The sequence below is a fragment of the Strix aluco genome, chromosome 1 (genome assembly GCF_031877795.1).
Source record: "Strix aluco isolate bStrAlu1 chromosome 1, bStrAlu1.hap1, whole genome shotgun sequence".
NCBI lineage: Eukaryota > Metazoa > Chordata > Aves > Strigiformes > Strigidae > Strix > Strix aluco.
Genome location: NC_133931.1, coordinates 84,036,837 through 84,613,552, shown reverse-complemented (window position 1 = coordinate 84,613,552; position 576,716 = coordinate 84,036,837). Strand labels below are relative to the sequence as shown.

Genomic DNA, 576,716 nt, shown 5'->3' with positions numbered 1-576,716 from the left:
ACTTGGTCTGATGGCTCTGTTTAGTTAATTGATTAAACTGTGCTTTGATTTTATTTTAATATTTTCCAACTTTTTTTGTCAGAGTTGAGTTAAAAAAGTGAGAGCACGAGAGTTTTCTGAATTTTTTTTTTTAGTGTTTATTGCTTCTGAAGGAGTACATAGCTTGAAGAGTCACTGTAAAATTCTGTAACTTTCTGAGGCTTTCCACACCATTTTTGCATAATTGGATGATAAAGATGAGGTGCACAGTGCAGACTAATGGAGGACAGCTGACTGTTTGCAGATTTCATTCATTATTAATTTTGTGCAGACTTTACAATTAACTATTATTTAAAACAATTAAGTACCCCTTGATGGACTTCTAAACCGTACCTCATTACGATAATTGCTGAAAATATTTTTGATAGATTGTATCAGAATACTTGCTGTGATATGTGCTTAACCTTGTCTAAACGTTGTGAAAAAAAAAAAAATGTTTAGTCATATAAATATATGCATTAAAGATGTTATGCTTTCATAAAGTAAATTGACACCATCCAATGTTTAAATACTGGCTGCAAATTTGAATAAATAATCTGCCTTTGCTTTGTGGAGAGTAATTACAACACGTGTCTAGTGTACTTACTTTTCTGATTTGGTATATGAAGTGCTCTGGTTCTTGTAATGTGAGGTTTCAGTTATGGGACAGAGAATGAATGGACAGAATTACCAGGATTATTTCATTTTGTTATGCTTTTTAGTTACAGATGTATACCTCATGCAAAATATTTTTAGACAGGATGAGATTTACTAAAAGAGAGACTCAATCCAGGTTGCATGTACAAGCCCTTGTGTGTGAAGATTTCCTAACCAGAGTCCTCTTGGACAACTCATTGGATACCAGATTTTCTTCAGAGTCCAGATTCTTTTTCTCTGCAGAGATTCCCTTTTGAAGGCAACATACAGCTTTAAGACTGTGACCTAATTTTAAATGTAATATATTTTCCTTAACCCTCTATACTTAGTTTCTCTCAAATGCCTGTTAGAATTGCTTTATTTCTGTGTTCTTGGCATGCTTTAAGAGATACTCTATGGTAATATGGTGACCCTGAGCAGTAGGACTTGACATAGTCATAGATGTAAGTACTTGGCTCTTTGACATTATTTATCATATATTATTTTAAAAAATATTACCATGTAAAGTCAGTGGTCCTTTTGGTTTTTCTCTGTAAACTGTCTAAGGCAAGCAGCCCACACTGCTTGCATGTCCTTGCTCTGTATGAAATGCTTCTACATGCTTCCGGTTTTGCCACTAGCCAAAATACAAACATGAATTTTAAAGACTGGGATCTGTACTACCTTACTCTTGTTTGGACATGTATTCCAAAGCAAACCAGAGTAAAGCTGTACTAAATCAGAACGATAGCCTTTTGTTTTCCATTTTTATGGCTGTAATTCACTTTATAAAGTGCTGTGTGGTATAGAGTCATTTGGTAAATACAGACATGCTCCAGCACTGATGAGCCCCCGTTTTGACTCCCAGAAGCAGAAAGTGATTTATATAAGCTGTCACAGTATTAACATTAGTAATGCTTTCTTCCTCAGTGCTTCGAGAATTAAGTTGCTTGGCTTTTGAATATAAAATGCAACGAAGTAGGAACTGTATTGAACAGCAGTATGAATTTTTAGGTAATAAAAATGGTGTGTCAGCAGATAATGTTTGGAGAGCAGATTCCCCTAAAACCATTTTGGAGGATTTATTCATGTTTTTCTCCTATGCAGCATTATGGCCTTATAATTTAGTTTTCCCTCAGTTACATGCAAGGTCAAAGAGGTAGTTTAACCTATCTTTGTATTTTTTCCAAAACCAGAAGACTCAGTTTTTCCCCCCTCAGAAGTTAATCACAGTTACAATAATTCAGTTAATTGTCTGGATTTGTCTGGAAGATTCCAAGATAGAAACGGTGGAAACTGTTGAATACTTTTGTCAACATCATACTCTTACAGAATCAAACAGTCCACATTAATGAAAACAGAAATTTTATATATAAGGAAGAAAGGTACACTGCTCACCCCACAAACTGCATTTTTTACCATATACTCACTGAAACTCTAACTTCCCTCCATGTAACTTCATGGTGGATTCAGACCTATTAGTTCACGGACATTGTAACCAAAAAGTTCACAAGCAGATTCCTGCTTATTTTGGTTTCTCCAGTTTTTGTTTACTCAGCATATTTGGAGATTTCTAAGATTTCTAAGATGTTTGGGAATCTGTTTGACAATCAAAGGTTGATTACATAGGTATGAAGAAATTCCGAAGAGCAAATTCATTAATGATACTCAGATGTTTTCTCTGAAGAATACCCCTTGTCTCTAGAATAAAATTTATTTTTTAATGTTATTTTCTGCCATAGGATTTTACTTGCAAAGAGTGCCTTATCATATTGATACTTTCTTGTTTATAACTCTTCTCACCAAAAGTGGTTATTACTATTCCCTACAGTGCCACTACAACAAAACTTACTGGTAGCAGGACTTTTATTTCTCATTAGTTGTTTTTCTTCTTTTCAGATATCACTTTCTAAAACATAGTTTATCAGTGTGTTAACTGAAGTATTTGTTTCAGTGGTTTATAAACAGCAAAAAAAGGGATTCTGGTAGAAGGGAAAATCTTTGGCTTATTGTTCCTGTTGCTTGCCATGAATACTCTAAGGAAAATTTCCAGTCAACTTGTGAATGGGAACAGTGCCCACATAGCAGATGGCTATGAGTGTAAGTATACAGAAAACCATGTCCATGCATTAAATGCGTTTACTGAGGGCAGACTGCCCAGGCTAAAATTTTATGTATCTACAACTTTTGTGCCAATGATTGAGAGGATGTGGTACTATTAGTCATCTTCTAAAGGAGTTTAACTTTGAGAAATAATAACATTTTTCTTCTTGCATAAAAAGTCTTCCATGAAGAAAAACCAAACTTTTTTCGTCTATTGCATGTACGATTAACAAGGATTTTTAAAAATTATTTTTTAAATTCTTATGTAGGAATTTTAAATCAGACCAAAAAGAAGTAAATGTATTATCATCTAACAGAAGATGAATTATTAAATAAAATTAACATATCTGGTTTTGACCAAATTGTCATAGAGTTAATAAATGAAAGTGGGATTCGCTGGTTCCCCAGATATTTTTTTTTTCTCTGTTGAAAGACTGCTTTATAATCAGATCATATATTGTTTATCTGTATCATTAGATTACTGCAGAGGAACTTGCTCACATGGATACATTGCAGAATGTCACCACTGTTTTACTTCATCAAAGTCTGTTCATCTATTGCTTCTTATGGGAGAGACTTTTATCATTCTCATTTATTTCACAATACTGTTGTGTCTCTTGATAAAATCAACAAAGAGTTCCAGCGTAATTATCTGTTCTAGATACTTGATCTCGAATCACATTTTTCTTATCAGTTACACATGAATTTATAATTTGATAGAAATACAGATATTAAATATACTTAGCAATCCTGGTCAAGTGAAATAATCAATAGGTGGTTTTAAAAACCTTAAGGAAAAGGAAAATTATGGAAACTGACTACAGTGTTTGAATAAGCACATAATTTTTTTTTTTAATATGAATAGAAATAGTGTCCCTATACTTTAAACTACATGAAAAGTATAGCTAGAATGATTAACTAAAATTTGTTATTGGATTATTACTGAGGTCAAAGCTATACTATTTGAATAACAGCATTATTAAAAACACTATTAAAGGATTTTTACTGTTAACTTCAGTATAATAGAAGGAAATAATACTTTATAACATGATTTTTGTTATTCAGCTCTTCTCTATTGTAGAACTTTTTTCAACTTGGGCTGTTGCAATTTTTAAATATATATTTAAATATATTATTATTATTCAAAAATCAGATATTGAAGGCTGTAAACCTCTGTTTGATGGATTGAAGTCTGGAGAAAAAAACTATTTGACACTCATTTATTCCTTTGGGAAGAGGTGGCAGTGTCAGCTACTTTCTTATATATTCAATATTATTGATCCTCACTCTTCTTTATGCTAGTGAGAATGTCATCTTTTGGGAAAATGGAAATCTCATTGCTTCTTCAGGTCTTGTATTCTTTGCAAAACTGTCAAGTAGCAATACTGAGACTCCAAAAAAGTTTGGTTCCTGCCAGGAGGAGATTACTTTATTATGTAAACGAAGGCTATATCTGGGAGACATTTCTTGAAAGCCCCATTCAGACCACAGACTGGTTTTATTTTGGATTACAGAAACATCTGCAAATATTCCACTGGGCAGAACATTTGATTAAAACTGTTATGTTTTTTGGGTCTGTTACAAAGGCTCAGCAGAGATTGATTGACTTCAGAAGGCAGGTCCCTAAACATAAGCTACTACCATCTGAGCAAAGATGGTCTTGTACCTAGATAAGTTAGATTAACTTAGGAAATGCATTATTTCCTTTAAGACAGGTCTTTTCATAACCTTATTTGAACTTCAGTACTGAACAACTTGCTTATTGTTCAAATTTTGCAGAATAGCATATGGTATCTTGAGAGGTAAAAGTGATGTGATTTCAGGTACGTAGCAATTCCATTTTAGGCACGATATAGAACCAAGGATTTCTGACTTAATTTTCAAGTTTCTTTCCTTTTCCTGCTTGCAGCATATATACATTGTGAACTGATTCTGTCCTCCTCTCTCCTACAGAAAATGTTTGTTGTGAAAGGGTCTTTCAAAAAGTGGTGTTCAGTTGCTCCATAGCAAGCAACATGTTCTGCATTTTTATGTTTTATGGTTTTGAAACAGAAACAATAACAAGGCTTTTTTTTTTTTTTTTTTTTTTAAAATATGTTAATCATCAACATCTGATTACATTGTATAATGTGTAGTCTGGACTATGACAGAATTATTTAGCTTCAAGTAAAACTTCATCAGTTTAGCTATGTATATTTTTGCTTGGTTTTAATAAATTAGCCATATCTGCTTTTTTTACTTTCTTATATTTACTCACAAATCATTTTCTGAGCACTGAATTAAAATATCTCTATTTAAGATGTTAACAGCATTCAACATTAATAAAATGAACAATGCTTAGTACAACTATTATAGCCTAAAGTAATTTGAATAATTGAATACCACTTAGTCTAGAGAAAACCATTTGTAGCAGTACTTGCTTTTCCAAAGGAAAGCAGAGTGAAAACTCCAAATGTTATGTTGATAAATGTTTTGTAAAACCTGCTGATCCCATTGCATATGTGTGGATAATGCATCTAGACACTGACATTCGCTTAACGTTATTTATAGCTGCAGCAAAAAGCAAATGATAAGTGCACTCAAGTGCACAGAATGTTAAGTGTTTAAGATGGCAGCTTAAAAAGAGATCTGCGTACTCAGAGGAGAAATAGCCTTTAGGGTGTTCACAGCAGGAAGAACCCCAGAGAGCAGATGAAAGCAGGTGTAAAAATGACAGAGTAATTCTTTTTTTCCATTGAAGATGTTAAGAGTTTAGTTCAAGGGACTGCAGTTTCAATCTATTAATTTTTCAGTTTCATTTCTTGGACTTCTGCTGTGATTAGAAAGTTTTATAATAAAATATTTAGTTGCAAAGAGATGCAAATTAGGTCATCTTCCATAGTGACCTTGTAGATATGATGAAAACTTCACAAGAAAATACCCAACAAAGAAAAAAACAAAACAAAACAAAACAAAACAAAACAAAGCTGCAGTGATAAATGGGGGGGGGGGAGAATTCAAACCAGACATAAACCTAGAACGTCTGGCAAAATAACACTTAAACTAGACCATGACACTTTGATGAAAGGTCAGTAAAATGTATACAGTATATGGAAAAGGAAGATATTCATATACCATATATAGGGATAAACAATGACTATCACTTTTATTTGCCTGAAGAAAATGAAGTTGTGACACCTAGCTGAGTGGTGCAGTTGACATGCCTGAGGGACGGGATGCCATCCAGAGGGACCTGGACAAGCTTGAGAAGTGGGCACATGTGAAACTCATGAGGTTCAACAAGTGCAAGGTCTTGTATCTGGATTGGGAAAACCCCCAGGATCAATACCAGCTGGAAGATGAAGGGATTGAGAGCAGCCCTGCTGAGAAGGACTTTGAGGTACTGGTGGATGAAAAGCTGGACATGAGCTATCCATGTGCACTCACAGCCCAGAAAACCAACTGTATCCTGAGCTGCATCAAAAGAAGTGTGGTCAGCAGGTTAAGGGAGGTGATTCTGGCCCTCTACTCTGCTCTTGTGAGACCCCACCGGGAGTACTGCATCCAACTTTGGAGCCCTCAGTACAGGAAAGACACGGACCTGTTGGAGTGGGCCCAGAGGAGGGCCACAAAAATGATCAGAGGGATGGAACACATCTCCTATGAGGAAAAAATTAGAGATGGGTTTGTTTAGCCTAGAGAAGAGAAGGCTCTGGGGAGACCTCATTGCAGCCTTTCAGTACTTCAAGGGGGTTTACAGAAAAGATGGGGACAGATTTTTTAGCAGGGCCTGTACCAATAAGGCAAGGAGTAATGGTTTTAAACTAAAAGAGAATATATTCAGACTAGATATAAGGAAGAAATTTTTTTCGATGAGTGTGGTGAAGCATGGGAACAGGTTGCCCAGGGAGGTGGTAGATGCCCCATCCCTGGAAACATTCAAGGTCAGGTTGCATGGTGCTCTGAGCAACTTGAACTGATTGAAGATGCCCCTGCTCATTGCAGGGGGGTTGGACTAGATGACCTTTAAAGGTCCCTTCCAACCCAAACCATTCCATGATTCTATGACAAAAATAATCTCTCATACTCCATCAGCTCTTTAACTATTCCACTTTAATCATGATGTGGCTTAGAAGTTCAGCTTTATTTAATCCACCATTTCAGCTGCTGTGATGTGTCACACTGAGAAAACAAATGTATCAGCCCGTAGTATATTCTAGCTACTGTTTTGACTCATAAGATTTATATCAGGGCTAGACTAGGGAAATAAAGATAAGAAAACCTTCCAGTACAGTTCCCTTCTTAATGCTTAAATTTATCTAAAGTAATCTTAACCTCATTTAAGCAAATTGTTCTGTGTGCACATGCAAAGTTTAACATAGTAATTGAGCTACCAGTATTTACAGTAGTGTGCCAACAGAAATTCTCCCAGATGTTCCTTTCAGACATACTTTAAAACCATTGTCTTCTTTGTCTCACATTGGGTTTATTTTCAAAAATATGTGTTTAGATAATATTATGTACGTATACTAAGTTCACATTTAGAAGGAAAGAACACGTACATAGAGAAGCTGTTGTTCATGTTTTAGGAAAGATTTGTTCCTTGTAATGAAAAGAAACACTTAAGGCTAAAGCTTTTACTTCTCCTCTTCTACTAACTAATGACTATGTTATGGGAAATAACTTGATCTTTGCTGCTGCATTATCTTTCCAGGGTTGTTTGTGTGAACGTGTGTGTGATACTGCCTCATGGTTATTGTGAAGAAAGAGTGAAGTTATCAGCCAGTGAATGAATGGTTCTTCCAGTAGGGCGTAATAATCACATTTTTGAAGTGGCCCAGAATTCCAGCCTATCTCCTCATGTGTGTTTGCTGTAAATTGGAATTTTTGTTGTTATTATTGGCATGTCACAGATTTCCTACATCAATCTTTTCAATAGTGGCAAAATCCTGTTTCTGTCTGTTTTCAGCCACACTAACAAATGCCTTAAACTTTGTTGAAAAAGAAATTGCATTTCCTAAGATTTCTGTCAATGCTTCCCTACATTGTACATTATAATACAAGCAGAGAATCATCATCCACACTGCAGGGATCAGACAACTCAGCAGCAGGAGGCAGCTATAATTTACTGTAAAGCAAGGAACAAAATTACCAAACAGTTGCCAGGCTTATATCTTAGAAGTACAGCAAGAAAAGAACAACATGGTTTGGTTTGTTTTATTTTTGTATAATTTGTGTATAATGTAGAAAAAAGTAAGCTGTAAGAAGGGATTGGTAATGTTAGGTTAACAGTTGAACTCTGTGATCTTAAATGTCTTTTCCAAACTAAATAACTCTATGATACTAATAGATTGCTACAAATATAAATAATCCTGTACCAAAATTTAAAAAAAAAAAAAAAAAAGTAAACCTATGATGTTTAGTTAAGCTTTTGATTTCCTTGCTTACAGAAATTATCAGATCTGAGATTTCTATTTAGTGTACACCTAGAGGACAAGGCTGGTCAGTAAAAAAAATCCTCATTCAAGATAGTGGAAGAAGAGTTATCTACTTCCCATGTGGCTGCTGTGAATGGCTTACAAGCCAGCATGCAGTGCTGTAACAATTTCTTGGGTGGCTTTTTTGTTTGTTTTTGGTTTTGGTTTTTTTTTTTAAATCATTACTATTATTTTTATATATTCTCTCTGCCAAAACATTGGTGGCAATGCATATGCAGATGGTTTTGATTAATTAGCCCAGTAATTTCTGAACTGCAGGTGTCAGGGCTTTGCCTCTGAGGAAGTAGCAGCAAGTCCTCTCTCTCCAGAAGTGACTTTGATCATGCTCAGTTTGGTTGTAGCTTAAAGTCTAGACACTGTATTACAGGGTTTCTGTGATATAAATAAGCAGAAGCATTACAGCTGAAGGCATGAGAAATACTTACTGATTTTGTTTGCTACTGTCAGAAGTGTCAGGCCTGCCTGACCTAGGCAAAACATTAAAAAGGCAAACAATAAAAACTGGCAAATCCAAAGAAGAAAGGAGGGGGATTTGCATTTGGGCCTGTAAAAGAGAGGGAGACCTCTTACTGTTTTTAATGATAGAGAGTGGGAAAATATATTAGTGGTAATCGCCTGGAAATGAATTAAAATTAAATGCAAATGGCTGAAAAAATGACATTATTCCTTAACATTGCCGAAGAACCTATGTGGAAGAGAAGAACTGGGGAGAAAAAAGAAATAAAAGAATGATCACAACAGTAAGAATGGGAAAGACAAAGCAACCTCTAGCATGTAGTAACATAGCATATAGCAACAGTTAAAGACAGGTGAGCTTCAGGTGAATGAAAGAAGTAGAGAACAGGACAAAATATTTATACCTACATGAGGAAAGGTACAAATTTATGTAACTGAAGCTTCTTTTTTAAAGATGAATGCTAGCAGAGCATAGACAGATAACAGACATATGGGTTATATTTGAAATTAGGATATGGGATGCAAACCAGCTTGCTTCCTGCATTCAGGTTGTTTCAGATAATAGAAGGGGATAGCTCCACATTACCACTATTTGTATGTACTCTGTGTGTGTGTTCATGTTTGAAAATATATATGTATATACATACACATATGTTTGTGTATGTATGCATATGGAGAGTTGGCTATGGGTCCAAATCTGCTGGAAATGTTCATATTTTATATATATATATATTGATTTTTTTAATTGTACATATTTATTTGTTTGCAATGGTTGTATTTCATTCACTTATGTTGCTTCTCTCTTCTGTGTCCTTCCTTTGACTATGTTTTTACAATAATAAGGGAAACAAAACATTTGTAGTTTAAGGTGAAGTTTAATCAGTTTGTCGAAGAGACTATGTGGTATAATGTTAAAACAAATAAAGGTATATGCTGGAAGACCAAAGAGCTCCTTCTAATCTTAGATATTTCTTAAATCCCATCATAAGTTGCTACTGTTTCCCACAGCCTGCTTTCCAGCTTTAAACTGGCAGAAATATAGGCATGATATTCTCGTTCTCTTCTCTTAAGAATGCAAACCAACACCCCTCAGAACATACACACGTGAAACTCCTGTGAGTTTATTGCTCTAAGATTTATAACCTGGGACTGATAGTGAATCTTTTATAAATAGAAAATTACTCAAATTAACATATCTAATGTCAACAACTATTCAATAGCTGTATGCTCGATGGAGCTCTACTGAATCAGAAGGTATCTCCACTAATTTCAGTAGAACTTAAATAAAGCCCTTGTATACTTGGTGCATATATTATTGTAGGTGGTGACATTTCCCAACTTGTTGATTTGTAGGTTTTCAGCTAGAAAATGGCTCTGAAAGAGTTCTTTTTATTTTTCATGCTAAAAATCAGAAAGGGTACGCAGTGATATTCATTGAACATGGGATGTGTCAATAAAAAAATTATATCGGCAAAGACAGATTTTGAGACTAGTAGAATATTTATATTTTTATTCCACCTCTTGACCCTCTATTATAAGTTGATATAAAGAAATAATATGCAGTTGTGTGCAATGTTCAAATATTTTTTATTTGCTGTAGGTGGGTTTTCTGTTGAATATATTGATGCTGTTCATCTTCTCTGAAGCATCTATTGCAAATGTGCCATCTTAAAATAACTACTTTAATTAAAATATTCTCCTCCAACAAATAAACACCCAAACATTGCTATGCCTTTTCAGAACTTTGTACCGTCTGCCCTACCTGCAAAAAGTCATAGTCTTCTTTTACCTCTGATATCTTCTTAACTGTCCTACCAGTGGTATGCCTCATTCTTCTCTTTTCCTAGGTTGCTTCTGCCTCTGTTTTTGAAGAATTCAGTGGGGACTGATAATCTATTAATACATATTTAAAAACAACCTATACAATCATATTGTTGGAACATAATTTTGTGGTTTTTTGTTTTCTATAGAATGACTTTCAAACCTTGTATATAAAATACTACTTTTTATTGGCAATTGGAAGCATTTATAAGGGAATATATTGTCTGCATAACATGCTGGTAAGTGTTGTCCAAAAGAAAATTACCTTTGGGTCCTGTATAGTAGTCAGGATGATTTCTGGCAATCTTTTGTTTCTCCTTAGAGACTTCTCACTGACTAGATGCAGTCCACCATAAGTGCATTCTCATCAGAGTGTGATTATGCATAGCAGTGTTGGAAGTAATAAGCACTTGGTTTTGTCTAGCATATGAGTCCGTAAGTACATAAACAAGTACAGATTTATGACTCTACACTTCAGAGTGTCATGGTACTTGATATACAATGCAGTCAACTTTATGTGAATGTTACAGAGGATAGTGAATATATCTGTAATACCAAGGTCATTTTTGATAATTTTTGATGCAATTAATAGGTTGGGATTTCTTTTGTACCAGAGTTTCAAGTATCTTTAGTTCTCCTAATCAGGATTATTGGATATGGAATGGGTGTCCTCAAAATATGTAAATTATCCTGTGAAACAGTCATACAGATATTAAGTATAGACTGATGTCTTCTTACCAGTGTGACTATTTTAGTGGATAGAGTTTTTCTTGGCGACATATTGACTCTTTAGCAAGTAACACAAATTCCAAAGTGTTTGTTCATGTTACTAGTGTTAGTGAAATCTTCTTTGGTGGAGTCAACGGAAGAACTCTCACTGCTATCAGTGGATTAAATATTTCAGTCTGCAAAACTGCCAGCCATCACTGTTCACAAGGTAACTACATTTTATCTCACCTTTACTATTCTCTATCCTACAGCTTTGCTGAGCATACCTGAGCTACACTTCATTTGTTTATAGTGCTTTGTTTTGTGTCAAGGAAATATGCCATGACTGTAAAAGCTACAGACCAATACTTCTTTTTTCTTTTTAAATGGGGGTGATGAGCTTAGATAACACTCCAAGAAACTTCACCTACATATCTACCCTTTTCAAATGTAAAAGCATCAAGATAACTTCTCAGTTATGCCTTACTTCTAGAACTAGAAGAAAGAAGTGACTTATACTGTTTCTAACCAGAAAGAATGCCTTATTCTGTTGCATGTATGTAAATAAGGCATTGGAAGAGATACCTTTAACAAGCATCCATTTTTTTTAGCATTCCAATTAAGCAAATGTGAAACTTGAATATCAACTTTGGCTATATGACAAATGAAAAAGTGAAGGGAAGATCCAGTCTGGGACACTGTGTGCTACATTCTGCACAGTTCTATTAATCACAGCAGAAAAGCCTTATGTCTTCTAAAACAATCCTTGTGCTTCTGAACTTTACTGAGTGCTACTGTTTGTGATGAGTCTTCAGCTGTTCATGTGCCAGGTGAGCTATTACAAATTCTTCTAGTTATGGACTCTTACAATTTAATGTGTGGATATGATGGGGTAGTCTGAGCTTGGTTTGGGAATTTTACCAGAAGGAAATCTTACTGAAGGAAAGATTAATTCTATTTCTTTTAAACATTAAGTAAACTTTGGATTGTGTATAGTTAATTAGATTTCAAGATTGTAGAACACAGACAGGGAAGCTCTTGTGAATACCATAGGCATAGATTATCATCAGCTCTGGACATCATGCTTGGATCTCCTGGGGAAAATTCCCTAATGCTTGTTAATTTGTAAATTAATTTAACTTCCAATATATTTTTTTATTTTTGGAGAGAATAATTCAAGTCAATCTAAGCAAATATATTATCATATCATTATTTTTCTATTCAATGGAAGTTCTCTCTGAACACAAGGAAGAAATTTCTTACCATGAGGGTGAGTAAGCACTGCCACAGGTTGCCCAGAAAGGTTGTAGACTCTCCACCTCAGAGATATTCAGAAGCTGAGTGCATATGGTGCTGAGCAGGTGAGCAAACTTGAGCAGGGGGGCTGACTTGATGACCTACAAAGGTTCCTTCATATCTCAACTATTCTGTGATTCAGTGATATTGGAACTGTATAAAAAAGGGAAATATTTTTAATATTTGGATTACTTTGATTTGTCAGTGGAAAATATGTTGTAATCATCTCTACAAAATCAATTTCTTGGTTCAGCTTTTTCAGTCCTTAGTAGAACTGTCTTTCACTATCAAGATCTTTATATAACTAAGCTGTATTAGCAATAGGTATTTGGTCAGAAATTAGTAGAAGTAACAAAGTATGTATGGTGGCAGGCTTTGAATTGTCTAACAGCAAAATCTTTTCCCAGGGAACTTTTTACCATATATTGTCTTGTTTTCTTCATTCTAAATAGTAAACAGTCGTCTTAGTGGAGAATGTCCTTTTCCAGAAGCCTGCTTGTTTGCAAACCTCACATCTTGAGCAGCTTTGTTTTCAGTAACTCTCCCACTCTTAAGCTGTAATGCCGGATGGATTTTACTAGGGGGATTTGTAGTCACTGTTATTTCCACAGGCACAGGAATAGTATCTTGTAGATGTGATTGGACTGTAACTCCTGGTTATAAGGGTGTGGCAGAATACCACTAACAACATATCCCTATATGGCAGGCATTTTGGGTTACAAGAAACTATAGAAACTTTCACTCTTATACTTTTATACTTTGACTTACCTCAGTTTATCTATGCATCATACTTGGCAGTAGGATAATTTGGATATAGTTTGGTTTCCAGTCAGTCATAACAGAGGAAATATATAGAAAGAAGCATATATCTGTGTAAATTGGGTAGCAATATATAGGTGGTTTCACTGAGAACTGATGCTGCATCTGTAGTAACAAGGTGCAGCAGAAGTACTGTGAGGACTTAGATTCATGCCATTCTCATTTTGATTAAAAAGATTTCTTGAATTTCAAACACGGTACTAATAAGAGCTGAAAGGTCAAATAATACTTGATTAAGTTGAAAGGCTCAACAGTGCATATTGTAACGTATACCACAAATTATGATTTCAAAGACAGATTTGTATTTAACTAAACTATAACAAATGAAGCACTTAACCTACATAAATCTATAGGTTCTGCTATGGGTAATTACAGCAGTAGTGTCTAGTGCTTCCTGCGTTGTTGGAGTATCACCCGGCCAACCATTTGCAGTAAGAATGTACACTACAATTAAACTTACTTGGGGGCAGAAGCAATCACACAGTTAGCAAAGCTGAATATTAGGATATGTAGTCATTAATTTTTATCACTTATGATCATGACATTCATTGTTCCTGAGAACAGCTGTGACCATGAAGTTGTTGATTTGACAAAGGTGGAAGATTGAGTCATTGTACAGAATAGATATTAGATTTTTACCTAGCAACCGAAGACTGAGTATCTATGGCATGGATCAGATTAAGGGAAATTTAGTTTTCTGAAAATTTGGTTTAGGAAAATTGAAACTCCTTACTAGGGTCTCTTTCTACTTTTTCTTCTGCTAGCTCCCTTGACACTTTTCCCTCTTCTTCCTTATTTTGCTATTACACTTTGTTTCTGTCACTTAAATTTATCTGACTTTATTGTTTACCATTAAGATTCTTCAAACTTGTTTTCTTAAGTTTCTTAAGTTGTTTCCATGTTTTCATCATTTGATGGTATCTTAACTTTATTATGTTTATAAAGCATAGCTAAAGTTAGTAGCTTTCATAAAAGGGTGTTGATATGGGAAAGAGCAAGCAATTTAACCAAGATAGGTCTGAATGTTGGAATAAAAACTGGTAAATACCAGTTGTGTAAGCAAAGATAAAATTAAGACCATATACTACCAAACTTAAAAGAAACAATATAAATCAAATAGGAAACATTATTAAACAGTGATCAAATCAATTCCAGTAGACCAGATAATCAAATTTTAAGGGCTTGATTACATATGGAGTCTTTGCTGATTAAATATCTCTGATTAACTCCATGCATGCTCTTATATCTCTGATTAACACCATGCATGTTATTATTCCAAAATAAGAGTACATTTTTCTTTTAATTTTATCTTATCTTCATGGCACTGGACATTCTACCTTTATGACATCTGCATATAGAATGATCCAGTGAGAGCTAACAAACAATATTGTAAATAGAGAAGAATTCAAAGAGTTAGCTTTCTGTTGATCGTAATCACAATTAAGTGGTTCATCCAGCTAAGTAAAATCTGTAAATTGGAACAGGTGTTACATATTATTAGTTTATCTGAGTGAATTACTCAGCATCTGAAAACAGTCACAACTTTAAATAAAGCATATTTGGAATTTCAGTGATGTAACAGAACTATTCAGCCAAATCTTTTTTTTTTTTTTTTTTTAAATGATAGACTTTACTGAGTCTTTCTGGATAATTTCATTAGTACATACATGACAATTACAGCACAGAATTTGAACTAAACCTGGTAGTACTATGTTTATCTTCTTAGGATATAAAAATGCAGAATACTCGTATATGAACACTTTTGTGTCAGTAATTAAACGTAAAGCAAATATATGCATACATATGCAAAAGTAAAAACTAAAACCATCCAACAAGTAAACTTGTTGAGTTGGAACTAAATGTCTTTTTTCCCTTGAGCTGGGAGACATTGAGAAAATAACTTTCTTAGCTGTCTTCTATACATCGTTCACTACTTTATCTGTCAGTCTTATTTCTATTCATCACTTCCCAAAGAGAAAAAGAAAAACCTTTTTCAATGTCTCTTCAAATAAGTATTTTTTGGTAAGGGCACATAAATTTATTTTTTTTTATTCCCATTTTCTATGCATATCGATTGCAAAACAAGCAAGACATTAAGCAACTACTCCCAAACTCACTGAAGTCAATATCCTTGGATCATATTTCAAATTTTTGTTTTAATTATTCCAATTATACAAAATAGTCATTCACTTCATACTTTTAAAGGCTTTTGATTAAATGCTATTAAGATTTAATGCACAACATCTGTCAGTTAAATCTTGTGTACACAATAAAGGAAATAAAATTATTTAATGATAAGAATGTTCAGTGTGGAATTAAGTTTACTAAATTTATATTAGCTAATTCTTTTAAAGTCTGGTAAATAATTCCAGAGAAGGATCATCTACTTGACATTCATTTTGTGTATCTTTTAATTTTTTCACTTTTTTTCTTTCCTCAGTGAGGAACCCTGTTTGGCATAGCTATTTCAAAATCTGTAAGACTTCAGGGAGGTGTATTGTGCTCTGAGATGCACAGCATCGGTTTCTACTAAACTTTGTCTATTTGCATGCAATTGATACTCATATATTTAAGTTCTGGTGATCCCATATTTCGACAATGGGAACAGTCTAAAAAGCTACAGTGTAAGTGGAAGTTTTTTTCTTTAATTACAACAGATTATTGCATTGGAATTATATTATTCTTAGACGTTCTTACTGTAAATGGAAAATAATGCTAAGGTCTTTTCACTCTTTCCTTCCCTCAGTTCATTCTTTCCACTTTGTTTTTCTTAATAGTTGGGCTGTTTCTCTCTGACAGCAAACAAGTAGTATTTGTTTAAGTCAAAGAATGCTAAACAAATGCTTTCTTTAATTTAAATCTTTGAATGTCTAAGATGAATTATTCTGTATTCCTAAAAATAAGACCACGTTCCCTCAGAAGTTCTTGTTGGAAGGACTTCTTCATTTGTAAGCTGCTTGGATCATCCTGAGTGTGATGCATATTGAGTTTCAGCTGAGAACAGTGATTTTCCAGTGATTGTCCAGAAGCACATTTCAGGATTTGTGACTTTTAAATGTTTTGACTAAAAAAATCTTGACTAATTGTGTACTCTGTAATGATCCAAGGTTATTTTTACAAATGTTGCTAGTAACATGCAGGGAAAAATAAAATTGAATGACACCCCAACAGTAATGAGAAATAAAAGCTTTAATTATTATACCATTTTAATGAAGAGTGTGTGCAGTGCTAACTATAGTTTTGAAAGCCTCCTACTGGTTATTGTCACTGGATGAGTCAGAAGGCAGGATTCGCACAGTATGATGAACCGTTAGTTTAAAAAGTGTCAATAACACAGATAAAGATTATTTGTAAAGTGATGAATCCAAATCCTTTCCCCCTTGATTTGACATCACCTTGATATTCAGATTCTCCAACATGACACACAGGTGATGATGAATGAATGTCTTTTTCTGTGTGTTCATGTTCGATTTATTATACTTAGACAGTCTATGAAGTGTAGAGCTATATGGAGAAATGAGCACTGCGAATAGCACTCTCAAACACATGTTTGCTGTATGTTTATACATGCTTTCCTCAATGATAATCTAAACTATAAGTACATATAGAATTCCTTCTAAGACTTTGAGGAATCTGGTAAGATGTCTTTCTGTAATTCTGTTTATTTTACTGATGTATATAGAAATTGCAGTCAAATTACTATGCTTGTTTCTTTTGAAATTCATAGGATTGCCATCTGGCCTATCCACTGTTTTGTTTCTTTTTGTTTGGTTGGTTTTTCTGGAAATTGAGTTAACTGAGATTTAGTGAGACTCCTAGATATTTTCTGGATCTGCTCAGAATAAGAAATTTACACTTTACGATTTTTCTTAGATATGGTATTTCTAGCTAGTAATTCTGGAATTGATATGTGAAATTTTTTTTTTTTTCCTGAGATAGATAGATGAAATAATTGATTCTCCTTGGCACTAAAGATTTTTCGTGGACAAAAAGTTTTGCACAATGACACAGAATCAAGCAGCTTACAATCACAGATAAGCATAGTTATTTATTAGTTTATTTTTGCAGCACTATTAAGAAATATTACATCTATAGCTGTGTCTATAATAAACCTGACCTCAAGATTAATCCCATATCTATGAATAAATGAAAACAGTTGCATTGTGACAGAGTATTTGTGGTTGCCTGGATGGTGTGGGGTTTTGTTTGTTTTTAAACCTATTGTGGTTACTAGGGTAAACCCTAGTGGATTTAAGCATCCAGAGATGTTAGTGATGTGATCTTTACTTTCTTTTCTTCCTACTGGGAAACCCAATGATAATAAATGGGCTCAGAGTATAGAGTTTAGTACATATGTATTGTGTGAGTGTTGGCAACTTTGTAATACTTCACTTTTTTTTTTTTTTTTCCTCAAAATGAAGAACAGTGAATAATTTCCTGTCTTTCCCTTGTAAAATATGTGCATTCTCATTCTTTATTCTTCACTGAAGAAAAGATCTTTTGCCAGGCTCTGTTAACTTTCAAAAACTTGAAAAATAACTTTTACTTGGAACTCCAACAGTACATAAACAGCCAGTGTCTTGGAAGTTTGTTGAGTACTTTACTGAGGCTAGCATTGCAACATTATCTCTGCTATCTGATCTCAGTTTGCTGACAACCCAGAGCATTGCATGCTTCTCTAAAACAACCATCCAGAGAAGGGCTTTACCTGGGATTCAGGGATTTCAGGCTTGAATTTTAAGATTGACTGAGAGCCTGTCTGTTTAATGTCTGTACCACCTTGGAGAAGCTAAGGATCATTTCATTCTGTCTTTTGTAGTCTTCCAAGCCTTTTCTGTCTTTAATACGCCACCATCGTGTCATGCCTGGTTCCACTGTCATAGATTCAAAGGTATGCACAGCTCTGTTTTTTCCACTTGTGTTGCAGATGATTAATCTTTGCAGCTGCACTCTCAAACAGGTCTAGTCTCCTCCCAACACTTTTGGTATCCAATTCAAAACTTCCTTCTTTTCTTTTAAAAAAATACCATTGATTTTGTTGCAATTTTTATTTTTCATTCAAGGTAAATTCAGTATTAGCATAAGAAGATACCTTTTTATTGAGTCTTCAGTTTAGTGATAGAATAAGGTAGAATAGTGGTCTGCATATTTTCATACAAAATACAGGCTTTTAGAAATATTACAGTTTAAAGTGAAACTTAACATTAACTCCATTTGTTGTTTATATGGAAATCGTTCTTTTTTTCTCCTTTTCCATTCTTACATTCAGTATGGCAAGTTATTTGGCTTCTCTAAAAACTCATGGTTACCATTTCTATAGACAGAATGATCTTTATTTATTCTCATTTCATCAACTCTGAAGCTCATTTCATTCAGATAAGAGGTGACATACTCTTTTTTTCTTGAACTAATTCCACAGCAACATAGAATGACTGGGCTTCGAGGGGACCTCAGGAGATTGCCTCAGGCACTCCCCCCTGCTCAAACAGGATTAGGTAGAGTGAATTGCCCAGGACCATGACCAGTTGGGGTCTGCATATTTCCAAGGATGAAAACTGCACAGACTCTCTGGGGAATCTGTTCCAGTGTTTGAGCCCTCGCACAGCAAAAAAGTGTTTTCTTGTGTTTAATTGGAATTTCTTGTGTTTCCATTTGTGTGCATTGCTCCTTGTTCTGTCACTGAGAACCACTGAGAAAAGTATGTCTCTGCATGTGGATAGTGAGATGGTGTTGATGAAAGCACAGAGGTTATTTACTCAAGAAGAAATCTTGAACTCTTCTTTGGGACAAACAATGAGTCGACTTGTCTTTCTCCTTAAAGCATTCATTCATTTTCATTTTTTTTCTTCACTCCTCCTATAATGGACAGATTAACTGGTAAGATTTCTAATTAGTTACGAGAGAATTCTGGACACAAGTTTATTTTAATTTTCAATGCAGTAGTAATATTTTATAACTACTTGAAAATTAAGCATTAGGGTGATTACAGTGATGTCCCTGCTTCTTCAGCCTCACCATCTACTGTAAAAGCTCTCCTTAAGGAGCAGTCTGTAAGAGTAGCTTGTGTGATTCTTTTTAATGTGATACATACTTTCTTTTACCCTTCCTTTGATAGTGAAAGAATTAACAAGGTTAATGATTGTTGACATTTAAAGTATCATAACTGGCATCTGATTTAGTGTCCATTAACATGAATGAGTCCTGTTTCTTGAAATTATTCACTCATTTACTCTGCAAATCTAGATAAATTACTGTATGATTAAACTAAGCATGTTCAGGTTTTCAGTGTTTCTTTATATCCCTAATTGATACAGATTTCATGTACATCAAACACTAAAAATTATATCTATTTCAGATGGCTGTCCACATGTATTTGCTTCCCAAGAAATGTTTTTTTATGTATGCGATGATTCATACACTTAAAAAAAAAATGCTGGTACAAAATTAACCATTCTGACTTCATAGGCATAATTTTGTAAACTTTTGTTTTGTTTTCTTTATGAGCCCTATAGTTGGATTTCATTTTACCTAAGCTTTCTACAAATACTTGTGTGAATGCAACAATATTGATTTTCAGACTGTTCCCACTCTTGAACCTTCCAGCAAGAAAATCCTGATGTGACAGACAAAACCCACAAATACTGTGAAGCGCATTGGCCCATTTAGGCACATGCAGTCAGAGAATTCTTAAGTTAATAAATGTTTTGTGGTGACTCTGTCATGAGACCAAATGAGCGAGGGTATGCCGCAAGAACGTAACTGTTACCAGTTCTGGTCAGCCTGATGCCAGATCAGTTTGTCACCTGTGTAATCAGCCACCTGATTAGCCAGCATAGAGCTGCTGCCTTGCCCCAGAACTTGCACTCCTTGCTGTCTCAGGGGAGCCATGGTGGGTGGAGGAAGGGGAGTCTGAAAGGACTCGGGAAACCAGGTGTGGGGGATGCAGGAGAAGACCTGGGAAGGGGACTATGAAGATGTGGATCACAAGTTTGTATAAAATTAAGCTTTATTAATTCATAAAATAACCTCTGTTTTCTTCTGAAGTATGTCGTGATATAATATTCAGCGTTAATTAAAACCTTGGGTGTCTGATTTACTTTGAAGCAGTTATAAAGTGTGAGAAGTCTTAAAAGGAGCAAAAGCTATGTATTGAAGATAGTTGGGGTTTGAGTAGATTAAGAAATTACATAAATTAGTTTTGTTTGTCCCTCTTGCATGAACTGTATCTGCCAAGGATGCATGTTTTCCTCTTTTTAAAAATAACTAAATTTCATAAATTACAGTAAAAAGGGTTTAATTTCTATTCATATTTTCAGAATAAATAGATTTATCTAGCAAAAACATATTTGTCTATAAAAACTATCAAAATGTTCCTCTGTGGCAAATAAGTTTCTGTATGTAAATGGCTGTTGGTTTCAGATTAAAATTTATGCTTATTTTCACCATTCAGACCATGAAAATCAATGTTGTTTTACACAAATATAAGTACTAATATCTCTTATAACTTTCTCTGACTTGTCATTACTAAAATTTAAAAACTCTGTGTGACCATCCATTGCTACATTTTAGAGTTTCATGGAAAGAAGGATGTAAGAAAAAAAGGGAGGAACTGCAATAAAATGCTTTCATCTCATTCAATGCCATATTAGCAAATGAGAAGGAAAGACTGTTGCTGTGCATAGAAGGGAGTTATTTAAAATATCCAGAATGCAAAAATATTTCTCAATTTGTGATTCATTTTATTTCATCAAATTGGTATGTTGCATTCTAGTTTCTTTGTACAAAAGGAACACACTTTTTTATGAACTCTTCAACTTTTAAGTCTATCTTATAGAAAAAGTAAGTATTATGCTAGTCTTATTTATGAAAAAGAGTTTAAGGAATATAGTTCAGAAAATGCTTATTTGGAAAAAGGCATAATGAAAATCTTTAATGAAAATTTCTTAACGGATCCACTGAGACAGAGGAAGAGCCAAACCAACATTGTTCAATCATCATCTTTTGCTAATGAAAACCTGAACAGAGAAACTTTGTGCCAATAGCCACCAGAAAATGGCTCATGTTATACAATGCCTTGGCACACAGTGAAAAGTAGGGTTGAATAAGGAGTTTTAGAAAGTTACATCTTAATGTTCCTGAACTGTGTGATTCTGACCTTTGATTTCTGTTCTCCCAGGGAGAGCTTCCCATGCATTGGCTCATGGGATAAAAGATGTGAAGAGCAGATAATATGTTAGCAAGGAACTGGCATTACACACTCCTAGAAACTCTATTCTAGCTGTGCTGGGTCAGGTGGGGAGGGTGTGCGTGTGTGTACATGTACTCCAGAAGAAAGGGAAGGGGTCCTGCCAATTACAACCATCAGAGTCACAGTTTAATGCTGTATCCTTTGCCTGCCAAATAGGAGTGGATGGTGGAGATGCATCAAATGGACCACCTGCATATGTCTTGGTGGGAGTTACAGAATGGGACAGGCACCATTTTGAAAATGTAGCTCCTCCTGAGGAACAACTTCTGTAAGTCTCTGCAGATGAAAAAAGTGCATATGATCTGCAAGCAAGTATGAAGAGGATAATTTTCCCTGATAACACATGGTGGAACAGTATTTCTAAAGATATCCATGCTTGTGACTCAGTAACACAGGTATTAATTCTATCTCCTAATTATATATTACTATTCTAATTATATATTGATATTCTATTATTTTTATATTTGATAGTCATCCTTAGCAGACTTCTACTCTACCCTAAACCAGAATTTTAAATAGAACATGTAAATAGGACAAAGTAGGAAACAGTTCTTGCATTGGAACTGCTCTGGCCAAAACTGCAACACCATGCAGCCAGGATGCTCTGCATGCCAAGGTGCATGAGGTCTCATGCTGTATGAATGGGGCTGGTGTTTTGCTGTCACAGTGTCCTGGTTTAGCTAGGATAGGGTTAAGTTTCCCCAGCAGTTGGGGGGAAGGTCTAGCCAGGTTATTCGATACCATGCTGACGTCACCTCCTGGCGCCCAAGCGCGGGAGAATCGGTGAGCGCGTGTGTTATGCCATCTCTCTGCTCTCACTGCTGTATCAGTAGATATCGCTCTGTTCATTGTTATTACTGTTATTGTTACTGTCGTTGTTTGTTTTGTTGCTGTTGCACTGTTGTATTAAATCTCTCCTTATCTCAGCCCCAGGGCTTTGTATTTCACTCTCTTTGTGGGGGCGGGGCAGTGGCCACGTGGTCTTGAACCCCGGCAGGGACTAAACCACCACACAGAGCTACATGCCAGTGTTGCAGTATTGCCTCCCACTGTCTTTGATCAGTGATAATGCACCTATGGTTTTGACTTCTCTTTTATTACTTCATCTACTAGTTAGTTGTTCTTTTACACTGTCCAGACCCTGTAATAATATGTCCGTGCAATATTGTTCAGCACTGTGTCATGTAGTTTCAGCACCATGGCAACTTGTTTCCATTTGAAACAGGATGGAAACAAACAGGTTGCCAACTGCAGCCTTTCTATAAATACCTTTCAACGTTAACTTTTTTTCATATATGATTATGTACTCCACTTCCAGTTTACAATTGACTTTGATGAAGTTCTCATATTTTAATCAAAAAAGTTCATAATACTACCACAGGCATGTTTCATATTACTAGTCTGGGAAATGAGAGTTGTACCCACATATATGATTATATCAGATTGAGTAACGTCTGTCATTAGATTAAAGAGATTCAACAACAGTGTGTATATATATGCATGTAGGCACAATGGATGGTAAAGAACTTGCTTCTCTGCAGAAGAGTGAAAAAAAAATTATTTACTGACATCCATTTGTCTAACAGTTACTGGATATATCCAGTAAAACACCAGAAAATACACATCCCTTGACCTCTCATTATTTTAAACCTTGGATGAATAGTAAAATGCATAGACCTATTTGTTATGCTGCTTTGTTTCCCATAGAACAAATTACAGTGATATGACAGGTTCAGTGTATACTCGATATTTCATATATTAACAATAAATCATGACCGTACAAAAGTGAGTGCTAATGTTTGTGAGTAAATGATGATGCTTTCTACATACAACCACAACGAAGTGAATAGAAAACATAATGAACTGAATAGAGCATGTGTAGTCTTTTCATAATATCCTTATATTATTTAAATTTTAGTAGTTGTATTGATGTATGTGTGCCAAAATAAATTACTCCTTATGTATTTTTCAAATACACAAAATCTTCCATGTAAGTAGCAAAATCAAACTTCACATGGAAGATTCTAATTTCGCTTAATAGTTTTAGAATAAGAAAATTAATACTTGTTATATGCTTTGTTTTCAGAATATATGAGTACAGTTCTGTCATTTAGGGTGCAAGTAACAGAAAACAGAGGAAAATATAAAATAAAACCACAAAAATAAGTATATAAACATGAATGAATATATTTATCTATGTCTTTTATTGTATGCTATGCATAGAGAGCCTCAGTCTGTACCATAGCACTTTTTCTATCCATATGGTATCCCAGGCTACAATTCTTTTCATTTTAAATAGTTTTCAATTCCTTAGAAATAGAGTCGAGTTAATTTGCTTCCCTCATGTGTAACATATATCATATACAAGAGGTCAAGTCAGAAATGAGGGAGGTTTAGCTGCAGTTTCCTCACCAGCCTTCCCTATGTGACTGTATGAATAGACTTACTCCTGTTTGGTTTTTAGTCACGGGGTGCATGGGCACTGGTCTTATTTGCAACAAGCTGTGGGGGAAGAGTTTGTAGCTGATAGAAGAGAATAGCTAGAATAGCTCATGGGAGTGTATGCTTGAATTTCATTGGGTAGATGCTAATATATAATTAAAGATATTAATCAAATTAAAAACTCATGTGTCAATATATAGACATTTAAAATTACCATGACTATAAAGGGGGGTGTGCTTGTTTGTTTAGACTTTTTTTAAAGAAAAAAATAAACCAAAAAAAGCTTAGTATGTTTCCTGTCAGGCCCATTAGACTTTTAAACATTATATTACCATTGTCCTTGATAGTGTTTATAATTTTTCCAGTTAAGGAGACCATATCTTTTCAAGGCCATTGTGGTGTGTGTAGAGTCACTAAAAGTGTTCTAATTTTATTTGTTAAAAATTCTAATAAATGGATAGTACTATGTATTTGATATTAACCTTTTATCAAATACTCTTTCTTCACTAATTGTTCCTTCAAGTCAAACTGCTTCCATGTTAAAACTGTATTCTACACACTGTATGTTATATAAAGTATAGGTATTCTATAGAAAGAACACAGACTAGCTCCTTGTATTTAAAATTGTGATTTTGGAGTATTTGACTTTTGCCCCACCTTTTAATGGCACCTACACATTTACTGTACTGTGATCACCTCTTCCCTGATCTCATTTTATGTGTCAGTGGAAAGTCCCAAAGCCAGAACCTTTGCTTCAGCTTTCATGCTGTTACCTGTTACTACTGCAAGAAGAAGACAATTTACAAATCTAAACAGAATTAAACTGTGACATTGCAAAGGTTAAAACTGATTTACATTTTAAATAATTTTACTAATGAAAGTATGGCACAACTATGAAAGTGCAAGCTGAATTTCTAGCCTAAGTGCCATCTGTTAAAAGGGATATGATTCCAGTGGAAAACAACTTTTCATCTAATCCACTGTCTTCTAGAAACTATTGAGAAATTATTAATTTTACTATTTTCTTTTCTTGTTACATTTTATATTATGTATTAATGTATTACTTAAAGATATCAAGCCTTATTCTTCCAAAGTAGATCCAGGTGTAAATGATGGAAGTCTGTGCTTTGACATAGAAGGCCTGGAATAACTTCCTACAGTGGAGGACCACAAGAACTCTCATCCTACCTAGCAAAGATTAAGTAACATTAGGTTTGTATGTGTGTGCCTGTTCTTAACAGCACAAAGACCTTCCATAGGCTGACCAATGTAATGTACAAAAATGTGATTCCATCTGATCATGTCAGTCTGTTTTCTCTTTCAGTAATTTAATAATATACTGCAAAAATACTTATCCAACCATAACAGGTAATAATTTAAGAAAAGCCAGGTAGAAAATTTCTGGTTATTTACAATGATGAATAGATGATTCTACCAAGCTTAAGTGTTCTGTGGAAATATATTTATTTCATCAGTGTATTCCTACAGGATATTGGCTTAAGACCAGAAAATCCGGGTACTCTATTTAATAATGTAAATAAAATAAAAAATAGGCTGGGAAACCAGTCATTTCTCACATGCAGTGAGACAAGAGTGTGCAGGCATCATGCTTCTTGCTGCCTGAGCTGTTTGCTCAGCTAATGAGTAAAAGTGCTTTGAAATAGTACAATTTAAGATCAATTTAAGTTCATGTTTTACAGCAGACACAGTTTTTCTTGAAATTTCTCATTTATATCTGGTATTTTTTGCATCTCGTATTTTCTACTAAAAAACCTTAAGGAAGATATTAGTGATTAATAAAGAGAACAGAGTGAAACGGGGAAGGGATTATCAGCTTTGTAATATCATTTCTGAACTTCATGGACCCAAAGTAGAATCTTTGTCCAAAAGCCTGAGCTTTGTTATACAGACAAAAATAATAATAATTGTAAGTATGTTTACAATTCATCAGATGCCATTAGTTTAGCCTGAAAAAAATGATGGTTTCTTGTGATTTTACATCTATAATCACCAGAAGCTTCCAAGAGCTCAATATCCTGCATCCAGAACTGTCTATACACAAATGTTTGGGGGAGAAATATATAAATGGGGCAGGTTTATATGAAGATTCTTCTAATATTTTCTCAGCCTTTAGGTGTTCTCAGGTACCGGATGTGGTATCTATGTACTTTACCACCATCAGTGGATCTCTCTTCCATGATCTTGGCCATTTTCCCTGTTGAAGCTACGTAAATTTTATGTATCCATAGTTTTGGGGTTTTTTTTTCCCAACTCCATGTAGCATCTACTTTTATTTGTTTGGAGCCTAGTTCCTACAAGCTTCATTTCATAATCCTTCATTCTTGGAAGGCCATGAGTAATCAGTCCTTGTCTATCCTCTATGTGCCATGCATGAATTACAGGGTATGATATATCTGTCTTCACTCATTTGACTTTTCTCCACACAGATTGTTCATTCTGTGTAAAGTTTTATATAACTTTGATGATCTTTGTCATTTTTCTGTGTTGTCCTACTACATTCTTCTTAAGATAGAACACGAACTTAATACCATAGTTTTACAAAATCTAGACTTTTCATGACCCTGGAATTCATATTGTTCTCCTTTCCCCCCCCTCTCCCCCCCATCCTAGTATTTCATATTTGATTAGATATTTGGATTATTTTTTAAAAGAAAAATTATTTTTTTCAGGAGAAGTTTATGAACAACTTAAGAACTTGGTCTTAAATTGTTAATGGGCAACTCAGGATCTACTGTTTTATTTGTGAAGCTGGGATTGATTTCTTTTACTTGCATTTGACATTTATCTGCATTCAGTTTCATGTGATGTTTTACGGCTAATCACAGGGTTTTGTACAGTCTTTCTGCACTTCTCTGCGGTCAATGCTTGTCCTAATTACCCTGGGTAACTAACAGTGTTGTCAGCAGACTTTCTCACTTTGCTGTGAGAAAAAAAATAATTATTTTCTAGTTTGTTTATTAATTTATGTAATTTGATGATATAATTTATATTTTCAATATCAGAGAATGATACATTTTGCAGACATTTCTTGAAACAGCTTTATTAAAGAACAAGTGCTAAGTGCTCTTTTTAAGGTAAAATAAATCCTGAACAGACCTTGCATTCCCAAATCCAGTAGTAAAATGATACACAATTACTGCCAATAACATATGTCAAAACATGAGTGAAGAAAAGTAAGTCCTCCTGCAATAAAAAAAACCTTTTTCATGTTTTTCTTTATCAAATCTATGCTAACAGAATTATAGGGCCAAATGCTTAAAATCTGTTCTGCGCAGATGTAAAAAAGTTAAGAAGATATAAAAATTACTTTTGTTATCACAAGTGGCCATTCCTTGTTCCAACCACAAAAGACTGGTTAAACGTACCCTGTTTTGTGATTCTGGTTATGTACCATGCAACATATTACTTTTCTGTTGTCAACCACTAATTTTGTAATATGTGATACCATTTCTTTGCTACATCATTTGGCTTCAATTGGCATTTTTTCCTTCACATTCCAGTTGTAACAAATGCACCAGAAAAAAAAAAAAAAATAAAAATCTTATCACAGTGTGCCAGTCCTAGGGGAAAATATTTGACATTTTACAAGTGTGCAGATATACAGCTTCATTAAATTTCCTTTGGTGCTTTTAAAATGGAATGGTACATTAATTAGTTATACATTAATATTTATTATTTGCACATATGATTCTCAGCCATGTAACTTATGTATAATTTCTTGGTTGTCTCATGAGCAGGCAGTTAATATGGAATGGTTCTTGGTTTCTAGGGGAAGGGAAATTTTGGCCTTGTTCTGTGCCATCTGCAGAGTGTCTCTGGACTTGGTAATAATTGCTATATAGATATACATGTACATATACAATTAATTTTAAAGCATTTTCTTTGACTCTTCAGAGCCTCATGTATGTTTCTATTGTTTTTTATCATCCTATGGTGTTACATAAAACTACAAGCTAGATTTTACTTGCGAACCAATTTGGATATTATTTCTGCTGTTCGTTGCAAAGTAAATACACTTCTTAGTACCACAGTTCTGGCATTTCAGTCAACATTCAAGATGTAAGCATAAGTCACTCAACATGATATTTGCAAAATTTCAGATCCTAGGCTCATCTCACTTGTATCTAAAATGAAAGTTCTTAGTTTCTAGATGCCTGAAAGTATGAACTAATAGTAGTTAAGAAAAAAACCTCAAACATGCTTCAAGAAAAAGAAGCCGCGTTTGTTTAAAATCTCATATTTTAAAGCTCATGATTTGTCCTGTAATTCTTGAATGCTTGCAGTTGTCAGTATTGAATGCTGAATTGAATTATGACTGCAAATAACCAGTAACAAATGATAGTAGCAGGTTATTTGCAAGAAATATTTTTTTATTGTTGTTATAATGACAGTTTCAAGAAATCAAAGTAGCTGCTGAGGAACTGCAAGTGGATCATGTATGTCCTGCAAAGGTAGCTTCTAAAATCACTTTGAATCCCTTCTGAAATGAATGTTTGGCATTAATCCACCAGTATCAATGAAGTGTTGGTCTAAAATTTTCTTTAATTCACTTCCCTGATCTGTCTTTGTCAAATTTATGCACAACACTTAAGGTTTCCCATGTTGTCATTTCCCAGACAAGTGTAAAAATAATAGCAATGAATGATCAGTAATGACATCCTAGATAAAACAGAATTTTGAATACCTTTGAACTACCTACAAATAAATTATCTTCAGTTAGTTTCTAAGTCTAGTTTCACTTTAAGCCGAGATAAATACAGGCTGCTGCTAAAAGGGGATGGTCCCTGCTCTCAAGTATTTTTCTACCTCATTCCTGACCCTGCGCTACCCCCTCTGTACAGCTGAATGAGGGAACTACCATTCCTGAATGATGATCTTTTAATCTGGCAGTGGTTGGGGATGGAGGAGGACAGGATACTAGCTCAACAGCATTCTGCACTTATCTCAGAGTAATTGTGTGCTTCCCAGGAACTGTGGTTTCCTAAAACATCAACATGTGAATAACCACGTGACAGTAAGTGGCCTAATTCCTGTTACAGATGTCCATGGGCTCTGCTGTCTGAACCTGCTGTAATGATTTTTCTTCTCGAGATTTCTGAGAGAAAATTGCCAAGTGTACGATTAGCTCCTGTATATCCAGTATGTGAAAAGAAACATGTATGGTTAAAAGACTGTGTGCTTCATAACACTGTGCATGCTGGTCTTCCCTAGCAGATAGATTTTCATGATGCACTAGCAATTTTTAAAAACCCAAATCCTTTAAAGTATGTTTTCATTGTTGCTGTTTATCTGATTTAAATTTTCATATATTTTTGGTGTTCAGAAGGTTTTGACTGTTTCCGCTGGCACAGTGTCCTCTGCATTGGGGACACTTAAGAACTAAAAAGGTAGAAATATTGCTAGACCAATACATACAGGGGAGTAGTCAGATTCCCTCTAAGGGGGCAGATTTAAAAAAAGCTTCATGCAGTTTTCTTGATGAAGAGGGCACTTCTCCTGATGAGACTGGAGAGGCACCTCTCTGACATGAGTAGGACAGAGTTAAGTTTTCCTGCTATTCCTAATAGGGAAGAACTCCCCATTCTTTTGTTTCCCAGAAAAATAAAAGACTAATTGTGAAACTGTGCATTCATGTCCCTGTGGTATTCATTAAATTGGCAGTCATGAACTACCAGCCTTCAGCAGGCATTCCAGTTTTCTTTTGTGTTGAAGGAAATGTTAGCAGATAACATTGCAATAAACCCCAGGTTTTACTGGGGTCAGTTTGATAACCTTAAACATGAATCAGAGGCTGATTTCAGATGCATTTTCATTAAGACCATTAACACAGTAAAATAATCCACTCACCTATGGATTTAAGAATTATGTAGGTTAGTAATGTTGGGTCTAAAACTGTGCTTTGGTCTTGGCTACTTAAATTCAGCTCCCCCAAACTGTAATAATTTTTCACACATACAAATTCAGTTATACCTTATATAGATTGCTAAAAGTTGATGTTGTATGTATAAAAAAAATGTTTTGATCTTCTGGGCATTTTATGAAATTGATAATAATAGTGTTTGACAAATGCATCAATTTTTATTTCCATTGCAAACAAATGTATTCTTTAATCTTTTCCCCCCTGTCCAGGAAGCTTCCTCTTAAAAAAAAAAAAAAATCATCATAAACCCCTATACTTTATTTCCCTAGTATCATTTCCTTAAGACAACTGTAGAGCATTCCACGTTCTTTTCTTGTTTTGTTTCTACTTCTCCATGACCTTTTCTTATGCTTTTTAGTGTATTTGTCTTCGTAGGCTTTTTAATGTATTTGTCCTCAATGACTAAGGAATCATCAAACCACTGCCACTGCCAGTAAACAAATTATAACTTGTTTCAGATAATTACCCTAAGTTGAATAGAATCACAGAATTGTTGTCTAGTCCATCTTCCTACCTTAAAGTAGATTCAGCTACAGCAGGTTGATCAGGACTGTGTCCCATCAGGTTTTGAATATCTCTTGTGTTTCAATTTGTGCTCGTTGCCTCTTGGCCTGTCGGTGGGCACCACCAAGAAGAGTCTGGTTCCATCTTCTTTACTTCCCCTTCATCAGGTTTTTATTGTTATTATATACTTTGCTATCATACACATATATATACACACACACACCTTTTTTAAAGCTGTGATGATTTATGATTATTAGTTTGTATTTCAAAATGTTATCTTCTATTTAATACAATCCAGTGATCAAGTCAGCAAACTTACTACTGTTTGGACAGAGCATATAACTGCTGAATAACGAACTTGAAAGGATGGATGTAGGCCAGACAAATTAGAAGAATCAAAGTAAATTATTAAACACACAAGCTACTAGTTATTCCAGGCCACTGGATAATCACATTAACTGGAAATAATGTTATTTTTCTTCACAGCTCTTGATAAAGAGTGAAAATCTTTAATGATAAAGAGTGAAAAGAAACAGGAGATGTCCATTTTTGCCATTTCTAAGAACTATAAAATACTGTGGCCCCAATAACTACTGTGAAGTTCTGGAAGCAGGAATTCAGGAAGGAAGAAGCCTCTCTTGAGGAACACAATAAGAGCTGCGAACAAAAAGATTCTGAAGTTCCAGCATAACTGTGTAAAGCATTAAAGTGAAAGGGGCTTTCTGAGGCTGAATTCTGAGCAAGTTCCAGAATGGTGATAACTACACAAACAGGTGTGGAAACCAAAATTAAATTATGGCAATCAACATATTTTCAGATGTTAAAAAATGTAAAAAACAAAATACCTTCTCTTCTTCTAAAAGTAAAGAAGATATAAAAGATCATCAGACATATCATACTTTTTCTCTAAGGACATTTATCAATGAAGATTCTTTATAAACTTCAGTAGGGACTTCTGATGTTATTTTTAAATAACAGGCTACCACGTAACTACTTTGATAAACGCTCTATTTGCTTCATAACATGATAGCAAACTAACATTGATTTGCAACTTTGTTCTAGTAATAGGGAATGTAGCTTTTAGTGAGTCTGTATTATGTTCATCATTTCTTTGCCTGTACAGAGGCAACATCTAGGTTATTTTATTTTGGTTTTCACAAAATATAAATTCTATCTTTTTTGATTATCAGAGTGTGAATGGAACTGATTACTTTCACAATCACTGTCAAATCAGTTTACAAAGTTCTTGGTCATCATTGCCACAGTATTTTAGCAATACTTTCACGAGCAACCCAACTGCAGACCAGTCACTAGAGCAATGCAAAGCATTCATAACTTTAATATGCCTCACATCAAGCACCTGGATGTAAGAAATTGTTTTGATTTCAATTAGGAGTCTTTTTGTTGTTATTTATTCTGACATATCTTTGTCAGCTTGACAAGTAATAAGTATTTATTACGAAGGGCAAGTTGAATTTATTTTTCTGGCAATGTTGCTAACCCCTCTGTCTATCATGAACTCTTACAGATGAGTATGTATGTTCCTATATTATTTATTTTTTTTAATGGATAGTTTTCTCCAAGCATCCTAACTTTACAAGACTAGTTACTGAAAGATTGTGATATGTTTTGGCTTCATGGACAACACTAGGCTTTGATGCATTCCTTCTAATCTTTGAAATAATTAGACTGTTTAGTGGGCTTTTATTTGTGCCTTTGTGAATAACCCACAGCACTGAGGGGTCACCGGCAAAAGAAAATCAACATCATCTTTTCTGAGTCAGGTATTGTCTTTTATACTGGAACTGCCTTATTTAGCATAGAACCACCACTCCATTGTAATACTATTTTTGGAGTTGCAAATAGTTTGCTAAAGAATAAAAATTCATTTTATTCTTCTTAATTTTTTTAGAAACATTTGTTTGACCTTTTTCTTCCAAGTAATGATTCCAGTCAGATCGTAGATTATCTTAAGTGCTGTTATGATCCTCATTATTGTCCACATTACAATAATAAAACTCTTCCTTTGGTCAATCCCATTCCTTGGTTTAAATTAATTTTCAATACATTTGACTGTTGGGTTGAAAGAATTATGCCATCTTATGTTGCATGGAGTAAAACAATTAGCTGTGGTTAAGGATCTACATAGTATCATCTGCCTTGGTTTTTTTTGGAGGTGAGAGGATTTTGCATACAGATTCTAATAGTGTTCTGGGGTCTGCTCTCAAACATTATTCTGAAAATACTAAAGAAAACTCTAAACCAAAATCAATTAAATGAAGATGTGAAAGTAAAGTGTGTAGTCATTCCAGGTATAATTTCTTTGTTCTCCAGGGAGTCACCAGTGACTAATTCAGACCTCTCTTTCTACACTGAAGTAATACTGTTTAACCTCATAAGCTTCTTAATTTATTTGCTGCTTAAAATGCTGGTTTCTTCATATCCTTAGTATTACTTAAAAAATCAGACTTTGAGAAAAGTTCAAACTGGGCACTAGCTTTGCTTCACTTACATGTTGTAAATAGTCAAAATTCAGTGCCTCAAAAAGCACAAATTGCAAATGAAAACAACCTAGAATTTTGTACGAGTAACCCATAGGGAGACACAAATCCATTGTGAAAGCAGATGACAGAGTGGGCTTGTAAGTATATAGCTGTGAGCTCATAGGTGATGCTGAAGTGTATGTCCCCTCCTCACTCAAGTGTCCCCACCTACCTAGCATGATGACCTAAAGCAAACCCTCATCTGAAGTCTTGTGACAGAGACAGGGCAGTGATACAGGATTTTAAGCAACAGACGGTCACCAGCTACTGAGCGCTGACGCCTCCTCTTTAGTAACTTGTATGGCAGGTACAGTTCTGGCAGAGTGACAAACTACACCCAGGGGCCATAAATGTGGTGAAGAATCTGAAAGGATTGTACAGCAATGTGCTGACTATTCATGTGTTCACTGATGATAATTTTTTGAGGGAATCTCTGAATTTGAAGGGTAGAAAAAGTCATATTACTGACTATGTGTACTGGGTCTGGCTACAAGTATGGTTTCATTACTGATTCCTGATCAGTTAATACTGTTGGTAGTATGATACAGAACTACATACCTATATATAAAACCTTTCTTCATTTAAGCATCTCAGGAATCTTCTACAGTAATAATGATGCTTTCGAAGATAAAATGGCTGCTATTTCATACTGTTTTAAAACTTCTGTTATAAAAACAACAGGGTGTGAAGAGGGCAGAGAGAAATGTATTAACTTTCACTTCAAGTTTGTTATTTTTTGCACTGGCATAATATTTTAGTGCCTTGCATAGTATAATAATGTACTTTGAATGTATGATGTTAATGCTGATTTGAATCACCTTCAGAAGTAGGTTTAAGTGCATAAATTGTCTTACAAAAAAAAAAAAAAAGTAGCAGCTTCTATGACATTAAGAATTAGGCTTTTATTTATTTGCTAAAACTCCAAGAATATTCCACTAAAAGCATTTTTGGTTTAATGTTTAGTTGGTTTTAGATTAGCTTTTCTTCTCAATTTTTATTGTGTTGGTTGAGTTTTGTGTTGACAATTTGTAACTAGTTTGTAGGAACTGCAAAGAAAGGGAAAATTAATGTCTGACAGATATAGAGTTTGAGTATCCAATGAAGTCTGGAAAAAAGTTGGTTCTAAAGGAAGAGGCAAATGGATCAATTTATGCTCTAATCATCACCAGTTAGTATATTCAATAACTGAAATAAATCAATTTAAAACAAATATTAGGGTATGTGGGACAGACTACTGGTGGCATCATTCTAGATCATCTGCAGAATGAGAGAACTCAGTGTCCAAGTATTGCTTCCATTTTCTGAAATGTCTTTTAAAATATGGCTGAATAATATTATTCACCCAGTGAAGGCTTTAAATGAAGAACACACTTCTGGTGATAAGGAGAAATAGCTTTCTGCACAGCACAGCTAATGCTCCAGTACCTGGATGGGGAGTTGTTTTGTTTTCTTTTTTTCTGTTTTTTAAACATGGCTTCAACCTCAGATATAAATAACAAAATATGCTTCCCTTTCCTTTTATCTTATCCACCCACTCTAATAAATGTAGAATTCCAATCAATTTTTACCTGCCTTTCTCCATTTCATACTTTATCATTAATATTATTTGAGGAAGGAGGCAGATTTGACCTACAAATGTCCACTGTGTTAGAGGATGAACCTAAAGGCTCTTTATTTATTGCGGTGCTTTCTTAATTATCTGGACTAGGCTTGTTGTTGGGAGCTGTCAAAGTAACGCAGTCAGAATGTGGGTATGTTTAGCTGAGTATAACTAACATATGATAATGTCGAGCAATATGGTCTATGAGAAGCATAATGCACTCAGGAGTCTTAATTGCTTCTAGTTCATAGTTGACCTTTATGATTTATTACTACTGTGATGTTTAAGTAACAAGCACTAGTGAACATTCAGAATCAAATAAGAATATTGAAGGAATTTAATAAAGGAAATAATTACCAAAATTAATGAAGTGCTTAGAGTAAAATATAACTTCATTTGGACATTTAATTCAGAAGGAAAAAGTAAATCTTCTTGTAATGTTTTGCTAAGTAAAGTAATTACACTGTTGTATCATAAATATGCTACATTCATCATTTTGTATTTCCTGAATGTTTTGTCCCTGTTGAAAACAGTAATTATTTTCAGTGAAACAGATGCTTCAATTCAGTTAATTTTCTAAGAAGGTAAGCAGGTTATGTTGTCTACTCAGTAACATGAGAAAATTTTAATTAACACGTTTTGTAATTCATTGAAAATTAGCAAAATTAATACAGAGGACAGTATGTGACATGCAGAGGTAGTCGGTCTACATGCAAAACATGAGTTAAGTACTGTAATAGAAAAATATTGAAAATAACAGCTCTAATAAAATAAAATTACTTTCATACAGCTGAAAGTGTTCATTGGAATTGTGATATGTTTTCTTTAAATTTTTATTCATTTACGAGGTCACACATATAACACAGAAGTATAGATGATATTAGTCTACGTATTTCGCTTATGGCTTCCGGTTTAGATGATGATTGTGGATTGCTTTAGAAATTTTATTCCTCTTACAAAAATTCTTAGCAGATAGCCAGGAATTGTGAGTGGGCTATAAAGATGACGAGAAAATGCTACTATTTGCCAGGGGTTTTTTTAAGTTTACTTTTACATAAAGGATATAGAAATGGTAATTATTTTTGCCATTGATGTATGTGCTGTCTTCCAACATGCACAGATCATGGGAAAAATTTTGCACAGTTTGATTTCTATTTTACCAGTTTGAAACAAGTTTGCTGGTATCATGCAATGAACAATCACAGCACCATCCCTTCTGAGCTGTAGTTCTGATCCTGTTTTCCAAAAGTACTTCATCCCACTGTTTCTGGACCTGTTTAACTAATGGCACATGTTAGGCATTTATCTCTTGGGACTGGACTATGAGTGGCTCTCCAAAGCCTCCATTGCTTAGGGAAGGATGACTCTTCTTCCTTTTAGTAATTAGTCAGTAGACTGTTTTTTTCCCCTGTGGAAATTAGTTTGTGATTATTCCTGAAGTACATTTTTCTTCACAGTGTTTGGTTTTGGTTTTATTTGTATAAGAATAGCACTATACTCCTTACAGCTTTCCCTTTCAGTGAATCATTTTCATATTATCTTCTAAAGCTGCTTTTGAATTCAAACTCTGTTTCTGTAGACAGCAGTCTGTCTGGATTAGCTGTTCCCTTTATGTATGAGCCTCTCAAAGAGGAGTACCAAAGCAATATTAGTTTGTTGAATTTAAGCTTATGTTTTAGCCTATTATAGTCACATAGTCAGACCTCATGTTTTACAATAGCAAAGAATCTAATATTTCCATACAGTCTATTAAGTAGATTTGACCCATAATGCCCCATCGTTTAGAAAGCAATTACAGATAAAATATATTTACTTAAGAATAATGTAATTAAAATGTACTCAAAATAAAGCATCAAGATCTTAAGTATATGCAGTTACCTAGAACTCCTGTCAAAAAGATGAAGGAATAGGAGGTCTTGGAAGATATTAAAGAAAAAAACCACTTCCTGCATATGTAGAAAATGCTCCTGTGGAAAGGACAAATGTTAGTCTGTGTCTGGGGATGGAGATTATCCATGTAATAACTTCCTATTCTGTACTGGTTGATCATAATTTGGCACTGTTCGGTAAAACCTATGTTAGCCCAGGAAAAACATGGTAGATCTTTTACCTTTTCTTCTGTACTTAAAGGTAGCAAACTCTTTTCAGTAATGAAAATGGTGACAGGTTGTTTTGATTTATTTGCCACTCTGGCTAAACATACTTGGTCTTTTGGTTACTCTTACTCAGTGGTACACTTTACTTTGAGTCTGGACTTTGCACAGCATTGAATAGCTTCTCTAAAGCAAGATAAGCTTCTGTAGCATAAACAGTCATAAATATAATAATAAGTGCATAGATGATTCCCCTTTCAGTTGTTCTGAAATAATTTTTATTAATACTTTCAAGTAACTTAAAAGTCCTACGTTTTATTTTCAAATTGTAGCTGGCTTCCATTTGATTTCTGTATGTGTTTCTTGTTTAGCTGTTTATTTATTTATTTATTTAAAGGTAGCATTTAAATAAACATAAAAGAAAATTTACATTAAACCCACTTGTACTAATGTAGTAATGTATGTGGGCTTGAAATGGTGTCTAATTCACCTTAAGGATGCTGGCCAGTATGGTGAGAAAAAAAGACCTGAAGTAAATAAAAATCAGGCCCAAAGAAGCTACAAATAATGAAAATTTAATAAGAGAAAGGACTTCAGTGCAATTGTCAGCCAACACATATGAAAGGTGTAATTTAACAAAGTTGCTAGGTCACTCGCACACCATCAGAGAACATAAAACACTCTCCAATAATACTACTATGGCATTTCTTTAACAAATTTAAAACCTGTAGTAAAAGAGCAAAAGTCATGGGCATTATGTGCTATAGAAAGAAAGCAGCAAGGGTTGAAGACATGGTGAATATACCTGAGGCACTAAGATCTTGCACTGCCAGAAGATTTGTTAAATACAAAGGAAGGTAAAAATCATCCACACATTTCTACGAATTGCATCTGAAAAAGAAATCCCTTTCTAACCTCCAGCTGTCAGATCTGAATTTTACTTTAGGAGGAAAGAAATGTGAAAACCAAACCCTGTTTGTTTGTTTGTTAGAAGTATCTTTAGGAGCTAAATTGACTCACTAGAGAATAAAATTAATTTCAGATTAAAAAACAAACAACAACCAACAATGGAAGCCATGCATCCTTGTGTAATACAAATACAGGATATCGTGTTCAACATTCAGTTCAGCAACTGAATAATATAGCCAAGTATTTACCCCTTGAATCTTTGGTAAGTGGATAGTACAATTTGGACCTCAATTAATGCAGTTAAATATTAAGTATCTTTGAAGAAATCATACAGAGCTGTACCGGGTCTGGCTGAGCCAGAACTGTTTTTCCCCTGTAGCAGCCCTCATGGTGCTGTGTTTTGTGTTGGGAGCTGGCAGGGTGTTGATAGCACACTGGTGGTGTGGCTACTGCTGAGTAGTGCTTACACAGCACCAAGGCTCTTTCTGACATTTCCCCCCCACAGTGGGACGGGGTGGGCAAGATCTTGGGAGGGGACACAGCCAGGACAGCTGACCCGAACTGACCAAAGGGATATTCCATACCATATGACGTCTGCTCAGTATAAAGCTGGGAGAAAGGAGGAAGGGGGTGGGGTCACCCTTGGTCCTCCGAGGCAACCACTACACGTATTGGAGCCCTGCTTCCTGAGAAGGCCCGACATCGCCTGTTCATGGGAAGTAAAGAATAAATCTGTTTTCTTTTTTTTGCTTCCGCGCACAGACCTTTGCTTCGCTTTGCTTATATTAAAACTGCTGTTGTTTTACCCACAAGGGTTGTTTTGTTTTCCTATCTCATTTTCTTTCCCTTCTTTGCCCTATTGAGAAAAAAAGGGGAAAGGGGGGGAAGTGATAGAGCGACTTGGTGGGTACCTGGCATTTAGCCAAGGTCAAACCACCACAAGAGCTCATCTTTTTGTTTTCACTCAAATAATCACATAGGAGAAGACAGATAAGTTTGTAAACAGGTCTCAGGTGGGTTTTTTGCTTTTGGCAGGGAATGGGAAATACTGGGGTTTCTTTACAATGATGGTAAGGTTCCCTACTTAAAGGAGCTTTTAATGACAGTTGTAAAAGTACTTTACAAGAAACTCTGTCTTTATTGAAAGCTATGCCAGAATTTCATTGCATCTTTTTGCATAAGAAGATCATTGCAGTCAGAGTATGACGCTATTTTTCCTAGCATAGATATTGCTTAAATGTAATGACATTCCTTTCTAGAGACTTACGAGTTGTGTACTTTGGAGCCAATCATTTAAATAATTATTGGTTAAAACACTCTTGGAGCTCTCATAAACTGATTATTGACCAAGAATGTGTGAGCTTTATTTGTTTTTTATATGTGGCAATTCATATATTTAAATGTGATAAGCAGTGAGCATAAGCAATATAGAACTGTATTCTTGAATGTAGTAAGACAGACATCATATACAATATAGCTGAGAGATGATTATTTGACTCTTCTTATTTCTGGTAATATTTCAGTTGTAGTATTACGTAGACAATAAGGATTACTGTTGCTAATAGCTGGTTGCATGCTTTTATGTTAAGTCTGCAAGGTCTCCAGACTAGGACTTGCAGGTTTGCTTTGCCTGGACTTGCTTTAGGCTTGCCTGAAGCTTGGTTTAACTATGTTAGCAACTGTCTAATAATCAGATCACTGTTACCTAATCTACTCAGTTTTAGTTTAGCATTACATGATCACGTGATGCAACACCTAGTTAATAAACAATAGTAACAAGTAGTTATTCAATGCAGAATGTCCTTTCTATGACCCAAGAATGAAAATGCAAGATAAAGGAGTACAGGCATCAGATGACAGCAGGAGCCCTCCAGTAAAGGCACATGGTGATACCAGAATCCCCAAGGCTATGAAGAGCTCACCAGTGGGCCATTACTGATTGGGGGCAGCCTTGGCAAAACCAGTTTTGGGAATCAGAGAAGGAACACATGTGAAACATGCTTTATAGTGTACATTTGGATGTAATACAGAATTGTGGATCAGTGAAGAAATAGAGGGTCATAGAGTGAGGAGGAAGAAGCCATTCACTCATTCACATAATCCCAAGGGACAGGGGAAGGACGAGTTTAATATCAGAGACTAAGGGACAGAATAGAAGGAAGTATATTAAGTTTAATTGTGTTATTATTTTGGGGACTTTTTATGTAACAAGTCTTTTCTTCATAATAATAATTAAATCTGGGCTTGTAATAGTTGATCAGACTGTTAAGATTTCAGTTCATCTACTATTAAATTCTTGCCTTGCACAGAGAAAGGATTTCTTTGGCCCACATACACCGGAGAAGTTGGAGTGCAATAAATTGGTGGAGACTGCAGGCAAATTAGGCTACAAAATTTATATGAAACAGAGCATTATACTTCAGTTGAAAGCAAATTAGAATGAATATAGATGAACACAGTGAGAATGATGTTTTGAAACTATCACATGCTAAGAAAAAGTTGGAGGAACCACGTTTGTTTAGTCTGAAGCAAAAAAATCTGAAATCTGGACATAAGGATGTTTTGAAATGTAGCTATGGAATAGTATTTCCACTGTTGGTGCTATTGGCTGACTGTACATGTGCTTGTAGTCACAACATGTTGGTGCATAGCAACCCACTGAGAACTGCTGGTGCAGAAGAAATAATGATCAGTATTCTCCATGTTTACTGGTACAGAACAAGAAACAATGAACTCAAATTTCAAGGGAAAAAAAAATTTACATTAGGGAAAACTTTCTACATGTGATAATAATAAGCATTCATTCACATTATGTAGAAGCTGTCTGGAATCATCTGTGCTGGAGATCAAAGTCTAAATACTGCCCATTTGTCCTCCCTTGCTCTACCCAGTAAGTGTGTTGACTTCTTAGATTCACGTCCAGTCCTATATTTTTTAGATTTAATGAATGCATCTCCTTTGTCTCTGTTTCACTGAATTTTATAATTGATTACAAGTGGTGTTAGGGTTATAGAAGCATTTTCTTTTTAAATGGCATTTTAATTATTAGATTTTCTTTTTCCCCTTAAGATGTTATTTTTACAGACACTATCTTTGTCTCATAGACAGACAAATGTAAAACTCTTGAAGTCAGATCTGCATTTAGGTAACCAATCAAAATTGTTACTTATTTTCATATTATTTGGTGACAGACTTCTGGTGCCAGAGTCTCATAAGTTGTACCTTGCTTGTCTTTTGCAGATCTGTAAAACTTCAAAAACTAAATTCTGTCCTTACCTTATAAACTTGTCTTGCAATAAGGTAACTTGAAACCACAGGTAATGCTGCCTTGAGACACTCTTTTCAAAGCAGTCCAGTGTTCTAAGCTGAACTTCACTTAGCTGAGAAAAAGGGCAGGAAAAGTTGCTTCAACTTTTTTCTACTGTCTGTAATGTGATTCTAAGTCACAAATGAAGACACCCTGGTTTAAATAGTTCATTAATTCAATTTTCAAAATGTCCTGCAGTACGCTCCTGAAGCTGGCACACTGTTCAATGATTTTCTGCTGGTGTTTAAGCTTTTCAAAGCATCCATGCAGTTTATTACATGACTGTGTAAAACATCACATAACTAAGCACCTATCAGGTGAAAAAATGCAGAACCATGTGAGGTACTGTGATAATTATGCATGTTGAAGCATTTCAGCTTCACTTTGCCCACTAATATGTCTCCCCAGAACTTTTGTTGGCTTCTTAGTCAGTTTTTAAGCTTTCTACATCTGCCAGAGATTTTTTTTTCTGCTGACAAAATCCAGTAAAACTTTATTTCATGCAGATGTTTTTGTTTAATTTCTATTGACCTGAAAAGTACTATGCAGCATAAACCATCTGGTATCTTCTGATCCATTTAAATACAGAGGTTTTTTAAATGTGAGAGAAAGGAAATACAGCAGTGGAACATAAAAAGTTACTAGTAGCATCCAGTAGGTCTCATTCAATGACACAGTAAAATTACAGTAGAAGTATTCACATGGACAGAATTAAGTTACTCTGATACTTTCAGTGTGTTTCTTTTTTGCATAAAAATGTCTAGTGATTCATCATACTGATTCATACTATCGGAGAGGTTTGTGCAGTTACCAGAAAGACACATTATAGAGAGATGCACTCACCATAAGTAGAATAGGTTGGTTCAACTGCGTGAAAAAGTGGTGGTGAAACAAACTGTAAAAAATAAGTCAGTGTCTTCCTCTTTAAATAGCTACTACTTGTGTATCAGTGAAATCCTTTTTATGGGTTGCTTCCATTCTTGCTGTATATGATGGTTCTGAATAATTAAAGCACATAAGAATAAATTTGTGAACTAAAAGTTGTCACTCATTCTTTTAGAAAAAGTAAAAAGATTTTTTTCATAGCTACAGTGACAGACACACATAAGGATTGCATCAGAAGCTTGCATCAACATTCACAAGGTAGCTTTTTAGTCTTGTTCATGTTACTTTTCAAAAAAACTACACAGAAATGTCAAAATTCATGTTACACTTTAGTTTTTTATTAAGATTGTTTTCTAGGACAGGGAGCACTGTGAAGTATGAAAAAAGTATTTCCCTTTTATTCCTTAAAAGGTCCCTATTTTAATTATTTATCTAACCATTTGTTCCCCCTCATAAATATTGTTATTCCTGATAGTGACACCTCTTGAGAAATACTGTGGTGTAATCAAGGTTCTTTGACACTGTGCAATCTTCTATGTGTATTTCTGAAATAGCCAAAAGCCTTCTTATGGGATGTGGGTAGGGGGAGATTTTATCCAAAATAAAAGCTGATCATACTTAGCATTTAGGGTCCAATTGTGACAAATGCTAAGGATCTATTTCTACAAATAGGAGCACCAAGTTCAATTGAAAAATATTTGGGTAGAAAATAAGAAATGTATGTACACATGTATTATAAGAAAGCATGTTAAAATTATTTATTACTTTTATGCTTCTTCCTGAATAAATTACAATGAGACTTTTCTTCAGAAATCCTTTAAGATACCAGTTGGAAGTAAGGCATTGATTATCAATTTATCTGCCCCATAAAGCAATACACACAAAAATAAACCCACAAAACACAATACCACCACCCCCGAAACCCAACTACAACAGTATTTTAAAATTTTCTCTATTTTTAAAAGTAAAGAAAGGATTTAGACATAATTTAGTTTTTGTTGTGTGTTATTAGCCAACAATACCAATGTGGTGTGGAGAGATGGTAGATGAAAATCGGGTGGATGGAGTGGAAAATCCCATATCTACTAAATATAGGCAAAATATGAATGGATGCATATTCCAGAATTACACAGATTGACTGTAATTTTGCTAGGAGGGCTGTTCTGTTGGGGTTTTTTTAATATGCAGAAGTTCTCTCTCTGAAAAATTGTAATGAGAAAAATGAAGAAAGTAAAAATAAAATGTGGTTTTGGTACATCTCTGGTTTCAGGGACTCTTTCTTCCTTTATTTTTTAGTTTTGTATTCTTCTGTGATTTCTGCTTTTAGTCCATTGTGAGATCTGAGTTATGCCTATTATTTATGGCAGATGTGTATCTTTCAATAGGATTCTGAAATGTCAGGCATAATAAAAAAAAAACCAAACAAAATTAAGTGTTCAGTGTTATCTAAATTTATATACATGCATTCATTAATACTGAATATGTAGAGGTTGCAGGTGCATAACAAAAAAAAATTACGACTTTGTCTTTAAAACAAAGATTAATGATAATTCTCTTTCATCAGTAGACACATTCCCATCCAGATCAATTGACCTTTTTGAGACTATTGAGATTGGTATGCAATCATAAGAAAAAAGGACTAAAAATGATGCTATTCACACAGTAAGAGGCAATACAGCTGGAGACGGTAATCCCCACACAACATTTCATTTCAATGTGCAATTTCAACATACGGAGGATAGTTGGCTGCAATGGGTCAGTGACAGTGTAAAAGTTGTAAAATTGTTATAAGTGTCTGAGCACTAAAATAAAATTCAGACCCAACTTCACAAGTTTGTAAAACAGCTTAAAAAAGCTGTGGTTATACAGAAGCAGTAGTAGACTCTACAAACAGGAGAAAGTGATTGGGACCACTTATTTTTTAAATGTACATTGGGAGCACTAACGAAGATTTTCATGACCACACCAAATAAATATTTGAAATAACAAGACCCAATGCAGTCACTGAAGTGTTCAAAACTCCAGGCATTATTTGGTGATAGACATTCAGTTCCCTTTTAAGGGTCACGCAGATGATTTGCCTGATTTCTGGGGAGCTGTCTGAGATCCAAACATTTTCTTGATATACCAGGTCCATGACAGAAAAAATATGCCTACAGTATCTCCTGTAGCTAAATCACGCCATCATGAAGGTGATATTTTGCAGATACTATAGGTAGTCAGTTAAGACTGATGAATTTTGTTCTTTTATTATTATAGTCTCCATTGCTTCATTTTGCAGAATTTCTGTGCACTACGGCGCTTTTTTTTTGTTCGCTATTTCATTTATATGAACAAGCTTGTAATTATCTACTCGAAAGGTAATTTATTATGATAAAGAAATAATTACATACTTTCAAGCTGCATGCACTCAGTGGTGGTGAATATCATATTTCATTTTATTCAAGTACAGTATTTGTCTTCACTTATTCAAAATTCATGCCTTTTGTGTTATTTTACAATGATTTGTGTCTCCAAATATTAATAACATTTGTACTTGAATTATATACTTGGAATTTATTTTGTTCTAGCTTTCACATCATTTTACAGTTTGGGCTTTTCACTGGCAGACAGTTATTAGCTATACTTCTGTATTATTGACAAAATAATTTCAGTTTTTCCAAGTCTTAGTTGGTTGTGTTTTGTTTTGGCAGAATTGAGGGTAAATTAGAACTTAGTCTTACTTTGAACATGTCTCAAAACTGTCAGGTACAGATTCAGTTCCTGTTTTTCTGGGTGGTTATTTATTAGGTGTGTTTTGTTTGTTTTAATCTTGAGTTTAGTTTTGTTTTGAAATATATTTATAATGTTGTTCTGGAATCTCCTGTATCAGTCCTGTCAATACTACTTTCTCTGAGTGGCAATACTATGTTTGCTGGCTCTGGTGTTCTCTGATGATTTCCTCACTTCCTGACTTCCAGGTACTTGTGGGACTATGGGATGAAAACAAGCAAAAATGTTTTACCATGAAAACTCATTGTGTAACTTTCAGTATACATTGCAAAAGATAGCAATTATGAAACTCAAAATGCTGTTTTAAGTGTTTTACTAGTTGTCTTTTGCCAAGTTCATTATTTTAATACTTTGTGCTCTGGACATTTTGCTAGGCCATTTCACAACTGAGTATAGATATTCTGACTGTTAAGCTGAAATGTTTAAAATAAAAAAAAAAGACAGGTAAGCCACTCCTCTACAATGAAGGGAAATTTTGTTTTCCCTTTTTTTCTAATTTAAGGAACTACCATTATTTTGTGGGCTTCTCTGGTAATGGTGTGATCAGTGTTAAAAAAATATTATTAACACACCTGTTCCTTGTTAATATCTTTTTTTTTTTTTAATAGAGCAACAACTGAATTTTTCTTGACTCAGTATTATGCCAAGGCTTACTCAAGCCTTCACCCAGAATTGAGAAAAATCAGTAAAATTCATGCATATTCTAGAAAGTAATTACTTTTGGATGCCGGTTAGTTTATTTTGGTTTGTTTTGTTTTGTTTGAAAAGATTTATTTAGCTCTAATTCTAGTGGAAGATATTTTAATGCTCTTTTACAAAACATGAGAATACTTTTTGTTGTTCAGCCAGACCCATAAAATATAACAAGGATGAAAAGCAAAACTGAGTGAAGACAACACTTTACTTTGATCTATCAGCTTATATTTGTTTACTTTCATCTTCCAATGTAAGTGATGTTGTTTTTGAACTCAGTGGTTTGACCATCAACAGGGAAACTTCTAAGGGAATCCAAATGGATCCATATTCCTAGAAATTACCCATTATCTCTGCAGAATTTCTACTCATTCTGTGTTCCTTGTGGCTGTGCCAAACTTTAATGCAATACTCAATTACCGTCTAATAATCACTATTGGATGATCCCTAGTCAAGCCCAAATATGCTTTTATGTGACTTATAAAGTTAACTTATAGATTGAAATAAATATACGCTACAAAGAACACTACCTTTAAGTTGGACTTGAATTTGATTATTTCATTTACATAGCAACCACATTCATGGGGCCAAAAGATTTTTAAGGCCTTGTAAGATATTTGTATCCAACTGTGAAAGAACTGAAAGTAACTTCAGCTCTTTTCTAGAAATTTCTTATTGCAAATATCAGATATTCAATATGAAAACAGTTTTGTTTATATTTAGTAGCATTTAGTGTCTTTCTGTGACAAATTTTTAAAGACTATGGGAACAAAATATCAGTTGCAAGCTGTTCAGAAAGACCTGTTTCATATGTTTAAAATTTTTAAAAGTTCCCTAAACATGAATATAAACAAAAATGTCGGTATATAACTGGGAACAGTAAAATGAACTCCTAGTGGGCAGCTTGGTATAACTCCTTTTTCAGGTTAAATGTAGCAAGGATATACACAAGGTCGACTTCTTATAACTCAAAGGAAATTCTAGAGATCCATGTCTCTACTTCAGTAGATACGATGGACCATAGGAAACAATTAGTGAAAAAAATGGATAATGGCATAATGTTATAAAATGGATATAAGTGGCTAAAGGTGAGGCAATATGTTACGCTTAAAGAAGAAATACTTGTCTGGAGAGAAGATAATAGCATTGTTCCTTATTTAGTTAATTAACATTTTTTTAATGACTTTGTCTCTAAAACAAAGTGGGAACAAATGCTAAGAAGAAAATTTGAGATATTTTGGCTGGAAATGTGGCTTATCACTTGAAAAAATGTTGACCCTGAGGCTTGAAACAGTTGAAGTGTAATGAAATAGGACAAAAAAAAAAAAAAAAAAGGCAAGTCCTGCTTTTTGAAATTAGAAACACATTTTTTTAAAAGGGAATTTTATCAGCAAATAAACGTGGAGAAAGACAATGCCTACCTGCCTGTCCAAGTAAGGTGTTACTGGCCCTATATGCAGAAAAACTGAAGTTGAAACATGATAATCAGATGAATAGAAAGTCTTCCTTTCCAGTTGAGACTTAAATTACCCAGCCTAGAAAAATTATGACAAAGGAGCAAAATAATTGCTCTCCTTTCATATCTTGAGCATAAGAGAAGAAATACAGTAAACAAAAAGCCTAAAGTTTAACATTAAGACTAAGGTCTTAACGCATCTTAAATATGAGAAACAAAGGAATGTAGCTCAAGTAGTTTGGAAACATAGGTTTGTAAAATATAGAGCAGATCAGGCTTCAAGACCAGAGAGATTCCTTTTCCTGCCGTACTGTTAAGTAAATCCTGCTTTTCATGACCTCTAGCTTAATGAATCAGTGTGATTTTGGTTTTGTCCTATTTTATTCATATATTCAGTGTTTATTAATACATTTCTTCCAATATATTTAGGAAAATAATCTCTCAGTTAAGTATCACTGTAGTAGAAATGGTTAGCTATTATTATAGACTCAAAGAATTTCTAGTTGTCATTATGGATGCAAAATATCATTATACTGGCTCAAATTTAAAGATTTTGTCTATTGTAAATCTCTTTAAGAAGCAAGTTATGTGCAATTTACAGTGCCACAGATCTACTGCATTGGGTCTACTACATCTAGGGGATTTAACATCCAGATTTATAGAAACATCAGGTATGACTCTGTATATAGATTTATGAATACTGGTGCATGCATAGAAATAAGCGAAACCAAAGAACTGCAAAAGCTTAGTTTTTTCAGTGGCTCTGTGACCACTTTGCAATCTAAGTATTACAGAGGTGGGTAGAGTCTGGTTTTCAGGAGGTGGCTCTGAGGACTGCCTTTTTCACAAAGTATCTAAATATATGAACAGAGAGCAGAAATTCTCCATCTGCTTCTGCTAACTTTTGTGTGTCATTTGAGTTGGTCACCTGAACTGTTCTTTTGAAAACACATTTCATTCTTGTATTCATCTTAAGGCATGTAGACACATTTAAAAATAAGTTCCTGAGGCACAGTAATAAGAATAATATATGTAGCTAGGAAGGTAAAAAGATGTTGAACTTGCTTTCCTTTTAGTGTTAAAAAATATTTTGAAAACTTTGGAAGTAAATATTACTGATATCAAGACAAGATGGAAGGCTTGTTGAAAGGAAAATATCAATAAGAAGTAGTTGGAGAAGAACAAGATGCTGTTGTAGGGGTGCTGTGTTTTAGGTCACTAACCTGAGAGCCCTGCGGATGTTTTAAGATTGTGAGAGTGTCCCACTGACTTCTGGTATCTTGTGGTGTTCTCTGAAAACATGAAGAAACTGTGTCTCATTTAGCATTCGAAATCTGAATCTCTTTTTATGAAACACTGAAGTTTTTAACTTTGCTTCTGTCTCAATTTACATCCTAATGCAAGTCTATACATCAGAATATACTTAGTGCCAAAAAAACCAACCATAAAGAATAACTCATTTGACTTTAAAGATCTCTCTTAACAGAGTAAACCTGAAGCATTTTCATAGATGTCCATAGACACTCATATAATTTGGTTTCAAGCTTTATGTGCATGTAGGAAGACACCATTACAACAGAACAGGAATCATATTTGTGTCATTCAAGGGTTCTTTGGGTGTTTGGGGGTTTGTTTATGTCAGGATTTTTTTTGGTCAGCCAAATCAACTGGTTAAGTTGCAGCCTAAGCAAAGTCTAGAGTTTATTCTTAGAACAAAAAGAATTTACGCTAATAAATTATTCTTTGGTTCTTAGTGTGGCTATTGCCCTCTGATAAATAACCCAGGGACACAGAAAGCTTATGTCCATTTCCTGAAGTTTCCAGCTCATTAGCAGTTATTGCTTTGTTCTGTTACCGGAGCTTTTTCATCTACAAAATTCAAATGCAAACAATAGTAGATTGTTTTTAGAGGGAATTATGCAGCTTCATTCTGGTTTTAATTTTGGTCGGGTTTTACATGGGGAGGTGCTGGTGGGGGGCAGTAGTGGCAGCCCCTGTGAGGAGTCGCCGGTTCCAGGCGGCTCCAACGGCCCCAGCGCAGGGCACAGCTGAGCCCCTCAGCCCCGGGCGGGCGCCTCGGGGAAAGCCTGGGTAAGGAAGGGCAAAGCGCTGCCCGGCAGCCAGGGCTGAGGGAAACAGGGGGAGAAACAGCCCTGCGAGCCCCGAGGGGAGAGCGGCAGGAGGGCAGGAGGGGCTCCAGGCAGAGCCCCGGCAGAGAGGCCCCTGCGGCCCCGGCAGAGACCCCGCTGGGGCGGGTGTTTCCCTGCAGCCCCTGGAGAGGCCCCGGGCTGGAGCAGGGAGAAGCGTGAGGAGGAAGGAGCGGCAGGGAGGAGCTGGGGGGGACTGACCGCAGCCCCCCATTCCCCATCGCCCTGCTCCTGCTCGCTCTAGGGGGCAGGAGGTAGAGGAGTCGGGAGTGAAGTTGAACCTGGGGAAAAAAAGGGGAGTGTTGGAAGGTGGGTTAGTTTTTTTGTTTCTTAGCATCCTACTCTGCTTTAATTGGCAATAAGTTAAAATTACTTTTCCTCGGGTCTAGACTGTTTTGCCCATCGCAGTAACTGGTCAGTGATCTCCCAGTCTTTACCTTGACCCACAAGCTTTTTTTCATCTTATTTTCTGCCCCTGTCCTGTTGAGGGGGGGGAATGAGAGAGCAGCCGGGTGAGTGTCTAGCAGCCAGCCAAGGTTAACCCATCACAGGTCATCAAGAAAGAAAAATACCTGATTGAGTTTTCCAACTTTGGCAATACTCTGAAATATAATTAAACTCAGTAATACGTATTGCATAAATTAAGTATTCAGAAGAAATGTTAGGCATTGTGGTATCTTTAATGACCATCAAGGTCAGAGTTTGGTTTCCTTTGTTTATTAAATATCTGAAGGAAGCACAATGAATTTGTTCCCACTCACTGTTAGCTTTTTCTCTGATAGGTCAGCCATAAATCCTTATCAGTACTAATGATGACGGAGTAGATTAACTCTTCCAGTCTTTTAGGGTGCGGCTGCCTGGGAGTATCATGTGAAGTCAGAAGCTGCTTTTTCTGAAAGAAGTGCAGTGAATAACCTACTGAGAGACATTGGAAAATCTGCTGAGTGAAGCAGTGGTCCTCCTGCAGACAGCTGCCTCTGCAGGCTTTTCTAATTTATCATCTGAATGAGCTATGCAGCTTTAAACTTGAGAAATCTACTATTAAAAATGGCTTTTATACATTGCAAAGGACCATTCACATAAGAAGCTACAAGCAACAAAATATGACCTGAAATATGGCTAAACAAATACTTCTTGAGTAGAAATGAATTCAGACTAACTTTCAAGGAGGACAGAAGCTAATTCTCAAGGTGATGAGTGTATCACCGGTGACAAAGGAAAATAAAGATACTGTTCTCTATTTTAAGTAAGTAGAAGGAATATAGTAATATTAATGACTTCTTTTGTGTTTTTACTTATGTTTGTTGAAAACACTGAAATAAGTTTGTAAATAATACGTCCACATTGATTGAGATGTATTGTAGCCTAGCATTACTTTAAATGCTATTTAATGAATATCTTAACATGCAAATTCAATTTTTAAAAATTTCTATTCTTTAAATGTTAATGTGAAAAGGATATCTACTGTTGCCAAGTAATCTGGTCCCATTACCTAATTCTCTGTTACAGAATATTAATTTTCTTAATGTGAAAAATTTTATACTCTGCTGTATTTGAAAGGAGTCACTTTGCATACAAAGGAAATCCCGTAACAGTCTTGCCCTGTACACACACGTCATATAGAAGAGTATCAGTATACTATACTATGTCGTGTACAAGAATATCAGTACCAATATAATGTAATAAAGCTGTCTTTGAAACATTTTTCATGTTACAATGAATGTAAAAACTTTAAAAACCAGGTATCTTTTTCCTTTTGTATTCATGTTTCTTCAGATTGTAGCAAGCAGCATAAAATAATCTCTTGCCATAATTTCCATCCTATAAGAGTTACATGTCATTTAGCTGTCAGTTCTTCTTGTTGAAGAGCAAGGATATTCTGAAAGAAGCTGTTACGATCCCAGCTCACACAGAAAAATACAAAATCAATAGCAAGAAAATCCGGACATAAATGAGACGGGGCATAGTGAGGTGAGAGTATCTGGTCTGTTGGCCTTTGGAAAGGAAGAAATCATTTGTATTGGACAAGACTGACAACAGAAAAGGAGTTGTGGGTATCAGATGTAGCTGGGAAATTATATAGAACTCTAAAATACCATCAATAGTATGGGTGAGTTGGGAAGAAGGAAAAGTGGGAACTTGTTAACTAGAACTTTTTTTTAAAGAGAACATCAGTGTAAGACTATACGTGAGAAGATGGAAAGATTGAAGTGCTAGGTGATTTTTTTGTTTTCTTCTATTAGTGAATTGAGGAATGCATTCTGACATTTTCCTTTCATCCCAGCACTAATATCTGCTGAAAAAATACTTTTCTCTGTATTTTAAAGACCCGAGATGGTCTTTAAATCTTTCAGTTGTATTAGGTGTCCTTTATCTTTGAAGAAAATCCTTATTTCATCCATTACACAAATAGGGGAAAGCCGTATTGATTAACGAAATGTTTGAAGAGTAACAGTGAACACTGTAATTGTTGGCTGAGACAGATTTTCTTCATATAATTATGTCAGAAGTAACTTACATTTAACAAAACATGCCATTCACAAAAAGCAAAGGGAAAAAAAAAAGAATGATCTCATTTAGCATTTCCAAAACCAAACAATTTTTACAACTGAAATAAAATTGTGGCAGTGGCTCCATGTTTTACTCTTTGTCTCCTAAAATGCATTTTCTCCTCTGAGTGCCTCATTTTGCGCTTTTTTACGTTGGAAGGACATGGCATGCCAGGAAAACAACTTCTAGAAGATTAATACATATGTAACCAACAAATACTTTCCTATATAAGGACACCAAGCTCAGTGAGTAGTGTGTGCATGAGAGGAATTTAAAATGTGGGTAGCAAGTTAGCTCTTCCTACCAGACCCTGGAATTTTCTAGGTGAAGGTCTTATCAGAGTTCTTTGCAAATTTTCTTTCAGGCTCAGCAGCATATCAGTGAACAAAGATGCTACCCTGTTTCACTGTTACATGATCTAAATGTTTTCCAGGTGCTGAGGAGAATGTAGGAGGGGGTTGAAGCCATGCAGTAGAACTAGGAAAAGAAGTGAACTTCCTTTGAGCTTAAGAAAGAGACTTTGTGAAAGTATCAAAGAATGAATGAGGTGAAGGACTCTTTACAGAATTGGTGGAGATTGATGAATACTCTAAACTGGGCACATTACTTGTAAACTGAAAAAGCTGGCTCGTGATGCAAAGAACTAGGAATGATGGAGGAGGGTACTATAAGTTTTTAACTGTTCTGAAGGACTTTTGAATAAATGAGTCTGAGCTACTTTGCTGTTTCCCAAGAATTGCTTGCTGATGTTTAGATCACCTTGTGTCCTAGACCTCAAAAAGTGCTTACAAAGTACCTTTCAAACCAGATTCCTTTGTGTCATCAGAAACTTCAAGGAGAAGTGTTTCCAACCCTTAAATGAAAAGAAAAATTCATTTGAAGTTTCCAGTATATTTATTCCATCTAGAAGAATAATAATTAGGATTGCTTTTTATGATCCAGCTTTTTATTTTATACTGCATGTTTTGCACAGCTAAGTATTTGTGTGATGGAATACAGACACACAATATGCTTTATATTATCCTACCACATAAAAGATGTTCTGTTGTTCAGCACTGTGATCCTAGAGTTGTTGAAAAATTACTCCATTTTAGTTGGTTAACTTGCATTTCCAGGTGAATCATTCCTCCCTCATCTTCCTTTCCATCTGTCTTTGCTCTCTTACTTCCACTTTTATCCCCTAAAATGTAGCAATATGAAACATTGTGGGGTTTTTAAAAAAAAAAAAAAAAAATAGTGGGAAAAAGACTTTCCATGGATTAGTTAAGAAAAAAATAGCTTCTGTAAGGCTTTTTCTGAGCTTTGTCCAGAAGAAGTCTGCACTGTGAAATCTAAGATGGAATTAAATAATAAAAATATTTCTGGTGTGTCTTTTAAGATGCAAATGGTGAAAGCTGTAACTGTTTCTAAGAAATGTGAAAATACAGAAAATAAGGTATTTTCTACAGGCACAATAAAGCCATACAATAGTCTGATCTATGGCCACTGAAACAGATTATTTGATTAAGATGGAAAACCAACTAGTTTTGTTTTCTGACATTCACCTATGAAATACCTTCTAGTGGTCATGGATGGAGGAGGAGCTGCCTTGTGTATTACCAACAGCATGTTGGCTCCTCTTTTAGATACAAAAATTATGATAGATTTGGCTGAAAAAGAGCAGAGTTTTTTTTCACATCACTGATGCTTCCAACAAAAGTATCAAAATATTAGAGACTATGTTGGAATATAGCTGAAAAATTTCAAAACAATGAAAGCATGGAGAAAGTATGAAAAATATTTATGTTCAAAGTATCAAACTGATATGTTTGACTTTGTGAGAAATTCATTCATATATAAATTACTGGAGAATTATAATGAATATTTGCTTACAGTTAATTGCTCGATTTCTGTACTGCACAATACAGTGAAATACAGTAGAGATAACTCATCTGATCTAGAAGGCTGTGTAACTAAAATTTTCAATCATTTTTCCCCACCTGCCAAAACAGTTTCAGAATTACAGGAGATATTTCATTTTGTAAGCATTGAATGCCAGGAAATAATAAGGCATACCCCCACAAGATGATTATACTTTGCAGTTGAAAAGATCTTAAAACATACTGCACGTATTAGAAGTTACATTTGTTCATTAAAAGGTGCTTTCCTCAGGAGACTGTTTTGGCAATGGAGTAATTGCCTTCTCAGGTTTTTTATGCCAACTTTTAAAATTAGGAAAATCTTCTGTAATTATTACTGAAATGTTAAATGCTGTGATTTTTCAGTAGATGTTGTAGGCATGTTTCAGAAATTAATGCATTACAAAAAAACCCCACAGAACAGCCCTCCTTTTTACACTTTATAGATAGGGTACTTTACAATAAATATATCACTTTTCAAGTGGATGAAAATATTCCTTTAAATGGCATGTAAAACATTCTGTGGGAGTCACCATCACAGGTAATAACACCTAGTAAATTTTTAAGTAGATGATTTATTTTTATGTACATGAGTTAAAAAAGCTCTGCTAGTGTTTGTGTTGAGAGTGATAAATTCATGCATCATTTGTATTTGGAAGAGATTTCATCTGTAGAGCTATGTGTTGTTGTTGGATGCATTACGGCTCCTCCCAACCATTACCTTCTGAAGCCATCCTGTATTATTCATTTTCACAGTACTATATGTATTATTGATCTTTCCTATATGGCATGTCTCACATCCCAGCTCTTATGGAAATCATGGAAACAAGTGTTCGAATTTGTGTTACTACTGAGTGAACTAGATAGTATCTTACCTGAGAAGGGTTGTTGCTCTGTTGGTTTATTAATAGATCAAAGTTCTTATAAACAGAATAAAAAATGCCCCCTAAAACAGACCTTGCACATCTGACGGTAGTTATTCCTTACTATAGTCTTACACAGATGTGAAGCATGTTGATAGTTTTAAGAGAAGTAACTGGTTTTTGATCTGTAACTGTCAATTTGATGGTCACAACAGAAAGCCTAGGAATGAGATTTCAACACATTGTGTTTAAAGATGCAAAATCATAGGACAAATATTGGAAGATATATTTTCTGTTTTAAGGATACCACATCATATTACCAGTCTTTGTTCTCGTTTTGTAGTTTGTTGGATACCTAAGTTAAAAAATATCTAGTATTCACATTGTGCCATAAGGTTGTAAATCAGTGAAATGGATGACTTTGTGAACACTAAATTGAAATTTAGTTAATTTGAGATTTATACTTGATTAAAAGCCCAAGACATAAATTTACCAAATATGTCTCTGTAATTAAGATTTGCTTGTGGCTCATCATTAATTTATCTAACTTAAAGATGTAAAGGACATTTGATTAGTTAGTTTTGTTTAATAGTAGAGGCTGCACTGAAAAGGACATAAATAATGTAATGGATATAATTTTATGCTCTCTAGCTTTTGAGGCATCCCTCTTTCTTCGTGGTCTTGGTGACCAAAATTGAGTTTGAAGTTTAAGGGCTTCCTGCTTTGAAAAAAACAAACCATAACACACTCTGAAAATGCAGATTATACACCTTCTTCTGTGTTAACGGCCACATAACAAACGAGCACCTGACCATTGGGGTAGCAAGGCCTATGGATCCATGTGCATTCATATGTTGCATTTACTTGACCTCCTGAGATACATAAGAAGCCAAAGCATAAGTGTACTCAACTGTACACTTATATTGCTTTTATGGGTCTACTTTCAGTCCACCACTCACCTCATCGACATGCTGACAGCTGCAGTGCTGCACTGGGGTCACCTGCCTGCGCCTTGACCCAGCACAGAGGGTTCGCAGGCTGCAGTCGGTTCAGCCAGCACTATCCAACACGCTGGGCTGTGGGACAGAAGGGTGCAGCAGTGCAAGTATGTGAAGTGTAGGGACCATCTGGTAGTAATGAGCACAAAAGGCTTGATTGCAGTTCCCTTTATAGCAGAAACATAAGCCTCAACATTCCTTTGAAGAGTTGAGTTTGAAAGATAATATCAGTTTATGGATGAAAATGTGGTATGTTTCAACATCTGTTAGTATTTCAGTCGAAAGACTCTGAAGAATCTCATTTTTTTCCAGTTTCACCACTGTGTTTCACATGACTTCATGTATAGCTTCATCTTTTTGTCTCTTGTCCTTCTCTTTCATTAATAGAGTAGTAGACAAATAAATTACTTTTTAAAAAAATGGAAGAAAGGTAACCTCTGCTGGCTTATCTTTGATGTTCAACATGTACCTGACTGTCTTGCAGTGGAGCAGCTCTATCAACAGCTCAATTTCCACTGCCGTGAGATTTGTCTTCTTCTCCAAAGTGATAGATATGCTGGCCTTATAGTGTCTCTTGATGAACTTGTCCATTTGCTCTTTCTCTCCTTCACCAGCACTGCCCTGCCCAACTGTCTGCAGTTGGACTTGGTTTTGCTTCTTCAGTTAGCTGCTCTCGCTTTACAAAAGATTACTTCATTTCTGTGGACCATGAACTGCTTGCACCATGTCATTTGCCCATGGAAAAGTGTTCATATGTATGATCATTGGTTAAATAAACAGGGAAGCCTCTACTTCTAGCTGTACCTGCATTTCTTTTGCATGAGGGGCTGGCTGTTTGCTGTTTGTGTTCAAGAAATCCACTTAGAATAGAATCATACAATAGTGTGTGGGAAGAGACCTTTAAAGTTCATCTAGTCCGCCCCCTCTGCAATAAGCAGGAATACCTTCAATTAGATCAGGTTGCTCAGAGCCCCGTCTAACCTGACCTTGAATGTTTCCAGGGATGGGGCATCTACCACCTCCCTGGGCAATCTGTTCCCATGTTTCACCACCCTCATTGTAAAAAATTTCTTCCTTATATCTAGTCTAAATCTACCCTCTTTTAGTTTTATTTTAAAACCATTACCTCTTGTCCTTTCGCAACAAGCCCTGCTAAAAAGTCTGTCCCCATCTTTCAAGATCCCTTGAAGTACTGAAAGGCTGCTATAAGGTCTCCCTGGAGCCTTCTCTTCTCTAGGCTGAACAATGCCAACTCTCTCAGCCTTTCTTCATAGGAGATGTGTTCCATCCCTCTGATCATTTTTGTGGCCCTCCTCTGGACCTGCTCCAACAGGTCCGTGTCTTTCCGGTACTGAGGGCTCCAAAGTTGGATGCAGTACTCCCGGTGGGGTCTCACAAGAGCAGAGTAGAGGGCCAGAATCACCTCCCTTAACCTGCTGACCACACTTCTTTTGATGCAGCTCAGGATACAGTTGGTTTTCTGGGCTGTGAGTGCACATGGACAGCTCATGTCCAGCTTTTCATCCACCAGTACCCCGAAGTCCTTCTCAGCAAGGCTGCTCTCAATCCCTTCATCTCCCAGCCTGTATAGATACCAGGGATTGCCCCAACCCAGATGCAGGACCTTGCACTTGGCCATGCTGAACCTCATCAGGTTCACATGGGACCGCTTCTCAAACTTGTCCAGGCCCCTCTGGATCGCATCCCATCCCTCGGGTGTGTCAGTTCAGCTTGGTATTTTCTGCAAACTTGATGAGAGTGCACTTGATCCCACTGTTTATGTCACTGGTGAAGATATTAAACAGTACCGGTCCCAGTACAGACCCCTGAGGGGCACCACTTGTCACTGATCTCCATGTGGACATTGCACTGTTGACCACTACCCACCGTTGTCCACTTATGTCACTCCATTATGGAAGGCCACTAGGTTGGTCAGGCAGGACTTGCCCTTGGTGAAGCCATGCTGCCATTTGTAGCTTGAGAGAAAAGATGTATCATTTTTGCATTTCTCCCTGCTGTCCTCAGTGGAGGTTCAGGGTCTTTACGGGAAATCCAGTCTGTGAGCCAGAACCACAGCAGACAAGACCAGCACCAGGCACTCCTGCAGCATCATTGGGGCAGAGACTGACAGCCCCGGGGACTAAAATGGGGTCCTGAGCTGTAGGCAGGCTGAGGGGAGGCTCAGGGGAATGGGCAGGGGCAGTCAGGGCCGGCAGTGCCCTGGGGCTATGACACTAAGACTGAATTTCTCTGCCAGCTCCATTATTGCGTGTGAAGCTAAATAGAGTGGTTTTATGAAAGTGCATTAAGCACTTTTGTGAAAAAATACTGGGAATAACATAGGAATGCTGCAGCATTTATATGACAAGCTATTGAAGAAACAGAACAGTTTAAGGTTTCATATCGCATATACTGTTTCATGTGTTATTTTTGATAAAATATTTCTGTCAGCTTTTGTATCAGCAAATACATACTCTCAAATTCAATCAGATCCTTTCCCATGGTCACTATCATTTAAAAATGGCATTTTATGAGTAATAGCTGCAACAGCATTTGTTTTTCAATTAGTAATTCTGCAATACAGATACTGCTGTTTCAATTCAGTGCAATGTTAAAGTCAGTAATTTGAAACTTGGTTGATTGGAGTTTGTTTTTCAGATGGACACTTGAATATTTAGAATTAACACTTGTATTTTAGTACAGGAAGTCTTGTTTAAGTTTTGTCTTATAAAAAACCCCCAAAACTTCTGTTGTTTTAGGTTATGTCTAACTAGTGTTTTATCTTCCTTCATCCCTGTATTCAGTGGACAAATTGGAGGGCAAAAGACAGATAAGTAGATGGAAAAAGATATTTAAAAGTATGAAAAAGGAGAGAGACAAAATCTGGGTTTGTTGGAAAGGTTTTTTTAGGTTGTAGATGGAAAGTCCCCACACACTAAAACAGTCAGCAATCAAGGCAGGAATCTCAAAGATATAATTTCAGGTTTTCTACTCTGAGTCAGAGGGAATGAGGACTCAAACCTGCTTTTTTCAGCATTTCATTAATTTCATTTTTCATATTCTTATATTATGTGCCCTTTCCATCAAATTGTTCTTGTTTCTGGCTTTTTCATTTTCTACAGAATTTATAATCACAGAATCACAGAATTGTCTAGGTTGGAAAAGACCTTGAAGATCATCCAGTCCAACCATTGACCTAACACTGACAGTTCCCAACTACAGCATATCTCTAAACACTAAGTCAACTTTACTCTTAAACACCTCCAGGGATGGGGACTCCACCACCTCCCTGGGCAGCCCATTCCAATGCCTAACAACCCATTATGTAAAGAAATGCTTCCTAATATCCAGTCTAAACCTTCCCTGGTGCAATTTGAGGCCATTACCTCTTGTCCTATCGCTTGTTACTTGGTTAAAGAGACTCATCCCCAGCTCTCTGCAACCTCCTTTCAGGTAGTTGTAGAGGGTGATGACGTCTCCCCTCAGCCTCCTTTTCTCCAGACTAAACAACCCCAGTTCCCTCAGCCTCTCCTCGTACGAGATGTGCTCCAGACCCTTCACCAGCTTCGTTGCCCTCCTTTGGACGCGCTGAAGTGATTCCATGTCCTTTTTGTAGTGAGGGGCCCAAAACTGAACACAGTAATCGAGGTGTGGCCTCACCAGTGCCGAGTACAGGGGCAGGATCACTTCCCTGTCCCTTGTAATAATTACACTAAGCAAGAATGAGGAAAAAGAAGTAACTTAATGTTCCACTGAGTAAGAAATTCCCATAGGTAGGGAAATGCACGTTCAAATTGGCATTTTGAAACAGGCAGACCCCTGTTTGAAATCAGTCTCTTACAGCACAGTTTACTGTCTCAACCCATTAGTCTCCCGAGTTGTTTCATTTTTGTGCTTATTAGAAAGTTTGGAATCTCAAATATTTTTGTTTTGTGTTTTCTTCTTCCTTTTGAAACAAAATTCTTGGAGTTTGGAGCTACTTCAGGAGCTAGACAATGGGTTTCTTCTTAGTCCTGAGTTTACTAGTTGTTTCTTGTTATGAACTGCTTTATGTTACAAAATGCTGTACTTAAACAGAACAAAACAAACCTGTGTCTACTTCTTTTCCTGTTCTAGCAAAACTGCTGTTCCTACATAGAAAATTTTTCATTGTGTAATGGAACTATGTCTAAAATTATAATATGAGCAACTATGAACCCTTTCTCCTCAATATTTTTGCATTCTTATACTTTCTTTAAATGTAACTCTTCTCTGACTTGCTCAGTATACCTGACAAAGGCCATAAAATCAAAACCAATTTAGGAGCAATCACTGCTTACCTGTGCTGCTGCTGTTCATTAGACAGTTTGCTATACTTACCCCTCTACACATTTATAACTACTGAATTATTTTATTTATTCCCAGAGAACAACACCTGAAAAGAACATCAAATTAGCTACTTTACTAATCATGACAGTAGCTTGTGAGTGGGGCCACAGTGAATTAAAAGTCATTGGTAATAAACAATTCATCTTGAATTGTTAAATACTTCCAATTTTTTTCATGATGACACTTCAATAATGAGGACAGCAAATACTTTCTGATGGAGCTAATCTGTTAAAAGGGGCAATGGGATCTGTTCTTCATAAGATCTCTAGGAAAATTTGTAATCCAGAAGCCTTATTTTGCAGCTTTCCTTTTTGGAAACATACTGAAATTCTTTTAACCTTCATCTTCAGTAAGTTGCATCATTGTGTCTGTTCTCCAGTGCAGCAAGAAAATAAACATGAGGAGCATGAAAACCAGCTTTCAGCATGGCAGCCAATAAAAACAAAATGGCTTATGCTGCCAGAGGCAGGTGTTTAGATTGCTTGGTTCTTCATTGTGAAGAGTTTGGGTTTTTTTTTCTTTTTTAAAGAAATTTACGTGCTCTTAAGAATGAAGCAATTGAATAAGTATAACACCTGCTGGCAAGCTGGCAGTGGCTACTAGCTCTACAGGCAGAGAACAGTTAAGTAGATAAACTGAAATAGGCTTTGTGTTGAGATGGTTTTGTTTGCTTGGAATTCTGTGCATGTCTGGTTTTGTTTCAGTTTCTAGGAGGCTTATTTTATGTAACAGAACTTCTGCCTGAGGAATCAAAGATCATAGAGTAATGAAACTTATAGATCATTTGTGATAGGAAGAAAAATCACTGAGTTCAGAGTCTCAAATTGCCTTGTTTTCCAAGCTGTTGCTGGAAAACAATAGGCATTTCTAACCTTTCTTTATCAGCAAAATGAAGAGATGAAAATCAGCTTCTGACAACATTGAGGAAAGCCAATTTAGTATTTTGACTCTCCAGTTCCTGTAGGGTATTTCATCTTGTTGCTGCAAAACCCCAGTCTTTCTGGAAAATAAAAAATAGTTTGGTGGTTGTTGTTTTTAAGCTACTTAAGTTTCTTATTTTAATTTTTGCTTTCTGAAATGCATGATCAGGCTGGAGTTACTAAAACTAATTGTCTCCCAGCTATCAACTATATTATGCCATCACTGTCTTGATGTCCTGCCTCACCTCAACTATTCCTTCCTTTTTTAATTCATGTAGTTCAAAGTAGCTTTTAAGTGCTCTTTCTTACCTGTTCACTCAGACCAGCAATATGTTTCATCTCTAAATGAAATTTATCACCAGAATGGAGACTCAGGAGGGATCCTTGGCCAGTTAAACTCATCAGAGCCAATATGTGGAACTAGCCAGGCACACAGAAAGGGTCTCTGCACTTGAATGGAACAGGTTAGTAGCATGGAGCCTGTGATAAGGAATGACTATTGCAAGGAAATTAAGATTAATCTGTAAATTTCTCCAGTGCAGCCTCCAGCAAAGTGTGGGCTCCTGCTGCAATGAAATGAGGACAAATTGTGTACGATGCTGGGGACTGTGATCGGTTTCTATGAGGAGCACTAGGGGACAGGATGGCTGTGGGGACAACATCACTCAAAAATGTAGAGCTGTAAGAAGGTAGCTGCTTGTGTCACTATTTTCAGTTTCCTGTTCATAGTAATAGAATTTGAAGGCAATGAAGGCCATCTAGAAGGACCATGCAGAGCAATGATATGCTATAGGAGTATGCAGGTTTATGTCTAGAAAGGGAAGTATTGTGGAATTCGGGCTTGATTAAGTTAATAACATCCTATTTTGAAATACCAGCGTTCTCCTGAGTCGGTGTTGACACAGTTGGGAATCTATTTAGACTCTCAAGCCCACATATGTAAGATAGCCTTACTTTTCATAGTGCATTTGGATTTGGAATAAAAACTTGTATATTCTCTGAAAGTTAATGAGAAATCCCTAGAATGTTCACAGCTCCTGGTCAAGAAAGATATTTATGTATTTATTGGATTTGATTTGCTGGCTTTTTGCTGACATCTTCTATGTTTTCTGCACCATCCAAAGTAACTGAAGAAAAGGAGGGGGAGAGGAACAAATGGCAACTTTTTTGATATAAAAGTTGTTTTTTATCCATGCTTTGTAAAAGCATTTATGCTTTTCAGGAGCCACTGAAACAGCAACACTGGAGACTGTTCTTTCCATTCTGTTTTACAATTTTCCTTTTTCTTGACAAGTAAAATATAAGGAACAGCAGTGGACCTTTTTTTTGGTTGGTTGTTTTTTGTTTTCCCCCTCCCTTCAGTCATTTGTCTGAAGTCCTAACCTTGATAGTTATAAAAGGACTCTAAGCACAACTTCTGGAATGGTTCATGGGTTAGAGATACGTACTGTTAAAATTTGATAGGGACTACACATGTCAATGTGCCATCAGGTTTATAATAAAATGGTATCTGATGGGGTTTGAATTCCTGACAGACTGCCAACTCTTGTGCAGGACCTTTGCCTACCAAAAAGCTCTTAGAACTAATTAGTTGCATTTGATCATGTTGTCTTCTGGCCGTCTCTCATGATAAAATCTTGGGTCTCCAGAGATACCTCCTTCAGTTTGAACTGTAGAGGTTTAGTGCTTTGCGCAGTAACTGAATTCTTATTCCCTGTGATGATTTGTGGAGCAAATGTTACTGTGATCACAAACACAGTATTGAAAGTCATTTGCTAAAGACCCTTGTGGAAGTAAATGTAGCTTATGTTCTTCATATGATTTAGGCAGAACTTCATGTTGTTCCTTTCTTGAGAATGTGTTCTGGAAATATGGAAATTTTTTTAGACATTCCATTAAATTTGTAAGTTATCACATGCTGGGAGTTAGTGCCAACTAGCAATGAGATTGCAACAACTTTTAGTTTGTCTTTGTAATCAGGCTTATACAAGTATATTAGAGTTCTGCTTCCATTTTCCTGAATCGTAAGTGCTGTTGAAATAACCTTTCTCTTAGAAAATATTCCTTCTCCAACAGCATAGTTAACCTTGTCAATTCTGTGAGGTTTTACTCTCTACAAGTAGTCTGGTGACAATAATCTACGTATGTTGCATGTTGTTTGGGAGCAGTAATCAAGATTTGGTATTTCCATGTTGAAATAGGAGGCTTTTAAATATAGATGCTCAATTTTTTTGTATAGCTCTTCACATTATTGAGCAGGGAGTTTTTATAACTGTTAATTAAACTTTTGTCCTTAAAAATGATGACAGTAATTTAGCCAATTTTTTCCTCTATCTACTCTATCAGTAACATGACATGGTAATTGTAGTGTATCTGAAGCAAAATTCACATCAATTAAACAGCAATGTGAAAATGATTCATCTGAGCAAACAATATGTTAATGGTGCTAGTACATTGTTCTCTGTGTTTCAAACTGTTAATTACATTAATTACCAGAGATCAGTTTATAGTTGAAATCCTGATTGTCAAATCTAATTTGATTTTAGCTGCTGACAGCTCTGACAGTATAGTCTGTTAACTGCAAATAATATTGGTACTTTCTGTCTATAATGGGACATTTTAGCAGCATCATTGAATGTCTGTTGTGAAGTATATAGATTGACTATTTCAGCAATAATATTAACTGTTCTGTGTTGCTTGCAAAATCTGTGGACTTCTGGAAACTTTGGTTACTTTAATAATGAGGACACTTACCGGTCACAGAACATCTGAGGTTGACAATTTTTATGGACTAGTAATCCTGTTTTTATGGAGCTGGATTATGACTAACTTTTAAACGTTGTTAAAAAGCACCAAAGTGCTTTTCAGGAAAAAAAAAAAACATATCCTTTGACTGAACCATAGTCTGATTCCTTGTGAATATGTTCCTCTTTGCAAAGTTCAGATATAGTTTTAGTATTTGTATCTTGTGTGATGGCCTTGCCTCAGATATCTCTGAAGCACTGGAGACATGCAGACTTATTAACCTGGGGAAGACCTAAACTGATTTACATACAAGCAAGTGTCCCTGTGCTGGACTCTCATTTGTGGGGTTAAAATGATGCAGGGCTGTGTCTTCCTTTGGCATAGAAATACCCTTCAAAACTCAAATTAAAATGTATTCCTGCAATGGCAGGTTTTATCACTATGAACTGAGTGCATAGAACAAAGATTTTGCTGAATAACATCTGTAAGAAAGCAACATGACACAAACACAGGAAAAGTATTACAACGTAAGACTTGCCAACCACTGTCAAACTAACGTTATGCATAGGCAACTAGTGTGTCTCTAGCAGTGACAAGTAGCTAATGATTATGGAAGAATGTAAGAAAAGAGCATAGACAGAGGGATCTTCCTCATATGTTGTCACAACTCCTGTATTCCATATGTTTTTGGATTTCTATGAAAAAGGTCCATCGAACTAGTAGTCACTGACGGTGTTGTACTTGTGAATTTGAACCCATTTATACTTTTGGCCACCAAACCATGTTGTGGAAATAAGACCTATATTAGCAATCTCAAATTTAATCTATGTTTGCTGGAGTAACTTCATTGTTTCAGTGATTTCAGTTACCCCTTCATAAAACTAGGATATACCCAGTATAGGACTGATCGGTTCTTGTGAGATTGTCAAATCCATTTTATAAATTCCAGGATTTAACATAAAGCATATGAGTTAAGCATATGTGTTGAAATGACACAATTATTTAAAACAGCAAGGAGGGTAGCTTTATAACAGGTGTAGTAGTTAGGACCTTAGATTCTTATGAAATGCAGTTTCTAGTTCTTGACATAAATGTGTTGTATGAGTACTTTACAAAATTTGTATATATTTTCTACTTTTGCTTTTAGAAGAATATTTCTAAGGAATGAACGTTTAATAAGTATAAAACAAGGGAGGAAGATCTGTAGAGTTTTGCAGAACTCCCACACAGTATACTTGGAAAAGTGTTACTGAATGAAAGTAAATCTCCTGGAAGGGAGGTCTTGCCTCTCAAAATGATCTTTGGCAAAAAGAGAAGCAAGTAACCCTGTTGAAAGTGAATTCATCTGTTTTCTTACATTCAAGGTTTTGTGTTGAAGAGAAACAGTAAGAGGATTTTTCTTTATTGCGTAACTGAGAACTTGTGCAATTGCATTGCCTCAGCTATGAATAGTTGCATTTTCCTCTTGTATGCTGTATACTTGCTATTGCAGGGAGTAAATAAACCCAGGATATGTGGACACATCCCTAAGGGTCTGGAACATGCATTTTAAATTAAATTATCTCTGCTGCTGATGTGGTTAGTTTTATTTCACAGTGAGTTTCACTGGACAGCCGGGCACCTACCCTAATGCTTGAAATATCTGCTATCAGTGTTACCAGCAGAAGTGCAGTTCAGCCTGTCCAATGTGGTAGGTATGTGGGCTCTGCACAAGGGAACATTTTCATAAAAGATCAACGTGTGTGTGTGTGTGTGTGTGACAATATTCTCCTGTTAATTTCAAGAGACCTTTAGTACATTTCTAATTTGTGGGTTTTTGCCCAAACATCTTTCTTGAATACTAAATCATAGTAGATTAATAAAAACTAGTTTTGAGAGCTTCTTGTAAAGTGCCTAGACTCACACAAAGAAAGCATAAGAATTCATCTAGTCAGTTAAGGGATGAATTTATCAAAAGAATATTTAGGACCTCTGGCTCATGCCTGTGTTAATATACTCTTCCCTGAGTGTTTCAAAGATCAAGGCTGGGTTTTGTGTTCCTGGAATGCATTTTCATAATTTTTGTTCTAGTAAGATTGTGATTCTAGTTAGACATTGCAACAAAAACAGAAACACATTGGAATAATTGCTGATTTTATTGCTTTGAGGACAGATTATTGCATTTCTAAAGGGAAAGCCACTTAGATAAGTGGTTCAAATAAAGATAAAAGATTAATTTTACCACAGTATATTTTAGGGGTTTTCCCAGTCAAGACAAGATCTTTTAAAATTAATATTCAACTTCAAATAACTTTCAAAATATATTGCGAAGATTCTGTCAAATACAGCAGATAATTGCTGTCATAGAATAATAGTTGATAAGCAGTAAAATGAAAATACTTTGTCCACCTCTCATAAGGTTCTTTGGCTTCCTGTCAATTTAGGATGACAACCATCTTGGTGCAGGTTCAAAAGGAGTTTTATGATCAGTGAAGTGTAAGTATGAGTTGTGATTTCATGTAATATGTACTGGCAGTAGCAATTGGATTGGATTTCTTGTTGAACATGAGTCAGCGTGTAGGAAGAAGGAGCTTCTTCCAAACACAGTAGCACAAATAGGCTGTCCTTCACCTTTCATTTCATTAAAACATCATACACATGTGACTGAATGGCTGGAATGCCAATTCTGCAGATGCTATTTTCATCAATTAAGTTTGATTTTTCTTCCTTTCATGTGCTTTGTATCTTTTACTTTTTACTCTTGCAGTTACATTTCAGCCTGAAAAAGAGCTGTTGATTGAACATTCTTCAATAAAAATAATAATTCTAATACTAAATTATCCTAAAGTCAAGCCACTATAAAGAAAAGAACTTTCATCTGAACTAACTCATATCAGAAAAGGGCTATTCACTGGAGCAGCAAAAATGCGATAAGCCGTGTTGTTTTCATTACAGAAAAAATGAAGATGACTATTTCAATGGAACCATAAATGGAGAATAATGAGAATACCGTTTAGCCATAACAGTGTCCTATTACTGATGAAATTTCAGGCAGGATAAGATGTTTTAAAGATGAACTCGCAAAACTGCAGGATTTCCTTTCTATCTACCTCCATTAGCACATTCACATATATTCCTGATAGTTCTGAAAAAGGAGTTAAAACTAAAATTGTTATGGCATGCTTCAGTTAAAAACTATAGCAAAGTTTTTTTCATTAATTATACTGAAAATAACATCTCTAAATAAATAAAGTTTGCACTTATTTTCTGAAAGTTGCATTGGGTCGTAGAAGTAACTGTTTTGTACCAAAATTGAAAGCAAGCACACAGGTAGTAAAGTATTTATTTTAAATATATCTGTGGATAATTTAATGCAAACCTTATATCATCATATTTTTATTAATAAGTTTATTGTTGTTTTTCACTAGAAATTGTGAATTTCTGTGCTTCAACCAGATGACTTGTTCCCATTGCAAGAGTTACTGGGAATATCTTTATTTATAATTGTAATAAAAATATTAATATGTTAAAAAGGCAAGATAAACTGCCATCTGTAACAACCAATAATACAATCTGCCTTTCTACAATATTTACTTCAAAAGTAGAAACAAAAGAGAATTTCTCTGGATTTCAGTGTGGTCAATTTAGCTTTGTACACTGCAAACACAAACTAAAAAAGGCAGAGGAAAAATCTAAACTTTAGAACCCAAGTATTTAAAAGCAGTTAAAGGAATAGTTCAAGAAGGAAAGAAATCATATGCCATTTAAAAGGCGAAATGTATTTATATTTGGACAGGGGGAAAAAAAATCAACACTGCAACCCAAACTGCTTTTAAATCTCCTGCATGTGCATATAATAAAATAAACTGCCTATTCAACCAATGTGAAAAAGTCATAACTTCTCAGGGGCACTGATGCATTCCTTTAGTTGCAAAGTTATTGAAGGATCTAATGAGAGGCCAATCTCAAAGGAAAAAAGACGCATTCAGTTTATGAGGCACCAATTTTGAAGGTGTTTGGATTTATGGAGTTTCATTCAGTAGACTATATAAGCAGAATGTTAGTGGTTTTCACTTTTTTTTTTTTTTTTTTTTTTTTAAATCCATCATAGGAAATCAGTAATTTTCATTCTGGAATGAAAAAGTCTTATTTTCTGAGTTAATGGCAAACAATGAAAATTCCTTATCATGTTTTGATTTCAAGGGACTGCAGTGTTGGTCTGCCACAAAGAGCAGGTTGCAGCTACTCCATTATGTCCCTGTTCCTATGGTGCATGGCTATTCCAAGTTCTATCTGAAGAAGATAACGTGTAATACTGCCTTGCAAAACTGATGCTTAAATATTTTCTGTCTTTAACTGTAAATGAAGTTTTAGAGAAAAGTAGATAAATACCCGCTTAACATCTGGTTTCTCTCCACAGAGATGGGGAGTGAGGCTGGAAAACCTGTATCCCCAGTAAGGCCTTGCGATAATTGCTGTTACTAAAGGATTAACTAATGACGTGACACATTCTTTGGCTTCAACCACTTTTGTTAGAGATCTCAAAGGGGTACCATCCTCTAATTTGAACAGCCCAATTCTCACATTAAATCTCTTCACTTTGCAGCATTGAATTAATCTCTTGTGTTTTAGTAAAGGGGAACTATTTCTAAAAGTTAATCACGTCTTCAGGCTGTGAAATTTTATGAACTTTTTCCCTTGACACTGAAATTTGCCTGGAATATTCATGAGCATTTTCATAATTTCATTTGAGCAGTGTGTTTGGTGTTTTTGCTGTTAGACATTACTGAGTTGGTTTTGGGGTTTTTTTAATTATGTGAAGATACAGGAATCTCCCCCAGTGAAAAATGCTGACATTTACTGAGATAAATTTCCTTTTTTATAGTAGTCTGATTGTTTCTGAAGGCAGATGAGAAGAGCTTTTGTACTTATGTGCAGTTGTGAGCTAAACTGAGCAAGATGTACTAAATGCCAGATAAAAAGTTTGACCCCAGTGAACACTGATATTAGTCTTTTTAAAATATAAGAGCAACAGATGAAATGAAACTTGACTGTATATGTAGTGTAGATGTGTGCCTACTAGTGTTTGAACTGTGGCCACATCACCCTTTTTTCCAGGTGTTTGGTTAGTTGTTTGGTTTTTGTTTTGTTGTTTGTTGTTTGTTTTGTTGTTTTTTTTTTTTTTTTAATTTTAAATATGACTGAAATTCTGTCTGTCTTTTGATTACTTTCCATGAGGAAAATAGCTTACTCATTATGTCTGTTGGAACTCAACAAGAAGTGTTGCTTCCACAAAGCTCCTGCAAATGCTGAAGAGCAGTCTTCTTTAAAGCAGTGTTTGAGCTGTAATATTTGATAATGGTCAACAGCAGGGGGAACTCTAGAACCAAAACCTGATATTTCTGACGGTTGCTTGATCCTTAGGAAAGGTTGCTTCTGCAGTTGACTGCAGCTTGTCCTCAAGAGTGTCCCAGTCACCTCACTGAGAATTTCTTGCTTCTGCAAGGCAGCAGTTTGTTGGCTGCACATGTCCTGATGATTTCTGAACTCAACAGTGTTTGTATGCCCCTACCTAGTTTTCAAGTTTTCACCATTCATCTTATTAGCAGTATCATTCCCCTGTGTAAGTCAGGAGTTCCCACCAGTTTTGGACCAAATCCTGGCTTTCCCCCTCTCCCAGTATAAGCACATATTTAGTTCCCTAAGTGGTTGGAGCAGTTTTGGAACAAATATGTAAGAGTAACCGTATGATAAGACAGTTAGTAATGATCAACATTATAAAAGTATTTAAATTAATTTGCTTATTTCAAGCTATCACAAATCAAATATGTCCTTAGCTTATCAGGAGGAAAAGGTCTTCATTAGAATAGTACTGATATAGGAAAGTAACATAAGACAAAAGGAGGAGTTATCAGATATAGATAAAACATTTCAGTATTGTCATGTTATTACTTAGTTTAATTATTTTTTTATCTCTGAAAGAATACAGTGGAATGGGTAATGAAAATGATGAGTATAAAATTGTTACCAATTTGTTGCATCCAAGTTTTAGATTAGCTTGCTTGAATTCCCATCAGTTTGAGAGACACAATGTTGTTTAGCACTATAGTCTAATTTTTAGTCTAACAAGCAGATCATTATTAAGCCAGTTACAATAATGCTAACACTTGTAGTTTAGTTCATGGTATTCTGTTAAAATGAGATAACTACAAAATTTCCAAACATCACCTCTTTTTTCAATGTTCTGCTCACCCTTCCCCTGCCCTTTGGACTCCCAGGACTCAGTCTGGAGGTCTGAAGAAGGGCTGTAGACCAAGACAACTTGCTTTGTGATTTTTCCCAGGGGTGAAATTCAGGTTCACCAGCCTGTAGGTTTCATGGACAGTTCTTTTGGCCCTTTATGAAGATGTTTGCAACATGTGCCTTTCTCTCATCCTTTCTGTGGATCTGTGTCCCTGGCTATTGTGGTCAGCCCCAGGGATGGCTCCCTTGCCCCAAGCACACTGGGCAGATTCCAGCTCCTGCAGTTACCGCAGTGCAGCAGTTTGGCTGCAGTCGGAGGCAGTGTGCAGCAAAGCCTGCCTACCAAGGCCAGTGTCATGAGAGGGAAGAGGTGCTGAGGAAAAGAGTGCTTCATTATTGTACTGGCATGGGCAAGTAGCTAGACAATGTGTTGGTGCTATGCTAAGTTAAACACTTGGCCAAAACTGTGTGAAGTCAGTCTTCGTGTCTGAATTAGATGAGGCTTTGTGTAGATATGGGAACATCTCAGTTTAATCAAGAACACTAATATGCTGTTTGCAGGTGTTCATGTGGTTTCTCTAGCCAGTGGATTACTTGAAGTGTCCTGCTACAGTGGGATACCTGACATTAAGGACTGCAGCTTCTGGCCAGAAACTGTCTATGTGGAACTCTCGGAGATTCTGCTTGTGAGAGACTGGAAGTTTTTTAACCTATTTTTAAAGCTACCTTGAACTATATTTATTGGTTTTTACTTTAAATATTTTTTTTTCTGTCCCGAATTTGTAGCACTTAATGAATTTCTAGAGAGCAATAATTTTCCTCTTGGCCTTGATTTTGTTAGGCTCCTTTAGGTTTTTTGCATGAAAAGTCCCTGAAATTCCATTAATATATTATTGGCATTTCTGGGCTTTATTTGAGTTCAAATGCATTGGGCAGGTTAACCAATCACCAGTGTTTTGTATAAAGACATTGATTTTATTTTCTTTTTTCTTTCTTTAAGGTAAAGTCTCTAATAAAAACTGTAGATAAGGTGAAAACTGATAGTGAACACAACAGAAGGAAATTGCAAATGAATGACCGTGAGAATACACCCAGGTAGAATAATCTGTTATTCCTTTGTACACAGAGCAAACTGACACATTTATATTTCTATTCCAAATCATTACTGAAATGTGGTTTAAAACACTGCTAGATATTCACTAGGTTTTTGGCCAGTTCACATCAGAAGGAGAAAGTGAAGAATGACCTGCATTGAGGTAGCTGGTTTCTGCTTAATGGTCTGAGTTTGTGTCTCTGCTTTTGTGTATCCATCTAATTTCTGCAGAATTTAGATTATGTATCAGAAGAAGTAATGTGATTACTGAATTAACGCTCTGCTGGTATATAATGGTGTGATGCTATCAAAACCAACAACTTTGCATAAGTACATCTCAATAGATTGTAGATCTCAAGAGACAGTTTGTAGTGTATAAAAATAATATATATCAACTTGACATAAGATTAATCATTTCAGCAAAATGTTGAACGTATTCTTTACTTTCCACAATCAGACCACTATACTACTTTATACACATACCTATGTATTCAGTAGTGTCTGAATAATTAAGTCTGAAACTCCTGTTGGCTGTATATAGGAGGAAGTGGAAAGCTTTAAGTTCTGTTTTTTTCCATTTTGCTCCTTCTCAGGAATTCCCAGATTATTTGAGCTGACTGCATGTGGACTGTAAAAGGCTACATTTGCTTAAGGAGAGTCATGCAAGACTTTTTTTTTTTTTTTTTAGCATAACTGAAAAATAAACTTATTCAAAGTCTTGATCCTGTCTGTGTATAGGTATCTTTTTTTTTCAATTTGGCAGTTTTGGGAGTTTTTGAATAAACTATGGACCTTTTCTTCTCTGTCAGTAATGGCATTTCCTTTGCAAAAAGGAATCAGGACCTTTTGAAATCCATGTCATTGTGTCCTGTGAAAATAGGAATGTTAAACTATAGCGTCTCTTACTTGTTAATACTTGGTTGCTTTTTGTAATTAGGCAGAAAAAAAATGTAGGTGGAGGAACATTAGTTACTCTAGAAGCCTGTGTTGTACAACACTGTTGATTTAAAAGAACTTTAGTATCACTGCCTTCAGAAAATGAAGAAGCTGCAATAAGCAAATATCTGTTTGAAGAGAAACTGGGACCAATGAATCAGATTGCTTAGGACATATTCAAAAAGTCTACAAGTGGTGAATTTAGAAGTAATGAAGCCTTGAAGTAATATCTAAAGAAATTCTTTGGAATTTCTCTTAATGAGGTGGTAGCAACTTAAATCCTGTTCTGGTTCACAAGTTACTCACCTTTAACAGATTGAAAATTTCTGTCCCTAGAATACTTAGAAAAAGAGCTTTATGTGTGATAAACTGTCAACTGAGAGTTACTTGAAAAGTGGGAGAAAATAAGTCACACTTATTTCTTACTCTTGTTGTCTTCAAATATCTATGAAAGTGTAAGACAGATTTTTATTCATACATTTGTCAGGGAATTAATTTAGGTTCAGAAGATGGGTTGTTGGGTTTGGTGGTTTGTTTTTTTGGTTTTTTTTTTAATAAGTCCAGATTGATTTCAAAGATTGTTTAGCAGCTGTGTAAATTAACCTGTTAATGAAAACCCATGTGACAGAAGCTGGTGCAACACCCCCTTCCTCTTGTCCTATATAGAGAGTATCAAAGAGGGTAGTTCAGGGGCATTTCTTGCTTTGGAGTTGTCCTAGTCTCTAGGAGAATTCTGTATTAGCTTTCAGGTTGCTGAAGGGGGTTTTAGATGTTTTTAAAATAGCTGTTAGTATCAATGATGAACAAGTAAAACTATACTGGTCTTCAGATTAAACTACTTTGCAGATGTTGATTCCTAATATCTTTGAAAATATGTAAGAAATTGTGATATGCAAAAAGCGGGTTATATGAATGCAGTGTTTCTTAAAATATCCAAATTTTATAAGTAAGAGAAAAATATATGACACAACAGATATAAAATTAGGGCCAAGTCATAGTGTCAAGCATGTTATTTCTTCCAACCTTGAGGTTTTTGCTGGAAGGGTAAAGGATCCTCTTAGGTAGAGGACACACTAAACAAAGCTTTAAATAGAAAATTGCAATAGGTATTATAATATGGTGGTAATAGTTCCACAAACTGGTTTGAGGTTTTATTTTAAAAAAATTAACCCATCTTGGGTATGAAGAATTTCAGTAAGCTACATGTGATTTCTTTCCTTAAAAGGATATATAAATTAATCAAAGACAAAACTAGCAATTAATTTAATTGTTCAATAGCCAGTATTTGTTACACAAGACCATACGAAGAATTTTTACACATCTGAATCTTGTGTCTAAGGAGCTTTGGATCAATGATGCTCAGCTGTGTGCAGAAACTAATTCTGTTTCTAGTTAAGCATCTGAAGAGCTGAGAACTGCTAATGAAACCTTTTAACTGGAAATTAAGAATAAGCATACTTATCAAAACATGGCTTTATGTTTTTTTCCCTTTGTCTCAAAATTGGGAATGAAATGTAAAAATAAGAGTTAATAACTGATTTTCAACAACTGTTCTTCAGTGATAGGTCACAAAATTTAAAAGTGATCATAACTGTGCAAACCAACAGCAACAAATGCAATGGCAATTTTTTCTGTTATTTGAGTAATATTTCAGACTAATGTTGTTGGGGAAAAAGAGGCAGTTTTCTGCTACCCATAAAAAAACAATTAAAATTTTTTTACAAGTTTTTTGGGGTTTTTTTAGGTGTGTTTTTCTAGTGAAGAATATTTCTAAAAAAAGCATCTTGCCCAGCACACTACTTTTCTACTCAGTAATGATCCAGGTAGAGTAAGCCATCAGTTCAGCTCTGACTCAGCCTTACATATAATCAGATGAATTGTAGGTATTGCTGAGAATGTCTTGCATATTTTTTTCAAAAGCCATGATTTTACTGAGTTCCCGTCCCTCGCAGATTGCTATCATTAATGTTTCCTTCATCAGATTTAAGAATGTAGAACACAAGCTGTTGGGGTTAATACGCTAGCTTCATTCATTTAGTTAATCATTATTTGTACTTTATGCTGATAAACGTCAGCCAAGCATACAGGAACACACTCTTTGCTGAAAACTTTAAAAACTCAGATTTAAGTCATGTGTGCTACAAAATATAGAATCTAACCGTTGCAGCTGGTTAGATTGTAAGTATGATTCATCTGGAAAACAAAGTAAAATCATGTTCTGTACCAGTTTAGTTGCAGCTGTTGCTAATTCTTTTGCCAGCTGTATATCATTTGTAGCATAATTGAGGGTATGCTTCCCACACCTTGTATGCTGTTACCTGAGCCACAGATTTGAAGTTCAGACTACCCTTGAACATGCACAACTGTGTATCACATCTTAGAAGATGGAGTATGCGGGTGGATAATAAGGTGGTTTAATTGCATTCATTATCTTTATCATCGTTTGTCTCGGGAAAAACCTACTCTAAATTTTCTAGATTGGATTCAAGAAACAAGTGTAGGTGGTTTTGGGGGGGTTTGTGTTTGGTGGTTTGTATTGTTGGGGTTTTTTTAATTAAACTTCAGTCATTCTTAATAGTTGTGCTTCTTGTTTTACTTATGTTTCATTTCACCTCTGAAATTCACTTTTTTTTTTTTTTTTTCACAAGACTACTAAGTTTGCCTTTCTGTGCTTAATGGTAACGCATTAAAATAAGATTGGTGGCTAGGTACTTCTTGAGGTAAGACTGCTGCCAAAAGCGTCTACCTTCCATCTGACTTCTCTCTGTTATGCATTTATTTGAGTATAAGCAACCTGAAGAATACAATTTTAAACCCAAATGTCAGTGCATATTATTTTAAGCTTGTGAGATAATAGGAAATATTCCCTCCAACAGAAAAAAAAATTATTAGCTTTGAGAAGCAGCTGAAGATAGTTATAGTGCGAGGGATGGTGCAATGTTGACGCTTAACAAGTTGGTGTTTGGAACTGAAAGAGAAAAATTGCTTAACTGATAAAGTTGAAGCATATCAAGATTGTTTGGCAAAATGTATTTATTTATGATAGCATCAAAATGCTACCTAGGATGTTTTGTTTGTGTTCAATGAATTGACTGAACAGTCCAGGGAGGGAAACAGCTCTTTTGGAAGAGCTGTGAACTGGAAGAAGAAAATAAGCTAGTATTTCACTTTTGGTCTTATCACAAGAAGTTGGAAATGGTTTAGAGAGCAGATTTACTTTTACATGAAGAGAGCAATAACAAGAAAATGCAGAGATGCCTTATTTTTCCAGGGTAGGACTGCTGACATCACATAGAAGCGAAACCTAGTAGATCTTACTGGTTTCTGAAACAAGCTGGTTATTTAGTGGTCATGAAGAGTAATTTGCATTTTTGTTATTAATAGAATAAACTCTTTAAGGAAATAGACCAGTACATTGATAATTGCGTGGAACTTTTTAAACAATTGACTGGGATGTCCTTTGCACACAGTCTACAAATTATATTGATAATTAACACTTATTTCATTGCTGTAAATGAAAATATTTGTGTTGATCTCGAAAGTAGTATTTTTTATTTAAAAAAGGAATAGGGGTGGTTTATAATTTTTTTTAATGTCGGAAAATTTATTTTTGCATTTATGCATGTTTCATTCTGCTGTGCTTTTCAATAATCAGGATTTTTCCTCCTAGATTTCAATTTTAATTCAGTCATAGCTTCAGCTCAGTTAACTCTGTGGTTTCACTTTTATTGTTCTATGTTTGTGATGATAATGGTCTTCTCCAGATAAATTGCACAGTATTAACATACTTCTGTTCTTTGATACTTTTTAATGAAAAACTTCCCACCTCCATATTTATATTTGATTCATCTCTCTCCAAACTGTTAGAGAAGAACATTTTTTAAAAAGTGATATATTTATTGTTGAAGAATTCAGACCAGGTAAAGCTGCAGTCTCAAGACTGTGCACTTGATATTGGCTTAAAGACAATTGTGTGGAAAATATTCAAGTGAATGAACCATTCCATCTTTCCTTTTCAGTTTCTAATGAATATATCTTTCTTACCTTATATGTTGAAGTATAAAATGAGAATGCTGTTCCATGAAATTAATCTTCCATAATTTGAAAGAACTCGTTTTACTTAAAATGTTTATGAAGGAATAAAATTCAGCTGAAGTTGATGATAGGGAAAAATAAATTTTAAATGGGTGACTTCAGAACTTAACAGGAATAATTGTGATGATTTACAGATTAGAAAAGTAGATTTTATTTTTTCTTTTAAACTTTGAGTTTTATTACATTTTCTTTGAGAGGCACTTAGATTTGTACTTGTTCTTTTAGGTTTTCTTCTGTTACTTAGGACATTGTACTGATTTATTGTATTATGCCTGTGCCATTTCATAAAAATAATACTGACAGATAAAAATTTAAGTGATAGATGATTAAGTTGATTTTTCAAAATAATGTTAGAGTTCTGGAAAAATTTTGGAGTACCTATTACATTTACTCCCTATATATTCCATGGTTATGACCATATGGTCATATGGATGCAATCATAGGTTTAGAATTTGCATTCTGTTTTCAAGTGTGCTAAAATTGTATTGACACCTCATATAGCTTATTTAAGCAAAAGGCCTGCACATATGGCAAGCATAGTGTGAAGAACAATTTTGTAGCTAGTTCTTATGCACAGTGCTGTACTGAGCCCAGTCAATCAACACTGTCTTGGCAGAGCAGCAGAACAGAATCTGCATAGCTATTATAGTCCATCAGTGCGTATTGTCCTACAATTTAATTTATGATGACTTTTTTACTACTTTTACATAAAATGAGTTCTTCATCTGTATTTTCATTACGTGCTTAAGTTGTTCTTGGCCTGTTTTCCTTTTTAAATGTGGTTTAATGAGGCTGCCTGCTTCTATCTGCCAGTCCCTCCTTCCTGACTTCTGAATTGGTTTGTCAGTTTCTATTGAAGGTGAAAGTAAGGAAGAAGTCTCAAAGGTCATTATGTTTGTACATTATTTGTGTGAAAACTGGTTAGCAAGTTGAATGGGAGAGCAGCATTAGTGTTCCCTTGAGGGGAGGACAAGCAGGACTGGACTTGAGCATTGTCCATGCTGTTTGTAGCAGCTAATCAGCCAGTCATCATATTTGTTTTAACTATCCTTCCAGTGCACAAATAGCTGCAGGCACAGCATGTGTAATCTTTTGTTTAGTAGGGGTGTGATAGGGATGTTGGGGAACTGATGTCATTGTCGTAAAAATAGGAACAAACACAAATCTGTAGGAAGAACAATTTAGATGTTTTTCTCTGTTTGTGAAACAACTTGCTCATACTGTGGTTTTAGTGATAACTGGTAATGTACAGGTATCAGAAGGCCTACTGGGCTTTCATTGGGCATGCCAAGTAATTTTTGAAGAAAACACACCTGCAGAATTCATTTGATTTCACAGATTTGTATGCCTATCTGAAATATTGGACTGATGAGCAATTTTTTCTTCTGACTTTCTAAGTATGCATGCAAGATTTTAAGAATGAGAAGTTTTGCATTGTTTTTATTATACTTTATATATCACATAAAAGTAGAGAGAGACAGATTGGAGGCACGGATAAGCACTCATAAAAACCTCTAGGAATTTGTATTTATATTTAGAGGCAGGACAAGTTATGTGCTATTGGTGGAGCAATTTGTCTATGTATGGTTTACCTTCCAAGACTGACTTCAGCTGCAGTAAAGCACATGAGAGAGAATGTGTCTCAGCTGTTCAGTTCTGGAAACTTTTAATCTGTTGTGAAGCAAGAAGGAACCAGAACTGTAACATTGTTCTGAAGTTCCTGGGAGACAGAGCTAGAACTTAAGTTTCACATATTAAAAAGGTCTCCAGGGTAATTTTTGTTGGTGAGGCTGGTCATAGCTTTTATAATTGATGGAAAGAAGTAAGCAACTTGTCTGACCTGTTACGGATGTCTAGATAAGGATGAGTTGCACAGATATCTGTTTCCCAGCACTGACTAAAGAGTCTAAATGACTAGCTGATGAAGACATTTTAAAGGTCTAAATTTTGGGAGATTAATCCACCTGCAATTTGTTAAAACACTTAATGGAGACTGAAAGGGTGTGTGTAAACATAACCCATATCAGGGTCTGTTTTCAAAACCCTTTGAATGTACTGATGCTAATAGTGTTATGAGTAAATTCAGATACTTAATATGATTATATCGAAAAAGTGCCATACTAAGATAAACACAACAATATGTAGGAGCTGCAATGACAAGGAAATGAATTATTAGAAGAACCTGATAAATTTACTCTAGTTTATTTTAGGTTAAGATTTGTACAGAACTTTTCTGTCACATCAATGCCAATGAGAACTTTGAGATAACTCAGCTGCCACTTACTGTAACAAGTCTTTATGGTGCTGAGTATGTGAAGAGCAGAGTTAACTGACAAACAGGAGGTACTGTAATCTGAATCTACAGCCTTAGTAAAACCAGAATGAATCTAGAGTTTCATCTTACATTTTAACAGGTGCACAATATTTTACTGAGATATATTCATATATTTTTGTATACATCTTCTACATACTTGCAGTTCTACTTTTTGTTCCCTTTCAGGTTCTTGGGGGGAGAGGGGGACTTCTAATATTTTACTGTCTTTCATATGTTGTTCACTAATTTTTCAGTCCTGAGGATGAAAAACATCCCCTTTCCCATGCAGGTGAAAATTACTCCATATTGCTGCATTCTTCCCCAGTAAGGAAAATGAAAGAGCAAAACAGTATCAACTTCTCAACCTATAATTTTTGTATGCTTCCATAGAAACTGAAGAAGTACTTCAGCAAGAAAGTTGTGCTTAATACCTAGCCTAATTTCTGTTCCTATCTGCTAGTGGTATTCCAGGAGCACAGGAGGAGAAAGGAGCTATCCTAAGCAGCAGTCTCCTATGACAACTTAGACTGTTAATTGAAAGGAAAAACCAAATATGTTATTTCTCTACAGTCATCATCCCTGCAGAATTATTTGGAATTATTGTGAGTGGAACTTGTGTGCTCTTATTTCAGAGAAGATAAGACCAACTTTATGGAAATTATGCAAAAGTGGAATTTTGCATGTCAGCAACGGCAGATAAATTTGGAAATAGTAAGAGAATGTGTAAGTTACTTAACCTAAATATTAATTTGAATATCTGTTTTAAGCCATCAATTTTAAAATGAGGAATAGAGTCTGTCCAGTGCAGCAGGTGGTGGTGATAATTTTTTTACCATGCTTTTTCCCAAGTTTTTATACTTTTCTTTTTATGTAAGATTTTTAGTGAAACTGGCTGCTAAATCCATATTACCTACCTAAGTGAATAAACAGTTTTCATCTTACTCTAAGAGTATAACAGTTTCATTCAAAATTATCAAGATGCTGTCTATGTAAGTGTGGGAGTACATGGTACAAAATGTGTGTGGATGTATTTACACAGATAACAGCTTGTTTGGCTTGCTTATGTTCATCTGATTTCACATGGCCACCAAGAAAGGAAATCTTAAAATGGAAAAAAATGTTCTCTGCTAGAGAACAGTCACTGGTTGGATTCTGTGCCTCTCTTGTGAAGAACAAAATACATGTACAAAACAGATTTAGTAGTCTGTTTGAGGTGCTAATTCATTACTTCACTGTAATATTGCACATCCCTCAGGACTGGTCACGTAATTGGCTCACAACAGAACAATCTGGGTAACTGCAATTGTTTCAGTTACAGTACTTAATGAGTACTGAAGGCTCAATGTTTTACTTCTTCCTTACATTGTGCAGTTCTTGCACCTTTGGAAAATGTGTGTAAAAAATCACAGCAATTGAGAAGTGTCAGTAACTAGCTGGGTACAGGACAAGTTCTTTATGTTTTGAAGTTCCCTGAGTGCTGGTGCAGCACTTCGAAAAATTCCTTAACGACTGAGTAGCAGTTCTTAAACTAGTGATTTGGGAGTCCCCTGCTAGCACGCTAATGATCCAGACAGCAGCATTAAATCAGTTGCTTTAGTTTAAGTACTTCTTGAGTGTACATAAAGCCTTACTTTATTGGGAATTGAACTAACTACTTGCAGTCTGAAAAGCAATAAGTTGGGCACTTAAGCAAAGGTGAATTACTAATAAAGAGCAAAAGTTTTCTCCTGTATGCACTCTCTGAAAGCTCTTAGTTGTTTGGTAGAAGGGTGGTACAGCAGTTGTTGAAGCTTAACATGTTTGAAGCTTACCAGTCCTCGAAAAGGCCTTTTTTTTAACACTCCTTGGAAATAAGTGACTCACAGAAATACCATAACAAATGCTTTTGGAAGATGGAAGAGGCAACACTTCAACACCATTTCACAGATTCATTATACTCCCCTAGTCTGTTTAGCAGCTACACTAGTTTTTCTTTGACAGTAATTTAAGAATAAAATAAGAACAGTACTATCAGTGTAGAGTCTACCTCCTGCTGATGTTGATTTCCTACAAGTTTTACTTAAATATTATTAAATGCATGCCTTGTATGCATAAATTCATGAGTTTGTCTCCCATGGGTTACACTGATGAGAAAACCATTTGATAAATATTTTAACAGTTTTATATTTTATTGTTGTTGGTCCATCCTTACAAGCAGAAGGTCAGGGAAAAATACCAGGAGCACTGACTGCATGTACGAAAAAGGACCTCCTGGGCAAACTTGAACACAAAAAGGAAGCATACAGAAGGTGGAAGCAGGGACAGGTGATCTGGAAGGAACATAGAGGCACTGTTTGAGTCTGCAGAGATGCTGTTAGGAGGGACAAAGCCCAAGTGGAATTGAATCTGGCCAGGAATGTCAGAAGGCAAGAAGGACTTCTATATGTACATCAGTGATGAAAGGAAGATGAGGCAAAATGCGGGCCTACTACTCAATGAGTCAGAGGACCTCGTGACATGGGAAAGGCTGAGGTTCTGAATGCCGCCTTCTTAGTCTTTACTGGCAAGACTAGCCTTCAGGAATCTTGGGCCCTGAAGACAGGGGAATGTCTGGATCAAGGTGTACCCATGGTAGAAGAGGAACGGGTCAGGGACTATTTAAGCAAACTGGACATACATAAGTCCATGGGTCATGATGGGAAGTTGTGTTTGACCAAACTGATAACCTTATATGAGAAAAATTACTGTCTTGGTAGATGTGTAGAGCAGTGGACATCAGCAAGGCTACCTAGGCTTCAGCAAAGTTTTTGACACTGTCTCCCATAAGATCCTCATAGAGAAGCAGGTAAAGTATGGATTGGATGAAGAGACAGTGAGATAGATTGAAAACTGACCAAATGCCTGGGCCCAGAGGGTGGTGGTCCGTGGCATGAAGTCTAGTTGGAGACCAGTAACTAGCAGTGTACCCTAGAGGTCAACACTGGGTCCAGTCCTGCTTTACATCTTCAACAGTGATCTGGATGATGGGGCAGAGTGTACCCTCAGCAAGTTTGCAGATGACACAAAACTGAGAGGAGTGGCTGACAGGCCAGAGGGTTGTACTGCCACCCAGAGGGACCTGGACAGGCTGAAGAAATGAGCAGACAGGAACCTCATGAAGTTCAATAAGGAGAAGCATAAAGTCCTGCACCTGGGCGGGAACAAACCTAGGCACCAGTATGTGATGGGGGCTGACCAGCTGGAAAGCAGCTTGACAGAAAGAGACCTGGGGATCCTGGTGGACACAAAGTGAAACACAAAGAAGGCTGATGGTGTCCTGGGCTGCTTTAGGAGCATTGTTACAGCTGAGCTGTGTGCCTTACACAACAGATTTAGACAACCCAAATAAACAGATCAATATAAAGAAGTACGTGTACAGACAGATACAAACCAATATAAACTCAACAGATAAAAGAATGCAGGGCTGACAGGTAAATCATATTTGGGAGAATGGAACACACAGAAGATTCCATTGGTCACAGAAGCAGACTGGATTAATCTGGCATGGAATAATAGAGTGTTTCTTCAGGAGTAAGACCAAAACTGTCTTAAATTTAAAGATAAATAAGATTTTCTCTCTCAAAAAATATTCTAATTTAATGCGTGGGTTTTTTTTTTTTTAATTTAAGATGACTTAATAGCTTTGTTTTATTGTTTGCTGTATATGGACATATTTTTTTTTCTTTTGGTATAGAACTAGTAGCCTCCTAAAATTTAAAAATTGCTTCTTAGCTTCCTTAGTCTGTTCTAAAATGTCCATAGTGGTACTGAGAATAACCTTGACAATTATTGTGATTTTCTTGAAAAGCAACTCAGAATAAAGACTGACTGTGTCTGCAGACACTGATGTATACTGTCCCAAAGTGAAAAGAGAAAAGGTGGGCTAGAAGAGGTTAGAGTCTCAGTTTCTTTTCATTTTCCTTGTTTGGCTGGAGAAATAACAGAGTATACATCTGTCCTATAATATTAGTAGAAAATGGAGAAATCTTTCTTCATAGAAGTCTGTTTTCTTTAGTAACTGCCATGTTCCAGGTTTATTGAAGGAGATATTTGTAAACTTCAGATATCCAAACCCAGGTCTTTTAGATCATCTGAATAGTATGGAACCCCTTTGCTGTAAAAAGAAGATTCCAAACAAGTGAAGCAAGTGAATTGTGCTTTCTTAGATTAATTTTGTCCATCTTCCACCTTAATTTCTTCCAAACAAGACTAGAGCACTTCCCAATACAGGTGGAATGGCATGCTCACTATATAATCCAAAAATCTCACTGGTTCCAATTCACTTTCTCCTGGTTTTATGCATTATGTGGGGTCCCTAATGGAACACTGTGCCACTTCAAGCTTGCAGTTTCTTGAACAGGAAACAGTTGACAGCAGTATGGTGTTGTTTTCTAGTCACAAATATTTTCTGTGTTTCTGCTTATTTAAAAAAAAAAAAAAAATCCAAAGAGTTTGAATATATCAGATTGAAGGGAAAAATTATTTTTAATCAATTGTATTAAACATTCAGATTTGACAATAAACATTTAGGCCTTGAATACAGTCTTTTTATCTGTCACAAAAGATAGTCATCCTTTGTTCATAGTATGTTTCTGATTGGTGTGCTGAAACTCTAAGGGTAGTTTTTAATATCACCCTATGCAGGCCTCAACAGTTGTCTGACACACTCATGAGCCAAAGAAAGGGAACAGAAGGCAAGGAAAAAAAATGCTGCTATTCACATTTGATAGGTTAGAAAACTGAAGAAAAATCTGCCTTAAGTCCTCATGATTATACAGCTGTAGTGATTTATCACACTGTTAATCGGTGAGTTCTCTCACCTCAAAATTGTGTTCCAGTTGACAGAAAAATCTTTTCATTACTTCTTTATATTTTTACTTATTGTATTTTTTGAATTTAAACAACTTTGTAGTCGCAGCTAAAACTTGGCTGAAGAAAACAAAACATTTCTCTTATGTTCTCCTACTTCAAGCACTGTTGTATCCCCATCTCTTTCTTTTTGCTCCTATGCCAGACTAGCTGGCTGCTCTGCATTCCCGATACACAGACAACTGCAGTCAACACTGTACACTCAATAAAGCCTTCAGTTGTTTCAAGTCCTTTCCTTTCCCTCAAGTCACAGATTTTTTTCAACATAGAGTCAATTTGTGGGAAATAGAAAATTGTTTTGTAACCTCACAAGACTGAAACACAATTATACTTTATGAAGAAAAGATTGTGTGCCAGTGTGTAATTTAGAATATGCTGTGGACTCAGAAATTATCTTCTAAGTGGTGGCTTAAAAATATTGTTTGCTTCCTTTATCTTGGGATGTCTCTTTCTATGTGAAGAACTTCATCAAACGTCAAGCAGTCTGAAGGAAAGCAGAGCCTTTACTTCTGTATATCCAGGGGGAGCTATCTGCTGTTGCTCTTGATTGTTTAACAGGAAAATAAGCTCATACCAGTTTTTACTTTCACTATCATTCTCTTAAGAAAATTTATGATACTGCTATGGTGAATCTAAGGCTGTTCCTCTGCTTTCTGTTTTGTCCTGCTTAATACAACTATATTCCTCTTTTGTGTATTTGCTTTTCAGTAAGTGGTTTTCTCTTGGTGCTAGACACTTAGTTTTGTCCTTTTGGTAATATAAATTAAAATGTCACTGCAGCCAGAACTCTGAGACTATTGTCTGAATTGAGAGCAAGTCACGGGTAGACTCGTCTGGAATTTTAACAACTATTTGTGTCAGAAAACACAACTTTGGTAAAGCAAACTACACTGAATTTGATCAAATTTTGTTTTGGAAAGCTGTGCAAAGTTCTGATAGTATCAGTATCGAATGTTCTTACTTTTTTCGGACTTTGTTATTAAACACATAAGGCATGTAACAATAATTAGTAATTATCTGTACATGTACATGCTTGCATCTATAACATACAGAAGATGTAAATTGAAATGAAGCATTCCAACAAACTTCCCATTTATTCAGAAGTTTTTATTACTAATAGTTTGATTATCCCCTCCCACTGACAGTATTTTTTATTGGGAACTCCTGCTTTCATTAATTAGATAAGACTAAATAATAGAAATTAAATTCTACTTAAAATATTAAAATATATTTTCTCCATCTTTTTTTTATGAAGAACTTTTTTTTAAATTAATTGAGACCAGTGGTTGAGTTGTACTGCATGAATGAGAACACTTTTCATTTACAATGAGTTGGAAACAAAATCACTAGAAACCATTTGGGGTTTTGTGCATTGAAAGGCTAATTGGTAAAACACAGCTATGATCTATTTCAGCCAGAGATTTAACTAAGTTGTTATGGCTTTCTCATAAATTAGATGTAATTCTTTAGTAAGTGGTCGCTTTTTCCAATGGAATTGTAATGTGATCTCTAAATATTGTTTGCTAATGTATATACATGAGTAAGTAAGAGTGCAAATTACCTTAGGACTGTTCTAGTAAATTATGTTGTAGTTACAGATACCTGAACACTGTTGTCTATGCTCACATTATGCTTCTAGTTTTTCACTCCCAAGGGATGTTTGGATAGACCACTAGGAATTGTTTTGATACTATGGACTTAAGTGGTTTTCTTTTAAGCAAAGTGTTTAAGTGAGTATGGGATTTAGCATACTTCATTCTGGTCTTCAAATCATAAACAATTTAAATGATGGATAAAGTAAAATATAGATATGTGTAAATCTAAAAATAACATTTTTAATTCAGTGTTTAGAATTCACCTATAAATAGTAAAATGCTATTAAGCACTTAAAAGTGTAAGTTTCTAAGACTTCTGTCAAGTTTTACCTGCTTTTGCTGAGAAGAAAAAAACTGTTTAATTTCTATTTTATTAAAGGTTTATTTGCATTTCCTTCCTTCACCCTCCAATTCCTTTCTCTTTTGCATATCTCTGAATATAAATTTGAGCCCTGTGTATGAGAACAAAACATAAAAATCAATACAGCTTCCCTCTCCACAAATAGGAATGGTAGCAGAGAATTGTGGCCCAAATTTGAGACAACATTCTGGCTGGTGTTTGTTCCTCTGTCAGTAAATAACTGCATTGCTCTTTGAGGGAAGGTTGCCTGGTGATATGCTGGTTCCTAATAATTCAGATCTTATTTTAATCCAGTATAAGGAAAAAGAAGTGTATCAGAAATTGGAAGAAAGCAAGACTATGTGTTTGGCAACAAAAGAAATGGATTCTAACAGATCTAATTCAGGTAAAAAGAACATCCTAGAAAAAGTGTAGCATCTTCCTGACTTTCTATGAAACAAGAGTGATGTCTTAAGTATGTGAGGCTGTAGAGTATAAACAAAGTTTTTATTACTTCCATAGTTTTGATTTTTAATCAAAATGTTTTTACTCTATTGGTCCACTTGATTTCCGGATTGCTTTTCTCTTGAATGGCTGTATACATGGTTTTCAAGAACCTCTTAGACTCCTTTGAATCATTTTGGCCCTGACTTCATATACTTAAAGCTTAATTGGTGTAGTCGTATAGTTAATTTTCATATTTTCTGAGTATTTTGATGGATCTTTACAGAAGCAGGTGCATGAGAAAAAACTTTTAACAATGCCTGTTCAGAAGTGAGTAGAAAATACTAGATTTGGTGAAACAGGAGTACTTCTTTGCTTGATTTGCTCTTCATTCTGAAGAGAAATTCTGTTAAATGTTTAAGGATCCATCAATAGGTACAGGTAAAAATCTTGAAGGCTTGCATTCATTTTCAGTCAAGAAATATGAGTAATGACAGTTCTCCATCTTAAGAGACTTCATGCCCATACAGATGTTAATGCCTTATAAAGATCAAATGATAGGCCAGTGGGATTTGCCCTACATAATAAATGTCCTTATTTATATAATCTAAAATGAGGGGAAGCAAAAAAGAAAAGATGCATCACAGGTTATTTAACTTGCAAGTCTTCTGCTCAGAAAAGATAGGTATCAAATAAGGCTCCATTTTATAGTTACTTATGCTCTGTGAAACTAGAACTGTAAGGAATAGTTGCAAATAATTGCATAGTTCGTAGGTCAAAAGAGGTGATTGTATTCAGTGTTGGTGTGGCCTCACCTTGAGTACTGTGTGCAGTTCTGGGCCCCACAATTTCAACAGGATGTGAAGATCCTTGAAAGCATCCAGAGGAGGGCAACAAAGCTGGTGAAAGGGCTGGAAGGAATGTCCTATGAGGAGCAGCTAAGGACTTTGGGCTTGTGTAGTTTGGAGAAAAGGAGGCTGAGGGGTGACCTCATTGTTCTCTACAGTTTCCTGAGGAGGGGATGTGGAGAGAGAGGTGCTGACCTCTTCTCTCTGGGATCCTGTCATAGGACATGTGGGAATGGTTCAAAGATGTATTCAGGGAGGTTCAGACTGGATGTTAGGAAGCATTTTTTTACTGACAGGGTGGTCAAACACTGGAACGGGCTTTTCCTCAAGAGGTGGTTGATGCCTCAAGCCTGTCACTATTGAAGAGGCATTTGGACAGTGCCCTAATAATACTCTAACTTGGCCAGCCCTGAAGTGGTCAGGCACTTGGACTAGATGATTGTTGTAGGTCCCTTCCAACTGAAATAGTCTAGTCTAGTCTATTCCTATGTTCATTAGTTCTGTTACTGTCAAGGAAATTAGTGAAGTAAAGCCTAATTTAAAATCTGGCAGTTTTTACCCTAGAAATGTTTTAACATTTCTACTAGAATCACAATGTCATTATAATGGAAATTTAATTAAAAGTATCAGCTGAAAAGGGAAAAGCAAAGTTAAGTCCTGAAGGATTTACTGTTTGGGGTCTCAGGTACCCAGTGTCTTGCTGTGCATTTGGGTGTAAGAAATTATTCATTAGGTTTGCTGAAAATATATTTCTAGAGTGCAAATTGAAATATTCTTTAAGTTCTAAAAAACCCAAGTTGTTCTATGAACAGCATCAGGATACTCTCTGTTCTAAGTAGAAACAGAAAAGGAAAGAATCAATTGCAGCATCCCTGAACTTTGAAAATCGAAAGATTTTTGTGTCTAGTTCAGCTCTGCATTTCATGAAGAGCAACTTATAATGGAAATTAAGAGAAAGAAAAATTATGCAGATAGCAGAAAAAATATGGATATGAGGCACCTTGATCCTCATTTTCACATGGAACTTTTTAATATTAACTTTGCTCTCTCTGTCAAAAAAAAAAAAAAAAAAATCCAAAAAACAATTAAAGTGGAAGTCTATCTATTTAAGAAATGTAAAAGAAAAATAATGGTGGGAAAAGTTGGCAACTAAGATAAAGAGCATTTGTAGTCAACCAGTGTTTTCTTCACACCACTTCAGGTTAAAATCCTCCACAGATCTGTGAAGCTAGTGTATAGAGTATAGTTCAGTAGATAATCCCATAAATTCATTTAGGCTGAGTAAGTGGGCCCAATAACTGTACCTGTCCTTGCCATGGTTAGCACATGGCTTTGATCAACAGGAGTTTGAGGAGATTTTCATTCCCTTTTATTATTTTCTCTTTAATGACATCAGACTTTTTTGGTTTTAAGATGCTTTTTTTTTTTTTTGTTATATAGGCAGTTAAGTGATGCTAATGCCACCTGTACAAACACAGTTCCTCTGTGTTGGTGCTTAAGCTCTTTTTCCTTTGTCAGGTGGTTGCAAATCAAGTATTTAGGAGCAAAATTATTTAGCTCCTTGTCTCCAGAAAGTGAATTATTTCTAACTGTAGCTTGAATTGTTTGAGGCCAAGTAATTGATTTTAGATTACAGGTAAGCCGTAGCTGAAGACCTCAGCTGTAACCTGAAAACTTCAGTCATTGTCACTGTTGTCTGCAAGTTTATTTTTTCTGTAGGTAAAGATATGCCAAGGTGTTTATGAGGTAAAAAAATGAGTATTGATCTCTTTGGGAAAACGAAGAGAAAATCTACAATTTAAAGCTGTCTTCTCTTTTCTAGCTGTTGTTATCTTGGGGAAATAAATCCTTTTCATCTGGGTACTATGACACAAACACAAATAGTAGCTAATAGTCCATGTTCACATTGCTTTAAACAAACTGAGCTTTAATGAAAAAGTGGATGACACTAGTAACTAGTAAGTTTTCACAATATGAAAATAATTAAAAAATAGTTATTTACAGAGTCACAGAATCATTCAGGTTGGAAAAGACCCTTGGGATCATCGAGTCCAACCATCAGCCCTACTCTACAAAGTTCTGTCCTACACCATATCCCCCAGCATCTCATCCAAACGACCCTTAAACACATCCAGGGATGGTGATTCCACCACCTCCCTGGGCAGCCTATTCCACTGTCTGACCACTGTCTGAATTGTACTCCTACAGTCTGATTAACTTTGTTATCTTCTGTTGTTTTTCATTTTGTAGAGATAAATTTATTAATAATTTCATAGGTCTGTCTTTATTCATAGTAGTGTTTCTAATTTAGGAGCCATAACTTGGCATTTCAAATGGCACCAGACAGTGGAAAACCTGTAAGGAAAGTTTTTGGTTTTGGTTTCTTTTACTGCTTTTCCTGACACCTGCAAATGATGATTTCCTAGAATCACTACCACAATGACAAGAGTTGAATTTATATGTATCCATACTTCATAACACAACATAACTAATCCAGTTCTGTGTTTCATGAATAAACTGTTTTGTTGTTTGGTTTTATTTGTTTGGGGTTTTTTTTAAATAATTTTTCTTAGTATGGGCTCTGTGGCAGGGACTTCACTTAAAGAAGCTAGGGCTCTAGATGCCACTAAAATTCAAGTTCTCTGAATATTAGGTTACAAACTGATCAGTGATTCTTTACAACCTTGCACACAATTGTGCACTACAGGAATAAAACAACTGGAAAAAACAAAGTTAAGACTGTCAGTTTGCAAGATGAAAGCATTTCTGATAGTAAATATGGACTTTCAAATATCTAGACAAACTAGACTAAACCCATGGGTTTCTTTCAATCTGATATCAGTAAGAATAATTACTTCATATATTTCTTAAAATGTTTGACAAATACCACGGATACATATAGAACTGAAATTGTGGATCTTAAAGCACAGCAGAGAAGAAAATATCAGATTTCAGAATTATGAACAACAAAGATGTTGTTCATAGGAGTAGGAGCCTCATGTTCATAGTTAGTAGGAGCCTTTAAAATACCCAAACAACAAATTCCAACCAGCCAACCAGAGTCACAAGAAAAAAGAAACAGGAAAAAAATTAGCAGAGTGAAAGAACCGGGCATTTTTTCAGGTCTCAGCAAACACCATAAAATCAATAATTCTGACTAAATACTCCACCTAATATAACAATGCAAAGGTGTAAGGATTTGTGCGAGACACTACAAACTTTTAGATGTGTGCTCTTGCTCCATGACACAATGTATTTGAAGACTTCTACTTAATGTATCTAAATAAGAAAAAGAAAGATGTCAGTATAAAAGAAAGGATCTGTTTTGTTGCTAATTTTCACCTAGAGTTTGATTAAAAGATACATCATTCAAGCAAGAGTTACTTTTACCGCTGTCACTCCATCATCTCATTTTCAGTGTACCCTTAAAATGTTGTAGCACTCAAATGAAAATAGCTCTTAGATGAAGACACATTGGTTCAGCTTGAACCTTGCAAGTCTCAAAAATTGTTATCAAAAGGAGTAACATGAAAAATTATATGAGACTCCGTTATATTACCATTTGAAAAAGTAATACAAAACCCTCAAGTCAAGGCCACTTTGACTTATAAATATTTGTAAATCAAGATTTGGCCTTAATGGTAGCAGTGTGATTATTTTGATTTTGTGAACCTGAAATACAGAGTCTCCTAGCTCTTAAAGAATCTTACATGTTAATGCTACTTCTTGCATTTTATTGTGAATGCTGGATGCCTTGTTTTAGTTTCTGTAGCACGCATTGGCTCTCGTGTTCAAAGTCATGTGTGTGTGATTATATACTTGTTTTTTGAGAAATAATGAAGTAAAGGACTTTGATTTCTGACAATACTGGTTCTGTTTCCTGATTTCTTTCTGACTTGCTACATTGCTGGCTTGTGGATATGAACGAAGCTCTGATTAAATTTTTCAGCTGTTTTTCACTTCTGTTTTGGCTTTGTCTGCCTCTTACTACTTTTAATACTATTTATTACTATTGCTTTTAACACTACCTTCATTAGTTTTTTTCTACATTGTGTTAAGGATTCATATGCCACAAACATTTTCCAGAGCTTTGTTATCCTTAGTTTTGTTATCCTTGCACACCCTTCAGGCAAACTGTGTTCTGTGTTGCTTTCTTTTAAAATAACTTGATTGTGTTGATACAGATATACAAAGTAACTGGAAGTGAGGAATAACTTGCAGCATAAGAAGAGTATTTTAAAGTGAAGCTGAGAAGTTCACTACTAATGAAGCTAAAAATGAAAAGAGCAATTTGTTTTTACAGATACCTGTTGTTTTAAGTTAATAATAAAGTTTTCACTTCTTAATAAAAAAAAATCTGTGTTGTAATAGTATTGATTTGTTATTTTTTTCCAATGATAACCCATGTTTTCTATTTCTAATTTATGTATCAAAACATGCCTACAATCGGTAAACATTTTCTGATAAAACTTATTATGTTCTAACAATGATAGTGACTGCAGTAGTTTGTGTCTGATTTCTCTTTATAGCATGCACTACTTCTTCACTGCTTAGACACTCCACGTGCACTTCTAAAAATATGTAGTGAGTGTTAAGATGCACCTAGGGGCTATGCCTCCTGAATTTTACATGGTTGTAGAAATAAAATCAAAACATAATAACCTTAATTTTTAATTTTTTTTTTTCAAGTTCTCCTTGGTAAATCAAACATTATGATGACATGCAAGAGTGGGAGGTATGGCAATTCAATAGCTACTCTTGCTACATTTTACATATCTTTATAATATTGTTCTTTCTGTAGAATCTAAATGAGTATTTTTTTTAGACTCTTGAAAGTTCGTGGTAAACGATGTCGACACATTTTATTTTAGGAATTTGTGAAATCATAGTTACATACACATCTGTTGAAAATCTGCTAAGGATTGCCTGATAGGAACATTTTTATATAGTGCCCTATTTATGAGCTTCCTTGCTGATTGCATTTTAAGAGAATGTCTCCCTGCACAGATGACATTCAGTTTTCTAATTCGCTTTTAATAAGGCAATCCTTTTCAGAGATTTATTTGCTTAAGATAATGAGGTAGGATTACAGAGGAATTAACTGCAATGCTATTAAGTTTTTTTTTCCTTAGGTCTAACCTTATGCTTTCAGTTTGAAAGTAAGCTGAGATTTATTTTTCCTAGGTTACACAACAAATTCAAGACCAGAAGACAAAAAAGGAGCTGAGGTAGTAATTCTTCGGAAGAATTAAAACACCAATGTCTTTGAGGTATGTTTGTTTTGGAAATGCTGTTAATTATTTGTTAATCTTGCTGCTATGTATAAGAGTAGTGATGAGTGCTTTTGAATATTAGTGACTTTTTCACATCTTCAGATGTAGATTGATTTGAAAGGAAACTCCAAAATACACTTTTTCTCCCTTTATTGATAAGCATGTGCAATTAGTTATAAATCTGCTTCTCTTTTATCTGGCACTGTCTTTCTTTCTAGAAGATTAGATATAACCAGTTGCAAAGCTAGAAACCCTAGAGGTTTTATCTCCACAGTTACAGTTTTCTTCCTATGCCATAGTTACTGTGAAAAATTTCCATACAAGAATGTTCTGGAAAAAGCTGTAAACACTTTCCATTTTGTATGTGATATAGATTGCTATGTTTTAAATAAGTACAAGAAACATTTCTATCAGCTAGATGTAAAGAAAAGCATGATATAGAAATAAATTACAAATAATAGGGGAGACAACACGTCATCAGTAGGTAGACTGTGTAATGGAGGATACACTAAGGAAATTCATCATTGTCTTTCCACAGGTTTAAAAATAGCCTATGTAACACTTTTCCTCAGTTACAAAAGTTGTTTGAACTCAGTAAATAGGATTCCACTTTTGTAAATGTATCAGAAAAGTTTGTAGGGTACTAAGTAAATAGAGTTGATGCTAATTTCATTTTAGGTCTAGTTATCACTTAGCATGTCCAGGAGCTTTAACAGAGCAAATTATTGTCTTCATACAGACAAAAATGTGGGGACCAAAAAGCATTAATTCTATTAAACTTGGGAAATATTTGTGTTTAGGTTAACTTTTCTGGAACTTCTTCCAAACCTAGTTTTCTGTTTCTTATGATATAGTGAGTTTCAAAGAACAAGTTTTTTTCTCTTAGAGGAGGCATTTTCTCACAACAGAAATACTCAAATTCAGTTATTACTTCAGGTGACAATTACTTCAATCCTCACATGAAGCTCCCTTCTTTTCGCAGGAGGTGTATCTCACCAGCATAGTCTTTTCTACATTCGCATCACATCTGTTCAATTTTGTTCATATTTGACTTGATAGAAAGACGTAGAAGTTTTGGCTAGAGACACAGCCTTCTCATGGCTTGTTAAATAATGCAAGCCTATAGTGTGATACATGCATTTTTGTCTAAAAATATATTTTCCGCTTTAAAGAAAAACCTGTTAGTTTCCTCATCCTTCAAAGGCTATATTTATTTCTTTAAAAACTACCTACTTACCCAAGACCATTGATGTCTAGGATTCTTTCCTTTTCCTTTGCTTTAGATGTTTAATAACAGGTTTGCAGCCTTTGGTGTTGAGAAGTTGAGTTCTGTAAACTATCTTTGTATAATATTATTCACAATGAATGCATTTAGAGCACCTTTTTTTGCCTCCTAGCATTTGTAACCAAAATACCTCTCTTTTAATGTCAGTCTTGTTTCCTTGGAGAAGCAATATTTGAAGTACTTCAATAAATGACAAGAGAGAAATCAGCAGATATATTTTAACATCTTTAACCTATTATTTTCTTATCTGACAGCATACCTAAATTTTATATTAGAAAAAGGAATTTAAAACCGTTGTTGAACTTTTGATGAGGGTCTACACATGTGCCAGTGACATCTGAGCACAACGCTTTTTGATAAATGAAAAATCTCCATTGCCTTTTCATGACTCCCATTGAGATACGTACTTGTTCCTCAGGGCAAAATTTGTCTCACAGATTGTATTTGATTTGTAGTCTAAGGATAGAAGCTCGCAGTATCAGTGTTAAATACATGTAGCTTTCAGAAGCATGGTAAGGCAGTATTTTTATATTCAGCCATCAGAAAAAAATGTTTAGAGAAAAAAAGATCTCATTTTAGTGGGTCTACTGAGCAAGACACCCAAATAAAATAGTAATATTTAATCAGTATGCTTTAGCTTCATATGTATTTCTGAAGTTTGATATATTTTTGCCTTACCCAATCCCTCAATGATCCCATGCAGTTTTTGTTATGTAATCTTTTAAGCCTTTATAAAATCTTCCCGTTCTCTCAGTTGTGGAGGCATAATTGTAAAGCACCAGGCAAGATGTAAGCTATTATGAGGAAAAACAAAAGAAGCAAAACATGTCTGCCCTTTCTCATTCAATTTGCCAGATTATTTAATCTTGTTCAGTTTAGTATTTCTGTAATTTCAGAGTTATGTGATGGCCAGGTTACCATGTGATTTTAGATGGATTTTGAGTGAATTATTTAATCTGCAGTTCCAACATTTCTGACACTACAGAGCAGTGTTATGGTCAGGTTACCCAAGTGATTTCAAATTACTCAGCAATAGTAGTTTCCATGGTAAACATAGTCCTGGGTGACAGAGAGGACTCTGACTTTAACATGTGAGAGCCTTATGTTATATAATAATCATAGTAGGGCAGAGATAACTTTTGTAGCCAAGAATTGTTATTCCTCTCTCTATATACACATATATCTCCTTCCTCAGAGTCTTCACATTAGGCTTTAAGAAATGATTTTATGATTATCTGAAGTTGTACCTTAATATCTCCTTCTGGTGTTACAGGCCTTCTTTATCAAACAGTGCAAGGAGCTACTAAAAAAGCTCATGCTAATACTTTTGAAATAGTCTGCGTTACTGATTCAGTAAACCTTAATGAAATAAATAAATGGAAACTTGCAAATACATTTAAGCCATTCTTGTTCCAAATTAACCTGAAGTATATGTTACTGTTGACTTAAAGAGGCTCTGTACCAGATGATGAGTGAAACTTTTGTATGTGGTTTATGTATCTATGTTAGTTTACACCATGCATAATACTCCATCATACATTTGTCTGTTCCAGGCACTCAGGGAATATAACATATTCTCTGAAATGTAGAACTCGGAGACTCTGAACCCTTAGCCTTCTATGTGATGATTTTTGATATCATGACTACTGTTAGAACAGAACTTGTAGAAAGCAGAAAAAAATAGCAAACCCAGTGATTTAATTTTGTTTCTCTGATTTAGAATTAAGCCACCTGATCTTCCTAGTGGTCCTGTGCATATATTGTCTTTATATATGGTTATATACATAAAGCATGTGTACAGTTTTGTGACAGTATGGAATACATGCTGCATTCTTTTGATGTATCTACCTTTTAAAAATTAATACAAGAGAAGAGTTTATACATGGAGCACCATAAATGTTGATAAACTTCTGTAGATCTGTGTTAAAACCCAATTTGATAAATGCAAATAGAACTTTCAGAGCTACCTTATCACAGATATATATTTATGATGGGGCTAAAGAAACTCTCACCCTTCTTGCAAGGTTGAATTGCAGAACTGAGATTCAGTGTTGCTGGATGCTGGCCTCACTTTTCAAGATATAAACCAAGATATTAATTGCCTAAAGAAATGGACTTTCAGTCAACATTGGATTTTAGCCTCCCTTAGTACTGTGAGAAAAATTGGCATTTTACTTCCCTGAAAATTCAGAAACATTACAGAACGTTTTGAGTGTTTTGTCAAATTAAGTTGAAAAACATTTTAAAGCAGGAAGTTGATTGAAGTTTACAAAAAAAAAAAACCAACTTAAATTTTGAATATATTAAAATTACATATTCTGAACTTTTCAAGGTTTCCTACTCTGCAAGTCATTTTAAAAACTGAAATAAAACTGAAAAAATATTTCACAAATTCACATTTCTGGCTTTAGAATCAATATAAACAGATCAAGAAGATTTGATTACATTTGAGCTAATGTAAGAGGGGGAAGCAATTGATCAGAATTTTATCACACTGTATGTCTTCAAAAAAAGAAAAATTATTTTGAACCATTGCAGATTGATTATGCAGAAATTTTAGTTAGTCTGATTGCATAACAACCACAGGACACAACTGTTCTTGGAAGTCATGAAAATAGTAGATATTCAGCCATCTTATCCAAATACATTAGGAAGATTTCAAGGTAAATTTCTAAACATAAGATCAAAACAAGAGTAAAAAGTCAGTCATTATTGTGACCAGTCTGGACTAGAGGCTGGTTTAGTTGAAACCTGTCCATGGTTTTCTTTTGTGCAACCATTCTTGTTTAAAAGTACAAATCCTAGATATTTTGTATGTCTTTTGCTAAATCCATCTCAGCTTCATGTACCCTGTGTGCTCCCTTTTGGTGTCGTAAAGAAAATTGTTGGGATACTCATCAGATTGCTTTCCTATGTGAATTCAGTGGCATGTACTTTCTACTCTAGGACTAAAGCAGTAGAACTGCAGCTGAGGATTGCACGTGAAATTGCATGAGGAACCAGGAAGAAGGGGAAGAATTAAATGTATTTATCACTTCAGTTGAAGGAAGTGACTTAAGATTCCTAATCAAAATGACCAAGCTCCCAATGTGCCTGTACCGGGGCAGCGGGTGACCACAGGCTGGAGGGACCATGGCTGGAGGGGCCATGCCCTCCCCTTCCAGGCAAGCACAGTCCTACCATGCTGGGGCTGAGGCAGCTCCTAAGGGCAGGGGAAGGTGAATCAGGGCCCTGGCACTTGACAGTGGTGCAGGGCTGCAATGTGGGATCTGATGCAGAAGTCATCCCCTTTGAAGCCACTTCAGAGTGAAAACTGGGGTTTTTTTCTTGCATGCAAAGCCTGCATTAAGTATGATCTAATCAGCAAGGGGTCAGTTATTTTGTATATGTGACTGATTTGAATTGGTTAGTTCTGGCACCTGCTAACTTGCTATTTGCATTTGCCCAGTTTGATTTTGTTTATAAGAATTTATTTAAAATCTAACAGATCCAAAAAGACACTGAAATTCAGATTTCTAATGCCTATTTTCCCTGTATCTGTAATTCAAAATGGTTATTGTTTTTACCCTCTCCAGTGAAATTTCAAGAAGTGAACAAAATTACATACTTTTTTTTTTTCCTTTCGGAACACATGGGAACACAGCTTAACATATGTCACTAACAGCACTTGAAAACTAGGACTTACAAATGCACAAGTGTCAGTATTTACCTAAAATTTTATTATTTCTCTTTTATGTTAATTCTGTGGGTTTGCTAACAGTATGAATTATTTTTCCCAACAAATATTTGATTATCCTTGTGAGTTTTGATTCCTACTTCTTCCAGTTATGGGGTTTTTTTACACAGAATCTTTATGAAACAACTAAATAGTGCAGTATAACTCTTTTAAAATATGGATTAAGAAAGAACACCTCTTCAGCAGGAAAGAATAATTGGTATTTCTGCTTCTTACATTGAAATAAGTTTAGTTTTAAAAGACTATCAAGTTCAAACAAAATAATGCTTAATCGGTAAGGTTGCCTGAACAGGAATACAGACTAGATTTATTTCTTCTAGATACTCTAAAATTACAGTGTCCAGATCTGGCCCACACTCAGTGGAGTTTTTTCTGCTTATTTTTAATGGATCAGTTTTCGAATGCTGAAGCTGATCAGTCCCTGCTCTTGAGATAAAGTTCCAGCCATCTATAGATAGCACACAATTAACTTGAGGGGAAAAGGGGAAAACCAGGAAGGAAGTACATGCAATACACAGAGCGTCTATCTCTCTATGTTCTGTATTCTGTGTCAATTTTAATGGGTCTGTAATTAGGTCACAGGACTGATTGATATCAGCACTTAGCTTCCTGGGTGACATCACCTTCTCCTTCATTCCCTAATACAGATTAAGATGTTGACACATAGAATATTCGACTTCCTGGACAGAGAAAAGTAACTAATTAAACCTGTCATAGACTTGACACTGCCAGAATTATTTACCAATATAAAAATGAAATGGAGACTAACAAGAAGGAAGAGCACAGGGAGCATGTGGAAAGAGCACAGATACGCTTGCAGCCTGTGAGTGTGAAGGAGTTTGGTTTAAAGAAACAATGACAGGACTAGGCTGGAACAGGAGCAGTCATGAGTAAAATGATGGTGCATTTCAAATCCTCAAGCAGAAAAAGTGAGGCAAAATACTGGTAAAAACCTTTGAGATGAAGCAAGAAGGCAACTATTGTAATGCATGGCCAAATGCACAGAGATCTTGGCATGAGAGTGGAGCAGTGAGTGCCCAAAAAGCATGCTTTTCAAAGAGATTGAATCAGATGGAAAGAAAAAGCGAGAATGGTGCCTTATACATTTTTCTATACATAGAAGGCTCATAAATGTAGCAAAGCACACAGCTTAGAATGGTGCTTCCTACTTTAAAAATAGCTGCCATGTTTCAGACTGAACATACAAGGTTGTTTCTGTGTAAAATTGTACAACACAACAGTAATCTTTAACTTATCTTTATAAAATGTATAACAATTGAATAGTTTTATGGTGCATCTGAAAGATCGCTTAATGCCATCAATAGTACTTTTTATTATTTTCTTGTCAGGGAGTCTTTCCCTTTTTTCAGACTTTTTTATACTTTTTGGAGATGCTATTTGCCCAACACTGATTTTAATTTATAAGATGGAATACTTACAAACAAGACTTTTGAGATTTTTGGATTTTTGGTGTTAAAAGAATGAAAAGCTGAGGAAGTGTATTTTTCTGATCTTGCATGTTAAGATATATTTGTGTTTGAGACACTGTTGGCTGGTATGAGATGACTTTTACTTAAGAGAGGACTAAGAGGAATAAAGTCAGACATGGCTGAAAGAACTCACATCTGATTGTAAGAGTAGGCTACAGCAGCACAATAAATGCTTGACTATGAGAACAGAAGAAAATAAGTTTGTAAAGTTTTGTGGTGGATGATACTGGTGCAAGAGTTGAGCCTGAGAGATTTCTATTACAATTGTGAGTTGGAACTTATTTCATGTGTGCTACATGTAAAAGGTTTGCTATCTTTTGATGTTCTTTACTGCAGGTGGAGAGAATCCTTATACATACATCTGCAGTAAGTAACAGTTGATTATTCCATATATGCTTTCAAATAAATTAGGAAAGGTGGTGGAAATAGCATTCTGATGTTGTTTTATACAGGCTTTCATCTCATATCTCTATTTGCCATTTGTAATTTCTGAGCTTTATGAAAATATTTTGTTTTAACAGCTGTGTTAGTTTTCAAGTTATTTCTTTTGAGAGGTCTTAGTGTCAGGTTTGTTGTAGGAAATAGTAGGGATGTTCTATGAAATCCTGCTACAGTACTGCTCCTGACAAAATGAAAATCAAATACACAGGTTTGATTTAGAAGCACTACGAATAGGCTTAATCCAAGTCTGCAAACTCTAATCCAAAGTGATACAGAAGCTGTAATGAACAAGATGAATGGTTTACTGGCACCTGATCGACAGGGGAAGAAGCAGAAGTTAGATACAAAGCATATCTCAGACATTTAAAAGAAGTGACTGCATCCCTTTCATTGTTAAGGCTGGAGTGATCAGCATATTTTTTTCCCAAGTCTCTCCTTTCATGCTCACTTTTAAAATAAGACTGAATTCTGTGTTAGCCAGGTGCTCAATAAGAGATCTAAATGCATTGAATCTTGTGAGTTATAGTTTTCCTCAAGTAGAGGGAGAGAAAGCAGAAATGAATTTAAGTAAAACATGCATGCTTCACAAAATAGTCTCTTCTAAAATTGGATGTGTTTCCAAGCAATATGTTTTACTAGAAATCATTGGTATTACTAAAAAAAAAAAAAAAGCAGTGGATACTAACAACCCTTGACAAATCATCTTATTGGTCATTAGCCAGAGGTTTTATTTTATTTGCTTCCAGAGTTAAAATTGTGAGCAGAAATTGCGTTGTGAGTGAGAAGACAGCTGCTGCCCAGAATTTTTAGCTATACAGTAGTTTGAATGGATAAAACAGAGATAAGCTTTAAACTTCATAGAGTCTAATAAGATTAATATAAAAATTCGGACACTTCTATTTTACACTATCTGTGAAGAGCTAGTGTCGCCATTAGTTCAATTCCTGTGGCTTTCAGGAGTATACAAGGTCACTTTACAAACCTCCCCCTGCAAAGAAAAAAAAGCCAACAGCCAGATGTTTTTCTCAAATGTTTAAAACTTGTGAATGGGGAGATGTCTGACTCTCCCTTCTCACCTTCCTTCACGTTGAAGCACATGTGTGGGCTAATAGAGAAATCACTGATCTTTGACAACCACCAATGCATGATCGGCAGGTCTGCACAAGCAAAGTTTTTGCTCTTCTGTTAAAAAGTTTTTATTCAGGAGACCTTGTACCAGTGTTTCAGAAATAAACGAGGCAGTCTGCTACTTTCAGGTTCACTGCAGACTCATGCAGGTGTTTCTTTGTCCGTATGTGCTTGTCACTTTTTTTAACCACCTTCTATAGCAGCTGTTCGCAACCTTTTTTTGAAGGGATCTTCACTACCCTCTTCCTGAACTGCAGGCTCCAAATCAGTCCCTCTACCTTCCCACTCTCTGAGGACTCTTTCTGACACCCCACTCTCACTCACTTCTACTGACATTTCTTCATCATGTCCTTGTTGCTGACTTTGGCCAATGTCAGTGCAGCTCTCCAAAGTGCAAGTCCCAGCACAGAATTTTAGCTCCTTAGCAGCTCTTAGCTTTTCTGGACTCGCCTTGATGGACCCCACACTTTGCAATGGTTGGAACTATTTCTTCATATTGATTTTACTTTTTTTCATGTAAGGGTAGATTCTGAAGTAATCATATGATCCCACAAGCTGTGCTTCCATTAAGGTCCTGTACTACCTAAATCTTAATTCATCTCTCCTTGTTGCAAAGATTTTTAAGTTGAAAAAAGTGCATGCCAAAATATTCACTGAATACTTTAATATCTTTTTTTTAATTGAATGAAATCAGTGATTTATTAATGAACAGTTTGTTTTACCTTTTTTATAGATAGCTGCACTGAGGAGTTTCTTATTTTCATTCATGTCAGACTTTTTCGGAGTACATAGGGAATTTTAGTTCTTCATGTTTTAGTTCTTAAAATTCTTCAGGGAGCCTGAATTGGGAGACTCTGTGTTCAGCCCTGCAGTATATTATATGGCACCGGTGAAATAGTTCTTGGTATTTGGAAGGTAGGAGCCAGTGACTCAGTTGCATAAATTCTTGCCCCTCCTCTTTGTCCCACTGAATTCAACTGTACCTCATGCCTCAAGAGGAGCAAGTGGATACACAAAAGTAATTGTTTTCAAAAGCACTCTCATACATCATCCAAATTTGAAAAAAAATGCATTACGCATAAAGAGTTTAATATTCTTTTCTGCCATTGAGAGACGTGTCATCCCTATTAAAAAGATGTATGCTGAGCATTGGCAGCTGATACGATCCTGTAGTGTAAATCTGAATTGCTAAATTTCACAATAAAAAATTATTATTGGAATCTTTCTTAATGTGATGCAAAATTGGCTTTACTCTGGATGTTTAGAGTAAATTACAAAAATAAAATTAATATAACTTACCAATGGGTAAAGCACATGTGTTTTATACATCATCTTACAATTGTGACTGTTTCTGGGGAAAGGTTGAGTGACTAAATTTTTGAGGAGACTAACTAGTCTTAATTTTCAAAGGTAGTAAAGGAGTGGGATTATAAATCAAACATGGATAATAACAACACAATACTAAAGGCTTTAAGAATAGACATACAGTATTTAATTGAGAAACAGAAGGTCAGTGATGCTGATGAGGGTAGAATGTAAATATCCCCAAGCAAATTCCCACTCAAGGCTTTATATACATAGAATTTTACTGTAGAAACATACCTACACTGCTTCTGTAATCAAGCTGGCTTATATTTTTAACAATAATTGACAGCTAATTGATAATTGAAAGCTGTCTGAACATTGCAGCTGAAGCATTTGAAGAAAAAACAAAAATTCCATCCATCTCATATCTTTCAGTAATGTATTTGCTACTGTTTCCAAGTAAAACTCAAATAATGTTTTTAAAGTGACTATATATTATAGGTAAGGTTCTTGCCAGCAAGTGATGGTTGAGAAAGGGGGATCATTTACATCCCCATTTGGGTTTTTTTTGATTTTTTCCTTAGTTTGCGAACTTGCATCTTGTTAGTATTCCAGGCACAATGCAAAGTCCTTCCTAGTCCCCACTCTCTCCTCCCTGCAAATTGTAGAACAGTATTTGGTTTAGAAGGATACAAAGTTTGAAGGAAACTTGTTGTGATATTTTTGTTTATATTTATGTTGTGATAGTTGTTTGTGTTAAATTATGTTAAATTAGTTGTATATGTTATGTATATAGATGACTTCCATTTGAGAAAACAAGCAGGTTTATTGTACTGAAACCTTTTTGTTAATATTTGTGTATTTCGCAAGTTTTTCTTTATAAGGTCATTGATTTTGGAATTTGACAGTAACTGTGATATTCCATTCAGCTATATTTGGCTTTTTCCTTGTGTAACATGCCAGGAATGTCTGTTTTCATCTTTTTCAAAGACAGGAACATCTAAAAATTACAATAAGAAAGTGATAAAGATGTAAATAATTACCTTAAAGAGCATAAAACAAGTCAAATTAATTGAAGACCCTGGAGTCAGCTCATCTGAGGTCCTCTGGATTGCTTAAATTCTGGTCTTTTGCTATATTTACTGCAAAGGCAAGAAAAAGGGAAAATATACATGTACTAAGGAAAACATCTGAAAGTTAAATCAGCTTAGTGAAATTACTTCTTAAAAATTCTGTATTACTCTGTTATTGGAGAGCTTTCTGATTAACATATAATGTTCAGACTTCATTTTCATGGTATGTTTTGGAACAAGGTAACATTATCCTTCAACAAAGTCTTTCTCAGGTGATCTGAGAATTCTGCAACATGATACTTTTTAATTGCCTGCATATTTTAAATTTTGATAGGTTACATGGTCAATGATCTACCTCTCAGAGAAGAACAAGTAATAATTTGGTCACAGTTGCATAGTCTTCCAAATCCTGGCAGTGTTTCATTGTGTTTCCTCTTAATAGAGTGACTTTAGCAGTTCTAGAGGAAGAAGGTTGAAGCTTTGAACACTTATTCATCTTTGACATCTATAGTTTTCAAGCGGTGTTAAGGTTAAATGGGAGTTCATTTACACTCTATTTCATTTACTAAGTGCTCTCATAATTAAATGCAGATCCATGTAATTTAGTGGTAGAAAGAAAATTCATTAAGATTCCTGATTAGGAAAAAGTGTTAACAGAACTGCAAAGGTTACAGAAATTTAGCTCCTGCCTAAGGTAAATTAAGCACAAACCACATTCCTGTAACATGAAAGAGATTGCTTAAACTGTAACTGACAAGAAATTTCAAAATTCATTTTCATCATCTGTGTACACCAAAAGCAAAAGTAAACATACATTTATTAAATCAATATAACTGATAAAATTCATGCAGATTTCATGCCTTTTGTAATGTATTTTTTTGTTGTATTAGGCATAAAGGTTAATATTATTGCAAATACTGATGGACTTTAGGTTATTTCAAATTTTATTTTTAAAATGAAAAATAAACTGAATTAAAAGACATGAACCTAATTAAAAGACATTTGCTCAGTATCTCTGGAAAAACAGGTAGCCTTTGATTGTTTCTAGTGCCCAAATTGGTATTTCATCTAAACTGTCACTTTCAGGAAGTTATGAAAAACAAAGGGCCGGAAAGCTTTACCTTTGACTTCAGTGGAGCTAAAAGTTCACCATCAGTTATAGTAATATTTGGATAATATAATGATTGGATAATAAGGAAACATAGAGGCTCTGTTTATTGTTTTAAAGTTAAAAATGCTCATATTTGGTTTTGCTTTGATTCTGTAACTTTAAACATATACTTAGATACAGCCGCATGAGCGCAACATGCTTTTCACCTAACTCTTGAAAATATTTTCTTACCATTCCTATAGCATTTATCTCATGATGACGTTCAAACATATTTTGACAAACAATTAATTCCTAAAAGTACCTGGTGCTTCTCCTGTAAGGTGAAAAAGGATGTTGAAAATCCATAATAGGATTCTGTTTGAACTGCATAAATTTACTCTGTTCAATTATGTCAGTCTAAATCTAGGACACATTTTCTATGCTGTCGTTACATCTCAATTACGCTAACCCTTCTGTTAACTGTTTATCATGGTCATTTTTACATTAGTTCAAACGTTAGTTTAAACATAGTTTAAAAGTTTTTCTTTAATACAAAATTGCTGTCATGTATATGTGGTACTAGTAGAGGTAGACATAGAGCTCCACTGAATTGTCTCAAATGACCTGTTCGGCAATACTGCACCTGTGCCCATATGCCTGTGCATAAGTGGTTTTTGCCCTTTGGTTACTATGATGCAGATTTGGAGGGGGAGGGCAGTGGAGTTTGAAATAGGTGGACCTCTGGAGGTCCTTTCCCGTCAAAATGGTTCCGTGATTCAGTGGAGTTTGATCTCTGCACAGAGATTACTCGCTGTGTAGCACTCTCTTAGAAGTGCACAGTCTCAATTACATGATGCTAGAGCATCTGACCAGCAGTGAAGCATTCCCTCCTCCTTCTGCTGTGGTCTGGGCTGTGTCCAGCTCTGAATGTAATGGCACTGATAAAATCTTGTCTAACTTTTTAGTCACCACTATTGTCTCCAAGATAACTTTCATTAGAACAGTCTTCCATTTCTCATTTAAAAAACAAAAAAAACCCCAAAAACCCCCCAAAACAAAAACCAAAACCACCAAAAAACCCCCAGCTGAGTTCAAATTTCATTTCGGCACTTGATTTTTTTTTTAAAAACCTGACAGATAAAGGAAAACTTTACAAATCAAGGACAGGAGATTTTCCATCCTCCACATACCGAACTTCTCTGTGTTGTTTGGACTGTAAGGCACCTTCCAATTTAGATATGTGAATCTCATTAGCATGCTCTTTATACTCTTTTTCGGATCACTAATGAGGAATTTAATTAAAACATGACCTAGCACTCATCCCAGCAGAATTCACCAGACACCTCCTTTTGACATGATGCATTGCTGTTATTCACTGATCCACGTTTTAAATACTAGCTAGTTTTCAAAGCAGCGGTGAGCAGGGGTGGAATACCACTTTATTAGGGGCAAGTTATTGAATCCTAAAAAAAAAAAAAAAAGAAAAATTAAAAGGTCTTCACTGGAAGAAAATGTACAGAATTCCATTCTGCCTCTCTTTGTGAAATAGCTTTGTTAATAAGCTAACAAAACTTATTACTTCATAACTCAAGATTCAAAACAATGACATTCTATTTTTTGCATTAAGGAGATAAGAAAGATTAAAGGCAAATATTAACTGACAAGCTCTTGTCATATTTTTCAAAGAATTATGTCATTGAGGCCTGAATTTACAGCTCTTCACTATGAAGAGTATTATGTGGTAGCAGTGCTGGGGAAATTGGTATTGCAGAAGTGATAGAACATTTTTTTGCTGGTTTGACCAGCTCTTCTGATAATCTAATTCAGCTGGCTACTGTTCACAGACTGTTTCAGAAGTTCTCATTATGCAAGGAATTCCTTTCCTATATATATTTTTTTCACATCTGCTAGTGCCCAGATCTCCTTACTAGTCAAAATAAAACTCAAAAAGGATAGGAGGAATGAGTGTAGTAGAATGTGTAGAGCAGGGTCAACTAGGACAGGTTGTCGTGGGCTGTGTCTACTCACGTTCTGAATATCTCCAAGGATGTAAATATTTCTCCAACCTGTTACAGTGTTCAGTCACCCCTACAGTGAAACATTTTTGTTTCCTTACATTTAAATGTAATTTCTTGTATTTCAATTCGTGCTTATTGCCTGTTGTCTTGTCACTAGGCACCACAGAGAAAACCCAGGCTCTGTCTTCTTTATTGCTCTCCCCCACCCTCCCAGGTATTGAGGTGCATCAATAACTTGAGACTCCATTCAGCTATTGATGGGTGTCATTCGGGGCACCCTCAGTTGTCCACCTCCACACAGGGGAGGGAAGGACCACAATGGCAAAGGGTCTGTGTGTGACTGTACACCTGTTGGAGCAGCAGTTCTAGGATGCACTGGATAACTCAAATGGCAGTAATGCTTGTGCTTTGGAAATTTAATTGATCTTGAATAATCAGTATGAAAGATTTCATGAAATATTCAGAACCATAGTGCATAAAATTGATCAGAGTGTGCTTATTTTGTACTACACCTAACCATATCTAATGAAGCATGAGGCATTTTTACTACTGCTGTACACCAGAACATGTCTGATAAGTTTATTCTTTAATCTTCTGCAGGAGCCATATTGATCACATGCAGTGGATTTTGTATTAAGGACTTAAGACCTCTAAATGCAAAAAGGTGTTGGGGACATCAGCCCATCTGAAGTGCATGTATACCAATGCACACAGCATTGGTAAAAAACAGGAGGAGCTTGAAGCCATGATGAAACAGGAAAATTATGATGTAGTAGCTATTACAGAAACATTGTGCGATGTCTCCCATGACTGGAGTGTGCCAATTGATGGCTACAAGCTCTTTAGGAGGGATAGATAAGGAAGGAGAGGCAGTGGTGTGGTGCTGTATGTTAGGGACTGTTATGATTGCTTCGAGCACAAGTGTAGTGAAGACAGGGTGGGGTGTCTTTGCATTAGAATCGGGGGAAGGCCAATAACACAGGTGTTGTAGTAGGAGTCTACTATAGGCCACCCATCCAGGACAGAGAGGTGGATGAAATATTCTATAGGTACTTGGGAGAAATCTCACAATCGCTTGCCCTTGTCCTTGTGGGAGACTTTAACTTCTCGGACATCTGCTGGAAATACAACACAGCAGAGCAGGACCAGTCCCAGAGATTCCTGGAATGTGTGGGAGACAACTTCCTGACATAGCTGGTGAGTGAACCGACCAGAGAAGGTGCCCTGCTGGATCTCCTCTTTGTGAACAGAGAAGGACTGGTGGATGATGTGGCGGTTGGAGGCCAACTAGGGCACAGCGATCATGAAATAATAGAGTTCTCTATTCTTAGAGAGGCCAGGAGAGGCGACAGCAGAACTGACATCCTGGACTTCCAAAGGGCTGACTTTGTCTTGTTTAGACAACTGCTTGACAGAATCCCTTGGGAGATGGTCCTGAAGGGTATAGGGGTCCAGGAAGGCTGGGCACTCTTTAAGAAGGAAGTGTTAATGGCACAGGAGCAGGCAATCCCCAGGTGCTGTAAGAGAAGCCGGCGACAGAGAAGACCACCCTGGCTAAACAGGGAGCTTTGGCTGCAACTCAGGGAGAAAAGGAGAGTATACAGCTTTTGGAAGAAGGGGCTAGCCACTCACAGTGATTACAAAGATGCTGTGAGGCTATGCAGGGCGGAAATCAGGAGGTCTAAAGCCCAGCTGGAAATTAATCTGGCTTCAGCAATCAAGGATAACAAGAAATGTTTCTATAAGTATGTCAGTAGCAAAAGAAAGACCAGGGAGAGCCTCCATCCCCTGCTAGACGCAGGAGGAAACATGGTAATGAGTGATGAGGAAAAGGCTGAGGTGCTTAATGCCTTCTTTGCCTCAGTGTTTAATAACAAGACTAGTTGTACTGAGGGAATCCAGCCTCCTCAGCCAGAAGACAGAGACTGGGAGAACGACATCCCCACAATCCAGGAGGAGATAGTCAGTGACCTACTGCATCCCATAGACACACACAAGTCTATGGGACCGGATGGGATACACCCGAGGGTGCTGAAGGAGCTGGCTGTGGTTGTTTAGTTGGGAGAAGAGGAGGCTGAGGGGAGACCTCATCACCCTCTACAACTATCTGAAAGGAGATTGCAGAGAGATGGGGATGAGTCCCTTTAACGAAGTAACAAGTGATAGGACAAGAGGGAATGGCCTCAAGTTGCACCAGGGAAGGTTTAGACTGGGTATTAAGAAGTATTTGTTTACAGAACAAATAACGGGTTGTTAACAGGTTGTTAGACGTTGGAATGGGCTGCCCAGGGCAGTTGTGGAGTCCCCATCCCTGGAGGTGTTTGAGTCGCATTGACATAGTGCTTTTTCCAACCTTGATGATTCTGTGATTCTGTATTCTGTCGTGTGCCAGTAGACTTCAGGGAATTTTAAAATTGGTTTTGTCATCCTAATGAATGGGTAGACCTGTTGTACAATACTTCACTAAGCTGTACATGCTACATGTTTTCAGTGCCAGCACTCCTTTGTCTTAAACAGGAACTATACAAATAGGGTTGAATTTAGGCAGTTATATTTGGAGAACAGATTGTTAATGAGCAGTCATTAAGAGAACTGGAATGGTAAGGTTGGCATTAACTACCGAGGCACACTGCAGAAACAGGAGATACAAAGCTAAATATCAAGACATACTTCCCCAAAACAAGGGCTGCTATAGTATGTTTAAGGGAAATAGTTGAAGCCCTTCTACTTGGGAAGCAGAACAAGTGGACAGACAATCTGTTTTATGGCAGTTTTGAAGCTCTTCAACTATGTTTTCAGAACTTGAATTTTATGGTATATTAGAAACCTGCTTTTATTAATATTATCCCCTAAAATGCGCAAAAAAAATCCCATGCAAAGATGATAAAGTGACAGAAGCATTCTTTTAAGAGCAAGACTTATCTGGAACATTTACAAGAATATGAATGATAATATTTCATGAATGCCATTTAAGAGTTGCACTTGAACATCAGCTAGAGCACCAGCTTGCTCTCCTTTAATTAACAAAATTGTATAATAGAAGAAGAAACGAAATGATCAGTGTGAAGAATATCTACATCTTTACATCTCTTATCCCATTTCAGTTTCCTTCACCTTCTTCCCAGCTGCAGTCTATATTTTGGAGCTGCTAGTCCCTTTCATTGTAATAAAAAAGTTGAATCACTTTCTTCTTTTTCTCCCCCCCCTCCCCCTTTTTTTTCCCCCTAACGTCTTGCTTAAAGTTTCAAGATTCATCTTTCTGTTAAATGTAAATCTCCTTTAGAAGATACTCTTCTGGCATCATTCGTCAGGAAATGTGCTGTGATATGTGATAAGGCTAGAATTAAATCTGGATTCTCCACTTGTGGAGAAGCAAATTGCCTGAGATAATAGAAGTTTGGCCAGCTTCATAGTTGCAGAAGATAAAGGTCAGTCTTTGAGTCCAAGAAATAATACTACAGAAATCTTTAAAAAGCTTGAATTAATGAATACTGCCTCAAAAAATCTTGTATGGAATATCAGTATTATTTTACAAGTCATCTGAGGTTAAGGTCTGTGTTTAAAAATAATGATCACAGTTTGTAATATCAGAAGGATGACTTTTCCTTTCTGATAAGCACCCCAAAAGCTATGTACTTCGAGAGTGATTGTGAATGTCAGTTTTAAAAACTAGACTGATCTTCCTCAAATTAGGCAGTAAGAATAGAAATTCTTTGGTTTTAGTTCTAGTATATTTATTAAAGACAAAAAATTGATTTTGTGTTGACAAGTGTATTTAGAAATTTTGTGATTCTTGCTTCTTCATCCTGTGTCTAAATTAAGTAGGTCACTATCTTCATGATGATGTCTAAGCAGTAATCTCCTTAGAAAAGACAAAGTTAGTGTAATATATTCTTCAGTGACATAACCCACCAGCCTGGTTTGAGGCACAAGATATTTATTTCAAGTCAACAGCAGTACTGGTCTCAGGCTTACTGTGTATATGTTTTCCATATCCTCTGCCAAAAATGTTTGAAACACATAATTACCTAGAGTTTTATTTCATGTTTTTTTTTTTCCAGATGCTTTTCAATTAATCAGGATATTTGTTCTAATTGTGTGTTTGTTCTAAGAACTAATTTAATCTTAAGTATTTCACTTATGTGTGTAATACTGTGCTATATTTGCATCACATGATACATAGTGAATGATAGATAAGGAGATTGGAAATACTGGCTCAGTTATGTTTATCGTCTGCAGTGTATAAGCTCTACTGCATCTCATGAAAATCTCCTTAAAATGCCAGTTCAAATGTACCATAACATTGGCAGATAATTGTGTTAGCAAAAACACAGATAAAAAGAGAAAATGAGATTTACGTACAGATTCTTCATCATTTTGAAATACATTTATGTGGAAAAGTAGCTAATAGAATAAGAGGACTTTGCCATTTATCATTAACTCAGTGTTGTACTGTTCACCAATACGTAGTGGACTGAGGTGAACTTTCTTTAGGAAGGCTGAGAAGGTCAGGTCACGTTCCTGCACAAACAAAGCACTGCAACTGCTAACAGTCTTCCCTCTCACACTCTATTAATCACAATGACTGATAACTCTTGAAGTGGGTCTTTCCAGTGGTCATTTGTGATGTTCACTGGGCTTTCACACATTTCATCTTCATTGATAAGTAATATAGTGAAGACATACAGCTTACTACATAGTTTTGTTCTGATAAAAAAGATTATACTGGGCTTAAGATAGCAACTTAATCATTTTTCTTGCAGGAAAATATTAAATGAAAGAGCAGTAAACTTGAGTGCTGAACTTCCACTCAAACTAAGTTATATCTGTTGACAACAGGTTTCTTGGTTTTGGTTAGGGATTTTTTTGTTTGTTTGGAGGGTTTTTTTATGTAACTCTACAAGTGAATTGCTACTGTCTGTACAACTTTTTCCATCTCAGGCACAGTTCCTGTTCTACTGATGTTATAGCAATGAATATTGGGAACCATTTCTGAGGACAGAACTACCTGCTCTGAAAAACATTCCGTCTGGATGGATGAGCTAAATTTAAAGGAGTTATGTGCTGATTTTATGTAACATCTAAGATGGTGGCACATTTTAAGGATGGGTAACAACATGGGGCCAACTGATATAAACTGGTGTGGCAGAATCATTACCACGTCAACAGTATTAGTTCGTATAAGGATTTCATGTCAAATTTTCTTTGTTTCTTGGTGCTTTATGATTCTTAAGGGGAAAAGGAAATATTGAAGAAATATATATGAGAACTGGATACCATTCCTATTTTAAATTTAGGAGTCCTCTCAATGGATATTAACATTACAGCAATTAATCAGCAAATTCCTTAGGCATGTGCGTTATTAAAAGTATGAGTTGTCCTGTTTATTTCATATATTTACATTTCACAGGTTTCAGAATAATTTTAGGACTTGGTTTATAAACATTATTGGTAAATAATATAATTAGTAATGTTATTAGTAAATAATTAACCAAATCTAAAAGTTAAAACTGAATCTTATTAATTAGTGAATCTAGGCTACAGCCCGCTTCTCTTTCAATTGCCAGCTGAGGTTACAGGCAATATTTTTCTCCTCCAAATCTAGTGGGTTACAATGTTACTATACCTTTTAATCTGAAATGTATGGCTCATTGACAGTCTGCGCTGAAATCTGTTTTCACAATATCTGCAGTACTATTTTGTTAACCCAGCTCTTACATGCTGTAGCTAAAAGAAGATTACATTTCCATTACATGGAAAAAAATATTTTACCATTCCCTCCTACTAACCTCCTGCCCAAAACCCTCTTTTAAAAAAATTGTTTTTACTGGAGATTAGACCTAGAAAATGTGTGAAAGACTAACTGCCTGCCTTAGCAATGAGCACAGTGGATGTGTGTAGGTAGTAAATTAGTTGGAGGTAAAGATATTCTCTTGATCATTCCGATACTTGAATTGTACTGGAAAGTCATTCTACCAATAGTTTGTCACTCAAATTAAGACAAAGGATGTATTCTGTTAGCTGGTACAGCCTCATTTACTCCTCTACTATCACACCTCCTCAGCTTGTGTCAACTGTTCAGGTAAGATGTATGAGATAGCACAAAGGTACAGTAGCTAAGATATGAAGGAGTCAGATGGCACACCCTTTACTTTTAAATGGGTGCGGTTTGCCTTACCTTACCTTAGTATGATACAAGTTATATCCAAGTGGCCTGAATTTTCAGGGTGAGTGTTCTTCATCATGTTTTGAAAGACATAAAAGAAAATAAAGAAATAATTAGCAATGTTTTGAGAATTATTTTAAAACCAATTTTGATGTCCTAGAGAAAATTGATATTTTGTGAATATTAGACTGATATGTGAATGATTTACCTAGGAATTACTAATAAATTATCCTCTGTAACCTAAGTATATATAAATTCCTCTTACAGCAAAATTAAATTATACAATTAGGTTAAGAAGGCTTTATTACATGATAAATGATAAAGATACAACCAGCTCTTGAGCTTCCTAGTAGGTCTTGTACATCCATTTTAATATTTTGACTTATTTCAAGAGGATGGCTGATCCTGTTTCAGGTAATGTATATGTAACAAGTTAAGTAACAAATTTCCCAGATACAGGACCACTAGGTTGAATACAAAGATGTGCAAATATTTGGATGCCATATTTTGAGATGTTTTTGCATGTTCACGCTTCTTCGTGCTTAAAATATTGTTTTCTGCTTATTATTGTGATGGGGTCTTATTTTGCAGCTGATACAGAAAATACTGTGTATTATAATCATAACATGGAGCTCTCACTTTTGTGATAGCTTGACTGAAATCTGAATACAGTCAGTACGTGCTCATGGAGTAGCACCTATTTTCTTTCTAATGTATGCCTGATGTTTGTCAAGTTAACCATCACAGATAATCAGATAAAAGAATTACTCTTATTTCAATGACTTCCAAACAGTAGCATGCAAACTAAGCAAGCATACTGTAATGATGTATTTAAAATGTAATTTAATATTTAACTTATTTACATAAGCAGAGCGTTTGATAATATTGGGAGACTGTAAGAAATTTAGAAATATTTTTTTATTTTATGTAAACAAGCTTGAGTGGAATAGCATAGAGTGGACTGTACTACATGCAGTACAGCCAGAATGATCTGCATTGTTCACCTATTTGGCTTTTAGTGCTTAATGATTTATTTTTGTATCTTAACATATACATAACTTCTGTGGATGTTGTTGGAATGTGATTTAATAATAAAATCAAACTTCTCTAGGTGTGTTGTTTGCTCTCTCTTAATGGATAAGTTCCTTAAGGACCACTTTTTGATTTGGTCTAGTGATGTGCAAAATGACTTTTTAAAACTTGTTCTTCCCTTTTTAAAGTATAAACTTGGTGTGGACTTGTTTGCCTTTTCATTACAATTGTAGTTCATTTTTATCATCAAACTTGAATATGGTTACTGCAACAGTAGTGTCTGAGTCACACACACACTAGAATAATTAACTAAACCTTACAGATGTGAGCAGAGAAAGGACACCCATTAAGCCTTTTCTGCATTTGCAAAATGGAAGCACAGATAGGAAAAGGGTGTGGTAAATACCAGCCAAGTTGTCCAAACCACTTTTGTTCCTGAGATCAGTGGCTTTCTGCCCAAGTGAATGATCTCTGCTTGAAAACAGTGTGTCTAAGTTGTAACATTTTTATGTTGTGACTTAATATGCATACATGTTGTAAATATACAGAGAAGACAGATGTATATGTATGTGTATGCATATATGTATGTCCATGTACACAGATATGCAGAAATATATAGTGGGTATGACAAATGTAATGATAAAAATTTAGCAAAACTGAGAAGTTCAGGTCTCTTAAGTCCTTGCCTAGAGGCACTTACTTTCATTCTCCGCAAGTCCATCATCTCCTCTATACACACCAATTTTATATACCTAGAGCAAGTACCCTCCCCCCATTAACTGCAACTGCTGTTAATTTCAGTGTCAGCTTAAGAATCTTTTTGCCCTAGTGCCAACTATGGCCAGAGAAGATTAATTTAATTCTTGTAATATTTGAAATTCCATCTCAGTGTCAGGACTCTACTTCTGAGGCTCAGGACTCCCACCACCAGAAGTGGTTCTAGCAGCTGTGTGACATATTTAGTATTTTGAAGTTTGTTAATATAAATTTGAACCTTTTGAGAGCTTACTCTTCTTAATTAGATGATAGATTTGTTCTCTGAAAATTTTAGAACACCTTAAGGGTTGTAATTGAGAAATAAAATATGAGCAGAAAATGAGTCTTGCTTGCCTTAGTTTCATTGGTTTGGAACTGTTTATAAAAATAGCCATAAAGTCTGGAACATTACACAGTGCATAGGAAATAGAAGACATAGGGGTTTCTGTCCTTTATTCCTTCATCTCAGCGCAACTCCTTACTGTGTAGTGTGCCAAATTATATTGGGCCCTGAAATGCAGATTTTTATATGTATTCTTATAATCTTACAGTTATGTTTCGATCAGTTTCAGCACACCAAGCTAAAAGAGTGACATGGAATACTCCTGAGATTATGCCTTTGATAGATAGGGTTTTTATTTCCTAATGTAAGCATCATTCTGTTCATAATTACCTTTCTGGTACAGATCAACTCTTGACATTCAGTCTTACCATTTTCTAGTGCTTTATTCCCCAGAAATCTTCCTCTCAGCTGATAGGGGTTTTCTGAAAGTATGGCGATGCATAATTCAGTGTGTTTATGATTGCAAAAATTGTCTATTTATGTTTTAAAAGTTTTGTAATAATTGTGCGAACTTACAAAAAGGATGGGACATACTGAAATTTTTTAAATTATAGAAATAGATGACATTATTTCAAAAATGGACCAGGAATATTCATTTTATCTCTGCTGCTGAGTTTCTTGTATTATAAGCAACTATGTCTTTCAGCCTGCTTTTCTGAGCAAATTTAGAGATAATCATCAGGAATTAATAATTTTATGGATGCAAAAAGCATTGAATTATCAGCTGATAAAACAACTGCATTTTGTGCATGTCTACCCAAACTATAGGCAGTACATGTCACCACATAGTTTTAAAATTACAAAAGCATTCATCAAGAGCTGCTCTAGAGTTATTAATTACTCTGTATCCATATTAGTGATTCTGAAAAAGAGCTTTCTTGATTGGTGGGTTATTTTAACATTCAAATGAATGTAAATGTGAACTGTTAGTTAAAATTGTTACTTGCTCATTCTTATATGATATTAGAATCCTATAGTACCAATTATTTACGGTTGTCTAAAACAATAATAGTTTAGAGTAGTATCTATAAACTGAAAATAAAAATTTGTGAACTGCGTTGTACATTTTAATGATGATCATCAATACTTTTAAAACTGTATGATAAAACTTACATAGGTACTCAGTAACATTAAAGATATGGAGATTCAGCCTATATAAATTAAATTTTAAAGCTGTTAATTAAAATGGAATCTAAACCATTATACAGAGAGACTGCAGTCTAAGATACTACATGAGTAAAATGTATTTGTGGAGAACTGAATCTAACTTTCCTGTGGTGTTTCATTTGAAAACTGGTTTTCATTTTGCTTTCTTCAATGTAAGATATTAAGTTATTTTAACAGGGCTTTGTGAATCACTTGGAACATCTATTTTCATCAGTGATTTGCAAACTTTATCTATGGCATTTGGTATCATTCTTGGGGGGAAGGAACAAAAAATCTATGAACATCCCTAGGGAAGAATATTCCTACTTTGGCAAGAGAAAATGTCCATAATACACAAGATGGCACTGTTTCACTTGTGAAAATGTCTCATTTTCACATATAACAGTGAAAAGTGTGATGTGAGAGTACAGAAGATTTTATATTTTTGTATAATTGAAGATATTTGCATAGTTGAATAGTTTTGTTTATCATAGACAAAACAAAGCATAACTATGTAGATGCAAGACCACATAACCAAGGAGAGTGAAAATGCCTCTGAAGTCACTGTTGACAAAATTGAATGTATTGGGAACTAAAAACTATATGCGAGCTAAAATTCTTTGTGACTTACTCTTTTGCTTCTAAAAATTCTGGAGAATTTGGAATTTAGCTTTCAGATGGTAGCTTTTCCCTCAATCTTCAGACCTCCTCTGACATGCGTAATAAGCATAGAATCTAGTTTTCTATACTTCACTTTTAAGGTTAACTTCTTAAGGTATGTGCTGAAGTGCATAGGAAATTCCTGTAGTGTAGAAGACTTTTTTTTTTAATTAGGTCTTAAGGGTTTTATTTAATTCATCGTAATGAATTTATTTATTTCATCGTAATGAATTTATTTAATTCATCGTAAATTTATTTAAATTCATCGTAAAAAGTATACAGCATATTTTAAAATATTTTTTTCTACTGTAGACATTTCTGATCTTGGGCAATATTCATATATTCAGCACTTGTGAAAACCCAGCTACGTCTATTAATGTGCCAAACTATGATACAAGAAGATAATTTTAAATATTTCTTAATATTTTGCTAGGATTTGTTAAATAAATTTACAACGTTTATATATAATATTATTCTTCTCAGGGGCTGAGTAGAAAATCTGCAACCCATCGACCAGATTAGATGCAGTCACTGCAAGAACATTTCAGCATTTTCAATCTCAGATGTCTAAATATAAGTATATATGTACTGATAATTTACTAGTCCTTGATCTGCTCTTTGAGATGATAAACTTCCTTAGGTGTTTTGACATAGAAAGGTGTGATTAACTCTTACATCCTTGTTTTAAAATTCCAAAGTTTAAAACTGTGTATATATGATAAAATGTTATTGTATAAGAAACCATATTCAGAGAAAGAACCATAGAAAAGGAAAGTTTGTAGTTCCATTTGTTGTTTATTGTAATAGTAGCTGTTACTTCTAGTTTAAGGATGAAATTTTTTGTTCTTGAGAAAATGTCGGAATTCAGTCCCTCTAATTTTAATTAATTTTGTCAAGGAAGATGTCAGCTTACTTTTCACAGATTTGAGCTCTATTTAAAGACATACAGAAGTCAGTCAATGAAGGCACCATTCTTACCTGCTCATAGATTTTATAAGGCTTAAACATGTTCACGCTGAAATTTACAAGGTTTAATTATGTTCACGCTGAAATTTCACGTTAGTCATTTGCACAATATTGGTGGGAGTGTGTTTGAAGCAGGTTTGTCTTTAACAACTGTCACTTTTTGTTTTGCATCGCTGAGCAATTTCAATATTATTTCTTCTTAGAGAAGAATAAACTGGAAGCTGTGCTGTGGAAACACGTGTTTTCTAGCTGTTATGTGGTACTTCATTCAGAGGACCAGATTACAAGTAGATCCCATGAAGTGCTTATGGCTTCCCTCTGTGATCTTCTATTCCACCTTCTAATGTAGCCAATATCTGCAGCTATTGGTATTGTACCATCCAAGCAGGAGGGCTTAGGACTTAATTAAGAATCCAGCATGCAGTCTGTAAATGAAATTGCATAACTATTGAAAGCTGACTGTTTATTTCCTTTTTATAATGTTTGTGAATTTTCGTTGGCCTGAACTTTCACATTTTTTCCCTGTCATAACCATGCTATTGCTGAATTGCTATAGGAAATGGTTCTGATTTACAGACCTCAAAGTGATTTATAATCACAATGCATGTGTAATTTGAATATGAAAAGGCATTGTGGTTTGACTGACAAGCCAGTGACTGGGTTTGATAAAAGGACCACTTGTGGTAACTACATTTTATAGACCTTGACCATGTATGTACTGATGATAGGAGACATTCTGCAAGTGCATTGTAATAAAATGCTAAGGACCAGGTTTTTCTGGGTTTTGGTTATGTATTTATCCATTTATTATGAATATCTAAAAGGCTTATGTTCCTCTTGTTGACCTCTTTGCAGTAATGAATTTTATTTTGATACTACTGCTTGATAACAAAAGCAGTTGAGATCCTCTAGAGGTGCATATGGCTGTGTTACAGTAGAAGTGACCCTCTTTGATGTTATCACTCATTGAAGGTTTTTATCAAGAACAGCAACAATATCTCTGGTTAGTCTTTTGCATTAAAAAAAATGGTAAACAAATCTTCAGCCATTTCTATGTAGACACATTGTCTAGATCCAAATTTCAAATAAAAAGATCACAGTTTTTGTTCTTAGTTTCTTGTTTGTAAATATTGGTTGTATTTTGCTGACTTCAAACAACAATTTTGGTATAATTTTGAAACTAGGAAATTTATACTATAAGTGATGATCATTTGTTTGCTAGAGAATAATTACATCCTTTAAAGTTTCTATTTTGAATTTCTACTGCTGCTGCAACACAATGAAAATTTCAAGGGGTTTTGGGTGGGGTTTTTTTGTTTGTTTGGTCTGGTGTTTTTATCTTTTAGTTTCTCAATAACTGTTTTGGACACTAGGAGTAGAATAGTCGCTATAAAATAAACATTCTAATTTTGCTGTGATGTTACATCTAGTTGGGATTGGCCATATTTTAAAGAAATGAATCTCTGAAATGTTTATCTGTTCCCAGTATCATTATTCTGAAGAATGCAAATAGTGCTTGATGAATGTTTGTAATCTTGAACTTTTTTCCTAAAACACCTTAAGTGTTTTTCCTGAACTTATTCAAGAGTTTGCATAAAAAATCGGAATTTACATTTACTTTGGATCTTGCTTTAAAGTGCGTTATCAAGTAACAGAAGGTAATTCTTCAATAAGTGAAATAAGCTTGGAAGGATACCAGCAGTAGAGCCAGTGTATTAGCACTTGCCATATTTCGGAACTCAAATGAATAGAAACATAATGAAGAAACTGAAGCATTAGCTGCCTCAAAACATCCACTTAAGACTGGAGTGTGTTTTAAGTGCTGGTAGTCATATAACAACATAACATTGTCTGTTAGTGAGGAATTTACTAATTTTAAGTTTTTAACAAGAAACTATACATTAATGATTACAATGCTTTCATTTAAGTTAACCAACAATAGATGCTATATCAGAAATCAGAAACAGTCTGAGCTGGGAATCATGCATAAATACCAACAGGACAACAGGAACCTAATTTCCAGTGAGATTATCTTTGTTTAGCTGGCTCTGGTACTCTGAGAGCCAGAGCCACTCTCCGTGTTCATTCAGTTCTGCTGGAGATGCACAGTGCAGTACACTTTCAGCTGCTACCGTTCAGGTTGACTGTTAATGAGATAAAGATAGGAGTTTTCTTTCCTGATCCAATTAGCAAGATTACATTTCTATTTTTATTTTACTTCTGTGGAATAGAGCATTTTCAAAAGTCTAAATGCTCTGTTTTCCCCATTTCTGTTATTAGTTGTGGTCCTTTTATTGCTTTGGTCTAGGGGATTAGATTTGATGAGCAACCTTCCAACCTGCATTGCTTTATGATTTTCTGCATCTGGTTATTGTATGAAAATCACGTCCTGCTTTCCAGACTGATAGAAGTGTGAAACTGATTTATTCTGTAATTTTTCCATTAATGAGTTGTTAAGGAAAGTATTTATGGTAATGACTGACAAGTTATTTCCTGACAGTTACTGTCCAGCTTGACTTTGGAATATCAAGTACTCTTGCTGATTACTCACTGCTGTGGTACAGTGTCATTTTGATATGTTTAAATCTATAGAGATTTTAAATTGAAACAATCCTAGGCCTTATGGTGGTGTGACTAAGTTAATTTCTTATTGAATTCAGGACAACTTTGCAGAACAAAGCATGCTTTGCTTGTCAATTTTTTCTTGGAAAGATCTTGCAAAAAATCCTTCAAGAATTCTAAAGATGAAAGGGAAGTATGGACTTAAAGGAGGAAAAGATTGAAGGTCAAAAGAAAGGGTGACTAAAAGGACTTTTTTTCCACTTCTGCTTCCTCCAAGTAATAGTGGCAGTTCTTGCACTTTCTTAACTTCTTTCTTCCAACTGAACACTACCAATACCAAAGTAGAAGAGAGGAGTAAAAGAGATTGATGCTTCTCTCCTTAAGTGTAGGAGTCCCGACACTCGTGCTATTTCAGAGTCACAAATTTTTGTTCCCTGTGGTGGCTTCTTGCAGAATCATGGTTTGGGGTTTTAAGGAACAAGCATGAAACTATTGCATGACCTGAGAAAGGATATTCTCTTTATTCATGCACTTTTGACCATTTCCATTTCTCTCATTTTTGATTGAGATTCCAACAGAATTATTGCTGAAATTCTGATTGAAGAGGCATGAAGACACGAGAGTTTGATAGGATGGTAATGGATATCACTTAATTGAAGCTCTGCAGCCTAGCAGGGTGATGTTCTTTCTCTAGTCCTCTAGAACACTCTTTATGTCTACAAAGGCGATAAGTACTTTCAGAGATGTCCCTTACCATTACCACAAAATATGATTCAAATGACTGACCAGGATGTTTTCAAGTGCCCATTAAATCTTACCAAAATTTTACAATCCCTGACATGTTAGGCATGCCTGTTGATAAAGAAAGCACTAAGGTATTTAGAGCATCTCTGAAAACATTAGATTGTAAAACATCATCTTTTTCTAGAGTCTTATATGTATTCCTTCATTAGTGGCTAGAGATGGGGAACATGCTTCGCTTCTGTTATTCCCAAAAATGTATGCATCACAGTGCATACATCTCTTGTATGATGTATCTTTTGCCTACTTAACGCATGCAGATACGAAAGTTTACTTTAACTATGAGATATTGTCTGCCTGTCCATAGTCACTGCTGTAGGTTCTTCACTGGGGTTCTGACTGCACTGAGAAATTGTCTTGGGAAGTTGGAGACAGTGTCTTCAAAAGATTGATTCCAGTCTACTGCCTTCCACAGAAGTGTCCAAGAGCGCCACACAGGGGTGTTAGGAGTATTTGTACGGAGCACAGTGACATCAAACTTGAACTCTTGTATCCATGTTTCCTCTTCTCTTTCTGGTAAATTGTATGAAATTAGTGGGTTTTGTTAAATTTGTTTTACTCTTTAAGTAATATATTTACATAGACTGAATTGTCTTAGCCTTGGCTGTAAGGTGATATTAAATACTTGTAATGTGTGAAAGTAGGACATGAAGAGTTTTCAAGTTTGGCAAATCTTAATGGCACTTTCACTAGAATTCTGTTCATCATCATAAAAGTAGTTTAGATGTTAGAATATAGAAGTTCTTAAACTACCTATTAGCATGCACTTATACAAAAAATCTAAGTGATTATATAATTCTTTATGCAGTTTGCATGAAATCATTTTAATGCACATTTGCACAAGGTTACTAATAACACTATATTTTAATATTGGATTTATGTGAAAATAACTGAGAATCTCTTTTGCAATTTCATAGGGCTTAAATATGACATTTTACTGTCATGTACTTCACCAATATTTTATGTAAAGTGAGGATGAAAAGAACATTTTAACAAATCAAAAGCTTCAAAAATATTGTATAGCTTCCTTTCTTTTTCTGAAAGGACTTTTTTTACACTAAAAGGTGAATAAGGAGCTCAAAATCAAGAAGTCACATTGATACTGTGATACATAATAACAGTTCTATTAGCGAAGGTAAAATACCTTGTGAGGCAGTTGTCAAACAGACTATCTATACCTTGAAGTCTGGCTAGCTCTGTGTTGCTCCAACATGGGCTTTGTGGCTGGTCCACGAGGTTGGGGAAGCTGGGGGTGACCCCCACCTGGGCTGGGCAGGGCCATCACCAGTGGGGCACCATCCCACAGCACCTGAGCTGGCTGAGCAGAGCAGGGTTGGTGGCAGGTCCCACTGACAGCCAAGCAGTCAACAACCCAGCAAAAGGTGAGGTAACAAGTCAGGACTGAGGTTAGGCTGGGAAATCCCAATGACAGTGCAGAACAGTCAGGAGCAGAACTGGGAAGAGGTGTACCTCCTACATAGCTCAGGCCATGTCTGGGTGCCCCTGGATCCATGTGCATGGGTGGGGGTCCCTGGTGAGGCTGGTTGGGGCAATTAAAGCCTATTGGTGCCTGCAGGCCTTTGACAATAGGTATCTGCCCTGATCGCAATGCAAAGCTTTGGTCCTCTGATGGAGACTGCAGTTTCACTGAGATCCCCATGGCAAGTGGATGATGGGGAAATGTAAGCCAGTCACACGGATCAGGTTGGCATATTCAGCTGTAGATTTACAGGTGTAATTTAATCACAGGATGTGAACTGACAGCTTTGTGGATCACAAGACAGTAGTGAAGGCACAGGTTACCACTGGCATCAGACTGTTTTACAATCAAGCATGCAGGATGCTGCTTTCTGACATTATGCATATGATTTCATGAGTGAAAGACTATCATTGCAGGAGATTCCATTTCAGAGATCATCTTTCAAAAATCAGATTTGTGATTTGGACAGGAGAGGTGGAAGAAAATGGACAGTAAAATACACTTCAGTCATCTCAAATGTTATTGGATTCATGGTTATTACATTGTGTAGGATTAGGATATTTTTTTGACAAAGATGGCTGGGGTGATCATATCCCCTAGGATCACGTTCTAATCCTGTTACACCAATACAAGTTTAAAGAAAAGCCATTAACAAAAGTTTTTCTGATCTCAGTTAGACTGGTTTAAATTTCTTTGGTAGTCAGAATCACTACATTGATGGAAATTGAATAGCTTGCTTTTAGAGCTCAGCAAGAACAGTCTTTAGCTGGTACATCAGAAGTCAGTGTTCTTGCTTTTATTGAAATATTCAGCAAAATTTTATAAAACTTTTGAAAATGTTTATTTTTATGCCAATTAACTGTGTCAGATCACTAACATGCATTTTGTTAATGATTTAGAAGGGACCGGAAGTCTGAAGTTGTTTGAAGCAATTTTGCTGATAGTTTGAAGCAATTTTGCAATTTTGTTGATAAAAAGCCCTTCTTTATTTCGATTCTTGAACTGTAATCTTTTTGGACACCTTTGAGCAAGTTATTAAACACAGTGAGAGTGGTGAAAATGAACTTCTGGTTTTGAAATTTCTTTGAACATGTTGGATTAGAATTTAGTATCTTTTGGTCATTCTTTTTGTAATTTTGTTGAAGAACAGTGCAGTTGAATCAGCACATCTACTATATACATAGTGATGTTGCTGAATTTGTTAGTAAATTTTTTTTTCATTGCTTTTTCCTTATATTGCCCCTTGTAGACTAATGGAGGTGCAAACATATGAATGCCTCCATTTTTACTATGTTGCTTGATGTTGTTTTTTGTGTTGGGACATAGCAATGGGTTAACCTTATGTAGGAGAATATGGCCTGCTTCAACTATACCTTCTAGGCTTTATCTTTGGGCTTCATGGTTTCTCAGCATATTTTCTTGAGCACCACAATTCACTGCAGCACAGTGACAAGGGAGAAGAAAATATATACAGAAAGAAGGTTCAGCTGTTCAAGTATTATTTATGGTGATGACTTCCATCTCATGAGTACTATTTATGACCCAGTTTGATTGTCATAGTTTCTATGGTTTCATAGAAATTTACATGTTGCAACTCATGCAAGAAGTGTATTCTCTAAAACAGTGCAAGGATTAGCTACAGAAATAATCCTTAACCTATGGCAGAGTCGTTAAGATTTGGAGATAGATAGTCTCTATAAATATCACTGGGGAAGAAGAATGGGGAAAACCCAACTGTCAGTGGGTCTAATCAGTAGATACTTCAGAAAACATAGAAACTACATTCTTGGAGTTCCTGCTCTTCTATAGGTTATTTTGTCTAGGCTAAATTCATATTGGTGAGCTAAAAATTCCATTAAAGATTTCATTATTGTCAAAGGAGTCAGTTATGGCAATAAAACATAATTTAGTATTCTGCAGTTGTATTGAATATAAAACATGTTTCAGGATCTTTATTTTTTAATATATTGTAAATTGAAAAACATACAAACAATGAATGTGCGATATTCCTTTTAAGAAACAAAATTTAGGTGTGTTTTCTTGTGCCAGGTCTTTTAGGCATTACGGCTTGTAAGAAAAACATGATTAATCAAATGGATAATAACTCCTTCATCTTTCCTTGTTCTTTTTGTCAGAATAGAACGTCATTTATTGGTGTGACTTCTGCAGTGCAGACCCTTGTTTCAATCGCTATGTTCAGGTCCTGTAGTTGTTGCTGACAATTCCATAGACAAGCTAAGTGGAAAAAAAATCTACTGGAGTTCTTCGAAGTAGATTTCAGAGGCTTTTTTTGTAGTGCTTAATCTTTTCATATTCTGTTTACCTTTGGTAAATAACTGCCCTTAAAAATAAAGGGTGAATCATTCATTATAACTGAGCACAATAATAAACATGCCTTTGAAAAACAGTGTTAACATTTCTGAGTATTTCTGGAAGACTGAGAAAAGTATCCTCTAGGAAGAAGGCTTGACATTTCTCTTGTTTTTGTAGATGGAAGGAATTTGGAAGAATGTGTTTGAATCAGGATGGGAAATTGAGCATTATATTTGCATGCTTGTTGAATTGGTCTTAGGACAAAATTTAGAAGGAGAAAATACCTAATTTTTAGCAACTATCATTACCTAATGATTCAGCTGGGAGTTTTATCAAATCAGTTGCTTCAAAAGCAGCCTCAATCTGATAGTGGATAGGTATCTGTCATTTAAAACTACCCCCCTCTGGAAGATAAGAGTATATGCTGTCCTAAAAAACAAATGCAACCCATTTTCCATTAAGATGTCCCACAAATATAAATAGGTGGATCTATTTTGTAAACCTATAAATATGCTCCAGCATATCATGGTCTAATAGGAAACCACTACTGAATGAATAGTACTGTACAAGAAAGTATATTAACCTTGTAAGATGAGTAAATTATGTATGGCTGAAAACAGTAATGGTATTCTAGGTTTGTATTTTAGAAGGTGGTGTCATATCTTACAGCAGTGGAAGAGAATATTAGTTCTGGTCATGGCACTGCAGTGTAAAACAGGAGGTTATAACAGTCCCTCATTTATCAGTCTGTTGCATTGTCTTATTGAAGAATGAATACAGGAAATTATTTAAATGAATGCAAATAAGAACACATCGTGCAGTTGTGCTGGCCACTCAACTTTGCAATAAAAAGTTTTATTTTTTTTTTACTTAAAAATAAATGTAGCAATCTTTCTTTTTTCTCTGTTTCTTCACATCTCAAAACATTCAAGCATTATGGCAAAATTAATAATTAAAGAGTAATTCAGTGTTGTGGCAAGCACTGCAGGAAAGGATGAGAAAGCAGCATGTGCTGTGCTGTGTCAGGCCAGCGCTCCCTTGTCCCCAGTGCTTTTCCTCCTGAGGATGGGCACATGACCATCTGGCAGGACCAAAGTGCTCTCCTGCACCACTGGTCTCCCACTGTCAGTAGGAGAAGGTATTTGGGAGGCAAGAGGGGAAGGCAGGTGAACCTGGCCACTTCTGTAAGGCAGTCCCCTCCTAGAATCAACGCTTGTTGGCTTGACCTGCCAGTTCTGATGGACAGATTCTCTTTTGAGCTTGCCACTACAGCTTGCTCTCAGGGCCTCCCACAGCTTCAGATTCTGTGTCTGTGTCAGCTCTGTAGAGTGGTACGTTCTTCCCTTTGTTCAAAGCTACCTCCAACCAGTTTGTCAGGCACCGCCTACTCTTGGTTTGTGAAGATGGGATGTGTTCATCTTACCCACGCTATTCATGAGTTGGTAAACTGTGGTTGTGCCCTCCCTTGAGTCCCTTCAAGCTGAAGAGTCCTGTCTGTTCGTTCTCTCCTCACAAGACAGCTGCTTCATCTTACTTTCTATGAATTTATTCTTCTTTGTATGTTGTATCAATCAAATCGTAGGGAAAATAATGTATTGACATGTCTAGCTTTATATAAAACACCTTAGTATAAGATCTTCTTCAAGCTGGTTATACTCATGCCTCAATACCCAGAGCATTTAAAGTTTAGTTAGCCTGAAGTAATTAAACAGTAATATAGACAATGTTATGTTCTTAATACTGTGATGATTTGTAAAACTAAAATTACTAATACAAATATGCTGCAGCCTAGTGATGAAAAATAAAATAAATATACAATAAAATATGGCAAAATGAAATAGTGAAAGCATGGGAATTAATATGAGAAAGTTCTTCTTAATGCTTGCTCTTTCTGTATCTCTTGGTACTTGACCATACACTGAGAGTAAAATGTGGGCTGCTGCTGAAAAAGAGGGATTTACCATTCTCCTTCCCTCATACTCATTCTTGTGTTGTTTTCCTCATTGCTGGCATCAGTATTCCTCTGGCACCGCACTGGAGTGGTTTAAAAAGCTGAACTGAAAAGAAATTAAACCCTTTTACCCCTCCATATTTTTTTTTTTTCTGGATCATTTCTGCAAACTAGGTCACCATGGTTCAGATAGTGTCTGTTGGATATTATGCAAGAACAGAGAGAGAACTGGATAGCAGGAACTGCCTAACAGCAGCAGAAACAGCCCAAAGATAAGAGTTTCCTTGCCAGCAAAAAAATCCTGTATGTGATTATGGACTCCCAGGAAAGGGCTTTTCTAAATCTTGAGCTTATATATTAAGCTTAGAGTGATAAACAGTATATTTTATCTCAATTATGAAATTGGTGCTTTGTATTTTATTTCCCTATTTTCTTACATTGGGGCAGGCATTTAGTTTTCTGAGCTAAAACCAGATAGACTGTGGGGATACCTTAGAGCTCTAACTAACTGAAATGGCTCAACTCTTATTTGAAGTTCAGATTTCACTAGACACAACTTCACCATTTTGGTATCTCTGAAGAGCATTCCATAGGTTTAATATGTGGAAATTTAAAAGCGTATTTCACATCTAGTGCTTAATTTTGCAGTTGTGGCACTGCATCTAGAATTTGGAATACTGCTGTTTATTGAATCAATGCTTATTAAAATTCATGTCAGTATTATTGCTTTACTAGATATAGGAAACTATTGCTGTATCTCAAAGGGTATACAGCAATTACTTTTTTTAAGAACTATTCAGTTTTTAAACATCAAAAATGGTTTTATTTGGTTAAATAAACACACTGGGGAGATAAATGCAAAGGAAAATTAATTGTGTAATATCTTCATAAGCCACTATGGAATTCATATTACGTAGAAGCTACTGCTCTACACTCTAAAAATAGATGTTTTGCAAAATATACTGTGATTTTGGCATACATTATTGTCTAAATTTTGTTGCTTCTTGTAATTCTTTCCAAGTCTTTTAGTATAAATGGTGACTGATGGTCAAATTTGCATCAATTTATTTAAATGTGATTAAACCAGCTAAACTGGTCCACTGAACGGAGATTAAGTTGTTCTGTCATTTTACCATTTAACATGCCAACTTCTTTGTGTTTATTTAATATGATCTTTCAGGTTGTCAGTGTACATCTAATGGTAATGCCACATGAAGTTTAGGGGATCATTTGTGGGAGACTACATTAATTGTTTTTGTTACTAATTCCTTCACTTCTACTTGCTGATGGCTAATTTGTTGAAGTTTCTGCTATTTGAAAATGGAGGGCTAATTATTCTTTTAACTATCATACAAATTGTGTGGTAAATTACTATTCTTTTTTTGGAGGGCTTCTTGAGTAGATTTCTTAGGATAATGCTTGGGACTTCAAATTTTTTTTTCTACAAATGTCTACCATGATTAATACCAAACTTTGTTGTCTATGTAAACATTGTTAAAGATGTGCAGTTTTGCAATGTAATAGCAACATGAGTCACAAGATATAATATCTGGGAAACTATACTGGCATATTATATTAATATTATATTGTATTGTATTGTATTGTATTGTATTATATTAATTATATTATATTATATTAGGCTGTGATTGGTACAGGCCTTTGTTAAATTCTCAAAACTTTCAGAATAAAGGTTGCTGCATGCAACAGCAGGTTTTTTTCTGTAGGTACCTTCTGAGCCATGAACATATGCTGTTTGATCCATCCCCCTGTAATCTTAATCAGTGTCTTTGGTGTGGAAAATATCCACAAGAAGACTACTGTTAATCAATCTTATTAATAAACTGGAAGATAATAGGAAGAATCAGGTGGTCTTTATGGGGAGGAGCATTATTAATCCGTCCTAATACATGCAAGAATGTTCCTTCTGGCAAAAGAAAGATCCCTCTTCTGGCATTTCCTCAAACCTGCACAGGGGCCACTGATACATGTGACTTTTATAGGGCTTCAGTGAGGTGGTTTCTTGTTTCCAACTGTTTATTTGCACTAGGAGAAACTGAAGAGAGATAGATTCTCTAGGTTAAGAATTATAGTTGCCACAGCAATGCTATGTTAGTGGAGAGTGAAAGTAATCCCGTAGATGGGCAGGGAGCTAGCAATAATAAAATCTCTGTTAAGAAATGGCCCAAAATATTTTAAAATTCAAAAAGTCATAGTCAAAGACAACTGCAGTGGTGTTTCCTTTTCTCAGTAGTTTCAGCAGCACTGCACTATATCTATGACTTAACATGAGCAAGTAATGGAAGCATTGCTAGTGTTTGGCTTTTATAATGGGCAATGCAGGGCTGTGTGTCTGAAGTGGAGAGGGCGGGCATGTTCCTGGCATGTGATAATAGGTGGACTGATAGTGTCCATACCCCCACATTATTTTGTACTTTATCGAATTATGTGATGGAGCTGATATCAGAGCATGGTGCATCATACTGAGGACAGTCTTACTTCAGGAGTATTATTCAGGATATGTAGGGATAGCTGCTAGTGGTCAAATTATGCAAGACAACTGTGGTCTGCTCTGGAGTGGAGAACAAAGTCAGTAATCATGATTTGCTTAATTGGTACACAATTTCAGGAAGAAGCTCTTAGTAGTTATGAATAATACCATTTGAATTTTCTTAATAGTGATATCAGAAGGGTATCATAGTTTCACTAAGTGTCAAAAGATTGTTAAACTTATCTGAAAAATATTATGATAAGTTTAGTGTTTTAGAAACCCAGACTACACTTACAGAGGTGGAGGGGGTAGAAGAAAAGAATAGTGGAATATCATGAATGAGCAGAAGAAAGATGTAAATACATGATTCTTGCTGTAGTCAGTTTCTCACAAAGAAATCAAGAATAAGGGTAATCTGAAGCTTCATTAAAAGTGACAGTGTCTGGATCCAAATTTTATGGGGTTTAGAAGCCCCCAGCTCTAAAAGTAATAGTACTTTTAGATAGTTCATCCCTTTACAGCTGTGGTTTTAATTAAACACTGTAACAGCACTGGCCTACATCTAGAGCATAAATGTGAAAATAGTGGTAAAGAGTCGTATGCCTAACAACATAAAATTGCTTATCAGAAAAAAAAAGAAAAGAAAAAAAAGAATCTCTTTCTCTTTGCTCTTGTTGAGATTTGATTAGGCCCAATGTAAACTTATATTTTATGGGAGAAAGAGAAGGCATTTGATTTTGTGTGTATGACTGTTTATAGGTAGGAGCTAATACATGTACTTTGTTGGACAAGTGCTATTTATTCTGGCCATTAAAAAAAAAATAGCTTTAATTTGATCTACAGGAGTCAGAGGATATGATGTTGCCCTCTTTAGAGGAATTAAACAGGAGATAAATAGTTACAATTTGTCTAAATGAAAAATCACTTCATAACACACACATGCACACATACAAAAAAATACTTGATTGCATGTTAGCCAGTTGAACATAACCTGGTGATATTGGTTTGCTCTTTCTGTGTAATTAGCAAACTGTGATAAAACTAAGATGCATTCATCTTCAGGTGAGAAGGTTTTTGTTTGTTTGTTTCTAAATGCTCTTTTAAAGTCCTATATATTTTCCTTTTTAATAACAGAAAGATAAATCCCACAACCCTGTTTTCCTACCACCCTCAGAAGAAAGAAAATCTCCCTCTCAGCAAAATGCCAGATAATGTCTTGGGGTTTATAAGGGGGTGGGAATGGAGTAGAAGAGAGTTTTATAGTGGTTACAGAAGTTAGTTTTGTCTTATTTGGGGCATAATAAGACTATTGTCATCATTCTGCTTGACTGGCACATTTGTAATGCTGCCTTGGACTGTCAATGGGTAAAAGTGAACTTATAGTTATTCTTTTTGACCTTAAAATACACTGTCAAATCCAGTATCAATTTCGGTGTATTTGCATCTCTTTGGGAAGAAAAAAAAAAAAAGGAAACTCACTTCCTCTTAATCATTAATTCTTGTAGAACTTTTTTGAATATGATAACAATGTGGTAAGAAATTTCAATTTTTGTTCTCATCGTATTAGGAAGAACAAAACATTAAAGGTAGACTTTTTGTAAGGGGGGCAGAATCTGTGTCTCTTCTAAACAAGCAAGTTAACATGGCCTCAGTCATAAGAACTGCTCACACTCAAAATTCACTTCATCTGGGAAGATGGAGGGTTTGCCTGAGAGGGATTTATAGAGCTTCAGAGTGTGCAGATGTTGCAAGCAACAGTAGTCTCCACATAGTTTTTGACCAAGTCTGCAGGGCTGAATCTGTCCCATTAATAAGCGTAGTTAGGAGTGTTGCCAGGCAATGGAAGAAGGCTGTGTATAAGCCCCAAAAAAGGAAGAAACAGCATCTGAAGGCATCTTCCTCAGCCTTTAGTCCTCCTTCCTCCGCTCTGGGTTTCTTTAAACATTTAAGTCCTGTCCTTTAAAAAGTGCTGAGGAAAACAGCTCTGTAATCTGTCACCTTTACACCAATATTAAGCTTGCATTTGTGTTTACACTTCACATACATTTTTTGTATATAGAATAGTTTTATCTTGAAATGTGAATAGGATTCTCTTATTCTTCAGAAAGAACAGTGTATGGATGTGGGCATATCCTTTAAAGCTAGAGCTTGCACTAAGAAACTTGAGTTAAGTTCAAACCAGATGCCTGTTTTCACCATCTGTATTAAACATCAAAAATCTATTGCCTTCTTTGAGACATTAGAAACCAGATCAGTGATCTGAGCTCATCATTTTGCTTTGTATCAGATATGGTGGCAAAAGGCCAACAGCAGAAAGACTGGGATTTCAGCAAGGGAAGGCCATGTCAGCCCTCCTAGGTGTCCCCCAAATGGAGACCAGGGAGTGTATTGAATTAGTGTGTTTCTTTTCTTTCTTTTCCTCTTGCCAGTTGCTGACCCCAGCGTGCCAGCTCTGCAGGGACTCCTCTCTTGGAACACAGGTGCTTTCACAAGGGCAAGCATCAGCAAGAGTCTACCTGCATGACAGTAAGACCAAAGTACTCTCAGAGAAATTAAAAACAGTAATAAACATTTGTCTTAATTTTCTTGCCAACAGTGAGAGCAGTATTTATCTCCTATGAGAGTTGTTTACATCAAAGCAAGTTGTGGCTCAGTGTGTTGTATTGTCTTTACATTTATTCGAATGTTGCTGCTGTTGAATGTCAGTAGGACTTAGTGTGAAACCTATTGCTTGCAAGAGTTGTTTCATTGAAGTTACCTTCTTTGAATTGTCAGAGTAAGGACTATCATTTGCTTTTGAGAACTGGACAGAGTAAAATTCAGGATCAGTTCTGAACCTCAGTCTTCAATATGTAGCTAACCACTTATCAATGAGGCAATCAACACGTGATGCCTGTAAAGAGTTTTGGGAACTCTTTCCTTGAGCACTTCTGAGGTAGGACTTGCAAAAGCTGGATTTCACATCCTGGAAATAAAACATGCTTCAGTTTCCCTTATAAAACAGCAGCTGAACAATGGCTGTAAAAACGATGCTGTGGACAGTGTTGAACAGAAAAGGAAGAAAATAATTAAAATTAACCTCTGTAATCTCTTTCCAAAATAATGATGGCAAACTGAACCTGTTTAAATTCTGACAGATTTCAGTGCTCAGAGAGACTATTTAATAAATTATGCATTTAATTTACTTAGCACTGACAATGTTAAGGGTCATGCAGGAAGAAAAAAATTGTTGCTTCTAGTGTGATTCAGACACTTTGCATCTTAAAATGTATTTGATGTTCACCTTAAAAAAACTAATCTTCTCCAGTATTTGGCACAGGTTAAGTTTCAGCTCTCCCTAAACATATCAGAAACAGGCTCACTCCAGTGAAGAAGCTGGACACATTCTGGTTTTTATAGTCTGATACTTATCTTCCAGCAGTGGTACCTCTTAGTTGTGCCCAAGTGTACTGGGTATGAGACTTACAATTAATGTGTCAAATGGGACATTTCTAACAACTGCAGGACTAGAAAAATCACAAGAAAATAGCAAGAGGATGGAAGAATATTCTTATAATTTTACAGACTCAGATTCTCAGAAAATTCTATTAATTTCTTTGAACTCTTTGCAAAATCACATTATTCAGACATAATTTGTGGGTTTTGGTAGCTTTGAGAAAAATAATGTGGGAAGGGAACAGAGATTTAAATTGTATGTGATAGGTTTGCTGAAGTCTGCTACCCTCTTGAGAAAGAATGTGGCAGTTGTCTGGTGTTCTCAGGAGTGTTTGGGAACAAACCTGGGTAATATGATATAACTTAATTCTTCATTTTCTCATGTTTGAAGTTTTGCATGGAGATATACATTTACTGGACAAATTAATTTAGGAAGGAGCTACAGGGATTTTAACCTCCAACTTCTACCTCTGAGCTGAACATTAGCAACCCATTTATTCCCAACACAGTTCAGCAGCCTTCTCTAAATCTTCAATCCCAGCTGTCATATGCAGCCTGTCTCCTCAGCTGCACCATAACTGTATCAAAGCATAGGAGTTGCATCTTTATCATGTGAAGGGGATAATTTTTTGCTCAATATTTTACATCACTGATCAGCGTACGTTGATATTTCATTTACTGAATGTGCATGTAGCAACTTAGATAGGCATTCTTGTATTTTTATAAATTTTATAAATTCATAAGGATTATAAACCACTTCCTAATTTAGTGACATGAAAAAACTTACATGCTTATCAATCATGTTCTGTTTGATTTTTGTGTTGTGTTATTTTTTACTCAGCTAAAAATCAAAAGATATCAGTCAGAGAGAGCAAGAGAAGCTTAAGGTTAAATTGATTCTGGATAGTACCTGAGGAACACTAAAGCCCCGGCTTCCCTCCAGGAGGGGAAAAATATTTGCCTGAAGAATTCTGTTCTTTAGCAGGAGCCTGGCACTGTTGTAACGCAGAGGACATTTACCCAAAATAACAGAAAGTTAGTACTTGGGGCTGGTTATACTTTAAAGAAAACTTTAAAGTCTAAGCCAACATTTCTGCAGCCTTCTGTTTTGGGAGGTTCTGAGCAGTGTCTGCTAAAAAACAGGACAGCTGGCGGCTAGTGAGGTAGCCGAGGGATTGACAGAACAGGCTTTCCTTAGGTTTTCTTTTTGACCTTTGACAATTGCTTCACCTTCCTGTGCTCCTCCGTCTTCTTGTTCCCTATGTACCAAATATAACAGGCAAAGCTTCATTGGCTGGAAAAGTCTTGTTCAAATGCAAGTACATAGGTAACAATGATCCCTTGTGGAACTAGGGATAATGTAGATATCAAGACAGATGTGTTCAATGTCAGTCGGTATTTGGCACCTCTGCAATTTGAGATATTTGTGTAAATATCTAATTGTAGTTAATCAGTTTTGGCCATGATAGCCAGAAATGGAATTTCAGTTCCACTGGTGTTTATGTCAGAAATAACATTGACTAAGCTACAATTTTGGCTGTAATTCCTTGGCATCCTCTTGCTTTCCTAAACTCTCTCATTCTCTGACCTCTTCAAATTCCTAATCTTCAAGATGTTAAGAAGCTGTAGAAAGCAGATCTGTTCTTCATGGCTTACTCCAGAACATAAGGCTGGACTAGTCAGACATGAGCATAAAGTATACGTGCTCAAGTCATTACATCTGAATTTGATCCTCCTTTCAAGGCATGCACTCTGGAGCTGAATGTGACTCATTTCACTGAGCCCTGGAAACCTAGCAGAAGGAGAGGCTGTTAGCAAGTGTGAACTCTGTGTTTGGGATCAGGGGACTTAAAGGCCTGCCAGCTGGCTTCTTCAATTATCTGAAGTTTTCTTATGTCCTTCTAGACCTCTGGATAATTGGGGTTATATGCTGTATTGTTTACTTTAATTTTGAACCAGTGCTGTTTCACTGAGCTTCAGCACTTTGATAGTCTTTGGTCTTTTGTTTTTATTTTTTGATGTCTTCACCAGTGCAATATTTAGCCACAACTCAGGCAGTTTTTACAGTTTTTGTGCCAATAAGTAGCATGAGCATTAGATAATGCATTGATTTTTGATGAAATGAATGCAAAAAAGATCGTCATTATTCTGTTTGGATTTATTTCTAAAATCATGTTTACTTTGGCTGCACTTTGCTTTTGATTGTTTCCAAAGGAGTATCTGCTGACTTATTAGAAATTAGAAAAATCTTGCTTCATAAGAGGAAAGTGGGCATAGCAAATGTTCTATCAAAATCCTTTACAAACAAAACCCTTCATCATGTTAGTAACTGATGAAAACCGAAGATCCTGTGCTCTGTTGTTTAGCAGCTTTTTGACATAGAACACAATCCAAATCAATCCAGAATAGTATAATTAAAACCAGCACACTAAAATCTTTTTCCAAATGACCATGTGTTTACTGCTGTTATATTAGCAGCAGTTTTTGCTTTGAGATGATGTATCATACTTTTTCCTCACCACTTTCTACATTTCCAACATAGCAGAAGGGAGAGTGTACAGGAATTTGGGAGAGGAAGAAACTTACATTAGGAATGTTAGGAAGCAAACTGGGCTTGTAGGGCACAGATTCACATCTGAGATATGGTGAAGGCTCATTTGTTTTATAACACCTTTGCAATGTGTGCAATATTACAATATTTGGACACTTATCCTTTTAAAATGTATTTCTCTGGCACATTTCAGAAAAATAAGAAAGTGGTAGCAGTCATATTTTTTAAAAGCGGAAGTGCAGCATTGGAAAGACTGTGTTACTTTGATAAGAACTTAAACTTTCTATTTTTTCTTTTTTTTTTTTTTTTTTTTCTCTCTTTTTTTCTTAATCCTGAAGTCACTGTCCAGCAAGATATCCTTTTCTGCTTAGGTTAGAACAGTTTAGTCAAAGCACTCTGCAGGCTTTATGGAGATTTCATCATATCTTTTCTCTCTTCCACCTAAATGGGAAAGTTTGAATCCTAGTGTCATTGCTTGTATGAAGCTAGACACTGCAGTGATAGACAGCCCTTGTGCTGTCTAGGGAACCAGTGCTGCTAATAACTTCTCACTTGTCTACAAACATAAAAGCCAGCTACCATCTGGTACTTAACGATATATAACAACCACCCTTACCTGTGCTGAGAGGTAATTAGCCTGCCCTCTATTGCTTTTTCACATTAATAATAATCATAAATGTTCAGCCACTAGACTGCTACAGTGAAAAACTACAGGGTTTAAAGGGTCCTAAAAAGTCATGTACTATACTGTGTTTTCTGTTCTAAAAAAAAAAAAAAAGCTGCCACAGAAGAGTTATGAAAGGTAAAGACATTTCAGATCATAAAAATCAAAGTTGAATCTACAAAAAGAAATCTCACAAGCCACTGAGCACTTAGTATTAGAAACCCACACCATTCTCCCAACTGATGGTGTAAATCTCGCCATATGGAATAGAACCTAATACAACCAAATGGGCCTGAAAGTATTTATTCCTGCAATACACAGCAAATCAAGAAGTTAAGAAATCTGAAGACAAAATCTGACAGAGTATCAAAAAAATAAATTACAGGGACTAATGTGTCTTAAGAAGTGCTGGAATAAAATAAAGTTGTGGCTAAAATCCAAGTACATACGTACTTTTTTTAAAGTTTGAGTTTCTCTAACAACTGAGCCTGTACTTAGGAATATGTAAGTCAGCACTCTTCTTGAGACGTCTGCCATGTATCACCATTTGGATTTGGCTGCTTTATACTTTGCAGGGAGAAATTGGCTTGTAGGAGTTGAGTAGGGAGAAGAGAAACCCTGATAGTTCAGTCAGATACATCCACCTTTTGTAGTGTTTTTGTAGCTATAGTACATATTTTCAAACTTCATTTCTTTCAAAACCAGTACATACAATCTCTGTTATGTGGAACTTAATTATAATTTTAAAATTACTGCATATCCTACCTTTAAACATGGTTTAATTGGCTGAACACTAAATTTAACTCTACTGCAAAAAATGACAGAACTCTTCATATAGGAAATATTTTGCTTTCTGTTACTAGCACAGGGGACAGTCTCTTGACTTCAGTAAATCTCATTTCAGCTTCTTGCATCTCTTCTTACACCTTTTGCATTAACTTCAGGACCCTATGGAAGAAAGCCTCTGTAAAGTGAATTCTGGATCAAAGTATGTTTTACCTAAATGTAGCATTTATACATATGGAGATTTCAATATTTTGATTTCTACATTCAAAGTGCCAACACATTTTGAAAACAGATGTGCCATTCATAAAATTTATCCTAACTGTATATGCTAATTGCATTGTTTGCTTGCCTACTTAAATTTGTATAAAACTGTGTTCTCAATTTTATATGATGACTCTTTTTGTGCCGTGTATTCTTGGAACAGAAATATATTGGACTAGGATATTTTTATAGCAGTCATCTTCACACAGGAGAAGAAGAATTGACTCCTAGTTATAAATGCTTATTTCGTCTTTGTATTGACAGCTGGTCTTGTTCCCTGCCTTAAGGACAGGATTAAATTTTGCCTTACTACACTGACACTGGACAAACCAAGGAAAACGCAGAGTCTGCTCTGATTCTGTAATTGTTATGTAGTCTGAGTAGTCAGATGTAGCCTATTCCCCTTGCTCATTCTTTTAGGCAGAAACATCTGTGAAAAGAAGCACAGACTTCCTCTTTCTTATATGACTGAAAAGTTTCATATGTAATGAAGGAGGACATGAAGTAATACCAGCTAAAATTAAACGTATTCAGAACAGGAGCCCATGAGAAACTTGACATGACATATCTTTCAAGAGTGTTTTGAATGTTATTAAACTGCTAGTATTAATGTTCTTAACAAAGCTGAATACTTAAAAGTAAAAGATGGGAGAGTATAGAAAGGGATAAATCTTTACAATTTGTATAGACTAGTCTGATGCAAATCCCAGGAAATCATTTATGTGCCATACCACAGTTTAGAAAATGCTGTATGTAATTGGTGTGAACCCACCATAGTTGTATAGAATTAAGTCTTCATAAACAAGACTTTCTGCTAACCGGGTCAAACATCTGATTAATACATGTGTGTGAGTTGACACAGCATACTCAAATTCTCTAAATTAGTTGCTTTACCAGCAATATTGTGGTTCAAGCAATCTTGTTTTACATAGAATTATTGTCTCATACTAGGTAGACTGAAAAATGAAATAGTAAAAGCTTTTCATTAAAGGGGTGACTTCAGGACTACCTGAGGGGAAAGAAAAAAATCTACCTAAGAATCAAGGCAACTTTATAATTTTTATTAGAAGTCTAAATAATTAATGTTTGTCTGTAATCTTGTGCTGGTCGTTTGTAGGTCACATGCAGGGAGGTTAGAACTAGATGATCTTTAACGTCCCTTCCAACAGAAACCATTCTATGATTCTATGATAAACAAATATTGGAACAGAATGCAGGTGAAATATATATTGGTTATTAAATTATGAGAAAAACAAGACACAGCTTATAGAGTGATCCTCTAGTCTATCTTCTAATGAAAGTAAAGCAATTCAACAGAAAGAAATTTAATACTGCAAAATTAAGTTCTTTTATGATCCAGTTCTCCCTTATGATGGCAGACCTTTTTCTGAAAATACTCTCAGGAAACTGCTAATGAATCATCACAGAAAATCACCTCAAAACCAATTTTCAGTACCCTACTGTGGCAAAAAAAGACTGAACTGGCCCTTGAATGTGTAGGAATAGAACTAAAGAAAATAAAAGAGAAGGTGATCTTATGTCTGTGCATGCACAGAAAGGCCACTATTAAAATACTGTGTATAACTAAGATGGTTCTATTTCAAAAAGATGTGAAGAGAGATATGCAGTACTTCTAAAAGAAAGCAAATCCAAGATGAGAAAAATAAGTCTTCTGAAATGAGAGTTGAAGAGTTCAATTTATTCTAGCAAGATCTTTAGATATAGGTAAAATACTGATAGACAAGATAGCTGAAAATTATTTTTTTCAGCCTTGGTGACAAAAATGTAACAATATGCTTGATTGAAAGTTGTCAGAAATTACCATTTTACTAAGATGCATTCTAACTGTGAGGATAATTAATGAAGCTCAATTAATAGAGGCAGAAAAAATACAAAGCATATTATTACTGTAAAGATGAAGTATGTTTCAAAAAGAGAAGTTTTAATCCAGAGGGTTTTTCTGGGTCTTTCTGTATTTGTTGGTGTTTTTTTGGTTTTTGGTTTGTTTGGTTTGTTGTTTTGGTTTTGGGGTTTTTTTTTTTTGATTTTTACCCTTTTTTGTATGAAAGGTCTTGTCAGATTGAATGGTGCAGATGGTTGGGTTGGGTAGTTCTGTTTATCCTTCTAGTCTTAGAACTTGTCAATATCTGAGTTACCCCCATCACTCTTCAAAAGCCCAGGTGAAAACAGGATCACTCCATTTTGCCTCCACATGCTCATCAAAACACTTCCAACTCTCATTGTATAAGAACACCATAATCACATGTCAAGGCTGTAGGGTTTTAGCCAGTTATTTGCTGGGTTCAGGAAGGATTAATTTCCAAAGCGCAACCAATGAAACATTTTTTCTGTGCATGGATATCTGTTTTTCCCAAGATTTCCTCTGGTTTGTCTTGAACTGAATATGGGACATGGAATAGGGTTGGTCCAGTACTCTGAAGTGGCATGGAAAATTCTCTATTTGTGTATCTGACTGATATGTCTTTTTTATACAGCCAGGATCATGCTAACAAGCAGATTTACAGCTAGAAAGTGAAGATAATTTTATTTCATCTCATCTTGTTTGAGGAGCCTTGAGGGAGTGACAAATAGTTGTGTTCTTCAGCCCAGGATATGGATTGCCCTTGTGGGTTGCCCAAGCATATCTAATCACTTGCCTCTGCCATGAACTTCTCAAGTTCCTGGTAGAGTCCAGAGCTCTCCCCTTTTCTGCTCTGTTTTACAGGAGTTGTCTCGTGCTTTGTCTTACATTCACTGGCCTGCAGTTTACAGCTGGTCAGAATAGGAGATCTTATTGGACTGTGACAATGCAGATCTGCAGAGCAGCCATACCATGTTCAGACTACGTGATTCAATGTGTATTTATTTGTCTGTTTGCACTACTTAGAATTTTTTCCTATTGTGCTTTTGTTTACTATCTTGAGCCCATGGGTTTCAGCTTTCACCTAGAGTATGGGAACTGCTATACTAATTTGATTAAATTTCAGCTTTTCCTATTATATGCAAGTGACCTGAGAAGTGCAAAAAGGGGTGACATTTTATAGGGAAACTGACGGGTAAGCACTGCGGAAAATGGAGAAAAAAAGAAAAAATAATAAAGACTGGATAGGACCAGTGATGTGCAAATGTGGTGAAAAATGAGAATTGAGGAGTGTCAGGAAATGGTGTGGTTACCAGTACCCTGTGGAATACTTGCTGAAGTTTTTGCCTCACATGTTTGGGAAAGACAAAAGCATCAGAACAAGGAGGGGAAACAGACACAGACCACACCACAGCTGCTGGGACTGCCCCAGAAGAGGATAGTCTTTAATGTGCTGGTGACTGAAATTCATTACATAAACAGAACATTAAGACTGAATAGAATGGATTATTTTTGTGACAAACAGAAATAACGTGTTGTAGAACAAAGGAACAGAATCGCAGAATCACAGAATGGTTGAGGTTGGCAGGGACCTCTGGAGGTCATCTGGTCCAACTCCACTGCTCAAGCAGGGCCACCTAGAGCCAGTTCCCCAAAACCATGTCCAGATGACTTTTGAATATCTTCAAGGATGGAAACTCCACCACCTTCCTGGGCAACCTGTGCTAGTGCTTGGCAACCCTCACAGTAACAGTGTCTCCTGATGTTCAGAGGGAACCTTCTGTGTTTCAGTTTGTGCCCATTGCCTCTAATCCTGTCACTGGGCACCACTGAAAAGAGCCTGGCTCAGTCCTCTTTGCACCCTCCCTTCAGGTATTTATATACATTGACAAGATAACCTTGGGCTCCAGCACTTTTGAAGCATGGATATGGGCATTTACTTATGAAAATACAACTGTATCATCTTATTGATCACTGTATCATTTAGCTGTTTCATCTAGCTCCTATTGTGTATAACTAGTTGTGAATTAACGCTCATTTTGATAAAGAAACTTCTTGGAGATGCCTTTTCCTTTTCTTTTTTTCCCTTGTATGCTTAAATATATATATATAAAATTGAGTGTTCAACAAAGAATTTAAAGAAATACTTGAATCCCGTTTCTTTCAAGCAACAAGCTTCATTATTATACTCCAGAGATAAGACATAATAAGTACACCAAACTGTCTGATTCACATGCTTGTATATGAAGAACAGGGTAAGCCATGGTATCAAAGGTCACACTCCTCAGTTATTCCATTTAAATTAGGATGGTTTGTTATATTGTAAACTTTTTATCCTTTTTGTTATATCTGTGTAAAGTGGGCAATAGATACTCAAGCCTGAGTGGTCAGTCAGGCTCAGCTGCAATGGAAAGAATGTTTGAGGGGGCTGCGATCTTCATTTTTCTGGTTTTTTTTTTAGAGAATGTTTCACATGGGATAACTTAATCTGTTTCTAACTCCTCAGATCATCCTAAATAAATTTTCTTCCTTTCCTGTAAAACAAATATATATAATTCCTGCCTCCTCAGTCAATTATTTTCCTTAAAAAATTTTAACTAATGTTTTTTAAATTCATGGAAATTTTTCTGTGCCTTTCTGATAGGAAAATGGTCAGAACATTTTCCAAAGACCAGTAGCCTTAAACCATTTTCACAAGCATTTATGTTTGTGTTAGCCTACACTTACGTGAAAAAGAGCAGTCTTTCTTGTTGTTTTGTCACTTGTTATCTTGCAGACGTGTGTGTGATGTACTACTTTGTGCAGAAATGCACAAGTAAATTTAGGTTTATGTTTATATTAGAGAAGATGTGGCCGAAGAAATATATCTTGCATTTGAAGTGCAATGTAATGAAAGTAGTAGTTCACTTTATGGTCCCTATCAATTGTCAAGAAAGTTCTACACAGACCACAGAGAATCCGCTATACTATGGCAGTAGAAAGGGTCATTGTGTTTGAGGAATAAAGTTGTCAATCACATTCTTCCCCTCTTCAGTATAGGCAACTTTAAAGAATCTTGGTATTCAGCAATAATTGTTTGAAGCCAAAATTACAAAAAGGGAAAAGGGACAGAACCTTTTTTTAAAATTTTTTAATCTAGCCATTCCTTTGAAAAAGAAGAGCATATGTAAGAAGCTCAAAATATGAATTTTATTCTAAGGCAGCTCTTATAGCAAAAAGAGGTCTTTGCTTTATCTCCAAGGAATAAGATAATGTTATAGCAGTCTTACTCAGGCAGGAAAAAAATCGGTAAAAAATGCACCAGCAATACAAATGCATTGTAAGGAATTATGTGAATTTAAAAATGTGAGAGCAAGCAAAAGAAATGGCCACAGCCAAACACAGTAAATATTATGAAATTTGCTTTTCCCATACTGAGAACAAAGGGGAAAAATGCAAACAGAAAAGAATAAAAAATAAAGATGTAGAAAAAAAGTCAAATCATTTTAAAGTGACACTAAAATAGACAAAGAGGGTATAATATGAATAAAAATAATACCTGAAAACTCTGAACCTAACTTTATTTAACACTTACTAAATAATAAAACCTGAAAGATATAGATGAAATTCTAATGGTGAGGGCATATGGAGTATGCACTACTATTCTGCAAGAACCAGTGGAAGACAAAAAAGCTTAAAAATAAGGTTTTACTACTTCTGTCAAAAAGAAGCCATTGTAAGAAAGGCTAGGGATTTGAATGGGATAATTTTTCAAGGGACTAAAATACAACTATATCACAAGATATCTGTTTCAACCCTAGAAATGAGACAGGAATTTAAAGAAATAGCAAATCCTGAGAGATGGAGAGGTCTACTTCTGTGGTTTCCCCAACAGGCACTTTTCTGTATATTATGGACAATCTCATAACATGAGGGACTTGAAAGACAGAAAAATTGCAGAGGGAAAATTCAAACCAGCAGTTTGAGCTTAAATTTAGGATGGAAAAAACCTAAATATTTTATATTGCATATGATCCTTTGACAGAAATACAGAGAAGTTACCTTAAATTCTTTCAGTTAATCACTTGTGTGACTGTATCTAAATATCTTCTTTTTAGCATGATGTGGTCTCCAGGTGTCTTTTTCTTGATTCATCAGTCAGTTATATACATATATATCCTTGCAGAGCTACATTGACTGATGATTGTTTATTCCTAGAACATGCAGAATGTTGTAACACTTTTCACACACAGAAAATAAATCTCCACAGTAGGAGTATTTTACATCCAAATTGTATGCTGAAAACCTGTGTTTTTTTGTCTATCTTTAATTTGCTAGCAAATTGCCGTCTTTCTGTAGTGATCCAACTGCTAGATGGCCATTGACTGTAATGTAAATTCGTAAAAGGTATGTGGAAACAGCAATGAAATTTGTTAACAGTAGCAGAATTTAATTCCCAATTCTCATTCCATTTTTCTCTGTATTTTTTAAAGGTCCCACTAATGAGTTTTTTATGTAATTTATCATGTTGACACAGTTCAAAGCAGATGACTTAAATCTTGGTTGTGAAGTAAAGAGTTGGTGGACTCTTGCTTACAGTGGCTCCAGTGAATGGAGAATTGAATGTGCTATGGGAATCCTCAGTGTAACACCTTACAGGACTTGATCTTCATTTTGAAAAGCATTTAACATAAATTATTTTAGTATATCTCTAGTGTTCATTGCTAAATGATCTCCAGATTGCTGCTGGAGAGTGTATTAATTATTCTCTCAGCACTGTAGAAAATACACATATTCCAACTTTTATTGTTGAATAAACTTTTATTTTTGTCACAAGTAATTCCTACTAAATATGAAAGCAGTTTTTTAATTAAGAAATAGTGGTATGTTTCTGAAAGTCGAAGTATGTGAAAATATTTGTAAAATCTAACCTATATAAATGTCCTAAAAGTGTACTATTGCAAGCAGATCAGCAGTAATATTTTAAAAATCCCGCAAGCACATGGAGACCCAATTTTGCCCACTGTAATCATGGAAGCTGCTCACTGTAGAATAATTAGGCCATACATATGAATCTCTGCAGAATCTGGGGACTAATCTGGTATTATGATCACAAAAACTAAAACTGCATAAAGCATCAGTCTCATGAAAGTACATGTCTCTTTTCTGGTCATGATAGCATTGAAATCAGTGGAATGTAAAGAAATTTGTTTTATTGGCAAAACAAAATAAAAAACTCTAAAAAGTGATAAAAATCATGACCATGTGCTCTGTTAAAGAATTTGATACTGAAGCTCAAATTTGCTATTAAGCAGTGCAATACAGGAGATACCAAAGATACTCTGACACTCTGAGAAACCAAAGGATTGCACCAAGGGTGGAAGAGGGAAAGAAGGAAAGGGTGATAATGAAGCTACAGATACTGTAGAAATTAGAATTAGAATGGAGTTTTTATAGTGAGTTTTGCCTTCTTCCTTAATCAGAGGAAAGAAATAAACTGATTTCAGAGAGTTTATCTGCAGACAGCCTCTATGAGAAAGAGTAAAAGGGTATATGTTGATGTTCATTCACCTTTCAGCTGGCAACTAGGAAACATGGGGGAGAGTGTCTTAAATTTTGATGATGATATCTTTGATACTGACTAAACTTTTTTATTTTTCAACTTCTATGTTGGCAGTTATATCCAATTTATCAGGCAAGTCAGGAATGTAATCTCTGTAATCATTCCAGTATGTTTTTGTTCTTTTAAACACTGTCAATTAAGAGCAGCTTGATCGTTCTGTCTCCAGAGCCTCTCACTCAAAACATTAGTTCAACATGTTACTCTTCACTGAAAATGTGCTAGCTGAAAAGACAGACTAGTGCTTAAAATTTATTGAAACCTGCAACATGTTATAAAGATATTTTCTCTATTTTAAGGTAAGCCAGAAATTTCTTTCAAGAAATGTTTTGGGTTTACCTAAGAGCCACAAAAGATGTCACTTCAATGTGCACAAAAAATGGTGGTATCTCTGAGGCATTAATGGGATTTTAATCTCTAAAAATAATCAGTCATTATTGATATTTCCCTGACATTATGAAATACTGTCCATTTTAAAAGCCAATCAACAATTTTTAATCACAGTAGACTGACATGAGTCATCAATTTAATAGTCCTAAATTTTCTCATATTATGTGTCAATAAACATAATTTCTCTCCCATTTTTTTCAAGTTTGATCTATTTTATAAAGTTTTTAGATACTTCACAATATGATCAATGAAGACATGTGATGTTGTTTTGATAACCCATGTAATATACAAGACATTATTTCAATACCACGCTAAATTTAGAAGATAGATAAGGAGACTGCAAATTCAAAACCAGAACCAATTGCAGTATACAGATGATTGGCTTTCTTTTCATTACAGAATAAAACTAACATTTGTCTTGAGTATACCTAAGAAGGAAACCTGTTTTTCAGGTATTACCGTGATTTTTTTTTGAAAAACAAATACATTTTTTAAAAACTATTCAGTCTTCTTTCCATTTGCAGATTTTTCTGCATATGTATGATTACTATGCAGTTACTACTATGCATTAGTTGCATTTAAGATGTTCTAAATGCTTGAATGATGGTAACTTTAATAATAAAATATTTACCTGTATCAGGCACTAGTGCTTGGTTTTATCCACAAATTTATTGCATTATATATCACTGGTTTTTGTTTGAGGGAAAAGTGTAGTGAAAGAAATTAGACTTTTTTTTTTCAAAAAATGTTCAAAATCCCTCTCTTACCTCTTGTCAAAGTTCTACCAAGGCTTTTTAAGTTGCCTGTAGACTTTTGCAGTACTGCCAAATTCATCCATTTATATGAATGCTTATCAATACTATCAACAGTTTAAAGCCAAGGTATCTGTCAGTTCTGAAGCTGGCCTTTGCTAGTCTGAAAGCTAGATGGCTTTGCCTTCTGTTACGTTCCCCCCGCAAGCTGTCCCAAATGCTTGCTCACCCTTCAGAGATGTCACAAACTGTGTGTTCCCCTGTCCTGTTGTGCTGCTGAGCGCACCAAGTACATCTAACCCAGCAAGGGTTTCTTAAGAGTCTTTGCACATGGTAACAAATGAATCTTGGAGGAAACCCTACCCACAGGAGGTAGGGGTGTGGCCAGGTAAAAAAAAAAAAAAGAAAAAAAAGAAAAGTTCTGTGTATCAGATGATTGTGTACAAGTATAAACCCCTGACATGGGTTGTAAGTCTTCAAGCTTCTTTTGCTTGTGTGTATCTACTCCTGGGCTAGACTGTGGTAGTTGGTGTAAAGTATGCTAGAAGTTTGTCTGATTCCTGGGTAAGCTTCTGCCCTCAGGCTTGCAGTGCCCCTCAGGATCACCCCAGTGCAGCTGGGTGCTGCACCAACCACATCCTCTGTCTTCCCCCTCTAGGCTTGGGAAAGAGTTTGGACAGTCTTGAAGGGCAGCTGTTCTCAAGCAGTGTTTCTGCTTCTGAATCCTTCTTTCTCCTTAGCAGTATGAGGATTTTAGAGAAATCTTTCTGCTGTTTCCAGACAGAAAAGTCTGACTTATATCCTAGCTATTTTTGAAAATGTATATTCTATAACAGGCTCTTTGGACTTATATTTCCATAAAAGTAACAAAAGCATGTTAATAACTGTAACATTAGCTAAAGTGTGGCTTATCTTCCAACTGTGGTGATATTTATGAACCTTTTACAATGGATAGGGCTACAAAAGATGCACTACAGTACAAGCAATGAAATTAGAAAATAAATTATTAATTAAAAGGCATATTAAAGGACTTAGGTCTTGGCTATGGAAATAAACCCCTAAATTTAACAGTCTGTTTATTAATAGTGATGCTGCATTGGGACAGCACAGAACAATGCTGGAGATCAATTTTCTCTATTTAGGTTATGGTGTTGTACTGATTCCATTAAATGTCACTGATAAAAATATTTTCAGATGTGGTACAGTGTAGTATGCAAATCAAATAAATATTAAATGAAATTAATATTAACTAGTATTAACTTGAATCATCTGAACATAAAACAGTCCACATACTGCAAGTGTTAAAATAAAAGCAGTGAAATGTTAGACGTGTAAATATATGCATAATATACACTGAGTTTTCATTTACAGCAATGAACTTCCACTTTTATTGAAGCATGTAGAAGAATGAGAAAGGATCGGTAATTTATAGCCCTGTATTGTAAAAGACTGGAAAGAAATACTATATAAACTTTTACCTTTGAAAAACTTGCTGTTAAATGTTTCTATTTTAAAAATTCTTTAAAGATCACATGGTTAGTTTTTCCTTATCAATCATAATTTTAAGTACTGTTATGGGTTTAGATCATGCTTTTCTGCTACACCAAAACCAAATATTGTAAAACCAGTACTTTTCTTAATGTGTAGATCTGTTCTCTGCCTGCGTATAGCTATGTCTGGCCCTTTTAGTAATAAATGGAAGTTTCTGCTATTTTTTTCCTTTACTCATTGCTGATCCTCTAGAGCCAAGAATTTAACTTAATGATTTTCAGCACAGCCAATTGAGAACAGAATTTTTTACCACATGAGAAATAAGCGACTGGCTAGATCATTGTGTGACTCTCTTGAATGCAAAGCTATTGCAGGTGCCTAACTTGAAGACTATTTTTATTACTGTCAATATAGAAAAGGAAAAAGAAAGGACTGGTCTGTTTTTAAGATATCTAGCTTAGTTTTTCAGTTTCAAAGAAAAATTTAGATTGAAAGCCCTCCTCAAGGCATGTCTTACTTCAAAATTAAATTGAATTGTTTAGGACTTTGGCCAGTTGAGTTTTGAAAATCTTCAAATATTTTGAAAATCATACTGTAGTATGTCTCTGAGCAACCTGTCCCAGTGCTTAATCTCATTCCCTGTAAAAAGCTGCCTCCTTATGTCCAATAGGAGTTTCCTTTATTGCCACTTATGACCACTGTCCCATCCTGTTGCTGTGCACCTCCCAGGAGAGCCTGGCTCTGTCTCTTCTACTGCTCCCTTTCTGGTACTGTCAGACTGCTGTTAGATCCCTGCTTCATCTTCTTTCTCCAGGCAAAACAGACCCAGCCCATGCAGCCTCTCTGTGTATATCAAATCACCTCAGTGGCCATGCCCCAGCTTGCTGGAGTTCCTCCGAATGTCATCCCATCCCTACAGTGCATTAACCACTCCCTCCAATGTGGGATCATCTGTCAGCTTGCATCCTGTCCTGATTATGTTGTTGACAAAGATGCTAAATAGTACCTGCACCAATATCAACTCCTGAGAAACATGGTTCCCGGAGTCTTATAGTCCAGTCAGACTTCCACTACCTTGTGGTCCATCCAACCCATAAGCCCATAGTTGACCGTGAGGATACTGTGGGACACTGTCGAAGGCCTTGCTAAAGTCAAAGAAAGACATCTGCACTGCTCTGTTGGTTTACATCTGGTCATTTCATCACAGAAGACAAGTTGGTCAAGCAGGATTTGCTCTTCGTAAATCCGTACTTGTTATTCCATATCAGGTTATTGCTGTCCATGAGTCTGGAAATCTTTTCTAGGAGAATTTGCTCTATAAATTTGGTAGGGATTAAGGTAAGGCTGACCAGCCTTGTAGTTCTGTGGATCTTCCTTCTTACTGTTTTTGGAAGATGGACCAGTTTTACCAGTTTTCAGTTGCTGGGGGAATTCCTCTGCTTGTTTAATAGATAGCAGGGAGTATCTCCCCAGTGATGGCAGTCACTCCACTCAACACTGCTGGATGCATCCTGTCCCATTTTGCATTTCTCCAGTTTACCTACATATCTCTAACAAGTTTGAAAGAATGAGAGATTGAAAGGATGGGACAGTAGGTTGAGCAGATTTTCTTAAAAACTACTGAAAGCCAGTAAAATAAGATTATCAAATACAGGAGCCATTAACCACTGGAATAAACTACCAAGGGAAGTGGCGGATAATCCATTTCTTGAATTCCTTAAAGCAAAACCAGTACCTTCCTGGACCATATGCATTAATCAAACCTCAGTCATTAGGCTTACTACCAGAGAGTAGAGTCTTTTGCCTTGCCTTGCACATGACTCTCTTCCTTAATTGTTCCTTCTTGGTTAGAAACTATGGAGTTGCCATTGTGATTGTTTCCTGACACGAAGCCACTCTGATTTAATGGTAGAAAGAATCAGAAGAGTAAAACAATAACGATGTTATACCAAAAAGAGAACTGACAGATTCTACTTTGCAAAAACTTCTTTCTTTTTGGAAGATATGGGATCAAAAGCAAAGTACTTTAGGAAGACTTGCTATTGGAATAAGGCTTTCTATGATGTGTCTTTCCTACACCTTTAGCGAACAGATGGGTAGTAATCGATTATGTGTACAATTGGGGCACTAAAGATAATGTTGTCATTTTTTCCCCTGCTAACCATTTATCTATTTAATTTTTTGACAGAACAGAGGAAATGTAACTAAATGTTCTGTTTTAATTAAGAGGAAAGTAAATTTATTAGTCAGGGAAACTGTGTTCTGTTTATGCTTGAAGAAAAGAACAAGCATATGTCTCTTCTTCATTGTTTGCCACTATCTAGCATGAGATTATTTCTTGTTTATTTGGCCTATGGAACAGATCATATTAGTGATATTCTTTATTTTGATTAATTCTAAAGAATTCTAATGAACAGTAATAAGTAAATGACAGAAGAAAAGCACATCCTGAGAAGCATAAAAAAAATCTAAATAAATGCCATTCGGTGACATTTCCTAAATGGGAACATGTAGTTGGCTGGTGGAATTGAAGCATTTCTTCAAGTAAAAACAAGGAGAGTAAGAAACAATTTATATATTGACTGTTGTTTCCATTTCTTCAGTTGTCTCATTGCCTGTCTAGAGGAGTACAAGGCAGGAGGGAGGCTTTTACCTTGGTGATATCAGAGATTTATCTCCACTGGAATTTTAAAACCTTCAGTAAAATCTTATGATTTCCCACTTGTGTTAAGCACACCGGAGGTGGACATACTAGCACCAGGCCTGACACTGCAGAATAGGAAGGATGCTGCATCTACACAGTGGCCCTTAGTGGGAGAGAATCCCCATCATCTACAGTGCATTAAGGCTGCTCCTGTGGACTCCTCTATATGTTCTTTAACCTTGTTTTCTCCTCTGACACTTCTAAATGAAATACTGTTAATCTAGGCTTTCAGAATTTGGAAGTGACGAGAAGTTTATCCTTTGTATTGTTTCCCCTCAGTTTCTTCCTCCTTCAGAAATCTACTCAGATTTATCTTTTTTTCCTGCTGTAATCGAAAACTAGGTTAATCCAGTTAATAGAAGCACTGGGATTAGACATTACTTGACTCTACAACCCTGTACTAAATACAGTTGTTCCACAAGCTGTAGGTGATTCAGCAACTAAGAACTCTGCTAAATAGTCCAGTAATTTTCAAAATCCAACTTTGGTCCTATGTTAGTGCTCAACACAATTACAAAATATAACTACTACAAATACAGTGCAAATTTGTCCTGTGGTGGCAAAGGCGGCCTACAGCATCGTTGGCTGCATTAGGAAGAGCATCAGCAGCAGGTCAAGGGAGGTCATCCATTGCTTCATCCCTGATGAGACTCATCTGGAGTGCTTGTCTCCCCAGTAGAAGCCACACATACATCTACTGGAGCAAGTCCAGCAAAGGGCCATGTAGATCATTAACATGTTGGACTATCCATCATACCAGGTGAAACAGAAAGCTGGTACTGTTTGGCCTCGAGAAGGCTCTGAGGAGGTCTCACCAATATATATAAATACCTGATGAAGGGGTGGAGGCAAGGAAGAGGAAGCTGGACTCCTCTCAGTGGTGCCCACTGAGAAGGCATGAAACAATGAGCACATATTGTTATATTTAAACATGTTGTTGATCCTGTATGTTTTTGTAAGGAGCAAAAAAATATCTGGGCACTTCCTCATATTGGCAAGAAGTGGTAAAAAAGAATAGTCAGTACAACATGCAGATGTAGTACAGGGAAGGCATGGAGGACTCCTGAGTATCAGTGAAGATACTATATCAAAAATTACTCAGGTTTTCCTTAACATAGCTTCAACATGTTTCAGCATTATGGTTTCAAGGGAAAAGATATTCTCACTTCAATAGAAATCTTATCATCATCTTGTAACATTTTAGAGTTCTCTTTTTTGATCTGCTGTTAGCCTACTGAATGCTGAGCTGAGAATAAATTTCTTTATTTTAGTAAAAATAAAAGTACATAATAGGCCCCAGAAATAATGTCCTTTAGGATGGTATTATGAAAATCTGTCTTTATAATGTCCCAGAAGCTTTTGCCTGTTAGTATTTACCTACCTTTAAGCAAAAATTTATTAAAGCTCCTATTACAGTTGAGAAGAAGGCCTTATCTCATTACCAGCTCTAAAAGCCATCAAATTCCACCAAATATAATGTTCATAATTTGAAATCAGACATCTTTGTAATCAGGTGTTATATGATATAAAAATACAGTATCAAAATAATAATTTCCAACAATCCAGAGAGAACCCTGACCTGTGAGGAATTATTTTTTGCCTATATTAGTTTCAGAAACATCAGGATAGTTTCCTTACCACGTTTAAACTTACAAAAATGTTGCCTATTGCATGTAAACCTTATATAGTTACATTATAGCATCCCATTTTACAGTGGTCACTGCATTATATACAGTTACAGGGTTATATTGGTTTCCTAGGAAACATCCCAATTAAGCAAGTCGCTTGATTGAATGGTGTCTATTATATATGCTAGTGTGAAATTCCACAGGATGGGCAGAAAGATTTACTGATGTCTGAGTCAAACACTTCATTGCTTTTAGCTGAGTCTTCTTTCTTGTCTTTCCCTTGGTGTTGTGATGCAGAGACTGAGAGAGGGACACACCATGCTATTCTTCTGTTGCCCTTTATGTATTTTCTGTGCTTTCCTGCATTCAGAGGGACTGATTAGCTCAGAGTTTTGTGGTAACAGGTAGCAAAATGCCAGATACTGTGCTGTTTTCTCCAAGTCCTGTCAGTATGTTTTACCAGTCATTTCATGAAATACTAAAGGCAAATGACTATATTATCACAAGTTTTCTGTGACTGGCAACTGTTATTGGCATCATATATCTAGGAACAGCTGTTGTTGTTTTATTAGAAAATACTCCAGTGATGCTTAGTGTAAAAGGAGCCAAGGCAGTATCAGAAGCATTGCCATTCCCTCTGCGATTAGTATTGCGTAGAATTTGCTAACCTGTTTTAAAAATTAATTTTTTCTAATTGACTATTTAAATTTTTTAGAGGAAATACATGGCTTAAAGAATATTCAGAGAGACTATATGCAAAAAGAATTGTCTTAATCCTATTCCCTGTGAATATTTGTCCACATTACCAAAATAAAAATATAAAATACAATATACAGTAGGCATGATCTGAGAACCCTTTAGAGAGTCTTCATCAGGAACATGAAGATAGCTCAGTTGTGTGTTCATCCACTAGATGGAGTTAAAAATTTCTGTCCTACCATTTTGCATCAGAAAATGTTGTTTGGATAAAAATGAAAATTTTGACTGCTGTGATCAATTTTGGTATGATTTTCTATTAGAAGTCTAAAGATAGAAAAGCAACAATATTTTGAATGCATTTGATTTCAAAATTATTTTTGTGGTTTTATGTTTTATTACTTTTAGGTTCTCTTCTACATAGAAATAGTAGTGATATGGTGAGTCAATTTTGTCCATTTGCAATGCATCATCAAACGATATACATAATTTTTACATCCCACTTGACATATTTTACTTTTAAACTCTTTAGGGCCAATTGTTAATTGCACTTCTTGAAATATTTTTAGATAATAGATTCTAAAGAACTGTCATTACTAGATCACATACAAACTTTTAAGAAAATTTACTTCTGCATATATTAGTAATTGTAAGAATATTTATTAATAACTGTGAATAAAAAATGTTTAAATAAGAAGAGAAATAGCTATTGGAGGGAGTGTCATTGTTCTCAGGCATATTGCTGGGACTGGTTCTTATGCACTGCAGCTGAGAATAAAAATAATTATTTAATCTAGTAAAAAAAAAAAGAAAACAAGCAGTTGCACAGGCAGTGTTAACTGCTATCTGTTTTCAGAACTGGTATTATTCCTCTTCATGCATTGTGTGCTGCCAATTTTACCCTTTCACTCTAGGAATAAGGGAAGTGGTTTGTGATTTGTCTATAAGACTGGAAAGTTGCTGCTAGGGGTGGGGGGTAACAGGGATATTCCCTGGTGCTTTTGAACAAGAACACGAAAAATCCCAGTACCATTGTTCTCAGCATGTGAGCAGAGGTTTTTGGCAGCAGCTGTGCTCATTTTCTTTGACTTCAGTTATTAGAGTGCATGTGCCTAAGAAGAAGGAATAGTTGGACTGAACTTGGCAACATCCTTATCCCAATACAATCTTAGCCATTCCTAATAGTATCTAGGGTTCTGGAAATTTGCAATCTATAAATGACCTGGATTTTTCATTTCTCTATGCATTAATGAACCACTTCATTTTTTTATAACTAGTTAAATGTTAGCTGAATGATCAGTTCTCTAGCTGTTACCCTCTAGCTGTTACCATGTCTAGCAAGATGATCAATACATGTTTAGCATATTAAGCATCAACAAAGAGCGACTGGTTTTGTGGGCATATCCTGTAAATTATTAACTGGAGCTGTTATCTAACAAAGAGAATTTCAACAGCAGCAAAAGAATAACTTTTTGGTTTGTTTTTTTTTTTTTTTTTTTTTAAACCTGTAGAAACTTGGTTACATTTTGGTACAGCTATATATGCTCCTTCATAACTAGTCCACCTCCTTTTCCGTATTGTTCTTAAACATATAACAAGTCCACAACTTGGTACAAAAAAAGCCCCTTCTTTTTCTGCCCCCAGTAATCATTGTCAAAACCTTTCAAGTCTAGGAAGGGAACTTTCTGAATGTAATCCATGAAGTTCTGTGTTTTGATGTACTGCTAGAATTGTGTAAATCTGCTGGACTCCTAAGGTAAACCCTATGCACACAATGACTTCAAGGATTATACCCAAATTTCCCTGGAATTCCTTTGGCAATACTGCTGCAGTCCCAGACAATAATTTCATTTTGAGGTTCTTTTCATGAGGCTTTTTTTCCCTGGGACAAATTTAGATTCAAACTGATGAAAGGATCAACCTAGTATTTACTCTTAAAATGTAGGCTTAAAAGAAATGTCAAAGTTCACTGAGGCTAATTTTTTCAGTCAGCTTCTTCCTTGAAATGGCATAATTTTAAATTGTTAAGAAAATCTTTGACCGTTTATACCAAATTAGCCTGCAATAGTGGTTATAATCTCCTTACACTGATATTCTTTGCTCCTGCCTGAGAGAAGTCTCTGAAATATGTAGATATGAATGTATATGCATGTATTAATTTATATATATATATAAAAGAAGAAGGAACTCTGTAGATTTTCACCTTTTAAATACTTTTCTGGAGCATCAAGACTTCCCTCTGCTTGTCATACTTCTTATTGCAGAAACAAATGAGTTGACGACATGCTCCGAGTATCTGGTGAATATTCATAATTCTGCCTTATTCACTGAAAATTGCTGAAAAAATACCTTAAAATAAAATGTCTTGTTTTCAGCTGTATTCTTGCATTTCAGCATTTCATCCAATGATTGGTAGGCTGAAAGGTAACCGTATGTTTTGCCTCTTCCACTTCAAGTAGTGAGGAGGACATCTTTGGAGGGTGGCTTGGCATGAATTCTTTTTCATGTGAAATTGTGTGGACCTTCAGAGAATGAAAAGGAAGGGGTGTCTTTTCACTCCTTTTTTCCCTCTTTTTCTTCCCTCCATGTCACTAATGTAGCTACCTCCCTGACAAGGAGATTTGAAATCTGCTTCTCCCATAATGCAGTAAAATAGTGAAAGCATCTGGATGAAAGCAGCCCATCCCCCATATCACGAGATCTGGATCTGGAGCTATGCAAAACCTAACAGAAGTTACATGAGAGAACATTCTGAAGACGGTGTATTAAAGCATTGATTCATATGTGCTGCAGTTGCAAGCCAGAGGACGTATAAATAGCAAATTGAAACAGCTTCTATTTCATTTCCTTTGAGAGCTTACATCTCCCAAATTCAAACAACTAGCTGCTTCTTGCCTTCAGTTCCCTACCCGGCTTGCAAATTCATTTTTAACGTATATCACTGAACAGCTCAGAGTGATTTTGTTTGAAAAGTTCTCAAAATCCAGCACTGGATTTTATCCCGACTTTGATTTAAGTGATCTCAGTGAGCAGTGTTGTTCTTTCCATCTAATCTGATGTAACAGCTTCCCTTCCGGTTATGTTATATTGTAGAATTACTCTTTTCAGCTCTTCTTTTCCAATCTAGATCATTTATAGACAGGGTGCCTGTCATTTATACTTCGGATGCTGCTTCTGGCCCACAATACCAGTAACCAGTAGCTTTCTGTTCTCCGGTCTTGCCGTTTCCTTCTGGGGCTTCAGGACTCTGGCTTCATGGCTCACTCCAGGTCTTGCTGGCCAGGAGCAGGGCTCCTCTGTGCCAGTAGGGCATGTGCCAGGGCTTTCGTTTATATGTTAATTACATTTTTAATACACTGCCTTAGCAGGTTGGATAAGCAGCGTCTGACACACATTTGCTCCATTACTGAAACTCTGAATCAGGAGAATGCCATTAATCTTAATTCCAAGTAAGGTGTATCTGGACTAAAGATGTTATACGAGGTCCAGATTTTGGAATGACTTCTGCATCAGTCAGGCTGCCTTGATCCAGACCAGCCTGAAAGGACATAAGTTATCCACCAATTTACAGTTTATGGTGTAGTAATATGAATATAGGGTACTAAAGGGCAGGAAATCTTTTAAGGACTGGAGCTGGTCTGGAAGGGGAGGGGTGGCCGATATGAAAGCTCCAGTACCCCAGCAGGACTGGAAGGAGGCATTAAAGGGCATCATTCCATCTGAATCTTGCAGCCACCGTCGGACCATGTGGATGGCTGATGAACGAGCCGGCAGTTGAATGTTTAGCAGGCTGTGACGACTTTGCACAGAAATAGGAAAATTTATCGCTGGCTCGCCACACCAGTGCCGTGCTGCCCGCTTTCGGCGGTGCGCCCCTTCCCTGCACTCCCACCCCACCCGACAGCCCAGCCCTCTCGTCCCCCGGCCCCCCTTCCCGGCACCGAATTTAGGGGCTTGCTGTCGCCAAGCCGGAGCCGTCCTTCTTCAGCAGCTCTAGCACGGAAGGGGGGTTTCCGCAGCCGCGCAGTTGCCGGACAAAGACGTGCCCGTGCCCGTACGCACCGGTTCTATCGGTATGCAGGGACGGAGGGATGGAGCGAGGGAGGGAGGGATGGAGCGAGGGAAGGAGGGATGAATCGCGCTTCCTGCCGAGTGCTGGGGCTGGCCGGGGTCTGCCATTGCGCGCAGGAGGCTGCGTGCAGCCCCGAAGTGCTGGAGAAGGGGAAAACAAGGCGGGGAGGGGAGAAGGACGGGGGCGGGCGGGGAGCGGGAGCGGGAGCGGGGGCGGGCGGGCGGGCGGCGCAGCCAATCGGCCGGGCTGCCGGCGCCGCAGGACCGGCGGCGAGGGGCTGGGGGCTCCGAGGGACGCGGGCTGGGGGCTCCGAGGGACGCGGAGCCGGGGCCGGGTGCCTCTCTGAGGACGGCGAGCAGCTGTGCCGCCAGCACTGCGAAAAGTCCCCATTTGCTTCTCATAAATTAAAGTGCCTTGTCACCAGTTAGGGCAAGTCAGCCAAGGTAAGGCTTAAATGACACTTTAATACGTGGCAACATGGGTATTTCTGGACAGTGGTGCTGCTAACACAGCCGTCTAAGCAGTGCAAAATATTTTGTGCGATAATGCTATCGCAGTGGGTCCACAACCTGTAATTTGTCTGTCTTAAAGTTACCGCTGGTACGAAAGCCTTACCCTTGTGGTGCTGTAGAATCGCTTTTGGCTTATGCGAAGCGATTGTAAAGGGACCCGCAAAATGCAGGCGTAGAAAGGTAGCGGCGCTCTGTGTGTGTGTGTGTGTGTGTTTGTGTGTGACCGTGTTCATAATACCTACAATTCTGCTGCTTAATTTACGGGAATAATGTGCAGATACATTTTAATGGTGATGGCAGGCAGATTCTTTAGCTCAACTCACATATGTGAGCCTTTCTATGCAAAGAGCATGCCATGTGAAACTGTATGTGAAGAACATTAAGCTTGATATTTGAATAGCAATTTCAGTTTTGGTTTGGTTTGGGTTTTTTTTTCCCCACGTCTGCAATATTATGTGACAACTGAGGACTGAAATCGCAGCAGAAAAAGACCTCTTGCAGATTTACCTTTAGCTGCTTGTTAAAGCTGAAGCAGTGACCCAACTTTACTTTGTGTAAAGGGTACTGTAAATAATGCACAGCCAGAAATGAATCCTCTCTTCATGTTCTCCTAGCCCGCCCCCGTGCTATCCTTCTTAATGAACAAAAAGTACTAAGTGCCTTTAGTTCACACCACCTTTTCACCAACTGCACTGCCAGTGCTCTGGAACCGAGTGTTTTTGCAAGCAAAGAGTTCCTCAGGACAACTTCACTAATATCTATCTTAGAAGACAAGGTAGTCATGAACCTCGCTCTGTCTGTGTGCCTGTGAGAGTCTGGTTTGTGTACACGAGTGACAAGATACAAGGAAGACAGGATACAGAAGCCAATGAAATGTGTCCACCCCTGCATGTATTTCTCTGAGTGGGTCTCTGTAAAGCAGTATGAACATTTCTTCTATTTTAATGTAGTTCATCATTCAGATTAGGGTTTGGGATAAATCCAATTTCGTGAGCACCAATGCCCCATTAGTTTTCCATAATCAAAAGAAATACAATGGAAAACACAGGTAAAATTATTACTTCAGTTAGCACAGGTGATAAAATCACTGCCTCTATTCAAGGTACATATTTTATTTTTCATTCCAAGACACTAAGCACAGCTCCTACATTTCCAAAGCTTTACTTCTATGTTGCAGTCAATCGTATACTGTTGTGTGAAAACACTGAAGCCTTCCTTCTGCAATAATTATCCTTCTCCTGGACAATAGTAAATGTTTGCCTTTAGGGGAAACATTAAAATCATTTAAAAGTTTGGCATATGTTTGGCATTTTGCCTAACTGTAAAGGTAAGAAGACTCATTTAGATAAATAACCCAAAGGCTTCCCTAACCTACTCCACTGCCTTGACAGAATATTTAATTTCAGACTTTTATGAAGAAGACATGGTACATTATGGTTACTTAATGCAAATTAAGGTGTGGCTCTTTTTATGTTTTTAATGTGGACCTATGGAAACAATGTAATAGTTTTCTAGTTAGAATTACTAATCATCCTACTTAAAGACTCCAATAGACTTCCTTTCTAAGAAAAACAGACAAACAGAAAGCAAAAAACAAACCATTTGCTGTTACCTGCTCCCTCTAAAAATGACAGGAGAAATAGCATGTTAGACAAGCGCTTTCCTTTAAATAGGAGCAGATCCAGCGCACAAGCATGGCATAGGGGGCACTGTGTTGCTGATTGAACCATTTACAGATGAGATTAAAAACTAAATTCCTTCCACTTGTAGGTGCTGAGGATCCTATAAGGCTTCACCAGGTTAGGAGTGCTGACCCTGCTATTAGGACAAAATGGCAGTTGAAGTTTTTATACTTTGAGCAGTAATTTCCCAGGTAGTTTAATTTGAGAGCAACAGTCTTTACTACCTACATTAAAATTGTTGCTGTCTAGTGTTTCTGTCCTGCAATGCAGAGACTCCAACTCAACCCTTTGTTGGCACGTGTTGTGCTAGCTCATGCTAACAGTTCTGGTGAACATATGTAACGTTATAAAACAACTGGGGATAAATGTCTTCAACATCCAAAATAAGTGTGTGAGAGTGCATGTGTGCGTGCCAGAGAGGCACAGTTGTTATTGTACCAGTACTGACATTCCTGTGGTACATAACATTTATGTAAGTGATTATAAAAAAAAAAAAACATTAAAAAATAATTTTGTTTCTGAACTCAGTTTAACTTTAATCACTGGTTTTAATAAGGACTGGATATTTTTCAATAACTAGAAATAAATACATTTAAAATGGGAGTAATTGAGTTGTTCGTTCTCAACATGGTTGTGTGGAAGACTTCAACCTTCATCTCAGGCTGATAAATGAAATTTGAAGGGTGTGAAAAATCTTGTTCCATGTCTGGAAGTTCTGGCTCCAGAGCTACATTTCTGTTAATACAAGTAGTGCTGAAAATTATCTGTGTTATCAGGTTGAATCAAACCAGCTAAATACCAGTGAGTCATCTGTTCCATGCAGATGAACATGAGCTCCTGCTCGGACAGTTAACAGCTAGTTGGCAGAGCTGTCCTGCAAAAGAGCCTAAGCTATATCAGCCATCATGACATGTTGAGGCAGTCTGCTTGTTGGCAGTGCAAAATAAAGGTGGCAACTGACATGACAGGAAGGGGAGGAAATAGGTAGGGAAAAAAAATCAATATAGTGATTCTATTCATAGGAGAGATTCTATTCATCTTCTCCTAGAGGAAGGAGATGCATATACAAAGGTTGTAAGCGGAAATAATATGAAAACCCCAAAATTGCCTCCAAAGATTTATATAATCCAGTAGTAAATCTCACTAGCATTAATTATAGTAGAAAAATTATTTTCCTTGGTCAACAGTGTTCTAGTTTAAAGAGAGTATAGTCCAGTGATAAATCAGGGTGAAGTGCTTTAAATTCACCACTTACTTGATGGGCAATCTTAAACAAGTCCGTGAAGCACTCTGTAATTTCCAGTATGACATGAATATTGCACGATAATTACAGAACGAATATAGGACAAAATTGTTTTTAAAAAATATTGCAGAGCCTAATACTGAAGTGTTTGTGTCTCCATTACTTTATAAATCGGTTTTGATTATAAACACAGTTTTGCTCTCCATTTCTAGAAAATGAAGCTACATGGAATTTGAAAATTCAATCCAAGAATTGAAGTAAGAATTTTTAAGCTCCTGAATTGGGAGCCAAAAAAATCATGTCTCCCATAAGGGAGAAGGAAGAATGGCAGAATTTTTTTTCCTCCAAAACTAGGCTTTATCAGACAAACTACTGATACTGAGATGCTTTAAATAATGTACCATTACTTTTTTTGACTGTTCTTAATATGCAGATGGAGAATCAACAGGAATTTAAATGAAACCAGTTGGGGATTTGAAGGGAGTGATGTAACATTATGCTTGCTGCAGTTATTACACTCGCTTCAAATCCCCCAAGTCTCATGCATAAGCCTGATCTCCTATATGGGGGTTGTTTTTTGGGGGACGGAGAGAGTTGTTTTGGATTTGTTTTTTTTAAATAATGTCTCTGTGTGCTGAGCACAAACAGAACAACATAGTCATGTAACTCTGTAAGTAACTAATAAGCAACTTGATGGCATTTGCACATCTGCAGTTCTTGCATACTGAAAATAGATTTAACAGATGCCTGAGGCCTGTAAGAATTGTGATTTTGCATGATGACAATTGCCATTTATATTTTTTGTGGAATTACTTCAAACCTGAGCAGAGTTAAGGCTGGGTTTGTTACAATAGAAAAGACAGTTATTTTACAGTTACGAACTTGACTCCCCACTCTTTATGAAACTGTTTGCTTCTTTTAAGCAAATATTCTTGCAAGAAGGAATATATTTATGTCACAGACATATTTTTCCATCCTCACTCCACCTTACCTAGGTTTCAATATAATTTATCCAGTACTTACATGGACAAATTATAAAGGGTGTTTGTGAAGTGTCATATAAAAATACCCAAGCTAGCTCAGGTACTGGCTGCATTTCTACCATAGGACTGTAGTGACCTGTGAGTTTTTTTTGTATGTGTAGTACTGCACAGTCCTTAATGTTGAACCTGGAAGTACTTTACAAGAGGGATCAGTCACATTGTCTTGACTTAGCAGATGGGAGGAGTGAGGCGGTAGGACAGGCATGCTTTTCCTTAGGACAGTCTGTTGGAGGTGGAACTGGGGAGAGCTGTGTCCTCATCTGGTTCCTCCATCAGCCAGGGGTGGTCAACCAGGCATTACAAATCAGCCAGCTTCACATTTTTCATACACTGTGGTGGGATCTTGCACTTGAATTGTTTTGAACTGTTTTGTGGAGAAACCTGCCTCTCGCTGCTGGGGACATAGGTAGCTTGAACTGAAGTATATGCCTCAATGTAGGTGGTCTAAATACTGTTCATCATGTCTTCTTCCTATGCAGTAATCCTGTTGAAAACAACCAACTCTGTATTTGATTGACTTCCCTGTTTTGGTATTTCCAGGTGTATCACAGAATCACAGAATGGTTTGGGTTGGAAGGGACCTTCAAGATCAGATAGTCCAACCCCCCTGGCATGGGCAGGGACATCTTTCACCAGAGCAGGTTGATCCAAGCTCCATCCAGTCTGACCTTGAACACTTCCAGTGATGGGGCATCCACAACTTCTCTGGACAACCTGTTCCAGGGTCTTTATCATATACTGTATTGTTTCATAATTAATTGCCATTAAGCCCTTATAGTCACAGTTATGGATGCATATATGGTTACACACACACACACACACACACACACACATATTCTTTGGGAAGGTACAAAGAAATGGAAATCAGCTTTTTTGTAAAAAAAACAATGGTTGGTACTGTTAAAAGCATGTAAAATTTACTGATCACATCGTGTGGCAGTAAAATTATCTATTCTTTGACCCAAGTCTGCTTATTTTCACATATGGGAATGTACATTTCCATAATTATATTAAATTATTTATTTTGAATAATATTCTGTGATTAGACCAGTTAACTAAATGAGTAAATATTGTTATACCGAAGTTATACATTTGGATTTGAATTCTGTTTAATTCACATCTTTTATTGGGTGGTGGGAGAGCTGTGAATGAAAATCTTTTGGTCCAAGAGACTATGAAGTGACTTTCATTATCAATAATTATACCTTGCCCAGAGGAAATATTTTTGTTTTGCCTTTTCCTTGTAAAGACCATTTCCATATAGGGCAGTTGTTAGAATGAGACTGAAGCTGACACTTGGAATTGGGGCAGGGGGTGAAATTTCTCAGGCTTGGATTTCTGGCTAGTATCATGTTCGGTCATTGTTTATACTCAAATTGATAGAATTAATAGTTTTTAAAAAATAGTAACATAGAGACCATCTCTATAGTAGTAGGGCAAGCATTTGAGGTACTCAGAAGCAGGTTTGAGACACTGTCCCAGTGAATCCTCTACTACCTGTAAAGTACAAGTGCTCCTTCAGTTGCGAACCTTCCTATAATTAATAAAAAGGTTAACAGTTTAGCAATGGTGGCAGCACAGGAAAAGTGTTGCTATTAGTTTTGAGGGTGTTGGAATGTGTATGCATGTGTTTGTGCACATTTGAAGAAAAAAGTAGTTGCTAAAAAGGACGTAGCTCCTTAGTTTGTTCAATAGTGAGAAAAGTTTCATTTGAATGTAAGAAGGTATTTTTAACACTGATATATTGTATTAGCACCTGGGAACTGCTGACTCTTCTAAGTGTAAAATCTTGGCTTTCAGGAGAGGTGAAATAAAACTAGGGCATATGAGCACCACTGTAGCATGGCAGCTATTAAATGCCCATGGGAACTGCTAATATTTAAAAATAAAAAGGAAACTAATTTATAGCTGGATTACAGTCCTCAATCACTATGTCTTTTATGTTTTACATTTTTTTCTTTCTAATAAATAATAAGCCTTCTTATGGGAGTCAAAAATAAAAGCTACACATCATTTATTACATTCAATTTCCACATACTTTGATGATGAAGAAAATGTGTTATATATTTGCCATTTATTAAAGCACAAATTCTTACTTTCATATCAAGGAGTTTGAGCTCAGAGTTATTACCCTGCCTATTCAGCCTAGAGAAATCTTAAATATTTTTGAATTTGCATGGCAGAAGGTGTAAAATAATAATTTCATTTAGCATTGTATGTGAAGTTGGGTTTTTTCCTAGTTTTTTTTTAAATTGTGAACCATCTAAGACTTCTTTTAGAAAACCGCTGAAGAAATGTAATGTTCGTTCTTATACTCATTCATTTTCAATGAATGCACAACTAACACTTTGAAATCCAGCATAGCTTTGTATTAGAAACCCTTCTAAGTGGTTTTGGAAAGTGGCAAGACAATCTGCAAGCAAACATGTGTTTTCAAGTGGTGCTCAACATTTCTAGCTGGTTGAGCTTCTTTCAGTGTCAGGTAAAGACTGCAAAGTATTCACAGTACAGTTGATTCATACAAGGTCTAGTTTTTCCTAAATAAACTGGATTTATTTGTTATTCTATATATTCTCAGGACAGCTATCCTAGGCATAAGGTTCACAGTGCATTAACATGGTGGGTGCCCCAGAGTTGCCCCAGGGAGCAGCATGGTGGGAAGGTGACTACTGTTCCTGGAGCAGATGATGTGACCTGCTGCCAGAAGTGCCTTCAGGCAGCAGCCACCTCTTCCCAGGTGTTTACCAGGTGCGTTATGGGCACACAGGCTGTGAGTGGCTTATAGATAAGGGAGTGTGTCTGCGGTGCTGGCAGAGTACCATGGATCAGTCCCCGGCTTGCTGCTAGGAAGTAAACGTTGGCCTGGTGGTATGTGTGACTTGTGTGCTGTAAATTGGACACTCTAGGTTTAGGAGTGTTCTTCTTACATGAATATGGTCCTGGAGGAGGCCTTTCTGTTTCTCAGATCTGGCTCAAACAATCATGCTACCAACCATGTTTTATACTATAAGTGAAAAACATATTGTCAGAGACCTCTTGGCCTCTTAAGGAGGAGTCAGTAGATGGATGTGTGTTACCAGAGAAGTGATATCCTGAGACCATAGAGAAGTTTATGGAGAATTTATGCAAGATGACTCAGCCAACAAGTTGCTGCTTTTTTGTAGGGCTTGGATTTTTGTGTTTTTTTTTTTTTTTTTTTCTTGGGTTAATTTTCTGCCATGTTAGAGAGTTATGTCATTTTAATGAAGGTTTGGCAAGTTCCAGATCTAATGCAGTGAAAATGAGGGGAGCAACAGGCTGGATGTGGGGAAAGAAAAATAGGGCACCTTTATTTCGATAATCTTTCTTTAGCCATGAGGCAGTTGAATGGAAAAGATGACGAGAGGGATGTTCCTTTGTACATGCCTTTAAAAAGTAGCCTCCTAGATAGAAACCTATTCAGGAGGTTTGTGAATATCTCTCAAGCAAAACCAGCAGGAAGAGCTTTGTTTACTATATACCCTTGTGTTGTGACTTAAAAGCTAATGAACCTGTGCTTTTTCAGACTGTATAAGTTCAGGTGAGGACTGATTTACTAAAGCTATTAATGCCCACTGTACTACTGAAATCAGCTGGGCTTGCATTGTTACATTATGGTAGTGTGTTTGGTCAGATACACTATGTCATGTCAACATGTCTATATGTTTCCTAGTTCTGAACCAAGACAGGAGAAGCTCCCATTTATGCCTTTTTTTAAAAGAAAAAGAGGTATAACATACTTGGAATGCAATGAGTTTACTCCACAGGACCATTGTGTGATAATTATTGGTCATTACATTATAATGAGCACTTGCTCTATTCATTGTGGAGCTTATTATATTTTAATGAGTGTTGTGACTCCCCTGCAGAGCGAAACTCAAGAATGTCCCCTTGCACGTGGCTCATTTAAATGGATGTGCTACACATTTTGGGACTTGTGTGCATGTACTTATTTGCAACATGTAGCTGCAATTTTGCTTTTAAAAAAAAGGGTATTGCTTTTCTTAACTTTACAGAAATGGTATTGCTTTTCTTAACTTTGCAGAAATCAAAAAACATGGATGCTTCTCTACTTAGCATTCATATTTCATTCCAGGTGAAAGACAACCGGTTTTATTAAAAGGCTCTAAGGATAGCTTGTAAATATTTTGTTCAGGACTTCAATGTATCCATTAAAATTAAAGCTTGTGAATTAATGTGATTTGGTATATGACCACCTCCAAATCTGCAATATTCAGGTTATGTTTTTTGAAAAATATTAATAAACATTTAAGTAAGTTATAGCAACTGTAAACTAAATAGAGGAACTTTAAAATAGAATTGGCTTTTGTCGTCTGAGAATCGTCGATGTTGTGTCATTCAGGAAAAGGAGAACTAGAAACTGAATGCCATACAAATTGATTGGTGGACAAGGTCTGAAGCCTGTCAGTCTGTTTAGTAGTCAATCTTTGTAGATTGCTGTTGATCTTACTGTGACACTAAGGCCTTTGATAATGACATTCCTATAATGTGGATATCCTGTATGTGAATACAGTGTTTGTCCTAAAGGGAAACACTTCGCTCTTCTTTATCATCTGCTGATGTTGCCACACAAGCAGCTTTAAAACAAGGCAGACTGTTTTAAAAATACTGTTTTATCAACATTCAGACTTAAAAATATGAACTGATTTTCTGATGTGGCAAAGTTGTTTATCCTTTGTGAAACCTGAAGGCCACGTTCATTTTCTTATTTTAAAAACTGCAGTATTAGTACATTCAAACTGATAGATAACTCTTTAATCAAACCATACTTTTATTTTCTGTACCCTTCCTCTACCGTGTCACTTTTATGTGAACAACTTTTTACCATACACAGAGAATTGCAAGCAGGGAATTTATGAGTACACAGCAATTATTTATTGGCTGATACAAACAGTAGATAGGTAAGACTAACCTGCTCCTAGACAGAGCATTATAATGCCTGCTAACTCAGATGTGGGTTCCTGCTGAGTCCCTGTGCACCAGACAGTTGCCATTCAGGTGGGGAATTGTGAACCTCCTTTGCTGTCGAAGATGGGGCAGTTGTTGTTCTTGCTGATTTTTTGTCTTCTCAACTCCCTACTTTTTTCCTTATGACTTTATACTTTTTCATTACTTCCCACTCTATATTTTCACTTCTGTTTTTATTTTAGCTGTAGCTACATTAGAGGTCCAAGTTCATTGCTCCATTTTGGTGGAGTCCTCAATATACCTGACATTAGAGAACATTATATTTGAAACAAAGATGGACTTTGATTAGGGGCAGAAACAAAGAACTTTATAGTTTAAATCCAATTTGGCCCTATCCCTGTTACATCTGTGAACATATTTTGTCTGCAGGAAATGTTAGCTTAATGATATGTACATAATGACTGGCATTTTAAGGTCCTGTCTCCCATATATCTCATGCCAATGAAAGGAAGTGTTAAATACCTGATGTGCAATTCTGCTGGGTAATTTTAGCAATTGATTTAAAAAAGCAGAAAGGAAAGGACAGAAGTAATGAAATAAAGAATTCAATAAAGAAGTAAAAGTATGTAATTTAAGAAAGAGATTGAAACCTTTTTTTTGGATATGATACAAGAGAAAAAGGGCATGACTAAACCTGGTTTTTTGCTCCTCTTGAAGTATTGTTCCAGATTATTGTAGTAAAGGTGTCAATTAGAGTCAGCTCCTTTATGCCTCCTTATCTTTTTCTTTTCAGAAGAAGATGTAGTTAGTTTTACAGGTTGCCACATAATGAAGTTGATTTTTTTTTTCTCAAGAAGCTATTTATGTAGCAGGTATCTTATTCCTAAAGAGGATTACAGGCTTAGACCCAATAATCAGTGTTTATAAATTAGTTTTAGGATATTATGAGCAATATACTAAATATTGGAAATTATACCTATCTTCTGCTTAATTTTGGCTCACCAGAGAAAAATATATTTGCATACTGTGTTGGATCCCAACCTTGAGATCCACAGCCAAGGGCTTCAACTTTTTATTGGCACTCCTGGTCAACAGCACAGAAAAACTTTTGCAATGGAGATGGTTTCTGTTGGTATTAACCTTCCCATCATACTGAGCAAGAGGCTTCTCTACAGCTACCATTATTATTGTAGCCTGAATAAAACGGACAGAAAACTTGTATTCGGGAAGCAGGTCTTTGCATCAGGGTTGATACCAGGGCTTACTCAAGAAAGTTTTTCAGACGTATATATCTCATTTTTGGATGTTGGATACCACCACCCTTGTCCCATCTGCGATAGCTGTAACAGTAGTACTGTTCTTTACACATTTAGGAAACTGTTCCTCCATCCAATTGCTTGCCTCTGCCTTTTTTATGATAAGGAGGTTTCTTCTTGCTATGAGGACTAAATGAATTCTGCATTTCAAGTCTTTACATAAATTGAGGGAAAGAGCCCTACTAACCAGACTAATTTTTCAAGACTTGAAAGATGCTAAGTGGAAAACATTAATCTTTTTTATAGTATGGTCCAGTTGAAAGTTATCAGTTTTTTGTTTGTGTTTTTTTTTTGTTTGTTTTGTTTTTGTTTTGTTTTTTTCCTTTTCAGCTTACCTTAAAATGACTGGTCTTTTTTCTTTAATGCATAAACACATCCTTGCTTTTTTATTAGCTTACTCTGCAAGGTGTAAATAACTATAACAAATTCACCATTCCTGTGTGAGACATCTCAAAAATATTGTTATTGAATAGATTCCCAAAGGCCCTGTGAGACTGGCATCTTAACATTTATTCAGTCTGATCCTTTACAGTTTGCACTTTCTCAGTTCGAAAGACCACATAATTCTCTACTGCCTAAAGGCCCGAGAGATTCGTTTTTCTCACAAGCAAAATGAATAGGTATTTTCAGCTACCTCCATTTTGTTTAAAGTTTGTCTTTGAAAGCTTAGCATGATGAATTTGAGATTTCCTTTCAGGCACATACCTATTTTTTTCCATTACTTATATTTTAAGGTTATACTTCTCACTCCTCATTGCTCAAGTGCAGTAGAGGATTATTGAACTCTTCTTCGTCAGGTAGCTCTGACAGGCTGCAGTACTACTTTTCCTTTTGAAGACCTTTTTATACCTAAAGTGGCTTGTGGTATCTTTGATGTTGCCTAATTGGAATCTCAGAAGTGAAAAAAATAAATAAATGAATGAAGAGGTGAGCTGCATGCCTAAGGTTGTACATAATCTTATTTTGCTTTCAATCGTTCTTCTATTCTTATGCCTTACAGCAAAGTAACCCTCTAATACTATTGCTTTATTTATCCCTTTCACCCATTCCTGGATTTGAGTCTCTCAATTATCTGTCTCCCACACCTTGAACAGAAGCTCCTGAATTTGCATTTTGTCCCTCTGAATCCTGCTCAAAACTTTTAACTGGCCTCTTTTTTAATGGCTTGCCTTTCTTGAACAGTTATTTTTCATCCTGTCTCACCTACTTTAGGCTTAAGTTTCTTAGAACAGGACTCTGTCTTAAAACTACCATTCACACAGACAGCTCAGCCAAAGTCCTGCACATGGTTTGGCATTACCCAGCGCAACACTATGGCCCAGCTGCCAACTGTTCCACGGAAAAGGACATGAGGATCTGGTGCCCTTGCAGCAAGGAAGGCTTCCCGATGGCTGGGCACAGCTGGAGGGTCGGAGCAGGGGATTCTCCTCTTCCATTGCAATGGGACAGCTGTGCCCAGGTTGCAGTGTTCCAAAACAAGAAGGAGGTCAAGAAAATGCGAAGTGTTGAGTGGGAGGCCACTGAGGCACTGGAGGATCTGTTTTGTGAGGAGACGAGGGACAAGACATCACAGGGTCCTGCTTGCAGGAACAATAGGGCAGCAGACCCAAGCTCTCCTGGGAGGTGCACAGCAACAGTGCAGAGGACAGTGGCCACAAGTGGCAATGAAGGAAACTCCCATTGGATGGAAGGAGGAAACTTTTCACAGGGAGTGAGGTTAAGCATTGGAACAGATTGCTTAGAGAGGGACCTCCATCCCTAGTGATTTCTAAAACTCATCTGGATAAGCCCTAAAGCAACCCAACCTAACTTGGAAGTTAGCCCTGACTTGAGGAGGAGTCTGGACTAGATGATCTCCAAAAGTTCCTTTCAACTTACATTTTTGCTTTTATTGTCCAGTCTGCAGTCCTATTTGCAATAAGTGTTTACTTATTGTTGGCTATTTTTAAAGAATAATAATGTGCTGAATTCTGTGGAGTTATGTGGCAATTTCACAGGGATCAAATCCAATTCTAAGTCTTTAGCAATGTACTTCTTTAATAGTCTTGACGTGGGAACATATTGCATCTATTAAGTGCTCATTTCTAGTCACCTTGGATGTGAATGTCCACTCCAATCTTCAGTAACTGAAGAAACCAGATTAGAGAATTAGATAGACTCATTTCTGGAGGATACTTTTTTACCTGTGTTGATTATGAAGCCAAGTCCCCTTTTTCCAGAAATACATATTTCTGTAGAGAGTTAAGAGTATTTGTGGAGAGGTAAGAGTATTAGTGAATGGAAAAATTCAAGACTTGGAACCACAAGAAGGATAAGTCGGGCTTACTTGTCATAATGGCAAGAACAGAATTGATTTATAGAGTTTGATGTCTTTAAGGCCAAAGGAGAAGATGAACCTGCGCAGGTGAAACAAAACGTTTATGACATGTTGGAGTAAGATACAGAAAATAGAGTCTGGTTACCAGGAGGACCAAAGATTTATTTGGCACTGGAGTAGTGTCTGAAGGAAAGAAGTTGAAGCCTCGTGAAGCAAAATGACTCAGATGGACAACAGAGCATTCCAGAAAATAAATATAAGAAAAAGCTTCTTTGTGTGCTTAAAATATTACCTTAATTTCTAAGATAAACCTCTTATTTAGTAGGGCAGAATTTAAAGTCCTTCTTCTGATTTATCAGAATTTAGAATTATTTTTTTTCCCCTCAAGTGGCATGCCACTAGAACTAAGAGTGTTAATTTCAAGTGTGGCCTGGCAGAAAATACTAATCTGTAGTGTTTTTCTCAGTGGGTTGGGGCCTAGCTGGCATTAAGCAAAAGGAAGCACCAACTGTCCTGAAGGACTGAGTCTACTGCTTCATTTCTGTGTATGTTTAATATTTTCCTACTTTCCAGTGCAGCTGCATTTGATAATCCTAAGTAAATGCTACATGTGTAGTGCATTGTGCAACCTTTGGAGAAATCTGAAACAACCTTATTATTATCTCCCCCCAGCATATGCTAAATAGTGTGGAGAAAATAGGTCTCTTGCAGATGGACACAGAAAACAGTGTGGACATTTCATCAACCAAGATACCATCTTTTTCATTATTTGTGATATTTTTTTCAATAATAATACCATGTTATGTGTTTGTCTGTTGTAAGTTCTGTGGGAATGTGTTTTTAAATTATTTTGCTAAGTTGATTTCATCCTGTAGTTTGAATGTTTTAAATTTTCTTTATCTGGAATGTGAGACCTATTCTTAGTCAAGGAATGGCTCAGTATCAGCTTAGTGAGATTACTTTCTGTTATGATTTGCATGGACTACTGTATTTCATCTTGTCTCAAACACTATTGAATGTATCAGCTGGCACCTGATGGAATTGTAATTGAGTTCAACTGCCAGCTCTGGCCAGCTACTTCAAAATAATAAAATGTTTCTATTTCTCAGAAGCAGTAAGAACACTATCATTTTTGTCGTTGCAGCGTCTCCTAGAAGCCTCTAATTTTTTTCAACTTTTCTGAATGAGAAAGGTTAATTTAATTTTTTTTTTTTTTTCTTCCCAGCATAGCAATCAAATTAGAGTGTGTTCTATCCAGACAGAAATTATGAAAGTAGCTACTTCACTCTTACCTTTTCTTTCTTTTCCATGGAAGCAGTGTGTCATCTGTTTGAATTTATTACAGATTGCTGAGAGTGGAGAAGGAAAACATGGCATATCTCTGGTGTTTATTGGTGACTACCTGTCTTTTTTATAATTTGAAGGGTTAAAGATGCAGACTTAGCATCGCAGTAACATTCCTTTGCAAGTGCCTTTGAAATTTCCATCTGAAATTTATGATCTCCTGTACAGAACCAGGCCTACAAACGCCTCCTAATCTGGTTACTGAAAAGGGACTAAATTAAAAGAATATTTCCCATGCTATGTGTGTAAGATTTTTTTTTTTTTAATTTCTAGGTGTTGTGAAATGAGCAAAGAATGAATTTTATTTGAAGTAAGCAGAGAAGAGAAGCATAGCCTTCTGGCTAGAGCACTGGTCCGGAGCCCAAGAAGGTGGTGAATTCACTGTTTCCTTACTCATTACAACAAAGCAATTTTTAGCTTGTGTAGCAGACAACATTTACATGTATTTAATTATCCAAAGGGACTGAACCACTGCCTGATTTTTACCACTGGGTCTGTGAGACTTGACAACAAATGGGCTCTTAGAGACAGGCTTTAGATGTACCCAACTCATAAGCTTTGGAGCCAGCCGTTGTGGCTGTAAAATGACTGAGAAAGGGGAAGAATCAGGAAGCTGCAAGGTATCTAGACTGTCTCCTTAAGGGACCCTACTCACAGCACCTTCTCTCGGTTGCATAATAAATTTTAAATGTTGTCGGGTTCAGTAAGCACTTCACATCAGCTACTTCCTTCTATGAATGTGGCTGTCCTGGAGTAAGTTTTATCGTGTAAGGATATAGTTTTATTAAATGCTACCACCTGCCCTGTGAGAAGTCTCCTGGTTTCATAGCTTTATTGTTTTTAGCTATTCCATAAAGATAAGATAGCATGGAAAACTGAGGAGTTTTGTTCTTTTTTTCAGTTCCATAAAACAGTTTTTTCTTAAAGCCATAGCCAATCTCTAATAGAGTTTGCTGCTATTTCTGTGGTATTCTGTTACTTCTTCCTCTCATCTGTCCTCCAAAACTTTAAGGCCGTGGTCTGAAATGTCCTCTTTGTTGCCTCTGAGCTTGGTGAAAAGATTGCATCTCTGAGCCTACCTCAGCTGCTCTTCACCACATCCTGCCAGAAATTATTATATCTTGTCTCACAGTAGAATTGCATCTGTAGCCTCTCCTTAACTTGTCTCTGTCAAATAACCTGCATTTAAAAACAAAGTTTAATCTGGTACTAAATGTTTTGGCTGGCACCAGGACTGGCTATGCATGCAGTTCAGCTGGCAGATCTGAGGAGGCAGCAACATGCGGAGAAGAAAGATGTTAATGAGCAACTGGGGCAGGTCGTGGATGGTAACTTTTTCACTTAACTCACTGTCAGCCAAAAAGATATCTAGTAAGAACTGTGGAGTTTTAGAAGTGTGAAAAGATGGGTGGAAAACTAGCAAAATATGTCATAGATTTTAAGATAAAAATAATTTTTTCTAGACTTTCTTTTTTGCTTCTTGTCTTGCCGTGATTGGCCTCAAATGCAAGTTTTCCTCCTCATAATGTTATATTTTTATCCGGTGAGCAAGTGGGCAGTGATGCCTCAGTATGAGATTAACTTTTATTTTAAATGCTCAATTTCAATTTAGAGAATTGGGGAATGAACCCTGCTTAATGAGCAGGACTCACCAAAATTAACTGAAGATAATGAGCCAGAAATTTTGCTGATTAATGCCTGATGCAGCATCAGTGATGTCAAAACTATTGCATAGAGTGTAACTCAGAAAGAGCCTGTGAACATGTGCAGAAATCTTTATTTGGCAATTTTCTGAATTCTTTCAATTATTTCCCAGTACCTGAAGGTCTGCATCACTGCTGTCAAAAGTCATGATTGGGCCTGCAGGTTGTGCAGTTGACATCCATTGAGTCTGAAGATTTTTTTTTCTCTCATCGAAAAACTTCTAGCCAAATGTTACCCTGGAAGTTTTGAGACATTGATCATGGTTGTTCACAATACTGTTGTAGTGTTTAAATGTTCTTTGGCACACCTCTCAGAAATTGAAACTTACTTGGGAAGATAAAAAAGAGTAAATCTAGGTGGATGTATGTTTGTATATGTCTGCATGGTTGTCTGTGCTCATATGAAGGCTTACTTTCTGGTAAACACCCACAAAAAATATACATGTGGAAAGACCTAGGCACTGCACTGTCTATATCTCACCATATTATTATTTTTTTTTAATAAGAAGAACACTTTTAAATTACTTTCATCATTTATTTAGTGATTTTCTGTATATCTGTAGAGGAATACTAAGTTTGTATACATAGTTCCCATATTCTAATGGGCCTAGGGTTGACTCATTAAACAATGAAATAGAGGTGGTTTTGTAACTAGACGTTCCAGTCTAGTTCTTAAGGAAAAAAAAGGTTATGGCCTACATAGTACACTTTTGAGAAACTGTTCCACTTTCATTTATTTTGTCAGTAGATACTGGTAGCTGGTTGGAGCTGATAAAATCATAGGAGATTTCTTTCCTGGATCAGAGCAGTTCTGTGCCTTAGCTACAGCATTGTTTATTTTTGCTCTTAGTTTACAATTCTTCAGAACACAAATATTTTGCAATCACTGTAATCAAAGAAAGTTTAATATACAGATCAATTTAAGTTTCCTAACAAGAGAACTTTTATAAAGAAAATCTCAGAGTTATTACTGACTGTGCTTGTCTAGTGTTACAGACTTATTGAAAATTGTGGAGGGAGGAAGATCTAGGCATTGATCTCTACTTTCACAGATTTTTAACTTTATGTACTGTGACTAATTTTGTTCCAGTAGTGGGACAACTTGGTCTGTAATGCTGGGCATCCAGATAAACCTGCAGAGAACCGGAATCAGGTAACCTGCTGGTGAGTAGGGGACAAAGCTGAAAAAGCATCTGAGTCTCAGTGTTGTAGCCTTTTCTTAAAATATATACAATATATTTGAATGATATGGGAAGGTTCAGTTGTTAGATCTATAAAAGTACCCACAAAGCATGACCAAGATAAAAGGCACACGAAGTGGAAGGATGTATCTTCTTCTCAGATAGATCATTCTTGGACTGTAGGTGGTTTAGAAACTAAAACTCATGGAAAAATATTTTTGTGAAAACCTTTGATTTTTTTTCCCAGAGAGATCTTTTTGTTGTTATATCTTTAGAAGAAAGAATTTTTTTTTCCCTTTTCCATTATCACAGATCCTGAAGTGACTGAGTACTCTTGTAGGCTAACCTTGTCTGACTAAGTAACATCTGAAGAAGTGAAACAATGCTTAAAGTAATGCCAGAGTGAAAAATGTCAAGATGTCAAAAATGTCTCTAGATAGGTTTAAAGTTGTTTTCAAGAGTACATAAGTGAAAGAGAAAGAAATTTGGTCTGTTGGGCATAACTCCAAAATACAGTTTGACTCTGAAAACTATCAGTGACAGGGTTTTGTCTGAGAAATACAACCAATGATACAAGAGCCTAAACCATGTCAGCGAGCTGTAGTTCAGATTTAGCCTTGTCGTAAACAGGTTAAGCATTTTTCTTTTACAAGTGCATCGTTTATAATTACTTTCAATGTTACTCCTTTTTTGTGGGTTTCATTTTGTTTTGGTTTTATTTAAAAAAGCAAAACCAAAAAAAGAAACTAGATTTTCTGAGGATGTTGCCCTGTTCAGGATTGCAGGTTGCCACAAGCAGGAATTTCTAGCACTCTCTCTCGAGTTTTCAAAAGTAAAAGATTTCATGTAGATTGGTTTCAGAGCTTGTATGAAAACATTAGCAGAGAAAAAAAAGTTTTCCAATGATCTTTAAGAGGATGCTTATGTATGTTCAAAACACTCAACAACATACGGGAATATTTGGGACATAGAAAGAGGTTTTTACATTTCTGTAGAGCTTTGAATGCTTAAACACGTATCAAATTCCTCAGTCATCATTTTTTGTTCAAAGTGAACAAGAAGGAGGAATGTAACTCATTATAGTAGGACTTCGGTTGTATTGGGTGCATTTCCATATCTCTGGGCAGTGGGATATTTTGAAGAAAAACAAATGTCTTGATTAAGGTTAGGACTGAATGAAATTCAAACTCCCCAAATTCCTGATATGTGATACTCTGTGAGGAGCAAAAAAGAGAAGTATGTCTCAAAATCTGAAAGTAACTAATAATCTAAAAAATATTTACTGTTTAAAGCATTAATCTAATATGTATTATACTGTATCAGTAACAGCAACTAAGTAATCAAAGAAAGAAAAGAAGGAAAATCAACCTCAGTGTATACTCTCAGCACTGAAAAAAAACAATTTAATACATGGAAGAATTCTTTTGGTAGCACTTTAAACTCAGAAATTATCTCAGGATTTGACTGCAGTATGTATCTATTTTTGTGTTTTGTCTTGTTTTTTAAATCATAACTGCAAAAATAACCTATGTCATAGGGAACAAACTTTTGACATGATGTTGTAGTATTTTAGTTAAAATTTTAGAGTAGGTCTTAGGACCTGCTATACAAAGCTTTTCTGAGGGAAAGACCAATGTGCAACTTACTTCGTGGTAACTCTACGAAACTCCTGTTGTGTTTAAAAAAAAGAAGTAAATTAAAAAGAACAAAACCAGAAGTACCTCTTGAATGTTTAAAAAACCTCTTGAAAGTAATTAATATTTGATATAAATGATAAATGATCTGATTACATATTTAACTATTACAAGGATAATTCTTCTATTACCAATTTTCTCCTTTATTGTGCTGGTTAGTCAGACCAATGCACAGTTACAAATGTTGTAGAGAGAATCTAGAACTGGCAGATTTAGCCCAGCTGCATGATTATTTTTTTCAAAGGCCTTCAAGTTATATTTTCAAGTAATTAGCAACCAACGCTGGTTCTAAGGTTTATAAAATTTCTCATTAAGATAGTAAATAAGAGTAATTTTAATTCTAAATAGGTTAGATATTTATAAATAAGGGATTTCACCTAATATTGTAGAATGCAATGTCTTGATTTGCAAGTCAGAGGTGTATTTTATTTCATAGTTATACAGTCAATAGATCTTAGCTTAGGGTTTAATAAGGTTCACTTATGAATGAAGTTGGCTGTGGACATTCTTATTGATTATTTCCATTTTATGAAAGGAAGGAAACAACTGATGGGTATAAAGATGACTGTATTTCAGATGAGCCTGAGTGGTAGGCAGCAGTCACCTAGCTCAGCACTTTCAGCTATTGGTGTCATGCTGCTGTGATGCATTTCAGTAGCATATGTCAATACTTCCGTAATCTTATGCAGTGTTTGTCCATTATATGGACAATGAACAGAAATGATCAGAACGTAAATGAAAAAAAAAGCAGTCAACATTTATATAATGAAATTATTCAAATGTTTAATACATACTGCTGTGAATTGCCATGGTTTATGATGTTTCCTAGCTCTCTGCTTGAATGTAAGTGATAAATATGGTTCTTTTGGATTACATACTGTACAGCCAAAGAAAGACACTTCAAATTGCACCTTGCCCTCATTTTTGTAGAGTGAGAAGCATTTTATATCATGAAATGATTTGCTAGTTGGCATTTGGAAAGGATGTCTACCTAAACTCAATCTGTTGCCTTTTAACCACTTATGTGGTTTGCTAGTACCTTGTTACCTAACCTGTAAAACAGTTGACTACGTCTTCTCAGAAGTGCAATGATGCATTCATATATCTAAAACCTGTGCTTTTTAAAAGTTGCAAATAAGATATTTTTTGGTTTAGATTTCATGTGTACTTGAACTGCTAAATGATTTTAATTTTGTGTTTTGAGGCCAATTTGTGCAAAATGATGCAGTCATGTATCCAACCTTCAGAGTCATGTCTGTTAAACACTCTATGTTTGTTTATGTTTAGGATTCTGAATCTCATTTTAGTATGCCTTAAATCTTCTATTTTTTAATACAATTTGTGATTCTCATCATTGCCTAACTATCTTACATGTTGTCAGCAATGTCTTTTACTGATTAGGACATAGATTTTCTCAGCCCCATTGATTGCTGGTGCTGAAGAACAATCTAGTCTATGTATATATGATATATCTTCCTTATATATAAAGCATATCTTTTTTTGGCTAATACCATATGGAAAGGTGTTGACATTCCATGTCATCTTTTATCTGTTTTTACCACAAAATGGTGTCTGAGATACAGTGCTTCTGTACACATAAAAGGACGGAAAATAAGCACATAACTTGCACTACTCCGGTAATTCAGCAAGTGTCAATTTGTGTGAGGATGACTATAAGTGGTAACTTAAGAAAGTTGCCTGTTTTACTTGACTAATGTTTTTTCCCTCGAGAGGGGGAAAAACTGGTCAGCTTTGAAGTGGTTTTATAATAAAACTGCAGCAATGTAAAGCTTTTATTATAGATTCACATGCTTAAAAATGTTAGTCATGGCAATGGAGTGGAATTTTCTTGTTCCTCCTGTCTTGTAAAGCTGTAATTGAAAATGAGTATGTTCATAATCAGAAATGTCTCAGACATGTGGAATTTTCCAGTTCAACAGTATAAAATTTGCATGGAATCTTGAATCAACTTTTGAACCCCTTGGCTGTTTTTGCTTGGGACAGTAATAACAGAGTGTTAGATTATGTCAACAACTGCATGGAATTTCGTATATGGAGACATATTTATGCTAAAAAGAATGTTTGTTTAGTCAAAAAATCTCAGACATATCCAGCCACATATTCTCACCATCTTCACTGCTCACCCACTTTATTTGATGTATTGTCTTCTTTTGTTGTATCACTTACCCTTAGTGCCCAAACTATAAATCAGACTTTATACTTACCTGATAAAAATGCAATTTACGTCTTCCTCTAAAGAAGTATGAGAAGAGCTGCAAGTGTGAGCCTGAAATCTAGAAGCTGGGATAATATACAGGGAGAATTTGTAAGTCAAACTCTCAAATGTACAGGTTCCTTGACGCTGTAGGCTTTAGTTTTCCTCAGGAACATTTTTCCTCTGAAGAGTCAGGCTGATCAGAATGATCATTCCTTTCCTATTAGACTGGGATAGTATTCATGAGTCTCAGTGCAACTGCTCCATAAGGTCTAACAGGCTAATTATAGTAAAGGTACAAGCTAATTAATTATCTAGGGCTCACTGTGAGGAGCTGTTGTTCATGTTTTCTTTATCTGTCATACAGTTAAGATTTGTGCAGAAGTACGCTTCTAAAACCTTATCTGTGAGGCTTGAAAGACTTCTGACATGTGCCAGCAGAGCTCAGAGAAATCTCACCTGGATTATAACACTGAAGAAATTTTAAGATTTTATTTTCTCTTTTACTCTATTGCATATTCCTAAACTTTGGATCATTATTGGAGCTCTGTAGAGGTGCAGTATGGAAAGAAGAAATATCAGATACAGCATAAAAACTTGCTTTCATACACTCTTGCATCTTTACTCTCACAGGCCAACAGATCAAAAAATGAACATTTTCTTTTTAAATCTTTTGCTTTATGACCATTAATATTATCTTTCATATATTATTTTCATTATGATACGACCTACAGGCCATTGTTAGAATATTGCATGGGGCTGGGTATTGCACTGATAGAATTAAAAATTAAAAGTCTTTGTTGGAGTTGCTGTGTCTTATAATTCTTTATGGTCTAATGTTACTGTATTTGCTATTTAAATATAATTACTTGTGTGGAGTTGTGTGTGTGGCTGCCTAGAAATACATTTATGTATATTTGGTATATGACCTTTTAAAAATTACAGAGTTAAGGAATCATGTGCGTTGGAAAGGACCTCTTGAGGTCATCTAGTCTGACCCTCCTGGTCAAGCATGGTCAACTACAGCAGGTTACCCAGGACCATGTTCAGTCTGGTGTTGAATATTTCCATAGATGAAGACTTTATAAGCTCACTGGGTAACCTGACTACCCACAGTGAAGATGAATTTTCTTGTGTTCATGTGGAATTTTCTGTTTCAGTTTGTGCCTGTTGCCTCCTACCCTGTTGCTGGGCACCACTGAGAAGAGCCTGGTTCCCTCTTATTAATTCTCTCCCTCCAGGTATTTATACACATTGAAAAGATCCCCTCTGAGCCTTCTCTTCTCCAGGCTGAACAGTTCCAGATCTCTCAGCCTTTCCTTGTAGGAGAGATGCTCCTGTCCCTTAATCATCTTCCTGGCCCTTTGTTGGACTCTCTCTAGTATGTCCATGTCTCTCTTGTACTGGGGAGCCTAAAACTGTACCGATCACCCAGCACCCAGCCTCACCAGTACTGAATAGAGAGGAAGGATAACCTCCCTCAACATTGCTGGCAACACAGTGACATAGCAGTGACAGGAATGTGACATTATGGGCTTTTATCTTTCTTTTCCAGTAGGGCTACTTTAAACATTACAAAGCCAGAAATGTCTGCACAGAGATGTCACCATATTTTCAAAGTCAAGAAAAATAAATATTTAGGAATTTGAACTCACTCAATCAGTTAAGTTTTTCATGATGCCCATCACTCAGTAAATATGCTTTAATGGAGTTAAGAAAGAAGATAATTTCTTTTATAAAGCTATGAAAGACACCGCTTATAATGAATTCATACAAGATTGCTAGCAGAATTTTGCAGTCTAGTAAGTTTATAGCTAATTTGATCTCACACCCTCTTAGTATTAAAACTAATGAATAGCTTATGGTGTCACTATTTGTAAACAGCCACATTACCACTCATAAGATCTCTGAAAGCTTACAACATATCCTTTGTAAAATGATTTATGAAAGCCATGTAGTGGCTTCCTAATACTTTAATTTATGTGTACCACATTGCATCATTTGTTACCTTTTCTTTTGCAATGAAGATAAAATGCAATCTAAAATGTGAAATTTCATTGGTTTTCTCTTGTGGATGCTTTCATTTGATTTTGATACTATTGTCATAATTCCAGCACATGGCTCAAAAGAGTCAATATTCTAATTCTTCTATGTTTGAAAGTAAATTTATGAGTGAGGCCAAATCACCAGCAAAGCTGGTGTGAACAACAAATGATTGCTGATGGAATCAGAAGTCACAGAAAATAAGACATGTTTGTCAACATGATGCATAAGGGCTCCTATTTTAGCATGGTGGTAAAGGAGAGATTTAAACTGGAGAATGAAGTAATGTTTATGGAGAAATTGTGAACATGAAGCATGACATGAGAGAAAGTTCAGAGAGTTTTATTTGGAAATTCAGCAAACAGATGATGGATGTTGGACCTAGACAGATACTAAGATGAAAGTTGAATGTAATGCTGCTTAATGGAAGAGAATGAGTAATGAAGAGGAAATTTTTAAGTGAAAAGAAAGGAAGAGGCTACCTTTCTCTGATCGAGTAAAGGTGGGGCGTGTGATAGAAGTGTCCTCTGAAAGGGATGGCCACTTCAGACAGATCTTGCAGATCTTTGTAATACTCAGAAGGGAGATTTAGCAGAAGTGATGGTGCAAAGTTATTTGTATTTTTGTTTTTAGTTAATAGAAAATGTTTCCTCATTTTGTTGCCTTTGGTCAGAGGTGGTACACGTACAACATTTGAGGGACAGGCTTGAAAGGTCATAGAATCATTTAAGTTGGAAAAGACTTTTAAGATCATCAAGTCCAACCATAAACCTAACACTACCAAGTCCACCCCTAAAACCATGTCACTAAGCACCCCATCTTTTAAATACCTCCAGAGGTGGTGAGTCAACTACTTCGCTGGGCAGCCTGTTCCAGTGTTTGATAACCCTTTTGGTGAAGAAATTTTTCCTAATATCCAATCTGAAACTTCTCTGGTGCAACTTGTGGCAATTTCCTCTCATCCTATCACTTATTGCTTAGGAAAAGAGATGGGTGAGTTATGAAAAGATACTGAGTTTGTATTGGATGATATGCAGAGGCTGTATAGCTTAATGAAAACGCTTAATTTATACCTGTTCAAAGCTGTTTTTCTCTATTCGCTCAGTCCATTGTGCTTGGGAAAAGGGTTTTGTGTTGTGTCTTGTGAGTCATCAGATCTAGGAAGGAAGTGATTTGAAAAAGATTTTTCACATGAAATATGCTGTTATTTGTCTCACAGACTGGAGGGGGTTTTTTTCAGCTGAAAAGCTTGTGATCATGACAAATACTGTTGTATGAAAAGAGATGCAGACAGGCTTTCTGACAGATGAGGTTTGCAAATAATATTAGTTTTTGGAGGTGGAAAATGAAAGAGTAAACTTGAAATAATTTACAGTGTGAGGACTGTCCTATTTATTAAATTAACTCTGCATTAGTTACTATTCCTGCAAATTTTTTAGATATGACCCTGTACAGAGTTTATTCCAAAGAACACTGTCTCACTGAGAGCAGGTAGAAAATATGATTGAAATGTCATTTGAAAGGGAAAGGTTTAATCTCCTTTCCAAATACTAATTAAACCCAGTATTCCTGATAAATAGTGCTACCTAAACTCCTACAGAATCTGGGGATCCAACATATCTTTACATTGAGAAATTTTAAAGGCTAGGCATATCCTGACACCTTTTAAAAACATTTTATTTTATGACTCTGTTTTCATTTTCCATAGCTCATAAAAATGTTATTAGATTAAAACCGTTTGTGAAAGGGCTGTATTGTGATTATAGAATCAGAGAATTGTAGAATGGTTTGGGTTGGAAGGGACCTTAAAGATCACCTAGTTCCAACCCCCCTGCCATGGGGTCTGAAAGCCCCATCCAGCCTGGCCTTGAACACTTCCAGGGAGGGGGCATCCACAGCTTCTCTGGGCAACCTGTGCCTGTGTCTCACCACCCTCACAGTAAAGAATTTCTTTCTTATATCTAATCTAAATCTACCCTCTTGCAGTTTAAAACCAGTACCTCTCATCCTATCACTACACTCCCTGATAAAGAGTCCCTCCCCATCTTTCCTGTAGGTCCCCTTTAAGTACTGGAAGGCCACTATAAGGTCTCTCCAGAGCCTTCTTGTCTTCAGGCTGAACAACCCCAACTGTCTCCGCCTGTCCTCACAGGGGAGGTGCTCCAGTCCCCCAGTCATCTTTGTGGCCCTCCTCTGGACTCACTCGAGCAGGCCCATGTCCTTCTTATGTTGGGGGTCAACAGCTGGATGCAGTACTCTAGGTGGGGTCTCACAAAAGTGGAGTAGAGGGGGAGAATCACCTTCCTCGACCTGCTGGCCACGCTTCTCTTGATGAAGCCCAGGATGCAGTTGGCTTTCTGGACTGTGAACACCCATTGTTGGCTCATGTGCAGTTTTCCATCCCTCAAGAAGGACCAATATCCCCAAGTCCTTCTCCGCAATGTTGCTCTCAATCTACTCTTCGCCCAGTCTGTATTTGTGCTTGGGATTGCCTCGACCCATGTTCAAGACCTTGCGCTTAGTCTTGTTGAACTTCATAAGGTTTAAACAAACCCATCTCTCAAGCCTGTCAAGGTCCCTCTGGATGGCATCCCTTCCTTCCAGTGTGTTGATCGCACCACACAGCTTGGTGTCATCGGTGAACTTGCTGAGGGTGCACTCAATCCCACTGTCCATGTCACTGACAAAGATGTTAAACAGTGCTGGTCCCAACACCAGTCCCTGAGGAACACCACTAGTCACCACTCTCCACTTGGACATTGAACCATTGACTGCAACTCTCTTGAGTGTGACCATCCAGCCAATTCCTTATCCACTGAGTGGTCTATCCTATCAAATCCATGTCTCTCCAATTTAGAGACAAGGATGTTGTGTGGGACAGTGTCATATGCTTTGTGCATGTCCAGGTAAGTGACATCAGTTGCTCCTCCCTTATTCACCAGCGCTGTAACTCCATCGTAGAAGGCTACCAGATTTGTCAGGCACAATTTGCCCTTAGTGGAGCCATGTTGGCTTTCACAAATCTCCTCCTTATTTTCCATGTACCTTAGCATATTTTCTGTGAGGATCTGCTCCATGCTCTTGCCAGGCACAGAGGTGAGACTGACTGACCTGTAGTTCCCCAGGTCTTTCTTTTTTCCCTTTTTAAAAATGGGGGTTATGTTTCCCCTTTTCCAGTCCAAAGGAGTCTTGCCGAACTGCCACAACTTCTCAAATATGATGGATAGTGGCTTAGACACTTCATCCACCAGTTCCCTCAGGACCCGTGGATGCATCTCATCAGGTCCCATGGACTTGTGCACCTTCAAGTTCCTTAGATGGTCTTGAACTTGATCTTCTCCTACAGTGGGCGGTTCTTCATTCTCACAGACCTTGCCTTTGCCTTCTGCTACTTGGGCAGTATGGCTGGAGCAAGACTGAGGCAAAAAAGTCATTGAGTACCTCAGCCTTCTCCACATCCTAGGTAACCAGGTCTCACGTTTCCTCCAGGAGAGGACCCACATTTTCACTAGTCTTCCTTTTATCACTGATGTACCTATAGAAGCTTTTCTTGTTTCCCTTGATGTCCCTGGCCAGACTTAATTCTATCACGGCTTTAGCTTTCCTAATGTGATCCCTGGCTGCTTGGACAGTTTCTCTATATTCCTCCCAGGCTACCTGTCCTTGCTTCCACCTTCTGTAGGCTTCCTTTTTGTGTTTGAACTTGTCCAGGATCTCCTTTTTTATCCATGCAGGCCTCTTGGTGATTTTTCCTGACTTCCTCTTTGTCAGGATGAACTTGAAGAGGGCAATCCTTGAATATTAACCAACTTTCTTGGGCCCCTTTTCCCTCCAGGGCTTTATCCCATGTTACTCTATCAAGCAGATCCCTGAAGAGGCCAAAGTCTGCTCTCCTGAAGTCCAGGGTTGCAAGCTTGCTGTGGGCCATCCTCACTGCCTTAAGGATCTTGAACTCGACCATTTTATGGTCATTGCAGCCAAGGCTGCCCTTGAGTTTCACACTCCCCATCAGCCCCTCTTTATCGATGAGAACAAGGTCCAGCATAGCACCTCTCATTGTTTCCTCTATCACTTGGAGAAGGAAGTTATCATCTATGCATTCTAGGAACTTCCTGGATTGTTTATGCCCTGATGTGTTGTCCCTCCAACAGATATCAGGGTGGTTGAAGTCCCCCATGAGGACCAGGGCTTGTGAACGTGAGGCTGCTCCTATCTGTCTGTAGAAGGCTTCCTCTGCTCAGTCTTCCTTACGCCACTATAATGTCACCTGTCCCTGCCCTCCCTTTAATCCTGACGCATAAACTCTCGGTCAGCTCCTCATCCATCACCAGGCAGAGCTCCATGCACTCCAGCTGGTCATTGACATAGAGGACAACTCCTCCTCCTCATCTCCCCTGCCTGTCCTTCCTAAAGAGCCTGTATCCTTCCATTCAAACACTCCAGTCATAAGAGTCATCCCACCATGTCTTCGTGATCCCAATAAGATCATGGCCCTGCAGGCATGCGCACATCTCTAGCTCCTCTTGTTTATTCCTCATCCTATGTGCATTTGCATAGAGGCAGTTAAGTTGGGCCCCTGATGAAGCTGACTTACTGGCTGGAATTCCTTTGTGCTGCTCTTGAGGTGCTCTGCTGCTGACCTGTGGCCCCTCTCCAGGCTCTGGGCATCTATTGTTGGCACTGGCATCAAACTGGTTGGAGTGGTATGGTTTGAGGTGCCCCTGCCCCAGTAACTTTAGTTTATGCATCCAAACTGTTGGATTCTGACTGATGAACCATATAATATTGGTTGCTCTTCTTCCTACTTTTCTTACTCTCTGAATATTAATTTATGTTAGGCATACTGCGTCACTCAATTGTGCATCTTTATGTGCGTTTGAATTATGAGGAGCATCTTACATACTTAAAATCTTGTATTTCTTCATAACTTTTAAATATTCAATTTCTATTATTATGTTTCCTCTCTTAGTATAAAAAGGTGCTGTCAATAATACAGTGCCATGTATGTACAGTATGTTTATGTTACTCCCAAGAAACAGGAAAATTATAACCCCTTTACACTATGATCTTACATTTCTCCTGGAAATTAAAGAACAATAGAGTTTGTCTTAGTGTATTATGATGAATTTTTGTGAGTCCTCACCATGAAAGGAGACAACATTATTCATCCAATTAAATTGCCTGGAACAGAGAAACTTCTAATATCTAGTGGATAATTATAAGTTGAAATAGTGTGTACTGGTTGCTCACATAGCTGTATAAAATTTATGCGGTCTGTACTGGCTAATGAAAAATGTGAAGCAGAGGATAATATCAGTTGTTTGACTATTTTGCAGTGTTGAAATACAATTTCAGATAGTGTTTCTTGTACCAGTAGAACCTGTTTCTTGGCAAGGACTTGAATACGTATTTCCTATATATCCCAGTACCAAGTGTTGATTATTGGAAGCAGTTTGTGCATAACAAAGGTCATGATCAGGTCTTTTACTGGATAGGTAACAGACTGGTTTAGGTACTAGTCATCTGTGGTCCTCATGGAGTATTTCTGTGTTTAGTGATACTCTGATCACTTTGCACATATAATGATCAGATAGTATTTAGCTCTACACAGGAGGGTGTTTTATCAGTAAAGGGAATGAATCCAAAAGACCTGATCTTAATTCTGATTCAGCCAGTGTGATTATGGATCTCTCATTTGAAGTCATTTCTTCTGTAAAAATCTTGTCTCAATGTTTGCTTGATACCTGAGCTGAGATAAATGAATACAGTTAGATTCCTTTTATGGCCTTTGTTTTGAACTTCTTCCATGAGGAGCAGACCACACAACTGAATTAGACCATGTGTGTTAGCAGTGATTTTATTTCTTGAAACTTTTTCATGTTTCTGTATGCCGATAAAAAGTAATTTTAACTTTTATCTCTTGCATCTTCCTGGTGTCATTGTATGTATGTTTCTAGTCTCTTTATAGAAAGAGCTGATGCATCTTCAGGTTGAATTTGGACACATTGCAATTTAGAATAAAGAGATACAAAATTCTTGACATATCCTTCACAGTGGAAACTCTGAGTATGGACTGACTTCATATATTTCTTCAGAAATCTAACTTTGTGTTTTAATAATGAAAGAATTTCATAGATTTTCTTTCAGTAAGTTCCAAAATAGGAAAAATTATCTCATATATAGATGCTTCCTTTACAGGTTGTAACCAGGAGGGCAGACTTCTCATGTTTTAGATTTAATATTCTAAAGTTGAGTTACGTGTTCAACATACATATGTCATGTATGCCATATTCTGAATTCCATCCCAGTTAGCTAAATCTTAAATTGTAGACAGAGTAAGGACAATCTGGGATATATATTTAAATATTTTTCACATTAGTACACTGCTGCAGCATGTAAAGGAAAGGGAACTCTAATAATACCTACTGTCTGTGTACATATGTGTATCTGTTATCCTGCCCTCCTCCACTGCTAACAACTTTTTAAACCATTGGCCAGTTCTTGCCAAATTCCACAGATGGTTAGAAGTCTCAAAGATGTAAAGTTTCCTATAAATTTTACAAAAATAAGTACTGTTTCTAGGGGAAAAGAGACTGCTGTGTGATAACACCTTCCACTAAATATCCCTCAATCAGGAAACTACTTGAGTTATTTTGATTTTGTTTTTATGATATAGCTATGTATTTCTGAGCTTGCAGTGTTATGAATTGTGTTTCTTTCTAGAGCTGTTGGGAAAGAAGGTGCTAATTGTATCACAAAGGGACAGTCTTCAGAGTTAAAATGGTTTGCAATTAAAAGGACTTCAACTAATGCATTTTTATAATTTCTGCTGTAAATATGATTGGATAAAAATCTTGTATGCTATTTAATAATTCATTTTTTGCAAACTTTCTAATATACGAGTGAAAAATTGTGCAAGGAAATTTTTTTCTGATTCATTCCTGAACTGTACACTATTCAGTGTTATACCAAAGTGCTGCACCAAAATGGTGAAGTTAGTCCTGAATTATGCTAGAACATCTGAAAGGAGATTTCTTTATTTGCTTTATTGGACCTTATTGAAACTTCTGGGGGATTATTATCATTATTTGTTTGTTCTCTTACTGTATGCTTTTATATGAGAAGTAACTGAAACTGCTGTGTAGCAACTTTTAAAAATGCAATTTGCAAAGCTGAATTAGAAAATAACAAGAAGCCTAAGTAAAATCTTATTCTGAATTAAATGATTGAAAAATAATTCTAGATATCTGAAGTATTTAGAATGTCCCAATATGAGAACACAGTAAGAATATACACTTCAACTGCAGGAAAAAAATCTCAAAATTGAGGAAGAGTAGAATTGCTTTAGTCTTTGACTATCAGTCAGTTGAAGGGAGTGATACTCAAGAATGTAGGTATAAGAGAAAGAAACTGTCAGAAAGAGGACAGTTTATGGACTGTTATAAGAATTTTAGAAGCTTATGGAAAATAATGTTAGGAAAACATTATTTCATCAAGTTAAACACCAGTTTACTGTCAAATACTTATTTATAATACATTCTTTTTGGAGGTATTACTTAAACTATTTTAATGTGTGGTTTTTTCTTAGATAAAAATGAAAGGTGATGCTTCTGTAATTGTTGTTTGGTATAGTGAACTATAAATATTTTGTATATATAAACATATACATATATATAAATATATATGTGTATATATATATGTCACCTAATGGTGTCTCAATAGCATGCATAACAGCGCTATCACCAAAATGCACTCATGAAAGACTTGTCTGATAGTCACTTACTAAAGACCAAATGTGTGTGACCCAAAACTTAAAGATAGTTTAGTTTAAATAGTAATTTAGTCAACAGTGAAGAGCAGATAGTGTTTAAGCAGAAGATGGAGGACTGTGCACGCTACAGAACTGTGGTTCACAGACTGACTAGGTTACAGAATCAAGGTCTGACAACAAATTCATTCTGGATGTAGGATGAAAAATTAATAGATTTTGTATGTGTAGGGATTGGATTTATATATTTTTTAATGCCTGAACATAAGTATTGGTGAAAATAGAAGAAACCCCGATTCAAAGAGTTGGAATTTTGTCCTATAAAGGACATTGATTTAGGATTATTTCAGTGAATAAATATTTGCAAGGCAATAATCTGAATTTGTTCTTACAGTGAAGAACAGATCTTGAAAATCTTCGAAGCTTTCAAATGATAATTTAAAGTGATTAAGCTCTTGCTACTTGTCTTTTGAAAACACAACTTAAGGACCTAGATCATTTAGACATTGTTAAAAAACCTTCCATCATTCATATCATGCCATTTCATATACATGACTTAACCAAGATTAGCACTGGGGGTTTTTTCTTTGTCTCCCTCACTAGTGGAGGAGTTTGAAAATTCCCTGTTTAATCTAAACTTTCATGATTGTTTATTAGTTCTGTACTTAAATTACATAACCAGGAAACTCTATGGTGAAAATTTAAACTCTTCAGTGAATGGTCCATTGGTGATGATTCTGCTGTAACTACTTTCAATAAGCTAACACTTGCTGTAAGCCAGAAGGTAAGCATGATGCTTATTCTGTATCTAAGTACCTGAAAACTTCTCCATTTTGGATTTCACTGTATGTGACAATTACTTCTTTCTTTGGTCACAAGTGGTCTGTGTTTTCAAGGGAACAGAAACCTTGAATAAAAAATGTCCTTGTGACTGTATATTTTACTTTTATATTTTGGGAGTTGTTTTTCATTAGAATGTTAATGGAGTATCTCCAACTAGACCTCTGCAAAATTATATTGCTTCAGTCTCAATGGAAATGGAACAGTTCTCTGCTTTCTTTTCCAACCCTGACCTGTATGTGTTAGTAATTAAACAATTTAAACCCTATAAATCATCTGGTAAAACATTTTAGCATCTGAGAGTATTGCTTCAACAACTATTGTTGGATGATCCATTCTAACCAAATATATCAACCTTGGTTATTCAGGAGGTTTACATAAAAATCAAGATTATTTCTGCAGCCAACTGCATAAGAGATTCTTTTAACTGATCAGCTGCACTCTTATCACCAGTGTAAACCAGCAAATGAATAATGTGATAATGAACTGTGTATTTATCAAGGAGCCACTGTAATAGCGTTGATTTCAATACCTTGTTTGGCTGATGAACTGATTTTTCTCCATTCCCTCTAGAATGAAATCTATAAAAACAAATAAGCTTCTTTGCAGGCACCCTGCTAAACACATTGCTTGTATGTATTTCAGTATTGAGATGTTTCTTAATACCCCAAATGGCAATGAATTATGAATGTCAACACTGAAATATTATTTTTTTCCAGACTTCTGATAGCAGAGCTACTACTTTATAAATAGATGGTAGCAACTTGAACAAACATAGATGAAAAGTAATATACATTTTGAGATTTAATTTGACCTGTTGTGTTCCATGTATTGTCTCAGTGCCTAAACAAAATAAAAATTACAAACTTTTCTTTTCAGCCCTGGATTGTAGAATGGGCTTCAAATATAATAAAAGCTGGAATCCTCTTTTTTCAGCCTGGATTTTGGGTATGTTCTTTGTCATCACTTAAAGAATATATATTTCTTAACAACCTCTTTAACCTTCTTTGCATACCTACCAAGAAAAAGCTTCTATTTCTGAAATACGAAAGCAGTTTTGTATTTCTTTGTAATGGAAAGTTATTGGCACATGAAAATATCTTGCTTCCTACTCATTTGAAATAATACCCTTTTCAAAAGTATTTAGTAAAAATGTATCTGGAAAAAAACTAACCTGAGGTCTTGAGAACATGTTTTTTTATCATAATGCATTTTAGAAAATTAAGTATAAGTTTTTGAAGCCATTATATTTCATAGAGTCATGGAATACCCTGAGTTGAAAGGGACCCACAAGGATCATCAGGTCCAATTCCTGACTCCACACAGGGAAACCTAAAAGTTAAACCATATATCTGGGAGCTTTGTCCAAAGACTTCTTGAACACTGACAGGCCTGGGGCCATGACCACTTCCCTGGGGAGCTTGTTCCAGTGCTTGACCACACTGTCAGTGGAGAATGTTTTCCTAATGTCCAATCTGAACTTCCCCTAAAGCAGCTTTAAGCCATTCCCTCACATCCTGTCACCGGACACCAGAGAGAAGGGATCAGCACCTCCCTTTCTGTTCCTCCTCATGAGAAAGTTGGAGACAGCAGTGAGGGCACCCCTCAGTCTCTTCTAATCTGAACAAACCTGGTATCCTCAGCCCTTCCTCATAAGCCATGCCCTCTAGGCCTTTCACCATCTTTGTTGCCCTCCTTTGGACAGATTCTAGTATTTTTATATCCTTCTTATATTGTGGAGCCCTAAACTGAATACACCACTTGAGGTGAGGCCACACCAATGCTGAGCATAGTTGGGACAATCACTTCTTTCAGCTGGTTAACTATACAGTGATTAATTCACCCCAGGATACAGTTGGCCTTTTTGACTGCTAGTGTACATTGTTGACTCATATTGATCTTACCATCAAGAAAAACCCCTAGATCCCTGGCACAAACATTGTGCAAACAGAGTATTTTTTTCCGAATATAAACAGCGATATTTTTCAGCTTTTTCTGTGAGATAAATGGTTGGATAAAGACACCGTAGTTCATAATTTTTGCCTGTTGCCTATTGTTAATGCTACTCATTATGCATTAAGAGCTTACAAGATGGAATAGCCTCTGCAATTGGGATCATCTGCTATAGAGGGAACAGTGAGTTTAATGTTCAAAGCGTTGGGCAGAATATATTAATTTTGTATCAGGCTTACCTTAGCAACTTGGTTTTCCACAGGTTTATACATTATATAAATTTTTCTTCTTGCTAAAGAAGTAGCAACAGTGGTATGTTCAAATCCATTTTTAAGCCTTTTATGATGATTTTTATGTACAAATACTGAGCTGGTGGCTGTGTAACTCTGTTGCTGCACATATATTCACAGATTTTTTCTGGTTGTGGTTCTGGTTCCTGAAGAGTTGATTTAAATTAAATAGCCTTGACAAACATGATACAAGTATTTGGAGGATATAAGATAAACAGAATTCTTGGTAGTAGGTACATTACAACTGAAATCTTCAATCTGTCTCAGTAGGTCCGATTGACTTATTAAACTCGCACCAGAGCACACTGCTCTGCTCTAAAAAGAACATCTGCCCTTCTTTTGCTATATGGAGCAAGTAATTTATTCCAGCTCAAATAATAATTCAACTTATTTTCTCTGCTGTTCTTTGTACAGTTACTTGTTGATATACTGAGCAGAGAAGGAAACATGCGGTTCTTCACTCCATATTTTTTTATCCTGCTTGATGAGGGGAAGGATGCTCTAATAAGTGGGGATCCTATGAATTTCATATTCTGTTCCCTGATTCAGAAGATATTCTGGGGTTGAGAAGTTGGAGACCACACAAATAAATAATCTGCAGTAGAAGGGGTTTGAACTCAGTAGCCAAATCATTCACTCTTGTCTTATACTTCTGCTCCTAGGGCAGCAACAGTACTGCAGGGATGAGGGATGGACTCCTCAGAGTTTTCCTCTGTAGGGATGGTCCCCACTCAACCACAGAAACTTAGTCCAGATCTCAGCTTGAAGCACAACTGAAGCTTATGCTGTATCTCTGCAGTTCAGGTTTTCTCAGGTTTCTCCACAAGAAGGGACATCCCATTCTCACTGGGCTAGAATTGTGCCCAAGGGTGAAACATGATTGTGAATGTTATATTATCACTCTACTGATGTATTTAACATATGCATTTAAGGCATTTGAAAATAATTTAGGTATAATATACTTGCCATGCTTTCAAACTTCATATTTCAGGAAAGATCATGGATTTATGTAAATCATATTTTAGATTTGCTTTGTTAAGCCCCTGAAACAAACTTTTGATCACTGTGTTTTTCAGAGACAGAGAGATTGAAAATAGCATTAGAGCCTCTTTGGGATTTTAGTGTATGTGTGTGTGTGATTTCCCAATATTTCAGAATGATATCCAGCTCTCATTAATCAAAATATTTTTTCATTTGAATCTACTTATGAAATACTTTATTGAGGTTAGAGTATTACACTTTAATGCCTCATAAGTTCTTAGTTCCTGTTATTTAAACTACTATCTTGTGTACCCTGCACATTTGCAATGGACTGAGAGATGTTACAGGAAAGGAGTTTTAAGCAAGTTCCTCGCTTGCTCAAGAAGTCATTTATGTCTGTAGCCATCATAGCTCTTGTGAGACTGTTCGCTGTTCTTCAGAAAAGAAAGACATTTATGTAGTTCTTGGGCTGTTTTTTTCTCTCCATCATTTGAAAGCATTATAAAGCTCTCATTTTTTTGACTTTGCCATTATTAAAGTATCTGCAGATATACTCAACCAGGTTGACTAGTAGTTATTGGGTTCCCTTACAGGAAGTAAGAAATGGATGTTGGACTTGTGCTTGCACCCTATGTTAAAATCAAATAAAATTGGTGAGAACTACTTTGAAGTTTCAGTGGGTAAGAAAAAGGGGTTAAATAGAAACTTCTGATTTAGCAAATGAACAAGATTGGAGGATGTGTGTGAGTATTAGGCTGGTTTGATACTTATATCTGGGACATGAGAATAATTAGTATTCTGACAAATAGGTTTAAGAATAGTCCTGGATATGCCATCTATGTTGTCCAAGATAAGTAGATGAGACACATTGAAACAAGGAAAAAGCTCTCTCTGTCAGTCACTTGCTGTAACCACCTGAAAGAAAAATAGCTTGCAGAATGATTGTGATAACCAATTTTCTTATTAAAGTAGAAAGAAGAGAACAAACACAAAGGACTAGGGAATGAACCTTCCACTTAATTTCCATAGCAACCAATAAAAACAAATGTTTGACTGCAGTATGTCATCTTTGAGATAGGCAATTGCAACTCGTGAGGTTTAATTTGAAAGGTCAGATTCAATACTTTCTGTTTAGGAAAAAAAGAGTGAGAGAAATCCTGGTATTCTAAATACTAGTTATGAACACCTTTTCCTATACAATGCATAAATAAAAAAATATGTAAAATATGTTTGTGTTCCAAAATAGATAGTTCTTGTTCATTTCCAGAATACTTCTTGTAGTACTATTAGCATTGTAGAAAGAGAAAATTACTCCCACTCGTATGAAGAGTTATTGGGATTGATTCTGAAGGTGAGAGAAAAGAAGATTCAAGCATTTATGGTATTGGCCCTGGATTACATGAAACATGGTACCAAACATTACAAAACAAGGAGAATGAAGTACAAAGAGTGTTTTAGCTACATTTTCAAGATCATCAGCTACTCTGCCTGAGTATGTAACACTTCTACCAAGTTTTGAAAAGCCCCTGTAATCAATTTATTGGTATTCTACCAAAAGACAGAGTAGCCAAGTTAACACTAAGGCAAAAATGGAATCTGCAGGTTGTATCTTGTGGAGACAGTGGAAACTTTTGAGTGAAGAACAGATCTTGAGATGGTGATTTTTTTTATGTGGAGGGGTTTTTTTTAAATATTATATATCACACATTCTCATAAGTATGAAGGGATAGCTTTCAGTTATCACCTTTATCACATTCTCTCCGGCTTTTATCAGGAGGGCTCCTCCACACAGTCTGCAGCAAATACCCAATAGTTCATGTCCTCCCAAATTCCCAAAGGTTTTCTGTTTGGTTTTTTGTTCATGTATTATTTGGGAAGAGTTATACTAGCATCTAACTTTGCATCTCTTCTCAAGTTTAAACAAAATTACAGTTTGGCGTATCCATTTAGTACTGTAAGTGAACTCTTCATAGCGTAACACATTTTTGTCCATAGCTGATTTGATTATTTACTATGACATTTAGTATATCATAGGAAGTGCAAGATTTTATATGAACATGTTTCCTTTCAGATCAGAATGGGTGAGTGGGAAAAGAGGCATAATGCCATATATAATTATTGTTTTAGAAAATGTGAAATATATCATAGTAGTAAGATTAATGTGCCTCCTCAATGAATGTACTAAAGAATCTGTTCTATTTTGGGGAGTGTTTTTTCTGCAATTAACAGAGTACTTTGAACAAATGGCTTGTTCTTTTCTGCATCTTATGCATAAAATAATTCACCATGACACTGACATGCTTTATCTTCAGAGCCATCACAGAATATTATAATTCCATTCCTATAACATTGTGGGAGTTAATGCATTCATTTAGGCAGAGCTGGAGCTATACCTTGTGCCAGATAACACATTTCATGATGGCAGCCAAGAAGATAATTTAGTAGGATGATTTTTGCATACTAAGAATCAGTCTAAGAACATTTTCACTCCTGTAAGTATTCAATTCATGCCTTGTCACTAATTATGAAGATAGAAAACAGATACCTTAAGCTCCTGGCATTTATCCAGCTCAGCCATTCATTTTGGAGCACTGAGCAGTGTGAGTTCTGGTAGGGTGCTCTTATTACTATCAAAATCCCAAGCTATAGTAGAGGTGCTTAACATTAATGTTAGAGTCAAGCATAGAAAAAACAAGTGTTTTCTTATTATCTGTGTGAAAACTCCAGATGCATCAAATTTTTGCAGCCAATTTTATCTCTTAGCAGAAGAGTAATATGATTAGTAACATTCTTAAAATGTGATATCTCAGTTTTAATAGGAAAATATTTGAACATGATTTCTTTCTCTTAAGTTTATATATGTCAGTATAAAGTTTGCTCCACATACAAACACCAAAGTAGGTAAACTGTCTGTTGTTCTTTAATTCTTTGTCTCTTAATAATGAGAACTTTACTTTGCAGCAATATTTTTTTCCAAAATGTAGTGTTTCCTACCTCGTATTATTATATTGCCTTTGTTCACTTCTATGACTTTCAGTGGTATAACAGAATGCAACTATTTATTTTGATTACGCACTTTCTCACTGAATAGATAAATATAACCTTGCTTCTAGTCTGTGACAAAAGTACTACTAGATGTTATAAGACTTCAGTGAGGAAAAGCTCTCCCAGCATAAGAAGTTTGAACCTTATAGACTATTAGATATTTCTTTGTTTTATTTAATATTGCTCATTTCTTCTTTTAATTACATTTTGTCAGTAGTATACTTCTCATTTTCAAGTGCGATATTAAAGCTTGTTGGTTGGTTTTTTTTTCCTAAGTTCTGATCGTCAAAACTTGGGAAAAGATTGTTTTAGAACAAGAGGAAAACTTCCAGGAAATGTAGTTTCAAATCATTGAAATAATCAAATCTTTCTTTTTTTTTTTTTTAGTATGATTGATAAAATATATTTTCAAATATTTTGAAACAATAATTTTAAAATAACAAGATAACATGTTTGTTTTTCTGATGTAGGTGTAGTCAAAAGCAATTTGCTATGGAATTTAAGCATTATACAACAAAAACATTCTAACCTGATTCAGCTGTAGCAATAAATATATTTAAGCCAATGGCTATGTGAGTAGAAAACAGAGTTTTCTGACCTGGGACCAGTTATCTGGAGTAATTTTTGAAGATGGTGGGGGTTATTCTTATCCTTAGCAAAATGCATAGGATCGTGCTCATGAATTTGCTCTTTGGAAATGACCCTTCATAGTTATTTGAGTTGTTTCTCCTCAACATCCTGAATTATACAATGGAACAAAACTTATTTAATGATTAGTATAATAGCCTTAAAAATTACTAGCTGATTTAAATGTAAAGATTGGTAGTATTCCATGTAAATGCTTAATAACTACAAAAAAACTATGTTAAGCTGACAAAATTCAGAATTCAGGCCAAAATAAGAGGAAAAACTAAAATCTCTCAAATTACAAAGCTTCACAGGTGTAGAAGCCACATTTTCTTAAACTCTGGCTCCATAAAGACTCAATACTAAAATATTTTTTTTTATTATTAGAGAATCTTGTAAGCATCCACATACTGAACGATAACACAGATTCAAGCCAATGATGTAAGCATGTGTGTTCCTAAAAATCTTTTTCCCCCCCCTTCCTTTTAAGAAACCATATTCTTTAATTTCAGAATATTCTTAATGTACAAGTGTAAAATGAAACAGTTTATTGTCTTTAAGGTACATATGTTCTCTGTTTTATAGTTGAAACATAGTAATACTTTGGACTTCTTTTCTGAATTTTGTGAGACATTATAATTAAAATTGAATCAGAAATATTAAGAGGCAAATAAGAGTGCCAGAGAAGGTACAATACAATAAAAAAAATATCTGAAGTTATTGTTATATTATGTGTATGCAAATATTATATGTATACTGAGAGTTAGGTTTTAAGTTATATTTTTTGCAATCAGGGGACCAAAAGAGTAAACATTTGCAGATCACAGGACAGTTGAATTCAAATGTTGTCTTCAGCAAAGATCTGAAATTCCATCTGCTCAGCTCAGTTTCATGCAAGTTTTAGCTTGATTGAACATTTTTTCTTTTTTAAAATCAGACACAGTGTGATAAAGCAGTTGCAGGACCTTTTTTAGAAGAGAAACAGCTATGCAGGAGGTCGTCTTAGTTAGTAGGCACAGAACATTTTGTTATAGTGGTTTTCAAGTTTTACTTGTAAAATGGCTCCTTTTTATCTGTCCATCAAGGGTCATTTCCAAAATTGCTGGGATCACTGGACAGTCAGCCATGATTCCTGGCATCACGGGCACAACTGCCTTTAACTTAGAACCTCAAGAGACCACATATAACATGAAAATTTTTGCAGATAAGGAGTTTTAACCTTGTTTTCCCTCTCTCCCATCCCTACACCCTCTTCAGTCCCATTGGGGTTAGGGACATGACTGAAAGAGAAAGTAGGGATTTTACCTGTGCAGAAGCTCAAAAATCATTGTCATTATAGCCAATAAATCTGTAAGATTTCAATGGATAGCTGCAGTTTTACTAATTTTCTGAGTTTCAGAGAATTTTTCTTTGACTGTACTCTGACATTAGGCTGGTAGTCCTCCATAACTGCATGCCTTTTTAATCTGATGAATCAAAGAATTTATGAACTAAGTTGTATTTAACTGTGAGGTGTGTTTTCTGCTCCATTTATTCAAGAGGTGTGAGCTATTTCTTCAGAACTTGTTTGAGGGGGGAAAAAAGCCAACAAAACTCAACAAACCTGGCAGGAATCAGGGATGTAAAGATAATGTTATTGAATTCAATCACACAAATCAAACGAATTACAATGTGACAAGCATTTACTCCTGGTTTTCTCCACCAACTCATAAAATTTAAATTAATTAATTTTCTTCTCTTTTTATAACATGTTCTTGTTTATTATATTCATAGAAACATCTTGAGTGCCTTGGAATTCTCAGGGTATATAAAAAAAGATGACAGAAGATGCTTCCTAAAGCATGCCAATCATAATGCTTAAGCATACACATACCCTTTAAACTAATTGTCCCAAAAGGATTTTTTTTCCCTGTATTACAGCCATCAAAACTCCATCTGTTAGCTTGGTGTCTCTGTGATTGCTCTTCCCCTCCAGTAAAGAGATGCTTGTCTCTTTTGGCAAGGCCACCACAGAAATTATATCGACCCTATTTAGACTTAATTTATTGTCCAGAGTTTGTGGTTCCACACTTGCATCCAAGACACTGTGGAAATGATGAGGACATTGAGACATGAAGAGGCTTATTGATTTTGTGTAGGAGCCTGAGTCTCACAAACCCTTATTTATTTACATTTTTTCCCTTCTTCCTATGCTACTATTTACATGACTGTAAACAAATTCTACCATGTGTATTTGTATACAGTGAAAGCCAGTGTTAGTTAAAAAAAATCTACTCCCTGTGTGATTATCTTATTTCAGATCAGATAATCAAAAAAGCAAACAAAAAAACCCCTTCAGCACAGAAAGTCATTAGAGGTATTTTTATAGGATGTAGTTAATACTAATCCTTTTGTAATAAGAAGAGTGTTGGATACTGACTGATCCTATGCTTGAATTTGTTTACTTCATTTACATTTCACACATGAAGGGTTTGTTTGAATGGCCTGAGGAGAAGGAATATCTTTTGTGCTGAACTGATTTATACCTGTTTAAAAGGTTCCTAAAGTTTTAATTCTCTTAAAATGTTAAATCATGGGGGGGGAAAAAAAAAAAAAAAAAAAAAAGATAAAAAAGAGAACTTGTAGTAATAAGCACTTACATTTTCAAAATGATGTGAAAACAGCTGTAATTGTTTTGTGTCAATGAGAGGAAAGAAGAAACATAGGAAATGACTTCCCTGCACTGAGTATGAACTCTGTTTCCTGTGCCTCAGTCTGTTGCACCTTGCTGCCTTTGTATTAATGACTCATACGCCCTGATAGGAAGGGTCACTGCTGAGGCTGGTTAAGGCTCTGTGTTGCTCATTGAGCTTCCTGAAATTAGTAACAAAGGACAGGTTTTTAATGGCGTAAGGTGGATCCCAGTGAAAGGAACCACTTCTGATCCATGATGCTGATTTTAAGAACTGACCCCTGAAAGAATCAGGAGGAACCTTCCCTGTCCTGAATCTTCTGATATGAAAGCTGCAGCAAGGTGTCTTCTGAGCCAAATCTCATTTGCTGCAGATCAAACACACTGCTGAGTCCCAACTGAACCACTTGAGGATTTATTGAAAATAACTGGAAAAGTGTATTTTGTAATGTAATTTAATTTTGTTATGAAATCTAACTGGATTTCTTACACAGTAAGCAAGCCATCCAGCCAAGACACAGAGTGCCAGAAAGAACATGGTCTGTTCTTTCTGAATGGAAGAAGTAGGAGAGAAAGCCACTGAGGGTAATATTCTATGGCACAGAAAAGTATGCTATCTGAAGGAATATAAATACAGTCTGAAGCCAAAACCTGATTAAAATTGATATAGAACACATCATGTATAAGTACAGATAGAAACTTATGCATATTTACATATAAGTGGCTTATTTAAAAATGTACGCTCTTTCCTTCTCTTGTGCCCTTTTCCCAGTTCCATGTCTTCCGCAATTGTGTGCTTATACTACAGGGAGACAGGTGCTGTTGTTTATAGGGAGATTCCAATTTTAGTTTGACCTAATGTTCTTTGTTCTATACAGCCAAATCTGAACGACTCTTTCAGGCCATTCAAGTAATGGGCATTCAGTCAGACAAATACAGTTATTTATGTGTTGTAACTTTGGTGAATATTATTACACACACAAGATACCTTGCTTTGTCCAAATGAGACAAAAAACCTACTCTTTTCTGTCAGTAGCATCACTTTTGAAGATATTTCTGTAATAAACTTATTTCACAGCAACTGTCAAACAAATTAAAGGCGTATGCTGAATGCATGTAAGAAAAGCTGTAGAGAGGGGATGGGATATCTGATGGAGGGTATTTTTGTCTTGGGCTAAATTTTGTGAGCTACATTTAATAGACGAACAGAAATCTTTTGTGCTGTTGTATTCTTGGGTGTTGTCTAGGAGCATGATTATTTGCTTTGCTGTTATGTAGACTTAGATGATAAAGAGATATCTTGATGACAAAATATTTATTTCTGGTCAGGAAAAAGAAAGTCAAAGCAAAAAAATGACATTATTAACCTCTTGAAAGAATTTTCTTATTTTACAGACATATATTTTATTTCTGGAATTATGACAGCAACAGATTATGAGCTTCAGTAGTTCTTAAAGAAGCCTTGAACACTGTTGTTCCTAAACTTGCCCTTAGTGGTGAGCCCTAAGAACAAGAGAAAATTTTCTTAACTGATACAGCTGTGATCATGCCCAAGTCTTTCCCCTGTGGAGCTTATCTAACTAGGGAAAACATGATTAGCATTACTCCTCTTTTTATTTACTGTTGCGTGTTTCAGTCAGTATGTAAGAGACCTAAAAATAAAATGAGTATTTTTACATTTTGTCTTGATGCTTTCATTAATATTTTATAAACCTCTTACAAAATAAATCACAAAGAAGTGCACGCTAACTTAGTGATTGAGAACTTGTATTCCTATATAGGTACAATAAAATATTAATTTCTATTTCTGTAATTGACTGTGAATCCAAAAAACCAAAGAAACAGAGGTTTAAGCCTACATATTTTGACTTCTTTGCATAATTGCTAGACTTGACATCTCATATTTGGGGAGTTTCCTTATTATTTGAAAAATAAATGTATTTCATCAAGGAATGTATATGTGAGATAATTTTATATCTTTCCGTGAGGTTACTATTGCACACAGAAATACTGCATAAGTCATACAAGTTACGTGCATTATAAATGGACAGGATGATCTGTGGACTCTTAATAAAGTGACTGAGTTTTGCTTATGGTTATGTCTATAGCAGATACAGTAAAAGAAGACACTCATGAATGTGCAAAATCAGTTTTCTTTTATTGTTGGCTACAGTGCCAGGTTTATTTGAGCTAACTTGTAGTGACCATTCTTTCCCTAGTTCAGGCTTTCCACTGAAACAATGCAGCTTCTTCAGCTGTGATCTTTATCCTTCTCATCCAGTAACAATGCCCCTGAAGGTATTGGAGATTCCCAGGGAGGATCTCTATGCAGTTCACCAATTCAGTGTAGACTTGTCTGTTCTAAACATGTATTTTGGGTGCAGTTGAAACTGTGGCCACATTCACTATCTTCACTCTGCTTGTAAAGTCCAGTCCACAAACCAATAGTTTGTATGGCAGTAAGTTGCAGATCCATATACAGAGGATCTTGGTTGTCCAAGGCAGAATACAAATGAATAGCAAAGACAGAGCCTGTATGTTCCAGCCTGCACAGATGAATTAACAGCAAGTTAAGTGTGGGGTAATTGCAAGAACAAAGAGTAGGAAATTATGTGTTTACAAACTTCATGTAAGGTGGGTTTTTTTGACAGCCTTTTTCTATACTGTGATTCAGTTCCTCTTGCTATTATTTTAAAAAAACTTTTTTTGGAAGAATCATTTGACCTGTAGTCTAGTCAGCTCCTCCTGAAAGTGTAAGAGAACAACATTCCATCAATGACTTTTTCTCCTTGTATATGTGCTTTCTGGAATCAAGCATTTTAGTTTAGAATTACAGTTTTAATTTAAGAAAAAAATCAGCAGGATTCTGCTTCCTTTAGCATGTAAGAAAATTTAAAACATTATCTCACTGTACCCCTCCAGGCTCAGAAAGCAAATTAAAAGAAATCAAAATTCATTATTTTGATTATTATTTTTTCCAAAACTGACCTCTGATAATTTAGAGCTTGGGGTTATCAGTATTAAGCTTCTGTTAGAATTACTAAAATTTGAGGCATCAAAACAAAAGTTTCTGTCTTGATAAGGCATATTTCTGTAATGAAAGACATCAGTATTTTTCAGTTAATATGCAAACTGAAATAAAAGAGAAGTTGGAAAGAAGTGTACCTATACGCACTTCTCACAGGAGAATATCTACACGTCAAGTGTATGAGACAGTATGAAGGTACAGTGCAGCATTTATTTATTACTGATCAGATTCTCCTTATCTCTTTCCTTGCTTTATAGTAACCCAAAGTTGTCATCCTAATTATATATAAATTTTAAAATACTTTCTTTTAAAAAAAAAGAAAAAAGGAAAAAGACAGGTCTTCCATTTCTGTAGCTGACCATCTGCATGTCACTGAAAGGGAGTGAATGAGTAAATGAAAATAATGTGGTATAATAAATTTTAAAAAGCCAGTTCATTCAAATAAGCAATGTACCTGGTAGGATTTAGGAAACCAGTTCAGATGAAATGAATGATTCTTCAAAACATAGATCTTTTAGTTATACATAGTAGCAGACATAAATGTGTCACTTGTATGTAACCCTGTTACATCTGTGAGTAAAATGTTAGCCATCCCATTGTATGTGGAATATGTTTTAAAGGGGTTTTTTTGTCCATTGAAAGAGAAAATAAAACAATTATGTGTGATTACAGGGTGTATTTAATCTGTGGATCTCAAAGTACTGGGGAAAAAAACCCAAAATGCCTGAGATTATTGTTCCCATAGAGTTGTAGGATTAAAATCAATCTTTTGAATTGTAAAAATGCACTGGAAGCTATAACAGTCTTTTAGGTGCAGGCAAGTTAATTAGTGCAGGAATAGTTCTTTCCATAAAGAATGAGCACTGTGCCATTTTATGATAGTAGTCACATATAAAAGTGACTGTAATATTCTGGGCAAAGGAGTGGCTTGAATAAGCAGAACTTTGCTTTGGTGCAGATGGCAAGCCAGTAGAGAGCTGTGAGTAATGATCATGGGACAGTATTGTAGTGGTAGACATCTGCTACAAATTACATGACCAAAGGAGGAAGCAGATGAAGTCTCTTACCAGTTTAAGGAAATCTCATGACAGGTAAAATCATTGAAGATCTTACCAACCTTAGTATCTACTAGGAGGGCAACATAATATGGCACAGTGCAAGCAAAGAGGTGCCTTTCCTGTGTTGAAGACAATTCCTTGACACAGGTGATCAAAGAGTCAATAAGGGCAGGTGCTCTGCAGACCTGTTATTCACAAACAAGGAAGATCTGGCTAAAGATGTCAAGGTCAATGGCAGATGTAATTGCAGTGAACATTTTGTACAGTTTAAAATTCTGAAAAAAGTGAACAAGACATATAGAATCACAAACCTGTACTTGAGGAGAACAAACTTTGTCTTGTTCAGGAATCTTCTTGGCAGGATCCCATAGGAGTCTGCACTGGAGAACAAAAGGGCCCAAAGCAGATGGTTGACCTTCAAGGACAACCTCATCAGTTAGAGTGGGCTACACCAGTGTGCAGAAAGCTACACAGATATGGCAGAAGACCATCACAGATGAACAGGAGAATTTTGACTGAAGATAAGCAAAACCAGAAAGTACACAGAAGGTGGAAGCTGGGATGGGTTTCCTGGTTACTTCCTACAGAGGGATTGCCCAAGCATGTAGATATTAGGTTAGGAAAGCTGTGGTTCAGTTGGATCAAGGACTGTGAAAGAAACAAGATGGGCTTTTGTAAGTACATTGGCAGCAAAAGGCAGCCTAGGGAAACAGCCCACAGCTCAGTGGGGCAGAAGATGTAATGGCAAAGGACAAGGGAAAGGCCAAGGTCCTCACCTCAGTACCTTTATTTGCCTTGCTTTTTACTACTGAGGTCTGTTCTTTTAGACCTCCCAGGCTCCTGAGCCTACCAGCAGAGACTGGGGTGTCAGGCATTACCCTCCACAAGGGTGGATAGAACTAGGTAATTCTTAAGCCAGCTGAACATAGCCAAGTCTGTCGGACCAAGTAGGTTGTATCTGACTGAGGGTGCTGAGGGATTTGACCAGTGTTGCAATGAGCCTGCTCTCTCTTGTCTTTGAAAGGTTGTGGTGAGCAGCAAAGATTCCTGATGATTGGAGAAAGGCACGCACCCATCTTCAAGAAGGATCCAGGTAACTTGGGGTTGGTCATCCTAACCTCAGTTCCTGGGAAATTTATGGAGTTTAGAAGTTTCTTGGGAAAGTTACAAAGTCTAGAAGTAAACATGTGAAGGACAAGACAGTAATTAGGAGAAATCAGCATAGATTTACCAAGGGCAAACCATGGCTGACCAATTTAGCTGTCATCTGTGATGGCTGGCTCTGAAGACAATGGGAATGGATGCTCTTCACCTTGATTTTAGCAACATTTTCAATGCCGTATCCCATATTGTTCCTATAGCCAGATTTGTTGCAAATGTTGTCTGTGAGGTGAAAATTGGCTGCAGCACCGAGATCAGAGGTTTGTGATCAGTGGTACAAAATTCAGTTGGGGGACAGTGACTAGTGATGTTCCTCAGGGATTGCAGCTAGAGGAAGCACTGTTTTCATGTCTACATTAATGAGCTGGAAAATAGGGTGGACTGCACTCTCAGGAAGATTTCAGAGGGACCTTGACAGAGAGGACAAATGAGCTGACAGAACTTCATGAAATTCGACAAAGGCAAATGCTAAGTCTTGCATCTGGGTTGGAATAATTTACCATGCAGCAGTACAGGCTTGGTGCCAGCAGGACAGAAAGCATCTTTGCAGAAAAGGCCATGGGTAGGTCCTGGCAAAGAAAGCCATGTAAAGAAAGCCAACTGCATTCTGCAGTGTATTAGCAAGAAAGTAGCCAGCAGGTTGAGGGGAGAAATTTTTCTCCTCTATTAAGCACTTGTGAAACTGTATCTGGAGTATTGTGTCCAGTCTGAGCACCCCATGACAGGAAAGACATTGATGTACTGGAGTGATCCCAAGGAGGAGCTATTGAGATGGTCAGGGAACTGGAGTTCATGTGATTTATGAGGAGAGGTTGAGAGAGCTGGGTTTGTTTAGCCCTAAGAAGATAAGACTACACGGAGGTCTTACTGCTGTCTTCAGCTACTTAATGAGAGAGTACAGAGAAGATAGAGATAGATTCTTAATGGTGTATGACAATAAATCAAAATGCGATGGGCACAAGGTGAAGAATGAGAAATTTTGATCAGAAAAAAATAAATATAATGAGAGCAATCAAATACTGGAACAGGTTTCCCAGTTTGGTGTGGAATCTCCACCTTGAAGATATGCTAAACTTGTCTGAACAAGTCCCTGAATAACCTGATCTCATTGTCCCTGCTTTGAGCAGAAGTCCCATCCAGGCTAAGTAATTCTACAGTTCTATAATCACTGTTTAAACTAGGTTAGATGATTTAAAAATATTAAAAAAAAAAAGGGGGGGGGGCATGAGTATAAAATAAATATTTGAAGTACTTAACTTTTAATCTTAAGGTTTCCTTTATTGCTTGAATGTATAGCTTTGTTGTGTTTCTGAGCAACTAGATAGGAACTCTGAAATGCAGTATTGTCAGTTTATTTCTGGCAGAGATGACGAAAGGCATATGGGAAAGCACTTGTTAGGAGCTCCTGAATTTTCCCTTCTGACTTCCAGCAATGGGCTATATTCAAAAGTGTTGCAGATAAGCATTGCAGATGCTTCCTACTTTATCCGAATTGAACTGTCAAAAAAATCAAGGCTTGTTCATTATTTATCATGAGTCCACAAACAAAGCAAGACTAATCACACAGTACTGCATTTCTGAGCATAGTTTAGTTTTTTTCATACAGTTGCTAAAAGATTAGTAGAGTTTTTTGTATGGCAAATATTTTTGTTGCATAAGAACATCATTCAGTGAAAACCATTTTTGGCATTTTTATTAAAAGAATTCATGCCTTTATTGGAAGTAAAGCCAGGACCTTAATATCACTTTGCCATTTCACTGCACTATTTAAACAGAAAGAAAAAGCCCACAAAAACATCCCTGGATAACCTGAAAGACAGCCTGCAGTAAGCATTCTTAGTCGTTAGTAATTCTAGCTGTAGAAGCATATTCTGCTCCTATTAGCAATATCTGAATAAATAAACTCCCAGTGGTAATTAAGGCTGATTTGGATTTTAAAGGACGGTTGAGGTTTTTGGCTGGTTTGGCTTGTGGTTTTTTTTTTAAAACCATTGAACTGAGGAATGTACTCTCATCTGGACAAAATATTCCAATGCTGTTAATTTGCCAAGAATTCTGTGCTCCAAGAAAATACATAAATACAAACAAGAGGTATATATCACTGTGAAGTGCAAAATGCTTACTGTAACTCTTGTGAATATCTCTGTTTAACTGTAGTGATTATATTGTACTTAGTCTCCAGCCCTTCACAGTTATGCAAATTCAGCTTACTTTCTTTTAATGTGCCTGAAGTACATGAGCAGTGATACATTCTTACATTCTTTCAGTAAAGGACTATAAACATTATTTATGCCAACTAAGAGAAAGAAGTATTTATAGAACTATATTGATAAATCTTGATACTAAAGTAGTGGAGACATAAATTTTTATATGTTGTTAACTGCAACATCAACAGCATGCTGATAAACCTTACAGGGCTTGACTGTCAAAACTGTCAAAATTATAGCCAGGGACATATTGATAGATGTGTTGTTGTTATTTTCTACCTAGAGATAGACTGAAGGAGGTGACCCTTCTGTGGAATTTATTGTAAGGCTTTGCTGCAGGACAGAGGATCAGACTGTAGCTATAATTTTACTTCCCATTAGCTGTCAGTTGGAAATCGGTTGGGAAGATATTCTATTCACAGATTTCTTTATAAAAGGAACTAAAATTACATATTTGAGCATATTCAGTTGACAGTTACCTGAAAGTAATGACACGGTGGAGAGGGAATAAATACTTTGAAGCCCATGAAACTTAGTTCCATGAGTGAATGGAATTTTTCTTAGAATATACCCTCCATAGGATGAATATAATTTAAACATAGATGAAACAAGAAATAGTCTTGCAATTATACATATTAAAGGGCTAGTCTCACATTAAGTGGCATGGGATAATTTTTTTTAATGCTTTATTCGTCTGTATCCTGCAGTTTTCAGTTTGCATTATGTTGCTTAAAGCACTTGCAAGTGAATGACTTTCAGACATGACAGTCAGGGTGTGGTATTCCTAAGAATCCTCTAATAACTTCTTATAAAGTGGCTATTTCACAAATACTAAACTTGATTGATTGACTCAACTACTTTGCAGTAATCGTCGGGGGCAGGGGGGAGTTAGTTGATTGTTGGGAGGATTTTGAGCTCAACAGGTTATTTTCTTACTGTGCTAAATCGGATACATCCTATGTGAACTGGTAACCTCTCTGACTTTTGCAAGAAGAATGTGAAATTCTTTTTCTGAGCAATTTCAGTTACAGATGCAAAAGTCCAGCTGTATGAATCCAGGGCAATTATTTTTGTATTATACTCAGAGGTGGGTATGTCCAGCACTGACATGGATGTAAGCTGGGGGAAAGGAATGTTTTTTGGGATCAGAAGGAATTACATTTCTGGTGGAAATGGGGAATGCCATTAGAATCTGCCCTATGTGGAAAATTTAAAGTTTGTTTATTCTGTTGAGCTATAAGGCTAAACCCTGAGACTTGACATAGAATATATGATGATTTTCAGTGATCTTTATGGAAAGACACACCCAGCCTGTGAGAGAAGCTGGATCAAGCTGTGTGTTTAATTTTGAAGGCTTGGGGGTAAACTGTTGGTAAGGTTTAAAGACTCTGAAGAAAAGAAACTTCCTGCCTGTAACTTATGAATCAACAAACTCATTGTGCATTGCTACATAATATAAAGGATTAGAAAAGGAATACATTTTGCAGGTTAGATATAGTTTTTTTAAATGTACATTAATTATTAGGGTTACCTATGTAGGTATCTCTCTTCTAAGCACCATAAAGTTGCATTGGGAAAAGTAAATATTTTCTGGTTTTGTATATTTTTCTAACACATCTCCTTACTGGCTATTCAGGTCTTTGATCAACATTTTGTCCCTTCTTCTTGGTCATAAATTATCTATGTAATAACTTAAAAATTATCTGTGTAATAACTTAAGACCATTATTCAGAAAACCTCTTAAGCAAAAGTGGTATGTTCATGTGCTCTTTCTGAAGGCTGTTGCTGCATTAGAACATACACTGTGAGGGAGGATAGGTTAACTTCCAACTGCAGATTCAAACTGAAATTCTGTGTGCATTCAAGTTGCAACTGTATATTCAACTAAAAAGAAAACACATTGTCATGGTTCCTCCTCCTAACTTGTACACTGCTTAAATAGGAACAGGATGTGGCATGTCCATTGCAAAGAAAAGTGAAGTGATACAGTGAATATATGAGGAATCTCTTCTGTTCTTTAAAATGCCAGTTCCCTAACACTAAAATGAGACTTTCTACATTTTCACATCAGCAGGATTAGAATAGTAGCAGTCACTGAAGAACACCATGTCAAGTCACTGAACAATCTTGCTTTGCTGATCCTTATTTTTCATGTGATTTTAGGATCACATCGAAAACACTGAATAGTGAATGGAAATTACAGTTTGATGGAAAAATGGCCAACAGTATAAAATAACAAGAAAAAAAGAAATTAAAGCAGCACTCAGAGAACTTAAACTTTTTAATGACTAGTCGAGTTTAGTTAACTATCCCAGTTAACTACCCTTTCCAGTTAACTATCCTTGCAGATATTCTTTTCTAGTAAACAGGCAAGCACTTCTTTAGCTTTAGCTTATGAAATGTTATTCAGTGATTATCTAAGTAATCTTTATGAACATAATCTTGAAATATTTCAGAGCTTGTCCCCTAATTTTTCAAGCCTGAATTGATATGAATAGTCCTTTGTTTCTGCATTGAAGTCTTTGTATATGAAATTGAAATGTGAGAATTTTGAGATTTTAGGTGTACAGTTTGTGAATTTACACAAAGCAGTTCTTTGAAAACTTCAGAGAGTTGAAGAACCCTTTTTAAAAAGATTTTTCCCTGCTATATAGACAAAAGTGATCATATTTCATTCTTGGGTATCAGAACAACATTTTTGTACAAAATATTCTCTCAACAGAACAATTGTACATTTGAGATTGGAAGAATTTTAGAAAGCCAGCTTTCACTGTGTGTGTTAACAAGTCTTTGCTCACCTTTTTCTGAATTCTTTGAAATAAAGCAGATCTTGTTTTAAAGAAAGTAGAGATTAAGGTTAAAAAATAATTATACATTTTAGACAAATTTCTGCTATCATTTAAACCAGTTATCTTATGAATACCGTATTCAGGCCATATGTTTTTAAATTTCCAAATTATTTGTAAATGACTCTTGAATTAGTATTGGATATAGCAACTCTAAGCATGTTTTGGTGTGGATCCTTAAATTTTTATAACTGTTACTTGAAAATGGTATGTGCTGTTCTGTTGGTAATAATTTGCTTATTCGTATAGATTGCACCTCTTTAGTATCAACTTACTTCTCGGTCTTTTATGGATATCATATTCATAGCTCTTTGATGTAGAAGAGAGCTATTACAGATGGAAAAAAAAATCACAAGTCTTTTGCTGAGGTGGGAAGGAAACAGAAACTTTTGAAATCCCAGGATAGTATCTCTAATTTCTGAGACACCGATTTTTTTTATTTATTTATGTTAACCCTGTTCAAATGTTACTGAAAATGATGGGAGGGAAAAGAGAAAAGAAAGACTTTATAGTTTGTAATGAGAGAGCAAAGTTCTCTTAAGAGAAGGCCAGGAGTGTTTGTGGTTAAATCTTTACGCATTTTTTGAATGTCTCCTGATATTTCACTGGGAACTGCTGTGTGCATAGCACCTGAAAGTCAGACCAGGGGTTTAATTATCAAAATACAGACTTGAGAGCATATAGTTTGACATAAATAAAATCTTGGCAAAATGTTCCCAAGGAGTTTATGTTCCTCCAATAAGTGGCCTTGGCATCCTTGAAAATTCCAGTTTATAAACTGTCTACCTACAGTTATTGACCTTTCTGAGTCTAATGAAAAATTGAATGATCACTGCATCAGTGAACATGATCTATACAGAAGAGAACCAAACCAAATCAAAATAATGAGTTTTTCTAGAAATTAAAGTTCAGGGAATCTTGCCACCTTCCACTAGTCCAAAGACAGAACACACTTGTCTGACTTTGAGCTTACATTTATATGGCCATAGAATATGGTTCTTCCAACTCAGTTTCCCTCTCTAAGGAAAATAAAATAAGGTCCTGGAGCTAGTTTTCCAGTTGCAGAGTGATTAGTGAAAAATAATCAGCAAGTGGTTGATAGATTAGATAGAGTTTTGGAAGAAGCTCCGTTTATGAATAGAATAGTTTTCTTGCATCTAAATTGTCTTAATCTCTAGCATTCAAAGCTTTTTGTTGTATCCTTTTTTTTTTTTTTTTTTTTTTTTTTCCTTTCTCCATCTTCCAGTTTAATTGTCTTGGATATTTCTTGGTGTGCAGGAGAATCTCAAATTTTTCACAAGAGCTGAAAAGTCCAAACTGACTGATTGTGCTGAATGTTCCATTAAAAGTGTCTTTCATGCCTCAGCACACATCCCCATAAAGTGAATAAATTGATTTCAAAATAAGAGAGCTAACTCTGTTCCCTGATAATTTTGTCTGAAGTAGAGACTTGTGCCTTTGCAAAGATTATTTCTGAAAACATAGCATTTGTCATCTCAGGTGTATTTGTGAACATGAAAATGTTCTTGAAAGTTATTAACAAATAGCACATAAGTTACCACATCCTCGTCAATATAAGAGAAAAAATTAGAAGAGAACAAGCATTTCAGTCAAAATTTCTTTAACTGTTTTCTTTAAATCTTCAGAAATTTTTGCACAGAAGAATTTTCATTTTTATCTTAACATTTTAAAACATAACCTTCTCATTTTTCTGATCTTTGATTACCCCTCACTTCTGGATGTTTTATTAAAACTCTGGTCAGAACAATAGTGGCAAATTGACACTTCTTGGTTACATGTATATTCAAGTCCTCAAAACCTTACATGACTGCTAGGCTGCCACTTTGTTTCTAGACCCGCCCCACTTGTGCCATTCATTGAGCTTATTCAGACTGTACGTACACTCAAGAAGCTGACTGGAGAAGAAGAATGGAAAGGATTTAACTGAACTTTCCGTATACATGGTGACCCTGGAGAAAGAGGAAAACAGGTTTTGAGCTAACATGTCTCTGTGACACTGTAAGCTGACATGATAATTCTCTTTTTTTTTCCCACTAGGATTTCAAAATTATTGATGAAAGATGCTTTCTGAGGAATATAAAAGGGAAATTGTTTTGATCCACTTAATCTGCAGCACTAGTTTTTACCTCAAATTATATACAGGAATAAATTTGTGTTATTTGGAAAGAATAAGTAGGAATCAACATCAGAAAAATCCTTTTGCCACAGAAATAGAAGATTAGTGAATATACTTAAATTTGGAAATTCTGAAGTAGTAATTATTGTTGCTATAAATCACATTCCTCAAAGACACTTATAGGCAAGACAGAAATTAGCTTAGAGAAAAATCCCATACTGTATTTTCTAACTCCCTACATTATTGTATTATAGGCATTCATATTGCAAGAAAATACATCTTTTTAAAAAAGTTTTCATGCTGTGGGCACTTTCACCCCTTACTTGCAAAAGCAGGGCAGGTTAAATAATTATATACTTATCTGTTGGGATTGTTTCAGGATGTAATCTTGTTCAGTTATCTTTGTACCACATGCGTGTTCTGTTTCAAGTGAAGATCTATGTTTTCACTTTGAGTTTTGAATTTAGATGTGTTCAGAAGCAAACAAAATATTTGTATATATGGGAAACAGAACTTCAAAAATTTTTAAAGTTTCTAAGGATTATTTGTGTTTAGTGAGTGGATCTGATGACAGCAACTCTTACTGCAAAAGCACACTGAATAACTCGTAGGGAAAGCATGTTAGATCTTTGAAAAAACATTTACACCCTGAAAGGAGCAGGCAAACATCCTCAAATCACAAAACAGTGGAAATCCCAAGACATGATAGTTTGTGATTGGTCCACTTATTGTGAAGTTCTATAGTTTCATTCTGTTATATACTATAAAACATCCAAATGTCACACCTCAATGAAAAATCCATTACAGTTATACTCCTGTAAAGCTAGCGGTTTAAGCGTGTGCCTGAAAATCTGACTGTGTCACAGAGATCCCTCAAGGTCACCAACAGTCACCAGGAGAGGGGCCTTCTTCTGTTGGCCCTGTAGTATCAACTTTCCGTGTTCATCCTCCACTGCAGCCCCAGACAGGCTGGAGGAGGTCTGAGTCTGGGGTTCTCATTAGGCTGTTCCAGGATGCAGTTTATAGATTTTAGACACTCAGGTAAGGAATATTTTGTTATCCAGTTGTCACTAATCAAACTCAACTAAAGTTAAGATAAAATTTAAGTACTAGCATTTGTCTATAGCATGCAAAATAGACCATACAGTTTAAAATATTTTTAGGCTAAATAATGAAGTGAAAGACATTACAGTTAACCTTGCTGCACAAGTCTTATGTCAAATCATCTGTTCCTCCCTCGAGTTGATTTTATGTCCATGCTGTTAGGATGGCAGTCTTGGAAAGATGGAAGTCTTTCTGCTTGCCTTAAACCTCAGATTACACTTGCTCAGACACCTTTGTAAGATAATTTACAAAGCACCCTTGGTGGCCTCTTGCATTTCCTTGTGTAAGGTCTTTCATTAGATGTTACATTCTGTAGCAACCTGTACTTTAAAATTGTGTGTGTTACAAAGATCTCTGTAGGATAACCGAATGGTAACATACAACATTTGACTGAGACCAGATATGTAACATGCTGAGATCACCCATTTATAATTTTTTTCCCCTCCCTAAACATGTGAAAGTATGCTAACAGGAACACAGGAAACAGCAGCAAGTGTTCATGATGTGTGAAAGTCTGTAAAAAAGTTGGTAAAGAAATTACCAGTTTGTGTATCTTTATTGGCATTACTGCTGAGAAACTTCTACCAGAAAGTGTTAGGATGTCTAATTCTGAATAATTTACACAGACAGCTTGAACATTTTGGTTGGATTACTAACTGTACTATTGTCAAATATGTTTACATATCTCTTCGTTGGTGCAAGATTTTCTTGAAGCTGGAACGTCTGTAATATGGGGAAATCATTCAGTTCAGCCATATAGTCTATTTCTCATTAAGGGTCCACATCATCAGAGCTGTATAGAAGATTTTCCCTGTGGAGGTAGACTGCACATTTAGTTTATAATTTCTGTATCAAGAGAGCGCATATGCTTAGTCCCTAAATTGAGCAGCACTGGCTCTTGAAAGGTAAAGCTAAGTGATGGGGTTACATGAATCATTATATCCATTAGCATTCATTGCCCGAGGGGTTCTGGTCACTTGAAAACTTTCAGTGTGTGACAGAAACCCGAAGAGCGGCAGGAACCAAGATTATCTGCCTGTCTTTGAATTCAAGCAAGATACAGCTGACTGTACAAGGAACCAGCTAGCAGAGTTGGTTGCAATACATACTTCACTGCACCTGCCTCAGTGAATTAGGCCCTATATATTTATTTTTGTGAATGATCTGTCATTGGTGTGGACATATTCCTCCTCAGATGCAGGACTTGGTGTTTCTTCCTGTTGAACTTCCTGAGATTCTGATCTGCCCATTTCTCCAGCCTCTCCAGTTCTCCTGAGTGGCAGCACACTCATCTGGTGCATCAGTCACCCCTCCACCGCCACCCCCTGTCCCCCAGTTTTATATATTATCTGTAATCTTCCTTGAGAGTGCACTCTGTCCTGTTTTTCAGGTCATTAACAAAAATGCCAATAGTACTGACCCCTGTATTGACATCTGGGGTACAACACTGGCCTCCAGCTGGACTCTGTACTACTTATCACAGTCCTCTCTGCCTGGCTAGTCAGGCAGTTTTCAGTCCACCTTACTGCACTTACCTAACCCATCCTTCATCAACTTGTCTATGAGGATGATCCAGGAGGCAGTGTCAAAAGTCTCCCTAAAGCTGAAGTAGACAACATTCACTGCTCTCCCCTCACCCACCAAGCTAGTCACCTCATTACTGAAGGCAATCAGGTTGGTTAACCATCATTTCCCCTTCATAAATCCATGCTGACTATCCTGATCATTTTCTTGTCCTTCATATCCCTGGAAATAGTTTCCAGGATTAGATCTCTATCACCATCCCAGTGATTGAGGTGAGGTTGACCAGCCCATAGTTTCCTGGATTCTTGTCCTTCTTGAAGATATGAGTGACATTTGCTTTCTTCCAGTCTTCAGGAACCTCTCCTGATTGCCACAAGCTTTCAAAGGTAATTGAGTGGCCTCACAATGACATCAGTCAGCTCCCTCAGTACTCAGGGGTGCTTCCTGTCAGGCTTCATGGACTTACGTAGGTCCAGATTGTTTAAAAGTTCCCTAACCTGATTCTCCTCCATGAAGGGTGTCTTCCTTACTCCAGACTTTGCCACTGGCCTAAGGGACCTGTGATTCCTGAAGGCCAGTCTTTCCAATAAAGACTGAAGTGAAGAAGGCATTGAGTACCTCAAGTCAAAACAATCAGAAACATGTTTGGCTTGATTAATTTCATAGACAGTTTTTGTAGACCTTTGCCTGAATTCATGTTAAGGTGTTGTGGATCAGTCTTTCCAGACCCTGTGGACTTTATATCTATGGAGTTAGGAGCCTGCCTACACCATGTGTTCATGCCTCAGTGTCATAGCAGGAGGCACCAAAGTAAGTTTCAGGATTCCTCAGCTTCTGTATGTGGAATGCAAACAGAGCCTGGAGGTTACGGGGCACTTTCCCTGGATCTGCTGTTTTTTTTTCTAGATACCAGAGTTTAGAAATGCTGATGTCAGGTGAGAGCTAGTTCATGTTATTGAGCTAATTTTGTTTGCTCTGTTTTTGTGGTGACTAAACACTGCTGAAAAGAGAGTTAGGTGGCTTATCAGCTAATTTATCTTCCCTACTTCTTGAACTTTACTGATTATATGTTATGCCATAAGTATTTTGTTAATGTTGATTACATATAAACCTCAGTTGCGGTTTTCTAAAACCTGTTACATATTTGCTTAGTAAATAGATTCCCCAAAATGATTTATATTCATTCTTTTATGCTTTAAATGTTCTTTCTTTCTCCCCAGTCAGTGTAGGGAGAAAAGCTGTGCACTAAAAGCCTGATTTCATCCCGGTCTTGCACATACAATCCATTTGCTCAGTGGGATTCCAGCTAAGTATAGAAACAAGAACAGCACACTGGGGAATGCATGCACCTAACAGAGACCTGAAAGCTTCCAACCTTAATCTTTGCTAATGGCAAATGATCTTAGTTACCTTACTCTGCTGCATCTCAGGCAAGAATCAGAGAAAAGTTAAAAAACAGCCTTGCTCACTTTAAACTTAAATGATAATATCTGTTCTATTATTTTATATTGTTATCTGTATGTTCCATTTGCTTGAAGACATAAAAAGCAGTGCTGAACTACTTTTTTTAATCTTCCAGGAGCTTTTCTGTTGACACAGTTGGAATATGAGTTAAAACATAACTGCTTGCTCTGATCAGAAATATGTAGCGGTTTACAAAATGTAGCACTGTGTGTTCTGCTCTGTACAATGAGCTTTAGTCTGTTCCTGTTGTAAGACCACTGTAATTACTGGAGCCACACAAGGGATGAAGCCTTACACAGTTCAAGTAAAGGCTTTGATCACGCACTCTCCAGTTTGTCTAATGCTTGGTCAAAAGATGTACTAAATTGCTTAGGACTTTTATTTTTTTTTTCCTTTAATCATAAGTGAAAGGAATAACCACATACAATGTTTGTTCCTCCCTGGTAGTAACTACTGTACAGTGGCAGAGGTGACTTCAGAAATAATTTAAATAACCATATCAGAACCAGCATTTCATCACTTCAATTTGATTCCTAGAAGTTGTTTCCTAAAGGTTTGCTCTGTCAGTCACTGTCAGGACTGATGAATATATAAGTAGCCTTTCCTTAGCAAGTACAGAAAATACTTCTGTTACTTGGAATATTTTCTTTTTTACTGTGCCCACATATTATAAATATTTTAGATTTCCAGAGGATCATCTAGGGTCATTCTGCTAGCAGAGATTATCATTATGTGTATTTGTAATTGGATTTGTGATGCTACACTGTAATTTTCTACAGAACGATTGGGAAAATATTAATGATACAAACCAGATGGTTAGTTCATACTAACTATATTCTTCACTAAGAACTACCAGAATTATAACATTATGAAGGACATCTGTAGGAATCCAGAGTATTCAGCAGCTACTAAGAGATACTATACATGGATGGTTTGAAATAAAGTAATTGGTTTCTGAAATCACTTAAAGGGCTTTTTATTTCTGCCTGAGAATAAAATTGGCACTGGAAAAGCTAAGCCATTTCTGGAGTTTAAATTTCTAGTCTTAATTATAATAATATCAATAAAACTCTTACACGATAAAGAAAGGATGCAGGATGAGGAAGGCAAGCTTAAGAACTGACAGGAATAAGCAAAGTTAATGAGTTGGTATGATAAATAGACACATTACATTTGGTATTACAACAGTGTCTACTAGAAATTACGGAGCATATTTTCATTTTAGAAAGAATAGATAAATCCCAGACGTCAACCCAAAAAACCTGCAGGAATTACCCTAATGTTTATAAACAGAGTTATGAACTAATATCTCTTGATGTCACTGTGAGTAGTTGAACATTCCTGCATTTGATTTAAATGGGTGTAGTTGCAGTAACTGATGGAATTTGTCATGCTTTATTTTGCTAGATGTCAAGAACATAAACACATTCTTTCTATTTTTTTCCCCAATTCTAGATCAATTTTTTAAAAATAAATTTCAAAATACACCTTATGTTATGTTGTACTAAACTATTGAAGGAAAAGCAGGTTACATAGTTTAAAAATGGTTTAAAAAATTTCATTCAGGCCTTTTTAATGCAAAAGATACACAACACTCTTTGGAATATAGAAGGTAACAGACATGTAGGTGGATGAGATCCAGCCATTACAGATTGAGTGTTAAGAGCCAATCTACCTATTGGGTAGATTGTTTAGCCCACTCTCTTTTTATCATTTACTGATAAAAAGCAAGCAGAAAATATCAGAATGTTGAAGAGAGCCCTTTCAGATTGTCGTTCTACAGTTTAGTATTGAACGAATTTGTCTTAGGCTCCTAAATCCATTGAGCTGACCTAACATCTTACTGCTCCAGGTGCTACTGATCTCCTTGATAACTCATTTTTTTCATTTCCTGACCAGTTCCTTAGCTAACCCTTTCCTTATGCTAAGCAGTTGCTCCCACAGTGGTCACACTGAAAAGTCACCAACACTTCTTTCAGCCCATCACTTTTCTGTAGAATGATTTTTATTCAATATGGTTCAAACTCAGTTTGTTAAATATATAAGTATGAGCAACTTCACTGCTTTAGTTGCTGTAACAGTATTGCTTCAAACTGTAGGTTTTGGGAGGTTTAGGAATCTTTAGTACAAAATTCTGTGTATTTAGTACAGAATTCTGTGATTCTGTGAAATTTGCATAGCAAAACATCAGTTGTGGTTTATTTCCTCTAGAATCTTACTGGGATACCGGTAAGAAAATAGATCTGTACAATATTGATACCACCTATAATTTCAAGGCAAAATAACAGACTAAAAATAAGAACAGTGTTAATAAACTGGTTTTCACTCTTTTGAAAACAGTGTCTAATTTCTATATATGACTATGGTTTTCATCTGATGATTATACTGCAATCCAGAAAGGAGAAAAAGAATTTCTTATATGTTAAAAGTTATTTAAATATTTTATTAAGTATTGTCAAATTACTCATTTCTGTTTTCTATTCTTCTTTAGATGAAAATTCACTGGTGCAATTCGTTTTGTGGGATGCAAAGGAGAACTAAATAAAAAGCAACAACTATTTCTTCTCCAAAAGATATTCCATTGTAACCCTTTGCAAAGGGATAGGGGAAATCAAAGGCTGCAGGAGAAATTTATGGGGGTTTTTAGAGAAAGTAAATTCGAGTTAGCTTTTAATTCTCTGGTAAATAAAATACAGAGTTTTGACATTCTATAAAAAGGAGTTTGGAATTTTTCATTTCTAATTAATGTAGTTATCAGTTGGAATGCTGCAAAAGCACTGGGACTGTAGGGCTTGGGATGCTAACAGCATGGTACTTGAAACTCTTAAGTTTCTAATTTTATTGCTGAGATTTTTTTTTTCTTTATTATCCTGTTTTGCAGAGTAATCAGTTCTGAGTATTGTCTCCAGCTTCATATGTAATCACTAAATGTTATTTAACAGGAATAATTATCATATTTAAAAAAATATTTTCCAGTGAATAGTGCTTGATATACAAGTTTAACTCACTGCAGCCTTTTTACCTCATCTTGCATATTTCCATACTGTGCTTTTCCCATTAAAAAAAAAGAAAAAAATATCCTGTATTTAAGAGTTGACATGAAAGCATTTGGATTGAACCAGCAGGGGAAAGTGAGCAAGGGAAGTTGAGACAGGCAACTGTTCACTCAGGTGCTGCCTGATGTTTCTGTGGAAGAAAGGGCTCTCATAGCAACTCTCACCTGTACTTTTCCCTGTGATCTCATGGCAAAACCGATTGGTAGCCCCATGGCCTTGCTTTGCCTCTTCTGCTTTTCTGTTGGTGGTTTGCAATCTCCTTCCCCTTTATCTCTCCATGAGTTCTAAAAAAGAGAATAGAAAAGTGTTTTGCCCTTTCTATTCCTTGACCTTTCTTCCCAGGTCACTAATGCAAAGTCTGTATTGGTAATATTTTATTTTTTGTGAATGACCCTTGGGAACCAGAGCAGTGGAACCACCACACCGGTGTCATGGTTTGTGCCCCCCTAACACTGTCTTCTGATTCCAACTGTGTTCATTCTGCAGGACTTGAGCACACACAGAAATGCCTAGCAGAGCAGCTGCACTAGCAGGTGTAATTCTGGAGATGAGAAAGATTAAATGAATTTGAAATAGATGAGGAAGGGAGATTAATTAAGCACTTGACAAATTACTCTGTCTTCAGAAAAGAAACATTCTTTTTTGTTACAGGATCTCTTATCTCTAACCTGAGGTTTTCTGCAATGCAAGAATATAAATGATAACAACACAAATTAAAAAAAATATTACTCCTTAAGAAAAATAAATAAAATATATTTTCTTGATAAAATATATTTTCTTGATAAAATTTTAATTGCAGCATTGGTAAGTTTAAAAAGAATATTAAGGAATTTGTTTCTGTGAAAATAAAGAAAAAACTTTGGAAAGTAAGTTGGTGGCTAGGTTTTCATTTCTGCGCTGGCTGGATATTGCCAGAGGACAGCTGGGGGCAGGGTGCACTTGGGGCAGGGTATGATACACTTGCATTTTCAGTACAGTGTGTGTGTTCACACCCACTGAAATCACAGTGCTCCTGCTCATGGTCAGCACCGCAGGCTTGGGAGAGAGGCCATTCAGTGCTGGCAGTGGCAGTGCTCCGCGCATGTTGGGCAGCCCAGCTCCTCCACAGTGGTTCATCCCCGGGCTCCTCCTGCTGAGTGGCTGCTGCTCCCTTGTTCATGGTTTTACATCGGGGTGGTTAGCAGGGACCTCACTGATCCTGTCACCCCCAGCCAGTCTCTGGCTTTTTCCACATCTAAAGCCAATAAGCAGACAGCTTGCTACTGCTTTCTAGTCTCCCACCCCAAAGGCGTTGCAAGGATGTCAAGTTGGTTGCAGTTAATCTGTGCTTCTCTCTTGCGCGTACCTACATTAGTAGTGTGGGCAGATGTTGTTCAGACCTCATTTTATCTGAGCACTGCTTTCAGCTAGGGTTTACTCCATGACATTTGGCATGCTGCGTTTTTCTATTTGTAAAATGGAGATAATGCCTGTTTTCATTCAGAGAATATTTCCTTCAAAAATACATTTTTAATGCATTTTCACCTATGCAGTGCAGTGGCTGTCTCCTAGCAGTGTGTAAGGAGTGGGTGTGCATAGCGCAACAGGACTCTTCATGTAGTCTCTCAGCATCACCACCCCCTGCTATGAATAGACAGAAATTTTGTAACTGGTGGTGGTCATTTAAAAGCTGTGTCTGGTGTTGACAAGAGGTATGAGAATGCCACTGACTTTCCTTTCAGAAAGCAAACTGTTCTTATTTCACATTTTAGTTGTGATAAGCTTTACATCGTGAAACAGAATTGTGTTTAATTTGGAGACATCTCTAACATACATTAGGTCTGAAATGATTGTTTAGACTTTAATTTTCTAAGACACTAACTGGTGTCTTGTAAATGAGATTTACTGTAAATCATCAATGCTTCATCATGCTGGTTTTATAGGAATAATTCCAGCACATTTGATTTGTGCTAGAATTGCAATTACTAATAACCGTTCAATGTCTGGTGTTAGCACCACATTACTTGCTGATACTGATAACTTTGGGGAATGTTAAGTAATCAGCAGTTATCATGTGCTTCAGAAAATATGTTTCTTACAGCTGTCTTTTTTTTAGTTGCGTTTTCTCCAATGGAAATTTTCAGCTTTTTTATTAAAAAACAAAAAAAAAAATCAAAAGCTTCTTCAAATAAGTTTAATTCCATACGGATGGGGCAACATATTTGGACTTTCAATTTAAAAAAAAAAAAAAAAGTGATACTAATATGGTGGTAGGCACAAACCCTGGCCAGTCCTTTAATACAGTAGACCAATGGAGAAGGCATTAGAAAAAATGAATTAACTGTTGAAATATTCATGGTTCACAGTATGGTGAAAAGATAGAAAATTGAGCTAATGCGAAGGCAATAGATTTGCTTTTTTAATATTTATTTATATATTTTTAATATCATTGCTTTTGTTTTTTTTTTTTTTCTTTCTTGTTGTCTAAAGATGTTATTTCTATGCCTCACCACAGTATTTTTGTGAAGGGATTTTATGTTCAGAGATTCTTATTAGCTGTTATGAGAAAAAGTTTAAGTGCTAATATCACTGTTACTTTGATTTTTACTTCCTCTGAAATTGTTTTTTTAGTAAAATACCCTCTCCCGTGGTTCTTTGAATCCTGACATGTGTGTGGGTTTTTTATTTTTGTTTCCCAGCAGCTAAAGAGGCAGTAGGTTTGATTTGGCAAGTCATTTGGAAAAGGAGGAGTGGAGAAGTGCCCTGTAACTGCTGAACAGTAAGTGCCTGTTTTACCTGCTATTTTAGCTGCAGAAGTAAGTAGGATACGCAGATGGATCGGTATGAAACTTTTATAATACTGAGAAGCATATAAAAATGTGCGCACATGGATGTCTAACTATTCTGAAGCTGAAATACTTTTTTTAAAAAAAGGCCAAGAAATCTGCTTGGATGTAATTTTGGATCAGGTCATGAGCAGTGTTGAGGTACAGAGTAAATTATTGAAAGCCAAAACTGAGAAGTGTGTTAAGTGACATTCTGTTAAATTGATTCAGATACTAAGTAGTTTTAAATATTCAGTATTGAAAGTCTCTAAAATTAGAGGGTGCAGTTTGGATGTGTGCACACAACTCTGCCCTTGGAAACCAGGAACTAATTGAATAAAGTCATGCCTGTCAGCTGTATTTGCATGCTACTAAAAATGCCATTCTGTTTTACACTATAAATGGCTGTCAACTTTATTTGCAGCATGCTTGTCTGTTAATTCAAATGCTTTTTTGAATCACGTCAGATCAAAATTTCTTTTCCAAACTGCAGGTGTTAACTGCTTTCTATTTCTCCCCAGGAGAAAATATCTCTGCAGCAGAGAGCAATATATAATAATGAATCTTACAGGGTAGATTTGGATGTGAGAAGCTAAACTGGTACACTAATGTATGAAGCTCACTTAAAAATGTTTAGATATATTTGCAAGTATATTAAGCACTTAAGCTGCTGTTTGAGGACAGTCACACAAGAAAAATAATTAAAATCTGTACCTAATATATCTTTAAAACCTTTACTACTTCAACAAATTAGTTGAAAAATTAAATTTTTGCTTTTGTTAGAATTGAAAATATGAAACCAGCTGAGGCAGTTCATAATACTTGGTTGTAGTTTTATTAGCTTAGGAATTATGAACATGGCTTTTATATATTGTAGTGTCTTTTGTTTATACACAAGTGAAGGGAAGGAGAGTGCCATAAGATCTCCCTGACTGGGACAAGCTGCTCTCTGCAGTTTTTTGAATACACAGAATCTTGGTCCTTTTAGAACAACAAACAGCAGGCTTGGGAAGCAAAGGAATAGTGTTGTGTTTTAGTGGAGTAGGACTATCTGGAAGCAGTATGGAGTATTTTTTTTGTGCAGATGTAACTGGGATGCAGATTGGACCCAGTCAAACCAATATGCTTGCTCATTGCTATCAGATACATGGCCCCCAGCTGTGTTCCTCCCTCTTTTGTGGTAGCATGTCTGATGCTCATTCATTCCCTTGGGAAGCCAGCTGAAGCACAATAACCAGAGAAAAACTGACTCAGTCAAAAAGCTGAAAGGTTTTCTGTCCATTAAGTGGGTTAGATTGAAGTGAGATGGCAGGAAATGAGAAAAAAACCAGAGGAAGTAGACTGCATATTTCAATAGCTCTGGAGTGTTGGAGGAAATCGTCTGTCTTGCCTAGCCACAACCTTCTTCCATCCATGAAACTTAAGTTCAATATCTCTGTCTCTGAGGGACTGCACACCTCCTCCTGCCATCTCCCTGGGCTTTGGGTGGAAGCTAACTTCAACTGCTGAATAATGAATACTGGTTTGCTAGAAAGGAAGGAAGGAACTGAGAAAGTGAGAGAATTGATAAATTACACACACTATAAGGGTTGTAGGCTGATAATGGAAGATTGGGGGTTCTTTTTAATAAATATTACATATTTTAGGAACGGCTGTAATAATATAGGCTATCTCCTGTGGTTGGTAGATGCATGACTTGAGAAGTTATCTCAAAACAAGTTGCCATAGGGATATAGTTGCATTACTGTGTTAGAAATCAGTGCCAAGGCTGTGTGTTAAACAGCAGCCATTGAACTGTAAGAATGAAAGAAGCAAAAATAAAAGCTTTCAATAAAATATTGGAAAGAATGATGAAGATGATAAGACTTCTAAACTCTTTGCCTGAATTTTGGGGATAATAAGAGAGCTGATGACCTTATTGTCAGAAATAGAGATTCTGATCTTAGGTTATTGGTACAAATCCTGCCTAGTTCAGCAGGATCAGAAGAGTTGCTACCTAATAATTTTTCTACACATTTGGTGCTAATTATGCTCTTGTTAAAGTTTTTAATGGAAGAGAGGAAGTAGCTGTGCTGTGGGTCTGTAGGATGTTTTCTCCTGTATTTCCAGAAAGACCTTTTCAGGACAGAACCACAACACATTTGAGTGAATTTGTGTCAGGGATAAAGAAAAGTTGCTTTGACATTAGTTATCTGGGGCCTTGTCTGTGCATATGAGAAGGTTCATGGTTTCTGGGAGTGTTAAATCCATGATGAACAGTGATGGTCTGTGCAGAGTGGGAGTATATTGACACCATTAGTACATAACTGTCACTGTTTTTATTTAAGAAATACTGATAAATTAAGATGAGCTGTTGCTATTGTGTGTTGATGTTATTCTGGTGGTTGGTGTTATTCTGGCATGTGTATTTTTGATGCATTGGATTTTATGGTTGAGTGTCAAAATAGAAGTACAACTGTCTCAAATTGTTTGCTTTCAGTCATTTATTTTGGTGTTGATAGATTGATGCCTTGTAGGCTGTGTCTTACTACTAGTGTGTGTAGTCAGCTCCCCTGGAGTCCCATATCCTTGCTCTCTGGTGAAAATGCAGTAAAAAATGAGTAAGAAAAAAGTGTGGTCACTGGTGCATTACTGTCGTGCTATTACTAAAGCAGCTGTAGTAGATGAGATGGAGCTCCATCTGTCTATGACTTCCTCATCTAAATTATCAATATTGGTTGTCAAGAAGTGATTTCTATTTTTGCTATTGATGGAAGATAGATACCCAGTAGAAGGTGGATTTCAGATATGCATAAATCGAGAGATGTCCCTGTACTTAAATTCCTTGTGTTTAGAGTGAGATACTGTATGTATATACCTAATTACATAAAAACGGTATGATTTTGGTTAGTTACAGTCCACATAATGGAAACAGTGAAGCGTAGAGCATGAACGGAGAAAAAAACACCAACTCACAAGATTTTTCTGTTTAGCTATGTAATTTTTTTTGGCAAAATTTTCTTATTGGCAGAAGTGGATTAGCTTTCTCTCATGTATGTAAGGCAAAAGATCTAAAGGGCATGGCAAAAATGAATAGGATGTATGCTAGAAGAAAGTATAGCTAGGTAGTGGACCTAATATTATTAAGATGGCTCAATGCTTTGCATCCATTTTTCACTATAAGCTACAGTAAATTAATTGCTGCTTTTGGGAGGATATGGAGATTACATATTTGAATGCTTTACTATCCGAGGTATTTTCAGTTTATCTTACAGTGTATATATAGTATATATTTATCGTTTAATAATAGAGTTTTAAATAGGAAAATTATGTAACAAATGTTCATGCATTAAAAGTTTTGTCTCCTCGTAGCAGGCCAGATTTCTCAGGCATTTGTTTGAATACATGCTGAAATAAATAGGGTTGAACTCTTGTCACTTAATAATGCATTGGTCTGTTCTTGACCTTTTCTACAGAGATGGATGGATAGATTTAAATGAGCTCTGAAAAATTACCTTACATGTGTATCAGTGTACATGTAGTGTCTGAGCACAGTGCAGGCAGCCATTTGCATTTTTACCCAGATTCCTGGTCATGTTGTGCAGCCCAGGCTGAGTCCTTTGCTGTCAGAGCTGGAGAGATGCTGTTTACAAAAAGTAACCGCTCTGATATGTATTCCCCATTTACAGACAAAAGAACTAGAAATATAAGCATCAACTAAGCAGCTATGTTAGAAGTATTTTGGGTTCCTGTTTACGTTTTTCCTTTTTTTTCTTTTTTATTCTATACACCTTATTCAATTCAACCATTTCTTGTATGATTTTAAAGTAAAAATTCAGATTTTGAAAGACGAGATCTAAAAAATAACCAAGTGGCACACTTTTTATTACTTTAAAGCTTGGATTCCAAACTGACCAACACAATTAATTATGAAAACACTTGTAGAAGGTAGCACTGCAGTTCAATGAATAATTCTCCTTTAAATCCTTTCCCTAGTGTTTTCCAAGAGTAATGTTTACAGTGTAATCTAATATTGAACTCGTTTTATTATTTCCTCCTATTGATTTAATTAACTGAGGTGAAGACTATCTGTTTTCATAAAATGTTGTAGAAAGTATTAGGTAAATTGTTACAAAACCTAGTGTAATCCTATAAAACTTTGAATTTACTATTTTCTTAACTCCATGCCTTATATTAGAAGGCTCTCTAGAGGGGAGAAAAAAGTATTTAACTCTGGAAAAGTTGAACAGATGAGTGTTATTTTTTACTCTCTGTTATTTAGGGAAAATACTATAAAATATTATTATTCTATTAAGTCAGTGTTGATTTAGAGCTGTAATTCTACAGGAATCTTATTTATTTTCATTACCTTTGGATTAAGTACTGAATGTGACATCCTTTATTGGATATTTACATCTCTGTGTGTATATGTATCTTTTTATGTGTCTGTTTACCTTTTCATGCATAAGAAATCCACATTATTACAATAATCATGTAAGAGCTCTTCATCTTCATGCAAGGGGCACGCATAAGCGTTAAACACCAGTCAGCATTGCTTAAATCTGACATGAGTATCTTTTACAGACTCTGTTCAGTCTCAAGATGTGTAATTCTAGCAATGTCAGCACCTCAAAATTCAGAGTTTTAGAAAGAAAATTAATATTAAAGTTTTAAAATTACAGCAAGCTGCATGATGATGTGTAGAAAGTGACTTCATAATAATGAAAAAAACTCAGTGTTGTTCTGCTCCTTTGAGAGAAGGGTCCCCTCAGAACACAAACAAACAAACATTTCATTGTTGTTTCTTCAGTCTAGGGTGGGGTTTGGGATGGAGCATCACTGCTATACTAACTCTAACTCCATCAGCCATTACCTGGGAATTAAAGATGTTCGTGACACACGTGTTGGAGTAGCCCCTTAGTCTCCTATTTGCTAAGTTCCTTTAGCCTCCTATGCAAACAATTTCTCTATCAAGAAGGAATAGGCCTGAAGCTTCCTTAATGCTATTTTATCTACATCAGATCAGAATCATGAACTTCTGTTAGCATTTTAAGCTTTTCTAATCACTGTGGGTATTTTCTTGATACTGCTGTTCTGTTTTGAGGCTTGTGGCAGTTTGTTTTGATAATTGTTACTTCTTTTAATTCTCAGAGGGTGATGAAGGTTTGCAAGTAGCCTCATCAACAGCCCAATCCCTTTCTAGTAATAGTAGATCTATGCTAGTGTATGTCAAAATTTATGTATCCTTATCAATGAAATACTAACTTACTTTCATCAAAAGTAGGAGATAGCCTGTGAGGAAACACAGCACACTGAAATGCGAGAGAACAACCACTAGTGAAAAACTTGAATCTCGCTTTGATTGGTTGGTTAGAGATGAAATTTTGGTTACACAATTTTGAGTTATTATTTCTCTTGATTTGTTTTCATAGCAGATATTCCAGGCTTTATAAAAAAAATTATCTGGAAACTGTTACATTTTTAGATTTATTTGTCATTGTTGTATTACTCATTAAATTATGCTCTCTCTACTAACTCCATTGATAGACTATTTTAATAAATAAGATATAACTTATTACAACTTGTCCATAGTTAGTTTACATGATGCATTTAGGTACCTCATTCTACCACCTTTCATGACTTGCTTGAATAGAGTACTCTGGGAACAGTGTAGTTGTAAGCACTGTCAAATAAGGCTCAAAATGAGATTGATATACACGTTTTTGCTCAGAAACTGATATTTCCTGTGAAATGCTTTCCCTCTTAAGGTGAGAGTGTCATTTTTCTGGCTGTTCTGTCCTGACTGTGGTGTTCTTTTAATGATGATGGATGAATGCAAAACCCTCTTCCTGCTGCTCACTTACAGAAACAAAGCTAAGTTCCAGAAAACATGTAAGTTACATTTTGAGGCACCCTCTGAGTGCAAAGAATCCTTTTGTTTTTTGTCCGTTAAGCATACTGTGAATGATTCCTTGAAGACCTTCAAACCACATTAGAAAGCCTAGTATCACATACCATGCCTCTTATTTATGGAAAATATGAAAATGGTCTTACAGTGTTTCACCTCCATTAGACTATTATTAATGTGTTAATGGAAGACAAACACATTTTGAAACTGAATGCTGCATTCTTAAATTTCCCTGGTGTGTTTAAGTATATAATGTTATTTGTCTAAAGAAGCTGTTCTTCCAGATCCTCCATTAAAATACCAGTGACCCAATTTTTAAAAAGTTCAGTTTTAAGCTTAGTTTTAAGCAGACAATCCCATTAATGTGAATGAGCTTTTCATTAATAGGCCTAAAGTTAAGTAAGTCTTTTTTTGTTCGTACATCAGAACCTAAGATGTGATCCTTCTACTTAACCTTGATTCTCCTTCCCCTTCTGTTTCTGAGGATTTGATGGTGTTATGGCTTAAACATTAATTCTCAATTTATCTACCTATTTTTCTGTTCCTGGGAAGTTGCTTGGAGAAGAATGGAAGCTAAAACTTTCACAAGAATGCAATGAAGGTGCATTATAAAAAGTCTATGGCAATTCAGTGGGATTAGTATATTTAATACATTTCACTGTTTAAACCTTAATACAAACTAGTACATGAAATTTTTCAGCTGTATAAAAACATGAATTTGTCCTAAGACCATGTGTTTAACTTCAAATTAAAAATCATATACACTCACATTTCTAGAGTAATGGAGAACTATTCAAGCAAGAACACTGAAGTGATTTATAACTAGGCAAGAATAATAGAGGAATAACATAAAAGTTACTAAAGACTACCTTGGTTGAAATGAAGGACAGGATCTCTTCCTCGGAAAAGAAGCTTAGGAAGAACAACCTGAAATAAAAGCATGGAAATATGTCTTCCCGTTCTGAAAAGATGAGTGAGAAGGAAGATGACTTTGTGTGTTTTAGTATCAGTACATGATTCATTTTTTAAAAATTACTTTTATGTGCTTACATTCATGAATGAGTTTAATGAAATGCTATGCATTTGAAGATGCCAGTACATGCATCAGTATTGAAAGAATTAGATCTTTTCTTTTTTTTTGTGTGTCCTTTTGTGACAAACTACTGTTTTGCTTTCCTGAAAAATAAAGTGGTGACAATAGTCTCAACAACAACAAAAGAACATGTTGCCATCGTCTTCATGTCAGTATTGACTTCCACTGGTAGCTGGACATAGTTATTTACCAAATACACATTTATTTATATATTTACCTGTTTTTCAAATACCACACTATGTAACAAAAACTTTGTCAAGAGAGAAAAACATCCACTCATTCTTTGTACCCATTCCCCTCCCCTAAAGAAAGGAATAAAATGCACATATGTTACAATGCAAATAAGCATGCATATAAGAGTATTTTTAGTTTCTGTTAGAAAAAACACAAGATTAAAGAAGTTATCAGTTATAATTAGTTAATTTGTTGAACTGAAATTTATTAATTGCACCTATAAAGAGTTTTTAATGATTGGTTTTGTTTTGTTTTTTCTTTTCATAATTTAGAGCAATTAAAATGGGAAATTAAGTAAAAAAGAATTTATTGGGGAAGTTCTAGTTAGAAAAATTGTAACAGACCAGTGCAACTACTAAGAAATGGGACCTGCAGAGATTTTGTTCACATAGGTACACACATACATACGCATATCTATGTGGAGGGTGCTTGCATGTGTGTGTGTTTATACAGCCTTCAAAAATCAGAGTATTTTTAAACGGAAAAAATATTTCCTTTATCTTCTGGTAGCTATAGATGCTAGTACTTAATTAGAAAAAAATGAACTTTAGAACTACAGAAATACTTGCAAAGAATTAGTTGTCTTTTCCTTGAAGTCACTGTTTTCCTGTTGATTTCAGTGGATTTATAGAATTTTTTACTTACAGATTATTTGGTCCTGGATTATGCTTGGATGTAAATTTCTGAAAATTATGGGATGGATTTACTAAATGAATAATGGAGGAGTGATCACAGGCAGGCGTACTTCAAAGTATCAAAGCAGACATTAAAGATGCTTTGCCATTATAATAGCAGAAAGGATAGTTCTGATAATATATTTTACTTGGAAGACTGTGATGCACTTCTAATATAGCTGTGCATAAACATTTAAATACACTCTCCTAAGAAATCATGTAAAATACCACAGTCAATTCCATGTCTACAGATCTCACTTTGAGATCTTTTTCATTTAACTTTTTGGTTTGGGTTTCACCTGAATTTAGTATATCATTCCTTTCTGAATTTGCAATATAGCAAACTAGAGAAATTATGAAAAGGTTTTCTTGGGATATTTTGGAAATTTTCAATATCTGTAGTGACTGCACTGATGGAAGATGCAGAAGTTGTTTCTTACATAGTACAAAACATTTTCATGTTGATGTCCCATCACAGAAAACCTAGTTATCTGGATTTGGGGAATCCTCCAACATAAGAAAGATTTCAAAAATAAGATACTCAGAAAAAACCCATTCCAGTAGTCTAGCTTTACCCTAGGGTGAAAAGTACAAGTAAATACTTGATGCTTGTGTTCATTTCTACTACAAAGTGACAATAAATATACTTACTGCTACAAACAAAGCTGTGATTTCTTTCAAAGTAAAAGAACATTTAAAATCTGACATGCAGAAGTGCATTTACTCAGTCTGTTCAGTCTTCTGTAAGACATGTGGAATTTTTCTAATTATTAGAGATTTCTTTCTTGCCAAGATAACAAAAGTAGGTGTCTCAAATATTTCTGTATTTGCAACACTAATTATCCACAGAAAAATTCCAACACCGAATTACCTTTTTTAATTTTTTTATTTGTTACTTATAGAGAGACACTTCCTGTTTACGTACCCACAAACACATGCACATTTATCTGTATGTCCTTCCTTCATCCATCTGGACAAACCTGCCTTTGCAAGTTATGTGACTGCTTTGTATATTAATTCTCACTTGTGAATACTTTGCAAACTGAGTTGCTAAGTTATATTGTTTGCATCTAACAGATAACATATTTTACTATAGATATCTATGAGGATGCTGTGACATTCCATCTGAAGAATTATGAATAACTCAGTCTAAAATGGAACCAAAACCACTTATTGATGGAAGTGATAAATTGAGAAGTCTGATGATTTAATACTGACTAAGCTGGAAGAGTGAGAAAAGAAGACAGGAAGAAAAAAATAGAAAAAAAAAAAGTTATGCTCAGTATTTACATTTCCAGAGAGAAGAGAAAACTAAACATAATCAAAGGATGAGTGCAGTCAAAGAGAAATCTAGTTAGTACTGTGTAGAAGAAAAATATTTTTAGGGAAATGGCAAGAAAACATACTAGCAGCAATGTTGTGTGGTTGACAGTGATTATAGCATGTTTGGCAGAAGTAATGTCACAGAAGAAATCAAAGACTTAAGGAGAGCTCAGTTAAAGTGTGATGTGAAAAGGCAAGTTTTTAAACACAGACTTCAAATTTAGACTCAACATATATGGATGTCTCCTTTTGGCTTTATTTATGATATTTATTTCTACAGCTGCATAAAAGAAATCCTGGAACTGCCAGTGACTGTTGAACAAAGCTCCTATTCACCTTTGTGTCATTTAAAATTATTCCTTTTCTTCAGTGTTGGATTCCTGGGTGTTAGTTTTACTTCTGAAGATGATTTTCTTTTATGGGTTTTTTTGTGACTTCCATGATTCCTTTTTTTATTTGAACTGAAGGGTATAGATCTAAGGAACGACTTGATTCAGCAGTTGTAGGAGTTGATTCACTTCGTACACCTGTGAAACAATAAGCAGAGATTAAATGAACTGATACCACTTAATTATAGGCTTCATTAAATGTATTTGTATTCAAAAATTAATCTAGGCCTGCAGAAACTTTAACAGAATCTATGGAGGTCTAAAATGAAGAGAGGAACCCTGGCGTGTGTTATAGATGATCTGAAAGGGAAAAGTTGTTAGGTGGCTTCCTCCAGGGGTTCCTCCATCATTCCAAGGAGAAGAGCTGCCAGGCCTCTCTCCAGCTCCAGGAAAGATGTGCGCTCTCCCAGCGCACCAGACAGTGCGAGCCAGACACTAATACAGTGCAAAACCCATGATTATTGCTCTGCTCCAAATGGCAGTGGTCAGGCACTGGGCTGCTCTACAGAGATCTCTAAATAACATTGATCACATGATTTGCTGCCTTCTATATCTCTTCTTCCTCTCCCATTTCATCTTTCAGGTTCTTCCATTTTACCATCTTCTTGTCCCCTCCCAAATAAACAACTTGCTCATAATAACCTTTTCTTTATTTGTCTTAGTTTTTCTACAAACTCGGTATTTCTGGTAGTGTTTCCTAGGTAGTCTCAACTTTAAAAAATATTTCTGAGATAGTTAGCTAGGTAATGTGAACCTTGCAAGACTTGGCTCTCCAAAAGAGCCCCCATATTCTTCTATAATGGTCTGTAATGTTCAGCTGCTTCTTACACAGGTTCTGTGAAATCCAGTGTCCTGATCCAATGTTGGGGGAGGTTTCGATATGATCCCAAGAGTGAGAGTAAGACACAAACAAGGTCAAATGCCGTACACCCAAAACAGGTTTTTATTATTGAAAAGTGAAGAGGGGTAGTGATAGGACAGAATGGAAGGAAAAGACAGAAATAAAGCAAGGATATGGGATAGAGTCACAAGAATAGTCACCACCATGGATCCAGCGGTGTCCCATTGGTCCTCAGTCTTCAGATCTTCCATGATGGGTTCACACTGAGAAAAGTTTTCTGTTGCTTTTTTAAGTTCATTGGATCCGCTGATTAGCATATCTGCCCACCTTTAGGGTTTTTTTCTCTGGTCTCAGTTTTTTGCTGCATTGGGCTTCTGGGGCAGAAATGCTCGCCTCTTACTTGTTCATTAGCAATGCACGCATGGTGTCTGGCGTACACAACAGAATCACAAATGGCTACACAATGGAGCCACTGATAAACATTTGGTTTCACTCAGTCCATGTCTCCCCCTTTGAGGCTTACTTAAGGAGTTTGACAATGCAACTGCAAGGGCATGGGGGTGGGTGCATCCTTCCATACAGTCCTGCTTCCTTGGGTGACATTCCTTAGACTAATCCAAAGGCTGCAGCAGCTTGTCCTTGAGGTTTGCACAGACACAAGCAAGCTTTGAGACAGTCATTTGACATTTCAGTCTCTCACATCCAGCCATTCTTCATGACTCTTGTCTATAACTTCTTACATTGTTATCTGTTGCGACCAGTAGGTTTTGTCATATCTGATGGTTTATGACCTCCTGTTCAGTTAGCTAAACCCCAGGCTATGTGTCCTCTTTCCGACAAGCTTCTCTGCAGCTAAACTGTTGCATCCAGCCTAGAAGCTGACCCTGCTTTGAGCAGGGTGTTGGACTAACTGATGCCCAAAGGTCTTTCCCAACCTGTTTTAGAGGGTTTTGTGATGTTACACACATTGTGTCAGGATGTTGTAAAACAGGTAGATAAAGTCCTCATGACAATTTCACTGAAGACAGGAGCAACTTGCTTTGGTTTCATGAAGTGCTCAAAACAAATTCAAACTCAACTATAATTCAGATTACTGTTTCTTCTTTGCAAAGAATAAGAAAAAAGATCTTCAAATTTTTCATTATTTTGCCAGTAACTGACCTGAGGAGATGGTCTTACCTGTCAAAAGTTGGGCACTATCTGACTTCCTAATGCTGATTTCTCAAAAACTGAAGTCCATAAAAGGCATTCTGAACACTGAAATATTTTCATAAATTCCCCTTTTTGTGTATTGCTGTAATTAAGGATTTTTTCATATTTTTGTTGTGGGTTTTTGCTCCTAGTACACTTAAAACCATATTAATATAGATTTAAAAAAAGATAGATACGCAAGATGCTCTTACTGAGAGAAGAAGTTGATGCTCAGTGCCACTGAACTTTAAGTAAAAGCTTACCTTTGCTGAACTTGGAATTTTGCAGTTCACCTAATGGGAACTGAAGTTTTGCCATTTGAATCTAGCACACAGAAAATGAGCTAAATTAGTCATAATCATGGTGGACAGTGATAAACAGTGCAACATGATTACTATTTGAGGAAAAAATCTGTAAGTTGCATTAAAAACTAGCTCATTTTAAATGTTAAAACATTCTATTTAAATAAAAAATGTTTTTATTAAATTGAAGTGGCTTAACTACCTTATCTCAGTTTTATTTTCCTTTATTATTTCAGTAATTTGCTACATTAAAAATGGAACAAAAGATCTGTTTTTCTTCCTATCTTGTGAAGTACATAAAAAAGTAGAAACAATGGTAACAATTTATGTTTTGATTCAAAATGAAGAGAATATTTGGCCAGTAAAAATGTGGTTTAGTTATTTTCTATATTGAAATATATCATATTTTAGGCATAGTTTCTCACTGCTTTTGAAACACTGGAAAAGGAATGTTTTCAAATTTCAAGCATATACAGTAAGATTTGTTTAAAAGGATTGGTCATTTAATATTTTTCTCTAAAACACTGAGAATTAAGTTTATGTAAACAATAACGTATTTATCACCCTTCTAAGAAACATATATATACTGTATATTATGTATTACCAACATTTCTATAACAATAATATAATGAATAATATACATGATTCTAAGGAGTTTCAAGTACAGTGCTGAGCTGGTAGCAAACTATGGGACGAAAATGTCTTTAACTTTTTCTTAAGCATCTAATGTCTACATGGGGCCTCCCTTCCCTTTCTTTATATTTTACCAGTCATTTGGGATGCTACCATAGCACTCAGGGATCTCTTGCTATTCATTTTTGAGAAATAATTTGTTAGGACAAACAGTACTTGTGGATTATACACAAGTGAGCTGTTGCAAGTTCTTCCTATTTAAACTGGGTAATTGCTCATCAGTCTCATGTATTTTCTTTGTTCTCTGATTGGGTGACCTGACCTTTATAAATGGGAGGAATGACTCAAGAAATCACTGAAATCTTTATTCTGCTAGCAAGTTCCTCGGGAAGAGAAACAGCACAGAAGAAAAGCCTCTGCTGCTTTGGGAATGTAAAAGGACCTTTGTGCTGTCTTTTTATCTGTATTATCCTTGACTAGCTACATGGACTCCCAATATAAACATAGATAGATTGGACTCTGGTTGAGGAAAAGAGAAAGACGTCAGTCAGATTCATGAATCATCTCTCTCTGTTTCACAGTTGTTCCTTTCACAGCAGGTAATGGCTAGCATGACTGTGTGTGCAATTATAGAAAACGGTGGCTGGATTTTATCTGACTAATTGTGTTGTTACTGTGTCATGGTTCTGACAGTCACTCTCCGTGCAAATCATATGGGCATAGTTGCAAAAATTATTTCTTCAGTCACTGATTGTGGCAGAGCACTTTTGTTATCCTGAAGTTGCTATGTGCCTGCTTATCATATATGAAATAGTTTTGTACGAGAACAGGCACTGAATCCCTTAATCTTGTTTTAATGTCATATTTTCACTAATTATTCATTGTAGCATTAATTGCCTGTCTACATGTATTGCTGTTTGCACATTAAGTACTTGTTCTGTTTTGTTTACAAACTTTGCAGATCTCCCTTGGTTCAAGGAAGATCATGTGTTCCTCTACTCATTTGCACTCTTTCATAAAATGTATTTGCTCAACAGGGTAACAAATCCATTGGTTTGTAGAGTTTAATAGTTTCCTGTACCCGTTCATTAATATAAGAATGCCTTCTAATAACCCTCTTCAACGTATTTTCTAAAATCAATGAGTCTTTTAAATCGTCTCTACAGTTAAGAACTCACTGGAGCCATTTATTGCTAAAGGCAGCATAGCAGATGACAGCTCATCTTGCACATCATCTAACCAAAGCATTAATTAGATACACTTTTAAAAATCCCATTATGACAATAAAACTTGAATTCCATAGTGGTTCTGATGTATTTCCAATATAACAGTACAGGTACGGATCTTATGTGTCCTGCCTATTTGTATTCTGGCAATGAAAACCTTTTTTCTGATGGTAATTTCAAGGGCTGATAGGGTTTTGTTATGGGGCGTTGCTGGTTTATATGTAAAAATTGATTTTTTTTTTTTGTATATAAAGGACTGGACATCCCCCGTTTTTTAAGATTTCATTGTTGCTTTTGATTAAAAACAAACCATTTCTCTTTGAGAAGCATTTTTTAAAAAATAGTTAAAGAGGTTATCTTTATTTTCGTGTCATGTTAGTGTGCCCAGTATCCTGTATTTCGGTCATGTAGTATCAATCTTCTTTGCCATATAATGTGCTGGATTAGTTGCCTAGCTGTAATGTGGCTAATTTTTACTCTTTGTCAGTGGTGACATCCATCCCAGTTGATGCTATCCAATAAGAAATCCATTAAACCTTGTGTTTAGTGATAAGCTACACATAGGACCAGAAGGAAGTACATTGATCACTAGTCCACATTGCTTTTTATAAATTCCTTGAACTCCTGTTAAAGCTGGTATTTTAAGACCTTGGTACAAGACAGTCTTGTTTATTAAAAAGGAATGATAAAGCAGGTGCAAGCCCAGTAACTATTCCGAAGTTTCTTTTGCCACAAGCTACATTAAAACCTTTTGAATGTTTCTTGTGACTATTTGTCTCCTAAGGCTGTTTCACCTTTTCACACTCTCCATTCATCCTCACGGTGCTGTTAGGTAGGGTTCCAGTGGGGTTTTGTCCTCTGGGGAAGACCATCTAGATATAACACTTGACTAATCTACTTTAACCTAGGTATTATCAGGAAGTAGTTCTGCCCAAGGCTGCTTGCCCTAGCTCAGCATTTCTGTTCACTTTTAATTGCAGGAGCTGCTGGGCTTTCCTTCCAACTTTCTTTACAACAAAATCTGAATTCCAGTTCACATGCCTCCTTCTGTAAAGAATGTGGGACCTCTTCTATAAATAATCTCAACAGCTTTTATTCATACCATGTCTATTCCACTTTACGATCTCAGCTAGTTTAAGTGAGCAACCTATTCTAGACAACAAGGTAACTTTTAAATGCCTGTTAAGCTAACAGGGACTCTGGATTCTCAGCAGCTTTAATACTGGAGATAAAAGACAAGGAACAATGAAAATGAACTTTTATCTAGAACTTGAATCAAACCAATGCTGGCTAATTGTTAGGGCTGCAGCCAGGATTTTAAAGGAATATTTTGAAATTTTTTATTCCATCTTGACAAAATAGTTAGAACTAAAAAAAGAAAACTAGAAATGTCAGTGTGTTAATGCTGGATGAAAAGTTGTCTCTGGCCTTATCTTCTTCCTTTTTCAGTCTCGAGATATTATTAACATAATATGTTTACAGGGGAAAAGATAAGACTAATATGTTGTGCTAGAAATAAAGAAGAGTCCATACTTGTGCTGTGTTGCAGGTTTAGGTACAAACTGTCTAAAATCAAACCTATAATGCAAATAAGAACAAAACCACAAACTGTTTCAGTTAAGCCTCTGAAATTCAAATTAATTTAGAACTAAGAACATATTCAGCAGTTGCAACCCAAAGGAATGGCTAAGCTGTATTTTTTTGCGATCTTCACAGAAAAATAATAGTATATTGGTTTCTATGATAGAAGTTACTTAAATTTTACAGGGTTGAGTCAGTAAAACAAGAAATGTTAATTAATAAAAATCTAACAATAAACCTCATGAAGTATATCACTGAGGGTAAAGGGAATATTTGGAAATATTTGCCCTGAATGGAGGAAAAATTGGAGAGAGAAAAAGAGACATTTTTAGATTTGAAAAGCAGCCTGGACTATGAGCACTTAGGAAGAAATCTTATGTGATACAAACTGTAGAGTTAATGGAGGCTTCTGACATTGTCTCTGTGGAGCTCCAAGCCAGCAAGAGGAATGGAGCCCCATAAGTAGGGGTTATTTCATGTACATCTGTCAGTCAACATACTATTGAAAAATTAATCATCTATTACTATTTGAAATAATTTATGAATTTAAAATGATTTAATGCTAACTCTGTAGTTACTGTTACCTTTAAAAAATAAAGTGGGGAGAATAATTTATTAGTTCCTGGGCAGTGACTAATTTTGGGTATCTAATTACAACATTAAGACATGCAAAACCCATTCTGTCCTGCAAATTTTCTTTCTGTTATGTAGCATAACAAGTTACTTTCCAGAGGACCAGCAAGCTTGCTTTCCCAAATGAAAGTCTTGTGTCTGGAGTTTTGTTTTTGCTGTTTTAGAATGCTCCAAAATTTGTGATTTACATTTAATCAAACCCCAGGATGCAGCTGGTGGTTTTTGTTTCTTCCTGGGCTTTTTGTATGATTGTTTCTTTCTCTGAGGGGTAGGAGGTAAAGGGGGAGAAGAAATAAAAGAGGAGGGCATTTCTTTTGCTTTTCTTGATCTTTATTTGGGCAGTGTCAGCAAGAGTGGTATGCTCATCTAAGTAATTAATTTTACATTATATATTTCTCTGATTGTAAATTGAACCTAAGAATATCACAGCTTTTCACACATACTGCATGACAACCTGTAATAATTAAGCCTATGCAGTTGTCCTTATCCTGTTATATTACTTTATATTGTATATATGTTTTCTTTTCTGAATCAAATATTTCATCAGTTGACTTGATCTGTGAGTTGTATGTGAAAATGTGGAAGTTAGAAGAGCTTTTTGGGAATGGAAGGTAAAAAGCACAGGGAAATAAATACCTGGTTTGCACTTCCCTTGGCAATTTCAGCATACCAATTCACAGATACATATATTTTGTGTGGAATTTTGTTTGATGATTTCTGTTTTCAGTTAATGTTTCCTTTAAGTCTACTGTCTTGAACTGTATTAGCTGGATTTCTTACATTTCACAGAAATCGTACTGCTGGTTGTTTTGGTTGTTTGAAGGTCTGAGAGAAAAATCAGACTGAGAAAAATTAGGTGCCTCTTTTTTTTTGTGTAAAGTCCCATAGACCACCTCTACCAGCCTTGGGAAAAGAGAATAGAGAATATAGATGAACCATTTCCCTTCATCTACCTAGAAATTTCACTTTCTTCTGCCAGTTACCAGAGGTCCATAGGAGTACTGTATATTCTCTTGGCAATTTATGAACCTCTTATTCAGAAGGATAAACCAACAAAAAATAACATCCAATTTTTCTTTCTGATACTAGCCCATTATTCTATCTTTGATCTCCAGGTCAATACACCATTCTGCAGTGCTGAAGTATATAACACTGGAAATAGGCTAAGCAAAGGCAATGCAGAAAGAAAGAAACATTTTCCTCACTGATTATTTGTATCTAAATAATAATGTTGATTTGAAGCTGGTTGGATTTTGATAATGGAAGAATTTGATCTGACAGGGGTGAAGTCTAGAGGGCAGAGTGCAGAAGGGGAAGTCAGAAAGTATACAAGAAATGCATTTTATTACAAGTTCCATAACTAATTATCATTGTGTCACCATGGGACTGAAAAGGGTCCCTGAGGGATGTGACAAAAGATGCTGTGCTGATTGTGCATCTGCAAAACTGAATACTTCAGATAAATTCAAATATGTGGTCAGTTTGATTATGGGAGACAGGGGACACTGAGATTCAGGACAAGTCTCCACTACTAAGGATGCGTCTCCTCATGATGGTGAAGCATATACATTTTGCATCACTGTGCTAATACTGGTTTCCTGGGAATTCATTATAGTGACTTGCTGCCACACTAAACAGTAACTGCTCTGCTGTAATGATTTCCAGCAATGCTTGTGGAACTTCCCCACCTCATCTTATTTAATTATTTATTTTGATTTTAAGTCACTCTAACAGTCTCTTGAGATATACAATTCATTTTCTTGAGGGCTCCTAGGGTATAGCAATAATACAAGTCTACTCTGCAGCTGCATACATCATTATAACAAAAAACATAAAGCAGGACACTTAATCTGAAGTTGCAGACAAAAGCACTGAGCAGTGAGCATCTCAGTATGTTAGCTTAAGGCAACAGTTTAAGGGATTTCAGAAAGTTCAGTCCTTTTTCTTTAGTCACTCACAGTTCAAGTTTGTCTATTCTTTGTTTTACTGTTTGTTCTGTGTTAACTATTAAAGATCTTTCCATCTGTACTTCCCCCTGTAGACAAACTTTGCTGCCTTCATGGTAGAGTTGAGGTTTCGGGGGGGGTGGGCAGGGTTTTAATGAAAATTTATGCTAGACTTTTAGTAGGAGGGTGCTGAGTAATAAGAATGAGACCTTTGTACTGAGCATTAATTAGGCTTTGGTTTTAAAAGATGTTTACCAGAGCAAAAACACTTACAAGAATCTTCACTAAAAATCCTTCCTTTTTTAATTGTTGAATTTGTCATAGTGGAAATGATTCTCCAGCTTTCACACACAATTCAAGAACCGTTAAGGCCTGAACTTCTAAGCATGATTGTAACAGGAAGCAGATGCAGATGCCATTGTAATCTTTCTTTTTATTATCATTGTTTTAGAAAATATTTGTTCAGAATAATGAATTTTAAACCTTTAATTTGGGGGGCAGGTGTTTAACAGTTACTCTCTGAATTGAGTTAAATAACATAGTGGTTTTGGCAAAATGTAAATTCAATGCCTTCTAGTTAATGTTGATGCTAAGAAGAACAAATATTTTTGAGATGAAGAAGCCCTTCATAGTTTGCAGCTTTTTTCTCTTATTTGTTTGAAGTCATATATGACCCAGACTGTAAAATAACACAGTTTATAGGCTCCATCTTGTTTGGGTTTTTTTTTAATTTTTTTCTATGGCTGACTTCTGGGGGGGGGGGGGGGGGGAACAAAATTACGTATAGTAAATCTTGATTTGTTGGTATCTTCTGCGCTCATTTATATTTACTCTTTTATAAGGCAAGGATTTTCCACCACCCCCACAGTTTTTATAAAGGAAAGTTCAGTAGTAATAATTTCAAATACATTTTAAATGTGCCATTCTGAGAAATCTCAATGCACTTTATATACCATTTTTAACTTATTATACACTGCTTATAGTCTTATGAACTGCTCCCAGGCATTTCCCAAGACGGAAACAAAGGGAAGAAAAATAATACTTGAATGGATAAAACTGCAGCCTTATAATTTTGTGAGTTACTGCTTAATTTTAATGTACATCTGAAGTATAACAATGACTAACCTATTTAAATAGCTCATCTGTAAATATAGAAATCTTTAGAAGGAAATTGCATGCCTCAAGGCAAAAACTGATTTCTAGCAAGAATCAGGAAAGAATGCAGAAAGGCAAGGAAAGCAAGGAAGAAGAGTATATAGTTCGAAAAAAAATGTGAGACCCAGAATGTCTGGATTCTGCCCCTGGTATAACTTAGACTTCATAGAACATTTAACTGAAAAATTCCTATTAAATCACATTTGTACTTAAAGAAGGTAATAATACATCATGTTGTATGAATCTGTTCTGAAATGGGATACGAGGCTTTTAACAGACCAATAGCTTGGTCTTTGTAGGGGTTGAGGGGAGATTACATTGATATGGAAATAAGAGGGTAATACTAAATGTCTAAAAGTTTCTTTCCTCAGTGGAAAATACCATACAGAGTTTCTTTTTGACATCTTGCTCAGCCTCAAGAGACTGCAATTCTTCCTTTACTTTGGCATAACTGTCCTGAACTAAGTAATAGCAATGGAAAATATGTCCTTTCTGCGTGTTTCCAATGTACATCAGTCTTGAAGTATTCTTCCATTATTCTGATGAGAAACTGTACTTAGATGAATACAGAAGAAAGCATGGTTAGGCTTCCAGTATTACTATGGATTTGAAAGAAGCATAAGGGAAAAAAATCTGCAGCCAAAAGACAGCTGATGAGCTTTCTTTCACTGCAGTAATTTTCCATCTGATTTCTAATTTCTTGTTTGGTTCTTAGAATTTTGAATTGGTTCTGTTGGGTTTCAGTAAAACTTAAAAACAAAATTAGTTTCATTGTGTTTCTGTTTACATAACCTGTACTGGCTTTATGATACTCAAAGCCAATATTGGAAGACAGTTCTAATTTTTGTAGATTTAGTTGCATGTTTTGAGACTCCTGATTTACTGATCTTTGATATCTTCAGAGAACTAGACAGTTACCTTAGGGTAACTATTTCTCTGAGGATTAAAAGTTATTTTATTTCTTTCAAGGTACTTTGCTTTAAGTGCTACATCAACTTCCATGCATATTTTCACGTTTTACTACTGTAGTATAAAAGTTACATTTTCCTTTTTGAAGTTGAGAAAATACTGTCACTAGGAACTTGGATGCTTTTATAAAAACAATACTGATCATCTGAACAACAGTACCTGTACTTTCTGTCAGTATGAAATAATTTTGTGAGGTTCCGGTATGATATTAATTGGAATTTATGTAAAGCACAGGGTGTAAAAGTGCACGTTTTGACTGAAAGTTCCTGTCAGTATGATCTAATATTGACTCAGAATCCTCAAAGCCCATTTTGGAGGCTTTCTTTGGAAACCCGTCATAGCCTTGTTATTTTTTACCATGTTGGATCTCTCTGTGGTGTACAGAAGATCAAGAACTTACGTGAAATGAATTACCAATCACTATGTATCTAATGACACCATAGCAGTGATTTTATTTTACTGCCAGACCAAGTCAGTGGTTTGCAGGTAAAGGCCAAAGGAACTGTGCTGAATCATCCAGTTTTTAATAATGTGAATGTTTTCATAGCTTGGAAGAGCCATGCTAATTCTGAAGGTATTTTAATAAAAACAATCTGAAAACACTTTTACGGGAAAGATTGAGAAGAAATTTTAGTTACAATGAGAGTCTTTGAAAGACTGGTTAGTACAGCTGTGAGTGTAATCTAAGGTCAGAAACCTGAAAATTGCTGGTTTTAGTGATGAGTAAGTGGCTTTCTTTTCTTTCCCTATTAGATAGAAAATGGTCGGCTGTGGAACTCTATTGTGAAGACCTCAGAAGAAATATCAATTTTTCCAGTCAGCTTTTCATAATGTGAATATAATTTGAGCTTTCCCAAATGGGCAGCTAAACAATGAACAAGCAGAAAAACCCATTTTGGACTGTATTTCTGAACCAGGCTTCACCTTCTGTCTTGGGAACTTATTAAAGGATTACAGCTGAAAAAGACAAGAGAAAGAAAACCTTGAACAGGAAGCTTATCCTACCATGAGAATTACAAGTACATCTTGTATCTGCCCAGTCCTAGTTTGTCTCTGTTTTGTGCAGAGGTGTTATGGAGCTGCTCACCATGGCTCCATCAAGGTGACCAGAAATCAAACCAAACATGTAGAAGGCGAAACAGAAGTGCATCATCGTCCCAAGCGTGGATGGGTGTGGAATCAGTTCTTTGTTTTAGAAGAACACATGGGACCAGATCCTCAGTATGTAGGAAAGGTAAGGTCGTTGTCTTTTTGGTTTTGATTTTGTTTCTCCCATCCCCTGAAATGTGGCACTGATAGAGGAAAACCAGGTATCTCCTTAGATGGCACCTCCTTTTTTTAGAGGAGGACACCTCTTGGATTGCTACAAACATGCACAGTGAACTTGCCAGTTGTCTATGTATACTTTCTGTGTTTATTACAAACGAAAAGGATAAATAAAAGTAAACAGGATGAAGATCTTAAAATATGATAAAATAGAATTTCTTCTGAGCTCAGTTAAATATAGAGTGAGTGCAGCTGATCCTCTTGTATCAGATTCTAGAACCCCAAATGCATGGGGCTTAAATATGTCCCTGTTAAAGACTATTTCAGAATAAGATCTAGTTCTACTTCAGGGAATATTATACAATCTAGGCTCCATAGGGTATTCATTCCACTCTGAGGATAGGGTGGAAAAGGACTCTTCTACAGGGAAATCCTCTGTGACTTTCTTCATAAAACAAAGCAGAAGGTGTGTTACTTGTTACAGTTCCTCAGAAGCCTGTGAGAACAGGCCCTGCATTTATGTTTTGATATATACAGGGATCTTGAGGCATAAAGCTCATACTGATGCAGTTGTAGGCTGGCCAGCTGAAGTCTGGTTTATCATGTGTAATGTTATCTGTATAACTTGGGTTTTAAATCTGCATTAAAATAACACAAAACTGTATATATAGCTTTATTGCAAGATGTATGACAGATGGAGGTTCTCTCTCCCCGAATACTCTTTCAGCATTATGATAGAATTTTTTATTATGTAATCTAGATGAACCTTAATTTCCTTAATGAAAATGGAGAAAGACATTGAATATGAGGGGTGAAAAAAGTTGATTAATGGGGATGAAGGCATGGAAAAGAAATTATTTCATTTTAGTTTGCCTTCAAGTTGGGAATCCTGAAAATTATATCTTAGAGTATGAAAAATATCCAAGGAAACCAGTAGCTTCTGAAATCACAGATGTCTAGTAGCAAGGGCTTTCAAATTTGAACAGTATCATCTGAACTAAAAATAGCAAGTGGAGCATCTGTACTTAAGATGCTGTTAACACAAAGACCAAAAAAACCTTATTTACTTATGCCAACCTTAGTAAAATACTAACTATTTCAGCACACTGAAAATTGTTGAGATTTGTGCAGAAATGTAAACTGAGGAAGGACCTTTCTAAATGGAGATAGTGGGTTGCATTGAAAGAGAAGCATTTAAAATGGGTAAGGGGATGAGAAGCTATGCTTCCAGACCAATCTTGGGCTGATTAACATTTCTATGAATGATTTTAGAATAGAAGAAACATTTTACAAACTTCTTGCTGATGCAGAGCTCTGCAGGAGAATCAAAACATTGTGTGGAAAGAGCTAGATAGCATGAATAAGATTTGGATATGGAGATACAGAATAAACCTTAGGACCATAATGTGATAAAGCTCTTACAGAACAATAACATGAATTTCTGTTATACACTACTGGTTTGTCAGGTGTAAGTGACAGAGGAAGAGAAAGATCTGGTCACCAGATCAATTATTGCCTCTACTGTCATACCTTAGAGAAGGTAAATAAGATACTAAGCTGCAAAAGCTGAGACCGTCAGAACAGAGATAAAGTGGTATTGAAGCCACTGGAAAAATAATGTTAACCTGTTTACTGCTCTGATTACTTTTGACCAAGAAAAATGAATTTTTATATGAAGCTATACAGAGAAAATTGAATCCTATGGTTGGGGTGGTGGTGGAGAATAAAATATGTTTGTTTAATTACTCCCACAAATAATAGTGGAGAGCATGTATTATTCTATAACTACACATCAGAAGAAAGCACAAGAGAAGTGCCATTTAAGTTGATTCAGCTTTTACTTGAAAAAATAGGTTTTGGTAGCCATGAGTTAATTTAGAATGGCAATAAGAAAATAAATGAGATCTTGAAAGAGCCTTCTGATAGGAAGAATGGAAACAAAATGCTGAAGGGGTTTCAAGCATGCTTGTTTTTATGAAAGCATTTATAGATGTGATTGCATGCAAGAACAGAGGCCTGGATTCAGTGAGCTGAAGGATGGTCCTTTCAATTTTATGTTCCTATGATAGCATTATATATTTTCTTTCATCCTCTGACCACTGTATTAATGCAACAATTACAGAGGTCAATGAATAGGATTTCTTTTAATCCTTCGTGGTCACAATGTGACTACATGCCTTGTATGAGGACATTTCTTCCTCTGTACTTACCAATTTCACTCCCCTTTTCCTCAGAGAATTCCCTGTGGTATTCATCATAATCTACTCTGAGTACTTCACATTAGTAAGCTCATCTTTGCAGAAGCTTTGTGAGACTTAAAAACATCTGTATTCTATTTACCATTTTTTGTGATGGTTCTGGTGACCTGATTTACTGCAAAGATCAATCATATTAGCTCAGGGATATATTTTTCATTCAGAAAAAAGGAAAGTCTGGCTGAGACTGACATAATATTAGTAATTAGCAAAATTTCAGTATTGCTCATTGTGCATGAGTTCCTTTTTATTTTGAAAAACAGATGTTTTACTGATGTTGTGTTTAATTGTACACATCTTATCAAGGTCTCATTCTACATGCCTTTAATTTGAGAAGATGTTTTCATGCAAAGCACCTCAATTTATGAAGGCAGGCTATGTGAACGTGCCCTTTAATTCCAGGCTTCTGTTTGGTGGCAGCACACTATCAATTCTGTCAATTATTAATTCTGTAGACTACTCCGCTTCACTGGTGAGAGTTTTGCCATTTGAGAACTGTCCTTTCACATTTTTCACACCCGATTTGGGAGTAACATCACAGAGGCAGAGTCATTATGTACAATGCTGTTATAATGATTACAGTCATTGTCATGGAAATGCACACTGAGGACAAGAATAGGGTAGGCCTGCAATGAAAATGGTAAGGTTTCTCATTCTTATCGTGAAATGACTGTCAAGAGGATGGATTAATATACGGCCATCATCTGTTATACAGCAAGTGTTAGGACAACAAGTCATCATTACATTTTAATATCAAGCATATCCCCATTCCTCAATCATTTCTTTTCTCTAAAATATGTCATTTGGAGACTGGAAATCTGTAAAAAATTAATCCGTATTAGCCATACTCAGAAGGTTTTTATAGGTCCTGGAAAAATGAGGTTGTGATACAAATGAAAAATGATCCTTTTGTAGGTGTTAAGTATTTTCTGTGGTTTGGGGATTACTGAACCGGTTCCCTCTGCTGCACTTGGGGTAACTCTTCAATGTTTCAGGGTATGTGTTCCTAAATAAACAACTCCAAAAATAGTTTTGTACTAAAAAGGTATTTTTAAAGAATTTTAAACTACAGTCACTTCTTTTTCTAAAATGATGAATTATTCGGGGAGGGTGTCTTGAAAACTTCCCAATGATCAATAGTATCTGATAATGTTCGTTCTGACAGACCACTCATCTGTGGGTGCAAGTATGTGTGTGTGTGTGTGTGTGTGCGTGCAGTGGAGAAACTGGAAATTTGATTAAACTCAGATTGTCTCAGATAAGCAGCTTGAATCCAGATAACTGAGCTTTCATCTATATAAGACTTTTTGTCTTTTGCATCTCTCTGATGAAAACTATTCTAATGAACACATAGCTGGGAGCACTGACAGGGGCAGGGCTAGTGAATGCACTGTGGCCTGGTGAGGAGTTGGGTACAGACTATACCAGCTCAGAGCAATGCAGATTCTCCTGAGGAAATCTGGAAAAACTGGTGCTGTAGGACTGCAAGCTGTAACACTTCTCAGTTGCTATGGCTGATATAGTTTGCATTTCTCTCGCATTTTCTGCATGCTTCGAGTTTATATAATGTCAAGATACGGAAAATAAATAAGAAAAAAATAATTTTAGGAAAGAAGAGAAACAGAGTACATGTTTCAGTCCATAATATTCTTCATTTTGAACCTTCATGCCTCTTTGTCTCCAGAAGATCCGCTCCTTCTGACATTTTTTAAAAGTGAGTTGCACTAGAAGCAGGTCATAACTACATATTCACTGTCCTTTATACTTTGGAGAGAGAAGTAAATGTGCAGTGGTAAAGGGAAGATCAGGGTTGGTTTGAGGCTGAGTGAGTCATCCTATTAGAGGGAATAGCAGAGGAATATAATGAACAAGACTGACACTTGATTTCTCTGTGGACCCTTTGGATCTCTGAAATACTGAACATATACCTCTTAATCCACTTCAGATGCCCTCTGAAGGATACATAGGAATGGCTTTTCAGGCATTCAACTTTGTAGTTTTTTTCAGCTGCATTTTTCTTCACAAATGAGGGGGGTAAGGGGAGTGACACTTACTTAGTTCTTACATTTTTACCTATAATTAAAAAACATTTTCAGAATTGTGTTGATGGGGGAGATAAGGAAGTATGGAACAGTTCTAAATGAATGTGAATACAGGAAAGGGAAGAGGAAAGTACCAGCTTTTACAATGTCCTGAAATGATTGTACTGATATTTGGATTAGGAAAGAAATCCCAGGTGTTACACTGGATTTTCAAGGCAGTAATTCTATTAATTTGTTATTTTACTCTTGAAAACAGAAATACAGCATAAAAGACGTGTCATTCAAAATTCTTTTCCAAAGTAATACAGTGACATGTCATTGCAATGAATTAGTTCTAATACAGAAGAGTGAATCTAATCTTTCCTGATCATATCAAGACAATTTCATATCTCAGATTTAATGACGGTAAGGGGAAAATATGTATACTTCAGAATAAGTCCTAAGGAAGAAACAAAACTGGTTTTACAATTAAAATGTTCGTATTCAATGTTAGAAGTTTACATAAAATAAAGCATATCAGATGTTTCAGCATTTTAAACATAAGCAAACACTTCCAAAATTTATTCTGATAAAAAAGTGTTTTTCTTTTATGATAAAGAAAATAAAAAGGAAAGTGTAGATGTTATAGTCTGAAGATTTTGCACATGGCTTGTTAGTCATTTTCCTGTCTTTGTAAAAAGATGTGCAAGTGGCATAATCAGCATCTAGAATATCGTGCATCTCATTTTCTACCTTTTAGCTTGCTAGTTTCACAAAAAATATACTTAGATAAAATAAATTTCCTCTGTAGCTAGTGAAAAAGTGGTAGCAATAACAACCTCAATAGGCAAGCACAGATTTTTCTGTTCTTTTATGGACTTTGGTTGCTTCTTTAAAGTTTTATACTATATTAGACCTATGTAGAAAATAAAGTAAAAAGAAAAGGGGAGGGATTTTGGCTCTGCAAGCTTCAAAATCACATATTTCATGTGTCTAGGGTGAAAGAGATTAACTTTTCAATTCTTCCAGGGCTCTTGGAAAGGGGGAAGACCAATGTTGAATGAATACACATAATATTTCAGCAAAGATTTTGGCTTCACAATTTTTAATTCAATTTAAGACAGATATCTCCAGCTTCTTCCAAAGAGCCTTTCAGGAAATCCATGAAAGATTGAGATTATAGATGTTTGCACTGAAAAAGTAGAGGTTTGATTTTTTAATAGATCTCTTTCAATTAAAAAAAAATCTTCCCTGTTACAGTTTCTCCATAGGTCACTAATCTCAGATTTTATAGTACTTTCTATTTACTTCGGTGTTTATGGTTTTCTGCTCTCTGGTTACTCAAAATCATCTTCTTCTCTGTTACAGCATTTTCATTGCATTAGGCCACTAACCTCAGACTTTACAGTATTTTTATCTATTTTGATCTTTATGCTTTTCTACTCTCTGATTACTCAGGTCCTAATTCTTGTCACCCTTACTGTTTCTAAATAACATTTTGATTCAGTGCCATTGAAGTTGATGGAAACCCAACACTGATCGTATAGGACAGTGCCTATTTCTTTATTCTCCTATCTGCCTCCCACTTGCTCTGGGAGCAGCCTTACCAAGAAACAGAGGAAATGTGCCCTCTCCATCTTAACTTCTGTCATCAAATCTGAGGTCAGTATTGCACAACATTATATGGTCCTATATCACGTTAGCCATCTCATTTTCTACTGTTTTTTTACAAAAAGCTAATTCGGAATTGTTGCCAACCCAAAAGCTTTTCAAAATACAAGTGCGCACATATGTACTTGATTTTTTTTGAGTTCTGTTGGCTCAGCCTCCTTTGCCGCCTCCATGCTGATAGCAATCCTACCCTTATTCAACAACTGTTATTTGGTTTCTTTTGAGAGATTGAGGGCACATTACTCAAATTCTACAAGTCATAGAATGCTGTGGACCTTTAGGTTTTATTTATTATTTTAAAACTGGAATCTCTAAACATTCAAAGGTTATTTGGGGGAATATCAAACTCAAGGGAAGAGAGTGCTTTCATCAGCCTGATCTGTCTGACTTTCTTCCAGCATGTTCAGCCATATCTGATGTTTCCTGAAGCATAGTACTTGCATTACAGTCCTTTGACAAAAAATGTCTATATACAGACTGACAAGGGCATTTTGACTTGACAGACCAACAAAACAAACAGGAAAGCATGAACACTGAAGTTCAGTCCTAGTCCAAAGACATAGGATAAAGTGTTTACCTGGTTTAACTTCTTTTAAGTCAATGTGGAATTGCACCAGGAAGAAACTTGGTCTTTCCCATCAAAACAGCAATGTTAAATCTAATATGTCAAAGTAATAACTGTTTTTCTGTGAGGAAGCTTTATACAGTCTGTCAGTTCTATATTGCAAAACATCAGTTTGCTATGTGGAGGCTGTTATTTCAATTAATGTTTCAAAATAATTTTGTCAAGGTGATCTAATCTTCCCCGAGATTCTTGTGGACTGAAAAAGTCTGTACAAAACTTGACCCTTTCTTTTGTTATTCTTTACTTCTACCCTTTCATGGTTTTGACACACCAGCAGCTAAGTTCTGTGGCTTTTACATGTTCTTTACACTGAACCACTATAGTCACGAAACCAACATCTTTTAGGTGGAACTGACATGTCTCACTTAAATGTTTCAACAGTATTTTTTTGGGGAAAAAAACCAGCCTTGTTCCTGCCTAAGCTATTTAAATTATTCATTTATTAAATGATACTGTTTAACACTAGGGCAGAAGCTGGGCATTGCTGAAGTTGTCTGTTGTTTTTAGGGTGGCTGCTTCCTTGTATGTTAGTAGTTTTTTTGTTGATGACCAACTGCAAACTATACTTTTGCATAACAAACAAGATTTTTTTTTTGACTAGGTCAGTGAAGACAAGAAAAGCTATGCCAGTGGCAAAATTAATATAACCTGTCTTAGCGGTGGTGAGGAATACGATGTTTACATGTAAAACATCTACACTTTTCTGTTAATTAAATTACTGGAGAGGTTCAAGGGAAAAGAACTGAATCTTATTGATTTCTCATGTTTATGTAAAATGACCTTGCTAATCTTATCTCTAATAATACTGGTTCTTGACACACAGCCTCAGTGATGTTAATTACTGTATTGACATTCTGTAACAACTCAAGAATTTCTACAGATTATCAAGTTCTTTCTTCATATTATGTTTTTGAAATGTCAAAAATTAGGAAATACCTGCAGTGTGCACAGTCTTGTGCATGTCAAAAATCATAGAGGGATACAGGTGTAGGATAGTATGAGTTTAAATTCACCTTATGAAGAAATTAATCCATTACAGCTGTTGTGTATCCTAAAGATTTTTGACAGACCCCTTTTGCTTTTAAAATATCAGTGTTACATGCAGTCAAATGAAGTTGAGTATCTTTGGCTTAGAAGATGAAGTAACTGAGTTTGTGTCCGAAGTGAATACTAGATAGGTATTTTAAGTTGTGCTTCTGTACGATATTTTGATTAATTTGCAATGTAAGGTATCTGGTACTCGTTTGTATTAAAGAATAAATTAATAATGTCTGAAAGGAAGGAGTACCAGGATTACCCAAAACCACAGGTACATGTAGTGTGGTCACTGGCGAACTTCTGTGAATGCTTCTCCTGCTGTTGTTTGGTTTCCCTTGCAAATTTTCTGGTCTTTATTAATACACTGTTTCCTTTAGTCAGGACACTTACAGTGACGTTAGATTATAACAGACTTGAAACAAAGAGCTTCACTCAAGTCAGAATTGAGTATAACTCTTCAGGAGTTATTCTTTATTCGCAGCACTGGGCAGCACTGGGGATCGCTCCACCACAAGTGCCGCACTTACTAACAAAACTCTCTAATACACACAAAAACCATAGATATGCATTAGATTTTTTAGAAAAGCAGTCTTATGCTAATGGGTTCTTAGAATTCATTTACATAGTCTGAGCATGCGTAGTAAAAATAGAGTGAGGGACTTCTCCCCTCCTTAGGGGTCCCCAGAGCCTTTCTCACACTGTCCGTTAGTGAATTTTAGGTCTCTATTGTCCATATATGGTCATAGAGTTACCTCATCCATCCTTCAGCTCCTGTTTGTTCCAAGGGGGTTAGTTTAGACCAGATTTCAGTCACTTATCTTGACACTGGCGTCTTCTTAGGCACTTGTTTTCTTTAGGTTCCTGCTATTAGGGATGTACTCAGGGAGTTTTTTCAGACTGTCCAAGGTCTGTCTTATCTTTACTAGGCAAGGAGTTAAAGGTTTCAGAACATCTTATAAGTGGGTAATGACTACAGAGGGTAGTTAGGAAAAAGTATAAATGAAATTATATACATTACAGTAAAATACAGGAAAAATAAAAGCTAGTAAAATACAAGTGATGTCTAAGGTTAAAACTAAATGTCTTATATTACAGGTCCCTGTACATTAGCAATTTCAAGTATACTTGTAGCAACTTCCCTTCAACTCCTTCATCTAACCTTTTTTTTTTTCCACATTGCTTGTAGGTAGTGATGGTCCCCTGTGACCCTCAAGCTTCTGTCAGTTTTGGCTGGTATTGTCCATGGCCCCAAAAGCCACAGGCACCAGGGGCACTCATGAAGGGGTGTGTGCCCAAACACATGTCTGTATTGATACGCACACAGAGGCTTGATTGAATGGGCATTGCTTCTAATATAGTTCATGTTTCCTTAGATAAATGTAGTTTGGTGTCAAACTCAGAATGAATTCATTGATTCCCCCACTTGAGTGACTGCCAGGAAGTTTCTGGAAGCCAGACATTTTGTTGGTCTATTACTACTTTTCCTGGCTTTCATAATGACCTTCAAAAAACATACCAAGTTGTGGCCCTTTTGTGGAGCTGTTTTTGAAGTGAGGGCAGCTTCTCTTACTGAGGTGTTCCTTCCAGTTTGTGGAAAATAGATGACCAAGGACTTATATTCTATGGACCCTTAAATGGAATTTGACTAAGTATTATAAAAGGTCCTCATCTCCTTACTATGAATCACATTGTGTACAGCAGGAAGGTGGGTGCATCAGGGTGCAGATGCCCAGGTGCTGGTGGAAGCAGTGAGGGCTCTGCCGGGTGGGCCCCTGCGGGGAGCGGCCGGGGCTGCCCCGCGCCGGACACAGCCGGTTCCAGGCGGCTCCAACGGCCCCAGCGCAGGGCACAGCTGAGCCCCTCAGCCCCGGGCGGGCGCCTCGGGGAAAGCCTGGGTAAGGAAGTGCAAAGCGCTGCCCGGCAGCCAGGGCTGAGGGAAACAGGGGGAGAAACAGCCCTGCGAGCCCCGAGGGGAGAGCGGCAGGAGGGCAGGAGGGGCTCCAGGCAGAGCCCCGGCAGAGAGGCCCCTGCGGCCCCGGCAGAGACCCCGCTGGGGCGGGTGTTTCCCTGCAGCCCCTGGAGAGGCCCCGGGCTGGAGCAGGGAGAAGCGTGAGGAGGAAGGAGCGGCAGGGAGGAGCTGGGGGGGACTGACCGCAGCCCCCCATTCCCTTGGAGGGGAGGAGGCAGAGGAGTCAGGGATGAAGGCATGAAGGTGCGCCTGAGGAAAGGGGGGATGGGTGTAGGTGGAAGGTGTTTTATTTTTTGTCTTTCTTTGTATCTCAGCATCCAAATCTGTTTTAACTGTCAATAAGTTAAATTACTTTTCCCCAAGTCGAGTCTGTTTTGCCCATAACGGTAACTGATAAATGGTCTCCCTGTCTTTATCCTGATCCACAAACTCTTTTTCATCTTATTTTCTGCTCGTGTCCTGTTGAGGAGGAGGAGTGAGAGAGCAGCTGGGTGGGCATCTGACAGCCAGCCAAGGTCAGCCCACCATGAAGTTGGTGTGACACAACTTTCCTTCTCTGTAATTTATGCCATACTCTGTGTGCATAGATTCTGTCAATCATTATGTCAAAATTATGTAAAATTCAAAAAATACTCAGTTTCTGTATTTAAAAAACAAACAAAAAAAACACTGCAAAAGTTGAGGTGGGTCAATTACATTTTTAAAATGTGGTAATGAGGAAATAAAGATAATTCTGCATCCTTTTATATTCATCTTGAATTTGGTAACTTCATTTTTGAGGATATTTACTAGCTAATGCTAATAGGTGATGAAGGTGAAGATATGCTGACAAACTCAAGCGTGAATTAGCATGTCAATTACTTCTCAAGTACTTTCTCAACCTTAAGAGAGGTTCTTATTCAAGTTCGGTTGCCTGTAACTTTTCATGTCCACATGCCTTGTCTTTTTAAAGATTCTGGTGCATCATTTGGCTATTCAGTATATTTATCAACTCATTCGAGATGTATTTATAAAAGGAAATGTTAGAAAACTTCTACTTAGCTTCTTTATACAATGACAGGAACACTTCTGTTGAATGGTTGAAATTCTAGATTAAATAATCGTCTTTACTGTGTAACGAATTACAAAGATTTTAAAAACTGCAGGAAGCCGAACATGGTAATTAGGCAAATAGAATGTACATCACCACAGTTAGGTATTTTCTCATGTTTTCCATCTAGAAGGATGTGACAAGTGAAACCATGCAGAACATGCTTTAGCAGGAAGAGATCAAGAGGTGAAGGTGGCTATAAAAGAATAGGGATTTCAGGTCTAGCAATTTATAATTTCATCTCAAAATGGCTGAAAAAAAGGTGAGTATGAGCCTGCAATATTCTTAGGCTTTTAGTAGAGTTTGCAGAGGGTTAGTTTCATGGTGTTGTCTGTACAAAACTAAAGTTAATTGCTCATATTGGTTGATTTTCAGCATTGTATTCTCAGCAGTTGCTCCTTTGCCTTATTAGATACTTTGCCTACATGTCATCTTTCAGTTGTATCAGAATTATGTCTAATGCTCAAATTGTAGTTGTTTGTGTTCTAGAACACATGCACGTTTTTTCATTACAATAAAAATTTGTCAGGCAATAAGAAGTAAAGCAGGAGAACTAAGGTTTAAATTTAAAACTTCTCCATTGTTTCTAATCATGTAAGACTTACATAGTCTATGAAACTAAAATCACAGTGGTGAATTTTCCGATTAATCACCTTTGTAAATATTTCTAAAATACACAGGTTTTTTGTTGTGTTTGGTTTGTTGGGGTTTTTTTGTTTGTTTGGGGTTTTTTTTATTACTTTTAGTGGAAAACACCAGCCTGTAAAAACACGAAAGCACTATTTCGGCTTTTCTTCATACTTTTTTCTGTTTATCAGGTTAGTTCTGGTTGGTTCTTGACAAGCAGTTAGTTTTTATTTAAATAATTACTCCCATAAATTTATCAGCTGCAATTTAACGTATTTTAAATAACAATGAAAAGAACACAAACACCTTTGTTTGGAAAGAAAGCGCAGAAGTGATGTCTTTGTGTTCCTGTGATCTTGGGTCCCTTTGCTAAAGAGTCTGTTCTCTTCAGAATTTAGACGAGGTTTTCTAAAAGTCAGGTTACCTATACAGAGCTGTTCAGGGTAGGAGATAGGACAGTTACAAAGATGTCTCTCTGTAGAAAGGTATTATTAAAGGACTTGGGGAATAAGCTCAGCAGAAGAACTTGTTATAAGTCTCTTACTCAAGAGTAGTGTAGCTGCCCTATATGTTGAACATTTGTATTAAAGCTTTTCCTCTTACAATAGTTTGAAATTTTTCATTAGGTTACAAACAAACAAAAAGCCCAGTCATCAGGGGTAATTGTATTCCTAAATTTACAATTGGGATTTACCTGGGGTTTACTGTATTAATTAATTTGTGTGGCATGGAGTATTGGTACGTCCTTGTCTGTTTTGTTGTCAGGTATGTGTCAGATATCTGCGCATTTAATGCGGTGCCAAAACGTTATCTTCCAGTGAATTAGTATACTTGATACTTAAGGTATCGGTATAAATAATACAGCTTTTCAAAGTCTTGTATAAAAGATATACTAATAATTACAGTTCTGCTGCAGAGATCTTTTCATATCAGTCAAAGGAGATAACTGAGCCATTCTCGTGATAATGTGTTGATAATAGAAGAGATGCTATCCACAAACAAGCCTTCCTTTAAACTAGGAGAGCCTGTTTAGGAAGAGGTTTCTGTGTATGTTTACAAAACAAATAGACATGCTTATAATTAATATAAATACAGTCTATTTTGGAATGCATGGTACATTTTTTAATAATTTTTTTGATATATTTGTATTGCTATATTTATTTTACTACTTAATATTAATTATAAATTTTAATTGTAAAAATCAACAGTATCCCAAAGAGGTATAATTTTGGACCTAGTGAAGTATTATAGCAGCAGTGTTTGCACACCCTTGATATATGAATACTTTCTGTCTGAAAGCCTTGAGTCAAATCATGACAACCTATTTCAATAGATAAAAGAGCATTTATATAGATGTTTCAGATGTAATATTAAAACTACAAGAACATTGTCATTACCTTGCTGATTGGAATAACAAAGTTGCTGATGACATGTTGAGGGTGTTCAGATAGCTTCTAAACACAGGAAACATGCAGCAGTAATGGGGAACTTCACTTACTCTCTGGAAGACAGGATGAATTTTACATTGAGGTTGAACCCTAGCATCAAAAGGGTCTAACCATAATAAATGACTGCTTAATAGATTATATAGCCATCAAATCTCCCAAAGAAGAACTAAAGCTAAACGTGTTTTTAAGTAATGCTTAAAGCAAATGCAAAGCACCTGCCAGAAAGATGTGAAGGACTAAAGGAAGTTGGAATGACTAAATGGCACAGGAGAGAGGGAAAATAAGGAGTTTTTAAAAAAATGTGGTTGTTTCCAAATGAGAGAAATAGAAAACACTGAAAAATCTTGCATGTTAATGGTAAAGCACAATAACCCATCAAAGAAAGTTTGAAGAAAACTTTCAATAGTAAAAAAAAAAAAATAAAATAGAAACATCAGAATGAGAAAGCCTACCAGAGACATGTGCCAAAAGACAGTTAGGGTATAAAAGGTGTAAAGAGAGTAAAACAAGGCAGGAAAGCTAAAATAACTTTTTAAAATCTCGTTACCGTGGGAGACCTTGGGAAGCATGGCACAGTCATTTTATGAGGAATTCATCAAAGGAAGCGTCTCAAACTGAGGAACTCTAGAAGAAGCCATGGGACAAATCAGCAAAGGAACAGTAATTAATCATATGTATCTGGTGCAGTAATCCCAGAAGAAATACCTAACCCAATAACTTTGGTATATTAATATCTAAAACTACTTTGGTATCTGAGGACCAAAGTGCACAGTAATATCAATATCACAAAGAAGCAAACCAAGGAAAAAAAAAAAAAAAAGAAAAAACCTAAAAAGAAACCCCGAAACCTTGTATGTGGGGAAAACCAATACCACTTAACATTTTAAACTATTATGGAAAGCAGGGTGAATAGACAGGTGACAAATTTCATTAATTGTACTAAGCTATGGAGAAGAAAAAATGGGAAAAGACCAACCATAAATGCAGCAGAGGGCTCTTCCAAGACTGACTGAAATTCAATACAAATAAATGTAGAACAGGGCCCATGAGCAGCAGCTGAGTTAAGCAGTTTTAACTGAGTTGACGGTTACTACTCATTAGCAAGACTGCAGGGTTATATGAGATCTAAGATAAACCTCCATTAGCTAAGTGCTTAGAAACAATCCAGTGAACAAATTGAATAATAGAAATTATTAGGAAAGAAAAAAAAAAACCACAACTAAGTATCTTATTGTATGATTCTGCACCTGTGTCTCAAATGCAAAGTATACTTCTCATTTTCTTATCCTTTTCCCCAGTCTTGCAAAACAAACATTTCTGAGAAGGGCTACAAGCCTGATCTAATGTATAGAACAGTTTCTGTATGAGGCGTGATGTATCAGGCAATCAGTCACCATTATTTGAGAAGCTCCACATTTTCAATTAACAACTTCAATTCTGGAATTGCAATGTTTATTTACAGCTGTTGTCTTTCTGAGTACAGGATTTTTTTATGGGAAGGGATTGCTTTACTTTCTTGGAAGTAGTATGAGGAACACCTGAGTAGGAGAGGGCTCTTCTGACTGAAAAGAGATGAAGTGAAACGTGTTGGATAGTGGCCTAGACAGTCATGAGTAGTGTGAGGAATGTGAATCAGAAATGATTTTTCCTTCCTTCCTACAAGCAGTAGGAGTCATCCAAAAAACTAACATGACAGATGAGCAATAAAGAACACAATGCACTTCTTCACACATGAAATTGGTAAAACTGCTTAGAATAGGATGCTTTGATGTTTAATGCCACATCAGTGTTCCTAATTAGTCTCTCAATAATGAATTTAGGTAGTTCAGCAGGTAGAGACCCTGGCACATTGAGATTAAGAGCAAGCCACAGTTTGACAGAAAATCCGTGCATTCAAGAAGACAGAGCTCCGTGTCCATAAATATAAATAGCTGAGCTTTAACTCAAATATATGCTAACAAAAATCACTTTTGCCAATCACACACCTATGTCACAAGCACTTGTTATCGTGCTATTATCGTACTATTCCAAGCTTGACTATGTCAGAGACTATTACTAATGAACTCTGCATTTCCAGTCCATCCCCCTTTATTAGATAACTGTTCCTTTACATGTCTGTAATAGCATGAGCAAATCTTGTTTTACATTTTATTTGGAGGAAGTATTTTCTCCATTTTTCCTCTATATTGTATGAAATCAGTGACACGTTTCTTTCAGAACTCAAGGAACGCATTCGTTATAGATAGTTTTTCATACTTAAAGCAAACTGGCAATTTACAGTGACACATTCAAGGTTTGTTTTTATTTAAATCATTAATCATAAGGATCATGTAAAACTTGGATGTAGATTCCAGGTAAAAGCTGAAATATATGCATGGTAGTACTACTTATAACATTAACTACAGTTTGTGGGGAGAAAACCCCTAAACCAAACCAAAAAAACCCTTCCATCATTCAAGTAACTAGTGATACCCAGTGGCTCCAATTTAGTACACTGTTTAGAATTTAATCATGTTGTTGGCTTGTTTGATTTGTTTGTTTCCAGTTCTGACTTCAGGGAGCAGGTTTTTGGTACTTCCAGAAAATCAGATCCCACTGAGAAGCCTTCATGTAGGAACCCTAAATCAGAGGTACCAAGAGTTGTCTTCCTCCTATATCTTAATTTTAAAAAGCATTGCTAGATGTGAAGATTGTGTAATTGCTATTAGTTGTGGTCACTTTCTTATTAATACAACTATTAACCTTTAACTTGTACTAGACTGTCTTTCATCTATTATGTATCATTTTCCCCTTGGTGAATCCACTGCAGAAAGCAGTAGTTTTTATTAAAGAGACACTTCTGTGTCCCTAAAATACGACAACTTCTCTGACTTCACTATGGATGTTGATGGTTATTACAGTAGTTAATAGTAGCAGAAGAAATGCATATCACCTAATTAGGCAGCATATACAAATGCACCTGACTGGAAGTCAAAAAGTTAATGTTCCTGGTTCTTTCACAGAAGAGATGTACTATGAAGTAGCAATACACAATGCCAGTATTAATACACAGTGACCTTACTATGGCTACTTTTTCTTTGTATGTGCTTAGATGTAGCTTTTGGAGAAAAGACATGATCTTACTCTGTATTTTATATATTATCTGAAAAAATGGGACCAATAAGATCCTACAGTAATATAAGTAATCCTTATCTCTGAAGCTTGTATTTCAGCAGAACTTAAGTATTTCATAAGGCTTGTACTGACCACTTACACAGTAAACAGACATTCTGCTCCATGTCTCAGAAGTATTCTAACCTATAGGATATTAGCATTTATTTGTGTTGATTTTATTTTCTAGTGGAGAACAGTGTTTTATTCTGGCAGCCTTTTGTAGCAAACTGTAATGAAAAAAATCCCTAGGTGGAAATGTGATACAAATATCAAACTGTACAGCTACCCTAGGGAAAATGTAAAAGTTTCTCTTCTGGCTTGGTAGTTACTAAGTAGTAAGCTACTTCTGTGACTTAAGGTTTCTTCAGAATTTCTAGGACCATTTCTAATCTCTAGAATTGGTATTATTCCCCACCAAAAAACCCTGAAAATTTAAAACTCACTGCTGTTTAGGAGCTGTCTTCATCAATGTAATCCCCTAAGTACATCTGTAGGTGCAATATTGGTTTATTAAACTGGAAACATAAATGACAATACTCTTCCTCCAAGAAATATTGTCTGCAAGGTTTAAACATATCGAATACCAAGTAAGTGCAGAAGAGGAATCTTCTCAGTGTGTCAGTTTACAGACAGGAGAGCAAGAGTGCTCCAGTTTGTCAGCCCTTCCATTTTACCTTGAATAATCATTTGAAATGCTCCTCATTTCTCATGGTATTCCCATCTGCTGAGTTGTTTCCAGTCAATAGTTACTGTGTTTTCTAACACCTGCATCCCTCCCCCATCAGCAGTGCTATTAAGGAAGTGGAGACAGACTTTAAAATCTGTTGAGATTCTGCAGAAATGCTTTCTTCTTGCTCATCAATATTCACCTGGATTCCCTTCACTTTTTGAAGTTTCTAGGACTGCAGTTCCCAGTTTCCAGCAATTCATGACTGTATTTGCTACTTTTAATCTTTCTTTGTGTTGTTGCACCTGTGACTCTAAAAGATCGCCTCGCTCTGACCTCATGTGCATCCTTCAGAGGCTAAAAGATGATTCAGTCTTCATATTACCTCAGCTCTATGTGGCAGCTCGTGAAAGATCACATTAATGTGTGAACAGAATAGTGTATTTATGTGGGCACTAGAAGATAAATGAAAGCTGTTCGGTGCACTTCAAACCTTTCTCATTCTGAAACATACCAAATATGAAGATAATGTATGTTTTGAGACAATATTACATTAATATATTACAACTACATGAACTGTTATTTGGAAACAAGTTGGAAAAAAGGTGAATGATTTTGGTTTGTATTGCCTACATTCTAGGGCCCAAAGATTCTTGAGAGATATTAGTTAATTGACCTTCACAGCATGCTTCTCAAACTTAGTTCTATGAAGAGTTCGACTGAGGCATTGGGAAGTAAACTGGGTTCCTCAAGAGCACGTAACTGGAAGTCTGTTCTTCCCATCCCAACATTCATTTGATAAAAAAGAAAAAAAAAGAAACAAAGAAAAAAAGTAGTTATTTCCCAGGTTTATTCCTCAGCTTTGATTCAGTTGAGTCGCATCTTTCCAGACCTCTTGCTCTAAAATATACCCCCTGAATACACATGGAGAGGCAGTCAGTTTCCCTGGCTGGCTCTTGGCACTACAAAAGGCAAATGCTTTTACGTCAGGCAGATGCAGACTTGTTACTAGCATCTACTCAAATATGGCTGAAGGCATAATCCAAGAACAGAAAACAAGGGAATTAGCAAGCAGTCCTGTACTCTGAAATGTTCATTACTCCACTGAAGCCTATAATTAACAGGTAGTCATGCAGTGTAAAAGAGGGCTCAGCACCTACAATTTCCTCATTTTCTTCTATGTGCAGATACTGTGCAGAGAGAAATCTGTGTCTCTACTGTCTTGATTTAGCAAAACATAAACACTAAAGTGTTGGAGATCTGCAGCTTAGTAGACAGTACATGTAACATCTCATATAGTAATTAATGACCTCTAATATATTAACATATTAAACAGTTATAAGTGGTTATACTGAGTTTCTGAACAACTCTAGTAAACCATGTTAATGTGACAATAATCTGAATTTCACAGACTGGCTTCTCAGCTGATGTAAATGGCAAATCATTGGATTTGTTCTCTAAATTCTCTTTGAAGATCTTGCCACATCTGTAGAGAATCAAGGACAGTTGTACACAACATAATTGTGTGTCGAGGTCTGTGTCCTAGCTGCTCTTTATTTCATGCACCCTCTGAAGAGTTTCTGACAGAAACCAGTTACAAGTTTAGTCTGTGAAGCTCTCCCGGAGGGGAAATAATGAATCAGCTTCATATAGTAAGATGTTTTGGGAAGCACATGTGGTTATAAAATGACATGTGAAGAACATGGTTTCTCTTCTGTTAGTCATTAGAAAACACGTGTGTCAAAAGTGTGTGGGAAATACAGAACACAGGTTACAGTAGCAAGAGGAAGTAGAAGTGTTGAAAGAATTTGCCCAAGTAGTCACTATGCAGTGTCTGTACAGATTAATCTCAGATCAACCAGAGTTCTGACATAAAATTACAGTGAACTTGTTTGGTCACCCTTCAGGATATTTCATCACTTTTTGAAAGCCTTCTGATTTGGGTCAGCTCTTTCAGTTCCATCCCTCTTGCAAGAATATAGATATTTTTAGGCTTTTACATTACTTATATGAGACATGTCTGAATTTTGAAAGAAATTAAAATGCTCACCTATGAGAATAAAATGACTTTGTCTTTGATGGCTATGCAGAACACTTCATGTAATTCCTGGGAAGTTCCCATATCTACAGATCTCTAAGATTTGCTTAGATTTTTTTTTTCTTGTTGCCTTTCAAGTTAAAACAAGACGTTGCAAATCTGAAATGTTAGATGTATTTCTGAAAAATGAAATTAAACTACAGAATCTTTGGGCTTCATCATAATTGGTATTTCTACTTTCTGGGAATTTTGCAGAACCCTGAATGAACTCAGAAAGGTTCCTGAGCATTGCAGCATTGTTTTATGTTTTTTATTAGCATTCAGCTGACTAGCAGAAGCTAAACTTGGAATTTACTTTTGTTTGATAGGTTTTTGTTATGTGGAGGCAGCAGGACCTGGGTGAGGTAACTGGTAAAAGAATCCATGTTATTCATCCACTGGGAGTTTCAAAGAGTGTAAAGGGACAATGGTTCGCCCATTCTCCAGAGCTGGGATGCCCTTCAGAGAACCCACGGAGAAGCTCTGTGGCTAGATTAATCATGAGTGTGAGATGTACAACAAATACAACTTGATTAATTAATTGATTAATTAATTAACCATCATGTTTGTTGATTAGGGGAGATTCCAGTGTCTTGATTTATGGCCTTTAATAGTGAATTTAGTTTCCTGACAAGAAATGAAATTAAGCACATTTGTTTGTATATATTTATGAACCTCCAGATGTGGGAGAAGAAATGATTCCCTGTTCAACTCAGATTTTAACTATATGACTGGAAAATAAAATGTGCATAGTAGGAGGAGAGTTTCTCTTTTCCTACTTAAACTAGTTAGAACTGTGCCACAAGAAGACCAGTGTTATATTTTGTATAAATGTTACTGTTCCTTTTTATTTCCTGTTTTGTCAAAGATGTCAAAAATATTTTTATGGGTCAAATTCTCCCGTATTTTTTTACATTGAATATTATCTTCTGTAGAGCTCCTTTGTTCTGTGTGTTAATGTCTTTAAATTGGGGCTGCTTACTGATTTTTTTTCCTGTTTTGCTTTCACAGATGCTTATAATCTTAAAATAAGTTAAACTGGCTATTTTATTTTTTCTTTTCTTGAAGAGAGGGGAAGGGGATGCTCCGCCTTGAGAAATAGGATAGTGTTCTGAGGGCAGGGTGGCAGCAGGGAGAGACGGTTTCTGGAGTCAGGAGCTGGAAGAGCAGAGAGCACTGCTGAAGGGTACTCCCTTCATGGACAAAAGTGATTTTTTTGTCTGCTTCGGGATACTGTTAGGTCTCAGTCTCCTGTGAGTAGCAGTGCAAGTGGTGCATGCTCTCATAACTCAGGGCAACAAGAAGGACCACACATGGAGCTGTGGTGAGTAATTAGACAAAAGAGGGAGAAAGTACAAGGCACAATTATGTGCAGTAGAACTTGATGAGATGGGATTGACAGCCAGAGCTGGAACCATGAAGACTCTGAAAAGACGGTAAAGCTTCAAATCAGTTTTGGCTTCACCATTTACTTGCCATTAAATTACCAGCTGCCATCATGAACCAAAATGAATGATCCTAACTTAAATTACATTGTCACCTCTCTGAGATCTTCAGATTGCTGGAAGAGTGGAAGGGAGCATTACTTAAACAAGAGTCAGTACTGTTACTTTTTCAAAAGTACCTATGAGTTCAGTAGTCCTGCTGACTGACATCTTTCACACTTTTAACATTACCCTTTCAAAAATATTTTAAAAACTAAAATACTGGTTTTAGGGTATCCATCAGTGTACAGATGCCTAAGAGCATTAGCATTGTTCCTTTTTGTCCTGTCTGATAGCTTCAAAAGGGAAAGAAGAAGCTTTTGTCATGCTTTGCTTAAAAAGGATAAAAGATGGAACCCCTGCTAATGGGAGGAACCCTAAGCATTTGAGGAGGTCTCACCACTCTGTTGGAATAATGGGCAAGAGACAAAAGGACACATATAACAATTAAGTATGTATCCTTATGAATTCAAAATATGCTCTTTTTTTAAATGTTCCTCTATAATTAAGCCTCACTTCAGTAAAAAATCTGTCGTTGTTTTCAAAAGTGCTAAGTTCTCTTGATGAGCTTGTGTTGTACATGAAGTATATATGCAGAGTACAGCAGAATATTGCCTTGTTATGTGTATATATATATCATTAAGAAAGAAGAGTAATTAACACATGATAAATGCTCTAAATACCAGGATTAGTGGTATGATCACACATTATTTTTTTATGTAAGGATATTCTTATGGGGGCTAATCATAAACATAAATATAAATAGCTGTTTTAAGAAACAGAAACAATGGATAGATCTGTTATTTATCAAACCTTACAGCTCTTAAGAAAGTTGAGCTAGAACAAACTATCTTACAAGGTGGGGTTTTTTTCAGATTTTGTTTGGCTCAAGAAAAATGTGTTGTGGTAGTATTTCAGCGTTCCCACTTGTAAGATAAATTAAGTGTTGCTGACATAGAGTGAAATAATTATTCCCTAAAAAAATTAATCTTTTTCAACCCTTTATAAATGCCTTTGAAAGTTAGAGTCTGATTTATTCATCGAATTGAACTAGTTTACCTATCCTTAATCAAGGCAAGATCACAGATTAGAAGGAGATGCTTTATACATGAAATAGCTAAAATGCTTTTTTAAAAGGCCACAGAATTCTTCAGGAAGAAACCTCAAGCGATCACCTGTTCCATAACCATAGCCCAGTATGGGACCAGCTATGATTAAACCTTTCCTAAAAGATTTTTGTTTACTCTGTCTCATTTAATCAGTACTCTTTTGCATCATTTCATTCATTCATTCATTCACTCATTTGTTTTCTCTCCCACTCTCATTTTTTTCCTTTTTTTTTTTTTTAGTCTAAGATGGTTGTCTATATGTCAGAGTTACTTGTATATTAACTACTGAAACGACATGTGTAATTTGGGGATGTTGGAGGGAAATAAGTATAATCATCACAAACTAAAATGAAGTCATATCCTGAACTAAGTAGATAGAAATGTTCATCTATCTTAGCATGATTGTTAAGTTCATAGTTATTAAGTGCATAGGACATCAGAAAATGTCCAAGGAGTCCCTGGTGTGGTACGGTCCATGCTGGACATTCTAGGGACCAGTTGATTGTTTTCTGGAGCTCCTGAGCCAGTGCAGCTTTTGCAGACAGAGGCACCTCTTCCATGCGGAGGATCCTTGGAGAACACATATATAGTCTATTAGAAAAAAGGTGTTTTGAATCTTGGGTTAGTAGGTAGTATTTCTGATAAGCAAGTCCAGTTACCTCACCAGCTAAGGTTTTGAAATATGACCTCTCTCTTCTTCTTTTCCAAGAGGCGGGGAAGCACAGACATGAAAATAATCTGTTTCTCTACCATGAAGAATACATTTTTTATTGTCTAAAGAAGTGAACAACTAAAGGAAGCACATCAGGTTGGGGAGGAGGAAGGTGTTATATAAGATACACTTACAGATTATTGCAGTAACAACTTGATTTTTTAACAAGCTTTTTTAACAGTGAAACAGAAAAGTTTTTCCACTCCCTGCTGTTGGCAGTTGGATAATACTAACAAAAATGTTAATATCCTTATTATCATTGGAGAGGATTGTGCAGAATAGGAGTGAGAACATTTTTCATGACCAGACCAGTTTGGCAAAAATCTTCCATTGTTTTCTGTCAATGTACTGGAACTGAAATTGAAAGCTAGCTGAAAATCTTTTGCTGGATGTATTCATAAATGTTAAACCATGCTTACTGCTGGTCAGGAATAGGTATGAAAAATCTATATTCACAAGAAAGAAATTTTCTGGTTTATTTTCAGGTGGTATTTTGTTTCTATTTCACAGGTTTTCTTTTTTTTCCCAAGGACATTTTTAAGACCAAATGAAACTTGAAAAATAATTATTTTAAATGAGGAGAAAAAAATTTCAGAACTCACAAAACATAGCATGAGGTGTGTGTCTAATGTAAGAAGTAAAATTACACAGAGGTAAAGTTATAACCTTCTACTGTAAGACACAAATGGAATTAATCTGTAACTAGGTGTGCTAATCCTAATGTAGTATGGGCTATGAAACTATTTTCTGGATTTTATAATTAATTTAATTCTGCTTTCATAGACATTCACTTATCCTTGAGTATTTTGAGAATTTCACAAGCAAGTATTTCCTTCAAATGCTAATTTTCTGAATACCAGCATGATACTGAAAGCACCACTTCCAGGGAGGAAATAGATAGCATGCAAACTCATGCTTTACTGAATGTCTGTGTCCTTGGCGTCCTTCTGCAAATGGCATCTGTTATCATGGCCATATCTTGTGCTTTAAGCTGTCTGCCGGAAGCTTTCTTCTTTATATTAGAAATACATGTACAATTGTAAAAATTACCTTAATTTTCCATTCAAAAGAAAAGGCAAAATGGGAGTTCAGTATTCTGAAATATTTGCATTTCTAAACTGTCTTTCTCAGCTTGATCAAGATTGCATGTGTGCTATAGGTGTGCATCCGTCTCATGGAATTAAATAGGGATATTTTGGTGGGGAGGGACAGGGCATCTTTTTAAACTGAAAATGCACTTGTTGCCTACCCATGGAGCCTTTGGATGTGTTTAGGAAAGGCTGAAACACAGAGAGCTCGTGAACTTTGAATTATTCACTTTAATGAAAAGTCCACATTGGCTACTGTAATTCTAAAAGCAGTTTTGGTTTTGATTTTTCTATTAGAAAATTTCCTGTTTAATCATACAGGAGTGATAAGAGCATAAATTATTATAATTATTAAATGAATTGTTATCTATATATTGCTGCAAATATACACTTTTTTTTGCCATATGTTTCTATAACCCTCTATTCACTGCAGAGTTTTGCACCAAATCATCCTCCCAAAATTCTCCATATCATTCAGCAAAAATTTTAAATGCCAGAAGCTGATGTTTAAATTTTCATGTGTCCTTGACATCACAGTTTATCAGTTGCTGTGGCTTAAACCTGGCCAGCAGCCAAACACCATGCAACTGTTCGCTCAACCTCCCCACCCCAGGGAATGAGGGAGAGAATTAGAGGAGTAAAGGTAAGGAGACTCGTAAGTTGAGATAAAAACAATTTAATAATTGAAATGAAATAAAAATTGAAATAATACTTATAATAATGATAGTAGTAATAAAATACACAAATGAGTGATGCACAGTGCAGTTGCTCACCACCCACTGACTGATGCCCAGCCCATTCCCAGCTAGCGATCCCAGAGAAGAGACAGTCCTGAAACTGTGATCCTGGAAGAGCCAGAGCTTCCCAGCCAACCCTCATGTACGTACTGAGCACGATGTTATATGATATGGAATATTTCATTAGCCAATTTGGGTCCATTGCTCTGGCTCCGCTCCCTCCCAGCTTCTTCTGCACCTGCACATTAACAGGACATGGGAAGTTGAAAAGTCCTTGATTTCTTAAAAATAACTAAAAACATCAACATTCTTCTCTTACCAAATCCCATACTGAATCGGAAACACAGCATTATTCTAGCTACTGAGAAGGAAAATTAGCTCTATCCCAGCCAAAACCAGGACATCTGTGTATTCAATGAGAATGCAGTTGGAGGTGGGCTTTTAGGAACTGTAGTGCACGTGGAACATACAAACAGATGCGTGTTACAGGCTAGGATGCATAGGAGAACACATGATAAAGGAGGGAAAATCAAATGAAAAAGGCGTGATGGCAGTATTTGAAACATAGAGGGATGTAAGATAGCCTGAAGGACTTAAGGCAAGAGTTAGATCAGATGGGAATCTGAAATCCTGGGCTGAGGAGTGAGACATCTGTCTATTTGGAATAAAGGTTCAATACAACAAACCACCTGCAATTTTTGGGGGCAAAAGAAAAAAAAAAAGGTAATTCCACTCTGAAAACTGTCTGAACTCTTCAGAAAACTCCTCCCTTTGATCTTCTGTACCACCAAGTACTCTGCAGCTCAGTATTCAGCTTGGTTCAGAGGTTCCTGCTCCTGCCCTGACTTTGCTTACACAAACAGCAGAGCCTGAGCAAGCAATTCGTAAGGTAATAGCCATCTAACATTTTGAGAACAATCTTATACTGTCATTCATGACCTAGTGTGAATCAACACTACGGAGACATGTACTACTTAGTGCCTAAGCAGTATTTTAGCTACATGATGTCTGCAGATGTTGCTGACAGTTGAAGGAATATCATTTATTAGCTCAATAGGCCTTCATCCTCAGAATAGGACACATTATCCCCTTTCATTCAGTTTTCATTCTGTTTGAATTTAGTCCTGTGTCTGAAGCGGGAGCAACTCTATTTTTTTAGTATGTGTGTCCAGGTAGCTTGCCATTATTTTAATGGTATCTAAGTAGTGCTATTTTGACATGGCAAAACATTGCATGCCCATGTCAATGTGTTTGGTTTCCAGAAATGCCAAATACTTCAGAGGCAGTAAAATAATCACATTCCTGAAAATATAATCAAAGAATGAAATAATTCAGTGCTCTTTTCCAGGTCCTCTAACTGTAGATATAGGAGATTATCCCACCATACCTCCCCCCCTCTTTTAACCCCTCTTCAGTTCTGAAAATCTAAGGTCAGAAATTAAAATTTTCTCCCTTTATGATGTGACATAGATTATTTTAAGATTTAAAACTTTTCATGCTTATATATATTTATAAAATATCTAATATGTGCATTATAAATCAAACATCTTTGAAATTAATGTTTATTATTGAAACAATAACTATTTTCCTGAGTTTTATCTACCAGTGTTAATGGCCTGATTCAAAGTCCACTGGCATCCGTGGGATTTCTTTCATGTTCCACATTTCATAATTTAAAAGAAAGGAAAGGTGTCAGTGATAGTGATAAGCAGCAATTCTGACCCCCCTCCAAAGAAATAAATACTTCTCCCTTATGTAAATTGTAAGGACCTGTGGAATTCCGACCACAGGATATTTGTAAGGAGAAGTACTTCCTATGATTTTTTTTTATTTTTTTTTAAAAAGAGCAATCATTTGATGATTAAATAAAAATAAACATATTTAAAATACACTCATTTTTGCCTTTTTCTGATTTTAGACATCTGTAGGAAAAGTCCAGCATCAAATAATGGAAGTTAGAAAATTTAGTTTTGAAACATCTTTCCCACAAATTACAAGTGATATAAGACATCTGCAACATTTTTAATATGCTTTTATATTATATTTTTGTATTACTTAATACTTTTTGAAGTAGCTGTAATCCATATAAAAAGTCACTCTAAAATAAAATAAAACTGATTCAGTGCTAGTGTTACCAAACCCTAATGGAAGTATTTAGCGTCTGTTCTTCAGAATGTAGAAGTTTTTTCCTACAAGTTAAGTCAGCTCAGGAATTTATCCTTCTTATGAAAGACAAAATGTGTCTCATTGACATTTACAGAGGAATAGTTTTGATACAATCTTTCTTGTTTAACTTCACCCATTAGCATCTTTTGTGATGCTGAATACTTATTTTGTAGGTTTGCTCCTCATGCGCACACAGGAAATTCTCCACGGTATGGATTTGTAGCTGAACAACGATTTTATTTATATTAACAGAAGGGTTGGGAGGCAGGAGGCATTTCTGGGTTTCTCCAGAGTTTTCTTGAGCACACTTTTAGAAAATGTGATATTTACTACATTTCCAACATTCGTCTCAGTTATTTTTGGTTCTGATAGTACAGAATTTTTAGGGTTGGTGTTAAGACTATGTTGTGTTAGGGTTATGGCACCAGTGAACATAGTAACCTACTAGATTTTTCCTTATGTGGAATAAATTGGATTTTAGTAATAAGAGTAATATTTACTCCCTTTAGCATGACTGAATGAAGGCTTGTATTCAGTGGATATTTCAAGTACAAAGCTATTTTTTTTTTTCTTCTGAAAAAGAATATTTTTGAACTTGCTAGTATTGGTGAAAGAATCAGACCCATGGATCTTCTGCTAGGCCATATGGGCACTTCCTCCTGGGCTCCTTAAATGTAAAGGAGACAGTATGTTAGGGAAAATGTCTTAATGAATTAACTCTACATCCATAGAAGACTATAAGTACTCTTCATTGACACCCCCTTGTACTGTTAGCAAGAATATCTAGTAATAAATGTGTTAATGGTCATTTTAGTTACTTCCTGAACTGAACTATTTTGTATTAATTTCACTATCATTTTACACATAGTGTTTTAAAGTATCATTTGTACCTAACCATTTCTTGGCAGCCAGTAGCTTTACAGATTGTAATCCTATTCTGCCTGAACATTTTTTGAGAAGGGAGAAGGTGTCAGAAAGTCTCTGGGAAGAAAAATCACTGAAATGTTCATGATAAGTGACATCTCGTTGATACATCAGCATATACATAAGAAACACTAAGGAGAGGAATATATTGCCTCAAAGTGTGAATAGTTTGTTTATGGCATTTAATGTACTTGAAATACTCGTCCTGGAGAAAGGTCAAATTTTAACAGACTTTTTTTTTTTTTTGTCACGTATTTTATTAAGTGATAGCAGTGAATGGAACAGCGTGTCTGGGATTCCTTACATGTACAGAAAGAGAACATTAGTGTTCCCTATTGGAATTAGGTGATGATGAGTATAGGACAGTACTTAATAAGAAACATAAATTTTCATGTTAAATGTAACATACAGAATATATTACTGTTTGTTTTAGTAAATTGATGAGGCTCTGACTTGCTTTGTTGAACTACTTTCTGTTAAAGTAAGTGGTCACTTTCTGTCAAACAGTAACTGTGGAAGAAAGTAGTTCTCAACTAGCTTTTTCTTGTGTTAAATTCAAGATAATTCCATGGTCAGGATACATCTATCCTGCAGACAAATGAAAGCAAGTTCAAGTATCAAACATATGTGACTTTACAATGGACAGCAAAGAAATATTTTTTCAGTGAGAAATTTAGAACTTTGAGGAGATAGTTTAATTTTTAAATATCCATATATCTATAAGCTACATAAGATAAAATCTTCAGCATACTTTCCATGTTTTTAACATATGGGAGATTTTTAATGTAAAAATTGTTAATCGGAAATATTAGAATATCAACTGTTATACAATTTTACATCACAGTTTCATCTGCAGATACTTGATTCATGGACATAGATTCTTCTTGTATATCCCGTTATACAAAAATATACCACATCTGCTTTTAGAAATAGACATTTTGTGGGTTCAATGCAGGAACAATTAAGCATATTTTGAATTTAAATGTGGGTTTCTAGAAAATTGGAGGGCATGGTGTTTTTTGGTTGATGTTTCAAAAGTCTAGCATCATTTCTTTTCCTCATTATTAGAATGTGTGTTGTCAGGCTCAATGAAGAATAGTTGTCCGTGAAAGGATGAAAATGTTCTGTACTGTGCTGAAAAGATATCATGTAAGACTTGTAATTACACTGTCAGGTGGAAAAAGTAGCATAAAATTATACGTTATGTAAGGCCTCTGTAGGAATGCTGTTAACTCAAAATGCCAGTCATAAATTGTGATATAAAATTGGTTTGTAAACATTTTCAGAACTTGTGTTTTACCTGTCCAGAAGTTGTACTGAACTAAATGTAAATAATGAGGGGTTTACTCTCTCTTACAATCAAAGCCTTGCAGTGGTGGCAGTACAGGTGTTTATGGGCAGATGGGGGTCATGATGATTCTAGGAAGAATACAGAAGCAGTAGCCTGCTACCCCTGTGAAAAACCTGTGCTCATTGGTAAGAATTATCTGATTAAAAACCCTTGAGCTCAGAAATTGTACTTCTTGATAACGCATGCATGAAGTAGGGGAATACGTAAAAAAGATTCTTGAAACTCCCCAGTTTCTCCCCAGAAAGCTTTTGAGGCAGTTCATAAAAAGCATGCTAAAGTTAAGGACAGTTGTTTACATTCCCATTCACTGTTGATATGTTCTCATTTCTTTATTCCTACTTGTAAAAGCACAGTCATCACTGTAGCAGTCATGACCACTTTGTCACTGTTTTATTGCAGTCATTGCATGACTTATATCTGTGGAGGGGGCTAGTGATAAGCTTCTGCTGTGAACAGGGATCTTGTTCTGATTTACCCAACAAAGGTGTCAAAAGGAGCATAGTTGGCATTCTCCATTATCAACAGATTTGAGGCACTAGTGACTTTTTAAAGAAATTTGTGGAAACATCTCTTCATCATGATGATGAGGGGCTCTTTTCCTGTGTCATGTAGTACTTTTTGCTTCTAGCAAACAGCAAGAGTACCACATTATAGGAAGAACAGTATCTGATCGGAAAAAAAAATCATATTCTCTTCTAAGGGAGATACAGAAGAAGAGTGATCACTTGTGAGACTTGTAATACTCCATACAGAGTATTCTGTAAGACTCTGTATGGAACAATTTTTTTACAAATCTAATTTTCACCCAACAAGAAGACAAGTTGTACCCCACTTAAAAGAGATGAAATGCATTCCAGATACAAAGCCAAACCATGCCTTTAAGTGTTAGATACTGTAGAAGCAGTGAATCAATACCCCAACAAATCAATATTCTGATATTCAATGTTGTCATAACACTTTCTAATATTTAAAAAGTATGTAACAAAGAACTCTTGACAAATGAAATGACTAAAACCAACCCTCAATAATGAAGACATGCATTTGTTTTTCCTGGGAAAGTGCATTAACATGAGTTGATAAGGAGCTCACAAAAATAGGGAGATGAAATCCTTTTGAAACAATGATCCCTGCAGTTTTTGATAATACGTGGTAGTGTGTTCTTTTCAGTTTCTTCAGAAAGAAGCAACTTTTTCACCTGAAATAGAAGCCATTGGACAGTAACTAACCTGTTTTCTTTCCACAGTCTTATAAATTTCTCAGCAAATTAGCTTCAAAGACATCAAAACCAAAAATGCGTGAAAGATTTTTGGAAGGATGGGATAAAAGGAAGCTGGTAAATTAATTATCTCTCCTTGAACTTTTCCACATAATATTTTTTTCCTAATCAAACTCTGTAATTGAGTAAGTAATTGAGTCCCTGGCATAAAACTTTCTCTTGTTGATTCTACATGGCTCACAAATACTACATCAGAAAATCACACATTTATTTTTATCTTCACGATATTATTTAGGAAGAGCAAAGGAGAAAGATATAATTTAGAATATCACATGGGTACACTGCAGAGTTGTTTTTCCAGAGCTTAAAAATTAATATGCTGTCTTGAGATCTTTCATAGAGTAAACACTATTTGCTGTAGCACTGTCAGACAAACAAGCAAACAAATAAATCATACTTTCCATAAGAGTTTGAGTATTATTATTACACTTACAACTCTGTGCTCCAGTGAGCTATTTCTATCAATCCCTTTAATATCAGGAGAAGCTATATACATGGAGAACACATGTAATGTGGAATTCATTGATCAAGGTTTTAGAGAACTAATAGCTCTTCCTCATTTGGAAAAATCTGAAATAATCCTTAGGTTGGCATTCCTGTTCAGCAAGGGCAGATGTGAATTTTTGGAAGACCTTGTTACAACAGATGTGCTCCCTTTTTTCCCTCTGTACTGCAAATGGAAAGGAAAAGCAGAGTTTCATTCTCTTTGTGCACATAAAATATATATATATATATATAAAACGTACTGCAATGAGAGTAGCTTGACTGAGCAAGCACCAGAAATGAAGGTCAAGAGCATCTGTAGAAAGTCTTCAGAAACAGTGTGTGGAAACAGAAATTGTGTTTCTACTTCATCCTTGTCACAAATGTGAAATGTTTTCTAGTGTACAGTAGCTTTCCACTGCTTCAGTGTCCTGGTTTAAACCCACAGGGCAACTGAGCACCACACAGCCACTCCCTCAACTCCTTCCCCTCAGGGATGAGGAGGTGGAAATACAACAAAAGGCTCAGAGTTCGAGACAAGGACAGGGAGGTATGACTCACCAGTTATAGTCACAGGGAAAAGAGAGACTCAATTGGGGAAGAAAAAGTACATAATCTAATTTGACCATCACCACCACCACTAATTTAACAATCAATCAGAGTAGGACAGTGAGAAATACAACCACATCTTAAAAACACCTTTTCCCCACCCTTCTCTTCTTCTCAGGCTCAGCTTTGCTCCTGATTTCTCCCCCTCCTGCCTCCAAGTGGCACAGAGGGGCAGGGGATGGGGTTTGCAGTCAGTCCATCACTGGTTGCTTCTGTTGCTCGTTCCTCCTCAGGGGGAGCACTCCTCGAACTCTTCCCCTGCTCCAGTGTGGGATCCCTCTCATGGGAGACAGTCCTCCGTGAGCTTCTCTAACATGGGTCCTTCCCATGGGCTGCAGCTCTTCATGAACTGCTCCATCGTGGGTCCCTCCTGCAGGCTGCAGTCCTCCCAGCCACAGACTGCTCTGGTACAGGCTTCCCTCACAGTCCCGGCCTTCTTCAGGCACAGCCACCTTCTCCGGCAGGGTGGGCATTGCTCCACTGTGGATCTCCACTGGTTGCAGGGGCACAGCCTGTCCCCTCACCATGGGCTGCAGGGGAGTCTCTGCTCTGGCGCACCTCCCCACCTCCTCCTCCTTTCTTCAACTGACATTGGTGTTTGCAGAGGTATTTCCCTCACCACTCCTCCTCCTTTCAAGTTCCTCTTCTTAAATATATTATCACAGAGGTGCAGCCACCATCACTAATTGGTTTGGCCCTGGCCAGAGGTGGGTCCAACTTGGAGCTGGGGGAGCTTCTAGAAGCTTCTCACAGGAGCCAACTCTGTAGCCCCTCACCTGCTACCAAAACCCCACCACACACAGACCAAACACATTCAGTGAGTTTGCATGCTCTTGTATCTTTTGGTGTTTTCAAAGAGTATATGCACTTGCCGTATTTCTGACCTTGACATTTTCAATGTCCTAATGAAACACTCTTTTGTATGAAATCGGACTTCCTTCTCCAAATAATGCAAGTTACGATGTTAGTACCTCAGACTCATTTTTGTAACTTTGATATTTACTGCATTTGTGACTATTTTTAAGAAGGGAAAAAAGGAAGACCGGGGGAACTACAGGACAGTCAGTCTCACCTCTGCTCCTGGAAACTATGCTAGGGCACATGGAAAACAAGGAGGTGATTGGAGGCAGCCAACATGACTTCACTAAGGGCAAATTGTGGTGTGGTCAACATGCTGGAGGGAAGGGATGCCATCCAGAGGGACCTTGATGGGCTTAGAGATGGGCCTGTGCAAGCCTCATGAACTTCAACAAGGCCAAGTGCAAGGTCCTGCAGTTGGGTTGAGGAAATCCCAAGCACAGATACAGGCTGGGCGATGAGTGGATTGAGAGCAGCCCTGCGGAAAAGGCCTCAGTGGTATTAGTGGATGGAAAACTGACTATGAGCCAGCAATGTGTGCTCGCAGTCCAGAAAGCCGACCGCATCGTGGGCTGCATCAAGAGAAGTGTGGCCATCAGGTCGATGGAGGTGATTCTCCCCCTCCACTCTCCACTCCACCTGCAGTACTGTGTTCAGCTCTGGGGACCCCAACATAAGAAGGACACGGACCTATTGAAGTGAGCCCAGAGGAGGACCACAAAGATGATCAGGGCACTGGAGCACCTCCCTTATGAGGACAGGCTGAGAGAGTTGGGGTTGTTCAGCCTGGAGAAGAGAAGTCTCCAAGGAGACCTTATAGTGGCCTTCTAGTACTTAAAGGTGACCTACAGGAAAGATGGGGAGAGAGTCTTTATCAGGGAGTGTAATGATAGGATGAGGGATAATGGTTTTAAACTGAAAGAGGATTGATTTAGGTTAGATATAAGGAAGAAATTCTTTCCTGTGAGGGTGGTGAGACACTGGAACAGGTTGCCCAGAGAAGTGGTGGCTGCCCCCTCTCTGGAAGTGTTCAAGGCCAGGTTGGATGGGGCTTTGAGCAACCTGATCTTGTGGGAGGTGTCCCTGCCCATGGCAGGGGGGTTGGAACTAGATGGTCTTTAAGGTCCCTTCCAACCCAAACCATTGTAAAATTCTGTGATTCTGTGTAGCTGAACAGTAAGGCATTTACAAACAAAGCCGTGCTTCAGTAAATTAGATGCTTGCAAGGCCTGTGCCAGAGAGTAGTACCATGAACTGAAGCACTTTTACTGTACGCTTGTGCCCATTTATAGGAAAGTGCTTTATACTGTTTGGAAGTGCTTTATACTGGTATAGCACCTACTTAGCGTAAATTAGTAACAACACAAACTGAAACAAAACATTCTTCTTCCAATGGTGATGGTGATGTAGTGTGGCCAGGGCTTCTTTTAGTAACAGTGTATCATTAAGGTATTTGGAGTCAAACTTAATCAAATTTATGGTCATTCTCCATGGATCTAGGAGTCTTGAGTTATTACCACAATTACAGATTTATTGATTGTAAAGTGAGTTTTTGGTGACAGTGACTGTGAGGAGCTGCTGGAAACTGAAGACCACTCAATTTTGTAAATTTGTCTAGAGATCATGAAATAGTTTTCTGCACAGCTTAGTGGCATATGACAGCAGAGGGGAGAAAGGAGTCATGTATTGCCAGAGCAGAATGCTGTGAAGTAATATAACATTGAGCCATGTATTAAGTAGTTGTCCATACACGTTGAAGTCAGACTTTTGGCTACGATGCAAACAAACCTAGCAGAAATCTGGCCTAGATCTTTAGAATTATTTGGCTGAATGTAACAATGAAACATTCATTTAATGACTTTCATCTCTCATAGTTCAATTTACCTTTTTTTCTTTTCTTTTTTTCTTTATTTCTATTAATATTTTTCTGATGGCACTGAAAAGATGAGTTTTTAAATGATCTGAAATTCTGTAGCCCTTCAGGAATAATTTTTTTTATGGTTTCAGGAATTCATCCCATCCCACTTTCTCTGAGAACTGCAGAGTTCAGAATTGTCTAATGATATCACAACTGGATAGACCAGAGTCTGGTTTAGGGCTTTTAAAATCTCAATTGTTCCCTTATTTCTGCGTAAATTTGGTAGTTCAAGTCTGTGAAACTCAGATTAACTCCTCTTTGAAAATGAGATAATGATACTTGCCCTTTAAGGAGACTGCCCTTTAAGAAGCTCTGTAACCTTGACCTTTTATGATTTTCCTTACTTAGTCAGAGTAAAGACTATATGATCTGATAGAGTCAAGCACTTATCTTACACTAATATCTCATGGCCATTCTGCATAAGTGTCACTGCAGATGAGCAAATACTTCCACTCTGAAACAACTCTTCTGGCTGTAGATCAATACTGGGGAATGAGGACTCTTGTTTTGTTTTCTGTTTAAAAATAATCTTTTTTTCAAATAAGACCCAAACTGAAAGACCAGCTTAATTTCAGACATGTTTTAGAGGAATGGTTCAATGAGCTGTAGTCACTTAGCCCTGAGATCTGCAAACAAGTATCTTTACATAATTATACTTCTAGAAGACTTTAGTTAGCATGTTCTGCAACAGGATGTCTGTCCAACTCTTTAAAACCTGTAAAGCAAATATGCTGTGTAAAACTGACTTGCTTGAAAAAAATCTATGACCATGATATCTTACTGTTGTGAAGAGAGTTCAGATGAAAACTTCAGCAGAGTGGTAGTATTTTTCTTCTATATTGATTTAGACACATAATACACTGAAAGTACAATACTGGATTCTATTTTTCTTAAAAATACATAGGGATCTTTGAAAACAAAACAACAAGTTTTATACATAAACATTTATTGTGTTGTTTTAGGATTAGATTAGTTTTCTATTCTTCTTGTCATTCACTGGAGTCCTTTTATACAGAGAGAAAATAGAAGCTAATGTTGACCACTTGTGTCAGCTTTAGTACTCCTGATGTTATTTCAGATGTGATTGCTTATGCACCTGCATACTTCTGCCGTTACCCAGTTTCCCTAAAAGCAGCAGCAAAGCAGCGGACTTCAGATAAGCACATCTTGCAAGAACAGATGTTTGTATGCTGTAGTGTTATACTGTGAAGTTAATACTGTTTCAGTTGTATTTTTCCTGGATGATTGCAATCCAATTATTTTCTTCTATCTCAGAAAACCCATTCAGCAGATGGGGGCAATTGCAATTCTGCATTTTCTTCCTCTGTTTGACAAGAGTTTGGAATAGCTTCTTTTCGATTTGTGGACACTGTTATGGATAATACAGTTATCTACTGGGCTAATGATTCCCTCTGAGAATTCCATCAAAAGGTGTGACATTGCCCAGAGCAGTATATTTCATTAAAATATATTTTATAGCTCAGACCAAAGGAAACAAGTCTGCAGCAAATCTGAGGACACTTTTACTGCATAGGCACAATGAACATTTCAGTAGTATCAGCTCGAGTCTGATTTTGCAGTGTGCACCGTTCAGAATAATTTTATATGCATTTTTTACTACTACTAAGTTATTGTATCTTTTTTTTTAAATTACATGTGTCTACAAAAACATCAAAGGAAGTCAACATGATTGCAGTTCTTATTAGAGAGATGATTAAAATAGTTTTCACTCAGTGTTTTAGTGTTGTATCATTAATTCTTTATACATATCTACATTTTGATGTTTTTAGTGAAGCATTAAGCAGTTCTGTGTAACAAAAGTAGAGCAACATGTGTAGCTTCTTTTAAAATATATTCTCCTATGCTTTGCTAAAGCTTATAGCTCATGTTGTTGGGAAAAATTTTGTCATTCTTCTAGGCTGGGCACTCATTGGTAGACTTTGCTGTGGTAGTGTTGTGCTGGGGTCCTCTTCCTGTCTGGTTAAATTAATAGGCAATGACAACAGAATTGAGAAGGGGAGGTTCTGCTGCTCTCTTTGAAAGAACATGCTGCTTGCCAAAGTGAAGACAATACTTTATTCAAAAGTCTTAATTGTAGTGTCACTACCAGAACTAAGGTTTTACTCTTGGAATTCTGTGCATATTATTTTTATTGTCTGTTATTTGTCAACAATAGGTTTTAAGCTAATTCTCTGCAGTTACTTCAAAATAGCTCGTATGTACATAACTACTTCTACTCTGATTAAATTAATTAGGTTAGTGCAACAGTTCTTGATTTTTTTTCAAGTCAGGCTTGGATCTGAATTTAGCACATATTTGGGAATCTTTTTATATTTTTGTTTTTTCAACAGAACAGCACATATTTTGTATCCAGATCCAAGAATTTATTGGTAGTCCAGTTAAAATATTGTAAAAGACATTACTAGTCCACTTAAAATGCCACTCACACAGCACACCAAGAATCCAAATTGTTAAATTGAAGCGAACAGTGAGAAGCTCTCACACAATTAAATTAGTAATAGTCAACTCATCTACTTTACAACTGCCCCTCTTATCCAGGCTTCTTTCATGTTTTTCTGGTCATGCATGGTTTCCTGGTTGCAACTTGTCTTCCTTAGGCAAGCGCAGGAGAGCATGGTGATCACTGTGAGTTTTTAGCATCCCACATTCCCAGCAGGAGCAGGATGTTGGCTTCCTCCTTAATTTTTTGCTTGTTTTTATAGTATTTATTGGTGTGTTTCTTTCATGTTGGTCCCTGCTTCTATACTGTCCAGTAATTTCTACCTATTCATAGTCATTTGCTTGACAAGTATGTATGCTTAAATGATTGGATGTATGGTGTGGCTAAGCATTAGCTAAAACAATTAAGTAAAAGATGTATGAAGGTGTATGAAGATGAAAGGTAAGTAAGGCCAGTAGCCACCTGACCATTTGGTTTTGTGATTAGGCTTTAACCACCTGGTTGCTTTGCAGTTGTTAGTGGTAACAATACTGTATTAGCTGGGCAAGAAGCCTACAATCTGTGCATTCATTTTACAGATGTTAATATGCTGATGCATCAAATTATAAGTATTTAAAGACTTATAGTATCAAAATTTAGATAAGACTATAAAGAAAACTCATTAACTGAAATGTTTGGTAAACCTCTTCAAATCATGCCTTTGGAAAATGTAGCTCTTCTACAGTTTCTGCAGGAATACTAAAAGTTAAGCATTTAAATAGACTTATGGAAGAAAAATGTTTAAGTCTTAGCAAAACAAGGACACCTTGGTTGCTGTTCTACAAAATCAGTCATACACTGCTGATATAGGCGAGTTAAAGATTGAGGAACTGTCATAAATCATCCTGAATCCAACCTGTTATTAAATATGTCAAGAAGTGGAGCCCACTGGGCTGATAAAGGTGACATTCCAGATATGTTCTTCAGCTATTATTTTCTGTTTCGTCTTTCCCTAAAAATTCAGAGAAATAAAGACAGGAATAATGCCTAACAGGATGAAAATTAAATACTTTCTGGCAGCTTCTGGTTGTGGACAGATTCAGAATATTTAATGGATATGTTCATGTTAGGAGCGTAACGAAATAAGCAGTAATGTTTTCAAAAGCCAGCTCATCACTTAGGATATAAACCGCATTTCCACAAGAAATTCAGAAGACTGCATTGGCTGGAAGTTGGGAGATTGGAGACACTGCTGTCAGGGAGCTGCAGAGTGAGGTGGCTCCCTGAGTCTGGGGTACTGGGGACTCCCCCAGGGGGGTCAAGGCAGGGCCAGCCAGGAGCAGGGCAGCCAGGGTCCACTGGGGCAGCCCCAGTCCCAGCCATCAGGCACCTCTCTGAAGACGGGGTCAGGCCAAGGCCAGGCCGGGACGTGGTCCCATAGGTGGGCTCAGCTGGGCAGGGCAGGGCTCTGGGGAACTGGAGACAGACCCTCCTGTGGCATTGCTGAGGCAGGGTCTGGTGACCCTGGGGGACTCTAATGAGGTCCTGAGCCGTAGGCAGGGTGGGAGGAGCCCTTGGGGGCTAGAGAGGGTTAAGTGGTGAGTGCAAGCTGTATTAGTCTCTAGTGCTTAACTAGGCAAACTATTGGTCTGCAAAGTTGTTTTTAAAATAGGGTTTGGGGTCTAAGCTGAGATTGCTTAGGGAAGAAAGGTGAAACAATTTAAGAAGGGAAAAAAATCTTTTAAGTTGCAGTTAAAAGTTAATACCACAGATCAATATATCATCAGATGAAGTGTACTATCATAGAAACTAAGACCTACTGAAAGACATTTTCTGTAATATTTTCATAGTCAGAGTTAAAACCTCTGATACAGAAATCAGAGAGCTGTGTTCTAATGTTTGGCATATTTCCCTTGTATTTCTTTTCAATGCTCGTTACTCATCTCAACATTATGAGTAATTATGTTTGTTTACGATGCATTTGTATTTCTTTTTAAATTAGGAGACTCCTGCAACGTTCCAACTTTCTGTCTCTGACTGGCACAGTAGGGGAAAAAATAACACCACATTTTGTGTTTATCTAGGCTATTTAGTCAAATTACTACAGCATGCAAGTATCTCATCCTCTAGTGTATACATGTTCTTGCAGTAGTCATTGGCAGAGGTGGTAGCATCTCATTGAAATGAAATGTCCACACCCTTTCTAGAGATCTGGGTTGGGATGTCTTCCCCAGGTCACACAAGTTAGGTCTGAACAGAACATGGTGAACAGAACATGGGTTGGCTTGAGTCTGTGTTGTTTAGCAGCATCCCCCTCTCTGTCAAATTAATCTGAAAGAGAAATAGTTACAGCAGTCCCAAGTAGAGAGTCCACTATTGTCCAGCTAGATTTGGCTCCCTGGCTGTCTTTTATAAATCATTATGGACACAGCTGCAGAAATGCAGTCTGCCAAACCCTGTATTTGTAACCTAAGTGGTGAGTCACATTTATTCTAATTAGAAATGGTTTTGTGGAATAAACCACCTGTTGCGGAGATGATTTCATAGTACACAGGGAAAAGAAAGAAGTACGCCATGCTCAGGGACGTGACTCTCTCATTAATCTGGTGGGCACTGTCTTAAGCAGGGACTCCCAGGGGCTCTCTTCAGCACAACAAATATTCCAAATAAATGTTTGAGAGAAGCCTTGATATTTTTTTATTTGGGCCAATTTGTACTGAGATGGAAGTATTAAAGACAAACAGTTATTTAATCTTTACAGAAAAACTGAAATATAAAACAAATGACAAAGGAAAGGCCCTTTTGTTATGCAGGAGAAATACTGTGCAAAATCCTCCTATGTGAATTTAAAATTCAGCATTAGAAATTAAAAGGCATAATTCAAAGTGTTATTTTTCAAACAATATAAGAAATACTAGCAAATAGGGAAGCAGAAACTTCTCTTAGCTTTTTCTTGTTTTCGGTTGTTGCCTAACACCTGCAGTGTAAAAGACCCAGTTGCAAATTGAAGGCTTTCAGTGTTTATTAATACCCAGATAATTTTTTTCTAATTACATTCCTGCTGCATTTTTCAATTGAAGTTTGTTGCATAACATGATGCTTAGCAGGAATAACATATAATTGTTTGGCTGTGCAATCAGCTGAAAATCTTTTGCGTTTCTTAACTTTCATTACTTGTTAGATGTAAAAGCCCCCTGACTTAAAATGTACTTGGATTTTCTTCACTGATGACAAGTGCACATAGTTGTTTCTTCACAACACAAAACATCTAATGATATTACTTTCCCAAATGTTCTATGCATCTCGTGCCATCACAGTGAATTTCTGAATGTGCCTTTCTGCACTATGGTATTAGAATGCCATGTGTATGTCGATATTTGGGTTTTTTGAAGAATGCTTACTTATTAAATTCTACAGCAGTTCCTTATTCTTTGGATTTCTTGCTTATGTAACCAATTTCTTAACTGGTTCATAGTTTCATAATTCCAGATACAACTACAGTGATTTTTGCTGGGATCTCTATGTGGTATACCTGAATATGCTTTTACATACATGTATGCAGAGTTAAAAGGAGAGAATGAGGATGGAGATTCTTCTGATCTTTTTCAGTTTGGGATAGTTTTAACCTGAGTTCCTTATAGCTTCATAAACTCAGCAAATTTGTCATTTTCCTGGAGCATACAAATTTTCTCCTGGGTTTCTTTCCCATAAATTCGAGACAACCTTTCTGAGGCAAATGTTAACATTTGCAAAAACTAACACTTAGGAGTCATCTTATCAAAGAAGGAACCTGCAGCAAAAGGAAAACAATTCTGATTGTTTCTGAAAAATTAGAATACCAGCAAACCACAGTTAGGTGTGGTGGTTTAGCCCCTGCTGGGGTCTGAGACCACGTGGCCGCTGCCCCTCCCCCACAAAGGGAGTGAGATACAAAGCCCCGGGGCTGAGATAAAGAGAGGTTTAATACAACAGTGCAACAGCAACACAACAAACAACAACAATAACAGTAACAGTAATAACAATGGACAGAGCAAGATATCTACCAATACAGCAGTGAGAGAACCGGCTGTGCCAACCCACACGATCACCGATTCTTCCCGCTCTCTGGCGCCCGGACATGACACCAGCATGGCATATGAATAACCCGGCTAGAGCTTCCTCCCCCACTGCTGGGGAAACTTAACCCTATCCTGGCTAAACCAGGACATTAGGTTACCAGAATACCTATTATTCTTGCTTTTAGGTATAAGTCTCTTCATAGAACACTTTGACTTTATAGGAAGTTTGCATCCCTGGCATTTTACATTGAGTGAATTATTCCTTTGTTAATAGAATACACTATTATTCTGCAGATAAGAAGAAATGTAACCAGAATTTTGGCCATCACTACTTTAAAGGAAAAGTGTAAGACTGTCCTGCTGTCCTATAAAGGCAAAGCCAAGCAAATGACCCTTCCTCAGCTTCTTTCTTTCTTCCATTTTCAAAATTTAAAAAAATGGGTCCACAGTGGTGACTCAGTTTTGTTTTAGTTATTCAGTCAGATCTCCTTGTGGCTCAGATAAGTATACAGTACATTGACTGAAGTTACACTGAAGTTTAAATGAGCTGACAGTTTTATTAGACTTCTCCCTCCCAAATCCTACTACAGGACAAGATATAAATTATGTGAGACACCATACTTCCGTAGATTTAATATGTGAGATTAAAAATGTCATCAGGCACTGTACGTTTACTCCTTTTACAAATAGCAAGCTAGATAATTTTAAAGGCAAGACAACGAGCTGGCAAAAAAGACACAAGGACAGAGTGAGAAAATAGCAACACCTCTGTATCTTATGATTTAAGTCAGAAAAAAGATGATTTGTAGCTCCAAAGTCTTATTTTCTTTCAATCCAACCCTAAATGGTTTCTGAACTGAGAATGGAAAAGAGTCTGGAAACTGACACCTTGTGTTCCATTAATTAAAAATAATACCTGGCATTCTGCTTCTGTTTTGTTCAGATTCTGTATAGAAATTTAGTAATGCCACATTGCAGATACTGAAAGGTAGTCAGGGCAGTGGGATAAGAATATGAGTGAGTTTTTAAAATTAAAAAGTTTCTCTTCTGATTTATCATCACAATGTAACTGCATAATACCTGAGACTGTTCATTTCTGCATTAGCACTTTGTTCTCATTGTGCACTTCAATAAATACATTCTGTTCTCAGTCGTTTTAAAGAAAAAAACCACAAAGCCTTTCAATCTATCAAAAAATCACTGCTCCTTTTCAGAGAACACATGTTCATTTTTAATCTAAACAGGTAATTCTTTAGTCAAGTTAGAAGCACTGAGACTTAATGGGTAGCTGTTTCATGTTATCTCTTAATACACCAGGGTACTTAGTGATTTTTTATCCCTCCCCAATATAAGATTTATTCTACTCAAGAAGAGGTATAATACACTTCATGTGTATTTTATAGCACAAAATGTGTGTTAGGAACAATGAAAAAGCTGGAAGTATCAGCCAAAGTTCATTACTTCATTATAAATAACTTCCTAAAAGGTGAATTTCTAGTTAAAAGTGAACAAAAAAACCAGAGACAATGACTGTGTTTTGTTGAGGGGTAGAGTAATCCTGGACAGACATCTATCACTGCCACAGTACACAGTTTCATTTTTCAGTAAATGATGCTGTCCCTTGGCCACAGAAGATAACCTAGGTGGTGGGACTGAACTACAGTCATTGAAGCAAACAATCCTCAGTGTGACTGCTTTAGGCTTAGTCCTTAAGGCAGAGTTTCTAGCAATGAGTTCTGTAAGATAACTATTAGAAGAACTAGAACCAAGACAAAATAAAATAAAAACCACCCCAGTTACTAGAATATTCTTGACTTCAGGAGGTTTTCTAGAATGGGTGTAGGACCCAAGAAATCCCAGCTTAAAAAATGAACTATGCTGGGTGGAAATGACCCTGAACAAAATGACTGACTTGCCAGAAATAACACATGAAGAATTATGGCAAGAGGTGGAAAGGTTAAAAACTAAGTAGAATGGTGCTAACAGTAGTATTATAGTTTTTAGATCTTATGTGGAATAACCTTTTATGAAATTTAATATGTCACTTTATATGATTTTATGTGTATATTCTACAGCTGCACTCCAATTCCGACAAAGGTGATGGATCAGTCAAATACATTCTTACTGGAGAAGGGGCGGGGACTATATTTATTATTGATGACACGACTGGAGACATCCATTCAACCAAAAGCCTAGATCGAGAGCAGAAGACACACTATGTGCTTCATGCCCAAGCTATTGATAGACGGACAAACAAGCCACTCGAGCCTGAATCTGAGTTTATTATCAAAGTGCAGGATATCAACGACAACGCACCAAAATTTACAGATGGACCATACATTGTTACTGTGCCAGAGATGTCTGAAATGGGTAAGGAAAACAAATTGTTCTATTCAACAATCTTTTAATAAGTGAAAATGCCACATACTGTTGACAAAGTTATGACACATTATTGTATCATTCATTGTATGTAAAAGATATTACTGTTGAGAAGAGATGATAAGAGAACATCAAATGCAACCTTGGATGTTACTTGGGACATTCATATTAAGAAAACAGTGTACAGAGCCCTCCCCCCACCCCCACCCCCCCCCACTCTGACTGACTGACTGACTGATTGTAGGGTAGAGTCACTCTTATTCTTGAATACTTTAACAGACATTCCTGGGCAAATGGTACTTTCTAAAAACAAAATGTATTCGTATATCGTCATTCAACTGCACACTTTATGGCATACTCTTATGTCTACATGAATAGTGTATGCAATTCACAGAATTAAATACAAAGTAACAGTAGTTTTATAGATTATTTTAGACCATGGTGTCATATATTTATTTACCTTTATTAAGTTTCTTATAAAGTGAACTGAAGTTCAAAAAAGTACCAGTCTTTGGTTTGCCCTGTTAGAAATGTAATTCAGATATTCTTATTCTTTGAGGTGTTATATTATGCAGTCAGTTTTCTTTATTTATTGATTCTCTACTGTTGAAATTAATTTATAACTTTCCTCTAATATCACAACATAAAAGCCACATAACTAATCTAGGATAGACAGATGCAAATATGACTTCTGTGCTAGATTTTCTTCTAAGAAAGCTTAACTGTCATGACTGGTCTTTGTGAAATATGTCTGCTGTCTTTTATTACTGAATGGACAGTACAGATAGTTACCTCATGAACACACACTTTTCCCTTTCCCCCAAAGTCCCTACACACCCCATCTAAGAAACAACCTTCAAATCCAAGTTGTGTCTAACTTTCCCAAATGAAAAGTAGATGATTTCTTCTTCTTTCCTTGCTGTTTGTCTAATAAGCAGGTGACAGACTTTAACTTCTCCAGAGTAGAATTTTAAAAATTAAAAGGGAAAAATAGTAAAATATATGTAGTTACTCAACTCTTATAAAAATATTGATCATACATAGAAGAATGAATTAATATAATCATTGAATCTTAATGGTTTTTCATCATTTGATCACTTTGAATATTAATGATCACTCTTATGAATAGACCAGAAAATAATAGCAAGAGTTTTATTACATACTTGAAAGTCAGATACAATATTTTGTTAATATAATTATTTTGAATGAGAAGGTACCTTGTACATCTTTCCTAATGTAGATTATGTGAAATTAATTTTGAACTGGGAATCTGCATTCTGTTCCTCTTCTGTGGTATCACCTGACATTATTATGCTGAATTCAGACACCCATGGTTGTGTAATGACAGAAGTTTAACCTGTTTGTGGAAGTCTGCAAACTATTTAAACTGCATACAGTTTCACAGTATGCAAAGAAATATTTCATGTGGAGAGACTAAACAGGCTAAAACCACAGCTTCCATCACAGATGTGCATAGTAAATATAGTGCATTCCAAATATATTTACAATTTTTTTCTTGAATATACAAATGAAGTGTGGCATATGAAATATTTGTAAACTTGTAGTAATCATACCACTCATGGAAAGACCAAAATATATTAAATCTTATTCCTGAACCATGGAGTTCAGAGCTGTGACAGTTTGGAAGCAGAGACTGATTTTTATACCAGTAGCTTCTTCCTTGACCTAAGTGGCATTGGTCATGTATGAAATAGAGAATAAGTATCTTTTCCTATCTACCATGCAAAAGCAGATTGTATTAAATGAACTCTCAAGCTTAGCAAATACCGTGTTTTAAAATTATACAAAAAATTTCCCCTATTCTCTTTCTTTTCCCCTGACTATTACTGCCTCTTCTTTCTTTCTCTCACTGCCACTGCCACTACACTGACACATAGGAACAGTTCATTGATTTTCTTCTCAAAGTGCCTCCCATACATGGATGTCGTAAAAAATAATCTGTCACCATCATAATTGTCTTGTTCTAATACTTTGTTCTTTGTAGGTACTTTTTAGTACCTTTCTCCCTTTCCAGTCCTCTCCTCTCCTCTCTTCCAAGTCCTCCCACAGTGTGCTATTTCAGATGTCTCTTTGCAGCTGTGGAGAACTCTAAGCCATTTTTTCCTGTGGTCCCTCTTGCAACAAGAATACATGAAGGGAAAAACATCTTTCTTTGGTCTCCTCTTATTTCCTTCTCTCTTCTTCTTTCATAGGTCATTGTTCCCATATTACCATTCAACTTCCCTTTTGTGAATTTTCTTATTTCCACAGTCTGTTTCACTCTAACTGGGAATTGCTGCCTAATTTTTGCTTGTAATTTCTTTTTCCCCCTCCTTCCACATTTTATTATCATTTTTATAAACATTATTATTTCTAATACCCTATTCTGGATCTCTACCAGAAGAACAATCTTTATTAACCATTCTCGTTTGGTCAGTATCCAGATAATAAAGGTTTTCAGATTATAGATCAAATATGTTTTCATTCCTTAAAATAATTTGCAAATTGTTCATTCTTCTCTTAAACCATAGGTTCCTCTCAGATCCTGACTTCCTTGATCTCATCTTTTACTTCTCAGAGCTATAAACCTGTAGGTCTCCACTCCGTACACACAATGATGCTAATGCATATAACAGGGTATGTTTTTTAATGTAGAACTCCCTATTTTGACCATCAAAGCATGCTATTGCAAATATCATTCCCAAGAGAAATTTGTGAAAGTACAGAAGGGCAGTATTTCTGTGAATAATGTCATAACACCAGGACTATTTAAGCAATACACCTTTGTGGGAAGTACTACAGTGAGGTAATAGAGCTCCCAGTAAGAATATTGTGGGCCTGTACAAAACCTTTTCAATTGTCTTTGATAATTCACTGTGGCACAAAGCTGTTAGAGTTGCAGTTAATTTCAGTAGCATCTAAGCTCTTATCTCAGTTGTCTTTCATCACACCACAGACTGTCTTGATGTGAAATTAATTTCCTTTATTGACTGTCTCCAAAAATGCATAAGTCTGTCTTCCTCTTTCTTCAGTTTCCTTTGTCTTTAATACAGACCATTTCAATTATTTGATTATTTCCTTCCCCTGTGGAAACCTTTTATTTTTTGCATAGGAGGAAAGACGGCAGAAAGGAAATCAATGTTATCCTCAAAGTCAAAAGCAGCTAATAGAATTATTTTTTTATTTGTTCATTCTATTTATAAAAATTCTCCTTTTTTTAATCCTCTCAAAATGTAGTATTCTTACATAGATGTTAGTCATAATTCTGTAGTAGTCTGTATCTTGGTATTACTGTACAATTACATTATACAAGTTACTGTTTTCCAAAGAACAATTTGGATAATTAGTCTGGGATGGCATTTGGGGTTATAAAACAGAGTTGATTATGGTAAACCAAGGAAGTTTTAGTGATAAAATAAAGCATTAATGCATATGTTTTATAAATGAAATACTTTACTGGTTGTACCTGAGGTAAATCATTAAATTATCTATTCCACAAAGCTTTCCTGTTGTGTGAATAAAACTGCATTTTCATATCCCACTATACAGGCAATCTACTGTAGGCACACATTATAATTTCATTGCAAATTTATGATCATTATTTTCTTTTTTCCCTCATTGATTTGTTTGTATTTGTTGCATACTGAAAGCATTTTATTGTCTGCAATCTCAGGAAGACTAATTCTATTATTGCTTCCGCAGGATACATTCTTTATGTCAAATAATGGAGATCTCTATGCCATTTTTATTAGTTCTGTAATTAGCATGTTTTTTGACATTTAGCTGTGGAGTCTATACATAACTGAACTTCTTGTTATTTTAGAATGCCTAAGGATGCCTCACGACTTTAAAAGTTTCTTCTGCTTTTTACGTGGCAATTTAAAGAATGTTCAATGTTACTGTCTCTCTGTAACAGCCCTCATGCTGAGTGGCAGGTAGTATTTTTGATCTCCGTTATGCTGTTTAGTTTCAGCAGCAGGTTCCTGTCTGTCTCCTCAGGAAGTTAGCTAGTATTTTTCCCACAAGTTGAACATTTCTTGATCTACTTGTAAAAGCTGTAGGACCTTTATGCTTTTTCTTGTTTTGGGTCACTGACAAGAAAGTACAGGTAAGTTTTTAAAATTATTTGCCAAATATTAGTTCACAGTGTTCACTGTGGCACAAAGTGAACATATTATTTATGCTTTATGTACTATGCTGAAAGAGCTGAAAGAAAACACCTATTCCTTGCCTTCACTGAACCTTCTTCCTAAGAGTTGGCTCAAGAACCAAGGTTTATATCTGAAATGATTTCTTCTGCAGTATAAAAAACTCAGTTTCATTGAGACCTGTAACTATGCTCTTTTTTAAGGCTTATGAGTCATCATTATCTAAATGTAAAAAGAAATAAAAATATTTTTCAATCAGTAAAAGCCTTCCATATCTGCTCATTTTCAGAAAGCTTCAAAATGAATGAAATATTGCATATTAAATTTTCTAGCATTGAGGTCATGCATAAGAAGAATATTCCAAATAAATTCTATTTAGGAAATTAATAGACACACTGGACTTTTCTGAGTCTTTCCAGGGTATTATAATGTGATGTAGTCATAATTTCAGATAATCTGGAAGACAATATTCATGGTGTTCATAAATATGATTTATATGAGAAGTGCCATTCTACTGTGTTGTTTGATTCTTATCTTCTAATGAAGATAGCTGACAGACAAAACATTGACATTTTCTACCATGAGGACTTGAATCAGTAATATAGTCACTGGACTTGAAGTGTTGATTTCCTGGCAAAATCACTGTTTTCTAATGTAGAATGAAACTAAAACATGTTGTGTTGACTTGTTAGTGTTTTAAGACAATTTTAAGAATTAGTTTAGCTAGGCAGGAAATATCTGTGTTCATTAAACCATTTTTTTTTTTTGCTTCTTTTACTTTTTATTCAGTATTCATCCATTTGAGATTTTAACAGTGCAGCAAACTATGGAAAGTCATGCATACAGATTTGCATTCTCAACAGACATATTTTATTGAACTGCCTCATTAAACATTAAAAATGTGTCTTCAGAAAGACAGATTGAAGTACTTCCCTTCAGCTGTTCTTTGATATGTAACTTTACAAAATTTTTAGTGTAAACATATTATAAAAAGAGAAGAAGATATTTTGAAATAAAACTACAATTTTGTTTCCCAAATGAAATGATCCTTATTTTTGATAACAGGAAAAAGACAAAGCTTACAGGGTGGTGTTCAGAGCATGCAGACATATTTTACAGCTCTGTATAAAGCATAGGCTGAGAAAGAATTCCTAATACGTAATCTCTAAACTGTAGTGGGAAATCATGTGGAATGGCAGTTGTACTCTGAATAAGCAGAGCCTCCACTTTGGGGAAAAAAATTCTTTTTTACCGCCTAACTGGAGTGTCAAAATGCTTTCATAGCAAAATTTTGAGTTTTTCTTGGCAGTAGCTTAGTGAAGAAAGTACAGAAGATATGCCTCTGGGTCTGATGTTCATATCTGTTCTGTGGTCTTTAGGGAAATTAGATCCTTATTTTTTGTATTAGATAATTGTCTTCAGAATTGTTAACATTAAAAATAGGCAGCTGTATGGTATACTTTTCCATCTAAATCCTTCATTATACATAGCTCAACAGCAAAAACTGATGCTGCATCTGAATGGTATAAATATATTTGGAATAGTGATTTGTCTGTCTTGTTGATGAGCTGAATTATTCTAACTTTAAAAGAAGTAATTGGAAGGTAAAAGTACCCTCTTTACCTTTTTTTTCTCTCAAGGCATTCTAACCCACAGTTTTCACAAGATGCCTTTCCTCTGTGCTCAGCAAATCAGTCAAGAGTTAGGCAAAAAGCCAGTATAAGATGCTGAGTGTGCTTGTGTAATACACTGAAAAAGTTAAGCAGCTGATGAGCTACATTGCACTGAATAAGGGTTTGAGAGTCTGGGTGGGGAGTTAAAACTTGTGATTCTAAGTGTTCTTTTAGGTGGAAAGAGAACATTTTGCCACTATTCAATTACCAAATTACTATTATCAGGTGTTTCTTCAGAGAGAGATACAGATGTATTAGAAAATCACCGTGGTGAATTTTAAGGTATAATAGCATTCCATTCATGCTAAAGTGACCTGTCAGCTGCTTATGTGAGGTATGGCCTTTCACTAGCTGTGCTTCTTTGTCCCACATCAATGAGCAATACAAGCACTCAGATTCTATCCCCTACCTTTTAAATTAAGGAGAGAAGAAGGTCTCTGAACAAGGAGAGAACCATGAAACCCCAGCATTTCTGTTACTTTCTTCAGAAAAAGCCAGAATCTGTTCATCCATTCCAAAACCTACCATGATTTTCTAGAACTCTGGGAAAAAGTGCAGATGGGAACTCAGTCTGTTGGATGAGTAGGCAACTCTTGGTAACTGTTTTCCTGGAAGCAGGAAAATCTATAGATAAAAAGGTACAGAAGTTTCCCAGCACTACGGTTAACAAACTCTGGTAGGTGACAGACTATACCTATTGGATGGATATGTTTTTGTTGTATGCAATTAAAAAAAATGAAGTCATTGTGTACCAGCAACCTATAAATCTTTAATGATTTCACAAGATTCCAATGTAAAATAATGAAGCCATGAATAAAGGTAAAACAACAAATTAGTGTGGACAGGCCTTCACCCTTGAATACAACAAGCTTAACTAGAAGACAGAAGGGTCACAGCTTTTCCACCTCAAGTTAGAAATTATTGCCAAACTGGGCTACAGAAATATATCATTGCAGTATTTAGATAAGCTATATAATAGGGGAAAAAATACATTGTCTGTTCTTTGAAGTGACATGATGTGGCTTGCAGGAACTCTTATTCTAAGTTTAGATAGGAAATAAATATGACTGAATAGATTCCTAGAACTTTTAAGAAAATTACACTAACTTTAATTATATTTGTTTACCTTGCCATGTAAACCCAAATACAGTAATTTAGTTAGTTTTACCATTAACTCCTGTATAACTATGAACAGACTGCTAGCTCTAGCCTAATTTTATTACAGTATTCAACTTCAAATTCATCAAGGTATCCTTACATTTGCTGTGTGAATATATTTATCTATAAGACTGTATGCATTTGGGCTATTCAGAAACCAGAAGACACTCTATTTAAGTATGTAGACACATTTGCTGTACCTTTTACTAAAACTCCAGTAGAGATACAAAATTAACTTTTGGTGTTCAGGTTAGTGTGGCACAAATGAATGAATAGTTTCTCAAACAATGAAGAATCCAAATTTGTGAAGATTTGCTTGCTTGCTTTGCTGTACTCAAAGTGAGACTCCATGATTTTAGGTATTTCCATTCCCAGTGTACACTGCGGGTATGCACATTATCAAACAGTTCTGTGTCATGTAAACTGATCTATGAAGTTAAACAGTTGGAACTGAGGATCCAATGTCCACACCATATGTTTCTGTGAAGTCTTATTTCAGACTAGCTCTTGTCTGGTGTCTGAGACTAAATGCCCATTAGCAGTCATAATAAATCAGATGTGCTGCTGAAGCACATCTTCTGGTTTAGTTTCATCCAAAGGAATCTAGTTAGCATGCTCTCTAACTGTTCCATGAGGCAAATCAAGTGGGGGAGATCAAGGGATTCAATTCAAAAGCATATTTCTCCTCACAATGAGGATGTGAAATTGAACACCCCAGAGTGGAGGCGATGCCTCAGTGGCTAATTTAACTGAGAAGTCAGTTTCAGATGTAGAACTACATGGGACCAGCCTGTGTTATTATTTTTCCTGTATTTTAATACTGGGCTAAAGGATTCTGTAGAAAGCAGTGTCTGTAGAAGGATAAACAAATGGGATGAAGACTGAACCTTTATTAACTTGCTGATATTTCATTTACTTATTTCTTTTGTGAACTGTTGGGTGGTGATAGAAAAAATTCAGCATTAAATGTCTTGAAAAGTACTAGTAAAATGTAAAATTACTTATCTCTATCTGTGCAGTACTTATGCATTTTACCTTCTACAAAGTGTTAGTCAGAAGTTATCCCACTTAGTGACATGCTAGAAACTGTGATTTTATTTTTCTATTGGTATTTATTAACAACATACAAAGATTTGTCTTTTGAACTCCTTATCTTTATAATTTGGCTCCCTCATTGGAATTCCTACAAGGTTCTAGTAGTTATTTCATTTTCAGATCTTTGATGCCTTCCAATCGCTAGATTTTTTGATTCCCTTGGTATCTTTTATTGATTTGGAAGTGTTTATACAATTTTTTTAAAATATGCACTTCAACATTAATTTGTATTGTGGATGAAGATAATCCTGAAATCCATAAATATGAGTTGTTCAGAAGTCTAAGCAATATCCATGTTTGGGGTCTATATGTGTGAACATGTATAAATATGCACGCTATGTAGTTAGTATTTGTTTATATATATGTAATTAAGCTATATATACTTATATAGAGAGAAAGAGAAAAAGTGTTTTTCAAAATGAGTATAAATAGTTTTCCTTAAAAATATGATAGGATAATAACTTGTAGAGAAAATGTTATTAATCTCTCAATTGTAGAATGTGAGGACTGTAGAGGTTTCAAAATTGCAACTAAAATATCTATATTCATCAGAAAATTATATTTATTATCAATTAACTTTTATTTTCCTGTATATACAGGTACATCAGTTCTACAGGTCACAGCCACAGATGCAGATGACCCTACATATGGAAACAGTGCCAGAGTAGTGTACAGTATTCTTCAGGGACAGCCATATTTTTCTGTTGACCCAAAAACAGGTGGGTATTCTATATTTCTCTCAGTGTGGTGATTTGGCTAATATGTTGCAGTTAACCAAGTCTGGTAGATGAAATCTAATGTACAAAGTGTAGGTGGGTGGGATTTTTTTTTTTTTAAATTCCTTTTATATCCTACTTCTTGCTTTAACACTGAAATTTAGGAGTTGCTATGTTTTGCTGAGTACTAAATAAACCTGCTGTGTACAGAATTATTTCTGCATCATGCCATGATGTGAGCCCTTCAGCCAAACTGGAATAGCACTTTTTGATCTTTTCAAGCCTCTATTTAGGAAGTAACTCAAGTGTGCCTAATACTTTATTATTTTCAATGCTTTGTTTTGTTGAAAGATAGGCTTGGGAGGATTACCGCATGTGTGCTTCAACACATATACCATAATAAATTAATATCATTCTTGTATTTATAAAACTGCAGTATTGCCATTTCACTAAAAATGTATTCCATGATTCCAGAAGTAGAATGAGCTGAAATATTTATTCTTAAACTCTATGCATTGCGTTCTCCTTTTTTCCACAAAGTTTATGTTATGTATAATGAATCCAAACAGGATTCTTTAAAGAGAGAAGAAATCGTTTTGGGGGATGGGGGTTGTTACTAGTTTTGGATTTTCTGAAGAGCATTATCTTAAAAACTAATATGATGATATATTTTTAGTACACATTTATAGTCCTTAATAATGAGGAAATATAATTTAAGAAAGTACTTTTTTATCTGAATTTTATAACTATTTTTCCTTATCTATATCAATGTTTTAATACTGAAGGGAAAGAATGAAATATAGTGATCCTTACACTTAACTGTAAGGAAGAATAATGATTTTTAAAATATGCTGAAGTGAAGTAAGTATAGTTTAAATAGTTTTCTTTGTAATGTTTTTACATTTAAGTCGCTTTGCGTGTGTATGTGAAGGTCTGTGAAACTCTGAGGTATACGCTTGCTCCATTACAAGAGAAACGTATGTGTACCATCTCAGCTAGCTTTGAGGTTGGGCCTGCTTTGAGTAGAAGGCTGGACTCGATGACACCTAGAGATCTCTCTCAACCTAAAGTATTCTATAAATTTGGGAGCTCATGTTAGAAAGGCCTAGGAGTGCAATGCCTGACAGGATCATGTTGGAGGACCATATTTGCTGGGAGGCAAACGTGATGCAGGCCTGTTCATACATACTGTGTTTCAGGAACAATTGCTGGCACACACCTTACCCACCATGTGTGAGTACGGTCTGACAGAGTACTGGGTGGCACAGACTAAACCACTCTGGGGTTCATGTTAACAATGAAGAGGTATTGAAAATCAGTGGTACAGTCCTCAAGCTCTCTCTGCCTTTTTTTTTTTTTACATAGAAATACAACCCTGGTCTACATTTCTACTTCTGTTTTGGCAATCTGAGGCAATGGCCTATACTTTTTATTTTTATAATGGTGTGGAACTTGTAGTCTGGAGTTGTTAATCAGTGAAGAATCATAATGGATGTTCTCAGTATCAGGTCTGTACCATAAAAGAAAATAGTATACTTATATCACTGTTTGTATGTTATAAGGAAAGCAGATGTGAGTGTATTTTCACTCTGTAAGCCTTAGGCTTTGACAGGGATTTAATAACACTTTATGAACTTAAACTGTTTTTAATATCTGTATAGAATATGAAAATGATTCTGATAGCCTATTAAAATGGCAAAAGAATAAACACCTTATGAGGTAAGTAGACAGTGAAACAGTGAAAAAACTGGAGAAAGCTTTATGATTTGATAAGTTGTCTTTTTATAACTGCAGAATAGCAGTTAATTTAATTTGGCCTGATATAATGGGAAGAAGTAGAATATTGGAAATGATGGGAAAGTCTTGAAGAAGAGTGTTTCACTATGAAGTTTCACTTTGAATTCCTGGGTTTTAAGACTCATTTTCTAAAAACATCACTCTTCTGAATTCATAAGCATTTTTGTGACCTATTTTTCCTAAGGCTTCAATTGTTCAATTCCATCTTAATCCTATTTTATGTGGAAGTTTTCTGAATTTACACTGATGTGCACAAACTTCCTTTACCAGAAAGAAAGATCCCAACATTCATGACTGAATGTAATGTTTGTAAAGCCTAATTATCTTTCTGTCTATCTCTAAAGCTTATTGGAGCTATCAGATGCAGACATAAAGCTGTTCATAGCCCTAGTATGAATATGAATCCTAAGAAGTCTTCTGCTTCTAGGCTAGTGTTGCCTAAACTGGGTTTTAAAGAGTTTACCATCTGAGGCCTTTAAATTTATGGATTTTTAGGAGCTTAATTTAAAATAGTTTAAATAGGATTTTAGAAGTCATACATCTAAAATATAATAGTGGGCCAGCACCAAATTACAAACTTTGAAGTAAAAAGAGCCATGTTCCTGGAAGAACCATCCTTCCTCCTGATCAGCTGGAGAAGGATGAGGTTCGTTGTGCCACTTTGAGCGCTGTACATTTCTGTCTGTGTGTCACCTGATGCATGTATGTATTGCATCTGTGTGTGTGCCTCTTGGAACACACACGCAGCCTCACTACTGCTTCTAAATCATGGATTAAAAACAGGGAGCTGCAACAACCTCACCTCTGTCAGGATACAGATTTGGCAACTTCCAACAGTCTTTCATTTTTCAGTTGATTTGCTCTAGGGCCTGTGTTTTGTTTTGTTTTTCTGCTGGGAAGGAAGAAGTGTACCCTCTGTGTGTAGAAATTTGCTCTAACTATGTTGTCATGGCTGTGAATGTCAGAACTACTGTCCATGCATAACATAAAGGGTAAGATTTTCAAAATCCTTTGAATTTTAATAGCTTTCTAGGAAGTGTTTTGTATTTATTAATTACTTTTAGTAATTAGCTATGGGATTTAATAGCAATTAGCTATGTAATTGGTAATTAGCTGTGACAGCCTGTGCTGGTTCCTGTATGCCTTCCTCCCCAATTGCGGCAAAATATTCTGCTGAATTTTTATAAATAAGTATGTATTAATAATGCTGATGAAAGAGAGAGAAGAAGTCTATGTCTGGATCCTAGGTATATTTGTAAAGATTATGTGCATAGACTTATATGGTTTTTTAAATCAAAACATTCAGGGAACCCCAGAAAACATGAGTCGCTTATCCTTTTGGAGTGCCATTAACCTCACTGTAAAAATAAAATAAAATAAAATATTATTAGTGAAGAGAAAATAATTTATTAATAGTATTTTAATATGGTTTCCCCTTCCCTCCCACACCCCACACCCCCTGTAGAACTTTGAACATCTTTTGAAATGCCCAAATACGCATGAAAACTTTTCCTAGGAGTTTAAGTTACAAATTTAATACCCTACTTTTCCCAAACCATGAGGTCCTTTGATCCATGAACTTGATGTAGGATCTGTCCCTGCTTGTTCTTTCAAGTCAAGTGTGGCTTATCAAACAGCAACAGTCAACATTTGACTGGTAACCCAATCCCAGAAGCTCTTTTTTTCTTGAGGTAAACCTCAAATTAGACTGTGTGTTTTTTCTAGCAGCTATAGCAGCCCACTTTCAGTGCCACATGCTTTGGGAGAGAGAGAAAGTGAAACCCACAGTTCAGTTTTACTGTTTACATAGTAAACCCGTATCTGGAGCATGTTAGCTACACACAGCTCTTCCCAGATGAATCGATCTTTCTGAAAAGAACATACAGAGTGAATTAATCTGTGGGGCATTTGTCCTTTCAAATCAGCAGTTATGGTTGCAACTGTGATGAAATAAGACATAAAACCTTCATTCATTGCAGTCTTGAACTGGAATTTAGACACTGGTAGAATGGAAGAAAAAGACACAATTTTATTGAATGACTGTGAAAAAACATTAGATAGTTGTATTTATAATGATCTGCTGTTACAGCAGTAACATTACAGAGATCTTAATCATGTATCAGCTTGTTTGGTTTTTTTTACTTGAAAACATTAAATAGTAAAGAAATGTGTATGCCTATTTATGAAAGCACATCACTGCAAATCAGCACGGACTAATTATGAAGTGTAAGAAGAGTGTCAGCCTCCTTCTGCTTTCTGTCTTCACAATATGAACGTCTTCAAGCATCCCTATAAGAAATTCTCTAATTATCTAGTTTGATTCCTGATTGAGACCACGATACAAATAATAAGCATAGTCAATGGCTGAATATATGTTTCCAAACACAGAGGTGTGCCTCATGAACACCAAATGAGCAATCACTCAAGTTTGAGACTTTTGTCCTCATCTGTAACTATTCTTATCCTTTTCTAAAGGTTCTTGGCCATAGTTCATATGGGAATGGCAGATTTTGTGGCATTATAATATGTAGAGTGTCATTTTAAAGTTGCACATGTATTCCTCTGCAAAAGAAGAAAAAATATCGTTTATCAAGTTATTCACAGATTTGATACTGCTAAATAAATATTAATACTTAAAATATAATTAATGGAATTTATTAAAAATAAGTTATTTTAATAGTGAGGTAATAATTATGGATTTAATTGATTAAGGTCTACCTCATTTCCTTATTTTAGAGAAAATAAATTGGTGTAAAGAGGAATTGCATAGACTTTTTAGTACAAAAAGGAAGAACAACCTTTGCATGTTTTATTAGCACAGTCTGTCGTGGTATCCCACATAAGAATTTGCTGTGCTAATTAGAGTAATGATAAGGTATTTCATGACCTTATGTCTCTGCCATACGTAGGAAATCATATTAGTTAGTAAAATAATTTCAGAAATCAATTTCTGCCCCTTACCTGAATAAGTGTCCTTATTTTTTATATTAAGAATTATTACTTTTTTTAGTTGAAATATCTCTCTTAGTGACATCTGTTTAAAATAAGCATGTTTACTGGGATTAACGATCCCCTGCTGATATTCAGGTTGGTTCATGTTAGAGTGTTAACTGAAACTGGAGAGTCCTTTTTGCTTCATGCTGAGAGGCTCCAGTATCATTTTAGTGACCTTACAGGGCTATAGAATTATCTTAGATAAATTGAATGCTTCTACTCTAAAGAAATACTTTGTGATGTCCCCTAACTCCACAACTTGTGCACCACAGCTGATGCCCAGGTTCCTGTCTTGGTCTTAAAGTAAACTTAACCTCCTCTATCACAGTTTTTACACATGGGCTCTTAAACTGTTAGTGTTCAATAATTACATCTTATAAAAACAGTAAGGGTGATTGAGGTAATCATACAATTTTGGTAATTACATATTCTGTCTGAGGTATGTAAGAAAATATCTATGGTGAACCTTCAAAATCTCACTTGCGCTTGCAGACCACTTATTTACAGCTATTAGCAAAAACTCCAACTTATATATGTGATTGGTTTCTACTTAGTATCAAGATGGGGTCACAGTGAAGAATCAGTCTGAAAGTTGAGTTAATTTTATTAGTGATACACTATGCTAACAGTGTGTAGGATTAAAATAAATTTATTTTGTGCATGGGTACTATAATTTTATCTTGAAGTTGTAAGAACTGAATTCCATATTCAGTTTTTTGTATGTTTATTTTCCCTCAAGGGATCTCTGAAATGTTGTAACAGAAATTACATCTTTAATGTATATCACTGCCAATGTCTACAGTTTGTTGTCAAAAGAATCACTAGAAATTCAAACTCAGAATTTGAAGGAGTCTTACCTTGTTGTCCTAATTCTATCAGGTACTGTACAATGCATTCCTCCAGTCCTGAAGGAACAGAAATATGTGCTCCATCTAAAAATATTGTCATGAATACTTGTTTGAGAGTGTCATCTGCCAGCTCTCAGCTAAGAGTAATGTAAATATTGTAATGTCCTTTGCTTTTAATTTTAAGTAAATATTAGATTTTCTACACCTACAGTTTTCACACTTTTAAGATAAATTCTGAACAATGGACTCTATTCTCACAGTTTTCTTGCATGTTCAAAATATTGATATACTATTACAGTTCTCCCTAGAGTTATTCAAAGGATAACTCAGGCCATCAGATAGACGGGCAGAGAGATATGAGCAGCTGAACAATCCACTGTTTCTTTTAGTTTTCTAAGGGCTTTGTTTTGATACAGTTGAAGATTTTGTAAGGGCATTTGTACAACTGTAACCTTGTTGTTTAGGCCTTGTTTTCCACTAGCATGGAAACTGCACAGAAGGGTCCTTTGTAATCAAAAGTGTACACGGAAGAGGGGCAAAATGGTGTGCTGCAGATGTGTAATAAGGGTAATACCCAAGCAGCAGCACTGCTTCAAAGCAAAGGTCTGTACAACCTAGTTCAGTGTTTCTTACAGTAACTGATATTTACTGGGTCATCCTCTTGTGTGTGTCTCCTGATGCAATTTTGCCATCCACCCCCAGGAGATTTTGTAATTTGCCCGCTGGAGCAGGACTTTGAGGAGCACCAGATGGATTGATCACTTGTCAGGACCAGTGTTCTGGCACTGTACTTCTTTTGTTGGTTACCTGGCACCACTCTCTTCAAGCATCAATCATATACTTAAAAAGGATAAGGCATAAGAGAGAGAAAAGCAAAGGCAAAAAGGATTGCCTGATGTTCTAACCTTGTTTTTCCTCTCCTGTGAGATGGACCATGTGTATCAGAGATTGATTTAAGAAATAAGGAAGAAACTATTCCTTGGTTATTCTGCTCTTGTTTGTTTCTGTGTTTGTTATTCTGTCATCATGTGGTGTTGTGAACAACTACTATGGACAATCTGTGTCGTCCAGCCACAAGTTATCAAAAAAAGAAAACGAAAATTGACACATGCTTCTGTAACTGCTAATTGGCAATTGGCATTAGATCATATTATCATCTTGCCTTCCTAACCAGGACTACTGCAATATGGTAACTGCATTCCTTTTGTTGGTAGACACCCTTTTTTTCTTTAAACTTTTAATCTATAAATACACATGTATTTTTACAATTACAACATAACGCCTGGATATTGTGGGCTAACCCCAGCAGGCAGAAAAGCCCCATGCAGCTGCTTACTCACTCCCCCCACAATAGGACGGGGAAGAGAATGGAAAGGATAAAAGAGAGAAAACTCATGGGTTGAGATAAAGACGGGGAAAGCCAAACCTGTACGCACAAGCAAAGCAAAACAAGGCATTCATTCACCACTTTCAATGGACAGGCAGGTGCTGAGCCATCTCCAGCAAAGCAGGGCTCCATCACATGTAAGGGTTACTTGGGAAAACAAATGTCATCATTCTGAATGTCCCCCTCTTCCTCCTTCTTCCCCCAGCTGAGCATGACGACTATCCTGGTTCAGCTAGGGTAGGGTTAAGTTTCCCCAGCAGTGGGGGGAAGCTCTAGCCGGGTTATTCAATACCATGCTGACGTCACGTCCGGGCGCCCAAGCGCGGGAAGAGGGGTAGAACGCGTGGGGTGTGCAGTCGCTCCTCTCGCTGTATCGGTATATCTCTTGTTCTGTTCATTGTTGTTACTGTTACTGTTATTGTTGTCGTTCTTGTTGTTGTTCGGTTTGTTATTGTTACATTGTTGTATTAAACCTTGGCTTATCTCAACCCCGGGGTTTGTATTTCACTCCCTGCCCTGTCCGGTCCGAGGGTGGGGGAGGGGCAGCGGCAACGTGGTCTCGGGTCCCGGCAGGGCCTAAACCACCACAACGACATGTACTATGGAATATCCCTTGGGTCAGTTGGAGTCAGCTGTCACAGCTGTGCTCCCTCTCAGCTTCTTGTGCACCCCCAGCACTGGCAGGATGGGGTGAGAAGTGGAAAAGGCCTTGACTCTGTGTAAGCACTGCTCAGCAGTAATGAAAACATCCCTGTGTTACCAACACCGTTTTGATCACAAATGAAAAACCTAGCCCCATAATAGCTACTATGAAGAAAAGTGACTACCCTAGCCAGGACCACTAGACTGGTGAAGCACTATGTTATTTATTCAACCAGATTTGAAGCCCTGATGAGAAAGCAGTGAGACATACATGATCATGTAGTCTGGATTCTGTTGCCACATCCTTTGCAGTCTTTCTCTTCGGTGTAAAATTGCTATCTGCTCACCATTGCCGGGTTTTGCTTTTACCTTCTATGGGGCACTGGAAAAGATTCCTAATGTTAATGATCATTAGTCTTTGTTTTCCATATTTCTAGATATTCATATTCAGATGAACTGAGGATACTAAAGAGCCTGCTGTTTTTTGAAGGTCTAAAATACTGTGCTGTATCTATTACAAAAGTTAAAGATCTCGGTGTGAGAAAAGCATTTCATTGCAAGTGTCTGTAATATGTCTGGTTTTCCAGAATAGAATTACTTCTATGAACAGGTGTTTCTCTCTGTGTCTCTGAACTTTTCACGAGGAATATAGAACCATTAAGTTCTGTGTTTTTAAACAAGGAAGGCTGATGTTCCATCTGAAGAAAGCATGGAAATTGCATGTGTGATGAAATGTGTTTAACTTCAGGAAAAGGGAGTGAATAAGATTTCACCCTAAAGCCACAAATACATTACTGTAATTTTAGCTCAACTGGGATAAGAGCCAGGACACTGACTCAGAAGATTAATGCACTAGACTCTTTAAAGACTCTGCCCCTAAGGACCAGTTCACATGTTAGCAGTACTTTTACAGATCAGTCTTTATTGTTGTGGAATTAAGCAGTGACTTTATTGCCTTTAATTGTGCTAACAGGTGTCCTTTTTCTAGACAATAGGTTATTATTGGCATCTCTAGTTCTACAAGAAAGAATTACTGGGACACTGAATCTTCTTTTTTTTTCCCCCTTAAATGTTTGACTGGGGGCCTGAGATGAAGATCTAGAGCAAAGCATTAAGGTGAACTTTGTAGAGGTGCCCTAATTCATACACAGCTCTGCTTCTTGCTACACATTTCCATTTTCCAGTTTAATTTCCCATTTCACAAGCTGTTGTGGGTATTGGTATTGTTTAGGATAATAATTTCAGAAATGCAATTAAAGGGTGGCAATGAAAATTTGCAGTGGCAATGAAAATGAGAGGGAGCAATATTGAGGTACTATTCCAGGAGCTATGTTATCTGCCAGTTTGGTAATGCTAAGATGCCTGCTTATGGTTGGAGACACACTGGCTATATATTTATTAAATGACTTAACTTCTTGCATCTCTATTTTATGAGTTTTTTACAAATATATTGTGTTAATAATGCTATTGCTTTAATAATAAGTTTGAGTAAGTTCATATTTTTGCCTTTTAATATTTTGAGAAATGACCAGTAGTGGTAGACTTGTGAAAAGGAAATGAGGCATATGGAATTGATTGAGGATACTGCTTGCTTTTAGTTGTTGCATATAAACAAAGATCTTCATAATGCACACAAATCCTGTGATTTAAAAGCATAGCTACTCTCAGAATTAATGTATAATCTACATTAGATCAATATGCATGCATTTACTTTCACACCAGTCTTCATCTTTTAGAACAATGCATGCATTTTCAGTTACAATCTGAATAAATGTGGCTGCTAAGACTTTGTCTTGTAATAAACCATACAGAACAACAAACCTAGTACAGTGATAATGCTTTTCCAAAGATTATGGATAAAGACAGTGCTTCTCAAGATATATTGTTCAGCAAAAATGATTCAACTGCAGTTGAGATACCTCCTAAGAAAAACTGAATGCATCCTTTATAAAATTAACACAAGCTCCATATCTATTGACCATCTACTTAAAAACCAAACAAACATAAGGTATTTATGAACAATTTTACACCAGTTTTAAAATATCACAACAGAAATGACATTTGGGGAACCTCTGTAATTCAGTTCTTATCTGAATAGGTAGGCAAAAAGAAAGTATCTCCAGAAACCACCAACAAACCTGTGATCTGTCCAGGAAATTTGACCTTTGCTGTTTGTCAGCATTTGTCCTCCCTTCAACATTTGACCTTGCAGCCTTCACACCGTCACTGCCTGTGTTAATGCAGAACACAAAGCCTGACAGTAAACTTTCCTGGTTTTCCTCAGGTGGTGTCCATCTTTTCTGAACTTGCCCCAGAGTGCATTTTCTTTTCCTTGTCAACTTTGTAAAGCCCAAGAGCAGCAGCAGAAGCAGTAGAGTGGGCTTTGTTTGGTCTTTCGGACTGCAGATAGGCTCTGATCAATCACAATAACCAGCAAATTTACCTCATGTCTTTGCAACTGTCTTTATGATTTGCCAGCATATTTGTAAATGTAAAATTTAGGAGAGACTATAACCAGACTTCCTGAGACTGTCTAACTTCACTTCCAGGGGAGGATACTGTTCAGTACCATTTATTTTTACTTACCTGTGCTTACACATGTATTCTGTGACTTAATTGGTGAAAGACAGTAGGAGTTAGGTCTTTTTTTCTGAGGGTCAGATTAATCAGAATTTGACCACCACCATATCTGCAACTGGAATGTTTACATGACAAAAGCACACAGATATGTTACGAAAGCAAAGGTTTTGTCCTTATTTGTTCTTTCCAAATTTCCATCTAGACTTGCCATTCTGCTTGTCAGGGTCCAGAGTCCACTAACAGGACCCCCTTACCCTGGCTGTCCCAGGACCCCACATCAGCCCCCCGGGGCCGTCAGCAACATTGGAGCAAGGCTGGTCTCCACCTCCCCACAGCCCTTCCCTGCCCAGCCATGTGCCCCGCCAAGCCAGATCCCCCTCCCCAGGGAGGTGCCCGATGCCCTGGGCTGGGGCTGCCCTGGTGCCCCCGGCTGCCCTGCTCCTGGCTGGGGGTGGGACAGGCCTTGGCTGCCAGGCCCTGCCATCACACACCCAGGGAGCCCCTGGCACCTGGCCCCAGGGAGCTGCCAGCCCCTGAGGTGCCCTGACATTGTTGCAAGGGTTGTTGTCAACAAAAGTCTGTAAGATGGATGTTTTTCTTCACATTTTTAAACCCATGAACAAAACCCATTCCTCAGGCAAAAAAAGGTTTCCAAATTCCCAGCTAGTATATATCTTATGCAATATTTTAAACATTATATAAAGCCTCTGTCATTGAAAATTACCACGCTGAAAGAGGGAGAAGTGGAGCTCTGTTTGCTACCCATTGCAGAGGAGTGCAGCCCAGTGTGCAGTCTTTAATTTAGGTCCCCAAGGAAGTCTTTTGTTTTCTTTTCATAAAGTTTTGTCTTGTTTTTCTCTTGGTACACATTTCAGGTTTAAAGCATGAATTTTTTTATAATATTTGTGGTCATGATTATGATATCAAAATATTCTAAAGATGCTGTTCCTCTTCCTTTTTCCTTACCTGGTTGGTAAAATTCTCAGTTTTATTGTGACACATTGTTTTGAGAGCATGCTTAGGGTGTTTGCAAGGAAAAATTCAATTCCATCTGTAACCCTTGGGAAGGTGTAAGAATAGAAGCCTTCCTGGAATTTAGTAAAGCACTTGCAGTCCCAGAAGCAGATATAGCCATCATGGGAGCACTACTAAGGGAAGAGGGTAGATTAAATGAGGTTTTGCTCTCTCCCAAACTGTTCTTTCAAGAAATACATTTTAGATCAATAGATTGCATCTAAAAGTGTTCAGGCAGAAAATGCAATAAGTTGCTATATATCTATCCACCATGCGAGTTAGGCTTCACTTTACTTGAATGAAAGATGAAAATAAAATGAGGGACTTACCAGCTAAAGCTATTTCTTCCTTAGAAATCTCCTTATGACAAGATTTTCTCTTAAGTTTTTGTCTTCAACATGAGATGGCAAGGACTGTTAACACAATGTAGGTCCTTTCACTTGAATGCATTTCACAAGTCTTGGCTTTAATCCATTTGTAATCAGTTCTGATAAAAAAGTTAATATCATAGTGAAGTGGATTAATCATCTGAGCCATAATGTTCTGTAAAAGTAACAGAATCATTGAAAGAACATACGAGTATGTTTACTGGACTAACCCTTTGCATTTACTTAAATACAGTACCCTTCTGTGCTGTAGAGAGGAAGCCTTCATTTTCAAAGTGGATGTCTTTATAGTAAATAAATATCTTTGTACTTTGGAAGAAAAGAAAAGGAAAACTACTTTAAATTAGGAAAAGCAGACAAAACTCATCCTGTTGTTCTTTTACAGAACTTTGTACTCACATACAATGGCCCTTCTGGATGTTTTTTATAAGCCTCTGTTTTATGGAATAGGTAAGATTTGGTTCAAGTGTGATTCTATCTCCAAGGGATTCTCAATGGTGTTGACAATATATGTCAACAATTGCATCTTCTGATTCTGAAAAAAATGACATAAAGTACTATATAATTTTTTGGAAGTAACTCCAGAAATTTTGCTTCTAACCTCAAATTTGTGTAGTGTAGCACGTTCTGCAAGCATTTCAGAATGCTCTGGTAAATCAACAGTTGCAAGGTATGCTGATATAATAAAAATAATACAATGCATTACAAAATGCTATGTGTCTGCAAATTATTTTGTGTAATCGCTGCCATGACAAATGACTAATTATAGATATATAAATTGCTAACATTAAAATATAATCTGGAAACTATCACAAAAGATGAAAGAAGGAAAAAAATTGGAAAAATGCAAATTTTTCTGATTATGGTAGACTACTGTTATACTACATTTGTTAATAATTTTGACAGTTATACATTAAAGTACAGAAAACATTCATTTCGTTCAACATGTAGATTTGTTTACTTTATTTTGAGACACTATCTGCTTGTTCAGCTAATATCCTATTAAGTCAGGAAACTAAGAGTGAGTGCAATGTAATATGAAGTACATTTGTAGTAAAATTGAGTTTGGCTTGTGTAATTGTTTCTTGACATAACTTTTGGATATTCATCATTCTTGTCAATTCTGTCTTTTCACTTTTGTTCGGGTAGAACCTTCTTTTTCCTTGGTAGTATTTCTATAATAAAGATCTTGCAAGCAGATTTTTTTTTTAAATCTGGACTGCTGAAACAAATGAAAGAAATGTACATGAAGTCAACATCTGATAACTTTAAAAGCTTTTGAAACATCCATTTCTGGAGTTGCTTCTTTTCAGAGAAGAGCAGCTGTGAAATGAAATCTTAAAAAAATGCAAATTTAAACATAGAAAATTAGTCTGTGACTTTTGGGCGTGGCTTAAAGAGAGTGATACATATTTACTATTCATGTGCTTTTCTCAGGATGTATTGCTCTTTAAAGATGTGAGGAGCAATTAATGTGTTGTTTCTCATAGGAGTGGCCTCCAGGGATAGTAAGTTTTCACTGGCTTATATGTCAGATACCCATTACCACCTACCTTTTTTGAAACAAACACTGAAATAAATGACATTGACTGTATTTTTCTTGATCAGCTAACCACAGAAGAGGTGAAAGACCCACAGATATCTTTCATTGGAATGTGGTTTAATCTGACTTTGCAGGAATTTTGTCCCTTTGAGTAGAGACTCCCTGGCAAGACTTCAGGAGCACTCTAACCTCCATGAACCTTAATTGTGTGGTACCTACTGCATTCACCCAGAGCTGCATTAAGCTGCTTGTCAAAATCTAATGCGATTTTTTTTCTTCTTGATTCATTTTCAATTAATAATACAACTAACAGCTGTTGCCGAATGACAGCCACAGTGTTGCAGTGTTTTTAATATTTTCTTTTGACTCTGAAGATCCTTTCTTTCTGACAGGAGTCCTCAGGGTGAATTTCAAGGCCTTGAAATTAAAAATGATTCATGTAGCTGCTGACATGTATTCCCAGGCAGAAGCAGAATAACAAATCAAAACCAAATGTCCATTTTCTCTCAAGTCAGCTCTTTTACTTAAAAGATCCTAAATTATTAGTGAAAATTTCTTTTTTACTAGGGCTGTACCACATGGGAAGAGTACAAGAAGTGCTAGGTAAAAAAAGAGCAGCGATTTTAAACTCATGTTAGGTGCTAGGATTTTTTAATCCACCTCACCTTTTCACTGCATTGCTATCTATTTTTTCTATAGTTAAGAATTTTGCACCGTTTTGTGACAAATAACTCCTCCCTGTAAAACATATGAATTGAAGTACTCATTGGCACAAATATACAGAAAAGAATATTTTTTTATTACGGGAGTTAGGACTCAATAATATCCAACCAGATTATTTTTTAGTACTTGCAGCTTTTCTGGTGCTTTTAAAAGCCAGCCCATGATGTTGGCTGTGCTGTAAGCTGCCTGTGACTCAAGAGGATATTGGAGCACCTGCCTCTGTAGTGCTGTAGTTAGCTCAATTCACTTTGTATCTGGGGTCTTCTCCAGGACTTGGTCAATTTACTTGTGCAGGACACTCCAGCATATACTAATCTGCTAGTGCTCCCTGCTTGCATATGGGCTTCCTGTCCTCAGGAGCAAGCAGGGGCTGAGGACAGCATTCAAGCGTTGCTGGGAATGGTGAAGGGAGCAGCCAGCCCTTGAACGGGTGTTCCCTGCAGCTGTGGGCTGCTCTGAACATGCTCTGCTCACAGATGCTGCCTGATACATAGTGAACAGAAGAATAGAAAAAGGTTTTGTTGGCATTTTTCTTTTTGACTAGTCAAAGTGGAAAGAGACAGACATGTTTCATGGTCTTAAAGGTCCTTTTCAATCTAAATGATTCTATGACTCCATGATTCTCTGTCAGCATTTCCTTGTGTTGGCCAGTTTCTTGTAACATGGACACTGAAACACCCATACGACATAAGGTAGGGAAGTCTGTCTGAGGATCACCAGACTTCATATTCATGGCAAAAAGGGTCTCCTATCTGGCGGCAGTCATCGTGGTGCCTGTGCAACATTGTAATGTCATCTGGTTTCATGGGAAGCACTTCTGATCTTCTGCTCCAAATCAGTTTCATATAGATTTGATTTTACAAGCACAGCAATATATATTTAATTGTGTTACTGTTCTGAGAGAATGGTTTAAGTGGACCGTAGTAGACCATGGTGCAATCCAGAATATAGTATGATGACATTACTACTTTGTCTTTGCCCAGTGATGGGCTACTTCAGTAACTTAGAGATAATACAAGTCAGTTTTAGAAAATCTGATGAAACTCTGTTCATTTTGAAGAGATTTTCTTTTACTATTCAGTGAAATTTATATTAAGCTTCCAAAGTAACCCTTCAGTACTGAATCAGAAATTATTAAGACAACAGCACAGGATATAACTGCACTTTACTGTGTTTATGTGAGGCTTGTTTTCTTTGTTTCAGGGTGTCTTCTTCTAAGCAACAGAAAAAAAATCAATTCTATTTGAAGTAAAAAGGAATTTTAAAATATCCATATTTTTTTCCAATCTCTTTTAAAATATCATATGATAATATATTTAAGGGGTCATTATTGAATGTTTTTTATTATCCTTATAATTTTAACTGAAAATAGCTGATTAGTGCTAAGGATACTTTGAATAACTGTTTTACAAGAAATGGTGAAAAATGACATTTTTATTATTTTTCTGAATCAAGATTAAATTGTCAGTTTAAACTAATTGTTTAGTAGGTATAAAGTTTCAATTAGAAAATAATGAAATGAGGCATCTCTGATTCAACATCAGACCTCTGATTTGCAAGAAATGCTGTTCAGATTGGCAGTCACAATGTTTTTGAGATAGTTAAATCCATTCCCATGTATATTGATAGTTTATGTTCCATGATTCAGTAACTGTTTATGAAGTAATATGTAATAATCTTATTTTGCCATTCTGCTTTTTGGAAATGTGGGTGTAGTACTGAGAACACAACAGAAAACGTAACAGGTTAAAAGTTAGAAATTGCAATTGGCAGGTGGTAGGTTAGACTGCTGATAACTCTCTGAATTAATTATGTAGAGCTCAAATTCTGCTAACTGGAAGAAAATATTAGCTTTCAGAAGTTTGGGGGTTTTTAATGTGTTCTGGGCAGAGCTGATAGCAATGCCTATAGTCAAGGTTGAGTAACAGTTTTCATTATAAGGCATATAGACTTTGTTAGATTTTATTATTAAAGCTGAAATAATCTATTAAGTAACTGTTGTTATGTCTGGTGATTATGTTAGTTCAGCAAAAGCAGTTTGTAAGAATGTGACCAGTGAAGGAAATTATTTTTTTAGTATTATTTTTCACATTTTGTAGCCATTTCTCGTTTGAAGTGAGAGCGTGGCAATTGGGAGGAAGATTTTTCTGGAGCTAAAAAGACAGATTTTGTTTTCATAGCAAGATTACATGAAAGTTTGACAGAGTTCTGAGCCTCTGAAGAACCACCATTTGTATGTGTCCAAAAGCAATTTTAAAAAGATTGTCACTAGATTTCCTGAGTGGGATCCAGACATATTAAACAGGGCTAAATATAAGTGCTAAGCCATTGTGCTGAAGATATATAAGGTAGTTACAACAGTATAATAATTGTCATTTTTTTACCAGGAAGGAGGAAATGGTGAGTTCCAGTTTTACTTTTTTACAGACATTCAGTAATTTTGAGCTCCAGAGCCTTACTATTGAGTAAAGATACAAAAGGCTATTCTTGGAGGCCTTTATGGATGACATGACTGAGAAACAGCAGTAGGTCAGCTCTGGAAAACTCGGAGATAAGTCTAAGAAATTGACAAATTGTCAAAGAGAAAAAACCCAGGAAGAACACTAGTTTAGAATCATAGAATCATAAAATTATTTATTTTGGAAAGGATCTTTAAGATCATTGAGTCCAACCATAAACCTAACAATACCAAGTCCACCACTAAACTATGTCCCCGCAGTAAATCACATCTACCCACCTTTTAAATATCTAAATGATGCTCATGCCAAAATAGAAACTGTTCTTTCTGCAGTAGCTTGATTTTGAAAGTATTTCTACCCTGTAAAAGAATGCTTTTTTTTTTTTGTCTGCAGTTAAATGAAAGTAAGTTACCTGTGTGTATCTGAACTGAAGCTGCATTTAGGCATTCAAGAAAATTACTCTTATTTTTCAGTGTCAAAAAGAATGCTGCACTTATGAAGACACACAGAACAAAATCTCATATAGAGATTTGAGATCCTATGTACTAGGATCTTAAAAATTCTAAAGAAATGTTTTGGTTTATAAAAACAAATTTGCACTGTATATGAAGAATAAATGCTTGAATTACCGGAATATTGTAACATCTTGGATTGTAGTTACAGTTAATTTTCCTGTTTATATCTCCAGCCATTCTGTTCAATACAATATAACAAGATTATTATATCCATTATGAAATCTCTATCTGGAGCTACTCTCTTGAGTGAGATTGTGTGTTTACAGTTATACTCAGCATGATAGAATAAATCAACAAATACATACCACAATAGCTCTGATTATTAGTAATACACAATCATAGCTCATGATTTTCATAATCCAGACCTACTGGAATTGGTAGATGTATTTTTTTTTTCCATTTTCTTATTGTTTGTATATATTAATCTCTACAACTCCAAGATAGAGCCCTGATACTGTGAACAGTTGTATGGGTACTTAGTTTTAGTACTAGCCTGTGCCTACATTGGCTAATGCCCTAACATATATGAAATGGATTCATATAATGCAATCTGATCATTTTAACTGTTGCAATCTGGAGTGTAACATAAACAAACTCCTGCACTTCATACATATACACAGTCCTGATTTCCTTCCAGGAAAAGGAGAAAAATATTTTCTTGTACATTAGATTTAGAATTTTCTGCCTTCTTCATTACAAATAGGAGACTAAACACTATGCATGGATTTATAAATTAAGAAGCCATGAGGTACAGAAGCATGCAAAAGGATGGAACATCAGATATTATCAGTAACAGGATGACCGTATTAAAGAATAAAAAGGGGTTTAGACAAATAAGAAGGTAGAAAAAACAACTAATGTACTTTTTGAGAAAATTAGGAAGCTATTATTTTCAGGATTGCAAGAACAAAAACTGCTTTGAATGTGATGTGAAGAAGAATAAGAATTATCTTGGGGATAGATATGAACTGTGCATATTCCACATGCCTGCACTAAAAGAAATTTTAAAAAACTGTGACAGAAATTACTGCATTAGTCTAGGAAGACAAAATGAAATCATGAATGAAGATTTAGCTGAAATAGAATTAAAGCTTTCATTATAATAGCTATAATTTGTTGGTCTGTGAGGCTAGAGGCACATTTCCTTAGGACTGTATTTTTGTAAGCAATACCTTTCTTTGAAATTTATGTTCCTCTTTTTTTTTTTTTTTTTTTTTTTTAACCCATGTACCCTTACAAAAATCTTGCCTCTCAGGTCTGGTACAAAATAAAAAAGTCACTGGAACTAAGAATTTTGTTGTCACTGGTTTTGGGTTTCCTCACTTAGGGGTATGAATTGGGCTGTGGGTCATACCAAATGTTCTGGTATCTTGTTTTCTGATATACTCTTATTATCTGATGACTGGAAGTACATTTAATACATAATCAAAATACAGGCACTCCTTTTTCATTACTACTGTGTGAGTGGACAGTATTGTGTTGGTTGTGTAACATGGGTTGGCCCATGAAGTCATCCATCATTTTAATGCAGACACTTACCTTATGCATTATTGTTGACAATTCCAGTACATTTTTTGTTGAGCAAGTTATATCAATTCTCCCCTTTTCTGTTATTAATAATTCAAATGTTACATCTCCAGACTTGGTTTTAGTTGGACATGAGATTCATCTATAATGTCTCTTTGGTGATGAACACTTACCTACTTTATCACGTCTCAGAAGGGCAAGAAATGTTTCGGTATGGTTGGATGATACAGTAGATTACATAAATGGTATCTTAACCAGGTAGAGATTTTGTCTGATATTTTGAAAACACACTGATTATTGACTTCTTGGAAAGTATGTTTGTACATCATCATTCTCACTTACTATCAGTTTTGGTGGTTTTTGTGTCAAGTACAAAATGGTTTTATTATCCTTGCAGTAAAAATCATTGGCTTGGTTTTCTCTTCACATGGACAAATAGGAAAAAACACCATCCTACTAATAAAACTAATGGAGTTGTGCTAATATATCATAAACAGAGTCTGACTATTCTGATTTTACAATATCTGCTCTTAATTATTCATGGTACATATGTTCCAGTAAATCCTTGTGACAGCTATCATGTTTTATGTTAATAGTAGGTCATTTCACCTTAGGACTCTTCTTAATGACACTGGTGAATATCTGGTAGACTTATAAATATAATGAGACCAATAAAAAACAATTAACAACTTGGATTTTCAGGAGTTTTCTTGTAGTTTACTATGGAGATACATGTGCCTTTAGCTTGCCACTTCATTAATTCTTCTCTCACTAATGTAAAGATGTAAATGTTGTTGCGTTTGATCTTTTGCTAAATTTTCTTTACATAATAGAGGATACATTTGGTATTAATACCTGTAACATGATGAAATCTTCTCCTCTGCTGTGGAGCACTTTATTCCTCAGTGGTTTTGCCTGCTATCATTGCATGATCATGAAGAAACCTCATTATTTTGGGATGTACATACAGGGCAGGGGGCGGGAGGGGGATGTCAAACTGACAAAACACTAGATTATGTGTTAAATACTAAGTATTACACCAGTACAAATCAGAGCTGAATCAAGCCTTTTGTCTCAGCCATGAACTCACCCTACTTTTGAAATCCTATGCAAATACCAAACACAGAATTGTGGCTACAGGTGTTTTCCAGAGAACTACTCTTTCTCCTGGTGTTAAAAAGTGGAATAACACTTTTTTTAAAAAAGGTTTTCATTTTATTTTCCTTTTTAGTGTAGCAGACTCAGATGTTTGTGTATATAGATGAATCCAAGTACAGAAGGTGATTGGATCAGTGCCTTTGTGGCTATTCCAGATGACATTACTGCAGTATTACTACTTGGAAAATTTGCAGATCTGAAAAATGCAAGTGCTTTCCTGTATGAACCTTTCATGGTCATAATCTGTAAACCATTCAAAGGCAGGGTTTTGTTTTCTTGCTTAGAATGTGGTGTTTGTATATTAAAAATGAAATTATCCTCATGTGTTCTGTAAAAATGCATGGAAAAAAATAAAGTTTAAAATGTTGCTTACATAGACCTTGTTAACAATTTAGTACATAAGACTTCCTTGGAAATTGCCATTTGAAGTTAAATTATAGTTGAGAATAAAATGTCACTGCTTTTTTGGGGGAAGAGACTTGTAGTTTTGTTTTTGTTCTCCAACCCTCGCCCCCTCTCCCCACCCAAAAAAAAAATTAAGCTTAATGGTTTGAAGGTAAAATTGCTTCCATTTAAAATACTATCATTTTATATATTTCTATGGATGCAATCTGGCCACCAGACTGTAGTGATTCAGAATATCAGTCAAGGTTCCCATAGATGTGTTAGCATACTCTGTTGCCTCTGCAGTAATTAGATGAGTGGATGCATGCATGGTTTAGATTATTCTATTGTTAACTAAGTTTTTTCTGCCTTTTTTTCTTGACACGTTAGTGGGAAATGTACTTACATGGCTCTAAATGAAGTTTGCACTTTATTCTTAAATAGATAATGAAGTGTATATACTGAAATATATGCTGAAATATAAACAATATGTATGTATATACATAGACAGAAAGAGAGAGAGTAAAGCTATAATGGAAAGATAATATCAATTTTAAGAAATAATTTCTGAGGTAAGACTTTCTTTTTGATATAGAATATTTGCATTTTCAGTTCTCCTAAGGTCAGTTTTGACTCCCAGCCTCACTGTAGTGAAAATAACATTAATATAAAGAAAAATAAGTTACATAGTGGTACAAAGTTGTTTAAATTATCGTTCCATTGAAATCAGTAGAAATCTTGAATAATTTAAAGTAATATTATTGTAGTTTAACTAGTAAGTGATGCAGAAAATAACGTAGAAAAGAAGCTGAGAGGATGTTTTTGTGCTGTTATAGTTGTTGGCCTGATGGCTTTGTCAATAGCAATCAAGTATTATTTGTTCTATCTTTGATTTAGCTACATTTTTGCTTAATTTTGAAAAATATCACTTGCAATTAATTCTAAAGGAAGGAATTAAATACTTTTTTACTTGAATAGATTGTGTGGCTCTGTTTAGCCATCAGTGAAACCACAGGATGTTGCAGCTGATCTTGAAAAAGATTAGTCTTTTCAGTGTTGAGGGACTAATTTGCTTATTTTGCTTGATTGCCAGATTAGGTGGGAAAAGGATGGAAGAAATTCATGTCAAACTGATTTTTTTTTTTTTTTTCAATAGTATCGTTCAGTGAAGACGAAACTGAAAAAAAAGAAAAAATTGTTCAATCATTTGGAGCCAGTGAAAACAAATATGTAATTTTTGTGCATTCACAATGAAAAAGTTGAGAAATTGAAGACTAGATTTACAAGATAGAAAGATGCTGATTTCGTAATTCACTTTATCTAATAGACAATTGTGTATGAGATGGAGTTTGATATTTTCCATTGGTTGGAGTGTTTGAGCCTATACTTCCTACATGAAGAATGCTATAGGTATGGATAGATTATTATTGTTTAACCGCACTTTCTGTTTAAAAAAATGGATGCAACAATGATTGTTTTGGCCAGGAATGAAGGAAAAATTTCTGCAGTGCAATATATCTGTTTAGATATCTTCAGAAAGAAAATGTTTAACTCCATTTGGAAATGAATTTATCTAAAAGTTTGTTTAATGAATTTTATTTGATGTTTAAATTGATTTGCCAGGATGAAGCAGCATAGCATTTTGAGGTTTCTCAGTTTATAGGTCTTTATTTATTTATTTATTTTTAAAATCTAAACCGTGTTATTTCCCTTTGCACCAGATGTTGGTGGAACCTCAGAAAATATTCTTCTATACCCATGTCCCAGTCTCTCCTTCTGACACTCTTTTCTTTTGCTTATATAATTATATCCTCAGTGAAGCAGGGACTAAATTTAATCTACTTTTCTTTCTTGGTGTTTCAACTTTCTGCAGTAGAGTTTTTTCCCGCTCCCCACGCTGACTCAGGGAGTGTTCCATGAAGAGTAGACCAGTTTTAACAGGAACAAATACTCTGTAATCAGTGACTGGAATATACCCATGAGAGGTGGAAGCCCCAGCTCAGATTTCTTTTCTGCCTGGTTCAAACCATTGGTTTTAGCCAAGGCTCACTTCTTCTTGGGTAACCATCCTCATCGGGCATTACTGTGAATCTGATTTGTTATCTGCTCCCATCATAATACTAATTAATGAAACAAATTCATAAATAATTTCATATTGAGGGGAAAAGCTGTTGTTTTTTCCTTTGTTAATAACCTTTTCTCTGAAAAGGACATTTGTGGCATTTATAAACACATATGCTGTTATACTTGCCTTCTGTCTTTTTCAGACAGTCTCTATTTTGGATCAAAGTTCAGTCATTTGCATTATTTGGTGTTTCATATAATCATATCTCTTTCGTATTATACTGGGATGAGGCTTGCTGTCACCTGAGAGAGTATTTCAAAATCTCTCAGGATGTGTTTTCTTGTACTGTGTGCATACAGACACATGTAATGTATATACAAATGAACAAATATAGCACCTTCAGTTGTGTATTGGAGCATTAAAACTAGTGAATTCACTGAACTAAATACATTATCAATGTTGTTTTCTGCTTTATCTACCCATTTGGACAATTTTTTCTCATTAGCTATTCTTCTGTTATACATCATTTGCTGTTGGTGTTTACAATCCCTTCTCACTTATGCCAAACAACAGGATCAACAATGCTTCTTCTAGCCAGTCTCACCCAATACAGAAATGACAATTTCTAGATCAGAAATGTATCCCTTTAAGTCAAAACATGTAGGAAAGTTTATAAAACATTCAAAATTACTTGTTACTATTGTCATTTTTACTGAGCTTATTCAGGGGAAAATAAAGGACATTCTCTTAGATAAATCCAATTATTTTTCTTGTTCCAGATGATTATTTAATTATACTGTAAAAAAAAAAATCATCATAAGCACATTGAGGTAAAAATGAGGAAGAAAACACTTTTGAGTGGTGATTCCTAGAAGTAAAAAAATGGAAGGCTACAGTAAACTACAGTGGAAAAAATGAAGTACTAGAAAGTGATATGGCATTATGATGGCATTAATTCAAATTTATGGCAATATGTTTTGAAGCAGATTTTAATGCATTCTTTGTATGTTATTTTTAAACTTTTAAATTTTTAAATTTCTACTTCATTTCTTGCAGGTAACTACAGGCATCCGTATTTGTTCAAACACTTAATGAACACTTGCTTATAATTGTCAAAGCTTTGGTATATTACCATGCTAAAAACTGAGAAATCTTTATTATATTTGATATATTAATCATATTTTCAATTTATATGGCCATTTTGAATATGTTGGTTCCAATATTATTAGCATACTTTAAAGATTCTTTTTTACTGCCACGTATAGGGCTTGATTTCATATTTTTATACCTTGCTTATCTCAGGCTGTACCAGTGTGGAGTGTCACATGCAAAAAAAAAGAAGATGAGACACAGAATAGCTCAGCAGGAAACCTATCCTCATTCTAGAACTTTTTATCATTTTTACAGTCGGTATGTGTCATATTTTTTATATTCAGAAAGTGTAGCCAATCATCCAATATTAATTAAATTGATAATATTTGCATTTCTAATAAACAGTTTGAAGAAAATCATTTAAACTACTGAAAACAAAACCGAAACAAGTGGTGAGGTATTAATAATTTATTTGACACCACAATAATGATACAGCAAATTGGAAAACTTTCTTTTGTTTTACACAAGTTAAAAAAAAACCCATAAATACTGTGACATGGAACTGCAAATTTATGTATCATTTTTAAAGCCTTCCATCTGAAAATGTTCTTCTCTTTATTTGGGAACTGCATTTGCTTTGTATCTTTAATGAAATTATTTTCCAATGAGTAACACTTATAACTTTTCAGAGTATTGTTCCTTGAAAATATATCCTCAGATAAAACATTTCTTCTGAAAAGTCACCCTCCTCAGGTAGACCACGTAAAAGAAAACGAGACATCTGGGGAAGCGAGGGTATGCAATCTACTGAATGAAAAAGAGTAGGCTGTGGGCAGTTAAAGGGAGGAGACAGGTACAGACTAAAGAATACTACAGAAGAGAGAGGACTCCAAGGTTATTTCTATTCATATTTGTCACGACCAGGACCAGAGGCCCAGAGAATTGCAATGGTTCTATGATCCCCTCGGGTTAAATTGAGGTGAAATGACACCAAGTGACCAGTTAAAATTTTTTACTTGCAGTACAGAATAATTTAAACTTGGAAAGGGATAATAAGCAATGTGTTCTCTTATAAATCGGAAGGGGAAGGAAAGGAAAGGAAAGGAAAGGAAAGGAAAGGAAAGGAAAGGAAAGGAAAGGAAAGGAAAGGAAAGGAAAGGAAAGGAAAGGAAAGGAAAGGAAAGGAAAGGAAAGGAAAGGAAAGGAAAGGAAAGGAAAGGAAAGGAAAGGAAAGGAAAGGAAGGAAAGGAGAGGGGAGGGGAGGGGAGGGGAGGGGAGGGGAGGGGAGGGGAGGGGAGGGGAGGGAGGGAGGGGAGGGGAGGGGAGGAAAGGAAAGGAAAGGAAAGGAAGAAGGAAAGGAAAGGAAAGGAAGAAAGGAAAGGAAAGGAAAGGAAAGTGGAAATGGGTAAGGAAAGGAAAGGAAAGGAAGAAAGGAAAAGAAAAAGAAAAAGAAAGGAAAAAAGGAAAGGAAAGGAAAGGAAAGGAAAGGAAGGAAAGGAAAGGAAAGGAAAGGAAGGAAAGGAGAGGAGAGGGGAGGGGAGGGGAGGGGAGGGGAGGGGAGGGGAGGGGAGGGGAGGGGAGGGGAGTCAAAGAAATCTGGATCACCACCCCTGGATCCAGTGTTGTCTCAGGTCCAGTAATCTTGGGTAGTGGGCACACACGGATCTAGTTTCTATGGTGGGTGCACACACAGCAAAGTTTTCTGTTGCCTTTTAAGTTCATCGTATCAGCTGATTAGCATGTCTGCCCACCTTTAGTTTTGTCTCTGGTCCCACAGGTTTTTGCTGACTTCATGTTACTTGAGCAATCATTAGCTTCTGGGGCAGAAATGTTCACCTCTTATCAGTTCATTAGTAATGCACACATGGTGTCTGGACTACACAATAGAGCCACAAATGGCTACACGATGGGGCCAGTGATAAACATTTGGTTTCGCTCAGTCCATGTCCCCCCCTTTGAGGCTTATCTAAGGAGTTTGACAATACAACTGCAAGGGAGTGGGGGGTGCATCCTTCAATACACTCCTGCTTCCTTGGGTGACATTCCTTAGACTAATCCAAAGGCCACAGCTTGTCCTTGAGGTTTTCTGTGTCAATGAATGTTTGAGGCATTACTTTTTTCAGTTCCTTACAATATTACCTTCATAAAGCTTTTAACATATACCACTGCAGAACTGCAGTTTGTTTGCTCATTTGAATTAAATAGAGAAAAAAGCAAAAGTACAAGAAAACAGTAATTCACATACAGCTTTGTGGGAACTATTTAGCACAGTACCCTGGGAATCTGTTCTTGAGGGCTTAGGGATTGGCAAATGCTGATAAGAAGCACCTTTGAGAATCACAGGAGCAGGCAATTCCACTGTGTCCTAAGTCAAGAAAGTGGGGCAGAAGACCAGCTTGGCTGAACAGGCAAGTCCTCATGGAGCTCAAGAGGAAAAAGAAACTGTATGATCTCTGGAAGCAAGGTCAGGTTTCACAGGAAGAGTAGAGTCATGGGTCATTTATGCAGGGAAAAGACAAGAAAGGCCAAAGCTCAACTAGTGTTGATACTGGCCAGTGTTGTTTCAGATAACAAGAAGGACTTTTTAAAGTATGTTATAATAGCAAGAGGAGTTCTCAAGAAAACATTGAACTGATACTTGTTGAAGATGGTCATCTAACTAATAGGGATGAAGAAAAAGCAGAGGCATTCACTGAAAGCCCACAATAAGGTCTCCCCGGAGTCTTCTCTTCTCCAGACTAAACAACCCAAAGTCTCTCAGACTGTCCTCATAGGAGAGGGGTTCCATCCCTCTGATCATTGTTGTGGCTCTCCTCTGGGCCCACTCCAACAGGTCCATGTCTTTCACATACTGAGAACTCCATAGCTGGATGCAGTACTCCATAAACTAGCCATAATCATCACAAACTAGTAAATAACTAGTAAATAACTCATCATAAACTAGTGTTTATAATACAGTCATAAGCTAATATATTCAATTTGTAGTATTTCTTGACATTAACCTATTTTCTGGACTGCAGAATGAAGGGAATCCTGAGATTTTGCTGCATAAAAAAATGGAGTGCTGCTTCAAGTTCTCCTTTCAGTTGTCCCTAGCATCAAAGGCATATGACTTTAAGAAAACACAGTTTTGAAAATCCAATCCCTAATAATAGGATTTTACTGTACTAATTCATGTAAATAGAAAAATGTGGATAGGATGGAGTACAATTTATTTTTCTCCAGTTTAATATCCTTTCACACCCTCACTTTCACCTCCAGCCAAATTAATTTATTTCTGACTAAACTGGTTGCTGTCTTTTGAATTGATTATTGACAGAGTGAAGACTTAAATACAAGTGAACAAAATGAACTAATCCATTTAACAAAATTTATACCTCTTTTCTGTGTTTAAGACCTGTGGAATAACTGTGCTGTGGTTCTTGCAATTTTGCGCTGCGTTTTCATTCTCTACTCTTGTACCACCTGCTGCTGCTTATGGAAAGCAATGTTCCTGGCTTATAATTTCACAAATAGTAACTGCCCAGGGGACATGGTTAGATCATATCAGGTCTACAGATTGACCTCTGTTTCTAGTATTCTGTCCTTTGTTTCCCCACGTGTGACATATAGTTGTGTCTTTGTGTGTGTGTTCCTTAATCTCATAGCCTGATAGTATTATTTACATTACTGTAAAACATCACAGTATTTTGGATTCCTGAGTGAATGCAATTCAAAATCTATCCAACTCTTGCCTTCAGCACAAGTTGCCATCTTCTCTTAGAACTGCACTTTCCTTTCAGAACTAAGCCTGTATTTTATTGGTTATATTTTATTTGATTTTACTTGTGTGAAGACATGAATAATTCAGTCTTGATTGAGAAGATGGAAAACAGAAAATCCACATAACTTCTAATAAACACTATTGAACAGAATGTCTTTAGAAATCAGGATATAATAAAAGCCTTCTGGGTCAGAGTAGTGATCCCTCTAGCCCAGTATCCTGCCTCTGACAATGTCAGTGGGGAGATTCTGGTTAGAGAGCACACATTAGCCCGGGCACTTTCTGTAGTCTGCTCCCCTAATACTTTCTCAGCATCCACAACTGTTGCATTAGGGTTGTAAGGGGGTGGCACCTTGCCTAGTCCTTACACTAACCGTTTATGAATCTGTTGTCCATGAGTGTATCCTTTTCTTAACCTTCTGGTGCTATTCTGTGGTAACAAGTTTCAAAAGTTCACTACCTGCATTTTAAAGTACTTTCTATCTGTTTTAAACCATCCTCTCATCAGTTTCATCAGTTACTGTCATTTCTAGTGTAGTTGGATTTGATGAATAATAGTTCTGTGTTTACCTTATCTTGCATTTTATTACCCAGAAGAGCTTACTGTTATCCGCTGACTTTGAGATTTCACTGAAAACTCTTTATCTTTGACAGAAATACTGAACAATGGTACAGATAAAACTAAAAAAATAACGTGATGTATCAATCCTAATTTTCCTGCAGCAAAATGCATTACCTTCCTGATTCTGTAAACCTTGAGCATGTCTTCCTGAAGTTTTCAGATCAAAAATTGCCAATCTCTCTGGTCCCTCCTCATAAAACACCTGCAACAAACAATCAATTCACTAGTTCATTTCTGTACCTTACTTAACTCTGCTTGGACCTTAAGACATGTTCTTACACTCTTAAGGTCAGAAATTCTCTCAGTACTCAAGACGTGGACACATTAAGTTTTAATGAGTGGCACAGTGTTATCCTCTGTCCTGTTCTTAATACCTTTTCCAATGTACCCAGCATAGTGTTGGATTTTGTAGTTGGCATTATTCCTGTGATCTAGAACTGCCAGCAATAACTAAAACCTTTGTTCTCCTTATTTGTAACTGCCAGTATCCATAAGTGGGATTTAGGTAGTTTTTCCCTAGTGCATTAGCTTACATTTCTGTACACTAAAGATCATTCTTCAGCTTTCTGGCCAGTTTTTTGAGCTTCTTACAGAATTTCTTGCTGGTGTTGGTGTTGAAAGCGGTTTGAGTTGTCTTTCTGATACTTGCTGTTATTGTGCTGATTGTTTCCTTCTTGGCCTTTTCAGAGGCTCAATAAATGACAGTTGTTTCTCCCTTGTGACTTGCATTAGGCTGAACAGGGTACTTTTCTGTATCTGTCAGCTTTCTTCCTACTCCTAGTTTAAATACTTTTCTGTGAATTTTTTAGTTTTCAGTGCCAGCAGCCTGGCTCTATTATTGTTACAGTGTAGCCTGATGGTTCTGTCAGTGTTTCTCTGGTCTTGAAAGGCTCCCTCGTTCCTCCTTTGCCAAAATTCTTCCTATCTCCACCATGCTGTCATCCACATATGACTGTGAATTTCTACCTGCATCTCAGGTTTTATAAATGAACCTGGGAGTTTTCCATGGAGATCCTGAACTTGAGCCTCCTGCCCCTGAAGGCATGAGTCAACCACCAAAAGCATCCCTCCCACACTTTTCTACATCATTGATAGCAATATGAAGTATGCCTACTGAATCCTTCCCTGCACATCCCAGCTCTCTAGACATATTAGGAGACCTATGTAACCTTTACACCTAGCAGACAAGTTAATGTGTCCTCTCAGATGTCACAAACTTAATTACGTATTTATCTAATAGTTAAATCTTTCCACTGCCACCACCTGCCTGTCTCTTTCCATCTTTGAAGTTCCTCTATGTGTCAGGAGTGTTCTTGGAGCATCCTGCATGACAGCATAGCAATTCCAGCATCAGGGAAGGTCTCAACCAATGGGTTAGATCCCTTTTTCTCAGCTGGGGGCCCTCCTTTGCCGAGACTGCTGTACTCTGTGGCAGGAACTTTTGTCCGCTGCTGCTATGGAAGAGAAGTTCATAGAATCATAGAATGGTTTGGGTTGGAAGGGATCGTAAAGATCATCTAGTTCCAACCCCCCTGCCATGGGCAGGGACACCTTCCACTAGATCACGTTGCTCAAAGCCCTGTCCAACCTGGCCTTGAACACTTCCAGGGAGGGGGCAGCCACAACTTCTCTGGGCAACCTGTTCCAGTGTCTCACCACCCTCACAGTAAAGAATTTCTTCCTTGTATCTAATTTAAATCTACCCTCTTTCAGTTTAAAACCATTACCCCTCATCCTATCACTACAGTCCCTGAGAAGGAGTCCCTCCCCATCTTTCCTGTAGGTCCCATTTAAGTACTGGAAGGCCACTATAACATCTCCCCGAAGCCTTCTCTTCTCGAGGATGAACAACCCCAACTCTCTCAGCCTGTCCTCATAAGGAAGATGCTCCAGCCCCCTGATCCTCTTTTTTGTTCCCAGAGTGTTTTGCTGATCAGGGATATCAATTAAACTCAGACACCATAGTGAAAAGAGCAGGCGTATTTTACTAGAAATAACTAAATAATAGAACAGAATAATACAGAAAACATACAGTAAGAAAAGACAGAATAGTGCACTTAAACAAATAGGAAAATACAGGGTAATGCACCAAATCATTACTACGAGAGAGAGAATAGTGATTAAGAAAGATACATCACCACTTGCATACGTTACCATCATCCAGATCCGCAGTCGCTGGGGAGCCCCGGTTACAGCGAGGATTTGGAGAACCTTTCCCTGCAAGTGGGAAATCCTACGCGGTGCGTCCACCTGTAGGTGAGGCTTCCAAAGTCACTGTGAGCGGGCCCAGCCTTATATACCTGAAATCAGTAAGGCACCTTTTGTTTTAAGCGGAAATATCTGGAGTCAGTCTCACGTTAGATTTTCTCAGAGCCTGGCCAGGGCTCAGGGAAAAAACTAAGGGAGTTTTCCCAGCTTATCTAGGTGATTTATGAGCAAGGTCACACACCAGGTCACAGGGCCAGACAATTGTCTCTGTGGCCCTGTTATTGTGGCCTTGTTACCTTGTTTACACACACAAAGAAGGATACATGTTTTATGATGTTTAAGTTACATTTTCTATACATATTTCACTAATGACTACATACTGAGTTAGCAATTTCGGTTCAAGATCTATTGTTCGGGTTTCAATATTCCCACCTTTTACATCCGGACAGGTGGTTTGTTATAATTTTAGTACAATACCTATTGATACAATGCTTGTCAGTTATAAAACATACAGGATTCATCTATAGGTCAACTCTGGCTTGGGCTTATAGTCCAAGCCTTAGCACTTCACAGAGCTGAACACAGTACTCCAGGTGGGGTCTCATCAGAGCAGAGTAGAGGGAAAGAATCACCTCCCTCGACCTGCTGGCTACACTTCTCTTGATGCAGCCCAGGATACAGTTGGCTTTTTGGGCTGCAAGTGCACACTGATGGCTCATAGTCAGTTTTCCGTTCCATCCACCAGTAACTCCAAGTTCTTCTCCACAGGGCTGCTCTCAATCCAGTCATTGCCCAGCCTGTATTTGTGCTTGGGATTGCCTCCACCCATGTGCAGGACCTTGCACTTGGCCTTGTTGAACTTCATGAGGTTTGCACAGGCCCACCTCTCAAGCCTGTCAAGGTCCCTCTGGATGGCATCCCTTCCCTCCAGTGTGTCGACTGCAGCACACAACTTGTGTCATTGGCAAAGTTGCTGAGAGTACACTCAATCCCACTGTCCACGTCGCTGACAAAGATCTTAAACAGCACTGATCCCAATACCAACCACTGAGGAACACCACTTGTCACAGGTCTCCACTCAGACTTTGAGCCATTGACTGCAACTCTTTGAGTGTGACCATCCAGCCAATTCCTTATCCACGAAGTGGTTCATCCATCAAATCCATGTCTTTCCAATTTAGAGACAAAGATGTCATGTGGGACAGTGTCAGATGCTTTCACAAGTCCAGGTAGATGATGTCAGTTGCTCTTCCCTTACCCACTAATGCTATAACCCTGTCACAGAAAGCTACCAAATTCATCAGGCATAATTTGCCCTTAGTGAAGCCAAGTTGGCTGTCACCAATCACCTCCTTGTTTTCCATGTGCCCTAGCATAGTTTTCAGGAGGATCCTCTCCATGACCTACCAGGCACAGAGGTGAGACTGGCCTATAGTTCCCCAGGTCTTCTTTATTTCCCTTTTAAAAATGGTGGTTATATAGACCTCAGCTATTGACCTTTAAGATTTTCTTAGATGATCCAGGGAAGTAGAATAGTTAAAGAGATGTTGTCAAGTAATCATGGTTTTGTTGGTGGGTCTTTATATGATCTTCTTTGACTGAGGAAAATGTGTGATCACTACTGAATATTACTTAATATTGACAAACTTAGTGGGAAATGATGCAGAGGATGGACCCTGACATGTAGTGATCTGGAGTGCTTGAGAAATTGGCATAGGCTAAAATACCACTGAACATAAAAACTAGAGCATCACATTCATATTTTAGACTTCCTAATATTTTTTACTAACTTTTATGCTCTATGAGTTACTGGTACTTAATTAACCTCGTTGGTGAGGTTGGGATTCATCTGTTCAAATACACCTTTTTGTATCTGTGCTAACCAACCTCAAATGCTTTTATGGTTTGTTGAGGGAAGTAGGAATTACTGTGACTTCTCATTTCACTGAAACATCTAAAGCATCCCAAAAGTATCTAGTTCTCTTAGTTGGTTAGAAGGAAAATCCAGACAATCAGCTCAAGCTTAGTTATTGCAGGTATTTAAAGTTGAATCAGATGAGCTCACAAATGCCCAGTCAATATGGAAAGGGAAATTACCATTGGCTTTTGCATGCACTGGTCCATGCCTTGTTTGGGTAATATGTATTTTTACTTGAATAACATGTATAATATTTATCTCTTCAGAATTTCCTGAAGAAATTCAAACGCTATTTATAAAGAAAATTTTGGGGATAGCCATTAGGCCAGAATCCTGTACTTTCTCCTTTAGTAGTCTTTAGTGAACTTTGTTTAAAAAAAAAAAAAAAAGAGAGAGAGATTGAATGTATTACTTTGTTATAGATTACTTTTTATTGGATCTCAAGGAATGAATGAGTAATATTGATCTCCAGCCTGCTGCTTTTAATAAACTATGTTTTAGCAAATGAAGCTCATAGTTTCTTTTTTCTGTGGCTTTTCTAGTACTGTACAGCTCAAGTTTCTTCAGTTTTACAAATTTTAACATGAACTAGATGATTATGAAATTAAATGATTTAATTTAATAATTTAGCTATGAGAGCTCCTTGCCTCTTCCACGATTGCTTGTTTTGCTTAGGAGAGTGTCATCATTTGAAAGCTTTAGAAAGTGCCCATTAGCAATGCCAAGAGAAATAAAGTTTAAAAACCTAAAATCTGTTCTCTTTCACACCTAAGTGGTTGCATCAGTGGAACGTACAGATCCTTAAATCCTTAAAACATAAGTCTTTAGCATAGCTTACATTTTTTACTCTGAATCACTTTTTTCCTACTCTTCTAGAAATTTTTTGTCTTCTGAAATTGTCCATCTATTTAAATAGACCCTTCTGTATCTGGGCTAGTCAGTCTCAACTCCTTTTATGCTTTGTTGAGGGAAATGGGTACTTCTGTCACTTTTCATCTCATTGGAAAGTCTACTGCATCCTAAAAGTATGTGATTTTCTTCATCAGTTGAAAAGGTATCTCACTGGTTAGAATGTGGTGTGACTTACATATGTGAATGAGAATGTGAATAGAAGTTACCTCTTATCACATCTGTAATAAATATCTTCTAAGATGCTACATTCTATTAATAAAATTCTAAGTTGAAAGTTATTCTTTAAAACAAAAAATATGTATAATATGTACTATGTATATTACAGAGTTTGAGTAACATTCATGTAGTAGAAATTTAGAATATAATGGTGACTGAAGGATAGCTAGGACATTGTTGGAAGTGATGTGTAGGAATTTTTCCCCTACCAAAATCTTTCATTAAGTTGCTTAAGACACATGATATAATCTTTCAACTTCAGTTGACCTTGGCATATCCTCAGCTTGAGTATTGTGTCAGGTCCTTGGTACTCCAAAAATGGTACAGACTGTTTTGAAGGAACCAGAAAAGCTAACAAGACTGATAAGAATTTTGGAAAAATTTTTCTGAAAAGAAATATTGAAACCAATTTCCTTCTTTGGTCAGAAGAAAAAAAGTGACTGGGAAATGCAATTATAAGAGTCCTCAAATATCCAAAAAAGGACCATAGCAAAAGGAAAACAACTGTTTTCAGTGTTGCAGATGGAAGTGTTGATTGCCAGATTTCATATAATGACATCCTGTATTTAAATTTAAAATAGACAAAAAGAAAGGCACAAAAAAACCCCACCCAATACCTTAGGTTTTACAGGAAAAAAAAAAAAAAAAATCCTATCGTCCATTTATGTACTGAAATAGGTTATCCAAGAGGGTTTGGAATCTCTTACCCTTGGAGGTTCTAAAATCAGGTTAAAAAACATCTGGTAAGAATGCTCTATGTGAGGTTCTTGAATTTGCACATGGGGACATGGGACCTTGCAGGTGCATGGTGGTATGGAGAGTAAGTGTGAGAGGGAACAAGTGAGGGAGGGAGGGAGAAAGAGGGAAAGGGCTGGAATGTAAGGCTGTAACTGGGAAGACCAAGCCTCTGTAGTAGGGCTGCTTCCAGCATGGCAGGCAAACCTTCATCTGCTCTGTTAGTCCAAGCTCAAAGTGATGCCAGTCCAGGAAGTGCAGAGCAAGCCACCTAGTGCCTGGAGAATAAAAGAGTAGCAAAAAGTCACTGTGCTACAAATGTGAGAAATACAAGAGCCATGATGGGAAAACTATGAAGAGGGCCTGTGTATGTATGTCTGGTGCTGAAAGGGGCATGCTTTTTACAGCAGTATTTTTGACTGATATTTGGATAAACTTGTTAAAATTTATCAATGGATATGACAGTAATGGCAGCATGAATAGGAAAGCAAGACTAAGAACAAAGTTCATGAACAAATTACAAGAGAATAGAGTAGCAATTTGTATTGTGTTTGTGTGGTGAAGTTCTGGTAGCAGGGGAGGGGGCTACAGGGGTGGCTCCTGTGAGAAGCTTCTCGAAGCTCCCCTGGCACCAAGTCAGCCCTGCCTCTGGCCAAGGCTGAGCCAATCAGAGACAGTGGCTGCACCTCTGTGATAACATATTTAAGAAGGGAAATAATCCTGCTGAAGGACCTGCAGCAGAGGAGTGGGATGTGAGAGAAACAACTATGCAGACACCAAGGTCAGTGAAGAAGGAAGAAGGAGAGGAGTGCCAGAGCATAGATTCCCCTGCAGCCAGTGATGAGAGGTCAGGCTGCACCCCTGCAGCCCATGGAGGTCCACGGTGGAGCAGATGCCCACCTGCAGCCCATGGAGGACCCCACGCCAGAGCAGGTGGCTGCACCCGAAGAAGGCCGGGACTCCATAGAAAGCCTGTGCTGGAGCACTCTGTTCCTGAAGGACTGCACCCTGCAGAAGGACTGATATTGGAGAAGTTCGTGGAGGACTTTCTCCTGTGGCAGGGACCCCACACTGGAGCTGGTGAAGAGTGTGAGGAGTCCTCCCCCTGCAGAAAAAGGAGCAGCAGAAACAGTGGGTGATGAACTAACTGCAACCCCCATTCCCTGCCCCCCTGTACCGCTGGGTGGGAGGAAGTAGAAAAAATTGGGAGCAAAGCTGAGCTCAGGAAGAAGGGAGAGCTGAGATGAAGGTGGTTTTAAGTTTGGGTTTTATTTCTCATTATCCTGTTCTGATTTGGTTGTTAACAAATTAAATTGATTTTTTTCTTCCCCAAGTAGAGTGTGTTTTGCCTGTGACCATAATTGGTGAGTGATCCCTTGTTTTGACCCATGAGCTTTTCACCCTTTTGTTACATTTTCTCCTCCCAATCCCACCATGGGAGAGGAGTAAATGAGAGGCTGCAGGTTGGTCAGTTGCTGGCTGGACCTAAATCACGACACAACTACATTGGTGAATTAAATTAATTCAACATTTACCTCTTCGCTGTATGCAGTTTGCATAAACCTCATTGATAGAGGTGATTTTTTTTTTCAATAATAAAGCAACACATAAAATGACAGCAGTAGAAATGAGAAACAGGCTACTCATATGTGTAATGCCACACAGTGTACCATAGCTCCTGCAGGCTTATCTGAGCTGTTGTAAAGGAACGCATGGAATATTTATTGTGAATAGGTGTTTCAACTGTTCACAGATGCCACTGTACAGTGGGGGGTTTTTTTAAATATGCAAAAGCCCAAGTTTGGACTCTGAAACTTACCAGCCTACAGTGTTAGGCACCTTACCATATTGATATAGGAGTAAAAGCAGGATACAAGGGGAAAACAAAGATCATTTATGTCTTTATAGACTGCATTTTTATTTCAGTTCTACAGTATGGCTGCATAAATATTTGGATAGATGGCTTCTTAGAAAAATCAGTTTATTAATAAGCATTTTGAAAATAGTTCATAAATCTATGTTTCAGCTTACTCAGTAATGTTTTGTGTTCACTGTAGTAAAATAATTTTCCATCAGCATGGTGGAAAGCTGAAAGATCATCAAGTACTCTTACACCATGAGGTTGTCAATTTGCTGATTATTTACTAGAGAACAGACCTGCATTATAAAAAAGGACTAGTAAGTCATACTGTCCTTTTTAGCTTATATATACAAGATGTATGTATTTGGCAGTAATAGCAACACAAAACCAAAGAAAAATCTGGTATTTTAATACCTGAGTTGTTGCTCCTTTACATTGAAGGAGAGCATTTAGATTCAGATTTATTGCCTGATTTTTCAAGTGAACATCCCTGTGTGTAAAGAATTCATTCCTGGCCATGAACGTGTCAAGTAGTCCAGTTCTTAAAAAAGGTTGAGCCTCAACTGACTTGGAAGAGTATTTTATTAAGATAAAAGTTTCTCACTGTGTTAGTTTATATCTTATCCTAGCTTACAAAATTAAAGGGAAAAAAACCAAACCAAACCAAACCAAACCCCAAAAAACCTGAGGGGCATTAGTTCTCTGTAAACAAGAAGATCAACACAGTACAGTGCTTGTCTACCCAAGAAGCAGCCTGACATAAATGTGACTTGCATGCTATTTGTACTAAGAATAGAATTACTGGCAACTGTTGATGTGGGTGGCATTCACTTCATAGTTAAGCAATCAATCACATAGACTTTTCATATCCCTTTCTTTTGCATACCTGCAGATGTTCACAGAGAAAGCACAAAAAAATTAAGAATTTTAAGCCTATTATATTTTTTCACGCTTACCATTTCACACTTCCATTCTTAAGTAAAGGTTTATAGAGGGTGCTTTTTAAAAGCATCAAAAAGAAGAAAATAAAAAAAAAGGATGTTGTGGCTTGTGTACATATATGTATGTAAAGAATAGATACAGTGGCTCTAAATAGAATGGAATGTAATTACAGGATTTGCATGTGAGAGTGATTGGTACTAAAGTGAATGAAAAGAGCTTGTATAAAAGTCAAAATGCATTATTTGCTTTCCTACTTCTTTCAGAATAATGAACATAATTTTTGACAGCATATAAAAATCCAAAAAAAAAGTCATAGCAGTATTCCCCTCCTCCCTGCTCCACTGCAGCAAAACCCATTTATATAAATATTCACTACTGCAGAAAAACCAAATATACACTTGGAGCTTGGGAATACTGTGTGTCATTCAGAAGCATCCTTTTCTAGCAGACACATGAAGTTTTATCCATGCTCTTTTAGCTAGGAGGATGGTCACAATCATACGGGGCCCCTGGGAAAGAAGGAAGGAGGATGAAGGGGGAATTAAAGACTTTGATAAACCATTGTTTATTTTTGAAGTGACTAAAAATGGCACACTTACACTTCCTTTGGTTACTGTCCTTTTTTTCCCCCTGTGACATTTTTTTAAGACTATCTAATATTGCCAGAATTTGTGTTTTGGCTCTGAAGATATTCCATTACTGGGATAGTAATGTACCATCTGCACAGGGGGAAACTACACCAAATGCACACATAACATATTCAAAATGAAGGTGATACAAAGGCTCCTGAAATCCACTGTCCTCTCTGTGTTTTTCTATTGTCCAAATTTGTAGCTATTTAGATGCTATGTATTTTTGAGTCATATCAGGATATTTAGAAGTGAACAACCTTTGTTGTTCATAGTTTAGATAATGCACATGAGGTAATTGTCCTTTTAAAAATAGTCAGTCAAACGTGGACTGGTTTGCTTCCTTATTCAGTAATGGAATTGTGCTTTTAATTTAAATGTACAAAACACAAATTGATCATACATTAAAGCTAGCCCCAAGTGGAGTACTTAGGGGCCCAGGAGGAAAAATGCATCTTAATTCTATCCCTTGCCCTGACTACCAAAATAAGGAATGAAGCTGTCGTATTTCTTTCTGTTTATTTAATGAAACCTGTCAATTACAATCTCAGAAATATTATGATATAGACTGACTTCAGGAAAATGGCTTCTGGAAAGAAGCAAGAGTGCGAGGCCTGTTAGGAAGAGAGGAAGGTAAATAAGTCAGTGCTCAGATTTCTTATTTCCCCTTCCGCACAATATAATACCGGTCTGCACAGAGCAAATGAGAAATCAGTGTCATAGATCAGTTATCACACAAGTAAAGTTTATGTAAAGTGGCTTTGCAGCATTTCACATGCATCAGCAAAGCTGCGTTTAGTTTATGCAGTTTTCAGTCAAGGATGTTCTACTGAAAATTGCCAGCTTTGAACTCCAGATGTTCATTCAAGTTACTGAATGTTATCTTAGATCATTCAGCTAACTGAAATGGTGAATGAAAGCAAGTATTCTTTAAGACTGTCAGTACCTACATTGTGAAGAGTTACAGCTAAAAGTGAACTGCTTGATTTCCATTCAGAAGCAAGTGAAAAACAAAACCTTCTGACAAAATTGAAAGGTAATATACCTTCATATTCAGAAGGAAAATGTGTCTAAGCATCTGACACAAGCCTAGAGTGAGAGACTAGTAATACAGCAGGAGAAGAACTTTCCTGACTTTTAGGCTGGTTTTTTTTTTTCCAGACATAGTACCAATCCTCTTCCACTTACTCTGAAAAACAGTTTTTCCAAACTGACTGAAGAAAGGGAGAAGGGTTTATTGTTAGAATGTGGTCTGGACTGTGAAAATTGCATGCACGGTCAGGTGAACTTTGGCAAAATGCTGTGAAAAAGGAATCAGACATCTACCTGATGCTAAGACAGTTACTCACATTTGGGAAACCAAAACATAAAACAGAGATACTGAATATGGTAATGAAATAGCTGTGCAGATTTGTTTACTTGAAAAGACACTGTGTGGGTTGACGTTTTCTTTAAATCCATTTAGAGATAAGGTCAATTCCACTGTTTAAATTATATGAAGCACTAATGCATCTAGGGGAAGTTACTTTACATAGAAATTACACCTCAGTTAAATATTCCTTTGTAAATTCCTCAACCAGAATTTCAATTACACCTTGGTTTGTCCTAACAACCCGTTCAGAATTTTTTGAAAGGCTTGTGGAAGAAAAGTGACCTCTTCCTTACACTGCGAACATCTAGAGAAAGGGTCAATTTCCCTACGTTCTGATCCTAAATGGAAGAAGAAATTGGTTTTTAGAATATCTGGTGTAATTTGTTGCAGGCTGACTCTTAGATAGCACTTCCTGAAGATGATAGAAGACATTAATTGATTTTGTAGTTCAGTGACACTAAGTGATTCTCTCAATCACACAGCTTGGCTTTGAGACTTGTTTTCATTTTTCTTCTTTTTGATTTGAAAGGTTTATATCAAATATGTAGGAGGCACTTGATGGGAGAAACATACCATGCAACACATAATTAGTATGATAAATGTATCAGTCAGTGTCTGCCTATGGTTAACTTACTGGATTTGAGAGTAAGTGCATTAGTGCCTGCCATGGTTTAGGCCCAGCCGACAACTAAGCACCAGACAGCCACTCACTCCTCCCGCCCCCCAGTGGGATGGGGAGGGGAATCAGAAGAAAAAGGTAAAAGCTCGTGAGTTGAGGTAAGGACAGTCTAGCAGGACAACACAAGGAGAGAAGAAATAACAATACTAATTAAAGCATATATGAAGCAATGCACAGTGCAATTGCTCACCACCTGGAACCTGATGCTCAGCTTGTTCCTGAGCTGCAATCTCTCCTCCCTCCAGCCCGCTCCTCCAGTTTATATACTGACCATGACATCATATAGTATTGAATATGCCCTTGGCTAGTTTGGGTCAGCTATCCTGGCTCTGTCCCCACCCAGCTTCTTGTGAAAATTAACTCCATTCTAGCCCTACTCAGGACAGTGCCCTAGGAGGAAAAGCAGAGTGTAGAAGAGAGAAGGAGAGAAGAGTAAATAAAAATGTTCTTCCCTGTAAATGTTTAGTTGGAAACTAGCACTTAGGTATTATAAAATGAAAACCAGTTTGTTTTCTGAGCAGCATTAGTGTAGGCATTGTTTATCAACCAGTAGCTGATATTGTGTATTATCCAAATGATATATGTAATAACTCATATAAGATCCAATATCTGTTTAAGAAGTTATATATTCTGCAAACAAATACCAAATTTTTCTTGCCCATGAATTCAGTCCCAGCAACTTGTGGTCTAGTAGAGAATGAATAAACTCACTGCGCCAGCTCCTTTTCCTTTCTCTCATTGTCTCTCAGAAACATGCAGTTAACTACACTGTACTGAGAGCAGTGCTGTGACCTGATCCTTGGTGAAGCAGGGGTGGCTTATTTCTAGCTGGTTTTAAAGAACATCTCTTGCTGTGTATTGTGACATTTAGCCAATACATATAGTCCCTTCATCCCTGCCCCTAAACTGAAAGGTAAAAAAACATGTTCTGTAGATAGAGTTCTCATAAGAGAGGTGGGGGGTAAAAAACCACATTAATTTCCTTGTTAGTATTCCTCTCAATTTTAATAAATAACATGGGCCAATCATATTAAAAGAAAAAAATCCTGGCAGTTCCCACAAACTACACGTATATTAACAAGGAAAGTTAAAATAAAGCCAAATGTTGATGAAACTCATCATTATATAATGGAAAAATCAAGATAAGATGGCTTTGCAAGTCTGTTCCCTCCCACTTTAAACCTGTACATGATTTAATTTCCACAGACTGTATTTAAGCTGATCAGAGAAGAGTCTTTTTCTGCATTTGTAATGCACTTCATGGCCAGTTCTGCAGTAAGCTTATGCAGGCCTTGAATTTTTATTTTAATTCTTTCCAGACTTACATAGCTGTAAGTCTGTGCATATACTGAATTTATTCCTGGTAGAGTCACTGTGAAGGATATTGCACAAACTTTGGTTTTAACTGTGGCTTGGACTTCTGGCTTGAAGTGTATTTATTATCTGAGACAGTAATAGGTTCTAGCTGCAAAACTTAAGTTCTGGTTATATATTGATGTTTCTCCAATATTGCATGTTGCAATGCAATTTCTATTTTATCTCCTCTCTAGTAAGAAAAATACTTTTTATTGACAACTCATCCCTACTTGGGGGTACTGGTGGATGAAAAGCTGGACATGAGCCAGCAATGTGTGCTCGCAGCCCAGAAAACAAACAGTATCCTGGGCTTCATCAAAAGAAGCGTGGTCAGCAGGTTGAGGGAGGTAGTTCTCCCCCTCTACTCTGCTCTTGTGAGACCCCACCTGGAGTACTGCATCCAGCTCTGAAGCCCTCAGCACAGGAAAACATGGACCTGTTGGAGTGGGCCCAGAGGAGGTCCACAAAAAAGATCAGAGGGATGGAACCCCTCTCCTATGAGGACAGGCTGAGAGAGTTGGGGTTGTTCAGCCTAGAGAAGAGAAGGCTCTGGGTTATCACAACATTCCAGTACTTAAAGGGTCTTACAGGAAAGATGGGGACAAACTTTCTAGCAGGGCCTGTTGCAATAGGACAGGAAGAGGTTAGATTTAGACTAGGTATAAGGAAGAAATTTTTTACAGCGATGGTAGTGAAACACTGGAATGGGTTACCCAGAGAGGTGATAGAGGCCCCATCCCTGGAAACATTCAAGGTCAGTTTGGACGGGGCTTTGATCAATCTGATCTAGTGAAGGTGTCCCTGCCCATGGCAGAGGGGTTGGAATTAGATGATCTTTAAGGTCCTTTCCAATCCAAACCATTCTATGATTTTATGATTCTGCGATTCTACTGTTTTACTAAAAAGTTTAGAAGCTAAGCAAAACTGGCAATCAGGACACTTCAGTGTCAGAGAAAGCTCAATAAGAAATACTGTGGTCGGTAAGGAGAATTATTATAATTGTAAGATGGGGAAGGGGGAGTAGAAATGGAAGTGATAGGAGTACTAAATCTAAGCAAATGCAGCAGTACAGATAAAAATCACCTGTTGTTTTGAAGTCGGAGATTTAGCTATGATCTATAAAGAGCAAGTTTATATAAGCATAGTCAGTACTCAGGTCAAGACCCAAGAAGGAAGTCTGACAGATATCTAGGGGCTATGCTATCAAAGGCTTTTAACAGAAAGTAACAGTAACAGTATAAAGTTAATCTACCACCTTCTAGGCAGCCAACCTGAAAGACAGGAATGATGATTGAACAATTTTTCAAGCCAGCATGCTATATTCTGTACTAGCTATAAAAACTACTGTAAAGCTGCCAACAGTCACCTTTGGCAGGAAATTTCAATAGTCAAGCATTTTAGTTACACGCATGTATGTTTTTCTCACAAAGTCATCAAGATATAAACCCAAGAATTTTGCGACTGAAAAAAATCCCCCTCATACTTTTGAATATATACAGTTTTCCATGGCAGCCGACCATGATTCTATTAGAAAATACATTCTTGTTGGAAAGGCCTGGATAACTGAAATTAAAACACTAAATACAGACTACTCAGTTTTATTTTTTTAAAAAGGTCTTTGAAATACATTTTATTTTTATATTTATAAGTGGGAATTCAAGTCAAAATTAAAGAACTTAGTATTACTAAAATAAACATCTTCAATATCAGTGATCTTTAGGATCTTTTATCATAAAGATTCCTGAGGTTGTTTTACTTTCATCCTGACTGTGAATGGGGAAATATTTTGCTATTTCAAACTTCTTCAGAGAAAGAAAAACATTTTCAAAATATACTTGGGATATGTCAGAAATAATGTTAAGTTTTAGACACTTTTTTTTTCATGTGCCTTCAATGTCCATGAAAGAATAGTATCAGTAACTGAAGTATTGATAAGGAATAACTAACTGTAAATGATACTATGTTTTACCAATATGTCTGTTTTCACAACTTTCAACGTATCTAGCTAATAACATCATGCAAACATACTTCCATAGTTGAGAACAAATTTGAAGGTTTTAAGAGAAAGGAAGATTGAATTTCCTTCATGTCTGGGAACAAACTGTAGTTTTTCTACTGAGCAGAAAATAATGAAATTGGACAGAGGAGAAGACAGCATAATTTGTATTTTGTGATTATGGTTTAATGAACAGGAATTATGAATTAATTTCTTATTTCCTAAGGGAGAGCTATGGTCATAGTTGTGAAAAGCTACTGAGAAATATAGCATGTTTCTCATAGACAGCTGTTCAAATGCAAAGCCAGTTGGAGATCGTATCTGAAACTAGCTACAGCTTCTCTTTGAAAGAGTAAAATCCAGAACTACGTAGCACCGAAGAATAATATATTTTAGCCAAAAAGTGGGATTTGTAACTGATCACTATAAACAGAAACCTATGACTTAAAAATCAGATATATAAGTCATATATCATATGGGTTGTTTCCCATCAGACTGTAAATACATCATAGTATTGTAATACACAATTCATACATATTTGCATCAAAGATGAACATAAAACTTCACTGTTTAAGGCTGTCCTTTCCCTTTAGTTTACTACAAGGAATTTTGTTACAACACATACTACAAAAGCATAAGCCTGGGCATTTCAGAATCTCCTCATTTTTTATTTTAAGTTTTACAGTATTCCCTAGAAATAGGCCGTTATTTTTTGAAACATTTTATGGATTAATTGTTAGAGATAGACAAGTCTTCGGATATGTATCATGCCAATTTGGTGTCCAATGTCCCTGTCTGACTTTGTTTGCTGCTTTGTTCTTCCTTAACTCAGAGATTTTGAATATATTTCTTCAAATTTATACATCTGGCATTTTATCTTTCCCATTTCATGTATTGTGTGAACCCACAACTTAAAAACTGCTTACTTAGTAGGAGTAATCTGTCTGGTCAAAATGAGCAACTTGCTGTTTACTTTAGTTTTCAGACATTTGTACAGTATTTTACATTTTCTCAACCCAGTCAATGTAAAATTGCAATTAAAAATATTTGTAACTGAAGTGTTTTCACTTTTAAGATGGGCAGTATGAGCTTGCCAATTCAGAGCACAAACCGTTGTGGAGGAGGGGGATATTTTGTCCTGTATGTTGATGAAACAAATGGCAGTTCCTTTGCTTCTTTCCTAAATTAAGTTTTCTTCCAAAAATACAGAATACTTGTAAACTAGACAGAACTTCTCTACTGGATGTAGAGGGCTATGCTGAATTTGTAACAAGGTTCTGTTGTGGTTCAAGATTGTCTGTATGATCTAAACGTGAGGCTTAGAAAGAATAGTAAAATTATGTGATGAACACAAGACAAGTTTAGGAACTGCAGTGTTAAACTGACACCCAACTCTTTTCTTTTGTAGCACTGTTTAGCTGTACTTCTTCTAAATAGCAGAGTTTAATATAACAGAAATATACATATAATCTACGTATCTACATATAGAAATATACATTTAGATCGGAAAAGAACTTTAAGATCATTGAGTCCAACCATAAACCTAACACTGCAAAGTCCACCACTACATCATGTCCCTAAGCGACATCTACACATCTTTTAAACACCTCCAGGAATGGTGAATCAGCCGCTTCCCTGGGCAGCCCATTCCAACGCCTAACAACCTGTTCTGTAAAGAAATGCTTCCTAATATCCAGTCTAAACCTTCCCTGGTGCAATTTGAGGCCATTACCTCTTGTCCTATCGCTTGTTACTTGGTTAAAGAGACTCATCCCCAGCTCTCTGCAACCTCCTTTCAGGTAGCTGTAGAGGGCGATGAGGTCTCCCCTCAGCCTCCTCTTCTCCAGACTCAACAACCCCAGTTCCCTCAGCCGCTCCTCATACAACATGTGCTCCAGACCCTTCACCAGCTTTGTTGCCCTTCTCTGGACACGCTCGAGCACCTCAATGTCTTTCTTGCAGTGAGGAGCCCAAAACTGAACACAGTATTTGAGGTGCAGTCTCAACAATGCTGAGTACAGAGGTCCGATCAGTTCCCTAGTCCTGCTGGCCACACTATTTCTGATACAAGCCAGGATGCTATTTGCCTTCTTGGCCACCTGGGCACAATGCTGGTTTATATATAGTTGGCCGTTGACCAGCAGCCCCAGGTCCTTTTCCACCAGGCCACAGAAAACATAGTACCAAACAAGAGTGTTATAGCTGCAGTCATTCAAAACAATTTAATTTCTTTAAATTTACACATTGGAGGGATTGTTTTCAAAGTCTCAAACTAAGGCTTCTGCATAACATTTTCAGTATTTCACTTGCTATGATATCTGTGCAAATTAATGATTATGACGTTTTGCACATGAATTATGAAAGACTTCAGAAATTTGGGGGAATCTGTAATTCCCCCAGTTTTAAAGACCTGAGTAGGTGCTGCCTCTGAGGATGCTTCAGAGGAGTTATGCCTTGGGGATTTCTTACTCATCACTTTGAACATATCTAAAATTGAACTCTGCTGCTTCGTTTTTGCATAAGTGTACATTCAAGACATTGTATTTCCTTTACATGTTTTGAATCGCTGCAGAGATAGAGATAATAGCACAAAGTTATAATTGTGCATGACACAAACAACTGTAATTTCTAGTTGAGTTCCTTATTCATTTATACATGTAAACAGTCATATGGTTTATACCAGAGAAGCCATATCATTTAGCTTTGTAAAATGTGGTGATTCCTCCTTCACTTCCCTCCATAATTCCTTGCTGAAGTCAGTTTATTTAGCCAGAATTTGGTTGCATTCTTTTGGCTCTGCTAATACTCTGTTATTGTGGGGCGATAATATGCCAGCTGCACAGGAGAAATCTATACCAAACAAAAACATTGCCTTCAAGTAGAGGAATATAAGTGATGACTGAAAACCCATTATCCTTGCAGTGTTTTGCCATTTGACAGGTTTGCACCTGCATGTACTTGTTTGAATTATCTCTGCATTATTACCAGCATCTCAGTCTTTTATGTGGGGAATGTACCTAATGGTCTGGAAAATGATTTCAGTGTTGCTCAACAGCTGTATGTGAGAATGTAGTGTGGTACAGTAAACTGTTGTCAGTTAACACCACTGTGAAAAGGGTGAAATATAGTTACAGATGACGTACTGCAAAATAAGATACCAATTTAGTCTTTCTTCTCATTAAATCATTAAAAAAAAAAAAAAAGACAATAGTACTATTCCACAATAGCATGTTTGTACATAAATTTCTTATTATTTGTCTTAAACCTGGGTTCTGATTATAAATGATCTGACTGAATCTCTGCTTAAGTAATAAATACATAAATAAATAAGCAAAACAAAAAAAATATATTTAGAGTCAGTGATGTGTATTCTGGCCCATCTCACTAAATTTCAGTTTTAAGGAAAATAGATCAAGAAGCAATAAATTTGTACTGTAACTAAAAAGATTCAGGCTAGTCATTAGGGAAAATTATTATGGGATTGTTAAAGGACTGGAATAGAAACTGGTTAAGAAATGCCATCTTTCTTAATGGATGTCTTTAAACCATGTTAGACCAACATGTGTCAATAATATTTCAAATACAGTTTATCCTTCGTTAGGACAAGAAGACTTGTTTCTCTGTGATTCTTTTACTTTATACTTGAGCAGATCCATTTATGGCGGTAAGATTTGGTGTTTGAAACTGGTATTCTTGTAGATTGTATCCACATAGAGATTAAAGAATAATTCAGGCTGGTAAATATGTTAGAGCGGGGAAACTATATTATTTTCATTCCTGCCACAGTGATTTTCATGGTGGAATACTCCTTAGCTCACAGAAGAAGTAAAACTAATAATTTTTTTCCTGGAAAATGTATTCTGCTTCTTTAAAAAATGTGAAATTCAAACTTTTCTATTTTTTAAATCTATTACATAGCAGACAAAAAAATAACCCAGAGCTGTTGAAGTGACTGAATGAGTGTTCTCTTGAGATGCAGGATTAGCCTAGCCTGGAATGAAAATGCTTGCTCCTGAGCTGACTCTGGATGAATAGTCTGAATGGATTGCTGGGAATAGTAAGTAAAGAACAAAGCATAGACACACTAGGAGATAGTAAACACAGAGTTCACTCAGTGAAGGAAGGGGTTTCATGTTTCCATCTGACATTTTCAGAAATATATATTCATCTGTCAGATACCTGCATATACAAACTGTAGTTGCTCTGAGCATGGTCAGTAAGTTCATTACTTTCAGGATGCACCAAACTATGGAGCATGTAAAGACTTCATTTACAGTGGAAGATCTCTCTACTCCCTGGGTGCATGAAACTGGCTGTGTAGGTTCTTATCATCTGTGTAGTACATCCGTAGTAAATCCAAAGCAGGATATATGGGACATCCCATCAGAAGCCTCAGCTGGTTAGATTTGCTGTGTATCTGGAAAATGTGCAGAATTCTTAAAGCCTGTCTGGATAAAATTTCAGTCAGGTATGCAGAACATATCCAGAAAAAAAAAGAAAAACAAACAGGTTGGATGGCAGCCCTAATTAGAAATCTGTTCCTTTTTTTGTAGGGTTTTGGTTAAGCATTGAAACATTGTTTTCAGTGTAAGATTCTCATTTATGTTAATTTGAAAGCTGAAGGCTAAAATATCATATGATAAATGTGTTCCTTTCATGACCCTTCTTGCCACAATTCAAAAGGAGGGAGGAAGGAAATGATCACAGGCACACACATGCATGTGCATACACAACATGAAAAGATCATGGAATATCTTTCCCATAATTACCTTCCCTCTTCCTTTTTTTGGATGAGTTATTGATAACTCTTGCATTTTATGCTATACCCAGTATTCCTGTTGCTCAAAGAAGCTCACTGTATTAAGCTCATTTTGTTATTCATAAGCAGGGAGTGGGAACATCACCATGCTGGAAACTAAGATAAGTAAACACAGAAGAAAACAAACAAGAAGAAAAAGTGGTCCTTTTAACAGTGCAGAAATATTCATAGTTGTTGACCTGGTGCAGTGTTTAAATAATCTAAATATGAGTTCTTACATGAAGAAAAATCTATGCTGAAGTGTTTCAGAATATTTCAGTGGATTTCTTGAGATGTGCTGTGTTCCTGAATAAGCTGTTCACAGGTGACCCTCTATTATTTAGAATTGCTCAGAGTAAAGCTGAAGGACATTGAAACTTGGTGGAAATTCTTAAGCATCTACATAAGCGCTTTTAGAACATCAAACAGCATCATTTGGTTGGTGCTGCCCATTAAATATATGCATAGTGTAATGGTGTTTTGTTTTCCATTTTGCACCATTAACAATAGACTATACTTCCTACAGATAAAGTGTAGCCTTAATAATGAGGCACAAGTCAAAAAACTGTTGCATAGCTTTCAGGCTTAAGGTTATAATTGCAGGGCTGTCAGTTTAAAAATATATTTTAATGAAAGAAAAATAATACAGAAGTCGAGAACACAATTCTATGATATAAGGAATAGATGGCATCTATATGGAGGACTTTTCAAGCAGGTCTGTTTTCCTTCAGTTTTCAAGTGTGCTGTATTTACATTTTATGCTATTCAGTGCCTGCACTGCTATACCAAGCCTTGTCAGATAGTATGACTACCACAGTCATTGATGTTTTTCCTAACTGTTTCAAGCAATTATTTCTGAAGCCTTTTTAAAATAAAATTGCATAAGATGCATCTTTACAATCCTCGTTAAGTGATCTAGATTATTTGCTGTATCTCATGTTGGGAGTTCTCCTCTGATGGCCAACTGTTGGGAATTTTTCTTGTTCTACAAGTACACAGTGAGAAATTATAAGATTGGTATGCTTTTGCATAAGGAGTTTGTGCTTAATGTCAGAGACCATAGAGTCCTTCCATGGAGAGCAATCTTTAGAGGCAGATAATCTTCACATTATTATGTTCTGCACTGGCAATAGCTAGACAATCAGAATACATTTGTCAGGAGAGGTAGGGCTGGAAATAGCTTAATGAGAAGATTCACTAGGGCTCTGAAACATTTCTGAAACCAAAACTGGAAGTTACGGCTGGTGGTTACAGAGGAGTACTGGTAGAATAATTTGTGTGTGTAACTGACTTTTTTGGAAACTAATAGCCATGCATGTAATTAGGAAATGTTCTTCAGATTTGTAGCACAAAATGGAGAAACAAGACTCCAATCTGTGGATCATTGTTCATGGAAGGACTAAAATAAAGCTCTGGAATTCAGCCTTTAAGATATTATATGCAGGTGGAGAAAAAATTAAACTCTTTTGGGAGTTTGAGAGAAGGTTATTTTCTTCATATATTTCCTTACTGTTTGCTCAGTATGTCCCTTTGAATATTGCACTTAGTGAACTCAGTAAACAGATCTATAATTACCAAGACACTCTTTGTGCCATTATAGAATATGGATTTAATTCATAAATCCAAGTACTGACAAGTCAGTCTTTTTATATGCCTTTGTAATAACAATAGTCTTGCAACAGAAAATGAAAAATTCCATTTTGACAGATTTATGAGAATTTATGGTGTTTATGCAGAACTGTCATACACAGACATGTCTTCAGTCCTTTGCTAGAAATAGCTTTTAAAAATGTCGCTGGGAACACTTATGTGGAATTGGGATGACTTTAAAAAAGGTTCCTTCTCTGTTATGTAAAACTCAGATAAATAATGAGAACTTGTAAAATGCACAGAGCTACAACCACAGATTTTGCAAGGGAAGACATTGTTTGTCTCTGGACTCTAAAGTGTATCACTTTTCCTGAAATGAAGATGTAATGGTATTCTCTGTATGAACTGCATCAGTCATATTCTGAGCAGCACCTTCCTAGAGCTTGAAACTGCTAAGGGAGAATAGCTGTGGGTCAAAAGGGTTTCTCTGGAGTCAGCTGGCTAGGGCTGCTTTCTAATCATAGCTAAGTATTTGCAGTGCATCATGATTGTACTGCACATAAAAACCGAAAGAAGCTCTGGGCAAGAAATACATGCAGCAAAGAGTCTCTGTGAAGCACTAGGTATGTCATGGTGTGTTGGATTTGTGTGTGGTCGGTTTTTGGTAGAGGGGGAGGGGGCTACAGAGGTGGCTTCTGTGAGAAGCTTCTCAAAGCTCCCCCTGCTCCAAGTCAGCCCTGCCTCTGGCCAAGGCTGAGAAAATTAGTGACAGTGGCTGTGCCTCTGTGATAACATATTTAAGAAGGAAAACTTGAGAGGAGGAGGAGTGATGAGGGAACTACCTATGCAACTGAGCTCAGTGGAAGAAAGGATGGGGGAAGGTGCGCCAGAGCAGAGACTCCCCTGCAGCCTGTGGTGAGAGGTCAGGCTGTGCCCCTGCAGCCCATGGAGGTCACCAGTGGAGCAGATGCCCACCTGCAGCCCATGGAGGACCCCATGCCGGAGCAGGTGGCTGTACACAAAGAAGGCCAGGACTCTGAAGGAAGCCCACGCTGGAGCAGTCTGTTGCTGGGAGAACTGAAGCCCATAGGAGAGACCCAGGCTGGAGCAGTTCATGAAGAGCTGCAGCCCTGTGGGAAGGACTCACGTTAGAGAACGCTTGTGGAGAACTGTCTCCCGTGAGAGGGACCCCACACTGGAGCAGGGGAAGAGTGTGGGGAGTCCTCCCTCTGAGGAGGAAGGAGCAGCAGGAACAACGTGTGATGAACTGACCACAACTCCCATCCCCTGTCCCCTTGCACTGATGGGTGGGGAAGACATAGAGAAATTGGGAGTAAAGCTCAGCCCAGGAAGAAGGGAGGGGCAGGGTTTTGGTGTTTTTAAGATGTGGTTGTATTCCTGACTGTCCTTCTCTGTTTGATTGGTATATTAGCGTTGGGGGTGGTGTTCAAATTAAATTGATGGTTTTTTTTTTTCCTTCCCCAATCAAATCTGTCTTTTGCCCATGACCATAATTGGTGAGTCATCACTCCCTGTCCTTATCTTCATCCCTGAGTCTTTTGTTTTATTTTCTCTTCCTCATCCCTGAGGGGGAAAGAGTGAGTTCATGGTGCTCAGTTGCCCTCTGGGATTAAACCATGAACACATGGGCATCCATTCAGTCCCCAGGACAGGGGAGTCCCAGATTATGATTCTCACCTGTCACTGATGGGGAGGACGGACTGGCTGCCAAATGGTAGGCCCACCACTGGTCTGTTTGGACTGTGGTCCTAAATGTTCTGCTAACCATTTGGTCAGTATTATTTCTACCATTTTCTACTGTAGGGTTTAGCAAGGCTAATCACTTTCCCATGTTTTACATAGCAAGACTGAATCTTTAAACACGTTCCTTGTATTCTTCTGAAAAACAGTTTTTTAGATACAAAAAACTAATGGTGAAGTCAGTATTTTTAAAATATTATTGCCCAGTGTTAGGTATGATTTCTCAGGGATAAATGGGCACACTTAATTGCAGACCATGTTTTTAAATTACTGTTTTCAGGCATTTATGTTTGAAAATTACACCTTTTATCTATACTGTCTTGCTATTGTATAAAGAGAATTATTTTGCTAGGGCTTTTTGTTTTTTTCAGAATGAGACCAAAAATAGAAGATTTAATGCTATGACACAGCTTTTAGAAACTTTTAATATCTTGTTCTTGAAAAAAGAAATACTAATTTTTCAAAACAGAGTGATATAGCCATGTCCTTTGCAAACTATATATGTGTAAACCATTAAATTATCTTAAGATTCTGAGGATATATGTGTCATTGTCAATTTGATAAATTACATCTTTTAAAAAGGGTAATAAAAGACTGTTCTCCAATCTTTCTGTAAATGGCTTCTGCAACAGAGTTCATAAAAATCCTAGGTGATATTGTATTACAGTAACGGATGACCATGCAAAAGTTTTATGCATGTCAAAATATGTTTTTAAGGTTTACTGTTCAGACGTCTAACAACCAGAATACAACTTCTTACTATGTCTTTGAAAGTATTAAAAAGAATTTATTAGGATAGTATATCCTCACGCTGGCAATTGTCCTATATACAGGAAGTTGTTCCTCACTAAAAGGGAGTTTTATGGGTGTACAAGAAGTTCTAATCAAAATTAAGAAGATAGTGTTGACATAAACGAGCAACCTCTACTGGTGCTTAAGAAGCTATTATGCACCATTGCCACTTTCTCGTCAATTAGATATTGCAAGTTATGATTTCTAACATAACCAGCAGACCTACTCAAATGTAGCAGAAAATAGCAATATCATATATTCAAATATGAAATACCTTAAAATACGTATGGTTCATTTTAATTTTCACTTTCCCATGAGTTACAAAACTAAGTTTTGCAAATAACTGTACTAGCTCCAGGAAATATATTGTTTTTTGTTGGTATTTCCTGACTTAGATCTACTTAATTTTCAATATTTGGCCTAATTTACAATAGCTGAGCTTTAGGGAGTCAAAATTTTCTTCCAGTTACACTTCTACTGTTGGTTTACTTACAGTTTTTCTCAGAAGATGCAGTTCTAAATTTCTCCATGAAAGTTTCATTAGCAGAAATACACTGTTTATAAAGTCTCTTTCTCTAATTATTGCTTGTTGTGCATTGGAGCATCACTTTGTGCCTGTAGCAGATAATGATTTTCACTTGTATGCTGGGCTTTCTCCAGTAAAACAAGATAGTAAAAGACTGGACAGTCTGAAATTTGAACATGAAAGAAAATGTAGGATTGGAAGTAGAGGTAGAAAGGTTAGAATTGAATTCCTAAGAGGAGGTGAGTGGCCCAAATAGTCATTCAGTCTGTGTTTCCTATTCCTGACCTCAAAACAGAGATTCAAAAATATATATAATCTTCAGCTCTGATTTTAGAAATATTGTGGTATAAATGAAGTGCAATTATTGGCCAGATTCTCAGGAGCTGTAACAGCTACCTTGGTCATATAAGACAGTCTTCCCTGATACTAGCTCCCCTTGCCATTAACACCTTGTAATGGTTTAGCCCCTGCCAGGGTCTGAGACCACGCAGCCGCTGCCCCTCCCCACAAAGGGAGTGAAATACAAAGCCCCAAGACTGAAATAAGGAAAGGTTTAATACAACAATGCAATAGCAACACAACCAACAACAACAATAACTATAACAGTAATAGTGATAGCAATGAACAGAGCAAAATAGCTACCAAATACAGCAGTGAGAGGAGCAGATGTACAAAACCACACGCACCGTGCTCCCGCGCCAGGAAATGTGACCTGCCAGGATGTGACGTCCGCATGGTATCTGAATAACCCGGCTAGAGCTCCCCCCCCACTGCTGGGGAAACTTAACCCTATCCTGGTTAAACCAGGACACACCTGCAGAGTGAAAACTCATCAACTAGATTACTGGATTGACAGTTTAGCCCTAATCATGGTAAGAAGCTTTTTGCCTAAAAATAAAAGATAAGATTCTTTACCAATGTAAATCGGCATAGCTTTATTATCTTGATTTGAAGTCTGTGGATTTACACCCGATCAAGATCAACAATGTGAGGTTTTGATCACTTTCATCATATATACTTTAAGAAGATCCTAAGAAGAGTGAACAAGAAAAACATGTGACAGTTCCAAACATGACAAATCCTAATTGCTATATTTTCTGCACAAAGAAAACTCCTGTCCATTCTGATTAAGATTCCCTATAAGATTGCCTTCTGATACCATGGATTTTTATAGGTTCTTGCCTGGTACATGACATGAAGTGCTCTTTTTTATTTACATATCAGATACTGTATATGTAGGTACATGTAAGTTGCTTTAGGTGTACTGTTTCATATTACCTCAGGTCATTCTGGAGATTTAGAAAAACTACATACAGAGAAATGCTTGTTATAGTAGATTAAATTTAGAGGAAAGACTTCCTCTACGGTCATATACAAAGAAAACAATGGGCAAATAAGTTTCTGTGTTTCATTTGGTTTAAGAAAAATGGTGAAAGAAATTCAGAGTGAAAACTGGTTGTCTTGGATTCAGCTGGAATAAAGTTTACTTTCTTCCTAGGAACTGGATAGTGCTGTGTTTTGGATTTAGGATGAGAATCGTGTGGATAACACACTGATGTTTTAGTTGTTGCTAAGCAGTGTTTATACTAAGTCAAGGACTTTTCGGCTTCTCATACTGCCCTGCCAGAGGAGACTGGGAGTGCACAAGAAGCTGGGAGGGGGCACAGCAAGGACAGCTGACCTAAATGAGCCAAAGGGGTATTCTATACCCTATGATGTCATGTCCAGTATAGAAACTGGGGGCACTTGGCCAGGGGACACAGTGGCTCGGGGACTGGCTGGGCATTGGTCAGCAGGTGGTGAACAGTTGTGTGGTGCATCACTTGTTTTGTATATTCTATTATTATTATTGTTGTTGTTGTTGGTAATAACAGAATAAGAATAAGAATAAGAATAAGAATAAGAATAAGAATAAGAATAAGAATAAGAATAAGAATAAGAATAAGAATAATTCCACTTCCTTTCCTGTCCTATTAAACTGTTTTTATCTCAACCCACAAGTTTTACTTTTTTTTTTCTGATTTTCTCCCCATCCCACTGTGGGGGGTGGAGAGTGAGCAAGCAGCTGTGTGGTGCTTAATTGCCATCTGGGGTAAACCACAGCACTGGTATACTGCTCTGAATCTGTTTTAATTTGTCATAATTATTAGAAACGGGGGGTACTTGTATATAGCTTGTGACATACTATTCAAGAACTAGGTCAAGAATAATAATTTAACCTTGGGATAGGTACTTAAACAAAGTGAAGGACTGGATTTTAAATAGACAGCCTACTTCCTTATGAACTTTTAAAAGCATTCTCCACTCCTTCTAAATATTAGCAGAAGAGTGAATCATTTATTTTTTTGTCATTCATATTCAAAAGGTACAGTAATAGTCTAACTTAAGGTCAACCATGTTAAGAAAGTCAGTCTTGCTTGTTTTTATTGAAAGTTAAGAGTCAGTGCTTGAATTTTCAAATTTGTGTTTCTTCTAAATTCAGAATAATTTCAAATGCAGACAAGCTTCAGTTTCAAATCAAGAGGTGTTCAGTGCTAATGCATAGCATACAGCAGAGGCTGACCACCTTGGAGAATAATGTATTCAGTCAAATCAAAAAAAGAAATTACTTTATAAGCTCTTGTCCTGTCATGGAATGGTCATATTTTATGCTTTGTGTGACCTGATTGTGATGCTTTTGATTTATTGTAGTGTGAGGGTGCCTCTTTTCAACAAGCTACACCACTTCCCTAATTCAGTAGTCATTTTCTTGATAGCAGTGCACCTGTAACAATGGGACAACACAGACTTCTGTTTTCAGCCAACTGTAAGATTTATTGTACCTCTAGTTAGAGCTTTATCTTTTCTCTGACTAGATCAATATTTAACTCAGGTCAATAAATCCTGATAGAATCCCAACAGAAGTCAATAGCTACCTATTATGTCAGCTAACAGACAAAGATTTTGTGGGTGTTGGGTCTAAGAAAGAAAATAACATTTGTGAACACACATATCAGAAATTTTACTGTAGTATTTCTTTAAATTTTATTATCTTTTCTGTTTGCGTCAGAAAGTTATGAAAACTGTCGTATACTTAATGATACCACAGATATATTTTCAGCATTTAAAAATATCTATTTGTGATCTACTGTGGTTCCTTAGTCAGTGTTCTGCTTATCCAGAGTGCAGTTCTAAGACATTTTTTCTCCTATGCAGAGTTTGAACTAATATTTTTCATTGTGTGAATAGATTGGGACTTTTTACAAGTGCCATTCAATTAATGTATACATTTTTGTTGGTTAAATTATTTTTCCAGAAAACATTGCAATAATATTTTGTTTCTAGGATTTTCCTTTCAAGAACCTGTAAGGAAATCAATTAATCATATTTATAAGGTAGTTGTTGTAACTTATATATATATATATTTACACTCAGATATACTAAATCTAACACTAGAGCACTTTCTAAAATGAAGAATTTTTGCTGATGGTATTTTGCTAATTGTTGAATTTGCTTTGAATAGACTTCAGCTTGCATGGCTGCTATCGTAAGACATCAAGCAGAAATGGTTTCATTGTAAATCAAGTACCTACGATACATGGAAAAAGTGTTTCACATTTCCTTATTAACACCAATCTCATTGTATTTCATTTGCACTTTACAAATAAGCATACTTAACTGCTGAGTAAGGTTATGCTCTAAATGACTTATAACAAGTTATGCTATACTGCTATAAGGTCCTTAATGTGTTATGCATGGGTCAATTAAGCATTACAGTCAAGTGGAATGCTCATGGGTATGTAATAAATATCACAGGGAGAAAAGAACACAGCAACCAAGTAAATGCTTGGTCTGTTGGCTAAGCAAGCTTTCTTACTAACATAATCTGAATTATATGGCTCAACCTTGTGTGTCAGTTGTAATTAAATTAGCACAAAAATTTTGTCCAAATGTGGAATCTTTTCAACACTGTATGTTGCATTCAGTTTTTTAATTGGCCAGACACCATTTTGACACTATTTGAAAGGGGTTTTTGTCATGCCTATAGTCATTGTCTCTCTTCTTGTTCCTCTTATCAAGGTGATCTACTTTGAAAAGAAGCCACAATATTATTCAGCATAATGGGCAACTATGTTAATTATCTCTAATTATTTAGATACATTATCATGTACTTATTAAAGACAAAAAATTAATTTGCATAAAAGTCTAATTTAATAATAGTAGATGAGAAATATGAAGTCAAGTCTTTGGCTCCATTTTTATTTTTCTTTTCATTATGAAGGAAGTAATAAGGAGCTTTGGATTATAAGTGAAATATTAGCAGCTTTAACCTTCAGCTGTCTATTATTTTGTCATCTTCAATCAAGCTATAGATTAAATACATTTTTATGTAGGCCAGAAGGTAAGTGACATTACAAGAAGCAATGTTTAATACTGGCAGTCAATACTATTTCCATTTTAAGAGAGAAGTATTTCCAAGCTTGTGAATGTAAGTAGTTTTCAGATAGTTTTAAGCTCTTTGTTGTCAAATGAGATTTCCTTTGAGAAGATTCCTGTACTTAATTTCCATCTGCTATGTTCAGAGGTTACAGAATGCATTCCATTTTTACTTGTTTTGTTTGTCTCATGTCATAATGTTGTCCCTTCTCAACAAGGATTAAATACACCTGTAAGAAGTTTGTAGCTGAAGAAATCACACTTAATGAGTAATTTCCTCCATTCCAGCACTCTTTGCTCTTGCCTTATCTTCACACGCACATCATTTGCTTGGTTCCTCTGCTTGCCTACCTGACAAGTAACCTGTTATGAAGAAATCCTCAATATTTAAGCAGCATTAAGTTATCTGTTAGTCATGTATATCTGTATCTAGGTATGTTTCATAGCTATCTGGAACATATAATACTTTAAGTATTTCATTATACAACTAGAAGTCATGTGTTACCAGCTTTGAGCAAACAATTATCTTCCCCCTGCCCACCCCCACCCAGCCCCCCACCCCCATTAGGGTACAGATACTTCTTTGTCTTTTAAATACATTTCTAACTGAATTGTCAAAAAAGAAAAATAAATTTTCAACACAGCAGTAACATCATACTTCTGCAGGCTTGCCTCATATTGCTTTACCTGAGGCACATGCCTACTGCATTAATGGGAACACATTAGAGTTTGACCACTGTATTGAAAAACTGACCATTTAGCTCTTTTTACTCCTAACCATATGTTTCTTCAGAACTATAGAAATGCCACTAATTCAGATTCAGTTCCAAGGAAATCACGAGTCAGTGCAAAGCTACTGAAGTGTCTTCTGTTATAAATTAAATTATTTCATCATGTACACTTATGCAGAGAACTAGTATATAGTGGTATGTTGCTATTAGACACAGAATATTTTTATTCAAATCAAAGTATGTCTTTAAGTCTTTCTTGTACTTCTCCATACCTCATCTCCATCAGTTTTGTGTGGAATAAAATAAAATCTTCAATAATGGGGAAGCAATTTTAGGAGAGGTCAAAACCAGTCAGATGGGGGATTTGCTTGAAAGAATGTTTAACTCTATTTTACTGTCTGAAAATTCATAGGAACTCATGTACAATTTATACTTCAAAAGAAACAACTTGCACATTTTCAGCACATTAGTTATTGATAAACAATTTCTGAAAATGGAGGAATTAGCTCCTTTGTGAACTCTTTTCAGAATCTGCCCATCAAAAAAATTGGCAGAATTTTCCTATTTTTCACCCTGAAATGTTGACTTTTCTAGAAACAGGATTAGATTAATGGAGAACTGTAATTACTGTCCTGTCCCAAAACTAGGGAGGGTAATAGATTCTCCCTCAATTAAGAAGCATTTAAGGAAATTTGCAGAAAGTAAATGTGTGTCAGTTTTCTGAAAGACCAAGCAAAAGGAAATCTGTAACATGAGGCCAGCAAATTTAGGCAAAAAAGTAAAATAGAAAAATAGAGGTGCTGAGAAAGAATTTAGCCAGTAAAAAAAGTAGAAATAGCAATAATGCCTTTCCATGTGTTTTTCTGGAAAATAGGTCATGGTAAAGAAACACGATTTCTTTGTTTTATGAAATGGCAAGTTATATTGAAAAAGAAAACTGCTATGTCACATGCCATTCTAGTTAGATAGCAATAAGTAGTAGCAACAAATCCCATTACATGGCTATGAACTGGCTACCAGGGAGGTAGCAAAAAGTTGTCAATAAAGACAAAATCATCATGAAAGGAAGAGGTTCCACTAGGGCTGTACAGGGATCAGTGTAAGACCAGCTCTATTCAGCTTCTTTCTGTGTAGATTAAAAGTAAACATAAGGCTACTACTGATAAAATTTTGGGGTGACAGAAAAATGGCAGAATGATGAATAAAGATGACAACAGTGCATTCTGTCAAAATAACCCAGATCGTTTGATAACCTGTTTCACTCAATACATAAATGCAACAATAAACTCAATAAATGCAAAGTCCTACACTTAGAACTGAGGAGGGTGGGACTGTATCCAGGAGAACCATGATTATGTAAACTAAGAGTAAAGCAGCTCAAAATGGGTTTCCAAAGCAGTAATCAGCCAAAAAAAAAAAAAAAAAAAAAACCAAACCAACAAACCAAACAAAAAACCCCAGCCCTTAAATAGATTATTTATATATTGTAAAAAGATTAGGAAAGTTAAATTTACATCGGAGGTTGGTACTGAGGGGCGTAGCATTACTGAAATAACAATGTTGATTTTATTTGTCTGTATTTTTACAAAATTTTGAAGATGAAAAGAGCAAATAACACTGAGTGGGAGAAAAGGCTTTAAAGTGAGAAGTTTTTAATATTTAGTTTATCAGAAAGGTTACCTTCAGGACATTATAGCAGTACCTTTACAAGGAGAAATACTCAGAACGAATGGTCTGAGGGCAACAAGAGTCGATGGTTTGAAATTGAAAGTGCATACTACCAAATAAAGGGCAGACCTTTGACTTTATGATTAACAACTGGAATATTCAGTCAAGGAAATAGGTGATATTCTCTACCTCTTGATCACGCCAGTTCAAAATTACATGCTTTCAGGAGGATGTGCTTTAGCCAAAATCAAACTGCTAGGTTCAGTACAGTGCTTCAGTTAATGGTCTGAATTCTACAGGAGGTCTGGTAGTCCCATCTGGCTTTTAACAGTGAATCCATTAGATAAAGAATTCACCATTAAGCTTGAATATCTTAGTATTTTGAAAGAATTTGTTTTGACTGTGGATGCATCAAATTGCATAAACTATACTAAAAATCTAAGCTATACTTATATTTATTTCCAAGGTGAGGATTGTTGCTTAAAAAGAGTCTAAATTTTGATGATTTGAATGATTACAAACACTGTACCTAATTAGGTGTTGAGTCATGTTATGTGTTTGGAAAAAAAAAAATATTGCTTTATTAAATAGAAAAAGAAACAGCCAAGTTTCTGGTTTCCAATGACTCTGCTACCCACCTCTCAGTCTGCCAAGCGGTGGTTGCGCCCCCTCTGGCTTCTTCTAGACAATCTGAAAATATTTTTGGAAGTTGAAGACCACTTTTCCTACAGTCCAGTTAATGCTTGTTTTGTGTAGATGGTTATGTAAGATGGTTTCCTTTGACTAGAAAATATTTGAAGAATTAATGCTGTATGTTTTACTGGACCCAACTTAATCTACTGACTCTGTATTTTACTTTATTGTTACTATGACAGCAGCAACTTATTCTGTTACATTTCTGCTGTTTCTGGTAAAATATATTTCCATCCTGTCGGTGCTACAATCTAACAACTATTCTACTGACCATGATTAACTCTTCTGTGCTACTTTTAAACAGAAAAAAAAAAAAATTATTATACACAGTACTTAAAGTTACAGCCATTTAGCCTGCCAGATACCACTAGAGTTGTGCATGTAAAGTCAGGTTGATGGCCCAACCTGCACAGTGGTCCTCAGACAGTAGAACCATGTCTGTACAGCTCAAAAGAATAAATGAAAAGACACCTGTAACTTTACAGCCATATAGAGCCACACTGGACATAGGTTTGTTAAAAGAATGTGGGTTGTAATTAGGTAATGAGATCTGCACCAAAAAAAAGTCAGTTTTGTTTAAATGCTAAATTACCTGAAAAGTTTCATGCAGATATCTAGGCCAAAGTGCAAAGTTGATGTTTACAGGAATGACAACAATCGCCGTGGAATACACCAACAATCCACTGCCACTAAATCTAGAAAATATCTGTTCCATAGCATAGTGATTTTGAAGTTGCAGCAATCTGAAGACAATGGAATGAGTACAACACTTCAGTGGAAAAAATCCTGATAATAATATCCTGCTGATTAAACCAGCCTGCAGGAGAATGAGAGAAAGGTACTTTAAAAAACAGTGAACCATACTAACTGAAATAGAGTTGGCAAACCTGGCATCTATATACATATGCTTTAACTACTGGCAAGAGAACAAATGACAGCTTCCTGCTCAAATAAGGTGGCCACTTGTGATATTTCTATAACAGATACTCCTTTGATTGCATATGGCAGATTAAAGTTTCTTGTCTGCTTTCTGGGAGGCAGCATGGCAGCAAATTCTTAAATTAATTCACTTGAATATACTTTGCAGTATGAAAACAGTGAAAGATGCTATGATTACCTTTGGCATCTGTGCAATTGCCACATAAATTGGTGTATTTTCCACTCAGTCAGTGAAGCTTTCTTCAGATTCCTTAATTCAGGAGGCTTCGGCACAAGACTTTTTCATTTTGTAAATTCAGGCTGTTACTCATGGAGATTTTTGAGAAGGCTTTATTCACTAACAGTAAATTGAAGAGATTTTTTTTCCCCCTTAGGGTTCTCCATTGCAATATAAGCAGTCTGATTAATCCCCCCCCTTCTTTTAATACCAAATGAACACTATTCTAACCTACTTATTTAAAAAAGCTTACTATTTTCTTTTAAAAATATACTTATTTTTCAGTGATTTCTATTGTATTACAGCAGTAGTCTTTCAATGTTGGATTCATGTATTTTATTTCAATGATAATTTTCCTTAAGAAAGGACATAGTGTCTTCCAGTACTATAATCACAACCATAGAAGAAAATTGACTACTAATTGTCATCTCTGTAGTGCTTTGCCTTTTAGCCATGAAGTGTCTATTGCTGTCCCTGTAAGGGAACAAAATATATAATGTTAGTTATATAAAGCAGATCTGACTCAAAGGCCTAGATTAAAAACATCTATGTTGTGGAAACATTCAGAATGTGGAGTATGACCATAATCTTCATATTGCACATTTTGTTTACAGTTACAGTTTGAACTAAATCACAAATGCAAGTTGAAGTCTACTGGGAGTTTTAAATTGAAGTTTATTTTGAAGTTTCAAGAAAAAAGAAATGCATCTGCTGACTTGTACATGCTCAGCATTTGTCTTAAAATGCAAAAACCATAAAAACTGTTCTTATTTCTGTTAAAAGAGATGTGTCTAATTCTTTCAAGGTAGAATAATAATAGATTTTGAAATGTATTTTAATATATACAGTATATTCAGAACGCTAAGTTACAAAAAAATAACTATATATCCTAAAGCAAAGCAGTGATAAAATTAGAGTAAAAATAAAGTGAATGAAATTCCTATCTGCAACAGTTCACTTCCCTCAGTAATTAGTAAAATCATACATTTAGTTAGTTATTAAATATTTAAAATTATAGTGAACCATTTAGTTGTTGTGATCCTGTCAAGACAGATATATAAGAAACTAGAATATGAGGGATCTACTATGACCTACTGGTTCTTCATAAAGTCTTTAGTGTCCAGGCTCAGGTTCCAACAACAGAATAGAAATTTTCCAAACAAAAAATATTAACTTGCCCATGACAAACTGGTTGTTTTGTTTTGTTGGGGTTTTTTCCCACTAGATAGAAAACCTTTGAGCTCAAATGTTAAAACAAACCATGGTTTATTCTGGGAAGGTTCCATTCTCACATCATGCAGGAGTAGGCTGTAAGATAAAGTTGCGGTGGTTACTAAAATAAGTTCTTATTTTGTATAAGGAATAAGATAAATTACTTCAATTACAACCAGACTGTCAAGTAAGTACATAGTTAAATACTTTGGTAAATGCAGAGGTAAGCACTTGACTGTGGCAGATATTTTCTTAATAATTATGTGCACTTGAATTAAAAAGTCTTAATTTTTACTGTCTCAGTTACAGTTGAGCCTTCTGTTACAGCTCTTCTTACACGCAAGTAAAATGGTTCTTCACAGAATTCTAAAAAAGACAATACAACACATTGTCAGATGCCACAGAGATAGAAGTATCTTAAAGAAAACTTGAAAAAACAACAACAAAAAAAATTGACTGCAGTTCAGTAACAGGAATGAATTCAGAAAGCCTGAGTGGAGAAGGAAGTAAAACTTGTCAAAAATAAACTTATTTTTAGGACTTTCTCAAATCCAGAGGCATTAGGGAAAAGGAAAGAAAAGGAGCTATCCACAGTAGTAGACATATCAATCTTTCATCTCAATGTTCTTCTTGGTCAGTTTTGGTCTGATGTTCTGAGGATAAATGCAGGACTATCAGGAAGAAATTTCCTTATTGCATGAAGTTGTGAGGAATTTTCAGTACAGAGGAAGAAGTTTATGTCTTTGAGGGCAAGAGCAGGAAGAACATAATGAAATTTACCAGTATTATATAACAAAGTCTATGTTGCAGGACTAATTATAAGACTATCTGGATGATGCTTTTAGTCATATTGTTTAGTTTTAGTTAGTCCTGTGAGTTGCAGGGAGTTGGACTTGATGATCCTTATGTTTCCCTTCCAACTCAAGTTATTCTATGATTGTACAGTAACTGTGGTCTCATTAATTTGGAAGTGTCACTGGAGGAGATGTCCTGTGTATATTAGTCAATCATAGATGAATCACCAGTGTGATGCATCTGGAAAAAAAAAAAAGTTGTAATTAGAAAAGGTGGTGATAAAATCTCATATGGAATGTAAGTACGTTTCTGGTCATCCATGGTCAAGGAATTAAAATTCAAATTGAAAAATGTGCTTTCCAAGATTATAAATTTTCAGAGAATAAAACAAAAAGTGATGTGATTTAGAAGTGAATAAATTTAGACAAGAAGTTAGAAGAAAAAGTGTGCTCTAGGAGAGTTTGCCATGTGGAAAAAGACATCTCACGTAATTTTAAGACAGAAATAAGTATGACTAAACTCAGCAGGCCAGAGGTCCGGAGTTGTGCCCTCTGTGACGGTCCGATGAAACCATGGTTAATGTCTCAACCATCCGATAAAGAACTTTGGCAAAGGAAATGGTCTCTGTGGAAATGCCAGGGCTGTGTAGGTGATGGCAGGGAGGTGCAGCAAGAGGAGGGGGTCCTGTGGAGGTGGGACTGCACTTTTCAGAAGCTGAACTTCCCTGTCCTGAACAACTCTGTGAAGAGCCAATAGAGAAGCCATTTTCACAATGCATGTACCAAAAGGAAAGGTGAAACAATGGTCACACCTGCAAAGAGGGGAAGTAACTCCCCAACGACCCCCAAGCCCATTGACTTATTTCCAGAAGAATCTGAAGGTACAAACTGCACATGTACCAAAAGCAAGGAGAATTCTAGAAGCATAAACTGCACATGATGCCTAATTAGCCCAATGAGTCCAAGTCCTCTCCTGAAGGAGAGGCAAGGAATTATAAAAGGACACAACTCAAAGCCCCAGGGTGGCTGTGCCCCTCCAGAGCTGGACCCCTAGGCTGGCTGGACCAATGATGGAACCAGGACTGGTGAAATCTTCCTTTTTTGTCTATGTCTCTCGCTCTCATTTTCCTCTCTTTCTCCCTTTTTCTCTCCCATTCTTATTCTGTATGCCAGCATATAAGGCAAGGCTTGTTTGGGCGTGTTTAAGGTTTATCAGGGTATGTTATAGCATGTGCCACTAGTCGGTGTAGGTTTAATGCCTGTTGCAAGAGGTTGCAAAGATTACTGACAGTTTCATGCCAAATATCTGTTGTGAGCGAATAAAAATTGAGGTTTTTTAAATGAAAGATCCTTGGTGTTGTTTCACCTTAATCCTGACCTGGGAATTGGCGAAACTGAGTTGTTGTCCTGAGAAATTGGGATGTAACACCTTCTCAACTCCATTTCAATAGATCTAAACCTCCACATGTTGTACGTGATTTTTGACAGAGCAGTCAAACTTCTGTAAAAATTCTTCACTTAATACCAGAAACAGGTTGGGGTGTCCCCATAATGATGTCTACAACTTGCATTTTTTTTTCTTGCTTTCCTTTTTTAGTAAAGATGAATAAATATTGGAAACATAGCTGAAAAGTACTCAGTTAACAGGGTCACAGTGCTGCCTAACAAACATGAGGCAAAATTAAGGCTGTGTTTAAATTTAAAAAGCCTGTGACAGTTTTCTTTTTCAGTTTATTTCCTCACTGGTTTAGACAGGGAGTTATCTTCCTTAATATGAACTTCCTGTCTTCTTGTGGGATGTATAGGAGCCCCTGCCAAGCATACTGAAGATACTCAGGGGCAATTCCTGCTTTAAAAGGAACTGCTGGAGCATTCCATATTATCTTATTGGAAAAGGCAACCAAAGGCTCCTTACACCTTTTGGAGTCATTAGAGAAATTTGAAATTATGTATGGTTTTGGTGCTGTAGTGCAAGAAGAGTTGTTGGAGCTGTTAGTGACAAGGATCGACCATTAGGGTCCTCATGGTAGTTACCTACCTCATACTGACGATATAATTTTAGGGTGTATGTGTGTATACGCAACCAAGAAATCAGAGAGAACTAAATCTTCCCTTATCTCCCGTCCTTCAGCATATCCCAAGCTTAAAACCAGTTTTCTTATTCTAAACTTTGGACACAAGTTTTTGAAATTAGAAACTTGCCTATTTTCATTTACTCAGTTTTCAGAAAAGAATCTGATGCAAGTAGGAGAGATCAAATGATTAGTTATCCACAAATACTTTAGCTGTCTACAAGCATTGATTCAGTACCATACCCCTTGAAGCAAAAAGGAAGAGAAAAGTAATTGTAATTCAGAGGAATTTCTGTTTATTTAAATGAGTTTAAAAATGTACGTGACTAGTGTATTTGTGAGGATTGTACAGATGTTCCACTATGTAAAATTAGGTCTGTTTCAAATTGAAATGGAAGGGTTTTTTTAAAAAAAATCCCATACTCTCTCCATGCATATACATAATCATTAAATGTTCCAATAAATTCAGTTTCAATGTGAAGTACTGAAACTGTTTATTTGAAAAATGTCAAAGCAGGACATTTTTAATTTTAATACTTTTCTATCTTCCTATTTTTCAGTAAAATGAATTTTCAGAACAGTTGTACCAGATTTTGTGAACAACATTTTGATGAAGCTGCATATTTAAGTTATATCAGTTCCTTTTATCCAAATGTCTCCATGCCTTTCTGTTATAGTATGTATAAATTGTGGTTAATAGTATGTATAAATTGTAGTTAATTTCAGTATATCATGATGAAAACTGTGAAAAAAGATCTGTATCTAACTATCATTTTAATGTAAAGAACACTGGTGAGCTAAAACAGACTGGTATACTAGTTTTAGCCAGCTTGTTCAGAATCTACGCTTCTGATGAAAAGTGCAAAACTGTGTTAAAATCATTCTTAATCTTCATTGATACTTTAAAATATTATTCTTTGTGGATACTTCTACTTATTTAGGTCTGATTTGTTTTCAGCATAGAATGGAAACAATGGTATAAGCTACATCAAATTTCCATTTCATGTAATAATGGTTAAATGGTTTTATTGAAGAAATGCAAAGAAAGTGATTTCAAAGTACGAGAAAAGTAGTGTTCCAGAAATCACTTTTTGCATCATCTGAGACTGTGGGAACCAAAAACCTTGAGAGTCATGCTGTACAGCAAGTTGTCTAGAAGAACAAGGCTCTTCCTGTTTTGCTCTCTGTTAATAGCTATTATATGTTTAAAATTTACCCAGAAGCAACATCTGGTCTTACTGTGGTATATTTTCTTACTAGTTGTTTACAGCCACTCAGTTTAAAAGTCCAAACCCAAGTTACGCTAAAAATCTAGGTTTTTGGAAACTTAATAAATTCAGCATTTCACATATTCCTTTATTTATTCCTATGTAGCTCACTCCAGTCTTATCAATATCTTTTATGTACTGGTGAGCCCAGAACTGAACCCAGCACTCCAGATGTGGCCTCACCAGTGGTGAGCAGAGGAGAAGGTTCCCCTCCTTTGACATGCTGGCAATGCTTTTCATAATGCGGCCTGAGATGCTTTTGGCCTTGTGTCGTAGTTTGAACTCAGAGGGCAGCTGAGTACCATGCAGCTGCTCACTTCCCCCTTCCCCTGCAGCGCTGAGAAGGAGGAAAGCAAAGGGCCCAGAAATTGAGATAAGGACGGGGAGGGATGGCATCATCCTTTAAGGCAGGCAAAAGACAGACTCGTTAAGGGAAGAAAAAAGAACATAAACTTAATACAGAAACTAACGACAACAGAGTAGGGATGTGAGAAGCATTACCACAACTTGAAAACACCTCCCCCCATCCCTCCCTTCTTCCCAGGCTCAGCTTTGCTCCCGATATCTCTACCTATTCCTCTCCAGCGGCACAGGGGCAGGGAATGGGGGGTGCAGTCAGTCCTGCTGCTTCTTCCACCTCTGGGAGAGGAAACTCCTGGCATTCCTCCCCTGTCCCAGTGCTGTCCCCCTCTCACAGCAGACAGTCCTCCACAAACCAGCTCTGACATGAGTCACTCCCACAGGTGTGTGGGTCACCTGTGCATGTTGCAATCCTCCCAGCACTGAACTACACCAGCAAGGGCTTCTTCCCACAGGGCCCCGGCCTTCTTTGGGCACAGTCACCTGTTTCAGTGTAGGGCCCCCCACAGGCTGCAAATCGGTATGTGCTCCACCATGACCCCCATGGGTGGCAGTGGCGGGGGGGGGGGGGGGCCAGCCCTGCCATCTCACCACGGGATACAGGGGAGTCTGTGCTCTGGCGCACCTCCCCACCCTTCTCCTCCTTTCTTCCACTGACCTCAGTGTTCGCACAGATGTTCTCCTCACAACTGCTCCTCACAACTCACACAACTCCTCTCAGGTTGCCCTTCTTACATACATTATTGCAGAGGTGCAGCCCAGCCTTGGTGCAAAGATTGGTCCGACCTGGAGCTGGGGGAGCCCCAAGAAGCTTCTCACAGGGGACACCGCTGTAGCCCCCTCCACTGCTACCAAAAAACCCTGCCACTCACTCAAACCAGGACAGCTCGTTTGCTGCAAGAGCACATTGCTGACTCATGTCCAACTTGAGGACACCCTAGAGCGTTTTCTGAAAAGCTGCTTCCCAGCTAGTCTGTCCACAGCATGTAATGTTTCTCTGGCACAGGACTTGACATTTCCCTTTATTGAACTCCATGAGGTTTCTGTCAGCCTGTGATCACAGAAATTAGCAGGAACTAATTTACAGGTACCATCATAAGTGAAAAATGTCCCATAAGTGAAAAATGTCCCATAACTGAAACTGAGCCCACAGAGCTGACTGTTCCTCCTTTGTTGTAATCTTTACTTCTGCATATGTAATTGACTACATGTTAAAATAATTTCTGATGGTGATGGATAAAAATAAATAGAATTTTAGAATCACTCAATTTTGGTTTTCTCTCTGTACTGTAGTGAAAAAAATAATATCTTTCACTTTACAAGTGTAAAACACTTATGAACATAAATGTATGTGATTGGCATGTATCATATAAGAAAGTATAGGGTTTTGAGATTTGTCAAATAAGAAAGTTGAGCATTTGGGTAGTTTTAAGAAGTATGTGACGTTTTAATTCAGAAATTAACTTTTCTTAAAAAGGAATTTGTGTCTTATTCAGTGGGGTAAGAGTTCCCATTAAGTAGCTATTTAAACAGTTATATGAGAAAACTGGAGCTTTGGCAATGTACCTTTTGGCTGGGAATGTTATATAAGTTCAATTAATTAATTATTAATATAATAGTTGTTTTAATATATATAATTTTAATTTATTCATATTCTCAAGGAAGTTGATTGTCTAGCAGTATCTGGCATTGTTATATATATATAGATATATATTTATATTTTTATACATATACAGAACACAAACAACTAAAGCCATCTTATTTTGATTGTAGAAAAGCTTTGCATTTCCAGAAACTCTGCCATGCTCCAGCTTTCCTGAAAAGAAAGGTTATGCTTAACCTTTCCTCCTGCTCGAACAAGCTAATCCTGATCTTTCTTTTGTTTGTTTTCTTTCCATCACAGGAGTCATCAGGACTGCCTTGCACAACATGGACAGGGAAGCCAGAGAGCATTATTCCGTTGTCATTCAAGCCAAAGATATGGCTGGGCAGGTCGGAGGGCTGTCAGGGTCAACAACTGTAAATATCACACTCACTGATGTCAACGACAATCCACCCAGGTTTCCTCAGAGTATGTACAATTTCAGCATATAACTGATTTGAAAAGAAGCTGTTAGCGAAAGCCAATTAGTATTCAAACTAATGAAGAAGGCAGCTTGGGAAGTGTTTGGATTCACCAATAGTTTTCAGTTTTCCAGTGTTTTCAGATGAAGCACAGAGATAGAGATAGCATAGCTAGAATATTTCTTTCAATTAAACAAGTGAAGATTTCTTTTAATTAAACACCAAGTAAGAGTGAGATGGGTGACAAAGGAACACTCTTGTCATGTGGGTTATTCTCCATTCCTTTTTGAATATATATTTCAATAACTGTGTGATTTTGATCCCATAAGTGAATTATATTGTTCCAGTGGTAGACAACAACAAAAGGTAACACATTAAAAGACTTAATCCAGCATGCCTTTGGCTGCTTTCATATAGATCTGTTAATTTTTTTCTTCTGTTTCTGTCTCTCTACCCACGTGAACTTTTAAGATCACTTTTTACATTACAGATAGTCAAAACCTAAGCTGTTTCGCACTGTCGTTATGCTACGGTGGAGTCTGCCTTTATCCTAGTTAAATGAATTGTCTATATTGATGTCAAACCAAATGTTCTCACATGCATATATTAAAAGTATATGCTAGAATACTCTTAGAATATCTTAGTATGACCACTAATAGGAAGTTCATTTCTATCCAACTCATTGGGTGCACATTGACCTGACAGAGCAGCTGGAGTCTTGTAGGATTTCTGAATTCAGTCGGCAATTTATTTAAAAGTCTTCTGGAATGTAATTGCATAGCTAAACCTGCTTTCCTTTGAAGATTGGCTCAAGGACAATAAGAATATTGTAATCTGAACTCAGACACTGCATGAGCCCTTGTAGAACTTAATGGACTGGTAGCTATAGGTACATCCGCCAGGAAATGCATTAAAATGTTTGAATGAGAAGATATATAAACAATAATAGAGATCACAAAGCTCCAGGGAAAAAAAAAACCTCCCTAACAATACAAATTATGTAAAATCTGGTCAAGAAGTAAGAAGGCTCATTAAAAGTGTTGTAGAAATCAGTATTTTTTCTGTGTCTCGCAAACACAAAAAAACATAAAGCCTTTGAAACCAGCCTTAAATAAAGTATATTTGGTTTTATGTTCCACAGAATTGTCATTGCATCCATCACTCTATTTAATACCTCCTAACTATTGGAAAGGCAAAAGGTAAGGCATATCTTTGAACAAATATAACATCTAAAATAGTTAAAGTATAAAAAATGTCCTAAGTTTCCTGCAAACTCAAGAGACAAATGGATCCCTACATATCAGGTTTCAAGAATTAGCCTGTTTTATTTTGAATGGAAGGGTTTCGATATTAAACTGACTGGCAGGCAGAACTGTATGTTGGCACATATATTTCTTTACCTGTATTAGTATTTTTTCCAAAATGGAAGAATATGTTCAGGTTATATTCTATACATTTTAAGGGATTCTAATGATTGCAAAAAATACTATTGAAAACTACAAAAGTCATTTCACATTTAATGAAAACTCATTATTTAACAAAGCAAAACAAAAATTTATTTTAACATTTGTCATTTTAAACAGAAAATATTAATCCTAGAAAAAGTCTTGTAGAGTACAAACATTTGCTTTATCTTTCCTTACACAGGATTCCTATACCACAGTTATGACTGTAACATTACCTTTTTACTCCTTTTCAACGAGTATCATTTAAACCCTTTGCAAAAGAAAGTTAGCTACATGTTAGTGATACAGAACGAAAGTATAGATGATCTAAAATCAGGCTATCTTAGCATCACAAACTATTACAATAATACATGAGTATTGCACTAATAGAAATAACTTCATTGCTTATTTTTCTTCTCTTTTCTTTGTATGCCATGATTTTCAGTTAAATTTCTCTTCAATTTCCTTATTAGACGGAATGCTAAATGAGACTTATTGAGGCTTGTCACATTCAGAATTGAATTCAAGGGAAGTGCTAACCAAAACTGCATATATCAAGTGTATAACCCTTGGGACAGGCTGAGCCTCAGCTAAACCGCAGACTTTCTTTTGGTTAGTTTCCTTTTATCCATTACCATACTTGTGAGTTTTGAATCTAACTGTGTAAGTACTTTACTTGAGAACATGCTGTGAAGCACATCTGACTGATGCTTTTATTATTTGTTTTATTTAGAAATATGCTTTATTTTATATATTTAAAAGATTGTACCTTTCTGGCTTTGGTAGATTAGTGTCCATTAGAGATGCATATGGAGCAAGGTATGCAGGATTTGTCCCCCTTAAAGAAACACTTTAAAAATCTATTTAAAACTTAGAATTAGAGGTTGTAAATATATCTGCTTAAATTAATTTACTGTGTTTTTTTCTGGACTCACTCTAAATATAGCTGACTTTTTTTCAAAGAAATTACTAACAGAAGAGCTACAGTTTTCCAAAATATCAAAAAGTCTAGGAGGAAGAAGATGAAACATTACTGCATATTTTTATCAGTCTGATGGTTGCAGTTCTGAAAGGCATGGTAATAATAATCCGTGGAATAGGAAACATAGCTGAAAAATTCTGCTTGCAAAACACAGTAGTATGTCTCAGAAGTAGGCAAGGGGTTGTGAATTCAGCACGAATTCACAGGAATTTGAAACCTCAAATACACTTTGCTTATAAGTTACTTCAGTGTATCTTGTACAATACTGATTTCTTTTTCTTCATCACCACAAATTTCCTTTCTTTAGAGAGTCCAGTCATAAATGAACAATCTATTTAATGTAAGCTGACAGACAGTACTCTGCATGGGAAGATTCTTGCTTTTCAATAATCAGCATCTCTCAGTTCTTGTTAGTTTTACCACTGACAGATCCCCTTGGTTGATGGCTGAGGGCCCTAATTTCATAGTCATAAATTTATTTCAGTAATCTGATAGAAAGTGTTACATCTACTGAAGACACAGTTATCAGCCTTGAGTTACATCAGAATTTTCCGTATAGTTTTCTTTCATAAATTCTCTCTGGTCTTGTTTAGGATGAATAGATTGTGCATGTTTTGCTTTGTTTACTATGAATAGATTCTGATTGCATTAAGATCATCACACTAGGCAGATGCTTCCACTGACATGTTTTGTCCATCAAGTACTAATGATTACACTCTGGACAGTGTGTAGATCTGTAGTTACTGTGTGTACAGTCTAATTTTACAACGAAATGGTTTCCCTGATACCCCATTTGTAGATATTTTTTGTTTGATAAATCTAGCTCATTTCTTTAGGATAAAGCAGAATTTAAATACAAGTCATGGCTTAAAACATATTTTATAAGGCTTGATTGTTGAGGCTTGGTTGTTTCACATCAGTATATAGACATAATGTGAAATTATGTATATGCATAATTAGTTTTGCCTCATTTTTTACAGTATCATTGTATGAAAAGTACGCAGCTATGTTTAATTAGGAATATTGTGTGAAAATACTCCAGTTAGTTCTGAAAAAGTAAGTTCACATCCCAGAAGTAGACATTAATTCTGTTCTGTGTGAGTAAGGTCTTTACTATTCAAACTTGTTAATATAACTCATTAGTTAATTAAGTGCAAAGGTATCTGCTGTTGATTTTCTTTTGGAATTTGCACTCCAATATGGTCCCTTCCATATCCCCAGTTCCACATAGTACATCCAGTTCCTATGATCCCCATACATAACCATCAGTATCCTCTCACTCCCCACCACCATGCACTGTAGACTGTCCTGTGCTCCTGTGGAGCTGTCTGCCTGCTGATTGACCTCTTGGCTGCTGCCAAATGAGATGAGTAAAGCAGAATTTTCTCTGGTTTTCTTTTAGCAGGTCTTTCTCTTCTATTCAACCAGTAATTGCTAAGAGACTTGTAGGAACATAATGTCTTTGAGGCCTCTGCTCTTTTGTTAGATTTGCCTGAAACTGGACAGAGGTTGACAGTTACTGGAAACTACTGATTTAAAATGATTACAGAAGTCGTGTGTCCTCAGGAAACTCAAATTTGAAACAAAACAAGAAAAGTACTTGATAAGTGGTTTGTCTTAAGATTGCTGACATCTGATCAACTGCACCTTCATAAATTAGATTTCTTTCATATCTAGTAATCTAGTTTCCTGTTCATTGTGTCATTTATGTGATGATGATGAGTCCAGCAATGATCCAGTGTCCAGGGAGTATTAGGAATCATTTCTTTCCAGAAATTATTCTACATTTAAATGTTGTTTATTTAATAATTTTTTTTTTCGTTGTAATTAGAGAAATGCCTTTTTCATACTTCACACTACAACACTTACTACCTTTGTGACTATTCCAACAGCTACTAGCTATAAAATACTAAAGGTAAAATGTATTGCAATTGAATAGTTCCAAATATCAGTTACTGGTGAAAAGATGCTTAGGTCTTTTAGTAGTACCTTAAATCAGGCTGGAAGAATGTGTAGAAAGTTGATTTAAAGCCAGATTTGCACAGAACCCTAATACTTTGATCTTCAGAAGATATATTCCTGCATACAACTTTATTCTCTTTCTTCAAAAGTGAAGTTACCACCCTGAAAATTTTATTTTGCTCTCATTTTTCTCATTCCCATGTTTCACAGATAAGTTCTTTCTACTACCTTATTCATTGTTTCCACAGGTGATTCACAATTTAGGATATGCTTTTCTAGAATTATAGTTCACATATTACCAACAATTTTTATCATATGTGTGTTCTAGGATGTCTAAAGAAATATAGGTTATAATCATATTACTTGATTATTTTTTCCATCTGTAAGATTTAGGGAGGATCATTCTTCCTTCCTAGTGGTCAGACAAAGTTGGCTTCAGAAACAGCTCTTTGTGTAAATAGTATACAGGATGAGCCTGGTGTGCATGATTAATTTACTGAAAGGCAATTATTAATAGCTCATTAAAAGATAAAATGAGAAACATATATGCACATGCCAGGGAAAATGCCAGGAAAATAGATATTTCTAGGTGATAACAAAATACAGCAGCCTGTATTATTATAGTTTATGTCCAAAACAGGTATTGCTTAAAAAGTAAATGTAACTTCTTTTTAGTAGTGTTGTGAAATTGAGTCAACATAATGAGATTTAAAAGGTGGAATTTCATGAGAAAATTTAAGGGCTGTTCAAAGATAATTCCTTTTGCTGTCCTCTTAAAATACCTCTGGTTAATACTGAGAGTTTTCTGCAAAACTGAATTCTTGCCCAATATGCTAATCGCAGCTAACTTGAAATGTAAAGTTTAGTCCAGTGAGTGATGTTTCCTTTGTGAGTATGGTTGGTGTTCAATAGACTGATGTTCTGCCTTTACAGAGAATCATCACAAGTAGATCTTCAAGCCCCCTGAACATAATTGTTCTTTGTTTAGAAATTACTAAAGTGTCACATCAGAAACTGAACATGGGGCAGGCAAAATATGTGCTAGCAAGCTTCCATTTCTGTCAGTTTTCAGAGCGTGAGTTTCCTTCTGGCTGTGACAGTCAGGAGCGCATGTAAATGGGAAAAATGCTATTATATGCTTGTATTACCCAGTGAAGGTGTGTGCCTTGAATGTGTCAGGCCAAGAGACAGCAGTTGTTCATCTTAACCATAAGAGAAATATGCTGCTTTTGTGATTCTCCAGAAGTATTTAGAATCACCTGCTTAGCAAGGCTGCTGCACAAGGACTGTTTAAAAAGCAGCTAGCATCAATAATATCCTGAGAAGACAGAGTGGTAGAAGGGACAAGCCTCAGTGATCTGAGTGATTTTCTAAAATTTCTTTAATGTTGGATCTTTCTAACGTGCTAGAATCAATCATTCACCTATGGTATGCTTAAAGAGATGGACATGTGAGGAATACATTACTTACTTAAGAGCTGATGATCATTAAGTACCAAAGACAGTTAGAGATAAGAAATAAAGTATATGTATCTTTGAGTACATGCTTCCATAGACTGGAAAATATTATGCCAATGATGTGCTTAATTGTCTTCTTATTCAATTTGTTTGTGAGAAGATTGTTATGTTCTCATATTTGCACAATATTTGAAGTTAAATCTACAAGATTGATTCATTTATCACTGAAATACGACATAAGTTGTTCAACGGCATTTGATCATATAGGAAATGTCATGATATTCTGTTTCCTGAGCAGGATAAGTGTGATTCCCATAATCAGATTTTACTGTAAAAATTAAAGGAACTAAATGTAATACTTTGCAAGAGTATTTAAATATCTGATTTTAAAACTCTCCTTTTAAAAGAATTTACAACAATAAATCTTGATCACAGAATTGTTTATGGAATTCAAATGTAAAGGAAAGCTGAGAGGGGCAAAAATATGTTTATGTTGAAGTCAGACTAAATATTTGTAGAAAATATGTGTCTGTATACTGAGCTTTAATGCCAGCTATGTGCATCAACTTTACTCCTAACAGTAGGATGGAGTCTATCAGTGTTTTTTATTTCACTTAACTGGATATTGCTTATGAGGATTTCTATGTACAAGGTAGATTATTCATTATATATATCATACATATCAAAATAATTTTGAAATACTCTAGATAAAAAAAAAAGGGTTTTTTCTATAAGTGTTCTGAATGAGGCAGTCATGGGTTTGGGAATGAGGGGGGGTGTTTGTTTTGTTTGTTTACTGAGTGGAGAATTGGGAGCAGGATGACTCCATTTTAAGGGTTGTTCTTTAGAACTGCCTTCATTTTCTTGTCCTTTATGAAGCTAAACCCCTATGGGAGCACAATCCTATCTGTACTAATGCCAGGGACAAACAAACAAATAAACATAGTCCAAATGGAGCATATCCCTTTTACAGGTGTTGCTGTATTCTGCTGACCAAAGCTGCCTGGTCCCCCTTTAAATGACAGAATACGCTCAACACAGCACAGCTCTAGTGGCTGCTACAGGTCATGCCCAACCATTAAGTTGCTCATTAGTGATGATTATGGAATGTATATGTTGTTTTTCCCATGCCATTTGCATAGCAAATGAGTATTGAATACCTACAGGAAAGTACTGAATCTGAAAATCCAGGAAACCCAGTTTTCTTTATGTTTCTGCTTTTACCCATGAGTGGCATAAACTTCACAGTTTGTACAAGAAGTCAGAATGCTTTGATCTCTGAAAATTAGTCAGAAAGTTCTCAGGTACTTTTAGTTACTGTCTGTAAAGGCAAAGTTGCATGGAAAATAAATTAAGCTCATCACTGATTATAATCTTAACCACAGACATAACTCCTGGTTTGCACTGTGATGTAAAAAGCAGAGACATGAGGATGCACAAGTCGTCTTGTAGCCAAAGGAGTCTATTGCATCTAAGAAGAATGGCTTTTTTCCTAAACTGACCCAAGAGTATTATGTTCTCCAGAGTTTCAAGGCAAGCAAAATGTCTGAGTTTTAAAGATTGTTTTAGTGTCATATTTGCAAATAGGAAATAACTTCAAATATTTTCAGAAAGTGTGAAAGTGTTGCTTTTTTGGCAGGGAAGAATAAGCCAAACACACATCCTAAAAATTTCTTCCTTAATTTCATAGTATGAAAGGGATGTTGTCATCAAAAAGAGTATTCAGAACAAAGACAGTAGATATAAAATTGATTGAGCTTCTGGAATTGTAAAAGTTCTGTATTCATAATGATTAAATGTATTCACAGTGATTAAAATTGGTTTTATTATATTAAAAATAAGCATAATAAAGAAAGATGTAACAAATGTCCAAGACATACTGTGAGAAATGGACTTCTAAAAAACTGCAGTCTCAAAAGAGAAATCCAGAATAATCTATTACACATGGTGATAACAATCAGCTCTGTGAATGAAGAATAACTTTGTAGAAGAAAGCCACCAAGCAAGATTGAGCACAGTCCACTATTGGAGCTGCACTTTAGTTTTATCCAAGATGGCTGGCATTAAAATGTGAGACACAGCTTCATGAATGCCAGGAATATAGTTTCATGTGGGACCTCCAAAGATCATCTGACCCAAAGCCCTGTGTAAAGCAGGTTCAGTTAGATCAAGTTGCTAAGGACTTTTTCTAGTTAAGTTTTGAAGGGTCCTTCTCAGTTCCTTTTCTGCTGCTTTATGGGTTGTTGGCCCCAAGCGTGTAGTGGTGAATGGCACTGTTCCTCCCCCGGTGCTGTCATTGAACACCATGAGGTTCTTCTCAGCCCATTTCTCCAGCCTGTCCAGGTCACTTTGAATAGCAGCCCTGTGCCCCAGCATACTGACCACTTTTTCCCAAGTTGATATTGTCCACTCACTTGCTGTGAGTATATGCAACCCATCATTCAGGTCATTAATTAAGACATTAAACAGTTTTGGCCAGAGTTTTCATTCCTGAACAACTACTGTTAGTTGGCTGCCAGTTGAATTTTGTGCTCATAATCTTCATACTTTGAGCATGGCTTACTGTCCGTTTATTCTCCATATCTTATTAATTTGGTGGCTTACTGTCCATTTATTCTCCATATTTTATTAACTTGGTTCATGACTGAGTATTTAGCTAGTTGTAGGTTCAAGCAAATTTTCTTCACATAGCACTTTGATATATGTTTAGGGTATGGTGGTATTTTATGTTAAGGCAATCAGTTGCTGTGTTTATCAGTTTGCTAGTAGATAGACAAAAGCATCAGTGTGCAAGCTGTGATGTATGAATGAATGCATCTGTTGGTTCATCACCAAGCAGTATTTATCCTGTTACTAAAACTATACCTTGGATAAACAAATAAGATCAGGCCAAATATTTACTTGTTTCTCTATTAGTTCACTATTATGCCTCTCCTGCCTTCCTTTGTTAAGTAAGGTAATTCCTACTGTTCAAGAGGACATTATAACCTATAAAACTCAAAATTGTCAACAAAATAAATTAATGAATAAAGTGAATAACATGCTTATTGACTTGCATTAAATACTGACATACTTCTTTTTTTGAGCGATTCAAACAAGAGAAATTTCTTTTCTTAGAGAAAACACAGCATTATATCTTGCCTGTAGGCTGATTGAAATGAGAATTAAATTGTTCTACAGATCAATAAATTGTTTCTGTACTACAATGACAGATAAGCCATTGAAAGAAAGATGAAGATCACTTATATGCACTTGAACAATGTTTTAATTAATTAGCATAAAGTCCTGCAAAGTGGTATGACTATCCTATACAGTATATTTACTGGAAAAGAGTATTAATTTACTCATTTCATGAGCTAAGTGAATGCATCTGAATGAATATCAGCACAAAAACTGAGAAACCAATCAGCCTCTAAAGAATCTTGATCCATAAGCCACTGGGCAGCTCTTCTGGAACCATTTAGAACATCCCCAAGAGTGTCTGAAATATTTGCTTTACAACAGCTCCTGGAAGGCTGCAATGCTGGGAGCGTAGTAACATTCTGTTCAACTCGGGCAGATTTGGTGAAACAGTTTTGAATTGGTGAAACCGATTTTTAGAGGGTTGAGACAGACTCATAGCTTACAATAAAGAATCATAAATTCGCAGTATGCGCATCCCACATTATTCAGTGCCCAAGGGAACTTTCAACTGAGCCTTTGGTTGAATCTTCTACTTTCCAGTAATAAAGTTTACAATGATTTAGTGTTTAGTAAGAACATTTCCAATTCCTACCGCTAGTCTAAATAAACTTCTGTAATATATTTTACCTAACCTTCATGTTATTACCTGACTTATTACCTGAGTTTTATCCTTTTATGTGGTTTTTGGTTTTAGATACTATTGTTTGTAATTATTTGGCTTATGTCTGTATGAGACATCTTCAGGCTGTCTCTGTGAAGCCATGTTTAAATACTTGTTGGGAGACATTTCTGACCTTATGATCTAATAGTTTATAGTTTTTATCAGTTTTCTTTTCATTCCATCCATTTTTTGGAAACATCTCAGTTCTGCAAATACTGACAGATAATTAATGAGTGATTTCAAATATTTGTTCTGCTTGAAGTTTTAGTATTTCAGAATGTTTGAAGCTGGTATCAGTAAAATGATTTTCTGAAACAGATGGCTAGCACTTGGGGTGTGATTATAAAGCAGAGTGTAGTGTCATGTGGATATATTTGAACTAGCTTGACTATTTGTAAGTCTCTAATTAGTTCACCCCATCATATGGTTATAACACTTCCAGTTCCTGAAGTGACTTGATTATATAACATATCCTTTATGGCCTCTACATAACATATTCTTTATGGCCTCAACCTTTTCCTTTTTGGAATGCATTAGTCAGAGCAAAAGTGTCAAAAGACCACATTTCACATTTATTTTAACAATAACTAAATTCCAAAATGAATCTCATCCCATCACTATAATTTTATGTATGAAATAAAGCAAGCAGCAGTATGAAAGTGTCAGTTGACATCATCCGTAAGCATGAAGCATTGCAAATGAATGCAAGGCAGAACATTGCATTTATTTGGAAATTTGTGAAGATGTTTTTTATATGCACATCAAAGAATTGTATCAAAGAATTAACGGTGTGTTCCAATTGAATCAACTACTAAGCTATTTTCCTGTTATATCACTGTTGGTATTTTATTTTTACATTCTAAATTACACTTTTTCTCTTGTTCTGCTGGACACTTCATGTTTCCCTTGAGATATTCCTAATGCATGGTAACTTATGTTCATTTTCCTAGGAAACCTCTCTTTCCTTTCAAACTAACAAAGTTTAGCACACTCGTCTATCTTTCTCACACTCCTATTTGTTTATTAGTATTATGGGCTAGTATTACAAAAACAATTCAAGACTACAAATAGGCTTAGGAACCATTGTGCAATGAATTAGACAAATTTGTAATAAAATCTATTTTCTAACAGGTGTCTAAAATTGGTTGTATTTTAGTGATAGCATCCATTCCCTCTGCAATTGCAACTTTTGTAGATTGATAATTTCTTCATTCCAACCAACAAATAGTGGTTTTGGCCACAATGCAGGTTTAATCTCTGAATTCTGTTTAAGTTTTGCCTTTCTCTTTCTACATGCTTACTGAGGGTTCCTCTGCAGTCATGTTAGCTAGTTTAAACTCAGCAAACTGTAACAACATGTTAGCTTTGATTTGTAGTGTCTTCTGATATACTGCCCTGCACCTGAGTGTTGCTGTGTTGCATTCACTATCACAGAATGCCTAAGAGAAATACAGAAGAAACTGTAGAGTTTCGGAAGATAGTTAATAACAGAAATTGTTATTTTGCTCTCTTTTCTGTGTTGGTGGTTGGTCTGTGATGTAAACTGTGAAGACTGTTGGGGAGGAATTTGGATGAGGGGTTGTTTGGGCAGGGAATTAGTATGTACACACCTTCTATTGAATGTGTATTCTCCTTTTCAGTGCTGGTAGGTTTCAGCATCCCTGCTGTGTTACAACACTAGCATTATTGAAGAAGATTTCTTTGAGATGTCTTTGAGGCCTACTTTCAGATGGAAATTGAGGTTTATGCAATCACATTGTGTCTGTTTGCCACTTTTTTCTCCTTGTGGCACCTTCCTGTCTCCCAGGCAAATTTGTACCTGTTAGGAGATTTAATCCAAAAGGATAGAGACAGTAAAGAAAATTATCTTTCAAAAAAATATCTTATTTTCTAGCGATTAACCTAACAGGTTATAAAAACAATGAAAGGAGGTCATATACTTGTTATGGATGCTTTTTATGGGCACAGTTGTGTAAAACTTTTAGGTACCCATTATGTTCACTTTACTGTGAATACCAATCAAAATTTGTGTGCAAAAGGTTTTGTGCTGCAACAAAACCACTACAAAGTGGTAATGGTAAAATGTTAAGATTTATTACATTTTTTCTGTAGAAATAAATGTGTTGATTCAATGTTGCAAAATATGTGTTGATTCAGTGTTGCAACATGTTGATGCAATGTTGCAAAGCTGATCAGGATCGAATTTCAGAAAAACAAATTCTAAATCTAACATACAAAGATTTTCCAGTTCAAAAGTACTCATTTGACTACTGATTTGATGGTAAGTTGGTGACGATAAATATATTTTGGTTATAGAGAAGATAAACATTTAATAATACTGAAGTAAGTTTCAAAGTTAATTTCTGTGTTATGTGATGAATAGCAAAAATAACTGTGAAAACCTAAATCCTGCATTAGGTAATTTAGATTTTGAATAGGGAATGAAGGCATCCCAAGTAAAATACAATTCCCTTTTGAATTCTTTCAGGAATCTAAATAATTTTATAGGTTTACTTGTCAGTTTTGCATATGAAATACTCTTCCATTTACTCAGAAGTGTATCAAGTGGTTCTCTACTTTAGTTTGGCTAAAAAATGTCCAAGCTATTGTGTTGTTTTTTCTCCCCCCAGAACATTATCAACTCTATGTTCCTGAATCAGCTCAAGTTGGATCAGCTGTTGGCAAAATCAAAGCAAATGATGCAGACACTGGTTCAAATGCAGACATGAAGTACACTATTATAAATGGTGATGGGTCTGGGGTGTTCTCCATATCTACTGACAAAGAAACAAGGGAAGGAATTCTTTCCCTAAAGAAGGTAAGCAACAGACTTCAAAAGTTCCCTGTGTATGTAATTAAAATATGATGATGAATGCTGAATAAGCATCTACCATGATGAAAATATTTTACTGTGTAAACCTATTGAACCATAAACTTTAGCAGCGTAAGCTTCTCCACATTGCTTCCTGAGATACTTTAAATCTTTTCAGGAAAGGCAGGGAGAAAAGAAATTAAAGAAACAGTTATTTAAAGATTCTGTGCTTTTTGAGTGGTCATATCTAACATTTATAATAAACTAAATCTTACTGAATTTTTTAAGATCATTTCATTTTTCTGAATAAGGGTTTTGCATATTAAATTTCTTTGAAAGAAGTAAAATTTGGCTGAAAGTTGTCACCAAACTGCATGAATCTTGACATAGAAAGTGTATCTGTGGCAATGAATATATATTTCAGTTCTCACAGACTGTTATTCTTTGACTTACTTGCCAGCTAGCATCTAAATGGTCAAGTATTGTGCACTGTGTAATGTAAATACCGACTTGGCTTATGAAGACTCTAAATGTCACTGCTCAAGCTATCACACAATTATCATTTATATGAATTTCCTATATTTATCACAGTCTGTTTAAACTATTAATTATAAAGTGTTCTTGCCATTTATTTCATTCTTATCTGAATTCCATGCACAATTCTAATTCCATAGTTAAATTCATCTTTGTATTAAGACCCCCCAACTGATTTCATAGTGAACGTTTCCTGGTCTGCCAACTCATGCTAATATTATATGTCTAGATTTAAATTTACTTGTATAATAACCCAGAGACATGGTTTATTATATTTAAGTAACATTTTTTCAAAATACTTTTCAACAAAGGGACATAATTTCTTCATTTCAGTTTTCACTTGGGCTAACAGACATCACTTAGCAGTACTCACGTGGATTTGTTGTTGTTGAGTCTTGTAGGCATCAATTATATCCATACAGCCTAAAAAATAAAAGTGAATTTGTATTCATATTTAGTAATATGTATTTGGGGCCTGATTAACAGTAGGAGGAATGAAAACCAGAGAAAATGTGCAAAAGAGAATAAACATAAAGAATGTTGGGGGGTTTGCATCTGAATAGATAAGTATGTATGTAAATTTTTATTTAACATCTTAAAAAAGATTTTGCAACTGAATGAAATGTTATTTCTATAATTCATAATGATTTTAAAAGGGTTCTTATCTCCCCCAGTATCTTAAAAAGCTTTAATTCAGTGTCTTTTATAAAGGTTGTATAATACACACCTCTTTCAGTCACATAAAAGTAAACTCTGTCTGTTTTATACCACTGAACTTATTGCCTGGTGGCCTTGATGTAGCTAATGCCATAATCTGTTATTTCTTCTTCAAAATGAGCATTGTTCTCTCTTTAAAAGTTCACCATGACTGTTGTTCATTAAATACAACATTTATGCATATTGAGAACATGAAGCTGAAAGGAGGAATTTGCAACAAAATAAAAAAGTCCATACATAAAAAATGTAAAATCACATTTCTTACTGGTTTATGCAGACAAAATAGCTTCAAAGAAATTTTCTTTATGTCTTAGAATATGACAAAAGCACGTGTTGGCTGTTCTTATACATACACATGACAGTGATTTGAGTCATTTTCCCATCAAGACAAGAAGGGCTACATTTTGCTTAGATAATATTATATTTCAGTTGAGCAGAAAATCAGCCCTTAAATCTACATAAATTGGTGTGAATACCTCCCTTCTTTCCTCAGAGAAGTTATAATATCACCTTGTACAGTACAAAAAGGTGATCTCATTTTTTTAATTGTGTTTTTACACAGATCTTTTATGCAGTTTAATAAGTATTTTATATACTGTGTGCTGTAATTAGTTTTAATTTAGGTTGGGTCTGAAGCTGAATTTGTTTCATAGCCTACCTGAAACACATAATTTCCACTAAGAACAGAATCAGGGTTTTTTTGTATATCAGATGCCAGTACCTTCTATAACAATAGAATAGAATGATTTGTCCTGTAATATTTCTCTAGAAGCATGTATAGTAGGCACATCAGAAAATCCAGAAGTAAATATATTATTGTGTCTGAAGATCTGAAGTCCTCCTCAAACCTTTTGAAACCTCACTTATTTGAGGTTCTGATGCAAAAATCAAATTTCTCAGAGCCTCCATGCTAGGCTGTTCAACAGGCAAGCAAAGTCTCTAAGTGTTGGAAGGAATCTTTTCTAGTCTCATTCTGGGCTGACCCAGAACATCCCGTTCTTTCATTATCTCCCCTATTGACAAGCCTTGTGGAGCCACCTTTCAGTCTCAAAGATCCTGCCACAAAGGGTTGATTGCAAACTGTCATGAAGGAATTCCTCTGTGCCTCATGCAATTCCTGTTTGAGCGGGACACTTTAGAAAACCAAAACTAAATAGGACAGTGAAATCCATTACTCTCTGGATCCTTCAGAGAATGACTGGTCAGCATGTTCCCCCCTTGTGACTTTCAGAGAAGTATACTAGAACTTTCCTGATCTCCAGTCAGCAAGTATCATCCGGGTTTACTGGAAGAAATGGTCTGAGCAGCCCATGTCTCTTCCATTTTATAAGACTGGAAATGTTCAGGAAACAACTATTTACTTCTCATAAAATTCTGCTACTTCTTTTGGGAGTCTGATATTAGAAACACAAACGGCAACATAATGAAAAGCGGTATTTTGAGGTCAGCCTTGTGGTTGTTCACTTAAGCTACATTTATTTAGTATTTTCAGTTTTGCATAAAAATCATAACAACCAGTGAATACATACTGAAGATATATGGGTAATTGTCATAGAAATACATTGTTCTTTGGGAAAATAAAAAATATGAATAAAAATTCTGTTTAGGTCCATCTAAAATTTAAATGTTTTGCTCTCTTTCCAGGAAAGACTTAATGATCTTCAGTGTTGGGACAATTTTAAGTAAATCTCGAATTTATTTAGATTTCTAGAGAGACAGGAAAGTGATGCCTCTCATACAGCTAATGACTGAGATAGGCAACTGATATTCAAGGTTTCTCTGTAAGTTAAATGAGGAAGAATTCAAACTTAGTTTTTACACATTAAAAGTGTCTTTACAAGTCATTTATTTGAGTATGTGCTTCTCTTAGAGAGAGCAAGAGGTCAGACAGGACAGTGATACATTTTTTTGTTTGTCTATTTGGACTTAAAAGAGTCCTATTGTGAATCTGATGGGATAGTTGAAATATTTCCTTTGTAAATATAAATTATTTTGCATTATCATTTTTATGACCAAATTCTTGCTAAATTAGAATAGTTTAGGTATTTTAAGCTGAATGTTATGATTATGATAATGAGACCGGATGGAATACACCTGAGGGTGCTGAAGGAGCTGGCTGGGGTGCTCACCAAGCCGCTTTCCATCATTTACCAGCAGTTCTGGCTGACCAGGGAGGTCCTGACAGATTGGAAATCGGCCAATGTGATGCCCATGTATAAGAAGGGTTGGAAGGATGATCCAGGAAATTACAGGACTGTCAGCTTGACTTCGGTGCCCGGGAAGCTGATGGAGCAGCTCATCCTGAGTACCATCACACAACACATACGGGACAACCAGGTGATCAGGCCCAGTCAGCATGGGTTTATGAAAGGCAGGTCCTGCTTGACAAACCTGATCTCCTTCTACGACAGGGTGACCTGCTTATTGGATGAGGGAAAGGCTGTGGCTGTTGTCTACCTTGACTTTAGTAAGGCCTTTGACACCATTTCCCACAGCATTCTCCTGGCGAAACTGGCTGCTCGAGGCTTGGATGGGCACACGCTTTGCTGGGTAAGAAACTGGCTTGATGTCTGGGCCCAAAGAGTTGTGGTGAATGGAGTTAAATCCAGCTGGCGGCCGGTCATGAGTGGTGTCCTCCAGGGCTCGGTTTTGGGGCCACTCCTGTTTAACATCTTTATTGATGATCTAGACGAGGGGATCGAGTGCACCCTCAGTAAGTTTGCAGATGACACCAAGTTGGGTGGGAGTGTTGATCGGCTCGAGGGTAGGGAGGCTCTGCAGAGAGACCTGGACAGGCTGGAGCGATGGTCTAAGGCCAACTGTAGGAGTTTCAATAAGGCCAAATGCCAGGTGCTGCACTTGGGTCACAACAACCCCCAGCAGCGCTACAGGCTTGGGGAGGAGTGGCTGGAGAGCTGCCAGTCAGAGAGGGACCTGGGGGTGTTGATTGACAGCCAGCTGAACATGAGCCAGCAGCGTGCCCAGGTGGCCAAGAAGGCCAATGGCATCATGGCTTGTATCAGCAATAGCGTGGCCAGCAGGGACAGGGAAGTGATCTTACCCCTGTACTCAGCACTGGTGAGGCCGCACCTTGATGACTGTGTTCAGTTTTGGGCCCCTCACTACAAAAAGGACATTGAATTACTCGAGCATGTCCAGAGAAGGGCAACAAAGCTGGTGAAGGGTCTGGAGCACATGTTGTACGAGGAACGGCTGAGGGAACTGGGGTTGTTTAGTCTGGAGAAGAGGAGGCTGAGGGGATACCTCATCGTCCTCTACAACTACCTGCAAGGAGGTTGCAGAGAGCTGGGGATGAGTCTCTTTAACCAAGTAACAAGTGATAGGACAAGAGGTAATGGCCTCAAGTTGTGCCAGGGAAGGCTGAGACTGGGTATTAGGAAGTATTTCTTTACAGAACGGGTTGTTAGGCATTGGAATGGGCTGCCCAGGGCAGTGGTGGAGTCCCCGTCCCTGGAGGTGTTTTGGTCGGGACGACGTAGTGCTTACGGATATGGTGTAGTTAGGAACTGTCAATGTTAGCTTAATGGTTGGACTGGATGATCTTCAAGGTCCTTTCCAACCTAGATGATTCTGTGATTCTGTGAGTAATAGATTAAAAAAAAAAAAAAAAAGGCAATAAAAACCTCCAGGTGAACAGATCAGGTTATCTGAAATAATGGATGAGTCTATGAGCAGATTTCATAGCACAGCATTAGACAGGCTATAAATGGAAATCCAATTTGTTCTTGAAATGTAAGATAAATGTGAATTTTAACACATGCACAGTGTTTAAGTAGAAACCCAGGAAAAGACAGTTTTATATTTTCAAACTGCAACCATATTTCTTTTTTTTTTTTTAATATTTTATCGAAAGTAAAAGGAAAAATGTTGTAACAACTGGACTTGTGAGTTGTTCAAAGATGTAGAATATCACTGGGCTTGCTTTGCTTGTACATTTCCTTGCTTCTCCTCAGGAGAGAACAAGCAAAATTTAAAAAAAAAAAAAAAAAAAAAAAAAAAAAAAAGGTACTAACTGTGAACCCTAGAAATAGTAATCCTTAGTACAGTGTGTGTCTTTTCTGTCTAAGATAGCTCAGTGTTGAAAATAGTGGTGTCTTTTAACCTCTGTGGATCACAGTGCAGGAGAGTAAGCTCTTTTTCCTTTTATGTCTCAGTATCTGATTCTTTCATTCAGAGATGTTATGGGAAGAAGAAGAAAGAAAATGAAAGTAAAAACCTTCTTTGGCTGTAGTTGAATTGTTAGTTTTTTCTGATTATCTGAATGGATTATTCCTGTATTTCTGAACAAAAACAAACAAACAAAAAGTGTTGGGTAATGTCTGATTGAATAACTACACAAAAGAAAGAAAACAGGACTTTTTGTTATTCCTTGTGTGTTTTCTGGGAGAAATTAATCTTCCTGTATAGCCTAATCCAGTAATTGTCAGTATAAACTTAATTTTCAAAAAAGGCATCATAGTTGCAATTTGTAATCCTATTATAAACTTGTTTAATCTTAGAATATGTATGCTGCAGAGCAATGCAAATTACTATTTAACATTTCCCTGCTCATAACAGAAATAAGTCATAAATTAATGAACAGCATCTGAGTTAAAATTTACTAAACTTATATTTATTTATGAATTTATTTAATTAAGTAGTATACTTAGCTCTTTTTTTAATAATAATAGATTTATAAGGCTATGGTAAATTTCCATGCCTTTAAAATTTTTATTTTTACATTCAGGAAAGGGAGACAGAGAAAGCAAAATGCAAAAAAGTCTCATACTGTTTGAGTTAAGAAAATGCATTAATTGTCCTTCAATATACACAGAGGAGAAATCAAAGAAATATGTAGCATATGTAAATCCGAACCAACTATTTTTCTTATATATCACACATCAAATTTACTGCAGATTTTATCTACAAAATACACACTGACATTGACAAATCACACATTGAGTTCGTCATATTTCTTGCCTTAAGTACTACTTTTCTACTCTTTGGGGTGATAGGAAATACCAGTTTAGCCTTGGTTGAAGGCTTGAATATTTGTGCTGAGATCTCTTCAGTCAGCCTGTCAGGTCCACACAGAATGATACTGCTTGTAGTGGGATTCCACACGTATGCAACTTCAAGTGTTATGCTTGTGTTATGAGACTGTTGGAAACTTAGTGGTAGTACCATATATATATGTACAAACTACCTACTTTGCTCAGTATGATAATAAATATTAACCTACATGTCCTTTATAAATTGCCTGAAGCCATAAATTTGTAACCCGGTAAGTACTGAGGTGTCTATTATCAAGAATGAGTGCTTTTCCTCAACATAGCACATTTGAAAAATAGCCGTCTGAAACGAAATCTGTTCTATGACCACCTGGGCTGTCTATGAAAAATAGTCAGCTACTTTAGTGAGACTGAATAAACCAACTCAAAAAAGTTGTTGTCCTGTAAACATGGCTCCCAGTAAAGACATTGTTTAATTCTGCTAATGGAACTTCATTACTTGTGTAATTTTAAGTTAAATATCCTTTTAGTCCCTTCTACTACATAACTATCTGACACTGGAAGAGTTGAGAGTTGGGTGTGTCATGTTTATCTTATATCTTGCGTAAGACAGTGTAATAGCATGATAATGTAGGGTAAAAATAAATATATTGTCAGTAAAATTACTTCACAATAATCTGAAAACCAGCTGAACTATGGAGATGTGTAAATAACAAGATAGAAATGGGACTCCTAAGAAAGAAAGTGCCCATGCTGTGTGATACGAGTCAGGCCCCCATCTTCTTCCTTTAAATAACAGGGCAATGCTAAAGTGACAGTGGTGCTTCTGGTGGATGGTACAGCTGGGGATGTGCCTTCTATTGGGTTTTATTGGAACATTAGGCCCTGCTGAAGTCATATCCCCAGCTGCAGACTTTCTTCCCATTTATGACAGCATAATACAGGTGCAGCACAGCAGTACATGGTGAGACAGGCTGAAGAGTTGTCTCATTGGTGGTAAAGAATTGAAAAGAAAATGGTCTAGAATATAGGGATGCGTCCTTTCTGATTAGAAAAGCACACAAGCACATCTTTAAGCTACTCTTACACATTTAATTTCCTGTCTCTTATGATATCTGTTATGATAACTGAGTATTTTTCTGCAAGGAGGTGTTTTTCAGTTGAGGATTTAACAGAAGAGATGCCCAAAAGAATTTTAGTAGCCCTATCACTATCTATTAAGCTTGTTAATTAAAGATATGAAGTTAATTTCATTTGGGATATGTCTCTACCTTTTCCAGTATTTAGCATTGACCAATAAAAATTGAAAGGTGATAAAATCCAGAGACTTTACATTGTCATGGAAGAAGACTCTGAGGCTCATTCTAAACCCTGAGTTTTTCCAGAATTGGTACCTTGCCCACAGTTCTGTTGTAGAGAATACCTGAATCCATCCTGCTTCATGTATATCCTTCTACTTACAACGTATGACAGTGGCTGCCAGAGTATCACAGAATATTGTCCCTTTCCAATAACATGAAGAAATGTGGTTTAAGTTAAATGGAAAAGATTTAGCTAGCTTGCTAGCAAGCTGAACTGAAGCACAGAATGGCATTGATAAATCTTTTTTTCTGCCAACAGCCACTCAACTACGAGAAAAAGAAATCATACACACTTAATATTGAAGGAGCAAATACTCACCTTGATTTCCGCTTTTCGCACTTGGGACCATTCAAAGATGTAACAATGTTGAAGATCATTGTTGGCGATGTGGATGAACCTCCGCTCTTCACTATGCCTTCCTATGTCATGGAAGTTTATGAAAATGCGAAGATCGGGACTACTGTTGGCACAGTAACAGCACAAGATCCTGACACTGCCAACAGTTTAGTGAGGTATAGTAAATCCAAATTATACAGGATTGAGTTCCACCAGCTAAAGGGTTAGTGAGATCCGGGATGTATGAAACTGTGTCTTTTATTTTAGTACATAAAGGGAAACATAGGTCAGAACAATGTCATGATCAGTCTGTATGGATTAGATTTAATGAATAATCTTCAGCCTTTTTTGGTTTGCACTAAAATTGCCATCAAGCCATTGGTCTGAGAAGAGGTCTGTGTGCACTAGTTCCTGTATCAGCACTGCTCCAAACAAGGACAGTATATGTTACCACATCATATAAAATGGTGCACTTCACTGGCCTGCTGCCAGTTAGTATTCTGCCACTAGCTGTAAATCTGTTCAGGATCATAAAGCTGTTTTCCCCATCATGTGGGTCTTGTGCTGGCCCTCTGCACACTTGCCACACTGTAGTTGTCCCAGGTGCTTGTGCAAGACAGCAACTGGTTTAGGTACATCTTTCCTCACAGACAAGCAGTATAATTTTTGCAAAATCGTGTTTGAGGAGGAAGCCATTATTTTGTAATATGCTTCAGTTTTAGTGAGGTATCAAAAGAGTAGAATGGTTGTAATAATTCACGCCACTGGTATCGCTAGGGATATGTCATACTATCTCCAATTGTGAGGTCTAGGACAAAGAGAAGTGCTGAGAAGCAAGCACTTGCAGCATCAGATGCATTATTTGCAAACTAAATGAATATGTAACATAGTAGGATGGGAAGATTTTGATAGTCTTTTTCATGAAATTCATACTTAAAGAAAATGTTCTCATTAGAAATAAAAAAAAAATTAAAAAACCACCAAAAGAAAGTGTGGTGGTTTAGCCCCTGCCGGGGTCTGAGACCATGCGGCCGCTGCCCCTCCCCCACAAAGGGAGTGAAATACAAAGCCCCAAGACTGAAATAAGGAAAGGTTTAATACAACAGTGCAATAGCAACACAACAAGCAACAACAATAACAATAACAGTAATAGTGATAGCAATGAACAGAGCAAAATAGCTACCAAATACAGCAGTGAGAGGAGCAGATGTACAAAACCACGCGCACCGCGCTCCCGCGCCAGGAAATGTGACGCGCCAGGATGTGACGTCCCCATGGTATCTGAATAACCCGGCTAGAGCTCCCCCCCCACTGCTGGGGAAACTTAACCCTATCCTGGTCAAACCAGGACAGAAAGGAAGAGTTCTGTGTTGCTGCTCTGGCCAAAATACGTCTTATAATAACAATTGGCTTGGAAGTTAAGGAACTGAAATGGAGCTGGAAATATCTTCACAACAAGCTTGAAAAATCATTGATGCCAAAAAAATTTATATATGGGTGCTAATTTGACTTTTATAAATTTAATATCATTTGGATTTAACCTTGAACACTCTGGAATCACGGTTTGAATTCATTACTGGTTTAAAGATTTCAATTACATGTTTTCAGATATAATAGGATCCAATGACTTTTTTTACTGGCCTCATTTGTGGGATGAGTTACTTTCTAAACTGACATGCAGTGTGAGAATTTTATGGAACAATACATGAATGTTTGTCTTGAAGGTGGTAGTGGATTTAAAATGTTTCAGAAAAACAATTCTTCATGAAAACATATTTGATGCTATTCCTTTTTATGACATAATGGTAGAGCACTTGTAGAAATCATATGAGTATATACTTGGAAAACAGTTTTTCTTAAGCTAATTGGGCATTTTTAGTCTCCTGACTCAGTTGAACTCTGCTGGGTATGTGTAATAGTCTTGGTAAGATGAAACAATTTTTGCAGAACAATGAAAGCATCAGGTTTTTATGGTTCTCTTGTGCTAATAGCCTAAGATTCAAAATGTCTAGTGTCAGACAATCAATATATGCAATTTCTTAGTGGCAAGTTATTGCCTTTGAAAAATTGCCACTATGGTATTTGTGTCTAAATCATAACATAAATAACAAAATTTTGCTGAAAAGAACTGCCAAGTGCCTGTAGCTTTAATACTATAATTCTGAAACAGCAGCTAACACAGTCAGACAGATTAACCATCATGGTAGTTTGGGAGTAGGAAGGGCATGTGCAGATTTGACTAGTTGCTCCATAATTCAACTGTCTGTGGCCCCTAAGAGGTTTGTCTAGAAAGGGGTAAAACAACAGTGGTAAAAGGGAAGTAGCAGCAGTTTGTACAAAAGCTGGTAAGGCCAGAAATAGATTTTTTGTGTGAAATGAGCAATAATTTGGAGATAGAGGGATTGAAGGAGAAATATTTCCAAATATTTTGCATTTTGTATTGGCCTTTTTCCAAACACAAATTTGTAACCAATGATTGAGGCCAGAATATTAAATATCCATATTACTCAAATAATTGAGGAGAAAAATTGTCCTTTGTCTGTCCTATTTTTTCCACCCACTGACATTCATTTTTGCATTGTTCCTTCTCCCTGTCTGTTTCAGTGGGGAAAAAAATAAAGTGCTAGCACAACTTATTGAATCATGAAGTTCTGAAAGGAGCCAGCCCTCAGTTACATGTTGGAGGGATTCAGCAAGGGCAGTAGCCGCTCAGATATCCTTGACATATCATTATATTGTGACCAGGTCCACTCTCTAGCCAGGTTTTATCCATCTCAGTGGAACTGACATTGAATGTCATTTTTAAGTGTGTGGGCTTTTTATGAAGATGCTAATCCTCTAAGGCCTGGACTAGCATGTTGGTGCATGGGACTCTGAAGAGGCACCAGGCTGGGTTGGTGTGCCCCCAGGTTCTCCTTGAGCGTCCTCCTGTTGGAGGAGAAAGGCTTCTCTGGGAACAGACAACTTTAACCCCCTTCCCTCACCTCACTTCACCCACAAACACTGACATGGTGCAGAAGGGCTTTGTGTTGTTTCAAGATTTGGCTGCAACTTGGGAAACTATGGGTTGGAAATGGTGCATGACCTGAGAAGTGTGCCAGGCTGGCTGGGCTGAGCTGCTGCTCCACCGGAGGCAGGGTTCTGTCCCACGCTCCACTCACAATGGCAAGCAGGAGACTGTTTTTTTTCAGAAGCATGTACACAGTGCACTTATGTCCTTCTGTGCTGGTTTCCAAGAAACGCCTCCACTGTTTGTCTGAAACCCTGATGAGTCTGAAAGATAGTCTAAGGGTAATGAGATCACGTCTCTCCTTGGTTTCCACACAACTCCTAGTTCATTCAAAATAAAAATAGTGATTATAAAAATAAAATCAGGAAGATTCAATGTATCTTTCTTAGAAAGCACAGATCACATAGTCTCCAGGGAAGATAGCTACAAATAGGACTTGCACAGCTGATCTGTGTGGAGCAATGGAGTAATAGTTCCTCAGCCAACTGGCTCAGATACAACTCCAGGACAGCTACGGAGCAGCGATTTTCTTAGCAGTTTTTCCTAATCCAGTTGTGCAGCCTTTCCACTTTATGATGATGTTCATTGCCGTGTGTGAGATTGATAAAGAATTAGGCACACACAGCTGCAACTGCATCACTTCTTTGCTGTCCAGCTGCTAAACGATATATAGTGCTGTGTTTTGTTCACTGCCCAATTAAGTAGCAGTTTGTTTTGGTGGCAGGAATGATTCTTATAACCAGAAATAATGGTTAGAAGAGTAGTTACAGTAATTAACAATGCTGAAGGGAAATCTTTTAGAAACTTATTTGAGCTAAACACAAAAATAAATAACAACTTCTACTGTTATCAGTAGAGAGGGAGCTGAAAACTTTTTTGTCCTTAGTTCCTCACTGCAATTTCATTACAGTGATTTCAGCTTGTTCCTGAGCTGAGCAGTCTTCAGAGGTCACTGACTTTGTGCCAGTGCTTGTATTAGTGTTTTACTTTTTCAACTCCAGCAAAAGAACGTCTGTAATAACAAATGTAGCTATTAGAGGTTTCTTTTATTCAGACATCATCTGTTTGGACTGTTTTAAAGGATTTTTCTTTTAAGTTGATTTTTTTCCTTTCAATAGATAGAAATGCATTTTCGGGGAAACTTTTAAAAATGTTATGTTTTGAAATAAAAGGTTATTATGCTATTGAGATATGGAAAGCAAACAATCATAGAAAGCATAAAAAAGATATTAAAAATCTATCATGTATTAATTTTAAAGATAAAGATTTTTTGAATGCTTTGATAAACAGCTGTTTACTTAAAAAAATGTGTGCTAAATCATCGGAAAACATCCTAAATTGCAATTCATTCACAGGGATTATTGCCTTGAAACATTTATGAGAAACTAATCCCCTCTCATTGCATTATGTCGAGTAGCCTGCTTCCATACCAAAATCTTTTGTTGCTTGAAAAGATCAGGGTTAAGGCATGTCTTATAATAGTATCTGGTGTTCAAGTGGGTCTTGAAATTTTCCCATACAATATGAAAGAAAGGATGATTATTAAATTCTCTAATTGTAATAATCTTTTAGTATATTATTAATTTTTAATCTCTCCATACTTACTTAGAAATGATCTTTTTTCTTCCTGAACCCATACTTGGAAGACTTTTGTGGAGATCAGGGTTGAAATCAGCTTTTAATTGGCAAGTTGCATATGTGCACTGGAAGCAGCCCTAGGCTGCTAGTACTGCCTCAGGGCTGCGGTAGTGCCTGTCGAAACCCTGCCATCTTCCTGTCGGTAATTCTTGGGTGGTGAGTCTGTCTAGCCACAACACATACTCCTGATGATCCTTGGAGTTTTCTGACTGCATCTGGTCTGTTTTCAGTGGAGTGCTTTGCAGAAAAATAATGTTGCTGCTGTTCTCTAAGCCTCCTCAAGGTTAGTTAGTGATTCAGAAAAGAGCAAAGGCATAGTTTTGAGACCATGAAACTCTGATATAATAGTGAAAGTAGTTGCATAACATGGGCAAGTTCCCTCATATTAACTTGATTTTTGATACTGTCCTATGAGGAACTGAAAGTCTTTATGAACACCATATGGTAAGAGTAGTTTTTGAGAAATAAGTCGTGCTATTACAGAAATGCGGTAACATGAGCTTACTCCTTTTGCTGCTGCTGTGCAGTCTTTGTCATGCAGTGGTACAGGAGGCAAATCACTGTTTTGAGAACTAGGGGTCTCTGTCCCCTCTGGTCATTTGTTCTCCCACTTACTATGTTTGACTTAGGTTGTTTGCATTTCTGGACAGGAATGGTCTCTTCCCAGCTATTTAACTGAAGACTCCTGGCAAACGGAGTACAGGTACTGATTACTCAGCATGTGATAGTAGTGTCAAAGGATTAGAAATATAAGTACCTTCCCTTTTCAGAATATCTATCATGACTCGGTTAAAAATAACCTTATATTTTCTTGGAATCTTGGAAGGCTTTTTTATACTAATACATTGGAATTCAAATAATTTTTGTGCTGCACCCTAACCAGTCTGTAATCTACCTTACTATAATGAATTTTATTTTCTAGGACTGAAATTGAGTAGCTATAGGAAAACTGAAGTAGTCTTCGTGCCTTCCTGATGTCACTATAAAATGAACATCTTTCTTCACTGTGCTCTTGACACTACTGCTAAAAAAGCAGTAAAACACAGAAAAAAATAAATATGAAACATAAAGGTGCACATGGTTGTATGTTATAGAAAACAATTATTTTACTTCCGGGAAAAGGAGAACCAGCCAACAAACACCAAAAAATAAAAACAAAGTAGCAAACAGAAATAACCAAGGAAAGTCAGAAAAAGCTTTATTTTGTGTGTTGTTTTTTGTTTTGTGGGGTTTTTTTGTGAATATCAGACTGCTAATTTTGTGCTGTTAGTGAAGAATATAAGTACAATCTTAGCCCTGATTCTGGCTTCTCACTTTTCTAATGGTCTTATGGTATTGCCTTATAATAGGTGATGTATAATAATGGTTATGATACATATATATGAGTAAAAAATGTGCATTCCAACACCATAGCTGGTATCTAGGAGCTATAATGAATTCAAAGTTGCCTTACCCTCATTTGATTTAAATTGACAGCCTTCTCTCCCTTTCAGATAGAATACTGAAAAATTAATGAGTGACAAGTACATAGGATTATAACAATGTGGTGTAGGAAATTGTTCTTCAATTCCTGCATCAGGCACAGAAACTTATTTTAACTTTTGTTGCATTGATCGTAAAAGACATAAGTTAAATACTTCCTGGCATCAGCCTTTAGAAAGTCATGTTGATTTTCAGTAAATGGTATTTTAAGAGGCATGCTCATATGTAGAGGAAAGAAGATACCCATGGAGTTTCATGTATTCCTATTATTATTTCTAAGAACCTTAAAGACATAAAGTGTTGTGGAGGATTCTGGTTATAGACTGTTTTTATGGTGTAAAGTTTATATTTACTAGAGGTAAAATAAAACCTGAACTTTTGAGTCAAACTCAGTCACTCAAATTTTGGACATACAGTATCAGCATATTAAGTGAAGGGAGGTGCGGGACAGAGTGTGGTAAGGAATTGGGGGATGGTTGAAAATGAAAATTGTATTTTTAAATATTTTTTTTTCTTCCTGTCCTCTGAGAGCATTATGAGTTTCTGTGCTGCTCCCCGCTACTGTCAGTAGGGAAAGAGGATAAGATTGATCCCCTGCTGGAAAATATAAAAGCCTCTTCACCTAGTTGTATTCATTTGTCTTACTTGCTCTTTGAATGTCATGTAAGTGGCATAACATCAGGTTTTTTTCTGCTATCCTGTGCACAGGATGCTTTATTAGCTGTACTTAGGCCAGCCTACTGAGATCAATACCATCATGTAGAGTGACTGTACCTCCCTTACATGCCTGATGGGGGAACATCCCCCCCAGATCCTGCCAACCCTGCCCTTGTGGAGGCAAAGACAGACATCTGTCCTCCACTCTGCTCAGACTGTCAAAGCATGACACTGTCATAACCCTGTGATCAACACCTACAGAAATACACTGATATCTTCACAGGGTATGTGAATGGCTCATAGTTACTTAGCAGAGAGGAGCTGTGTCCCCCTCCTCCGTCTCACCTCCTTCATTCGTTTGCTCTCTGTATTCCTCCAATATTATTCTTCTCTAAGATTGTCAGTAAATCACACCCGAAGAAGAACACCTTATTTTGAAAGGCTGGAGACAAAAGGGAATTTTTCTCCAGTTCCTTCTCTGGTTCTCTGTCTGTCTTCACAGGGAGGAATAATTTTAAAACATTTCTTTATAATGTTGATGTGGGAGATATGTTGCTGATCTTTTCCCTGAGGCCTGAAATTATTAATTTAGATTCTTGTTGAGCTATGTGTCCCAGACCTCCCACTAACAAAAATGTCCATCTCTCTGTGCAGGAACTGTTAAGCTGTTCTGACAGCTGTTCTGACTAGGAAGCATCCAGCTTGGGATGGTGGTCAAAATCTCACAGCAACCAGAACTACCTCCATCTCTCACTTAGAGCTGTGAGAGAAAACACTGACAGATCATCTTTATATGGTGACACTGAGAGTCTGATTTTTCATGCCAGGACATCATCTTTATGTTTCTATAATTTCCACTGACTTCAGAATGCTTGCAGTATTTTAAATTGGTTTTATGAGTCAGCCTTCGTATCTGAACATCTTTGTAGTGTAGTCTTTTGATAGGACTACTCAACACCAATAAATAGGCATAAATCTATTGATCATGGGTTTATTTGGTTTAATCTTTAGTTTGAGGAGCAAAAAAAAATAGATAATATGTAAGTAGAATACCATTCTTTAGCTGGTAAACCTTTTAGGAACAAAAAGTGATTCTCATGTAGCACCGACTGCACTTTATTTCTTAGCAGCATTGAAATATCAATAAAAAGCAACTTTGATATAACAGTTCTACCATCAACACATCTACTTAAATGCATTTGGACGGTTGTAATCCTCTGAAGGTATTTGTAAAGTCAGGAAGATGAACCCTTATCTTGCTTCTACTTCTGAATTATACCTCTAAAAGCATGGGCTGTTCTTAGCCTACATTTACTGGCAGAATTATCTAGAAAAGATGATTGGTGGTTAACACATGCAGACAGAAATTGTCAGCTAGAAAAGATGGGTGTACAGGACTAATTTCCTTCAAATGAACAGCATTCCCATTTTCCAGTGTTCAAGGTGAGCAGTGTGCTAGCAATGCACGGTGGATAGAAATGAGAACAGGAGCAGGAATTCAACTCAGCATGAAATGCAAACCAGTAGTGGCTGCCTCTCAGAGGCTTTGCTGGGAGGCAGCGGTTCACTGCTTGCAACTCCCCTGTGCCTCCTGGGATCCGCCACCTCACATCTCCAAGGACAAGGAGAGGGAGGGCTGCCACTTCTGCTGAGATGAGATTTCAGTATGAGAGACAAGCCAGGAGTCCCATATGGGAAGCAACAAGGTACTGCTGATCAGCTGATGGATGTCAGCTGGCAGCCAGCACCAGAGCTAACTCAGTAGGAACAGCATGTCAAACTGAGTTCCTGCAAACAGTCTTGAGAGGAACAGTATTTTTCTCAAAGTTATGTTATGCCTGTCTGAAAAAAAGGCAAAGGAATGATAAACAGAGAGATTACCTTCTCCAAGATCTCTTCAACTGTATTTCATTTTCACAACTGGAAAGCACAGTTGAAGGCTGTAGTTCTCAGCAGTAGTCTTCTGCTGAGGAGCTCTGAAACATCTAATGTCTCCTTAATCTACTAAACACACTGCAGGGAGAAAATCCCAACTTCTGACTCAAACTTCACTGTTGCTTTTCTCTCCTGGAGAAGTTTGTCTGAACTACAGGGAAATAGACTGGCCCTGGAAGGGAGGTAGTGTAGTACAAGACCATCATGGCAACAGAATGTCTCCCCACCACATCATCTGGCTTCAAGGGGATGCTGCTGGTTCCCAGGTTCATGAGGAGAGGTGCTGTCAGGAGGCAGAGAGAAGATGAAAGGCATGCATCAGAGTTATATTCCAACACAGCCCATTTCTTGTTGCTCTCTACCTGGCCAAACAGGGAGAGTTGGAGCTGATCAGTTCTCTCGCTGTTCATCCTGGTATACCTCCCTCCCTCACCCTGTGCAGTTTCTGCTTACTTCTTTTTTTAAGTTTTTTTTTTTAAATAAAAAAAAAATCTTTATACTTTGAGTCTGAACATCTCCTTCTGAGAAAGTTTCCTTACTTGCATTTTTAACTAAACAGGTTTCCTTATAATGGCATTTGATTTCTAATAAGTCTAGGTGGTGTGATTGGTTTGACAGAGGATCCATCCTCTTCCATGACCTTTTTTAAGTGCTTCTTTGTAACCAGTTTCACTTGTTTATTAGAGAGCTGGCTATTTACCTATGTCTCAACACAAAAGCCCAAAGAAGTACTGTGACCCGTGAATCCACATGGCTTTTGGAAGCTCATTAGCAGTAGTAAATTTGTAGCCAGGGTGGATATTTGTAACAGAGTTCTTGTTTGCACTTGGTAAATAGGGTAATAAATTAAAAAAAGCATAATGAAAGGATAAGCAAAAGACTTGATTAAAGACAAAAGAAAAGATAAATTAAAAACTCAAAACTACTTAAAAACTCAAACTCAAGGCACTTCCTTAAAGCAAAATAACTGGAGAGACGTACTGGAATAGTAACAGACTATGTCACTTGTCTGTCAAGTGACAAACTGATGTTAATATTATTTTAAGACTGAATAATTCAGGGAGAGAGATTCTGAAAATTCCTGTGGGTTTTAGCTTCAGAAGCCCTCCTAAAAGGTTTGGAAATCATTAATGTTCCTAAACTCCTTTAGCATCTTAAAACTTTCTCCATTTTTAAGCAGTCTCCGTATTATTAGAGCTTGACTACTTTAATACTGCAAACTGATGTATATGTCTAGAATGCCCTTCTGCCTAAGGCCCATCTGAAAATAGATATTTCTCTTTATTTCTTAATTCATGCAAATGCTTTTAGTTTTCAATAAAAATGGTGGGAATATCTGTCATCACTGAACCACTGCTTCACTAAAAGACAGGAAGTGAGGAATGAAGTCACAGGAGCCAGGGACTTGCTTTGGTCAAAAGCTGGAATAAGGACATGGATGAAACCTGGGAAAAACCTTCTGTTGAGTGAATCTGCCTAATAAAAAGGTGGCACGTGTTGCATTTCCCAGTGCTAGCAGGATTGAGTTTTGGTATTTAATTTCCTTCAGATTCTCTTCAGATAGTGTGACTAATAGGTTTTCTATATTCATGATCCTTTTTAATGTTGTTTCCTTAAGATCGGCTTCTCTTGTTGGTTTGGATGTAAACAGTTTATGGAGAGCTGTTTATTTAGGCATGTCTTGTTATTAAGTCTCTTTATTAACATGTGCCATGCAACTCAGATGTGCTGATTTAATGGTTAAAAGTATGCTAATTCACACAGCATTGTCATGAGTAAATGTCTGTAAACAAGTATCTGCAATGAATATTATAGGTTCATTTTCAAATAAATGCATTCTAAGTAAGAAGAAACAGTCAACTGAATTAAGGTGAAAATTCGCTTTTGAAGTAACTGTTTGAAATTCAAAACTTGCATTATAGCTTTTTGTAGTCTAGAAAAAGTGTTGAAAAGCATCTCAGTAGAGGTGGAGAGAAGGGTAAGAGGGGAAGGGTATGACTATCTTTATTGCCACTGTTATCTAAATGAAAGTAATTTTTTTCTAGATTAAATGAATTCAGAAGTCTACGTAAAGCATCGTTAGCTCTGGAGTATGCTGTATTTATGGATATACCTGGCCTCTATTCTCAACATGTAGATAAATCAGTGGCTAGTATTTATAAAGGCCTAAAATTTTAAGCACTTTGTAAAGACAATGAAACTTCTTCTAAATGTCCTCTTACGTATAACAAAAATGAGTGGCTCTACCGAGGGAGTTTCTTGAACAAAATATTTTTAAAGCACTTGGGAGCCATGCTTTACAATAGCATTCCTAGTTCTTTTGCTGTGTGAGGATATCTTCTGTACCTTATTTTACTGAGACATTCAAGAAGGTTGGGAACAGCATCAGTGCAAATGACTGCTTTAGATATGATGCACAAAGCAATTTTAGGGAAGAATCTGGAGTAATGGAGGAGAACTGAACATTATAATAATGGGAAAGCACAAGAAAGGGCCCCTCTTATTTATTCATGATCAAGAAAAATTCTGTTGAGCTGTGAATGTTTCAATATATCTGTAACTGTATGCAAAATTTAGCACACAAAGGGGAAGTGCTACTGTGGATAAATTAGAAACATTTTTCATTATTCTATCACTGGAAGTAAAATTGTTAGTACATTAAGTTACTTCAGGATCACTTTATTTCCATTAATGACACAGAAAATACAATTGAAATTATTCATCCATTACTGAGTTCTTTAAACTGAGAGCTTTGAGCTTCTATAGAATACACTTAAATAACTAATTTAGAAAAAGGTGTTCATATTTTAAAAAATAAGGCCATCTTTTACTGTATGTCTATGAAGATGAAGTGTTAGGTAGTCACAGTTCATAACAGAATCAAGCTTCAGTTTTCCTACACAAGCTTCATATTTGGGACAGATATTTGTCAGTTTTATTCCTGTACTTTACTTGGAGAGGTAATGAGTTGTTGTAAGTCACACACACACACAAAACCAGCTGAGTATTCTTAGTTTATAAGTTTTTTTTTCATTTAAGCCCAATTTGAAATCCTGTCTTTTTTTAAGCTACTGTCTACAAATACTAAATAGCCCTATTTTTATGATTCTGTGGTCAGCACAAGTAGTCACTATGCCTGATGTTGAAAACAAGTAAACAATGTCCACAGTAATAAATGTCTGCAGGAACAAGACACTTGTATTATAAATTGTTTTGGATTTGCAGTACGTATTCTGTAAGAACAGGTCAGTGAAGCGTATTTTTATTTTTTTTTTTTACAAAATAATGCTTGTCATTATCAGGAGACCCCTAGAGTCAAGAAAAACAAGGCTGTAGCAGGAGAGAAGGAATTAAATTATATCATTGCATACCTGATTGTAAGTTCTACTAGTAAAGGGTCCTGCTAAGGTCTCCAAGAAAACTGAGGAACAATTATGCTTCCTATGCTTCCTCTGTCAGCATTCCAATCCATCATGTAAAGGGTGTTTGTGTACATGTGCACTGTCCATCTTGCCCAACACAACCAAATGTTCATTATTTCTGACTTAATAGTAGTATAGTCAAGATAATCCAAGTATTTGTCATAGCTCAGGTTTTCTACACTGCCAAGGGTAAGGTATAAGGCACGGAGGGATTTTTCCACCTGAAGCATGTATCTTCTGTACAAAGTTAAAATCTCAACACAAGTCTCTGGCAAGCATGGCAGCTTAATGGACTTTTAGATGTTGATACCACTCTGTCGCCAAAGTTTTTGTAATTAGTAAAAGGTAAGGCTACCTGTGCACATAGGTGATGCGACTCCTCCACTGATATTCACACCATCTTTCAAAACATTTCCATGACAAATAAATGCTTGGAGAACCTAAAAATCTGTGCTTCATGGAAGACTGAGACCTGCAGAGACACTGGAAAAATCAGTTGTTCTGAAATTGAAAACCAAATCCTGATTCCCAAATAAAGAGGTGTGCGTGGCCTGGACCAATACTGTCACATAAAATAATGCCAGCATGATAGCTGTGTGGTCCTTTTCTGTTTGTTTACTTGTTGTGTAATGGGTCCTCAGAGGATTCCAATATTCCTCAAAAGCAACATAAATTTTCTTGGATAGCTGTAACATTCAGTGTGTCATGATCAGTGACTGATGAATGTTGGTCAGGAGTTTGCTTTTAGTTCATCTCCTGAGTTTACTGAGCACTGAGAAGCATACCAACTTTCAGTAGTGTGTCTGCAATGTCCACTGTGATTCAGCAATTAGAAATTCAGCATTATTTTTTGTTCTTTTTTCTGGCAACATCACTTGTTTTGATTTTTTTAATCCAATTTGGGGCACACTGATTAAATAACGTCCTCTGAAAAAATATTTCCTGTCTTAAATTCTTAAAAATGGTCCCCCCATGTCCTATATAATCAAGATCTTGCCAGTCTGCTTTCAGTATGAAGACAGTTTGAGTCTGTTACTTGTTTGAAGCAACTTCAGCTGCCATCTTGCATATGCAGAGTGTCTTTACTGAGCACTTCTGGTGTATTTTAGAATGAGTTATTCTCAGGTGTTGGTAGTTAATGACTCACACATAGGTCTAACTGTAGCTCAGATGGGAGACAGCGAATTATATCCTTATTCCAGAGAAACATCAAATGGGTGGGAACTGAGGTCTGCTGTCTCCAACAGCTCCACAGTCATATGGGAACTGTTTCACTCTTCATGATGTTGAAAGGAAAGACAGAGAACAGGCAAGAAGGAAAGATTTTCTAGCCTAGTTTTGGCTGCTTTGACTTCTAGTGCCTGACATAGTTCTGAAAACTCATAATTCCTGAAAATACTGGAAGCACAAAAAGAAAATCTTGAATGCCGCAAGCAAGAATAGCATATTGTAAGGCATATGTAAAATACTTATTGCAGGCAGGAGAGGTGGGTTCAGGTTCTCTCCAACAAGGCATATCTATCCTAAGTGATCAAGTCCTAGATGGCTTTTCCACTGAGTGTTCTATCTTTGACCAGTTAAGGTGACTCACTCAAATTGCTGCCTCCTTCTTTAGTGCTTTATTTCTTTTGCTTTTTCACACATCATATCTTACTTTAATATATAATTCAATTAAATGTTTGTTTGCTTGTTTGTTTTTCCTTTCCACAAATAGTCTAAATAAGTACATTGTGAGAGAAATAAAACTGAAGTTATTTTTAATTTTTTTGAGCTTGGCAGCTTTTAAGTGCACCACTTTTTATTAGCTGGCAATTACACTTTTGGTGATGTAGAAATAAGAGCAACTAGATTGGACAAATAAATCTTTTTGAACTATATATAGCTTCCGTATATTAAAAACTTCACAGAATGAAAGCAGGGCTGACAAATTATCAGAAAAACCAATGATGTATATAATAGAATCTTTTTCCTTATTTTTTTCATCAAGATAGTGAGGAAGGCTTGATAGGGGTCTGTAATTGCTTCATTTGTTAAAAGCTGTCACAAATTATTCTGGCTTTGAGAAAAAATGTCTTGTCAATCTCTTCTTTTCTGTTCCCTCCCTCTACTTTGATTACCCATTTCAAGGCCTTTACTTTCTCTGCTAGGTAAAGTGCCCAGAAGTCAAGGGAGTTAAGCAGGGCTACTTAGTTCTGCTTCTAGCATAGTGTCAGTTGCAGCTCTGGGAATCATACGTTTCTGCTACTAGTCTCTGTAATGGTTATGTTCAAAATGGCTTATGTCATCATGTCATCAAGTTCATGTCAGAGAGACATGCTTTAAAACAGGTACTGGGGCTGAACACACTGGTTTGCAGTGACAAGCAAATAAACAGAAGAATAATATCTTAATATCTTTCTGTTTTCTTTCCATTTTATGATTTTTTAGCCAAAATATATGTGTGTCTTAGCTTTGACAGGATTGTATATCGCTGTGTAAAATATCACCTGTTAGCAATTTATATCATTGTGACTAACAGTGGAAACCTTGTTATGTATCAAAAGAAATGTAGCATTATGAAAGAAATGAAATATGGTGTTACTTTGGGTGTCTCCATAATATAAATTTTTTCTTAGTGGGTTTTTAAAAATCTCTCTGATTTTAAAAGCTTGAAAGTAATATTCTTATGCAGCTCTCTCTTACTTTGGATTATACATTCTACAATGAGTATATATTTATTGTTTTATTTCTTCATAGATATTTCATTGATCATAACACGGAAGAAGATAGGTATTTCACCATTGACGCTAGTACTGGGACCATTAAGACTGCCAAGATCTTTGACAGAGAGGAGACACCTTGGTACAACATCACAGTGGCTGCTTCTGAGATAGGTAAATAGTATATTTGGAACATAGTATTAAAAAAAAAAATTAGAAAGGAAAATAATAATTTTCAGATTTTTAGAAACACTGTCTTGAGATGTTACATTCTTTTTAACACCATTGGGTTTTTTAGCCAGTTTGGATAAAGGAGAATTTTCTCTGTGTGTGTAAATTCCCTAATTCCACAGAACAAATAAACAAACCTCCACATGCCTGTGTGATTCCACCTGTGTAAATTTACCATGTTTTTCTGTATGTGATAGAAGGCTGCCAGTTTGTATAACTTAGAAGATAAGACTATATAGTACTGTCTGACAAATTCATCTTTCCTCCTTGTATCTGCTATTAACCTACTCCAGCAAATTTCATGTTAAATATGCTAATATTAATTTATATCTGACAGGTGCCTAGTCATTGCTGATTATCAGGGTATACCTCCAGCCTTTTAATAGGCAAATTGCCAAGTAAAAATACAATAAACACTTGCCTGTGCATTTGAAAGGCCTCAAAGTCTGATGAATTTACATTGCCTCAGAAAAGCCCTGCAACAGTCAAGAAATGCCTGACGGAGTAGTCCCAGATAAATATTTTTACATGAGGCAAGGACAGTTTAAAAAACATTTCAGTTAACCTTTTTATTACAAGGTCTTTATTTTAGCACAAAGTTTTAAAGTTTAAAAAATCAACAAACAGAATTAAAAAAAAAATCACAGCCTGGATCAATAGATCCAGTCCTGCTTAAGTACTCTGGTAATATTGTCTTTCAGTGACAGTGATTTTGATCAAAACTGTGAACTATTTTTACATATATTCCTTTCCTTTTTCTTTTTTTTTTCCTTTTTTTGGGTATATTCCATCACTGTCAGATGACACAATACAGGTTTTACCTGTAACAGGTTTCACTGATATTATTGAGCCCCACTCTGCTTTCATCTGTTTCATTTCCAGGTTAAAAAGAACAACAAATTGTTTCTTACTATTATACCTGCTTTTGCAACTAAATTGAAATTTTGAACTAAGTCATTTTCTATTATTTAGAGTTTTATGGTTTTATGGTTACCTTTAAAGAAGGTAACCACTGACACTTCAATGTGTTTGACAGTGTCTTAATACATAATGTGTTATTTCAGTGCAGCATGAAATAACATATAATTTTAGCCTAATCATAAGCAGGTGCATTGTAAGTGTTAATTTGAATTAAGATTTAAAAGCCACATTGGGACATACTGACAAAAGCTGTAGTCACTAGTCTTTGGGAAGCCATCCAAATGTAATTATTTTGCAGGAATAAATCTCAGTAGCATTAAACTTAAATGTAGCTTTCTACACATTATTTATTTCACATAGTCAAATGAGTGGTAGTACACATACCATACTGGGAGAACAGTATGGAGAATAGAGAAGAATTATGTTTATAACGAAAAGACAACAGAATGAATAATGAAGATTAAATGCCATTTTTTTTAAGACAGCCTGCTTAGATTTCTCCATTCCAGGTGCAATTTGTTACAGGTAAACAGAGATTTTTTTTTTTTTTTTTTCTCCCTTGCATGCTTTTCTTACTGTTAAAGTTGGGGTTGGAAGCATAAGTAAATCTATAATGTCAGTTTTAAAAACAATTCAGTTATGAAAAAAGGAAGAGACAGCAGTGAAGAAGAGATGGATGACAGGCAGACTGACAGGCAGCCTAAATGATGGACAGCCTTTCCTTGTGTCTACTTCTTTGGCCATTTTCTTACTCACAGTAATTTGAAAATTGCAACATTGCTGTACTTTTCCAAATCCATTGTAAAATCAGTAATTGGATCTATGATGGAAGAAGGAGCATATGTTGTGTAGAGAACATCAATGCCAAAACTCATTATGTTAAGTGCTATCTATTCCATATCTACAGCCTTTTATGGCATTCACTTTCGAGTCCATACACAAGGAATTGCAGAACTAAGACTAAAGTTGAAAAATAAGTGGAAGGCTATGACCAAAATGTTATTTAGCTGTGAGAGTGGCAGTCTTCAAGTTCATCTGACATGGTACAATGCATTTGTAGCTTCTGACACCATTTGCTTAGCCAGGAACATAGCAGAATCTGCAAGGCCCGGAAAGATTGTACTGTTTCAACAATAAGAGGTGCTCTGCTAAAATAATGTTCTGGTTATAGTTAGTTTCTTGAAATGTTTTCCTCTCTTGACTTTACGCTACACTTCACTGACAGAATTTGTTTCTACTGATCATCATTTGTGCAGCTATTTGTAACTGTTCTTATTTTATGCAAAAGAAATTTAGAATCAACATCACATTTCTACCCTCAAATGTATGATATCCTTATGCTGCAGCCTTATTGTTTCTGAAACTTTCATAAGATGTTTTCTTTCCGTTTTAGTCTCAGTATGTGATACACACCCTGCATTGATCAAATGTCCCCTTTGAAATCAGTAGAAGATCTACCGCTTTCCTCTGTAGGAGTAATGTTGATGTAATGATCAGTGGGTTTTTTTCTGTTTATGCAGATACTTCCTAAAGTACGCCAGAGGTCATTGCCACAAGAATGGATGGGGCAATCCCTTTTTTCTTTAACATGTACTGTTCTTTAACAGCAGCATACAGTGAGGAAGAGCGGGATTTTTTTGTCCAGGGCACAGCACTGAAGCTGTTGCTTTGATTGTTTCAGTACTAGTACTTCCTGAAAACTCCCTGTGGTATTAGAGAATAAAAAAGATGATAAAATAATAGTGTATTTTATACTGAAGGATCTACAGACTATCTTTGGGGCAGGGGGAAGAACTACAAATTAATGGCAGTAGGATTTTAAGATAATGTTTTACATAGGATTATTCACATTGCATTAGTTTGTTAAATTATTTGAAAAAGTTTATAAAACAGTATTTGAAAGAGGAAGGGGATAGAATTTGCTTGTCTCTATTAAAGGCTTTTTACCAAGTCTTTGACAAGAGTAATGGAAATAGGAAAATACAGAGCAAGTGCACAGAGTTTTATAACTGTTGAAAGACTGATTTAGAGGAAAGAAATACAGTCATAGTGAATGGTTGTTCCTTTGGGAGTGGAAGAAGTTAAGGCTGAGCTATTTTAAGGACTGTTGTAGGATCTGTCAATTAGAATTCTTTATAATGATAGCACACAATTATAGGAAGTGATTCAGATTCCCAAGTAACATCCATAACTGCTAAGAATTAAGGAAGACTGAGAGACTTGTGTAAGAACAAGACACATGGAAGTGTGGGCTACATAAATGAATGGTGAAGTGGACTGAAAATTGCCAGAAATGGCAGGCTCAAAGGGTTGTGATCAGCAGCCCAAAGTGCAGCTGGAGGCCAGTCACTAGTGGAGAACCCCCAGGGGCTAATAAGGGATACAATACTGTTTAATGTCTTCATTAATGAGCTGGCTGATGGGACAGAGTGCACTCCCAGCCAGTTTGCAAATGACACAAAACTGGAGAAATGGCTGATACATCAGAGGGTCATGCTGCCATCCAGAGGGATCTCAACAGTCTGGAGAAATGGGTGAACAGGAACCTTGTGAAGTTCAATAATAGGAAATGCAGAGTCCAGCACCTGGAGAGGAATGCACCAGTACACACACAGGGACAACTGGCTGTAGAGCAGCTTCTCAAAAAAGGACATGGAGGTCCTGGTGGATGCAAGCTGAACATGAGCCAGCAATATGCCCTTGTGGCAAAGAGGGCCAACTGCATCCTGCACTTCATGAGGAAGAGTGTTGCCAGCAGGTTGAGGGAGGTGATCCTTCCCCTCTATACAGCACTGGTGAGACCACATGTGGAATGCTGGGTCCAGATCTGGGTTCCCAGTGTAAGAGAGACATGGAGCAACAGGACTAAGTCCAGTGAAGGGGCATGAAATCATTAAGAACTAGAGCACCTGTCATACAAGGAGAGACAGAAAGAGCTGGGACTGTTCAGCCTGAAGATGAGAAGACTCCGAAGAAGCTTATCAGTGTGTTTAAATACCAGATGGGGAGTAAAGAAGATGAGTAAAGATGAACAAAGATGAGGAAAGACTCATCTGAGTAGTATCCAGTAAAATGACAGGAGGCAATGTGCACAAATTGAAATACAGAAAATTCCATTTAAATATAAGAAGAAAAATGTTTTTACTGGGGCATTGGTCAAAAGTTGGGACAGGTCACCTAGAGAGTTTGTGGAGTCTCTGTTCTTGGCGATATTCAACTGGACACAGACCGGAGCAATGTACATTAGTTGACCCAGCACTAAGCAGGGGAGTTGGACCTGCTGGTCTATGGAGGTGACTTCCAACCTCAACCATTCTGCGATTTTGTGGTATTGGGAACTGTGTGTTAAATGTGGGGAAGCAAGACAACTGTTTCTCACAAACAGTGGTGTATTCTCAACAAACAGAGGTGGTTGTAAAAATAACCATGAGTGTTTCAACTAAGGTTTCTCTCTAGCATATAGTAGTGCTGATAACAAAAACAAAAGCAACAATAACAGCAAGCCCCCAAATCACAGACCCTGCAGGGAAAGGTGGCACTATAATATAAATGGATGGACTTCTGCCAGTTCCAAAGCCAATTTCAGTTAGAAAAATAAACAGGTACTTTGAAGTTTTCAAAGCAGTTTTGCAAATTAGACAAATAATAGTATCCTTGAAGTCTTCCTGTTCAATAAGAAGGAATAAAAGCTGCAGGGAGACACAAACAGTGATGATTGAAGGAATCCGAGAATGTCTTGATTTGAGAATCAAAGTGAAGATTGTAGTTTTCACTAGAAATTTCTACTTAGACATATAGCAAGGAAAAATGTCAGGAAGCTCCTTTTAGATACAAATTCTAAAAACTGAGCTGACTGTGTTCAATATCTGCTTAATAGACACAGAGCAAACCAGCTTCCACATATGGCTTTCAGATGATGATAACATCAAGAGATTACTGGGATTCATAAAGTACTGGACATTTAGATGGATAATAAGAATATCTGTGAATGTAATAAGAAATGTGATTTTTTGGAAGCAAGATAAGTGCTTATGTTTCAGGGCATATCCAAAACTATATTTCAGAGATTTGAAATATACTTTCCATTGGGAATTTTTCACATAGTTCTCTTATACAACTGGTAAGTATACCAGTGTGTAAAATAGATTTCTGGCTTTACTAGATCATCAGTCTTTTCAGGATGAAGTTGCGGTGTTCCTGAGTGTCTCCAAAATCCTCTGCAATGGTTGAGAATGGATTTACCTAAAGAACCAAATTGAATGCAATGAATGCACAAATCTGTATTTGAAGGGTCCATAAAGAGTTCCTAATCTGTAAAACTGTGGAGAGATTGTGGAGAACAGAACTGAAATAATAGGATTCCTGCCAGGTCCTGTCAGATCCTCCAGACTTAAAGAATTGCTAGCGAGAGAGTAAAAAATGAACACATGAAAGGATACTGCACATACAGAGCTTTGACATCACGGTGTATTAGATATCAAAATACTTAAGAGTCATCATTGTGCAATCGATTTAACAGACAAAGCAAAAACCACCAAGGCTATCAGACAAAATCAGATATTGGAAAAAAAATAAATATATTTGTTTGTGTTTATATGTCTTCTGCATTTGCTTCTCCATCCATATTCCTCATACTAGCTTCAGGGAATAAGAAGCCAAAGTGTTGAGTTAGAGCAATACCTCATTGACAAAACATGCAATACCCTGCGTTGTGGTATTGAAGAGATCCCAGGAAAATGCAGTCATTTCAAAAACTACAAAAAGAAATAATTTTCAGAGATGTTTTCATAGAGGGCAAATAAATTCTATTCAGAATCAAAATATGTGAAAAGGCAGGACAGCTCACAAGAATAAGAGTTTGGAACGGTTAGTTTGCAAGAATTAGGGTAAAAACATTAAAGTGCATGTTCTAATAACATTTTTTTCATCAGTAAGTTTTGGTAGAAACAGAAACAATAACAGAAAGATGTAGTTATACAATTCAGAGGAAAACAGGATGCACAGAGAGAAATAATAATTTGCAGCAATGACCTATAAAACCCCTTGAGATTTTGAATAAATATTGAAAGCTCTAAAATTACATTAAATAAACAGATAAAGTGTATAATTATAGTGAGGTGCAGTTATATCTTTTCTTTAGGTGCACAAGGATATTGCCACCTCATATTGCCATCAGTGAACAGCAATTTATTAGAAGAATTTGCGAGTTCTTCTTCATGTTTTATGGTTACATTGCAGCAGAAAAGACATTTCTAAGATTTTGGTAGGAGATCAAAATATATGTTACTTCTGATAGCACTACATGAGACTGTCATGGAGAATGAGAACTGAAGATAGAGTGGAGATGTAAAGTAAACAATAAACCTGTTAATGCTATTAAGAGGCACACTGATTTATTTTACAAGAAGTAAAATCAAAAGGCAAAAATACAAAATTAATTTCTGTTTATTCTGAAACACATGAAAACAACATGTAGGCATCTTCTAGGCATCATAGATTTTCTTCTCTGTTTCTCTGGGGAAAGGTATGATGAAGATAATCCTACATTGTCATCTGAATATGGTGTAGGGTATGGCCCTTCCTGCCTACCAAAGTGGGTCCCCAAAGAAGAGACAGCGCTTGGGATCACATGACATTTCCCTGTTCAGGGCTTTGTGAATCAGTACCAGAATCTCAAAATGGACAATTCTGACCACAGAATCAGTATATCTTGTGGTGCCTTGATCTACTCAGGAGGTGAGCACCAGTGTTGTCTATAAGCTGCAGAATTTTATTTGCATCAAGGCAGAGGGAGTTGACAGCTTGAGATCACTGAATGTTTTACATCTGCTGCAGTCCTATATCTCCTACTATTGCTACTGCTACCACTACTAGCATGATCCAAGAGAAGTGATCAGTGCCTTCAGGTTTGTGTGCATCAGTGAAAAGTCAAATTTTGCTATAAGAAAAAATAAAACATTTTCTAGCCAACTTCAGGTAACAATATTTAAAGATACCCACTATCTTATTAAAGCAGAATAGAACATTACACTTATTACTAGATTCTGCATAATTTTCTCCTTGACAGAAATCTTAGTTTATAACATATACAGCATCCTGAATTAAACCCAGTATTTTCTGAATCTTACTGCTCTCACTTACATACTAGACATACTTTCATCATTTTAGTTCTGTTTCTATAGTATATTTTATCCTTCCTAGATCTACTCTAGGAAGATCTACTCTAGTCCTCTAATGTGTCAAAACTAATCATTAGAGAAGTGTGATGAGTGCTTTCTACTTCTCTTTAAAAAAGTACTGGAATAGTAGTTGAACTCCCTAAGTATTGGTTTGCCTCATAAGGACTCAAAAAGATGTCAAAAGGAGAAAAAACAAAGTTGTTACTGTACTGATTAAGATCATTATTTAACATTGCTGATGCAAAAGCATAGGCATTCATTCTAATCCTATGTTACATGAATATTTTTGTTCTAGATCATGAAAACATGTAAAATTATTCAATTTTTTAATAAAATCCTTCACTCTTTTAAAATAGTTCAGGCTGTCTCTGGGTAAAATTATTCACTCAGCTTTCATAATAACTGTTTAACTACACCATTCTAACTTAAAAATAACTCAGAGTAAATGAAAAGCAAAAAACCGAAACCACAAAAGACTGTTGATGTCAGGACTGCTATTCTCATGTCATTCAGGTGGAATTTGTTTTCATAAAGCCCATGGGAATTTTATTTCTATGAAAAAGAAGTCTCAGACAACAGTAGCTGTATTAAAAAGCTTTCTTCTTAAACAGGGGGTTTCAAGTTTGCCCACAGAAATTAATGGAAGAGAAGATTCAAGGCTTCAGACTGATTGTTGACAGGGACTTCTGTAAGTTCGCAGTGGACTTGCTGGTGGAGGCGCTGATACTCAATGAAATTGATTTACTTCACAGATATTTAGTATTCTGGCAGAACTATTTATTCTGGGAAAAGTCTCAAGCATAAGAAAGCAAGTCCCTAGCATAGGTGAATCACAGCAATGTTTCTGCTTCAGTTACCCCTTAAAACAGTGAGCAATCACTTTGAAAAATCTACTTTTGAGGCATAATGCTAATAGGACACAGAATGGATCTGGCTGTTCTATAGTGCGCAGGCCTGAAATATATGTCAGCACTGATTATCTTAAAACTGGAAATCTGCCAAACTGCTGAAAGAAATTTATATAATTAACAAAAATGTACTACTAAAAGGACCAGTTCTTAGAGTGGTTTGGAGATTGCAGGTGAGTTGTACACCTGAAAAAGATTGGAGCTTATATTTATTTTATAATAAAACAACAAAACCAAACCTTAAAAAAAAGTTTGTAAGGTCCCTCTTAATTCATTCTTATTCTCTCCCTCCATTATAAACTGTGCTATCATCTTGCATGCACATTTATGTAATAAACACGATCTGACAAACTTCAAGATTGTTTTGGTAAGTGGTGTTAATATTTTCCCTATTAGCATTTTGTAGTGAGTAGGATGTCAATATGGAAATTTGCCTGCAAATGTCAATGATCCCATGAGGTAACTGCTTCCAAAAAGATACTAATAACACCTTGTGCATTAAGAACTCTTTTGAACTGGTAAGATTTGAATTCTTTGTACCGCAAAGCAGATGCAGAACAAATAAAGGTGAAAATCTCTGAATCTCCATGAAATCTCTGTGAAAATAATGCAGATTTAACAGACTAGAGTAAGACTGCACTGGATAGTAGTGACAGGCATACAAGAGGACACATTCAAGATCAGGCAAAGAGATCTGATACACTGTACTGAAACAAAAGTATTTACCATTTTTTTGCCACACATTGGACTAAAAAGTTTGATTTTTCTTCCCCAGTAACTATTTCAAACATTCCAGACCTATAGAGCAGTTCTCTATCTCTGGTACCCTCTGTCCTGTGCTTTTTCTGCTTTTTTGCTCCCTTCCTCTTAGATGCATTATGTGCCCTTATAGCTTAGAAGATGGCCCTGCTTTGAGCTGAAGACTGGACCAGTGACCTCCAGAAGTCCCCTTCAGCTAAGATTTTCCAGTGATTTTATGGTTATCTGATAATCACAACTTTTTTTGCCTTCTGGCAAAAGATTCTTCAGGATTTCTCTAGTATTAAAATCTTCAATTCCTTCACTATAGATTATGAATCCACTCCCAAACGGATTTATTTGTCCTTAACCCTTTACTGTGATCTCTGCCTTCCACATCCTTTCCATGCTTTTGTGTGCTCTCTCTTTATCTGCTTTGTGTCCTTCCTTTAATTGATACCACTTTCTAGTTCACATACCTCACAAACTATGTGCAAGAGCCTCCTGAACAAAGCCTCAAGAACAAAATTCCTTTGAGCCATAGGTCATCTCTAGATCATCTATGACTATATATCATGTTCTGTAATTATAGGATTTTTGTAATTGGATTTTCTGATAACATTGACAGAGGAAGTTACCTAAATGAGTTTGTAAACTATATTTCAGTGAGCAATATATTGTTCTGCACAATCTGAGGATCTACCTCCAGGGAAGGACCAAACATCTTTTGTGTTAATACTCATACTGCAGAGGGTCTCCTGGAGAGAAGATTGCTTCTTTCAGTAATAAGAGTAAAGGTAGATGAACGATTCCTTTCTCCTAACTACTTAGTGAACAGCCAAGTGTCATTCTTCCTCACCTTCACTTCATATATTCCTAGCATTTTAACATTCCTCAGTTTTCCACTGAAAGTGTTTTCTAGATAGCAGTGGAAAGCTTCAGTTTTGCATGAACACAATAAGCAGATAACCTGCTTTAGTCCCTTAGTTCACCTGTTAAAAAAGTATTCATCATTTTGGGGTAAAACTGAAAATATCAACAGCCAAGGAAAATTTCAGCAAGAAAATGGAATTTGCAAGTCTTTAAATGTCTTCTGAGTGTGTTCTTCTAACTTCTAATGCTAATGTTAATTGAGAATAGAGGTTCCTATATTATTACATCCTATTATAGTCTTCTTCCTTTTCTATTGACATTTTGATCTCCTTTCCATTCCCATTTTATAGGGATAATTGACTAAATTCTAAAAGTGAATTAAAATCATAAGGTGAACACAGACATATTAGTTAAAAAGAGAATGTGAAAAATATGAAGAGAACTTCTAAACCCCAGGCTCTTTGACTAGTATCCCAGGTAAAAACAGAGGAGGACAAATCTCTCACTTTGTCAAAAGAAGCTTCAGCATTCTCAAATATTCTTTCATTGTGAGACTATATTACTGGTGTCTTTGAAGCCAAATATGTGTCTAATCAATGTTTTTAAGAATTCTGAGCAGAGGCCATTAAAGGTGTGACAAATCTAAGGCATTTTACAAATGACCCTTTTTGACAGAAGCATGACGTGGATTAATTAAGATCAAAATAACCAAGCTGAATGAGGTTTAGAGTACTAATATTTCTCTCTTTTTCTTTTTTTTTTTCTTCTCATGAGCACACACAGGGACATGCAATTTTAAAATGTCAATCTGTAAGACCCCATTCTTCCATCTTGTTGCATTTGAAAGATTGACTTTGCTGTCTTCTACTGATTTAATTGGTGGAAGTAAAATGAAGTTTGTCATCTAACCGATTGACACTTATATATTCAGAAGGATTTTTTTTAGCTAATTATAAAAAGTTTTAATATATAATTCTTTCAATGAACTAAAATTTTCTAAGTACTTAGTAGTAAGAACAAGGGAATTATGGATTTTGAAGAAATGGGTTTTTTTCCAATTTTATCATGGAAAGCGTATTCTCATTGAAAGGATTCTATTTATTGTGCTTTTGGGGGGTGAACTCTTTTTGAGAGTGAGCTCTCATGAAAGTACAGATCATAGCCTAAGACACTGTTTCTTAAACATTGTTTTCTTACTGGTATGTTACTGCTAAAGCAAGAGTCATTAACTACTTTGTGTAATAGCATAACAACTTGTGAGGAAGCTGAACTCAAGCTTGGGAGAGGTTTATATGTGCTTATGCATTCATATTTTCTTATTATTTTGGTATTTTATTTCCTAAACTATTTAAGAGACTGAAAAAAATTTAAAAGTGTTAATATTTTTTGTATTAGATTTTATCCAACATTGTGATAACACTTTTACATTCATCACAAAGCAATTGATCGTTTCTTAGCATACAGTGTGACAGTATGCGATAACTCTAACAGCTTTCTCCCACTTCATTTCCAGAATAACTTGCATTTTTATTGATATAACAGTGACTTAAGACTCATACCACACTTTCCACTCTTTTTTTAAAAAATTCTTTTTCAAAACAATCTAGTTCTCATCCAGTTATTGTGTTAAGAAACCATGTTTAAATTGAGGATGTCATGGAATATTGAGTATTTCAAAAGGCTTAATACACCCTTGTGTATTTTGCAGACAATCCTGGGCTAGTGAGCCACGTTCCAGTTGGTGTTAGAATCCTGGACGTCAATGACAACCCTCCAGAACTCGCCAGAGAGTATGATGTAGTTGTCTGTGAGAATGCAAAGCCTGGTCAGGTAACTCTCACAGTTATCTTTCTCCCAGTGAGAAAGAAGAATTATTTTATTTGTTAATGCCACATATGTAAGAAGTTTGATTCGGGGAACACACACCATAATTCTTTCTACTTTCATTTTCGTATTTCACTTTTGATTCAACTTTTTAACTCTATGAGGCTGAAGGGAGATCTGGGAATTTGTTCAATATATCTTTCTTGTTCAATATATCTTTCTGCAACTAAACACCCAAACTATCTTCAGTAAAGATAGGCAAAACTTTAATCTTGTCAGATAGTGATGGAATTTGACAAGCCACTATCCTGAACAAAATGGATGAAGTAAATTTAACATCTCTCATCTAGAGTGCCACATCGTAGCAAGGTTTCAAATAGAGCTCAGTGAAATGGCTGGTTAACACGGCTCCCATCGTCACTCTTTGCATGCTGATTGTCCTTGTCTGTGCAGGGTCATTATGGAAAAGATGTTGAATGGGTTTTTCACAACTATGTGCATGGGAAGGGTCAGAACTGAGACTGAATAGCTGAATCACATGCCAGCCACTGCTCCTGTGATCAATGCACTTCACTGCAGTCCATGGTTTGACAATTTTAACAGGTGCTTTTGCTTTTTTGCATAGATTGAGCTTTTACCCAGCACTCTATGCTGGTTTTGCATTATTACACATGTTCTAAGTTGCAGTTGTGAGCTCACATCTTTCCTGAGGAATATATTGCTAGTAATAACAGTTTTCTTATCAAATCTTCAAAAGCAGTGTACATAAATGTAATTTCTATTTTTAATGTTGACTCTATAAAAATGCTGTATTTCATCAGACTATAGGCTGATCAAATTTAACTTGACTCTAACAGTGGCCAAAACCTGACACCTATAGAGCAGTATAAGAACATGACAAGCCTGTATGATGCTTACCCCTGCTTTCCCTGGTCTCGGTCATTTGCAGATCCAATTGTGGTTTCTGTGTTTTTAATAGTCCTTTAATAATCATCTCATATGAATCTGTCTAGCTTTTCCTACAACAAACATAAACTTTTGATATCTGCTACCTCATGCAGCAAGGAATTTTACAGTTCAGTTGCATGTTTCAGGAAGACTTACCACCTTTTTTTTTTTTTTTTAATCTTCTCATGCTGTCTTCAATTCCTATTTACCAGTTCTTGTGTTGGGGGAGAGAGAGAGACAGTGCAGTTGATCCCTACTTATTATCTCTGTGCCATTCATAAATCTGTAGCACATTGCCCCTCAGCTGTCTCTTGTCCAGACTGAAGAGTCTTACTTAACTTGGACAAGCTATGATAAAGGCTTTCTAGACTTTTGATCATTCATCTTGTCCTTCTCTAAACTTTCTCCAATTCCTCTCTATTCACCTTGAGATCAGGAATCAAGATTCAAGATGCAGGTATGCAGTGGTTTATCATTCCTATCATAGTTTATGCTTCACACTATATGATGATCTCTGCTGTCTTCTCTATTCCTTTCCTAGCAATTTCTAACAGTGACTTTGCTTTTTAACCACTAGTAAGCACTGAATGCAAAAAACTGCCTGCCATAGCACCAGTATCATTAGAAGTAATTAATGGTTAGCTCGGAGATCATCAACGTGTAGGTGAAGTTAAGACTTTATGTATAATGAATTTCACCTGTCTTTGTATTGCCTGGCTGCTGAGCATTGCAAGGTCTTTAGTGTCAGCCCTTCCTCTTTTCTTCCTTGAATAACTCAGTATCATAGGTAGATTTGGTGGGCTTATTATTCATACTCTTGAAGACATTTATTATTACACTGACCAACAAGTAGCCTAGCATAAATCTGTGTGGAACAGGAACTCTCTGTGACTTCCTCTCCGTGTGGAATAGACAATTTACAGAAGAGACCCTGCTTTTGAGCATTTATTTGTGCAAGGACCTTCCTCTTATCTCATGACTGCATAGTTTTCTTCAGTGCTCTCATTGAGACACCTCACTCAAAGCCTTTGAAAAATCTAAGTAGGTCTGTCTATCAACTGAATATCTCTTATTAACACGCTTATTAAAGTAAAAATAACGTTCTAAAAACCTCAAATAGATCCAAATATAGGAGAGTTAGAACTTGTAAAAGACTAATTTTTAACAAAAAAAGATAAAATCTTTTAAGCATTAATTACAATTGCTTTCAACATATTCTGATATTTTTAGAATAATATAATTTAACAATCATTGTTAAATTGTTAGAATTATAATAAGCTAAAGCATGCAATGAAGCTAACTCAGAAGTGCTCTGTTTGCTGGCAGCGTTGTTGGTGGTGAGTAGCTAATATTTCTTATTAGGAAAGTTTTAACTTTCCAATAGTAGCTTTGCAAATGGAACTTTATGAGAGAGATGTTTAAAGGATAGAATAAGTTTTACTATAACAGCATTTGCTCCTGATTTGGGTCAGTGTTGTATTTCTCTCTGAGCTACTGTTGCAAGCATCAATGATTCCTGACCTCTGTAGCATTGCAGTTTAACACCAAAGAGTACTGCTACCATGAAGGACTCTATAAGCAGTAGTTTAATATGAAAGGCTGGATCAGCATGCTGTTGTATTCCTAAACTAAAAGGACTCCATTATGTACATGACATGCACTATTCTTTGCATTGCATAACAAGGCTTCAGAAAAGATTGTGACACCACTGCACTGTACAAAAACCAAAAAACAAATCAAAACACAAAAGTACATGACTCTTACTCAGAAGATCTTACTGTCTAGTTTAAGAAAGAAAATGACAGTGTTCAACAAATATTAAGGAGGGACAAATAAACAAGGATTACTGAACAAGACAAGTGTTCCATATGCTAAAAAGCATGCCCAGCTGGATGGTTTTGAATTGTTGAAAAGGAAGTATTTAGTCTGAGTTATCTATCAACTTGTGAGAAAGATTCATAACATTTATCATTAAGGAACAAATTCTGTCAGGTACTGCCAGGCACTTCTGCTTGACTAGTGCTTTAAGGTTAGACTCCAGCCCCGCACTACCCTGTAAGAGTCCTCCTTTCTTTCCTCAGAACATCTATTTTGAATTTATTATGTACAAGATAAACTAACGAATAGTTTGTCATAGGAATACTTTTTGTGTTTGCTTGTTTATTTTCAGAAGAGGCTTCTATGGAGAGAAATCAAGAGTATCATTTAATTGTACAGCCTCTGTCTCCTGCTTCTTTTTCCTTCCACAGCTCAATTTATTTACTTTAAAAAAAAAAAAAAAAAAGCCAATAAAATTTAAGGACTTAAGTGCTTAAATGAACCTTTGTAAGTCATGTCAAACAGAAAATGTTTGTGAGAAGATGATAATTTCCACACTGAAATGACCACTTGTCAGATCATTTGTTCTCTCCTCAACAGTCATCTTGTTGAGAAGATAAACTGTCTTCAACAGCTTTCAGGTGAAACCTGGTAGATATTACATATTAAAGTAGATAAAGCATCTCTGATTTGATCTTAGATAGTATCCAGGCTTGCAGAACTCTGACTTCTAGAAATATACTGATTTCGTGAATGATTGTGAAATTTAGCCAATGTAGTAAAATGAAATTTTGCAATCTTCTACAAAGTGAACTTACAAATGAAATTTTCCTTTGTTTCAAATGCAACTTGTTTTATTATTTTTAAAACCATCAGAACAAAGATGTTAAAAAAGTTTAAATGCTTTGTTTTGGAAAGTGAAGGAGTAAAGTGTTGACAGTTTTCTGAATGTTTCCAAGTTCAGTGTTTGTCCTGACCGACTATGAACCTGTTAAAATATCTGACTAGATCTGCTAGTCATATTTGCTATAGCACTGCAAAGACAACATTTTTCTGGGTGCTTTTTAGAGCAATAATATAAAAAGTTGTGATAATAGTGAAAAGTTTCCCTGACACTGTAAATTTTCCCATCACTGTAAATTAACACAGAGGTGTGTGTACATGTGCTTGTACACACACACACACAGAGAAAGAACTTTTTCAGAATCGGGGTATATAAATATTGTGTTTGCCAACATGAATTACCTCACTCTGGATGCTGTTATTTCTAATAGCCAAAGGAAATCAATGTTAGCTGGCAAGGAACGCCTCTGCTATAAGTTTATTGTGTGTATGTTTACTTGTTTATTGATTCAGATCTGAAAAAGATTTGAGTAGAATTTAGCACATGCTCTCTCTTCAATTAGTTCTCCTCTGTTCTTGAAATTCTTTCTTGCCAACTCTTGCCTTTAAAAAAATAGCATAACCCTTCAGTTTCATTGCTTCAGTGCTGTCAAGTGAGTTTTACAGCAGCTGGGGTTCTGTGCCTAGATTTTTATTTTAATCAGCTTTGGTAAGGTGCATGTTAATGTCTGCTAATAGGCCATTAATTAGTTGACCTATTAATTAGAAAAGGGTTAACAGTACATTTGGGTGTCAAGAGATCACACACTTTTGTTCCTCACTTCTGAATGAATGTCTTAAAAATCTTTTCCTCAGAAAGGAAGAGCCTTTTCTGAAAAGTTCGAACTTTCTGTCAAAAATATTTTGACCTGTCCTCTTACACATACAATGTCTATTTTCCACATGGAAAAGCATGATTTCTGTACCATCTGGTGCTATGCTTTTTACATATGTTGATGAATTCAGGGGATACTTGAATTTCCATGTGTGAAATCAGGGAATATAGACAGTATATTTTGTTGAGTTTTAAAATTAGTCTGAAAACCAAATAAATTTTATACTAGTTTTGTGGCACTGAGGCCTCAATCAAAGGTATTTTTGTTGCAAAATGACATGGTTTTGAAGCAAGAGTCTGTAAAATGTCACTGATTGTTTTATGCAAGAGAGGGCAACTGGATGAAAATTTCTCTACTAGGCTGTCAAAGAAAGCTGAAGATGCATGGCAAAATGACTTATATTTCACTGATAAACAGCACTGAGGATTTACAAACAATATTTAATGAATTAATGTATTTTTTCAAGGTCTTTCTGATTTTTTTACAGCTACAGTTTTTAACAGTATTTTTAGTATTTGAATAATAACAGAAACTGATTCTCTTGAAAATATTCTTCCATCAACTTTTTTTGGTCTCACTTTGCCTTATATCATTTCAACATTATTAACTAAATATATCTAGCTAAGATAAGCTTTTACTTCTGTTTTTGCATGGTAGTTGTTTCAATAACAGATATGCTACCTTTGCAAAATTCAATAGAGAACAACTAGCTTTTGCGAAACTCTTTCACGAATATTGCCCTGACTTTGGTAAACTGCATGATTATAGATGTTTCAGATTGATCTTATTCTGCTACAGTTCAGCAAAAAAGTATTACGACAAACTTTCAAAATATTCTCAGCAATTATCGTCAGTATTGTTGTCTCAGGTCAATATCAGGTACTATATTGTATACAGTCAATGGAATAAGCATTGTACTCTATTGACTTTAAAATGTATTTGTTTTGCTTCTCTTATGTGAATGGAGGTAGCAAACCGTGTGCTGCCTTTTAAACAGATCAAACCACTTGAGCCAGTATTGTTTATGCTTCAGTTTCAGTCCAGACAGACTACAGCTGAACGCTGAGCAGAAAAATTCTCATTAAAAGACCACTTCTCCTCCCCCTTTTGCGTTTCCCTTGGGATATCTATCAGCTCTGTGCAGCAGTCTGTGTGGGCTTCACTGCCTATATCACAAGACCAACTTTTATTAAATTCTGCTTTATCACTTGAGCTTCCAGACCCAGCATGAAAATGAAAGCAGAGGTAGCAATATTGCTTGGTCACACATTCCAACAACTTAGCTCAGTTTTACTTGAAAGTAAATTTTAAAAGCCACCAAGACTTTCAAAGACAAACGTTCTACCTTTCAAAAATACCTCTCCCATACATGGTGGCTAAATCTAATTGTGTTTCCTTTGGACAAGCCAAACTAAAACCAAGAGTGGCTTCTGTTCTTCCTGTTCTCCAGCACTTTAAAACTGATTCTTAACAGGAATTTTAAACAGAGAGCTGGTATTTTATACCTGCCATTTTGGTTGAATAATTATTTTTCCTAACTAATATTGTAGTGCATATAATTATTGGGATGGCAAGCAGATCATGCTCTGCATAGACCATGCTGGTTCAGCCTGAATTTTGGCTCCATAAAGCCAGATGTTTATGTGAAACTGTAATTCTTTCTGAAAGTCACCAGGATGCAATGCAAATAGTGAAAATCTGTACCAGGTCCTGACCATATCAAAATGTCAGATAGAAGCTTCAGATGCTTTTATCTAGCTCTGAAGTGTGGTTCCTAAAATATTTCATGCTAGAGAAATCAAGCTAATAGCCCAGTCATTTCATCAGTTGAATTTAGCAGCAGTCAAGTAGAAAATTAAAATAAGCTAAGTTTGAGAATCCTCCTGAGGTCAGGTACTATTTGGGTCAAGTTCATTTCAACACATTCACTGTTAATTTTTATTTCAGGTTATTCAGACTATCACTGCAACTGACAAAGATAACTCTGCAAATGGGGCAAGATTCCATTTTTCCCTTGATGAAGGGCTTTCTTTGAATCCCAACTTTACTCTAAGGGACAATGAAGGTAAATTAAACACACAAATTTCAAAGAAATGGGTCTCTGTTTTGTCTGGGATGTCTCACTGAACTGAAAAATTTCCTTGTGTTTCTTGACAGAAGGGGAAAACTGTAATCTGTCATCACTGAACTGGGTGATATCAAGGACATGGTGTATACAACATATTGCAAACTATGAAAAATCAGATATTGCATTTTATTTTTATATTCCATTTTATTTTAGCATTTATACTTCATACATTCAGGAATGTTTTTAAAAAGTGGATTAATGGAAAAGGTATTGGCAGTTTGGTCTACTTCTACGTGAATAGCACTGAATGTGTACTGTCAAAGTTATTGCCTGTTATTGCTTAAAGGACAAAATAAGAATTTAAGTGACATAAAAAGTCGAATTCATGCTTACTTTTGCAGATATGATACCAAGAGCAGGTCCTTCAGTGCCTTCTGAATGATAGTGTATCACTTCATGCCCTTCCTAACAAAGTGTGTCTAAAAAGTACAATCAGAACTTCACAGCAGATAGGCCCAGAAGGAAAAGGGCCTTCAGAGTCACTCAGCCCAAGTGTTTCTGAACATTTCTCAAAACAAAAAACCATCCAGCCTTTCCAAAAAACCCCAAATCAGCCTTACTCTTTGTTGAGTATCGCCTCATGTTTTCCATTATGCAACCTGATGAAAATGAGAGTAAACTTTAAATGCTTGTCTGTAGCTTTTGTCTTGAGCTTTTATGTATGTGTGTATTGTGTGCTTTTGTTTGTATCCATATGTGGAAGTGTGGAGGGTGTATGTAGCTTTATTTTACGGTCGTATTTTTGCAGTAGTACCGTGGAATACCTTCTGAGATCTTACACATCACTACTCATCTGTAATGATTGAGAAGCATTAACTCCATCATTGGTACATATGGTACATACAGTGATGTTTAAACTATATTCTTTACAGCTATTTCTTATCTGTTTATAAAGCCTTTCAGGGAAGGAGACTGCATAATCTTCCTAAAGAATCCGTTCCAATGTTTATATTTACAGCAGAAAAAAAAAAAAAAATCAAGTTATGCTATTTGTTTGGACTAGATTCACGGCCCTCATATTGTGATTCCAAAAGAGATCAATCCACTATCCATCAATATTTAAAAAAAAACCTAACAATATTTGAAGGACTAATTCATATATTAAAAATATTCCTTAAGTGATGACTCCAGCCCTTTCCCAGATTAATACATCAATTCCACTCAGATTGTGATGGAGCATTATAGCAAAAGTCAGAGGGCTGTTCTGAAATAAAGGAAGTGTACTGTTGTGTATTTTTGTATTTGAGTCTAAAATTCATATAAAATAATTGAGTATTGGACTGTGATCTCATGTGGGAGATGATGACCATGTTCATTTCAGTGCAAGATGCTTATATAAAGATGTGCTTTTGAATAACTCTTAAAATTGTAGTTCATGATGAAGTAGATATTTTATGGTTTTGAACATATTTCAGTCAGGATCTGTACTATATGTGTTTATTACCAGTGGAAAATGCTGTGTGTGGAAAATGCTTTAAGGATTGCATATCAACATAAGTTATTTACCTACACAGATTTATAAGAGGGTGAGAACTTTTCATAAATATCTAATGCAGCAGTGTCATGCTTTGGATATAAGTATGCAGCAATAAGTATTTGCTGCTTTCTTGTTACCTCCTCAAGAGCATTGAGGAATGACTTTACCACCAACGGCAGAAAGCAGTGTTTGGACTATCCCAAACTGGATTTGGCAGGGGGGAGTAGGGGAAGGAACTGAAAAAGGTGTCCTTTATGGTAAAGGCCTGTTGTGCATTATGTTTGTATTTCACTTAAGGAGATACAAAAAGTAAGTATGAACTTCCTGTAGCATCTTGCATAAAACATCTACAGATACAGAGACTCCAGAAATGCAATTTTCAATTTGCCTGTATAATTAACACAATGTCAGTTTAACTCGAGTCATGGCCCTTTATTGGGACCTTTTCTTTGTGATACAATGTCTATGTAACAGTGAAACACTGATAAAGTGCATTGACAATATCCAGTTATCTATCATTTACGACTTTCATATTTACTATCTATTCCTACTCAGAAATGGAATTTCTGTTGCTTTCTGTACTAGGAAATAGCTGAGAGATGGTGGGCAGAAGAGGCTTTTCTGATGTCTTTGACAAGTTTGCACTTTTGAAAACTCATATTTTTGAGCATCAGCCGTTAAAAAGAATCAGAATGCTCTTAACACAAGATAGCTGTTATTTTAACTCTGGATTTAATCATTCTATAAAGGCTGGCATCCCTGGAGGGTTTTATTTGTTTGTTTGTTATGTTTTTTAAATAAAAAACTGCAGCAATTACCTTAAGAGAGTTTTCAGTAATGTTTTGCAGAATGATAAAAACCAAAATCTTGATATCACATTGAAAGTGGTAGCTGTACCTGTCACTGCAAAGCTATATTTCTCTTGCCGTCATCTCTGGATCCAGTCATCCTCTCCTTTTATTTCTTCAGGACAAAGGTTTAATTTCACAAAAAATCTCAGTAGACATTTTCTTCCCTTGTTTTCATAACCCAGAATAACAGAATTCTGATCTTTGAGCCCAAATACACTATTGTATGAATGTTCCCCTACTCCATTGTCATCAGTAGAGCTACAAGATCAAAAGACTCTACAGCAGTGAATGGGATCTTTAAATATTTACACTTATATCTATGCACTTTGACTGAAATCTAGAGGACTTGCACAATCATAAGATTTTGTAGTTTGTCCCTACCTACCTGTACAGACTGTAGCAATATACAGTCTCAGCCTGTGTATGATTCAGGTCAATAATATTCTGTGGCTTCAGCAGAGAAAATAGATATTAAAGCATCAGTTCAGATAACTGATCATATGACCAGTTAAACTTTTACCTCTTGGGCCTGAAGTCTTGCCTTTACTCAGTAACAATCCACACTGTTAAACTCCAGCCTTTGAATATGCACCCTCATAATGCAGAGCTTAAAACCCTCAGGGAAACATAGGTCAGGAGACAGCTGCAGGGCTACACCAAATATGCAGTCTAGCAGAACCTAGGAGTTGCTTGGATCACCTGCTGGATTCTGTTGGTGTTTACAATTTTCATTTAAAAAAAAAATGGAAAAGACAGAATATGTTACCTTCTCCCCTACTGACTGGATGCTTAAGCTACAGTAGATCCTTTGTTGATATTTTAAGTTTTTTATATGCTGACAAAATAGTCTTCAGACAGAGTAAATGCTTAAGAATATGAACAAGAGGACAGTCAACAAAATGATGCAGTATATCTACACATGTAAGCAAGACAGAACAAGGGCTGCAATAGAATTTCTTTGCTATACAAAGAAAACACATTGTTGTAACAATTTCCTGCAATTTTAGAGAGAATACCTGGAGAAGATGCCTTTTTGTTTCAGAATTGTACTTAATGGAGGCTTTTTTAATTAAACAGGGCTGTTTACAATTTATTCTGTTCAGAAAAATGTCACAATTTCTATTACAACGTGGGTAGCCAAATACTTTTTCAAGTATTTGGAGGTGCTTTTATGTTGCCGTTCAGATGTTACATAACTCAGTTCATTGTTGTCTGTGTTCTTTGTTTTTTAGGAAGTTATCACAGATAATTTTTTAATGCTTTTTTCACTTGTGTGTAATATCTTAAATTTACACTTTTTGCCTAATAAGAAATATCTGCTTTTGATGTCCCATTAAAAATCTGCCAGGGCAGTATGGGACTAAAACCACTTTCTGTTGGGGAATCAGAGGAAATATGAAAGAACTTCTTCACATTAGAACTGTTTTGAAGTACTGAATTTTAAAAATATACCTTTTCTTATCCTGGAAGAATCAAAGTACTTTTCCAGATGCTGAAAGACTGGTTGATATACTTGTCAAAATTTGTTAGTTTGATGGAAAATGCATGTGAGCATATGTTACTGTTATGATATACCTAACCTTTAATATGTAAACACATACATTTGCATAGTGTCTCTCTTTCTCTCTCTCTGAGTATAAAAAAATCATTCCTTCTTTCTGCCTATTTTGTTACCTACTAGAGACCTCTTTCAGAAGTTCAACAACACTTTTCAGGGGGCTGGCAAAAGATTTAACCCTCAGAGAACAGTTCACTTAGGTGCAAGAGAACATCTATGATTTTTATGCACTTACAAAGCACTGTTTTGCTGGTGGTATTTTATGTCACAAGATATATAGTCTACCATGGATTCCTCAATGGGTATTGTAAATTTCCTGGACAATAAGGGTTTGCGCAGAGACTGTGCACATTCACCCAATGCCACCAATAAGATTTGTACATTCTCTTACTTTAATAAATTGAGACTGCCGACTTCTGAAAGTAGACAAAGTTTACCTTACTTTCAAGGAAGAACAGCTCCCTAGAGAATGCTTAGCATTTGTTCTCCTCTCCTTTTATTTCTTCAGGCCAAAGGTTTCATTTCACAAAAATATTTGCAGTTTTATTTTTCCCCTCTGTCCACTTTTCTCAAAGATCTGGCCTTTTGAAAATTGCCCAGTGATGGAGAATATTCTGGAGTTGGAACAAAGGTAGGTCATGTTTTTCTGATACTATCCCTTTGGAGATTCCTTTTTCTTAATGTTATGCCACATGATACTTTAAAACCCACAGTAGAGACCTGTTTTTCTATAAAATCTGGAGCACAATGAATTCAGTGGCATTTGTATAAAATGAAATTTGTAATGTGTTCATCCACCCATGCCTGTGATGCAAATTAACATTTTTCCTGTGTCACAAATCAAAAAGGAGTAAAAAAAAAAAAAAAGATCAGTTTTACTTGGCATTGCTGTTATTTAGGAAGAGAGCAACTTCCAGAGAGTAATTCATCCTACCCCAGCGTGAAATCCCTTGCAGAAGTTTCTGTATATCTGTTTTTCCCTGATATGTGAAAAATTCTTACCTCCAACCATATTGCACAAGACATCTGTAGCAGGCCAGTGAACTGACTTTAGAGCTTTAAAGTTGCAAATAAGCATGCCAGATACCAGACGATGTCTTAGTTGCTCTAGAGCATCTGAAGTGGCATTGAAAAAGATTACATTGAAATCCCCGCTTTGCAACCCAACATGAGTGGGAAACAGCTACATATTTCCTGCCTTCATTTACATCAAAGCGACGATTGCTCTCGTTATGTAGTATTGCAAGTTACTACTGCCATTCCATGAAATATCATCCTGTAAAGAAGACAAGTTGTAACTTGACAGAAATGGTATCTGAAAAAGTGCAAAGTCAGCTTTATACAAGGTGACTGTAAGTACAGTCCATAGAAGTGCTGTTACTGTAAACGTGTTGCATGTCTGAGCAGATATTATCACTGAGTCAACATCTGAAAGTCAAAAAGGAATTCTACCACAAGTATAAAGGAGAGAAAACCAGGACTAGCTATCATAGAGGGAGATATTTTTCTTCTTCGGGTGTCTGAACATCTTTGATCATTGTTTTATTTTAAAAAGTTGGATCTAAGATTGATCAGCTAGGTAAGTTAGTGCATAGTGTATAGGTTCTTTATGCATGTCTTTTCAGTGCTGCTACCTGTTGGTGTTTCACAAACCAACCCATAGCAAATAACCATGTTTCAGGCCCCAAAAGTCTTATATGTTGCTTTTCATTGTTGCTACCGACTGAACTAGAAATTGGTAGTAGCTTTTTGCCCATTGGCAATAGCTTTGAAACAAGCACAAAATAAAAATAAAAAAAATTACAAGAGTTATCAGTAAGGAAATGAAAGAGAAATGCCTATCGATATAGTCCCACATAAACAAATTAACTGCTCTAACTTTAGAAATACAAGAAATGCAAATCATTCCAATATATTTTCTTTGGTTTTAATTAGTTATGACTTCTCCGAAAATTTATAGAAGTTGAACTGCTGATATAAGCAGAGCTGAAAATTAAAACACGCCTTAAGCTATAAACAGATTTTTACTCTCTTTTTTTTTACTTCCATTTCTCTTGTGTCTGCCTGTAATGTATAATGTCAAAGGAATTCTCAAATTGTGAATAATAAATGAGTATTCTCCAAATTGCTCCAGTAGTCACCTTCCATGGTGTTATCACTGTATCTCAGCTTCCTTGATTTTCCTGTGACCTCCTTTCTTTTCTTAGTTCAGAAGCTTAATCCAAAAAGGTAGAGATGATGGAAAGAGGAATGTGATAACAGCCTTGTATACAGTGTGCAGTCTGGCTTAATAAACTACCACATCTTCCAAGTGTGAAGAGCTGATGCACAATTTCCCATATGTAACTTCAGATCCACTTGAGATGAATCTTAAATTCTAATTGCCATGTTTGTAAAGCACAGCCCAAATTTTAGAAAGTTTAGATCATGAAATGAGACAATTCCACAAGGAATCAGATAAATCTTTCTTTCCCTATGTTGGCGTTGTTAATTTTCCTTAGAAGTCAGCCCTTTCACCTCCAGTGAGTCTTGGTTCTTATCATACTTCTCAGGGGTGAAGTTCACAGTTTAAATCTATTGAGATAAAAAGATCTTTCCTTCCAGGTCTAGAAGAATCAGATCTGTAGTTCTCATCATCCTAGTGCTATTGCTGCTATTCTATACACTTCTCTTCCCTGTCTATATGCTGTATCTGTTTTCAGGTATCAAAGCAATTTCTCAATCCATGACTCCTCCCTTTCAAACTAGCTTTGTTGATATAACTTTTTTTTTAATTATTTTTTGTTTCCCTCAGTAAATGCTTTCCTAGGTCATCAGTGTCTGTCTTCATACTTGGCTGCCTGTAGCTTTTACAGTGTGGGGGATTTTTTTGTTTCATGATAAGATTCTTCTCTTAAAAGTTGCTGTCTTTCTGGTTCTTCTCTCAATGGGTCCTCCAGCAGTTTTTGATAAGGAATGTAAACAATTAAAACATGGAAGCTTTGAACATCAGAATAGCTGTCAGGATGCATTTGTTACTGCAGTTTGGCTAAACTTTTAGTGTCTATTAATTTTGTTGATATACCTTTACATAGGATTGTCCTCAAGAATAGAGCGCTGAATGGAACATTAGAGACATGATTTCTGTATTAAGCCAATGTCATTAGCTTTGGCCATTTTCCACTATCCGTGATTCTCAGTGATCTTCTGAAAATCAGTTCTTAGGTGCAGTTTCCTTCTCTGTAAGAATGTTAGAGATCTCATTGGTAAAGCATTCTAAAAGATTTAATGAGAAAGAAAAGTATGTGAGAGCTGAGTTATTTTACAGCATTTTATTTATATGTACACAAAGGCATGTGCTAAGTTACTATATGTAACTCTGTAATAGTGGGAGTAATAGTGAGAATTAACACCTCTGATGATACTGGGAACAGAAAATTTCCATGCCAGTGCCCAAATGATTACAATGTGTGAAACTGCATTGAAGGAAAAGCTTTACAATGTTTCTTTGAGAATGCTTATAATTGTGTTGGTTGTTACAGAATCTCCTGGGTATATGTCATATTGCATCTGCTTCTACAGAAATCTAGTTATTACTCAAGAGAATGCAAATAACGTGAATTCACCATAGTAAATTTTTGAAATTAAAAATTTGATTCTGGCTCCTTTGCCTAAAATTGTGTCTTATACTAATATTTAATTCTATGATGCTAATGATACGACAAAAACAATTTAATATTGAAAGAAGAAATATTAAAAGAAAAAATATCTTTTTTTTCAATTTGTATTTATTTTGTGTAGTATAAAAATGTCAGTTCTTTGTTTGGCAAGACCTTCCACCCCAGAGAAACATGGTTTAATTATAGTTTTCAGATTATTTGAATTGTCTAGTTTGTCCATGTTGTCATTTTGGTCTTCTATTTTTGTTTTTCTCACAGTTTTTATTTATTTTCCTCACAATTTTTCTCCCATCTGTCCACAGTTATCCATATAGCATACATGCTCACATCTCAATGCTCTTTCCTTTAATTCTTTGCCAATAGTCTCTCTGCTTAAATCCTTTCATTACTGCTAGATTCCTGCTCAGGATTCCTCACTTTTTCTTCATTATATTTGGTCTCTGATGCTTTTCTTTTCAGCCCACATTTTCATCACTGCTTCTGTAGCTATATGGTGATACTGCATCATTCACTGTTTTTTTTTAGATTTATACCAGAGGATGGGAGGAGGAGGTTATGCTTTCCTGCTCAGATTTGAATACTAGGCTTTCTTTGGTTATAGGTCCAGGAAGATTCACATGGACAAAATTTTGTAGGATTTTCTTACTTATATGGACAACGAAGCTTAACTGAAGTGTTTGGGTCTTATAGATACCACAATAGAAACATAGTATTAAGCAGAATTGAAAGACTGTTTTTTTATTGGTAATAACACTTGCTGTCACCTTTTGGATTTAGCAGTATAACATCTGAGAATTTTTTCTCTTAGGATGAGAGACATGGCAGATGTTAATATTAATGCTTAGCTCATGGATATAATGTCACTTACTACCAATAGGGAATTACATTTCAAGCTGAGTCCTTGAACATATCCTTAGGTTTCTAAGGCATTATTTCTGGATAACCTTGTTGTATGATTGTCATTATTTGTTGTAACTTGAAATATAATTCCTCTTAGAACTGTCACTTCTTTAAAATTGCTTTCTCTTTCAGTTGATAAGTACATGTGCTAAAAAGTGCATATGGGAGTGTTGCACTTCTCTAATGACTTCAGTGAGATTTCTAGGTGACCACTCAGATTTTAGTTTGTTGTGGTAATATTGGTGCTGCGGGAAAAAAGAACAGCATCCCACAGAGTAAGACAGGACTGTGACTGTTTTCTTGCAATGAAGCTTAATAACACAGACTGTGTACATTACATAGCACTTGGCCTTGTAGCTTCTCTGGACCCTGTGTAGTACCCAGTGGAGCTGAGATTTCATTATTGTGTGTTTTTTTCTCTTCTGAGTTTATGAAATAATGTGAAAGTTGCATTGCAGCACAACAAAGCAATGTTACCATGTCATGAAAGGAAGTTATGTGCTGCAGACTGTGTAGCACAAGGCAGTTTAGGGATGCTTAAGGATCCACAGGCTGTTGGAGTAATATTGAAGCACTGTGTAAAATGGGAGGAGACAAACCTGGTGCACTCTTGTCCATACTGTCTGCTGGGAAGGGTCCCTGGTGTATGTTAGTAACTCTGACTGTGGCTGGGTTTTATGTGAGAGAGTCCTAGTTGGCCCAGATCAATAAAATACCAGGGACAGTTCTAAAATTTAGCAGCATGAACATTTGGTGTTCCAGAGATCATACTTGTTCCCTGGTCTTGTTTTGTTTAATAACCTGCAACTGCAGGAGATAAAAAGAGACATTGTTAGAGAGGAGCTCTGCTAATAATCTGTAACAAGTTGCATTTCAAGGAAGCAAAGCAATTCTAAGTTGGAATCTGAACAACTAGAAAGTCAGTGGAGTTTTCATGCATATGGAGGAGGTGATGATGAAGCTTTCTTCTGAATGTAGAAAGGCAGAAGCAGCAGTCATCACCTTATATATATACTGCGAACATTAACTTCTTTTTATGCAAAATATGTATTCATTTGAAGTTCCCTACTAATCACAGATATGTGTGTTTATTTCTGCTCTTGGGCTGTATCTAGAGCTCAATCTGCAACTGCTTTGGCAGCTGACAGGCAGACCAGCTGAAGGTCATTTTGTATTCTATGGTGGTTTCCCTCTTTGAACCACTGAAGATTTTATCTGTGTCCTCCAGCAATATTAGGAAAGTTGAGAATGACAGTCTAGCACAAAAAAATGAGTGGCAAATGGGAAATATATTTAAAAATAAGCAAGTGAAAGCTTTTTATGCAACATTATGTAGCAGAAAGATAAAACAGCTGCTTACCCCCTGATTATATGAATATATGTGCTGAAAAATTAAAAGATATGCAGGCAGTCTACATATTTGTAATATGTGTTCAATAAGATTGCTTGGTTTAGGAGTATTTTAAAATAGATTACTGAGATTGTTCATGTACTGCATTTAAATAAAAGTAAAAGACCATACATGTCTTAAAGAATAAGCTGGTCCAAATTTGTAAAATAAGACTTGGGACTTCTCTGTATATCTTAGAAATAGACAAGCAGAACCTAGTAAAGCCTCCACGGGTAGGTCTAGTCTGTAATTATGGTCTTAAGGCCACTGCTCAGTCTGCTTTAGGGGAGAGTTTTATTTATACAATAAATGCAATCTGAATTTCAGGGATATCAAACTTGATTTCTTCAATCAGTTGACTCAATTATAACACAGAACACTTGGTTCCCTTTTCTAGTTGCAGAATAATGTGGAAATCATTTATTTCTTAACAATAAGATAACGAAAAAAATCAGCATTAATGAGAATACCAGAATATGTTTTCATACGGTTTCACAAGCCCAGATTAAGCAATAAGGAGAAGAGTTAAAGTTTAACAGAGTTTTTCTAAATATGAAAGAAATATTTCTGCATGTCATATGCTATAGATATATAGGAATCTTCCACAACCCTATATCAGAAGAAAATATTGATTTACTATATATCTTTTAATCACCTCTGTGTTGCATTTCTTCTGCAGGGTTATTGAAAACACTTTTTTATTTTGCGTGTGTGTAGTAAGTAACTTCATAGAAAAGAGTTATCATAGGTATTTTATAATCTCTATGGAAATATAATTTCCACAACGTGATGATCTTACTCTGTGTCAGATTTTTTCAGATGAAAGAATTATCTGTTCACCTCATTCTGGTTTCAATAGGTTGCTGTAAATGGAATGAATATAAATTGTATTATAAGTGGCTGGTGTCATGCCTCTAAAGAGGAAGTTGGCATGAATCTTGGGATTCAGTCATCAAAAGTATACCTTGACATGAATAAGTAGAACAGGACTTCAAGGCCTGATGCAAATAAGTAAATTAATACAAAACATATTTTGCACCCACTGCGAGCAAGAACAATACTTAATACAACAAACTCACCATGCTGGAGATTTTCGAGAAGATAAGTAGGGAGGGTGGAGAAGAAAAGCTAATGAATTTTAATGCAGTGGAACCTGATGCTCGGTTCTTGGCTCAGTAGCAAGGGTATCGCTTCCCACTTCAAATATATTTCTTGTGTGAAACCTGTTACCAAATATATTATGTTATGATATGCTGATGTGGGGCTATACTACCAGTTTTTCTCAGTACCACTTATCACTGTGATAAGTGAGTTAAAAAGAATGTTTTAAAATTTGGCACAGAGCTCGACAGAAGATGTGGCATGAAGAGTAGTCATCTGGTAAACAGTTTGTATCAACTTTAAACAAAAAATTTAACTTCTCCATTCAAATATGCATGTAGAAAGTAATCAGTCCTACGGGCTAAAATATGCCACACTAGCTGTATTGTTGCACTAGATTTTCAAGAAGTGCCACAGACTTCATTTTTCCATAGATTATGATAAACGCATATAATGCTGTACCTACAGCGTTAAGGAAATAGAAGAAATTTTCTGGTTTGTTAAGAATAGGAAGAAGAAACCCAGCAGACTTATTTTTGCACTTGTAACCCCTGTGTTGTTAAAAAATTCCAAACCCACAATCCCACAATTTGAAAACTGTGTGACCGTTAATCATGGACAAACAGTACAAGAGGAAAGCTCTTTTCTTCCAACTTCTCTTCCTATTTCTCAGTCCCCATCTCTCTCTCCACAACTGCTCATTTCTCTGATTTCTCACTGTCTCCAATTTTGTTTGATTTATCTATGGGCTCTTATTCAGGGGCCAGTACTTTTACAGTGGTGGCAACAAATTAAATTTTACACATATGAATATAAGATATATCTATCTATTACCATAGCATTTCTTCCCCTTCACTCTCTCTATGCCCCTTAATTTCTTGGAATTAAAGGGATATGGGTAGCATCTTACTAATCTAATTAGTGCCTGTGAATGCTCTTGCAATGTGTGTGTAATAAGCATTACTATTTTCATTGACTGTAATATATGCCAGATGAACCTGTAGGTAACATAGTAGTGACAAAATCTTACATCACATCTCCCCTTTGCTTACTTACCTTTAACCTCCACCAGTTTAGCATATATAATACCTATTCTTTTCCCCTTCCTTTCCCTCTTCCCTTCTTCCTCCTGACCTCTCCACAGCATGGGTCTTTGGCCATTGTTTTCTGCTTCGCTGTTTTCAAATGTTTTCTGAAAGCTCACTTGATCTCTAAAACCTGTCACAAATAGTAAAACATGAAAGTCTTATTTTAACTTTTACTAAAGAACATTTAACATTCTTCTGAGAATCAAGAGAATTTTATGTTGTGGATGAATTCCGCCACAGATATTCTCAGAATTCCAGGTATTTACATTTACAAGTGTCCATATACTACCAACAGCATAACATGGGATTAGAACGCTTGCAAACTGGGCCCAAAATGTTTGTCAAAGTTCATTTGTTCATTTAGACTCTAAGAAAAGTGCATTAAATAATCTTGTTTATGTATTGCTAAATACTTTCCCCTGCCTCCTCTTTTGCCTTCATCGGCCACAAATCCTGCCTGACAAATTTTAACTCTAGATTGTGCATTTTCACAGATTAGGACTGTCTAGTTTTAAGATGCCCCATGCTTCTACTCGATGGGAAACAAACAGTCAATAACATTTTTCATTTTTTGTTTCATTAAAATGATATTCTGGTTTTGATATTGTAGATAATACAGCCAGTATCCTGACAAGACGGAGGAGATACAGTCGAACCACTCAGGATATCTATTACCTCCCAGTTTTGATTTCTGATGGTGGAGTGCCCCCTCTCAGCAGCAGCAGTACTCTCACAATTAGGGTTTGTGCATGTGAGAGAGATGGACGTGTAAGAACTTGTCATGCTGAAGCTTTCCTCTCCTCGGCTGGCTTGAGCACAGGAGCTTTAATCGCAATCCTGCTCTGTGTTGTAATTCTTCTTGGTAAGCCATTTTCAGTATTAAGTAATGCTGTCCTTCCACTGGATCTCTGAGCGTGACAGGGCAGAAATTTCTAATATGATATGTTTTTGAACCAGAGGCTGCCTGGTAGTAGGAGGTAATTAGAAACACATAGCTGTGATTAGGGAGGAAAAGTTCAGCTAAAATTAATAGGGAAAGATGCCTTTAAAGTACATTTATATCTTGAATCCACTAGAAATTATTTTTCAGAGGTTATCAAGTAATTAGCACTGCAGATATTTTTGCTGTAATTTGGAAAGATTTCAAAAAGCCACTGACTCTAATTCCATGTCTAGAACAGTGTGAAAAATGGTAGAAAAGAGATGAGGAAAACTTTTTGAAATGCATTACACTGTAAGAAGCACCATTAGCACTCTACAAAAGCCAGTTCTTAATGTGGGATAAGCTGATAGCAATGCACAGCATAATCCACAGGGCAAGGGATATATGAGACTATAAGATGACTCCATTAGATAAATGCCATTGAAAGTGCATTTTTTTTTTTTTTTCCCACTAGGTCAATTTGAATGTTACCCATTATTTTTTTGGGTTTTTTTTCCTGGCAGAAGCACAACTTGCTGAGTACATACCTATGTACTACTCGTGCCTTTCTGCATTCTTATAGAGACAGCAAGATATAATGGGAATTGCAGCATGACCGCACATAGGAGATTTTGAGGATTTTTTTCCAAAGGCTTTACATTGTCTAAAGACTACTTTCCTCACAGCTTACTTCAAAACTTCCTTGTCAGAAAGCTCTTTTAAAATGTATATTAATACATTTCATTTATCAAGTTATATTTTATCATACAAGACTGAATATTCGCAAGAGAAAAAATAAACCTTTTACATTTTAAATGAAGCACTGAAAGCCCTTAACAATGCTTCTGAAAAACGTCAGCCCTAGTTACTAATTTCTCATTTAACTGAAAGGATGTTATCCCCTTTTATATCCTTTATGAAATCCCTAGTAATCCAACTAGTGGATTTCACTGTTGGCTTAAGAAACCTCAGCAATCCCTGCAAAGAAAATATGCAGCAGAAGAGTGCTCTTTACTGACCCTTTGGAAGACTGGGCTGTATTGGAAGTTTGTAGTTTCAGTACAGCATTATTAATTTTCCCCTTAATTGTGTGGTCTCAGCCTGTTGCACTCTGGCATGTTGCTATGTCAAACACAGCTGTATGGATGTCATGGGTGCTTTCCAAGCATACAGAAACCTATCTTCAGGTACACATTACACAACAAAGGCATTGCTCACTTAGGAATAGAAGTACACTTTTCAGACTGGACAGGTTTGGTGACCCTTTGTTTTAGACACACGCCTGACATAATGATCCCAAATAACAATATTAGCCTGAAAATATTACACCTCTGTATTCATGACATAGTATCTGTTATTTCTTTAGCATATATTTACTTACCTCAGATGTAAACTTTAAACCTACTCTAATATCTGCAGTTTTCTCTTTAGCAATTGTGGTCCTTTTCATCACCCTAAGACGCAGCAAGAAGGAGCCCTTGATCATTTCAGAAGAAGACGTCCGGGAAAATGTTGTGACATATGATGATGAGGGTGGTGGAGAAGAAGACACAGAAGCATTTGACATCACAGCACTGCGGAATCCATCAGCTGCTGAGGAGCTAAAATACCGGAGGGATGTTCGTCCTGAGGTGAAGCCTGTGCCCAGGCATCATCCCTCCTCAAGCCTTGACAGTATAGACGTTCAGGAGTTCATTAAACAAAGACTGGCAGAAGCTGATCTGGACCCTAGTGTGCCCCCGTATGACTCCCTACAGACATATGCCTATGAGGGTCATAGATCAGAAGCTGGATCTATCAGTTCTCTGGATTCAGCCACAACACACTCTGACCAGGATTATAATTACCTTGGAGACTGGGGACCTGAATTCAAGAAGCTAGCTGAACTCTATGGGGAAATAGAATCAGAAAGAACAACTTAGTTGTAATTCCCAGAGCAGAGAAGTTCCTAAACAACTGGAGATATAATGACAACGGTAACAAAAAATGAATACTGTACTTGGAACTGAGCAAGTTGTACGCAGTTACTGTAGAACAAGTGCCCTTTTCATATTTGAAACTGGGTTCTCCAATTGGAAGAAAGTCAAATTTTGAAAAATACAGAAAAAAGAAGCTATTGTCCCTTGTGTATATTTTTTAATTGCTCAATAAAGTCCGTGGTACCGTATCTGTAATAATACCTAAAGTAAAGCCAAGCAATGACATTTTTATTGCAATATGCTTAACACCTTCTAAGCTACAGTAAGTTTATGGTCATGCCTGTTTAGGAAGATAGCTAATGGAGGAGCAAATCTCTTGCAGGTGGTTGTGATGTTGCATTTCTAGCTGTGCTGTAGGCCTTGTGATCCCAATGTGAGGTAGCCAATGGGGTTTACTATCAGTGTGAGAAGTGCTAACAGTCTGTTTCCTTCACAGAAGGGATAAGCCACACCTGTCCTCTTAAATAAATGGTCCTTTGATGATTTAATCTTATTGAATTAGCAGGTTGCATTGAGATGATGTCATTTCATTATGTCCTTCATAATATTTTCATCCATAACCAGCTAACAGAGGGAGGATATCATTAGCTGTTAGCTCAAACATGGCTCTAGCCCATCACTCAAGACCTGTTCTGTTACTGTGTGCTAGAGGAACTGTTGCTTTCAGTGTTGTGCTTTTTCTTTTTGTCTTTTCATGGGAACATCATTCATTTAAATGGAATGGGCCCAAAGTACTCTCTATGCAGCAAAGCAGATGAAGCATAGGCTCTTTCAATAAAAACAACAATGGCAGCACCATTAAACTATGCAGTTGTTTGGTTCACTGTGCTTCACTTATGTCAACAGATGAAGCTTTTCAAGTCTTTTGCTGGTCTGAGTCCAGGAGCTACAACAGTTAGTTTAAAACACAGAGTTCTTAACCATAATGTCTCTCTATTTCTGTGTGTGACTAAAAGCAAAATACAGCTGCTGGTAAGACACTGGGACAGCAAAAATTGAAACAAAAGGAATAAGATGATGTTGCTTTTTTCTTTTTTAGTTCAATCTACTGGTATTTAATTTCCCTTAGAGTAATTTCTATCTAAGCAGAGAAAGCTTTTTTTCTCCCTATTTCAAACATCATGAGAACAGGAACATTTTAAGTCAGTGGAGGAAGAAAAAATTAAAATGTATCATTATTGTGGTTCCTATGTATTAAATAAGTTGACTTCTTATTTAGTAACTTTTTAGCGTTGCAGAACTGCTACACAGTTCTGCTTAACATTGCAGGCTGCTTAACGCCTAATCCAGGAGATTCTCATGTTTTCCTTTGTTTGTTTGAAACTTTAACCTTTTGTTTGTCTTTCTTGTGATAATACTGTGAGAGAACCAGGAGCTCATAATATCCCATGAAAAATTATGACCTATAATGCTCACCATCTATTACAACTTTCTGCTTCTAAGAAAACCGTAGCTCAGCTTAGGGAAGTGGACTTCTTGCAATATGCGTTTGATAGGGAAACTATACAGAGCAGAAGCTGTGTACTTTTTTTTTTTTTACTCTCTGGGCTGGTGTGGAGACTGATGCAGATGCGTGCACTCCACTAGATTCCTCCCTTTGTGTTTTAGGTGCCACTTACATTCAGCTTAGTATAGAAGGGTCTGTCTTGCTGACCTACTGTGGGCCACACAGGTGAACCAGATTATTAAGCCTTCCTTTCTTTACTGTATAGTTGGGTAGGTCCTAGATATGACTGAAACTTCTGATCAGCTCTGCTTTGAGGATTTTTTTTTTTTTTTTTTTTTAAATGCACAACTACATCCTGAGATGTAGTTGACTGCTTTTGGTTTAAACACCCTTCTGGAAAAATTAGCAAGCAGCTTTGTAAGAAACTTTTCAAACTCTAAAAAATATTAGTTGCACTGTAGTCACAGAATTGGTTTTTACTACACTGTTTAATTTGCCACTTGAAAACTGTAACATTTCCCTTTCTGTCAACATCTGAACCCACGAGGCAATTTAGAGGGCAAAAAACCCCAAACCCTACAATGTTCTGATGAAGATTTGAAAGTACTTTAATAATCTGTGTTCAGATTTATTTTTTTTTTTTTTTTATTTTTACCAAATACAGAATCTTCTAGAAATGCATTTAAGGAGAGATTCTCATTATAGAGTAGAGTTAAACATATGTTTTAATTCAGTAAGAGTTATACTCAATTTGAGAATGGTTCATGTATTGTCTTTTTTTTGGGGTAGAGTTAAGATATGTTTCAGTTTTGTCCCAAATGAAGCAATAGTGCAGGATTTTATGAGGAGGAATTTTCCTTTGATTTAGATCATACTTGCTTTATGCTAACATCTAAGTTTTTATATTGTATAAGTAGAGTGCTAAGAAGAAAATTTTTCAGCATTAGTAGTACCATGGGCCATAATACTTTGCACCACATCTGCATAAAAACTGCATTCATTGTTGTATTATAGTTTTGAGAATCAGGTATTAGTTATGTTTATGTCTGTTCCCTCTGGCCCTACACAGAAGCAGGGAAAATCAATTGTATTTTGTGCTTTAAGCAGTGTTCCCACCATTGTTTTCTTTTTATTTGCATCATAGAACATTCAGGCTTAAAGCCAACAGAAGTGCAGTGACATAAACAAGTAATCACTCCTTACACTCATGTTCTGATTAAGTTAATGAGAGAAGGAGGTTATAACTCAGAGAAAGAAGAGTCCCCTTTTCACCATTCCTGATGCTCTCTTTGCTGCTGTACGTGCATTGTACCCACAGCCCCAGGAATTCTGAATCCTTTAAAACTCTGCAGGTTATTGAGACGCTGCTTCAGTGATGCTGCGGTGTGTCCCATTTGATATGTCCTATCCACAGTGATGGCCAAATGTGCTTTTATATCATGATACGTCTGCATGATTTCTATGCTTAATGTTTTTTACTCAAATACACATCGCAGTGCTGTGTTGTTTGCATGACAAATAGCAGAATATTAAATCTTCAGGGCCACAGAAAAGGCCTCATGGTGCAGGTTTACAGGTTTACAGGTTTACAGATTACTTTCCTGATCCCACAAATTTTTCCATTGGTCCTTTGTGTTCTAGAAACAAATTTAAACTATACTTGGGAATTTCTATGTTAACATTGATTAAACTGGAAGAAAATTAACACTGTATGCCATGGAGAGCATGATCATTTTGTAGCATTACTGATTTAAACAAAGTATACATTCAGTGAAAGTACCATGGGAAAGTCTTTCCTAGTTTATGGTTAAGTCTGATCGTATAGACTTTGCTTAAAGCTTTCACGGACCTTTTGCGTACTCATATTCTCAAATATCTTCCTATTAGCCTAAATAGTAATCCTGTTGCCTCTTAACAACTAAATGCTGAAAACTGTCAGTTTTACTTAAACTGGAAGATAATGAGTGGAGTTAAATGGCACATACAAAGTGGTGCTTAAGGGCTTTCCGATTTACAATTTTATTTCTGCAACAGCTATTCAACTAATAGTACCATTACACCAAATCAGTTGCATTCCTTCAAACAAACCTTCTTTCTCGTAATGGTAAGGGCACTCAGTATGCTGTTATCTTGACATGTCACCTGAGAAAATGGTCTGTATAAATATTTTACAATATGAAAATATATTGTCAACCTACAAACAGTCAAAAATGTAATTTAATACACTTTAAAGAAAAGGAAGAGACTGAATTCAACTGGCATTAGATTAAGATTCATACATTGAAAACAAATTAATTTGTTTATCAGTGTTACCATTTACTACATACACATATAAGACTGTAAAAGTTGAAAGTAATTTCACTGTTATGCACTTTATTTTTTGCATTCTTCTTAGAAAACCAAAATAATTGTAAACATTTTTGGTTTTGAATTCTAATTGATGCAGTTGTTTAAGTTGTGAATACTGCAAGAAAATGTCTATATGAAAATATTCTCACTGATATTTAAAAGGAATTACAAAATTTCTGTGGTCTAAGGCTTTGTAAAATCATCCTTTAGAAAAATCTAAGTATTAGATCAGCCTGGAATTAACTGAACTCATAGACTCACACAAAGGGTAACAAGGGGAATATTCTAAATGCAGAGAAGAATATGAAATTATGCTGCCTAGGGTTATGTTGTGGTTTATAAAATGCTAAGACCTTGTACTTGCAGTACATACAAATAGCACAGTGCATTATAAGGAACATTAGGAGCGTGTTGCAAGTGTTGGGCCATCCTTATTTTTCCAAAGTCTCCAAAAATATATATATTTTTTTTAACAAGAGTAATGTAAACTATACCTCCTTATGCAAGTGTTACTGATAGAAATTGTTACATTTTCTTTTAATAAACAAAAGGGACAAAATCTTTTATTCGTATTTTTCAAATAAAATATGCTCTTTGCTATGGTGATGGGTTATTGTATTCCTCATCACAACTAGAACGGGTCATTTTCTCTTTACTCCTGTATTTTATACTCACCAAAGAAATATAACTATCTAAAGACACTCTAAGAATCAAATGCTATACAGCAGTATTAATGAGGTCACTGTCAGAAACAGTATGGTAACTTTAACTAGATTTTAATACCCGGTATAGTCACTCAGTTGTGTCACTATTTGAAAGACTCTTACATGATTATGGGTACAGATGGGTAGGGAGAGAGAGAGGGAGACACCGAGAGATACTTTGCAACAGACTGCAGTATAACTGCTAAATGGTTCGTTACTTTTACTTGTGCCCACTATTCTACTCCAACCATCACTGTCTTGAAACTGAAATACAGCGTTATCGGATGAATACATTGTCCATATGAGTAAGTTAGGGAATTGCACATCTATGAATCCAGATTGGTGGTAACAGCTGGGGTTTTATCCTAAGTTGACACAGAATAGAAGAGAAAAAACAGGCAAGGACATTCACAATGATCAAGCTCAGGCATAGGCAAAGCAAGTGCACAGGACTCACTCTTTCTTTCTCAAAGGAATTAACAGGCTTTACCAATAAATTACATCTTAGAAAATACTGATACCATGGCTCACAAGGAACTTGTTTCATGTAAGACCTTCTTTCCCAGACTGACATGAAATTCAAAAAGAAAGCTAAGGTTGATATAAAATGAAAACACAATTTTGTTATAGTACCCTCCTTGCTCTACTTCATTGTCCACAGACAAATTTAGATTGTGTACCACCATACTATGCAATTTCCACATGTGCCTCAACACAGCCCTGGAAACAAATTATTATGGTAAGAAAATCTTTGAAAGACAAATATTATCAGACTGAATCTGAATGAAAGTTCAGGGGAGGAAATAGCAGTTTTGTGGGTTTTGTTTTGGTCCTCATTTGAGGACTTTTAAACTTTCTAAAGAACATTTATAAAGACTTTAGATCATCTTTCATATCTAAGATACATTGAAAGGTGGTTTTTTTTTTGTCTTAGCACAGCTTACTATCATATTATTGTTAAATTAAATTTTAGGTTGCTTGAGGTTCAATACTACTCCTATACATGGCAAATGTATTAATTACATTTATGTACAGAGAGTCTTTAAAAGCTAGAAAGCTTTGCTTGTGAGTTTAGTAGACTTCTGTGAGCTTCATGATTCTGTGGAACATTTTTGTGTTGTGTAACTCCTCACAAATCCATCAACACACCTCAACCTTTAATTAATCAAGAAAGTCCTGAAGATCCAACAAACTTTTTCCACACTAGCTGCTTCTAAATTTGGGTTGTTATGGAAGTGCGTGCAATAGAGCATATTATAGCTGGTGGGCAGTCCGTATCTGCAGAAACATCCTCAACTAACAAAGCAACCTTCAAAGGGAAAAAAGACACTGGGATTTGGACTCTTAGAGGATCACAGGGCACATAGAGTTTGAAGGTGTTAGATTCCTAGCGAAGCCTGAACAAAATCAGGATCTGTGGGACCTTCATAGTGGACCTTGTCATCATGCGTGTTCAATGTCCAAATAGTTGGTGAACTCAATGGAAAGCCCAATAAAAGACCATGTAAATAAGTGAACGACTCAAATATCTGAACTGCCATGTCTTCTGCTAGAGTCCTGGATAGGAATGGATCAGTCTTAATGCATTTGCCAGGTTTACAGTTCTGAGGCATGCTGCAGTTCTAACACACACCTTTACCTGCCACATTAACTGTTTTGAAACAAATTAGATTGCTCTCAACTTTATTCTGAAGACTGTACATTGTTTACTTAAAATCTGAATTAATACCCATGTTCCATGTTTAAAAGTAATTCTTCCCTGTATCTTCTGGAATTGATTTGGGGACAAAGCATCTACAAATAAAATTCAACCCTGTTTTGAAGTCTCAAGCACAACATATCTAACAACCAATTTAATTATAGGATTTGGGTTGGGCAAAAATCAAATACTGGTTGTGTACAAAAGGTAACGTTCACTCTTAGTAAGCAAACTAATTTTTTGTTAGTTTAGGTCTATCGATTTAAAACTATGCTTGAAGTGTAAGTGTATATGAAAAGATATACATCCCGATTATGTCATGAAGACCACATTTCAATTTCTCAAAAAACTAAAACCAGCTCACAATCTGTACTATTTACAATGTCTTTGAACTTACTCTTTTTGACGAAAATTTTATTTTCCAGTTAGTTTCAATATTTTGTGCTACATAAATTTTCAACTGGGAAATGGTAACATGGAAGAGAATGGAGAATGGAGAATGATTCAGAAATTAACATCTTTTTAATCTCTAGCTGCTATAAGTATTAAAAAAGACTAAAATTGAAAACGTCTTTATGAAACAAATTGGATTATCAGCTCTGAAGGCAAGTCACTTGCATATGATGTTGGTAATAAAAATAACAATGTTCTTGGGTTTGTTTTTTTTTTTTATCATAAAGCATCAAATCAGAAATTGTGGTGGCATTTCTTCTATTGTATATCTCTAAAATATTTCAAACCTGACATATAAAGGGAACATCTCTGTAAACGGGGTGTTTGTTAGTTGTTTTCTCTATCCCAGGACTGAGATTTTTTTAAAAATAGTTTCATAGAGAGAATTTGTTTCATGTAGGATGCCAAAGTATGCTTTAAGTGTTAACTGAGTTATATAACTGCAAATGTAGCATCCAATTTTCTGTGAGAGAGAAGGAAATGAAAGGCAAAGTAAACCTCTCAAATCTTGCACATGGAACACAAGCTCAGACTCTTTAAGCAGATCTAAAATCACCACCTCTTAAGCATATTCTATCCTATGTAGTGTTACTTAAAAATGAAAACAAAAAACCCCTCTAGCACTCACTTCATGCTGTGTCCATGTTTTCCAAATGATCATTTCATGTATCTCTATCATGCTTTTTTCAATAATATTTTACTGTTTCAGTAAGACTCAATATTTTTTTGACAAATTTTCTTCTTCTAATTTCCTCAGAACATTAAGTCAATTCTGTTGAATTTGATGGAAAGTCTAGCAGAAGAATTGCTCTTTGACCAAGTTCAGGATAGAACTTCTCATCAAAATCTACAATCTTTGACCAATCAATAATTGACTGGTCAAAGGACGTTATCATGGATGTGGAAGATTGGCTTCAGAGCAGGACATTAAACAGGGATCTCCCAGTTCAACTATTCCTTTATGATAATCCTACATTACAAATGTCAACGAATTTTTACTGATTGCTTAATGAGTATTTTTGGGTAAAACAGCATTCTTATTTTCTGTCAAACTCTGTGGGGCTGAGTGATCCTGAAAAATTGAGTTATTGTTCACTTTATATCCTCCTTTAGTGTTTCATGTAGTTTTCTTTCTTGTCTACCCCCACCAGCCCCCATTTTGTGCTGAATGCTTGAAGTACTGTAAGTCAGGGGAATCTAGGAATAAAACTTCATGTCCCTGAAAAAATGGAAATACTTATCAGTGGTATCTGATGCCAAATGTACTAATCATTTTTTACTCTGGGGCAAACATTTTAATGGGACTTCATCACAGCTGAATTCCTTACCTATTTCCCATGCATAGTAATTTGAAATTCAAATCAGCTTCTATGATAACTTAAACAGTCTTGGTGTTATTAAGCATTTATATTGGCCAAGACCCTAGTGTCCTAGGTCACATAAAAATGACATTATTTGCCTAAGGAATTTCTGACTTAAAAGATTTCTGAATTCAATGTTGCAAAGCAAAGACTTGTAAGGGAGGGAAGGGGATTATAGGAAGCGTGAAGAGAAACTGAAGGGTAGTAGAGTAGATAGCAAATATCGCATGGCAGATAAAATTACTGGTGAAATGATCAGAGGTAAGTCACACAATCAATAAAATACATAGTGATACAGAACAGATTTTTCAGTAACGTATTATTATTATTATTATTGCAAAACTTTATGCATTAATATTGCAATATTTTATGACTATTTCCATTACAGGTAATAAAAACATAATGTGATATATAATGGGAATAGACTATGAAATTCATAAAAAGATTACAGTGGAAAGAGGAATATATTTTAAAGTTATTTATCTATTTATATTTGTGTTTCTTTACACTATTCAGCTAATGCTAATTTCTGTTGCTGATGTTGTAAATACCCCATTGCTGGGTCAGTCATGTACATGCAAATTCCCACTGGTATGCTTACGTTTTTGGCTTGCTGGTTTTACATATGGATTTTGAAAATATTTAGTTTGTTCTGCACGAGGTTTTGGACTGTACTTTTATAATGAAAAACTGATACAATTTCCTCACTTCTGGAGAAGAATTTTAATATTTCTGATAAAGATTACACACTGCAAGAACAGCCACAATAGCTACACAGAGGGCTGCAGGTGGAAAGAGTCTTCTGTCTACTTACAGGAATCTATTACTTCTTGCCTGGTTTGTATCCACACAAAATATTGGCAGAGCTCATGAGACACTGGAGAAAGCTTCTGTCATGGTGTACATACCAAAACCACTGCTGACTCTTTTCCAGCTCTATCATGTCTAACCAAATTTCAGATTAGGTGAGTTTAATATGATCTCATTGCTCACACTTTGTTTAGCTTGTGTGAAAAAGAAATGTTCAAAAGAATATAGACATCATACAAAACACGGAACATAAATGCACAATATGTGCACCTTATGTTATATTCAGCTTACTATCTAAGCTTTATCCCTACAAGAAGGAATCGAAAAGGGGAAAACTCCTTGTCTAGCTTGGACCTTCAACTTCTACACTGGCTTCTCAACTGTCATGTTAGTGAAATGATAATTTTTATGTATACATACAAAGATGCAGTATGCCAATTGAAAATTAATTGACTTTGGACAGCAGTTTAACTTGAACTCAGGCTGCCTCTTGCCAAGTTATATTTTATGAGGAAAGAATACCTTGTGAGAAAATGGGTCAGATGACAGAAACATCCCAATTTAAGTGTGTGAAAGGGGTACCTGGTATCTTGTACAGTTTTACATGATTCTGGCAGCCAAGAAGATGCTGCTACGATTTGTTCCTGTGGAAAAGAAAACTTTTGCCCTCTGAAAGTAAAAAGCTTTTCCTTGTTTGCAAGGTGGTTTATGTCAGACATTATCACAACTTGAAAGGATTCATCCTGAATGTGAGAGGTTGTGATGGTCAATCTGTCTCTTTGCATCTTGTGCAGTTGCTGTTGATGGTGCAATCTGTATGGTCCTTGCTATTGCTAAGGAGCATCCCATTCTTGACACATTTTAATAAAAGTATAATGGTAAATTTTATTTACTCAAAAAATTAATACGAAATACTGAGCATTTCCGTTCAAGGTCACTAGTTCATATTTGAAATGGAAATGAGAAATGCAAATATGATTAGCACCAACTGACTGCTTCTTTACATGAAAATTATTTGTAGTCTCACTTTAGTGTTAGTACAGAAAACCTGCATGATGGTAGTGCCAAAGAGATAATCACTCAGTCTGATCACTATATTCCTGTGTGCTCTTAATTATCTTCCGAGTTTCTTGTTTGACTTTGAGGATCTGACAAGTATTCCTGTAAACAGACCTATCCAATTTTCAAATAATAGCACTGTGGCTGTATTCAGCACAACATTCTATCTCCAGCTTCCATCCTTGCTACATCAATGGTGGTGTTTCCAGATTGGAGTGGGACACTGTCATGCCTCGGCAGCTATCAAAATCTGAATAAATCTTTCTACAGAACTCATCAAACCAAACTTGTTCTGTCTGGGTATAGAATGTAACTCTATTTTTGTCTGGTTTGATTTATGCAAAATACAGCTTAAATTCTCACCTCCTCTCATCATGCAATTAAAGTTTAGCAATGTTGCTTCCACTTTCCTAAAGTGGAACCTGAGCCAAGACATTGCACAATTAAAAATCAAAGAAAACAGCCAAATAATATAAAGACGTGATGACAATAATATCAGCCATCTAAGGGATAAAGAGGAAACTGTAGAAATGTTTTTTAAGCAGCGGACCATTCAGTGGCCTCTGAATGGCCACTGGTAATACAGAATGATTATAGATCTGTTGTAGAAAAAAATGAACAAATCATACTATTGGACCCTCAGCATACAGGACTTTTATGTACTCTAAATGATGTTAACATGAAAGGTGCTGAAACTTCCTGGTGATGATTTCTACTAATAATCTGGAACCTTTAGGAGCTCAGCTTTAATGATGACCAGCTTTGAAAATCCCTTTTTTTAAGTGCTTTAAGAATCTGGGGTGAACATGCTAGAAAAATTCAAAATCTGCCTGTTCCATTCTTTAAAAATATCCTTAAAAAGTGTCTAGAGACTGTTAGAAACAGCAAAATCAAGTAGACACAGCAATTCACAGGACATGTGAGGGAAAAGTAAATATAGTTTACGTAGAAAGCTAATCTAGTACAATTTCTTGAAGGTGCCAACAAGACTTTGAATAAGGATAATCAGATTGATTTAATACAATTGGATTTCCAATAAGCTTTTGATGAGGTCCTTCATCAAACCTGTTATGGAATGACATGATCTTAAAAACTGATTTAAGAACAGGAAAGAAAGTACAGGAATACTTTGTAAGGTTTCTCAGTGTAAAGAGTACCATTAGCCATTACACTGAGACTGGAATTGTTTGATAGAGTCAAAGATACTCTAGAAAAGCAAACTGTGAAGACTTACAAAGCAATCAATGGATACTTAGTGCATGTACTAAAGTTGTGGACGAAAGTGAAATAAATGCAAGGTAATGATCAAAGGCAAAGCCAACCCAATCTACACTTACACCATGAGCTGAGAATAAACTGTTATTACTCAGGGAGGATATTTTGAGTTACTCTTTCTATCTAAATATTTGCTAAGCAGTCATCAAAGCCAACATAAATAAATCTGGTGTTAAGAATTATTAACCAATAATAGAAAAGCAATTAGAAAGTGTCATTATGCTACTTCGAAAACCCAGAGTGATTCCACATTTCAACTACTCAGTAAAACAGTCTGATCCCATAGGAAAACTAGAGAAAGCACACAGAAATCAAGAACAATGTTCAAAGATATGGAATAGCACCCATCGCAGGAGATTTTAAAAATTAGGACTCCTCAATATGGAAAAGAAATTACTGATGAGAATAATACTTAATATATTATAAAAATAAATTCCAAAAATTAGAACTGTCATGCATGAAATAGACTTAACAGTTAACAGACTTAAACAAGTAGATACTTTTTCTCATGGTATGCAGCTGAGTGGTAAAAGTCATGTTGTGGATACAGAGCTGATAGAGCCTTTTTTACATGTCATATGTGGCTTTGGAAATCACACAGCTGCAATTTGCTGTAAGGTACAGCATTGCTGGCCTGCACCATCTTCCTGGGGTTGTTTTTAAAAACTTCTTCAGCTGAAAGAAATTTTGCTTTGTGGTAATAGAAAATAATCTGGCTTCTGGCAAAGGGAAGAGATACTAAACTTTAGACCAAATGACCACAGGGTTAAACTGGTTCTAGGGTTTCCTGCCTAATGGTTTGGAATACGAAGAAACCATCAAATAATTTCCAGCCCTGTAATGCTTACCTCCAGACCCTCCTGTGTCTTTCAAATTTGCCTGTCACCCAGTTACAGATGTAGTTCATGAACCTTCTTCAGCTGACTTGGTTCATCTGTAGATAATGCCAGTCAGGAAAATGAACCCACAAGTCCATTCAAAGTCCAATGAATTATGAAACTGAAGTCAAAGAACTGCTGGCCTTTGCTCATCCTATACTGTCCACAGGCATGTATTATTATCCCATTCAAAATGCTCTGAAGTGAGTCATTACTTAAATAAATTACTGAGACCTGAGATTACAGAGCAACAACATAAAATATTCAGAGAATCAATTTTAAAGAGAAATAGAAATGTGAACCATTATATTTCTCAACTATTAATCACATCACCTCTGGCATTCATGGGGTTCTTTCATATTATGGTTGAGATTGTAGCTGACAAAATATCTGCTAAGAAACTAATTTAGCTATGTGCTTTATTCATATCAGGGTAGGTCAAAGAAAACTTTGACATTAAAGATTCCAACTATATATGTTAAAACTTAAGAAATTCAAAGCAAGCCCAACCATCTGTTTAAGTCCATCTATTGTTGGAAGTTGTAATTGAGAATAATGTATTGAACTATCACATCTTTTGTTACAAATGTGATAATTTGAAAGGAAATTAATATTTTAAGCATATGAACTTATAAATTTTACATTACCCATCTAATAAGTAAATTAATTATTCATATTATGCATAAGAAAAGGCATATATCACCAAAACGCATTTACTTCTTACCTGTAAATTGAGTGACTTGATTCAAATTACTCCTCCTTTTTTAGTACCTAAACTTTTTAAAGTAACTCCTCTTAAATATATTACCTGATAATGTTTTATACTGCCTATGTAAACATAGACTGCTTTTCATAAAAAAAGTCCAAATGATGCTTACTGAGGAAAAAATCATACATGTAATTTAACAGAACATGGTATAATTGTATTGATTATAATAAGATATATGTATGGGACTTGGATTATAAATGGCTAGATGAAGGTCCTTCTGTGTGTATACATATGTGCAACTTAGAAAGTAAATGCATTGTAGCTTACAATTCTTACCTTCCTTTTGCAGAATTAAGATTGCGTTCTATGCCTTCTTAGAGTTTACTGATAATACACTAAGATTTTGTGGGGGACTGATTGTGTTGCAGTGAGCTATGTATTCCTTCCTACTTGATAAGCGGAATAACTGTTTCTTGTATTTTAAATTCATCAGGATATACAAGCTTATATTTAACTTTCAGGATTTTATTAGTTCTCTCAACATCATTTGCAAATGTGATAGCTACCACCCATGGTTAACAGCTTATTTATTTATGCTGAACTCACACCAATACACTGGCTACAGTAGTCCTATAATCCAGCTAGGTATGAGCACTTAATGTGCTTCTGCACAAAATGCAAGAGAAAATCTTGCTCATATAAATAAATAACTCTATTTTATTTAGAATATTCTAGGAACACCAGAAAAATAAAAGCCTTATATGACAAAGTTCCGCTTACAGATCCAATTTTACTCATGAAAGCAGATCCACACCTTCCACAGATTCACACAGCACATATAAACCCTTGATATGCTGTTTAATTTTAAACATTTTAAATATAGAGTAAAATTAATAACTTTGCTTGAACAAAGAGTTTACTGAGAAACAGTATTTTAAAGAGAGAAGCAGAAAGTCACAGCAGAGCAACAAATTACATATGCTTGTGTCAAAACTAAATAGCTTTTATCCTTGTACTGAAAAGCTTCAATGCATCATCTTTACTATTGTGTTTATTTGATAGAACCAAGGCATTTTGTTGCATCAAACTGAAAAAAATAAAAGCTTTCTGTTTGGTGATCTATACCTACTGACTGGGATATTCATTCTTAGTCATTTGGGGTGGCATTGAAGCTAGATTATTTCTGTATGATGTGTTTATATTTACATGTCTGTATCTGATTTTTAGCATTGTTGCATGAACTGCAAGACTGAAGGGACCACGTCATTCTGGGATGACTCGCCTGCTCTGCTGCTTCCATTGGAAACAGGCTCAGATTGTCTCTCAGTTTAAAGATGCTATTCTCATAGTCCTCCCTGGGGAAAACTGCTTTGCATTAGAAGATGTCAGGGGCATATTAGGAGAGAAATTACAGTGGGTGGTTATGTGCTAGAGGCATTTATTTTTCTGTTTCAAAAAGCCTGGATCAAGCACAGTTCTGATTTTTGCCTCTACATTATGTAAGAGCCTTACCTAGCATTATGGAATATTATGTTATAGGAAAAATATGACTGATGTGTGAAATTCAAATGTCTTTTATTAAAAAATTTCCTAGTTCAAGCACTCCACATAAGACAAAATGCAAGTAACTGCCTATAAATCACTGCCGTGGTATTAGAAGAGATAATGACTGGTTTTATCCCTCTGTCCTGCAGAAACACAGTGGCAGGCTGACCTACATTAGGATATTGCTGCTCCTGAATACTACATTCTGCGCGACTGGGCATGAGGAGCTATCTTTTGTATATTGCTACATGGAGTGAAACTGCTTCCCAGCAGGGCTTTCTAAATGAATTTTCGCTGTAAGTCACACATCCAACTGCAGTGCATTCACACTGTTGCCAGACACACAACAGTAAGACAAGGGGTTTTGTATGATGACTACAAAAAAGTCACCCAGAGCAGCACTTGGGAGTCATGGCTGTTAACTTCTTATCATGTTTCATAGCAGGAACATCGGCATGAGGGAATCAGGAGCTCTGCTTTCAGTAGTCTTCACCTTATCATTACTCCTGGGAGCTGAAGTATTTATTTATGTTGCCTGGCACTTAGACCTCTGTATAACAGGAGTCTTGATTTGAGATAGGAGACTTGATAGGAGACTCATTTGTTGGCCTCAATACTAAGAGGACAAAGTCCAGGCTCCCCTTATCAATTCCACTGACTTTTCAAAATCTAATCAAAAATTATTTGATTTTTTATTTGTAAGTAAATTTGATTTAAACTTATTACATTTTCTATGAGTTGACTCTCGGGCATGGCAGAAATACAAGTAAATAGGAAATCTAGAGCAGAAAAACATTTCCTGAACTTCTGTTTTTCTTAGGTTCTTCAGTTAGTGAAAATAAATACTTATGTTCTTCAGTTAGTGAAAATAAATCATTAGAAACTCAAATGCTTTCAAAAATCTCACGATTAATTTTTGCTACCAAGTTAGGGCAGACAATTAGATAATGATTTATGCTAATGTGTTCTTGTGTATTTAACTTGATAACTATGCACTGGGGTCAGCCCCTGCCTCAGTGATGCTGCAGTAGGACCATTCTCCAGCTCCCGAAAGTTCTGCCCTTCCTGGCTGTGGGCCCTGCTGAGCTAGGCCCACTCACAGATCCACATCCCGTCCTGTCCTCAGCCTGTCTCCATGTCCAATGCCCGGGGTTGGGACTAGGGCTGCCTTGGTGTTCCCCCCAACTACCCTGTTTGTGACTGAATGGTGGGATGAGCCCTGGCTGCCAGGCATTGCCATCACCCACCTGGGGAGCCCTCAACATCCTAAGAGAAGAGCCCTGTTAGATCAATGAGTGAATTGAATTACTAATTATATTGACTTGTATCATGTGATCCTTTTCATAGACTTACCAAGTTCCTTCTTTAAATTCGTTTTTCTGCCAAATCTGTCCTTAGTTCTTGGTAGGCTGCCATGGTGGGTTGACCTTGACCAGCTGCCAGATGCTCACCCTCACTGCCATGAGAGACATGGTCTACCATGCAGACCTTGCTAAACTGGTAAGAGGCGAGCATGACCACCAACTCAACTGGACGAGAGAGTTGGTGCACCCCATTTTCCCTCAATGCATGCGCAGAACCCATGCTTCACCTTTTTCCTCATGGAAATGGATTCTGTGAAATACCTGCTTCTCTCTGTCTAATATGCTAATCAGCTGATACGATGAATTTAAAAAGGCTACAGAAAACTTTGCTGTGTGTGCACCCACTACCCAAGATTATTGGACCTGAGACAATGCTGGATCCTCAGGTTAGGGAATCTGGATTTCTTTGGCTCTCTTTCTCTCCTTTCTTTTTCTCTCCTTTCCTTTCTTATAGATTTATAAGAAACCCCATTGCTTATTATCCTTCTCCAAGTTTAAATTGTTTTCTACCACAAGTAAAACATTTTAACTGGTTGTTTGGTGTTGGTTCACCTTAATTTAACCCGAGGGGATCACTGAACTGTTATGACTTTCTGGGCTCTCAGTCTGGGTCATAACACACTCCCCCTCCCCAACAGGACAGGGGGAGAAAATAAGATGGAAAATCTTGTAGGGCAAGATAAAGACATGAAGATCACTGACCAGTTGCTGTCACAGACAAAACTGACTTAACTTGGGGAAAATTAATTTAATGTATTGCCAATCAAAAATGGAGAAGGATGGTGAGAAACAAAGACAAAACCAGGACTCCAGTCAGTCCCTACCAGCTCCTCCCTGCCGCTCCTTCCTCTTCACGCTTCTCCCTGCTCCAGCCCGGGGCCTCTCCAGCGGCTGCAGGGAAACACCCGCCCCAGCGGGGTCTCTGCCGGGGCCGCAGGGGCCTCTCTGCCGGGGCTCTGCCTGGAGCCCCTCCTGCCCTCCTGCCGCTCTCCCCTCGGGGCTCGCAGGGCTGTTTCTCCCCCTGTTTCCCTCAGCCCTGGCTGCCGGGCAGCGCTTTGCCCTTCCTTACCCAGGCTTTCCCCGAGGCGCCCGCCCGGGGCTGAGGGGCTCAGCTGTGCCCTGCGCTGGGGCCGTTGGAGCCGCCTGGAACCGGCTGTGTCCGGCGCGGGGCAGCCCCGGCCGCTCCCCGCAGGGGCCCAACCTTCAGCCCACCCTTGCTATCAAAACCTGGACAGCCGGACCAAGTACAGCTGTGTATTTAATACATGATTTTAATACATCTCACTGACTTTTCTTTTAGCCTGGATCCTACATGATTTCCAAAAGGCTTTATTTATTTTCCTTTTCCCCCTAATTTCAGCCCTAGCTTGTCCAATCTAATCTCTATAAAAGCCAATAGGAGTGTTAGTGCCCTTCAGACTGGGCTTTGAATAAACTGTGCATACAACCTGTATTCTGTAAACATAATAGTATCACTTCATGTTTAATGGTCAGACAATAAGCTTTCTCTCATGATACAGTGTTTACCTAATTATTCATATTTTGTTGCTTTGGATAGAGCTTCAGAGCAGCTGATATGATTCAATACGTATAGCTCAGAGAATATTTTTATTGGTTTTTCTGCTTGGTAACAAAGCCTAGTTACCAAACAGGACTGCAGAGCTGAAAACTATTTTGCATTCCCTCCATGACACTAGATTTTGCCACTCCTATAAACTTCAAACTGAATCTGAAAAAGCACAAACACGTGTGATTGATTTCTCAGTGTGAATGAAGGTAGAGGATCCTCTAGAACGTAACATGATAAAATCTACTATGCACACAAAAAAATGTAAAACTCTCTATTCAATCAATACCCCCTAAGCCAGTACTGCAGCAGTACCGTGGAGGAAAAAATTCTAAATACTGCACAATATATATTCAGGGAATAGTGCATGCTCTATTTCCTGTGTAAGTTGGTACTGCACATCACCATTTGTAATAGTGTTCGCCCTAAGAAAATGTACTTTTTATTTCAGGCATGGCAAAAGGCACTATTTTCTTGTGCCTTTAAATCTAATTGCTTAGAATGTTCTATAAAAGCCAGGTAGTTTTGTGCATAGAACAAGACAACTAGAAACAGTTTTTAGAGGTAACTAGAAAGTCTTTATTTTAAACATTGCCTCCTTTACCTCTCATTTTCCACAACAGTGATCAAGCCTCTCAAAAAAAATCTCTTGTAAGACTTTTCAGACAGTTTCAGTCATTTTTGCTTCACTTGATGGAGATTACTATTCCCATGTGTTGTGTTAGCTAAGTAGTCATGCAGCACATTTGAAGCTTGAATTAAAAGTCCATTTTTTCCCCCTGAACAAGATTCATAAATAAAAAATATAATCTTTGAATAAAATTCAGGTATTGCACTGAAGGGAAAAGGCTTTATATGTTAACACTGTCAAGACTCAGTGATGCATGGTAAAATGGTTCCACAAGGAATGAAATTCAGATTTCAAGCTATCTGACTTTTGTTTAAAAAAATGCACCAGTTTACTTAGTTTTGTAAGGATTTCAGTCAGGATCAGTTCAATTTTAGTATGCAGGTATGCTGAAGAAAAAAAAACCAAACATGTAGTCTGCTTTTCTGTACTGTAAATCATCACTCATAAGGTTGTCCTGCTGCCCTAGAGGTAATCGCTTTCAGAACATTATATCTGAGAGACATGACAGTGTGACATTTAGATGCATCCATTTATCATGGCGCCTAACTCTAAAGTTAATTCAGCAGGATCTTATCCTACTTCATCCTCCTACACTTAGCTGACTATCGATAAAGAAATGAAGACTAATACCAGTCATTGGGATCTCATTAAAATGAACTATTGAATGCCATCAAATCATGTCTATTCCTGTAGTTGTCAAAGGAATATGATTGTTCAGATTATGGATGGTCTTTCCAAGTTGACAGTGGTAGTTTTGCTAGCTCCCTTGAAAAAACACTGACAATTATACATGTTCAGTTCATATCAGTTAGGCACTTTAAGGAAGGTACCCATACTCAGTTCTTTCTCATTCTTTGTGCATGAACAGTGTCTGGATAAATAGGTATCTAACCCTGTTCAATAGCAAGACATTAGGATAACTATGTGTATCCAGCTGGGAAAACTGAAATTCTGTACTTCTCAAGTGTTCAAGTACCATAACGATGTAATACTCAAAATTTAAATGTGTAGCTACTGTTTGAATGAGAGCAAGTTTAAAATAAACTTGTGCTTTTACAGTGTAATTAGTTTTGTGTGAATTTAATTGCTCTTTTTTGCTACTTTGTCCATCTCTGTTTAAAAGACCAGTACAAATAAAATAGGCTTAAAGACGAGGTTAGAAAGAATTGCCTTGATTATACATCTAGTCCTGTTAAAAAAACCCAAAACAATTACCTGTTACAGAAGTGCAAAACTTCCTGAATTCCTTAGACAGATTTCCTAACAAAAGTCATATCTCAGATTCTGAAAAACATAGTCACTTTCATAAATCCAGTAATTTAAAGAGTAAAATTAGGTCAAATTCAGCTGATAAAACAACTAATTTTACAATTTTGCACAGTTCAATTTGAGAAAAAATGTCTGTCCTCCTATAACAATATATATGAGCTAGACACACAGAACACTCATGGAAAGTTATAGCTGCTTAAACCATGTTTGTGTGCTGAAAAAACACTTGATTTCCTTGGTTTTTCACTAATGTGTTTACTAAATATGGACACAGTGGTTTTGCTCATTATACCAATAGATTTGAAACTGTGTTTCTGTGCACTTGCTGGCCTCTTGTGCTAGCTGAAAGCTTTAAAATCCTTTAGTTGGCTTGATTAGACAGTGGCCCTTTGCCTGGCATTGATTTCAGGATTTAGAGTTTATTAGCAGGTCAACAGGGTATTTTTTTTTTGCTATGTGTTTTTGTCAATTACCCAACTTCTTGAATAACTAAATACTAAACCCAAACAGAATTAATGCTGATGTCTTCTAAAAGGTTTCAGTGTTTCTTTTTCCTTTGTATGATTGCAGAATTAATTACAGATTACATGCTTAAGTGCTAGTTCTAGAATTTTTATTAATTTTTTAATACAGGAATGCAAGTGAAAAAGAAATGGTAACTGAGTGTGGATTTCAGTTAAAGGCCAATCCATATTAAAGGCTTTTAATGAAAAAAACAGAGCAAAAAAGCCAAACAAGATATTTACTGAAATAAAAGCTCATACAATGATTTGCAGTGTGCCAGATCACTCCCTCCTGAAGACAGGACCAGAATAACAGGTTATCTGTATGGTACTTACAAGAAAAGAATATTCAATGAATAAAATACAGGGGAAAAAGAGGGGTTACGGTCTGCAGATTGCTGGCCACAGCATGGCTGTGTATAAAGCATTGATTGATGACATTAGAATCAGAGTGCTATGCAGAGCATCTAACAACCATGTGAACAACCAAGTAAAATGGAGACTGTCCAACACAGCTTGCAATACCTCCTTGATTGGTGCATTTTGTATACTTCATAAGTGTACCTGCTGTTCTGTAATTACTGAGCTTGAAAATACTGAATAGTAAAAGATTGTGGTCCAATTTCCACAAAAAAGCACTCAACACATTTTTTTCAGTTTTGACTGTGACCTTCAGCTGCTATTCACTGAACAGTTTCCTCACCAGTTCTGCATCCATTTGATTGAGGTTTCATCCAGGTTATGTTCCCCTAACTTGTCCTGGAATGAAATAGTATCCCAGGTTTTACTAGTGTCTACATATGTGAAACCTATTCTTTTTTCATTAGAGACAATGTATTACAGAAGGTGAAAAATTGATTAGACAGAGAAGTATCTTCACCGAGTGTTCACTAATACTCAACTTTTTTTTTTTTTTTTCTTTTTAAGACATTTACAAACAGATTGTAGGATTATTTGCTTCAAAGTTGTTCTGAGAATTGGACCTCAGCTGAATGATACATGGTATTTTGAGTCTTTTTTTTTGTTTATTTCAGACAGGCAAAATATTTCTAGTTGACTGAGATGTTACATATCTTCCATTAATTTTCAAAATAGAAATTAATGGGTAGAACCGTTAGACATGGAAGAGCTTTGACCCTTTCTCATAAGAGTAGTTAGTGAATTTCCCAGTGAACTTTGTAGTAAATTAAGGGAATTAAGATGTTACTTTGATTTTTGGTCCTAATGCACATGCTATACTTCAGAATTTATTCCCAGTAGATGTCATTATCTACTTCATCTGTTTTCTGTATTCATCTGAGGTTTCTGAAAAAACTTATGGTACAGCCATCTTGGTCTCTCATTAAGGCTCCATCTTTCTTCCAAAATAGGTATTTTGAATCTCTGTTTTCTTTAAGAAATTCTTGGTTGTTTCTGATAATTTTTCACTCTAGACTAGATGGGTTCCTTCTGAGGACGGAATGTGATCTACCATGACCCAGAACCTTTCAAAAAAGTCTATCTCCCTCTGCATTCTAGACCTTCATGAAAAAGATGTACCCGTGAAATATACACCCCACTTTGTCTCTTATTTCTTTGCCTATCCTAAGAACTGAGAAATTGATGTTCTTTAAAACAATAATCCAGTCATGTGATCTATGGCACCACTCTAAGGCTGAACCAGTCAAATCATAATTTTGGCTATGTATTAAGGTGTATGTATCATCCTTTTTTTTTTTTTTCTTCACAATATGTTGCATATTAGTGTTTGTTTGCTCATGTCTAAGATGTTGAGTGGACCAGTTTACTACTTTTCTTCTTGATACTCTTCATTATATATGGTCCTTGTCCAGGCCACTGTTACTTTCTCCTTGTGCACACATTTCTCTCTGCTTTGAAATCTAAACAAATGTTTAGATTCCTTACACATTTCCAGGCACTTTCTCTACCTGTTAGTTTTGTAACTTTGCTGATATTGATTGTTCTCTCATAAATTGCCTCCTCTCTTTTCATTTTCTGCCTCTCCAAACTTGCCCATAATTTTGATTTTGTCCATATTTTGTCCAAATGTACTCCTTTTCTTGTTGTTTTGCCCAAATAAAGATCCCTTTAGAGCCTTTCCTTACAAAATGTTTTTAAAACTGCTCAGGGCAAGAAATATGTGGTAAGACCCCACAAAATAATATCAAGTTATACCAGAACCAGAACCAGAATAACAGTTATAAGACATAGCCAATTAGTTCTTTTGAGAAGCACAACCCTGGCGATATACAAACATAGCTCTAACCAAACTTGTGTCTCTACACACTGTTGTATCATGCAGATACAACTGTCCACGTAAACCTAAATGAGAGATTTATCTATTATGCCTCAGCTGGACAGGGAAAATACATCTTTGCAGAATCACAGACATTTCTATCTCCAGATGCTTGATTTCATGCATGTCATTCTTATGACTAGAAAACAATCACTTTTATTTATGAAGGAACCACATAGTACTCCTAATTCAGAATATGCATGTCATCACATGTGATGCATATACACATAATAGCAATTTCTGCACTGTGTCCTTTGCCAAAGTATACTTCTTGAGTCCTGATCTCAACAAGTACCTTTTTATGCCTAGAGGTACCTCTAAAATCTTTGGGAATTATAGGATCTCCTCTCTTTTCTAATTAATTTAGCTATTGTGTGGTTTGTTTTCACATGCAGTTATTCTTTTTAACATGCTTACAATGCTGTATCTGTACAGATACTGATTTAGAGGCTGGCCATAGAAGTGGCTTCATTTGAAAAGCTGGATGACAAGAAAACAAAACAAAACAAGCATTTATTTAACAATTTAATTTTTACCATACTTTCATTTCCACCTGTCTTTCTAGTCTCCACATCTGCAGGAGATAGCCTTCAAAATATTCAGCTGCATTTTTCTTTAACTAAGCATACATTATGTTCACTAAATAGGTCTTGTACTAAGTATAAATCCTAGTCCATGATTATCTATTTGTAAAAAGTAGAAGTTCTTTGACAGAAACCCCTAAATATGTAATTAAACAAGCTGCCATAGACTGAGATTATTGTCTGTATCCACTGTGTCTGACTCTGGTATGTTTATCTTGGCTGGCTGCTGGTTGTCGACTAAGCTGCTCTCTCACCCCCTCCTTGGCAAGGGGAGAAAATAAGATGGAAGAGCCTGTGGGTTGAGACAAGGACAGGGAGATTGCTCACCAATTATCATCACAGGCAAAATAGACTTGATAGGGAAAATTAATTTGATTTATTGCCAATTAAAAAATAGAGTTGGATAGTGAGAAACAAAAACAAAACTAAAAAAATCTTGTCCCCACCCCCCTTCTTCCCAGGCTCAACTTCACTTCTTCATTCCCAACTCTTCTACCTCCCTATCCCTGTGTGGCACAGGGGGATGGGTAATGGGTGTTACAGTCAGTTCAAAACAGTTCCTCTCTGCCACTCCTACCTCACTGTTCCCTGATACAGGGTGAGGTCCCTCCCATGAGGTACAGTCCTTCATGAACTGTTTCTGTGTGGGTCCTTCCAATGGGCAGCAGTTCTTCAAGATCTGCTCTAACATGGGTCCTTTCCACAGGGTGCCATTCTTCAGGAACATACTACTTCAGCATAGGTCCCCCATGGGCCACAGTTCCTCCCAGCAAACCTGCTCTTGCTTGGGCTCCTCTCCACAGGCTGCAGTTCCTGCCAGGAGCCTGATACAGTGTGGGCTCTCCACGGGCTGCTGCTTCCTTCAGGGCACATCCAACTGCTGCTGTGTGATGTCCTCCACAGGCTGCAGTGTGGATAGCTGCTCCACTGTGGTCCTCCATGGGCTGTAAGGGGACAACCTGTTTCACCATGGTCTTCTCCATGGGGTGCAGGGGCATTTCTGCTCCAGCACATGGAGCACCTTGATGTCTGCAGGGCTGTTTCTCTCACATTTTTCTAGCTCCTCTCTCTCAAATCTGCTATGCAGTGTTTTTAACCCTTTCTTACCTTTATCAAAGAGGTGCCACTAGCATTGCTGATGGGCTCAGCTTTGGCCAGTGGAGGGTCTGTCTGGAACTGACTCTGTCTGCCGTGGCAGCAGCTCCTGGTCTCTTCTCGCAGAAGCTACCACCCCTGAAGCTCCCCCAGCTACCAAAACATTGCAGCATAAACCAAATACACTGATTCTTCTCTGTTGCTTTTGATAACAACAATGGTCTCTGTGATTTTTTTTTTTTTTCTGCTTTATAAGTTTCTGTCTCTAAATGGCAGAAAACAATAGTCTTATTTGATTGTTATGAGAATTCATGTAATATTTGCATTATGGTTTGAAAATTTGTTTTTAGTTTGGGCATTAAAAAAAAAAAGTTACAGCTTTTCTGTATTCTAATTCTGTTTTCCTTTTCTATCATAGAGAAATATAGATTGTATTTTCCTCCACTCATTTCAATTCAAAACAAAAATTCTTTTTCATGTATTGGGGGAAATGTAATAAACTCAGTAATTGTTTTGACACATACTTTAACTTATGAGGTAAGAACTATAATTTTGAAAAATACTTCTTTTTGCCAAGTAAGTATGTGTCAAATGACCTGAGACAGGGAGGAGAATTAAATACTTTATCAAGAAAGATTACATTTGTTTATAATTTCTTTGGTGAAAGAGCATTCATCATTTCTCCGCACCTTCCCGCATCTTTTCATCCTGAACTATAATCCCATCATTTGCTTGACTGGCTCTCTTGAACTTTGACATTTGGTTTACCCATGCAGTGTAAAAAGAATTAAGCTGGAGCACCCACCCAGGTGGGATCTGTTTGCCTATACAGTCCTGGCTTCTCTGCCTCTCATTTATCTTAATAAGACAGCCAGCAGCATTAATAAGCCTAATCAGGTCACATCAGTTAATGGACTGTCCTTGTCACAGACCAAATTTTCTTTTTAGAGGCAGAAGGGAATCATTTCAATGTTAGATCTCTTCTGGACATTATCTATCTGTATACTTCCCCCTTCCCCTGCAGCTCTCCTCTCTAAACTATCACTGGTTTTAATTAATATCCTCTCTTCCTTTCTTTGAGTCAATGAGCCAGTAATAATCTATTACTGTCATTTTCTGTTATGTCATTTGTATGCCAGTATCTTGAGCATGGCATTAGATTACATTGTGCAGCTGCAGATCTACTGTTTATTGCTATAGACCATTGCAATGAAAGGCAGAGTACTGCTTTTTAAAGCTTTTTCCTTACACTTTGCATGTTTTGATGCAGAAAACAAAAATTAAATGTCTAGGTATATAGGCCTATAGCATTTATATTAATGCTGAATTCACAATATAAAATTATAATACATTTAGACCGCATTAACAGGGTATGATCCCTGATTTTAATATGAAAAGGTATCAGCTGAATTTTTTGCCATTGACTTAGTAGAACACAGATTCATTCTTTAATTTTATTAAGATGCAGATTAAAATTTAAGGTGTCTGGAAAGAAACATGATTGAAAGAGGATGAGACATCTGTTCCAGCACCGCTCACTCTTTTTATAATTTCAATGGTAACACTGCTATCTATTGCATTTTTTCCTGTATTTTTCAAAGCTCTAAAATAGTTTCCATCCTCACTTCCAGAAGAGACAACTTCATATCTGAAGTATCAGCTTCTTTTACGCAGATAGGATGTGCAGAATGCCATAAAGTCAACGCTTCCTCAGAGACTGAATATATATCAGACTATATCTAGGTAATCATTACTGAAAATCTTAACCATGGTTGATTCCAAGACAAATTATAAAAGATACTTTAAACTTTAAAAATTTATTAAAATTAAAGGCTGATGTTTACTTGATAAACTAGATAGTTAGCAGACTAGCTATCATAATTCAAATATTTAAATTTTGAATTATTAATTCTTAATTATGTGGGCTATAAAATCAAGAATTATTTCTGAAGTCTTTGCTGATTGCCAGGTTTATTGCTGGTATATAACTGGGTTTGTTTAACTATTTCTATTCTTTGCTGTTAAAAAAGCATGAAGGTACCTATGCTACTACAGGGTGCCTTCCCATATCAGATTAAACATCTGTGTAAATGCATTTTACAATCATAAATCTATGCAAACTACTAGCGCTATTCCATATCTCAGGATAAGGAAAGTGGTATAAGTTCAGAAAACTATGAACTTCTTGACTGAACATAGGCAAACTTTTGAGTGATCCAGTACCACCATCACTGTATTGTTGGCATTTCTGTTTGCATCCAAAAGAACAAAAAAGCATCTATATAGAAACAGATTACCAAATTAGATTAGAAAGATCTCTCCATAAAAGCAGTCACACTTCTGAAAATCAGATTATTATCTGAAGAGTGAATTTTGCTTACAGATAGGCAGAGAATTCTCATTTCACCTTTGATGTTGAAAAACTAATAGGTCACATTTTTTGTAGATGCAAAAATTATGTGTTTGTGCAGTTAAGCATGGATGAATTAAAGTATATTTTAAAAAAGTGATTTAGGTGTTTTACAGAAACTTAGTTTTTATATTTAGTAAGCTATAATGCATGGGTAACCAAATATCTTGTGGGACCAATATGTACTGAATTTACCTCTTGAAATACTTTACATAATAGGACCTAATTAATTTGAAACTTGCATAGTTGTAGTGCAACCAAAGAAATGCTTGTGATATCATCATTGTAATATCTCATTCATCCTCTCATCTTTTTTGTTTTACAAAATTCTTTGCCAATGTCTTTTTTTTGCTGCTGATGATGATAGCTAGCTGTTCATTTTGTGTTGCAGAAAAAATCAAAGCTCATGCAGTTCTTCTTTTCAACTCTGGTGATTTCATGTCCTTGCTGGTAGTGGTATTCTTATTAAAGCAAAACTGGCTGAAACAGCTAGACACCATATTAGTACTCTATAAATCCTATTTATCCTATCAATTTCTATTTTAGCCATCATCTAAGGAGGAGGAAAATTATGTACAAGTGATATTTTGCACAATGTGATACAAAACAAGCATAAACAAATCAAACGAAAGCCCCAGTGGGTGAACAAACATCCAACAAAACCCCTGCTAGCCCTTCCTTGAAGCAGACCCTCCAGTGGAGAGGGAGAGCATGGGGGAGCAGGCATAGGTAGCTCTCTTTCGTTTCTCTCACAGCAGGACAGTTAATACACTCAGCCTCCTGAGTGGCTGGCTGATATTGAAAGGCTTGTTGCATAATGAACATTAGCTTGATTTGTGGAAAATAATAACAAAAATAACTCTCATCCTTTACTTATTTTCCATCAACAGCTTGCAGCTTCTGTAATTTTAAAATATGATTGTGCTTCTTTTTTTTTTCCTCTTTTCCCAGAGATTAGTGATGAGAAACCAGAGCTGCAGGTCACAAGAGAGCAACTGGCTACATCATGATGAAAATCCTTTCAGAGTAATTTAAAAATACTATTAAAAACCAGTTGTTTATGAGATCGGTTTAAGTGTTTGATATCTACCTGATGTAAATTCTTCCTCAGTGGGCTATAGTAGGGACAACATAAATATAGTGACATTTCCAGAACAGAAAATAATCTTGAACATGGAGGCACACAATAATTGTTTAGAAACCTGGTGGAAAATATTATTTCAGTGAAAGAAAGGAGAATATTTATTTGGAAAATTTTCTATAGTAACCACAGTTTGACTGACTGCTGCATTATAATAAGAAACATTTCCATTCAAATTCATAAAAGCTTAGGAGGAAAGTTCATGGAGTGCTGAATAAAGTCATGGGTGATGGATGGAGAGATACTCTTGCCTATGCCAGATATTTCTCAGTGTATCTACAGCTGCTCTCAAAATGAAGCCTTCACCCCATTGACTTAGATTTTGAACCTGTATTGGTTTATGATCGCAGACTTTTTCTATTCTGTACTGCTGTAGGTTATAAAAGACTCATAATATCTTTGTGAAGGTAAAGAAAAATGTATCATAAACATCTTTCATAAAATGGTCTGAATAGAGACAATGTAAGGTTTGGCATCTGTGTGAAACTAAAGAAGTCAATAGAAATATTGATCATGATCATGTCTCTTCAGATGTGAAGAGCTCTATAACTAATACATAAAAAGCACACATTTTGCACATAAATACGTGTATCAAAATCTGTGATCCTGTAATCAAACATTTAAAATGTAAAGGTAATGCATAAAACTACCACTGTTTCTGTGTTTAATTTTATTTCATTTTAAAAGGAGTAGGACTGGAAAAGAGAGGCAGACATTAAGCGGTACTTCAATTATGACTTTGGTCTTATCTATAGAATAAACAAAACTGTGTACAGTGTCATCCAGAACTGTGACTGTATGAATTAAAAAAACCCAAACCAAACCAAACCAAAAACCTAGCTTTCTTGCATCCTAATTTCCAGTCTTCTGAGGACCACTTATATGGAGTTTTGTGGTTGGGGTAGAAAGTTGTCTGGATTAAATTGTAGAGTATCAGCAAAGGATGATCTCAAGTACTGTTCCTTGTGAATACGCTGTCTGCACACTGCAGAGCAGGTGCTCGCAGAAACTGAATTATAAGAATGTGATTACTTAGTAATAGATTTTACATAACCCCTCTGGACACACTGTGTTTTTATTATCAACATGACAGAGACTTTCAAGTTATTTTAAGTGGTGCAAAACAGGCTGCTTTTCTCAAATAATATCAGCTAGTTTTGTCCTGGAAGTTCTTCATAAGCTTCTAAAACATTATCAGGAAAATTTTCTTATTTTATCTAATTCAACTTTTTAAAATATAGAAGAGCAGTATTAAGACTACCCAAAATAATTAAAACTAATATCCACATTCAAGACGTTTCCTAAGCTGCAATGTAAAACACGTTGTTTATGAGTAGTGTTTACAAGAACACTTTAGATTTTTCACATAACAAAATCATACACTAGCAAAATGATGATGGAATTAAAGTCAACTTTTGTGGCTTTTTCTTCTGGATTACCTTCACTTACCTGGTTAGGTCAAGGTAATGCACTTTAGTATAATTTCAACTGACATTATACAACTGAGTTACAGAACCTCTTTGATAGCCAGGACTCAGTCACCATAATGTCTTTATATCTTAAATTGATCTTTTCATATTATACACCTTCAGCAGAAAGCAGTAGTAATTGCAAAGCACAAATGTAATATTTGCAATAGTTTTAATTCTTTTAAAGTAAAATATTGACTGTAATTGTGAGTCAGACTGCAAAGACAGTTTAGGAGTCAGTCAAAGCCCCTCATCAACAGAGGGCTTTATCAAGTCCATTTCAATACTTTTTTTCACCTTTCACATAATATATTATATAATCATGAGAGAAATACAGACAACATTCCCAGACAGAGATAATGTCATACACAACACCATATTTATTAAAAAATTCATTCATTTTCTTCAGACTGACCATGCCATGGATCATTGGCCCTTAACTCCTGAGAGAATATAACGAAATCTGTAGCATATTTCTTTAAAGAAGTTCCACGTATTTTAAACCTAAATGAAATCCAAGTTCACAAAGATATCAGCACATTATCTACATAAATAGGATACATACTCTTGTCCTTCTGACAAGCCTACATTTTGGTAAAGTCCAGTTTCTAAATTGTCATTGATTAAGTTTTGCCTCAATTATCTAAAAACTTGCTTTAAAACTATTTACCAATATGACATAAAACATTTCTGCTACAGTGATTTGCCATTCAGGACCAGAACAGAACAAAAGATACTTTAAAAAAATGGATCAGTTGAACCATTCTTTTTGTGCAGCTTCCAGCACAGCCACTTAAACAAAAGGAAGTAAAAATAAATTTGAAAGGCCTCTTTTGTAATGTGAACAGTTATTAAATCTGAGACACAGTCAATGGAGACATTCATTTAAATGGGGAGGGGGTTGTAGAGCTGGAGAGGATAAAACAGTATCAAGAGAGAGGTGTAGCTGAAACAGTATCTCTGTTACACAAGAATGCTGAAGACCTCTTAAAATATTTTAGTAGGAGAGAGCAGAGCTGATAAGCTCCACAGGAAAGATAAAGCAATTCTCTTCTCCCTTGGACAAGGCATCCTCCCCTGCTACTTCTCACCCTGCATTGTGGTCTACCAGCTATCTTTTTTCTTCTCTTCCTGGACTGTTGCAGGCAGATTGATGGCACTTTGATGACTGACCCTTTTGCAGTTTTTAATCTTCCTCACGTGACTTCTTTCTGTTTAGTGGACACTTGTGCTGCTTCAGCAGTCATGGACATGGATTGCTTTGCTGTCCTCTATTTCCTCAAAATTAATGTTAAATAGCAAGTGCAGTTATATAGTAAGACCAGTTGTACCTGCAAGAGCTGCTATTTTTTCTGTTTCTGATTTAACATTGCAAACTGAATCTGTTGCCTAAGGAGCCAGGTAGGGGCACTGTGACATACCACTGCAGGATTTACATCTGACCACACTTGAAGTCTGTGTCAGAGCTGGGAGCTGAGAAGTTGTACTCATATGCAGTTCAGTATTATACCTGCCTTTCTTTCTAAACTCAGGAGATTTGCACCAATTTCTAATGAGTAAGTTACTCTGCAACATGCAGACCATGTAATAAGTTTTGTATATTATGCTAAGTGCATTTATTTAAATGTCATTGGCTCAAGGGAGGCTGTGCATGTGGCTGATATACTGCATTCACCAGAGATGTTTTCCTAGAATGTGGTCAAATTAATGATGGAAGCGTACAGCGTGCCTCACAGGGTTTATAGATGATGTAGTTGTTATAGCTGTGCTATAAATTATGTATCATGTAGAAGAGTTAGACACTTAATGCACGCTTCTTGTAATAGAATATTTCCAAAGCAATATAGAAAGAAGAAGTAATTTTTCCTGGAAATTCTCAAAATGTTCACTTGGCTATCCAAATCAAGTCTGAAATTTTTTACTTCTTTCAAAAGTGATTAACAAATAAACTACCTGAAGATATGGAGGTTTCAATGCAAAGGTGTTACCCTAGGAGTTCTCTTAAGGGTTCCTATTTGTGAATGTTTTGCTGTCTGTTCTGCTTCATGATAGCAAAGAGCTTTTCCGACTGTTATGTAGAGCTACAAATATCACATGTAAAATACATGCACATATATGCATACAGGCTATACTGGCATGTCAGTCTTTTCACTTTCAAGAACTGCTTGAGAATACAAACACTGTAATTTTATACACAATGCAGCATGCTTCTGAAATGTTAAAATTCTGAATTTGCCAGTCATCTCTTCTTCCCTAGGACTGCACTGCTGAGTGAAATACATTAGCTTAAATACTTGGCTGTAGCTCAGTAGTCATAATAAAATATAAATAAACCCACCAGTTTACATATATTCACAAGAGATTAGCATTCTAATCTATGAGACCATGCCCGTGTTGGTATTTATTAACTGAGATATGACCTGAACATGTGGGCAATGAGAATCTAGAGACATTACTGACACCATTCCTTCCTTAGGAGCTCATTTAAATGTAAAAATAAGTGAAAAGGCTCAGTGGTAACTCATCAATAGAAAAGTGTTTTTACCTTTTTGTACTTCCCACTTTCACTTCTGCTTCTTCCTTACCTGTCCCTTTACAAATTCTCTGCCTCCAGTGTCCTTTCTTACTGATCTGCCCTGGATGCCTGGTGCTTTGTGACTTATCAGCTGTCTGTCATCTTGTATTTCACAAAACTGTTTTCCAGAAACCCAGATACATTTTGTCACATTAACTGTTGTTATCAAGCTTGTTTGGGTTATAATGTCCATAACAAAGCTCAAAGCAGGTAGGCAGCAGTTTAAAATTTTTGGGAATCTTTCTTGTCCTCATTTTGTCTTCCATCTTTTGACTGCTTTTTGAACTAAAGATATGGACTTCAATATTTAAAAAAAAAAAAAAAAAAAAAAAAAAAAGTGTGGAAATTCCATACATTTTCAGATTTTCTGGAAAGAAATTAAGAAATGGATATCTTGACAATGTCTGCTTTCTAAGAGCCAGAAAGACAGATAAAGAACATATTTAGAAAGTTCAAATTTAAATTATTGCAGAGGTGCAATATGTATAGAAAAATCCAAAGCATAAGCAAATTTTCCATTAAGTCCTTTCAGTATTGTCTTCTCTTGGAAATACATCTCATTTTATGAGATTCTCAGATACTATGCTATGTCTACATTAAACTGTAAGATTTCTGAATGTGTATGAGCAAAAGAAATGGGTAAATGGTCTTGGTGCTTTGACTGTCAGTATTAATTTTCCTGACATTTTTTGCTTACTGCTAATTATGCATGCACTAGCTACGATGTTAGGAATGTCAGACCAGGTTTGTTGAAATGGTAAGTAAAGTTGCAACAAACTCAAGGGAATGAAAACACTGAATAAGTAAAAGGTTGTTATCTATAATAAATGGGACTTCTAAAGTGATATTGATTTAGAAAAGGCTCCTTTGACAAGAAATAGCACTGTGTTGTTAACTGATATTAATCACCAGATGGTGGTGGCCTTTTAAAAAAATTGTTCATTTGATAGTATTACTACTGGAGTCCAGACCAGGATACAATACATCACACCCAAGTAAACTATTTGCAAAAACTTTCCAGAAAATTAATGGTTCCTTTATAATGTTAATTCCCACCAAAGACAATGGGTAAATCTTGATTTCTTTACACAGCTTCATCCAGTTTTTAATTCTGAGGACAGAATGTCAAGTATTACTAGGGGAACACAAGCTCAAGTGGATTGAAATTGAACCCTTTCCCTGTACTCAGCACTCTCATGAGAAAATGCTAGACATATTCAAGTAAAATTGAAGGCTAGATTTTAAGGTCATTTAAGCTGTTGCTGTTGCTCCTCTGAGTGAATTTATAGCAGTATTGGCATGGAGAGAAGACCTCAGCCATTGTACTTTCACTTTGTCATGAACACACTGAGAAACCTTTTTCCTTTCATTTGATTCCTCCATTTTGTTGTAGCCCCTGTAGCCCAGCAGGATCTCAGTATAGCCCAAGGTCTTGTCTTGATTTGTCTTAAATTATTTATTGCACTAGCTATGAAACACTCAGGTGGGTAAAGTCTAGTATTAATCGCCGCATTGTTCAAACTTGTTTTACTAAATTGCTTAAATGTTTGAGCTAATGCTCACCAATACCATATACAGTAGTACTTCCCTGTATCATTTATATCAAAGGTCCAGCAAACAATAAGAAAACCGATTTTAAAGACCAAATGGAAAAGACGCATACTGATAAACATTAACATAAAAAGAGCCCCAGGCAAATGCAAAAATTTGAAAAAAAAATGAAAAAATTTGAAGAGGACCTGAAGAAGAAGGTACCACCATAAACACTGAGTTATCTGACCACTACAGCTACCATTCTCCTGCACTTGCCTAAGGGAAACAAGCAGGGACCAGGAAACCACGCCTGACCAGAACAGTGAGAAAGAAGTTCAGAGAAGAAGTAAGTAGAATATTAATTATTTAGTTGCACAATTGCTTTCTCTACCCCTTTTATTTTAGTTGAGCAATTCTGATTATTGGTGTGTTGTGTGGGTATAATTATACCTGGAATAGTAATGACTTCTGCCATATATCAATATGAGCCATAATAACACCACCAATATCGCTAGTAAATTCATGGTTCTGTTTCCTTTATGCTCATAACAAACCTCTGAAGATAACACCAGGGAGTATGCAGGTTACACCTAGTGTTTTGAAGATCCAGAATACCTCAAGGACTAGGATGAGGAGGAGGTGAGATGCTTCCTCCAAGTTGCCTAGCAGAATTGACGTTACCCCCCTTAACTGTCTGAACTTTCAGAAATCAGACGTGAAAATCTCACATATTTTTCTTATGTAGGCTCATATGCAACAGTCTCACTCTGGTCTTTATTGTTCTTATCTTACTGAGAGAAAGATCCAAAGTTTGACACTCCCCACAACCGAAGATACTTGCAAAAATGATGTTTTCCACATAAAAAATATAGAGTATCTGACAATGTTCTCCTGCTTAGGATTTCTGTCAAAAATGGTACTAGGGTTATAGCCCATCTGAGGCTATGTTTTTCATTTTTGTTTAGCTTTTATCCAAAAAATCATCTGTTCCAAGGTTTATGCACTGCTTCTAAGTGTATCTAAAAAGTGCTAGAGGATGCTTGCTCATTATCTTCTTTCTCCTTTCTCTTTCTCTGGTTTATTTTTTTTTTCTCTTTTGTTATATTCCTTTTCTTAAAAAATGTTTATTGTATTAGGGCTCTTCTGAACAAATGAAACTCTTGTATCCCATGCTTTCTCTAATTGTTAAAAAATGCTTCCATGTCTTGTTTCCTACATTGTGCTTCTACGCTTTTACTAACAACTTTTGTCTTTTTGCAGATCATTTTACTACATACATACATACGCACATTATACATACATGTACACACACATACATACATATATGCAAGGAATCACATATACACTTCTAGACAGAGGACATCCAAATATATAAAAACACATAAGCTGTGACTGGGAATGAAAAAATGAGTGGGCAGATTTGCTCATGATGAACACTGATGCAGCTCAGAATTTAGCCTCAGTTGTCACAGCTTTATCAGACGTACTTGAACAGAGGAGCTTCAGGTGAGGGGTGACTTGTGTCATCTAGAACAAAAACAATGTTCTGGCCAATTGTTTCTGTATTTACTCTGCTGTCATTTAATAGGTTTTACTCACACTGAACACGTGAACAAAACCTTTGTGCTGGCTGACAGTGGGGGGTTGATTTTGCCTTTTCTTCTGGCCTGGCTTTCTGCTAGACCACAGCCTCTGTTAAGAAGTGCGGTCCTGGCCTTGAAGGAATATTGGAAGTGACAGTGATGACATTCCCATCGGTATTCGTATGCACCTAGTGGCTATCTCTCATGGCTCTGCAAGTCTTGGTTTTAAGAAGATAAAGTGATGAAAGGAATTAACTTGCCTTGATTTCAGTCATAGTTAGATGCATAGGTCCAAAGATAGAAATAAACATGAAGTTCTTATTATGAGATATATAACAGATACATCTGCATCATATAGCCAACCACCTGTAAATTAATGCATTAATAGGAGTGGATAAAACAGGATCAAATAATAAAATTTGCTTAAGAGAAAGACTGACCATAAAATCCTTTAGTGTTTCAATTTTGTCATGAGTACTGGCTACAGAAATTGAACCTTTCTTTTCTTTATAAAAAGATATGGCTTCCTATGAAAGTACTAGATTTAGGAAAACTAAATTTCTGTGGTGTCATACTACATCTAAATTAATACAAAATGTCGTGTTTCAATACTATAGAATGGTGAAGAAGCTCCAGAAGGATCAATACCACTGTATATACTCCTTGAAAAAAAATATCTCCAGACCTGTAGCTACAAATACCTGTGTTTCTATGTCCATAGAAACCACGCAACTCAGTTACATCTCAGAAACTTGATACATTACATAGATTTTTGAGATTTCCAAAGGGAAAAACTCCACTATAATTTGTTTCTTTTCTTTCTGGCAGTTTCATCTGTTGTAGACTAGTTCTTCATTTTGGTAGGCATTTGTAAAAAGTACAATCATTATTTTCTGTGGGTTTTTTGTTTTGTTTTGTGGGGTTTTTTGTTTTGTTTTTGTTTTGTTTTGTTTTTTTTTTTTCCCCTGGATTCAGCTAGATTATTTACTGTGAGTAAAACATTAATATATTTTTTCTTACTTTAAAATTAAAACTCAGAAAGATTGTGGTGTTTGGTTTTGGTTTGTTTTTTTTTTTTTTTTATATAGTCCTTGATTTTCATCCTTCTTTAAAAGAATTATAATTCTTTTGAAAGTTATTAAGTATTAATCTATGTAGTATTGGTAACTGATATTTATTAATCTCTTCTTGTGAAACTGAAGAATTTAGTGGGACAGAGAAAGAAATACAGTCTGTTATTCTATCATGGACAAAAAATTATGATTCTACTTTAAGACATTGAAAAGTTCATTAGCTACAGATTTTATTAGGTCTTTTTCTTTTGGTGAGTACGCATCTTTCTCTTTCAAAAACAGCAGTTAGGTATTGCATATGAACATTTCTGATAATTCATAGAGACCATTTTTCCCCTTGGATAAATTAATGTAATTTCTGTCTACATGTTTCTGTCAGTAGCCTTATGGGATCCTGCAATGAATATAAAAACCTACCTGTGTCATACCTATGTATCCCATTGCTTTTTCCAAAGCAGGAAAATCGGATCTGTTGAACAGAAAAAAATATTTTCATTTTGTAACACCATTACAACTCTTTCACTTAAGAGAGTACCTAAAACCTCAGTGTATAGACTGAAATAATGATCAGGGACAATACATGACTATATTACTTTTTCTTAATTTTAATGAGTAAACGGCATTCATGCCCACCCTAATTAGCAGACATGACAAAAAATAATGATATAGAAAACTATTTTAACACAATGCCAGATATGAATTATGAAAAATGTCAGCAATTACCAACAAAACTACATATTACTGCTATGTAAAGTAATGAATACAGAGAATTCTGATAAACAATTTACATTTTAAAGAAATTCAGTATTCTTTTAGTATGTCTGTATAAATGAGTTCAAATATTAATATCAGAAGGTAAAAAAATATATATATTGTATAACAGCTCGGCACTTCCACAACTGTTTCTAGGCAAAGGTTTTTAAAATATTTAGGGCAAATTACACAAAAACATGTAATTGACACAGAAATCCGAGTCTCATTTTCAAATGGGCACCTAAATATGCAAATGGAGCCTAACTGGAATTGCAAATATTGGCCTGTGACATGTTTACTAATTAATCACTTGGACTATTCTCCATTAGTTATGCAGAGCATAAGAGAATCACTTGAGCTGCATGACATGTTCCCGAATAGATATCATCCCACTTTACAAATCAGATAAGTAAATAATATACAGTACATTTTTCTATGAGCTTTCTGGTTTAGGGCAGCATTAGGTAAGTTCTGAACTCCTATGGGCAAAACACAGATGCACACGTGACAATGTATTCTTCAGAAATTGGTGAAAAGACACAAAAAGTCTCATTTCCTTTCTTAAAGATGAACAATACAATCTTAATGTTTTCTGAATGGACTTTCCATGGAAATTACTTCTATATGCAAGTTATATCTAACTTATCTTTAGTCTGGTCTGATGATATCTAGAAAAACTAGATGAGAAATGCATCCAACAGTTTTTTGACTAACTCAATGGACTCCTGCAAGGATAAAGACAACATATAGTAGACAAAATTTCAGCTGACTGACCCAGTCTGCCTAAAAGATAGTAAATCTTGATTTTTAAGACACTTTAATTTTTCTAAAAAATGCAAACAAATAAAAACCCGAATCAATTCCTCCTATACAAAATTCAAATCTATACTTTTCCCAGTTATAAAGCATTTCAATTGACAAACCCTTGAAAATGAGAGGGCAAACATGCGACAGACATTTCTGTGTTGCTTAATGCACTGTCAGAGGCACTCAAGCATTAAAATGATTGTCACATGATAAGACTACATGTAAAAGTTACTGATCTGACCCACACGTGCACAGCACTATCTTAGTTTTCTTTACCTATTGTTGGTAACAGCAAAACACTCACATCTAAGATAAACCAGCTCCACAATCAGTGGGCAGAGATGGAATAACACTTTCTTCTATTCTCTGCAAAACATGTTCAAGAAGCAATTAGGCTGAGAAGGACCTTAATTTATGAAAGTGTTGTTTACATATTGGTTTGGAAGGGCCAGGCACTAGGGAGTGATTGACAGAAGCTTCAGTGTGTATGGAGAGACTTGTAGAGATCCTGTGAATAAAACACATTTGCCTGTGGAGCATTAAATGTGAGCAGTAGAAGCAAAACTTTACAGGAGCCAGAGAATTAAAATGCATTTTTCTCCTCTTTCTCCCCACCTTTCTTTTCCTCTCCTTCCTACTCTGAACATCCATGAGCAGTACATGTGATACTCTCTTGTTAGTACTAAAGGCAGTAGGAATAAGCAAGCAAACAAAATACTTTCAGCATTTTAAATAGAAAACAACAAAAATAAGAATGCATATAAACAGAGAAGCAGGAAATGAGGAGGGACTTGGAATGATATATCATAAAATCAATTATTCAGAAAAATCAAGAGATCGGGCTAAAAGCCTAGGTAGAAAACAATGACAGCAAAAATAAGAAAAGGAGATGGGCTAAAAAAAATTATCAACACTGTGCTTGCATAATGATTTTCCCTGGCATATGTAAATACTTCTATGGACCTTCTCATTTTCTGTATGAGGCCACAGTATGACCAGAGTACATCAAGGAAGAAGGCAGCATTTCTCTGTCACTGCTCAAACAGTTCTTCAATAATTAAATAGCCATGACATGAAGTTCATCCAGCCTTTAGAGCATTAGAAGTAACTCCGGTAATGATAGGTTAAATGCCTGTGGGTGAGTGGAGGCCTCACTGAAACAGGTTAAGTGCAGTTCTGCTTCAGAATTGATTCTTTAGATATTGCTATCAGAAATGTAGGGTTTGCTACTAGAGATTTTGTGCAAAATTTAACATGGACGTAATACTACTGATAGCATTTGGTTACTGTTGGGCCTAGCAGCATTACTTAACCACTAGGCCATACTACAGCAGTTGCTGTACAAAATCCTCCCAAAAAAACACCCCTGCCCCATTCTTAAACCTAAGAAGTCACTAATCAAAAATCTGAAAATATAGTTTTGGAACTGAAATGCAAAGTTAAGATTGTAGAAGGTTTCCTCTTCATGCTCTTAAAACAAGGGGGAGTTTCATACCACCTAGGTTTAAGCACTTTGAGATTGGAGGCTGGTGCGCACATATGCTGCTGAAAGGCAAAAAGGCTCCTCCACGGAGTAATTTCAGATAGGAACCAAAGTTATATGTCCCAAATCACTCACTAGATGTTTCCCTTTCTCTTGTTTATAGACAGACTAGCCAGTAGGCATATTAATTGGTTGGGTTGTTATGCTTCCCTGATGCCTTAATTTATGCAGTAGGATGAACTACCTTTACAAAGCAAGCAGAAAATCTGTTAAAACAAAGAAAAAGGGAACAGGTTCACTGCACCAGAATAAACACAGAAAAAATCAAACAAAAAATCAGTAGATCTTAATATTGCTAGCATTTTTAATGGAAGTATAAAGGATTTTTATAGTGGTGTTCATGTATTATCTTTGATCAATTGATATTGATGGGTCATAGACAAAAGAGTCCAGGTATTCTTAAAGAAGATATCCTCAAGATAGCTGACCCTCAAGCCAATCCTTATGACCCAAATCTACATAACTTAAGTTTCCTAAACTTGATCTTTCATATACCTGATTTCATGTGCTGAATTCTTGACTCAGAGGTAACTATACTCCATGCTGTGTAGTAGTGTTGGTTTTCTTGTTTTCACCTATGCAGCTCCAGGTGGCTAAGTAATTATAGACCAGATTCTGGTCACTACTCTGCAGGAATCATAGTCAGGCAAAAAGGAGCAAGATAAGCCTGTGAACAGCCAAGTAGAATTGTAATCTGTAGATTTTTAAAACTGTATGTGTGACTGTCTTGGGATATATGATATCTTAAATGAGAAAGCAAAAACATAGCACTTTTACTTTTTACTATAACCAGACATAGAGGAAAATGCAGGGCTTTGTCACACCACTTGGAGGCATATAAATGAAGAAATCTTTCCTCTGTGACCTAAAAGGCTCTAGAATTATTTTATTCGGTATATCTAGCTCAGTGGGAAATCACCAGCAGCAGCTGCATTATGGTTGAAAAGATAAGTTAAAGAAAATAATATGTATTTGAGCAACTTTATTGGTACCATTAACCTTTTCCTGCAATCAGAATTCACATTTGTTCCTTTTTTCTCAATCATTCTCTATGCTGACCTATATAGTCAGAAGGAAAGGCTGACAAGGTCATAAGAGAGGAACTAGTTATCTTCAAAGTAAGCAAACTTAAAAAAAAACTTGATGAAATATTCTCATTTTTTTTTGTGAGAAATATTATTCTTTATACATTTTTTCATCATGGTACATTATTTTATGCAGTCCCTGGATCTTGAAATTCTGCCGTTCACTTTCTCAGTCTGCACAGAATATGTCATGTAGCTCAATTATAAAAGGAGCTTTCTTTCTCCAAAAAAGGTGAATTATTATATATTTAGAAGATATTCAAAGATGGTAAAGGTTCAGACTACAGAGGAAAATCTTCAGTTTAATGTGAATGGGGCTCTTTGCTCTGCTGGGATTTCACTTCATTAATCTTTCAGAATGTTCATGTCAAATGCTATTTTGAACAGTCTGCAAGGAGTAGAGGTAGCCCATCAGCAGATGTGTTGCAGATCTTTGCTGTGTGGCTCACAGAGGATGCCACTTGGTTACACTCTGCAGCTGACAGTCTCCAGGTTGAAGTCTCTTGCGTGATTAGGGGTCTACTACTTGGGAGGGTGAAACAGGAAGCAGTGATAAGGCATGAGTTCAATTCATGGAAAGTAAAACTATTAAGAGGGTATGATTTTTTTCATATTATTTTTGCAGCTGACGCTAAAATATGCAGCAGTGTTTTCTTGAGTGGCTGCAACTTATTCTTGTCAGTTGCAGCCAATACAGTCTTACAGAGGGGAAAACTAGAATACTTTCTGCAGTCAATGATATAGACTACCCACTTACTCAGATTTCTGTGTTGGGTCTAAATCTTAATTTCCCAACTTGTCTAGTACAGACAGCTTACTATTTTACACTTCCCACTGGAAGTTGGAAGCCCCAGGTAGACTCTCTCCAGTGACTCTGCTGTAAAAAAAAACTATGAGGAGGTGATGCATTTTCTGTCATCTTTCATTAGATAAATATGTGCATAGTTCAGGGAACTATTTAAAAAAAAAAAAAAAAAAGCTTCTTGATTACAAAGTATTTTCTCATGCTAGATTCTTGTTACTTATGCAGATCTAAATTAACCTCCTGGGACCATGACTTTATCTGACAAATCAGTTCTTCATCTGCAATTCCTGTTTTAGCTTTGTTTTGCTACATGATCTTGCTTGTAAAACATTTCCTCAAAAAAGCCACTAGGGGAAACGTCAAATAATTAATCTTTTAAAATGAAAATGTGCAATCAAGAACTGTCCTTCTGCTACAAGTAATTCTGACAAGCAGCGGTCTGGATTCTCAATTTTGTGTCTGTTTTATGTCAGCATTATCCTACTGAATTCAAGATATAAATAGACTAATGGTAAAATTCTTCAATATGGTGCAAGAAGACAAAGAATCCAATTGTAATACTTTTTGTAAGTAAGTTCTTAAAAGAGATGTCTTCACTAAATTCATGCATCATGAAAAAAAACCCCACAGTTTTGGTAGCTGATTTGTGGAGTGAGAAGAAAAAGAGTAAGGATATATGCTTTAACTGTAGATGGATCACAGAGTAGTCAGCAGTCGGTGCTCTAGTGGAAACACATTAAAGCTGCCTTGTGTCTCAACTAGCCATTGGTTAAGGGATGATTGTTGAAACCTGAAATCAGTGACATAACAATAATTGAAAATCATAATTTCCCTCTTCCATTTAATGCTTTCAAACCTGAACTCAGGGTAGGATTGCACATCTGGAGCTGAAGGAAACAATATATGTTTATCAAACCTGTTGCTGTTTTAAACAGGTTTATTTAAATTTTTAATAGGTTTTACTAACCTAAAAGAACAACTACAAATTCTGCACAGTTGTTGAAACCAAGAGTCCTATGTCTTTGTACTGCTAGTAAATATATCTGAACTGTGAAATCACTTACAAAAGCAATTGTTATTAATGGATGTGCTTATACTGCTAGTACAATACATGTTAACATAAAAAAGGTGGTACTCTCTTGGTTTTTACTCTTGTAACTCATATCACCATTGCAAGATAGAAAGACGATGCAGCTTTGTCAAAAAAGTTAAATCTGTATCCTGCTACTGCTAAGGCCAGAAGTCTGAGGCTATTGTGAGAGAAAGTTGCAGAGGAAAGTAGGAAGAATGGGGAATTTTTACAGGAGAGACTATAGATGTATATAATTATATTTTCTCTATTAATTTGCTAGGAAGGCAAATCAGTCATTTTTGTACACAATGAGGTTAACACAGAATACTGAAATACTGTCATGCATCACGCAGTGAAATCCTAAATAATTGCAGAAAATCTTAATCTTGTGTCTTATTAATGGAGACTATCTTGGTGCATAGGAATAATATTCTTTTTGGTAATTTTTTATTGGTAAAATATTAAGCAGCATATGAAATATATTAATGCAAAGAACTTTGCTGTGCTCCACTATGTATAAAAATATATACAAATCTAAAATTTTTTCCAGACTTCAGAAACTTTGTACTCATTCATTTATTCTACATGATAATCTGGAACAAACACAGTCAGCAACTGAAAGAAAGCCTTCTCTGACTAATATGTTGCTTTTATGCCATATAACTGATGTTGTTCCTCCTGGGATTTCAAAGAGGGATGCTCAGCTGTAATTAATGAAAGCAGAAAGAGTGCTTCTCTCCTGTGATGATTCTGCTTTATAAGGATGAATATCTGTGAAAAAAGTTCACAAAGATGATGTCATCAGCTGGAAATAAGCAAATTTGATCTGTTTGGTCATAGTATTAAGATCAAGGGAAAAAAAAAAAGAAAAAAGTCCATTATCATTACTATCAATAATTGCTTAATTTCCCTGTCCTGCAGTGCTTAGAGGCCCAGGGATAAATAACACTGGTAGGAGCAGAACAGATAGATGCATTAAGGAATGAAAAATTTTACACCAAAAATTTCAAGCTAAGTGGCAAAACTGCAATGTGCTGTTGAAACTCTCTTTTTGGAAGGCTAAATATTGATGGTACTCTCAAGGCTATGCAAAACATGAAACAGTAGATGAAGGCTCGTTCTTATGATGTAATTTGAACAAAACAAAGTCTCATCTAAACCCCTGGTTCTGCTCAAAAGTTTCATCAACAACAGAATAAATATGGCTTTACTGATCCTCTGTATTTTTGTGGCAGAGAACAAAACTTCTAGAGCATGGATTAGCTATTCTTAATTTAACACATGGGCAGCCAACACAGTAAATAAGGCACCAGTACTGACACCACAAATGTAAACTTGCCTATTCTTTTGTCAGTAGCTCTTGCTTCATTTGTCTGAAAGTAATGTCTTCTGAATACCTCTATGTTCCCTCATAAGCTGGAAACTTAGGCTAAAATAATTTTCTTCACTCCAGATGAGGAACCAAGAGGTCAGAGATGTTCTGAGTGATCCTGTTGCTCTCTGTCTTTCCTGTTTTATCAATATGGTTCCTCATAATCTTGCTAAAACTCCTCATAGGGCAACTTCCAACTGCATGATATTATATTTTGACTAGAGTAGTGCAGCTATTTCTAACTCTGCAGGAAGAGGTAAGATACAATTAGGCTCCCTCTGTGCTGTTTTCATGTATAAATCTTTAAATTTTCTTATAATTTGAATTTTAAGGAGGGATTTGGATGCAATGATGTAATAAAAATAATAAGATGGAATAGGAGAATGCCCTCGTGGTACATAGTGTATAGCATAGAATAGCTAAGAAGGCAAGAGTGAGAAAATGCTCTCAAACTTTTTAAACTGAGAGAGGCAGGGAAGATTCAAAAATTTCACATTTACTATGCTATATTATATTTGTTTTGAAAGAATAACCTAAAAACCATAGGCACGGAATGCCTTCTCAATTCTTTCTATTGCAGTGTATAGAAAGCAGCACATAGGTCCTTCTACTGCAACATATAGCAAAGCACCAATTTCAGGTTAATTTTTTCCCATCACATTACATCCTGAAGGGCTAGTTGATCTCTTTCACTGGAAACTCCTTAAAAGTCTCTGGTTTTGTCTGCTCTGGCAGGTGGGATGAAGACAAATCTCTGTCAGATTTCCAAAAGCAAAATTGAAAAATAAAATAGAATTGAAACACTTTTCCAGAGATGTTAAAGTGATATGGTTATGACCGTTAACAGGTGCTGGAGGAATATCTTCTCTTCCCTACTTATGTAAGTCATGATCACCTCTTGCAAACCCACAGAAGTATCTACACCATTCAAAATAGATTATTGTCATGTTTTTGATAGAAACATGGTGATTCTTTTTTACAATGAAACAAGAAAAGACCTTACTAGAGATAAAAATATTTTAGTTTGACTGTAGGGAGTGGCGTTCGGAAGATCTCGCGATGTACAGAAGGAATAGCTGTAGCCCTCCCTTGTTATGAGGTAAGGTGATGGATAGGCTTGTAATGTTAAGGGCACACCCACGAAGGAGGTACTTGGTGAACGTATATAGGTAAGATACACAGTTTAATAAATAGACGTTTTGTATCCATCATATTGGTGTTTGTACTGATGTCCCCGTGAAGGTCTTAACCTCCTGCAGCATTAGTCTGCGATCTGAGCGCCACTGACATGTGGATTGGCAGGTTTAATGAGGCAGGCTAATTGCGGTGTTGCAGTATTAGTCTCTGCGACCTGAGCGCCACTGACACGTGGAGAGGCAGGTTCAAAGAGGCAGAGCTAACTGCAACAGTTTGACTAATAACTCCAATTTATGAAATTTGTGTTGGGATCAGAATAAGATAATTATTAGGTAGCATTTACTGATTTAAGTTCATCAAGACTTCATATAGCATAACATAAGACATATAAGAAAACATAACACAATGCTATTAGTGGTTCTACAGTGTTACTAAAAGCTAATATACTATTACCACTTACACTATTTTAGTGTGCTTGTCTGGGTTTGAGGTAAGAAAATTTTGATTACCACTTGCTTTGGGTGCAACAGGCCTCTGCTTTGGCAAAATACGTGTCAAGGGGGCCTTAGTTCAAGACAGGAAAGAGGGGTATGGGATCATACTGAAAAGGAAGGAGCTGTATAAGACTAGATCCCTCTACAAGATACTCAATATCCATTGCAACAGGAATGCCATTTCTCCTCCTAGGCACCTTCCACACATTCTACAAGCAGAGAAACTGCAACCAGGACAAGTGGAATTTAATGACCTTTCATACTATTACTAGCAATAATCGTCATTTCAATAACACCATATTCTCTAATATTTTGCCATCATTTTTGTTTAATTCTTCCACCTGACCGCAGCACTCACTCCTTCACCTCAAGCAAAAAAATCTCTACTCTCTCAAAGTACCACTACTAGCTCCCTTCCCAGACCATGGTTTGCCGCAATTAGCCTGCCTCTTTAAACCTGCCTCCCACATATCAGTGGTGCGCAGATCGCAAAGACTAATGCTGCAGGAGGTTAAGACCTTCTCAGGGACATCAGTACAAAGACCAATATGATGGCTACAAAATATCCGTTTATTAAACTGTGTATCTTACCTATATACATTCGCCAAGCACCTCCTTCGTGGGTGTGCCCTTAGTGTTACAAGCCTATCCATCACCTTACCTCGTAACAAGGGAGGGCTACAGCTATTCCTTCCGTACATCGCGACATCTTCCGAACGCCACTCCCTACAATGGTTGGCCTACTCTGTGTACAACAGAAACACTGTACAAATGACACATTGAGGGAAAAGATAAAAGGCTTATGCAGGAGCAAGTACATGGAAGAGGTATGCACTGCGCATCTCTTGACACAGGACTGTACCAGGATCCAGGGATGGGAGCAAGGTTTTACATCCCAGGGGAAGATCCTCTCTGTTTCTCCCTGTCTGACTGTGACCAGAATTGCTTCCAAGGTTGTACACCTTCACCAGATATAATAAATTTTTTAACAAGTTTCCAAATGCTAACAAAAAGAACCACACAGGCCTTTCAAGCTGAGACTTTACCATTAGCAATTGAAGAAATCCCTCTTTGTGGGCAAGTTGTCCTCTAGCTGCCTACCTTTCCCAATCCAATGTTGGGGGAGTTTCGATAGGATCCCAAGAGTGACATTAAGACACAAACGAGGTCAAATGCCGTACACCCAAAACAGGTTTTATTATTAAAAGTGAAGAGGGGCAGTGATAGGACAGAATGGAAGGAAAGACAGAAATCAAGCAAGCATCTGGAATGGAGTTGCAAGAATAGTCATCACCATGGTCCAGTGGTGTCCCGTTGGTCCTCAGTCTTCAGTGATTCGATGGTGGGTGCACACAGATCTAGTTTTGGTGGCGGGTACACACGGATCCAGCTTCGGTGGTGGGTGCACACACAGCAAAGTTCTCTGTTGCCTTTTAAGTTCATTTTATTGACTGATTAGCATATCTGCCCACCTTATTTTTTCTTCTGTTCCCACAGGTTTTTGCTGACTTCATGCTTCTTGAGCAATCATCCAGCTTCTGGGGCAGATATCAGTTCAGTGGCACCTCTTATCAGTTCAGTGGCACCTCTTCTCAGTTCAGTGGCAAAGGCGTGAAGTCATTAGCAATGCATGGTGTCTGGCATACACAATAGAGTCACAAAGTACAATGGCCAGTGATCAGCGGTCCTTGTGCTTGATGAGAAACAGCTGGTTTCACTCAGTCCACCTCTTTGAGGCTTATCTAAGGAGTTTGTCAATACAACTGCAAGGGAGTGGGAGGGTGCATCCTTTGATACACTCCTGCTTCCTTGGGTGACATTCTTAGATTAATTACAAAGGCCACAGCTGGTCCTTGATGAATGGTTGAGGCGTTACAGACACCTCCCTGTGACCCAAAGCAAGCTTTGAGACTGTCATTTGACATTTTGGTCTCTCACACTACCTACAGTGTCTATCTGTCCACTTTTCTCTGTGCCATCTGCTGCTGTCCCCTACTGGAAATGGAATCCCAGTGTAATCCCATTAGAGACTTTTCTGTGTTATGTCTGATACTTTGTCATCACTTATCAAGAATGTTATATTCCTTAGCTTTTTCTTCCCTTTTGATTGTTTTACCATAGCCCTCTCCTTGCTAACACTGCTCTTCTTTTTGCTTTGCAGCTTGCTTTGGAGAAGGATAGGTCTAAATGCTGAAAGGGCTCAAACAAATTAATTTCTGACAATCATTGATTAAGCTTTGCTTGTGTTTTACTTCGTTTGTTTCAAAGCTTTGCTTGTGTTTCGCTTCGTTTGCTTCCCAAGGACTCCTTAACTGTTTCCCTAGGCCTTTGTCTGTTTGGATCTCCCTATGTAAATTACTGATAGCAGACTCAAAGCTTTCAATGGACACTTGGGCAGCTCCTAGAATGGGCAAACTAAGATAAGGGGAACTCGAACAAAGGGACACAGGTCCTATTATAGGGAGGATGATCTTGCTGATTTAGGAAGAAGACACCTGGACTTTACTTCACAGCACATTCTCTGGAAAGAAGGTCAACTAGTGAACACCGTGAAGAAGACTACTTACTTCTCCCTTTGACCACCGAAGACCCTCACTCTATTTTTACTAAGAATGCTCAGACTATGTAAGTGAATTCCGGGAACTCATTATCATAAGACACCCCTCTCCAGGAAGTCTAATGAATATGTATGATTTGTGTGTATGTAAACTGATGTCCCTTGCTAATTCTTGGGTGCCCTTATGGTGGAGAATCCCCAGGGTGACCCCAGCGCTGCTAATAAAGAATACCTGATTAACAGTAAAAAACCTTTACTGTTGAGTCAATTTCTTTGTTTCAATGCTATATTACAAAAATGTCTGAAAAAACTCTGTGTGAATTTCAAAAGCCATATAGAGTGGCATTGAATTTAAGGCAATCTTGCTAAGAGGCAAGGTATGTTAGCATGAGTGCCTTATCATATTCAGAATCTGAATGGATTTGTGTCCCATCATTTTGAATGTGAGAAGAAAGAGTTCAAGTTGCCTGCGGTATATTGCATTGATACATTTTCACTGTAGCACCCTGAAAGATGTAGCCATTGTTGATAACATTATATTTATCAACACTTCCATTCCCAATCCACATTGGCAGTTTCTCTTGATTTTTTTTTTTATCATTGTTTTGTCTAATCAGAAGCCTCCAGCAACTTCTGTCCTTTGAGACAGTTGTTATTCTCACCATGCCTTACTATCTCTCTGCATACAGTATTTTACAGTCTTAGTTTTCTGTGGTTTTACACTTAATGATGATCTACTGATATCCTGTATGTCCCTTAAAGGTTGATTTTTTCACAGGTTGAAGCAGCAGCTAGAATGTGCCGAATGACTTCAAGGGTGTCTGGCATTTGAGCCTTTCTTGGACACCTGAGTATAAAAATTATAATCAAAAAAGCACACTTGTAAGCTGAAATGAAAGAAAACCATGCTTTAGTCTTTTTATACCAAGATCAGATCTGAAAGATCTTCTTTCCCATATTTATTTGATTTTTTGTAGATACGTTCCAAATCCACATGTGCAGGGATTCTGTACCCTATATCTGCTGAGTTATTTCTCTGTGAAAGCAACCTCATTTTAAGAGAAAACTATTTTGGTGGAGACAGAACATATGATACTTATCTTCTATTCTCATGTACAGCTATGCAGACGTAGTCTCCCAAATGTATGCAGTCCTACTCATTGAGAGCAGAGTTCTGGGAAACATTTAACTAAACTAAAAACTTCTTGACTTATTTGGGAAATGATGGCAAAATATTCTTGCAGATGCAGCCTTGGCAGACCAGTTATCTTCTCACAAAACAATTTATCTTGGAAGTGGCATCTCTGTTCCAAATCCCCATTCAAGGCAAAACCAGCTTTAAAGTTAAGCAACCTTTTAACAACCACTTGAAAACTTCTTAGTGAGCAAACGATATATCCCTTAATGTATGTTCTTATGAAGTGTTTCTATTTATTGAATCAACACCATAGGATATAATTCCATAAGTTAAGAAACAGGTGACATACAAACAGCTAAACAAGGCAAATGACTGTAGCTTATTTTGACCCTTGAGACCAGATAAAATAATCATCAGCTATGTTGGGTTAACAGTATTTTTGAGACAATCCATAACATTTTTAAAGATTTTTTTCTTCTACATTACTGTTGAACTTTCCTACATATCACCCAGTAGACAAGAAGAAACCCGCCCTGGCAGATACAAATGTCTGTGAGTTGGCTTCTTGTCTACTTCCATTTGCTCACTACTATACCCTTCTATTCACATGATACTCACAGAACACAAAAAGCATTGAAGAAGCAATTGTGACTTCTAACATTTATTTATGCTGATCAGAACTATCATTTTGTCATAACTAATTTATTCTGCTGTTGCCTTTCATTCTTTTTGCAAACTCTTTGGGGAAGGACAGTCTTCCTTTTCCAGGGACAGCTCTTGTCTCATTTCTGGTGCTACTAATCTACCAATACCAAATGAAGAAAGCAGTGAATTAATAGGTCCCTACGTGGCACTCTGGAGCTGCAGCACAGCATGTTGTGGTGTGGCAGAGGAAGAAACAATCTTCACAATAATGCTGGCCTCAGAGGAGATTCAGCTAGAGAATCAAGGTGTTACTGATAACATGCATGTGCATTCCCTGATCATATGTATGACTAGGACTCTTCAGCATAAAAGATAGATGTAGAGTATTTGTTAGGTATTCATAAAGAAATGCAACATCATAGAGAAGATCAGTAAGGAATACCTTAATAGCACATCACAAAACAAACAAACAAACAAACAAACACACCTGTAAAGTTTATTTCCACATTAAGGGACTTAGTCTAAATAGATTTGAAAAGGTACTAAACACACAGATGGAGGAGAGATTGAGCAGTGACTATTACAAATAAAAATCCAGGTGAAATTCAAAAATCTGAAAGATCCTAAGCTAGAAGTCAGGAGGATAAAGCAGGAGAAGGCTCTTTCCTTAACCGTTATTGTCCAATTTCATAGACATAAAATTGGGCTACATGCAACTTTTGATCTGATCACACAGAGCTTTTCATCTGCCATATACTCTCTATACAGGTGAGACCAAATACCTTCTCTTGCATAATACATATTCGGCAAGCATAAATTTTTAAAAATCTGGGAAATTATATTTGTTTTCTTCTCTTTTTATTTTAGCACTTTCATTCTACATTTACAGTGTCATTAACAGCAAAATGTTGCAGTCAAACAAGCAGAGAAGTTATTTCCAATACAACTAGCAAGCTATTTTCACAAATCAGAAAGTTTTGGTAAAATATCTGCAAATTATCTGAATGAAACTGGAGTATTTTAACATTTCAGAAGAGTACATTTTATTAGATGAGTGACTGCATAGCAGGGAGCAATATTTACTCAACAGTTTGCAATTATTACTTGAAATAAAATAACTTAAGCTCTTGTTAAATTTGGCTTTGTAAGCTTTCTTGAAGAAATACAGATTAGAACTGACATAATATACCAAAAATAAAATAACTCTTAAGACTCGTGTCAGATGTTTCTAGGAAGTGAAGTGCAACTTTCATGATATTTCATAAGCAAATGTAAAGTCTAGCATTCTAAAAAATTTTACATTGGTAATTATGAAAATAATAATTATACTCTTTAGAACAATAGGTCTGAAATAATAAGCCAGCTTTATTAGGGGATCATGTAGAAGGGGAAATAGAAGTTGTAGGAAAATCCATCCAACCTTTCTTTCTTTCCTCATTTTTTCTGTCTCATTCTCTCCCCTCATAAAAGTTTCCCTCTGCCCCCCAAGAGATGGTAATTTACCTGTTTTCCTCATGACTGTGGCTAGTTCATTTCAGGATATATTTATATTCCTGAGCTTTACAACATCCTTTGTTATGAGACAAATGTGGTTAAGAGACATTGAGAAATAGTCTCTACATTTTAAATTTAAATGAGCTATATATTCTTGCTCTTGACTAGTTGGATGGAATGAGAAGCAGAGCTTTTATGCAGAATAGTATTCCCAAAAATGTTAACTGGCCAAATAGCTTAGTGTTTCAAAAAACAGTCTTTTTATTCTGCCTCTGGAAGAGGTAGTGTGGTGTGAATCGCTTATTCTGCAATCTAATGTTTTTATTATGCTCTGCCACAATAAAACTTAAGATTGTGTTTTACAACATTTCTTTTGGGATGTAGTATTTTTCAAGAAAGGTTAAGTTCCAATCCTTCAGAAAAGCTGTCTGCATGGTCTCCACTAAGGAAAGACTGAGAAGCTTTTGGAAAGAAAGTAAGCTGAGGATGTGAAATTGTCTTTTGTTGTAAATGAAATCATTTAAAGAATTGGGGTTAATTCCTGACATTCATCCAGAGAACTGCTTGTAAGGAAAGAAACCACACAGAACCCAAGAACAGCATATAAAGAAAAAAAACCCAAAGAAATAGGGATTTAAATGGATTGTCCCTTCTGCAGAAAACTCTCGAGTAGTAACAACATTCAAAGCAAGTTAGCCACAGGAGTATTAGAAATAGTCCTGTAATGGAATAGGAGTTTCCAGTTCTAAACTAGAACCTTTGTTTTAAAATCAGTTGGGGTTTTGTTTTGTTTTGTTTTGTTTTGTTTTGTTTTGTTTTGTTTTGTTTGTAATTTAGGGCCAGAAGCTAGCAGAGCAATCCATATTGCCTAGTCAGATACATATTTCTTAGAATGGTTGATGCAATATTTTTGATTGCTATTTTTATTTCTTAAAGAAGATGAGATAAAGACTTTGGGAATAAAGGACTTGTGTTTGATTCATTTATATCAAATACTACCTCACTTATAAATTCTTCTGGTGAAATTAATGGGGCTTGTAGTGTAAGCCAATATTCTACATAAGGGTATAAGAATCTGTGTTTTGCATAGTAAGATATCTCGATAGCTTGGACAAAAAACTACAGCTGAGATCTGGCATACTAACAATGAAGAGAAGTCTAAACAGCTAGCCACAGCTAGCTCTGAACATTTGCTTGAAAAATTGATGAGTGTTTCCTTCATTTTTCTGTCCCTGAGAGTGTCTTGCAGATGAAATGTTGTTAAATGTGTATACAGAGCAAAATTTCTAGTTAAATTTGTAATTAAGTAAGAGAGACTTGACAGAAGTACCTATGTGTTCTATTTTATTATTCAACTGGAACCCAGTATTTTGCAGTATAATAGTAGATATAGAAACAAGCTTCAGGAGAATCAATACAATTGCTTTTTCTTATGAATGCCACAGTAAGGAAGTCAGATCTTAGATTGTTAGATCTGATGTTTAGTATTAATTTGGCTTAATGGAATATTACTTGATCTGTTTGACAGTGCAAAAATCTTTGACTCAGAAATTTGGAGGATTCATTATTCCTTTCTTCAGGTCCAGTAATGCTTTGGAAAAGAACTCAGAAGAAAATATACAAGATAAATCAGTATATATTTTTTAAAATTGAATTTACTGGTAGGGAAAGGTTTGAAGATTATTCTAGAAAGGTAATATTTGTTCATCCCATTAGGTGCTTTGTCACTGCTAGGTAGTGAAAGCTAGAGTTTCATTCCAGTGAAGCAAGATGTAAAAACCTCAAAACTTTAGGCTGAATGAGAATATTAACAACAGAAGGGACAAAAAAAAAAAAAAAAAAAAAAAGAAAATAAGAAAAAAGAAACATGGTATAAGAAGCAGTAAATGTTTGGGGTTTTATTATTTTTTGTTGTTTATTAAAAACAAGATAATGATTGTTAATCAAAACAGAGAGGGATGTTTTGATGAGCCTTTTCCTGATTCTGAGAGACATCAGTACAGATTCAGTGATGTAACAGTGAACAATTATATTAGACAGAAAAGAGGCTGGAGGTATCAGAGTGAATAACAGAACTAAGATGCTTTGGAAGTTTCTTCAGAACCAGGATGATTTGTTCTCTGCTGAGAAAGCAATTTACAGTTAGATGTTCACTCAGTCATGTGTGTGTCCTGTTCTCAGGTAACCTGCTCATGTATCACACAGGTAGTTTCATTAGTTGCAAGCAAATTGTGGCCTACCTGAGGACTTTGTTACTCCCCACAAAAAATGCCTGCACTGCCAAGCACAGAAGAGCAAGAAGGAAGCTTGAGCTTCAGACAGTTAACAGCTTTTGTACCAAGAGCAGGCAAAAAAAGAACCCTCTTACCCTGGTTATCTAAGAAAACAAGACTGGTGAGACTATACTCCTTGCATGCAATACATGTTTATGCATATGTCCCTGCCTCACAGTGACTTTCATGACAGGTGTCAGAGCACTGAGATGATAACTTTTACTCAAATTTGACAAATTAATAAATGGGGTTAGAAATTCTTTTATCAAACCAGATGCCTGGATACAAGAGGGGACCCTATTGGAGATAAGGTCTTCCCACCCTGGAAATAATCCCTCCCTTCTCACCAAAGAGTAATGCTGCAGCATAGGCCATTTAGTGTTAGTAGAAACTCTATGGAGGAGAGATGTAAGCACAGAAGAATCCTTTGAACCATAAATCTAAATGAAGTCAGACTTCATTAGTCCTGCTACACATAGAACTGCTTGTTTCTATAACCACTGGTGAATACACCAGCAAAAACAACCCAGCACGCTGACCAAGGGAAGCAGTCAAGCCTGATAAGTCTGGCACATAACACTTCTTCCCCGGAGCAAAATTAAAAAGCCAAGAAGTTGAACTTTGACATGCCACTTTCTCCAAACTTACAGTAAATTTGCAATTCTGTCTGAAATAAATATAGTTATGATGAGGAGGCTGTTAATAGGGTTCTCCCTTATTAATGGGCATCAGACACTGGATTCTGGATGAATTTTTAAGCCTAATTAAAAAAAAAAAAAAGGGGTGGGGGAGTAAGAGGTTATTTCCTTCTCCACTAGTTTGTGGCTTGTGAGGTTTGTTAACACTTTATTTTTCAATAACTGAACATCGACATTAGGACAGATCCTATTTAAGAGTAATTTGGCCAAATGTTATTATTAGCAAAACCACTTGTATGTATGTATGCTTGTAGATCTGAATCCAAAGCCTAATAAAGATGCAACACTTTTGCTAAAACATACTACTTGGATTTCTTGCTCCCATTTTATTGTAATTTCTGACAAAAGAAGATTTTAAAAGCAAGTTTATTGATTAACATCGAGGGAGTACACAGTTAAAGAAAAGGCAGTAATGTCTAGTCAGGCCTCCAAATTAGGATGGTCTGTCTTTTGCAGCATATATTATTTTAATTATATCTTGTACCATTTAAACAATTCTATCTTTCTCTGTCTTTTGACTGAAAAAAATGTTGTTTTATTCTACAAAGTGCTAATGTTCCATAGCACTACTGGAATTTTCTGAAAAGAGTTGAAAGAAGACCTGTAGCATGGAAGTTTTTCTTAGTTGACCATGTGAATCTAGCCAACAGGAGTCCTTCTTTTACGCTCCTATATTTATGCTTTCATTTATTCCCCAGTTTTGGAGATCAGGAACTCCCAAACAGCGGTATATCTCCAGCTTCAAATGTCTGCCTAGAAAGCACGTAAATGATGTAAAGCTAAATCTAATGTGAAGTAACCAGTATCAGGCTGAATTTATATTCAATAAGTTCAAGATTGAAAAACCTATGGTTCCTGTAAGACACCCAAACATGTTAACTGACACCTGAATTCAACAATTCTGTTAAGTATGTCTTGGATATGTGACACCGTGGATCTGGAAACATATTTTGTACTCAAATAGTTCCCATCAATTCTCATGCAGATATGTCAGAATGCTCTGCTTCGTGACACTCCAAGAATATCACATTTACTTTGCATCTGTGCAGAAGAGATCCACAGTGGGAGCGCAGAGTATCGAAGGTCCACAGCCCATGTCAGCTGAAACCTAAATGAAATGAGAACTTTGAAAATTAGTTTAAAACCACTCAACATTTAAGTGGACTGTTTCTTTTTTGAAGAGCATTTTCATCTCGATATACTGTGATAATGGTATGCTGCAGCTTATAAATAATCTGATTCACTAAGAATTTATTTACTGGCAAACTGATAAAATTAATATATCCTCTCACTCCTAAACTTTTCATAAAATTGGGATTTTTTCATCTTTAAACTAAATATAATAGTGTATTGTGTAGAAGATTGACAAAAGCTAAATCATTAAGTATCTTTTACTTTACTGCAATTCAGATAGATCCAATATGTGCAGTGCCACCAGAACACAAACTTGACTGTATACACCATGTAATTGCTATAAATTTTTACAAGAAAACCAGCTTTTTTGTAATATTTGTCATTATATATTAAACTTTAATTGAGAGATCTTTGTCAGTCACTGTTTCTCAAATTTAGATCACAGACTGTGCTATCACTTTCAATTAGTTTTACTCTATTCACTGTATGCGATGTCTCAGAAGGAATAAACTTGTTCTAGTATTTTTTTAGAAGGTACTTCTTAAGTGGCAACAACACGACTGTAGCCTTCTGTCAGTGTCAACATAAGTAGGACACAGGGTTGGCATCATGGCACCTTATGTATTTTGAAGAACTTGATAAACAAAGATTGGCAATGTTTGACCTTGTTCTGGTATTTCATCAAAAGTTTTGACTTAGACTAGTGAATTGAGTAAATCCTCAGTGTTCCTGTAATCATTTTAAGCTGTCATGGATTGTTATTAGCAAACCATTATTAATAACTTTATTTGTGGACAAAGCTCTTTCAGGAAAACAAAGATAATGTTAGGCACAGTTAGTGGAGTGTAGACTGCATTTTAAAGAAATGTTTTATATGACATCATTCTAGTACCTCATTTCATTTGTCATTATAGATATTCACACTTGTTTTTAACAGATAGCTGGATGTTTTTTAGAACATACATTTTACCAAATACCATATAACATTGACTTATTTATTAACTATAATGTTTTTTCATCTTTGTAATACAATGTATTAGAAGAGTTCATTCAAATCTGCTTCATAAAGACAAATAAAACACCAAGAATAACTTCCCGTTTCCAGTATTATAGGGATAGAAACGTAAGTCTAAACATGTACCAACCCTTCATGAAAAGCAAAAAATGTGAGAAATATCAATCTATGTATATGTTTGTGTTGTAATATATTATTTGAAACTTAAATTGATACACTTTTATTCATGCATAGAGAAATTAGTCTTTTAAAATTTTTGTTTCTTTCAGGACCCAAACTAGTAAACCAACAAAAACTCTCCTAATTGTGCATCTGACTATAAAACCAGCAAATTCACTGAAAATTATATAAGCTAGGGTTCTGGAAAGATTCACAGATTGACCTTTTGTTCAGTGCCATTCTAACAGCTTTGTTTAATCTGTGGGAGTCTGCAGTGCTTGAATTGTTCTGATTTTTCTAATATTTTAAAGTCTACTCAGCACTTTTATAAAGATAGGGAAATAAAAATACCTTTTGCCTCACAGCATTGTGCAGAGGAGCAGTGAGGTATGGGAATTATGTTTCTGATTTTAGATAGTTAACTGATGTATCTAAATTAAAACTCTTTTCACTATAATCTCTTAACATAAGTAATGGAGGAAAACAGAAATGTGCTTCTGTCTATTTTCTGAAGAAGTCCATGCTGTCTAAAAACCTAACTTAAGTATTTGAATTACATAAAGTTAAACAGTTAAATCTGGGCTTTGCTGCTGTTCACTTACAGTTCTTACTGTCATCTCCTATGGTCAGGCGTAATAATATTTACCCGGTTGCTGGTGGCTGACCTTATGAGATACCAGTTTCTGAAGCACATGGTAGGGTTTTGAACATGAGGTAAAGTGCATCCTACTGTGAAAAGCTGTCAAAGACCTCTGCAGCACAGAAATCCAGACAGAGATCTGATCTGAATCTCCCAGCAGTAACCGGTCTGGATGCTTGATGATGAAAAGACCCCTGGCTTGTATCCCTCTGGAAGAGTCTTGCTTGGAAATAGTCAAGATTTCTGTTTTGTTTTGTTTTGTTTTTTTTGTTTGTTTTTTTTTTTTTTAAAAAAAAAGAGGAAAAAAACGGGGAAAAAAAAAAGAAAAGGAAAGAAAAACCAATCTATATAAGAATAGATTTATTCCCATGTGCAGAATGAAATTGATGGAGGTGAGAGAGAGACAGAATTTCTGTTAGATGTAAGTATTTACTAGTCAATGTGGTTGTTGAAGACCTAAATTCTGCCACAGAGGTTACTTTCACTATTTTGTTTTTTTAGCAGGAGAAATTGAGAATGACCTACTTCTGATTGACTAATAAATAAGAGACACAGCTGAAATGTGGGAGAACTTCAGAATATGATCTTCCCTCAGGGTCTTTTGCATCCCACCTAGGAGTCCTTGTTGCAGGGATGTTGTCTTTCTACCTCTAGGGAGAAAAAAAAAAGAAAAAAATATTACAACTTTGTGTTGTCTATCAATTTTTTTTATCAGGATTGTGTAAAAAATTTCTTAGAGCACAAGAGAATGATCTACAGTGAAAAAAACAGTCCAGTGTTGCTGCAAGCTGAGTAGACGGATTATAGCTGCTGTTTGAGCCTTCAGATGAGATACTTTGAGGGTACTGCTAGACCCCAGTGTGGACTCTGGGGTGTGCTTCCCCAGCAATGCTGCTGCTCTCAGTTACTTTGTGTAAAACTGAGCTCTGCGCAGAACTGAGCTTTGCTCTAGAAAAGGTGCAGGAATGGCTCATCTGTCAGTTAGGACCTCACTGAAGTCCTGTGAAACAAACGAGAAGACTCCACTGACTGCAGCATAAACTAAAAGTTAACTGCATGATGTCAGAGGAAATTCAGTCTCCTGGCAAGAGCTGAATTGTTACTGATTTGTTATTAATTTGAGCTGATTGTAATGATTTTTGTGATTTGGATTTAAATAAGGAATGATTTAGAGTAACCATACAAACAGTTATGCTGCTACAAAGTCCTTTGTAAAGTCCCAGACTAAGGCCACGTAGGCTGGTAATAATCAATTATCGATTTCTATTCAAAGAATAAGACTCATATCGAGGTACCATTGTTAGGCTGTTCAGTAAGGACGATTTATTGCCCTGTAGACCAGGTGTTCTAAAAGTTGCGTTGTGAAAGGGCCTCTAAGCACGTTAAAATCACAGTGTGAGACAAAGTCCTTGAGTCAAGGGCATTGGATGGTCTTTCTTTTAGGTCAGTAGTCCATGGTGGTCGCAAAAGCAGCTCCCTGACTCATTTCAGGACTCAAGTGCGCATGACCGGAAAGGGGTGGGAATAAGAAAATGAGTTACAGGAATTATCATGTTTATGTATGAGAACTTGATTAATATGAATTACTGTATCCTATATAATCGTCATGCTACAGGAGTTAGATGTGCATTGTTGGTGAGACGACTCCCCTACACACCCGGCTGTTAATAAAGGAGTGTCTGCTTATCTACATCAAATTGGTGTCAATCTTTTATCTCATTTTGGTGACAGAATGGTCCCTGAGTTATCTTCTGAAATAATTTGGCATTATAAGGAGTCTTAAACAACAATTAAAATATTTATGAAAACAAAAATGTTCTCACACAGGTCTTAAAAAAAAAAACCAAACAAGTTTGGAAATGTCTAAAATAAACTACTAAAGTGTTCAATTCTCTAGGTAGAGCAAGATGTAAATTTTTGCAATACAGCTTCTTCTTTTTAATCTCTGTGTACTGACATTTCAGGAGCCTGAGCTATGGGAAACTTTATTGAAGAGCCTATTGTTTTTGCCAGTGTTCAGAGTGAAAAGAACAAAGACAAGGACATAGTTTACATTCTGCATTTAAACAACAGTTGATTAGGTGATAATGGTATTAATTACTCACTGGCAGGCGAACAGGCTAGGTAATCAAAAATGTATTTGCTGCAGTGAGATTTGTATTGTCATAAGAAAATAGATGCCAGACACAGCATTTTGGAGAGGGAATCTGGACAGACTAGGACTCCTATCTATCTAGGTACAGCAGCAGTACTGCCATCTGTCAGATTGATTTCATTACCACACCATCACTGAGTGCCCAATTTAGGCTGCCCCAAGGTAGTGTCTACATAACTTCCTAGTAGAAGAAATGGCAGAGCTAACATTATTGTATAAGTATTAATAAAACATTTGCACAGAAAATGATGAAGTAACAGACACTATTTTCTAGAAAATTAGAAGTAAAATATTATATTGAAGCTACTGATAAATTACATATTAATAGAATTTATTTTTGGGGAGATTATGATTTGCTGTTTACTTTTAAGCTTATAAAATATAGTTTTTGGCATTGATACTGTTTGAAAATAAAATCTTACAGTGAAGCAAATCAAGCATCAAAGTAAAATTACAGCTGAATATCACAAACATTTTTTATGAACTCTATGACAAATAATAATAACATTTTTATGAATTAACTGCAGTTAAGGTGTTATCTGTGGAAGGAAGCTCCAGCTCCTTCACTTCCACTGATACTGTATTTGCATTTCATTGAATTCCTCTTTTATTTTATGTTAAAAAGATACAGTCCCAATTTGATGAAGTCACAGAAATATATTAATTTAGAAGCACAATCTGGAAATCAGGTTATATATATTTATTAAAAGTATGTAGAGTTATTTTTACTTATTGAAAGGGCTCAGAAAATGAATTTCTGACAATCATTGATTAAGACTAAACTGTGATGAATGAAATCTTTGCTTGTGTTTTGCTTCATTTATTTCCCAAGGACTCCTTAACTGTTTCCCTAGGCCTCTTTGTCTGTTTAGACAAGAGTAAAATACTCCCTATGTAAATCACTGATAGCAGACTCACAGCTTTCAGTGGACACTTGGGCAGCTCCTAGAATGGGCAAACAGATAAGGGGGACTTGTACAAAAGAACACAGAGATCCTATCTAGGGAGGATGATTTTTCTGATTTGGGAAGAAGAGACCTGGACTTCACAGTGCATGATGATTTTGCTGATTTAAGAAGAAGACACCTGGAGTTTACTTCACAATGCATGCTCGGGAAAGAAGGTCAACTAGCGAACACCGTGAAGAAGACTACTTACTTCTTCCTTTGACCACCGAAGACCCTCACTCTATTTTTACTAAGAATGCTCGGACTATGTAAGTGAATTCCGGGAACTCATTATCATAAGACACCCCTCTCCAGGAAGTCTAATGAATATGTATGATTTGTGTGTATGTAAACTGATGTCCCTTGCTAATTCTTGGGTGCCCTTATGGTGGAGAATCCCCAGGGTGACCCCAGCGCTGCTAATAAAGAATACCTGCTTAACAGTAAAAAAAAAAAACCTTTACTGTTGAGTCAATTTCTTTGTTTCATTATAATTCAGTTACTACTTTCAGAACTATTATTCAAAATAACCTAAAGTCTCATTATAGCGATGCTTCCAAGAAAATAAATAGTGAAAATAAAAGTATTCTGAATGTTAGCTACAAAGTATATTTTGTGACAAGGAGCTATTGATCACCTCTCCGTTCAGATGGGTGAGGTTAGATGAACCCACATAACTAGGACTTGACTCAACCTCTTCAAAGAACAGTCCCAGAAGCCAGAGTTTTTCTACTTATGATATCCAGTTTTTGCTAAAAATGCAACTCTGAGGAATATATCTTCTCATCTGAAAGGATGGGAGGGAGCTCTGAATCTCAGAAGATAGGAGGAGGAAAAGTCTGATCTTTTAGGATTCTGCTAGCACAAGCTTGCTTTATTATGGTGCCATGCATATGGTACATTTCTTTGGTTCGGTGTGTTATTTAATTGCAGTTTTTGTTTCATTTTGTCCTGCCAGAGGGAACTCCTCGTTTATGTTTCATTTGTGTGTCCAGTTATTAGAATCATTACATTAATGCCAGGGTCTTGCCACAGTTTCAATTACAACAGCTGTTGCATACAAGCAATTAGACATCTATGCAGCAGCTTCCTCACTGCTGATTGTCATTTACCATTCTGTTGCTGCAATTAGACTAATAATTTACACGTGTACTGTGCCTTCCATGCATGGGATCTTGAACAATTAACTGCTCATAACCTCTTCCAAGGCAGGTAAAATGCCAATTTATTCACTTTCTCATGTGGAACAGCTGGCAGAGTCTGCTTGGATCCTGATTTGCCTGCAGAATAGTAAAGGACAGAAAGCAAGTAGCCAAGACCCCTTGTTACATGAAACCTTGTTTTAAATTGAAAAGAACAGAGGGGCAAAGAAAGCCACTCTGAAGTACATCTTTGCTAAACAAGAGGGCATAAAATGTAGTTGAGAAGAAGATGAAAGAACGTTACTTGTGTAACAAGGTGTTGTGGGATCCTGAGGCCTTTGGGTTTGCTGTAAGAAAGCTAAACAGGATTGTGATACAAATAAGTGGCATAGTCTTCCCTTCCCCTGCATGGATATGGTGATATAAAAAAATCTTTGTACTGATATTTTTATTCTGTACAGAAACAAAGAAAGCAATTACTCTGTTAATCATGGTTACACAGTGTTACTGTATACATATGGGGTTTTATTTGTGCAGATGTTTGAATGAAAAGAAATCACAGATCAGATTGAAGTAGCTCTTCTTAAAACTATCAAGCTACTTATCTGAGGGTTGTTTAAAATGGAATGAGGGAAATGGAGCATTCTCTCCTCCCACAAAATTCAAATTAGTCTAAATGTTTTGGTGTATAATCCCCTATTCTCTCTGAATTGTGCCATCAGTCACTGCAGGACAGGTGTGTTACACAGCCATACTGTGAACTATACTGAATTTCAGCAGTGTTGCCCTGGTTCAAGAATTCACAAATTGCTGCACAAGCATCCCAGGACTCTTGTCTCCAGGTGTAGTTTGGTGAGCCATGGGCCTTGACAGTAACACCAAGAAATTCTCACCACTTCTCATTCCTGTCTCTGCGTTGGAGTTTGCCCTTTCTTGACAGAGGCCAAACAGATATCTACCTAAGGAACATTAGCACTACAGTGAGCATACCATAGTAATATTAAGCCTCTCCAACGCTTTGTTTTTCAGAGTTTGTTTTTTAATTAAGATCAGTTCAGTGGTCTGGATTACAGATGAGCCCTTCAAACAGTTGTTTTGACAAAATGAGGGGCACTTTAAGGGTAGGCTAAGCAAGCTGAGGAAGAAAGGGAAACTCTTAAGGTGCATGTCAAACCCAGAGTCTCACTGAACTACATCTTCAAGTACAGTGATACAGAAAGAATTTAGATGATTGATAATTAGAGTTATCCATCTAATGTCTTGGGCTCTGTGCTATCTGCTTTGTACTATACATAAATAACAGAGTAGAACAGAGTAGAAGGTTTCATTTTAAACATGTATGTCACCTTTTAGACTAGTTCAGATCTTATTTATCAGTGTGTAATATCTACTTTTCAATATTCCATTATATTTCACTATATGTTATACTGGAATCCATATTTTACATAGCATTGAATTTTATCAGGGCCATGACCAAGACCTAGGAAGATAGTCTATACTCCTTAATAATTTAAACCATTAAATGTCTTGTAATGTAATTCATTTTAAAATCATCTCTATTTAACAATCTATAACTAATTTTTTTTGGAGAAGCTTGTCTATAACTTTGCAGAGATGAAGTAACTGGATGTCTTAGCATACTTCCTGCTGGTTATATTTAAAACAATATAGTCTATATGTAATTTACAAATGTATATCTGCTGAGTTTTGAGTGGTGCATACACAGATAACACCTGAAATTTAACAGATACACAGAAAGTTAATCACATTTATGATCCCTAGTTGGTACTTGTATTTTTTTTTTTTTTTTTTTTCCTTTTCCCAGATGCTCGAAGTAGCTGAAGACTCCTGATTTTCTGGAAAGCCAAATTACATATTTTTTTCAACTCCTCAGAAACTGACAATTCTTCTTGACTACTTTCCATTAAAGGTTACTAACAGGGGATTTAGAGGTCTGGTCTAGTGAATAAGACATAGAGATGACTATTAGAGATTAGGGTTTCAGAATCACTTGTGCCATCAATTGAATCTCTAACATCTGTCACCTACCTGGGGGCCGTGTCAAGGACCTCATGGCTAAACTCCCTTCTCTAGTGAGACCTAAGGACTACTACCCTCTCCTGGTTTTTCAGGTAGGTAGTGACGATATTACAGGAGAAGTCCTAAAACAATGAAGAGAGATTTCAGGGCCTTGGGGAAACTGGTTAAGGGGTCAGGGGCACAAATTATGTTCTCCTCCATCCCTTCAGTTGTGGGGATGGATGAAGAAGAATACCAGAGAACTCAACAGATGAACTTGTGGCTCCAAGACTGGTGTTACAGTCAGGGCTTTGGATTTTTCAATCATGGGTTGGTATACAGGGCACCAGACATTTTGGCATTAGATGGAATGCACCTGTCCCAGAGGGGGAAGAGGATCTTGGGGCAGGAGTTAGCTGGGCTCATTGAGAGAGCTTTAAACTAGGTTTGAAGGGGGAAGGGGGCAAAACACCAGCCCATCTGAAGTGCATGTATACCAATGCACACAGCATGGGTAACAAACAGGAGGAGCTTGAAGCCATGATGAAATAGGAAAATTATGATGTTGTGGCTATTACAGAAACATGGTGGGATGTCTCCCATGACTGGAGTGTGCCAACTTATGGCTACAAGCTCTTTAGGAGGGATAGACAAGGAAGGAGAGGTGGTGGGGTGGCGCTGTATGTTAGGGACTGTTATGATTGCTTTGAGTACAAGTGTAGTGAAGACGGGGTGGAGTGTCTTTGCGTTAGGATCAGGGGGAAAGCCAACAGTGCAGATGTTGTAGTTGGAGTCTACTATAGGCCACCCACCCAGGACAGAGAGTGGATGAAATATTCTATAGGCATTTAGGAGAAATCTCACAATCGCTTGCCCTTGTCCTTGTGGGAGACTTTAACTTCCCAGACATCTGCTGGAAATACAACAAAGCAGAGTGGGACCAGTCCTGGAGATTCCTGGAATGTGTGGGAGAAAACTTCCTGACGCAGCTGGTGAGAGAACTGACCAGAGAAGGTGCCCTGCTGGATCTCCTCTTTGTGAACAGAGAAGGACTGGTGGATGATGTGGCCGTTGGAGGCCGACTAGGGCACAGCGATCATGAAATAATAGAGTTCTCTATTCTTAGAGAGACCAGGAGAGGGCTAAGCAGAACTGACATCCTGGACTTCAGAAGAGATGACTTTGACTTGTTTGGGCACCTGCTTGACAGGATCCCTTGGGAGACAATCCTGAAGGGTATAGGGGTCCAGGAAGGCTGGGCACTCTTCAAGAAGGAAGTCTTAATGGCTCAGGAGCAGGTAGTCCCCAGGTGCTGTAAGAGAAGCCAGCGACAGAGAAGACCACCCTGGCTGAACAGGGAGCTTTGGCTGAAACTCAGGGAGAAAAGGAGAGTTTATGGCCTTTGGAAGAAGGGGCTAGCCACTCACAGTGATTAGAAACAGGCTGTGAGGCTATGCAGGGTGGAAATCAGGAGGTCTAAAGCCCAGCTGGAAATTACTCTGGCTTCAGCAATCAAGGATAACAAGAAATGTTTCTGTAAGTATGTGAGTGGCAAAATAAAGACCAGGGTATCTATCCCCTGCTAGATGCAGGAGGAAACATGGTAACAAGTGACAAGGAAAAGGCTGAGGTGCTTAATGCCTTCTTTGCCTCAGTCTTTAATAACAAGACTAGTTGTACTGAGGGAATCCAGCCTCCTCAGCCAGAAGACAGAGACTGGGAGAACGACACCCCTGCAATCCAGGAGGAGACAGTCACTGACCTATTGCATCACATAGACACACACAAGTCCATGGGACCGGATGGGATACACCCGAGGGTGCTGAAGGAGCTGGCTGGGGTGCTCGCCAAGCTGCTTTCCATCATTTACCAGAAGTCCTGGTTGACCGGGGAGGTCCCAACAGATTGGAAATCGGCCAATGTGACGCCCATCTATCAGAAGGGTCGGAAGGACGATCCGGCAAATTACAGGCCTGTCAGCTTGACATCGGTGCCTGGGAAGCTGATGGAGCAGCTCATCATGAGTATCACCATACAACACATGTGGGACAACCAGATGATCAGGCCCAGTCAGCATGGGTTTATGAAAGGCAGGTCCAGTTTGACAAACCTGATCTCCTTCTACGACAGGGCGATCTGCTTATTGGATGAGGGAAAGGCTGTGGATGTTGTTTACCTTGACTTCAGTAAGGCCTTTGACACCATTTCCCACAGCATTCTCCTGGCAAAACTGGCTGCTCGAGTCTTGGATGATCACACGCTTTGCTGGGTAAAAAACTGGCTGGATGGCCGGGCCCAAGGAGTGGTGGTGAACGGAGTTAAATCCAGTTGGCAGCTGGTCATGAGTGGTGTCCCCCAGGGCTCGGTTTTGGGTCCACTCCTGTTTAACATCTTTATTGATGATGTAGACGAGGGGATCGAGTGCACCCTCAGTAAGTTTGCAGACGACACCAAGTTGGGTGGGAGTGTTGATAGGCTCAAGGGTAGGGAGGCTCTGCAGAGAGATCTGGACAGGCTGGAGCGATGGGCTAAGGCCAACTGCATGAGTTTCAATAAGGCCAAATGTCGGGTGCTGCACTTTGGCCACAACAACCCCCAGCAGCGCTACAGGCTTGGGGAGGAGTGGCTGGAGAGCTGCCAGTCAGAGAGGGACCTGGGGTTGTTGATTGACAGCCGGCTAAACATGAGCCAGCAGTGTGCCCAGGTGGCCAAGAAGGCCAATGGTATCCTGGCTTGTATCAGAAATAGCGTGGCCAGCAGGGACAGGGAAGTGATCTTACCCCTGTACTGGGCACTGGTGAGGCCGCACCTCGATGACTGTGTTCAGTTTTGGGCCCCTCACTACAAAAAGGACATGGAATTACTCGAGCGTGTCCAAAGAAGGGCAACGAAGCTGGTGAAGGGTCTGGAGCACAGGTCTTATGAGGAACAGCTGAGGGAACTGGAGTTGTTTAGACTGGAGAAGAGGAGGCTGAGGGGAGACCTCATCGCCCTCTACAACTACCTGCAAGGAGGTTGCAGAGAGCTGGGGATGAGTCTCTTTAACCAAGTAACAAGCAATAGGACAAGAGGTAATGGCCTCAAATTGCACCAGGGAAGGTTTAGACTAGATATTAGGAAGCATTTCTTTACAGTACGGGTTATTCGGTGTTGGAATGGGCTGCCCAGGGAGGTGGTTGAGTACCCATCCCTGGAGGTGTTTAAGAGTCGGGTTGACGTAGCGCTGAGGGATATGGTGTAGTTGGGAACTGTCAATGTTATGTTAATGGTTGGAGTAGATGATCTTCAAGGTCCTTTCCAACCCAGATGATTCTGTGATTCTGTGATTACCTTTCACCTGCCTCCTTCAAGCACTTTCTCAAGTTGTATTTATACAAAGCTGATCCCACAGTCATTATCTTAGCTGAAGGACAAGAGGTGGAAATATAGGCCTTCAGAGCTCACATTGTGACCTGCAATGGTATGAAATTAAAACCACTGTATTTTCAATTCACTTTGCCATCATGTTGTAATTTTTGTAATTTGTTGTAATTTGCTCCATGAACTGAAAAGTAGTTTCAAAATATATTCAAAAACCTAACTGGAACTAAAATAGCATGGAAATTTGTTTGGTTTTTTTCAACCCTGAGCGAGACTTCTGCATTTTACATCCTGAATGGTAAATAATATGGAAAGAATTATGCAGAAATACTTTCCTATATGTTATGTCACAGTCTGGCTTTCTCTTCTTTCTAGCAGTGAAAGTCTGATAAACAATACCGTATGCAAGATTTCTACCATTCATATTCCTCAGGTTGATTCAGAGTTGTGTTGGTAACCTATGAGATACTCTCACAAGAAATTCTCCTGGCTAGGACTGTAGCAGACTACATAAACCACTTTTTCTTACATTTTGATGCACATTAAATGTTATGACCTTTGAGCTGAATAAAAAGACAAAGTATTAAAGTCACCTTCTACAAATTACTGTCAGAGACCATACTTAATTTGATAATGAATTGTGATGTGAGCAATGAATTGGATACTTGTTTTCTCTAGCACAAAGGAAGACTGTTCCAGCATAATAAAATTAATTATTCCTGGTGCAGTCATGTGATAGCAACAAGATTAGCATTTACACCCACTTATTCCTTTGAGGAAGAAGTGATTTTGATAATCTTATCATTTAATCTTCTAAATGCGTTAGGAACAGGTCTCTATTGAAGTTTAGCATTGTGGAAGTGTGCCAGAATTTTGAAGAAAATTTTCATACATGTTTGCAGAAATTTAAGGCACCACAAAGACTCTGCATCTCCAGAGGTAAAGATCTGTTAAAACAAACTAGAAGGATTTCACTTTTCTAGACAGAGAAACTTAGATCAATTGGTGGAAAGACTTAACAGTAAAATGAGTAGAGAGTAACTGTTCAGCCTACTCGCTGTATTCTTGATAGGAAGGTCCTACATTCAGTTCAGCATTTTTTTCTGAGTTTCAGCAAGTGCCACACACTTTTTCTGGATCTCTGACAGTTTTTTCATTCTGACACTTCTGACATTTGTCTATTTATTTGTTCCACTGTTCTCCGGAATCTTTCTTATGCTTTTACACTTTCTTATGCTCTTTTTCAGTTGCTGCTTGTTCCTCTGCATGTCAGGAAAGTCACCCACCTGAGCAGTCTCAGGCATGCTCTGCAGAGAACATTTCCCCCACACACACACTCCCTATAGTGTTCCTGCTGGCTGCAGAGGTTAGCAGTCAGAACAAGTAAAACAGGAGTGCTCTTCTGCCCAGCCATGCTTTTTAATAGAAAAGATTAACTGTGAACAAAATAGATATCATCCATCACAGAAAACAACTTTTGCAATTTGCTTTTGAAGGGAAATTGTGTTATTTCCAAAATCTTACTTGTCCTGTGCATTTAGCATTGTGGCGATTCACTGAGATTTTTTTTCTGTGGTGAGTTCTGGTTTTGAGGAGTAGGAGGAAAATGCATCTATCTCCAGTAGGATTTAAAACCGCAGTACAATCTGATTGGAGTAATTTGGAATCCAAATATATGATTTCTATGGCAGCAGCCTGTGGAAGATTCATTATATGAATGGTATAGTCATGTCTAATGTAAGACATGCTTGTGGTGCTTAGCAGGCAACGTTTCAAAGCAAAAAAAGTTTAGAAAAGAACAAAAAAAGCATCAGGAAACAAACCTTGTATAGGGCTTCTTCGCTTTGTGCAGAGTTGATGGGAAGAAGGAGCTTTATCACATCATGTGATGGTTCATTACTTGGTAAATAAGTCATAAATGTGCCCACTTGGACAGCCAGCTCACACTGCTCTCAAAATCATAGCAAGGTTTTCTCTTGATGAGCCTCATGGGCAGTTACTTTATCTTCTTTGCCTTAACACTGGTTCCATGCATTGTGGGATTTTTCTCGCAGCACATTTTGTGAAAAAAAATGGGAGCCAGCTGAAAACAATAGCAGTTCTGGCACTAGAGATCAAGCACCAAGATTCTCTTTTCCAAATATCCTGTTCCTCTTGTTTTGGCCAAGTGGCTCCATTTGTAACTATTAGAGTCAAAACGGACAAAACGTTGTCCTGTGCTATTCAGTAGGTAACTTCAAATATGCAGTGCTTTGCAGAGGTACATGTGAAAAACCATCTCAATGCCAGGTTTGCTATGCTTTGCATGCTGCACCTTCACCCTCCTGAGCAGCATTTACAGCAGTTTTGCTATCAGTATTGGCAGATACCCATGTTGTCATGACAGAAGGATAATGCATACCAGCTGCTTTGGAAAGAACTCTTACGGTATGCAGCAGCATTTCTAGATATGCTAGTGTCTAGAATGCTAATATCTGGTTTGGTTTTGTTTGTTTGTTTGCTTTTACAGTAACTGCAAACCAGGAAAACAGCCTAATCAGTGCCTATGAGACAGTCTTTAGAGGTTTTCAGAATGCTGAAAAATTCTGGTTTCAGCAAGACAAAGACATTCTTAAAACGGTGATGCCCACAGTGGTGAAGATTGAATGCCTTGTGTTCTTGCATCAAAGATAACATCCCTTACTACTTTTCTTAACTCACATGACATGGGATATATATTTATGTTTCATACAATTGCATGAGAACTTCAAGAAATATATCAAGACTACTGATGTACAATTTGAAAGTATGGTAAGTATGTCCTAGGTTCCTTCTGTTGATATGATGTAAGTATATACAGTTTAATTCTAAGCTTACCTACTTTAAAATGTCTGTTGGGTTTGTACGGTTTTTTGGAAATACATTTTAATATGCTGGATTTTGTATTTTTATACATTTTTTGTGGTAGCTGAATAAGTCTATTTCTTAGCTTCCCCCCCAAAATCCAAGTGTAAATGGATAGAAATATTGTTTGAGTGGAAAACATATTAAACTAAATTTCAAAGCTAAGGTAGACAAATATGGAACAACTGAAACACACAATATCAGATCATACTCTGTTGGAAGCCTTTACTTTGATGATACCTCCCATGTACCAGAAAAAAAAAATTAAAAAAAGACCCAAACTCTACTTTTTAAGAGGAACATCATAGTTTCTTAGAAGCAAAAGAAAAACTATCTGTTGTGGAATCAGTTGCATGATAATTTTTAGCTTGTAACTTCAAAAAAGTGATGATCACATTAAGTACCTGAAATTCCATTTATACCTGCTTCAATGTATCTATCAAAATGAAATCAGTAGATATTTTCAAATATTTACAGCTGATGGGGCTTAGCTGGGCTCACATGACAATTAATACCAGTGGTAATAAAAGAGATACTTTTACTATTTCTTTTTCTCGCATCTTTCTCCCTTTAGTAAATGATTCAAATACCTGTGTTGCGAAGAGTGGGATTGTTTCTTTGTTTGTTTGTTGCTTTTTTCTTTTTTTTTTTTTTTTTTTTTCCCAGTGATCTAGACTGATCAAGACATTTACACTCCCTCAGTGGCTTCAACAGAATGTATTTGGTCTGGTATAGCATCACAGTGTGTCATATAGATGTGGACTATGGATGAATGCAACAGTCAACTGACCAAACTTAACTGAGATCAGCATCTGAATGAGGAGGTGACATCTAGGCAACACGACTTCACATCAATAAAGAACACTTAGATAAAAGGCCTGGTTAAATGTTTCTTCACATATGTCTAGTGTGCAAAGGAGAATGGGATGACAGTTAGGTAACTGTCCAAGAAGAGTTCTTCCATCTGTTGCCAAACCAGGACTAGCATACTACTAACTGAAGAGGGAATCCAAAATCTGAATTGTCAGGGAATATCAGTGAAAGTCGTTTTAATGTGTAGAAACTAAGCTTGGGGCAAACCGACTCTTGCAAGTCAAGCACAAGACCAGAGCAAAGGAAAGAGGCATGTGAAAATTAGAAGAGACTTTTTGAAACGGTTTAAGAAACACTACTCTTCTTGAATAGAAAAAACAGCCTGACAATACCAGCTCTGCTTCCAAATTTTCAACTTGCAGTGGGATTTCCTGGGAGAAAATTGCATACTATTAAATTAAAAAACTTGCTATTAAAAGTTAGAGGCCTGTTTCCTTGGCCTGCTTACTCTGTCTAGGTCCTTGAAAGCAATATGATATATTAAGTGTTACTATTGTATTTTCCTTCCAGTTGTGTCATTGCAACACTGAACAGAGGAAGAATCGTTCCCTGGGACTCAGTCTTTTATGCTTTACTTAGAAACCTTGCAAAATCATACAAACATGTTAATATATCATAACCATATTCAAACACAATTATAATTCACAACTTAATGGAGGAGCAGAAATTCATGCCCATCATTTAGTGCGATTTACTTCTCATTTTTCAGTATTGCTTTATATACTAATTAATTTTTTGTCATTCTCTCTTGGCATGGTGAAGATGTTACAGTTTTTTTCTATTAATTCAGATAACTTTATAACGAGGTTGAACAGGAATATTTAGAACTCTGGATTGTCACTAAATTTGCCCAAAGGTTATACATCTCATCTGCCAGTGAGGGCTTTCTTGTCTGACATTCCCTAATGGGCCTTTTATTCATAAGATTTTGAGCACATAATGAGCTGTACTGCTTCATCACAGCTTCCTTTTTTGATACTTTTTTCTAGAGAGTTTCTGTTCTTTTGTCCTTCATAATCTAAACTTTAATTTAAACAACAATTTTAAAACATTTTATATTCACTGGAAATATAAATATGATTGATTTATGTTGCTATAATTACCTTGATGTGAAACACTGTTGGAGACATATATGGTTTTCTCTCCCGAGAGGTAGTTAATTGTGTTTTCTTCAGTGTTTTCATCTCATCCAGTGTTTTCTTCATCTAGCCACATCAAGGTAAAAAAAATCCATGCTCCATGCCTTCAAGAATACATCATTAAAAGTGATATTGAGTTACCTATATCAGTCCAACCAGATGCAGTAAAGACATAAATTATGTCTGTGCTAGAAAAGACACCCATCTAAGTGAGTGCTTCCATTACCCACAAGCCAAATTAATTGGAGAAGTCTGTGTCCATGCAGTTCAGAACTCTCTCTCTTCTAGCGCCAGTTGTTATGTTCCCGGTACCTGGTATAGTATCCACCCCATGAGTGTGACTAGGATCCCTTATTATAGAACAGATCATGTGAGCTGTCCACATTCATCTTTGACCCTTCTCTGGCACTAGATTGTATGTACTCTGCTAAGAGAGTGTTCAGGAATCTAAAATTAGAGCATTTACTGTAGAGTGACAACGCATCCCACTACAGGATACTAGGGTTGCCATGGTCCACAATGCACCTATGAAGAAAAAAAGGCAGAATTATGAGTATGCTTTGTTATCTCATTCAGTAAACATCTGTATTTGTTTGAGTTTTTGTTGTTGGTTTGGTGTTTTTTTTTTCCAATTCTTATTTTATTCTGCTTTGGATGGCCTTTACTGTTATTAACTTTAAGGAAATCTGCTCTGATACTGTTCTGAGGGAGTTAAACAGGACTGAAAGCCTTGGATAAGCATGCTTAAAGTATATCAGTGTAGCAATAACTGGGTGGCAATAACAAGTAAACTGCACCAGTGTGAATTTCTTAATGCAGACAGGGCTTGAATTCAGAACAGAAGTATTCCTGATAGGCTTGCTAAGGAATGTTTGAGAATATAATAAGTATGTTTCTAAGGTTGCCTTATATTAGGAAATTTCGCCTGACATTTTACACATTGATAATCCTGCACCAGTCTAGTGAAGAGGAGCTTTAAATGAAATCCTGTGGTCCATTATGTCATAAGAATGTATCTCCTACCCTTTCATATAGGCTGCCTCAAACATTAGTTTTGAGAACTAATTCAAACCAGTAAAAGTTAAGTTCTGAGATGGAGGAAGCTGGGAACATTTTAATGAAAGGCAATCAAGTAGTCTGTTGTCTCAGATCATACTCTTATCTGTTGCTTCATTGCAAATTTTTTATCACAAGTAGTGGTGACCTCATCAGCTATGATGATGTTAAATATCTTGGGACAGGGGTAGAGGTGCAAGCCCTGCAGTATTTAATTAAGGACTAGCCTTGGCATTTATTTTGAAACAAAACTTTAAGGAATAGAGAATCTCCCTTCTGTTTTCCTGCTTCAGAGTCCCTAATTCGATCTTGCTCATTTTACTGGTCCCCAGGCCCTTCTAAAAACATCTGCTACTCCCATCTTGATAGCTGCAGTGTTTCTAACGTGGAATAATAAACATGCTTCGTTACGGGTGCATGGCAAGGGTAGGGATTTGCCAGAATGAAGCTGCAGATGCAGCTTTAACCCTACAATTGCCCACTGAACAAGAATGCCAGTTGAAAAACAATGGATGAATCTCCTCATGAACAATAGTTAAATTAACAAGGACTAAGGATTCTGGAATTGGCAGATCTTAAAGACTTATGTGGTTTTCTTGAATCAAGCTATCCTTTCATTTCATCAGAAAAAGTGTCTGATATTTGCAATTAGTTTTCATAGCTGCTAGGTCATATCTAGGAGACCATAACCAGGAAAGTTTGCTCTCTTCAGAGCAAAGAATTTGAACATGTAAAGGAAAGTGATGCATGTCAAGGATGAAAAGAACTGTGTTGCTGTGTGCTGGAAAAATAATAAGTGGTTTCAGAACTCTGAATACTTTTTTTTTTTTTTTTTTTGAGGCTTTTATTTCTAGGAGTAACATCTCTTAAAAGGTGCAATCCCAGGCATCAGCTTTACATTGCACCCCCTCTTCTTTCATAAATCATCATTTTACTCTCTCAAGAGGAGAAATAATATGGTTAAATCAAATATCCTTCACTCCAAAGATTTCTATTAGAAGTTGGCAGAGGTGATACTGGCTTATGTAAAGGTCAGTAATAATTTTCCAAATCTACTGCCATTTTGATTTCATAACTATTGCCACTGTCATTTGACACAATTTTATGATATTGAGACCCCATAGTTATGTCAGTGTTTTCTTCTTCCAATAACTTTTCCAGTGTTGGGATCCTTCAGTCATCACATAGTTCAAGTTTGTTCTGGTTTATGTCACTGGGCAAGTGTTGGAATGCATACCCAGACATGTGACAATGTTTTTGTATTTCTTCTTTGTGGACAGGAGAGAATTTCTTGTTTCTGTTTTGCCAGTTACTTACATATCCCATAAGCTTAGGCTATGTGGGTTCTTATCTTCACTTTGTGCTCCAAATTTTCAATCTTCAAACTTCGACATGTTTTATGAGAAGCAGAACTGGTTAAGGCCAGTTTCATGTGGATTTATTCCACATCCTCTCTAGCCATCTCCCAAACTGTTACTGCTTCATCTTCAGCCTTGCCTGCTAGCACCTTAGCTTTCATCCTTACTTCTCTTTCTCTTCCAGGTAAGCTTTTATCTTCCATGTCCCTGGCAACACTGCTGAGTTGAAACTGAACTTTTTTCATGTTGTAGGGGCAATCACCTTTCTGCTCCTGTGCCTGTTTTCATGAAACTTCTTAGAACTTAATAGCTATGAGACCTCTACTTCTATGCTAAATGTGGTAGAAATTGAACAGTTGCATCAAAGTTACAAGGGAAAGCATTAACATACTGCATATTCTATATCTCTGAGAAATAAAATGGGTTCTTTATGAGGAGAACTATTATAAGGACATGAAGAACAATAACTCTCAGAATTTTGTTTTAGTCAGATGCTGAAGAAAAAACAAATTAGTAATTGTTGCAACTAAAAATATCATAATGAGTAAAATATTCTCTTGTGCTCTGGAAGATTTGTTAGCTTGTGTCACTGATATTTAACCCTCAGTTTTTAAGGACTTTCTGAATAACAGTCCTACTTTCCAGCATATCATCTACTGTCCCTGATTTGGATTCATCTTCATATTTACTGAGGTTACATTTTTTTCCATTAGGCCATTAATACAGATTTTAAACAGTATTAGTCACAATATCAACCCCTGTTGTATACCATGAATACCATGTCAGCTTCTAGTCATAACTTTTTGAGCCCAGTGGTCCAGTCAATTTTCCTCATAGCTCAACTCTCCAGTCAGTATCTTACCAATCTGATGGTAAAGATAGTATGAAAGATTGTGTCAAAAACCTTTTCAAAATTAAGGTGACCAACATACACTGCTCTCCCCTTACCCACACAACCAATCATCTCATCTTAGAAGACACTCTGCTTGATCAGGCATGATTTGCCCTTGGTATATCTATACTGGTTGATTCCAGTCACCTTCTTGTCAGTTATGTGCTTGGAAATGGCTTCCAGGAGAATTTGCAACACAATTTTCCAGGGCACCAACATAAGGCTGACCCAGATACTCTATTTTTCCCTTGTTGAAGATGGGTGTGACAATTAGCTTTGTTTCTGTCATCAGGAATCTCCCACAGTCACTAGTATCTTTCAAAGGCAAAATAGAGCATTCTCACAGGACAATGGCCAATATCCTCAACACCCTTAGTTAAAACCCACATGGTCTCATGGACTTAGGTATGGTCTGTTGACTTAAGTACTATCTAACTCTGTCTTCCCCTGTGGTGGGAGATGCCTGATAGCCCAAGAACCTGCTAGTAGACTTGGGAACATGGAAGGACTAAGAATAAGCCCTAGTCGTAAAAAGCAAGATAAAGAAAAGGCATTGAGGACCTCAGCCTTTTTTCATGTATCAGTATGTTTGGTCAGCCCTGAAGTGGTCAGGCAGTTGGACTAGATGATCATTGTAAGTCACTTCCAACTATCCTATCCTATCCTATCCTATCCTATCCTATCCTATCCTATCCTATCCTATAAATAAATTTATTAAATAAACATATAAAGAAGAAAGAATAAGTGATAGAGGATGAATGAGCACATGACCAAATGAGAGTAGGAATGTGTAAAAAAAAAACCAAAACGCGTAGATGAAAAATAAAGAAATTGGAAAAGTACATAAGAGGGTAAATAAGGCATCTTTCAGTGAGCTATGTAACAAAGGTAAGGGACACAGAAGACTGAATGATAAGTAAAGTCTGAAAACTAAATAATTTTTTTTCATGTCAGTTCTTTCAAATAAAACAGGTGAATATATGTATAAGACTGATTTTTTTTTTAGGAGAGAAAAGACATGCTAAAGTAGAACGGGATTACGGTGTGGGCATGTGATGAAAACTGAAGCATGTGTAGAGTACTGATGAAGGATCAGAATCAATACCAGCAAATCTGATTTCAAAATACAGTCTGTTCCTGTGCTCTGAGAATGTCAGCTCTCCTGGCCCGATTGCCCTCTAGGACATCTCTCACTGTTTTCCCCAAGTAGATCCCTGAACAAGCCCAGATCTGTTCTCCTGAAGTCCAAGATTTTGACTTTAACATTTGTCTTGCTCACTTCTCTCAGAATCTTAAACTCTACTATCTCATAGTTGCTGCTGTTAAGGCTGCCATTGACCTTTACAACATCCGTACATTCTTCATCATTTATGAATAACTAGTCCAACTAGGGGCATCTCCCTTAGTTGATGCAGCAATCAACAATTCATTGGCTCATTAATCATTATCTGTTGTCTTCAGTAGTTTCTAGAAATCTCCTGGATTGCTTATGCCATGTCATGTTGCCCCTTCAGTAGATATTGAGGTGATAAATCATTCCAACGCTGATCTTCTCCCTTAAAGAACACTCCATTGGGAAAATATGCAGCAGAAGACTAAGTACATTGAGTGAAAATCTCTCTGAGCAACAACATAGGTAAACCTACTCAGGCATGTACTGTTATCTGAAAGGTGATTATACTGAAGGTCATCTAGTTCCAGTCCCCTTGCCATGGGCAGGGACACCTTCCACTAGATCAAGTTGCTCAAAGCCCCATCCAACCTGGTCTTGAACACTTCCAGGGAGGGAGCATCCACAATTTCTTCAGGCAACCTGTTCCAGTGTCTTACCACCTTCACAGTAATGAATGTCTTCCTTATATCTAATATAAATCTACCCTCTTGCAGTTTAAAACTGATACCCCTTGTCCTATCACTACACTCCCTAATAATGAGTCCCTCCCCATCTTTCCTGTAGGCCCTCTTTAAGTACTGGAGGGCCACTATAAGATCTCCCCAGAGCCTTCTCTTCTCCAGGCTGAAAACCCCAAATCTCTCAGCCTGTCCTCATAGGGGTGATCTCCAGCCCTCAGATCATCTTTGTGGCCCTCCTCTGGACCCGCTTGAGCAGATCCATGTCCTTTTTGTGTTGGGGACTGTCACAACCTGGACTGGGAGCCCAGGGAGTGGTAACAGCTCTGTGATCCCCTGGGGTTAAATTGAGGTGAAACAACACCAACCAACCAGCTAAATTTTTTGCTTGTGATAGAAAATAATTTAAACTTGGAAAAGGATAATAAGCAATGAGGTGTCTTATAAATCTATAAGAAAGAAAAGAAGCAAAAGAAAAGAAAAAGAAAAAGAAAGGAGAGAAAGAGAGACAAAGAAATCCATTCACCATCCCAGATTCCAGCGTTGTCTCAGGTCTGGAAATCACAAAGTATCAGGCTTACACAGTGAAGCCAGTGATTAGCAGTCCTTGTGCTTGATGAGAAACATTTGGTTTCACTCAGTCCACGTTTCCCCCCCCTTTGAGGCTTATCTAAGGATTCTGTCAATACAACTGCAAGGGAGTGGGGGGTGCATACTTTGATACAGACCTGCTTCCTTGGATTACATACCTTAGACTAATCACAAAGGCCACAGCTTGTCCTGGAGGTTTTCAGTTCCTTACAGGGACCCCAGAGCTGAACACAGTTACTCCAGGTGGGGTCTGCCAAGAGTGGAGTAGAGGGGGAGAATCACCTCAGTCGACCTGTCGGCCACACTTCTCTTGATGCAGCTGGCTTTCTGGGCTGCAAGTGCACATTGCTGGCTCATAGTCAGTTTTCCATTGACTAATACCGTCAAGTTTGTCTCTGCAGGGCTTCTTTGATTCACTCTTCGCCCAGACGGTATTTGCGCATGAGATTGCCTTGACCCATGTGCAGGACCTTGTACTTGGCCTTGAACTTCATGAGGTTTGCATGGGCCCACCTCTTAAGCCTGTCAAGATCCTTCTGGATGTCATCTCTTCACCCAGTGTGTTGACTGCACCACATAGTTTGGTATCATTAACAAACTTCACAGAATCACAGAATCATCTAGGTTGGAAAGGACCTTGAAGATCATCTAGTCCAACTATTAACCTAGCACTGACAGATTTCAACTATAGCATATGACCAAGCGCCATGTCAACCCGCCTCTTGAACACCTCCAGGAATGGGGACTCAACCACCTCCCTGGGCAGCCCATTCCAACGCCTAACTACCCATTCTGTGAAGAAATACTTCCTAATATCTAGTCTAAACCTTCCCTGGTGCAACTGGAGGCGATTACCTATTGTTCTATCACTTGTTACTTGGTTAAAGAGGCTCATCCCCAGCTCTCTGCAACCTCCTTTCAGGTAGCTGTAGAGGGCGATGAGGTCTCCCCTCAGCCTCCTCTTCTCCAGACTAAACAACCCCAGTTCCCTCAGCCGCTCCTCGTACAACATGTGCTCCAGACCCTTCACCAGCTTCGTTGCCCTTCTTTGGACACGCTCGAGTAATTCAATGTCCTTTTTGTAGTGAGGGGCCCAAAACTGAACACAGTCATCGAGGTGCAGCCTCACCAGTGCCGAGTACAGGGGTAAGATCACTTCCCTGTCCCTGCTGGCCACGCTATTGCTGATACAAGCCATGATGCCATTGGCCTTCTTGGCCACCTGGGCACACTGCTGGCTCATGTTCAGCCGGCTGTCAATCAACACCCCCAGGTCCCTCTCTGACTGGCAGCTCTCCAGCCATTCCTCCCCAAACCTGTAGCGCTGCTGGGGGTTGTTGTGGCCAAAGTGCAGCACCCGACATTTGGCCTTATTGAAACTCATGCAGTTGGCCTTAGCCCATCGCTCCAGCCTGTCCAGATCTCTCTGCAGAGCCTCCCTACCCTTGAGCCTATCAACACTCCCACCCAAGTTGGTGTCGTCTGCAAACTTACTGAGGGTGCACTCGATCCCCTCGTCTAGATCATCAATAAAGATGTTAAACAGGAGTGGCCCCAAAACCGAGCCCTGGGGGACACCACTCGTGACCAGCTGCCAACTGGATTTAACTCCGTTCACCACCACTCCTTGGGCCCGGCCATCCAGCCAGTTTTTTACCCAGCAAAGCGTGTGATCATCCAAGACTCGAGCAGCCAGTTTTGCCAGGAGAATGCTGTGGGAAATGGTGTCAAAGGCTTTACTGAAGTCAAGGTAAACAACATCCACAGCCTTTCCCTCATCCAATAAGCAGGTCACCCTGTCGTCGAAGGAGATCAGGTTTGTCAAGCAGGACCTGCCTTTCATAAACCCATGCTGACTGGGCCTGATCATCTGGTTGTCCCACATGTGTTGTATGATGGTACTCAGGATGAGCTGCTCCATCAGCTTCCCAGGCACCGATGTCAAGCTGACAGGCCTGTAATTTGCCGGATCGTCCTTCCGACCCTTCTGATAGATGGGCATCACATTGGCCGATTTCCAATCTGTCGGGACCTCCCCGGTCAGCCAGGACTGCTGGTAAATGATGGAAAGCGGCTTGACCATCACCCCAGCCAGCTCCTTCAGCACCCTCAGGTGTATCCCGTCTGGTCCCATAGACTTCTGTGTGTCTATGTGATGCAGTAGGTCACTGACTGTCTCCTCCTGGAATGCAGGGGAGTTGTTCTCCCAATCTCTGTTCTCTGACTGAGGAGGCTGGATTCCCTCAATACAACTAGTCTTGTTATTAAAGACTGAGGCAAAGAAGGCATTAAACACCTCAGCCTTCTCCTCATCACTTGTTACCATGTTTCCTCCTGCATCTAGCAGGGAATGGATACTCTCCCTGGTCTGTCTTTTCCTACTGATGCACTTATAGAAACATTTCTTGTTATCCTTAATTGCTGAAGCCAGGGTAATTTCCAGCTGCGCTTTAGACCTCCTGATTTCTGCCCTGCATAGCCTCACAGCCTGTTTGTAATCTCTGTGAGTGGCTAGCCCCTTCTTCCAAAGGCCATAAACTCTCATTTTCTCCCTGAGTTTCAGCCAAAGCTCCCTGTTCAGCCAGGGTGGTCTTCTCTGTCGCCGGCTTCTCTTACAGCACCTGGGGACTACCTGCTCCTGAGCCATTAAGACTTCCTTCTTGAAGAGTGCCCAGCCTTCCTGGACCCCTATACCCTTCAGGATTGTCTCCCAAGGGATCCTTTCTAGCAGGTGACCAAACAAGACAAAGTCAGCCCTTTTGAAGTCCAGGATGTCAGTTCTGCTTCCCCCTCTCCTGGCGTCTCTAAGAATAGAGAACTCTATTATTTCATGATCGCTGTGCCCTAGGCGTCCCCCAACTGCCACATCATCCACCAGTCCTCTGTTCACAAAGAGGAGATCCAGCAGGGCACCTTCTCTGGTCAGTTCTCTCACCAGCTGCGTCAGGAAGTTTTCTCCCACACATTCCAGGAGTCTCTGGGACTGTTCCCGCTCTGCTTTGTTGTATTTCCAGCAGATGTCTGGGAAGTTAAAGTCTCCCACAAGAACAAGGGCAAGCGATACCAAACTTGCTGAGGGTGCACTCAATCCCACTGTTCATGTCTCCAACAGAGATGCCAAACAACACTGGTCCCAACACCAACCCCTGAGGGATACCACTCATTACTGTTTTGCACTCAGACATCAAGCCATTGACCGCAGATCTTTGATTGCAACCATCCAGCCAATTCCTTATCCAATGAGTGGTCCATCTGCAAAATCCATGTCTCTCCAATTTAGAGACAAGGATGTCATGAGGGATAGTGTCAAATGTTTTGCACCAGTCCAGGTAGATGACATCAATTGCTCTTCCCTTATCCAGCAACACTGTAATCCCATCATAGAAGGCCACCAAATTCCTCAGGCATGATTTGCCATTAGTGAAGCCATGTTGGCTGTCACCAATCACCTCCTTATTTTCCATGTACCTTCGCATAGCTTCCAGGAGGATCTGCTCCATGATCTTGCTGGGCACAGAGGTGAGACTGACTAGACTGTAGTTCCCTTGCTCTTCCTTTTTTCCCTTTTTAAAAATGGAGGTTATGTTTCCTCTTTTCCAGTCAGCAGGAACTTCACCGGACTGCCATGACTTCTCAGTTATGGTAGATAGCATCTTAGCTGCTTCATTTGTCAGTTCCCTGAGGATCCATGAATGCATCTCATCAGGTCCCATGGACTTGGGCACCTTCAGGTTCCTTAGATGGTCTCAAACCTGATCTTCTCCTACAGTGGGCAGTTCTTCATTCTCCCAGTCCCCTCCTTTGTCTTCTTCATCTTGGGCAGTGTGGCTAGACTGCTTGCCAGTGAAGGCTGAGGCAAAAAACTCATTGAGTACCTCAGCCTTCCCTATATCCTGGGCAACCTGGTGTCCCATTTCCTTCCAGAGAGGGCCCACATTTTCCCTAGTCATCCTTTCATCACTGATGTACCTATTGAAGCTTTTCTTGTTGCCCTTGATATCCCTGGACAGATTTAATTTTATCAGGGCTTTAGCTTCCCTAACCTGAACCCTGGCTGCTTGGACAATTTCTCTGTATTCCTCCCAGGCTACCTCTCCTTGCTTCCACCTTCTGTGGGCTTCCTTTTTGTGTTTGAGCTTGTCCAGGATCTCCTTGTTCATCCATGCAGGCCTCCTGGCAATCTTACCTAAGTTTCTCTTTGTTGGGATGCATTGTTCCATTACTTTGCAGAATCTTTAAAAGATATATGCTGAATTTGTGAGCCAAATGCCAAACTCATGGTACCAAGTTTTTGTATCTTTTTTTGACAACAGAATGTCTTTGCTTAATCCACAGATTAAAAGTTCATACTGATAAAAGAAGAGTTCCCTGGACAGCATACTGAAACTGGACTAAAAAGGTGTTCTAAAAATCAACTGGTTGTGCCACAGTACTCCGGTAAAGGTAATATTAAAACTACTAGCCAGGTCATTCTCATACAAATGGCCTGTAATGAATTAATGTATTTTATGTTACATTGTTTTGTGAATGCAATGAGTACACAAAAGATGTCTAAACATGGTGATTTACATACAGTTCTGGTAACAAAATTTATCAAGCCTGGATACAAGTAGTCGTATAGAAATCCCTGTTTTTGCTGAGATGTTATCAACTGCTGTAATTGTGTGGATATATCCTATGGTACTTTGCCCTGTAGTAAGCTGAGACATTTCATATGATAACATTTCCAATCCAGGTGTGAGAACTTTCTTCTCTCATCATGGAGAACTGTGAGAAATTGCTGCAGGACTCTCAGACTCATGGTCATTGGCCTGTGTTCCTATTGCAAAATTAGCAAATGGTCAGCAAAAATGCCCATGGTGTGATGCCATAAGCACAATTCTCTGTGACAAAGGTGGCAGACTGTATCTCTGAGCTGGAATGACTCCTTGTATGCTTTCTGTGACTGGAGTTAGAATTTCATTAATCACACAACTCTACTGGTGTGGAGCCACAGAATACAAAATTTAAGAAGATAGCAATACAGTTCTACTCCTGACAAGACAAGCAAAGAGCTCATCCTTCAGGCATTATAAGCACTACTCTTGTTTAACTTGAACATTGCAAATGTTTTCCTGGAAAGATGGACAAAGTTATTTTTTTAAGTATCCTATCTCAAGAGCAAGTCTAAGTAAGATCTTACAGTTCCAATTGAAATACCTGTTTATTGTGATAAACTAAGTCCTGCAAAGAGAAGTTGTATTAAAAAGAAAGTATAGAAATTGAAGAAATATTTTTTGTTTCTGACCAAAGTTATACTGCATCTTTGCTGCCTAACTGCAGTTGCATTGCAACAGATGCATTTTCCCAGATCCAACCCCTGCAGGAGAGGGCTGAACATTTGGAACATCTGTTATTTGATAAAAATAGAATAATCGCTACATTCTCCTGGTATTCTTAGTTGGGTTAGTACATAATAATTTAGAAAAAAAAATATGAGGGAAATGTAGAAGACGGGTAGATTTTCAGCAAAGAAAACTCCCCCTAGACCTTTAAGAAATGCCAGAAGTGTGTACACATATATATTTCTGTAAATGCACAGGAAATTCAGTTTCCTTTGGGTATGAATAGTTTGGGCTCCTCTTACAAAACGCACTCATTAGCTCTAGTGGTTATTATAAGAGAGACAAAGAAAAAAGACTGATGTTCTGTCTTGGAAAAAATATATTCTAATGAAGAATATAAGAAAATGATCCATAGCTTAGCCAAATAATGTTACCACTGGATAAGAGAATGACTCATGTTGTTTTGTTGTATTAACAAGGAGAAAATAAAGACAGCAAAACAAAACTGAATAAAAAACATTTTCAGGAAAATGAAAATCATTAAGGTTCTCTCTCTCTTTCTCTCTCCATGGAATAAATCATCTGTATGGATCATTGTTTGAGTATCTTGGGAAATTTGTTTCTACACAAGGAATAAAAAATTATCAGAAAAAGTTCCTATTGTACAGCTTAGGATTTTGAAATAGAGAAGCCCTAACTGTAAGATGTGCATGTGCAAATGACATACATGAACACAGATTCCAGTCCTTATAAATGATTTTGTCTTAAGATGCCTAGCATGATGCAAATTATTTATTTAAAATCTGTCAGAATTTGTTGACATTTGGGGGGTTATAGGAACTCAGCAATCTTCTGCTGATAGAATTGCTTCTAACAACTTGAATACAGCATGCTTGATCACTAAAGTTTTGATCGAAACTTCCTTAGGAGTATGGCACAGTGTTCAGGACACATCAGCTGGTCTCCACAGACCATGTCGCTGAAGTGCTAAGGCTTGGACAACAGGCCCAAGCCAGAGTTGACCTATAGATGAATCCTGTATATTTATCATTGTGCTAGTGGGTATTGTACTAAGTTATAACAAACCACTTATGCTGGTGTAAAAAGTGCTAAAGCATTGAAATACTGCAGCCTGAACAACAGGCCCCAAGCTGAAGCTGCTAACTTAGCATGTAGTTATTAATAAAATATGTAAACTCGCTAGTGAAAGACAAAACATAATCAGTAGTGAGGAGAGAATGTATTCAACTTTCCTTTCGCAGCCTTCTTCAAGGCTGAGAACCCAAGTATTTGGCCTTGTTAGAAACTCCCTTGGTTCCCCCCCGCCCTGAGCCCTGGCCAAGCTTTGGGTGGAATCCAACAGGAGAATGAAACCAGAAATTTTCCGCTCAAAACAAAGGTGCCAGCTATTCTGGCTTGTCGATCTCTGGTATATAAGGCTGGACCCGCTCACAGCGACTTTGGATGCCTCACCTACGGGTGGACGCACCGCGTAGGATTTCCCACTTGCCGGGACAGGCTCTCCAAATCCTCGCTGTAACCGGGGTTCCCCAGCGTCTGCGGATCTGGATGATGATGATGATATATGCAAGTGGTGATGTATTTCTCTTAATCACTATTCTCTCTCTCTCGTGTAGTAACGATTTGATGCATTACCCTGTATTTTCCTGTTTGTTGCTTTAAGTGCACTGTTCTGCTTCTTCTTACTGCATGTTCTCTGTATTACACTGTTACATTATTTGATTATCACCAGTAAAATACGCCTACTCTTTTCACTCTGGTGTCTGAGTTTAATTGCTATCCTTAATCAACAAAACAGTCCCTTATCCTTATCTCTGAGGAGATCTCAGAACATGGACATGTATCTGATGCCTTTGATAGATTTTTCCACAATTCTTTAAATATGCAGTGATGGTGTATTGTACAGGGATTTTGACAGCATAACTCCATATAAACCTACTTTTTTTGCAAATTACTTTCTTAGTAGTGCCCTCAAAAATAATGTTATTTCCTAGAGTAAATGTGTTAAGTCTGGTTCTTGATGCTATAGCATTGTTTGTATCCATTTTTCAACATACTGGCTTGTGAAGCAACAGCACTTAATGAGCATCACCAGAACAATGGTTCTGCCTTCCTTAGTGTCCTGCTTCTACCTGTATATCTCCATTTGACACTTCAACAGAAAATGAAAATCCTCTCCCCTTTCACCTACTAAGTTAAGGTTTTGTGGATAAAAACATTTCTATTTCGTCCTTTTCAGAAAAGAATTTGGAGCTCTGAAGTGTGAGATTTGATTGTTAATCCTCAGTCAGAACCTCAGGAAGAACTTCAGCGTTTACTTCTCTGTAAGGGAGGAATACAAAGGTGCTGCTTATTCTGTCTCACTCCCTCTATATTTTCACCTGCTCTCGATCTCTTTCTTTCCAGATACTGACTGTGAATAGTTTATAGATTTTAGGGACCTATGGAAACCAATGTTATCATCAGACTAAATCATTCACTTCTAGCTGGCTCTCAGCTGTACTGGAACTCCCCTTCTCCTGCTATGAATCTTAAGATGAAGGAATAGAGGAGAAAAGTAGGAGATTACTATCCCCACTGTGAGTTCTGGTGATGTTCTCCCTCTGAACTGCATCTGAATATTAAAACAGATGCTTTAGGGAGTTCCATAAGCCCTTCCTCCTTTAATTCCTCATTTGGAGTCTATTTGTAGCTTCAAGAAGTCAAATACATTTTATTTCAATTCCAACCAAAATATTACTTTAGCTGGATGAGCTAAATAACATCCTGAAGCTTTTTCCCTGTCCTATAGAAACAAAGGTAACTTCACCCTTAGGAAATAATTGGAAAACACATTCCAGTCCTTTCTGAGAACCTTCAGAGAAGTCACTGGACTTACCAGACAGTGTCTGAATGAAGGACACGTGTCATATGATATCATACAGTTTATTATGGGTACCTACACACCAAATTCGGAATCTTGTGAAGAAGGAATGGGATCCACACCAAGTTCCAACATCTTTAGCTCTCATCCAGTTATGATAGTCACAAGGACCACATGTGTTGCTGACAGAGTTGGTAGAGCATCTGCTGCTTCTTCTTCTGCCAGGTTTGGACACAGAAAGGCTGTGACACATCCTGACAGATCTGTGGAGAAGAGGTGATGGCACTGCAGTACAACCAGACAATCAGGTCTTAGCCTCAGTAAGAGTCACAACCTCCCTTCCTTCAAACATCTCACTTCAGTAAGGATCATGCTGTTCTTTCAACCCATTTTTTGAACCGTGTCCTTCGGTTGTGAGGTGCTTTATCTAGATTCACAGTTTTTATTATATACCCTACTGCTTCTCTATTCTCCTCTGAGAATTAAGTTGTCCCCCACTGTCTCCTCAGCATTCAAAAAGACATTAGAAAAAGGCCAGAACTAAAGTGTTTGTGAAAACTGCTGAATGTGGTTTTCTTGTAAAGCTGAGTGCCGCTTCCATAGGCAGCACTGTCCTATGCTTCTGCTAGTAAAGATTTACATTGTAAATGGTATCCATGCAGTTGAGATTTTATACTCAGTAAAAGATGTTGAAAGTCTTATTACTAGAGCTCTTCTGTGCACCTACTGGTAAGCATCCTAAATATTTAGCTATGGATTTTAACAATACACTGTGTTAGTGTAATGGTGCAGGTCTACCATAGTCCCCTCTGCATTTCTTAGTGTATCATGTATGGGACAGTAGAGCAACAGAACCAAATAATGGTGGTGATTCTTCATCTGTAAATTCTTTCTATACAAACTTAATGCGGATACCTCAGTGGTGTGTCATTGTCAAGATCACACAGAATACAGTGTGTAACAACTGAGGATGTTACTATAAAATTTTTGCCCACCCCAACATGTTTGTAACAGCAGCTAAGACCTTGGAAGAAATTAGAGCAAGAGATAAGTGTGTGTGCCATGTCCCATGAGAGAGAACAGGCTGAAATAGACACAGGCTGAGAATTAGAAACAAATGCTGTCAGACTCCTTTTATTTTATTCCCCTGCTGAAAATTCCATTGTTTCCCTCTTTTCATCTCTTTTTCCTTACACAGAAAAGTTAAGAGATAAAAAAGGATTTTTCACGTGGATTTTTCATCTGGTACTCTACCTAATATGGCTAACACTTAATTTCGTAATTTAATTGAAAACCAGACTTCGTTATTTCTAGGGCTCGTGAAATGTGCCATTAGTTTTCTTAACAAAATCCACATGTCAAAATTTATATTACTTCAGTTACATCACCTATATATTTTAAGTTTTATGACTTACACAATTCCCTCAGACTTTTAAAAATATCCTAACAATGCAATAGGAATTTCTTGTAGTACTGATAGGGAAGGTGAAACTACCAGACCTAATGGAGTAAGCAGCTTCAACTAAGTCTTATCTGTATTTATCAACCAATAAGATTTTTCTGGTACTTAATACTGAATCTTGGAAAAAATGTTCCCGCTGGAAACTTAAAAAATTGCATTTTGAATCTATCTTTGTTTTTTAAATACTGAATTTTCATAGCTCTTTTTAAAACTTTCCAAGTCTTATCACAGTTGGTATACTGACCTTCTTGAAGTTAAGAATTAATTTATTTACTTTGTTGAATTGGGAACATTTATATATTCAAGGTTTGGGAAGGTTTTGATATGATGGTAAAGAAAATAAAAATTTATTTAATTTCACAGAAACCATAATATATTACACATTCTCCATTATTTACCTACATCTACTACTCTATGAATTTGAAATCTTTTGGAAATCAGGGAAATGTTTCCTTCTAAAAGACTGCATGAGATATAAAGTAAGACTGAATTTGTGAGATTAGGAAGATATCTCTAGTAAGACTGAGTGTTTAGGTAAAATGCTAGTAATAATGCTAGTGAAATACATTAACACATCATGCAGCACTTCTTATGATTTCCCATTCCATTTGGTGATCAAACTAGTAACTAAAGCAGTGTAATTTAGAGTATATTCAAGGAACAGAATCACAGGATAGTCTAGGTTGGAAAGGACCTTGAAGATCATCTAGGCCAACCATTAACATAACATTGGCAGTTCCCAACTGCACCATGTCCCTAAGCACTATGTCGACTCGACCGAAACACCTCCAGGGATGGGGACGCCACCACCTCCCTGGGCAGCCCATTCCAACGCCTAACAACCCATTCTGTGAAGAAATACTTCCTAATATCTAGTCTAAACCTTCCCTGGTGCAACTTGAGGCGATTACCTATTGTTCTATCACTTATTACTTGGTTAAAGAGGCTCATCCCCAGCTCTCTGCAACCTCCTTTCAGGTAGCTGTAGAGGGCGATGAGGTCTCCCCTCAGCCTCCTCTTCTCCAGACTAAACAACCCCAGTTCCCTCAGCCGTTCCTCGTACAACATGTGCTCCAGACCCTTCACCAGCTTCGTTGCTCTTCTCTAGACACGCTCGAGTAATTCAATGTCCTTTTTGTAGTGAGGGGCCCAAAACTGAACACAGTAATTGAGGTGCGGCCTCACCAGTGCCGAGTACAGGGGTAAGATCACTTCCCTGTCCCTGCTGGCCACGCTATTGCTGATACAAGCCATGATGCCATTGGCCTTCTTGGCCACCTGGGCACACTGCTGGCTCATGTTCAGCCGGCTGTCAATCAACACCCCCAGGTCCCTCTCTGACTGGCAGCTCTCCAGCCACTCCTCCCCAAGCCTGTAGCGCTGCTGGGGGTTGTTGTGGCCCAAGTGCAGCACCCGACATTTGGCCTTATTGAAACTCCTACAGTTGGCCTTAGCCCATCGCTCCAGCCTGTCCAGATCTCTCTGCAGAGCCTCCCTACCCTCGAGCAGATCAACACTCCCACCCAACTTGGTGTCATCTGCAAACTTACTGAGGGTGCACTCGATCCCCTCGTCTAGATCATCAGTAAAGATGTTAAACAGGAGTGGCCCCAAAACCGAGCCCTGCGGGACACCACTCGTGACTGGCTGCCAACTGGATTTAACTCCGTTCACCACCACTCTTTGGGCCCGGCCATGCAGCGAAGCGTGTGCCCATCCAAGCCACGATCAACCAGTTTTGCCAGGAGAATGCTGTGGGAAACGGTGTCAAAGGCCTTACTGAAGTCAAGGTAAACAACATTCACAGCCTTTCCCTCATCCAATAAGCAGGTCACCCTGTCGTCGAAGGAGATCAGGTTTGTCAAGCAGGACCTGCCTTTCATAAACCCATGCTGACTGGGCCTGATCATCTGGTTGTCCCACATGTGTTGTATGATGGTACTCAGGATGAGCTGCTCCATCAGCTTCCTGGGCACCGATGTCAAGCTGACAGGCCTGTAATTTCCCGGATCGTCCTTCCGACCCCTCTGATGTATGGGCATCACATTGGCCAGTTTCCAATCTGTCGGGACCTCCCCGGTCAGCCAGGACTGCTGGTAAATGATGGAAAGCAGCTTGGCGAGCACCCCAGCCAGCTCCTTCAGCACCCTCAGGTGTATCCCGTCTGGTCCCATAGACTTGTGTGTGTCTATGTGATGCAGTAGGTCACTGACTGTCTCCTCCTGGAATGCAGGGGAGTCATTCTCCCAATCTCTGTTCTCTGGCTGAGGAGGCTGGATTCCCTCAGTACAACTGGTCTTGTTATTAAAGACTGAGTCAAAGAAGGCATTAAACACCTCAGCCTTTTCCTTGTCACTTGTTACCATGTTTCCTCCTGTGTCTAGTAGGGGATGGAGGCTCTCCCTGGTCTTTCTTATGCCACTCACATACTTATAGATACATTTCTTGATGTCCTTGATTGCTGAAGCCAGATTTATTTCCAGCTGGGCTTTAGACCTCCTGATTTCCACCCTGCATAGCCTCACAGCCTGTTTGTAATCATTGTGAGTGGCTAGCCCCTTCTTCCAAAGGCCATAAACTCTCCTTTTCTCCCTGAGTTTCAGCCAAAGCTCCCTGTTCAGCCAGGGTGGTCTTCTCTGTCGCCAGCTTTTCTTACAGCACCTGGGGACCACCTGCTCCTGAGCCATTAAGACTTCCTTCTTGAAGAGTGCCCAGCCTTCCTGGACCCCTATAATACCCTTCAGGATTGTCTCCCAAGGGATCCTTTCTAGCAGATTACTAAACAAGACAAAGTCAGCCCTTCTGAAGTCCAGGATGTCAGTTCTGCTTCCCCTCTCCTGGCCTCCCTAAGAATAGAGCACTCTATTATTTCATGATCGCTGTGCCCTAGTCAGCCTCCAACTGCCACATCATCCACCAGTCCTTCTTTGTTCACAAAGAGGAGATCCAGCAGGGCACCTTCTCTGGTCAGTTCATGGAACAGAGAGACTTAGATTAGAATTTAACTTTAATGGTAGAAATTTTATGTTCTACATATACAATCAGATAAAGCAAGCTCATAAAGACAAATATGTGCTTTGGTTGGAGTGCTGTTGACTGTGACTGAGTTTCTCCATACTTTGTGGTTGCCAATTTCAAATATCTCATGTCTGCGATGAACAAAACAGTCTAGATGACTAAGCCACATAGTGAAATGACTATTGCTCTTAATATTTAATGGTTAAGCAATATCCTATGATATTGGGTTGTAAGAAATACCAAGTTTTTTGCTGTCTTGAAAAAGAGTAGTTTCCAGAACAAGAAAAAAGTGGTCCTGAGTATGCCTTCTTTTCCTAGAATATTGGCCAGCCTCATGACACTTGCCAACTTAAATGTCAGTAAGCCAGAAACAGCTAACCTGAGAAATTCAAGCTGTTTTAAAGCAAGCAGCCTCATGTCATTGGAGACAATAGAGGGAGAATGTATCTTCAGGGAGAAGAAAATGCAACTGCTATCTCCCTTTCTGTGCTAGACACTGATCAAACAGTGACCTGGTTTATCTTTTGGGTGGATATTTTGAGTGTAAGTAATTTCTCATTAACTTTATCCAGTCACCCTTGGAAAAGTATTTCAGTTCTATAGAGCATTTTGTTATCAAAATAGGGTCCTCATTATCCCTTTCAGACAATTATTTTGAACATTTAAGTATAGATGAATAGTAGAATTGATGGCCTTAAGTTGAGAATCCTGGAGTCTGCACCAATACAGGCTTTCCTAAGACATTTTTAGGAGCTCAGTGCATCTAAAATAATTTCAGCATAGAGTATGTATGTTGTGTTCAGAATTTTCATGATGGTAAGAACTCTAGGAACTGCTTGATACAGATGTAAATTTTTGTTTATTGAAAAACATCCTCTGTGTTCTCTTATAATGTGATCACTGTGGTCATCGACACTTTTCTATGTCCTCCATACCCACAAAGTGATTTATTGTTTTCAGTCCTCTCAGGAATGAAGGATCTGGAAGATAACATAGGTTTGTCTGACAACTTAAGACACCAGACCATCTTAAAACAAAATGTTCTCAGTGACATAGGACATAATGATTTACTTGAAGAAAAGTTTGTGTTAAGTATTACTGAGTTATTTACTTTTGACTTATGATTTTTATCTTAATATTTTAATACTTATTTTGTGCAGGTCATTAAGATCTAATATTGGAAGACTAAATTTCAGTTCTAGTATGAATAAGTGTTCTCCAAACTCATTACATTTGTAATTTTTTCCATGAAAAGTAATTTTTGTTTACATATGTAAAAAATAAATATTCCTTATACTTCCTTCTATAACATATACCAAAGGGAAAATCTAAACTGGAATTCTATATATTTTGAGTGTGAAGCTTCTAATGATCCTCCTCAGATCAAATTGGACAGAGAAAAGAGCACAATTGTTTCATGCATTTTCTTCATACTTGGAAGAGACCTTATTGTGCTCTACAACTACCTGAAAGGACATTGTAGCAAGGTGGGTGTCGGTCTCTTCTCCCAAGTAGCAAGGGATAGGATAAGAGGAAATGGCCTCAAGTTGTGCCAGGGGAGGTTTCTTCATGGAAAGGATTGTCAAGCATTGAAACAGGCTGCCCAGGGAAGTGGTTAAGTCACCATCCCTGGAGGTATTTAAAAGATGTGTAGGTGTGCCTCTTAGGGACATGGTGGACTTGGCAGTGTTAGATTTATGGTTGGACTCAATGATCTTAAAGGTCATTTCCAACCTAAATGATTCTATGATTGAAAGGTTTGACACACATAAAATTCCTTTGATACTAAATGATACTACTTTGTTAGCCCAGTCATTGTCATGCAGGTATCCTGATACCAGTCCTTAGAGAGGCCACCTTTCTAAAAGGTTTTTTCTGTCAATTTTAATTTTGGAACAATTACCTTTTTTATATCTCTGACAGAAACTTGATTAGTGGCCTTGAGATGACAAAGCTACATGTATGTTCTGATCCAGAAGAAAAAAGGATTTTTCCTTTTTATCTCTTCAGTGACATTCATTAGTGTATGCAGCTTTTTGTGTCCTTTGTATAAATTTAATGGATTGCTGCAAAGGAAATCCTCTACTTTGTTATAATCCACTTCTCAGCACTATTTGTGAAGGAAAGACCTAACACAGTACAGATTTTAAATGAAGGTCAGCATTAGCTGATAGATATAAAGCAGAGAACAAAAAGATGAAGAAGAAAAGATAAAGTATACAAAAGGGTAAGATTTGTTAGGAAGTTAAGCCACTGAGCAGCAGCAAAAAATAAGAATTTTTAACTTTTAAGAAAAGAAAATGAAGAATGTGGTCTCAGTGAGTTCTAAGGCAAGTGTTTATTTCATTAGTGTTGTATTAATAATTATGTGCTCTTCCTCTAGTCCTCGTAAATCTAGCTAATATAATATATATACTGTAATAAGAAAAGTACTGCACGAAAGTAAAGGAGTGGTGTGGATTTCCACGCCCACGTGAAAGACATATCAGAGACACATGGAAATTTTTCCTTCTCATGCTTAAAATCAGTGTAAAAGATTTATCTGAAATAAGAATGTAAGAAAAAATTGTCTGTATTAAGCATTCTCCTGTGCTTTTAACTTCAATGGATGGAAATCTTTTGTAACAGTGCCTGTTATTGCTGCTGATATTCCTGGCCTGTTTTTGTTGACCTGGATTTTCTTGGAGTTCTTTCTCCACCTCAATAAATACCTTAATTTCCTTAATTTAGAAGCTAATAGACCTGACAAATGACTAATAGTGTTACTTCTTGTCTGTATGGGTACTGTATGTATGGGCATAGAAGAGAACATCTGCTTCTTAGATGGAATATAGCCTCATCATAGAAGTACAGCCTCTATATTAAATAATGATGTTACACCATTACAAATAAGAGTTGTATGGAAAGTCAAAGCATGATATTACAGCTGTAACCAGTAACATTGTAGGCATACAGCCAGTTACTTCTCACAACTTCACTTATAATGCTTGGCTATATTTGTTCATATTGCTCATACACATTCTTATACACCAGGCACTGGAGACTATTCTATCAATGATCCTCCCTAACACATGGATGCATGGCTTTACATGGTGTTTCTTCCTTTAAGAAGAATGGATAAAGGTCTTGATTTGCTACCTCTCTGTAGCCAGCAAGACAGGTGGGAGAAATATACTTGTTCTAGAGTATCACCAGGTCCTTGTGATAAATGAGCAGGCTCATTTATTGTGAGTAAGGTCCGCATTTTAGTCCTTGGCCAGCAAGGAATTGGATCAGGGCTATTACCACAGGCCAGTGCTGCTGCCCACTTCTTACCTTGGTGCAGGTGCTCTGAATGTGGGTGTCATTCTTGGATTTATAGACTAGGATCTTCTCTATTTTGATGCAAATTCTGCTTCTTTAGGTAAATAAGTAAAATATTTCTCTAGCTAGATGTTGTGTCTTTAAGTATAATTATAACGTGTGTAACAGGAAAATTTCTGGTGACATTATGTTGTCATACATGTGTAAGAGAAAGAAATGAGGGGCTGACACCTTAAGTCTGTTATCACTCCAAGTAGTTGATTGCTGTTAAGTCTTGTCTCAGTCAAGAACTATAGTAACGTACATACAATTAGAAAGTGGTGTTGTTTGTATTAGCTCTCATTTTAATATACAGATTAACATAAAAAGATCAGCAAAAGATCATTTTCTGACTAAAACATGCCAAACAAGTGCCAAAGAGAGAACAAGTGTTTTAAACTTCATTGAAGCAAATAATTGGTTGCTAGCTATTAAATTGCAGGAGATGACTTCTAATGTAACAAAAAGACTTCACGTAGCTATTGAAAGGAAATTACTTCAAACTAGTTAGGTGGGTGATCAGACTGCCCTTTAGGGACAGAAAGAATAAAATGAGTTAAAGTTTGGAAGAATAAACTCATGATGTGGAAGGAGAAACTAACTGTTAAATCTGTCATTCCACAGACAAGAGGAGGCTTTAAATATATTAAATTATTGTAAGTAGATTAGGTATAGTTTTCATTCATTTATACCTATGTCTGTCCAAACATTTAGAACTGGATTGCCTATTTTGGATGCTATTAATAAAATTTTGCATTTGTATATTTATCTTAACTTTTGTTAAGTGAAAGTAACTGAGAACACCAATGTCCTCCTCATCCATGAGTGCTGACTCTATATTGGAATACTCCATGAAATTCTCCAAAAGCTTCTCTGCACATTTCTAAACTTCCAAAAGGTAGCAGAAGAGCTCTCAATTTTATCTGCATCAGCTGGGGGCAGAGGCAGCACCAAGAGGATTGGGCAAAGTAGAAACGTCTTTCAGTGACTGCTGATGACATGAAATGCTCTCCGGCATACATTAGAGTACATGTTTGAAACACGTGTGTCACTTGTTCAGTGTCACAAATTGTACAGAAAGAACAAAGGCAACCATAAAGGACCAGTGTCTGTATTTTTAAAAGGTTTTTAAAATTAGATTATATTTCATATATAATAAAAACAGAGGATGATGCAGTAGCTGGTATAAAATAAATGAAAAAGGGGAACAGAAGAAAAAGCTACAGAGAGAAACAAAGTCATAAGAATGTATATGGAGACGACTGTATAAGAATTTTAATATCAGCAATGCCCAAACCAACTAATCAGCCAGACATACCATCAGAACTGTGGCTACTACCCTGTTATCTAGTATTTGCACATTTTGAGATGAAAATTAGAAAATATATGCTCTGTCACTAGCATAAGTCTGACAGTATGATATATCAAAACTGAAGACATGATAGAAAGCTTCAAGAGAGAAGACTGGGCTGTACAATGTGCTGCTTAGCAATCAGAAAGAACCACTTGGCTAAAATGAAAAAAGATTAAAAAATTCCTATTTTCTAGCAAAGATAATGGTTTTTCTTGTTTCCATTAGGGATAGGAAGTCAATTTTCTGGACTGGAAATTGAAATGCAAACCTTATGGACCTCTAGAACTTTAAGGGAAAAGTCATTTTCCTTCTTTTTAATACTTTTTTTTTCCCCACTTCTTTTGTACAGTTCATGTGATTTAAATCTATCACATAGAGAATATAGAATAGTAGCTATGTTTTATTAAGAAAATAAACCATGGCAGAAAAGTACTGGTTGCACAGAATAATCAGCTGATTTTTATGGATGTTTTATATAGTTAACTTCCACAAGTGAAGACAGATATGTTGAAGTTTGTCTCCATTTTCACCTCTTTAGCACACAACAGTGAATGCTAATATTTAAGAAACTATAGGCTAACACCACAGGGTGCAAAATAAAGATCATTTATCCACCCAGGTTTTCTTCTACCACTTGGACTTTCACATAATTAAGTTTCAGAAAACTCTGCATGATTTCAATCTCAAGGTACATTTATCTTGTAATCATACACCTTTGGGAAAAAAAAAAAGGTTTTCATTTTCTCTATTTTTTGTACTGTTGTATTTTAAATCCTAGTTTTTCCTTCTCAATAATAGTAATGAAACTTGGATACTAATCACATGTTATGAAGTGCTGAGTCCTAAGTCCTTTGAACTAGAATGTAATAATATTCTATGATTTGCTAGACCATATTTGTAATCAGGGATTAAATAATGAATCAGACCTTGGTGAACTTCTAAATATTTGGTATTCCACAGATAAGTAGCTAGTGTATTATTCAATTATTCCAACCACAGAGGTCTGCAAATCTAGGCTGACAAGTTCACAATGAGTTCATTGCTAAAGGTGCAACATCCAAGAGCAGTGCATGTTTTATCTAACCAGCTTCTGAACACTTACAATAAATTGCTTTCAGATTGTAAATTTGTGTATCTGGTAACTGAACCTGCCTGTACTGAAGTGGCCCTGGCCCGAGGAAAATATTTCAAAGGACAAGTCAATCTTGGCCTTACCACTGAATACTTTTGAGTCTTTGACATGCTCCAGGGTCTTTCAGGTTGAGGTGCCCTGGACCATCATGACAACTTTTCCAAAGTAGACCTTCACCATATTTTCCTTCTTGCAGCAATGCCTGCCTGCCACTCAACGCAAACCTGTGGATGTCACATGCAGTACTGTGTACAGGACACTGTGTGACTCACACTGTTATCTTCCAGAATGATGCAGCAAAAGGCAGGGAGAAAAGAGGCAATTTTGACTGGGGAAGAACTTCAAAAATGCTTTCAATAATGAGATATGAGACCTCTTTGCTCTAGGACATATCAGTCCCCATAGGTTGGAGCTGGTATCACTAGTATCCAGAGACTTGACCCAAAAGCAGAACAGGCTACCTCTCCCTTATATTGTAAAACTTCAGGTATATGCCATGGTCTCCATCCATCATCTCTGACATTTGATGATGTTTGTTTGTATGCTAGTAAAAAAAATGAGTTCATGCAGTCTGGGGAATGCTTTTTTTGGACAGAGAATACTAGTTCTGTCTGGGTTTTCTGCTTGTTTGTATATACGTTGATTGTGCTTGTACGTATTCCTGTTCAAAAATGACATAGCTGGGTGAGAGGACCTCTATGCTTGATAGATGGGGTGGTGGTGTGTGAGGAAATCATGCAGAGCAAGAGTTGTGAGCAGTGAGTGATAAAGCATAACATTACATCAGGCATATACATATGTGCAAACTGACCATCTAGGTGTAACTGGTTGCTGTTGTTCCAGGCTGTCAAGTGGTTGGCTGCTGGGAAGAGTTGGATCTACTAAAAAATCTGGTACTGGCTGGCAATGTAATTAAAAATTTAGAAGCTACATTAGAAATGGAAAATGTAAATGACGTTTGCCAGCTCATTCAAGTGTTTACAGTGGCAAGGCAGTAGATGGTTCACATTGCAGGTTTCCCTAATAATAGAAGCTGAAGACAGGATTCCCACTAACAAGGAAAGAGCTCTGTCTTGGCAAGTATCAGCTGACAGCAGGAGATACAGAGTCTTGCCTATGCACTCACTGCATGCCAAAACATGGTTCTGCAATCTTGAGAGCTTAAGAGCAGGTTAACACAAATACTATGGCATAAACAGATACTGTGGATACCCATCTGCTGAGATTTTTTTCTCCATCTTTCAACTGCAGGGTTCTTAGATTGCTCTTCAGGGTCTTGGAAATAAAGAGATTGTACCTGAGCAGAAAACTTGACAAGTGCACCCCAGAGGAGGCTGTCAAAAAGTAATATAGCTGCAGACCCAAGATTAATTAATTTATTTTCTGTGGCATCTCCTTCCATTTTCAGCTGAGAGTCATGAGCTTGACGTTCAGAACAGGCAAAGACAGAGCTGCAACGGTAATGCTTCACCACTGCCCATGTGAAAAGTTGTGCTCCTCTAGATCTACACATCCTGATCCTGACTTGCTGATTCAGGTTCCTGGCTTGACTAGAAGCTGCCTCATTGTGATGGATGTGTCTGGTAATCTCTTGGTTGAACCTGACTATTATGAGCAGACTGGTTCTGTTCACCCTGCTCAGATACCATGAGACAGCCTTGTGTTGAAGCTCAGCTCTCAGTTCCCTTTTTCTTGCTAAGAAGGCTGCCCTTGCTGCTCCCTACAGGGGGAAAAAAAGCCTCCAAGAAGAGAGGACTCTAGAGCTATTGAACAAAAGCAGGAGTTAAAAAACTCACCTTTTTCTTCATCAAGTGTTTCCTGTGAAACACTTGGTCAAACAGTCATGTTAATAAAAAAAAAAAAAAAGAACTGAAAAAAAGAAGTGTCACATTAATTTATTCTTATCTTAAGAAGGAGGTGATCTGGGGTAGAATCAAACTCTTTGGCAAATATGGTCAAGGTTATCTCTGTCCCAAATCATGTTTTTCTTAAGATAATATACATGATGTATACATATGCATGCACACATACAAACACATATATGCTTGGTTTTAATTATTAGGTCGATGTAACACCTCAAGGAAGGCCTTTATCATTATTCTTCTGACTGCTTTTTTTCTACTGGTTGAAATATTAGTGTGAATCTGTGCAATCATCACTTGGCTGCAGATCAATCTGTGAGGAATTGATGCTATGCCTACCATATTCCTATTTAAATTGTGCCTACCTTCCCTAAAATAATGGCTCTACAGTGAACAGTCATTGTGTGAAATGTGAGCAGAAGTGAAGACCTTTATGGCAAGTAAACATTACTGCAAAGACATTCATTCAGTCCTGAGACCTCAGGAAGTCTCTGTCTCTGCTGTAACTATTTTCTTTCACAATCCGCTTACCTATGCTTGGATCAATAGTACTCCCTGAGGACAATGTAGGGAACTGACTAATTTAGTTAATGCCAGTCTTACTTTGTCAGCAGATTTCTCATTGACTTGGGGAATGTATGTAACAATAGTCTCTGTGCTATTTCAATTATATTTGATACACTCCAGTGGTATTTCCAAAACAAAAGGCTTAAGAAGGGCTATTTTGTCAAAAGTGTCACTGAAGGTGGACATATGCTGTCAGACAAATATCATGCAGCTGTTTTCATAATCATTAATGATTATTGGGTATATATTATGATTATAATCATCAATGTAGCATTCACACATCAGAAACATCAGCAATACTGTTACCAGTAAACTATGCCGTATATCTCTAAAAGTGTCAATAAATAATCTTTTGTTTTATGCTAAAAACAGAGAAAGCATAGAAACTATTCCAGGTTCTATCAAAAATAAAATATTTTTTAACATAAATAAAAGAGAACTCCAATCAATACCAAAGTCACATCACCTTCATGCGAATAATAAGCATTAAAATGTATATTTTAATTACTAAATCTGAAGTATCTGTGTAAATGTATAATTAATAACAAGGCATATTTGCTCAAAAATTAAACACTGAGAGTCCATTTAAAGAGAATACCAACTTATCTTCTTCACCAGTGATGTCATGGTCTGAATAGAAAACAAGAAAATAAACAGAAACTTGATTTTATGTCTTGTAGCAGCTTTAGCATTCTTCATTTTCTTTAATTTAGAAGTTTTTTGAGCAAATAGATTGAGAAGGTTTATCTTTTTGGACTAAAATGGCACATCCTAAATTTCATTGATTCAGCGGTAGGAATTTCTGCTACTAAACAGCTGTTTTCTGTAGACCAGTCTTCCTACCTTTTGGAGATGTCGTCATCTCTATAAATCCACAGTATTTTTTATACAGATAAGCTAGATGACTTGCTCAGTGCAGTCCAAGAGGTGTGCAGAAAAGTCTTGCAACCTGTGGCACTTTAATCACTATATAATTGTGTTTTCACTCTGTTAGGGTTGGTGTTTTTTTTTTTAATCTTCAATTTTTTTATTTAATATATCAATTCAGGACCATTTGAATCACTAAAATCCTGTATTGCATCTGGGGTTCCTAATCTTTCTAGCCCTTGTGAAATGTAGCCAATGAATAGTCCTTATAATCAATGTATGGTTAAAACACAACTTGTGAGGATTCTTCCTCCCAGTGTTGCATGGGCTCAGCTCCAGATACTATTTGACCTCATCTGTTTTAAGACTTATGGCAACAAGAAAAGGCATGATAACATTATGGAATGTTAAAGCAGGTTCTTTTCTTCTCTCTGCCTCTATGGTACAGTCAGTGTTACTTTTTGCAAATGGTTAAAGCAATATAAAATATTTTAATGTAAATAATTCAGTATACTATATAGAACAGCTATAAACTGGACAGTGTTTGACTGTGATCTATCTGCTATTGCCTTAAACTTTATAGCAAGTTGTCTGTGCAGCACCAAGTTATGCATACAAATAAGCATATAAAAATAATTGAGTGAAACAAGTCAGTTCTATCATCAACGGAGACAGAAATAAGAGAGTTTCAGATGTGATGTCCTATCTTAATCCTGAGCTACAACTAAACTGTTACAATGATAGGAACATAAAAGAGCAGAAATTCAGATAGACTCCACTTAATCAAGGCACATATTAGTATGAAAGCCATATAACTGAGAGATCTTTCAGGGAACATATTTAAACTTAATAATACTGAAAATCAATAATGACAGTTTAATGTGGGACATGTTACTGCTTGGTAAGTTGTCTAGGGGCATAATAGTGAATGTTATGTCTTTTGGCGATGTCATGTTTGTTCTCACCTGCTTGCTAATTTATTAACTCTGAAACCTCCCTTTGAAAGCACATACTATGGGTAGGGTTTGTATTACAGCTGCTGAGTCTGCAACTGAAAAACCAGATGTTATCAATATGTGTGGCCAGACATAAACTCAACTATATTAAAGTGTTAAAAAAGGTGAACCAAATCACAGGTTAAAGCAACACTTGTTTGGTGTTTCCTAAGTATTATTAATATGCAAACTTTAAAATGGCTTAAAATATTGTTTCTGAAAGTGTGGGGTATGTTTTCCATTTGTCAACACTGGTAGAATTTGCCAGGGCATTGGTAAATGTACACATAACTGACATGCATTATTAATAAGAGAAATATTTTTGGCACCAAGCAGGCTTTAGTTCCATGCCAGCTGCTGAATGTTTCATCCCACTTTCATCTCACAGCTGCCTTTCTTGCTGTCAAGAGGCAAAGAACAAGCCATGTCTCTGTTCAAGTGCATACCCTTGCCTACTCTGCTAGTATGTTTAATGTCCTGAGGCTGTCCAGATGATCAGACTTGCAGCTATCCACATTTGAGACTGTGAGCACAGCCGCAGGTACAGTCTATATATACCTTCCAGGTCATGCAGGACATTGTATGCAGAAGCATTTACAATGAGTTCACTTACTCTAAAAATGCACTCCTATATTATGACCAGTAGTACACATACTGTTCATATGTATCTCTGCAGACGGATCACAGATATCAAGTAGGAGACTCCAGACACCATTTTATCAGTGTATAAACTCCTCACCATTAAAGTCTCCACAGGTTCTCAGCAAGTCATATTACCCATTAATACTGGTAAAAGGATATTGGAGTTGAAGAATGTAGAAGGGAGTTACACAGCTCTTTAATTCAGAAATTTATAGAGAATGAAAATATTTCAGAGTGGATGTTCTTTTGTGCTATGCTATATGCAATAACTGTCATGAATGTGCAATGTTTGTAAGGTGCTCATTAAAACTGGTTAATTCTGATTCACTCTCAACTTGCTCAGCAGCACAGGCTATTAAAAAGGGCAAAGCAGTGGTGAATAAGGTTCTCTGCTGTATAGTTTTGCTGGTTGACTGAAGCCTTGGATGTTAGATTATTTAAATCTGATACTGTCATATTTCAAAGTATGATTATTTTTCTTTAATGAATATTAAATGTGTATTTAATAATTTATTGTTATAATTCCTGCCTTTTATCAGTTCACAAGTATCAAGTCACGGTAGTGTCTGTCATTCTCAAGCTGGCTATAGGTAGCTGCAAAAAAGGAAAAAAAGAATTGAATGGCTAAACAGTGAATATATGTATGCAATATAAAATTATCTATCTTATTTGAGTAAATACTTCTCCTTATTCACCTCTTTGTTGGGTTGAGTTTTATGACCCTACTATATTTAGAGTTTCTCAATAAAAAGAAGACATAAGAGAAAGACAAGGTAAGAAAATTAATGAACTTAAAAAATGCCAGAGGCTGAAAGATAGCCCAGTTTTCATACAGCTAGGTAATTAACATGTCAACTATAGTCATTGTGATGTGGAATTTGAAGTATTCTTAAAAGGTTAAAAGTATATATTTGTCTTCAGTACTTACTATAGCGATCTGATGCTGCCATTAATATAGATGCTCTTACAGAAAACTATGCTGGAAACAGACATTTTTGCAAGTCAGGTGTCTACTTTTGTGGCAATTTGCACAGCCAATATGTTTTTATAAAAATTTCACAAGTCAAACAATTTATCTCACATATATTTAAAGGCTGGTACATGGGTCTTAAACAGAGAAGGCAAGTCATCATGTCTCACTTTATCCATCTGTAAATTATGGATAGAGGTATTTATCTCTTTAGTAAAATACTTACAGATCTACTAAAGAAAAGGTCCATATATATCTAAGTATATGTGTATATGTATTTCTTATAAAGGAGTTCAAGTGAGTTTTTTTCTGAGATGCCATAAAACTACTTGTTCTCACAGTGAAAAAATATTTCAAGAGTATTCAGTAAAAATGACCAGTTTTGAACTTTTTATTTCCATTTTAAACTAGGCTATTTCTATCTGACAATTCTTTTTTACGTTCTCTACAGTTGCAGACTGTATTGTGTTCTCTGAAATTCTTAATGTGACTTTAATGTGACTGGGTTCAAAGAGATTAATTTTATGATAATGTTAACGTTAGTAAAATATTCAGAAAATATTAAGTAATTTTTGAAACTTAATGTCTTTTCCAAAATGTGATGATGACTGTTCTCTGAAAATGCAATGCCTGCCATGCATCAAGAAATGTCATGCTTTGTTAGCTTGCTAGTGTCAGGAGTGCACTGAGACTCAGATGTTGCAACGTGTGCTTAATATTTGGTATGCATACAGTTCTGCTGAAAGAAGTGTCTTCTGTTGACATGTGAAAAGCACAGAGCTGTGTGACTACAGGGTATATGTAGAGAAAGGATATGGGACCACACTGTCACATCAAATACATTAGGCTTGTTTTAACATGGAATACACTTTCTGTAGTCATACACACTTGTGAAAAGGGTGACTAAAACACCATCATTGTCTTTTGGCAGTATTTTACAATACACTAGCCCAAGTGTAAGTGACACACAGAGACGTAAACCTATGGAGACTAGAACATCTAAATTTAATATTTTTTCTGGTCTGTAAAGAACTACCAGTAAAAAAAGCTACCTGGAGTGCAACAGAACCAGTTTTATACATCCTATAAAACATGTGAACAACACTGCATTATTTCTGAATGTGCTGGCATCTTATCCTTTAACTATCTAGAACTTTTTCATCTTTGCAAACTTGCACAATATTTATGATAGCAAAATTTGTTTGGATTTTGTCTTGAGACAGGATGATTATTTATGTGACTGATCTTTCAAGAAATGGAGTAGATCTAAACACACTTAATTACATGCTAAACTTGAATTACTAGCAATATTCTACCAATGTCATTATTACAATTACAATGTTAGTCTAACATTCAGTCATTTTAAGGGCTAAACTCAAGTTCTGGCCATATTGTCAGCATTTAACAACAACAGTAAATATCTGCAAGGAACTGAAAGTATTAATGCCTCAAATATTCATTGACGCAGGAAACCTCAAGGGCAAACTGTGGCCTTTGTGATTAGTCTAAGGAATGCCATCCAAGGAAGCATAGAGTGTATTGAAGGATGCATCCCCCACTCCCTTACAGCTGCATTGTCAAATTCTTGGATAAGTCTCAAAGGGGAGAAATTGTAACCCTGTAGCCCACACAAATGTTTCTCATCAATTGCAAGGACCGCTGATCACTGACTCCATTGTGTAAGCCCGATACTTTGTGGCTCTACTCTGTAAGCCTGAACCCATGTAGACCTTGCTAAACTGATAAGAGGCAAGCACAACCATGGACTCAGCTGGACAAGGGAGTTGGCATACCCCATTCTCCCTCAACGCATGTGCAGAATATATGCGCTAAATATACATTTACTCAGATGATACATTGTTTAGAGAAACAGTCTACTCCTATACATCTAATGAAAGATTTGAATGCATGAAATGAATTACACTTTCTCATAAGTAAAAATGTGATCAATATTAGATGACTTTAGAGTCCTCTAACTCAAGAAAGCTAATACAGAAATGTAGAAGGGTAAAAAAAATGACACAAAGGTGGGAGGGTAAGGTATATGACTAAATGAGATCTGCATGTATTAACAAAAAAACCCAAATCAGGACTTTGTTATATACCTTGAATGTGAAGACAGGATTACAGCTTGATGATGTGAAAGAAAGGGTGCTATCAATGCTTGTAGTGATTGTAGCCCTGGTGTTGCATCAAGCTGTACTATATGAAACTTGCTGCCACCTAATTTTCTGGGTAACACAAAGGTTCTGACAGGAGCAAGGCTGATAGCTCCATTTATTCTCCAATACTTTTCTTCCTGTGGATAAACTCAGCTCTCAGTGCAGTTTTCTGCTTGAAATTGCAGGAGTAGGTGTTAATTGTATTTTTCATGAAATGGACTGCATAATTCCACAAAGTACACAACTGTAACTCAGATTATATTCCGAGGTCAGGCATTATCCATAGCAATATATGTATATACATATTAGATATGAGCTCCTAATAAAGTGATTCTGATAGATCAACATCATGGTATAGTCATCTGCTGTCGCACGTGTAGCAACTACCTATCTATTTGACCAAGAAGTAATAAAACACAGTACTGAGTTTTTATTACGTTTTGATCATTATGCCCTCATTTAATATTTGTTACAATTTACTGCTGGTTAAACATGTAAAACTGTTTTCCTATTGGGTAATCCCATTTAACCTTCTTTATTTGGGGAGTTTTTGGCTGTCCACTTTTTCTTTTTCATTGAACTTCTGATTATCAATTTGTTTTCTTTCTAAATATAAGCCTCTCTCCTGATTTCTTATCAGGTATTTCTTAAATTAGCTGGCATTTTATGTTCCCTGATATATTTTTTTTTTTTTTTTCTTTTTCCTCAGCTATCCTTTAAATCTCAACTGGATGAAATTGAGGGGCAAGACACTTTATTTGAAAGGTCTGTAAATGTAATCCTCTCTGTTTTAACTAAATGAGGAAAAAATCTGGAACAGAATTTAAATGCTTTCAGGTTGTGCTTGGTGTGTAGTACCTAGCTTTAGATGTAAGGAGGTGCAAGCTTTCATGCTGTGTAGACTGGTAATACCAAGTAGATTAATCAGCCATTGGATCAGGTAGCAAATTTTATGCTTTTATGATTTTTAATATTAATCAGTGGAGAAGATGAAGCATGTTTTTTAATCTTCCAACAAGAACACATATAGTGTTGATCGTACTTTATCACAAATTATTCATGTACTAAGAATTTACAGAAAACACCAAGAACTTTTTATTGACATGAAGTGTGGCACTTGGGAAACGTGTTCGAGTAAACATGAATGGCATCTTCACCATTCTGATATACTGTAACTTCTTCCATATTTTAGCATGGTGACTCATTCAGTGGTACGCTTAAATGTAATTCTTACAAGTTGTCTCCTTTCCTACCTCCTAGTGAAGCAAGGACTTGAGATCAGTCACAAATACATGAACTTCCAAGCTGTCACCAACAAAATAAAAATGATTTTCACTGAGATCTGTGAATGACCTCTTTCCTTATGTCTCTCTTTCTGGAGAAGAGCATTGATTCCTGACAATAACTGGAGACACAAATTGCTTACTTTATCAGCATATGGATAGAATTTCAAAAGCAGCAGCAGGAAATTTTTACACAGGCTGCATAAATTTGGCCTATCACCTGTATAAGAACCTGTAATCCTCACACTACCACTTCTCTGTTTTCTGTTTCTCTTCTGTGTGTTCTTAAACCAGCTTAGGAAACAATCAATACTGTTAAAGTACTTTTAAAGAACTGTCAAAGAACTGTCAAAGATTCTCTCCTTGCTATTTTTTTTTCTTTACTTTCTAATATCTTCGTCTCCTCCCTCCAAAACTTGTGTCTATTTTTTCCTTTATTATTTCTTGGCACCTTTGTGACTTTAGCTGTCCTTCTTTCCTCTCCCAGGTTAACTCAGCAGACGGTAAGTTTTGCCCTAAGCAGGAAGAATATATTTACATATACCTCACAAAAGTAGAATAACGTTGCTTGAACAACCTTTCCCAACATACTCTTTTCTGTCATCAGACTAGAGCAAGACAGGAGATGTCAGGGAGAATACTATGGATGGATTCCTTATGTGAGGAGCCTGGGAGCTAAAGATGTCAAGCAATTGGATATATAGCTCCTGTAGGAGTTAGTCTACTGAAGGTATGGGCAGCATGTTTGATGGGTGGACAGATCTGGGAGATTTGCTCCAAAGAGAGCCAGAGTGCCTCTACAAGGTTGCCCTTCATCAGTAAAGTTTTCCTGAGCATTTGGGATCAGTGATGGTCCCCTTGCTTCTTTCACAGGTGATTGTAACCCTGACTCCAATCTTCCATCTCCATGCAGGCAGGTGTGCTCACTGGAAAAATCTATAATTTAAAATTCATGTAGTGAATTCATGTAGCAATATCCCCTGTTGTCCTGCTTTCAGCTAAGACAGAGCTATTTTTTTCTTCTTAGTAGCTAGAATAGTGCTGTGTTTTGGTTCAGTATAGGATGTGCACAGGTACACAAGAAGCTGGGAGGAAGCATAACCAGAGCAACAGACCTAAACTGGCCAATGGAATATTCCATATCATACAATGTCATGCCCAGTATATAGATAAGGCTTGACCAGGAAACTCTGGCTCTCTTTTTTGGGATTGTGATTTCAGGATTTTCTCTTTTCTGGGATCTCTAGCTGGGAACAGGCTGGGCATCAGTTGCTGGGTGGTGAGCAGTCACATTGTGCATTACTCATCCATATTTTCTTTTATTATTATCATCATTATTAAGTTTATTTCAATTATTAAATTGTTTTTATCTCAAACTACAAATCTCCTACATTTACTCCTCCAGTTCTCTCCCCCATTCTCTGGGGTGGGGGAGGTTGAGTGAGAAGCTACTGTGGTGTTTGGTTGCTGGATTGGTTTAAACCATGACACCTGTGAATCATTTCTAAGGAGTGGAATTGACCTGCTAACCTTCAAGTCTTTCATAGATTGGATGACATGAACTCATCCATAATAAACAAGTCAGTTTCTTCAGTTTGGAACTGGTCCTTTTTGCTTCTACTCAAAATATCTGCACCTTTCTAGATATAGAGATATATAGAATATGAGTAGATATCACATACACAAACTAAAATATAATAATAAAAATGCAAATTCTTAAGCACCTGAATGAGCACCCAAATCCTGAAATTCAGGAATTAATATTGTTCCTACATCTACAGTTTAACTTCATCCATCCCACCCTCCCTCTCAGTGAGATGATAAGGAGAAGTATTTTACTCTGGAGACAAATGTGGATCTGTGTAATGAAAGGACATTTTCAGAAGATGAGCTCGTGTAGTAAGTGAGAAATAGCTTATTTCAAGATAAGTTTGTTAAGGTATCTTGCCCTAAGAAACTAGATAGTTTTCCTTCCACTGTCATAGGATTCCTTTGCATTGCTGAGCAACCCACTTAAAATATTTTTCATTACAGGAGAAGGTTCCTCGTTTTTAAATGCCTGACTTGATTTTCATAAAAATGCCTAGAACTCCCAACTGAATTCAGTAGGGGTATGCTTAGAATGTGTAAAGTGCTATAAAAAGGAAGAGTACTTTCGGAGATCATGTGCAAAGTGTCTCAGAGGTCTGCAGGAACAAGTAGATGTTTTTAGCTTAAATTTTTTCCCACCTGTAGCAATGAGATAATAAATACCTTCATCTCACAGGGATGTTGTGAAAATTCTTAATAAATGTGAAGCGCTTACATACCGTGTAATGACGAGTGATACAAAACCCTGGAAGTAAATAAATAACTCTGAGTTCATGGAGGGATTGAAAAGTGTGCAGTAACTACAGTACAGAACAACACACTGCACAAGTCCAAAACAAAATATTGATCAGCTGTTCGCTAACTAAACATCATCCTGCCAGTGCAGAGAATTAAACACAGGGGAACAGAATATTACAATCATACAAATAAATCTGAATCAAAATGCATGTGTACTAAGCATCTGAATTAAGATTACATAGGAGATTAAATCTTGCATTTCTTAACTTGAGTGCTTAATGTTATAGTATTAACAATATGTGTTCAATTTCCTAGGCTTTTTCTAAAAGCTCACACTAAGAAACCAGTCTTCATTTTGTAATATTGCATTGATATGTACCAGGTTATTAACAGTGCTATAACTTTTCGCTAAGGTACCTGATAACAGAAGTGGTTAGCTTTCATGGAGACCAGAACAAGAGCAGGAACAAAAGCAATGCTTTGCTGGTAGGTTTCACAGGGTTTGATCAGAAGAAGGGCAGGATTTGGAGCAGGTCATTTTCTGGCCAGAACTATGCTCTGCTGGACACAAATGCTTCTTCCCTATCTCTTCAAGTACAATCCCATTTTGTCCTAAGGGCTGAGCAAGGGCAGTAGGTGGTCACAGGTAGCGGGAAAATGCTCTTCTCTTCCCTGGTGGGGTGCAGTGTCACCATGCTCCAACCAGCCAAGGAAGTCTGGGGCCGAAGCCAGGGCCCAGGGTCTGGGTCCCAGGGACAGCCATGGGCCAGATCAGGAAAACCTTAACAAAGTCCTACCCAGCTAATCCTTATCTCACTCCTGTAGTTGTTTAGGAATAGCCAGTATTGGATATTTAGAAAGCGTACAGCAAAAAGGGCTTATTAAAGTGATCCTTCTTATTTTCTGTATTTCTGGCAGTCAGCTCTTCAGGGATTTCCTGAGCTAGAGAAAGTATGTTTTACAGATATTGCTAAAGTCTCCATGAAACACTCATATCTTTTCTTGCCTTTCAAACCCATACCCACATGTAAACCTCTTATTTCTCTGCTTCTTTCCTCTCTAATATTGTGTTTGTTCTGCTTTAGCCTCCAAAGTTTTCCTTAGCAATACGGAAAAGATAGATGCCTACTCTCAGATCAGCATCCTGGAACCACTGTAAACTATAGCATCAACTCACAATGATATTAAAAAAAATATAAATCCGAGGTTCTGAGTTGAAGTAGGCCCAAGACTGAGAGGAAAATTTAAGTTTCTAGCTTCAAGAGTCCTTTTTTATGTTTACTGAGGTTGTGATTTTTAACTTGAACAGATGTCAATAAACTTTTCCTAAACAAATTTTCTAAAAAATTACTAACTCAGACAAAACAAAATAATTTCTTCTGATTTCCTTTAGTATTGTTCTCTGAAATGACTGAATATTTTCACTAAAATTTTGCAAAAAAATCAACTTCTTAAACATGTGGCCCCAAAAAATTAAAATTTGCTAGGCTTCTTACATAATGTTTTTCAGCCTTTCTGACATGGTTACAAGGAGCAACAAATCTTCAGGTGAAAAATCCACTCTGAGGAAGCATAGTCCTTAGGATAAGTCCCTGCTGAGTGTTCCAGCATGCTTTGGACATTTTCATCACATGAATCCTAATACATATCCATGTCTTCTCTATGGCAAGATGTCTCTTACCTGGCCCAAAATGCAAGTCAAATGCATGAAGTTCTTCTAACTTTCTAGGTCCATTTACAATACAAGGTAAATTAAATGTAAAATGGGATGTTCTGGGATGCTCATCACAAAAAAATACATGTCACTCAGGTTTAATTAAAAAAATAAACCATTAATTAATGACAAGAAACTTACGAGAGTATATCCTGTATTATAATGAATGCATATTCTTCTACAGAAGACACTTGGATTTCTAAGAAAGCAATGAGAAGAAGAGAGAATGGTCCTGAAAGATTTACTTCAGCTGAGATGTTATCTGACATAAATCAGTGCCTCTTAGGAATGCTAGGGTTAGCAGATGTACAAACATTCAGAGAAAGGCCATCTTACAAAGGTGAAAGGAAAAGCTACCACCTGCATAATATTGTCTCTGAAGATTTCTGTAGTAATTTAGTAGTCCAAATAATGAAGAGTGATACAGAGCAGGAATGACTAAATCAAAGTTCTTCTGACTTTGAAAAGAAATTATGGTTTAAAGTTCGAGTTGTAGAATTGGATATGGTCTGAACCTTACAAGTCAAATTATTATCTTCTTATTGAAAACTCTAAGGGCAATGCATTATTGAAACAAACCAATGATTTCTATGACCTAATTAAAAATAATAAATATTAAACAAATGGAACTGACAGGCATTTTACTTCCAAGTTTATAAAAAGAACTGAACAAGTAGCAAAAATAATGTAACAATACAAAGCACTGCTGTTGAACTAATCTCACATTAAAAACCTGTCAGGAACATGATAAGTGGCCCAGATTTGCATAAACGATTCTCACACAGAGATACATTTTGTACATATTATTTTAACTAGGAGTCTCAACATTTTGCTGTTTTTTAGAACTTCTGTGTTTTTAACGGCACTTTATTTTTTCTACCACTTCTTTAACCTTATGCTTTCTCTGTTTCCCCAGGAGTCTTCTTTGGTGCTGTCCTGGTTTAACCAGGATAGGGTTAAGTTTCCCCAGCAGTGGGGGGGAGTTCTAGCCGTGTTATTCAGATACCACGCGGACGTCACATCCTGGCACGGGAGCGTGGGGCTCATGGTTTTGTACATCTGCTCCTCTCACTGCTGTATTGGTAGATATTTTGCTCTGTTCATTGCTATCACTATTACTGTTATTGTTATTGTTGTTGTTTGTTGTGTTGCTATTGCACTGTTGTATTAAACCTTTCCTTATTTCAGTCTTGGGGCTTTGTATTTCACTCCCTTTGTGGGGGAGGGGCAGCGGCCGCGTGGTCTCAGACCCTGGCAGGGGCTAAACCATTACAGGTGCTTCACTCCAAAATAAAATAAAATAAAATAAGGTGTTATTTTCATGTTCCCAGCTGCTTGAATTAATATTTGCATGATACAATGTTTTAGGTTGTATGATAAAGCTAGTCTCTCTGGGTGTGAGAGCACCTGTGTGTCTCTAGGGCTAGGAGCAGAAGGAGGTTCGCTGTGGGACCAGGGATGTCCCTGCCGGGCCTAGGTGGGTGTGTATGTGTGTGTGCGTGTGTTTGTGCTTAACAGTCTGTACCAGCAAATGGAGTGGGGCTTTGTATGCCCAGGTGCCAGCACAGCTGGGGACACTGGGGTCCTGGATTTAGCAACTGGACAGACTGAGTGAGCCCAGAGGCTGGAGGGATCTGCCTTGTACATATATATATATATATATATATATGTTCTCACCAGTGGACTGAACTTCCATCCTGCCTGGCCAGAGAGGGGAGCAGGATGAGATCATTGGTGCTGTCCATATTTGTGCGAGTGCTCTGAGTATCCCTCTGCAATCTGTGTGGCTGGCCATGGATATATATGTACATATATGGTGTAATATGCGTGCTCTATGTGTGTCTGCCTACTGGGAATACACCTTCAGCCTTGCTACTAGTTGGACCTGGGGACATGGAGCTGCAGCAGCCTCACCTCTTTCAGACTGTTGGATCTGGCATGATAAAGTTTCCTCTAAGAATATGTGCTATGCACCTGTTTTACATTTGTCACAAAAAAGATATAGCATATCTCTAGTGTGTGCTTTGTGTGTGCATGTCTGCTGGGAATACATCTTCAGCATCACTACTGGTTGGATCTTGGGCCATGGAGTGGCAGCAGCCTCACCTCTCTCATGCTCTATCTTCCTGTAACAGAATGATTCTTCTTTCTCCCTCTTCGGTCAAATACAGCTGAAAAAGCAAGCCGCTTGTGGTGATGTCTGACATTTTCACTAGCAGGTATCTTCCATTTTCCCTTCTTTACCCACAGATGTATTGTACCAGAAATACAAAGCAAATATAGGAACTAGGTGTTAAAAATGCATGAGTTTCTTCTTGCTTTAGATACACCTTTTTTGTCTGAATGCATTTTTTTCTAGATCCCTGATTGAGGTAATGGTCTTATTTGTGTTTGATTGAAAAAAAGTGTGTTACACTGGGCCTTAATTTGTATATTTGCTCCAGGGGTTTTTCCACAGTAAAAATGATGAAAGCCTTCACTATCTTATCTGCTCAAGGTAGAGTTAGCTCTGTCTCAAGTGAAATTATCACTCTTCTTCTGTTATAGCATTCTCCACAGAAACAGTGGTGACTTTTGTTCACGAGTTTTGACTAGAAACTGCTTGTCTACTCTTCTACAACTTATATGATGCCTGATCAGCAATAATACTTAAACTGCTCATAGTTTAGAGGTAAAAAGGTGCAGTTCACACTTAGAAAAGTAAATGCTTCAGAATCCATAATATCATTAATCACTGTCCACAGCTTCCACAAGATCATGACACACTTCAAACAATCATGTATGTGCTAAAAGGCACTCAGAAGTCTTGTGGGAAAGTTTTAGTTCTGGTATTGGCACAGCTGAGGATGTGACTATCTCTTGCTTGTGCAGGGGCTCTTGTCAGTAGGGTTCTGCTGCTGCTGCTCTTGGTGCTTCTCACATTACAAAGAAAAAAGAGGAGAAAGGGAGATAGGCTTGAGGATGGACATAGACAGACTGGGGGTGGGTTTTGATGGATGACAGTGAAAGACAAAATACTTCATGTGGGAGGAAAAATAGGGATCAGAAGGAGAGAGACAAAGTGATCACAGAAAGTAGAGGAGGAATAAGTTTCTTAAATGTCTTATTTCAGATACTGAGCAACATGTACATGCAGCTAAGGTGATATCTACTGTTACGGAGGTATACCAAAGCAGCTTCACACAGATAGTAAACTTGAATAAACTTTAATTTGTAACCAAATCCAAACAGCCAAAACCAATGAGACAACAGGGGTAACTAAAACAATGCTCCAATAACATTCTATAGGTTCAGTTTACCAGTTGGAGAAGTTATTACTACATGACACAGAAGAATGACAACACATAAGAGTGATGACTCCAAAGTGGGCACACACTCACTCATCGAAGGGGAAACCTCTCACTCAAGGGTCCCCAGAAGATGTAATTGCTCACCCAAGGGGGAGCAAGGTCTCTCTCAAGGATATCCAGAAGAAGTATTCACTTACCTAGGAGGCAGTAACTGCACTCAATCTTGGAATGTTTCCTTGGGTGGCATCCCAGTCCCAAAGGGATGGCTTCTGATCACAGACCCACTGCTCCCAGGAGAACCACTCAATGGAGATCTCTGATGGGACCCCATTTTATAGTGTGGTTGGATCTGAACTATGGTCATATATGGTCAGTGTTCTAGAAACTTCTCTCAACTGAGGAGTTTCATTGTCTGAGGGCCTTGTCTGTTGACCAGGGGTCCCACCTCCCTTTTCCCTCTACACAGTGCGTATGTGGGGGTGCGTGCTTGTCTGCATCCAACCAGCGTATGTGACAGCAACCACGGTGTGCCACCAGAGGCATGAAAATAAGGGTGCGAAAGAGCCAACAACTGCCATGTTGAGAGCCCTAGCCCCTGTGGGCAGGGGTGGGGGTGGGGGGGTGGGGGTGTGCCCCTGCCACATAGCCACTCTCCATTTTGAGTTTCACAAGTCCAATTACCTGACAGAAAAGATGCACACTTCACTCCAGCATGCACTTCTGTTATTGGCCTTATCCTTCATGGTACTGATCAGCTAATAGTGCTAATAATAACTGTGGCAGTTAGGCAACAGTGTCTTGCAGAGCAAACCCTTCTGGGGAGAGCTTTCCTGTTAGAGTGAAGAAAATACTATGTAGTATGTGTGGAAACACAGCCTCATTCTTTATATTCCTGTGCTACCATAGAAGTATTGATTAAAATGCTATGCTCAGCAATATAAAGTGCATTTTTTTGGTTGGGCTTTGGTTGGGACTTTCAAGAGCTGAGTTTTCAAAATAAACTAGATGTTTATGTGTATTCTGAACAGTTTATAAGAACTATGGACTTTTAGAGAATTGTAATATTTTGCTGATAGGTGGGATAGAAGAAATCACTCAAATTCCCCAGTGAAGTAGGTTTCACTGGTCTCTCAAATGAAACATACATATCAGAGACTAAAAAAATTCAATTCGACTTCGATAACTTGAAAAGCTGAGTGTTGTAAATAACGCAGTCAGTTATTTCCAGCGGTAAGCAGCAATATCAGAAAACATGAAAACAATGCTCTGGATCTAACTACCTCCAAAAAAAAAACCCCAAACCTTTTCTGTGTTATCATTACAATCACCTATAATTAGTAGCTTTGTAAACTACTCAGCCATAAAGTATTCAACTACTCTTTATATAATATTAAAGAGATGGATATAATATTAAAGATAGCTCTTAGCAATAATGGAGGGGCACACTGAAAAAACAAAACCAGACAACCATAGTACTACCACTGTCTGGAAATGGACATAATCTTTGTATCAGTTGGTGGAAGGCCACTCCAGGTGATTTAATAACTATCTTTTTCCTTCTTAAGGAGAGATTATAGGTGAGACAGACTTGCTAGTCATTTTTATTTGGATCAGGAAAAGGAAAGAATAAGACTACCCCAGCAAAGGCTGTAATTAACAAAAAGATCTGCCTGTGGAAGTGGCTGGCAGACCTCTCTCCTGATCAGCAGGTATCTAGCTGAAGCAGAGGAAGAGTTGGAAAGACAAGTATGTCTTCCTTCAGCTGGCTGAATAAAGGGGGGGGAAATAAAAGAGAGGGAGAGTTAATTTCCTTTGTTCTAGAGAACAAAGAAATTAACCATTTAGTTAATAGACCTATAACGTTGCCTTCACATAGAACGACTTGGCATTGAAAGAAATAGTATGTTATAATGGAGTGAATGGAACGGTTGCTTAAGAAATTATATTGCCCAGAAAAGTGGATTTGTTCATAATATCTTTTAAGGCTTTTTTTCCCTACTGTTTCGCTGCATTTTTTTAAAAATCTTGCAGCCTGAGACAAAAATCTCAGTTGAAAGATTACATCAATGCATGTTATGATAATGTCCTTTAGAATTCAATCACATTTTGAGTCATATGACGTTCCTTATTTTGCAAGGTGTCTGAGAAACAAACTTTCACTATTAATTATCTTCTAGTAAATAAAAAAGTACAAAACTATATTTGAGAAGACCTATGTTGTCCCATACAATCATTTCCTTTCTGACCGCATTAGGGGTTCTAAACTATTTTCCAAAGAGTTTCAGGCATGTTCTGACCTCAACAGAGTTGGTTCAGCATTCAGCAATAGTGTCTGATATTTTGTCTGAACTGAGAGATTCATCAAGGCTCCAGCAAAGAAAGAATATAACCTTGCCAGAGGCACAATCATTAATGTCCTGACAGATTTGTGTGTTTTGTATCACTGGTTGATAAACGTTTGATGTTACAGTGAAAAAAGTAAGCAGAGAACATATCCTTTAGAAATATATCACTCTGTCAGGACACATACATTATAATTAATGTTGGATAGCTTTCCAGGAGCCTGGCAACCAACATGGAAAACTAGTACATGAATACCAGAGTGAATTTCATTGCAGAAATCTATATATTATATTCTGTGTTTCTGTGATTTTCCATACATGTTTATGAATAAGAACATGAGATAAAAATATTCCCCAAATATTGAAACATCTTGCTCCAGATCAGATCAGATCAAGTCTAATTTTGATTCCTGAAATGAGTTTTATTAGTGTATTATTAGTTATAATCTCATATTCTACTATTCCATATGAGATACTATATGAAATCTCAGAGTTACGTTGTTAATAGACATGGATAGTTACAGTGTAGTCATTGGTTTGCTTTGAATTGCTCTGTGTCTAGAGAACAGAAGATGAGGCAATCATTTTTCAGTAGTAGTGATTTTCAAAAAAAGCACTAAACCGTCAAAAAACGTTTTCCTAAAGTCTCTCTTCATGAAATCAAGAAAATTTAGAATAGAAGGAAGCATAATACATGAAGAAAATATATTCATAGTTCTGACAACACATTTGAAGCTGAGCTGTATTGTAAACATTTAAGTATAGACTAGATATGCTGATTATTTCCTATAGGTTAAATCTAAACTAAATTCCAATACATCCTGTCAAGGGATAACTTCAACATTTATTGGTATATGGTGGCACAAACACAGCATACCAAGTTTGTAAGGAGTAAAATAAATTAATACACAAGGAATGATATGGCAAAACATCAAAATGCCTATGTATCTAAATTCATAAAATAGCATGTTATTATGACTTCCAAAAATTACATTTTTAAGTTATGCATTAATAATAGTGATGTTATATGGTTTAAAAGGGAAACAAGTTTGTTGAAAGAACGCAGAGGGAGCCCAGCCATCATTTAATGCACAAAGGCTCAACTTTATTAGTACTCACACTCCTTTTATATCCACAATAATTAGTTCATACATATTGCAAAAGCGAGCTCCTTATAGGTTGCTAAGGTTAGATACATTGGTTGCTAAGGTTAAATACCAATCCCTCCCCTTATGATTTCTGCAAGGCCTTGTACATAGTCTTGCTTCTGTTCTTTGTTCTTCTTTGATACTTTTCGGTATTCTCCCATCACGTCGCCGTTGTCAGCAGTTCCTCGGTGCTGTGCCCTTTCTCACGTAGCCAGTTGTTAGCAAACTGCTCCACATCTCCCCCGTTTTCTTTTTGCACTTGTGCTAAAAATATTGCAGAGGCAGTCTTCTGTAGGGCCCTTTGCAGAAGACTGACAATACATGGCAACATCAAAAGTATAACCACAATTACCAAGATCACTACCCCTATAGACTTGATCAGAGATATTAACCATCCTGAAAGTCCCCATTCTTTTAACCAGCTTTCAATCCCTAATCCATCTACCTGTTTCAAGCTGTGTAGACCTTCTTGTAATTTCTTAATCTTTGCATGGACTGAAGAATAATTGTCTGTCAGGTTCATGCAACACATTCCTTCAAATTCCTCACATCCATGGCCTTGTGCTAAAAGCAAAAAATCAATAGCTGCTCTATTTTGTAACACTGCATGGTTAACACTTTCTACATCTGCTGTAAGCCGATCTAAAATTTCAGAAGTGCGATTAAGCTCATCTTTTGCCCAACATCCTATCTGTTTTGCTAAGTTAACCGGCTGAATCTTCAGTCGCTGTCGATGAGCTTGTCTCTCTTCCGGCGTCATTGGGAGGTGCGGCAGGTTTCGCCCATCTCGCTGGAACCCATACAGTGCCTGTTGGTGTAGAAACACAAAGATATCCCCTTCCCCATATTACTACTTTAGCTGGTCCTTTCCACAATCCATCTTTTGGATCCTTATAATTTACCCATATCTCTTTCCTTCCCTCACTTACTTTTGTCTTTTCATAATGTAACATAGCTGGTGGTTGTTCTGCGTCTCCAAATATACACAAGTGATTCATTACAAATAATGTTTTTGCTAATCTTTCTTGTACATCCTGTATTTCCTGATATTTTGTTACATAACGTTTCAAGGTACCATTTGCTCTCTCAACTATGGCCTGTCCTGTGGGAGAATGCGGTATCCCTGTTACATGCTTCACTCCCCACTTGTTTAAAAATCTCTGCATTCGACTTCCGACATATGCTGGTCCATTGTCTGTCTTTATAGTATTCGGGACTCCCATTATTGCAAAACAACATGTTAAGTGTCTGATTACCTGTATGGCCTTTTCCCCACTCTGTGCAGAGGCCCATATATATTTGCTATAAGTATCTATAGTAACATGTACATATTTAAGTCTACCAAAGCTTTGTATGTGAGTCACATCCATTTGCCATACTTCATTAGATTTCGTCCCTCTAGGATTGACTCCTATTCCAATACCAACCCCTTTATTGTGAAAACTACAAACAGGGCATGTTTTTACTATGGCCGTTGCCTCCGCCATTGTGATGCCAAACTGTGTTTTTAGCCCTTTTGCATTCTGGTGGAATATGTCATGTGCTTCTTTTGCCAATTTGTCTTTCGGCATGGGAACATGTACAACAGTGGATACCAACTTGTCCGCTCGAGCATTACCTTCCCCAAGTCCTATATCCCATTTATGACTCCTAACATGGATTACAGCATACGGTTGTTCCCTTATTTTTATGGCCCTCTGTAATTGTAAGAACAACTCATAGAGACGCTTATTTTGTACTTCCCTGACTTCTGCATCTTCGATCCTTGCTACTATTCCTGCTACATACATAGAATCAGTTACAATATTCAATGGTCCATTAAACTTAACCATCGCCCAAACTACTGCCAACAGTTCCAAAGTTTGTAGTGTGTCTTGTGCTGTGGCTTTTAATATCTCGTGTTTCCATGTATTATCTTCTTGCCACGTTATAGCTGCTGTCTGAGATTTCTTTCCTGCATCTGTATAAACTGTGATGGCATTCGGAATCGGCGCCTGTTGTCTTTTTGGCTGTTCAATCCAATGTAATTGTCCTAACCATCTCAAAGGTTCCATAGATAATTGATCAGTTGACAACATCATTGGTCCATTTAACATGGCTTCCTGCAATGCTATGCTATTTGCCAGGTACCATTGCATGGTTTCCTTCTGCATTGGACAGTATATGAATTGAGGTTCTCTTCCACTTATTTGAATAACTCGCACACGACCTTTCTTTACTAAATTTGCTAGTGCCTCAATTCTTTGAAGTAAAGATTTTGATTGTTGTAATGCTGGCGTGATCCATTCTAGCACCCATGTCTCCCCCGTTTTCTTTTTAGACTGCGTAATAGCTCCGAGCAAATGCTGTGAGCCCATCCACACAAGTATGTCCAGGGGGAGCTCAGCATCTCTCCGACGCACTTGTCCAGAAGTAATACGGTCCATAATCTGTTGTAGTACTCGCTTCTGGTCTGCTGATAAAGACACCACCTGTGCAGGGTCATTTCCTTTTAACAGTGGTCGTAATTGTTGTAAAAGTTCGTTTGGGATGCCCACTATAGGTTTTAGCCATTGTAAATCTCCTAATAGCTTCTGAACATCGTGCAGTGTTGAGATTTCAGGATTAATTGTCAATTTTTGTGGTGTTACTATTTGTTTCATCAAAGACAATCCCAAATACTTCCATGGAGCTGTTTTTTGTATCTTTTCTGGTGCAATTACCAATCTTTGCTTTGCAAGGGTGTTTACAATTTCTTTTATCTGTGTTTCTGTAAATGGTTCTTTCTGCGCAAATAATATATCATCCATATAGTGATAAATTATAACATTAGTCCATTTTTGACGTAATGGCTGTAAGGCTGCATCTACAAAAATCTGACATAAAGTTGGACTATTTCTCATTCCTTGTGGTAAAACTGTCCATTCAAACCGTTGATCTGGCCCTTCTCTATTTATTGTTGGTAAAGTGAAAGCAAATCGGCGCATGTCCTTTTCATGAAGCGGAATCGTAAAGAAACAATCTTTTAAGTCCACAATCAATATAGGCCATTCATAAGGTAACATAGCTGGATTCGGCATACCTGGTTGTAAAGCCCCCATTGGTTCCATTTGTTTGTTTACTTCCCTAAGGTCATGCAAAAGTCGATATTTGCCTGATTTCTTTTTTATGACAAATATCGGAGTATTCCAAGGACTAGTAGATAATCTTAAATGTCCTTGCTGATATTGTTCTTGTACTAGCAAGTGTGCTTGCTCAAGACTTTCCCTTTTTAGTGACCACTGCTTTACCCATATTGGATCGTCAGATGTCCAAGTTATAGGGATCGGGAAAGTCCAAGCAATGGCCATTAGAATAAATGGTGATCGTTTGTCAAAACTATTCCCATTTGTGCTAACACATCTCTTCCAATTAAACAGTTTACCCCTGGAGGTAATTGCACTACAGCAAGCACCGCTGTGACTGTTTGTCCTTCAATTGTTAATTGTAGGGGCGGCGTTCGATTAGCTAAAGTTAAACCACCCACGCCAGTAATGGTAGTGGTATGCTCTTGTAACGGCCAGCCTTGTGGCCAAGAAGAAGGCGACAGTACGCTGGAATCTGCGCCTGTGTCTAACAACCCTTCCACAGTTATTGCGTTACCTTGAAATGACAGATGAACAGTCTTTCTGGGTCTCGTGCTCAGATTTAGTGTTAGCAGGGTCAGGCTTCCTGTAGATCCGAAGCCTTTGTTTCCGCGACTCTCTTCAGTCACTGGTCGTATTGTTTGAGTCACTTGTGGCAGAGGCACCAGCTGTGCAATCCGTTGTCCCTGTGCAATCTTTACTGGTGGATTCAGTGTATATGCCATAATATAGATTTCACCTTCATAATCTGCATCGATAACTCCCGGTAAAACAAATAGTCCACATTGTGATGCCGATGATCTTCCTAATAATAAAGCTCCCATGGCTCTCCCATTAATAATGATAGGTCCTCGTACATTCGTAGATATTGTTTGAGGATTATTTGTTAACAGGATAACATCTACTGCTGCTGCCAGGTCCAACCCGAGACTTCCCCGGGTGGCGGGTTGAAGGACTGCGCTGCGGCTGCAATTTTCGTCGTCGCGCGGCGGCCGGCGAACGCGCTTCGTGTGGAGTTTCCCGACCGTCTGCGGCAAGCCCCCTCATTATGGGAGTTGGATCGGCAAGTTTGACACCATACATTTCTGGCTGTACAACTCTTTCGTACATGCCCTGGAGCTCCGCATCGGTAACACCGCAGCTGCCCCTTTTGAGGTGTTTGCACTTTAACTGCTGCTGCTGTTGAAGTCTGGAGAGGCGCAAGGGCTGCCATAACCTGACTTTGAGTAGCCTGAGCCTGTTCTTTCATTCCTTCCCCTAATTTCTTTATTGCCTCTACAAGAAAAGCCTGAGGTCCAGTGGGTATCGATGACGCCTTTTCAAGTGCCTCCTCTACAGTCCAATTTGCCCCTAATGTATTCAATAAATTCTTTGTAGCAGGATTGCCATTTTGCAAAATACATTGTTTTAAGAGAGCACCCTGCATGTAGATAGGTACTCTTGCTCTTTCAATTGCATTTACCAACTTATCTACAAAACTACCCAAAGTTTCTTCTCTCCCTTGCTTAATTCCCATATACATTGGAACTCCGCCTGGCTCTTTCACTTGCTCTATGGCTTCTCTCACTAACCTCATTGCCTCTCTCACTTTATCCGGACCGAGCAGTGCTTGAGTTTCTACTCTAGCATAAGGTCCTAACCCCATTAATTCATCCATTGTAATCCCTTGTAATGGATCTCCTGCTTGCCGCTGTATCGCTACCGATTCTAATACTCTCGCTTGCCAATGCGCATTAAACAACAACAACTGACTAGGAGAGAAAATTAACTTTGCTATACCCCGACAATCTGCAGGCAAAAGAAGTTGAGTGCTCCAGAGATAATCTAACATTTGACGAACCGGTTCACCAGTAACACCATAAGAACTCACTGTAGAGCGCAATTGTGACAAAAGCTTCCAATCTAATGCCGTAACAGTAGCATTTATTCCACCAGCTGGGTTCGGCTGAAACTGAACTGGAAAAGCCATTGCTGTCGCCATCTGAGTCATTGCCTCATCCCCTTTTTCTAACCCCTCTCGTGCCAATGCATTCCAAGCCCGACACCTTTCTTTAGCGATCTCTATCCCCAGCCCATCTTCTGAGCCAGGAGTAGAATTCTCGCTTTCCGGCGTCACAGTGTGGCTGGACGCATCAGGGCTACTCAGGGCAGGAGCGGGGGGAGCGGTAGGGAGAACTCGTTCTGAGCTTTCCTGTCCCGTCTCTTCGGAACGTAAAGGTGGTAAAACAAGCTCACGAAACGTAGGCGGTAATGGCCACCTAGTTTCCTCCTCCCCATATCTGGTGTTTTTCTCTTTTGCTGCAACTGCGCTCTGTGCAGCTCTTTTTTCCGCCTGATACCTTAGCAATTCATTATGAACCATCCTCCATAACTTTCCCAACTTTTTTGCTGTCTTATCATCGTTCAATGTTAATTCCCATAACTTATCTCCAAATTTTCGCCATTCCGATAACTCATGAACTGCATGTGGATTAATAAAACAACCTTGCTCTACCCCATAAGCTAAAAGCCCCTGAAGATCCTTTTTTACATCTATTCCCTCAACCCGGCGTTGTGTCAGCCAGGATGCAAATAAATCATATGCTGCTTGCCTGTCCATACCTGAATTTTTCCATTGCAGCCTTTCCAGGTCTCGGCAGCACGTATCAGCAGGGTTCACCTCTTATGACACCCTGGGCGCGGGCCTTTTCTCTTATTTCAATCGCCTTTCGCCGTCCTCGCTGCTTAAGGACCTGAACCACCTTCTCTGGTCTTTATCCTTCGTGGCGCCTTATACGTCCTTTGGCACGGATCACGTCGCGGTCACCATTTGTTGAAAGAACGCAGAGGGAGCCCAGCCATCATTTAATGCACAAAGGCTCAACTTTATTAGTACTCACACTCCTTTTATATCCACAATAATTAGTTCATACATATTGCAAAAGCGAGCTCCTTATAGGTTGCTAAGGTTAGATACATTGGTTGCTAAGGTTAAATACCAATCCCTCCCCTTATGATTTCTGCAAGGCCTTGTACATAGTCTTGCTTCTGTTCTTTGTTCTTCTTTGATACTTTTCGGTATTCTCCCATCATGTCGCCGTTGTCAGCAGTTCCTCGGTGCTGTGCCCTTTCTCACGTAGCCAGTTGTTAGCAAACTGCTCCACACAAGTTAATCACATTACTGAAGGTGAAAAGTATTTACTTTTGGTTATATGGGCCTGCGTTATATGGGTCTGATTTGAGTGTGCATGAAACGATGGCTACAAGATCCTAGAATGGCTATTTAAACCTATTTCCAAAAGCAGTTGTGGGCCCGGTCGAGAAATGCTTGAGGAAACAGAGCAGGTACAAAGTGTTCCATTATTTTCAGAAACAAGCAGGTGCAGGCAGGTAGAACCAGGCTCATCATGCAGTATGCCTGGTACAGGGAAATACTATAGAAAAATGTATTGTATTCTTTTAGACTTTATGAAAGAGGAAAACAGAGAGGGGTCATTCCTGTTATGCTTTCACGGGCAAGCAGCCATGTTCTGTTTCTTGCTGAGTATAAGCTGGGATTTACAAAATTTAAGGACTGATGCACTAAATCAGGTCAACTACCCATTATCCTACTCCCTACAGAGACTATCAGGGAGAGAAGCACCAGCCTTACTCATTCCCAAAACTCTCTGGACAAAGTGTGTTGAACAAAGTGCTGCACTGAAAGAGGTAGTGAAGAATAATTCCTGATTCATACAGCAGCTGAATTCCTGCCTATGTAAAATGAATTGTGGAATACAGTATTTGTTCAACTCAGCTCTTATACCTCTGCTACTATTGTGATGAATATCCCAACAAAACAAGTTAAAAGCTGACAGCATAAACTTGAACAGTAGTTCTGTGTTAAAAGCATGTTAACACGTAGAAAGATATATTTATACGTGGTTCAACCATTTCAGACGAAAAGAATTATTTCAGTTTAAAATATCACATTTCTTTGCAAGGAGGTTGATTTACACCTGAAGCATTTCAGCCAGCATATTAGGATAGCAACTACCAGTGGATGTTACTCAAAATTGTCAACATCCATTTTCAGGGTTCTGTATGGAGCATCTTAGGAAGAATTATATGAAGACAGAATCACATTCTCAGGAAATAATATCCTTTCAAGCAAATTACAAGCAAGCCCCTTGACAGGTTCATTATAAGCCTTTTTGTACTTTAGATTTATTAAACTCTTTTAACTCATACTGTGAAAATTGTATCAGAAAAAGGAAGAAAAAATAAGTCTTGGAGAATTCTATTACTGATCTAAAAAACATTTTTTAGAACTAGATCTTGATCTGGGTGTCTTAGCTTCCAATAAAGGAGCTTCCATTTATTTCTTCACAGGAATTAGCACTGACTTTTTTCTTTTTTTTTTTTTTTTTTTTTTCTGGTAAAGAGATAAAAGACAAAAATGTGTAATGATTTTTGTGCAATGAAAGTGATTTGAAAAAAAAAAAAAATTGAAGTAACAGGACATTGAGACTTCTGGGTGTTTTACTTGACAAATTTCCAACACTGCAAAGACCTAGGAAAAGTGATGCCTTTGTCTTTTCCTGTGATCTATTACTGCCTTGTGGCTTATGGTATTTGACTATGTCTAGGTTTCTTTTGGAAATGTCCTGGTACATTATTCATAACAGTCCAAGTTTAACTGCAATTTAGAGTCTGTATCATATAGGTCATCTGGAGTATCACATATGGAGATACTGATAATATGTTGCAATTTATAACAGATGATGTCTGTGGCTCTACCATTTCCTTTCTTCCTTCTCTCCTCACTTGCCCAATAAATGAGCACCAGTGATTATCAATAAGGTTTTAGAAAACTCCCCTTCTCTTCCACTGCCATATATGACATTTATTTTATAAAGTTCATTTTGTTCTGAAGAATCAAATAACAGCTGCTCCTACAGAGAAGAGCAAAGCATGTACACCAATACCTCATGTAGCATGGTGGTATGTTTATTTTCAGTAAGTCTATGTAATTCTATCAGATGTTTGAATGTTCAAAAATGTCAGGTCTTAACTTAAGAAATTAATATCCCTGTTACTTCAATTGCTTTCTGTATTTGTTATATTATTGGGTTGTTTAATTTATTTACCTGCACACACACATGTATATATGCATATGAAGTGAGTTGGGAAGTCTTACTGCCTAGTCCACAATTTGTTTTGTCTGCCTACATATTTTTGCAGGCAGACTTTATGCACTTAATCTCAGTGAAGTTATTTGGAAGGCAACATTTGTAATATAATGGAGGAAGGAGTTTCAATTACATGTTCATAGATGAGTCTTACAGGAAAAAAATATCAATGTAAATGCACAGATTGATAAGAGGAATTATATATATTTGTGCACAGAGTGTTTGATATTGATCAAGAGGGCAAAAGCATCAATCTATTAATAAAAACTTTTCATGACAATGATTCAGAACAAAGATACTGCACACAGTAATGCAACTTAAAGAATGGAAGAAAAAACCCTGGACTTCTTAGTGCCTGAGCAAAAGAGGTTTTTTTATTACTGTTTTTCTGTACAATTAGCACATAGGGCTAATAGGGTGATTTTTTTCCCACTTTCTTAATGCAAGTAGGAAACAATCTCCTTTTGTGTATGAGTATAATATTTGAAATTTAAACTGTATACTGCTGTATCCTTTGTTTAAATCATTAATTTTAATAGATTGCTTTCTGATAATTATTTGATTTGTGGTAATCCTAAAAAATCCTTGTCAGGACTTTAAGAATGAGGTTCCCAGTGTGCTAGGGAATGTGTATAGAAAGGTTTTCTGACGTAGGCAACAAATGATTTAAGAGTAATACCCATTGGTAGATGAATCACACAGAATACCACATAAAGTTTAATATAGTAAATATACCAGACAAATGGGTAGGATATTGAACAAATACTTCTGAAATCAATGGAGCGTTTACTGCAGTATTTTGCAGGCATGATATGAGCTTAATTTTAAGGCAAGGTTTGAAGGAAGGTAACGTTGTTGCTTTGTAATATTTGTTGTGCACTCCTGAAGATCAGCAGTACAAGTGAGGAACATCTGAAGATGCTTGACAGTAGTAGTGAAAGCAAGTGGAGTTTTACAGGGTTTTTTTACAAAAAATATGCATCTGTATTTCAAGATAATGTTACCTATGGAAAGGCCACAGAAATTTTGTATGCAACTACAAGCCTGCAATATTTGAAGGATTTGAGATTTTAATCCAGGTTTTAGCACAACTCCAAAAAGAGACAACAATATGTGTGCTCATTCACACATGACTTAAATGTTAGTATTTACATCATCTGTAGAAATAATTAGTTTTAGCAAGTAAGATACTTTTTGTTCTTACACAAAGTCTCGTATACACATCTAGTAGTCTTCAAGGTAAATATTCTACTTTTTGTTAGCTTAAAAATACATGTGGTCTGGCTAACTATATTTTTGTTGATAAAGTGCTTGATTTTGTGAACCTTACTAGATGCTTTTCTGAACTGTTTTACTTGAGTGCTGCTGAGATCAGCCAGAAAGACCACATCAATACTACATCCTGCATCCTCTCTTGCTGATCATAAAGAGCATAATGTGGTACACTGCTATGGTATTATTTTCTAATGAGACTGAAATGTTATCATCTCCAGTGAGAGGTATCAATTTTTTTTTTTTTTTTTTTTTAAAGCTTAAATTCACATGAAGATAACTCCTGCAAACAGATAGGATAAAATTTTCAGGAATCAGATTCTCATAGATATGTGATGTAACTCGATTTGCCTTCATCATCTTTTTACATTGAAGCACAAGAAACAAACAAGAGGGAAATCGTACACATGATTCTTAATGGTTTTGATAGCAAGCCTTAGCTCTTCTGCATATTCCCAACTTTCCCACAGTGACAGATGAAGCTTGAATCAGGTAACTAAAATGGAGGCAAAGCTTTCTCTTTAGCAATTTCTGTACTTCTATCAGGGTATCAGAATATTTGCAAAATTCAAGCTTATTGAGTTGCAGTCAGAAAATCTTAAATTTATTCATTGAATAGCACAGAGAGAAATATATAAGGAATATATTTCTAGGCCTTTTGGGCAAATTTTTCCTAAAAAATCTGATAAATTATTAGCTGAACTATGCCTCCTAAAATTCTTACTAGAAGTGTTTTCTATTTAGAGTTTAAGTGCACGCTTTCAGGTATACATTTTATTTTCTATACTGTTCCCTTTTCTTTCTACAGACAATAATAATCAAATTTTATTAACTGTAATTGTAGAGAAACACTAAATTTCATTTTACGCATGTGTTGGATTTCTGCATGTGACTGTAGTAATTTAACTTAATGCAGTTCTGTATTTCTTTATTCATCATGTAGGTTCTTTCAAAAATTAGAGATAAATCATGAACTGCTATGACCTACAACTGCAGCATCCAGATCTATGCCTCTAGCAGGATTGCTCTCAGAAACAGGGAAACAAAACTATAGCTAAATCAAACAAATGTAGCTTGTCACAGCACTGTGCAAGTTCATAAACCTAGGTGACTATCAAATGTAAGCAGTCAATTCCTCTTGCCATTGAGAAAAGCCACAAGAAAAAAGAAAAAAACCTATAGCATTGACAGACTCATTTTCAGGGTACTTGTTTAAGTTATGGGAAGTTCAAAAGTTAAATCCCTGTTCTGAACCTGCGGGTCACATATCATAAAGGAGGGCTTGAAGCTGGAGATTAGGGCTCTCTGTGTCCCTATAGCTGCCTGCAGAAGAAAATATGAAGCTGCTGCTTTGACTGCATGCCTCAAAGAGGAAAGGGAAAAAAGATGCAAGAGTGAAAAGAAGCTGTGCTGATAAAAGGGTAAAAAAAGTGGCAAGAAGTAACTCAAGAGGCCAGAAAGAAATCTTTAGTTAACAATAACATTTAAACAGAAAGGCTGAGCGGTTTCATGAGCAGTAGAGGGGAAGATGGGCAGGCAGCTGAAAATCCAGCTGTTGTCTTTGAGAGGATTCCCAAGTACTATGCTGACCAGTGATGCTGTTCTGTCTTGACATCGTCTCAGAACAACTTCTGTGGCTGCTCTTTAGCCATGCTATGGCTGTCCTCCTGAAGTACAGCTGTCTGCACAGGTCAATGTTCCCCCTGCTACAGTCAAACTGGGGGGGGTGACAAAGAGCTAAAGCAGGGTTTGGTTCATGTGTACAGCATAAATTCTCATGCATGAATTGTTTCTTTAATATACTGAGTACAGTTTCAGTCAACAGGAAAAGAAAGCAACTAAGAGAGCAAGGGAACCATTAAATCTGAATGAGGCCCCAGGAAAGCAAAGCAAGCCACAGTTGTAATTTTCAACTCTTTTCTCAGTCTGGAAGGGGTTTTATTTTTTTCTTAACCTACTTTGTAAGAGCAGGCTTTGGGAAACAGGAGAATTGCTATCACAGACCATTGTATTACGTTGACTGTCCTCCATTAACAACTTTGAAATAATTTACTGTGATTGTTAGTATATAATGGTTTTTATTAATCCGACCTATTTTCATCTAAATCTCTGGAAACCTTTCATTTGTTAAACCTCACATATGGCTTATCCAATTGTCCATGTTTTTAATTATTTTTATCTTGTCATTTTTAAAAGAAAATGCTATGAGTAAGAGTATAAATAGATGAGGTAAATTTCCAAAATCAGACATTGCAGTATGGTAAATTCCTTTTCAAGTCTTGTCTCCTGGGTGCGAAGGTATAGAAGTCAGAATCATTATTAAACAGAAGCATATATGTAAATTAATCTGTGTATCATATGTTAAACATTAAAGAATGACATTATATAATATATTATGCAGAAATCATGTTTAAAGTTCAGATTTGAACTTATGTAAACGTATTTAAACTTGCCTATGGGCAAGATTTTAATGTTATAACTTGAAAAAAATGAGTATCTAAGTCCTACATATCTCTTAACAACAAAATTTATTGCAGAAATAGAATGTTCCTCAGAACAGTCATGCTGCTTACTTCTTATTAAATATACATATTAAGCAATATGTTTTAATCCTTTTATCTGTGAGTTTCAGAAAGCGGTTCTGAGTTATCTGGCAATATTTTTCACTTTTAAGTTCTGTGAAGAACAAGCATTCAATAGCTTTTGACATAAAACACCATGCAGCATGTGTTGTCAAACTGAGCCTTCTGGAGAAATTATTTTCTGAAACTAACAGGTTGAATGTTGTGGATTGTTCTAATGATGCTCACTGCTGTCAAAAAGTACAATAATATAATTCCAAAATTAGTATTTCAATTAGAAGTGACTGCCAAAAAATTCCCATGATCTAGCCCAACATGCCTTGTTTTCTGCATGATTTTGCTTCATTCTTATTTTTGGGTTTCTCCACTAATGAGTTCTGCCATTCAAAACTGAATAAAGTCAGTGGGTGAAATTCAAAACTCTCTTTAAAATTAATAAAACATTGATGAATCTTAGTCTTATCAAAAAGTTAGCATAAAGTATAATCAGAACTGATGAGTAGTGTGGTATTTGATATTAAGAAAATTACCAAACTCCCCACTGTCTTCCATATCCTTATAAAAAAATCTTTCCTTTTTTTTCCCCTTCAGGCTACTTCTACCTACAAATGCTTTATAGTCCTAAATTTTTCAAGTTTAGAATAAAGGTCATGCTGTCATTCAAAATGCTTTGCAAACAAGCTGTTTCTAGAATTTGCCATTTCAAGTGAATGAACTGATTTTTAGACAAACTTTCTTTTGAAAAATGGTAATAAGCTGGCACATTTCATAGTATTATCCAACAGAAGTTAATGTTTAGATGTGAGACAGGATTTGACTGCTCCTTTTTGGATCACTTTTTAAAATGTCTGGTATATTTATTATTATTATTGTTGTTGTTGTTGTTATTTTATATCAGGAATCTCTTTTGCTGTAGTGCAATCTCTCAGAAACATCGCTTCCAAGTTCCATTCAGCACCCAAAAGAAAAATATCAAAACCTTAGTACTGAGTCGGTGTTAATAACACAGATGTGAATACCAAATATTGGTGCTTTAGAAGGGAGGTAGTGATGTTGTCATGACACTTACAAAACTAGGAATGTAAACAGCAAAAATGTCTACATCCTGTGCCAAGGTAGGAAAATGCAAACCTTGAATAAAATATATATTAACTTGCATTTTAGAAACAGAATAGACATCCAGATAAACAGTTTATGTACAGTTTAACTGCATTTTTTAGTAGTTTTAATATTTCCCTCTATATGTTACAGGTGGTTTGAGCCAGAAAATGTAGAAGAATATGCACTATTTACTCAAAACATAACACAGAGAAGAACAATCAGAAATGTATTACATTACTCCTTCTTGATTGCTTCATGACTTAGGTTTTTTTTCACTTTTTCAAGGTTACTAATGTGGTAACAATAGGTACAAGATGATCATTAGTTTGCCAGGATGACAAAGATGCTGTCTTTATGTAATATTCTGTCTGATTAAAAAAATAGATTTATTTTCCAAAGTGAGATCAAGTAGGTAGGGAGCTGACATATGGTTGGAAGTTACTGCTGATTGGAGAAGAGATATACTTCACTTTCAAATTATTCACCCAAATGCACTCTTTCATTTCATACCTTAGAAACTAGTGTGCTTCTTTAAGGAACGGGAAAAATATTGGAGGACCACAAGAAAATGTGTGAAATAAGTTATCGAAACATGGTTTTGATGTAAGAGAAATATGAAAAATCCTTCTAATGTTCACGCAATCTAGGTGAATAAAGAAATAGAAACCAATAAAGTACCTTTTGTATACGTCTTCATTTTGAATGTTGGGTGTTGATTAATTTTCTTTATATATATTCAGGATTACTTAATGAAAAACGTGTCTGACAACTTAATGGTGGTAATAACTAGTGTTGACTGTTTATATATAATGTTGAATAAATATATTTTTTTTAAAGAGTACAGTAACTCCCCTTATAGATAATTCTTGCTGCCTCTTTATCATGAAGAGCCATAGCTAGATAAGAAAGACCATTAATTTTTAGCAGTTAAGACAGGCATATTGGTTCTATTAAAATCCATCTTCAGCATCGTTATAAAGTTATACCTTTAACGGATGGCGCTGTATAATATTAGAGAAGATACCAGATTAAAATGGAAATTATACTTTTGAGATAAGATCTTTTATTAATGAAACATATTTTTGATATAGCACTGTACATTCCCTTGAAATCTTTTGAAGATAAAAATAATCAGATACAGAGATAGCTCTTGTAATTATGGAATTTGATACCCAGAGGTATAAAGTGCAGATTTCGGATTTCTTTTGTAACTCAGTTTACTGATATTATTAGAAATGGGTGTGGTAGATTAAGAAGTTATAAAAGAGTAGATATTAATTTAAGAGTTACAGAAAAGACCTTGTAATGGATCAGAGTACAGAAGATTAAAGTTCTGTTAAAAGCATTTATTTCCTTCAAATAGTTTTCCTCTCAGCAGAAACGTGAATGCTGACACTAAAAAATTCAAGGTTGCTTTATATCCCAGTTTTACAAAGCAGATATTAATGAATGTATTTGATGGCATCCTTGAGGTCTATTATCAAAATATGCAAAATGCTTAAGATGATATGTGATTGCTGTGTACTCTTTGCACCTAGCGTACAAATAAGAATGAGAAATTCCATTTCTGTGGGGGATACTCTCAGGAGAACAATTTTTAAACCAATACTATAAATGAAGAAAATTGCCTGTCAATTAATAAAAAGAATTTTGCAGATAAAACAACTGTCTTCATCAGTATCATGTCATATGATGATCTTGGTGTGTCAGAATATATTTTATCTAAAAAGAAGTAAGAAATTTAAATTGTTTGAGTAAATGGATTTGATTTATATAATCCTTATTTACTATCTTACTCTAGCTGTTGAATATAATCGGAAGAGAAAGGTCGGGGTAAACATATAAAATCCTGTTAAAATGTAAATGAAATTAATTTCTAGATAATGAAGTATGCATTGAACCTGGAACACTAATGACCATAGTAATAAAAAGTATATGGCATATTTTATGTACCTCTACCTCTTCTTCTTTGTGTTCACTTAGATGAAAGTATTGAGATAATTATAGAGGCTTTATATCCCTTTTACCATAAAAATAATTAAGAGCTTTAGAGCCCCATTTTCTAAACTACATTCTTTGTTTTATTTTTCTGCTTATGTAAAAAAAAATATTTTAGTTCAACAGGTAACATTCTCAGATATCAGCAGCCACTTTTGGAAAGCAAGTTTGCAGAATCCTAAATTTTTTTTTTTTTACAGAGTTGAGTGCAAATTCCTTAATCACTCCATTCTTACTAAACACATAGTTTGAGTCCGTATTTGACTCATATTGCAAGTGATCACTGTTGTTACTTTTTTCCAAAAAAATGAAGCAACCACTAAGACACTACAAAGATATAATTTTCTCTCTGGCAGCTTTTCTGAATTTTGAATTTCTACAGTCGTTCAACTGGTTATGATCCCCAGTTAAGCTGAACTCTCCTGTCCCTAACCAATTCCTCAATAATAAGCTTGTTCTTTACAAAAGATACTTTTTTTACTTCAGTCCATTAGTAAAGAGATAACCAAGGCAGAAATGTTCTTTGCCAAGCAGGCCAAAATCTTTGGAGATGAAAGTATAAAGTTACTCTCAGAAATGTATATTTACAAACCTGCAAAACTCTCTTCATACAGCATTTCTGACAGACCTCACATATATCACATTAAAAAAAAAAAAAAAAAAAATCAACATAATTGTAATGGATTCAGACTCTGGAGCATCTATTAAAAACAGAATTAAAACCTTCTGTAGCAATTACTTTTAAGGGCATTTTGTGAAACTAAAGCTAGAAGAGCCAGTCCTGGGGATCTGTTAGGGGTATGTGAGAACAGGATCAGGGCATAAACATCCTGATCATACCTGTTGGGTCATCTTGAGGCAGAGGAGAATCTTTCAAGCAGAGCAGAGGTAGAAGAACATCATGAGAATTTGGATTACCAAATACCATTTTTAACAAGCAGGTTGGGAACTGGCTGTAGTTTGAGCTAGCTGTAGTTTGAACTGGCAATTCTGAATTTTGTTGAATCACTTTTGGCAGTCCTCTATATCTCTAGGCACTCATATTTTAAAAATTAAAATAACTTTGAAGCTTCTAGATTGGCTATGTCATAGTGGTTTCCACAAGTCACTAAAACTACCTTGAAATATTTTTTGACTACTTTCTTCTTTTTATTTGACACAATTTATAACTGTAATAATTAGATCAATAAGAAGATACTCAACTATACCTGTATGTACCTTGCTTGGGATAACTTATAGATAGAACAGATTGCATCATCAATAATGTATAGTTGGGAAACACTGTGCACTTTTGTGACAGAGCACAGCCTTCTCAAAATTGCACTAAATCAGAAAAATTATTGCGACATTGGATTTGATGTAAGTAACTAGGTTTTGGAAAATCTAGACTAAGAATAGCCATAGGAGACCTGTCTACATCTAAAAAATAGACCTAAAATGTCATCTAACTTGGTCTCTGGCTCTTTAAAATTAAACTTTCTTGAAGGTTGTTTGGTAAATACTGTTATCATTTTTAGTTATATAATTGATTTTAGAATGTGGCTAAGTTTTTATAAATTAAAATTCAAGTGTTGAATTCTTTTTATAAATCAAATTCTTTTTATAAAAGAAAAAAGAAATCACCATGAATTTTGAAATGTTCAGCCTTTTTTCCAGTTTGGAATGAAGACAAATGAAGAGAACTTCTTCCTCTTGAAGTACAGTTTCTGTCCCCTGCTCAATTTTTGTTTCCATTGCGTTCAATAAGAATGCACCGTTACTGAATAACAGTAAAATCCAGCAACCACAAAAAAAAAAAAAAAAAACCCACACAAACAAAAAACAAAACCCAAAAAACCCAAGAAAAAAAAAAACAACAAAAATTGAGGAGATTCAAAACGGAAATTATATATTAAAAAATTGAGTTAAAATGTGGACACTGAAGTAAAAGAAGAATGTACGTTTCTCTCCGCAGACCTTTTCCCCTAATTTTAAATGGGAGAGTAACTCTTGTAGGCTCCCAGTTATAGCAGTAATTCATATTGTACTGAGTTTCTGCCACTTGCTGGAAAACTCTTATTTTTTAAAGGAGAGTGAGGGAATCAAGAGGCAAAAAATAGAACTGGTGACATTAACTTGTTTTAGCAAGTTGGAATGGTACTTTGCCAATAAACTGGAGAACTACTTGGCCTGAACTGCACTTTGAAACTAAAGTGGTCTTATTTAATTAACTTGATGCTCAGGATCCAAAGGAAGTAATTGTGAAGTAAAAATTTCAAATATTGAAGAATTGTAAAGATACTACATGCGACAAATTGATAAACACAACCTTAAAAATATTAAATAAATATTAAGACAACAAATAATGGATGTAAACACATGCTAACCAGTGCTGTCTTTGCAGACAACTGAACTTATATATCAAATGGTATAAATTTTTCTAATAATCTGCTTCCTTATCTAAGTTATTCCATGCTGTAACTTAAAGCATAGTGATGCAGAATTGGCCTGCTACATCTGTTAAATTGATCTTTTATTACTGGATTAGTGATTTGTTGAGTCAAATGTTCCAACTCTTGCTTACTAAAATGATTTTGCTTGCCTTTTTTTAAAATGCTTGTCTTATTCAGGGTTTATGCTCTCAAGTTCTGTATAAAAGGTATTTAGACTTAATTGCATTTAAGTTTCTATTGTTTTATTTAAAAGGTCATTAGAGAGTAGAAATCAAACAATTAATTCGTGGCAAGTGTCAGCTAACTCCTTATTTTAAAATATTTACTCTGGTTTGTATCAAATAAACAAAAAGAAAGTCAAATCAAGGAATCAAACATTCTGAATGTTAAGTAGCAACATTTGATTAAATCTCTTTTTTTATATATATACAGTTCAGGACAGTTGATTTAAAAAAAAAAATAAACCAAACTTTAATAGTACTGTCTTTTTATGTTATCCCACCATCATCCCTGAAGCAAAATCCATTGATGCTGTTACATATTTGTGACATTGCATTTTAAAGATAAGATTCTCCAGGTGAAGTATAGAAATGACAAACAAAGAATAAAACTTGGAAGAAAACTGGTTAATGGCTATGCAAATGGAAAATACTTGTCACCTTGGGCATTACTATGTCCTATTGCAAAAGTCCAGGGAAGTCTGCATACAGGTTAGGTCTTTGAAACAAGATAACAATGCAGCACCTACTGTGAGCATCTGGCCTTTTCTAGATAGGGGGCATGACTGGAGTTCCTCAGAAATTTGTCTCAGCTACTTATGAACAGAAAAAGTTTCCATCCCCTAATAGCCTACATTATTATGTGCTGTGAGTATGTGCTGAGCTACTGGAGAGACTGAAGGAGATTTTGAAAGTTATTTGGTAGAAACTGGAAAGATAAATTGAGTTTAGGACGGGGTTGAGAAATTCAGAGAGAAACTCTGAACTACGAGTTTCTGAGAAAACTGGGGCAGGGACTCTCAGTGAGTTGCTTACTCCATCTGTCAGGTTGCTCCTACCTGAAATTTAGGTATCTAATTTAATAACAACCTCTCATATTCATGTTGATTTTTTTCTGGAAGCAGGAGAATCAGAAACCATTTAGCCAAGGAGTACTTAGGGCAGATGTTTATGATGTCAACAGGGATAGGCAAATATTAATTAGAAAATACTAATCAAGGCTAAATCCAGTTGGACATTTTTAATCCTCTGACTACTATTATCACAGATTTCTCTATTAATCTTTAGACCATAAGTACTGAAAGCTTAAATGTGAAGGGTGAAATATGGAATTGCAAGGAGAACCAGGGGAAAAAGGAAAACATTCACTTCATAACCTTTCAGATCAGCAGTTCCCTAAACCACATAGCACAAAGAGGAACTGACTGAATTTCTGCAAAACAGTCTCAAGTTACAGGGTGCTGGGATTAAAGCTGATAAAATATTTCCTTTTATTTATTTTGTTATTTACTTTAAATATGCTTCTATTATTTTTTATTTTCAGACCTTATGAACTAGTTAAATAGTGTGTAAATCTTTTTATCAAAATTATTCAGTGTTGCAAAATTCAAATACAGCTTTCAAAGGCACTTTTTTTGTCTCTATGATTAATTCAATTTTAAAGGATCCGTTTTAATTGTACGATAATGTTTATGGTTTCCACAGTGGCTAGGAAAATACAAAGTAGTTCTGTGGATCTTAAACATCACTGTCCTGCTACTCTTACTATCACATTCAGGTATTGAAAGAGTGTAAAGGGGAACAGAAGATAAATTGAGGATACCTCAGGAGAAGATTGGGTTTACAGTTTCTGGTGGTAGTAAGTCAAGATGCTGTCGCTAGAGTCTACCTTGAATGAACAGAGAGCAGTGGTTGAGTTTGTGAAAGATGGTGATTCTTTTTGGTTACATTTTAGCTTGTCCTCTGAACTTTTCTCTCTTGCATTGAACACTTCCTCTTAGTGACTTTGGAAAACAGACCATTCCAGGACAGAAACTATAAAAGACCAGAGATCCCTTGGGGAAAGTCAGATGTAGTTTCTTCAACATTCAATAGATTTAAACAAGACAGAATGGCATGTCTGCTCCAGGTCCTATTGCCAAATTAGAAAGCAAATGTGATTTTCATCTCTGAATTCATATAAGAATATGGATGTCTCCAAAATTTATGTGTGTCTGGATGTGGACTTGTAGCTGTCAACTACTATTTTTCTCCTCTCAGAGTCACTGAAACCATACAATGTCCTTCTTAATCAATGGAGTTATATCATAAAAGAAAATCTATCCTTTCAATTCTTCTTACAGGGTTATAGGAAACTTTAGATTCAAATGCTTTAGACTCTGATTTGGAGAGAAATTACAGGTCTATAAATGGGACTTCACAGCAATTAAGCAGTTAAAACTAGCTTTATGGTCCCAGTGTTCAGGTTTTCTTATGTGTATATATATAATTTATATGCAAGTAGCTTACATTATTTGTCTGTATACAAAATATACAGAAAATATAGTCTCTGAGACAAGATGTATAAACTTGACTTTTACTGCTTGCTTTGAAGCATCTTTGTCTGTTAGATGTCCAGATGCATTAAGTCACATCAGTTTTATCTGATATATCTTTACTACCATTTGAATTTTTAAGATTCATAACAGAAAGAATGGTCACAGGTGTAACTACCTCACAGGAAGTATGCAGAAATGCAAAAGCTCCTGTCTAGCCCCAATGATCATCATGGTGCTTACTGAATGAGATTCATTACTTTTTTGATGACATTAAAACTTACTTACAACTAACCCTATGCATGAAGAGTCAGGATTAAAAAATAATTTTGTTCTATGATTCTTCCTATTCTCTTGAAAATAGGTTCAAGGAAAAATAACTTTTTCAAAGTGCTGTGGAGTCTTGATCAAATTATTTTGGTGACATAAGTGAGTGAGTCAAGGCAAAATTTGAGATTGGTGATAAAATTCTCAGTTGACAACTGATGATCTCCATTGTCACTAACGTGGTTTTTTTCCCCCCTTTCTGTTCTGTGAATTATCTATATTTCCACTGACTCATAGGCAAGAGTGAAATGTACATTTTGATGTAAAGGTGAGGAGTGCATACTGATGTGAAATATGAGACTTAAAACATCTCATATCTTTTAATATCAAATGTATTTATTCTGTTGTAAGCGGAGATGAACGGAAGCATTGATATTTGGATTTGGATGATGTTTACACATCTGATTCTAGTTCTGACCCATAACTGAAAGCACAGAAAGGATTTGTATTGAGAAATTTGAATTCAACCTCCATCTAAAATTCTGAGTATTTGTGTTTGTTGTCCTGGATTTGTGCTTTTTCTAGTTCTGAATGATATAATATGTTAATAACTATCATGTCAGTAAATCTGATAAGCAGATGCCATCACATCTTCATCACTCTGGAATGAAAAGGTAAAAAAAAATTAAAAACACATCTATAATCTTGATTTGATTGTGCTTTGTGTAATTTACCTGGTTTTAATTCTTGTCATAGTTTACTTTCTTGTAGATATGTTTTTTATTACTGAAAAAACCCGCATTGCAGTAAATAGTCCAAGCTATGGTTATATTTGAAACTGAGCTATAGCTTTTACTGGAGCTATGGACATGGATGATAATGAAATTGAATTTTTTAGTTGAAAATAGAAATTAATTATAATACTCTGGCTAATCTTGCAAACACATCTATTTCTATCTGCAAACCTCAATGATATATCAGAATTCCTGCAAAACAGCAGAGTCTTTCCGAATAAGTGAAAGCACAAAGAACTAGAGAACTAGAAGCCATCAAAAGGATCATGTATGCATTAGTGTTTTAAACCGGAACTGGAGCTGGAATATCCTGCTTAGTGTGTATATTGAATAAAGTATATTGTTGTATTATTTCAAGTAAATCAATTAGAAAGACCTTTCCTTCTGCAGTTAAGGATGCTAAGTGTTAACCCATGTGTAGAGGGAAGTCTTCTAAGTGGGGTTTGTCAAGGCCTTTTGTCAAAACGTGAACCAAGCTGGAAAGTGTAGCTAAATGTGATGTCAGTGCTTTCAAGGTAGCTGATCGGATGATTGTCCCTGTGCTGCTCTTGATTCATCCAGTCCTGAGATGAGGGTATACTTTTCCTGTATATTCAAGCTTGCCATGTGGCTCTTCAGCAAGTATTGTTTCAGGCTTATCTGTAGCATGTGATATAAGGTTTGTCTGTAGAAGATTATTGTCATGATTTGGCTCTGTGACTTTGCTCTTACTCTAGCAGCTATGATTTTCCACTTTCTGTTTCTGGTTGGTATTAAAATGACCTGCATTTCCTACACCTCAGAAAATAGCTTTCCTTCTTTCAACCAGCTGCCATCCTGTGATGTAACATTTCTTCTCCATGGTTCTTCTTGACACTGTTAACTGGTTTTGATGAGACAACAGGGTACAAGCCATATTAATTCCTGTTGGTGTCTCTTTTTTATTAAGGGTTTCCTCTCAGCCATGAAAATCTGGTATCTATCACTGATCTGTCATGCCTTTTTATTCTGTTCAGCCTCAGTCTGGGGACACTTTCTGTTCCATGGAGAACAGATGCTGCACAGTGGAAATTTACTGTGGCGGGTTTTCTGTGCACATCCAGTAACACAGTTGTGCTGCAGACCGTACAAGGCATGATATTAGTCCCTGTGCAGGTCAAAAACCTGTACTTAATGCTCTCTGGTCACACTGGATTCACAGGCCATGCCCTGGAAGGAGCCATTTTGTACAACACCTCACCCTGTCAGTGGCCTAGTTGCCAATTGTATACAAATTCTGAACAAGTGTCTAAAGTCCTTTTTTGACCCCCCTTTTGGGAAGCTTCCTCTACCCAAAGACTTCCAGGCTAAAAAACCCATCCTTGGATGTAGATCAGCACTGTGCCTGTGGGACCATTGAATTTTTAAGTGTGACTTTGAGTGTATGTAAGATGTGTGCATATATTAAAGTTACTACTTAGAAGACTGTCATGGCCCTAAGGTCACTGCCAGCTCTGACTGTCCCTGCCCACCCCACAGGGTTTCCCCCAACCTGTTGATGACATGGGACCCCATGTCAGCCTCCTAGGGCTCCCCCACCCTGCCCACAGCCCAGGTCCCCATTGCAGCACCCCATCATTGATCCATCAGCCCCTGCCCTAGTAACAACTCATCAGGACTCTTCTTCATCTCCCCAGAGCCCTGTCCTGCCTGGACATGGGTCCTGCTGAGCTGGGCCCATCCACATGCCCACATGCCCAAGGAGGTGCCCCAGTGCTCCTGGTTGCTCTGCTGCTGGCTGGGGGTGAGATGGGCCCTGGCTGTCACATTCTGCTATCACCCAGCTGGGGAGCCCCCCGGTGCTCCCGGCACCTTGACAGTAAGCACAAAAGGAGCATGTTCTTGAAAGGTTTTGCTGATTAGAATCCTTATCTAATTCTTATTTGGAAATAAATAAAATAAAATAGTTTACCTCAAAGAGAAAGCATTATTTCATCACAGGGATAATAGAATCATGCACTTTTTAATGTGTTAAACTCATAGACTGAAAAGTTCATATGTTGGGCAATACAAACTTTTTAGTATGACATACCTTAACAAATATTTGTAAAGATGGGCTGAATTCACACCGCATGCTTTGAGATAGTTGTGAGTTCAAATTGATATATCAAGTGACTGAATTGCTTCTGCTAATGTTGAAAGGATACGAATGTGTCCAAAGTTTATTAGGTGCATATATGACCATGAATGAGACATAAAATGGAGAGCTGAACTGATTTCAGGTGGTGGGTTTTTTTATGATGATGAGATCTTTGGTATTTCTTCTTTTTCATGTTCATTCCAAGCCAAAGAAGTTGTGAATGTAAGACACTGATGGGGGATTTGATTCACTGGTTTATTTGTATTTAGGAATAACACATTAAATATTGTTCTTTTTTTCTTTTTTTTTATCTTTTTGTTTTTTCCCTTGCGGAGCAAGCATCCCCTATAGTTACTTAATTTTAGCTGTTTAAGAGGGAAGAATGTAATAAAGAGATAGGTTATAACACTGTCTTGTTTTTATCTGAGAGTATTTTAGTCTAAAAAGTTTATGTTAACAAGTAGCTTGCTTGATATGCCTGCTGCCTTTCTCCTTGTTTTTCTGCCATTGTCATTGCACGGCATAAGTGCTTTATGAACATGCTCTCTACCAGCTGACTCATTACTGTACTCCTTATAGAGCTGTTCATACAATCACTGGTGTATATGAACACAGATATTTTAGAAGAGCTAAATAAACAGGTGGTGATTGTTTAGATTCAGAAAAGAGTTCACTCAGTTTGCTGGTAAATAGTTAACTCTATATCAGGTCCTGGTCCGGTGAAGTAAGTCTCTGTCGGAAACAGCAGGTGCATTTTGTCTCCATAGTGTTTAGCTCTATAGGTATGAGAGTACATTGGACTTGACAACTAGCAGAAGAATGAGAACATTCACAATTTGGACACCATTGATTAACTGATCCATCTCTAGCAGTTGAGAAGCAGGAGCTGTGATAAGTTTGTCAATGCTGAACAATTTCACAACAAATAAACAAAGTATTCCACATTACAAGGTTATTCAAATGCTAATTTCCTCAGTAATAAGTCTGACAGTGAAGTTTGTTACCCATGAAGGTTTGCAGTTCTATAGTTTCTCAAGGTTAGAACAGGACTTCAGATTTTTCACTTAAAATATTTTTTTGAAGAATAACCTGTACAAAGGTTTTTATATAATAACTGTCACAAATGACTCTAAAAACAAACAAGAAAACCCCAAAGTTTTTCAGAATTCAAAGCTGCTTCACTTGCTTATATGGTTGCTTATGTACTTATCCAAGGAAAATGACAGATGAGTTTAATGTCTTGTCCATCAGTTATGAAACAAATAATCAGTTCCATGTATTTTAATATGTATGTGAAAGTAGACAGGGAAGGGGAGAGGTAGTCCTTTTAATGAAGACCAGAAATGAAAAAGTTTTGGTATTAAAATTGTCAGTAGGAATGGAAGATTTGGAAAGAAAATGGAAATTTCTACTTAGTATTTGTACAATATAGGTGTCAAGATAGACTGTATGGTTCAAGCATTCAGTCTTTATGTGAATGATATTTGCTTGTTATTTTCATGTGATGAGAAGGATATGTTTCTGGTACTGCACTGGGGTGTCGGTTCTGCTCTGCGCTTGCCGTAGACTTTCTGTATTATATCTATAGCTATTTGAGGTATAGCTTTCAAAGCATTTTCTACCTGTCTGTGGGGTTTTGTGAGGATAAATGCATTAGTGTCTGAGTCATCAAGATGTTCTGATGGTAAGACTCAAAGTGACTATGAAGATAAAATGAACATGCTTTTGTTTCTTTCTTGTGCACAAATCTTTCCTTCATTTCCTACTGAATTAATCTGGTATTAATCAGTCCTATTTTTACTTCTTTACATGGATCTATGGCTTTTCTCTTCACCTCCACAATCTCCACAACACCAGCAAGACAAGTAAAATATTCCTGCCCATATTCTTATTGAATAATTTATAGAATGCTGGTAAGTCCAGTGCTGCGTCAGGCTCTCCATCATGTCAAATGATTTTACATGAACAGTGTGCATGCAACCAGTCAGAAGAGCAAACTGTTTTAGTGAGACATAGGTACATTTTGAGGGAAGATCATTATGAAAGTCAATGCTTATGTATTTCCACCTTTCTTTCACGATAATATTTTGCATAAATTTAGTCTGAGAAAACAACTGTACCAACAACAGTCTTTTCTTTATTGCAGGTTCTTGTTCTCAGTGATATGTGAAAATGTTCTTGATTTAAGAGGACTGCTTCTGGATTGGGTGACACTACTGTTCTTCATTTATGACAGCTGTAAGAAACTGATAGATTCTGATGACCCTCTTCCAAAGAGAAGTGCAGGTCATCATCTAACAGTAAACCTAAAGGAAAAAAAACCCTTTTGTTGGCCAGTGCTTACGTAACCATTCAATGAAATGTAAAGACAAAGCACCTTGGAAAGTACGAAGGAAATGTCTAAATTGTCAGCAGCACAACTGAGAAAGGAAAAAAGCTAGATGTGAAAAATTTGTCAAGTGCAAGTTGAAAGACCTTGGACTTGTTAACAAAGGTATAGTTTCTTCTTGCTAGGTTCCAGAGGATTTTAGATATTCTTTTTTTAAAAAAGGATTATATCAGAGATGCCAGATTCTTTTATTTTCTCTTCAGAAGAGCAATCTGTGTGGCCCTGAATTTTGGGTAACTGCTTGTTTTAGAACACAATCATAGATAGCTCTGAAGCACATTGATGTACTTCACCAGTATGAACTTCAAATATTTGCTTTCAATATTATCATACTGCCCTTGTATGTGTCTTTAGGGTGATTAATATGGTGTTAATTGCTTACAAAAAAGTTTTAAATAATTCCGTTTCTACTGATAGAACAGTATATAATACCCACTTGCATACTTTTCTCTGGCAACTCTACACTCTGTAACAGTCAGTTCTGTAGGGTTAGACATATTCTTCTGGGCACCATGATACATGAGGTTCAGAAAGGGTCACATGTTTTAGAAAAAACAAAATTAATTATTGACAACTTAGTTCCTACACAGCAAGAAGAGGAACAATTGCTGCTATAACAATTTCTCTTTAGCCAGAAAAGTACTATCTATCTGCCTTGTTGGTAGGGGTTCAGTTTCTTCAGAGTGCATATACACTTCTGTGGACTGATCTGATGCTGACTTGGGGTTCTGAAAAACAGTTGAGATAAATAAGGTAATATTCTCAGAAATCTGAAGATCCACATCTTAATAAAAACGTAGCAGATTAGTTTACATAAATCCTGATACCACAGCTACACATTCTGCCAGTTCTGTTGCAAATTTGCAAAACATATCCTGTTTCCAAATATGCATGTTACATACCCAGTTATGGCTGATGAAATGAATAGAGTATATTCTTGTAACAGAAATTTTATGTGGGCATTTACTCTGGGAGCTCTTAGCATAAAATATAACGTAAATATTAATAAGGACAAATGTTCAAAACCCAGAACAGGTGTTAAGGCATGCACCTTGCAGATAAAGCCGATAGTATCTGCTAAGCTAAATCCTCTTAAACATCTCTGAAATGTTACCTCTTAGTTAAGTTTGGCTGCTCAAAAAGATGTCAGGAATTTAGTGACAAGTCTCTGTGACCACTGTCAAGTTTTCTTGAAAAGAGCAAGCAAATTATGTGGACTACTGCTAAATTATACTGGAAAAAAGTGCTGAATGTTTTAATAATGAAAACAATACTGAAAATTAATAGTAACAGCAGTTCTTTGATTCAGTGTCAGGGTGCTGCAAGGGCTGGCTGTTCCCTACAGACTGGGAGCCATGAGGGATTCACAAGCTGGCAGAGCAGGGACCTTGTCAGACAGGCCCTGTCCCATTAGCCCCAGGGAGGTCATTTATTTGCCTATAGAACTGATGGTTTCAAACTGCTAATATCTGCATAATTTTGAAATACTTCTATGCCAGACTGTGAACTAATATTCAATCTCTTTGAAGAAGGCCTTTATTGTACTTAAAATCTGTACCTAAGTACTCTGAAGAGGATTTTCTAGTCACAGAAACAATGATCTTTTTTGGGGTTGAAATAAAACGTGCTGCATTCATCAAGTCAATTTATGTTAATCACTGGTAAAAAAATTAAACTATTTGTTTTCTTCCCTTGCATACTTCCAGGAAAATAAGAAATATTTCCCTATTGACTGATGTGGTTTCTCATAACTACTGATTTATTCATGAGATAATTACAACTGGGAGTGCCAGTGATCAATCCTGTCTATGGCAACAGTGGGTAAATTTTCACAACAAACTCTCTGCAAAGTCAGAGATGAGAGGAGAGGGAGAGGGAGAGGGAGAGGGAGAGGGAGAGGGAGAGGGAGGGGAGGGGAGAGGAGAGGAGAGGAGAGGAGAGGAGAGGAGAGGAGAGGAGAGGAGAGGAGAGGAGAGGAGAGGAGAGGAGAGGAGAGGAGAGGAGAGGAGAGGAGAGGAGAGGAGAGGAGAGGAGAGGAGAGGAGAGGAGAGGAGAGGAGAGGAGAGGAGAGGAGAGGAGAGGAGAGGAGAGGAGAGGAGAGGAGAGGAGAGGAGAGGAGAGGAGAGGAGAGGAGAGGAGAGGAGGAGACTCGGATTATATGACTATGTCACGGAACAAAACCACAATCTGGCTGGTTATCGCTGAAGTGGTGGCACAGTCACCTCTTGCCTCAAAGGTTAAAAGGGAGTGCAACACGTCAGGTGGTGTTTTGCGATTGCTAAAACTCCTCTTCCTTGGGGATAACTACATGTTTCCAAGGTGCATTGCTATATAACATTTAACAGCTTGTATTTAACAGCTGAAACAGATTTTAACACATTCTTTTTAACACCACTTATTACAATGCATATAACCCATAATACAACAATGACAGTAATAAGGGTTTGCAACAAACAGGAAGTCCATCCTGTTAATAAAATTCCAAATCAGTTGAGCACGTGTCTTAGCCAACTATTAGCTAAACCAATGACAATGGTTTGTGAGTTGACTGCTACCTTTCTGATTTTCCTGAGTTGTTGTTTAAGGGGAACAGAAACATTTGGTATATCAAAACAACATTCAATTTTTGATAAATTTAGTATGCTACAGACACCTACATTTTCCAGCAAATGTAGATCTACTGCTGTTCTGTTTTGAAGAGTCATGGTACTGGTAGTTTGCAATTCTTTATTAAGCATGTCTGCAGTGGAATCAGCAAGCATGCCAAGTTGGTAGCCTAAATCTAAAATGGTTGCCAATTACAGACCAGTGTAGACCAGTGTAATCCTGAATCCAAATAATCTCTATAGCTACCACAGAATCAGAGAATCACAGAATCATTCAGGTTGGAAAAGACCCTTGGGATCATGGAGTCCAACCATCAGCCCTACTCTGCAAAGTTCTCCCCTACACCATATCCCCCAACATCTCATCTAAACAACCCTTAAACACATCCAGGGATGGTGACTCCACCACCTGCCTGGGCAGCCTATTCCACTGTCTGACCACTCTGTGAAAATTTTTTCCTAATGTCCAGTCTGAACCTCCCCTGTTGCAGTTTAAAGCCATTCCCTCTTGTTCTGTCACTAATTACCTGTGAGAAGAGACCAGCACCAACCTCTCTACAATGTCCTTTCAGGTAGCTGTAGAGAGTGATGAGGTCTCCCCTCAGCCTTCTCTTCCTCAAACTGAACAGTCCCAGCTCCTTCAATCGCTCCTTATAGGATCTGTTCTCCAGGCCCTTCACCAGCTTCGTTGCCCTCCTCTGCATTCGCTCCAGCACCTCCAAAACTGCCCAAAACTCCAGGTGCCCAAAACTGGACACAATACTCAAGGTGTGGTCTCATCAATGCAGAGTACAGGGGGACTATCACCTCCTTACTTCTGCTGGTCACACTATTTCTAATACAAGCCAGGATGCCGTTGGCTTTCTTGGCCACCTGGGCACACTGCTGGCTCATGTTCAGCTGCTTGTCAATTAGAACCCCCAGATCCTTCTCTTCCAGACAGCTCTCCAGCCACACCTCCCCAAGCCTGTAGCAATGCATGGGGTTGTTGTGGCCCAAGTGCAGGACCTGGCACTTGGCCTTGTTGAAAGTCATCTTGTTGATGTTGGCCCACCAATCCAATCTATCCAAGTCTCTCTGTAGTGCCTCCCTGTCTTCATGCAGATTGACAGTCCCGCTCAATTTGGTGTCATCTGTGAACTTACTGATGATACACTCTATGTCCTTATCAAGATCATCAATAAAGATGTTGAACAGAAATGGTCCCAACACCGAGCCCTGAGGAACACCACTTGTGACGGGCCACCAGCTGGATTTAACTCCATTGACCACCACTCTCTGGGACCGTCCAGCCAGCCAGTGCTTGACCCACCAGACCGTTTGTTCATCCAGGCCGTGGGCAGCCAGTTTTTCTATGAGAATTCTATGGGGAACTCTGTCAAATGCTTTTTGAAAATCCAGGTAGACAATATCCACAGCTTTTCCCTCATCCAATAGTCGGGTCACCAACCTATCTGTCTGGGACCATCTTGCCATCCCTGTTGTTGCTCTCGAGGAACTCAACCCCACCACTGATGAGGGGGAGTGCCATTTAGGTAAGTGGGGCACAGTGTTACAGTGACTAATGTACAGGCCAGGTCTGGTATGGACAAGTAGAGATGGGAATAAAGTGTTCCATCAGAGCAGGCCCATATAAGGTTGGGGGGAAAGCGGTGACAGAATAAGTTATACACAATTAGGTTTTAGTGGTAATTCAGGGACAAAGTTTCTGTCACCCCTGTTGCAATGATAAGGCCAGCTATAACTCCTGTGACTACACAGACATCCTTGTATTACAGCTTTTTGAATGATCTTAATCAGCTGCAATAGAGGGTCTTAATCTATATTATTACATTGAATTTCTGTTTGACATGACCAAAGAGGTGAAACTGTAGGTGGGGGTGTTCTCTCATTTCTTCGTATCCAACTAGGACCTTCTCTAGTCACAGTTCATGTACAACTGAGAGGGCAAAAGCCATCATTACACAAAGATGGGCAGTCATTCCCTAATCTAACTGGGTGTCTGATACACCAGGTATTATTCAGAAGTTGAGTATATTTTAAAGAATGATCATCTGTGATCCATTTGGAATAGTTAGTGCCCCATGGAATGCTGACATAGGGTATGGTACCACTCATATCCCACCCCATGCCCTCTTCAATTGGTTTAAATATGTAATTACATCTCTTATACCACACCAAACTGGCATCTAGTTTGTCCCAACTATATTCTATATAGGTATAGTTTCATTGGTGTGGCACTCTGACACTGTCTATATCATAGCTCATGTTCAAACTGGTTTTCCATATGAATTTGAGGGCTGCTGATACATTTATTTCTTGGGCCAAGAGTGGAAGAGGGTTGTCAGTGGCTTTTGGTTTATGTATACAAACTGTGACTGAGGTAAGATTCATTACTTTTCCAAACCTTTTTATTAACTGTGATACCTTATTTCCATCCAGCTCATATGGGTCTGGTGGGGTCATCGCGGTCATTATACTGAACAAGGTAAGTTCCATGATGATATCTGTTCTCACCATCCCCTTTTCCTGTAATAAACCACAGAGTTTGGGTCTCGGTGTCGGAAGCCAAGCTGTGGTGTTAAAAGTCTGGCATTACCCATCATACACTGATTCCCACTCCCATCCAGGCATGAAGTCCTCTAGACTTGTGCAGGACTATAAGGACTATGCCAATATCATATAATTTAACCATTACAGGTTGACCAGCATAAGTCTGGAGTGGGAATTTAGCTCTTTGTGTTGCATTTTCATGTTCACCTTTATTTAATGGTCCCATGGGGCAGAAAGCATGAATTTTCAGGTTTCCATAGATGCCCAATGATTACTCATTATCAATACTGACTCATATTTATACGAGGTCCCATCCATCCTGTAATACATTAACTTGTTTTTTAATCATTCCATTTGCCTCTTTGACAATTCCATTGTCCTGGGGGTAACGCAGGGTGTGAAATATCCATGTTATGCCCTCTACTTGAGTCCAATCTTGTACTGATTTGCCTGTAAAATGTATACCATTATTGCTTTGGATTTATTCAGGCATAGGGAGGAAACTAAACTACTCACTCAGCACTCTCACAGCAGTCTCTGCAGTGGCAGCTTTACATGCCATTGCCATAATTAATCCAGACGTCACTTCCACTCCCACTAGCATATACCTTTCCCCTGGGAGGGGATTAAGGGTCCCATAAAATCAACTTACCATGTACTCTGTACGGTTTTCTGGTCTCTGATGTGTGAGGCTGGTGCCTTGATTAGGGTGGTTTGCCTTTAATTTCAAGTTACACTAGAGGCATCACGCAACTATATTTTTGCACACCCTTTAATGATAATGGTGCTCTCTGCTCTGAGCCTCATAGAATAAATTGTTTTTTCCTGAATGCCCTCACATCATGTGGAGCCATTCTCCCAGGCTGTCCCACTCTCCCATGTTCTGTTCAAATTTCCTACTTTGAGCCTTCTGGTTCCACAAAGCAACTAGCTCACTATTTTTAGAATGCCCCTTTACCCACCCAACACACAAGAGTCGTTGTCAGCTTATTTCAAGGAAGCATTTCCAATCCTCCACTTGCCACATGGGGGTACTGTTTACTGTCCAATTGGCAAATTCTCACAGACAAAACCATTGGGTAACCCCCATGTACAATCCCTGTAAATGGCCATAGCACTACTTTCTGCTGGCAAGAGGAGGGCTCTCAGTTCCCTTGCTTGGGCACTTTCTTCCCCATTTTCAGTGACTACTCGACCTGTGTTTATTTCTAATGTTGCTGCTTTATAATACCATTTCTTGTTTTCTCAACATGCAGACGCATCTGTGAATCAGACTCCTTCCTGTTTGGAGTGTTTCATAAACTCAGGTGCTTGTTGAATTAGGGAGGGCTTAAATGGTTGTTTTAGAATGATGGGATCTAGACTGATTGGTTGCTGCAATTTTGAGAATTTAGACGCTCCCTCTGTTAAAGAAGTGAGGTGGTGTAAACCTGCTGAACAGGCATACCGCTTATGGACTTCCACCTTTTGGGCTACTCCTTCTGGTGGAGGTTTTCCATCCAGGACTGACACTAACAGTGAGAAAGACTCTCGCACTATTATATGTTGCTCTGTGTGTAATTTTTCTGCTACCTTCACAGCCCATGTTAATGATAACACGCCTTTCTTCCAATCCGAGTATCGCTGTTCAGTCTCTTTAAATGAGGTGGAGAAAAATATTATGGGCTGGCTCAGGCCTTTGGGTCCTTTTAGAAAAACTCCACAATATGAAGCATGGACAGCAAAATCCAAGTCCACCATTATAGGATCTCTGGGGTGCAAGGGACCTAATTGCTAGTAAGTTTTCAATTTGTCTACTCAGGTGTGGAGGGTGGCTGAGTGTTTTACATTACAATCCCATGTTTTGCCCTTTTTAATCAAATTATGGAGCATTCAGGCAACTACAGAGAATCCTGGAATATGTTTTCCCCAGTAGCTTAATGTTCCCAAAATTTGCTGCAGCTCCTTTTTATCTTGGGGAAGATGTCCCTTTTCTATGGCTGACAGAGTATCAGGCGGTATTGACATTGCTCTTGCAATCCACCAGACCCCCAGAAATTTAACCTCTCAGCTAGGGCCCTGGCATTTAGATGAAGGTATTTACAGACATTATATTTTAAAAGATCCCACACTTGCTTAGCTGCTTCCCCAACTTCAATGCAGTTGTCTCCCCCAATTAAAATGTTACCTATATATTCATATATCTTTAGTGTAGCGGGCAAATATACTGTGGTTAAGAACTTAGCTAACACAATGTGGGCTATGGTGGGAGAGTGTCTGTACCCTTGTGGGAGTCAACTGAAAGTATATTTGTATTCCTTCCCCAGTAAATGCAAGTTGCGTCCAGTCTCCCTCTTTCAATGGAATCATAAAATACATGTTTTTGATGTCTAAGTTGGCCATCCACTAATGCCCTGCTGCCTGCAAAGAGACTACAACTTCCACAATATTTGGTATGACAGCAGTTAGAGATAGTGCTTTACTGTTTAAATTGCAATAGTCTATGGTGAAACATCATCTACCATCCAGCTTGCAGACTGACCACATAGATGAGTTATAAGGAGAATGAGTTCGACTGATAATTTGTCATTGCTCAAGGCCGGCCATGACCTCAGAGATTCACATCCTTGCCCCAGATAGTAAAGGATATTGGTATGATTTTAGACTTGAGAAGTGGTGGCGCAGTCTGTAAAATACTGATTTGAGTTTCTGTTTCGTCTCAGCTGCCAAAACTCCAGACTGTTCCATTAGGTAATAACCATATCCACCCTTTCAGAATGTCAAAGCCTAAAATGTTCTCTCCATTCGGGCTCAAAGCCACCTCTACTCTAGCAATTTGTTTTTCTTCTGGCATCCACAGCTGTGTAATGTCTATCAGACATATTATCAATTTGCCAGTTACACCGATTACATTAATCATTCTCTTTGAGGGTCTAATACCTAAAGTGTCAGCAGGCTGCTGGTTGATTACACTTACTTGAGCCCCAGTATCAATCAAAAATTCTAAACTCAATTACTTTTATTATACAGGGATGTGGATATAAGATTCTTTATTTGATGTCCACTGATGAGCATTTATCATGTGAATTGAGTTGCCCCTTCTCCCAACCACTGCTTTTAGTTTTTTAATTTTGCTACGTCCTCTCAGAGGGACATAAAGGGGTTTGCAGTCACACTCAGGGCAGCCAGTAGGGGCTCTGAAGCCATTCCAGGTTTTTGCACTAACTCCATATTTTTTACAAGTGTTTGGTAGTTACATGGCTCAGGGAATTCCTAGATCAAGGGCTCTCCACCACAACCTATTCTGATCAAAGTCAGAGGCTTGAGCATTCCATTGGGGTGGGAGATCCTTATGGGGTTCATGATCTTTATTTGCTCTCAGAATAACCTGTGTAGCTCATCTCCATCC

General features: G+C 36.7%; 1 protein-coding gene and 2 long non-coding RNA genes across 6 annotated transcripts; 2 read left to right on the top strand and 1 right to left on the bottom strand.

The window, feature by feature from the left end:
• The first annotated feature begins 154,700 nt into the window (after positions 1–154,700).
• On the top strand, positions 154,701–427,781 carry CDH18 (cadherin 18). The gene is made up of 13 exons (XM_074826463.1): positions 154,701–154,826; positions 218,062–218,141; positions 239,018–239,498; positions 281,460–281,754; positions 290,437–290,556; positions 358,617–358,784; positions 371,098–371,285; positions 379,163–379,416; positions 394,121–394,257; positions 405,642–405,763; positions 412,189–412,306; positions 425,004–425,255; positions 426,747–427,781. The coding sequence occupies exons 3-13, from the start codon at positions 239,271–239,273 to the stop codon at positions 427,235–427,237; spliced, it is 2,373 nt and encodes a 790-aa protein (XP_074682564.1). The 5' UTR covers positions 154,701–154,826; positions 218,062–218,141; positions 239,018–239,270; the 3' UTR covers positions 427,238–427,781.
• Positions 427,782–476,560: 48,779 nt separating this feature from the next.
• LOC141924243 (uncharacterized) lies at positions 476,561–498,315 on the bottom strand. 2 transcript variants are annotated; one of them, XR_012623504.1, is made up of 4 exons: positions 498,242–498,308; positions 497,980–498,119; positions 484,023–484,147; positions 476,561–481,657 (listed from the first exon to the last, which is right to left on the bottom strand). It is a non-coding gene; the product is annotated as an uncharacterized LOC141924243 (long non-coding RNA). The 2 variants fall into 2 exon arrangements; XR_012623503.1 differs by having other exon boundaries at positions 497,980–498,315.
• Positions 498,316–500,384: 2,069 nt separating this feature from the next.
• LOC141933424 (uncharacterized) lies at positions 500,385–536,736 on the top strand. 3 transcript variants are annotated; one of them, XR_012626087.1, is made up of 6 exons: positions 500,385–500,613; positions 508,099–508,206; positions 531,054–531,109; positions 532,235–532,357; positions 533,409–533,526; positions 536,586–536,736. It is a non-coding gene; the product is annotated as an uncharacterized LOC141933424 (long non-coding RNA). The 3 variants fall into 3 exon arrangements; XR_012626085.1 differs by lacking the exons at positions 533,409–533,526; positions 536,586–536,736 and adding exons at positions 534,369–534,441; positions 535,466–535,792; XR_012626088.1 differs by lacking the exon at positions 533,409–533,526.
• Positions 536,737–576,716: the final 39,980 nt, after the last annotated feature.

Coding starts and splice junctions, on each gene's coding strand:
- CDH18 (XM_074826463.1), top strand. CDS start 239,271: ATGAGAATTACAAGTACATCTTGTATCTGCCCAGTCCTAGTTTGTCTC. Junction 281,755..290,436: donor GCCAGAGATGTCTGAAATGG/GTAAGGAAAACA, acceptor CTGTATATACAG/GTACATCAGTTCTACAGGTC. Junction 379,417..394,120: donor ACTGCCAACAGTTTAGTGAG/GTATAGTAAATC, acceptor ATTTCTTCATAG/ATATTTCATTGATCATAACA.